At 43.5% G+C, this 569,083-nt stretch overlaps 2 protein-coding genes across 2 annotated transcripts; both read right to left on the bottom strand.

Moving 5' to 3' along the window:
- Nucleotides 1-7,494: 7,494 nt before the first annotated feature.
- Nucleotides 7,495-65,852, bottom strand: LOC115097891 (sodium/potassium/calcium exchanger 2-like). The gene is made up of 5 exons (XM_029614054.1): nt 65,758-65,852; nt 51,373-51,491; nt 19,001-19,147; nt 10,867-10,956; nt 7,495-7,656 (listed from the first exon to the last, which is right to left on the bottom strand). The coding sequence occupies exons 1-5, from the start codon at nt 65,819-65,821 to the stop codon at nt 7,495-7,497; spliced, it is 582 nt and encodes a 193-aa protein (XP_029469914.1). The 5' UTR covers nt 65,822-65,852.
- Nucleotides 65,853-238,646: 172,794 nt separating this feature from the next.
- On the bottom strand, nt 238,647-540,533 carry LOC115097885 (sodium/potassium/calcium exchanger 2-like). Its single transcript, XM_029614039.1, has 7 exons — nt 540,418-540,533; nt 539,581-539,722; nt 507,782-507,937; nt 489,298-489,393; nt 481,918-482,999; nt 280,336-280,467; nt 238,647-238,721 (listed from the first exon to the last, which is right to left on the bottom strand). Exons 5-7 carry the CDS (start codon nt 482,854-482,856, stop codon nt 238,647-238,649), a joined length of 1,146 nt encoding a protein of 381 aa, XP_029469899.1. The 5' UTR covers nt 482,857-482,999; nt 489,298-489,393; nt 507,782-507,937; nt 539,581-539,722; nt 540,418-540,533.
- Between the last annotated feature and the right edge of the window lie 28,550 nt (nt 540,534-569,083).

Here is a 569,083-nt window from a genome sequence, read left to right as displayed (position 1 = left end):
CATTGTGCGGTGAAGGTGGAGGAAGATTGTTTTCATTTGAAGAGATGAAGAGAAGTTCCGTCTTTGAGGCGTTGAGGACCAAGTTTAAGCTGTTGAGTAGATTAGTAATGGATAGAAGACAGTTATTCCAGTAGGTGAGAGCTTTTGAGATGGATTCTGATATTGGGATTAGAATCTGTACATCATCTGCATACAGATAGTGAATTAGGTTGAGGTCTGTCAGTAGTTGGCAGAGGGGGAGGAGGTATATATTAAAGAGGGTTGGAGATAAGGAGGATCCTTGTGGTACGCCAAGGGAAGATTTTGTTAGAGGTGACTCCTTGTTATTGATTTTGACTTTAAAAGTCCTATTGCTGAGAAAGGACCTGAACCAGTTGTGGGCTGATCCGGAGATGCCGATATCCTCAAGGCGATCCAGGAGGATGGTGTGGTTGACTGTGTCAAATGCCGCCGAAATGTCTAACAGAACTAATAAGAAGGAATGTCCTTTGTCTAATCCCATTATAATATGGTCTGTAAGCGAAATGAGGAGGGTCTCCGTGTTGCGTGATTTCCGGAAGCCATATTGCGAGGGGTATAGGATCTTATGGTCCTCTAGATATTCTGAAAGCTGGGTGTTTACCAGTTTAGTTCAATATAAAAGGTATCACTAACCGTTCCGTAACAATCAGCTAGTGCAAATCTCCCCCTCCTCCCAAAGCATCAACTAAAAGAAAGCAGAGCTAAAATACTGTTGCCTCTTATCTTATGCAGCGCCAGTAGCCATATTGCTCGGGGCTCTTTTTTCCAAAAGATGGCAGAAGTTAAGCAGGGATGGGCATCACAATCCTTAGATCAGTGTTTTCCTAACCCACTCCTGGAGGCACACCTATTCAGTTGGGTTTCCAGGAGTGCCACAATGAATATGCATGAGATAGATTTGCATACTTTGAGGTCGATCTTCAAAATATAGGTGCGCGCGAACAAAAGTTCACCAGATTTTATAAGATATGCGCGTAGCCATGCATATCTTATAAAGTCCGGGGTCGGCGCGCGCAAGGCTGCGCAAAATCGGCAGCCTGCGCGCGCTGAGCCGCACAGCCTGCCTCCGTTCCCTCTGAGGCCGCTCCGAAATCGGAGCGGCCTCGGAGGGAACTTTCCTTCCGCATCCCCCCACCTTCCCCTCCCTTCCCCTACCTAACCCGCCCCCAAGCCCTACCTAAATCCCCCCCCTACCTTTGTTGGGCAAGTTACGACGGTTCAGGGGTGGGCCTCCCGGCCCACCCCTGAACCGTCACCACGCCCCTGGACCCGCCCCGGACCGCCCCCTGCCATGCCACCTGGACACACCCCCTCCCGCCCATTTTACGAAGCCTTGGGACTTACGCATGTCCCGGGGCTTTGCGTGCGCCGGCGGCCTATGCAAAATAGCCATGCCGGCACAGGGGTTTTAAAATCTACCCCTTTGGGTCTCTAATGGATGCAAACCTGTCTCTGGTATGTCCATTATGACTATCCTGAAAACCCGACTGGCTAGGTGCGCCTCCCGGAAAGGGTTAGGAAACCCTGGGTTAGGTGGTTCTGACAAACATTCAAGGAGCATTGGGGTGCTGCAGGAGGTAGTTTTGGTGGCTCAGGAGTCAGGATCTTCCTCTCTGAATAGAAGAGGTAATAAAATATAAGTAAAATATTGCGCTCAATTTTAGCACACATTTTCTTTACTTGCGCTAAAAAATGAGTTAACTCCTGAAACAGTAAGCTAACATTACGTTAATGCCTCAGAAGTGAAAAAATGCACACTAACACAGAAATGTGCACACACACGAGTTAAAATGTGCCCTCAGCTTTATTATATTGGCCCATGAGTAGCAGGCATAAAGCAAGAGCTTTGTGCATTACATCGAAAAGGCACATGTTAAGATTCGTGGCCTGCGGATAGGCTCCGTGAGCTATGGCACTCACCCACTGACGCCACTTACTCTCAGCGCAGCTGGAAGCTGCTGGAGTCAGTTTCCCATGCCGCCTCATCTCACCTGTCGGCCTTAGTGCTGCCCGGCCTCAGTATGGCAGGAATGCTCCATACACCACCATAATCACCATAACCTGGCCTTCCCTTAGGTGCGCGTGCATGTGCACGCATCATATGCGCACAGTGGTGGGAATTCCAGAGAGGCAGCTCCAGATGATGTCAGCCCCTGGGACGATTTAAGCCAAGACTCTGCAGCAGTTCCTTGCCTTAACAATGGGTCTCCTACTTTGTAATGCACGTTAACTAGCGTTCCCGAGTTCCTGTGTCTTCAGCTTGCCTTCTCCTGCTTTGCCTTGAGTTTTCCAGCCTTGCTTTGCCTCATCCAGCCTCATCTTTGCCTTGTTCTGCTCTTCTTGTCTTCTCCTGCTTCTTTTGTCCTCCTCGCCTTGAACAGCTTTGTCTTGTTCATCTCTCAGTGTCTTCAGTGTTTCTTCATCCTCCCTTGGTCTGACTTTCCAGATCTTGACCTTCTACTTCGACCTGACCATGTTTTGTCTGCCGCCTGAACCTGACCTTCTGCCTGGACCTGATCACGTCTGTTTACAGCTTGCCCCGACCTTGGCCTGTTTCTAACTCCATCTGCCCACTGCCTGTCCTGACCCCAGTGCCCTATTGAACTCTTGCTCTGGTCTCCACCCTAGGGACCTGCCTAAGACCTGTTCCAAGGGCTCAACCTGCCGGGAAGGCAGCTGGTTTCGGTGAAGCTCCTGTCTATCCTGCTACAGGGCATGCTTACCAGCTGCTGGTGTAGGCCTCGTAAGTTCACCTGCGAGGCTGCATCAACTACACAGCAGCACCAAGGCCTCAAGCCATCCTTTACAGCACACTGGACATGTGTAAAGAACTCTCAGCTGGGGAGTGGGGTTAGTGGATAAGTAAGGTGAGTGGTGGTTGGGTAGGTTTGGTGAATCGGTGGGGGAGTAGTTAAGTGGATGGGACAGGGTAGATAGCTAGGTGGAGGGAGTTAGTGGGTAAGAGGCAGAGTTCTTCTGGCTTGGGGACCTTGGGGCAAAGGATTCCTGGCTTCGGTTCCCAGGTCAGAGGATCACTGGCTTGGTGGTCCTGGAGCAGAGTCCCTCTGATTTAGGGAACCCAGGCAGAGTCACTCTGGCGTAGGGGTCCTGGAGTCAGGTACCATAGTGCTTAACTTATTTCTTTGTTTGAGGCTTAGACTTCTGGGTCAAAAATGGAATAAAAGTTAACATATATTTTGGGGGCTGGTGTTAGTCTATGGTGCTGTGCCAGTGTGATCTCAGCCCTGGGGTTCCTGTGGCATGGTAATCCACACTGGAATTGAGAGATTCGAGTCCAGGGACCTCGCACCTTAGGAACTCCAAGTCCGGAAGCATGCCGGCGCAGCAACATAGATGGATATTATATACCAGAAATTTGTTTTCGCCACCTCTGAGCCAGGGGTTCAATTTTCAGCATTCAAAATACACGAGGTATTGGGATACATTGGGAAGTAGTAGCTAATGCCGTCATTTACATGGAGTGATATGGAGAAGCGCTAATTAGTGCTCACATTTTTGTGCACATCTTTTGAGTGCTAAAATCCTTATTAAATTGTATGTAATCTGGGCTTGCCAGGCTTTACTATATCCTCCAGAAGAGACGTTTTTTTGCATTTTGGGCTCCTCCCTCTAGTGTCGTCCACCTCTCGCATGGGATGGGCTTTAGGCTTACATATAAGGATGGGTCAGCGGGTGCAAAAAGATCTTTGCCATCCCACAGCTGAACTGACCAGATGGCGGGAGGGTTGTCTGCTTCACAAGGAGATAGAGCTTGTTGAGGTAAAGGGTTGAAGAAGGTTTTGAGATTTTTCTAAAATGGTTACCTGCCCACGACCAGTGAACAGTGGGGCAGTAGCAGTAGCAGGGTTTGATATCTTCGACCACGTAACAGTGGGCGGCAGTTGCCCCCGAGGACCGTCTTCGCCTTGACATCATTTGGAAGACGGTTCTTGAAAATTTTGGAATTTTTTCTATTCATTGCAGACAGTGTGGGTGGTTTTTTTCCCCCAAACTTTTCCCCTTCGGCTCTTGCCAGAGGGAGAGCACTGTTGCCCTGGAGAGGGCTTCATGGACGCTGATCCGGGGGTGTCAGCTAGAGGAAGAAGGGAGCTTCTTTTCTTGTGACGATTTTTTATAATACTCTTTATGATTTTTGCCATACTGGCCTGGATCCTATTTTTTCATAATTCGGTAAAGTTGTATTTTTTTTGTTGATCACCATCTCTGCCTCGATGCTGCCTTACTGAGAGGGATTCCCGCCAACGTGCCCTCCCTCTGCGGCTACCAAGCATTCAGTGACAGTGTTAAGGAGAGGGTGGGTGCACGAGAAACTGAGCTCCCTCGCCACAACACAAAGGGCCCTCCCAGGGTTCTCCCCCAGCCACCAGGGTTACTTATCTGATGGGCGAGAGCTGTCTGAGATCCGGGAGAGAAGCTGCAACCCTTCGATTGGGCTGGTCCAAAACTTAGCCGGGATTCCACGTAAGTATCCACACATAATGCACTCGGCCTAGAAACCTTTATTACGTTGGCCCTGAACTAGGGAGGGAGGGAAAAAGCACCGTGTCTTCCAGCGTTCTGCATTTCAGGTGAGCATTTGAACGGAGATCCTGCCTACGCTGTAAGCATTCGAGAGCCCAGCTGCTCTTTTTTTTTTTTTTTTTCTGTACTTAAGAATAAAAGTAGAGTGGGGGGGTCTAAGGAGCTCTAAACCAGAATTTCTAAATTATTATCCTAGAATAAATTTTCCCTCCTCCTGCCCCCCACTCATTCACAATGCAGTGGGGCCACCCATTAGTAAACTCTTCAGCCAGCAGTGATCCCGACCAGTACTGCCTCTTAACAAAATAAACCAGTGTTGCAAACAGTGCAATTCTGTGCTCCCAAGGGCCTCTTCACGTGACTTATCTTTTAACGGTAACGTGTACGAAGCAACTGTGGGGGGTAACCAGCTGGCTGCAGGCTGAACCAGTCCTGATCTGATCCCACTTCATCGGTGGATCTGCTCGCTTGATCTTCTCAGAAAATGTGAGTCCACAGCTGCTATGGGATAAAACTAGGACTGGGTCACAGATAACCTCAGGGGAAACTAAAGATCCTGTGGCATTTTTCACAAGGTTGCTAGGGGTCACGGCTAATACCCAGTGCAGATCCTATAGTCTGCCATCTGTCTAGACGCCTTCTGAAGAAGGAGGCTTCCTCTGCAGGGCTACAGCTCTAATAATAGGAGAAGGAGGTGCTTATTTAATTGTACCAGGAAGCAGATGCTGCTGAGCGCACAGGTGTGGTGAGCAAGCACAAGACTTGACTTGATTTCTAGGAGGATATGAACTGAGGCAACTGCAGGTTTTACAATGTAAGAACAACTAAAAAAGAAAACCCACTGAGACAGAAGACAAATAGCAAGTGTAAGAATAAAGACAGAAAAGGAGATGTGTGAACATTTCATGATGTCCACTTTCCTTCTTTGGCACATAACTCTCCACATGGCTATGGCAATGTTCGTTATGTAAATTTCCGTGTAATAAATTCATAGTTAAACATCAGAGAGTGTCCCCCCCTCCTCCCCCACGCAGAGATCAGATAAGAAATGGACTCGGCTGTTGAACCACAGGCACTGTTCCAATGGCAAGGCAGCTTTAAAAATGCTTCATGACATCACTTCCCTGAGATTTCAACTGAACTGGACTAGCGTGGTCGGTTTCCCCAACAGGAATTACAATGAAAAAGGGATTTTAAATATTGGTGGGGCATAGGGAGCACATGAAAAGTGTTAGCCGGGGGTCACTGTATGCTCTGCTACAACAGCAGATGACTAATTCAAACCTTATTGGGGGTGGAAGGGGGGCACACAGACACACAGCCATCTTATAAAGGCAATTTTGCTGTAGGAAGCTAGGCTAAAAAGTCTGGGATACATTTTATATCCAATTTTCTCTTCATAATTACACTGGGCAACAATGAAAGTGTTACTGACCTAAAAAGGTCCTACTCTGTAGTATCTTGATGTGCTGAACACGAATATGACCATGAAAAGTTTTTATTGGCTCTCGTTTTGAAGATATTTAATATAGTTCACTTTCTATGTTTAGTCATGTAAATTTAGCCAGTAGGACTGTAAATAAGCCTAGAATGATGTAATATTGCATCATATTGCATAATATCATCATGCACACATCATCCAGAGTTTATTACATCATGTTCTGATGCAATGCAGTTCTACTGCCACGCTGCTGCTGAGTAAGCTGACGTCAGCAGGGTACTATATGAAGCCCAGTCAGAAAGGGTGAGCATTTGAAATATTCATGCTGGCTGACTACTGCTGGACACTCCGCAGAGATGCTCCCGAACAGGTGTACAAGAGACAAGCAAAGAAATCTAAGACGTAGTCTATGACTTCATTTTTCAAACGGTATTAACTGTAGGTCTCCTACTATTGGCATACAATTCAAGATGTAATTATATTATTGCATATTACAAAAAACTAGAGCCAATTTTGCATTTTCACAGTCACATTCATGTTTAGCACATGGAAATTTATAAGAATTGACTAATTTCATTTCAGTATCATAACTTTTGTGAAAATGTGTTGCCCAGTGTTATTTTCTTCCCAAGTTCATACGAATTAAAGCAGAAAATAATTAGCCTTTTAAGAAACAAAAAAATAAAATCTCTGGCAGTTAAAGCAGCATGACTTGGGGGAATGTTGTGCTGAGAGTAAAACTGAACAAGGAGGCACAGTACAGCATAAATTATTCCTGCTACGCACCCGCATGCATCCAGAACCGGATTACAGCACTTACTCATCAGCGACAGCCTGCATAGTACATGGATATAAATAACGCCTCCTTTCTTCTGCGGTAACGACAGCTCATGCGGAATCTATTTTCTGTTTACTGTATAAATATTTATACAACTTCTGCCTCAGATGCTGCTGAAAACACATTCTGTGCAGTGAGAATATGGAAATTGAACTGCAGCATGCGAGAGATAGAATAGATCTGTGAAAATGGGTTGTATCTTCAGACAGATGATTCTTAAGTAGCCCATATTGCCTGTGCACTAGCAGGACTAGCCAGCAGAAGGAAAGCTGCTTTTTAAATTTGTGACATTGCACACTGGCATCCAACATTACCCATGCAACCATTGGGAAAATACAAATTTTTGACCATTTCCTCCTGGGCGGCAGTCTGTCCTCTACGTCGGGGGAGTGCTCCACGGCCCGTTTCTCCTAGTTTCTTTCCCGGTTTCTGTTCTCTGGTGCATCCCGCTCCTAAGTCTGCCTAATGCTTGCTAAGAAGCACTAGCATCATCTCCTGCTGGGAGCTGAGAAACGCTGAGGCCGAGGTCTACCACGCTCCCTCCTCATCTCTCTCCCAGAGGGCTGTGTGTGTGTAGGTGGTATGGGCCCCGTCTCAAGGGCCAGACTGGGGCAAGGGGGGAGGGGTGACCCCTTCCTTTCTTTGCTCGTCTTCATGGGAAGGTCTCCACAGCTCCTTGAACTACTGCTGAGGCTACTGCAAACTCTGCATGCTGCTGCTTTCCCTTCCTATGACCTGTGCCAGTAGCTGGGAGGGGGGAGAGTCCACTTCCTTCCTCAGAGTTGGGCTGGGCAGCCAGCTCGTAAACTGAATCCTTTAAGCACCCATTCATCGGTAAATGGGCAGATATTTGATAGAGGTAGATGTGACCCAGATCATGCGGTCCATGCAATTGATTTGTTTGTGCTCATTACCACACATGCAGGCGAGGAACGAGGCCTGCGTAAATGAGGCTGGGCCAGATTAAGAGCTCAGTTTGCGCTGGGAATACCCCAGACCTCAGCGGCAAAGCATTTCAAGAAACATTCAGCTTCATCATTAAAATGTCCTGCAATAAATCGTACGCAGTATTAATGAGTGTGTGTGTGTGTGTGCGATAGGGCCTGATCCTGAAGAGCAAAACAAGAAAAAAGTATGGGGATTTACAAACTGCACTCCTTCAGATGGAAGGGCTAAGTAGAAACACAGATTTCAGGATTTATTTATCTGAGAGATGAAAGGGAGAGATACTGTTGAGGCTGTTTTTAAATGATAATAGGAGTGTGAATAAAGCTTATGCAGGCTAATTTTAAAACGAGCGCACATGAGCCCATACACGCACTTATCGGCATGCGAGTGGAGATGTGCTGCAATTTTAAAACATGCGCGCACTTGCACGTGTAGGTTTTAAAATACACCTCCCACATGTAAGCATGTGTCTAATCTTAAAAGATTGCTGGAGAAAACATACTTCGCATATCTTTCCTTGGACTTTGCTGGCTTTTACATGCACATGTAGGCAGATTTGTTGTTTCTGTGGACCCTTGGGCCGAGGCGGGATTGACTCTACCTGCAGGGAGGAGCCCTGCAGGTTCCCACCATAAGCAGGCAGATTCCGACGAGCCAGAGACCCGTCAGGACCTTCACCTATACCAGCCTTCGTTCCCCTCAGGTTGAGCCTTTGGGTGCCAGGGCCAGCAGGACTTAGGTGGGGTCTCTGCCAATGACAGAAGGGTAGGTCCATGGTCAGCTAGGCAGGTAAGCAGACAGGCATATGTGAGGTCTAGGCTATGGTCAGAGGCAGGCAGTGGTCAGTGGTATCCAAGGTCCAGGCAATGGTCAGAGGAAGGCAGCGGTCAGTGGTATTCGAGGTCCAGGCTGTAGTCAGAGGCAGGTGGCGGTCAAGCCAAAGATCCATCTTAGGGAGGAGACAAGGGATGGATAGGCATTACAGGAAGGTGAGGACAAGAACAGGCAGGGATAAGTCCGGAGACAAGCAGACAAAGAACTGAAGACAAGCTGGATCAGGAGCTGAAGACAAGCTGGAGGCAGCACACTCTACTCTGGAGTAGTGGGACCTATTGCTGAGGCAGAGAGGGAAGGAGCAAGTGAGTGCTTTATAGGGCTTGGAGGGTGATGTCATCATTTAGCGCCATGGGGCTTTTCATACCACTGGCCCTTTAAAAAGGAAGAGATCTGGCTCCTAAGGAGAAGCATGTCAGCTGGGTTGGTGGCATCCTGCCATGCGAGGAGTTGACGGCATCTCGCAGCATCGGAGCATTAAGCCCGTCATGAGGAGCATGAGCAGCATGTCAGGAGCCGCAGAGAAGGGCCTGGCCAGTGGGGTGAGCATGGCAATCCATGGGAGCAGCTCACGGACCACCAAATGCAACAGATTTAAAACATGTTCGCATGAGGGACAATCCATTTTTTCCACCAGTTTGCCCAGTTAATATGGAGGTCTTCAAGACTCTTCTGGTTCTTCATCCTGCACGCCCCCCAGTTAACCCAGACCCCTCACCTTGTCCTGAAAGCCCTAAAATCCGAGATCTACATTACCCCCCCCCCCCCCCCCCCCCCCACACACACACCCAAGAGACTTGAGTGGAGACAAGAACAGATCAATACAACTATGTAACCTGAGCCACAAACTCAGGAGACTGAAAAGGTTGCAAGACCTCCTGCTGTGAGGATACTTAACTGACTATTGAATAGATTAGTCAGACATTCAGGTAGGCGATTTGCATTTCATAGTTTCCTGGACCTCTGGGTAATTTTGTAGGAAATATCACTAACAAAAAATTCAGAAGATTTAAACTTCTACATTACAGAACTATGACTGGGGAAGGGATTTGTGAGAGAAATGTGCTGGAAGACAGTACTGGGAGGCAGACAGATTTTCACCCTGAGTCCAGGGGTATTCAGACACATTGGGTGTGAAGTTTCCAGACAGTGAAAAAAATAAAAAGTGACAGGATAAAGGAGTGTATACATGCCTCCTCACTCTGGTCTTACCTGATTTCTCATGCTTTTTGGCTGAGAGGTGACAGACTGTAAAGGACTAAACCCACTGAGTACAAGACTACCACCAACCTAGCTATAAATGCAAGTTTGAAAAAAACAAACAAACCAACTCTTCCTGCCAAGGAAAGAGAACTGAAAGACGGTGGCAGAAATCAAATGGTTCCCTGTGAGTAAGGGGGAGTCCCAGTGGCAGTCCAGGAGGTGGAGTCAGGTCCCCCAAGGGGGGCAAGGACTCCAGTGGCAGACTGGGAGGTGGGGTCAGGTTGCCCTAGCCCTGGACCTCTCAGAAGAGTAGAAGGAGATGCCCTTCCACACCCCCACGAGCCCCGGTTGCATTGGTTCACTTGGGTGAGACTGGGGAATGCAGAGCGCCCCATGAGGTAAGCGGTCAAGGGGGTATTACATACAGACTAGCTCCTCATGGGAAGCAGCAGAAAAGTTATGCAGATAACAAGCAGTCTCTGGTTTTAAAATACAGAGTTAGGCCCATAACTGTTGGCCCTGCCCTGGAATGCCCTTGCACTGCCCCTTTTCTGCTCCCTTATTCTTCACGCGTGCCCGGGTATATATGCATATACTTTGTGGTTTTTTAAAATCCATATTGCTTGCATGTGGCCCACATACATACGAATTTGGGCATTTTTGTGCGAGCAATGTTTTTAAAATTGACCATAGATTTTTGTATGAATCATAATATGCAATGTTTTGGTTACAGTTGTATTAAAGCTTCCCGATACGTGGTAAGAGAGCAGTCGTGCATCAACCCTATACAAGGTTTGATCCAGTCCTTCTGGCGTTTTCTATGGCCACAAGATGGGAGAAACGCAGTTCAAGGGTGAAATAGGGCACAAAATGAACTGCTTAATCACCCAGCCACTCCCCCCCTGTAAAACCTGTCAACAAAATTATACCTGCAAATTGAAAGACTAATCAATTTGAAATCAAGGACCAACATATTTTTAACAAATTAACCACAACATGTCTTTCTTTTCCCTTTATTATCGGATTAGGATTTTCTTACCTGATGTGCCCACCAGACCATTAAATAAGAAAAAACTGCAATCCAAGCGATTGAGCCAAAAAACGTTAGCGGGAAAAATTTTCTGGATGACTGAAAGAGAAATAAATAATGGGAAAAAATTAGACCAAATGCTTGCACATGTGATTTTAGAGAGTGCAAGTTTTTAGAAGCAAGTTAAAAGAAAAAAAAAAAAAAAAGAGATGAAATTAGTTGTTAACATCTGGTGACATTTAATTTACATTTCAGGGCTGCTCATTAAGAAGTAAATTTTAAGACCCGTGCGCGGGCACACATGTGCACGTGTCTGATGGCGCGTGCACATGGATGCGGCGATTTTATAACATCCGCGCATATATGCGTGTATACACGCGCGTTAAAAAATCTGCTCTTTGCGCACAATTTTATATTGATGCGCACATCTTGCACGCAAATGGCAACGCAAGCGCGTAAGTGGGGGGAATTTTAGTAGATACGCTCACCGACACAATTACCTGTTTCCCCAGTTCATTCCCAGTTCACCCCCAGTAAAGGAGAGGACTTCCTAAACCCCCTAGCTAACTTGCCTGCCTTTTGCCCTTTTAGCCCCGACCCTTAAAATCCCGCTGACTAGCCTAGTTTTGTTTGTTACATGACTTGCACGCCATCCATAGCCGAAGTAAAGTTACGCTTGTGTCCGCAAATACTTTCACACAGGCTTCATGGTGCAGTGCCGGCCTGCCCATGCCCTGCCCATGCCCAAGCCCTGCCGCTTTTTGTATAAAAATGTTGTATGCGCACACCGGGAGATCCGCATGGCGCAGGTCAGGCCGAGTCACACGCGCGCTCTCTCCTGGCTTTGGTGCGCATAGGGCTTTTAAAATCGGCCAGCAATTGTGTAGTTCTCCGGGGTCACAGTGTCTCCCGCAACATACCGTTAGCTGCGGGCCTCTGTAGGGGTGAGTTGGAAGGGAAGTACAATTCATTATTTTTCAAGTTCAACAAAATAAAATAAAATAAAAAATCATAATTCTAAATACTTTTAAAGCTTTTGTGAAACTGCTGCTACCATGGTGAGTTCCAGCAGGCTTCTAAGGTCAGGTAACATCAGCTGGATCTCACATCTGAGTGTCTGGTGGAAGAGCATATTTGAAAAAATGTTCATATTTTGCTGTCTGGAAGGTGGGAAGGGGGTGGGGCAGGTGTATGGAGCTTTGCTCTAGTGCAAAAAAGTCCTGTTCCTGATTTGCCGATGAAAGCTTTCCATTTTGGGGGTGAAAGGCTGCTGCGTAGCAGTTTTCCCAACCAGTGTGCCATCAAACCTGCTCAGGTGTGCCACGGACGAGCCCCCACTGGCTGATGCTCAAAGCCAGACCACTGCCTGCATTCTCCTTTCAGCACCGCACAGCAGAAAGCGCCACCAGCGATGGCTCTTACACATGCGAGAGCTCCTTTTTGAGCGCATTCTGTACCTTCTCACCAGGAGGAGTGAGACAGGGAGAGAGTGAATGGAGCGCTGGATGTGACTCGCTAATCGAGCGAGCTGCTGACACCACATGGATGTCTGCCTTCTGCCTTTGTCTATAAAAGGGAGCTGGTCCATTGCAATGGGTGCATGGGTGTCTCTGGCCCCCTTCCCCTTGCCTTTTTAAAATATGCAAGAGAGACCAGTGAGGCCTTCAGTGCTTCCCTGGCTCTTCTTTAGGTTACACGACTTTTCTCCATGTCCTCACTGCCTCCTCAGTGAAGAATGGCATGCCCCATGACATTTTTATTAATGTAGGTGGGTCTTGGTCTTGAAAAGGAAGGGAAACACTGCTCTACACGAGTCGCTTGACCTTTTTGCGCTGAATTCTACTGAGAGATTAGCACTTAGCCATCCAAGGGTGCCAGACCTCACATTTTATGTGCTCCATGGGGTGGAGATGGGGTTGTACCTCCCAGGTCTCTACTAGAACCAGAGTTCTACCTGAAGGAATAATGCATTTTCTGAATGGGGTGTGTAGTTTCCCCTTGTGGGGGATGGAGAATGGTTTGCTCCTAGCCTCTATAAACTGCTGCCACCATTTTAAGGTGCGGATTCTTAAGTTCATATATTGAAACAGCTAAAGCTGTAAAGAACTTTCATTAATTTCACCATTCATTATAAAAAGACTCACAATATAATTATGATTTTATAAGCTATGGTTTTACCCTGTTCACTCTTATCCTAGTTCACTCCCCTGTTTTAATGTAATTGCATTCTTACATGCTTGTTATTGTTATTATGTAAACCGAAATGATATGTAACTTTGCTACATGAATTGCGGTATATATAAATGTTAAATAAATACATAAATAAATAAATAAATAAAGTTATTTTGGAAACCATCCAATGCTTCCAGCGTGATTATTGCTGTTTACAATTAACTCAAGTTGGTATTGAGTAAAGCAATGCACAGGGTCTAGGAGAACATTTTCTCTGCCCCTCTCGCTCCCCAGAGAATCCTGGAAATTAACATAAAAGTAGCAGCATTAGAAGTTTGGATGTCAGAGACTGTATTTGAGGTGTGGCTCCTGAGGCCTTTATCTGGGACTATAAAATACATTTTTTTTTTTCTGTATTTTTTCAGAACTCCAGGGAATTATTTTTTTCTCCTAAGGGAGCATTCACAAAGAGAGGGGGGGAAAAAAACAAACTGAAAACAAACAATTCTGTAGGTACTACCAAGACAAGTTCATACAACAGAGGTTAACATGGAGTTCATAGTTTGTCAGAAAGTAAAGTTAAACCTGCACACAGCAATTTCTCAGACTTCCAGCTCAATGGGAACCGGTCCTCTGCCAGCTCTATGGCATATGAACTTTCATGCACAACTGCCACCACCCTCATCATCATCACCCGTTCTGACCAGCCCAGCCGTTGCAAAGACAGTTCTGCAGCTGGCGGATTACTGTTCCCTCCAGAACAGGTACAAGTGCGCATTTAACCAGGTGCCTCCCCCTGCCTCCCCCTCTGGCCCTTCTCTCAGAGGCTGAAGAAATCTCCTGGGAGTTCTGTAATAAAGCACGGCAATCTTGCCAGCAAGAACCTATTTTATTTTTTATTTTTTAAATCTATTTCCCTGTCACTCTGTCACATGCTGAATATATTCTTTTACCAGCATCCAACTAAGGTTACATAAATATTCATGAATCCGTATTTTCGGTTTTTTTTTGTTCTTTACGGTATTACATTTGCCCAAACTCCCTTGTATTGGATTTCCATGTAAAGGAGCAGCTCATGTTTAATTCCCTGTTAATCCGCCGCACTCCTGCCAAGAGGACGACGGCCCTGGTGGAATCTTGACAAGATAATGGAATGTTCTAATAAACTTACAGGCCTACGCAAATCAAATAATAAATCTATCAGTCAAACACAGTTATGCTCCCTTTTTCTCTCTAGTTTTAAAACGGGTGGCAGAGTTGTAGGAATATGCTGCTCTAAAGTGTGCGAAACCTATAGCTGCCAGCATAGGGTGGAAAAGCTGCACAGAAAATAGGTGGATCCGGTAGACTGCAGAAAACTCACATCTTCATTGCTTCCTTTTGTGCAGGCTGTACTAATGGTGAGGATGAAGCCACTCGTCGTCGTAGTCAAGAAATCTGCGCAAAGTAACTTTAAGAGGGCAATTTCCGTAGACCCTGGATAAGCAGTAAAGACTGCGCGCACTTACACCCATAAGTTCGCTTTGAAAATACTCAGGTAACTGGCGGAGTGCACGCATGCGTTACAGCGCACAAAGTTAATGCCGGCTCAAGTGCAGTATAACTTATGCGCAGAAAGGTGAATTTCAAAAGCCCGATGCACGCATCAATTAGGGGGATGCACGCGCACAAGTCGGGCTTACATGTGCCCACCCTATTTTCAAAACTCAGAGACAAGCGCATTTCTCAGAGAGTTTCAGATAGGGGCGGGGCCTAGGCATTCCAGGGTGGGGCCAAGAGATGCGTGCGTATCTAGCTACATGCCGTCCTTTGCCATGTACATTTAATTCTCCTATGAAAGAAACAAAACAGCTATTTCAGAGAGGTTTAAAGGGTCTGGGGTAACTGTGGAGAGTACAGGCTTTTAAACCAGGAGGGTTTGGGGGACCTAGCTTATAGCTGGGCAAACTGGTGGATGTACTGGTGAAGCTGGCATCTCTTTTAAAATCCCACGTAGTAGAAGAGGCATTTATCCCCGTAATAGAAGAGGCATTTATACACCTGCTTAAAAATTGGGCACACATTGGCGCACGCCCAGCATATTCTATAGAGTGCGCGCATAAGTTATAAAATAGCCACGCATGTGCCAAGCATCTGCAAAGAAAGCATTCATTGCAATCATTTGCTTTTCCTGGTCTTAACTAATGGGCCGATACAGTAAAGTGAGCTCCAGTGGAGCGCACTGTTAGCCCGTGTTTGGCCGCACATTTTCTAGGCGCTATTTTTACCCTTTATACAGTAAGGGATCGAAAAAGTGCAGTCAAGCCCCCCGAAACTAATAACGCCAGCAACATGCAAATGCATGTTGATGGGCCGATTAGTTATTCCCGCGCGATTCAGAAAGTAAAATGTGCAGCCAAGACGCACATTTTAATTTCGGCCAGCACCGGGAAAGTATTGAGGTGTTAAGTCGGAAGCCCCAAAAAAGAAATTAAAAAAAAAAATTTTTAAATCTGCCCGCAGCCCACGGGTTGGAAGACGGACGCTCAATTTTGCCGGCGTCCGTTTTCTGAACCCATGGCTGTCAACAGGTTCGAGAACCGACGCCAGAAAAATTGAGCGTCGGCTGTCAAACCCGCTGACAGCCACCGCTTCTGTCAAAAAGGAGGCGCTAGGGACGCGCTAGTGTCCCTAGTGCCTCTTTTTACTGCGGGCCCTCATTTACATATTGTTTTTTTTCTGAATTGCGCACCCAGGAGAGTGGCCTGGGTGCATGTCGGGAGAGCGGGTGCTCGCTGGCTCTCCCGTGGGTTTTTCTGTATCGTCCTGCATGTTAGTAAAACGGCTCTGAAGTAAGAGCAGAAAACATGGGAGATCATTTTTGTTGCAATTTAGAGTAAATTAATATCCTGGTAACTAATTTACAGGTGAAAAAGATAAATACTGATATTTTGACCTCCACAGAAAGGACAATTATTTTTGTGGAATTCCTTTTTTCTTTTTAAAGATGCTGCAGTCTCTCCTTTTTTAAAGGCTTGCATGTGTGTGGTTGATTTATCTATTTTACTGATTATAAATGCAAATGTTGGTCCCACAAATGGGCACATTCAGCTCTGCCTATAAACTTCCAGATATCTTCTTATAAATCTCCTCTAGAATTCTCTCCACTCATTAATAGATAAAATACTATGAATGGGGATTGGTCCTTTTCATTGTCAGTGGAAAGATCAAATAGTGGCCAGCAGAGAAGTGAGTAGATTAACATTAATTCAAACACAGCTAGTGAGCTGGCAGGCTGGGGCTGAGGGGGGGTGGGGTAGTCCGGAGGGAATTTCGGTGCCCTGGCCGCAGGGCGGGTAGGTGGGTAGGCAAAAGGGAGGACGTTTACGGTGCAAACTTCACCACTTGTTTTTTTTTGGAGGGATGGGAGGTGCCCCGCTCAGCCAGCCTGTTCTCCAATGCACCGTGAGTGTTTGGGGAGAATCCGGAGGGAATTTAAGGAGTCTGGAGGGAGCAGGTGCCCTGGCCTTGGCCCCTGCTTGGATGAGAGGAGGTTTGCTGCTCAGCACCCCTCTCCAGTCCAAACTTATATATATATATATATATATATATTTTTTTTTTTTTTTGTGTGTGTGGACAGAAAGGAGGGGTTTCGCCCACTGTACCGCTGGAAGTTTCACTCTTGCTCTGAGCCAGGAGTTAAATTTCCTGCAGTCAAGAAATCAGCACTGTGGTGTCTGTCCTTTAGCATGCCTCCTTGTATTGCAGTTAGTAGCTAATAAGCTCATTACCTGCAGTCTGCTTGGAGATGAGCTAATGCTAGCCCAGCGTTTTACTCCTGTGTTTTTTTTCCATGCTAAAACCAATGATACATAGAGGGGTTATATTAGCGCTGAAAATCCTGCACTGATACAGGAGCAAGAAGCCATGCTAGGGTCAGCGTGGCTTATTACATCAGCTCCCAGCACGTGATAATTTGCATCGACTCTGTAATTTAGACCCTGTACTGTATTTTGCTGTTCTATATGCACTGCATTATTCTCCCATGCATCCTTCTGCATCAAATACTACAATAAAGGATTTAGTTTGAACACCATGTGCGACAGTGTGTTATTCTTACTAGAAGACCTTCCTAATGCTGAGCTCTTGACAGGCTTTATCTTCCTCCCGCCCTCCCCCCACTGTCAAGACAGATGCCCGAAAGCATGGGATACAACTTGACCCCCAGCATTCCCAAGTGAACCCCTGTGTCAGACTTGCTGGTGGAACAGGGGCTCAATTGAAAAGAGTTCTATTCTGGGTTTAGTTTGCTGGAACTACTGGGACCCAGGCATGTTTGACTGACTTTCGCTGAGATCTTGGCCCACCCGCGAAGACCTATTTGAATGACAGCAGTGGTTTGGTGACCTATCCTGGGTTAGGAGCTTTGGATGCCTGGGACGGATAATCAATGCATGTTATGTCACACCCCAGCACGTTTAGATTGGCTGTAAAGTAGTTTATCCAGTTCTGCAGAAAAACACTCAGAATTGTGACTTGGGCCATGTAATACAGAAGAACATATTTTATTCCAAGTGACTCACATATAAGACTGAAGTGTGTAAGATTGTGTAGGAGTTTGTCACTGTTTCAGGTGACTTGCTCCTCTGGGAGTTACAAGTATTCATTTCACCCTCCCTTGTTTGAAATAAAGGGGAGTGGCTTTACTGGTACTGTGAGGTTTGGGGAGAACAAATAACTAACAAATGCAGAGCTTTACTTTGGTTCAAACACAGGCAGCCATAGCAAGGGCAAAGGAAAAAAAATATTATAAATAGGTTACAAGTCAGGGGAATGGAAGAGTTCATAGATCTGAGGTGGGCAAGCTATGGCCTGTAGGCCACATTCATTCAGCCCATGGAAGTAAGATGGATCCTGCTCTGCGGCGGTGAGAGCATGTTGCTACCAGCCGGAAGTGACATCCGTGGGCTGAACGTGATGGTGCTGCTGTGGTCCGGACAGAAGCCTCACTCACACCTGGATCTACCCCCATTCACTGACAGCATCTTGAGAGGCACTGTCCCCCTCCCCGCTGGAAATCCCGGCACGTTTCACAGTCCCAACCTCGCCTCCCTGTGAGGCGGCCTTCTCCTGTGATCTTCTCTCTGCAACTCTAATAAGGCTCACTGGCAAACGATACTACAGGTCCACTTCACTAAGGGGCAATGGGCCATAGATTGATTTATTTTTTGAAGCGATAGCAATATGACCAGTTGGTATGCTCATGTAGATATCTTTGCTATAAGAAAACATGGTAGAAAAAATATATATTTTTTCTTATTTTACACAGGTTAATTTAATTCTGCTGATCCCGAGAAATAATTGATAATATAACACAGCAGAATGTATGCTGTAGTTAAATAACACAGGCACAGCTTGGAAGTGCTGTTTGGTGTCACAAGGGCAAAGGTTGAGTGTCTTGGGCTACCTGAACGTGTTCCTGGGAAATTTTGTGGCATGCCTAATCTGTCGCAGGTAGTCAGTGAAAAAAAAAGGACACTTTAATTTTATTCCAAGGGCTCTCCGGAGTCCCAGCACTGATTTCAACCTAATAAGATAATCATCAGACTTCCCCTCTTTTGAAAGCTTTTATAAAATAAAGTCAACTGTCGGCGAGTACAAAGAATTACGATACTTATGTCTGCCTTATGTCTGGCTGTGTGTTGCCATTCAGTGGTTATTCATAAAAAAGTAACAGAATTCCAGTTATTATTTCTCTATATATTCATAACGCTTTGACTAGGGAACAGCTTTGGCACCATGACTTCTTCCAGAAAGTGTTTCTGTTATCTGGTTCCATTACAGAATAAGATGAAGACGTGATTTCAGAGTCCTTCACCAGGATCCAGGCTTCTGGTAGGGCTCATTCAAATCATTCCAGCTTATCGCCATTTTTTTTTCATTTGCTCGTCCAAAGTTCCGCTTTCAGTAGTATTGAATACAAATTACTCACTGGATTTCTGACATCTGGTAAGGTAATCCATAGTGGAAATACAATGGGCAACACAGCCAGGTAGACCAGCTTCTTGCGGTGATTGGCAGGCCAGGCCAAGCTGAGTGGTTGGTCTTCCTCACCATCCTGCGCACCTGCTTCTGTCGCCTACCACAAAAAACAAAACAAAACCCAGAAGGAAAGAGAATGGGAGTTAGATGAGATGAGGCAAGGAGCTTTGCACAATGTCCTATGACGACTTCAAAGAAAATATTACAGGTCTAGCAACGCAGCTGCAAACCTACAGTTTCCTTCCCAGCCCGTTTGATTCTCTACTCCACTACCTGTGGCAAGACACCTCACATTCCTGTCCATAAACTCACAGTCTGAAATCTCTGAGAAACAGACATGGAAGTGTCTTCTACAGTTCTCCTCACAGTGATTATTTTCTTACATTTTTGATAGTTGGGAACCTGTGCAATAAAATAAAAATAAAATCGAGCGAAAAAATGTAGCATGGGCTTGAAAATGTTTAGGGGCAGATTTTTAATCCTATGCACGTGGAGTACATTTGTGTGCGCTACCTGGCGCGCACAAATGTACACCCAATTTTATAACATGCGTGCGGTACACATGTGCACCTTGCACGTGCTGAGCCCTAGGGGAGCCCCGATGGCTTTCACTGTTCCCTCCAAGGCCACTCCAAAATTCGCTTCCCCCCACCTTCCCCTCCCTTCCCCTATCTAACCCACCCCCCAGCCCTACCTAAATCCCCCCCCCTCCCTTATTTTATTTTTTGCGCACGAACCTCCGGCACGGCCACTGTGCCGGAGGACTCGGGACCGCCCCCGGACTGCCCCCGGATCGGCGCCACGCCCAGGACCCCGTCCCCTTCCTGCCCCTTTTTCAAAGCCCCGGGACATAGGCGCATCCCGGGGCTTGCGTGCGCCGCCGAGCCTATGCAAAATAGGCTCGGTGCGCACAGGGGCAGGTTTTCAGGGTTACGCGCACAAGTTACAGGCGTAACCCTTTGAAAATCTACCCCTTAATGCGCACATTAAAAAGCCACTTAATGAGTGATGAAAAAAGCTTTAGTGTGTGCATGGCAAAAAAAAAAAAATATCCCCAATAGTGTGCTCATGCTATTCTTGTAAAGACAACTAAAAAAATGCATTGGCCAAATAGTGTGAGCATGTTACATACCAAAGGGCAGCTATGCAGCGTGAGCACGCTAATTTGAGCCTGCTCGGTTCTCTTTTTCTCTCCACTCCTGTTAACTTCCAAGGGCTATATAAGCAAGCCTGGCACATGGGGGTTGCTTGACAGCGCAGAGGGAAGAAGTGAGAGCCGTTAAGCTCCAGGAGAGTGGAGAGTTTCATGGGATCAGAAAACTGTCACCTGTCTTCTGCGTCAGTAAGGATCTTCAAAGTGGAAGAGGGTTGGGAACAGAAGAGATGGTGCAAGGGGAAGACCGAGGGAGGAATCTGGCTGCCCTGACTCAGTAAGGCACTGGTATCTGCCCACTCCCCGCTCCATAACCATCCTGTAGTGCAGGCACCACAATAACTGCACCGTGCAATCTGCTACTGCCTCACAGCTGACAGAAATGAGATGGGCATTTAAATCAAAACTACTGATCATTTCAAAAAAGCTTTTGAGGCTCAGACTGGTGTTCATATCTCAGGTCTCTGAGTGCCTTTGGTAGTCTGTGGCTATAACAACAATGTGAATGAGAGCAAAGACCTTTGTCCTCTAGCAGTCTATTGCTTGGAAGTATTTTTAAAGTACTAACGTGTGCCCCCTCTGTTATCTCCTCCTTTCTGTCACTCTCTTCCCTTCACGTCTCCCCTGTCTTGCTGGTACTCTGTGATGAGGGAAAGCCTAGGGCAGTCCCACTGGGGAGTCAGTTGCCTCTGGGGGGGGAGCCCCACTGGAAGGAGGCCCCTTGCTTTTGTGATTAGCCAAAGATGATGCTGGGCACCACCCACACACATTGCTGTTTAGGATGAAGTCTCTGAGTGCCTGTGGCAAGACACCTCACAATCCTGTCCATAAACTCACAGTCTGAAATCTCTGAGAAACAGATATGGACGTATCTTCTACAGTTCTCCTCGCAGTGTCAATATCTAGGAGTCTATGAATTCTTTGTGCCCTCTGTTGGGAAGCAAAACTTGAAAAGTTTCTGTGCTGTGTCACTCTTTTGTTGGAGAAGAAGTGTTTGTGGTATGAATATGTGCATGTGTGTAAGAATTTGTGGAAAAAAAAAGTGTGGACACATTTATTATTCATCCACAAGGCTCCATGGGTACAGTGGCATTTCCACCTCATGGCCTTCATTTTTCAGGCCCTCTGTTTCCAGTTATCTGAGCCTTCTTGAGAGCATGCTCAAGCTATTTAGCTTCCTCTCAGTAAATAACAGGCTCATCATAGAATTTATTTTATTTTTTTATATTCCACTTTTCAGCACCTCAAAGTGGATTACATTCAGGTACTGGATGTATTTTCCCTGTTCCCAGAGGGCTCACAATCTAAATTTGTACCTGAGGCAATGGAAGGTGAAGTAACTTGCCCAAGGTCACAAGGAGTGGTAGGATTTGAACCCTGGTTTTCAGTCCACTGCTCTAACCACTAGGCTACTCCTCCACTTTGATGAACTGCTCATTTCAAGTAACTTGGGGTACAAATTGTCCTAATTCTAGATGTGAGGTATCACAGGCATCTGTGGTTACCCCAATTTTATTTAATTTATATCCAACCCCTTTTGCAACTTCAATTCAATGTTTAGGGTAGAGTTGCTTCCTTTACATTTATGATAAAATTGGGCCCATGATTAAGATGAATAATTTCAATAATTGTTTGGATTGTTTTGCCCAGTGGTTATTTACTCATAAACTTAAAAGTCAATCCACATAAACTAGAAACCTTGCAGTCCAAGTTAGATATGAAATATGTTCAGTTAGCAAGTGCATGATAAATAGCAAGTTACCTACTAAGCACATGCTAAAACCTCATTTGCATAGTAGACATGTATAACCCCAATCCCTGAGGATCTGTCTCCGTATAGTGCGTGTCAGTCTCTCTCTAATTTATTTTGTGGGTTTAACAAAGTGGGTCATGAAGATGGTGAAGTGGACCCTGTTAGAAGCACTCGGGCAGAATACTCTTTCCTGGCTAGTACAGGGAGAGTGTTCCCTAATCCCGCCTCCATGAACCTGGTCCCCCTTAATTCCCAATTAGTGCTGGCATACATAAAGTTCCACCAGCAAAATCATACCACGCATGGACTTAACCAAATGCGTAACTTTATTTTTCTGTACCTTTTAGAAGAGGGTGAACCAGGACTTCCCAAACCTGTCCTGGTGACCCCATAGCCAGTGGGGTTTTCAGGATATCCGCAATAAATATGAATGAGATAAATTTGCATATCGTGAACACTCAATATATGCCAATTTATCTCAAGCATATTCATTGTGGATACTCTGAAAACCCAACTGTCGGTGAGATCCCCAGGACAGGTTTGGGAAGCACTGGGGTAAACAGTCTGTACTGAATTCTCAAATTCACGAGATACGCAGTCAGAATAACACACGGGATACGCAGTCAGACTAAAACCATCTGATCCCACAAGTTTGGAATAGCACATTCCCAGTATAGTATTCTTGAGCAGAATTTAGATCCTTCAATCACAGAACCCCTTTTCAATCCTTTCAATTTCTCTCTCTCTCTCTCTCTCTCTCAGGCCGATGCAATATGGATGCATTAAAAATGGCCGTCCAAACTGGGCACCTGTTTTCTTAACGCACACCCATCTACCTCTCCTGGGCATGTGATGCAATATGCAAATGAACAGCCATGTTAAAAAGGACGCGCTAGGGGGAAACTGTACGTCCCTAGCGCAGCCTTGGCATCGGGCGTCCAGGAGACGTGGCTGGGCGCACAGCCACGGGTTATGAAACGGACGCACAATTAATGAGCATCGTTTTCCTAACCTGATCGCCGTCAAGACTTTTTTTTCCATGTTGCTTCCTCCTACTTTAGGATTGCGACGATATTTAAGTTGGAGGAACCACAGATAAGCAATTATTTTCTACTTTTCTGTTAATGGCTTGGGGCGCCTCAAGACTTAACCCCAGCTCTGGGACTTGCATTATTTTGAGGTTCAAAACTTGCACATCGGGCGCACGGTGATGTTTTACATTGGGGGTACTAACTAATAGCCTCATCGACATGGCATTTACATGTGATGAGCACTATTAGCTATGCGCAGGTTTGTACATGTGTTTTGGACACACTAATCCCATTATTGCATTGGGAATTATTCTAGCACGCCCAAAAAGCGCATCCGACCATGCGTCAAGATGTGCGCTAGGCTGAGTGCACTGTATTGCATTAGCCCCTCTGTGTGGGCAAAAATGAGCTCAAATCTCCAATTACCTCCTGAGTCCACTCACACCTAAACCCATGAGCTACTCACAACCTTTGGACCTCAGGCATTTCTCTCCCACCATCCTGGGTCTCTCCCTCCAACAATGTGCAGATTGCCCCAGTTTTCTCCTCACTTTGGTCCTCCTTGGGTGCTCCTCCTTGTGGGTCACCCCTTCACCTTCTGCTCCAGGTGTTTTTCCTTAGGGGGAGTAATTACCTGCTCTCCTTGGCCTTGGGTCTTCTTCTACAGAATGGAGGAAAAAACCCTGCAGGTCCATACTGGAGGGTTTGCCGGGCCCCATCAGCCCACAGACTGGCTACTTTAAGACTCTTCATCCTGGAGGTCCCTCTCTTCAACCCAGAAAGGGTGACTCCTGTCAATTTGATCTAGCATTTATACCTTCCTGGGCCACTTCCCCATCAACCATGTCTTCCTAGCACTCTTAAGGGGCAACCTCATCAAAACCCCTTAACCTACTTTAACTTAAAATATCCCAGAACCCACATCCCATGTGACACAAAATGCCATCCAGAGGACACTTAGGATGTACTGCAGGTTCAAAGAATGTGAACATTTTCCATAAATTTCAAACAATGACAAATTCCTGAGTCTCCCCTACCCTAAATATCTTGTACTACTATACGAGAACAAGGCACAATTGGGGGTCCCCTCAAACATACAAATTTTAGTGTGCTCATGCTATTGTCTTTCTGGACCCCTTTAATGTGCATGATAAAGCCCTCTTGCATAACATACTATTTTTAGCATGCATACAAAGGCCTTAATTATAGGCCCTTATATATCAAGAATGATAATAAAGGTCGAAGGAGAATACAGGACAGAAAGAATAGACAACGAGGGAAAGTAAGGAAGGCAATACAAATGTACAGAATGGGTTAGAAGAGTTAGTTATGTAACTTCCTTTCACTGTGGTTCACTTTCCCAACCTTCGAAAGCTCTGGATTTGCTCAACCAGGGTGAGTGAAAAGAATTTCTGGGTTGTGTGGAGTGGGAGCAGGACATGCTTGCAAGGCAACTAAGTAGAGATTATCTCCAAGAATAAACTCAGTCCACACCAATGCTGAGCTCCAAACAGGAGAAAGTGTATTCAACTAACTAAACCAAGTTTCAGCCAGTACAAAAACAAAGTTCACATAAAGTCACAGCCAAAAGAAAAAAACAACATTGGTTCCTCTGAGAGCTCTTAAAGAAATATTTACATGCACAGGTCTTATCCAAGTTAAGTCTTTCTACTCCAGAAAGTTAACCAAATACTCACACATCAAGAAGCTACCCAAGACCTACTCCCCACTCTCTGCTTATGGATAGAAGACTGGATCTCTCCTGCCTTTCCAGTAGATTTCCCGGCTTATTATCCACTGATTTCAAGAACTGAAATCCAGACTAAGCTACAGCCTTTTGCTGTCTCTTCTTGTCTCCCAGCACAACTATGCAGATCTTTCACATCACAATTCCTGTGCAAAAACGTTTCCTAGTGTGTTGCAGAAAGTGTTTTTATGTGCTCTCCTTTATTCTATCCCCTTGGGGAGAAGAACCAATCCAGCACTCAAGAAACACATGCCCCCTCTGAACTCCATGTGAATATTCCTTTGCTGGAAAATTCCTGTTATCAAACCTAGTTTACCTCTAGTGGCCAAGCAAGGGCCACAGTTATTAAAGCAGACCCTTCCCTCCATATATTCCCATGTACTGTATATGCAAATGACCGTAGGCACACTGTCTGATACTGTCATAGATTCCATGTCTAGATTTTATGGACCAGTTTTATATAGATCTACTATATCTTTGCAATCGCTCACAACTTTACTCTTGTGTATCAGCTAAAAAGAAAAATCTCTGGACCCCAAGGTTTGCCTCTCATGGCACATTTTCCAAAGAAAGACAATTGCATTTTGTTCCCTCTTACACTCTGAGATTCAGTCTTTACCATAAGAAGCCGTTGTAAAATCACTTCTCCCCCCACCAAAATAGAGACTGCACCATAGGCCAGTGGAAGGGCTGCCATTTCTAAATTCAGAGATTGCCCATTTACGTCCCACAGTGGAGAAAAAAGGGTCAGTACTGATCAAGCACATTTGGGCAGCTTTCTGTACAAGGACATAGACTGAGTTTAAGAATGGGGAATCTACATGCTTGCTTATCTACCCAAAGTGCTACCAGAAATGAAAAATGGGTGAGCTAGTTGGCCCTTATATGCTTTCATATATTACTGCATCATTCTCCATTCACAATCTTATAATGTTCTACTGTTTCATTTTGGTGTTTAAAATTGGTTTCAAACCAGGTCCCAAGCTGATAAAAGCAGAATGAGGCCGATATTCATTATTAAGCAGCAAAATAGTCATAAAACAAGATCCCTGCATCTGAGACCCATAAAATATTCTTGAAATAACTAATCTGTGGGAAGCCTTTCTGGTTTTTCATCTCCATTGCTAGACACAAAATAATTGCAAATAGTCTGTGTTAAGTGGGAGAAGAATCAGAATGCTTGGCACTGTGAAATATGACTGCTCAGCAGAGTATGTATGTACCTTACTATTGAGACTTTAGTGGCTCATCCAGCCTTCACTTATTTTAATGACAAAAATATGCTCGTCATATAAGATACAAAAGAAAGAAAAAGAAAGTGGCGAAACAAAAATAATGCAATTAGTAACACAAATATCCACACAACAAAGCATTTCTTCCACCTTTTAGATTCCTACTGTTGTACTTGTCGTAGGAGATAGCGCCGGGAAATGCTTCACACTAATGCAGAGTTTATAAACTCTGGTAATAGAAGTCTCAGAGTTATTGGCAATGAGAAAAACTCTCCCAGTTATTTGTAGAGTATACCATTATCAACCCGTTAGCTATCCACATCAACTGACGTTAGAACCTGCAGCCTTCCCTTCAATCATGGCGGCCAAATGGAAGAACACTGCCATCAACATTCAGTAAGTGAGAATTCTATGCTGGCAGGTAGGCAGAAACCACCCAAATACCTGCAGCGTTGTTGGCTGTTCTGTTCACAATGACAAAGTACAAATCAATGATTTGCTATCTCTTTCTATACGTGGGCATGCTATCTGAGGGCGGGAGGTTATATGCAAAAAGAGTGAAATAGAAGGGAGATAAAACGAAATAATTTAAAAAGAAAACTGATTCACAATTTTATGACTCTGTGACAGGGAGGGTAATTTTACAACAGGCTACATAACGTTAACATGTATGTGCTCAAGTTCGCCTTGAAAATCCTAGGGTAATTGACCAACTGCATGCACATAGTACATCATACAAACTTACATGTGCTCCAATCAAGGGCAGAACTTGTATGGGGTAACACACAGCCATTCTTTTTGACATGAACAAGTTTGCACGTAAATGGCGATTCTGCCGCAACTCCACACCCCCTGCTTCACCTGGAATGCAACTCACCTCCCTCCCCCCCTGATTACTCATGTACCATTATACACACTGAGCCCAGCTCAAATTTAGAGCAGCCATTTCCTTTCATAAAACCTGGATTTAGGCACATAAATGGTTTTCTAAATTGCCCCATATCAACAGTTTCAGATTCTCCCCAAGACATTTGTAAACTTGAGATTATACTGTAATTATAATTAATTATAATATTGTAGTACAAGAGGTGTACAAAATGTAGTCCTTATTGGTTAAAAACAAGTCATCATTGTTGGATTTTCTAATAAAGGCCTCAGTCAGTCAGAAAATTGATACATGTGTCCTGCGGGCACATGTATCAATTTTCTGTGGCAATTATTTGGAACATTTGCATAATTTTGCATAAAATGCCACACTTTTCACAATGCAAAAAAAGTCAAATTTTAATTGAAAATCTTTAAATATAATGTTACATTAAATACATATACATAATTTACCAGGTAAAAAGGTCTATTTATGTAGTAAAACATATACATTACAAATGTGTAGCTGTGAAATATCACTTTTGAAATGAAACACAGTGCGACCATCCTTTTTATATTTTCTTGAGAAAGTCCTTGTCATCTTTTTGAGAATATGAGTTTATGTATGCTGAAATTGCCCCCAGCCCTAGCAGACCAAATTATGTGGTTTCTCCCATGGCCACAGAATCACAGGAGCCTGGGAGTAACAGGCCTCCACGTACAAGGTCAGTAAAGATGTACCATTAGAAACTCATTTCACCTGCACTTAGTTTATTGCTGCTCACTGGGCCCTGCGGAGGGCATCTTCTGGCTCTGCGCTCACTATCTCTGATTCTGGAAACGAGAAGGGGGTTCCATGGCCCCTTAAATAATCACATGACAGAGGAACATAGGGGCACTGCATGTCGGCCATTTTTACAGTCACCACAGTAACCGCTGTAGCACAGACCTTTTTTTTTTATTATTTTCTTGACTGCTCATAACATTTTTCCCTAAAAGCATTTTTCGTCAAAACTATTTTTCACTCTTTCCAAAGATACCTCAACTATACTTAAATGTGTTAAGGCTTTCACAAGCATGAACTTATGATTAACAGTACTGTTAATATATGTAAACTAGCTTGCAATAGTTTTAATGTAACATTTATATGCTAATGAAGTAATAATATAGGGTTGCCAAGGTTAGATGGGGAGAAAATGCTTTTTTAATATTGCTGAATCTTTCTAGTGCTTTTTATCTGGTAGATCATGATTTTTGCTGCAAAGCAAGGTACTAGAACTGAGAAATACGGCGCTTAAATGGTTGGAAGTCTTTCTGTAGAGGAGGAAACAGATGGTGGTGTTCCGGAGGAAGTGTTTAGTGTGAAAGAAGGAAGATTGGGAATTTCCTCAAGGTTCTTCCCTTTCCCCATTGCTATTTAATATCTTCAAGAGGCGAGCAGGGAGCATTGTGCACAAATCTGGTTTCAATGCATACATGTATGCAGTGGCGTAGCCAGAATTGATTTTTTGGGTGGGCACAAGGTTAACATGGGTGGACTGTAGGCATGCAGGTCTACTAGTTGTTTTTTTACTGATAAATAATGCCAAATTATGCAGCATAGCATTCACATCTACGCCTAAGTATGAGGTTTACTTAATGATACAAACATAATTCACGGTGATTTGTAGTACTTTAGCCTTCTTATTATTACGATTTTATACACGGCTCCTACCTGTCCATAAATTTTGAGAGAGCGGTTGTGTTGCTTATATTTAAATTGCTAACATCTCAAAATATAGATATATATTTTTACCTTTGTTGTCTGATCTTTGTATTTTTCTAATCAGTTGGTCCTGGTCTCTTTTTCCCATTTTTTCCCTTATAGCTCATTTCCTAATTCCTTTTCAGTGTCTTTCTTCTATTACTGTCTTCTTCCCTTACACACACACACACACACACACACACACACACACACACACACTTTCTCTCACAGACTCCCTTTCACACACTCAAGCTCTCACTCTCATATGCTCTCCCCCCACCCCCACCACAAGCTCACATTCTCTGCAGACACACATACAAGTTCTCACTTTCTCACCCCTCCCCAGGCTTATATTCTTATGCACACACAGACGCACATCCAGGCACCCATTCTCACCCACACACATAAACCCAGACTCCCATTCTCACCCACAAACCCATGCTCCCAGTCTCACCCACACATATTCAAGCTCCCATTCTCATCCATACATATACACATTTAAGGTCCTATTCTCACCCACACATACACACATTCAAGCACCCATTCTCACCCACCCACACAAACCCAGGCTCTCATTCTCACCCATATATACACACATTCAAGCTCCCATTCTCACCCACCCACAAACCCAGGCTCCCATTCTCACCCACACATACACACATTCGAGCTCCCATTCACCCACATATTCAAGCTTCCAGTCTCACCCACATACACACCCAGGCTCCAGTTTTCAACCACACACACTCCCATTCTCATCCACACATACACATTCAAGCACGTGCACAGCTTCCGCTTTCTCCCCGAGAGCAGGAAGATCAGCTGCCTCTCCTGCTGCCACCGGCCTCCTGCTATCTTCGGGCGTCGGGCCGTACTGCCCGCCGAACTTCCTGTCGGGGGGGGGGAGCGGAAGCGCAGCTCACAACGTCCGCTTCCTCCCTCACCCCCCCCCAAGCAGGAAGATCGGCGGACCATACGGCCCGACGCCCGAAGAAGATAGCAGGAGGCCGGTGGCAGCAGGAGAGGCAGCTGATCTTCCTGCATTGGGGGAGGAAGCGGAAGCTGTGCGCGGCGCTTTCTGCTCCCCCAAACAGGAAGTTCGGCGGGCCGTTTGGTCCGAAGATAGCAGAACGGGTGGCAGCAGGAGAGGCAGCTGATCTTCCCGCATTGGGGGGAGGAAGCGGAAGCTGCGCGCGGCGCTTCCGCTCCCCCCCCCCCCTCAACAGGAAGACCGGTTGGCCATACGGCCGCAGCAGCGCTTCCCCTTGTGTGCCGTGATGGCGCGCGAGGCGTGGGTTCTCTTGTTCGCTGTCGCGGGGATGGGATCCCGCGACAGCCTTGCAGTTCCGGTGCCAGTTGGGTGGGCCTGGGTCTAAGTTGGGTGGGCACCTGCCCACCCAGGCCCACCCGTGGCTACGCCACTGCATGTATGCCAATGACATCCAGATATTGGTCCTTTCGGGCTTAGATCAGGAGTAGGCATTTTCGCGCATAAATCGCTGCCTGCAAAAGGTGGCTGAATGGGTAGCATTGAGCAACCTAGTCTTGAATACAAAATAAGACGGAGGTTTTTGTGGTTGGGGATGGGAAAGGTTAAAAAGAGCTGAATTGGAACCTAAAGAGAAGGTGAAGTCCTTGGGTATGGTATAGGACGGACATTTGAGTCTAGAGAGTCATATTTTTCAAATGGCACAAAACATCTATTTGAAGGTAAAACTGGTGAGACAGCTTCGATCTTATTTGGATTTGTCGATGCTGAAAACGGTGCCATATGCCCTTGTACTTTCACATATAAATTATTGCAATGCTGAGGCCTTTCTTCAAAATTGATGTTAAAGCTTTAACTAATTCAAAATACAACAGCACGTATCATCACAGCTAGCTCTAGGAGAACCTCTGCTGGCCCATTATTGTTGGGCTTACACTGGCTCCCGGCTAGGGAGCGCTGCAAATTTAAAGTGTTATTGATGGCCTTCAAGATGTTACGGGGCTCGTGTCCCCCACATTTGTGAGGCAAACTGATTTGGTATGAAGCAAGTAGGAATTTGCGATCAAAGAATAAACATTTGCTACAATTTCCGAGGTTAGGGTTTTGTCAACAATTGTTAGCAATTAATATGTTCTCAATTACTGTCCCAGGCATGCAGCATAGTCTCCCGCGAGATCTAAAAGAAGAAAAGGAGATCTTGAAGTTTCGAAAGAAGCTAAAAACGTGGCTTATGTCAACTGCTTATGAGTGACTAGTAGGATGTGTCTGTTGGCTTTAATGAGTGATTAGTAGTAGCATATGTTCTGGATATGGTCTGTTGAGTTTTTGTTTTATTATGTATACTGTTTATCTTTTTGATTATGTTGTAAATCGCTTTGAGAATTGTAATCAAGTAAGGCGATTAACAAATATTTTTTAAATAAATAAATAAGATGCAAAATTGCTCATTACCTATGAGAACAAGGGAAAAAGTAGCCATACAAACTGGTTTACAAATGCATTAACGAAAAAGCCTTAACTACACTTTGGGAAGGTGTAGTTACGTTTTTGCAATATTGCCTTTATGTAAAGTACATACATACTTTATGTAAAGTACATACATACTTTTATCTTGTACCTCATGTACACATCATTAACATTTGCTGCTAGCATGCAAAATATGTTTACATGCATTAACAGCTGCGTTAGTACATTAGTTCAATGTACTTACGCAGCTGTTAATGCATGTATGTGTTAATCAGAAATACGTATCTGCACAAACAGGGTTTATAGCAGTGGTGCAGCTACAGGTGGGCCATGGCCCTCTCACTTTTCATTCAGTCCCACCTAAAATTGTTTGCGGGACAGCACGGCCAATAGCAAGCAGGCAGCATCAGTGCAGTGCAGTACCCAGAGGAGCAAAAGAGCAATAAGCATGGAAAGGAAGGAACTCCAAATGATTATCTTACTCACTGTGACTGGCACTGCGCAAAACAAGAAGGCCATCTCAGGGCACTCAGGCAGGCAATCGGCCGTCCAGGCACTCAGGAAGGATTCCCAGCAGCAGAGGACTGTGCCGAGCGTAGACAGAGAAAGCTGCCTTGAGGCCAGGCCGCCCCTCCCTTGAGGAATCTGAGCGGAGGAGGCATGTTTGAGGTAGCATAGCAGAGCTGCAAAGGTCACTGTTAAAGGACCACGTGGGCAGACACGGCACAGCAGAACCTGTATTCTGGCTACCTTGCATCCCAATTCTCTGACCCTCGAGAAGAGAGGAAGCCCTTATGCATCACGGCAGGGCTGAATGCTGAAGGGAGTGAAGCACTCAGCTGGCAGCAATCAAAGAGAAGAGATACCTGGACTGAAGCCAGAGGGAGAGGGGGCTGGAGATATGTTTGGAGAGGGAATATGAGTGTGAGGGGGCTGGAGATGAGCTGGGAGGGGGAATGAGTGTGGGGGGAATGAGTGTGAGGGGACAGAGATGTGCTTGGAGGGGGTGGGGGAGGAAGGAATCAGCATGAGGGGACTGGAAATGTAGGGGGAGGGGGAGGGGTAATGAGTATGAGGGGCCGGAGACATGCTTGGAGGGTGGTGGGAGGGGGAATGAGTGTGAGGAGGCCAGAGATGTGCTTGAAGGGGATGGGGAGGGGGAATGAGTGTGAGGGGGACAGAGCCAGGATTGGAGTGGGAGAGGAGGGGAAATGAGTGAGAGGTTGTTTGTGGCAGGTGGGTGGTGTAGGGGATGAGGGTTTCATCCCCTATGCCCCTCCTTATCCCCAGCAGTCTCTCAAGTCTACCCTCAACCTCCCACTAGAGGCTCTCATTCTCATCATAGGGAATAGGGGCATTGATAGACACCTAGGAACAGTCTTCAGAAGGATAGCCTTGTTAGTCTGGTGTAGCAAAATGACAGGACTTGAGGGGCATTGAATAGACTAAAAATGTATTTAAGCATGAGCTTTTGAGGACAGAGTCCACTTCATCATATTCACATAGGGGCGGATTTTAAGAGCCCTGCTCGCGTAAATCCGCCCGGATTTACGTGAGAAGGGCTTGCGCGCCGGTGCGCCTATTTTACATAGGCCTGCCGGCGCGCGCAGAACCCCGGGACTCGCGTAAGTCCAGGGGTTTTCCGAGGGGGGCGGGGTGGGGGCGGGGCCGAGCAGCGTGCCGTTTTCGGAGCGGGACGCGGCGTTTCGGGGGCGGGCCTGGGGGTGTGGTTTCGGCCCGGGGCGGTCTGGGGGCGTGGCCGCACCCTCCGGAACCGCCCCCGGGTCGCGTCTAGGTGCGCCAGTGGCCCGCTGGCACGCGGGGATTTACTTCTCCCTCTGGGAGGCGTAAATCCCCCAACAAAGGTGGGGGGGGGGGGTTTAGACAGGGCCGGGGGGGTGGGTTAGGTAGAGGAAGGGAGAGGAAGGTGAGGGGAGGGCGTTAGCGAATTCCCTCCGAGGCCGCTCCGAAATCGGAGCGGCCTCGGAGGGAATGGAGGCAGGCTGCGTGGCTCGGCGCACGCCGGCTACACGAAATCGGTAGCCTTGCGCGCGCCGATCCAGGATTTTAGCGGCTACGCGCGTATCTACTAAAATCCAGTGTACTTTTGTTTGCGCCTGATGCGCCTACAAAAGTACGCGAGGGCGGATTTTAAGAGCCCTGCTCGCGTAAATCTGCCCGGATTTACGCGAGCAGGGCTTGTGCGCCGGTGCGCCTATTTTACATAGGCCTGCCGGCGCGCGCAGAGCCCCGGGACTCGCGTATGTCCCGGGGTTTTCCGAGGGGGGCGTGTCGGGGGTGGGGCTGAGCAGCGCCGTTTCGGGGGCGGGTCCGGGGGCGTGGTTTCGGCCCGGGGCGGTCCGGGGGCGTGGCCGCGGCCTCCGGAACCGCCCCTGGATTGCCGGGGGGGGGGGGTTGCTTAGGTAGAGGAAGGGAGGGGAAGGTGAGGGGAGGGCGTTAGCGAATTCCCTCCGAGGCCGCTCCGATTTCGGAGCGGCCTCGGAGGGAACGGAGGTAGGCTGTGCGGCTCGGCGCGCGCCGGCTACACGAAATCGGTAGCCTTGCGCGCGCCGATCCAGGATTTTAGCAGATACGCGCGTATCTACTAAAATCCAGCGCACTTTTGTTTGCGCCTGATGCGCCTACAAAAGTACGCGAGGGCGCCCTTTTTGAAAATCTACCCCAAAGTGTTTAAAAGGAATATTTGTGAAAAACTACATAAAAGTGTTAACCATATAATAAAGTTACAGGTTAAAAAAATGGACAATAACAATGCTCAGGGTCCAGTGCTGGTCCAAATTGTTTCTAATCAGATCATGTTTATAGCTTAGTGGCAGATTGCAGGATATTTTGTTGCTATAATTACTGTTTCTTCTGTTTTATTTTTATTTTGTAGTAGAGAATGGATGAAAAGGAATAAAAATGGTATTTTGTTAATTTTTGCTAATGTATTTTTAGATATTTTATGCTTATTTTACTCAGATTTTTATTGTACTGCTTTGGGTTTCCTTGGGGTGAGGAAGGCAGTATAGAAAAATGAATGTTATGTTCTCCCAGGAGTCGGGAGTTTATCCTGCTCATTCTTTTGTGAGAAGTCTTTCATTCTTTATCAGTTTGCAAAATGTGCATCTCTGATATCTTTGCATTTTATGCAGTACAGGAGGAAGGGTGTTTCTTTTTCTCTCGTTTTGCACTGCAGGCCAGTTCTGGCTTTTCAGGGTTTCCAGTTCAGCATATTTCTAATTTGTGGTACTTAGTCAGTATTTGGTAGGCTCTATCTGTGTTTTGCATGTTCACTCAATATTAGATAAACTATTTCTGCTAGCATGCTGTTTTGCGTAGGGATCTGTAGTAGTCCAGTCTGTCACCTCCCAATAGGAGGGTGTCCGTGTACTGTGTTCTATGAGAATGGTTCTCAACATTAAAAGTATGACAGTTGTAGCAGATTATTTGGAAATCTATTGTCAGATGCACATGAAAGTATTTATCAATAAGAGTATAAATACCATGGCTCAGACCTGTATGCTTAGTGCCCACCCATGTTAACCTTGGGCCCATCCAGAAGTTCAGTTCTTTCTCTACTACTGGTTTATAAGATTGATGACTAAGGTAGAAATGATTTGGTTATATTAGTGTCTGTTTTAATCTCATACAAGTTTTTGTGTATTGATTAGCATATAGATTTTACAGATTGATATGGGCATTAAATTATTTCATAATTATGCAATTGGTTGGCCAAAGTATCTCAACAATCTGAAGTGGTCAGATGAGAGAGACCTCAAAAGCACTAAAGGAAACCCTCTCCTTTGATTACAATGGTACAAAGAAGACATTACAATGAAGTTTTCACAAGCCTTCAGCATGGAAAGAGATTGCAGAAGCAAAGCTAACAGGTAATTATGCCACTCTTTCTGTGATTCTCTCTCATGGAATTTGGCATAAACATGGGATCTGCTTCCTTGGCGGGCCGTGTTTTTCGTCAGAGACGTCAGATGCTTCAGAAACTCATTTCCATAATCAACGGTGGCCTGAACCTCTTCAGCAGGTGCAGAGGTTTGCAAAGTCTGCTCCATTCCTAGCAACAGAATCCACTCACTCCTGATTTTGGTGGAAGTGACAAAGGCAATCAGATGACGCTGGATGCCTGCCTTTTGAAATAACGATGATTGCACTAAAATGCGAACACAAAAGGCAGAAATTGAAAGGTTGCCAAGGTAACCCTTTTGGAGTGGCCCATAAATTCTTTGAGCGGCACACACAGCAAGAATGCACCTGCATACACTGCAATGTTAAAATCATCATAATGAGCGATAAAGCTCTTTTTGTATTAATGGAAAGTTACCATATTCAGCATAGATCAGATGAACCTCTTGTTAATATTCAGAGACTTCCTGGGTTGAGGTGGCTTGCATTAATGAGAAAAAAATACCAGCCAAAGTGCTATGGTTCTGGGCTCCCATCAAATCCCCAAACCGTATCTGATTGCTGTGAATCCCTAAATCCCTGAGAAAATAGTCAGTTGGGGGTATGAGAAGAACACTATTCCTATCAGATTCTCAGTGTGATGGGGCATAGAGAGAGAGAGAGAGAGGGCCCAGGCTGAGCTTCTCAGTCTCAGGGAGGATCCTGACTGCTGCACCACCAGTACCCGGGTCATATGTGAGGGAAACCCCAGTTTGGTTAGTTTCTTATGACGCATAAAGAAAATGAACAAAAGGGACACGAGGGACAAGAGCGAGCCCAGTCAGCTTTCTGGCTTATCCTCTGTTACAATTCTGGTCCTCGAGTGGAACAAAGAGGCCTGGTTTTACAAGATACCCACAATGATATTTATTTATTCATGAGGTACAGTCGCATGCACTGCTCCACATCACGCAAACATATCTCAGGCGTATTCATTGTGGATAACCTGGAAACCAGCCCTGTCTGTGGCACTTGAGGACCAGAGCTGCCTATCCCTGCACTAACATATGTCTTAACCTACTGAGGGGTTCATTTTCTAACAGGATCGCACGTGAAAAGGGACTTTTCACGTGCAATAGCTAAATCGGGGCGGAGTCAGGGTGGAGTCCGCACTGGAAGGGGAGGAGTCAGGGTGTCGTCGGGGCGGACTCCGTGACGATTTCGCTGGCGGCGATATGGTAAGACCCCTTATCGCCACCAGTATCGCACCCAATAGCGCCACCTTTTACAATGGCGCTATTGGGTGCGAAAGCCGGCAGCGATAACACCGCGGTAGCGCGATCGCTGCCGGCTTTCGCAGGCCCTCCCCCTGCTTCGCCTCCCCCCCACCCACTGTTAGTGCCGGGATTCAGGAAGCCGCGGTAGTTTACAAAATCCAGCCCTTAGCCAGTTATGAGTGAAAGTTTTGTGATGTTCTGATATGTAAAGCAGCAGTACTACCTGGATATCTCAAGATAATCAGTTTACTTAATTATTGGCTCTATGGTTTCCTATTTTAGTTGTATTTTTATATCTTTGGTCTTTTTCTTCTTAATATATTTTCTTTCTTATGTCGTTATATCTTTTTGCCATAAAAGTTCTACACCTTTTGTATTGTCCAGCTTCCGCAGCTTTTAAAGTTCCTCTTTCTCTAATTCAGTCTTCTGCTATTTATAGTATATACGTAGGGATCCTGCTAGTCTCCTACTAGTATTGATTAGGATTATACCATTTGTTTTAGGGAGAGGCATACTGGTGGTTTATTGGGTTTGCAGCTCCCCCATGTGAAAGAGAGCAAGTGGTACAGTCCTGGTGTTTTTCCAGAGAGATCACCATTTTACCCTCATGGATCCTCTTTGCTTTTCTGGAGCCAGCATGTCCTGTGCTGGGCGCGCTGATTTTTCTAATTCTTAACTTAAAACTCTGTGGAGACTTTTGTTATGGATGAGAGTTTCTTTCCACCCTCTCATGCCACCTTCAACTTATTTGAGCGTGGAATGGCAAATCCTTTTGGCCTCAGTTGGGTTTGCTTGATTTTACTCTTCTATCTAATGGAAAAGCTTCCCTTTTTGTAAGAGGGACCTGAGATCACCAAGATCCAAGAAGAGGAGGACTTCCAGCCATCCTGTGAGAGAAAGAAGGAGAAAGGGGAGAGGAGAGGAGAGGAGATGGAACCCCCCCCCCCCCCCCATCCATGGTCAATGAATATCTGTAGAGCATTGGGAGATGAGGAGAGAAAGGTAACCACCCTGGATACTACAGGAAGATAAGACTAAAACCTTTAAAAGTACCAGTTTGATAGTTTGACTACCATGGGAAGGAAGCATCTAAACTTGCCCTGTAATCCAGTGAGAGGGAAAATATCACTTAAATAAAGGAACCATTTAAATTGGAGAAACATCTGAACTTAACAAAGACTTGTAAGAAGTCACAAATTTATTAAAAGAACTTGCACCATCTTAAAAATGAAAGAAAGCTGTACTTTAAATCATCATTTGCATACTGTCAGTAAAGAGAAATGTTGGAAACCACCAAATACCTTCTCATGTTTCTAAGTGAGTAGTGACTTCATGCTTTGCTAAACTGTAATTATCGGTGTTGCATGCAAATACTTAAAAAGAGGGAAAAATTAGAAGCAACGTGAGGGCCTTGAAAGACAACGTCCTCCCTGCGCAGGAAACCCTGGAAAGTAAATCTAATGGAATAAGAACAGGGTCCGTCTAAGCAGGAATGTGAGATAAGGCCTCTGGAACGCTTATCCATGTTCTACCACCACAGGGTTTGCATATATATATATATCTGAGGCTCTGAAGACGGTCAGCAGGACAATGTCTCAATTTACTTACATTTGGAACTGGGGGAGAGGGAAATGGAGTGTGACTAAATACTACACACCTTGAAAACTTTTAAATACTAATATTTTGTTTGGAAAGAAAATGCAAACAAGAACAGAAGAGTGTAATGTTAATGATATGGTTCATTTCACCTTGTTTTCTCTAAAACGAAACATTTGTAGGTCCTACTGCAGCTTTATGAGCAATGATACGGTTAACCAAATGACTATCTTCTTTCAAGGGTTTGTCCATTGTATTGAGGGTGGATTGTGAAGAATGATCACACCCAGGTTATCCATAACTCTTGGATATATAACTTAGATGCAATTTAAAGAGAAACATTTGAAATAGTAAAAAAAACAAAAAAACCTTCAAAAAACAAAGCAGATTATTAGTGAAATTTTCAATCAATAAAACCTGGAAGGTTTTTTTTTTTAAAGCACAATTCCTGAATGGTGAAGGAAGAATTGGAGGCCAAGCTGGTAGCTCATAGCACTGAAGAACTTTCCAAGAATTGCTGTAGGGCAAGAAATAGAGTCATTATGAGGGTGAAGAAAGAAATAGATAGGGTATAAGACACAAGGATGCTAAGTCATAAGATAAAGAGCATGTGCTACTTGCTAAGACAGATGTAAAACATTGATAAGGCAGGCTAAAAGAGAACTGGAAAAGAAGCTGGCTGTAGAGGCAAAAGAATCATAACAAAAAATTTTAAAGATATTTCCAAAGCAGGAAGCCTGAGAGGGAGTCGGTTGGCCCATTAGATGATTGAGGGGTTAAAGGGGCACCTAGAGAAGATAAGTGTTGAGCTGGAGATGGACCCTTGGCCTGGTGCAGGATTATTATGGCCCTTTGGTCGGACCCAGAGAGCACCTGCCACCAGGAGGAGGAGCACACGAGGAGACAGAGGCGAGCTGGAGCTTCACCAATAACAGTCCAGGGTTTCCGCAGGTTGAGCCCTTGGGAACCTGGACCGCCTGGACTTAGGTGGGCCTCAGAGGGTCTCCCAGAGAGGTGGAGGATAGGTGTTCCCACACGGAGTAGAGGTCAGAGTTGGAAAAGGCAGAGACGTGGTCAGGCAAAGCAGAGGTCGGAGTTGGAGAAGGTCGAGACGTGGTCAGGCGAGCCAAGAAAGCATCTAACTCACAGGAGGGAAGGACGAGTTGCTAAGGCGAGCCGTGAGAGTCAGGACCCCCTAATATAGTTCCCCAGGGGTGACGTCATCCGGAGGAGCCGGTAGTCTTGGCGCACTGCAGGCCCTTTAAGAAAGGGGGAGGGGTGCGCGGAAGAGGTCATCGGCGGTGTCTCTGCCATGAGGAAAAGGCCTCCAGCGGGAAGGCAGGGCGGAAGAAGGAGAAAGATCTCCGGTGCGCCTCCCCCGCCCTGACCCGGAGCAGGGTTAGCTCCGGAACGGCGCGGAACGTAAGGTGAGAGAGGCCGGTCGCGAGTCCTGCGGTCGTCCATCACAACAATAAGGCCATTGCGGAAAGACTAAATGAATTCCTTGCTTCAGTGTTTACTGAAGAGGATGTTGGGGAGATACCCATGCTGGAAACTGAATTCAGTGGTGATGGTTCAGAAGAAGTGATACAAATTACTGAGAAGCTGGAAGATGCAAGAAACAACTATCAGATTTTGGGGAAAGGAAACTATTTAGTTAGAAGATCCAGGAGGACGTTTTGACTGCCCTTCCTTCCTGTCCGAGGCAAGAGAGCTGCTTGTTTGAAGGGGATCCAGGCAGAAGAAAGAGACTGAAAGATCTGCTAACCATGAGTAAAGGAAAGCAAACATCACTGGGGACACCCATCTGGTGTTTCACCATCCTGGGGAGAGAGCGAAACGATTTCCTCTCTCTGCCATGGATTCTAACATTTTTTTTATCAGTTTTGGAAGGGAGTTTTGAGCATCCTAAAAGACCCAGCCTATCTGGGAGCTCCATTTGTCTTAATCCAAGAGAGTGGATATTTCCCTGGCACTGATATAAGTGAATCGTGCACAGACAGAGGGAACGGACTGTAAGTCATTGAGAATTCTGTGGTGCTGCCGTTTGAGTTTTGCGCCATTCAGCACCAGTGTTCAACAGTAAAGACTGTAATTTTGGACGCTAACACAGCGGCTCCAGAATATTTCTTTTGCACTCACTGCACCCACCTTAAGGTCAAATATCCTCCCCAAGGAAACAAAAAGGACACTAAAGGAATGTGTAAAAAGGTCACCGCTGTCACATTGGGCCCTGGAAGTAAATGTTCCCTCCCCCACCTGCAAAGGATCCGGCCTTGGGAGTCAGAGGGAATGCGAAAGAGCTAGCCGGTGTGAAGTTCCAGCCCCAAAGAGTAACACTTTTTTTTTTTATGTCCCATCCGTGCAGGACAGGTGCACCGGGGTGTACAGAAAATGGCGCCTGGGAACAGGGAGGGGGGGGCTAGGAGATGTGCAGGGAGTGAATCGTGAAGATTTGGATGTGACAACTGCTATTTTACAACTGTGCTTTCAGCTCTAGAGGCAGCAGCGCTGGATTGCCGGGAGCTGGTGAGTTGAGACCTTGCTCCCGGCAGGGTTTTTTTTTTGTATGGGGCGGAGTGAGGTGGGGCGGGTCGCGGGCCTGACTATTAACACTGCAGATGGGTGGGAGGGAAGGAAGCTGCATTCAGATTTATGTTACCTGGAATGGGGATGGGAAGGGGAGGGAGGTCAGCGACCTGCCTACTACAGGAGTATTGCAAATTTAAGGAGAGGTTTGATAGTGGGGGGTGCACGGCCCAGGAGGCCCCTATACAAAATTTGGGGATCGGGAGGGGAAAAATCAAGCCGCTGACTCCTTTGTTTATTTTATTTTTTTGTTTCTTCTCTGACAGCGCTACTTATTTGGATATCTTGTAAGGATGTCTGAGTAAGTAGGGAATTATCTGGCTACACAAGGCCGGTTAACTTTAGACCTAAGCCACCATATTCAAAAGCTGGCTGGTTAGGTTTAGAGTTAAACAACTAGCAGTCTCTTTAAGCCTTCCCAATTAAAATATTTCTTGGATAATAAACAGAAGAAGCTAAGCCATGGCAATACCATTTTTAAGTTAAGCATATGGGGCATTTGGGAATGAGGCTTGCTTTCCACTCTTTTTTTTACTAGTTGCTTGCTTTGGGTTGGCTTCCGAGACCTTTTCGATTGGATCTCTTGTTTGGGGGCCAGGAGTTGTACCTTTCCGCTCTTTTTTTTTTTGCTGATAATGTTTACAGTAGATCTTTATAGTTGATTGCTAGATTGCTTTGTCAAGTGATACGCTTGATGCATTATGTTAAAATGCATAAAAACAAAGAAAATAAGAATAAAGATGTGCAGACTGTATAGCACTGGAGGACAGGAAAGCAGTTTCCTACCCTGGCCTGGAATACTGATGCAAGCACTAATGCTGAAAGCTCAAGGGGCATCCTTATTTTTTTTCAGTGCTAATGGACATAAAATTGCAAGTAATGTGCTCACAGTGATGCCTATGACTTTTACATATCAGCCAAACAGTTTTTGTTATTGATGTTGGTATTTTAACTGGATGGCTTGAGTGGCTACCTGCTGATTTGTGCCAGTGTTGATTCTCCAGAGCCACAGTGCATGCTGTCTAGAATTTGTAGAATGCTTTTGATAGAAAACTAAAAAAGCGTGTGCCGTTGTGCAGAGAAATTTCAGACGGCTGCTGTTTCATGTGACGATGTTACACGGTGGAACAGGGAGGCAGCTATCATGCTCTGCCTCCTGTTGCTTATTATTGTATTAAATAGATATTTAGCCTTTAATTCGAGCAGGATTTGAATGCAGTACGATCATCTTTAAGATGTCAACATTTATGGGGAGAACCAACATCTGAACATAATTAACCTTGTAATTATTTTTTGTTTCTATATATCATTTTTCAGAGGAATCAATTAGATAAAAAGTATATTGAAATAAGTTATTTCATTCAGCTGATATTTTACCAAATATACAGGCTGATACAGTACAGTTAATCCGCATTTGGACGCGCGTTTTGGACGTGCTAGCTTTACCCCTTATTCAGTAAGGGGTAATAGTGCATCGAAAACGCGCGTCCAACCCCCCCGAAACTAATAGCGCCCACAACATGCAAATGCATGTTGTGGGCGCTATTAGGTATGCGCGCGGGATACAGAAAGTAAAATGTGCAGCCAAGCCGCACATTTTACTTTCAGAAATTAGTGCCTACCCAAAGGTAGGTGTTAATTTCTGCCAGCGCCGGGGAAGTGCACAGAAAAGCAGTAAAATCTGCTTTTCTGTGCACCCTCCAACTTAATATCATGGCGATATTAAGTCAGAGGCCCCAAAAGTAAAATAAAAAGTAAAAATTAAAAAAAAAAAAAAATCGGACGCTCAATTATGCCGACGTCCGTTTTCCGAACCCATGACTGGCAGCGGGTTTGAGAACCGATGCCGGCAAAATTGAGCGTCGGCTGTCAAACCCGCTGACATCCGCCACTCCGGTCAAAAAGGAGGCGCTAGGGACGCATGGTTTTCTGAGGGTCAAGCCTACACCCAATAGTCATTATAATTCACCTAATGTGATATGGGTTCCAAGTGTCCTTTTTTGGGCTTTTTTTTTTTTTTTTGCAGGTTTTTTCTGGCTGGCACCACAGCAATGTTTGTAAATATAATTTATTTAGGGAAAATGTGATACTTATGTTGGAGATTTTTTCATTCAATCCTGCCAGATTCCAGATCGCATAATGTACTTCTCAAGGGTCAGTCTGGCTTGCTTGGGAGCTGATGAAGCATTCGCTGCAGGGAAAGCACACAAGGGAGGCAGACAGTGGGTTTTGAAAAAATCTACCTGAGTGATATTTTCCTGCAATCTGCCCCTCTGTGTTACCCTGGTCCTGGATTTAAAGCAAAAATACTGATGTAACTTACATTGTAGTTATACCAAAATCTCAAAGAGCTCTCTGTTCTAATTTTAAATTTCAGTGAAGAGGGACGGGCTATGCACTGCCGCCCTACCCCTCCCTGTGTGCCCTCTAGTATTTCAAAGTGCTGCTCCTCCCTGCAGTTCGAGTGTGTTTGTAACTCTGCAGGTTAGAATCTGCAGGGCTGAAGCCACTCAGTTTGGGCCTCTGATTCCTGGCTGGCCCAGGTCCCACCAAGTTTTCCGACTGCTGGGGATCTTCCGTGTTTCGGCCAGTCCCACAGACTGCTAACGCTGGCATGGCGCAGCCGTGGCTCTCTGACCTCCGGGTGCACAGGTGCTTTCAACAAGCACTGATCTCATGAAACAGACAGGGAGATCAGCTTGAGAGTGGTGGTGAGATGAAGGCTGAATGGAGGCACCTGCATGGCTCAAGCTCACAGAGAGCCGCAAGGTGCTGGCATTAACTGTGAGGGGACTGGCCAAGATGCTGCAGATCCTTAGTGGCCCGGTGGCAGGAAAATGGAGTAGGCCAGCAGGGAGCTTGATTGGGGGGGGGGGGGGGGGGGGGAAGTGGTGGTGGCACAGGAAGGCTGGCGGCTGGAAGGAGTTTGGGTGGTGCAGGCAGGCTAGTGCTGTGTGTGAGGGCATGCAGGATTGGGGGGTGTGTGTGTGAGAAAGAGGCTAGAGAGGAGAGGAGTAGAAGAGTGAAAAGAAGCTACATCAGTATAGGGATAGGAACATCCTGCCGCCCCCCCCCCCAGGTTTGGATTAACTCTTGATATTGGACTCTGTTCCCCACATCCTGGAACCTCCCCCCTCATCACCCATCCACCGTCCCTCTTTCCTCTTTATCCTCTTCTCTCCCCCATTACCATTGCTGGCACACTCCCTCTTTTGCTCCACTTGCCATTCCCTGGTCCTCTGGTGGGGGCTGGGGGAGAGAGGGGGAGTGGAGGCTGCATTCTGGGCTAGGGGGAGAGAGAGGTTGGGGAATCCTGGTATTGGGCGCAGAGGGTGTGGAAAGAGTAGAAAGTGGAGCGAGGGATGGGGTGAATATAAATTTATGTTGGGGCCATTGCCCCGAAGGGTTCTCTAGCAGCCCTGGTTGTTGTGTTTTCCCAGTAAAATATGTATTGGTGTTTTATCGCTTGCTGCAGTATCCGCAGGGCTGCCTTTTCCTAGGTAGTGTTGCTGCTGTCTGTGTCCTGGGGTGGGGGAGCTGCTATGATACGACAAATTTGCTACATAGGTGCTGAATGTTTTATTTTTATTGGCAGGGGTTTGTATTTTACAACGTGCTTGGTAGTGGAGAGCGTGTGTTGCTGTCACTAAGATGATGACAGAATCTGAATGATTTTTTTTTTGTATGGTGAGTTGTATGAGGAAATGGTCATTTAGTATTGCTACTTCTATCAGTAATGTTTTTGTCGTTTTCTCCTTTAGCACTGCATCTGCTTTTCTAGCATCAAACTTTATTAGTCGGTCTGACAATGAATATTTATATTCTGTGACTTATGCAAAACTGTATGTAAGAGAGAAGGACTAATTGTACAGGTGCAAGAAATTGATGGGAGGCTAACAGCACCTGTATGAGTGAGCCCAGAGCAGGGGTGACTAAACTGTTTGAGCTGCGGCCCCCCTTCTATTCATGCAATCGTTTCCCCCCTCCCCCCAAGATGGGTTATTATATTTATAAAATGTGCATACATGAAGATTATTCACCAGGCAACCACACTGCCAAATGGGCTCAAAGTCTCCGTTTTTGTTTCTCTTCAAGTTGCTGACAGGAGTAAGCTCACACATTCACTGACGCACACCCACTCGGATATGGGAAGGCAGACGCAGAGAGAGACCCAGCTAGACACAAACCACATCCAGATTAACAGGCCGATGCAATGCTGTGCGCTCAGGCTAGCGCACTGCTTAACCCAAGCTTGGACGCGTGTCCATTATGCAATAAGGGGATCAGCACATCCAAACCGGCGCGTAGCTGACAGCACTCATCACCCGTCAAGGCCTCGCTGATGAGGCTATTAGCTAGTATCCCTTATGTAAAAAATAAATGTGCGTCTGACTTGCGGTGTGTGTTTGTGTCAGTGTGACTTTCTATAATATTAAGCATTACCACAAGAAGGATGTGTCTCGGGTATTTTTATTGTGTATATTTGAACAGTTTTTATGTATTTTATTGTGTATGTTTGAATTGTAAGCCGCTGAGGGCTTTGATATTAGTGTGTGTGAGCGGGGGGAGGAGGCACTGGGAAGGCGCAGAAGTGCACTGGCCCCCGGGCGCCGGAGACCCTCGCAATGCCTCTGATTCCCCATCTGCGGCAGGCTGGCAGCCACGGCTTAAGTGAGGCACCCACGGGGTTTCCCCCACCCCCCACCGCAGTTAGAAGAAAAGGCTGTTTGGGAATGGTCAGATATGAATGTCTGTATGTGCTCAGAGGAGGCAAAGAGGTGCTGAAGGCGGGCACAAGAAATACAATTTTATTTTTGTAGGAAAGCCATGCATCTTTGCTGAGCCTTTCTATTTTCCAACCAGGAAAGTACTGTGAGAATGAGCCCGGATGGTTCTACCTCAGAAACATAAATCAGATTGTCAGAGAATGAACTTAGTGCTCTCCCAGCATTCTACTGGAAGAATGTTATTCTTAATTAATAAAACATTATAATGAGTAAGTTCCCCTTAATGAGAAACTACTAAAGATTACCAGTTGTAAAGAAATGCAGTGAACATCAACTTACAGCAAAAGATGAGAGAGAGAGAGAGAGAGAGAGAGCTGGCCGGCCTTATCAAGGGTTTTCTCCCATGTTGTGCCTCGGGGGAACAACCTTTTATGAGTCAGGCTTATAGCTTGAGAAACATGCAGCACTCACGCAGCAAGACATGGTAAAGTAAAAAAAAAAAAATATATATATATTATATATATTAAAAAAAAAGAGTAATAAAGCTTTGCAGCTGCTTTACAGTCAATTCGTCTTTTTTTTTTGTTTGTTTCTTTCATATCGATCCAGAGGGAGTTGATTCAAACAGAATTCCTAAGCCTTGATTTCAAAAGTGCCTCATTGAAATGGACATCAAATGCAGCATCTCTTCACAACTGCTGTGCTATGTTGTGTTTTGTAGTATTTGTTACATCTTAGTAGCAAAACTTAACATTTGGCACCTTCCTTGCCAGAGAAAACGATGAGCACAGTTAAGAGTGGAGGAAGTGCAGGAGGAAACACTGAGGAAATGACCCACAGCTCAACCTATCCATCTGAGCAATAAAAAAGAACATTCCACTTTCCAGAGGCTTCACTAATGGTTTCCTCACATTCTGTGTTATGGGACCTTGTCATGAGTAACAAACCCAACTAATGTCAAACACTCACATAGTTTTAAGAAGTAACAACAGCTTTTCACTTCCTGTGCAAAAATCTTTACACATTTCATCACAATTTGACTTAGTTCAGTACATATTCACTATCTTTACAATCTTTTTAGCATATGAATAATTACAAATCCAGAAACTGAGAAAATAGTTTTTGCTTGTAATTTCACTTTATCATCAATATAGCTATCATTTCTTCTGTTGTGATGACGCTAACTTCTTGCATTCACGTTATATTAACCATTGGTTGCCACACATTTTTTATATTGTATGTTTGACATCTCACACCAAGGAGGGGGGCAGGTGGGGAGGACTCGGAAGGCGTGGAAGCTGGCTAAACCTGAATTAAATGGTTTTTCCTTGGCCCTCTTTTTAAGCTTTTTGTTTGAACTCTTATTTGAATCTTTTGTAGGTCATGATTTTTTTTCATCCAATTAAAGAGTAAGATTTAATACACGAGTTTTCTTCCCAGACACAATAGACATCTTCATACCTAAAAATGGGCTTTGTTTATCTCAAGAAACCAATGCTACAGCATCCTTTTTGTTGGCCCTTTAAAAGGTCTCCCAACGCACAAGGCATTCGGTTTTCACCAGGCCCATCACAGTCACTAGAACTCAGCACCCCTGTCGTCTGTATGTGTTCTGTGTTTCTGTTCCCAAGAAACTGAATCTTGGTGCTTTCTGTAGTGTAAGGTGCAAGGTCATCTTTTGGGCATCTTAGAGCTCACTTAGTTTCTACGGCTGTGCAAGACACAAATTTTAATTTCATTTTTAGGGGTTTTTTTTTACTTTATTATTTTTTTTTTTTAAAGAATTTTTGTCATTTCAAAATTTAAGTATAGTTTTTAGTGCACGCTACTTCAAATTAACATACTAACTGAAATAGTGCACATTAAATTGAAATAGTGCATAGTATTTCGAATTATTGAAAAGTACAAAATATACACAAAATTTGTTGGGTTTTTTTTGCTCTTTCATTAAAAAAAAAAAAAGACCTCTAGCGATATAAACAATGACCTTGCTTATGTCATCTAAAATGAGGGCAGAGCCCTATTACTTACAGCCTGCTCTAGTGGTCTCAAACCTTAAAGGAGAGAATGCTAGTGGAAACGGTTAGCTACCCAAGAAAGCAGTAAAATAAGACAAAACTGTTTTTTTTTCCTTAACTGTCTCAGAGTTTACAGCATCAATATTGCCCTCAGGAGACGGGCATGCCCATCATTAGCAACCAGAGTCACTATAAAAATGCAATGTATGCTAATGCCTTCATCTGACTCTCTTATGTACAGAAAAACACAGGCTGGGAGCTAAGGAATGTAGGTGCGATGAATACAATTTCTGTTATGATTAAAATAACATACTAGAATGATGGAAACAGACAAGGCTTCAGTTTATCATCGCCCATGTTTCCTAGGAAAAGGGAATTTTGCTGCAAAGAGGGACCACAGCATATTTTAATGTTATTTCACATTTCCTTTTACCTGATTGAGAATAGAACCGTTTGTGATTTAGGTTAGAAATGGGCAGCAGTTTAACACCTGCATAATTTCTAGTTAAGGGAAAAGAAAAGGATGTGACATGAAGATCTGTCATCATATGGTCTGCTCATTTTTTTCCGCCATTTGACATGAAACCATGAAGATACTTTGTTGTGGCTGATGAGGCTGCCTCACCCTGCACATCTTTCAAAGGGGCTGCGAGCCCACTTCACTGTAATAAAAAAGGACAGGTCGGCATTTCTAGGCAGGAAATGTTGTTTGAGTGCTTCCTGTGGAGCGTAGCTGGGGGGGGGACTTCCTTCCCAGCTGCTGCTCTTTGCGCTGGCCTGATAAATTAATCACGCACACTGGATGAGGCAACAATGCAAAAACTATTGTAGAAAAAAAGACAAAAATACACACCAGATACACAGAGTGCGTCAACTTGCTGCAACAAAAATATAATGCCCCAGCTCAGGGGTAGATTCTGCAGCAAGAGTCAGGGAATTCTGTGGCAAAGTTTCCTAAATTCAGCAGCACATCTGCATAAGTTAGCATCATTTTTCCTATTAATGTAAATTTATTTTGCATAATAAAAATTAAAGTAGTTTTCCAACCTTGCTTGAGCGTTTGTATATTTTTTTTCCCATTTTTTTGGGGGGGGGATTTATTGGTGGAGAATTTCGGGTATTGGTGTGGGGGAAGATCTTAGGGAGGAGAGGAAGAAGAGATATTGGGGATGGGAAAGAAAGGGGGAGTGAGAGTAATTTAAGGATGAGGAGATCTCAAGGAAGGAGGGATGGCTGATGCTTAAGCCCTCACATAAGCCACAGGGAGAGAGGCCTGCAGATCTTTAAATGTTGGCCTGGGGTTCTTTGTGTTTTTTTCATGGTTGATTTTCCAGTTTGCTCTTGGGGTGATCTTCTTGGGACAACCACTCCTGGGTAGACTCACTGTAGCCTCCAACTTTTTTCATTTGTAGACTTATCTGTCTGACAGTGGGTAGATGGAGCCCCAAATGTTTAAAAATGGTTTTATATCCGTGTCCAAACAGATAAGCATCAATCATTCTCCTGAAACTTCTTTTTATGATGGCATGATGACTTCCCACTAACCTTTATGGTGAAGATCAAACTTACAACCTTTTGGACGTTTACACAGGACAGGAAGCTCAAACTCAGTCTTGTAGATTTACCCTGCAAGGTGGTTTAATGCTTACCTGATTCTAATTAGCCAATTAATTGTGCAAAGGAAAGCAGGGGGTTCATTTGCGATTTCACACACACCAGTTCTGAGCTAGTCTTATTGCTCCCACTTTGTACATTTTTGTGTCCCAAGAAATGCAGAATTGTTTAATGTTTACTCTTTTTAGTGCATAAGAAACGATTGGTTTCAATTAAACAAGGGTATCATGGTAAGAACTTGTAATTCTATTATTACATTCGGGGGTCACAAACTTTCTCAACAATGTCAATTTTAACAACTTTTGTGCTCTTGAGTTCTTTATATATGAAAGATTTGGGTCACATGATTAGTCACCAATATCATGTGCCTATATGCATCCAATTTTTGTGCCTATCCCTCACACATTTGGCAGTATATTCCCCCGTGGAGACGATTTATTGATGGCAGTTTGCTAATATAGATAGGAATATATCAGAAGCTTTTCCAATTTGGATTAATACATTGGGGGCAATTTACAGACTGTCGCATAGATGTGAAGCCTGTATGTACTTCTCCTGCCCGTCTCCCCCTTGCTATCGCCACCACGGTCTTTGCAGCAGTTTTGAAAAGGACATCTGTCCCCGGTATAAAGTACGCATGCTCACTTGCCCCTGTCTTATTTTTCCTTTGGGCAAAGCTTTGCCTGAAAAGCAGGCCTGTAGCTCTGGAAACGCGATCAAGGCAAATGCTTTTCCTCTCCAAGGCCTAAACGTGCTCCTGGGAATGCCCCCTTTCAGTACCGATAAATGTGCACACCGAGGAAGATCAGGTCAGAGGTTCAGCCTCACCGAGAGTAGGGAACTTTCCGACGGCTGAGTCGCGTGGGTAATCCCATTTCTACCTGTGGAAATCGCTTTGAAAACTGGCCTTGGTATATGAATCTACATTTTATTAATGATATAACATTTTTAAAAAGTTATTTTTTTTAAATATTCTAATAAACCAAAAAGAAGGGTCTGTATTCATCCAAACCAAGCCTTCTCTCTTGTGGAGCCCCCAACTATGGAACATTCTTCCTCCCTGCCTTGCGTCAAGAGACGGACATTGATCAATTTATGGAGAAACCTAAAACCCTTCCTTTTAATATATATATATATATTTTTTAAATCTGGCCCCTGACTGACTGACTTTATCTTGCTTTATTTCATGAATGTCTAGATATCATAATTTAGGTAGCACCAGGTCTCAGTTACAGCAGCAGTACCGCAGGCGAGGCACAGCATAGGGCAGGCGAGGGTGCTGCTCTTACAATGCTAAAACCAATGGTGCTTTATCTAAAAAAAGAAATCCAAGTCTCACACACATTAAAAGTCTCCTCAGACAGGTCGGACTTAGCCAACATTTTGCACGTGCATTGGAGGAAATGGGCTAAATCTGACCTGCCCAAGGAGACTCACACATGTTTTTTTTTTGGATTAAAGTCATTTATTTTTATCCTAGGACTGCCTTCTGGCTGCTTTTGGCTGTGCCTCATTGGAATACATCATAGTATTTGGCTAGATGTCATGGTATCCTAGCAAGCTGCACGTCATTCTGGTGTGGTAAAAGCACCTGCCTTCTTAACAAAAGCTGTACAGAGAGTTTAAGTGTGATATTTCAACATGCAGGAGTGCTAAGAAATACCAGCTGAGACTGAAGGCTCCCAAAACATCTGCTGGCAACCTCCCAGACAAAAATCCATAAAAACCGCTAAAATGTCTTCCCTCGCTGCCCGCTGGCTTTCCATATTCAAAAATGCCTTCTACTTGACTGACACACCCAGTTCCCCATAACTCAGATAACATAAATAATTCTTAAAAACAATCTCCCCCCGACGCTAACTCTTTCATCTAGCTCTGTTTCTTTCTTTTTTTTTTTTTGTCAAAATCATTTTTATTGAAGAGTATAGGAAGTTCAACCATTAAAAACTTGAGGAGGTACCCAATTCAGTGCAACATATTTACAAAAGAGTAATGTCAGAACGCACCCCCCACTGTACATCTGTCAAATTACCAGGCGCACTGCCCAACTTCATTTTAAAGTCCGGCGGACGCAGTCCACCAGACAGAATCATCACAATCATTCACTCATTGTTAGAAGTCTACCATTGCGTTACTTCCATTTCTATGAATGTCTATCAACCTTGTAACACTCATTTTATTTATGAATGTTTTCCTGTAAACAGTTATGAACTAGGGATTCTCACATGGAATGACAGTGTATATAAAACATTTAAATAAATAAAATATTCCCTTCCTTCTGAATTTAAAAAAAAAAAAAAAAAGCATTTATAACACATCCATTTCATAACAATTACTTACTCTGTTAAGGACATCCTTGACGCGACACGTTGGATATGCTTACTTGCCATATTTTATACATTAATAAAACTCCACTTCTTACCTTTGTCCGGTGTCAGGATCTTGGGGGCATTCCAATATTACAGGATCTTCTCAGTCTAGATGGCTTTGGCTAGAAAACCTTGACTAGTTCTGGTTTCATGTGGTTTGAGATAGATATTCACAAACTGGCTTATGAAATAATAGCATTCTAGGTGCTGGTACATATTACTTAACAGAAATCAGAGAAAAATGGGCAACAACCTGTGTGTCTGCAGCTTCAGCCCCATGGGCGAGATTTCCATTTTGCACCGGCTCAGAAGATTCTTTTGGTGGGGTAACTTCAACCTCCACGTTTGAAGTGTTTGGAAGTTCAATTTTTTCTGCAGCATCATGCATGAAAAGAAAGCAAAATTTCAATTTCTCATGAAACTTTTTCCACACTTACATTCTTCTCAAGGCTCATAGATAAATTTGCACATTTTTTTTTTTTTACATACCACGGGCAGGTCAAATAGTTAGAAACCGAAAGTTCAAACTATTACACCCCATCACTAAAGCAAAACAGAGGGTGTGTTAAAGCTGCATCCTAACGCAGTCAACCAAAGCACTGTCTGTGCTGAAATGCATGCTAGCACGTGATGGTAGGTTCCCATAGGCCTACAGTGCTATATACCTAGGACTGCGAAATTTTATTTATCTTTTAATATGTATTTTGCGTGCGCCTATTTCAGTGATAGCTCAAGGTGAGTTACATTTAGATGCAGTAAGTATTTCCCTGCCCCAGAGGGAGCCCAAGTTTATAAGAAAGCGCTTAGGGCTGAAGTCTGTGTGTTCAAAGGACAGGCTGACTTCAGCCCGAATTTTCAAAGCGGATTTACACAGGTCTGTCCTCTCCGAAAACTAGTGGGTATGTGGGGACTTGGGCACACGCACATTTCCATCCGCAGGGGAGCCAGCCGGTATGAATGCTCACGCCTGCCTTTATGCACAACACTTTCCATTTTAGAAAGCATTCGCGTAAGCGGTTTCTCTACCCCTCCTCCCTTTTCCAATATCTGCCCGCCTAGGGAAGTAGGAGGCATGGAAGGTGGATGGATGGCGGGATGGGGTGTGTGTGTGTGTGTGTAGGGGTGGGAGGTCTCTCACTCTCACCTCTCTGTGTACTCTAGGGAAGTAGGAGGCGTGGAGGGTGGATGGATGGCAGGATGGGGTGTGTGTGTGTGTGTGTAGGGGTGGGAGGTCTCTCACTCTCACCTCTCTGTGTACTCTAGGGAAGTAGGAGGCATGGGGGGTGGATGGATGGCGGGATGGGGTGTGTGTGTGTGTGTGTAGGGGTGGGAGGTCTCTCACTCTCACCTCTCTGTGTACTCTAGGGAAGTAGGAGGCATGGGGGGTGGATGGATGGCGGGATGGGGTGTGTGTGTGTGTGTGTAGGGGTGGGAGGTCTCTCACTCTCACCTCTCTGTGTACTCTAGGGAAGTAGGAGGCATGGAGGGTGGATGGATGGCGGGATGGGGTGTGTGTGTGTGTGTGTGTAGGGGTGGGAGGTCTCTCACTCTCACCTCTCTGTGTACTCTAGGGAAGTAGGAGGCATGGAGGGTGGATGGATGGATGGCGGGATAGGGTGTGTGTCTGTGTGTGTAGGGGGTGGGAGGTCTCTCACTCTCACCTCTCTGTGTACTCTTGCTGCCTCTCTATTTCCTTCCCCTTTATCATGCCTTTTCCCCACCCTTTCTTCATTTTCTTCTTCTCTGGTTCTTCTCTTGCAAAATGCCAGATTTGTAAATATGCACAAAGCAACTCCCTCAGGAGAAAGACACACGGACTTCGTATTGAGAATATAATAATGAGGATTTTTGCGCTCTGCTCCTCCAAAGACTGCATCCTTAAGGGACGATACCCAAGCTCCCTCCCTCCCAATTCCGAAGAGATGGCGGTACGGTTGGGAGCTCCAGGAACCATCATCCTTACCTGGCTCAGTACTGCCAGTGCCTTTCTCCCTGTGGCCTGCACTGCTTGCCACAGTGGCCAAAAACTCCTTATGGCTGTACGGCAGCCTCTCTCCCTGTCTTTGGCTCAAGCACAGTTAATGCCAGCAATGCATAATGCAGTCAATCAACGATGGCCTTGCACCGGTATTCCCTGCCCGTGCCGCTCTGAGTTGCTGCCACTTGCACTTCTGACGAAGTATCTGAGCTGGTGGTAATAAGGCAATGCTCTCTTGTCATCACCATTGTGGGAAAAATCAAGCTCCTTCTGTTGACGCTGCTGTGGGTCAGATCAAGCTCCTTGTGCCGTTGCTGCCGGGGACCGGATAAAATTAAGCCAAGGGTCGCATCTAGCCTTTGGGGGACACCCTACTTTAGACCACAGAAACATTTTGGAACTTACTATGCTTCCAAATATTATCTTTGTATGCAAGAAGATACAACCAATTGCATAGAAAAAACCCCCCAGTATCTGAATTCAAGAAAGCATGGGATAAACATAGTGGATTTCTGAGGGAGTGATGAGAATTGTAAAGCTAAATTAAGTCAGCAGATAGACATACTAGAGAGGCCATATGGTCTTTTACGTTTCTATGTTTCTAAAGCAAACAGTAGCATTCCTTAGGAGGAAAAAACAGAGAATCTTTGGCAACTTTGCACTCCAAAAGGACTGTTCATGCAGCTTTAATAAAAAATTCAATAGCTTTGTAACCCTACCTTGAGGTAGCTGGAGGCCAGTTGCACTTTGTGTTCTGCAGAGCGCAAGCATCCTTCCTTTAAGGAAGGGGAAAAAGGGGGACGTGACAAGTGTCATCTAAGGTTAGGTGATGGAGTTAGGGTTGGACAGAGTGGGAGGCTTGTTCCCCCAAAGGAGATGGGCTATGAGTAGAGTCTATTTGAGATGCTTATACAGGCTTAGGAGTTGGTGTCTGAGAATGAAGATGTTTAACCCATCATTTGGATATAGATCCCTAAAAGCCAACCAGAGGAAGAAGAACCCTGAAGTTCAGGAGTGGAAAATCCTTGCTGGGGAAGCTGCAGGGAAAGAGTATCTTTGAGTAATCTGTTCTTTCAGAAGAATGCTGCCTCGAAGGCCTTGGGGCTGAAGCGTCTTTCTCTTTCTCAAAGAAGCCAGTTGAGGATAGAGGGGTTTGCCTGTGATGATTTCCTTGGATTGTATTTAGCTGTCCGCTTTTCTCCTGAAGAAATGTGGTCCACCATTTACTTTTTACTGTCTTGGATCTGCCATAAAATTCTAGTTTGGAACCAAAAATTCAGGTGTGGACGTTGGACTTCATTGAAGCTAAATCTTTCCCCCTGGGCTTCCCAGATATTTTTTTGGACCCCCAACTGGCAATCCCTGGAGGATGGAAGTACCTCTGCAGCCCTTGAAGGTAGCCCAGGTGAAAAAGAGGGTTGCAGCTTATTCAGGAGACCATTGCAAGTGATGTGACAGAAGCTGGCTTGTACTCGCTGTACAAACCGACTCCTCACTGGACATCACTTCTAAGGATCACTGTGCTCTTCTTATTTGCTATGCAACAGATAACGTTCATGAACAGCTGCTCGCAGTGTTAGAATACCAGTCCTCATCTGGAGAACACTGATGGGCAGTAATATGCAAGGGCAATATAAAGGCTTCTCTGATTGGCTGTCCACAGCATCCTCACAACAAATTCATGTTCATGTTCACCAGCAGATACAATAAGCATTGTGATTGCAAGTGTATCACTTTTCAGATTACTGAATGATATTGCAGTATTTTTCACAAAAATATTAATAAGCGGAGAAAAAAGACAGATGAACATTATTTGTGAGTTTTTAAACAAACAACGTAAAATATTTTAGTGCAAAATGATCTTAATGCCTCTTGCCTTACAATGGGCTGCAAGAATCTTTAATATTTTATGCACACCTTCTTATATATCAGTTTATCTTGTATCAATTTATTTATACTCACTATCCTTCTCAAAATCAATATAAATTTAGTAGAAAAACCCAATATCTTTAATGAGTGCTCAAAATCCATAAAACAGCTGGACTCTGCTCAAGCTATACTTATAAAACCTCATTGCACCAGACCTGACACAGACCTCTGTTTTGGTGGACTCCATCGCCTTCTACAGGGGTCAGAAATATCTCATTCGCAAGGTGCTATTACTACTTTAAAAAATGTTCAAAAATGCCATATTAACACGTGAATATTTGGGAAATTGTCAGCGAGGATATTCACCACAGAAGACCAAATATGAGAAACTTGCTGACGGTCTAAGCATGCGGTGCTGAGAAAAGCATTTGGGTCATTTTCAAATCCAGATTCTGCTCTATGGGCCGATTTTAAAAAGGATACGCGCATAAATCCGGAGGATTTACATGCATAACTGGCCTTATGCGTGCTGGGCCTATTTTCAAAAGGCCCGGTGACGCATGTAAAGCCCCCGGGACGCGTTAAGTCCCGGGGCTTTACAAAAGGAGTAGTCCGGGGGTGGGGTGGCGGTCTGGGAGTGGGGCAGAGGCAGGGCCAGAGGCCTCCGACACAGCAGCCATTGCTGCTGTGTCGGAGGATTGCTTGCTGGCAGCCTGCCGGCGCGCGCAAAAAGTAAGACAAAGGACAGGGTGGTTAGAGTAGGGCTGGAGGGGGGAAAGGTTAGAGGAAGGGGTGGGAAGGTCAGGCTAGGGGGAAGGGAATGTGGGAAGGCAGCGCGGCTTGGCGCGTGCGCGGTGCACAATTGTGCACCCCCTTGCATGCGCTGACCCCTGATTTTATAACATGCACGCGCCTGCGTACGCATGTTATAAAATCGGGCGTACATGTGTGCGTGTGCCGGGTAGCGCGCACTTCTTTTAAAATCTACCCCTATATGTGCACAGCACTGTCACACTGAAAAGGATTCAAAAGAATTTGGGATCAAAACCTGAAATGCATGTAAAGATGAAAGCATGTAAAGAATCACTGTCGGAAGCAAGACCGTTTACATGGCTCACATTTTTCTCAGGATGTTTGAAGTGACATCACCAATGTCAAATTATCTACAAGCAAGTTGGGAAAGCCAGTGCTTATCCCTGGGAGTGCGATAGATCAACTATTGGGGATCTGCCGGGTACTTATGACCCAGACTGGCCCTGTTGACTGTCAGAATGGAGTGCTGGCTTGAAGGACCTTGGTCTGACCCAGCATAGCACTTCTTATGTTCTTAATTTGCAGATATTTTGAAAACACATCTCAAGAAAAACTGAAGAAATTTAACAGAAATTTCAGCATTGCTAAAAGAGCGGCAGATGGTTTCGTACATAGGTAAAAGATGGGAGAACTGGAAGACTATGAAGTACTGACTATTCTGCCAGAAAACAGAACAAGCAAAAAGAAAACAATGTCAGGTGAATTCACTTAACATGAAGTCCCATCCCATGCTAAGAGCGCCTTTGGAACACAAATTCATAACGTCATCCCCGACACAATCACTGACAGCAAGAATCTTCATTTTCTTGCAAGTAGCACACTCTATGCTGATTTCTTTCATTTATATCCAAGCTAATTTTCTAATAAAAAAAGGCCATGGACTTCAAACACTGGCACTGGAAGAGTTAATGTATTCCGCTTTAAAGTGGGTGACTGTCATGGAAAAAAGTGGAATATAAATACATTTAGAAAAAAAAAAGCACTCAAGTTACCGAAATTCGATGCCAGGACCAGACCTGAAAATTTAACCAGTTTAGCACAGCACTGGGATAAGATCAAATCTTCCACATTAGACGAATGCACGGTCAGAGCAGCGAAAGTAATATTGATAGAGCGCGGCACTGAGGAATGTGATGAAATGATGAAGGATACAGAACTGGTAAGTGACCCATGCTCTCCATGTAAAAATAGTGCTACTTGTTGTTTTAAATATTTTTGACTGTACAGTTTATTAACTGATGCCTATAATGACTGGCCTGGCATACAACTATCTTCCAAGTCCCTCCTTCATACAAGTTTCATGTGAGAGAGGTTACTCCGCATTGAAGTTCATCAAGACATAACTGAGGAGTAGCGTATTCCAGGAACATTTGGAATCCTTTCTGTTATGGTGACACAAAGAAACATCCTGGAGTCATCTTGATGTGGACTGATATATAAAAAGAGTTGCAGAAAGAAGTGAACTCAAAGGGCTACATTTTAAAAGCAGGCGTGCACACATGTACGCCTGATTTTATAACATGCGCGCACAATTGTGCACCTTGCGTGCACCGAGCCTGCTGCCTTCCCCATTCCTTCCCCCATTCCCTCCCAGGCTGCTCCGAAATCGGAAAAATGAAGGCAGTAAATCAAAAAGACTACGCATGCCAACAGACAAAGGTGTGGAGATGTATGAGAAAAGCAAACAGGGGCATGACAACAATATAGAAAGGGAGTGGCATAGGATTAAACAAGCCAGAGAGGTCACAGAAAGACCCACCAACCTCAAGTAGAGCAGCTGAGGCTTCATTTCAAAACCTACCAGCTCATTACAGAGGAGTATGTCGAGTTCTTAACTTGAACCAACACTACAGAAAGCCTCGAAGAAAGAGGCCGCCAACAGAATTTATACCAAATACGCCAGGGAATAGTAATGGATACCATTAACTGGGCAGAAGTAGATTACCCAATGAGTGAGTCAGGCTCTCAGCACTCTCGTGCCTCTAAGGGTAAATCAAGGTCCGCAAAGTCACACGGGTCAAGGCACTTGAGCCACTCTCAACTCAGCTCTTTCATTCTCCAAAAAAGAGCAGAGTCCCAAGCAGCTATAGCACGCATACAGTACGATGAAGAAGAAGCAGCCCTTAAAAGAGAAGGGCTCCGAATAGAGGAACAACAGAAGGCGGCTGCTGCCACAGCTGCAGCCACAGCTACTGCGGCTGCTGCTACAGTTACGGCCACAGCTGCCACGGCTGCTGCTACAGCTGTGGCCACAGCTGCCGTTACAGCTGCCGCCGAAGCGCGCCAAAAGGCTGAACGAGAGATCGCCCTAGACTTGTTGCGGCAGAAAAGAGAAGCAGCGATCCTTGAAGCCCAAATTAAGGTATTTGACGTGGCCCAGAACCACAGCGATGAGGGGGACCCACTCAGCTTCATGGCCCAGCAGGACACAGCCCAGCGGACACTGAACTATGTCATGGCTCACCCTCCAACTCACGCCGGCGTCAAAACGACACCTTCCCCAGAGCAACCCTCGCACTAGGAGGGAGCACGCCTCCCTTCACAAATAGAGGCCTTGAAAAAGAAATCAGACCTGAAGCGCAAAATGCCACGAAAACTGAATGCCATGGCAGTGATCCATCGGCTCTAAATCGCACGGATGCATGGCAGTTAACTCATGCGCCAAGCACACGCCCAAAACAGACACACTCGTGCAACCATGGATCCCAATGTCCCGTGGGCATCGGGAACAAGAAAAAACTGGGCAGCCACATTCAGGAAGGGCCTTGGCTGAACACCCCGAGCCTAAACAGAGACAGTTGACCAACCACAACCCGAGCCAATGCACAACAAGAGTGATATGCATAGTCAACCACAGGACATCCGTCCAGCAAGCCCTGCTATCTTTCAGGATGAGTCTTCAGAAAGAGAAGACAGCAAGGTACATGACCCGCCGAGAATTCATAACCGCAGGGCTCTACATGTTCAACGACCGCCCTAAGAGTTACAGGGCATGGAAATCTGACTTCCAAGATGCTGTGAAGGATCTGAGACTGACCCCGAAGGAAGAGATGAACTTGATGGTGAAATGGTCGTGACATGAATCGGCGAAACACGTGATAAGATTAAAAACCGTCTACCCAGATGATCCTTCTACAGCGCTAAAAGAGATATGGGAGAGTTTTGAGCAATATTATGGGGACCCAGTCGCTATAGAGAATGTGTGGTTCAAGGAAATGGAAAACTTTCCAGAAATATCCAGAGGGGATAACCGAAAGTTGCAAGAATTAGGAGATCTCCTCCAAGAGGTGGAGACAGTTAAGGCTGGACTAATGTATCCGGGTCTCAACCTCCTAGACACATTATGAGGCAAGAACACCATCATAAATAAACTGCCAATTGATATACAAGATAAAATGGCATCTCATGGTGTACAGTACAAAGAAGACAATAAAGAATACCCACCCTTCCATGTCTTCACAAAGTTCATACAAGACTTAGCAAGGCGCAGGAACGACCCCAGCTTCACGTTCAGCACACATGAAACACACAGAATCAGCCACTGAGTGGGCAAAAGGCCAACCAAGGAGCATGGCGGCAGCAGGAAGCCCATTTCTGTGCAAAAATGGAAGTGTCGCCTATGGCACCTACATCAGATCAACTTCCCGATATGGATAGGGCAGAGGACCCAGACCGCAGTGCCTAATACACAAAAAACCTCACCCACTCAGAAAGTGCCGAGGATTCAAAGGGAAACCCCTGAAAGAGAGCAAAGAACTGTTGAAAAAGTACAGAATTTGCTACTGGTGTTGTTCTTCAGTTAACTACATGGCTAAAGACTGTGAAGTAGCCATTAAGTGTTCAGAGTGTGGGAGTGACTAACACGACAGTGCTCTAAACCCTGACAAAGCAAGATTTCACCCTTCGGGAACCTTACATCCCAGTCCAAAACACGGCAGGGAGGAGAAGGACGAGCAAACACCAGAACCTGAAGTGATCCCCAAATACACACAAGTGTATGTGAGAAATAGCGACTGGAAATCCTGCACAAAGATGTGCTTGGCCAGAGTGTATCCCAAAGAGCTACCTGAGAAGGCAGTCAAAATGTATGTCATCATAGATGAACAGAGCAACAGATCCCTGGCAAGGCCAGAATTCTTCAACTTGTTTGGTATCCATCACCACTACTCTCTGTTCAACCTCAAAACCTGCTCAGGGGTCACCCGTGTGACAGGGAGGCGAGCAGGCGGATATGTGATAGAGGTGAAAGACGGCAGCAACAAGTCAAACTTGCCCACGCTCATTGAGTGCAACCAGATGCCTGACAACAGAGATGAGATTCCCACACCAGAAGCCACTTGGTACCATTCTCATCTAAAGTCCATAATGTATCAGCTCCCACCACTAGATCCGGAAGCAGAAATCCTGCTGCTATTGGGCAGAGATGCACCAGCACTGACCAAAGTCTTAGAGATGCGTGATGGCCCAACAGCCGGTCCCTACGCTTACCGACTCGCCTTGGGATGGGTGATAGTCGGCAAAGTTGGCTTGAATCGAGCAAGGAGACCATGCGTTCAGGCATATGCCATGAGTGTCTTAGAGAATGGAAATCTTACCCTATTTGAACCATGTCCTAATCACCTAAGCACCAAGGAGATCCTAAGCTGCAAAGAACCAAATCTCAATTCAGCTACCAGCCAGATCACCCTCCCTTAGTGGACTCAACGCTGAAAGTCACCGGGGATGATGACAAACCTACCCTTTCATTAGAGAATAATAGTCCACCGCCTGCAGTGGCCATGTACGGGCTCAGAAGGATAGCCCAAGAAGGAGAAAAAGAGTACGACGCAGATGCCAGACGCCTCGAGGAAAAGGACTTCTATGTAGATGACGAGCTAAGGTCCTTACCTACTGCAGAGGAAGCAATGCTGGCAAGCACAAATCTAAGGCTTCACAAAATAGCCTCCAATAGTCCTGAAGTAATGAAAACAATTTCTTCAGATGATCATGCTAAAGACGCAGAGAACTCAAACCAGAGAGTAAACACACCTCCTCTCCAACGAAGCCTTGAGTTGAATTGGGATCCAAAGAGAGACGTTTTCACGTTCCAAGTCCCAACCCAAGATAAACCGGACAGTCGCCGAGGCGTCCTGTCCACAGTCAACAGCCTGCACGATCCACTGGGGTTTGTGACTCCAGCCACGATACAAGGAAGAGCCTTGTTAAGAGAGCTTTCATCAAGTACTACCGAGTGGGACATCCCACTACCTCAAGCAAGGAAGCCAGAATGGGAAAAGTGGAAGAGCTCCCTAAAAGTGCTTGAACAGCTCCACATACCACGTGCTCATGTTCCAGTACCACTTAAAACAGCCAGCCGCAAAGAGATCTGCATCTTCTCGGATGCATCTGTGAAGGACATAGCTGCGGTAGCTCTTTTCAGAGTGACAGGCAAAAGGAACAGTGTGTGAGGACTTCATCTTCAGCAAGATCAAGCTAGCACCACAGCCTAACCACACCATACCACGTCTATAACTGTGTGGAGCGGCGTTAGCAGTGGAAACAATGGAGTTAACAACAGCCGAAATGGACATTTGAATTTATGCCGTCCATCTTCACATGGACAGCAAAGTAGTACTGAGCTACATCTACAACCAGACAAGAAGGTTCCATGTAGACGCTTAGCTCTGGGGTTCAGCCATCCAAACTCGCTCTGACTGTGGAACCGACTTCGTAGGAACCTGTAAAGAGTCGAGCATTATATCCGTCATGCTTTTAATGCAAAAGACTATGAACATTCCTGTGCCACGCAGAAACTTGATGGCAGAGAGCTCCACAAGCATCAATGGAAACAAGTCCAACAGCTTGCCAACTCCCTTTGGATCCGTCGGAAGAAAGAGTACTTGCCGACTCTCCAGTATCGAAGCAAGAGGCAATCCAAGATCTTCTACAGGCCCATCAATGAGGTGGTACTCCTCATGCCGCATGAAGAAACTTGAACTTCGTGGACCGTTGTCCACACCAAAGACTCTTTCTCCTCTTTGTGTTGTCTGTCTTTCGTTTCACCTTGGTGAAACCCTGTGAAGAAGACATCGCCTATCGCCTGGACGACTGGATGACCAAGATTATCGGGAACTTCCTTGAACGTTGAAAGATCCAGTTACAATAGACTTAGCACTGTTGCTAAGCACTGTTGCTAACATCTAGCTAGCATGCACTATCACAATCAGTGTACTGCACGCTAATGTAAACTCTTCATGTAAACTCTGCTACGTTCCTCTACCTTTCTCAGCTGCTGGCTTTTCCTCCTTTCACCTCCTCCATCTCTCCCCCCCCCCCCTTTTCACTCCTGCTCCATCCCCCACTCCCTGTTTTTTGTAATTTTCTCCTTTCTCAAGTTTATTGTGAACCGGCGTGATGTGCTTGCACGAACACCGGTATATTAAAAGCTGTTAAATAAATAAATAAAATAAATAAATAACGATATAAGAACTGATATAGTGGTATCTTGTGATACCAGACAGGGAGTGTTCTGTCCCCAGCAGTGGGTACATGTTTGTGTCTGTATATACTGTGCTTAGTGCTGCAACACTTTTTTGTAAACCCATGATAAAAACCAGTGAGCCTTGCCTTTAAGGGAGTTTGCCCTTAAGAGAAGTTCCCTTTATCCTTTGCTTCTCCCACTTAGGAAGGGCCTGTATGCCTTCTCAATCTAACTTGAGTCTTCTTAAGTGCCTTATTGGCTCAAGGGACTGCCCTTCATGTCCCCCCCTGTGTCACATGGATCCTAGGCTCGCTACCATTGGATCTCGCCCTCTAGCCCCAGCTTGTGGGGACATTTCCTATAATCACTCTCCAAGACTGTTAGTCAGTCTCAGCCATGCTGCCTGAAAGCTAGAGGTATCTGCAACCTCTGTGATACAATCAGCTTTTTTGTACATTCCTTCTTATCGCTTTAATTCTAAAGATTAAATCAGCTTCAGAACCCCTTGTTTTCTCACCCTGCATCCCAAGAAACTCCGTTCTCCCTTCTCCTGCCTATCTCCAGCTACAAAGGTCTTTGCCTGGGCTATATGTTTGGAAGCAACAAGTGTTAGTAATGGAAAATTATCTGTACAATACATAATTTCAAACTTAAGAGATCATAGAAACATAGAAACATAGAAATGACGGCAGAAGAAGACCAATCAGTCCATCCAGTCTGCCCAGCAAGCTTCACACGTCTTTTTTTCTCATACTTATCTGTTTCTCTTGGCTCTTAGTAACCTTAGGTTCTATTTCCCTTTCACCCCCACTATTAATGTAGAGAGCAGTGATGGAGCTGCTTCCAAGTGAAATATTAAGTTTGATTAGTTGGGTAAGCGGCAGTATAGCTCTCTGCCGTTGAAGCAGAGAGCAATGCTGGATATGCGTGAAGTATTAGTTTTTCTTCTCCCCTGCCGTTGAAGCAGGGAGCTATGCTGGATAATTGAATAAGCCTCTCTCATGGCTGAGAAGCTATAGCCCATAAACCCATCCCTGTTTTGTTTTGTTTTTTTGTTTGTTTTTTTCTTTTTTTAATTGGGAGATGGCAGCCCTCCATCCTTCCGCTCCGTGAAGGTGGAACACCAACCACTGGCCACTGGCATCCCGCTCCGTGAATGCCTCTATGGCTACTGCCGCTCCGTGCAGTGTTTTGCTGCCTGCTCTTTATACGTGTCCTCTAGACCTGATGGATCCACAGTGTTTATCCCATGCCCCTTTGAAGTGCTTCACAGTTTTGGACTTCACCACTTCCTCCGGAAGGGCATTCCAGGCATTCACCACTCTCTCCATGAAGAAATACTTCCTGATATTGGTTCTTAGTCTTCCTTCTTGGAGCATCAGCTCGTGACCTCTGGTTCTGCTGATTTTTTTCTGATGTAAAAGGTTTGTCGTTGTCTTTGGATCGTTAAAGTTTTTCAAGTATCTGAAAGTCTGAATCATATCACCCCTGCTCCTCCTTTCCTCCAGGGTGTACATATTTAGATTCTTCAATCTCTCCTCGTATGACATCTGATGAAGACCCTCCACCTTTCTGGTCGCCCTTCTCTGTACCGCTTCAATCTTGTCTCTGTCTCTTTGAAGATACGGTCTCCAGAACTGAACACAGTACTCCAGGTGAGGTCTCACCAAGGACCTGTACAAGGGGATAATCACTTCCCTTTTCTTACTCGATATTCCTCTCTCTATGCAGCCCAGCATTCTTCTGGCTTTTGCTATCGCCTTGTCGCATTGTTTCACACACTTCATATCATTAGACACTATAACTCCAAGGTCTCTCTCCTGCTCCGTGCAGATCAACCTTCCCCCCCCCCCCCGACCATTGAATACAGTTCATTCGGATTTCCACTCCCCATATGCATGACTTTGCACTTCTTGGCATTGAATCTCAGCTGCCATATCTTCGACCACTCTTCCAGTTTCCTTAAATCCCGTCTCATTCTCTCCACTCCTTCCGGCGTGTCCACTCTGTTGCAGATCTTAGTGTCATCTGCAAAAAGACAAACCTTACCTTCTATCCCGTCCGCAATGTCGCTCACAAAGATATTGAACAGGACCGGTCCCAACACCGATCCTTGCGGTACACCACTTACAACCGCTCTCTCTTCAGAGAAAGTTCCATTTACTATCACACATTGTCTTCTGTCCGTCAACCAGTTTGCAATCCAGGTCACCAACTTGGCACTCACTCCTAAGGTTCTCGTTTTATTCACCAGTCTCCTATGTGGAACCGTATCAAAAGCTTTGCTGAAATCTAAGTAGATGACATCAAGCGCTCTTCCTTGATCCAATTCCTTGGTTACCCAGTCAAAAAAGTCGATCAGATTTGTCTGACAGGATCTTCCCCTGGTGAATCCATGCTGCCTTTGGTCCATCAATTCTCCGGACTGTAGATATTTCACTATTCTCTCTTTCAACAGTGACTCCATTACTTTTCCCACCACCGAAGTGAGGCTAACCGGTCTGTAGTTACCAGCCTCCTCTCTGTTCCCACTCTTGTGAAGCGGAACCACCACTGCTCTTCTCCAATCACTCGGCACCACTCCCGTTTCTAGGGATCTATTGAACAGGTCACACATCAGACCTGCCAGCACATCTTTGTCAATATCAATTGACATCTTTCCTTCCCAATGTCAAATCAATTGACATTGGGAAGGAAAGATGTCAATATCAATTGAAATCTTTCCTTCCCAATCAGTCCGAAGACTGATTGGGAAGGAAAGATAGCTGTCTGGATGAGGGAAACTCGGACGTTTTCTATTGAGCCAGCACGTACTTCGTACAGTTTTATTTGGAAACTGCTACCATTATTCAGACCATATTTTCACAAGCCCCTCATGCAGCCTTTAATTAAAGCGAAACTAGGCCCAGAGTTGGGCAAGAGTATATTAATCAATTTTGTGCTTAATAAAGTCTTTCTTATTCAACGCTTGGTCTCACTATACTTCTGTTGCTTTCTGCATTATGTGACCGTCCTCCTCTGTTTTTTCTTTTGTACTGATGAAGCATGCCAATCCCAATTTTCAAATTAGCTATTCATGTAAAGGTACTGGTAGTTTTTTTTTTTTTTAGAGTTTTTTTTTAATCAATATTATTCTGATAACAGAATTTTCATCTCAAATGGGAGTATGGTATTGGTCTGATGTTACATCAACATTTCACAATGTAGAAGATTCAATGTCAAGAATATCCAAGCTATAACTCTGGGTTAAGGGGAAGGGAATGGGGCAGCAGAAAAAAAGAAAGGCTGGAGAGAAGTGAATCATATTAATATCTGGATGCTGCTTTGGAAAAATGGAATATACAGTCCTTTCTGGATGGAGAAAGACAGTCTATGAAAAGGAGCTCGGAGGAGTATGATTGAGTAGAATGCATGCTTCCATGGACATTTACAATGGGAAGCTCGGGTATATGAGTTTTTGGATATGAACAGACTGCAAATATTTATACTAATGGAAAATGAATGAACACTGTGCTCACCAATGCAGTTAGCTGCACCATTCAGTCTTTCACTGTCTTCTACTTGACACTTCTTTTTAGCCATCTTGTGAAGAATTGAGGCCTTCTCTCTAAATTTTCCTACGAAAAGAGAAAACACCACGTGTCAGAGTTTCCAGTCACTATTTTCTCCTTAGACAGTAGGGAATAGAATCAGCATTTCATTTCTGTGCAATTTCACTAACTTGCTGATACTGAGAAGCATGCACAATATTTAGATAGTCAAACTTTCAGATGGTACTTATTGACTCTTGAAGCTGGGAGAGATTAGAAAAATAGAAACCATTTGCTTACATAATGGTGTAAAAAAAAATCATTTTTATCCAGAGTAATAGTGCAAGAATAGTAGGGACTCTAGGTGAACTTTTAGCCTTACGTGGTCCTCAGCCACCAAATTAACTTTGAAGGCCAAAGGCACCTCCCCCATCCTGAAAATTTGAAAATTAAACTCAACAGTCAAGATCATTACAACAGCACTCCTCCCAGTACATTCCTGCATAAAATTGGACATAATAATATCTTACTTTTAAATATTAAACATTGTTTTGTATATATATGTAAAATATAAATGTTTCAGAAATCATGGTCACAGGTCTGGTGAATGTGTCATCTGCAATTTCTGGGGGTAGACTGCAATAATAAAAATGAAGAAATATATACATTTATACATGAAAAGAAATGCATACCACATTGGCTGAAGATTAGTCTCTGAAACTGCTGGCAGTGCTGCACTAGTAAAATGATTCGCCTTACTACTTACCATAAAAATAAATCAAATTCTCTTGTCACCTCAGTAACAGTGACACACACTAGTCCTTCTACTACACTCAGAACCCATACAGCAAACCTATGATACCTAAACAACACTAACTCCCAGAATTCAAACCCTACTTATGAAAAGGCAACACAGCATAGATAATACTGTGCCCTAAAACACAAATGCACATCTACTACTGGGAAAACAGAACCAGCTGGACTGCTACAGATCTATAAGCATAAACCAAATGCTAGCAGAATACAGAAAAAGACTCTCACCAAGTACAGAATATGTGATCACCAGAAATGTCAGAAATGCAGACAAAAACTGAACTGGAAATACCAAGAAGCAATACCATAGAAAGAAAAATAGATCTACATTTCCTCCTTTCTATGCACATTCCCAAAGCTGACATATTCCAATCACTAAACTGAAAATAAAATGAGTTTTATTTCTACCTTTTTGTCCAGGCAATCGCTTTGGTCCCATTTTCCTTTTTTAAATTTCTTCTTGATCTTCTAACTCCTTTTTCAGGGTTTCTTTTTCATTTTCTATTTTTTTTCTCTTCTTGTATTTTTTTCACTTCTTCCCTTACATCTGTTTCTGACTGATCTTACCCTTTTTATCTCTTTTTTATTCATTTCACTCTCCTCTGTTTCTCTATTCAAACATAGTTCGATTCCACTCTTCCTTCTTCCCCTTCTTCCCCCCTTCCCCTTCCCCAATTCAGCTTCCAATTTTCTACTCTATTGCCACTTTCACCCTCCAACTCCCCCTCATACAGTTGCTTCCCAAACCTCTCCTGCTATTTGGTTCTCTTCTCTGCCAACAGCCCTTCCTCAACACTCTCCATCTTTCCCACACTAACCATCTTTCTCCCAAACATTCCTTTTTACTCTCAACCCTCCCAAACATTTCATTCTGCTCATTCCCTCTCATGTTCTCCCAAACCTTGAGTCTGTCTTACCCCAATTACCCATTCTCGTGCTCCCCAGTCACCTTCTCTATGATTCATTCTCACCCCAGTCATTCCTTTGCATGCACCCCTCTTCCCCCCAGTACCCTCCCTGGCTCTCTCATATACACCCTCCCCATCACCCCTTCTGGTACTCATAAGAAACACAAGAAATATCATAGTGGGTCAAATGAAAGGACCGTTAAAGCCCAGCATCCTGTTCCTTACAGTGAACAATCCAAGTCATAAGTGCCCTGCAAGATCCCAAGGAAAAGATCCAATCCTTCCTGCCCATAATCAGGAATAAGCAGTGGCTTTCCCAAGTCTACATGGCTATTTATGGTTTATGGCCACCCTCCAATCCTCATGTGCAATAGCTACTTTGAATGAGAAGCTAGTTATTACTAGTAATAATTTCAATTTCATTTTTGAGTTCTCTCAGAACTCTGGAGCGTATACTGTCTGATCATGGTGATTTATAACTTTCTAGTTTTTAATTCACTCTATTACAGGTACACTATAGGGTGGATTTTAAAAGCCCTACGTGCGTAGATTCCGGAGTTTACGCACTTGGCCGGGCCTTGTGCGCGCCGAGTGAATCTTTAAAGGGGCCCGGCCATGCGCGTAAATGCCGGTATGCGCCCAAGTGCCGGGCCTCTTTGTGGGGGTGGGGAGGGGCGGAAGGACAGGTCGGCACATCGCCGTTGATCGCTGTCCCAAAGACTTGGCTGCCGGCGCATGCAACTTACTTCAGGTCAGGCCCTGCAGTAAGTAATAAAACAAAACAACAAAAAAAAGAATAGGTAGGGTTTAGGAGGTGGAGAAGAGAGGGGAAGGGGAAGGAAGGTTAGGTAGGGGAATAGGGAAGTTCCCTATCCCCCTACCTAACGTAGGAGATCGCTCCCGGACCCCCGCTGGACTTTTGGCAAGTCCTGTGGGGGTCAGGAGGCCCCCCCAAACTGGCCAAAAGTCCCTGGGGGTCCAGCGGGGGTCCGGGAGCGATCTCCTACGCTCCTGACGTCTTTTTGCAGTACAAAATGGCGCCGGCCATACACTGTATGGCCGGCGCCATTTTGTACGGCAAAACGATTCGAGTGCAGGAGGTCGCTCCTGGACCCCCGCTGGACTTTTGGCAAGTCTTGTTGGGGTCAGGAGGCCCCCCCAAGCTGGCCAAAAGTCCCTGGGGGTCCAGCGGGGGTCCGGGAGCGATCTCCTACGCTCCTGACGTCGGGGGACAAAAAACAAAATGGCGCCGGCGCTACCTTTGCCCTGTCATATGACAGGGCAAAGGTAGCGCCGGCGCCATTTCTACAACGGTGCGGAGGCCCGAGAGTAAAAGATCACACCGGGACCCCCCCTCTGGACCCCAGGTAATTTAAGGCATTTTGGGGGGGTTCGGGAGGGTGGGGGATTTATTTTAAAGGGTCGGGGTGGGTTTTAGGGATGTTTTAGTGTGCCGGTTTTCCCGCCCTCCCCCGATTTACGATTTACACGATATTTAAAAAAAACAAAACCGCGACGATCCGATTCCCTCCCCCCCCAGCCGAAATCGATCGTTAAGACGATCGATCACACGATTCACATCTCTACTTTTGAGTGATTGCTTTCTCCCATTATTTAGTATAAAAAGTTTTAAATGTTAGTACTAGTAGCTGGGATCCACCCTGGTTAAGGGGGAGTCCATCCTTTTGGAAAAGGCTCTCTCTTCCCCAAAATGTTGCCTAGCTCCTAGTAAATCAGAATTCTTCTTTCTTGCACCATTACCTCATCCATACATTGAGACTCTGAAGCTCTGCCTGCCTCGGGGTTTTTATACTTGGAACATGGAACATTTCTGAGAATGCTACCTTGGAGGTTCAGAATTTCAACTTTCTATCTAAAAACCTAAATTTGGCTTCCAGAAACGTCCTATTCTGTAGGTGCTCACGTGTTCCATGACAGCCTGATCCTTCCTAGCACTGTCAAAAATCCTAGATATGTGATGTGTAAGATCCGCCCCTTTTGCACCAGACAGGCAAGTTATGCTATCCTCATGCATTCCAGCATCTTAGCTATTTATGTTCCTAATGACTAAATTGCCAACCACAGAGAGATTTCCTAAACGTTCCCTTCCGGGCATACGTCCCTGAAGAAACATTGTCAGTGTGAGAGGATACTGTATCATCTGGAGGGCAGGTCCAAGCTATAGAATATTTTCCTGCCACATCAGGGTGAGTTTGCTCCTCCAAGGCAGCACAGGGTTTTTCAGAATGGAAGTGGGACCACCCTACTATATTCCTGAAGGTCTCCTCCTTACATCTTCCTGTCTGCCTCCGCTACTCTAGGTCTGCCACTCTAGCCTTCAGAGATTGGACTCATTCTCTGACACCCAGGAGCCTTTTGCATCAAGTGTGTACATTCAACTTCTCACTAACAGGTAGATACAATAATCTTACATATGGCACTCAGTGCCAGTGGCGCAGCCATGGGTGGGCCTGGGTGACCATGGCCCACCCACTTTGGGCTAAGGCCTACCCGACCAAGGCTGTTTGACATGAAGAAGAGGACTGAAGGAGCAATGCCATCGTGAGATCCCATCCCCGCTATGACAAAAAAGCGGATCTCAGAAGCAAGGCTGTCATGGGATCCCATCCCTATGATGGCGAAGAACAGGAATGGAGAAACAAGGCTGCCATGGTATTCCATCCCTGCGATTGTGAAGAAGAGGGCTGGAGAAGCAAAGTCATCATGGGATCTCATCTCCATAAAGGCAAAGAACAGGACCAGAGTAGCAAGGCCATCATGGGATCCCATCCTCACGATGGCGAAGAAGAGGACCAGAGCAGCAAATCTGTTACGGGATCCCAGCCCCGTGGTGGCAGAGGTAAGAGTTTGACTGTGTCTAATCAAAAGGCCCCATGTGTGTGTGGGTGAGAATAGAGCCTGAATCTGTGTGTGGGTGTGTGTGTGTGTGTGTATTAGAATGGGAGCCTGAGTGGGTGTATGTAGATGAGAATAGGAACCTGAGTGCTGCTTCAGTCTGTGTATAAGAATGGGAACCTAGGTATGCAACTGTATGAGAATGGGAGCCTGGGGTTGTATGTGAGAGTAAGAGCTTGTATTTGTGGTAGAGCATGTGCAAGTGAGAGCTTTTGTGTGTGTATGTGTGTGTGTGTGTGGGGGGACGGGGACATATGAGAGTGAGAGCTTGTGTGTGTAAGGGAATCTGTGAGAGAAAGTATGAGCCTGTGTGTGTGTGTGTGTGTGTGTGTGTGTGAAAGGGAAGAAGACAGTAAGAGAGGAAACAGAATGAGAAGAGACCTGAAAAAGAATTAGGAAATGACCCAAAAGGGAAAAGTGGGAAAAAAAGAGACCTGGTCCAAATGATAAGCAAAATACAAAAATCAGACAACAACGGTAAACAAAAAAAAAAAATATATATATATAGATAGATTTTAGCAATTGGAATATGCATTTCTTATTATTTATATACTTTGCTCTTTCTTCAGTATTCCACTGTTCAGAGTATGGTTTCTTAGGCTTTCTATTTTGGTTTTGTCTGCATGTTTCTGTTTCTAATTTGTAGCCTCTTATTTCTATTGGGCCGATTCAGTAAAGTCCACGGGAGAGCGGGCGAATGCCCGCTCTCCCGGTACACGCACAGGCCACTCTCCTGTGCGCGCGATTCAGTATGCTAATTAGGCCCAGCAGTAAAACCAGGTAAAAGGAGGCACTAGGGACACTAGCGCTACCCTAGCGCCTTCCTTTTGGACCGGAGAGGCGGCTGTCAGCGGGTTTGACAGCCGACGCTCAATTTTGCCAGCATTGGTTCTCGAGCCAGCTGACAGCCACGGGCTCGGAAACTGGCAAAATTGAGCGTCTGGTTTTCGACCCAACAGCCTTGGGCCGACTTTAAATTTTTTTTTTTTTTTACTTTTGGAAAGTTTCGGGACCTCTGACTTAATATCGCCATGATATTAAGTCAGATGGTGCACAGAAAAGCAGTTTTTATTGCTTTTGGGTGCACTTTACTGGTGCCCGAAGAAAGTAGCGCCTACCTTTGGGTAGGTGCTAATTTCTGAAAGTAAAATGTGCGGCTTGCTGCACATTTTGTTTTCTGAATTGTGCAGGAATACCTAATAGGGCCATCAACATGCATTTGCATGTTGCGGGAGCTATTAGGTTCGGGGGATTGGACATGCGTTTTGGCCCCTTACTGATATACGGGCCGATACAGTACAGTGCGCTCCGTCGGAGCGCACTGTACTGTATCGGCCCGTATATTAGGTAAGGGTCAGTCTCTGTTTTGCCTGTGTGTTTGTGACTGCTCACATGTAGTTTCTCTGTTGTAGTCCAGCTTGTTCTGTTATTCCAGTAGGTGATGTATTAATGTTCTAGGGCCTGGTGTAATATTTGCATTGCTGCTTTTTCATAAGGTTGCTGTTATTTGAATCCTGAGAGTCAGTGCTGTGACTGTATGATATGGCAAGGTTCTAGACATCTTTTTTTTTTTTTTTTGCAGGAGTTTGTGTTACTTCACAAAATGTTTAGCAGTGGAGGGATATTTTTTGCTGAGGTGACACCAGAATTTGAATATTTTTTTTCATGTTGGTTGTAATGTGAATTGTCCTAGCTCTGCTCTACACCTGTTCTGATGATTAATGATATTTTATTGTAGTTATGATGATTTCTGGCTTTCTGCAAAGAGGATTCATGAAAGAATACATTGATTTTTGTTTTATTACACGATTGGTTGGATATGTTTGTTTTCCTTGTTTTTTACATGATATTCTTGTGCATTTATAAACTGCAATAATTATAAAATAAATGAAAACAGATTAATAAGGAATTTTTAATACTGATAAGTGTTTGAAATATTTGAGGTAAAATGTTTTAAAGTGATGCACAATGGCTGTTGCAAACTACTTAGAAAACCACTGTAGAGTGCAATATATGGAATTTATTTATCAATAAGAATCCAACTAGTAGGTCTCAGACAAGTATGCCTTGTGCCCACCCAAAAAAATCAGTTTTGGCTATGCCACACCTCAGTGCACTTATCCACATGTACCACACGTATCCACACGCATAGCTGGGACTCAGCTATCAGTGGTATTGGTGGTGGTGGTGGTGATGGGTGGGAGAGAAGGAGAACGTGAAGGCTGAAAAATGGGGTGAGGTGAGAAAGGGATGAATGCTTGGGTGGTATGAGAGGGGTAAATGTTGGGGAAGGAGAGGAAGGATGAATGCTTGGGCAGGTGACACAGAAAGGGCTGAATGCTGGGGGGAGGGGGAGGAAGGGGTGAATGTTATCTTTTCCCTATTCTCTCTGATGTCAGCAGGGGGAACTTGGGCTGTCTGGCAGAGAGAGGGGTAAGGATTAGAGAGAGAGAGAGATTCGTATACCTATACACCCATGTGTGTGATGGGAGTGGGATGGGGCTGGAATAGGGAATAGAGTATTTCTTATCTGCCTTACTGTATCCTCACACCTCATCCCTTCTCCCCCTGATACCTGCAAGAGATAGAAGGAAAGGGGAGGCGGAAATGACAGGAAGAGAAGTGCTGGATTAGGAAGCAGAGTAGGTAATCTTTGCTGGGTTCTTTCTGCGCCAGCTGCATCCCTCTCTTCCTGTTCCCTGCCTGCTGACTGGAAGGGAAGAGGCTGAAGCAGGCAGAGAGGGGGCTGGGCAGTTCTTTGCTGAGTGAAATTTGGTGCATTGGCCAATAGCTGCCCCTCCCCCCAGACTTGTACTGCTCTAGGTGCCTGCCTGGTTCAACTAATGGTTGCAGCAGCTTCGCTTTTCTCAGCAACTGAATAATAAAAACAGCACAATATAAAAATCTTCTCTCATTTGATCAGTATAGCAATATAATTAGTACAAACTGGAGCATAAATGACCTGGCTCTATATATTCAACACGAGGGGTTTGAAAAGGAATGGAGCTGAATGCAATGAGAGAGATTCCTGGATGGCCTCTCAGTAAAAAGATGTCAGGAGTGGAATGCAAGCCTGAGAAAGATTCTTTAATTGTCTGAGGAAAAGACCTTAGTTGTTCAGAATCCTTGCTTCTTAAAACCTTTGCTAGCTCTATAAAGCGTACATCTCTAATCTAACCAACTGCTTTCTTGACTTTCTATTGTCAAGTTTTATTTATGGTGGAGTAACAAGGTGACACTCGGTGCTTTCTGAAGATTCAGGAGCAGATATCAAACAACTGCTCCTGAGAAAACATCACCCTAAATCCTAAGGCGGGGTAGGCAACATCGGTCCTGGAGTGCCAGAACCAGGTCTGAATTTCAGAATATCCATCATGAATCTGCATGAGGTACATCTGCATGCATTACCTCCACTGAATGCAAATATATCTCATGCATATTTATTGTGGATGTCCTGAAAACCTGGCCTGGTTATGGCACTCTAGGACCGGAGCTGCCTATCCCTTGTCCTAAGATATCTATTCCAGGGTGCTCAAACCGCTCCTATGAGCCACCCTAGCCAGTCAGGGGTTTCAGGATATCCCTAATGAATATGCATGAGAAATATTTTGCATAGACAGGAGGTAGTGCATGCAAATACATCTCATGCATATTTATTAGAGATTTCCTGAAAACCCAACTGACTGGGAGTGCCCATAGGACCAGTTTGAGCAACCCTGATCTATTCTGTGCAGTAACTGTTCAGTTCTCCTACAAAGAGTTCATTTCTCTTTTTGAAAATAGCTTACTGTTGCTATGATTTTATTTGCATACTATGCAATTTTGTGCATTTTTTAAAAATTATTTTGTTTTATGGTGCACTTGGTTCAGATTCAGAATGCCTTCATTTTCCTGGTCTGGCATTTTCTTTCAGCTTCTTTTGTCTTCCAACTCTTTAGGACTGGAGTCTACTAGAGTTAGGGCATAATAAGCTCTTATTCCTAACTGTCCAGGGTTTTCACCAATTTTTTTTTTATCTCGTCAAGGCTTTGCAGCTTCAATTCTCAGCCAGGGCCAAGTCTTTTCTATCCCGTTGCACATGTACCCATGTCTCGCCTGCAAGACTTGCTATTACATGATGGCCGAGATGCTCTCTCCCTGGAAGGCTGCAAATGCTACCTCTATGGCATCTCCAGCCCTGGACTGGCCTGAGGATAGAGTGCCATTTAAGGAAGGTCATTTTATAACAGTCCGCAGAGCAGTACATTTTGTGTCTACATCATACACGTAACTTTACTGAGTATTTTCAAAGCAAAAGTATGTACAGAAGTATGCATACACTCAAATTACCTGGCACAAAATGACACTTGCTCCAAGCAGGGAGTAACTCGCGAGGGGTAATTTATGCGCATTCTTCTTAAAAATTAAAATGTATGCACACAGGTTGCAACTCTGCCCCCAACTCTGCTTCCCGGTACCCCTCCCCTCAATGCAGTGGGCTTACATATGTACTTTTACATGCACTGGCCCCCCATTGATTCTCAAAATGCCACTTATGTATGCGGCCCCCTGTGCCACAAGCGTCTACAGAAGCCAACAGTGCTAACAGGTTTTATGTTGAGATAGAGGTTTTCCCCTTACGGGAGCCCTGAATGGGCTTAAACGGTGTGTAACATCTGCTAGAAGTGTACAGAATGTTGAGAGGGCAAGAGGTTATCTTGCAGCCAGTGGAGGAATATTCCAGAAGTCTGGGTCATCTGTGTGCCCTTCTTGACAGACAAGAGGGTATATCCCATAGGGGCTCGGTCATTGAGCAGAAGTGATAAAAACCCGGACTCTACTGAGTCTGAGGCTGCTCCAGATTGCAAGGGAAAGAGACCGGTTGGAGCTGTGATCGTCTCCCAGGATTACAGGAGTGGGGCTGGGATTTTCCTCTAAAAATCCCCAGAGGCATGAGGAGAAGAAGCAGAGGCTGCAGTGCAGCCTGGAAGTTTAAAAGCTAAAGCCTGTGCTTAACCGGGGCAAGAACTTATCTAGGCCAGGAAGCCAAACTGTGCCAGAGGGAACTTGTTTTGGGGCTTGGAGGATCCTGATACTGCATCAGAAGGATTTTTCCTTTAGCTGAGCAGGACATTCTTGTGAGAGACTATTTTGCTAACTCAGAAAAATACGCGGGAGAGACGGCGAGCGCCCAGGCCACTCTCCTGGGCAGGCTATTCAGGAGGGTGGCCTATGCAAATTAGGGCTCGCGGTAAAAAGAGGCGCTAGGGTCACTAGCGTGTCCCTAGCCCTCTTTTTTGACAGGAGCGGTGGCTGTCAGCGAGTTTGACAGGCGACGCTCAATTTTGCCAGCGTCAGTTCTCAAACCCGCTGACAGCCAAGGGTTCGGAAACCAGACGCCGGCAAAATTGAGCATCCGGTTTTCAACCCGTGAGCCACGGGCCGATTTACAAATTTATTTTTTTTTAATTTTTAATTATTTTTTACTTTTGGGACCTCCGACTTAATATCGCCATGATATTAAGTCAGAGGGCGTACAGAAAAGCAGTTTTTACTGCTTTTCTGTGCACCTTCCCAGTGCCAGCAGAAATTAGCGCCGACCTTTGGGTAGGCGCTAATTTCTGAAAGTAAAATGTGCGGCTTGGCTGCACATTTTACTTTCTGTATTGTGCGGGAATAACTAATAGGGCCAGCAACATGCATTTGCATGTTGCGGGCGCTATTAGGTTCGGGGGGTTGGACGTGCGTTTTCGGCCCCTTACTGAATAAGGGATAACACTAGAGCGTCGAAAACGCGCGTCCAAACGCGGGTTAATAGTGCGCTCCACCGGAGCTCCACCGGAGCGCACTGTACTGTATCGGCCCATGAGGAAATTAAAGAGAGGTTGTGCAAGACTGAGGAGAGAGAAGAAACAAAGTAACAAGAGATCCTGTGTTGCTGTAAGAAGAAACAGTTATTTAAGGAGAAGAGCTATAAGGAGAAGAGTTAAAGATTTTCTGGAATTGTAATTCTGTTTAATTTGTGAATCAACCTAAACTGTTACTATGTTTGATTTGGAAGATTCTGCAGTAAACTATTTATTATTTGGAGCACAACTTGAGTCTGTAGAGTGGTTTGTTTGTGTGGAGTTTTCTGAGCCTGGTACTGGCCCTGCAGGTTATCCTGACCCCAGCTCACGGCATTGGAGATTTAATTCCCTACCTTGGGATGGTAACCCCAATGCTTCCCAAGGCTGGTAAGGTGACCCCAGGTGTATAGGGGGGTTACACAAACAAAATGTTTTATGTGCATTAGCAGCTTTGAACATCAATTCCAAACACACACACACACACACACACACACACACACACACACACACACACCTCCAAACAGATCAGGCACCTTCCTCCCTGTGCCCTCCCAGTCTGTGGATCTTCTCTGTTCTTCACTCTCTCTTTGTCTCTTAGTAGAGACTCTGCTTATTTATTTTATTTATTTATTTAAATTTCTTATATACCGGCATTCACGATGGGAGTCGCATCATGCCGGTTTACAAATAACAAGGTGTGACAACAGAATAAATACTTAATAACTTAAAAACATTAACATGTGATAGAAGAATAAGGTAGCAGTTACAATAAAACAGGGATAAAATGCAACTTGGAATGAAGAGAAGGCAAAAGAGAGATTAACACTGAGATAACAAAAGAATGACCAAGGTAAATAGAACCAAGGTAAATAAACCTGCCTCATTAAAAAAGAGAGAACATTATTGAGTTGTCAAAGGTTGTTGATTACTCTGACGGGAGTTCTTAGTTGCTTAAGTTGAGAGTGGGTTCAGTTGGTGTCTGGAAAGGCTTTCAAGAATAGCCAGGTTTTAAGTCTTTTTCTGAAAGTGGGGAGGCAAGGTTCCTGTCTCAGTTCTGGTGCTGGATTTAATCAGTCAGTGCTGGATTTAATCAGTCAGTGCTCCTGTTGACCTTCCTGGGGCAGGTTTGCTTCTTTGCTTCTCTCTGGAACCTCCCAAGACTCTCTCTACTGCTCTCTGCCTCTGAAGAGATTCCCTTCTTTCTGGGGGTCCTCAGATGCAGTTTCTTCACACAACACATCTCTTCTGGAGACCCAGGACTTCACCCCTCCTGGGCTCTGGAACTTCTCTCTTCTTTCACACAGCCCCTTGCCCAAAAGTCCTTCCCCGTGAGGAGGGGACAGACCCATCCAACTGTCCCCCACAAAGGAGATACACCCGCTCCTTCAGCCCTGTGCACAGGAGCTTTATTAACACACAGACCACTCCCATTGGGGAGTGTTATACTACACAAACACACCTAGAGTAACACTGACCTCACACACAGGGGCAGGGTCTGGATGGACGCGCACTGCTGGCAGGATGACCTGTTGAGGCCACAATTGCTATTCCATTAAATGGCAAACAATGCAAGTAAGGGGCAGATTTTAGGGTTCCCTTACACACCTGTCATAAACTCTTTCAGAAAAATAGCAAATTGTCTTTTGCAAGTAAGGGGCAGATTTTAGGGTTCCCTTACACACCTGTCATAAACTCTTTCAGAAAAATAGCAAATTGTCTTTTGCAAGTAAGGGGCAGATTTTAGGGTTCCCTTACACACCTGTCATAAACTCTTTCAGAAAAATAGCAAATTGTCTTTTGTAAAAAAAAAAAAAAAAAAAAAAAATCGGGCTTTTTTTTTCCCAATCACATTCCAACCGGTTTTTTAAAAAGCAGGGTGGAATGTTTGGGAAGTGCCGGCCGAAGGGTGATACCTGCGTGCTCTGTACAGTAGGGAAGGGATCCAGCTTGCACTGAGCTGCTCTCCTGTCCTTCACCTCTTGCGTCAAAAAATGATCTTCTTAAAATAATGACACTGTAAAATGATTTCTTCTACATTTCATAACCAAAATGTCACTTCAGGGCTGGTGTTAGATTGTGTTTCAGCAAAACAAGGCTATTTAACTGTTCTGCATTTGGACTCTTCTTTTTTGGGGGTTTGATGAATGACCAATTATTGTGTCTTCTTTCCAAATCAAATCATTGAAGGCAATATAGTCTCATTATTATAATTTTAGAATTACAGCATGACTGAAGTTTTAAGATGTGTCCCCTTTTCTCACCACACAGTAACATACAGGTGAATTAAAAAAAAAAAAGGCTGAGTGCCTAAATGAAGCTGAAAATCACTCTAAATTTAAGCATCTTAAACTTAGCTAGAATTAGGGCTCTTAGCCTTTGGGTGCCTAAACTCATCTGGCTAGGGCTGAAAATCAGTCCTGGCCAACTAAATCCTCTTTCTCTTGTTTCACAATTAATGACAGTCCCTCTTCTCTCCTTCTTACCTGCCTGATATAAAATTAAATCACAGAGGTAATGCCCCTCCCCCCCAGAACTCCTCTCCCACTTGGATTAACTGTAGCGGCCTGACATCCCCTCAGCTGCCAGATGCCTGCCTCTCCCCCATCACACCTTCCCTAGTTAAGCCATGAAGAGACATTTTGTCCTCCCAGTTTGATTAATACAAGTGAAAGGCTCCTGTACCTTTGCGCTTGAGCCATCCTGGGCAGAAACTGGTGACAACTCTAATTTTTTTTCACTTTTAAACAACTGTAAGTAGAGACTTGACTTGCAATGAAGACTGTTTGTGTATTGCTTTGGATCGAATGGTTGGAGCCTGCCGCTAATACCTACAGTACCTGAATGTAATCCACTTTGAAGCGCTGAAAAAAGTGTGAAAAGTGGAATATAAATCTAAATAAAATAAAAAAAAATAAATATTTGTTTGAAGTTTGTTGATTCTATGCCTTAAGCTGAAATGTTTTGAGAATCTCAAGACTGTGGTGGTGGATTTTTCCAGCCGCAGGGTGAGATTGCAGTTTCCCTACTAGCAGGCCTTTGAAACATGTTTCCCCCCTTCAGAGAAGATCCTATCTCGTCACCTTGAGAGAGGAAGGCCAACACACTGACTGACTACCTTCAGGTCATCTGAGATAATTACACCTAGCTTTTCTTTGTTGTTTAACAGTTTCCCCGTTGTTGTCCTTCTAAATCAGTGTCTCCCAACCTTTTCGTGCCCGAGGCACGCCTACATTAACAAAAAATGCTGTGCAGCACACCAGTCTCCAAGGAGCCGGCAGTGCGGAGATAGAGAGGACTTACATGGGCAAATGAAGTGCTAGGGATGCACTGAAAGCCCCACTAGTCCCAGCTGTCTGTGCCCTGCAAGCTGCCCATTAATTACCACGCTCTGGGGCTCATGCTGTAACCAGGAGGAAGAATTATGCATGATTAGATACATTCTTAGACAGGAGTGCCTGTCGGTTTAAGAGCCATAAGAACATGCCATACTGGTACAGACCAAGGGTCCATCAAGCCCAGCATCCTGTTTCCAACAGTGGCCAATCCAGGCCATAAGAACCTGGCAAGTACCCAAAAACTAAGTCTATTCCATGTAACCATTGCTAATGGCAGTGGCTATTCTCGAGCGGGCGGATTTTAAAAGCCCTGCTCGTGTAAATCCGCCCAGATTTACGCGAGCAGGTCGCTCCCAGACACCCGCTGGATCACCAGGGACTTTTGGCAAGTCTTGGGGGACCCTTCTGACCCCCACAAGACTTGCCAAAAGTCCCTGGTGGTCCAGTGGGGGTCCAGGAGAGATCTCCTGCACTCGGGCCGTAGACTGCCTCAATATTGCCCTTTGCCCTCAATATGTCACAGGGGCCGACCAATGGCACCGGTAGCCCCTGTGACATAGTAAGGTCAAAGGCTATCGGTGCCATTTTGAATACCGGTAGCCGACAGCGCGAGTTCAGGAGATGGCTCCCGGACCCCCCAGTTGGACCACCAGGGAGTTTTGGTAAGTCTTGGGGGTGTCAGGAGGGTGGGGGTTGTAGTTAATTCAGTTTTAGCCGGGAAACGAATAAGAATGAACACATGAATGAATCGGTGGCCCCCCTTGCCGAATGCAACGTATCTGCCCCCCGACGAATACAAATACTGAATGCAACGTATGCCGTCCCTCTGCACATCCCTAGTTCCCATGGCCTCAAGAAGAGAAGGCTGCTTGCTGTACTTCTGCTTCTGATGGAGAAAGCATTTCTGGGTGTGTGTGAGAAAGAGCTTGTCTGTGTGTATATGTATGTGTGTGTGTTAGAGCATGTCGGTCTTTCTGTAAGTGTCTGAGAGTATGTCTGTGTGTGTGTGTGTGTGTGTGAGAGAGAAGACTGAGCAACAATTCCTCTCCTCTCCCCTGCTAATCCACAACAATCTCAGGGCATCTGGAAATCAAAAGATCCCAGGTATGAACAGCAAGGGTTTTATCTTTTTTTTTTAGTTTTAACTATTCAGTGGTCGCCGCATCTCAATAGATATAGTTGCGATGGAGAAGGTACAGAGAAGGGCAACCAAAATGATAAAGGCGATGGAACAGCTTCCCTATGAGGAAAGGCTGAAGAGATTAGGGCTGTTCAGCTTGGAGAAGAGACGGCTGAGGGGGGATATGATAGAGGTCTTTAAGATCATGAGAGGTCTTGAACGAGTAGATGTGACTCGGTTATCTTCACTTTCGAATAATAGAAGGACTAGGGGGCATTCCATGAAGTTAGCAAGTAGCACATTTAAGACTAATCGGAGAAAATTCTTTTTCACTCAACGCACAATAAAGCTCTGGAATTTGTTGCCAGAGGATGTGGTTAGTGCACTTAGTGTAGCTGGGTTCAAAAAAGGTTTGGATAAGTTCTTGGAGGAGAAGTCCATTAATGGCTATTAATCAATTTTACTTAGGGAATAGCCACTGCTATTAATTGCATCAGTAGCCTGGGATCTTCTTAGTGTTTGGGTAATTGCCAGGTTCTTGTGGCCTGGTTTTGGCCTCTGTTGGAAACAGGATGCTGGGCTTGATGGACACTTGGTCTGACCCAGCATGGCAATTTCTTATGTTCTTGTTACTGCTGTTTTGAAATATTTTATTAGTCTTTGGAAAATGTATGAGTTTCATATTATTGGATGTTATTCTTTTTGTCAGCTTTTTAAAAATATTCTTTTTATTAGTATTGTTTTACTGTTATTGATTTATATTTTCTGATTTTATTGTTTGATGTTTTATGAATAATTGTAATGTTTCTGTTTTTCCATTGTTGCATTGCATACATAGTCTGGCCTGTTATGGTTTACAGTTCAGTTTTTGTCTACATATTTGTATTATTACTTTATGATCACTTTATTCTGCATTTGGTAAGGGCTTGTCTATGTTCTACATGTGTGATTGAGTTTAAGTATTCTGCTAATGAGTCATTTCTATATAGGGATCTATAGAAGCTTGGTTTGCTCTGTTTTCCTAATAGAAGGTAGGGCCTAATGTAAGGTTTGCAGGGTCTCCTTTTCATACAGTTAAAACTGTTTGAGTGCTGGAGGTTAGTGCTGTTTTGGAATGGGAGGTTTATTATATTTTAATTGTAATTTAGTTTGCTCATTGTTTTCTGAAAACCAAGTCCACACCCTACATGATTTACAATAGTCCTAATATCATATGTGTTACAAGTGTCTTTTGGGATTTTATGCAGGGTTTTCTGGTTGACACCACAGCAGTGCATGTAAATATAATATACAAGCTGTTGTGATATTTTTACTTGAAAAGACTGTACTTTTAGTGTGTGTTTTTTCATGGAAAATCTTTTATTATACATGCATAATTTGAAATTGTGTGTGTAGAGGACCTTGATAGGGGAAGGCTGGGCACAAAGCTGTAAGATTCACTGAGGGTGCCTAATACCCTTGCACTGACCCTGATTAGTAAAAGAATACAAATTAAAGGTAAAAAAAAACCCCTGAAAAAACAGAATGAGGAGGGGCCAGTCCAGTAATTGTTTGCAGAGGGCTGCAGAATGGCCTTGCATGGTGGTGCCCTGTAGGGATGTGCAGAGCAAAATTTTATGTTCATATTTTTTATGTCCGAAAGGGGGTCCCACTTGCGGCCAATATGGACATAAAAAAAATCCAATGAGTTGGGTATATGTACATATGTGCAAAAAAAAAAATTAAACCCCCTCACCCTCCTTAATCCCCCCCCCAGACTTACCACAACTCCCTGGTGATCGAGCGAGGAGTGAGGACGTCATTTCTGCAATCCTTGGCGAGAAGCATGTGACGTCGGTGGCATGTCGAGTGACGCGGCGTCACGTGATTCCCGGCTCGTTCGCGCCGGACGGCTCGTTCGGCCCAAAAAGAACTTTTGGCCAGCTTGGGGGGGCCTCCTGACCCCCCCAAGCTGGCCAAAAGTTCTTTTTGGGCCGAACGAGCCGTCCGGCGCGAACGAGCCGGGAATCACGTGGCGCCGCGTCACTCAGACGCGACGTCACGTGATTCCCGGCAAGTTCGCGCCGGACGGCTCGTTCGGCCCAAAAAGAACTTTTGGCCAGCTTGGGGGGGCCTCCTGACCCCCTCAAGCTGGCCAAAAGTTCTTTTTGGGCCGAACGAGCCGTCCGGCGCGAACTTGCCGGGAATCACGTGACGTCGGCGTCACGTGATTCCCGGCTTGTTCGCGCCGAACGAGCCGTCCGGCGCGAACTTGCCGGGAATCACGTGACGTCGCGTCTGAGTGACGCGGCGCCACGTGATTCCCGGCTCGTTCGCGCCGGACGGCTCGTTCGGCCCAAAAAGAACTTTTGGCTAGCTTGGGGGGGTCAGGAGGCCCCCCCTAGCTGGCCAAAAGTTCTTTTTGGGCCGAACGAGCCGTCCGGCGCGAACGAGCCGGGAATCACGTGACGCCGGCGTCACTCGACGTGCCGCCGACGTCACATGCTTCTCGCCAAGGATTGCAGAAATGGCGTCCTAACTCCTTGCTCCATCACCAGGGAGTTGTGGTAAGTCGGGGGGGGGGGGGGGGGATTAAGGAGGGTGAGGGGGTTTATATTTTTATTTTGGCTCAACAATCGCGATTTCCCACATATCGAACATATCTATGTTCGATATGTGGGAAATCCGATCGTTTATGTCGAATCAATTTTTTAAGTAAAAAAAAAATATGAGTTGCGTTTTACTAATGCGGTCAATCCGAATGCACACCCCTAGTGCCCTGGGTGATACACTGGCAAGGTTCCCATGTGAAGTGACCACCACGCAGTGGTGCCATGTGGTGATGCGCTGGCAGATGATGGGGGAAGGAGAAAAGAGGGGGCCCCTGCAGCTCCAATTCAATGGAATCTTATTCCTTTTGAATTGAGGTCTTTGGATGATGTTAAGAGATTTAAAATAGAATTAAAAGTTTTTACTCCATCGTGCCTATAATATGTAACACCTTGAAGTATGTGTAATACAGTTTTCAGAGAATAAGAATATGAGACTATGGTTAGGTTATTAGGAAAAGTGAGAATATTGTGAGCAGAGAAATTGTTATGAGTTTCCGTTAATACCAACTGATGAGCAATAAATAACCTGATTTAGGGTTAATTTATACCATTATATGGCAGTATTCTTTGTTTGTTTCTGTGAAACTAAATTTTGTTTGAAGTGTGTGTTTATTATTGTTTTTATTATGTATGTACATTTTGTTCATCGCCTAGGCCTATTTTGTGTTAGGCGATTAATACATTTTAATAAATGAAAATGAAATGAAAATGAATGTTTTTTGCAAGGGAGTTGCGAATATAAGAGTTTAATAAATAAATAAATATAAATTGGCCCCTGAGCGCTGGAGTCCCTCGCTATGCCTCTGATCCTGACTCATTCTTCTAAAATGCCACCTAGTGGTCATTTCATGGTACTACATAATAACTATTGCACACTTGCTAATGGGTAAACACATGGATGATGGCAGGGTCTCCCCCACGCAGATGGTTTTATCCACTGGCTTAGCATAATAATGGACATCCAAAGGGGTTGTCACATAGGGAAAATGAAGGGGAACAAGGAGAATGAGAGGAGCAGGGAAGATAAAGGGGGGAATGGGGAGGAGGAGGAAAGAAGGTTAAGGGAATGATGGGAGGGGGAGAATAGTTTATTTAAAATTAACAAAAAAAACAAAAAAAAACCTGTCAGCATTGTTACCAGCAAGAGTTGGTTACCCACGGAGTTCGCCAACAAATCTGATATGAAAGCACATGCTCTGGCTCCTTACTACTGGTGCCATTAAACAGTCACTGTCTGAAGGTAGAAGCCATACTGTCGTGTCCCCCCCTCCCCCTCTCTCCTTCCCCAAAAACACCACTCTGCAGAACCTTGGGGACTGCACCTTCTAGTCTGTATACCAAGGATTTAAAGTCCTACTCATGAATGGTCCCATTCCTTGGCAGCTTGAGATAACCTCCCCACTGGTCAGCCATACATTACAAAATTAGCACACAACTCCCTGATTCAGCGAGAAGTCAACCAGCAGAGAAAAAGATTTTGAGAAATATCTTTAGAGTTATGAACCATGTAATTGGAAAAGGGAAGCACTTTACTCAGACCTGTAATTGTAAAAATGCAGCTAAATATACAGGGCCGTAAAAACTAGGCAGAGCTCTTGGCAAGGAGGAAAAAAATGAGCAGCTAAGCTGGCCAATGTCATACCGTCCCTCTTGCCGGTCCCACATTATCTCACTGTAGTGTCCCAGATAAGGAGGGTATTTGGAAAGCCATCCCCATGGGGGAAACAGCATTTTCCTTGTGGAAATGGTTTTTTTTTTAACATTAACCAAACTGCGTTTGGGCAAACATATGCATATAGTGCCACCACACTCGTGACTTTTCCCGCAGTGTGTACATGTGGTGGGAAGGGATCTGCACACTTTTTAATGTACAAGTGTTTTATCTTGGGGAAACTACCTATACGAAATAGCAGGTGTAAATGTGTGTAGGGAGCTTTCCCAAGATATTTTTCAAAGTGAAAGAACATGTGTGCGTATTCACTTTGAAAACTGGGGCAAAATCTGCAGGTAAAAAGCACTGGTGGACTTTGCACCAATGCGGGAGGTAAGCCAGCACAACCCTCTGCATTTGGGGGGGGGAGGGTGTTAATAACTAATGCCTTCATTGGCATGAGAGGTTGCCAAGGCATATGCACAGGTGAAGATGCACATTTTTTTTGTGCGCACAACTCCTGACTACATCAGCAGTAAAGTTTGCACACAACTGGAGATTAAACTGTGTGCTCTGCTGAGAGCAGCTTATTGCATCGGCACCTGTGAAAGGGAACTGATTTCTGTATGTTTGGAAACTATTCTCTCTTTACTTTAGCTTTCCATGACTGTTAATCTGAGACCATTACATGTGCTCTAATTGTACCCGACTATGATATGAAGGGGATATACCCCTAGCAGCAGCCACAATTTTTTGGCTGCATGTATCCTCCTGGAATGTTTTGTACTTTTATTTTATTGTATTACGTTATGATTTCTTTGTTACTTCAGATGTATGGTTAATTGTATAATTTATGTAATACTAAGGTGACCTAGAAATATGAAGTAAAAGTTAAAAAAATAAATGCGTGACGCTGCATCTTTTCATATTGAAATTTGACTGCCAAGCAGTCAACTGCTCCTTAACAGGTGAATTTTCAAAGGAATCACATATGTAAATGCGATATACTATCATAGGAATTTTCAAAAGCCATTTACGTGTGTAAAGTACACTTACACGAACAAATCCTATGGACATTTCAATGGCAAATATTGTAGCAATTTTCAAAAGCCCACTTACACGGGTAAATGCTTTTGAAAATCAGGCCCTTAGCTTTCTTAGATCACTCCTTATTTTGTCTAATCCCTCTGGAATATCCACTTGCAGATCTTAGCAACATCCAGAAAAATAGAAACCTTTCCTCTTCCACAGTATTGTTTGCAATGGTACTGAATAGAATCTGCCCCAGGATTGAACTGAGACATTTCATGCACCAACTTTCTTTCATCTTTGATCCTTTATAATCTGGTTCCTTTCCATCTTCTTCTATTCCTTTATGGTTTTTTTTTAAGTTTGTTTTTGCGTGGCATTCAGTATGTTCCATTACACTCCTTACTGTGGCAAATGCTTCCCACTGTTGCTTAGTTCCGGCCTATTTATCTGAGCTTATTACTTTTTATACCCCATCTTTCACTTAATGCTGATCATCTCCATACAGTAGCTTCCTTGCACTTCCTCTGCTCTCCTTATCCCATCTATACAACCTTCCCCTTCTATCCCTTCAACTGACATCCTATCAAAAATGAACTGGACAAGCTTTTAAAGGAAAATGGCATTGGCAGATAGGATGATTTATATAAATGGTCAACAGCCATTAAGTGGAGACACGATAAAGCCCCAAATTAGAACTCTGATAACCAGTGTACAAAACCCAGCAGGACTGTAAAATCCAGGAACACTTAAAAAGCCTGGTCACTATCCTAAATACAGAAAGATAAAAACATACAGTGGGCTTCCCAGAATTGGAGGATCCCAGGTTTCCTTAAAAAGCACCAGGAATTTGTCGCCTATGGTTATGTGAATAACCTGGGGACTGATGCAAAAAAAAAAATGCACTGAAAGCCTGCTTTCCTAACGCGCCCCCCAGGCACCTCTCCTGGGGGTACCATGCAATATTAAAATTAGGGGACACGCTGTCAAGGAGGTGCTAGGGTCGATTGCGCCCCTAGCGCCTCCTTGACAGTGGGTGCCCGGGAAACGTCGACTGTCCATGGCTGTCCGCCGGTTAAGAAAATGGACGCTGAATTTATCGGCGTCTGTTTTCCTAATCGGCGCACAGCCACGGGTTCAGAAAATGGACACTGGTTTACTGAGTATCCGTTTTCCGAACCTGACTCCCGGCACATAAAATTTTTTTTTTTTTTTTTTAAATCTTTCGTTCCTCTAACTTGGTCCTGTACTCAGTAAGTCCCTCGCAGCCATCCTAGGCAGTAGAGGGCGCCTAAGCACCAGATGGCAGCCCAACCAACAGCTGGGATAGGATTTTGACTGAACTGCAGAAATTATAGCCAAGATCCTGGTACCCATACTGAGAGACCTTCCGATCAGGGACAGGCCACAGGTCTATGCAAGTCAGTGGCCCATCCTCTAACTTAATATCGTGGCGATATTAAGTAAGGAGGATGTACAGAAAAGCAGTATTTTCTGCTTTTCTGTACAACATTTTGGGGGTGCTCAGAAATTAACACCTGCTCTGGGCAGACGTTAATTTCTGAGCACAAAAATGTGCGTATGGGACGCACATTTTTTTTTTTTTTTGCATTTGGGGTGACTAACTAATAGCCTCATCAACATACATTTACATGTGATGAGCGCTATTAGTTTTGCGGCGCGTTGGGCGCGCGTTGTGGAGGTGCTAATCCCCTTATTGCATAAAGGGATTAGGTAGCACCTACACAACCCGCGTCCAACTGTGCGTTAAACAGTGTGCTCGGCTGAGTGAACTGTATTGCATCAGCCCCCTGGCAGGGAATAAACTGAGTAATCACAGGTGAAACTGCCAGAGCACAAAGCTGGGCACACGTAAAACACGAATGATTCATAATTACCCGACTTTTAGGTTTATTTTAAAATCCAGGCGCGCACCAAAACTGGGAGATGGGCATGCATCTAGCTCATACACGTTCACCCGATTTTATAATCCGCCCACATACGTGCACAAGTACCACCGGGGCCTGGGGTCCTGGGGCAGGGCTAAGAGATAGGCGTGTGCCCAGGTCTATTTCAGCGCAAAGTTACTTCTGCTGCGGATGAGGTGTGTACAGCCGAACAAAACAATTTCTAGCTGCGTAGGAAGTGCTTAAGGGGCCTGGGGTAATGTGTGTGTGTGTGGGGGGGGAGTGCAAGCTAAAAAAAACAGGGGGGTTCAGAAGACCTAGCTATAGACTGGGCAATCTGGTGGAAGAACTGGTGAAACTGGTCATGGCCTAGATGCACTTCTCCCACTTGTGTGTCTCAAAGATGACACTGCCTGATGTGCGCATACACTCTTAAAATTTGGAGCACACATACATGCGCCTGGCCTATTTTATAACATGCTCGCGTACTTGCATGCATGATATAACATTTCAGCGCTTCTGGCAGCGTGCCCATGTGCCATCTTATGTAAAACTGTTTATTAAAAAGAAAACAGCATGAACATTTGACATACGTGACTCCGAAGCATGTCAAACAATAACAAACAGTTGTTGAAAAATAAACTTTTTGTATACAGAACTTCCCCCCCCCCCAGTGGATAACCACCCCCTTCCCCCCCCCCTCCCATCCCATCCTCTAAGCTGACTCCTGAAGGCCAAGAAACAAAAAGGCAGGAAAGGATTATTTTCCGTCAAATTACACACATTCAGGGGTAATTAATTAGCTCACTTCTAGCCCTGGGGATATCCTCTGCAAATAAGAATGCTAAATATTGATGAACTTACACTTACTTTTAAACAAACAAGTGGTAGTTTGATTTCCATTTGCATATAGGCATGTAATTTATTTCTCCAAAGCCAAAAATTTGGAGGGTCCCACTCACACCACTGCAGGAGAATGGCCCTCTTAGCAATCAGACACGCCTTACGAATCAATAGTCACATATCCCTCCCCCAAATCTGAAAAGAAGAGGCCACATCAAAAAGAACACTCTCAGGAGCAAAAGTCACAGATTGACCCACCAGAATAGATAGATATCTTTGAACTTTACCCCTCAAAATTTGAATGGCAGTACAGGCCCAAAAGCAATGTCCTAGGGTACCCAACTGACTGGCATTTACTGCACAGTTCAGAATCCAAATAGTCCACTCTATGCAGCCAGGCGGGAGGTAAACATGCCCTTTGTAAAAATGTATATTGCATCTCCCGTAAAGTTGCATCCTCTGTCAATTCAGGTATGCGCTTGATGGCGTGGAGGAGAGAGAAATCAGCTAAAGGTTGAATTTCTGCCTTCCACTTAGCGTGTATCTCCACATAAGAAAATTCAGGATTTAAACTAAGTAAGGACTTACAATATACGAGAGATCCCCATCCGACCACGCCTATCGACTTGAAAAAATTCCTCAATCTTGTCCACAAAAACATTGCATAGATGAGATTTCTGTAGAGACTGTATATAATGGCAAAGTTGAAAATAAGCAAAAAAAAAAAAAAAGAATTGGGAGAAAGGGCAAACCTTGTGGACAAATCTTGATGTCGCCCCCTGAGTCCACCACTTGCGATAAGGAAACTGCTCCCTATAACTCCCATTGTGAGAAAAACGCAGCCTGTAGGCCTGGAAGAGAATCTGATTCCTGCAGGTTTTGGCCTAACTTAGTGCAGAGAAATGCCCATGCCGTATGCAATGAAACCAAAGTAAAGTTGCCTTGAATAGACGCAGGTAAATGGGATGATGAGACTATGGGGCAGGGAAGAGGGATTCAGCTTTGTAAGGAACTGGGGAAACTTTTGGGGAAAGGGGAGACTTTTCCGAAAGGATGGGCTCCACCTTAACCAGAGTGGAACCAAGCTGCTGGCATTAACTTTCAAAAAGGAGATAGAGCAGCTTTTAAACTAGAACAAGGGGGAAAGCCGACAGTCACTCAGCAGTGCATGGTTTGGAGAAATGTTTCCTTGAAGGATACTAATGAAACAGGAGAGTTAGGCCATCCCAACAGAGATGTTCCATGAAAAGCAAACATAGTCCATGTGCCTATATGTAAAAAAATCACCGAAGCTAATGATTTCCGAATTATCCCTAACAACTGGAAAGCATGTTGTTAAAACAAACAAAAAACACACTTTGAAATGTCTGTATGCCAATGCCAGTAGGTTGTCCACAAAGGCTGCATCTTTGAACAGTCTGGTACCAACCGTAATACCAGAATATTTGCATTTTGATGAATGGCCACCAATAATGGTTTGAGTGATAAAATAAATAATAGCAGTGACAAGGGGCACTCTTGCCTGGTACCACGTTGCAAAGAAATCTCGGCAGTAAGAGAACCATTTATGAAAATTTGAGCACTAGTAGCTGAATAGAGCAAATTTACCTGCAGCGAGGCACCACAAAACCCAAACCGTTCCAGAACAAAAGAAAGGTAATCCCAGGCCACATGATCAAAAGCCTTTTCGGCATTGAAACTGACCAACAATGTCGGTATTCCATGTGAAGTGCTCCACGCCAAAGAAGCCAAAGCTCATCGCACATTAAAAATAGGATGCTGCCCTCGCACAAACCCCACCTGATGCTCGCTAACCAACAAAAGGAGAACATATGCCAGCTGATCAGCATAAATCTTAGCCAGTAATTTAATATCAAAGTTCAGCAGAGAAATCGGCATGTAGGAACTGGGGTCCAGAGGATCCTTGTCTTTTTTAGGAATTTATGTACTGAGAGCTTTATTAGGGTGAGGAAGGAAGGGCTATTTTCAAGTGGATGTTCAAAAGGAAGAAGCAAGGGGGAGCTACTTGCTCCCGTAACATAAACCTTCCCTTCCACATAACCATCAGGCCCGGGTGCTTTAAATGAGGGAGCCCCAGGATCCTGTATTGAATTTCCTCCAGACGCAGGGGTGCATTTAATTTTTACAATTGCATACCTGTGAGTTGCGGGAGGGCAAATTTCCAAAAATCAGACCTGGCTGCTACATCTACAGGCTGCTGAGCATAGAGTTCCTAGAAATAGTCAAAGATTCCACACAGTCCATCTTGCGAGTTAATTTTGTGGGTTTTATCCCATGCTGCCGCAATATATTTAGCCCCTAATTTATGCTTTACTGTATTTGCTAATTTCCCAGCCTTACTGCCATATTGAAAAAGTTGAAATTTATAATAAAACATAGATTTAACCATTCGTTGGTAGAGCAAAGAATTCACGGCAGCCAGAGAAGTAAAAAAATGTTTCCTGGCTTGTTCAGAGCGCCCCTTCCCCAGGCGCGTCGGTCATGACACACCTGTTTTTCCAATTTTTATTTATTTATTTATGGATTTTACAACTTAGACAAATAATACACTTTGTCAAATAAAGTCACCTTATATATCTATTGAACTATTCATGTCTAAGCAACATGAGAAAAATAATAGAAGTGAAAGAAATTTAAACTTATTAACAATAATACAAATTTCTCATGGGCTTAATGCAAATATTCTTGACCTAGGAAAAGAAAAAAAATGGTGATCCAGAATCATATGGAGCTTAAATTATTTATAACAATTTGAAAATATAGGTATTAAGAATATCGAAGACGATTTTTAATAATTACTCTTTTACACACTAAGTGGTACACACTACTTCTTTCTATATATTAGAATCAAGAAAGGCTCTAAGCTGGGTATCTGTTATTCTTAAATCTAACTACGCATTTACTTTGATATTGTATGGTTATTACTGCTCCGATGTTCCTAGCTTCCTGACACATTGTTAAAAAGGTTTTCCTATGAAGTTGGGTAATTCTTGTTATGTCTGGATATATCCACACTTTCTCACTCATATAGTTTTTTAATCTATTAACGGAAAAGTTATCTCAATATTAAATCCCGGTCAGATGGAAAAATAAAGGATATTAATAGTGTACCTCTAAATTCAACCTGGTCCTCCGAGGGTAATTCAATCAAATCCGTGATGTTACCTATTTCTCCCAATTGCGCATTGTGACTAGACTGCATCTTATCTTTCCTTTTCTTATTATCATTAAGGAAATATATTTTAGCTATTGGGGGCATTCCTTCAAGAGGTATCATTAATACCTCATTTAAATATTTTTTAAATTGCTGTTTCAGAAGAACCAGTTTCACACAAGGAAAATTTACAACTCTTAAATTCTTGTATCTTAACTCATTTTCTGTGTTCTCTAATTTTCTGGAATTTATCAATTCTCCTTGAAGAACTTTACCTTGAACACTCTGAAACTGGGTCACCTGTTTTTCCAACTCATTTATTTTATTTGTGTGGGTTTGGACTAAAGGATATATCTGTTGAACCTGTTGCTGCGTTTGAGACATTATGGTGGATAAATTGCTAATTGTAGTTTCCAATGAATCTAATGCTTTCCAAATGCTCTGAAGCGTAATCTCCTGTTTTCCTACAGAACCTAAGTTTGAAGTATGTGTTCCCACTTTAGTTCTTGCCCTATCGGGGTTAACACTGTTCAATCCTTTTGCTCCAAAGGTGTTGAAGTCTTTAATGTTGGCAACAGTTCTTCACATCCAGCTGCTTCAAGTTCTCGCTGTCGCTGCGGGAACAAAGTAGGGTTGCCTCCACTAGACATACTATCAGTGGAACTGTCCTGAGCAATCGCCTCAACAGATAACAGATCACTGACCACCTTCCGATGGTCAATTGCATCTGATTGTATGTGCTCCTCAACAGGCTGTGCAATGGACAGCCTTCCTGGAGATGATGTTTTCACCAAGGGAAAAAACCATCAATTGTAGACTGCACATGAACTGAGGTATGAGCTGTTGAGGCCTCGGCTCATACCCTGCCCTTGCGTTTAGTGTGCGGCATTCCAATCAATTTATTTCTTCAGGAAATAATGATGGTTTATTGCCCACTCTTCTTATTTCTTTCTGGATCAACCGATGAAGGCTGCGATGAGATCATAATAGTAATAAGTATGGATTCAGATTAAACTCTTTTAATTTTATAAAAGAATAAGGTAATGCTCCACCAAATGACACTGAGCCACGCCCCTTTGGCGCGCGTGGCTTCGGCAGTACGCTGGTGCTGCCTGCGCCCCGCAGGGAGGGCGTTTTTAAAGCCCTCCTGCATCTCAGCTAGATGACGTCAATCGCGATATTCAAGCAGGCAATAATTTCAGGCAATCTGTATGGCCGGTAGGCGCTCCTCACCCCCAGATAACACTGGGCAACAATGAAAGTGTTACTGACCTAAAAAGGTCCTACTCTGTAGTATCTTGATGTGCTGAACACGAATATGACCATGAAAAGTTTTTATTGGCTCTCGTTTTGAAGATATTTAATATAGTTCACTTTCTATGTTTAGTCATGTAAATTTATCCAGTAGGACTGTAAATAAGCCCAGAATGATGTAATTTTGCATAATACCATCATGCACACATCATCCAAAGTTTATTACATCATTTTCTGATGCAATGCAGTTCTACTGCCATGCTGCTGCTGAGTAAGCTGATGTCAGCAGTGTACTATATGAAGTCCAGTCAGAAAGGGTGAGCATTTGAAATATTCATGCTGGCTGACTACTGCTGGACACTCCGCAGAGATGCTCCCGAACAGGTGTACAAGAGACAAGCAAAGAAATCTAAGACGTAGTCTATGACTTCATTTTTCAAACAGTATTAACCGTAGGTCTCCTACTATTGGCATACAATTCAAGATGTAATTATATTATTGCATATTACAAAAAAACTAGAGCCAATTTTGCATTTTCACAGTCACATTCGTGTTTAGCACATGGAAATGTATAAGAATTGACTAATTTCATTTCCATAACATGGCTTTTGTGAAAATTTGTTGCCCAGTGATAATAAGGCAGTCATTTCTCACCACTTGAGCCTCAAAGATAGTCCATGAGGAGGGCATTTTTAAAGCCCTCCTGCGTCTCAGCTGGATGACGTCAATCGTGGTATTCAAGCAGACAATAATTTCAGGCAATCCGTAGGGCCGGTAAGCACTCCTCACCCCCAGATAATAAGACAGTCGTTTCTCACCGCTTGAGTCTCAAAGATAGTCCATGAGGATGGCATTTTTAAAGCCCTCCTGCGTCTCAGCTGGATGACGTCAATCACAGTATTCAAGCAGACAATAATTTCAGGCAATCTGTAGAGCCGGTAAGCGCTCCTTACCCCCAGATAATAAGGCAGTCATTTCTCACCGCTTGAGCCTCTCTGATTTTCCAATTTTAATATCTTGGCATCAAAAGCCCTACATCTATGGACTACATATGCAATAATCTCACCTCTAAGCACTGCCTTTACTCATTTCCCAAAAAAGAGCTGCCATGGTCACATGCTCCTGAAACTCATCCCAGCACTGCTGTAAAAATTCTTGAAAGTGTTTGTCCTTGGCAAGAAATGCTGGGTGGTCATTGCTCCTGCCACCACCTCCCCATAGTATGTAAGGCATGATTGGAAATTGCCATAGGACTAATCTCTGCAGTAGGCACTAGGGAAAACATATTTGGCAATAGCAAAAGATAAGCAAGGTAAGACTGAGAAACATGCAGCCGAGAAACATGGGTGTAATCCTGATCCATTGGGTGTAAAATCTGCCAGACATCTAATAAATCCAATTTGTAACATAGCATGGGGATGCCCTTAAATTTCAGAGCCGCTTCCCTTGGACCTGGGCATGACTTATCCAAATGAGGGTCACTTACCATATTAAAATCACCTCCCAGAACCAAAAAACAGAGGCCATCTCCCCTAACAGCTTTCAGAGAGAGAGAGAAAAAATGCAGAATCATACTGATTCAGAGCATAAACATTATAACTAGTAATTGGTTTCCCCTGCAAAAAAACCCTTAATAACTGTCCTCCTGGATCGGTGATTGTTAGGGATGTGAATTGTTTATCTGACGATTGAAAATATCGGACGATATTTTCAATCTCGTCCAATATCGGGGGGTCCCCAATAGCGATAGGAAACCCCACGATTAATTTTGTGGGTTCTCTTATCATTATGGGGGGGGGTGGGAAGAAAGGGCACTTACAAAAACACAGCCCAACCCTTTAAAATTAGTTCTTTAGTATCCCCAACCCTCCATACCCCTCCAAACCCCCCCAAAAAATGTTTTAAGTACCTGGTGGTCCAGTGGGAGTCCCGGGAGCATTCTCCCACTCTCGGGCTGTCGGCTGCCAGCGCCGATGGCCCTTTGCCCTTAGCATGTGACAGGGTATCCGTGCCATTGGCTGGCCCCTGTCACATGGTAGGAGCAAAGGATGGCCGGCACCATCTTTAAAAATGGCATGGGCCATCCAGTGCTCCTACCATGTGACAGGGGCCGGCCAATGGCACGGATACCCTGTCACATACTAAGGGCAAAGGGCCATCGGCGCCATTTTGTTTACTGGCAGCCGACGGCCCGAGAGTGGGAGAACGCTCCTGGGACCCCCACTGGACCACCAGGTACTTAAACATTTTGGGGGGGGAGTTGGAGGGGTCTGGAGGGTGGGGGGATATTAAAGAACTAATTTTAAAGGGTCGGGCTGTGTTTTTGGGTTATCGGCTCGGCGCAGCCGACAAAAAAAACAAACGATTGGACCGCGAGAAAAATAATTTCCCGAGAGTCCACGAATCCAAAACCGATTCCGGTTCCGATTCACATCTCTAGTGATTGTTGCGCTGTGTTGGAAGGAGAGTGATTTGTGCAGTAAAATTGCCACTCCCGCTTTATGAGAGCCTGAAGATGCCCAGAAAACATTGCCTACTCACAATTTATGTATCTTGCTATGCCTCAGCTTCAGCTACAGACCTCCGTGCTCCAAGATGGGCCTCTCCGAGTGGCCCGCGGAGAGACGCCGCCATTCAGCGCCGTGCCCCTCCCTAGGTGTGCACACATCAGTGTCACTTATGAAGGTCCTGTGGCAGGAACTTGGCTGCGGCTCTGGATGAAGATGTCGCCGAAGCTCCGGTATTTAAGGCCAGGCTCAGCTTCCAGGGATCGCCTTTGCAACTGTTTCCACGCTGGGCGTGTACAAGTTGCCTCCTGGTAATTCTCCTGCATTCCTGGTTCCTGATCCCTGTTAGTTCCAGTTCCTGTTCTCCTTTGTTCCTGCATTCCTGATTCCCAGCCCTTCATTGGATTGCCTTCTCGGCCACGACCTCTGTTTTGCCTGATTATGCTATTGACTCATTCCAAGCCCGAACCTCTGCATTGCCTGACTACGCCATTGACTCTCTCCAAGCCCGGACCTCTGCATTGCCTGACTACGCTATTGACTCTCTCCAAGCCCGGACCTCTGCATTGCCTGACTACGCTATTGACTCTCTCCAAGCTCGGACCTCTGCATTGCCTGACTACGCCATTGACTCTCTCCAAGCCCAGACCTTTGCATTGCCTGACTATGCTATTGACTCTCTCCAAGCTCGGACCTCTGCATTGCCTGACCACGCTATTGATCTTCTCCTCACCCAGACCTCAGCCTTGCCTCACCACCGTTCCTTGCTTGCCGCTGGCCCTGACTCCAGCTTGCTTTACGACGCCTCTTCAGTCTACGTCCTGGACTTGGCCTATTCAGGCTTCGGCCTGTTCTTGCTCAGGTACACCCTGTCTGACTTTGGTTCTATTGGTGCCCAGGTCTCCAGGACTTTGCCTCGTCCAGTACAGACTCTTCCATTTCACTGTTGCTGCCTCTGGACCTCTCTACCTTTCCACCGATGACGACATACAGAGGCCCACCTAAGCCCAGCCAGCCCCGGTACCCAAGGGCTCAACCTGTGGGGAATGAGGGCTAGTACTGGTGAAGCACCAGCCAGCCTCCCATCCTTCAGCCCACTCTGCCTGCCGACGGTGGTGACCCGTAGGATCCCTCCTATGGGTAGCGTCAACCCCACCTCGGCCCAAGGGTCCATTTCCGGTGCAACACATTATGGCATTTACTGCATGAACGCTGTTTACTGTGTGATAAAGCCCTAATGCAGCTTAGTAAATGACCCCTTTAATTTGTCATTCACCACTGTAATGGTTGGGAAGGCAACCATTACAGTGACAATCCAATCTTTTCCAGCATTAAACTCAAGCTGATATTTCAGTATGGATGTATACAGTACCAAGGGAAAGGTAAAACTTCTTTTTATTTATAAACATTGATATTCTGCCTGTGTATAAATATAATCACTGATCCAGTCCAGTTTTTTTTTTCCTGTGTACACATTAGGTAAGGAGATCATGAAAGAGATTGTCACAATTAGAACAAAGATGTATTTATAAGATGGATTCTATTGCACCTTGTGGTTTAAATTGTAATATCGCATAGCATAGTTTTTTGGTAATAGGTATCATTTTTTGGTAATTTATACATTTCATTCTAGAAGCAAGGAGAGCAGAATATTTACATAAATGTTCATGAAAACTGGTAAATTTCCTATTAACTAGGACTAGATGAATTTTAACAGTAAAAATTTGGAAGATCTGAACACAACTGTAGAGATTAGGTGAATTTTAAGTGATAAATCTTGAATGAAATGATGGTACGAGTAGGCTGTATGGGACGCAATGATAACATGAGTTTGTTTTCCATTTGGGGAAACCATGGGGGAGGAGTTCAGTGACAAAGTGATTATGTAAATGTCCTTATATGGAGGAGTTGATATGATGATGATGGTGTGGATAATTAAGAAACCTACAGGTAGATTTGAAAGATAATATCACTTAATGATTGGATGCTCATAATTGGAGGTGTGTTCTAGTATAAGTCCCAGGTATTTGTAACATTGTAAAAAAAAAAAAACAAAAAAAAACAGCACGCTGTAGCAATTGGTGTTTGGATATTTATTTTATTTCATTATGGGGCTGATGTAATAAACCGGGCAAAACCTGCTTCAGGTTTTTGTTTGGGTAATTGTGCGTGATTTTCCACGCTAATCTTACGCACATATGCAATAATGCATTTGGCACGGAAAAAACACACGCACACACCAACGCAAAAACCCGTGGCAGGTTTTGCGCAAGTGCATGCAAATGGCATGTAAAGGAGCCAATTATCTAATCACGGGCTGTACTGGGAGCCACGCTAGAAGGGAGATCGGTTAGTGTGGGGTTAGTGCACTGAAACTATCCTAAGACAAATAAAGAACTCATGAAATACAACATAATTCTGATGTGTGGAAACATACTTGAAGCACAAAGCACTGAGCCCCCTGCAAAGCAAAGAAGTGGTGTTGATGCACTAGAAACCAAAGAAACAGTAGTGCGCTAAGGCTGTCTTGAGGAAGTAATAATCATCACTAGATGCCAAGTGCTCTTAAGGATTAGAAACACAGCAGAAGGTTTAAAATAGTGTGAAACATATTTGAAGTACCAAACATGCCTGAAGTACTTAAACAACCACTGAGTTGCCAAAAATATCTTTTAGTTTTTATGAGTAAATATAAGTAGATTTGTTCTTTCCTGGAGGCTATAGGATGGATTAGATGATCCCTTTGTGTGTCATCTACCTGTTCTAGAATTCAAGCACACCAAGGGCCGGATTTTAAAAGCTGTACAAGCGTAAATCGCCTTATGCGTGCCAGGCCTATTTTCAAAAGGCCCGGTGACGCGCGTAAAGCCCTGGGATACGTGTAAGTCCCGGGGCTTGCAAAAAGGGGGTGGGAGGGGAGCAGGGTGGTCCGGTCCTGGAGGCAGGGTGGTCTGGGGGGCAGGGCAGGGTCAGAGGCTCCCAGCACAGCGACCATTTGCTGCTGTGCCGGGGATCGTGCGCCAGCAGTCGGCCGGCATGTGTAACTTACTTCAGCCTCAGGGCTGGAGTAAGTTTTAAAACAAAAAAACAGAAGAAGAAAAAGGGCGGGGGGAAAGGGCGGGGGAGGTAGGGGAAGGGAAGGTGGGGTGGGGGGCGTAGGGAACGGGGGAAGGCAGCGCGGCTCGGCGTTCGCAAGGTGCACCATTGTGCACCCCCTTCCGCGCGGACGACCCCCGATTTTATAACTTGCCCCGGGTAGCGCGCAAACATGTATGCCCACGCGCTGTTTTGAAAATCTACCCCCAAGTGTATGAGCTCAAGAACCGTTAAGATATTGACCTGAAAGGAATATTTATGCCATAAGAGATTTTGGATCCTATGTACTAGAGATTTGCTCCCATTTTATGCATATGGGAAAAATGCATACTAGTTAGAGCTAGAAAAAAGGGAGAAGATGTTCACAGCCCCAAAGGCATCTAATAATACTTGGGATAATGACACACCTTAGAGTTTTTGAAAACAGCACATTCTAACACACCAAATCCAGTAACCCTAGGATCACAGGAACATAGACTACCCTAGGGACATTGGCTACCCTAGGAGGATTTATATAAAGCATCCTTCAGGCACTTAAAAAAAATAGAACTGAGTTATGCTTTGGAAATCAAAGTGGTCTCAAAAGAATCTGAATACATATGAGGCATTGGTATGTTGTGATAATCTGAAAAGTACCAAAGTTCTGACTAGGAAGTTGTCTTAAGAAAGAAAAGCAATCATGACATGCAAAATACTTTTGAGGCATTGAAGCAAAGCGCAGAGACTCTTCAAAACAATGAAATGTTGCAGAGGCACTAAAAACCAATTAAGCGTGCTTGTATTAAGGTTATCTCCAAGAAGATGTAATCACAAGTCAACAGGATTTCTTGAATGATTTTAGAAGCACAATGATATCATCAAAACACTGGAACACATTTGAGATACTGAACGTCCTGAAATGTTGAAAAACCACGGAGATGTTGTAATTCTGAAGCTGACTTCAAGAGCAAACATTCACAAGAGGGTAACACTCTTTCAAGATACCAAAGTATTCTTGAGGCATTATGCAGTGTCAGTTTCAAGATACTGAGACATTGCTCCATGCTGCCATGTGAAGGCCGTGAGTTTGATTCCTGGGTCAGATTTTCCATTCCTCGAGCTGGCCAGGGCTAGGGATTCTGTGAAGGCAGCATTCACAGCCCTTGGAGTGGGGGTGAAGGCATGGAGGGAAGAGTGCCTCAACTATCTCTGAACAGTGACACTTATTAGTCAGACCTGGTTTTGATGGGAGCTATAGACGATGCCCCTTGTTGAGGACTGTCACTGCAATGAGCCAGGAGGGGGGTTGTTAAATAGGGAAACAAAATACCCCAGGTTGTTGTGAATGAAGACTCATGTTGTTCTAGCCTAATAGAGGCTGGTTCTGATTGAGCTGGAAGAAACTGCTAGGCCAAAAAATAAAGATACTGAGACAGCTTTGAGGCACTGGGTTACTCAAACACCATCACAACAAAATTCTGTCATGGGTGTCTTGAGGTTTAGAAATACTGAAAAGGCATCGAAGCTTTCTCAAGGGACTGTCATACAACTGCATCCTGAAAACATCACAGCAAATTCTGAAAAAGTATAGGTAGAGTAGTACTGAGAAAGGTTACCAAAATCAAACAGAGTCTTCACTATTAGTACTATGACATGAGATGTATGGACCTAAATATGTGTACCCTAGAGGAGAAGAGGGATACAATAGGGAAATCTAAATACCTAAATAATGCACAGGAGGCAAGAATTCTTCAGTTGAAAGGGAGTATGACAAAGTGTACCAACAAGTCCCTCATACTATCTTAAGAAATCCAGCTCTGGGTTTTAACCCAGTCATCCTTAAGGCATAATGCCACAATTGATTCTGGGTGAAGGGAGGTACCCTTCACCCTACCATAAGAACCCAGACCTAGAAAGCTTGGGGAGACCCTCTGGGAACTGGTAGGACCTCATGATACACCTGGATGGAATGTGTTTACCTGATAGTTGTGCCTGACGTAAGATGAGCTACTATTTTGGTTTCTGTATCTTTGAAAATAAATACAAATTGGTTTAGTCTTATTGTGCTCCTGAGCTATTTCTGAGACTGCAGCAGGTCCGAATATGCTACAGGGAGTTCTAGAACAATGGATCATAGTATAAGGCTCCAAGAAACTTATGTACAGTAAGGATATTAAAAGTCACGTGGTTGATAACCACTTAGTACATGTGTTAAATTGCTTTGTATTAAGCCCCGAATGTGGAGCAAAATGTGTGCTATGTAGTGCATATGTGGGTACTTTATATATGCTAAACATTTAAATGGTCTGCTTATGACTTCAGTAGTGTTGGTACTAGGAACTAAATTTAACATGCACTTTTACTATGAAAAATTTAGTTCGTGTTCAAGGTTGTAAATAAATGCCAGTTCGCTATGATAGCAGTTTAAAAAAGGGGAACATTGTGACCTGGGCCTTCTCCCCTACAACTTGTCACCCTCCCAGATGAAAACCTCTCCCTAGTGAGGAAGGCTCCACCCACAGACACTCCAAGAAGGCAGCCCCACTGCAGAAACCACCCTGAGAAGACCCCCCCTTCTCAGAAGGCTCCTCCTCTCATCCCCCCACCCTGAGAATATCATCTCCGAGAAGAAACTATCCTACATCAACCCCCCTTTCTTGTGGAATCAGTGTGATTGCTGCTCAAAGCCAAGCTGGCAGGAAGTAACAGACGCTCTTCCTGCCCGCTCAGCATGGGTGGTGCTTGGAGGGATCACTGGGAGACCTTTTATTGTAGATAGGGAGCCGTGGGATGGGAGAAGGCTTCTGGGCGCTTCTCAGGAGGGAAAAATGATATCCATGAGTGAGATTTTCGCAGGAGGAGTATCCGCAAAAAGAATCTTCTCAGGACGAGTGGAGAATAGGGACTGGGAGAAGTTCCCCCAGGATGACCTTTTCATTTTGAGCCAGTTAGTTTGGGGCAACTGGGCCTATCTACTGAGAGAGAGCTATCCATGGCAAACCACACATGCGTTAATACTGGACACAGGTTTGGCCAGTGTTAATGCACGCTTAATAATGCAAATGTGTTATGCATATGTTTAGTTTATGTAATGGGATTATTTAGCCTGAGTCTGACTATTGATGAACTCAGAGTAACACAGAGATAGAATATGCAGAGGCATGACCCCGACCCTGCAGTCATAAGATCTCTTTGTTAATAAGGTCACTGACCCTGAGCTACAGCTATTTTGGGTAAATACTAGGCATGGGCATTCATTGATCCATTTGTTTGATTGGTTTCGGTGGTATGTGCGTATCTGACGAATGTATAGCGTGCACGCAGAAATGAACAGTGTGCGCTTATGTACTTGGTGTAAACATACACACACACACACACACACCATTCGTTTCTGTGCGCACACTGTCCATTCATCAGATTTGCGGGTAATGCTGAAAAAAATCAAAAAATGAGCAACGACTGCACATGCCTAGTAAATACTGACCGTGTGAAACCTGAAAGTCATGATTAGGCTGAGAGAGGGGGGACAAAGTCACTGACTCTGAGCTACTGCTATTTTGGGTAAATACTGACCTTTTATAATCTGAAAGTTGCGATTAGTCTGCGGGAGGGAGACACTTCTTCTGCATGTTAAATTTTGGTGTATCACAGAACTATATAAAAATGGTCAGAACTGTCAGAAATCAGGACCTCTTCAAGCAACAGACTTCCAGAAGTGGCAGAGCCTACTGATTCCTTGGGCCCTTGAGAATATCGTAAAGAACCTATGCTTTGCCTATTATATTGTATTCTTTTTGCCATTTGTTTATATTTGTAATCAATCACACAATTATATACCAAAAAAATATCCCAATTGTAACTTAGCTTACAACAAAATGCAAACCAAGGGAATAATGCTATAAAAATAGGATTGTTACAGAGACCCTCATATCTCAAGAGTGCTATTATGTTCACCCAGAATTGTTCCTCACTCATTTTTACATTCAAAGCAGGAACAAAAAAAGCATTATGTATCACTCAAACACTTTAATCATCGGTCTCAATATTGCCATATTCAAAATTAATTTTTTAGGAATTTTGTAATAATGCATTTAAAATATAAATTTATAAGAGCTTACATTACTTATCTTAGTAATGTTCATCCCAAACAGTCTTGAGAGTCCTTTTAAGATTTTTAATTACAGATATATCACCCCTACGTTGTGACATATGCACAGAGTCAATAACAGCCAACTGAAGATATTCAAATTTATAGATAACCCTATGCATAAAACGAAGGGCTAAATGAAATGAATGCTATTCATCCAGTATCCGCAGTCAAGATGGCATATTGCAGAGCATTATATTCCGATATTGGATTCTCTTCTACAATATTGATCAAAACCATCACGTTCTCCATTAGAATATGTTCTCCTTCATTCTGATAAATCGGCACTGGTGGCTCAATGCATTCATCAACATTGGAATGTTCTTTCTCTCTTCATTCTGTTTTCATTGATATCTTGCTGCTCTCATGCAGGAGAGGTTGTAACATTAGAGACCAAGTTGTTAGGGGCACACTATCTACTGAATCTATTATCAGGGAAGACTACAGTGATAGGGGTATACTACCGTCCACCTGGTCAAGATGGTGAGATGGACAGTGAAATGCTAAGAGAAATTAGGGAAGCTAACCAAATTGGTAGTGCAGTAATAATGGGAGACTTAAATTACCCCAATATAGACTAGGTAAATGTATCATCGGGTCACGCTAGAGAGATAACGTTCCTGGATGGAATAAATGATAGCTTTATGGAGCAATTGGTTCAGGAACCGACGAGAGAGGGAGCAATTTTAGATCTAATTCTCAGTGGAGCACAGGACTTGGTGGGAGAGGTAACTGTGGTGGGGCCGCTTGGCAATAGTGATCATAATATGATCAAATTTGATTTAATGACTGGAAAAGGAACAGTGTGCAAATCCAAGGCTCTCGTGCTAAACTTTCAAAAGGGAAAGTTTGATAAAATGAGAAAAATTGTTAGAAAAAAACTGAAAGGAGCAGCTACAAAAGTAAAAAATGTCCAAGAGGCATGGTCATTGTTAAAAAATACCATTCTAGAAGCACAGTCCAGATGTATTCCACACATTAAGAAAGGTGGAAAGAAGGCAAAACGATTACCGGCATGGTTAAAAGGGGAGGTGAAAGAAGCTATTTTAGCCAAAAGATCTTCATTCAAAAATTGGAAGAAGGATCCAACAGAAGAAAATAGGATAAAGCATAAACATTGGCAAGTTAAATGTAAGACATTGATAAGACAGGCTAAGAGAGAATTTGAAAAGAAGTTGGCTGTAGAGGCAAAAACTCACAGTAAAAACTTTAAAAAATATATCCGAAGCAGAAAGCCTGTGAGGGAGTCAGTTGGACCGTTAGATGATCGAGGGGTTAAAGGGGCACTTAGAGAAGTTAAGGCCATCGCGGAAAGATTAAATGATTTCTTTGCTTCGGTGTTTACTGAAGAGGATGTTGGGGAGGTACCCGTAATGGAGAAGGTTTTCATGGGTAATGATTCAGATGGACTGAATCAAATCACGGTGAACCTAGAAGATGTGGTAGGCCTGATTGACAAACTGAAGAGTAGTAAATCACCTGGACCGGATGGTATACACCCCAGAGTTCTGAAGGAACTAAAAAATGAAATTTCAGACCTATTAGTAAAAATTTGTAATTTATCATTAAAATCATCCATTGTACCTGAAGACTGGAGGATAGCAAATGTAACCCCAATATTTAAAAAGGCTCCAGGGGCGATCCGGGAAACTACAGACCGGTTAGCCTGACTTCAGTGCCAGGAAAAATAGTGGAAAGTGTTCTAAACATCAAAATCACAGAATATATAGAAAGACATGGTTTAATGGAACAAAGTCAGCATGGCTTTACCCAGGGCAAGTCTTGCCTCACAAATCTGCTTCACTTTTTTGAAGGAGTTAATAAACATGTGGATAAAGGTGAACCGGTAGATATAGTATACTTGGATTTTCAGAAGGCGTTTGACAAAGTTCCTCATGAGAGGCTTCTAGGAAAAGTAAAAAGTCATGGGATAGGTGGCGATGTCCTTTCGTGGATTGCAAACTGGCTAAAAGACAGGAAACAGAGAGTAGGATTAAATGGGCAATTTTCTCAGTGGAAGGGAGTGGACAGTGGAGTGCCTCAGGGATCTGTATTGGGACCCTTACTGTTCAATATATTTATAAATGATCTGGAAAGAAATACGACGAGTGAGATAATCAAATTTGCAGATGACACAAAATTGTTCATAGTAGTTAAATCACAAGCAGATTGTGATAAATTGCAGGAAGACCTTGTGAGACTGGAAATTTGGGCATCCAAATGGCAGATGAAATTTAATGTGGATAAGTGCAAGGTGATGCATATAGGGAAAAATAACCCATGCTATAATTACACGATGTTGGGTTCCATATTAGGTGCTACAACCCAAGAAAGAGATCTAAGTGTCATAGTGGATAACACATTGAAATCGTCGGTTCAGTGTGCTGCGGCAGTCAAAAAAGCAAACAGAATGTTGGGAATTATTAGAAAAGGAATGATGAATAAAACGGAAAATGTCATAATGCCTCTGTATCGCTCCATGGTGAGACCGCACCTTGAATACTGTGTACAATTCTGGTCGCCGCATCTCAAAAAAGATATAATTGCGATGGAGAAGGTACAGAGAAGGGCTACCAAAATGATAAGGGGAATGGAACAACTCCCCTATGAGGAAAGACTAAAGAGGTTAGGACTTTTCAGCTTGGAGAAGAGACGACTGAGGGGGGATATGATAGAGATGTTTAAAATCATGAGAGGTCTAGAACGGGTAGATGTGAATCGGTTATTTACTCTTTCGGATAGTAGAAAGACTAGGGGACACGCCATGAAGTTAGCATGGGGCACATTTAAAACTAATCGGAGAAAGTTCTTTTTTACTCAATGCACAATTAAACTCTGGAATTTGTTGCCAGAGAATGTGGTTCGTGCAGTTAGTATAGCTGTGTTTAAAAAAGGATTGGATAAGTTCTTGGAGGAGAAGTCCATTACCTGCTATTAAGTTCACTTAGAGAATAGCCACTGCCATTAGCAATGGTTACATGGAATAGACTTAGTTTTTGGGTACTTGCCAGGTTCTTATGGCCTGGATTGGCCACTGTTGGAAACAGGATGCTGGGCTTGATGGACCCTTGGTCTGACCCAGTATGGCATTTTCTTATGTTCTTATGTTCTTATTATCGACCCTGATTCTCAAATACTAGGGGATTATCTATGCGATGAATATGATTTGTGTGACTTGATTCTCTCAGGACTTGAATGGGAACATCCCAACACTCATGTACAATATAAAAGGACTGTATCTACTAACTGTAATTCAGTTAATGTCATTTATCGCATTTAATGTGATTGTCCATTGGTCTGTGTCGGCAGAACGACACGTCCTATTAAAGTTCAGATTAGGCAACATCGAAGCTGTCTAAATACAAAGAAAAAGGAGATGTCTTGATAGTTAAACATTGACGCACAACCATAAATTTTAAGATCTGTGGTGGTCTGCTAATGACTGTGTTATGCTCGCCGCCCATGGCAGCCCTGCGGTGCGGCCCTCTCACCTTTCCAAGCGAGTTTCAGCGTCCAGCTCTCCGTTGCTGGTGGCGGTGGACTTCCACCCCCAACCTCGGGCTCCCGCCTGCACCTCCAGCCCTGCCCCACTGCCCGGAACCTCCAGCCAGGATGCCTCCGTCCATCGGGCCTCTGTGTGCGCGCATCAGTGAATCTTTTAAAGGGCCAGTGGTGGGAACCTGGCCAGAGATCCAGATGCTGATGTCAGATCCTTCAGCGTATAAATGCTAAGGCTTCACTCCATAGTGTTGCCTTTGCAACAGGTCTCCTCTGGGTTCCTGTTCCAGGTCTCCAAGTACTCGCTGCCTCCGTGCTTGTCTTGCTCCGTGTTCCTGTTGATTCCTAGTTCCTGATTCCTTCTCCGTCTCATCTGAGTATTGGATTGACTTCCTGGTTCTGACCACTGCTACGTCTGACCCTGCCTGCCTTCTCCGTGCCTTGACCATTGCTTCGCCTGACCACGCCTGCCTTCTCCATGCCTCGATTATTGCCTCACCTGACTGATTGGGGTCTTTCTACTTCCCTGGTGGATTGACTAGAGTGTTGTGGAGTGTAGACGAATTGTGGAGTTTTAAGAAGAAAAGATTTTTGGAGAGAAAGGAGTTTTTGCTATTGTGATCCAATCTGGACCACTTCCTGATAGTAGGGCAAACCCCTATCTCAGAAGGACTGAGTTCTTAGGGTCTTTTCCCCCTCTGCGCCCAATTAATAGTGCGACCGGGGATCCAAGCCGTCACTAATATTGCCCTTGTAGTTTGAATATTCATTGGGTGCAGGAGGGGCTTTGCATTTTTGATTCCTTCCTATATGATAACCCCACCTTTTTGGGGCTATGACATCTGGGGTATATATTGCCTAGGAGCATGCTCAGAACTTCAGAAGGAAGGTGGTATAGAGAGAAAAAGGAGCTTGAGATTCATCCCTGGGTCTCAGGAGAGGGTTAGGAATGGTTAAAGTGGCAGCTAAAGATTCCGACAAGATCTCAGAGCAAAGGGGTTAGTATTTTGATATTCCCCCAGGATTTCAAATACTTTTTGGAGAAGCTTTGGGACATTCCTTAGGGTCTCAGGAGGAAGAGTGCTAAGTACTTTTGGGTGGGTCTATGCTCATCAATTGGAGTACTTTTGCTACTAAAAGAACTTGGATTAAAGGATTTTTTGAGCTTTGACTTGACCAGTTTGAAGGGATGGGTGTACCCTTGGTATTCTTGAAGACTTGGGACAAGAGTGAGGATTTTGAAGCAAGAGTCTGATTGCTGAGAGACCTGAAGAAGCAGGGGCAAGAAGATTTTGATATTTTTTGAGATAATTATTCAAAGGGTTAAATCCACTAAGATAGCAATACAGTTTTTCTGGTTGAAGAAAAGTTAAAACTTGGACCAATTGCAGTTGGATGTTTTTGTATGTAGGGACAGTTGTCCTACAGTTTTTGTGCTTGGAGATTTTCTTCTATTTGCTGATTGTTGTTATGCTGGAACCCCATTCCAGTTTTCCCACATTGCAAAGGGAGCAATTTTTCTCCATGGATTGGTACAACAGAAGTGAGAAGGAGGTAACACCTATGATGGACAAACTAGCATCTTCATTGCTATTATATTTTTGATACTGTTCTGTATGTTCAGCATTGTGGCTTGGATTATTTTCTTTTAAGTTGCAATAAAAACTATTTTATTTGAACACCATTCTTGGACTCCAGAGAGTGTGTTATTCCTGATTCTCCTGCCCTTGTTGCTGCTATTGCCTTCATTGCTCCTTCTCTGGACTGTTTGGCACCTGTTGGAGGTCCTCTACCTTCAGTGTGAGCACGGAGAGTGAAGATTGGCTAGACATGCCAGAAGGCCCCGGAAGATTACTCTTCCTCCCTGTCTGGACTGAACCTCGACTCGTACTACCCCAGAGTGAAGGATAAAGCACCAAATTTGGGGACTGTTCATAATAGCAAAGGAGAAGGCTTGGGAACTGGAGGTGTAAAAAGAAGTTTTGAGACATCTATTTTTGGGTTTTGTCTTATTTGCTTGTTTTATGCTTGTTACTGAGGACAATCATTTCTCTTCAGTGGGGAAGGGATAGTGGAAGCTGTGGAGGGTGGGTCAGTTGGAGGAAGGAGAGTGACTAGAAGATACATCATGGATAAAGAAACCATTGCTTGCCTGCTTATGATTTTTATTTTCCCTATTCATGATTTTTGCAATACTTTCTTGGATCATACTTTTTAAGTTAAAGTACCTTTTTTTTTTTTTTTTCCAACTGAACACCAATATCAGCCTCCATGCTTTATTTCAAGGGCGCACCGCCATATAGAGAGGATCAGGGGCTGTGAGCACCCACTGACTAGTGCGAGCAAGTTGGAATGAGTTTGTTGCCCATTTCTGCACCAGGGGCCTTGGAAGTGTTTACCTCCTCCCTGCTGGATGAGCCCTGGCATCCCAGAAGCTGTTCAAGTGTGATAGAGAGAGAGAAGAATTAACCCTGGGAACTATTTAGTACCTCACATTCAGTATACCAGTGAACCAGATAAGGTTCACATAAGGATGTGGCAAGATACTATAATACAGGTCCCTGTCCCCATGAGCAGGTATGTGCATGTGGCTTGAGCAGTGCAAGGACACTGAGTTATACTGAACTTATGAACTGTCTCTAAGTCACCTATAATGTGAGGTACTCACAATCGGCTGCAGTCCCCTACTCCAAGAAATAGAAACAAAAATAAAGGAGATTAAAAGGAACTGTCTGTGAGTGTTACGGACGTGTTTAACTGCTCTGCAGAAGCCTTCCCCTTCCTGATGATAACAGAGCAGTGTAGATACATGAAATACACTGGACTGATAGGAAGCTGCTGGATTGCCTGGGAATAGTAGGAAGCCTTTTGACCAATCAGGACGGAGAAAGCTAGAAATGCAGGCTGCTGGCTGTGGCTTTTTATTACGACAGAGGCAGAGAAAAAAAGCAATGGCTGCTCAGAGGCTTAAGGAAGGAAAGAAACTAGGGGTTTGTGTAAATGAGGTAAACAAACCATAGGAAGGACAGTGTGCTGGAGAAAGAATTCACTGAGAGAGAGAGGGAGGTGGTCTTGGAACTGGGCCCAGAGATGAGTTGCCGAGAAGCTCCTCTTCGTTTATCCTCATGCTTGTCTGTATATGGCTGCAGCGACTCGATTGTGAGTCTGCTCCCTTTGCACCAGGGATCAGGTTGAGATAACTTAATCAAACTAAATCCTGACACAGGGGCTGAGAGCACAGAGGTTTCCCCTGTATGTGTTTCCTTGCACTGATTCCCTACATAGCGCTAGATACACAGCCTTCATAGCTTTTGACTGTGCCAACTGTCTGCGCTGCACTTTGAACACTGCAGTTATTTTCAGACTCAACCACTGGATCAATAATATTTCCTTTTAAAACCGGGACATCTAGTTGCCATCTACTTCAGAAAATATACAGCTCAATGGTCCTCAAGACTCTTCATAATCAAAATATACACTGGCTAAACAACTCCCTACACTTCCATACCCCAAATAGACATACCAGATCCGCCCACACTTGCACCTTACATATCCCCCGCACCTAAACTCACACATCTAATCTCCACCAGAGACAGAGATTTTTCCATTGTTGGCCCCTCTCACTGGAACTTGATGCCCCCTGATCTACGACTAGAGCCCTGCACTCAGAAATTTAAAAAGAAATTAAAGACATGGCTCTTCAAGCAGGCTTTCACTTAACACCACCCCCCCCACCTCTCGTTCTTCCGCCGTTAGACAACTTTAAGCATCCTGCACATAGTTTCCTTTTAATTTAATTTAATTTTAATGTAAATTTTAAATTTCTTAATTACCACTTTATTGTTTCACGTTCCTTGCCCTATCATTTTTTCTCCCCTCCAACTCTTATCTATCTAAGACACTGTGAGCTGGATTTTAAATGCCCTGCGCACGTAAATCTGGCTGGATTTACGCGCGCAGGGCCCTCGCGTGCCGGCGGCCTATTTTGCATAGGCTGCCGGCATGCGCACAGCCCTGGGATGCACGTAAGTCCCGGGGCTTCATAAAAGGGGCGGGGAGGGGGCTTGTCCGGGGCGGGACCGGGGTCAGGGGCGGTTCGGGGTGGGACCAGGGGCGTGGCACCGGCCCGGGGCATGGTTGAGGCCTCCGGACCAGCCCCTGGGTCGGGTGATGGTGCGCCAGCAGCCTGCTGGCGTGCGCAGATTTACGCCTGCTTTCAGCAGGCGTAAATCTTATAAAATCCAGCGTACTTTTGTTCGTGCCTGGTGCGCGACCAAAAGTACGCGCTCGCGCAAAATTATAAAATCTTCCCCTAAGACTTTAACTCTCCTCTTTATATTGTTGGATGCAACTTGATTATATTGTTTTATGTAACTTCTCCTCTCTTTCCCGCTCATTCTTGCTATCTGTTAATTGTAAACCGATGTGAGGTACAAATGAACTTCAGTATATAAAAGCTATAAATAAAGGTATTTACCCAGGAGGATTCTCCTATATCAGCCCATTGCAGCATTTTGTGGACTTTTTCTTTTTTCCAAGGAAGTCCAGGGCCCTGCATTGTTTTATTTATTTTTTGTGTGTGGTGTTTATACACAACCAGGACTTGGGACTGTATTGGGCTGCTTGCAACACTCTTTTAGTGCACTGGTGTTAAAGTTATCAGTCAGGGTAAATGCCTAATGCTTTCTGCTTATAACAGGTTACACTAATCATTTTGCAGGCTGGTTATACTTCTAAATGTCAATTTCACTGCTGCCTATGGTGTGCCTGCCTTACAGAAAGTAATGGAGAAATTACTTACCTGATAATTTCGTTTTCCTTAGTGTTGACTGATGGACTCAGGACTAGTGGATTTATGCCCCCCTGCCAGCAGATGGAGACAAAGCAAGCTGATGTCACAGTATATATAGCCATGCAGTGACCCAACCTGCCAGTATTCTCTTCAAAAGCAACTGTGGACAGCCTAGCAAAAACCTTGATTAAAAACCATGATTAAAAACAGGAAACCAGAACTGTACTCAACCAACCATAAATACTGAACTCATGTAAGATTCTAGATACCCCAAGCTAGGGACTGGATAAACACTTATCAGTAATCCCTTGGGACCCAGAACCCCCACAGGAGGACTACTGACACACTTAAGCGGCAGCCGAGGGCAGGAAGCTGAGTCCATCTGTCTATACTAAGGAAAATGAAATGATCAGGTAAGCAATTTCTCCATTTCCTACTGTGTAGACAGATGGACTCAGGACTGTTCAGCTTGGAGAAGAGATGGCTGATGGGGAATATAATAGAGGTGTTTAAAATCATGAGAAGTCTAGAACAGGTAAATATGAATCGGTTATTTAATCTTTCGAATAATAGAAGGACCAGGGGCATTCCATGAAGTTAGCATGTAGCACATTTAAAACTAATCGGAGAAAGTTCTTTTTCACTCAATGCACAATTAAACTCTGGAATTTGTTGCCAGGGGATGTGGTTAGTGCAATTAGTGTAGCTGGGTTTAAAAAAAGGTTTGGATAAGTTCTTGAAGGAGAAGTCCATTACCTCCTATTAATCAAGTTGACTTAGAAAATAGCCACTGCAATTACTAGCAACAGTAACATGGAATAGACTTAGTTTTTGGGTACTTGCCATGTACTTATAGCCTGGGTTGGCCACTGTTGGAAACAGGATGCTGGGCTTGATGGACCCTTGGTCTGACCCAGTATGGCATGTTCTTATGTTCTTATGTACCAAAGCTACTCCCCAACAGGGAGGGAGGCTGCCCATAGTCCAGTCAACACTGCACATGCAAAGGCTGCATCCTCCCAGTCCTGCACATCCAGAAGATAAAACCTGAAAAAGTAAGGAGGACCACATTGCAGCTTGGCAGATATCGACAGGAAACAATAGACTAACCTCCGCCCATGACTTTGCCTGAGCCCTAGTGGAATGAGCCCTAACCTAAGTAGACAACGGCTTTCCTGCATCTACATACGCGGCCATAACTATGGTAGCCCACGATGCCAGAGCGCCATGCTTATTCCCTCCATGGAGAACAAACAGGCGATCCATCTTTCGAAAAGGCTCAGAGATCTCCAGATACTGCATGACAAGTCACTTGATATCCAAGGAGCGCAAGAGGCAAAACTCCTCCACATCCCTGACCTTATACAGGGATGGAAAAGAGATGGACTGATTCAAATGAAAGTCCGAGGCTACCTTGTGCAAGAAGGATGGAGCAATACATGGCTGTAATGCCTCCAGAGTCACCTGAAGGAATGGCTCCCAGCAAGACAAGGCCTGCAGCTCAGAAATTCGACGTGCAGAACATATAGCCACTAGGGATACAGTCTTCAAGGTCAATAACTGTAAGGAAAGGCTACACAGAGGTCAGAACGTAAGGCCCGCCAAAAAATCCAGCACCAAATTAAGACTCCACAATGGAACTAGTAACCTTAAGGGAGGCCTAAGATGCTTCACTCCCTTCAAAAAATGGGCCACATCAGGATGAGACGACAATGAAACACCATTCACTAGGCCTCTGAAACAGGCAAGAGCTGCAACCTGCACCTTCAAGGAATTAGGGGCCTATCCTTTATTCAACCCATCCTTCAAAAAAATCCAGACTGAGAAGTATCTTAACTGAACAAGGAAGAACATCCTGCTCCTCACACCAGGTCTCAAACCTCTCTAAACCCACACATAAGCCAAGGAAATGGAGAACTTGCGAGCAAGTGGCAATCACTGCAAAGGAATAACCATGCTTTAACAGGCAAGTCCTCTCAAGGCCCAAACCATAAGGCAGAATTGAGTTCCGGCCCTTGCTATAACAGATCCATGTGTGGCGGAAGACGAAGAGGGGTCTCCACCATGAGTCATCACAAATCTGCATACCATGGATGCCTGGGCCAGTCCAGCGCCACCAGGAATACTAGCCCTCTGTGGCCTTTGATCTTAAAATTATCCTGCCCAGCAAGAGCCACGGAGGAAGGGCATAAAGCAATCTGTCTTCCAGCCAGACCTGATTGAGAGTGTCTATTCCCAGGGACCATGGATCTCTCCTGCAACTATAGAATCGAGGAACCTTTGCATTTTGAGAAGTCGCTAGCAGGTCTAGGAACAGAAGGTCCCAGCGATCCACAATCAGCTGAAACATCTCAGCTGACAGCACCCACTCTCCTGGGTCCGGATTCTTCCTGTTGAGAAAGTCCGCTCTTATGTTGTCTTTTCCTGCAATGTGAGAGGCCGAGATCATCTGCAGATGACCTTTCACCCATTCCATCAGCTGGTCTATTTCCTACGACACTTGCTGGCTTTGGTTTCTCCCTGGCGATTGATATAGGCCACTGCTGTCGCATTGACTGACATCATGTGAACCGTTGATCCCGTAGCCTGTAGCTGAACTGCAAGCATGCCAGCGGTACCGCCCAGGCCTCCAGGCGACTGATGTTCCAGCGGGACTGTTTGGCATTTGAACGCCCCTGGGCCGTTAACTCCAGACAGTGAGTCCCCCAACCATGGAGGCTCACATCTGTCATGAGTACCAACCAGGTCAGAGAGGACAAGGGAACTCCCTTTCTCAGGTGATCCTCCTGCAACCACCACTGGAAGAGGGAGCAGATTTTCATTGGCAAGTGGAGCCGAACCGCATAGTCATGAGACCGTGGTTTCAATGAGATAGCAGAGAGCGCTGAAGAGGATGCATATGCGCCTTTGCCATGGCACCACTTCCAGGGTAGCTGCCATCAAGCAGAGCACCTGTAGGTAGGACCACACCGTTGGGCGTATGGTGTTCATCAACTGATGCACCTGAGACATCAATTTCTGGATCCGAACTTCTGGTAGGAAAATTCTGTCCTGTCCTGTGTCAAACCAGACCCCCAGATATTCTAATGATTGGGATAGCTGAAGATTGCTCTTGGTCAGGTTCACCACCCAACTTAGCTCCTGCAATAAAGAGATCACCTTGTGTGTCACCAGGTAGCTCTTTCTCTGAGACGTGGCTCGAATCAACTAGTTGTCCAAATACGGGTGCACCGGGATTCCTTCTTTTTGCAAGGCCGCTGCTACTATAGGCCTGTAGCAGGTTAATTGCTTATTATCTCTCCTGCTTCGTTATTGAATTAGAATATGCATTTGTTCTTAATAGTTAAAGGAGTTATATTAGGCACTCCTGAAATCCGTTATTTATGTAAAGCCTGTTGCTGTCATTTGTTTACTTCCTGTAAAGCCTGTTGTATATAAAGCCTGTTGCTAATTTATTGTTTACTGTAAACCGAGGTGATGTATATCTATACGTGCCGCGGTATATAAAAATCACTAAATAAATAAATAAAAATACTACCACCATAACCTTGGAAAATGTTCTGGGAGAGGTGGCTAGACCAAAAGGCAGCACCCAGAACTGATAATGGCACCACAACACTGCAAAGCGTAGAAAGCTTTGGTGTCCCAATCAGATGGGAATATGAAGGTAAGCCTCTGACAGATGCAAGGTGGTCAGAAATTCCCCTGATTGCACCGCTATTATCACAGAGCATAAGCCTTCCATGTGAAAATGAGTCACATTCAAGTGATGGTTGACCATCTTGAGATCCAGAATGGGACAAAAGGAGCCCTCCTTCTTGGGCACAACAAAATAAATGGAATATCATCTCATACTTCGAGACGTGGGCACCGGAACTACAGCCAGTCTGAGGAGCCTTTGAAGCGTGAACTCCACTGCCTGCTTTTTCTGCGGGGAATGGCAAGGGGATACCATGAACACGTCCCGAAGAATACTGTGAAATTCTAGTGCATACCCTTCTTGCATCACCTCCAGGACCCACTGGTCTGATGTGATCTCGACCCACCTCCAACAAAAGAGAGAGAGACGTCCCCATATTTCCTGTTCTGAAAGGTGGGTCGGCAAACCTTCATTGGGAAGCTCAGGAAGATCCACCACCCAAGCCTGCTCCTCTCTTGGGCTGTCGGGGACAAAAGGACTGAGACCTACTGAAAGGCCGAGTCTGCTGAAAGTTCGTCCCTCTGTAGGGATGAAAACACCTGGAACATCAGAGATGACCCCTCATACTAAAGGGACTCTGTAATTGCTTTTTATCCTCTGGCAACCGAGGAACCAGAGACTCGCCCCACTTACTGGCCAGTTTCGCCAACTTGCTCCCAATCAAGAGTGATCCTTTAAAGGGCATCTTGGTAAGATTGGCTTTGGAGGATGCGTCAGATGACCAATTTTGCAACAAGAGTTGACGCCTGGCCACTATCATCGAAGCCACTCTTCTGGCCAATGTCTGGACCAAACCACAGCCTGCATCTTCTAAAAAGGCAGCAGAAGGCTCCACAACCACTCCGGAATTCCCTCCAGACTTATCAACCTCCTGAGAGAGAAGCAGACAAGATCTCATCACTAGAGCACAACAGGAGGCAATCTGTAAAGTCATCACCACCACCTCAAAGACTTGCTTAAGAATAGCCTCAATCCTTCTATCATGTACATCTTTCAAGGCTGTCCCTCCCTCTCCAGGGAAAGTCATCCACTTAGAGATGGCACATATCAGTGCATCCACTTTGGGAAAATGCAAATGCTCTCTCACAGTCAGATCCAGGGGTACAGGCCTTCCAGTGTCTGACCCCCTTTAAAATTTAACTCTGGGGCATCCCATTCAGATTAATCAATTCCTGAATGGCATCCATCATGGGGAAAAAAGATGTTTTACATACGGAAATCAAAATGGGATTCTTCCTCTGCTCTGATATGGCTTCCAAACCAGGGACATCCAGCTGTTTCAAGGTCTGGAAAATCAGGGCAGGCAGTTCATCTCTATGAAAGAACTGCAACATGGTTCGATAAGTTCCAGCCCTGGAGGAATTTCCTCATGTTCCAGAGAATCAGGATCAACCTCATCATCTGTGTCAACCAGATTCCTGTCAGGAACACTCACAGGGAGCAGAGGCGAGCTCTGGCGGTTAAGCATAGGACTGGAAGAGGGATGAGGCACTGGCTGAGGGTCTGACTGGACAGAAATGGGGGCAGCAGAGAACTGTGCCTGAAGAAAGGCTTGTAAGCCTTGAAAAAATTCTACCCAAGAAAAAGCAGCCGGCTCCAGACCAAGCCCAGAAGGAACTGGAGCTGGTCCCACAGAACTGCCCTTGCCAGCGGAGGAGCCAGACAAGGAAGAACCAAGATCTAGTGTCCCCCCAGAGAGAAGAGCCAAGCGTAGCAAAATCCGAGGTAGACAACTCTCCTTGAATGTCTGAGCAGCACTGACACAGGTTAGAAGCCAGGGCTGAGAAGCCCTAATATGACAGGAAACCCAAATAGGAAGATGCTTAGGTTTCTTGGTTACCGGCGCCATTGCGGCAGTAACGTATGTCGTAACATCTCGCTCTCAAAAGTGGAATGCACACAAAAAATAAGCGCCTAGAAGAAAGCGCAGCAAGGCTCATGCACAACTTGTGCGCCAGAGTGAAAAATTTTGTGCGCGTAAAAAGCATGCCCATTGTCCAGAGCTGATGCACTGCACACACCAACGACCAGTAGAGAGAGGCAAAACATGTACAAGAACACACAAAATGGCCACTGCGGCCTACCATGCGGCATGTAAGAAAAAAGCCTAAGTGTGGGGCCTAGCTTCCCGGGGGTTGCTCAACCCACCAGGCTGCTCAGTTCCTCAATCCAAATGGGAGCAGGAACAAACGTCGGTACAGTGCGCCTAGCACAGATATCGTAGGAGGTCATGAAACCCCTGTAACTGTCTCTGATTCAAGGTAAAACCTTCTCCTTTTTTTTTAAACCTTACCTGAGCTAAGTGCTTACCTGCTGAGTACAGAGACGGTCTCCAGCTGCGCTTGGCCTCCTGCATCTGCTGCCTTTCAGCTGAACTAGTAGCTAAGTCCACGCTGGGAAACCAAGCTACCAAACCAAGGCACACCTCTGAGGGACCATGGACATCACTTCAGAAATTCTCAGCTGGGGAAGGGACCTTTAGGTATCACCACAGGAGAGTGGGGCTTTCTTTTCCTGAATTTAGATTTTTAAATTACTCCTTCCAAAAAGCTCAAGGCAATCCCCATAGGGAGAGGTACGTCCACCATCTGCTGGAGACGGAGAATACTGGCAGGCTCGGGTCACTGCAGGGCTATATATACTGTGATGTCAACTTGCTCCGTCTCCATCTGCTGGCAGGGGAGCATAAACCCACTGGTCCTGAGTCCATCTGTCTACACACTAGGAAATATCTTAATATTGTTTCATCAGTATCTGTTTGGTTTTTCTTGTTTATTGATGTTTTGCATTTTCCCTTATGTTTGCTGTTTCATTGTTGCCTTTATGTTTCTCTTCACCAGATAAAAGTGAAAATAATTGAAATGTTACAGTGCCTGGTGGTGTATCCTGTGTCCCTCTGCTCAGATTAGGGTGGATAAGTAATGGTGAATTAGGGGTGCCTGGGTTGTTTCCCTAGTGTTATCCAAAGAACCCACAACCCCCATTCTGTCTTATTACATGGGGCAAGTGGTGTCTTCTGTAACAGCCCACCTCTCTCTACTGGTAGCAAGTTTTCCCCCAGTCCCCTGAGGGTGGTGCTACAAGTGTAAAGCCAGAGATCAAGTTGGGCCTGTGGTATTGCAAAAGGAAAGGAAAATGGGCAGACTAGATGGGCTTTGAGGTCTTTATCTGCTATCATATCCTATAAAGCAGTTTTACAGACACTGATGATTGCTCATTTCTAGGTCATCTAGGCTGCCTATTTCACCATCTGTTGCAATGGACCAAACTGATCCCTGGTTTCTTCTCACTTTCCAACCATTGAGAATTCTTTGCACTTATTCTAAGCCTTTTGAATTTCGATATTTTACCTCCACCACATTCATTGAGAGCTTATTCCATACATTCTCCATCATTTCTGTAAAAAAATAAATGTCCTTATATAAATTTCCTTATATAAATTTCCTTATATAAATCTGAGTCCCTCTCCAGCCTCACCTTTGTTTCTATAATTTCTTTTTCACTGAAAGCTGCTTGATTCTTGTGCCTTTGGGTATTTCAGCATGTTGGCAGATATGGTTAAATACACTCTGGATTATGCTTGTGTAATGACACACTTGGATCCGTTACTAATATTGCCCTGGTAACTTCTTTAGCTAGGGACAGATTGGACATTGTGGGGAGGTGCCATTCGTTACAGCTCCTGGTAGGCAATAAAAGCTGCTCTCTCCTGAGAGCTTGTGTGACAGTGCAATTTTGATTTTGAAGTCAGAGGAAGTGCTGAGAGTTTCTGTTTTTGTTTTCATTTTGGCCTACTCCTGGACTCAGGTACCTCTTGCCTGCAGCTCCTGGGCAAGGTTGAGAAAGCTACCTCTGCAGTCCTTGGCTGCTAGGTGGTTCTCCAGGTTGTTTGGGGATTTTTCCATTTTCTTTGTAAGAAGCCTGGGTGGTGTTTGGGGAAGAGGTCACAGGAAAAAGCTCTCCCTGGTGGGGGCCCTGGGTAGGAAAGACCTGCCCCTCTGCAACCTCCAGTAGGACAGAGGAATGGTGGTGACCCGTAGCAGAGACCTTGTGGTGGTGTTGATCTGTTTTGGGGAAAAGGGCATTTTGGTTAGAAGAGCAGGGAGGAAGAATTTTGCTACCACTCTTCCTTCCTGGAGAACAGAAATTTGAGAGCTGTGTGTTCCAGTGTGGATCACTTCCATCTGGGGATTAGGAGAGAGAGTTTGAGCACAACCAGTGGACGACTGAGTAAGACAGATTTGAGATCTGTTGAGGACCTCCACTTGGAGGAAAACTTGGACTCTCTATGCTGTAGACTGTTTTTCTAATTTTGCCAGTTTTGAGGCCTTTTTTTTTTTTTTCGTGTCCACACAAGGATACCCTGCCCACCTGGGAACCTCACTTGAACAAATCCCTGGAGAGTGAGAGTTTCCCCTGTCCTGGTAGTACAACACTCTTATACATATAGAGGAGCCTATAAACTGAGGAAACCAGCTGGGGTGCTACAGACTGTTTGGAACTGTGCCATTGACTCATCTGATTCACCCTCCTAGCCTACTGTGTATTTTTGGCACCTTACAGCACTCAAAGCAATAAGAGAGTTTTACCACTCCCAGCCCACCCAGGCACCCCTGTCACTCTGGGCCCAGAAGGAAAAATCCTTCCCCCCACCAACAAAGGATTCAGGTCCTGAGGAAAGAGAGCGTGCAAGAGCTAGCCGGTGTTCTCCAGCCCCAGAAGTACAAATCCTTTTATGGCCCTTATGGTAAATATTTGCCACCCTAAGCAGGAATTACATTTGTTTAGGTCCCCAATATGAAACAGTAACAAGGCTTTGGTAATTTTGCAGATAGCATCAAGATCATTTCCTTGCATGGATTGCAGACTGACTGGACTACGTCTTCCTATCTAAGAACAAAAGGAGAAGAACGGACATCCTTCAGGCAGTCAAGCGTGTAGAGTTCTCAGATCAGCAATATCCTTAATTAGAGTGGTATATGTTGGGCAAATATGCAGAATGGGTGAGCCAAATGGTCTTAATCTGGTGACATCAGCTATGTATATTATCCCTTTTTTGAACTGCCTCTATCTCTGTCTTCAGAGATGCAGCTTCAAGAATTGGACACAATATTTTATGTCAATGTCCTGCCAATGATTTATACAGGGGTATCACCATTACCATTGTCTTGTTCATATGTTTCCTTGTTCCTTGTTGCTTGTTCATATGTTTCCTACACAAAAGGCAAGGTGTCTGGTGCAAATGTGAAATGTCCTCCAAAATCAAAATATTCAAATGTCAGGTGATTCAAAGTACATTATTACAAAGATTCTCAAAAAGATATTGTTGCACAGGAAAAGATGTCCCCTTATACTGTCCCGTGTTTCGCCTGAAGGCTACATTGGGAGGGACAATCAGTCAAGGAAAGCCTTATTTTTCTAAAAATAAAACAAAATGAATGTAATCAATATGAGGACAATGATAAAATACACAAAATTAATACAACAGAATAACAACATAGAATGCATACCCAAAGTGATCATAATGTGTCCTACAGAGAAACTTAAGCTGTCATGGGTTATATACCCATCCCCATTGAAAACTGTGCCAGAACCTACAACCAATCCTGTAAACCCGTCATTACAAACACATGATCTTCAATGGGCCAATCAAAACACACTTAAAATTCCAATGAAATTCTTTAAACTGAATCACATATTTAGAAACCATCAATTGGCTGAAAGGCCTTGTAAATGAGTGAGTAAAAACACCGAGAGGGACTTTGAATAACTGAAAAATCAATCTAAAAAGAAAATCTAAAAAAGAAAAAATGAGGATACAAATAGAATAAACTGTAAATAACAATCTAATCTGTTATGGCACATGCAAAGCCTAAGGGTATTAACTGAATCAGAAAAACCAGGAAGATTTTTTAATGAATAAAGCAAGTCACATGACCAAGAACTACCACACAGCTGAAAGGTATCATAAAATGGGTAAATGAAACCATGGAAGAAAACATGTGTTTCGCTTCCCGGCTGCGTTCGCTCCACGGCCGGGCCTGCTCACCTTTCCCGTCCGACCACGAGCTCTGGGCTCTCTTACACCACAGCCAGTTCACGGCGTCCCGAGCTCCCCCACGTTCAGGCTCCTGTCCAGGCCTCATGGCCTCCGTGGTGTCGGCCCCGCCAGTAGGCACGCGTGCGTGGACCACCCGGCCTCTTAAAGAGCCAGGGGCGGATCCCACATCCGCGGCGCACCCTGATTGATGGCTGTATTAAAGGAAGTGGTCTGACACCACTTCCTCGCTTTGGCAATCGGGTCGTACACTCCGGTGTGTCTAGTTTGCCTTCCAGCATCTCTTGTTCCAGAGTCTCTTGTTCCAGTGTCTCCTGTTCCTTCGTCTCCCCATCCCTGGTAGTACCCTTCGAACTGATCTCATGGTACTGAACATTGCTTGCTCCTGACTACTCCTGATCGCTGCCTGGACCGACCTCTGCCTGAACACTGACTACTCCTGATCGCTGCCTGGAACCGACCTCTGACTGAACACTGACTACTCTTGATTGCTGCCTGGAACTTGACCTCTGCCTGACCTGACTACTTCTGGATTGACTACAGGTACTGACCCCTGCTTCGGCTGACCATTCTGAACTGTTATTCTGGCCTTGATTCTTGCTATCCATTCGGACTCTCTGTTCTGGCCTCCTGTGACCTCTGAGGAATAACAAAGAGATAGATGCCTATAGTCTTTTTCAATTTCTTTATTGAGGTGGAGACATGAAAGATAGCCCGACTCTGGCCGAGTTTCGCCGCTTAAAACGGCTGCCTCAGGGGCTTGTGTATTTTGTCTTGAGTTCCCAATTAAATTCAGACAACATGTGTGTAAATAGATTATACTATCATCTGTATAATCCACAACAGTATACAATTTGTACCGTGTTCAGGAACCGGGTCTCCACTCGAAAAGTCAAACAGTTCCTGAACGCGGTACAAATTGTATACTGTTGTGGATTATACAGATGATAGTATAATCTATTTATACACATTTACATACTGTTTTAAGTGGCGAAACCCGGCCAGAGTCGGGCTATCTTTCATGTCTCCACCTCAATAAAGAAATTGAAAAAGACTATAGGCATCTATCTCTTTGTTATTCCTCACGGCTTTCATAGATCGCCTTCCTTTGTGCTTTTTGGGTCCTTCCTCCTGTGACCTCTGGACATTCTTGTTTGGACATTGACTGCGTACCCTTGTTCATGGTGGGCACTCCTCTGCACTTCCTCTCTAGGAGATCCCACGAGGCCCACTTAAGACCAGGAGGCCCAGGTAACCAAGGGCTCAACCTGAGGGAACCCCGGGTTGCTATTGGTGAAGCTCCAGCTAGCCTCTGTCTCCTCCTGTACTCTGCCTTCTGGTTCCACGCATCCGATAATCCTAGGACTTCCTTGGCTCCAGGTCCATGGACCCCACTTCAACTGGCAATCCCAGCAGGTAATTCAGTGGGGACCGCAGTTCCAGAACCGCTGTCTGTGACAGATGTCTCAATCGGTCACTGTTCTGAACTCTACAACCCTTACCGGGTTACCGGTTCCATATTCTGACTTTCAAGATGTGTTCTCCAAATAAAATGCAGATATCCTGCCTCTACTCCATAAATTCAGTTGCCCAATTGAGCTCCTACCAGGTACCATGCCTTCCAAGGGCAGAACCTACCCTCTCTCACTGCCAGAAACTCAAGCAATGTCTGAGTACATTAAGGAGAATCTGAATAAAGGTTTCATAAGACCCTCCAATTCCCTGGCAGGAGCCGGATTCTTCTTCGTGAAGAAGAAGGATGAAAGTTTATGTCCTTGCATTGACTACCGTGGGCTAAATGCCATGACTCACAAGGATCGTTACCCTCTGCCACTCATTAGCGAACTCTTTGATCGCCTACAAGGATCCCAGATCTTTACAAAGTTAGATCTCCGAGTGGCATACAATTTGGTGCGGATCCAGCCAGAAGATATCTGGAAGACCGCTTTCAATACCAGGGACAGCCACTACGAGTATGCAGTAATGCCTTTCGGACTTTGTAATGCCTCTGCGGTCTTTCAGCGTTTGATGAATGAGATCTTCCAGGACCTACTCTGTTCATTTGTCGTGGTATATCTAGATGATATACTGATCTTTTCCAAAGACCTGAAGTCCCACTGCTCACACGTTTAGACAGTCCTCCAACATCTCAGAGACAATCATCTCTACGCAAAATTAGAGAAGTGTATCTTCGAACAGACTCATCTCCCATTTCTGGGCTACATTATCTTCAATCGTGGTTTCACCATGGATCCTGAGAAACTCCAAGGAATTCGAGATTAGCCCCAGTCAGTAGGCCTCCGTGCCTTACAGAGATTTCTTGGATTTACAAACTATTACAGGGACTGCATCGGTAACTACTCCATGCTAGCTGCTCCACTCATGGCCATGACTAGGAAAGATAGTAACCTTCAAGTTTGGAGCCCCAAGGCTCAATCTGCTTTCCACGCCTTGAAAGAGGCCTTCTGCACCGGACCTTGTCTACATCACCCAGATCCCAACCGTCCCTTCGTCGTCAAAGTTGACGCCTCCGCCATTGGAACAGGGGTGGTCCTGAGCCAATATTCCTCCAAGGGGGTCTTAGTACCCTGCTCCTTCTACTCTCACAAGTTTTCGCCCGCAGAGCAAAACTACATGATTGGTGACCATGAACTATTAGCTGTGAAATTGGCTCTTCAAGAGTGGCACCCCTGGTTGGAAGGAGCCCAACATAAATTCACGATCTTCACAGATCACAAGAACCTTGAACACTTAAAGGAAGCTCAACTATTGAACCCCAGACAGACCCATTGGGCGCTGTTCTTTGAATGTTTTAATTTTGAACTCCGTTACTGCCCTGCAGCAAAGAACACCCAAGCGAATGCCCTCTCTCACTCTCTTGAACCAGAAGATATGCCCAAAACTCCCAAGCACATCATTGACCCAGGCTGTATAACCCTCGCAGTTAACCACACAGTGCCAACCGGGAAGACTGTGGTCCCATGCTGCCTCAGAGACTGTGTCCTCCGTTGGGCCCATGACTCAAAGTTGGCTGGCCATCCTGGCCGGGTTCGGACCCTTGAGATGTTAAGAAGACATTACTGGTGGACTAACATGGTTAAGGACTCCCGCAGATATGTGGATTCCTGTCTCATCTGTGCTCAGCAGAAACCTCTAACTTGCCATCCTTGGGGACTCCTCCAACCTCTCCTGGATCCCACGAACCCTGGTCAAGCATCTCTACTGATTTTATCGTTGATCTGCCCCCATCAAAGGGTAACACGGTCATCTGGGTTATTATCAACCGCATTTCAAAAATGGCCCACTTCTTTCCACTACAGAGACTCTTCCTGCATCATGTATTCCGACTACATGGATTACCCAAGGAGATCGTTTCCGATCGTGGACCATTTCCAATCATCCGAAGAATAGGAGCAATTACTTAGCTGCAGCTGCCTACCTCCATGGGAATCCACATCACATTCCATGTCTTCTTACTAAAAGCACTAGTCTTGTCCTGACCCTCTCGACGGTCTCCTGCTCCTACCCAACTCACCGCTGAACCTGAAGACATCCTCCAGGGCAAGGAAGTTCTTGATGTCCATTGTAGAAGAGGTCATTGGGAATACCTCCTGTCGTAGGAGGGCTTCGGGCCGGAGAAGATCTCCTGGGAGCCTTCCCACCAAATATATGACAAAGACCTCCTTGTGGAGTTCCACAGGACTCATCCTGACAAGCCCAGGCCGGTAAGGGGGAGGCCTAGAAGGGGGGGGGGGGGGTACTGTTGCGCTTCCCAGCCGCATTTGCTTCGTGGCCAGGTCTGCTCACCTTTCCTGTCCATCCACGAGCTCCAGGCTCTCTCATGCCGCAGCCAGTTCTCAGCATCCCCAGCTCCTCTGCACTCAGACTCCTGTCCAGGCCTCAAGGCAGGGCTCGGTGTCCTCCGTGGCGTTGGCCCCACTCCTAGGTGCGCGCGTGTGGACTGCCCGGCCTCTTAAAGGCCAGAGGCAGATCCCACCTGCGCAGTGCACCCTGATTGATGACTGTATTAAAGGAAGTGGTCTGACACCATTTCCTCACCTTGGCAATCGGGTCGTACACTCCGGTGTGTCTAATTTGCCTTCCAGCATCTCTTGTTCCAGCATCCCCTGTTCCTTCGTCTCTCCATCCCTGGTAGTACCCTTCGGACTGATCTCACGGTACTAACCATTGCTTGCTCCTGACTACTCCTGATCACTGCCTAGTACCGACCTCTGCCTGAATACTGACTACTCCTGATCGCTGCCTGGCCTGACCTCTGCCTGAACACTGACTACTCCTGATCGCTGCCTGGCCCTTGACCTCTGCCTGACCTGATTACTTCCGGATTGACTACAGGTACTGACCCCTGCTTCGGCTGACCATTCTGAACTGTTACTCTGGCCTTTATTCTCGCTATCCATTCGGACTCTCTGTTCTGGCCTCCTGTGACCTCTGGACATTCTTGTTTGGACATCGACCGCACACCCTTGTTCGTGGTGGGCAATCCTCTGCACTTCCTCTCTAGGAGACCCTGCGAGGCCCACCTAAGACCAGGCAGCCCGGGTAACCAAGGGCTCAACCTGAGGAAACCCCATGTTGCTATTGGTGAAGCTCCAACTAGCCTCTGTTTTCTCCTGTGCTCCGCCTCCTGGTGGCAGATGCTCTCCAGGTCCGACCGGAGGGCCGTACCAATCCTGCACCAGGCCAAGGGTCCACTTCCAGCGCAACAACATGTATATGCTTAAACATCAAACTAATAAAATTAGCATAAATAAAACTGAAAATGACAGTAAAAAGGCATTTTATCATAATCCCATATCATCAGGAACCAGTATGTCAGTCAAGAGATCTTGCATTGTGAATGAAAGACCACAAGAATAATCCTTAATTATCTCAAAATAAAAAATGAGAATTAAGAGGAAAGAAGAGTGTACAAATTCATTTATAATGTTAAATAGTAGCTGCCATGGTCCCTGATATTGTGTGTTTATGTGTGGCGCATTTCGAGACCTCGTGGATTTATCAGCCTCTTTTTGGAGCTATATATATTGCTCTGGCTCTGTTATATTGATATAACTCAAATTCTAAAGCTCACTCTTTTTTTAATTTTAACTGCTATTCTTTTAATTCTAAAAAATATATATATATTTTTTTCTTACTTTTTTGACTATTCTTCTGATTTTACAAATTTATTTTTAAAATGTCTCATCTTTACTACAGTTAGCACTGTCTCTCAAAAACAGGGAAAACCTCAGACAGCACCAGCACTTGCATGGAATGTTACTCTCTCTACCTTCTTAGTGCTTACGCTGTACACACTTTTACTGCCATTACTGGAAAAACAAATCTTTTTATTTGAAACAGTCTCTTTTTATGTTTTATTTTCTTTTCTTTTCATCCAGCACAGACTCTTAAAAAGTCCTTAGTGTTTAAAAAGGTAACAGTCTCTTTTTTTTAAACACTGATGACCAACCCACTCGGTATTAAAATACCACAGTGAAATGATGAGACTGTACTTAGCTGTGCATTGCCTTGCAGACATGGCCATGTTTCGCTGACTGAGATTTTTGTGATCCGATGTGAAGTGGGCCCTGATGTGACTTTTTGGTAAAGAGCAAAACATGGCAGTGAAAGTATGTACAGCGTAAGCACTAGGAAGATAAAGAGAGAAACATTCCATGCAAGTGCTGGTGCTGTCTGAGGTTTTCCCTTTTTTTGAGAGACAGTGCTAACTGTAGTAAAGATGAGACATTTTAAAAATAAATTTGAAAAATCAGAAGAATGGTCAAAAAAGTTAAAATAATATAATTTTTTTTGAGAATTAAAAGAATAGTTATTGTTATATTGATGCAATAAACTATAAATAAAAAAAATTAAGAGACCAGTGAGCTTTAGAATCTGACTTAAATTAGATTATTGTACTAGGAATTAGCTTTGATGGTCTGGTGATTTATCTGTTATATTGATAGTTTTTTTTTATTTAGATGGGTTAGGAAATTTAGGTCTTTTTCTTTTTTGTTTGGCGCAATAGTTGCGATCTGAATTTAAAATTAAATATCCAGTTGCACTGGTCTAGTATATCATATCTTGGTACTCTTATATTGGCAGAGGTTGACCATCTGTCCACATCCATTTTTCGTACATCGACAGATCGGAATACTTTATTATCTTATGACAATTATCATCCATGTAGACTTTGGGATAACATCCCAATGGGTCAGTTCTTTAGATTACGCTGGCAATGTTCCTCTAGTGATGATTTTGCCTCTCAGTTGAAAATTTTGATGTCCACATTTTTGACCAGAGGCTATCCTTCACTATCCTTAAACAAGTATTTAAAAGTACCCTCTTCACAAGTCGGGACTTTTAACCTTTGTCCTCCCTTTCTCACTTTAAAAGCCTGATGTGTGCCAAACCTGGGAGATATGCAAATATGTCAGGCCAGTGTGCACCAAGTGGATTTTAAAAGCCACCTGAATACGCGCCTATCTCCCACTGTGTGCACAAATGAAAAGTTCCAAAAAAAGGGCAGGACATGGGCATGGTCTTGGCATGGCTCGGGTGGTCCTGGATTTCAACTTCAAATCAGAGTGTAAATACTTACGCGCAGGGGCGGATTCTTGATGACGACCGGCCCGGGGATTCGCCGCCCCGGCCGGCCCAGGAGATACCACGTGGTCGGCCGCGCTCGGCAGACCACGTGACCAGAGTGACCGGCCCACCGGGGGATGCCTGATCCCCCCCCGATAGGCCAATCCGCCCCTGCTTACGCGCACAGGCAAGCATCAGGGTCCCCTGCCGCATAACTTTATTTCGGCTATGGAGGATGTGTAAGTAATAAAACAAAGATAGGTGGGGTTTTAAGGGTGGAGGCTAACAGGAGAGAAGGGAGGCTATTAAATTAGGAAGGTTTGGAAGTCCTATCCCTTATCTGGGTAAACTGAGAAAACTGGTAATGGCGTTGTCGCGCGCTTATCTTTTAAAATCCCCCCACTTATGCGGTAGAAGCGACGTTTGTGTGCATGGGCGCGCGGTCACAAAATTTCAAGCATGTGTGCATGCGGCCAGGCTATTTTATAACATGTACACATGTCATAAAATGGCTGCATCCCTGGGTGTAGCTCGATGAATGCGCACACGTGTGCCCGTGCACCTGTTTAAAAGTTACCATTACAGAGTTGGCCAGGTTTGTTCCATTATTAGACAACACTGGCCCATATTATCACCTTATTCTGTTTTTAGGAGGGCCCTCAGTTTGCATTACATTTTGGAAAAAATTTGAAAGACCGGCTGGTCTCCTCACAGCTGCGGTCGTTTATGGCGGCTTCTCTTGATACATTTTTTGGCCACTGCCATTGTGGTCATTGAACTGCTTGCTCAATATCACTTTTTCTGTTTGTAAGCATCCGTTTTCTGGAAATAATATTATGTAAATCATTCATCCACTTGTTTGTGTACATACATTGTGAATGTTATAATGTGTCCATGTTCCTTGCTGAATGTGGGAATGACCATCCGCGCCTCTTAAGATCTGTATTTTTTAACAGCATTCATGCATCTGTCTATCTGAAATAGATGCCGCCTGGTATTACATTAGCTTGAACACTGGCTTGACATTATTTGTGTAGCAAGCTACTATATACCAGGTGCCTTCTCCCGTGAGCTTATCATGTATTGGCCCGAGCTGTGTCTGGATATGAGGGATGTGTTTTGAACCTGTCAAAAAGAGGTTTTCACTTGGTCCATAGGGACCAGGCGGGATTCGTAAAAGGTGGAGTCTCCACTGCAAACGCGAGGCGGCTATTTAATATATTGCATATGGGCATAAAGTGGGGACAGCTAGTGATGGTCATCTCTTTGGACATTGAAAAAACCTTCGATAGGCTGGGCTGGCCTGGCCATTCCTGTTTCAGACTTTAGTTGTTGCTGGATTGCCAGATCAGTACCTTACCTGGGTTAGGGCCATGTATCACCAACCAAGAGCGAGGGTCTTGATTAATGGGTCATCATCCTCTTACTTTAACATCACTAGGAGTACGTGTCAGGGTTGTCCCCTGTCTCCTCTGCTCTTTGATCTAGCAATAGAACCGTTAGCTGCCGTCATCAGGCAACATGCTGTTATTCGCGGTATCAAGCTGGGTGGTAGGGAGCAGAAGATCTCACTTTATGTGGATGACATTTTAATTTACTTGTCACTGCCCTCCGTGTTGGGGCCTGCCTTGTTAAGCCTTTTGGATAAGTATGGGAGGCTTTCAGGGTATAAAATCAACAAAGACAAATCTGAGATCTTCTCTAGTGATAGGAAAATACAGATCCCGAGTTGTTTTTCTAGCTTTCGAGTAGTACCAGATTGCTTTGTATTTGCATATTTTCTCAGGGATCTTCGCTGTTTGTTTGTTAAAAATTTTGGCCTACTCACAGGGGACATTAAGAAAAAGTTGCATTATGGAAAGCTGCCTGTTTCATGGGTGGGAAAAATTAACTTGCTCAAGATGAATATTCTTTCTAGTTTGCTATATCTATTCCAGCATGTTCCATGTAATGTGCCTAAGAGGGTCTTTTCAGATTTACATGGTCTGATGGGATAAGTTTATCTGGAATTACAAGCCTGCTAGGATAAAGTTGAGTCAACTCTGGTTGTGTAAGCAACAGGGGGGTTGGCGTTGCCTAATCTTTGTACTGCTGGCCTGCCAGGTTAGTGTATCTCCACGCTTGGATTTGTGGTATAGAACAAACATGGGTAACTTTAGAGAGCGAACAGGCTGGAGCTGTTAGATTGGCTATGCTGTCATTCTTGCTGCACAACTCCCTATTGTGTAGCAGGGTGTGCAGGGGAAGCCTCATTTTGGCGCATACTTTGTGGGTTTGGCGAAAGGTAGCTCGATTCCATTAGGTAGATGGAGAGAAAATATCTCCCATATCTCCCCTATATTGTAATTCGCTTTTATCTAGCTGTTCTTTTTCACCTATGTTTAAAGACTGGAGATAGCACAGTTTGGTTACTCTGGTGCATTTATGGAGGGATGGGGAGGAGAAGGGGATGGTATCCTTTCAAACTCTAGTATTTTGATATTGACCCGACGTCTCCGGCTCAATATTTGCAATTGCATCAGGATCTGATTGTTGTGTGAAGTGGCGGAGCCCTGGACCGAGACGAGGTTGGGGCCACCTATAGAAGAGGAGCAACTATAGGTCCTCATCATCGAGAGGTGGATACAGGTGGTGCAGACCCAACTGGACCTTCACCTATACCAGCCCTCGATCCCCGCAGGTTGAGCCCTTGGGTGCTGGGGCCGGCAGGACTTAAGAGCGAGTCTCCGGACAAAGACGATCATGAAGGCGGAAGCGAGGTCAGACATACCAGAGGTCTGGGCTGGCAGCTAGCAGTAGAGACGGTGAGTAGGCAAGTGGTCAGGGCAGGCGACAGACAACGCAGAATCCAGGGATGAGCCGAGTCGAGAACCAGAAGAGCAAGCCAAGGGAACGAGGAGCTGGAACAGGAACAGGAGCACACGGAGCAGGACCAGGAACACACGGAGCAGGATCAGGAACACATGGAACAGGACCAGGAACACAAGGACCAGGATCAGGAACAAGCAGAGCAACCAGCAGCTCAGAGCAGAGTGGGATCTGTTGCCAAGGCAAGGAGGAAGTGGCAAGGCAGGATATATATACCTGCCTTGCCTGACGTCATCTCTGCGGGCTGCAGGGATCTCCTCGCTACTGGCCCTTTAAATTTGAGGCAGAGTTGCGCGTGCGCGCTAGGTGAACTTGGAGGTGTTGGAGTCAGGGGGCATGGCATGATTGGAGGTGGGCCGCGGTGACAGGAACTAGCGATGGTGGCTGGCGAAGGATGGTGCAGGCATGCGTCCTCAGCCCCCTAAGGCAAGGAGACTCTGCAGCATGGACCCGCGGCCGGGGCGCCTAACAGTACCCCCTCCTCTACGCCCCCTCCTAGAAGGTCCGGGTTTCTCAGGATGCGTGTTGTGGAAATGTTGGAGCAATGTTTTATCTAAAATGTTGGAGGCGGGCTCCCACATATTCTCATCAGGGCCGAAACCCTCCCAAGAGATTAGGTATTCCCATCTTTTGCGGCAACGCCGTATGTCCAGTACCTCCTTAACCTGATATGCTTGATCCTCCTCTGAGACAAGATCCTGGGGTTGAGGGAGGTTGCGTCGTGGCCATGATAAAACCAGAGGTTTAAGGAGAGACACATGGAAGGTATTGTGAATCTTTAAGGATGATGGTAATCGCAAGTGGTAAGTAACAGGACCAAGCCTTTTGGTGACTGAGAAAGGTCCGATGTAGCAGGGAGCTAGCCTCATTGATGGTACCCGGAGGCGGTTGAGGTGGGTGCTGAGCCATACTCTGTCCCCGGGTTAAAAAGGGGCGCCGGTCGCCGGTCGCCGGTGCTTGTTGCCTCCTTGCTTCTTCTGCTCCCTCCAGGAGGTTTTTCCTGTGTGCGATTCCATAGGGCCCGAAGTTTCTGGTCAGTGAGCTGGGCTACTGGAGAAGGCACCGAGAGAGGCATAGGAAGCGGCGGTGCAGGTTGCCTCCCGTAGACGACCAGGAACGGTGAAAAGCTGGTCGCTGAGTTGGTATGTGAATTATGGGAAAACTCAGCCCAGGAAAGGAGAATAGACCAATCATCCACGAATGAGCGAAGAAAGGTTTTCAAAGTTCGATTAGTATGTTCGGCTTGGCCGTTGCCTTGAGGATGGTAGGCCGTGTTGAAGTCAAGTTGAATGCTGAACTTCCTGCACAGAGATCGCCAGAAGTTGGCAGTGATCTGAACTCTGCGGTCAGAGGCAATGTGCTGTGGAAGTCCGTGGAGGTGGAAGATATGTTGAGTGAAGAGTTTGGCCAGTGCAGGGGCCAAGGGAAGTCTAGCAAGTGTGGTAAAGTGGGCCATCTTTGAGAATCTGTCAATGATGACCCAGATAACGTTGGGGCTGGTAGAAGGGGGCAGATCCACCACGAAGTCTGTAGACAGGTGGGTCCATGGTTCCTTAGGAGCTGGTAGTGGCTGGAGTAGGCCCCAGGGATGACCTACTGGTGGTTTTTGCTGGGCGCAGGTTGGGCAGGAGTCCATATAGGCTTTGATGTCCCTTCCTACATGGGGCCACCAGTAGTACCATTGTAATAAATTTAGTATACGGGCTCTCCCTGGGTGTCCAGCGGTGAAAGAATCATGGGCCCATCTTAGGACCCTCTGTCTGAGCCAAAGGGGGACCACAGTTTTCCCTGGCAGAATGGGCTGAGCTGCGGCTAGAAGCACCCTCGCTGGATCAATAATGTAAGTTGGCAACTCAGGCTCGTCCTCCTTGTCATACGCTCTAAAGAGAGCGTCAGCCCGGATATTTTTAGAGGCTGGTCTGTAGCAGAGGGTGAAGTCAAAGCAGCTGAAGAGTAAAGACCAGCATGCCTGGTGGGGGTTCAACCATTGGGCGTGGCGGAGATACTCAAGATTCTTATGATCTGTGTATACGGTAATGGAGAGTTGTGCACCCTCCAACCACTGCCGCCACTCCTCAAAAGCCATCTTGATGGCAAGTAATTCTTTGTCCCCTATACCGTAATTTTTCTCGGCCGGGGTAAACCTCAGTGATAAGTAGGAGCATGGTAATAAGGCCCCTTTCTCCGAGTGCTGGCTGTGGAGGAGGCATCTACCTCCACGATGAATGGGCGAGAGGGGTCCTGGAGTGGAAGGTAAGTATCTTGTAGGAAGGCTTGCTTTAGCTTATTGAAGGCTATAGCAGCTTCGGGTGGCCATTGCTTGGGGTTGGCCCCCTTTCTAGTGAGGGCTGTAAGGGGTGCCACAATTCGGGAACAGTGTGGAATAAAATGTCTGTAAAAGTTGGCGAACCCTAAGAAGCGCCCGAAGCCCGGAAGGTTATGGCCAATTCTGGATGCAGGTGATCTTCTCAGGGTCCATATGGAACCCAGTGCTGGAGAAGAGATTCCCACTCAAATTCCTGCTCAAATAGGCATTTTTCAAGCTTGGCATATACTTGTGAGCCCGTAAACGCTGGAGAACTCGCCTGAGCTCCTGCCATTGGGAATGGAGGTCCTTGGAGAAAATGAGGACATCATCAAACTATACTATGACACTAGTGTATAGTAGGTCATGAAACACTTTGTTCATTAAGTGCTGAAAGACCGCAGGGGTGTTGCAGAGGCCAAAGGGCATCACCAAGTACTCACAGTGGCCGTTCCTGGTATTGAAGGCAGTCTTCCATTTGTCACCCGGTTTGATACAAACTAAGTTGTATGCCCCCCGAACGTCCAGCTTCATGAATACCTTGGCCCCTTGTAGCCGATCCAGCAGCTCTGGAATGAGTGGTAGTGGATATCGGTCCCTCCTAGTGATGGCGTTCAAACCCCAGTAGTCTATACAGGGCCAGAGTGACCCATCATTCTTGGCCACGAGGAAGAAGCCAGCCCCAGCTGGAGAGGTGGAAGGCCAAATAAAACCTCTTTCCAGGTTCTCCCGAATGTATTCAGACATGTCCTTGGTCTCTGGGAGTGACAAGAGGTATACTCACCCCTGGGGGGGAATGGTTCCTGAGAACAAGTCTACGGCACAGTTGAAGGGGTGGTGTTTGGGAAGGGTCTCCACCCTCTCCTTGGAGAAAACATCCACGTACTCTGCATACTGAGGAGGTAATGCCAGTGAGGTGGTCACCCCGGTAAGGCTGGGGCACTGTACCTTGTGAAGACAAGTGGCGTGGCAGCGAGAGCCCCAGGAGGCGAGCTGCAGGGTCTTCCAGTTGATGTAAGGGGAGTGCTGCTGTAACCATGGCAGCCCCAGAACTACCAGATGTATCGCCCTCTCGAGGAGGAAAAAGGAGAGCTCCTCTTTATGAAGGATGCCGGTATGCAGCCGGACCAGGATGGTGACCTGGGTTATTTGACCGGGCAATGGCTACCCATGGTGGAGTCCTGGGCAAAGTGGGCAGGGCTAGCTGCCCAATCAAGTCCGTTAGGATGAAATTGCTCCCGGCGCCGGAGTCAATCAGCACCAGGGAGGTGAAGGTGCCATGGGAGAAAATAAAGGTCACGGGCACCACGCATTAGGGAGTAGAATTGGCACAGCCCAGGGTCATCTCCCCATTGACACCTAGGCTCAAAAGTTTCCCGGACACTCTGGGCACTGCGCTAGCATGTGCCCTTTCCTGCACGGTAGGGGCGGAGCCCCAAGGTATCTGGCCAAGCTGCATGGGCTCTTCAAGGTAAGTCTGGGCGGCTGGGACATCATGGGCTGAGAGAAGGATAATGCCATGGCCACGGGTTTGCAGGATGGCTTGAACTCGCTGAGGCTGGTGGAGACGTCTGAATATCCCACCCAAGAGGTCAATGAGGGCTTCCAAGTCAACCAGGAGTTCCCAGGCAGCCAGTTTTTCTTTGATCCTTGACGACATCCTTCAAGGAAAATGCGCCTAAGGCTATCCTTCCATCAGCCTAGTTTGGAAGCCAGGGTGTGGAACTCGACCACATATTCTGCCAAGGTTCTGGAGCCCTGGCGGAGATGGAGTAGGTCCAAAGAAATGGTAGTTTGTCGGCCCGGTTCATCAAAGATCTGTTTGAAGATGCGTACAAAGCGCTGCACATCTTATAGCTTCCACAAGGGAGAAGCACAGGCCAGGGCCTTGCCATCCAAAAGCGAGAGGATGAATGTGGTCTTGATGGTGTCATTGGTGAACTGTGCAGATTGCAGAGAAAAATGCATAAAGTAGTGGTTTAGGAAACCATGACACTGCCGGGGAGGTGCTGGAAGGTGAAGGACCGTGGTCGATGTAGAAGGAGTCGGTGCCACCGGAGCACTAATGGCAGTGGAGGATGGTGCACCTAAACAAGACGCCAGCTGCTCAACCATGGCCGCTAGCATTTGATCGGATATGGGGACCCTTTGTGGAATATTGCAAGCCCTGAAGGTCTATGCTTCATACCTCTTGTAAGGTTGAGAACTTATATGTTGGCTATGTAATTATATGAGCTGTTATGTTTGAAAACTATGTCTTTTTTCATGCTTTATATATTATATGTCTAAAACATTGTCAAATAAAAAGTTAAAAAAGGGGTTTTCAACTCTGCAGAAACTGCAAGCTGTCACAGCCAAGGTGAAGAAATATAAAACCATATTAAAAAAAAACCAAACCCTGTGTGCTCTCCTGTAAATGACAAATGTTCTGCAAGAACCAGCATCAAGCACTCATAGTGTTAACAAGTTGGGAAAAGGGCTGTATTGTTTAGCCTGCCCAGAGAACAGCACTACATAGCCAGCAGAGGAGGAAGCCAAAGTAATGCTGGAAGACCATTTAAGGTAGAAAAGGCACAATTTGAATGACTCTACTTGTGTGGCGGGGAAGGGACAGCCAGAAGTTGGAGCCAGGAAGATAGGAATGCATCTGGTAGCCCTACAATCAGTTCTTCTGAAGAGCTAATTATCAAGAGAGAGAGACAGAAATCTGTGCATTGAGAAAATAGAGAGAAAGACAGCTGTTCTTGCTTTATAGCCAAGCTACATGTAAAATCCCAACAAGGGACAGAGGAGATAGGAGCTGAGGGATTGAGATACTGAGAGACTTCCTTTCCAGAGATATCCAGACCCAGCAGCACATGGTTGGCTCACCCTCCCAAGAGACTGAGTTAAGTAATCTAAAATTTGTACAGAGTATCTTAGCGGAGAAAGGAGAAGGTTTATTTCCTTGTTTTTGTCATAAGCCAGATCCACCATCAAGAGGGACATCTTCATTTTCTTGATTGAGTTTTTTTTTCACAAAATTTTGTGCTTGGGATAGAGGGCACCCTTTACATACTGATGACATTGGGGTAGATTTGTTCCCCCCTCCAACACCTTTTTTGAGTGCTTTTCTCCCTATTAGTGTACCTTATTTGTTTTGCCTATCCATATGAGTATGTTGGTTGCCCCAACTAACAGATCATACTCAGTGTTAGTTTTGCATTGCTTGATTTAAAATAAAAAAAACTGCAAGTTTATATTACACTTTACTACTGTACTTTTGCCATTTTATGTTCTGAATGGATTTACCATCTACATACACAGTAAAAGTGTTAATTACTGTTTTGTTCTGGTCTGATGATTTTATCTGCTCTGTGGTACCACAAGTGAGAGGTTGTTTGGGAAGGGCACAGAATTGTGGTATCGGGGTGCCTAGGACTCTCTCTCATCCCCCACTCAAGCTACGAACTCGAAGATAAATCTTATTAGTAAATATAATTTCTCATGTAGTACTCCTCACCCCAAGCATAGGGGTAATTCATAATCCAGACCAAGTGGGGCCTCATTTGCTATTGAGATTGCAGGTTGCCATGGTGGCGTGCGGGGGGGCAATGTTTCAGAATTTTTATTGCGCCGGGAACAAAGATGAATTTTTGAACTGCAATCTTTGTCTTGCGATTAAATCGCAATATTAACTGGATTGTGTTTTTGTAATATAGCAGTTGTTTCTTTTGAGCCAATAAACTTCTTTGTCTCTTAGTTGCATAATATGTTTAGCTGTTACGTGAATACCGGTACCATAGTTTTGCCTTGTTATTACAATATAATGCCCTTTCAATTTCATTTTCATTGCCTTCCTTTTCATTTCTCCTTACAGCTTGATGCATGAGAAAACTCAGATTCACTTGTACGATTCTAGTTTTTATGTTATTTATTTGATGGTTTTCAATCGTGATAAAGTTTAAGCAAATAATTCCGCTGGTTCCTTGAGTTTATTTACTACTGTTAGACACTGTAAGTGAATCTGTACACTCATCATCCCCCTTCATTATCATTTTTTATTTTTAAGATAATTGAGGATTATTCATGTGGTCTCTTTCATTCAAATTGCAAGATCGTGACAGACATGGTGATTTCTGATATTACAGGATTATGATAAAATGCTTTTTGCTGTCATTTTGAATTTTATTTACATTAGTTTTCTTGGCTTGATGTTTAATGTTTTCTTACATGGTTTCATTTATCCATTTTATGATACCTTTCAGCTGATTGGTAGTTTCTGATCATGTGACTTGCTTCATTCACAAAAAAATCCACCTGGTTTTTCTGATTCAGCTAATACCCTTAGGCTCTGTGTGTGCTATTACAGATTAAATAGATTATTTACAGTTTACTCCATTTTAATTTTCCTGTTTTTTTTTAATTTCCTTTTTAAATTAATTTTTAAGTTATCTCTTTCGGTGCTTTTACTCATTCATTTACAAGATCTTTCAGCTGATTGATGAATCGGCCTTTCAGCCGATTAAGACTAATCGGAGAAAATTCTTTTTCACTCAACGCACAATAAAGCTCTGGAATTTGTTGCCAGAGGTGGTGGTTAGTGCAGTTAGTGTAGCTGGGTTCAAAAAAGGATTGGATAAGTTCTTGGAGGAGAAGTCCATTAAAGGCTATTAATCAAGTTTACTTAGGGAATAGCCACTGCTATTAATTGCATAAGTAGCATGGGATCTTCTTGGTGTTTGGGTAATTGCCAGGTTCTGGTTTTGGCCTCTGTTGGAAACAGGATGCTGGGCTTGATGGACCCTTGGTCTGACCCAGCATGGCAATTTCTTATGTTCTTATGTTTCTCAATATGTGATTCAAGAATTTCATTGCATATTTTAAGTGTTTTGATTGGCCCATTGAAGATCATATGTTTGTAGTGATGGCTTTACAGGATTTGTTGCTTGTTCTGGATTGCTGTTCAATGATTTTGGGGGTATATAACTCACAACAGCCTCAGTGTCTCTGTAAGAATTATATGTAAGTATGCATTATGATCACTTTGGCTATGTATTCTATGCTGTTATTCCAGGTATGAGCAAACTGGGGGGGGGGGGGGGGGAGGGAGGGGAGTGACCCCCTCCTCCAAGAGGGGCCTGAACAGTTCTCAAGCAGGGCACACTGGCTGCCCAATCAGAGAAGAAAAATACGGTTGCACTGTTTTGGTGCCATGGAGGCAATGCAAGCTCAGGACGGAGGGAGCATCATTGTAAGCATGCCACAGGTTAGCCGTGCACCTTTTGGTGGGCTGGGGAAAGGAACTTCTTCTGCTATGGTGGGCCCAGGTAAGGAGTCGGTGGCAGAACTGGACATGGTGGGAACCACTGTGGTGTTCCTTAACCCAGAAAGTTCTGCCACCCTCAGGCCTCAGTCAGGGGGGAGCCCATTCACAGTAGCTCTTCCTCTTCCTATACACTCTGCATTTCACTTGCTTTAATATATTTTTTAATCAAGTGCAACTGCTCCCTCTTTTCTACTTACCTTGTCCTTCCTGAAGAGACTACAGCCTGGTAAAGGTACAGTATATCTAAGTCATGAAACACATTAAATCATGTTTTGGCAACAGCAACACTAAGTCTGCCTCTGCCATTCCAGCTTGCAAGTCTGGGATTTTATTACCTAAACCATAAATGTTTGTGCTCGTAGCTTTCCCTTGTCTTACTTCCTACCTATTTATCCTCCCTGTTGTTTACAAGTGGTATTGTGAGATATCTGGTTTTCTCTGTTTTTCACTTACCTTATGTTGATTATTGGAGGTGAAAACCTGATTCATTTTCCACCCACCTCATCTAGTTTAAATGCTTCTCAAGGTACAATCTGAATGGTTCATCTGGGATCTTAGTTTCCACAGTAGAGTGCTCACACTTCCAGTATGGCAACTTCTGTGTTGCTTTAGAGAAGCAAGGTCACCTGGAAGGAAAGCATCACCCTGGTGTGGCAGAAAATGATCCTGTAGCTAGGATCTGCCCTCCAGGTGATACAATTTCCTCATTCATCGAGGATGTGTCTGCAGAGGTATGGGCCTAAGAGGACAGCAATTGTAGTTGGCAATTTAATCATTAGGAATATAGATAGCTGGGCATGAGGATCACTTAACTTACCTGTCTAGTGCGAAGATGGAGACCTTACATGCCATCTAGACAAGATTTTAGACAGCACTGAAGAGGAAGGTATAGGAGGGAGTTTCTGGAAGCCAAGGATTTTAGGTAGAAAGTTAAAATCCAGAACCTCCAGGGTAGAATTCACAGAAATTTTCCCTGTTACTTATGGAGGACCCTAGAATTACACAGTGTGGATGAGATGATGATGTGGGGAAGAAGGCTTTAGATTTGTAATGAACTGGGAAACATTTGGGGGAAAAGGGGGCCCATTCTAAATCATAGGGGAATACAGACAGTTGCTCAGGGGTACATGGTTCAAAATGAGGTATCTTTAAAGGATAGTGGCACAATATCTTAATAGAAAGGTTGTGATAAAAGCAGATAATGATTCAGAGGAATTGAAACAAATTTCAGTGAACTTAGAAGATGTAATAGGGCAAATTGACAAATTAGAGTAGCAAATCATCAGGACCAGATGGTATACATACCAGAGTGCTAAAAGAACCAAAAAATGAAATTATAGCCCTACTATTAGTAATCTGTAAACTATCATTATAATTAGCTATGGTGACGGAAGATTGGAGAGTGGCCAATGTAGTGCCAGTTTTGAAAATGAGTTCTAAAGTGATACAGGAAACTACAGACTGATGAGCCTGACATCACTACAGGGATAAATGGTTGAAACTATTTTAAAGAATGAAATTACTGAACATACAGATAGGTATAGTTTAATGGGAGAAAGCCAACATAGATTTAGCTAAGGAAAGTCTTGCCTTGACAATCTGCTACCTTTTTTTGAACAAACATGTGGATAAAGGTGAGACAGTTAATATAGTGTATCTGGATATTCATAAAGCATTTAACAAAGTACCTCATGAGAGACTCTTGAGGAATTAAAAAGTCATGGGATAGGAGGCAATGCTGTATTATAGATTTAGAACTGATTAAAAGATAGAAAACAGAGAGTAGATTTAAATGGTCAAGTTTCTCATTTAGAAAGGTGAATAGAAGAGTGCTCCAGGGATCTGTACTGGGACCACTGCTTTTTAATATATTTATATATGTCAGAGAGATGGGAACAAGTGAGATGATCAAATTTGCTGATGATATAAAATTATTCAAAGTTCCAACATCACAAGAAGATTGTGAGAACTTACAGCTGTAAGACTGCTCGTTATGTGGATGATAATCAATACGATATTGACTTTTCCAAGTCCTGCTTGAATGAATTGCCCCTGAGGCAGCTCTGTGCAAAAAGAGCGAAACTCGGCCAGAGTCGGGCGTTTTAATAAAGGGCTTTCTTTTGTCATTTATTATGGACAAGTGCAAATTGATACTTGTAGGGAAGAGCAACCCAAATTATAGCCTCATAATGGAAGGCCCCATATTGTGAGTCACTACCTGGGAAAATGATCTAATCGACATCTTGGACAATATGTTGAAATCCTCTGCTCAGTGAATGGTGTCGGCCAAGAAAGCATATAGAATGCTAGGAATTATTAGGAATGGAATGAAGAATAAAACAGAGAATATCATAATGCCTCCGTTTCACTCCATGATGCAACCACACCATGAGTAATGTGTGCAATTCAGGTCACCGCATATTAAAAAAGAAATAGCAGAATTAGAAAAGGTACAGAGAAGGGCGACCAAAATAATAAAGTGGATGGATTGATTCCTGTAAGAGGTAAGGCTCTTCAGCTTGGAGAAGAGCAGCTGAGGGGAGATGTCATAGAGGTCTAAAAAATAATGAGTGGAGTGAAATGGGTAAATACGAACTGGTTGCTTACTCTTTCAAAAAAATACAAAGACCAGGGGACTTGCAATGAAGTTACTAGGTAATACATTTAAGACAAATAGAAGAAAATATTTTTACTCAATGAATAATTAAACTCTGGAATTCTTTGCCAGAGGATGTGGTAAAAGATGTTAGTTTAGATGTGTTTAAAAAAGGTTTGGAGAAGTTCCTGGAAGAAACGTTCATAAATTATTACTAAGGTGGACTTGGAGAAATCTATTGCTTATCCCTGGGATAAGCAGCATGGAATCTAATCAACCTTTTGGGAATCCCATCAGGTATTGTAACCTGGATTGGCCACTGTTGGAAACAGGACACTGGGCTTGAAAGTCCTTTGGCCTGACCCAGCATGACAAATTTTTTGTTCTTATTAAGCATCCCCTGTTCCTGTTAATAACTACAGGAACCATAATAAAAATTATTTGCATTGGTGCAGGCCTGGATTTGCCAATAGGCACTGTAGGCCTGTGCCTAGGGTGGCAAAAATCCAGGGGGAAGCAGGCGGCTGGAGATTTGCTGCTCTCAGTTGTGCTGAATCTCACTCAGGAGACAACAGCCTTCAGTTTCCTGCTCTATTCTCTTCCCTCCCAGTGCGGTGAACAGGAGGGGAGGGGGTGAGGCTGGAAGGGACAGAGCAAAGAAAAGCTGCTGTACTCCCTATTCCAACCCCTGTCATTCAGGGTCTTGAGGGGAAGAAGTGAGCCTGGAGCAGACAAAGCAGAGATAAAAAGGCTGTGACTTAGACCTTTTGCTCTGTTGTCCGTTATCGGGGGAGGGGGGGAGGGGAAAGGGGGAGGGGAAAGGGGGAGGGGAGAGAGAGGTATAGCACCAACAGCGCCTAGGGGTGGCAAAATCCTAAATATGTCACTGCATTGGGGAAAACCCTCTGGTCAGTTTATCTACAGGGTTAGCATCAATAATCAAAGCAAAAGTTGGCACAGTTAAATATCAACTAAACTGATAGGATATTTCCCAGTAAAAAGGCCAATGTGAACAAATAAATTAAGAAAAAAAATGTCCATGTTCTTCTGTGAGGAATATAAAACAGAGAAGCCGAAGTCCTCAGCAGTATTTATTAGAAAGGCAATATTCCGGTAAGTGCCTGACTCAAGGCCTGAGTTTCGCCCGATCACGGGCTGCTTCAGGGGCTAAAATAAAACATTGCATAGTTTAATCGGGCGAAACTCAGGCCTTGAGTCAGGCACTTACCGGAATATTGCCTTTCTAATAAATACTCCTGAGGACTTCGGCTTCTCTGTTTTATATTCCTCTCGGCTTTGCTAGACCGACTTCCTTCCTGTTTTTTGGGCATGTTCTTCAGTGTACATCAGCTCATCTGTTAAGGTCTATAATAATCTTACCATTGAAGAGCAAAAATCAGCTTAGAAACATCTTTGCATTTATATAACAACAACATTTTGTACTTGTAAAGCTCTATCCATGTAAACAGGCTCTCAAAGACACTACATAATCACAAGACACTTCTCTGTCCCTTTGTTCAAACACAGACCTTACAAAATAAGTTACATTAATGTAAAACATGTTTTCCAACACACGTACGTACCATGCAAACAAGCATCAGGAACAGAAAAACATAAACAGGATCAAAGCAAAATACTGAGAAGCAAAATAAATACATGGCTACATTTCTCTTTTAAAAAGTATTTGACAGAATGAAGAAAAAACACTCTATACAACAAGATTTCAGTTATTGATCACCTACAAGGTTACACTGATGATAATTTGGTTCAATTAACCAGATAAGAAGACAGTTGAATGAACTTAATAAAAACTGGCCCGCATTTATGTTCACTGATACAGTGAGGGATTAAACAAAGGAAATTTTTATTATTATTGTGCAAATCTTCTTCATTTTATGTCCTTTTTTTAATGGAAACCTGCTAAGTTATTAAGGACATTTTAATGCAATGCTTAACTAATCACTTTCTAATGCAGTATAGAAATAAATGCATGATTCTTCTTCCTAACAACTACCGTTATAATAAAATGGCACGGAAATGTTAAGAGATGCATCGACCATAACACTAACAATTGTTTACCGCTTTTGAAACCATACCATGCAAGGCAGGGGTTGACCAGCCGATACAAAACCTTGCACACCAGTGATTTCTCAGTGGGAGGGGCTTCCTCAGGGAAAGCACTTAGGGGGTCCATAAAGAAGGCTGGCCCTCTGGCTTAGTGGCAAGTGCTGTGCACTGCCATGTAGCCATTCCCAGGCCAGGCGTATGCTCAATGGTGACATCTACTGGCTGGATACCAGGTCTATATCATTGTGCTCCAGAGAGCGCCACAGTCTGAGGACTCCGGCCAAGGTTGTTGCTGCCATGATTGGGCAAAGAAAGCCGGGAAGGGATACAAAATATAGGAAAATATTTCAGAGAGTTGCAAGTAAAGGGCTCAGAGGGGAATTCCAATTCAGCTTGGTAGCAGAAAGAAACTGCTGGAAAATTAAAAAAAAAATTTTTTTTAAGTAGTCCATAACATTTCAGGAATAAAGATGATAAAAAAAAACCTGTGAAATACCAAACTACTCCACAAGTTGGGAAAAGGAAAAAAAAAAAAAAAGTAATTATTTATTTTAGACCTAAAGAGGCAGAAACACATCGTCTCCATCCACTCTGTACTCTCTTGCCATACCGCGTGGTGTAGGCATCTGCTTTATTAAGTTGAATACTGGCTAGTTGAAGCTTTGTCTGCACAAACATATCTTTTTGCAAAGTTGTTCTGAAACAAAATGTTTGTTGCTGATATTACTTATTTTTTCACACAAATTTGTAAATATACTATTCATGCATTTACTTTCTTTAGCTATCTTTTGGGCTGTCTATGACTACCATATGGACTAGATACAGAACTTAGTCCTTCTGAATGTACGCCTTGGGTGGAGAACTCCTTTCTTCCATTAATAGTCAATTAATATGCCACCACGGAAGAGGGCTGAATTATACTGTGAAATATATTTGGCTCTTCAAATACTAAAAATGTATTCAAAGGTTCCCTGCCTGGAATAGACGGGTCATATGGGTAGTAATTTGCTTCTCTTGGGCTTATTCTTTCAACAGTTTGCCAGATAATTTTCACCTTTTCTTCTATACCAATTTGTCCTTCCTAGAGCACTAGTGGGGTTTATTAGCTGGAACTATGTAAGCCATGAAGAAGAGGACAGCTGAACATTTGACCTTTTATTGGTTCAGCCAACTTCCAGTGAGTACATTTGTCCTACAAGATATGTTACAAGACATAAAACAAGGCCACAGAAAGAGAAACATAAGGGGAAACCTTAACCTTATAATGTCTCTCAATCTATTCCATTTTTTGCAAATTTAACACTCTCAATATGTATTGTTATCCTAAGGCGCCTCCCACCAACACACACACACATACAACTGCAAATACCTGTGACAAAAAATGAAAAGAAATAAGACCAAATAGAAAGAAAGAAATGCACTTGACTGTATGTTGAGTCATGCAAAGGGGTGCATACGGTACAAAACGCAAAATAAATGCAGATAAGCAAAAAAAAACAAAAAACAAAAAACCTTCAATAAAAGCTTGTAAAATAATTCTAAAAATAACTCTTACCTTCTTCAGTCATTGTGTCATAATATTTTAGTTTTCCATATGCTCCAAGCTCTACAACATTACAGTAAAAAACATAAAGGTAAGGAACCAGCAGGAATTTAGAAAAGCGGCACGATTACTTAGTGTGCTCAAAGAACTTACCAGATTGGTAAAAAAAAATAAATAATAAATTCATGCAAGGTTGGTATTTAACATGGTAAAGAACAGGTTATCTCAACCCTGTGTTCAGAGGTCACTAATGTAAACTACATATTTAAAAAAGCAATTTCAGCTGAGGTGAACTGCTTTCTCTCCATTTATGTAATAGGACACTGTTGCCGAAAGTAGATCATTTCAACTTTGTATGCTGCCCAGCTGTACAGTCCTACTATCATAGAATAAAACCATTCTTAAAACATCACTGTTATTAGAGCTTCAAGTTTATGGGGATTCCTTTAGAGCCATTAATTAAGACTATCTGGCACCAGAATTTTAAATGCTTATCTATAGTCCACATCAAATGGTTACATTTATCCGTGCGTAACGCTAAATATTAACAGCAGAAATAGTCAGGCATGCCATTACATTCATCTCGACTGTGACATCAAAAATAGGAGCACTGTTTTTTGTTTTTTTTTTATCAGAGATTTGCATAGACAGACTCTCCACGTGCTAACATACAAGAGAAAAATTTGTTTTGAAAACCAAGCTAACTATAGTAGCTAAAAAAGCAAGGCCTTACCGTAGTTAGAAATTAGCACTAGAGGTGAAATGTGCAGTTTGCATTCTAGAAATGTATATTGCTTACATGCAAGGTTCAGTTTTCATTCATACCTGCAAAGGCAGAATTCAATTTATTATATTTTACTAATGGCCTGATTTATTCAGCTTCCACCCCCTCATAGAAACAGAGCGGGGGAAAAGCCTTAGGAAATCAGACTAAATCTTCTGTCATATACGTAAGTGGAGAAGGATCCTGGCTATATGGACAGGGTTTTTGTTTTCTGCTGGTACTCAGTAACAGCACGTTTCCCCCCTGGAGCAAGAAGCAGAGAGCTGTTCTCTGCTGGATGAGATTTGGGACAATGGCTAATAGAGTTGGGGCACGAGTCCTGTGTTTCCATGTCACAAGATATCGGGCACAGATTTCTTTATTTTATTTTATGTATTTTTCTTTATTTAGATGTTGATATTCTGCTTTTTGGCACTTCAAAGTGGATTATCTTCAGGTACTGTAGGTATTTCCCTATCCCCACAGGATTTACAATCTAATTTTGCACTACTGCTCTATTGGCCAGTGCCGCCAATTCTCACGCAATAGAGGACAGTCCTCTGCACCCCACGCCAGCCCTTCTCCTCCTATTTCCCCCTCCTCTACCGTGTATTACTTTTTGCCTTGGGAGAGTAGAGGAGTGGACAAAGCGGCAGGCCAGAGCGCTCTGTGCTTCTGAGAACTCGACTGTCAGCAGATCGGTGAGCGGGACAAGGTGAAATGGGTGTGAGAAGAGGAGAAGCAATGGGGGGAGGAGAGCAGGAAATGAGCATGTGGGGAGGTGGCACAAGGGGAGAGAGAGAAAGACAGAGAGCAAGCGAGAGACAGGCACCAGAGTTGAGGGTAGCGGGAACAGAGAAAAAAAAAATCATGGAAGACAAAAAGAGGAAGGTCTTAGTAAGTGTTTTTTGGGAGAGAGCGAGAGAGGAAAGCACCAGTTGGTACCTCACTCTCTCAAATGCCCCTCCCTCCATTGCTTTTCTCCCTCTCCCACCCCCAGTACATTTTCTGTCTTCTCCCACCTCTCCTCACTGGTGCTTTTCTCCCTCTCTCCTCTCTCCCCTCATTCCTCTACTTGTGCTTTTCCTACGGCCCCTTGGGATCCTGCCAGGTATTTGTGACCTGAATTGGCCACTGTTGGAAAAGAGGGTACAGAGCTTGATGGACCCTCGGTCTGACCCAGGTATGACAAGTCCTATGTGGCAGAAGAGACACCAGCAGGTAACAGGACGGCTCTTATTCCTCCTGCTGGCAGGAAGGAGGACATGAAGGATTGCTCTGTGCCTGAGCTCTGCCAGGGTTTCAGGGAATAAGGGGTACTACAGGGGTACAAGCCCCCAAAACATGGGGCCCTGAGTGGCTCACCCCATTTTTTCTCTTCCTCCCCCTTCAGTACCCCTCCCAAGGACGGCCCTGCATCTAAGCACCGTTCTTGTGTAGTTTTGTTTCATCCACAGAGATTTTCCTGGGAACCTTTTTGTGAAGGTGGAAAACCTAGTCTTTGTCTTGCTAACTTTCGCAGGAATAATTTTTGCGCATCTTTGAGAGGGTTAACATATGTACAGGAGTATACCTGAATGGATGCAAAGAGAAGGAGCAAGCCCAATACTTTTGTAGATAAGATTGTACCCAAATGAATTTGGGTGACTGGTGCATGGCACAATTATGGAGAAAGGTGAAGAGTAGAATGCCCCAGGGATCTGCACTGGGACCACTGTTTTTTTTAGCATATTTATAAATGACCCAGAGTTGAGAACAAGTGAGGTGGTCAAATCTGATAATGATGACACTAAATTATTCAAAGTTTTTAAATCATAAAGAGGTTTGTGAGAAATTTCAAGAGCACCTTGTGAGCCTAAGCATCCAAATTGCAGATGACATTTAATGTGGACAACTGCAAAGTGATGCACATAGGGAGTAGCAAACTAAATTATAGCTACATGATGCAAGGTTCCACATTAGGAATCACAACCCAGAAAAAGGATCTAGGCATTATTGTGGATAACATGTTAAAATCCTCTGCTCAGTGTGTGGTGGTAGTGGCAAAAAAAGGAAATAGAATGCAAGGAATTATTAGGAAAGAAATAGAAAATAAAACATAGAATATCAGAATACTTCTATACCATTACAGGCTGCACTTTGAATCTTGTGCATAATTTTGGCCACTGCATCTCAAAAAGAGATATAGTGGAATTAGAAAAGGTACAGAAAAAGGCAACCAAAAGTGATCAAGGGGAAATCACGATTCCTCTATGAGGAAAGACAGGTAAGGGCTCTTCAGTTTGGAGAAGAGGCAACTGAGGGGGGATATGATAGAGGTCTATAAAATAATGAGTGGAATGGAATAGCTAAACACAAATTGATTGTTTACTCTTCCAAAATGTGCAAAAATTAAGAGACAATCAGTGAAGTTTCTAGGTAATACATTTAAGACAAATAGGGGAAAATATTTTTTTACTCAACGCACAATTATACTCTGGAACTCCTTGCCGGAGGATGTGGCAAAATCTGTAGCTGTAGCTGGGTTTAAAAAAAGGGTTTGGACAAGATCCTGGGAAAAAAGTCCATAAACCATTATTAAGGTGGACTTGGGGAAATTCACTGTTTATCCATGGGATCCTGCCAGGTACTTGGGTGACTTGGATTGTCCACTGTTGGAAACAGGATACTGGGCTTGATGCATATCTTATGTTCTTATAATAGGTATGTATAGCTCTAGCTATATATCTATTGATGATATGCATATAGATATGAAATTGAATGATGAAAAGTATGGGGGAATACATCCCTCAGAGCTCCCCTGCAGAGGAGGCGAGTTCTGAAGGGGCAGCATAGTTTCGTCCTCCTAGCTGGAGGAGTTGAGGCGCCACTTTCACTCACAATTTACCTGCTGTGCTGCACTATGATGGTCACAGGGAGACATTTTATTTTAGCCAATTTAGAAGCCTCCCTGCACCTCCGCTCAGGCTCTGTCTCCTGGAGGCAAGCAGCTCGTTAGGAGAGCAGCAGTGTCGAGCACCTGTGTCGTGGGATTTCAGCACAACAGGAAACTCACAGAGGCTTGTCAGACGCTGACAATAAGAGTTGGCATCATATTTTGGTGTGGCTTATTCTGTACACAAGGAAGTCTTGGGAGGATTTTTTTTTTTTTTTTGAATGCTATGGGGATTATGTAGAAGAGAAAAGCTTTTGAGAGAGGGCTGTTCAGGACAAGTGATGCTTTGCTGAAGGTTTTGGAAAGAATCAATCTGTGAAATCCCTGAAGCATGTTAGTTTGAACAAGAAAAACAACTTTTCGCCCTAATGCTGGTTTGTTTGACATTGTACAGGAAAAACTGCATTCACGGTAGAGGCAACTTTCTTTTTTGGAAAATATTTTTTAGTAAATTGATGTAATTCATTTTATGCCAGTTGCTTGGTTGCATTATTAATCAGCTGCTTGAACACAAAACTGCCACCATCCGCTGGTTGCCTGGATACATGATTGGTTGAGAAGCTTTTCATAATCATTTTGCTTAGTTTTTGTATCAGAATAAACACTTGGGAAAAGGCTGAAAGTGATGGACAAAGATATTTATCCATTTTACAAGCTATTTATAAGTGCATATGTAGGAAAAGATCTACCAAATGGTGCAGAGTTTGCATCATAATCTCTGAGGTGAAACTTAAGGACAAAATATGTACACCTGCCTATAGCAAAAAAGGCAAAGGGGGAATATATGTCTGTTGGTTTTCCCTGCAAGTGTGTTCTCCTGTAATAACTTCTGAACTGTTCATCCAACTTCCTATAAAACTTTCAGTCATGGATAGGAGAGCACCTCGTGACCATCAGCTCATAGTTTTCCTGTGCCCTTGATGTCCCCATTTCTTTATATTTCCTATAAGGAAACCGGCCAGTTCCGAATAGTTCATTTGGAATCTCAGGGAGGTCAAAGCACACTGTGATGTCACTGAGCATTTTGAAAGCTGCCCTGCTATTGGTTAGTAGTCCTAACCATATGCAAATTTACATAACAAAGAAGGAAACTAGACATCATGAAATGCTCATAGATCTTGTTCCTGAACAGAAACTCATCAGATCTCACTCCTGACATGGTCGACCAGAACTCTGACGGCATACCTGAATGAATGACATTGTGAATTATACATACTGGTAAGCTGTGACCACTGTTTATTTATTTTAAATTTTCTTTATTGATAATTTAAAAATTAATGAAGTCCTGTTTAATTAAAGTCAATACGATCACTCTAATAAACTACAATCATCTTTAAATGAGTCCAGAGCATTCCTGTAACGGCTCGTTGGGGAACTACTACATACATGTGTATCTGTCTATAGCATTATGTATATAAATATCTATCTATCTATATCTACTGCCAATACCGAAGCCCAAGGTGGGGGACCATAAAAGCATAATTTACAAAAATAAATTAAAATAATACAAAAGAAAACAAAACGAGTAAACTTGACAGTCATTCAACCCAATCTCTTCACCCAATTGTTGCCCAATTAAATGCTAGCCTGAAAAGATGGGTCTTAAACATTGCTTTGAATGTCTTAGTGCAGCTCATTAGATGTAACTCTTGCAGAAGAGAGTTCCAGAGAACTGGAGCTGCCATTCAAAAAGATTGCTCCCTCTTTTCAGTCAACTGAGCTTGGCAAAACGTCTAACAGCGCTCTCTGGGAGGACTTCAAGGCTCGGGTTGGATTATAAAGATGTAAAAGAGTCCACTGGGAAGGAGTCCACTGAAAGTAGATTATGGACTAACATCAGTACCTTTAAGGTGGCTCTTGAATGGCCACACATAGTATCAAATTATTAGGGCCTCCAGGTGAGCACCATGGTTCGTCTGTGCATGTGCACATAATGATGTTTATCCAGAGGTGGGGGACAGATTGCCACTGCTGGAGGTGTCAGACAGTGGGAGAGGAGCGGTTGGGTCAGCACTATAGTACAGGTGACAGGATGTGGGATCTGCTCTACAGCAGTGGGGCCGACTGTGGAAAGGCCAGTGGGGACTTGCAAGCCCCATCAGCAGTACAAAGTCTGCAAGGTGGTGTGAGAAGAGTGAAGGAGAGGAGAGGAGAAGAAAAATTTGGGTTGGGTTGAGAGGGGAGGTGAGTAAGAAGAGTAGAAGAATCAGGAGGCATGGGATGGCATGGGATTAGATGGGAGAGGAGGGGGGAATAAGGCAGGAGGGGGTGCAAAGTAGGTAAGAGGAGAGAAAAGGCAAAGGAGTGTAGGCACACCCTCACCTACTCACTCACCCCACCAGCATCCCCGCCAACCACATCCCCACAGCACCTCCCCACCCTCCACAACAGCAACATCCCTCTCAAACACCACCACCTTGCCCCTCCTCCCCTGACACACACACAAAGGTGAGGAGAGGGAGAAAAATTGAAGAGTGCAAATTGGAAGTAGTACCACTGCCATACACACATACCCTGACACTCATAACTCCCCCACATCACTCACTCACATACACATCTACTAGATAAATGAAGCTTGACTGACATGCCGCAGATGCGCAGTAGAGAGCAGCTCTACCGCGCATGCGTGGGAGAGCACGTCAGTCAGAGCTTGCCTGTAACAAAAATGGCACTGGGAGGAACAGTAGCGGCAGTGGCGGCGGCTCATGTGAGGGAGGGAGGGACCTCCCCTGGAGATCTTCCATCTGTGTCATCCGAAGGGGTGAGAGGAGAATGGGGGGAGAGGAGAATGGGGGGGAATAGAGGGGGAGGGGAGAATGAGGGGAGAGGGGGAGAGGGAGAGGAGAATGGGGGGAGGGAGAAGGGGAGAATGAGGGGGAGGGGGAGAATTAGGGGGAGGGAGAGAAGGAGGGGGGATGGGAGGGGAGAAGGAGGGGGGGAGAATGAGTGAGAAGGTAATGGACCAAAAAAAAGTTTTTTAATGTAGCCCGTTGTTACGGGCTTAACGGCTAGTATGTATATACACCGGGATGAAGAGAAGGGACACAATGGAGATTATGATGGGGGGAGAGTGCATCCACACCACACTAAAGTGACACCACTACCCCCCAAGTACATACATGCATAGAGTGAGGAGATGAGAAGGCTACAAAGTGAAGAGTGCAAGGGGGAGGGGACAAATTGTGCTCACACAGGGGTGAGGAGAGGGAGTCAATGTGGAAAATTCAAGTGGAGAGAGTGCCCCTAGCCATACACCCCCCAATATTTCATTGGATATTCCCCCACAGCCCCCAACTACACCACTTCCCCTCCCCAACATACACCCACACATATATGGAGGGAGAGGCCTACAAAGTGCAGCATTGCAAGAGGGAAAGATTACACATAGGGATGAGGAGAGCAGGAAAGAGTGCCCCCCGCTACCTATACACACCCCACCAATACCCCATACCATGCACACACACACATACAAGGGAAGGGGGAGGAGCTGGGCATAAAGTAGTATGTTTGAGAGTACTAAGAGGAGTGGGAAAAAAAGTGACAGCGGAGTGCCAAAGGGAAAGGAAGAGGGGAACACAATGTGAAGTATGGAGACAGGGAGGGTGGAAAATGTGCACACACACACCACCACATCATCTATCCCTGCAACCCCACCTAAACCACCACCTCCTCCTTCACTCCTCCTGACGCATGCATGCCCCTAACACTACCACATACAAACAGATGGGTGAGGAGAAGGGGATAGAGGGACCCAAACTATACACATACCCCCAACATTTATACTCCTCCACTCATCCCCACCCCTACAGGGGTGAGGAGAGGGAGACAAAATAGAGAGTGCGCGGGAAAAGATTACCCCCCCCCCCCCTTCCCCACAAACACCCCACCTACTACCCCACCCCTCTCCATATACATACAGAGATGAGACTATGTGAGACAAAGTGGACCATCAAGGGGGAAAGTGCACCCCCCGCTTCCCCCACTCCCAACACCACATACATATTATCCCCACATCCCTTCTACACACACACACACACACTTCCACACTGGCAACTTATTGACAATTGTTCAAAAGACAAACTATTATTAATCCTAGCTTCCACAATGTGTTTCTTATGTAGGTTTATTTATAAATGTTAATTAATTTTGTAGTTCCTTTTGCATAATTGGTAGATTAATTACTTTATTAATGCATATAGGCTTTTGTGGGTGCAATATGTCTAATTATTGATGATAACCATCAATAATCAGTTCCTTTAGGATCTCATAGGGAAGCTGTTGGAAGACTAAACTCATGTCTAAAGTAAATAGTATCCTGACTTAGTAGTAATAAACATAATTTAATCTGGATCAATCTGAGATTCTGTGGGTAAAGTTGGATACTCTTTTCTCTTGAGAAATGATTGTCTATCTGGCAATCGAAGGGGTATCTATCCCCTTCAAGGTCTGTGTCTGCTGTTTAAGCATGATTGTTGAAAAACATTTATCCAGAGAATTTCAGATTTCAGTAGTGTGAAATGTCTTTGTGTATTTGAAGCTCTTACATTAGATTAGTCCATACCTCGAAAGAAATATGTTAGTCTTTGTATTACATGCTGTTATAATCTCCCAATAAGATTACTGAAACATTATATTTGAGGCTTTCATAAAAGGTTACTTGGAGATAGCAGCTTATGCAGAACGTACCAGAACAATTTTTTGGGTGATTTTTCTTTTTTGTCATTCATTTCTTGATGCAGTTTGTATTTTATCTCCATTTTATTGTTCTTTGTATCTGTTTAATTTTATTATCTGTTTAATTTTGTACATTGCCTTGAGCTGTAAAGTGGAATAAGAAATATAAACAAAGATCTAAATAAAGAAATCAAGAAAACCATCTGAGTCAATAGGGATCAGACAATATTTTTCAAGACTGACTATACCTTTCCAGAAGGTATTTCTCTTTTATAACTGCTCCATCCCAGAGGAACTTTACAGCAGCAGAAACAAGGTTCTGCCTGCATTTTATGGGACAGGGGTGGACTTTCTGTAAAAAGGTGGAGTAGTTGGCGAATACACAATCTCCTCCAGTGTATAATGATTTACCCAGAGCACCTGCTGGAAGGGCACTGTTGGATTTTAGAGGGCCCAACTCAACTCATGTTGTGTTTTTCATAGCCTAGCTAACTAATCTCTGTTCTGATTTTATAAAATTAGCCAGAATATATTACTCTGCTTTGTATTTGCTCTAACCAGTAATGACCCTTAGAAATAAAGAAACTAAAAATAAGTTTTATCTAGTCAAAGCCAGTACAGACTGGATTTTGTTTCTCACTTAGAAAAAATCTTTTTGCTAGAAATTGTTGTTTATATAGGTAAAATAATTATTCATAAAGGACATAAAATGCTAGAAATATAGATAACTAACGGATCTGCTATTAGTCAGAAGTTATCATGTTGTGAACAAAGCTCCAGTTAATAACTATATACTAAGTAATGAGCTACTGTTAATATTCAGCAATTGAAATGATATATTGGTCTGTATTTCCTGATTTCTTTAGAATGGCATATGGTTATGCTATCTCCATACATGCATGTACATTGAAATAAAAGGGAAATTCTTACCAAAGCTATCTTGGGTATGGTTGTAGTTTTTTTTTTTTTTTTACCCCAAGCAAGAGAGCTGGAAAAAGGGACTTATGAAATCTAATTAAGGATTAGGATTCCACAGAAAATAGACAGGACATTGTGTTTCTGTACTCCTTCACATCCCTGTTGCAGAGATGCACACAGGAGAGAAGGATGAATTATTTACCCAAGTAAATTACTATTTATGCAGATAAAGTGACTTGGCTGAAAACTGCTGCCCAGCTAAAAGTATGCACCATCTTTCACAGTGTTCTGACTTTTAGCCAAATTAAAAATAGGCATTCCCAGAGGGTGCGTTTAATTTGGGGAAGTAAAACATCATGCATAGAATAAATCCTGCAATGTACAGTACACTTGTTATTTTGCCCTTGTTGCGCTGATAGGATAGCATGTGTACTTTGCAGTTGATAATTTCAAAGGCATACAACACCTGTAGTTTCTTTTTGAAAACTAGCTGCAGTGTACTAAAAGTGCCCGTATACATTGCAAGCAATAAGACTATTCAATATTGCCCCCATTAGGAGGAAAGGGCACTCACATAGGAATCTCGGTCCTCACTTGAATACTGGAAGGTTGGTTTACCTCTGGATGAATATGGGCTGAAGAGGATGATTAAATTAATTTAATTCTGACTGATCATCCTAGTGGGAGCATCTTCCCCAATAGCTCTGCTTAAAGACAATCCAAGTTTATTGACTGTAACATTTTGCCCAGAGATCGAAGACTGGTGGCACAATGGTCTCTGGTTTCTCAGGCAACTGTGGGATGATGAGAGATGGCACTCGTTCGAGTCACTCAAGAGGGAGTATGGGTTAAGCCCCGAGCTCAGGGGTGTTTATGATATTATTAAAATTATCATCCAGTGCTCCTACCATGTGACAGGGGCCGGCCAATGGCACGGATACCCTGTCACATGGTAAGGGCAAAGGGTCAACGGCACAATCTTTATGAGTGGCAGCCGACGGCCCGAGAATGGGAGATCGCTCCCGGGACACCACTAGACCACCAGGTAATTTTAAAATGTTTTGGGGGGATTGGGAGGGTGGGAGAAGCTAAGGGGTCATCTTTAAAGGGTCGGGTGGGTTTTTTTTTAATTGGGCCATCAGCGCCATTTTTGAGTGGCAGTCAAAATGGCGCCGATGGCCCGAGAGTGGGAGATCGGTCCCCGTGCCCCCCTGGACCACCAGGTACTCGTAAAAAGTTTTGGGGGGTTTGGGGGGATGGGGGAAGGTAAGGGGTCAATTTTAAAGGGTAGGGCCTCACTAAAAAAAAATTAACGATGTGAATCGGAACCGATTCACATCTCCAGCGATCAGATTTTATTCTCCCTCCAGCCAAACCCGATCGTTAAGACGATCGGGCACACGATTCACATCTCTAGTTACGAACACTCCAATTGTGCCCGGTTAGGAGGAGAGGGAGTAGTCGGCGCTCCGGGGCTTAGAGAGATTTCCTCAGCCAGTGGGATCGGTGTCTGCTCCATGGCGAGTCCTGCAGCGGACATCACAACCGGAGTAAAAGTTGATGTTGGGGTGAAGAGCCCTTCAATCCGAGGCTGATGAAAATCTGAGGGAGAATTATTAATATTCTTCCTTATCTTGGCCTTACGCTTTGCATGCGGCTTATTGAGGAAATAATAGCGTGAGGAACTGACTGATCCATTTTTTTTGTTTTACCCGACTGGATGTATGTGGCGTTGTGGCCCTGCTTTTCTTCAGGAAATTAGAAATGCAAGACCAGGAATGTATTGTACCAATAACAATTGGAGATGGTTGATAGCCAGACTGAATTCACACAAGTGAAGTATTTAAGGGTCCTATGGCTGGATATAAATAAAGTTGTATTCACAATCAGGGTAGAGGAGGACTTATTGCATTGGGTGGAGGTCAGAAGAGGATGATGTGTGAAAAATAGAAACCATTCAATTGCTGTGCATCAGTGGATTCTCTAAAAGGAGAATTCCATTGTCAGTACACGAAGATTTCTGGACTTCCCCTTGAAGGATTTCTTACAAGAGACATATCTACCTTAAAAAAGGGTGAAATGTATTATTGCCAATTGATTGCTTGCACAGCGTGCAAAGGTTTGCATTGATTTTTCTGTCTACAATGAATAATTACTGTTTTACCCAGTCGGATCAGTGGCCTTAATTATAGTTTTTGTGATTACATACATTTTTTACTTATTTTTCTTGCCCCAGTTCACTTCATATCTGCACACCTAATTTTAATTTAAAAAGAGGCTCACACCCACCTTCCTGAAGTAAAGGTGGAGAATCCTTTGGGGGGGGGGATGGGTAAAGGGTGATGTATTTAAAGGTAAGATTCCTGGTAAATTTGGACTAAAATAACAACTGCAAAGGAAGCAGAAGGATAGGACGTGAAAGCAACTTTTTTAACAATTCAAAATTGTCTTGATATAATTATAAACTAGCTTATGGATAATAGTCTGTATTTAAATATTAAGACAATGAAAGTAATGTGCTTGGGTAAGCGCTTACCTTTAGATGATGTAACATACATAAATTATCAGGACGCTACTTTACCACTAATTACTGAGGTCAAGAATCTCAGGGTACATTCGTCATCTAGTAAGAGTTTCCTTTTATAAGTTGAAATCATTAAAATCATTGAGACATTCTAAAGCCAGAATTTTTCTGAACCGTACTACAGGCCCTGGGTCAAGGACATCTTGATTACTGTGGGAGCTTGCTGGTAGGGTTGTCAGCAGCTTCCCTACGTGCTTTGCCATTACTGCAACCTGCTGCTGCAAGACTGGTCAATGGCACCTGAAGAAATGAGCACATTACACCTGTCCTGCAGGCATTGCTCTGGTTACCAATGCAATTGAGATCCTATTTCAGAACTCTAGTTATCATTCACAAATGATTGTATGCGGACACTCCATTTATAGTAGCAGCCAACTTAAGCTGGAACATTCCAACTCTGTACTTTGCAATCGCTAGGTACTAACCTATTAGAGTTACCATCACCCAATAGGTATAGATTGTAAGTCATGTGTGCAAAGGCATACTATTATATGACTCCTAAACTGTGGCACACACTCCCATTAGACTTGAGAGCTGAGAAAGATATAAAACTGTTTAGGAGGAGACTATAGGCACTATTTTTTATTCAAGCCTATGCATAATTAGTGGGTTAACATTATTTTATTAAGAAAGTTGCCATACTGGGTCAAACCAAGGGTCCATCAAGCCCAGCATCCTGTTTCAAAAAATGGCCATTCCAGGTTACAAGTACCTGGCAATTACCCAAACATTAAGTAGATCCCATGCTACTAATACCAGTAATAGAAGTGTCTATTTCCTAAGTCAGCTTGATTAATAGCAGTTAATAGACTTCTGCTCCAGGAACTTATCCAAACCTTTTTTAAAACCAGTTATACTAACTGCCTTAACTACATCCTCTGGCAACAAATTTCAGAGCTTAATTGTGCACTGAGTGAAAAGAATTTTCTCCAATTTGTTTTAAATGAGCTACCTATTAACTTCATGGAGTACCCCCTAGTCCTTCTATTATCCGAAACAGTAAATAACTGATTCACATTTGCCAATTCTAGACTTGTCATGATTTTATAGACCTCTATCTTATCCCCTCTTAGCCATCTCTTCTCCAGCTAAACAGCCCTAACCTATTTAGCCTTTCCTCATAGGGGAGCTGTTCCATCCCCTTTATCATTGTGGTTACCCTTCTCTATACCTTCATCAGTGCAACTATATCTTTTTTGAGATGCAGCAACCAGAATTGCACACAGTACTCAAGGTGCGGTCTCACAGTGGAGCAATACAAAGGCATTAGACATTTTCTGTTTTATTCACAATTTCCTTCCTAATAATTCCAAACATCCTGTCCTGGGTGCTTCTGGGAACAGTATGCAGATAAGTCTTCTGGTCCTCTTCTGCTGCAAAGGGTTCAGGGCCTCTGGAAGCTGGGGCTGTTGAATTTGAAGCCTGGATAGCTTGCTGTGACCTCTGAAGTCCTCTCCTGGGGGCATCTGGGAATAGTATGCAGATGAGCCTTCTGGTCCTCTTCTGCTGCATAGGTTGTGTGGCCTCTGGAAGCTAGGGCTGTGGAATTCAAAGCCTGGATCACTCGTTGTGACCTCTGGAGTCATCTCCTGGGGCTGCTGGGAACAGTATGCAGATGAGCCTTCTGCTACATAGCCAGATAAGTCTTAAAAGCACTACTTATCCAGCTAACGGATCGATATTCTAAGGCCGCGGTAGAAACAGTGCGACAGTGTCAGGCGCACCCTCGTTCCCTGCACGCACAGTTCTCTTCACCTACCGCTCTATACTCTCTTCTAATTGCATGCAAATGCATGCCGCGTCTGCGAAGCCTTAGGCAAGCGTTAGGCCCGCGCAACCCATTTTACTGTATAGAGCGCCTATACAGTATCCTGGGTTCGCGGGCCTAACGCTTCACGGCCGCGCTGGTATCTGTCATTTCAAATGTCATTTCAAATGACATTTCAAATGACATTTGAAATGACAGATACCAGGAAGTGGACAGTTATGTTCCCCGATGCTCGGCAAACTATCCCCCAGTGCAGCCCCAGTCCTGTCTCCTCCTCCCGAAGCAAAAAAAAAAAAACCAAAACTGAAAAAGTAGCAAGGCTCGGGCCTGCTACGGTAGTCCCTTCTCCCTTCTCCTCTCCTCCCGATTTCGGCGCTCAAGGCGGCCGGGTGGGCGTGCATTCATCCAGGCAGAGGGAGCCGGCGGCGAAAGCGGCCTCCGGCTCCCTCTGCCTGGATGAATGCACGGCCCCCGCCGGCAGCGAATGAATGCCCGTGCGATTTCGGCGCTCAAGGCGTGACGTCACGTCATGTGACTGCCTTGAGCGCCGAAATCGCACGGGCATTCATTTGCTGCCGGCGGGGGCCGCTGGATGAATGCACGGCCCCCGCCGGCAGTGAATGAATGCCCGTGCGATTTCGGCGCTCAAGGCATGAGCAAAAAAAAAAAAAAAACCCGAAAAAGTAGCAAGGCTCGGGCCTGCTACGGTAGTCCCTTCTCCCTTCTCCTCTCCTCCCGATTTCGGTGCTCAAGGCGGCCGGGTGGGCGTGCATTCATCCAGGCAGAGGGAGCCGGCAGCGAATGAATGCCCGTGCGATTTCGGCGCTCAAGGCAGTCACATGACGTGACGTCACGCCTTGAGCGCCGAAATCGCACGGGCATTCATTCACTGCGGGCGGGGGCCGCTGGATGAATGCACGGCCCCCGCCGGCAGTAAATGAATGCCCGTGCGATTTCGGCGCTCATGCCTTGAGCGCCGAAATCGCACGGGCATTCATTCACTGCCGGCGGGGGCCGTGCATTCATCCAGGCAGAGGGAGCCGGAGGCCGCTTTCGCTGCCGGCTCCCTCTGCCTGGATGAATGCACGCCCACCCGGCCGCCTTGAGCGCCGAAATCGGGAGGAGAGGAGAAGGGAGAAGGGACTACCGTAGCAGGCCCGAGCCTTGCTACTTTTCGGTTTTTTTTTTTTTTTTTGCTTCGGGAGGAGGGGACAGGACTGGGGCTGCACCGGAGACCGGACGGGGCCAGGGCAGGTAAGCAATGTTTTTACACTTTTTTTACACCATTTTTTACACTTTATTCCCGTTTACATTTTCGAACACCACACTAACACCAAGTAGAGGGTAGCGGTAAACTAACAGGTTAAGGACGCGGCAAAATAGCGGGTTACAAAGGAGATAATCTGAGCGCGTGTCACAGTATCGGAGGGGAATAGCTAATTCCTTCATTATACAGCTAATTCGTTCATTTACATATCATATACATGCTGCGTGCGGAAAGGGTTATGCGTCTGTTTTAAGAAGCGCTAAGGACGCGTGAAACTGGAGACTGTATCGCTGAATCGCCTTACGCATCGGAATTGTGTGCTCCCAGCACGTTACAGACGGGAAATCTTCAACCGCACGTTACAGTATCGACCTGTAAGTTAGATAGCTGGATAAGTCTTAACAGTGCTATTTATCTGGATAAGTAGATCTATTTGAGACATTCATATATCTTACTAATCTGGATAAGTAGCACTTTTAAGACTTATCTGGCTAAGAAGTGGCTTTTCTTCTCTTTAGCCAGATAAATCAGAACATGTCTGGATAAGTGCCGCTTTCAAGATTTAACTAGTAAAGTCTTTATTTAGCTGGATAAATCAGAATTTACTTGGATAAGTAGTGTGCAGCTTCTATAGTCACACATTTTTATGTCTGACTTTAAAAATATATTTGTGGAGATTTTACCCGCGTAATTTTCATGCATTTAACCCTGTAAATCAGATTTTACATATGTAGGTCAGGAGATTTTCAAACATGAGCATAACAACAGAACCTAAGTGTGTGTGTAAGACAGGGGGCCTGTCTGAGTGAATGAGGTTGGGGCTAGAGCCAGGGCCTGGACTGGATGGGGAGGAGGGGCAGGCGCAAGGCAGAAAGTTCACCTAGGGTGCCTAATATCCTTGCACCGGCCCTTCACGGCAATGAAATTACTAGTTTTACCATTTAGTCTACCAGTTCAGCCAGCCCATCTGTAGGACATCGAGACCCTCCTGGCTCTTCAGTACCTGGCAAGTACCCAAACATTAAATAGATCTCTTGCTACTAATTCCAGGAATAAGCAGTGGCTATTTCCTAAGTAAACTTGACTAATAATAGTTTATGGACTTCTCCTCCAGGAACTTGTCCAAACGTTTTTAAATCCAGATAAACTAACTGCCTTTTAATAACATCCTCTGGCAATGAATTCCAGAGCTTAATTATGCTTTAGGTGAAAAAGAATTTTCTTCAATTTGTTTTAAATGTGCTGCTTGCTAACTTCATGGTGTACCCACCCCTTCACCAGTCTTTGATTTGTCTGAAAGAATAAATAGCCAATTCATATTTACCGATTCTAGTCCTCTCATGATTTTATATTACAAGGTCTAAAAAATCATCAGAGGGGAGTGGGAAAACAGGGAACGGTTATTTATACTTTCAAATACTATTAGGATTAGGAGACACTCCATGAAGTTAATAGCTAGCCCATGTAAAAGAATCAAAGAAAGTATTTTTCACTCAGCACATAATTAAACTGTGGAATTTGTTGCCATAGGATGTGGTGAAAGCAGTTAGCATTGCTGGGCTTAAAAAAGGTCTGGACAGATTATTTGAAGAAAAGTCCTTAAACCATTAGCCATGTAGATTTGGGAAAGCCATTGCTTATTCTGGTTATAAGCAAGAAGGATTGATCTATTTTTTAGGATTCTGCCTGAAACTCATGACTTGGATTGGCCACTGCAAAAGACAGGATGCTGGACTTGATGTTTTTTTTCCAGTATGGAATTTCTTATGTTCTTTTGAGGAGGAGGACAGGCAAATTATCAGGAGAAACAAAGGGGCCTTTAAATTAAAGCGTGGAACTACAGCAGGATTTACTAAACTGTGGTACTGAGTAGTGGATCACAGGTGTTCCAACACTGGGCTGTGAGTTTTTTAAGCATCATCCTATATCTGGAAATCACTCCCAGAACAGCTACACACCGTTCAGTACGAACTCCACTTCAGGAAGCAGATCAAGGCCTGACTATTTCTCCAGGCCTTAAATGGATGATGGGAATGACTCAACCCCTGACTAAGATCAACTCCATACTCACTGTACAACCGTATATTAACTGGGTAGTGCCAGTACAGGGCTAAAGATTTGAAAATAAGCAGACATGTAACAGCTGAAAGGCAGCTGAACTGTGGGAGTGGGAATTACAGCTGTGTATTTTCCCTTCTCTGTCCTTTAACAGGAGTATGCAAAGAAAAAGAGGTAATCCAGCCCAGTTTTATCTCTTACTCCTGCAGTCTCTGGGACTTTGGTTCCTCCTATTCTTCCCGCACCCATCCACCCTAGGATCTACCTCTCTTTAATACATTTAATTATCCCAAAATACTAATTGGTAAGTAAAATGACTTTTAGAATCTCTTAGTATAATTGAAATATTCCATTTAAAACATCATCTCATCTAAGTTCTGAAGAGGCTACTGGCCTCAACTTGTTTCACTTGGTTGCAATGCATTCCCTTCCTGATGCTAATCCTCCCTAACTTGATGTCCTGCTCTAATATATAACTGTTATGGTGTCCATCCTCCCTGATCCTACTCCCTTCTTATTTTTCCTGACACACGAAATACATATCACTATTTGAATCAGTTGCAGTACTAAATCCTTCTCTAACCAGGGATCTCATTTAAACCCTTCCTCTCCTATGCACTCCAGTCTCATGGCCAACTATAGGTACCTGGATTGTGATCAATCCTCCTACTAGAGGGAAAGATGTAATAAAAATAAAAATATAATAATAAAATATACATACATATATTCACCATCTCCCTTGTTATCCCTATCTCTCAAACTTCAAACAAAAAAAGAGGTAACTGATCAAATGTATCATAACTATATGCTTCAATAAATCCACTCTACCTATACATCTGATCTGGGGGTGACAAAACCACCAACACCTAAACCACCCTGTCTTAAGACTCCTTCATCCTATCCCACTTCATCAATCTTTTGCTTTCACCTAATTCAAACAGATTGTCTCTCCTTCCCTACAACTCAGCAAGTAGCAGCTCCCATCATATACCAGACCTCATTGAAGAATTTAACCTCCAATTACTATACCATCTTATCTTAAGGTACCTTCACTAATTCACTGAAAAGAGCAATCATCAAATTGATTCTGAAGAAACCTGAGTCAGATCTAAAAATATTAGATAACTATCACCCAGTCACTAGCCTCCCATGTCCTATCTAAGCTAATAGAGTTTATCTCCAACTCCTGGCCCACTTTGAGGAAAGCAACATTTTACATTGTCAACAATCTAGGTTAAGAAAAGGCCGTGGGACTGAACACTAGCCATCACCAATAGTATTCACTTGCACACTGATCAAGGTGGTGATTTCCTCCTCGTTTTGCTAGATCTCTCTGCCGCCCCTCTGAAAGCAAACAAAATATATTATCACCACTGGCCCCCCCTCCCCCCCCAGTAAATAGAAAAAGGAAAATATGGTCTTCTCATTCCATCACCCCCAAGCCCTGCCACCCACCCTATTCCTGATCATGGCCACATTTATGGACAGTTATGCTGACAGCTTACACTTCCAGCACTGCTGATCAGAGCAACTCTGGAAGTGCCCAGGAGAGCAGCAATGACCTTGGGCCAGTTAATATGAGTGTGAACAGGTACTTGGTGGGGGAGAGTTGGGGCAAAGACACCCTATTTTTTTCCCTATGTGTCCCCCCCGGCACATAGGAGAGGACCGGTGGTGATAATATCTGTAGTTTCTTTTGGGAAGGAATTGAGGTGGGGGGGGGGGGGGTGCTCAGCCAGCAGGGCTTTTAAATATTTATGGTGGGAGGGAGTGAGAATTGAGCCAGGAGGTCCATGATCACTCTTTTTACAAAAACTTCAGAGTGCCACTTAGCAACAGGCAGGTTATCCGGCCACAGATGGCCAGATAACTTTAAACTTAGGCGACCATATTCAAAAGCTGGCCAGTTAAGTTTATACGGATACGTTTAGCTTGATAATTTCAATAAGGGATATTCAGTAGGACATTTATCCCACTGAATATCTAGGATAAGTTATCCGGTTAACTGTAGCTGGATAACTTGTCTGCTCACCAGCTTACTGGATATTGAGTCCTTATCAGTTAGGAGACAAGAACTGGAAACAGGCAGGAAAGAGATCTATGAGCCATCACCTTAGATGACCTGAAGGTTGCATCTGTCACTAGTAAGATGCCACACCTCGAGTCCTGTGTTCAGTTATGGAGACCATACCTTCATAAAGACATTGATAGAATGGAAGCAGTTCAGAGAAGAGCAACCATAAATGGTTCATGGCCTGCAATAGCAACCCTGAGGAACTCAAAGTATAATCACTAGAAAAGAGAAGGGAAAAGAGGATCTGAAAGGAATGTAGAAATATAGCAGGGAGCATATTTGATGCTTCTCATATTTTTGATATAAAAGAAATTCAAGAACAAGGGATTATATTATTGCAGTTGGAAGGAGGAAGGCTTAGAGAAAATACTTGTTTAGTGAGTGGATGGTGGATACCTGGAGTAGCCTACCAGCAGAGGTATTAGTAACAAAACCATGGCAGAATATAAGTATACTTTGGACAGATACAGAACACACTGGTAAGAGCATATGGGGAGTGTTAGGTAAAATAAAATTGTTTGGGGGAGGAGGAAGCTCTAGGTGTCAGATTATTTACAAAAACCCATACACGCAATTATACCAAACAACGGAGATCCAACAGGAGAGAAGACAAGGTTGATATACATAGAATGATGCTACAACTGAATCAAACTCCCAAGAAGAGAAGGTAAGGTCAACTACTATTATTTATTAATTAATATACTGCTGGTAATTGTTAAGAAACCAAACAGTTAAATTAAAAATAAATGGTGTTTATAATCATATAGCACAGAGCAAAGATATAAAAATACAATGCAAAAATATAATCATATCACAATTACATAAAAATTCACAGAACAAAAGCAATCACCATAAATAAAACCGGTAAGAATAAATCAAATTGGACATAGTACTCAAAACAGCACTTGGTAAGCATCCCATACCAATTCAGATGCCATCATCAGGCTGACAGTCAAAGGCCTGGATAAACAGCCATGCTTTCACAGATTCCCTAATTTTTAAATACTTCATGTCATGACAAATGTCAAGAAACAAAGTGTTGCGCAACACTTGTGCTTGAAAACTAAAAGATCAACTACAATTCACCTCTAGCCTAGTAACAGTCAAAAATAGCAGCAAGACTTTGGTATATTCTTGAATATAATCAGAGAGAAATGGCAGGCTTACCACCATAGGCTTCAGGCTATACTTCCCACCTAGGGATAAGGAGTGATACACTGCAGTTGATAGTTGGGAGATATCCTTGGTAATGAGTAGGGGCAGGATGGGGAGGGAATAAAATTAAAACAGTGTAGGCATCAAGATTGTACAGCTTACAGCTAGAATATACCCAGCTAGAGTAGTGTAGGCAGAGGCTACTGGGTCCTTACCTGCTAACACCTACTATATTACTATAGGGGATTATGTGATAGAAGCCTACTAAAATCAGAAAGGTCCAATAACAGCACATTTTTTGTGTTCAGGATAGAGCAAATTTTAGTGCTTGATACACTGACATAATTAAATGCAGAGCGTGGGTATATTCAAAGGACCATGTTAAAGTGATTTTGGCCCTTTCAATGTATGCTTTGCATTTTTATCAGTATATTCCCCCTATGCTAAGCAGCCCAAAGTGAAAGAACCTGTTGCTCTGGGGGAACACCCTCCCCCTCTTATCCAGATCCCCCTATCTGAGGTCATAATCACTCACCAAGTCACAATCACTCCTGATTCACTTTCTGATGGCCCCCAAGTACAAAGTGCCAAAGGCATTTGATTGGCTGATGTCTTCAATGTCATTTATTAGGGATATAACTTTATCACATGGTCTTTATGAAGCAATAAACCTATATAATAAAATGGATGAGAGCAAAAAAGCACTTCATAGGAATATAATTTAGCACAAAGTAGATCATTTTTTCAGTATTTGTCAGTGCATGAGCAATGTCACTCATCTTTCCTGTACTATTCTCCCAACTGGTGTAGTTTGCCTTGCTGTTTCATCTGAGTGACAGAGTTATATTAAATCAGGGACTTGTGGTATTTCTCTACCAAGACAATAGATGTTATTAAGTTATTTTTAAATCAATTTTGCTATAGTCAAAGGTTGGAAAATTCTCATTTGTATATGCTCCTCATGTGTTTAATCAGTTACATTTCATACCTCTTGTAGTAAGTTTTGTTATGACTTGCTAGCACATGAAATATGATCATTTTTATCATTTTCTGTGATATTTGAGTCTTATTTAATTTTTTTTTACAGTATTTGCAACTCCTATAGTCAGTAAGAGATTGAATAAAATGAAGAAATATATTAACATTGCTTTATTTAAATGTCTTTATAAATTTTAACAGTATCATACAAGCTATAAACTTTTTTTTTTTAAAAACTGAAAGATCATTGCAACAGCCATTCACATAAAAAAAATAACTATCTTATTATTTATTATTATTATTATTATTATTATTTTATATACCGACATTCGATCTCAATCGAGATATCACACCGGTTTACATTCAGGTACTGGAGGTATTTCTCTATCCCCAGAGGGCTTACAATCTAAGTTTTTGTACTAGCAGAATAAAAAGCAAAAATGTGACACAATGGTCCTGTACAATATATATTAGTCCACCACTATGTGGGGTAAAACAAAAGAAACACGTAAATAATTAGAAGAAGTGACTCAGGAATGTCTCAGAGTTTAGTATCTTTAAACATGCGGGAGTGATCCTATAACAGCTTTTGACATTTCTGGTGTCTCGGCCAATAGGAACAAGAAGAGAGATCCTATTAGAAATATAGATATTTGAAAAGGATCATAAAATATATAACAAACTCCCTGACATTTTATGATGCCCTTGCATGGAAACCGTAGCACAAAGGAGGCTCCATCCTGTATAATCCTGGATCACAGCAATTGAATTTCTAGAGAGGTCAGGTTTAGATGTAGGAACAATGTGTGCAATGATTTTCCAATGAGCTTTAGACTCTGACAGAGAATAGCTGATGAAAATGTCTTTCAGATATGGAAATGTACTGTTTTTGAATAATAACACCGGTACGTTTCCAGATGTGTCCCGAGTTCCACAGAGGAAATGGCAGCAATGAACGCTACTTTTGAGCTGGATATTTGTATTTCATATTGTTCGAGCACTAACATCATAAGTAGACAAAAGTCAGTCTCATCCAGTGCAAAGATGTAAGGGACACTTGCCCATTTTATTAAAGACATTTGTACTTCAAAACAAGAACTGCACCAACAGAAATCAGAGCTGACTACAAAACACTGAGATCAGATGACAAAGTTCTCCCAGAAAGAGCCCATCATCAGAGTGGAAACCCTTACCTACTTTCCACAGAGCCAAGTTTCAAGTTTTATCTTCAGTAATGGAACTGCACTCACCAAATTAGACCATTGGAATATCTGTCGAAGAGCAGGATTTAGATTCCCATGGAGATGATGTCCGGAAAACATAAAAAGTTCTCGTGGAGCACGGTAGGAGAGACGGAGCTGCGAACCTCTGCGCCCGAGCTGCTTGCTCTTGCTCCCGGCACGTGCACGTAATGCCCTCACACCCACTCACCCCACCTGTAATCACGGACAGAGACGGCCGAACTTCTTGAAAGTGTAAAGTGCTTTGCAAACTCTTTGTGATTCCGTGTAGGTGGAAAATGCAATATAAATGCAAATTATTGTGATTATATCTCATTATTTAATAGTAATGGTCTTCAGCCCCTTCTGGCTTTCTCTAACCCTTTTCACCTAAATTGCAGAACTATTCATTTTGTGACGCTGTTTAGCGATTTCTCCATCTGCAGTGCCCAGTGATGCTTTCCCCCTTGGATAATGTCTAGAGGGCTACTTCCTAGAATTTAAGAACCGTTATCTTGTTGGTTAAAAGTAGAAAAGGCATACCTGTTTTTAAATTTCTCTTTTACTGGTGTTCAGTTTGGGCATGATCAACTAGGTAGAAAAGCCATCTTTTTTTTTTTTTTATAAAAGAAATTCTTTCAGGCTGACTTTCATTGTTTCTCCAGCAGTGGTTTCCAATGCCCCACCCAAAAAATATTGGGCCGGCATCCATAGTAAATGAATATCCTCCTGCCACAGGTGAATCTGGTGGATTGAGAAAGAGGGTAGATCCAACAAGAGGGACGCACGACACACAACCTACTCAGACTTTGGTTATTCTTGTTTTTGGGAAAAAATAGTGTAAAACGCGGCAGAATTAAAAGGGCAAAGTACTGGATAAGACCTCCCAAAATTGGTATTTTATTAATTTAAATAGAGATTTTGGGTGATTTATTTATTTTTCATATTTTCTCTTCACAAAAGTCTTTGCTTGGACGACTGATCATGATTTTAAACAGAACCTGAATGATCTTATTGGTTTCCCCTCGCTCCTCCTCTCGGCCCTGTCCTGTTCTTCCTTTGCACATCTCACCCTGATATTGTGTGTGCTAGAAACCTGGATGTAACAGTTTCTCTCTTTCTTTTCAGTATCCCATTGCTGCTGTCACCAGATCTTGCTGTCTCCAGTAACTCAACCTGTTTTCTAACTTCCCCTTTATCGTGCTGGACTCTGCCGTCACTTTTGTGCACTAGAAGTATCTTGCTTGCTGCCTTCCCTTCTTCTCATACTACTGCCCTTTAGATCATTCTCAGTTCCAGCACATGTGCAATCTTTAGCTTTCCTTTTATGGTTTTTTTTTTAATCAGCTGTTTTTTTTTCTTTGCCAATTGTCAGCTTGTCTCAGATCTCACTTCTAATTTCTTTCCTTCATTTTTTTCTATGCCCAAGTATCCAGTCCCAGCCTGCCGTTACAGCCCTGTTTCCCTGCTCCAGTCTCACCGTTTTACTTATTCCTGCCTAGCATAAAACCCCCAGTTTTGCTATTTCCGACCCCCTGGTCCCTATCAAAACAAAGAATACCGGACTCGGATGGAGTGTCGTCTTTATAAAATCTAATCTTTACTGAAAGCTTGCTGAGCATTGCCATTGCCTGCTGATAACAGCATCTCAAGCCCATGCATATTCCAGGTAACTCAATAGATGGTGGCTGCCTGCAAATGTCAGATTTGTAAACCAGGAAGCACAGCAGAACATGCCCTCGTGGGACTCCCATCCAGTCAGCTTTCCAGGATATAGCAATGAAGCTGCAGGAGGTAAATTAGCATGCAGTGGAAGCACTGCAGATATCTCGAAAGCCCCATTGGCTGGGGGGCTCACCAGGATAGATTTGGGAACCACCGTTTCATATTACGCAGAAAAGGTGTGGACATTTCAGTCTGCAGTTTTCAGTCCTGATTGCATTAGACTTCTTTAACCAAGGAAATTGTTTCCTGTAGTTTGGTTGTTGCTTCTCCCCTGGCACTTTCAGGGCATACAGTTTCCTTTGTTCCCTTTCACCTCTGAGGATTTTCCTAAAATCATAAAATAACAGAAGCTCATATAGAATAGCCTCCTGTTGTAAATATATAGTGACCAAATACGAGTGGTTCCAGCAAGACCCAGTAGTGAAGGGAACTAGGTAAATCCCGGGGCAAGGCTACAAGTAGAAAGACAGAGAAAAACAATATTTCCTGGAAATCCCAAGGAGGATTGGGTACACAGGGGCTCTGTGGATGGAGTCTCGAAGGACAGGTGGAGATTTCAGACCTCATGTGAGAAAGGAATCAAGGTATTTAGGAAGTGACAAACCTGGCATGGAAAGGCAAGTATTCTGGAGAAACAATATAGGATTCTACAAACAGCAAGTGCAGATACTTCACTGAAGTTTCTTCTCCCCTCCTTGTCTGAGTTTCAGCAGAGAGCAATGGAAAGTCCTAACAAAAGGTTTTGAATTAGTGTCTGAGATTTTCATTGGTGGGGCCATTAGAAGGCTGTATTTTTTTCCTTTACTTTAAAAGCCATCATGGCTGCTGCCACTTGTAGGGGGCTCTTTATTAAGCCATGTTATTTATTTATTTTATTTATTTGTTCATGCAAAGAACGTGCTTCTTCTGAAGTCTCCTTTCTTTGGAAGTTAAATGTCCATGACCAAGTTGCATCGGTTCATCTTTATCTACAGCAGGAATTACTGGAACCATCCGAGGTGCAGATATGGCACTAGCCTGTTTCAACCCAGGTAACATCTTGGGTCGGAGTTCCTTCACCTTGTCCTGGAGCCGATGATCAATCCAAGTGGCCAAGGCTACTAATTCATCCAGTGAGTCAGGTGTTTCGCGAGCAGCCAGCTCGTCTTTTAAACGGGTATCCAGGCCTCTGCAAAAGAGTGTCTTGAGATATTTGGGGTCACAGCGAAGTTCTGCCGCAAGAGTTTTGAACTCAATGGCAAATTCAGCCAATGATCTGCTGCCTTGCTTCAATTCCACCAAAGCAGAACCAGCTACAGCAGTACGAGCAGGGTCGTTGAAAACGGTTTTAAACAAGTCCATAAATCCTATGTCCTGCAAAATGGGGTCCTTGTGCTCCCACAAGGTAGATGCCCAAGACAAGGCCCTACCATCCAGGTATGAAAGGATGTAGGAAGTCTTGGAAAGAGCCATTAGAAATAAAGATGGCTGTAAGGCAAAGTGCATGCAGCACTGGTTTAAGAAGCCCCGGGCCTTCTGAATTTCACCGGAAAAGCAGATAGGAGCCGCCAGGGGTACAGCAGTTTTTAAAGTTACCTCCTGTACCTGACCTTCTTGGTTGGAAACTGTGCCTTGAATCTTCTGTGTGTGTAACTGATGAAACGCTGAAGTAAGTTTCTCCAAGGCATCTTGCTGCTCCACAATGCGCTGGGCCAGGCCCGGTATGGCCTGCAAAGCACTGAGTTGTGCCGGATCCATGGAGTTAGCAATCTGTTGGTGTTTGAGGTAGTTGTGGGTGGATCCTTGGGCTGGTGGCAGATGACCATGCCCCCCGGGGAAGATTCCGAGAGGACCACCATTCAGGCTCATAGTATGGAGACAGACACACACTAGTTCTTTTATTAAACAGTATATTGAACCACCAGAGGTAGCAGTAGTGAGTTGGAAGTGCCCGGCAGGGCTGTAGTCCCTCAGGTACTGGAACAGTGATCCTGGATAACTGAGCTGTAGAGAAACTGAATGTAGTGAGTAGGCAGAGTATGCAGAGTTCAGGAACAGAACCTTGATGGTAACACTCACACAATAGTCTCTAGAAGTAGTCCAGGTTTTGGAATGAGTTAGGCCCTTGAGGAGCAAGTTCCAGGGAAAGCTCTGAGAGAGAGATGGTAACTCACTGGTGTAGTAGACAGTGATGACTTCCAGGCAGAGGAAGTATTCAGCAACCAGTCTGGGAACATGGGCCCTCGAGGAGCGAGTGATGGTTCCTGACTGTGACCTGAAAAACAAAGAGAGAGCAAGGCCCCCGAGGAGCGGGTACCTCTGGTAAGTCCGAGGAGGCAGAGTAGCTTAGATAGAGTAACCCTTGCTAACTCGATTAGTTAGCAATTTCTGACCTTATATATCCGGCACTGATGATGTCATCTCAGGGGGACGTCCCTGAGGTTCGTGCCCTTACTGGTACATCAGTCGGGGCCGCGCCACATGCGCACACTTAGGCCCTTGTGAAACATGGAGGATTGCAGCGTCGAGCTGCTCCGGAGATGCCGGAGAAAGACGGCAGAATGACGCCGCGGCAGCCAACCTTCAACTTGAGCAAGAGGGAGTCGCCAAGGAGGTGAGGAGGGCGGAGTGGAGAAGTCGGGCAGCGACGGTCACAACAAAAGGTAAAATAAAAATTTGGGGGGTTTAGGACAGGGCTAGGGGGGATAGGTTAGGGGCAGGGTTTGGAAGGTTAGATTAGGGGGAAGGGAACGGTGAAGCCCATGGGCATCAGCGAGCTCAGATTGCACAATTGTGCACCCCTTGCTTGCGCCGACCCCCAAATTTGCGCGCACATATTATAAAATAAGGGATACATGTGTGCGCACCAGGTATCACGCGCACATGTATGCCCGCACGTATGTTTGAAAATCTACCCCATGTGCAGCAAGCTACTATAAACCAGGTTCCTGCCCCCACAAGCTTATGATGTGTAGGAGCCTTAGAATTTGGACTGAGCTGCATCTGGATCCAAGTGATGGACCTGTCAAAAAAGGGTTTTCAACACTGCAAACACTGCAAGCCACCGCAGCCAAGGTGAAGGAATATAAAAATACATAAACCCCTGTGTGCTCTCCTGTGAATGACAAATATTCTGCAAAAAATAGCATGTAGCACTCACAGTGTTAACAAGTTGGGATGTACTGTTTAGCCTGTGCAGAGAACAGCACTACATAGCCAGCAGAGATGGAAGCCAAAGGAACCGGGGAGTCCATATAAGGTAGAAAAAGCACAATTTGGCTGGCTCTGTCTATGTATGAGGGGCAGGGATGGTAGGAGTTTGAGCCAGGAGCCAGGAAGAAGAGTGCATCTGGCAGCCCTGCAATCAGGTCTTCTCCGGAAGAGCTAATTATTGAGAGTGAGGCACAGAAGTCTGCGCTCCAAAGAAATAGAGAGACACACAGCTGTTCTTGCTTCATAGCCGAAAGACATATAAACTCCCAACAAGGGATAGAGATGCAGGAGCTAAGAGACTTTCTTTCCAGAGAAAGAGCACATGACTGGATCACCCTCCTAAGAGATTGAGTTAAGTAATCTAAAACTTTGAACAGAGTGTATTTTAGCAGAGGAGGGAGAAGGTTTATTTCTTTGCCTTTTGTCACATATTCAGTATCTCATCTTAACTGCTTCAGCTTTTCAGCTGAAGTCAAGCATAAACCCTTGCTGGCAGGTATTGGAAAAGAAAAACTGGTGGTCTTTCTGTAAGAGACTGGAACCAGGCCAGATTTCTGTTTAAGATCAAGTAAGCAATTTGGGGAAGCTCCCCTGGAGAGAGAGACCTTTCACATACCTCAGTGTTCATCTATTTGGCTTGTCATCTAGCCAGATCCACCATCAAAAGGAACTTCTTCATTTTCTTGATTGGTTTTTTCTCCACACAATTTTGTGTTTGAGCAGGGTGCTCAAACTGGTGACATTGGGGGTGGATCTGTTTCCCCCACCCCTTTCTGAGTGTTCAGAGGTAAAGACAATTTCTGAAAGCTTCGTACTTCACTGCTCCCCCCCCCCCCCAACCTTTTTCTATTAGTGTCTACCATCCATATGAGTATGTTGGGTGCCCTGGTTAACAGAACATACCCAGTGTTGTTTTTGCATTGTTTGATATAAAAGAAAACTGCAAGTTTATATTACACTTCACTACCGTACTTTTCCCATTTAACGTTCTGGTTGGATTTACTGTCTACTTACATGATACTAGTAAAAGGTTTAATTACTGTTTTATTCTGGTCTGATGATTTTATCTGCTCTGTGGTGCCACAAGTGAGAGGTTGTTTGGGAAGGGCACAGAATTGTGGTAACGAGGTACCTGGGACTCTCTCTCATTTCCCACTCAGGCTACGGACCCAAAGATAAATGATATTAGAATATATAATTTCTCATGTGGTACTCCCCACCCCAAGCATAGGGGTAATTCACAGTCTGAACCAAGGAGGGGGGGGGGAGGGGGCACATGGGCATTAGGAACTTGTGTGTTGGATTTCATTGCACAGTTTTAATGCATAGATTAAAGCTCCTGAAGCAGTAAGCGAATGCATCGTGAATTTAAAAAATGTGTGTTGACTGGAAAATGTGTGTTCAGTAGGGATGTGAATCGTTTTTTGATGATTTAAAATATCGTCTGATATATTTTAAATTGTCAAAAATCGTTAGAGGCGATATACAATAGGAATTCCCCCGATTTATCGTCAAAAATCGTAAATCTGGGGAGGGGGGAGGGGAAGGGGGAGGGGAAGGGGGAGGGCGGGAAAACCGGCACACTAAAACATCCCTAAAACCCACCCCAACCCTTTAAAATAAATCTCCCACCCTCCCGAACCCCCCCCAAAATGTTTTAAATTACCTGGGGTCCAGTGGAGGGGTCCCAGTGTGATCTTCCACTCTCGGGCCACGGCTGCCTTTGCCCTGTCATATGACAGGATACCCAATCCTGGCAATTTATTCTAATATCACAAACCAACTAACGACTAACACATATATTGTGACATCAATATAATTTCAATAATCTTTATTAGTGAAAATATAAAACACACTCACAAATTACCCATAATACCCCACACAATAGATATTGTATTTCAATAAAACATCATACCATATTCAAACATCACCCATACAACACCTATCACACATACATTACACATTCAACCTCTCATAAAAACCATTTCTCAATTTCTAAACAGTCAAATTAAACATTAAATACAAATCTTTTCATTACACAACATCAAATGTAGATACAATACACTTTTTTAAGCAGAAAGAGTTATATTGCACATTAATCCTTGCGTTACAAGAACGTCAATCCTCTTGATCTTTTTGTTCTCTCTCTTTGTTCTCTCTCTACATGTTTCGCCTTCCTTCAGGCTTCTTCAGGAGAGCTTTCAAACAATCTCCCACTGCTCATGTATCCAACATCTATTTAAAGGGTTCTTCTGCACGTCCCACAGACTTCCGTTGATTCACTCGATGGCGGCGTTTTTTCTGAGATGAGGTGACGGCGTTTTTTTGCCCAAGATAAAGAAGTTCAGAAATATTCGAAGGGTTGTGTTTTCAATGCTTTTGAAAAAATTGACACGCTTTGATAAAAATCGGGGATGTGCTGATCTGTACGTCTGGGCAAGTTCTGTGGGACGTGCAGAAGAACCCTTTAAATAGATGTTGGATACATGAGCAGTGGGAGATTGTTTGAAAGCTCTCCTGAAGAAGCCTGAAGGAAGGCGAAACATGTAGAGAGAGAACAAAGAGAGAGAACAAAAGATCAAGAGGATTGACGTTCTTGTAACGCAAGGATTAATGTGCAATATAACTCTTTCTGCTTAAAAAAGTGTATTGTATCTACATTTGATGTTGTGTAATGAAAAGATTTGTATTTAATGTTTAATTTGACTGTTTAGAAATTGAGAAATGGTTTTTATGAGAGGTTGAATGTGTAATGTATGTGTGATAGGTGTTGTATGGGTGATGTTTGAATATGGTATGATGTTTTATTGAAATACAATATCTATTGTGTGGGGTATTATGGGTAATTTGTGAGTGTGTTTTATATTTTCACTAATAAAGATTATTGAAATTATATTGATGTCACAATATATGTGTTAGTCGTCTGTCATATGACAGGGCAAAGGTAGCACCGGCGCCATTTCTATTAATGCAGCTGTGGCCCGAGAGTGGAAGATCACACCGGGACCCCCCCACTGGACCCCAGGTAATTTAAAACATATTGGGGGGGGGGTTCGGGAGGGTGGGGGATTTATTTTAAAGGGTCGGGGTGGGTTTTAGGGATGTTTTAGTGTGCCGGTTTTCCTGCCCTCCCCCGCGATTTATGATTTAAACGATTTAAAAAAAAACAAAAAACAAAACAAAACCGCGACGATCAGATTCCCTCCCCCCCCCAGCCAAAATCGATCGTTAGGACGATCGATCACACGATTCACATCTCTAGTGTTCAGCACAAGCTAAATGCATATTTGAACTCGGGAAGGGCAGAGGGAGCTTTCAGCGAGCAGGCTTTCTTCCATGGCCAAGTTTTTTGAGCTGGCAACAGCGGTAGCCTAGCTGAAAGTGGAATCTCTGCAATCTATTACAGGCTTACTGGCTATAGCTGTGGTGCCGGGGTTGTAAATGGGAATCTCTTCTGGAGGTAACATTTTCCCAAGAATTGGAAGATAATAGAATAGAGCCCTGAATGGAAATTGCTACAAGGGAAAGATGCTGTGTGCTTCTGAGGCTTCATCCATTTCCTCTTAACACCGCCAACACACACGCTGGAAGCTTTACTCCACTTCTGACCAGGAGTTAGGTTTCCTCTGTTAGGAAAACCCGAGTTGCGCATCTTTCTATATTGGGGAATACTGTTTCATGCCCTCAGTTGCATGGGATTTCCATGTGAGAGCACCAAGCAGTACTCACATTTTTGAATGCACATTTGGTGAGCATAAAACTCCATGCTGAAGTGGCAGTAAAGTTTACATTCACAAAATGTGCATTTAAATGCAGGTAAAGCTGTGCGTTTAGCTGAATGCACTTCTCTGCAACAGCCTGTCAAAATGCAAATCTAATGTAGTTTGCTAATGTTATTTTCTAAAAAAAACAACAAAAACAACCCAGGAGGAGCTCAAGGTGAAACTGCTTCATACTGTCCTTGTTCTTTTAAAAAGGGATGACTGCACTGTTTTTTATTGCTTGGCTCAGTCCGGTTTTAATCTTAGTAAGACAGAATTAAAAGAATATATTGTTGAACTATTCATAGAAAAGCTTTCAGAACAAGAATGTCTGTGGTCCTAAAGTATCATTTCATTTAGGAAGCCTTATCACAGAGCATTGTGTGCCCTTCAAATGTGGAAATACTATATGGAGGTAATTTTGTAATTGCTCACATAAATTAGATGGGAAACGTACGCCTAAATTATGCATGAATGTTTGCTTTGAAAATTATCCCACAAGCTATGCACATGCAGAAATTGTTCTTGAAATTTTATGCACATACATTTGAAAATGCAAAGGTTTGCGTGAGTAAGTTATATCAAGGTATAATAACTAACTAAGCCCTGGATTCACCATTTTGCTATAATTATAGCGAAATGATTGCCCGCAAGAAAAAAAGGGGAAGGGGCGATAGTGAGCAGGCGGCCGCATTGCGGCGGTGTGTTGTCACCTGCCACGGTTGCGGCCACGCTACACACTATTGCCCCCATAGTGCCAATGAAATAGTTGTAACTATTTCCAGCACTAATGTGGGCAGTAATGTGTGATACATTATCTCCCGCAGCGCTACAGGCACCTGCATTTCCTTAACCCCGCCCTAACCCCGCTTAAACTCTTCCCCTTTCCCTAATTTGAATTTCCAAATCGCAATGTGGTAGTTATCGCGTGCATTAGGGCATTATTGCGTGCGCCCATCACAATTTGATGAATAACCCTGTTAATAAATACAGCCCGCCCCTTCCTAACCCTGCCCCTGGGAATGCCTCCCATCAGTCCAGGCAAACCTATGCACATATAAAGGTGAATTTTAAAAGCTTGCATGTGCCAAAACCAGAAGATCCGTGAAGATGTCACACTGGCGAGCACTGAGCAGATTTTAAAAGCTGCCCGAGTATGCGAGTATCTCCCACTGTAGCATGAGCATGGTCTGGGTGGCGCATGGGTGTTCCTGGCTTTCACATTGAAATCTGTACCTAAATACTTACACGCAAGGGTGCGCGCCAGGGTCTCCTGCCATGTAATTTTACTTCTGCCATGGATGGCATGAAAGTCATAAAACAAAACAAAACAAAACAAAAAACTAAACAGATCAGCGGTGTTTTAAGGACTGGGACTAATGGGGGGGGGAAGGAGGGCTATTAAACTAGGAGGGTTTGGAAGTCCTATCCCTTAACTGGGCAAACTGGGAACAAACAGGGAAAATGGGCAAAAATGGCACATGTCTTTTTAAAATTCCCCCACTTAAACGGTAGAAGCGGGATTTGCACACGCAAGCATGTGTCCACTTAAAATGCTCACACATGTGCACATGGTCAGGCTATTTTATAATACGCGCATATCTTATAAAATGGCCACATCCCTGGGTGCGGGCCGACAATCGTGTGCACATGTGTGCTCGTGTGCCTGTTTAAAAGTTACTGTCGTATGGCATACAAGTATGAGTATCACAGGTCATTTCTGCAGGAAAAGCATTTTATCTGCAAAAATGCAACTGAAAATTTCTTAAATGTGCTTCACAGAGACCATGAAACTCAGTTTCTCAACATTCTATTTTACATTGAATAATAAAAGAAAGTGGACAAAAAGAGGGTTGATGATTTCTTAAGGAAACAAACGGCGTAGCCTACCCACTCAGCTCGAGGACATGAAGTGTTGTCATCCAAGTTCATCTATCATCATTCTTTATCCAAATGAACTTGCAATAGTATGACACTATCCAATATCCTCTTTAATATCCATGCTTCATTTCTCAGAGCACTCTCTCTATTTATTTTAAAGTATTTATAACTCACACCCTTTGAAGTTCGGGGTGGGGTACACTTGTACATCAACATACAAACAATACATCAGACAATACAGTGACTACTATCACAGCAGAGAGGTAAAAGATTTTCCTTCATAACTACAGGCATCGCCTATTTATAAAGAGAATGAATGAAAGGAGTCAATCTGACAAGTCAAATGCTTCTTTGAGCAAATACGTTTTTAAAGCCTTCTTAAATGCTTTAGCTTCCTGGTTATTGGAGATAATCAGGGAGAGAGTTCCATAATATAGACCTGCGAGAGAAAAGGCCTTTTCTTGTGTTCAGAGAGATGTACTCCACAAGTAGACAGTCAGATATTGAATGCATGCAATATGAATAAACAAAACTTAAGCATTCATGATATGTTAAACATAGCTTAACACACCTATGCAGTGTGAGGAAGGTCCATCGCAGTGCATAGCTGAAATAAGAAGCTATGTTTAACATATCATGAATGCTTAAGTTTTGTTTATTCATTTCAGACAGATGTGTCAGTTTCTAAGATGGGACCTCAAACAATTCTTGAAAGGATCTCATAGGAGTATATATTTGAAACATCATTATCCATGGAGAGAGCTGGTGCTCATTATAGAGTTATGTATTAGTACAGCCATTTTGTATTTTATTTTCCATAGAACAGGGAGCCAGTGTAACGAGTATAAGATTGGAGATCTCCCAAAGGCTTGGTCCTGATATCATACGAGTGGCAGCATTTTATATAAGTTGTATAGGACGAAGTGTATTTACTGGTAAGCCAATGTATAAAAAGTTACAATGGTCCAAAAGGGACTGAAACACAATGCAAAATTCAGGTGGATTCAGTAATGGCTTAAGGTGATATGATAGACGAAACTTCATAAAGGAAGATCATACTAGATATGAGGTGTCAATGAGAGAATGGAATCCAAACGTAACCCCTAAGTTAAGAACTGTCTGTGATATGGGTATAAGATGGCCATTGAAAATGAACACAGAGGGCCAACTTGGGGAAGGAAAATCAGGATCTCTGTTTTCTTTACATTGAAAGCTAATTTATTGTGCTGCAACCATCTTTTTACAGACGATCAACAAAAAATAAGCAAACTGAAAGGTTTCCGACTAAGTGGACCATAGTGGGAAATAAAACTGAATATCATCAGCATATAATTTATATAGAACAGCAAGTGTGGACAGTAACCTGCAAAGTGGTGCTAGGTAGATATTGAAAAGTGCGGCTGAGAGTGCTGACCCTTGAGGTACACCAGTAGGCATAGAATGCCAAGTAGAAGTTTAAATTGACTTGTTGGGACCTATTGTAAAGGTAAGAACATAACCAGCACAGCACCGTTTCTCCAACACCAGCCTTGATTAAATGCGAGAGTAACATATCATTTATTTATTTATTTATTCATTTATTTATTTATTTATTTATTTGAAGGCTTTTTTTATACCGATATTAGTGGCTACATCATATCGGTTTACATCAAACTAAAAGTAGAAAATACATAGAACAAGGAAGGGGAAGGGGACTGCAGTAAGCAAAATAGTGTCAGAGTTAATAAGAAGAGAGGTGAGAGGGTTCTAACTGGAGAGTAAATAATATATTAACTTAATAACATAACAATTAATAACTTAGAAGCATGATGATGTAGCAATGGATTTAGAGTGCAGGGGACCTAGTCTGGGTATGCCTGTTTGAAGAGCCAGGTCTTTAGCTTTTTCTAGCAGGTGGGCCTGCAATGGAGAGAGCTCGATCCCTCATGGAGGTGAGGTGTGCATTATTGAGGGATGGGATGTGAAGGGTACCTTTGAGGGTTGCTCTGGTGGGGCGGTTGGAGGGATGAAGCGGAGAGGCTCGTCAAGCCAGTTGGAGTTGTGGTTGTAGATGGATTTGTGTATAATGGTAAGGGTTTTGTAGAGGATGCGTGAGGGGATCGGGAGCCAATGGAGGTCTTTAAGGAGGGGGGTTATGTGGTTGGATTTGTGGGTATTTGTGAGGGTTCTAGCAACAACATTCTGAAGCATTTGAAGCAGTTTTATGGTGGAGTAGGGGAGGCCTAGAAATAGGGAGTTGCAGTAGTCCATTTTTGATGTGAGGGTCGCCTGTATGACGGTACGGAAATCGTGGGTATGGAGTAGGGGTTTGAGTTTTTTCATAACATTGAGCTTATAGAAGCCCTCCTTTAGGACAGTATTGATGTGTTTTTTCAAGTTTAATTGCTGGTCAATCAGGACACCAAGACCTCGTATGAAGGGCTGTGAGGAGATAGAACTGTATGCCGGGTCGCTTGAGAGGGAAGGCTTGGGAATTTGGTGGTTGGATATGAAGAGCAATTCTGTCTTAGTGATAATAAGCACGAGGTGGAGATCATGGTTAAACATATCAAAAGTGGCAGAAATATCGAGAGAAAATAGTGTGTAATTAATTCCGGAATCACATCATGATGGATTAAGTCAAAGCCGGAGAGAAAGAGCATGTCAATCTGTGATGCTTCTGAAAACCACATTGATATTGCTTGAGTATTGGATAGTCATCAAAGAGATCAATAAATTGTTTCTGAACTGCGTTTTTTGTAATCTTTGTGAGGAATGGTAGAGATGAAATGGGTATGTAGCTATGAAAATCCTGAAGATCAGCAGATTTCTTTTTGAGAATTGGGAGGACTGCATCCTTTTTAAAGATATCTGGTAATTCCCCAGTAGCCAGACAGGCTTACAATCTTTGTTATGATTTCAACAACATCATTACAAACAAATTACAATAAAACAATGGAACATGGATTCAATGAACATAAAGTTGGGTTTAATTTATTTATAATCTCTAGGACTTCTGAGTTAGAGACTATTGAAAACTGTTCCCATCTCACCTCATCCATGCAGCTGCAGAGACAGGGAATTCTTGCATCCTTAAGAGAAAGTAACACATAGCTTTGAAATTTTTGTAGCAAAGAAGATGGCAAACGCCTTCAGATTCCTGTTAACATCTGGAAAAGCAGTCATTCTTGCTGGAGAATTAATGAGTCACTTTACTGAGACAAACAGTTCTTGGACTTTGTTACTTGCAAAAAGTATTGAGATGGTAATACAGGATTTCTTGGCTGCATTTGTTACTTATTTATATTGGCTTAGTTGGCTTTATAGGTGATTGAAGGACCTGAGTAGGATTTTTCCACCAATTGGATTTAGCCCAACACAGAATATGCTTCTGAAATTGTAAAGCATGCGTATAGTGTTGCGCTGGAGGTGGCCCCTTGGCCTGGCGCAGGATTGGTACGGCCCTCAGAGGGATCCCAGAGGCCGCCTGCCTCCAGGAGGTGGAGCACACAAGGAGACAGAACCTGTCAGGAACTTCACCAATAACAGTGCAGGAGTTCCGCGGGTTGAGCCCTTGGTTTTCCCAGACCGCCTGGTCTTAGGTGAGCCTCTGGGGGTCTCCCGAAGAGATGACGGAGAGGTGTGCAGCTCTCAGCGAACAGGCAAGCTAGACTGGAACCGAGGGTACCGGAGACCACTGGAACAAGACAGGAACTGAAGGTACTCTGGGTAGGAAAGGCAGTGCCTAGTGGTCCAGCTCGAAAGAGGCCACGGGTGGTGTCGAGGCAGGCAGGCCTGGTGATCACAGGAGGAGCAAAGGGAGTGTCCGACTGGCGCGCAAGGGTCAGAGCCAGGGTATCCATCTGAGAATGGTCAGCCAAAGCAAGGCTCAGTTCCAGATATCAATCCGAGCGTAGTCAAAGGCGAGCAGAGGTCAGTTCCAGATGTCAGTCTGAGTGTGGTCAAGACAAGCCGAGGTCAGTACAGGGTAGCAAGACGAGGAACAGGACTCAGGAATGCAGGAACTCAGGAACAAATGCTGGAACACAGGAAGGACCACGGGAACACAGGAGCAAGGCAGGCACAAGAACAAGGAACACAGGAACACTGGAACAAGCACAGGAACAAGGAACGCAGGAACACTGGAACAAGCACAGGAACAAGGAACGCAGGAACACTGGAACAAGCACAGGAACGAGGATGGCAAACTAGCTCACACATAGGTGATAACCCAATTGCCAAGGCAAGGGACTGAGGTGCAGGACCTTTCTTAAATACTGAGACTAGGTAACGTCATTGGGATGCGCCACGGAGGAGTTTCCTGCCCTTGGCCCTTTAAAGGGCCGGGCAATCCGTGCGCACGAGCCTAGGGGCGGAATCAAGGCAGCGGAGGATGCCGAGCACCTGTGTGGGCGAGGAGCGAGTCCAGGGACACCGAAGCGCTGGAAGCAGCCGGGGACGCTGCTGCCCTGAGCCGAGGGGGTGCAGCGAGGGAAGAAGGCCCGGGAACTGTGGAGCTGGGAACAAGGTGAGCAGGCCCAGGTGCAGCCTTAGCGCGACCGGGATGCGCAACATATAACAAGGATCATTCTTAATACATCATGGTACAGTCTGCCTTGGGGAGTTTACTCATAAGCTACTGACAATATAGTGTTGTGCCAAAAATCTGCAAGCCCTGAAAGATTGGGTTCAGGAGCATTAGACATTACTTGGGCAACTCTTTGGCTAAATTTGTTACCATCACTGTGACCTTTCTTGATCCTGGGTTGGGGAAAAGGAGGAGTAGTTTGAACTCTATTTGGTAAACCAATTGTTGCAGAGATATAAAAAAAAAAAAAGATCAGATCATGGAACTTCTACTACTTGCAGATTACCCAGATTAAATATAAAAATAGAAGGATTTAGAACTAGAAGATCTAAAGTTTATCCTGCTGTGTGGGATGATTAATAATTTGGTCTCAATCGCAGGCAACCATTGCAGTACCAAGACCTCGCACAAGAAGGTCAGGGGAATGTCATCCATGTGCATGTTGAAATATCCTAGCACAATGGTTTTAACAAGATCCATCTCAGTACAGAAGAAGGTTTCAAATAAAAGTGAAGAGTTATGAGATAGAAGGCAGTAAACAAGAAAAATGTACTTTACTAGAAGTCAAAAGTAATATTTCATATGAAGGAGGAGGGGGATAGTGAAACCATAACAAAATGCACTGATTCCTTGTATATTGCACATAGGCCCCCCAACTTTATTCATCGATCGAGGCTGAGAGATGAAGGTGAACCCTGGTAGACAGCAGTGAATTAGCAACATTATATCACGATCCATTAACCATGTGATCCATTAATCAGTGAGAACAAAATAATCTGGCTGCTGCTGTAGCATGGTATCATAAATGACTGCTGTTTTTTTTTTTTTTAGTTATGGATTGGGCAATGATCAATAAAATGACAAATGCTGAAGACCAAGCCAAAAACTGAGCAGGCTGTGTGGAAATGCTGGTTAAAGCTAACCTTATAGAGGAGGATCTCAATCAAACCAAACCTACCACGACAGATGATTACAGGAATGTTGGCATTTTCTGAGATGATGTCCATGATGGTCTACCCTATTGGATCACAATGGTGGTAGGAAACTGGGTGCACTGGCCTCACAAGAAGGGACGCACAAAGGGGCAAGCTCCTTTGTTGTGCTCCTTCATGTGTTTAACAGAGGCACATGTCTCTCTGGCCAACGAGCTTTACACAGCTTAGATTTTTACTGTGAAGTGAATCACAACAAAATAATAAATGCACTGACTGCACCTGCAAATGGCGCCATTGCATTTGTGAAGCAAGATGTTGCTACAGAATGGATGTTGTACCATAATTCAGGAAGCTGTTTGCATCACTGGAAATTTCCAGCCAGATTTGAGGATTGACAAAAGCAGAGCAAAAGAAAAAAGTATTGAAAGCCTGCAAGTCAGTTTCTTAGCAAAATTTAAACCACCTATTTGGGGGGGGGGGGGAGCTTTAGTTTTTTGCAACTTCTGGAGAGAGAAACAATTCCAAGGGGGGGGGGGGAGAGGCAAGCAAACACTTGTCATAAACAAAATCAATAAATCATAAAAAAGTCAATATTACACCAGCGCAAATAAATCAATATTGAAAGTCATAGGATTCTAACAGAAGATGCAACAAACATTGAATATAAAGTCAAGTAATCAAAGCGTGAACAAAACTGAAAGGCGAGGAAAGCTGAGTGAAAATTAATGGGTGCCAGGATGCTGAATATTATGTGCATTAAATCTTGGCAACTTCAAAAAGTAATCATGTTTCCTGGGAAAAAACCCCCACTTGTAAATAGAAACCTGACTCATACCGAGTTTCAGCCAATGCCTGTGTCACAAGCAATAAAACACTGACAAATTACAAGACTTCTCTTGTGATAGGCAAAGTTTTCAGGAAGAATGTCTCAAGACACCAGTTATAAGACCTTTCGACTTCTCACTCAACTTTTTATGTCTACATAGAAACATAACAGCAGAAAAGGAGGATATGATCTATCTAGTCTGCCCATCCTCACAACTGCTCATTCATTTCTTTTTGCTCTGCTGGGAGATTTTGCTACAGTCTTTTAAATAATTACGTCATTAATTGAAATTCAATGCATTTTTAATAAGATGTGGTCAATGATGTCCACTTTCATGCTTTACAGTCAAGTAAAACCACAGCATGATCGCACTGCTAGCTGCATCAAATAAAAATATGTTTTTCTGAATTTTGTTTGGTTTCCATTTTAGGATTCTGAAGGCAAAGCTTTCGACCTTTATAATGAACAGCATCTCCAAACGTTTTAGAGGAATGAGAAAGAAATTGGTATTTTTTCCCCACAAGTCCCTGTCTAGCAGAGGCTAAACCCATTAGAAACTCACCTAAGCTATGGATGACGGTGCATATAATTTGTTGGTCCGTGCCTTCAACTGGTCTCAACCCATCACATTCATCATGCCAGGAATGATGCTCTAACTCAGGGGTGAGCAAACTTTTTGAGCCATGGCCCCTTTCCTGCCATACAATTTGTTGGGCCTCCCACCCACCAAAGTTGGTTTATATTGTGTAACGTATAGAATATATATTTATATGTGTGTCTAAATATGTCAAAGGCTCTCACCGTTTGCCAAATAGCATGCAATCACGCTGCCAGCCAGAAGCTCAAATTTCCAGTTTTTATTCTCTTCAGGTTGCTGAAAAGAGCAATCAGATACACACAGACACAAAGACAGGCAGATACCACACCACGTCCAGACAGGCACCTCACAGTAACAGCAGCACAAACTCCTTACACTGCCAGACACACTGTAAACTAATAGACTCAAAATCGATACAACAAATCTATCATGTTGTAACAATAGTAACACTAAGAACTCAAACAGCAAGAACCCTACCTGTGAAAAAGCAAAACTGTAAATATTACACTGGGACCCAGAATACCAGTACACCACCTACTAAGGAAAAAAACAAACAAACCCGATTGCTATAGATCCCTACACAGACACTACACGCCAGCAGAATCTCTCACCTTGGTCACATGTGCAGAGCAGAGACACATCCTCATCAATTATAGAATAAAGGATCACAAATTAAAACCAGCATTATAAAGAAAAAACCCAAGAAGCCAGACTGTGTGTGTAATAATAGGAAAACAAACCACCATTCCTCATAAAACAATAAAATCAAGAAAGTATCAATTATAATAGCAGAATCATACTAATAAAAGAATACATATTTCAAAACTGACAAATAGAATAACATCTATTAAAGTCATATACATTGGAACTAGGGAGCGTTGCCCTTGGGTGTGTGTGTGTGGGGGGGGGGGGGGATTATTCTTTGTAAATCAGGGTGAGAGGGGAAACAGATCGGTGTTATCTTTCTGTGGCAATCAAATAAGAAGGTGAGCCAGATCTGGGAGACTTGCTTCAGTAGGCCTTGAAAAGAAGGAGGCAAACCAGCCATTTCTGCCTATCAAGCTTGAACCGTGTTATTGCTTGCTGATGTAGAGAGCACTTTAACTGTCTTTTGCTGCTACTTTCCGAGAACGACATCGACCAGTTGTCTCCGAACTGCTAGCTATGCCTAAATTCAACCCATAGCTCCGCCTACTATGACAATGGTGGAGCCGTGTAACAATTCGTAAATTAATTAGTCAATACATTCTTCACTACTCTTTCTTCAACTATGAATGAGGTTGCCCCAAAGAAGATGAATAAAATTAATAGACAAGGGTCAGAACCATGGTTTAATAAATCTTCAGTTGAAAAAAATGGAAGCTGTCAGACGCATAGAGTGAAGATGGTGCAAAGAAAGAATTTTTCATGGTTCAGACTGTTTTAAAGCTATTCGGAAAGATTATTGATTAGCATTCATTTTAAGCAGAAAGGAATTTTATATTCAAGAACTGAATGGATCGCTAGTAAAGCCTTTAGAATTATTTTCCATTGTGCGTTCAATTTCCAAGGCTCCCAAAAAGAGGCAAGACAAACTTTAGCTGATCATCATCAGTCTAAACCTACCACTTTATTACAATCAACTGTTAAAGCATCTGTTATTATCCCTGTCTAAATGCTCGACTTCCTACTTTAACATGGCTTACATTCAAATCTTTAGCTACATCAGAAGTGGACAAAATACTTTAGAGTTTACATAATTTTCATTATTTCTAGATCCTTGTCTGACAGGAATTTTCATAAATAAAAATAATTACTTTTTAGATCTTAACTCACTGATGGCTTTTATCTGGAATCCCTAAAAAAAGCCTTAGTATGTCCTATTTTCAAACGAGGAGCTTTGTAAGAAGATCAGTGCTCAAGTTATAGACCCATATCTACTCTGCCCAATCTTGCAAAAAATAGTGGAGCAGGCTGTACTTATTCAACTATTCTTAAAGTATTAAACAGAATCAATGTGGATTCAGACGTAATTACAGCACTGAAACATTACTAGCGGCTGTGTCTGATTTTTTTATTTAGACAGGTAGATGTAAATAAAACACTAGTAATTACCTTATTTTGGATATTTCATTGGCATTTGATACTATTAGTCATCCTCTATTGTTACAGCGCCTGAAGTAAAATTGGCAGTGAAGAAAAAATTTATTTTGGTTTACCTCATTTTTGACCAGCGGTCATTTCGAGTTAGTTCTTAATCTGGAAAAAACTAAAGCTATGTGGATTTCTAAAGAGCCACCTCCCAGCAGTTGTTTAGGGTTAACTGTTGATGGAATTTTTATTCCATTTTTGAAAATGGTGTGAATTTAGGATTTCACATTGATTCTGTTTTTTATAAATTACGTCAATTATGGCATTTGAGTTATATTTTATTTCCATCTGATTTTAGGGTAGTTGTCCAAGCGAATCTTTTAAGTACTGTTGATTATTGTAATTCCTTGTTCTAGGTCTCCATAAATATCATTTAAGAGCCGTTTAGCTCTTACAGAATGCCGCTATGCATTTAATTTTGAAAGCAAGGTCTAGAGAGCATGTGACACCTCTGCTTTTGAAACTTTACTGGTGGAGCAGAAAATCAAATTTAAAATTCTAGTACTGATTTTTAAGACCATTAAAGGAAATGGGCCATCATATTTACCATCCCATATAGAAGAATACAAACCCCAACAACAGTCCTTATGTTCTCAAGATGGTCCTCTTCTTGTCATACCTTCTTCCACCTCCATTCATTATGTGGAAACAAGACATAGAGCTTTTTCCACAGTTGGCCCCTAACTTTGAAACGCTTTACCTAAAAAGCTTCATCTTATACAAGATTTGAAGATGTTCCACAAACATTTGAAGGCCCGTTTGCATACAGAGGCCTTTGATGATGCCCAATTTGGTATTAAACAAGGTTATTTAAATGTTTTTAAATCTGCATATGTGATTATTGATTTAATTTTGCCATGTTTTATGTGCTTTATATTATGACGATCTATGTTTTCTATGTACACCGCCTAGCCAATTATAGTTATATGCAGTCTATAATGTTTTAAAATAAATAAATAGCAATCAAGTGGGAAGAATTTATTAACAGGATTTACCCACGTAATATAAGGAGTTAGGTAGGTAGATCCCAGAGTGACAGAGTGGCAGTGTGGCTAAATTTTAAGTAAGCTGCTCAGCAGCCAGTTAAGGTAATTGTAGTATAATCGAATAATAGCTGGATATCTACACTGCTCAAAGGCTCAGTGAAAATTATCCCCAAAGTGCTACTACTCCATCTTTTCTGCCTACCCTGTTCTTCTTGAGTAGACCATTGTCCCGTCTGACTACCTGTTAGTCATGGGACTCATTGAATCGCATTTCTGTGCCAACATTATTCAAATGTGCCTCTGCTGTTAGGGCTTGCATGTTTGGGATCTTATTACAGGGAGTAGGATTAATTGTGCTCAGAGCCTTCCATGTATTGCTCCTTTCCTCATCTTTGCTATCCCTCTTGCTCATCCTCATGTTTACAAGAAGCTTTGTGAGATATGCATCTTTCTGAGCTACATATTCAAGTACCTAATTGCAAGGTTATCTGCATACTGTTATGTTTGCCGCCCGTGACAGCCCAGTGGTGCGGCCCTCTCACCTTTCCAAGCAACCTCCAGGCTCCAGCTCCCCGTCGCAGGCGGCACTGGGCCGCCGGCTCCGACCTCGGGCTCTTGCCAGCGGCCTCTGGCCCTGTTCACTTCCCGGGACTTCCAGCCAGTATGCCTCCATCTGTCGGGCCTCTCCACGGGTTTCGTGGAGACGCCGCCAGCAGCACCGCACCCCTCCCTAGGTGCGCACGCATCAGTAAAACTTTTAAAGGGTCCACAGCGGGAACCTGGCCGCGGACCCCAATGCTGACGTCAGATCCTTCAGCATATAAAAGCTCAAGCCTAGCACTGATGCTTTGCCTTTGCAACAGGTCTCCTCGGTTCCCTGTTTGGTTCTGAGCACTCATAGAAACATAGAAACATAGAAATGACGGCAGAAGAAGACCAAACAGCCCATCCAGTCTGCCCAGCAAGCTATGCATTTTTTTCTTTCCTCTCACTTGTTACGCTTGGCTCCTAGTACCCTCTAGCTCTATCTCCCCTCCACCCCACCATCAATGTAGAGAGCAGTGTTGGAACTGCATCCAATTGAATATGTAGCCTAATTAGGGGTAGTAACCGCCTCAAGAAGCAAGCTACACCCATTCTTTTGTTTACTCGACTATGTAATTCAGTCCTTGTTGGTTGTTGTCTATATATAGATCCTCTTTTCTACATTGCCCCTGCCGTTGAAGCAGAGAGCTATGCTGGATATGCGTTGAAAGTGAAGTAACAGACTTTCTCCCCTGCCGTTGAAGCAGAGAGCTGTGCTGGCTATGCATTGAAAGTGAAGTAACAGACTTTTTCCCTGCTGTTGAAGCAGAGAGCTGTGCTGGCTATGCGTTGAAAGTGAAGTAACAGACTTTCTCCCCTGCTGTTGAAGCAGAGAGCTGTGCTGGATATGCATTGAAAGTGAAGTAACAGACTTTCTCCCCTACCGTTGAAGCAGAGAGCTATGCGTTGAAAGTGAAGTAATAGACTTTCTCCCCTGCCGTTGAAGCAGAGAGCTGTGCTGGCTATGCGTTGAAAGTGAAGTAACAGACTTTCTCCCCTACCGTTGAAGCAGAGAGCTATGCGTTGAAAGTGAAGTATCAGACTTTCTCCCCTGCCGTTGAAGCAGAGAGCTATGCTGGCTATGCATTGAAAGTGAAGTAACAGACTTTCTCCCCTGACGTTGAAGCAGAGAGCTATGCGTTGAAAGTGAAGTAACAGACTTTCTCCCCTGCCGTTGAAGCAGAGAGCTGTGCTGGCTATGCGTTGAAAGTGAAGTAACAGACTTTCTCCCCTACCGTTGAAGCAGAGAGCTATGCGTTGAAAGTGAAGTATCAGACTTTCTCCCCTGCCGTTGAAGCAGAGAGCTATGCTGGCTATGCATTGAAAGTGAAGTATCAGACTTTCTCCCCTGCCATTGAAGCAGAGAGCTATGCTGGCTATGCGTTGGAAGTGAAGTATCAGTTTTATTTGGTTTGGGGGTAGTAACCGCCGTAACAAGTAAGCTACACACCGCTTTTTTGTGAATGCAAATCTTTTTTTTTCCACATTTCCTCTTACCATTGAAGCTTAGAGCAATATTGGAGTCGCATTAACCATGTGTATATATACTGAATAAGGGTATTATCTCCAGGTAGTAGCCTTCATTCCCGCGAGCCACCCCCTCTTCATTCATGTCCTCTAGACTTGATGGATCCACAGTGTTTATCCCATGCCTTCGTGCTTCCTCGTTCCGTGTTCCTGAGTGTCTTCCAGTTCCTGTGTCTTCATTCATCTTGTCTGTATTTTGACTGATCTCCAAGCCTGACCTCTGCTACGTCCGACCTTGCCTGCCTTCTCCAAGCCTGACCTTTGCTACATCCGACTTTGCCTGCCTTCTCCAAGCCTGACCTCTTTTACGTCCGACCTTGCCTATCTTCTCCAAGCCTGACATCTGCTACATCCGACCTTGCCTGCCTTCTCCAAGCCTGACCAATGCTATGCCTGACTATGATTGCCTTCTCCATGCCTTGACCATTGCTACGCCTGACCACCCCTGCCTTCTCTGTGCCTTGACTACTGCTATGCCTGACCACTCCTGCCTTCTCTGTGCTCTGACTATTGCTACGAACGACTACGCTATAGACTCTTTGTGTCCAAAGTTCTACGATTACTTGCTTCATCCTTCCATTGCCGCCAGCTCTCATTTGAGTTTGGCAGTGATGCCTCTGTCCCTATCCTCTGGACTTGGACTCTCAAGGCTCCGGCCTTTCTCTGCTCAAGCTCCTTCAGTCAAACCTCGTTTCTTGATGCTTGAGTTCCTGCAATCCAGGATAACAGTACGCCATCTGCTGGCTGCTGTCTCTGAGCTGAACTGTTCACCTTTGTTTTTCTACCTCGAGGCCCGCCTAAGTCCTGCCAGCCCTGGCACCCAAAGGCTCAACCTGAGGGGAACGTGGGCTGGTATAGGTGAAGTTCCAGTGGCCTCTAGCTTCAGCTCACTCCACCTGCTGACGGTGGGGACCTGTAGGCCCTTGCCTACGGGTTGTGTCAACCCCACCTCAGCCCAAGAATCCACCTCCAGCACAACAACTGCATAAGTCAGGGTATTTTATATCAGGCACACATTCACACCATTGCCAGTTTCACAGTTCATCCACCAGTTCACCCAGTTAAGAGCTAGGTCCTGCAAACTCCCCTGATTTGATAGCCTGGACCCCACCCCCAGTTACCTCAGACCCTTTAAACCTGGCAGAAATGGCTGGGTTTTAATATTTATAAACTTAAACCTCCTCCCTAGCAGAAGTAAACTTACGCAGCAGTGGATCTGAGGGCATGCATGGGCACGTAAGTATTTGCATGCAAATGCCCATACCCCACCAAAACCACACCCATACCATTCCCCCTTTTAAAATCAAGTGAAACGTATGTACAGCGGGGGCTATGTGCGTATCTGGGAGGCTTTTAAAATTTTGTCGGCGTTTTGAGGGCTAGATTACAATATGATTTCATAGAGGTTTGATGTTATACGGGGTGCAGTCAGAATTAAGATGATTTGCGGAATGAAGCCTTGTATGGGGAGGGTGGGTGGGGTCATTCTGTTGGGGGGACGGGACAGTTTTGCTGTATGTGACAGGAGGTTGCTGGGTAGAACCAACCAGTGACCTTGATATGCTACATACATGGATAACATGTTTATTGAATATTGTTTGAAAAGTTAATAAAAAAGATTAAAACATAAAATTCAGTTGGTGTGCATAAGCCCGACTTGTGCGCACATCCCCTATTTTATGCATGTGCCAGGCTTTTAAAATTCACCTTTACAATATGTTTGTACATCTAATACAAATCCCTAGAATGCCTCTTTTATTCTACGTTTGTGCGTAAGTTTCTTATGAACAACTTTGTAAAAAAGACAACTATGCCTCTGGAAGGGCATTTCAGGTATACACCACTCTCTCCATGAAGAAATATTTCTTGACATTGGTTCTGAGTCATCACCCCTAGAGTTTCATTTCATGATCCCAAGTTCTACTGATTTTTTTCCAGCGAAAAAGATTTGAGGTTCATGCATCATTAAAACCTTTCAGGTATCTGAAGGACTGCATCATATCTCCCCTGCACCTCCTCTCTTCCAGGGTACATGGATCTAAATATGTATACCCCGGTAGAGAGGAGGTGCAGGGGAAATATGATACAGACCTTCAGATCCCTGAAAGGTTTTAATGATGCACGGCCTTCAAAACTTTTCTGTTGGAAAGAAATCAGTTGAGCTTAGGGGGTCATGAAATGAAACTCCAGGGGGATGACTCAGAACTAAAGAAAGAGGATGGAGTGGTTTAATATCACTTTCATGTTTTTTCACATTGGACGATTATGATATATTTTTTAATACATTAAAAATCTCTGCAACTGTTTTTGGCAGGTGTATGATGGTCATATTAGTATATACATGTGAGATTAGACTAGGATTCCTTCCCTCTGATGTATGAACACATCTGTTTTACACTCACTTGTTTTGAGTAGCAGAAGCAGTTGGAAAGAAATTGAGTGAAAGGTGATTAGAAATTTAATTGTCCCCTTTTTTTTGTTTGATTATTATTTTTAGTGGACTTTAGTTTTACCTTCATTTGTATATTACCTTCTGGTTACTATTTTCTTTTTGTGCCAGATAATTGCCAATCAGTGCGTTATTATACCTGCTTCATTGTACCAGCTAGGACAACATGAATGGGCAACTACAAAGTCTTTTAGGATACTGATCTGAAGAACGCTATTGCAGCAGTCTTGGCATTCTTTTTTCTCTGCAACTGAAAAATGATTGTTTTTAATATTCTCTCCAAAGGTGGGAAAGATCCATCCTCAACTACAGAACTGCCAGTCTTCTTCTCATGGAAAATGTGACACCGGATATTTTAACACAAACACCCCACTGCAACTCTGTGGACAGGTCCCATCTGAGCTAGAGCCCAACAAAAAACCCAAGTCAGGGACACAGGAGAATTGCTTGGAATGGTGAAATAGGTAGTTGAATTGGTCTAACTGACTGACCAGTTTGGCCCAGTGCCAACATTAGGCTCTACTCAATTTGCCCAGAAGCCAAGGACAGTTGAAACTATACTGGCTGTGGACAAGTCAGGGACACAGATAGGAGAATTGCTTGGAATGGTGAAATAGGTAGTTGAATTGGTCTAACTGACTGACCAGTTTGGCCCAGTGCCAACATTAGGCTCTACTCAATTTGCCCAGAAGCCAAGGACAGTTGAAACTATACTGGCTGTGGACAAGGCATGAAAGAAAATAAAACTCCTCAATGCCTACATTAGTCAGGGCCCAACTCCTACCAGAAGGCAACTGTAAAGTAACCATGGACTGAGCTCAGTGTGAAGCAGGTCCTATCCAGGCAGTTGATGCATAATCCATCAGTGCAGGCAGTGCTCACATCCACCTCCATGTGCAAACATGAGCAGTGTCTAGATAGGCTCGGGGATTTCTACATAAACCACAGTTCCCAGGATAATGCAATCAGGTCAAACAGCATAAGCAGCACCAAGGGCCCTGCTTCAACAACCTCTTCTGTTTCTCACGCTCAGGTTTGCTTTAAATCCGTTCAGTGGATCAAGCTCAGCTTGGCCCATCCATGAATAAGAAAGAACCAAGACAGGCACAAATCAGAGCACAAAATCAGTTCTAGCCTCTTCAGCCACAGGACAGAAATATGAATATGTACTTACACTGTAGCTTCTTTGTGAATTTTCAAGATGTGTGTGGGGATGTGAATAGAGCCATAATAGCAGCTTATTTAATCTGGCTGGATTTAGAGAACCCCAGTCAAGTCCCTTGGTACAGCTGTGGTATGACTTTACTGCTTTTCCATGTTTGATTGATGTGTGGCAAAATATTAAAACAATAAGAAATGGTAATATCTGAGCTTTGCTTCTGCACTGGACATTTTTAAATACAGTCTGTAGATAAAAAAATGCAATGCATTCGGTTTTTTTAATTTTGCATTGAAAAGTACTCTCATCAACTTCCCCTAGAGAACAAGGACAAACTGTAAATGTAATTGAAAGGAGCTGCTCCAAAAGTTGAGCTTGTTGTAGGCCAGAAGGGAAAACTGCTTTCAACTTACAGTGTTAAATAAAAAAGGTATCAATTAAAATCACCATTTTCTTGGCATGTCTAATGCAGAACGATGAAAGTACACTACAGATTTCAAAATCACTTCAGCTGGGAAATGATCAGGGCTCTTGGCCTTGTGGGCACGGAGTGATTTCAAATCACCGGAACACTTGATGTTTTTAGTATGGCTTTAACCTTGCAACGGAAAGAAGCTTCTGAAACACAATTCACACAGGTTTGCGCTTGTTGTTATTGCTAATGGACAAATGGGGTGGGGGGCGGTGGTGGTGGCTTGGGACTAAAGATCATCAGAAACCAAGAAAACAGTTTTGCTCTTCTGTGGAAAAGAACTGAAGTACCTAGGATGCATTTAGAAATCGAAAGAGCATTTCTGTTTCAAGCACAGATGCAGTCACCTCTGAACGTGGAATCAGAATGACTTTTGTCGGGACGTCTGCGGCATTTGCTGTCTGTCCAACATGGTAATTTCATCTAGGGCATTTCAGTGAGCTGGCTGAAGAATTTAGTTTAATATGGACAACAATATTCATGTGCCAGATTCATTTATAAACATACGAGTATATAATGCTGGCATGTTGCTTTTGGGCGGCAACATTCTCTGTGGACACCAGTCTCCTCGAGTTTTCAGGATATCCTTCGTGAATATGCATGAGATCGATTTGCATGCATACTACTTCGGTTGTATGCAGCTCTATCTCGTGCATATTCATGAGGGATAGCCTGAAAACCCGAGCAGACTGGTGTCCTTGGGGACTGGAGGATGCCTACCCCTCTGTTCTCCTATAGTGTATGTATCAGCCCATGAACTGGATTCTATTTTTTTTTAATTTCCTTATGCTACATTAATATCAACCTTAGGCAGAGACCCGTGCCATTCTCAGAGAAGAAACTATTGTTCCCTACATCTTCCTTGTCCAGTACAACCTGTAATCAGCATTATGGGGCTAAAAAGACAATGCTTATGTAACTCTTGGCCATCTCTCCCTATTATTTGTGTGATGTTGGGTACAATACCTAAAAGCCATAGGAACATTTAAGGGATTGTGCAACAAGAAACTTTCATGCATTAACAAAAGAGAGATCTGATAGATCAAAGTATTCCATGTAAGAAGAAAACGTTTGTACATGATAAAAAAAAATAAAATTCAGCTGTTTGGTCAAATGTATTGAAGAAAGTTAGAACCCCCCTCCCTCCAACAAGTGAAAAAGCGCATAACAAAACAAGAAAAGAGAAAAAAAGCAAAGCAAAAAAGCAGCAAGAGGCTTTACCTTCAGAAAGAGGGTCCAGGGTGTGAATCATGAGCTGAAAGATGCTATTCCTCATTAGACTGTTGTGCAGGGATGCGGAACTTCCACCTCGCTGGAGACGTGGCTTAGTCTACAAGAAGGGACAATAAGACAAATTCAGTCCCACTGATGAAATCAAACTGTGCATAAAGCAGGCTGAGGCTGAGCACCATTTCTCTAGCAGCCTTCTTTCTGTGACTGTTAGGGGAGAACCAGAAGCGCCAAAAGGATAACATGTTATGGAACTGTATTGGAAAGACCAAGACAATATGAAGCATGCCTGCAATGTGATTGATCATGGAAAGCTGCCAACTGTCCTGATAATGCAGCACCATGGAATATGTTGCATCCTTTCATGGCCATCTTACATTATAGGTATCCATTCTGCAGTTCCTGCTTATTGCACTCTGTTCTCAGTCACAATGAATTAATGCTCAAATTAATGCCCCCCCTCTCTGGCTGTCCCTCTGCAGAACTTAGAAGTACACTTGATGGGCTACTTTCAGACTCCTCCGGCCGGTAACTATTTGAAAACTGTCCCATTTGAGTTCTGTAAGACTCTGTGTAGGTTCTGTGCTATAGGCCATGGACCAGTTTGTAGCAGCCCTTCAGTGAACTGCTTCCATCCTATTAATGTCCTAAGAAAGGAATGTAAGGCCTCCAGAACTTATTATAGCAATCCAGGTGGGGCCTTACTTGTGACCTATACTAGGGCAATATTATCTCCTTTTTCCTGCTGATGATAGCTCCTCTTATCCCCCGAGCATAGTTAGTTATCCTGCTGATTAATTATTACACTGATGGCAGCCTTTAAGTCATCCAAGATGATTGCCCCTAGGACTTTTAACAGTCACCAGGTCTTGTTCTCCCTTGCCAGTCTATCTACCCTTTTACAGATTTGTGTGACATCTGCAAACAGGTATATTTCCTTCTCAACTCTAATTGCATTTGTCAGCTCATCAAACAACTCAACTGAGTTTCTTTAACAAGATGTCCCTATTCTGGAAGCATTGTTGTCTTGGGTCTTGTAATCTACTCACGTCAAGGTATGGCACTACCCTGTTCTTAGTGGTATTTTCACTTATCTATCTCCTCTGTGTTCCTACTTTTGTGGACTGATTCTGCATCTGATCTCCTCCAGTCCCTTGAACCTCCCCTGTCTCCCAAGACAAACTGAACAGAGTTGTGAGGATTGCAGTAAGCACTGCTCTGAGCTCTTTCAGTATTCTGGATTGGTATTCGCCATCAGGTCCCCATCTCCTCAGCCACTCTCATTTGAGTACTTCCTGCTCCGCAAATGTCTTTGCAATCATTTCTCAGTTATTTATGCTTTTGCAGTCTGTCTTGTACACATCACAAATAAACATATCATGAAATGCCACACGACATAAAGGCAAGTTATTCTATGCCTGGATACCGATATAAATGTCTCACGGTGTCACATATGCTTTGTGCAACTAAGGAAACGTTTGGGCGTATTGGAGGTTTATATGGATATTTTTGAAAACCTTTGTTGATAAAGAAGATGAAATAATACAGATGATAGAAGGTTTTCCAATCAATGCTCCACCACCAATCATCTCCACCACCAATAGAGCCCTTTTCCTCGCAGGCCCCTCCCTTTGGAATTCTATGCCCCTTGACATACGCACCGAAACCTCCACACCCACTTTCAAAAAGAAACTCAAAACCTGGCTCTTCCTCCAAGCATACCCCCATTCATCATCATCACCTAATAACACTCTAACCCTACCATCATCCCTTACCAACACCCTTACCAACACCCCCCAATCAGGACCTACACCCAACACCTACCCCCTCTAACCCCTCTAAGGAACCCCTCTAAGGAATTACAAATGTCTCACTTAACATTTTGCATATAAAGAATGTTACTTTGTACAACCTCACATATAACCTCACTTCAACGACTGTTGTTTTTGCGCTTATACAATTTTGTATATAACCAGTGTACATACCAATTGTTTCTCCACTCCCTGTACATATCTTATCCTTATGTGTCTCTGTTTCACCCTCCCCCTGCCCCCTCCCTTGTCTCGACTACCCACCATCCCTCCCTCCCCAAGTTACTTAGTTACTTGCTCTGTTACTGCGTTTATGTTGCATACTGTTTTTTGTAAAGGCATTGCCTATATATCTATTGGTTGTAAGTTACTTGTAAACTGGCACGATGTGCAAACGGTTGTCGGTATATAAAATCACTTAAATAAATAAATAAATAAATAATGCTTTTGCCTCTTTTTAGACATGTTGTTGCATGTTTCCCGAAAGGAGATTCTCTGGAGCTCTCCGTGCACTGTTTTCTTTTCTTACTTCGGCAACCAATGTCATAACAAGGATAAGGACGTCAAGAATTAGGTATGGTCTGGTGTGGTGTGGTGTGTGTGTGTGTGTAATGCTATGGATGGCTAAGTGTGGTGACACCTGGCAAGGAGAAGAGAACTGGTGCAAGTAAAAAAATAAAAAATTGAATTGGGAGGGTGAGCGTGACAGAAAATTATGTGCTCCCCTCCAAAGGAAAGGGGATATAGATTAAAAAGGCAAGGAGAGTAAGGGAATGCGTGGCAATGCTGGGGGGGGGGGGGGGGGGGGGGGGGGGAGGGGGCTGATAAAGAGGAGCAGGAGAAGTGTAGAGAGCCGAAGGAAAAAGAGAATCTGAAGCAAAATAGAAATGCAAAACAGATTCTGAACCATTTTGGTAGCCCTTCTCTGGACCATCTCTGATCTGTCTTAATCCTTTCAGAGATATGGTTTATACTAATCCAGGTGAGGTTTCATTACAATTTTGTACAGAGGCATTATCACCTCCTTTTCTGTCTCTCTCCCTATGAGGTGAACTTCAGGGAGTGCTAGAACTCTGCTTTCCCCCCTTTTAACAAAGTCAGTACTCTTAAAGCCCAGAACTTGACTTTGTGTGATCCCTCTCAGCTTGGCTTTTTATGATTACTGGAGTTCAGGCGACCATCTACTCAGACATTACAAACACATTTTCCTTTTGTAAGGACCAGGTCCAGTTTCATCCTTGATGCCGCGACCAGCAAACATAACAGTACCCCCCCCCCCCCCCCTCTCCAAACTCCCTTCCAAATTTCCTTTTTTCAGCTTTTTGGGAGGACGACAATGGAATACTTTTACCATCTGAGGAGGTTGAACTTGGGTTCCAAGGAGTCTTTGGTTTTGGAGAAATGAGGAAGGGTGTCCGCACATTGGTCCTTTTCTGCTGGCATGGATCCTTTGATGAGGTGAAGACGTAGCCCATGAGTCTCTGGGTTATGGTGTTGAGTGAGTACAGCCCCTATCTTACCAGCAATGGCTTCTACCCCCACAATAAAGGACTTCAAGTCATCTGGATGGTTGCCAAAACTATGAGGCGATCAAGTTCCAGGCTGTTGCTTGTTGTACATGTTGGTAAGAGGGGTGCACTGGAGTGACCAGCTCTGCAAATTAGGCAAGATTGTCTGAACCAGTGAGATCGGAGGCGGAGTCTGAGTAGAGTAGTGCTCCTGATAAGGCGGGCCCCAGTGGGTAATTTATAATGAGCCCTAATCTATAACAGGTTGATAAAGCCAGAGCCAGGGCAACCCAAGAATCACATGGTTGACCACCTTGGGAAGTACATAAAACTCAATAGATTCTTGATGAAGACTCATCTCCATAGTGATGTGCAAGGTGAATCAGGGCGCTGGGCAGAGTCTCACCACAGACTGAGGAAATGGTGCAAACCATGGTAAAGGTGTTGGGCCTATTATACTGAAGCACAAGTAACTCTTGGATGAAATTGCTCCCTGGTCCTGAATCCAGTAAAGCCTTGGTTTGGATGATAATCTCCCTGACAGTGAGGCATGCAGGTCCTACTGGCTGCAGAGAGGGAGTCAGGTGGCTCAAGACTGTCTTCCCGACCATACCCCCATTCTGAGGCTTCCTGACTTCTCAGGACAATGCTAGTGAAATGCCCCTGCATGGCACAATAAAGGCAGCGGTTATGCTGTCTTTAGCACAGTTTTCTCTCCTTCTGAGAGCTGAGACCTACTCACCTGCATGGGTTCTTCAGTAGTGACAAGCAACATGGGATCTGAGGTGAACTTCAGGGAGTGCTAGAACTCTGAAGCCAGGTGGATAGGTTGGTGGGATGTCTTTCTCATGGTTTGCTCCTGGAATCTTATATCTGCATGGATGACCAGAGGAATGGGAGCTTCTAGAATGGGTGGACGATCTCGGCCTGCAAGCTCATCCTTTAGTCTTCCGGCTAGTCCCTGTCAAAAGATAGCTGTCAAGCTGTCTTCTCCCCAGCCAAGTTCAAAGGCCAGGGTGCAGAATTCTACTGCATAATCGGCCACAGTGTGAATGCCCTGGCGGATTCATAGCAGAGGACAAGATATGCCCAGACTTGTGAAATATCAGGTGGAACCATTGCACAAAATTGTCAAAGCTCCTTAGGAGTGGATCATCTCATTCCCACAGTGGGGAAGCCAAGGCAGTGGCAGGACCATCCCTTAAGGACAGCATTTATGTCACTTTGTCACAATCCAATGGGAAATGAGGTGCTGAAGTTCAAAGTTCATCTTACATAGGTTAAGGAATTCTCTACATCCCTTGGGGTCGCCACTGTATTTGGGAGGTCGTGGAAGTTGCAACATGGATTCCAAGATCCAGGTGGGCTTATGTGAAGGATTCCCAGTAGCTGGTGCTGAAACTAGCAGTTGGGCCTGCACAATATTCAGATGCCAAGTAAGATCCTGAAGTAGTCTGAACATGATATTAAACTGCTACAGGACTTCCTGATTAAACCTTGGAGACAATTAGCCAGGGAATTCCACTGATCCTGTTGCTGCTGCATCTGGATGGCCAATCTGGCAATGGCCTGCATTGGGTGCATATCTATTGAGCTCATGGCCTCCACAAACTGTAAGGATTGTGAGCTCTTGTGCTGTGGCGTAGTTGACAATGCTTAGCAAGTGAACAAATCAGACCCATACCAAAAGCTGGCAAACACGCATAGGTCTGGGATAGGCTGGAGCTTTGCCTAAACCAATCCCATTCCCTGAAGATTGAGCCCTTGGGTTCCAGGGGCTGGCAGGACTTAGGAGATGCCCGAGGGAGATACCAGAGAGAGTCCAGGAACAGCCAAGAATCAGGGCAAGCAGTATGCAGGCGATATCTGTATCCAGGTTAAGGGTATGGATGGGCAACAATCCAGGAGTGAAGTCGAAATCCAAGGTAGGATTCAGAACTGGAGGAACAGGCCAAGACAGGGAAGACACTGTGGGATAAGTCAGGACAAGACAAGCAAGATAGGGCAAGGCAAGACACAAAGGGACGGGACCAGACAAGGCTGGACGAGGCTCGGCAAGGCGTGGCAGGCTGGGCAAGGCTGAAGAGACGAGGCAGGCTATGGCAACATATACACTGCTAGGCAGGAGACTTGTTATAAAGGCGTCAGCTGGAAACATGGCTGGTGTTTATATCCCCAGCTGGCACTGATATCTCCCAGTGCCTTCCTTGCTTTCCTGCCGTGGGGTTTTTAACAGGTGCATGCTGTACATGTACATGTATTCTAAGGGGACCCAGCAGGAAGGAGATATGGCGGCGTCCAGCCGCGTGGCTGTTGGAGGCGAGTCCTGCCGATGACTGCCTGATGCCACAACCGGCAAACGAAACAAAGAGGAGATAAAAGAAGCTGAAAAGGGGTAGGAAAAATAGCAGAAAGAGGGGAGGAAGAAGGACAAGGCAGTGAGGAAAAGGAATCTGTGAGAGACTAGAAGTGGGATATTTGTGATTTCTAGAACATTTGACCTGTCAGAAATTTCTGACTACGGTCTAATGCACTTTTCCTTTACATAAGCACATTTATGACAATTTCTAGCACTGCCATGCCAAGCACAAAAATGATGCATGGGCAATTTCCAACTTCTCCTGCTGCCTCCCTCTCTGCTTTTCATTCACACCCCCACTCTCCGCCTCCCCAGTTCCATTTGTTTGGAAATTTCAGAGTTGAAAGCTGGCAAGCCTAATCTCAGGAGGAGATTTGCGGCCAGTTTCGTCCAAGCTGCCCATAAGAATAAGCATGCTTGTTAATGGTGTGCCTTGTGGTTGGGACTCAACTCTTTTGCAGAGCATTAAAAATCTCAGGGCCAAGGGAGCAAGAACACAGCCCAGGTTACTCTAGATGGTGCTCTAATCTTACTGGGGGCAATTTTCAAATTGTCTGCACTGGGAAAGAGTCTATGGGTACTTTCTATCTGCAAACTTTGCACAGGTTTCCAAAGCTAAAAAAAAAATAGCTTGCAGATACTTTTGCTTTGAAACTTGCTGTGGGTGCCAAGCAGCCACGGACATATGTGCCTGGATTTTCTGTTGGTGCTTTTTCAATAGAAAATAATGCACGCTGAATTGAAAATGCAATCTATTCACGTTATTTCCCTCCCCAGCCTAAAACACACCCCCCAGGAAAGCCTCCTCTAAATTAAAACCACATCAGTCCTTTTAGTCACATTGAAGGGGGAGGGGGGGGGGGTGATTTGCAGACAGCCAATTCATGTGCATAAATCACTATCTACCTATATAAATGACTTTGAAAATGACACTCATTATCTAAGAGCAGTGGGAAGGTAGGTACTGACTTTTAATGACAGCGAATAATGTCTAATGCTGATAACACCAGGCAATGAATTCACCAAATACACATTTATTTATTTATTTATTTAACACTTTTCTATACCGACCTTCATGGTAGAAACCATATCAGGTCGGTTCACATTGAAAAGGGGAAACTATAACAGCAACCATAGTTACAACAGAAGGACAAAGTTACATTCAACAAGGGTAGTAAACTTGGAAGCAAAGACTGCTAGAAAGAAAGGTCTAAAGGAACATAGTGATTAGGATAATAACAACAGTTAAAGCGACAGAGTAGGCTCTGTCTGGCTTTTCTACACTTGCTGGCTTTTCTACACATTTTCTACACTTGCTGGCTTTTCTACACTTCTGGCAATCTCAAGTCAGTGGAGCTCAGCAGATCATCATTACTGCCAAAGACAAATCCATGTGGGGCTGGCCCCCCCTTGGTCCGGACTGTGAATTACCCCTATGCTTGGGGTGGGGAGTACCACATGAGGAATTATATTTTCTAATACGATTTATCTTTGGGTCCATAGCTTGAATGGGGATGAAACAGGGTCCCCGGTCACCCCGATACCACAATTCTGTGCCCTTCCCAAACAACCTCTCACTTGTGGCACCACAGAGCAGATAAAATCATCAGACCAGAATAAAACAGTAATTAACCTTTTTACTAGTATCATATAAGTAGACGGTAAATCCAACCAGAACGTTAAATGGGAAAAGTACAGTAGTGAAGTATAATATAAACTTGCAGTTTTCTTATTTTAAATCAAGCAATACAAAAATAACCTTGTTTAGGGCCTGTTAGCCAGGGCAACCAACATACTCAGATGGACAGTAAAAAAAAAATAGGAAACACTAACAGAGAAAGCTTAGGAAGGAAGCAGTGGAGAACACAGCTTTCAAAAAATGTCTTTACTCCCGATTAAGCCAAAAATAAAAAAGGGGTGGGGGGGGGGGATGGGACAGACAGAACCACCCACAATGTCACCAGTTTGTAAAGGGTGCATCCTGCCCCAATCACAAAATTGTGTGGAAAAAAAAACAATCAAGAAAATGAAGAAATCCCTCTTGACGGTGGAGCTGGCTAGATGACAAACCAAATAGATGAGAACTGCAGTGTGTGAACGGTCTCTCTCTCCTGGGGAGCTTCCTCAAATGGTTTGCATGGCACTAAACAGAAATCTGGCCTGGTTTCAGTCTCTTACAGAAAGACCATGATCCATCAGTTTCTCTTTCCCTGCCTTCTCTCGTGTGGCTGTGGCAAAGGTTTTATGCTTGACTTTGGCTGAAAGGCTGAAGCAGTTCAAATGAGATACTGAATTTGTGACAAAAGGCAAAGAAATAAACCTCCCTCCTCTGCTAAGATACTCTCTGTACAGTTTAAATTATTTAACTCATTCTCTTAGGAGGGTGATCCAGCCATGTGCTCCTGGGTCTGGATATCTATGGAAAGGAAGTCTTTCAGTCTCAAAGTTCCTGGCTCCTCTGTCCCTTGTTGTGATTTTACATGTAACTCGGTTTTGAAACAAGAACAACTGTCTGTCTCTCTGTTTCCTCAGAGCACAGAGTTCTGTCTCTCCCTCTCAATATTTAGTTCTTTAGGAGAAGAACTGACTACAGACCTGTCAGATACACTCCGCGCTTCCTGGTTCTTGGCTTCAAATCCTGGCCATCCCTGCCCCTCATACACGGAGAGAGCCAGCCAAATTGTGCCTTTTCTCCCTTAAATGGTCTCCCAGCATTCCTTTGGCTTCCTCCCCTACAGGATATGTAGTGCTGTTCTCTGGGCAGGCTAAACAGTACAGTCCTTTTCCCAACTTGTTAACACTATGAGTGCTGGATGCTGGTTCTTACAGAACATTTGTCATTCACAGGACAACACACAGGGATTTTGACATATTTTTATATTCTTTCATCTTGGCTGTGATGGTGGCTTGCTGTCTCTGCAGGGTTGAAAATCTATTTTTGATAGGTCCAAAACACATCACTTAGCTCTAGACATAGCTCAGTCCACATTGTAAGGCTCCAAAACATGATGAGTTCATGGGGGCAGGAACCTGGTTTAGAATAGCTTGCTACACATGGGATGACTGTGGACTGTCATAGGCTTTATGTCATATGTGTTAAAAAAAAAAAATCAATAGCTCTGTAAGAATTCATGAAAGCTGATTAATGTTGTGCATATTGTATTTGACTGCTCAACACAAATTTTCCTTGGAGATCGTTTTAAGCCTACAAGCGCAAAGATATATTCTTGGTAGTGTACACAGGAATAATTGGGCAATGACCTATCTAGTTTTGGTATTTGTTTAGATTATTGTAATACTAGGATGTAAGACATAGGGGTGGGGAGTTGGAGGTTGGATGCAGTATGAAGTATGGGATCCTGAAAGGATCCAGGAGTGTAGAAAACCACGGAGGATGAATACAAAAACAGACTGGATAAGACAGGCAGCCATCCGGCATCTCCTGAGCTGCATTTAGCTCCCTGAATGCCAAAATACATCTCTTTCAGTATCACCATCAGTGGCAGTGGAGGCCCAGTCATCGGCCCATAAGGGCCAATGGGAGGAGGAAGTGGAGGAGAATTGCTGATGCTGCCACCTGCTTGTTTAGAAAAAGTAACAGAGAGACTGTGGGAAGAGGGGGATTGAGAGAGAAAGATTGCTTGGTGGGAGGTTGAAAGAGACAGAAAGACTGCTGGGGCCAGGAAGATTTGAGAGAGAGAAAAAACTGGTGCAAATTGAGGGAGACTGCTGGGGTCATGGGGGGCATTTGAGAGAGAGAAAGTTATAGACTGATGAGGATGGGTCAGATTTTTTTTTAAAAAGACTGCTGGGGACAAGGGGATAGTTGGAGACAGAGAAACTGATAGGGGTGAGGGAGGGGGTTTGAGAAGGGGGAGAGACTGGCTGGACCAGGGTGGGAGGTTTGAGAGAGACACAGAGATGAGTGAGGCCAGGGTGAGGGAAGAGAACTCGGAGAAATGTCGAGGTCACTATTCAAAAGCCATTTAGACTGATAACTGAAAAGTTATCCATCTAAATGTCTTACCTGGCTATATTCACCCTTTATCTGCCTAAATTTTAGCAGGCTAATAAGTTAGGCGGTCCAGAGGCATAACTTTGAGGAGTTGAGTTAACTGGCTAAGTGTTGCGACCGTCGCTGCCCGATGTTTCCACTACACCCACCTTACTTCTTTGGCGACTCCCTCTTTGCCTGTTGGAAGTTTGGCTGCCGCGGCATCATCTTGTCGTTCCCCTCCGGTGTCCCCGGACCTGCTAGACGCTGCACTCCGCCATGTTTCCCAGCAGCCTAAGGGCACGCACGCGTGGCGTGGCCCCGACTCAAGTACCAGCAGTGGCACGAACCTCAGGGATGTCCCCCTGAAATGACGTCATTTTCACCGGATATTTAAGGTCTCTGAATTCGCTAACTAATCTAGTTAGCAAAGGTTTACCTAGTTTCCTCCAGGTATCACTGCGGATGGGATTCACTCTCCACATACCTTGCTACTCTGCCTCCTCGGACTTTACCAGGGGCTCCCGCTCCTCGGGGGCCTCAATTTCTCTTTTGCTTTTCAGATCGCAGTCTGGAACCATTACTCGCTCCTCCAGGGCCCACGTTCCCAGACTTGCTACTGAATACCACTTCTGCCAGGAAGTCATTGCTGCCTACAACACCAGTGAGTTACCATCTCTCTCTCAGAGCTTTCCCTGTAACCAGGTACTCGCTCCTCGAGGGCCTACTCCATTCCAGCTCCTGGGCTGCTTCAAGAGACTATTGTGTGAGTGTTACCTTCAAGGTTCTGTTCCTGAACTCTGCATACCCTGCCTCCTCACTATATTCAGTTTCTCTACAGCTCAGTTATCCAGTATTGCTGTTCCAGTATCTGAGGGACTACAGCCCAGCCGGGCGCTTCCAGCTCACTACTGCCACCTCTGGTGGTTCAATATACTGTTTAATAAAAGAACTAGTGTGTGTCTGTCTCCAAACTCTGAGCTTGACCGGTGGTCCCTCTCGGGATGTTCCCCCAGGGGCGTGGTCATCTGCCACCAGCCCAAGGATCCACCCACAACTACCACGAACACTAACACTAAGTTTATCCGGCTAACTTTGCTATCCATACTGTGTCTGAATATAGACCTCAGAAAGACTGCTGCGACTAGGGTGGAAGGATATGGGGGGGAGGGGGGGGGGAGCCTGGCAAGGCCAAGGCAAGAAGGGATTGAGATAAAGAAAGGGAGACTAGTAAGGCCAGGGGAGGGGAACTAAGAAATAGAGAGAGAGAGACTGGTGGGGCTGGGGGAGGGAAGAAATGGGGGAATGAGGGAACAGTTAATAGAGTGGGTCCTTTCAGTGGGGGTGGAAGGGGGGGGGGGAGAGGGGGTAGACAGCAGGACAGAGGGACAGACCCTTCAAGATGAAGCTGTCTGTTACTGGGCATTCTAGCTTTTTGCCTCTTGCTGTGTGACAGGTTAGACACCTCCGGGATAAGGTACGACATCATGCTTCTAGGTCTGACAGCTGGGCTATATCCTTAACAAAAATAACCAGGCAGAGTGTATGGAACAATTGGTCCTTTTCTGCCACTACTATGTTAGAGCATGTTAATAGTCTGAATAGCATCCTTTCTAGTCTAGGAATAATATTCTCTTGCACTGTTCATTCTTATCTGTAGCACAAATTCTGCATTATTTGTAATAATTTGATGAATATCTTAAGCATGCTATTCACTTCTTTGCATTAAGGAAACAAAAGTTGGAAAATGCTGACTGGCTCACGATAATCGACTTGGTAACAGCACATTTCTATGATATACACACACAAAAAAAGGAGTGCCAAGATAAACACATGTTTTATTAAAGACCGCAAGTTATAACTTATTGCTTATTGTTAAAGTAACATCCTTGTTTCCCATTGTTTCTTTCTTTCCCCAAAACAACACTTCTATAATATATTATCACTGAGAAATAAAACGAAGGCTGGCTCAGTGTGCTAGAAGCTAACACTCCATATGGATAAGCATGGACAGACTGATCTGATTCTCAACATTGATTTCTGCTCCATGGAGTGGCTGGGGCTGGGAGCAGGAATTAGACCTTAGGTGACAGGTTTGTGCAGTTAGGTGGCAGGCTTGTGCAGCTATCCACTATGGCTGGTGAGCATCACCTTTCAAGAAGGTCCTAAGCGAGCCACATGAAAGCTGTTTCAGTACTGAGCTTTGTGTGCTATGTGGGAGAAAAAAAAATTGAAAAATACTAGGATTATATTTTTATAATATTGGTATATAAAGTCAGACCACCATCTTAAGGTGTGGAGTTTTCTGTTTCCCTTCTTAGGGGCAGAATGATCAGGGCTGTCCACTCTTTTTCTATTTTAAGTTGTTGAATCTCCATGGAGGTATTCAGTTACTTTTAGATATGGGAATTTTATTCCACCTGCCATATCTATTCAACTTTTAAAGTTCCTGAATTTTCACTGAGAAGGAACCTATGAATCATCAGTTACCAGAGGAGGGATGACTTACAGCCATCAAACAGAGAAAAAGGAGATAGGGGAGAAAAGAGTTGAGTTGGAACTCCCATAGGAACCATGAATATCTACTGGAGATATGGAGAAGAGGAGTAACAGGAGTATCATTCTGATACTGGAAGGGAGACGGGGAGTATACGTGGTGCCATTCATGTACTGTGGGGAAACTAAGGAGTTCAGAGGAGATGACTGCATGTAGAGGTAGGAGATAAATGACTGTGTAAAATGGATTTCACTTTTATTATTATTATTATTTTATTATTTATTATTTTTATTATACCGAGTTTCATGATATGAATCACATCAACCCGGTTTACAATTAACAATGTGAATAACTGCAGAGAGTAACATGGTAGAAACATTTCCCAATTCGACATCAAATATAATAAGAAACTTAACAAATAAAAACATTATAACAATATTTAGGATGTGAGAAAGTTACAAAAAACAAGGAAAAATAACTAGGAACTGAAAGGGGATGAAATTAAGGAAAGAATATTAACATTTTAGCCAACTGTATCAATTAATAAATATGTATAAAATTATAAAATATAGATGGGTAGGAAAGATTGACCAAATATGAATTGTTGTGAAGTATAATAATATGTTGTTGTCACTGCGTGTGAAGTTAGTGGGTTTTTGTTACAGTTCACTAACTTTTGTGTTTATGCTGATGGGTGGAGAATTTAATCCAGTTCTGGGAATGCTTTTTTAAAAAGCCAAGTTTTTAGTCTTTTCCTAAAAGTTAGAGCGCATGGTTCTTGTCTTAAGTCCGGGGGGATAGAGTTCCAAAGGATTGGACCTGCAGATGAGAGAGCTCTTGAACTGTAGGATTTGTGGTGGTAGGTTTTGGCATGTGGAACCTGTAGTGATTCTTTGTAGTGTTCCCTGATGGGTCTGGCAGATGTGTGTTTTTTAAAAGGGATTTGTAGGTCGAGTTGAGTGTGTTGATGGATGTTTTTGTAGATAATCATGATGGTTTTGTACATAATTCTGAAGTGGATCGGTAACCAATGAAGGTCTTTGAGGATGGGGGAGATGTGGTCAATTTTCCTGGAGTTTGTGAGGATTCTGGCTGCAGTGTTCTGTACCATTTGTAGAGGTTTGGTGTAGGATGCTGGGAGGCCTAGTAGTAAAGAATTGCAATAATCTAGTTTGGAGAAGATTATTGCTTGTAGGATTGATCTAAAGTCATGCGCGTGGAAAAGTGGCTTTATTCTTTTCAGAATATGTAATTTGTGGAAGCAGTCTTTGGTAGTTTTGTTAATGAATGGTTTGAGGCTAAGACGGTTGTCTAAGATGGCTCCTAGATCTCTTACATGTGTGGTTTGTAGAATGGTTGGAGGCTTTGAAAGTGTGTTGTTGTTTTCAGGTGCTATAAGGAGATATTCCGTTTTCGACGCATTAAGGATTAGGTTAAGGCTGTTAAGGAGGTGTTTGATTTCTAATAGGCAACTATCCCAGTATTCCATTGTTATCTTGATAGATTCTTTTATAGGGATCACAATCTGTACGTCGTCAGCGAAGAGGAAGTGTTTCAGTTTTAATTTTGTTAATAGTTGACAAAGAGGTAGCAGGTATACATTGAATAGAGTGGGTGAAAGGGATGAACCTTGTGGCACCCCTCTGGTGGAGGGGTGATATTGTGATTCTGTATTATGAATTTTAACCCTATATCCTCTGTTTTCCAGGAAGGTTTTGAACCATGTTAGTGAAGTATCTGTAACTCCGATATTAGCTAGTTGTTTTAGAAGGAGGTGATGGTTGACGGTGTCAAAGGCCGCCGAGAAGTCGAGGAGGATTAGTAAAAATGCTTTGCCTTTGTCGATTCCGGAGAGGAGGAAGTCTGAGAGTGAAAGAAGTAATGTTTCTGTGCTTGCAGCTTTACGAAAGCCATATTGGTTTGGAGATAGAATTCCGTGATCTTCCAAGTAGTTGGAGAGTTGTGTATTCACCAATTTTTCCATTATTTGGCTATGAATGGAAGGTTGGAAATAGGGCGGAAGTTATTGGGATCGCTTGGATTTAGATTCGGTTTTTTTAAGAGGGGTTTGATTGAAGCTGTTTTTAGTTCATCTGGGTAGATACCCTGGGACAGTGAACAGTTTATAATTTCGGCTAGTGATTTTGATATAGTATCAGGTATAGTATCAGATATCAGATATTTGATATAGTATAGTATAGATATTTGATATAGTATAGTATAGATATAGTATATTTGATATAGTATATTTGATATAGATATAGTATATTTATATATCAAATATACTATATCTATATATCAAATATACTATATCTATATCAAATATACTATATCAAATATACTATATCTATATATCAGATATAGTATATTTGATATAGTATATTTGATATAGTATATATATAGGATATTTGATATAGTATAGTATATTTGATATAGTATAATATCAGATATTTGATATAGTATCAGGTATAGTATCAGATATAGTATCTTTTAATACTTTACCAACATTTGGAGGGAAGTTTTAACTTGCCCTATGCCAAAGGGATGGGGAGAAACATCAGATTAAAAAAACAAATCAATTGGTTTTAACATCTTAAACTTAAGCAAGACTATGCGACATCACAAATTTATTTAAAGCATTTGTACCGTCGAGAAGTGAACTAAACTCCTGTAAATAATATTTTCATCATTTCACAAGTATTGTTTGAAACCAGTCAGCTTCCTGTGTGCTTTTTGCTGTAAAGTGACTTGATCACTCATCTGTGCTGTATGCAAGAACTGTGAACTGGGACTTGAGTGTTGTGATACAAAAATCCTTTAATGTTATCTCCCTCCCCTCCCTGCTCAGGGAATCCTGAAGTAAAACACTTTAACAGTATGTAAAGTTGACCACCTGAAACTGTACTTGAGATATGGCCTTGGATACCACTGGGTACAACCAGCACAGGGGTTACATACATATTGCATTTCTATTATATAAGGGTCAATTTTCAAAAAGCTGTTGAGTAGCAAGGATAATGAGTTAATTTTAATTGGTTATCTTTAGGAACATTTTTAGTGAAACCTAACAACCTAAGTTTTGGGGTTAGGTGGCTAGACTTGGTTGGTTAGCATTGAAAATAAACCCCGACCAGCTCAGTTGTAAGCTCACCCCGGGAACACTTCTGGAGCTGCCCTCTTTGCCCAGTCAAATTTGGATACTATATGAATCCAGCTCAGCAGGGCAAAACTTTTAGAAGCAGAGTTTTAGCCTGCTAACTCCAGAGGTTAGCTGCTTAAACCCTTTGAAAATTGACCTCCATCTTAGTCCAGCGTATTACAAATGCTATTGCCATTCTACTAATACATCGTCAGTAAGTAATCTACCCATGTCTCCAAAGATCAATGGCCAAACATACTATACAACAAAAGCACAAGTGGGCTTCCTACCGTTAAAACGTTTTCCTCTTTGTTCTCTCCGTTAGATGACTGCATAAGTGAACAAAGCAAAAAAAAAAAAAAATAGAATAAATGAGAATGATTATGGAAGATGGAATACAGAATGCAGAATGCAGGCCAATGGCTACATCCTTATGTTTATATGTTGACGTTTTAGAATATGAGCCAAGAAGTAAAATGAGAAACACAGATGAACATGGAGAAAAGTAAACACACAAAATCTGAAGAGCTCATGAAAAACATTTTTCCTGCTACTTTTGAACTCAGTCTTAGATCAGGGTTGAAACCTACTCTGCCCTTCACAGTATAAATAAAGCTAGCACTGAGCTACTCAAAACAAAACTCCTGTTTAAATGCCGCCTATGAGTACACAAAGACCTGTTTATGCAGCAGTACTGGTGCACGTGCACCGGTTAGTAGCACAACCTTACTGCACACAGGGAGGTCAAGTTTCAAAACCTATCCATGGTACAGCATTTGACCCCGTAAGTGGATGTGCGGAGATTAATGCTAGTGTTTTATTAATTGTGTGGCCTATTTCTGCTCCAAAAGCATGCACATATGTTTCAGTATATGGGTATATAGGCAATGCAAGAAAACATACTTTCTCTACCCATTTTATAAGCATATAGTTTACACATGAAATCACTGTGACACCGTGTGAATAAACACCCAGAATTAAATATGAAGGCAGGTATTTAATAAAGTATATGCAAGTACTTGGAAGGAATCGCCAGTTTCCGATTCCACCACCAATTAATAGAAACGAGACAACAGAAAAAGACCATACAGCCTATCTAGTCTGCTCATCCATACCAACTAATTCAGCTTTACAGTCCCTAGCATTCCCTCAGAGATGCACTGTGTTTATCCTATGCTTTCTTGAAATCAGATACTGCTCTAATCTCTACCACTTCACAGGGATGCTGTTCCATGCATCAACTACCCTCTCTGCAAAGAAATATTTCCTTAGATTACTCCTGAGACTATCCCCTTTCTCCCTCATCACATGACCCTTCATTCTAGAGCCTCTTCTCTGTTGAAAGAGGCTCGTCTCCTGAGCAGCATGGAAAAATGTAAATGTTTCTATCATATCTTTCCATATGCTTTAGAATAAAGACAACTGATCATTTTAGTAACCACCCTTTCACAGACTCTAACTGGTTTATACACTTTTGAAGCTGAGGTCTCCAGAACTGTAGACAGTATTCCAAATGAGGTCTCAACAGGGACCTATACAGGGGCAATATCACCTCCCTTTTTCTGCTGACCATTCTTCTCCATATGCATCCAATTATTTGTCTGGCTTTTGCCATCACTTTATCCACCTATTTATCCACCTTCACCCTAAATACCTACCATTTCTTCCAGCCAAAACTGCAGATGGCAGGCAAATCTAATTTTACTTGTGCGAGTCAATTAAGTGTAAAAGTGTACAAAAAAGTTCAGTAATGTATACATGAATAACTCTTAAAAATAGCAACTACTGTAGGTACTTCTGAACTCCTCCCTGGAATGCTCCCAGACAGCCCCTTTTTTCCTGTGGTAAGATGTATGCACGAAACTGAAAATACACTCATAACTTGTTCTGGATATTCAGTGGGATAAATGTCCCACTGAATATACTCCAATTAAAGTTATTTGTCTAACCAATGATTTCTTTTCTTCAGTGAAAATGATTTCTTTTCTTCAGTGTTTACTGAAGAGGATGTTGGGGAAGTACCCGTACTGGAGAAGATTTTCATGGGTAATGATTCAGATGGACTGAACCAAATCACGGTGAACCTAGAAGATGTGGTAGACCTGACTGATAAGCTGAAGAGTAGTAAATCACCTGGACCGGATGGTATACACCCCAGAGTTCTGAAGGAACTAAAAAACGAAATTTCAGACCTATTAGTAAAAATTTGTAACCTATCATTAAAATCATCCATTGTACCTGAAGACTTGAGGATAGCTAATGTAACCCCCATATTTAAAAAGGGCTCCAGGGGAGATCCTGGAAATTACAGACCGGTTAGCCTGACTTCAGTGCCAGGAAAAATAGTGGAAAGTGTTCTAAACATCAAAATCACAGAACATATAGAAAAACATGGTTTAATGAAACAAAGTCAGCATGGCTTTACCCAAGGCAAGTCTTGCCTCACAAATCTGCTTCACTTTTTTGAAGGAGTTAAGAAACATGTGGATAAAGGTGAACCGGTAGATGTAGTGTACTTGGGATTTTTAGAAGGCATGTGACAAAGTTCCTCATGAGAGGCTTCTAGGAAAAGTAAAAAGTCATGGGATAGGTGGCGATATCCTTTCGTGGATTACAAACTGGCTAAAAGACAGGAAACAGAGAGTAGGATTAAATGGACAATTTTCTCAGTGGAAGGGAGTGGGCAGTGGAGTGCCGCAGGGATCTGTACTGGGACCCTTACTTTTCAATATATTTATAAATGATCTGGAAAGAAATACGACAAGTGAGGTAATCAGATTTGCAGATACAAAATTGTTCAAAGTAGATAAATCACAAGCAGATTGTGATAAATTGCAGGAAGACCTTGTGAGGCTGGAAAATTGGGCATCTAAATGGCAGATGAAATTTAATGTGGACAAGTGCAAGGTGATGCATATAGGGAAAAATAACCCATGCTATAGTTACACAATGTTAGGTTCCATATTAGGTGCTACTACCCAAGAGAGAGATCTAGGCGTCATAGTGGATAACACATTGAAATCGTCGGTTTAGTGTGCTGTGGCAGTCAAAAAAGCAAACAGAATGTTAGGAATTATTAGAAAGGGAATGGTGAATAAAACGGAAAATGTCATAATGCCTCTGTATCGCTCCATGGTGAGACCGCACCTTGAATATTGTGTACAATTCTGGTCGCCACATCTCAAAAAAGATATAGTTGCGATGGAGAAGGTACAGAGAAGGGCTACCAAAATGATAAAGGGAATGGAACAACTCCCCTATGAGGAAAGACTAAAGAGGTTAGGACTTTTCAGTTTGGAGAAGAGACGGCTGAGGGGGGAAATGATAGAGGTGTTTAAAATCATGAGAGGTCTAGAACGGGTAGATGTGAATCGGTTTTTTACTCTTTCGGATAATAGAAATACTAGAGGGCATGCCATGAAGTTAGCATATGGCACATTTAAAACTAATCACAGAAAGTTCTTTTTTACTCAATGCACAATTAAACTCTGGAATTTGTTGCCAGAGGATGTGGTTAGTGCAATTAGTATAGCTGTGTTTAAAAAAGGATTGGATAAGTTCTTGGACAAGAAGTCCATTACCTGCTATTAATTAAGTTGACTTATAACCACCGCTATTATTAGCAATGGTAACATGGAATAGACTTAGGGGCGGATTTTCAGAGCCCTGCTCGCCTAAATCCACCCAAAACCGGGCGGATTTAGGCGAGCAGGGCCCTGTGCGCCGGTGAGCCTATTTTACATAGGCCTACTGGCGCGCGCAGAGCCCCGGGACTCGCGTAAGTCCCGGGGTTCTCCGAGGGGGGCGTGTCAGGGGCGTGTCGGGGGGCGGGCCCGGTCGTTGCGGCGTTTCGGGGGCGTGTCGGCAGCGTTTTGGGGGCGGGTATGGGGGCGTGGCTACGGCCCAGGGCGGTCCGGGGGCGTGGCCGCGCCCTCCGTAACCGCCCCCAGGTCGCGGCCCGGCGCGCAGGAGGCCCGCTCGCGCACGGGGATTTACTTCTCCCTCCGGGAGGCGTAAATCCCCGGAGAAAGGTAAGGGGGGGGTGTAGACAGGGCCGGGCGGGTGGGTTAGGTAGAGGAAGGGAGGGGAAGGTGAGGGGAGGGCGTTAGAGGATTCCTTGCAAGGCCACTCCGATTTCGGAGCGGCCTTGGAGGGAACGGGGGTAGGCTGCGCGGCTCAGCGCGCGCCGGCTATACAAAATCGATAGCCTTGCGCGTGCCGATCCAGGTTTTTAGCAGATATGCGTGGCTCCGCGCGTATCTACTAAAATCCAGCATACTTTTGTTTGCGCCTGGAGCGCAAACAAAAGTAGGCCTATTCGCGGAGTCTGAAAATCCGCCCCTTAGTTTTTAGGTACTTGCCAGGTTCTTATGGCCTGGATTGGCCACTGTTGGAAACAGGATGCTGGGCTTGTTGGACCCTTGGTCTGACCCAATATGGCATATTCTTATGTTCTTATGTTCTCATAGCCAGATAACTTTAAACATAACTGGATATGCTTTTGAATATTGCTGATTAGATATAAAGTGAGAAATCACATGTAAGAGTGGGATCCTGTATGTGCGGGAATGGAAGTCTACGTGTGAGCGAGAGGATATGAATGAGAGCCTGTGTGTGTGTGTGTTTGTGTGAAAGCCTGCATGTAAGAGCATTTGAGAGTGAGAGCATCTGTGTGTGTGTAAGTGGGAACATGCATATGAGAGATAACATGTGAGTGAGAGCCTGTATATGACAGAGAACATATGAGAGTGGAAGACTTTGAGTGGGAGCCTGAGTGTATGTGAGACAGCATGCAGGAGTGGGAGCCTGTTTAAGATAGCACATATGAGAGAGTGCCTTTGTGTGCATGTATATGAAGAAGGAAGAAAAGAAAATGAGAAGAAACAAAAATTTAAAAAGACCCTGAGAAGGCAATTAAGAATAGACAGACAAGGAGGAACAAACAGACTGGAACTAACTAATTAAAAAAATAACATCAGACAAGAAAGGTAAAAAAAATATTTTGACTTTCAGTGATTGGAATATGCCATCTTTGGGAATGTACATTTCTTACATATTTGTATTTTGCTTTTCCTTTGGTATTCCAATGTTCACAAAGTCTGGTTTTTCAGGCTTTCCATTTTAGTTTTGTAGGAATGTTTGTTTCTAATTTGAAGTCCCTTATTCTGTATTAGGTAAGGGTCTGTCTGTGTTGCGCAAGGGTGACGAGGTGCAGTATTTTGCTTAGCGTATAATTTCTCTGTAGGAATTTGTAGCAGTCCGGCTTATTCTGTTTGCCCACTATTAGTATTAGTATTCTAAGGCCTGGTGTCAATTTTTGCCTTTGCTGCCTTTTCATAGATAAGGTTGCTGCTGTTTGAGTCTTGAGAGTTAGTGCTGTTATGGTATAGCAAAATAGGATTTTCTTTTTGTAGGGATTTATCTTATTTAAGAAAGTGTTTGGCAGTGGAGGGAGTTTGTTTTGCTGTCACTGAGGTGGCATCAGAATTTGAATATTTTTTTTCCTGTCCTAGTTCTTTTCTGTACCTGTTGCAAGTGGTCTTATGATGATTATGATTATTGCTGTTTTATTGTAATTATGATATTCTCTGCATTTTTGGAAAGAGGATTCATAAAAGAATACATTGATATTTGTTTTATTACGTGATTGGATCTGATGTTTCTGTTACATGTTCTTTGTTTAATTTTACATGATGTGTATTTATAAACTGCAATATATATAAAATAAATTAATACAGATTAAGAAGGTATTTTTAATGTTGGTAAGTGCTTGAAATAATAGATGAGACTACTTAGAAATCTATTGTCAGGTGCATTCAGGAATGGCAACTTTTAAACTAGCACGCGGCGCACATGTGTGTGTGCATTCGTCAGCCCATGCCCAGGAATTCGACATCAAACATGAGAAGTTCCTGGCTAACTCAAGTTAAGAAAACTTTCCTTGGGGACCAATCTGTAGAGATAGATCCTCAAAAAATACAAACCTGAGTACCTATCCAATAGAAGTGATTGGGTCCAATGTTGTTCAAAAAATCTCAGAATTCTCCTGACTGGAAGGTTTTCTGGATTCTAAACTGGGACACCGATTACATAATTTGGATCCAGTCAAACTACAACTGATTTTGGAACTATATTAGTTAGAACCCTTGGTCTTACTTTTAACTGGAAACCTAATACTCTTTTGTTTCTGAGAAGGGACAGACATTTTTTTTCTCACAAAAGGTCCTTTCTGAAAATCTTTTTAATAAAAGATAGTGAGGCTAGTGACTATGGATGACTTTAACTATTCTTCATTGTGGCCATGTTTTCATGCACCTTACTTCCAAAGAGATTCTCTGCAGCACACAGGTCTCAAAGGCAGTCTTGAATCTCAAGCTGAAGACTAGATGTTTGGACTCATGCACATTTGGGGGCATCAGACTCAGTTTGAGAGCCTCTAGATGACAAGCTCTAAGACATGAAGGCTGCCTGGCCCTGATGCTTTTTATATTCTATAGCATTACTTACTCAGGAAATAATTTCTTGTATATAACCTGAAAAATAAACTCTTTCTGTAAGCTTTACAGAAAAAAAATGATTATTTAGCTATCAAGTCTTTTAATTTGTAATATAGTTGTTTAGCAGGCCAGTCTTATCATACCTCAGATTTCTGTTCTAGAAGAGTGGATGCATTAGAAACCTGACTACCAAGTGACTCATATATGATCTAAAAGTGATTGAATCCTGCTGCTTCTTGGAAATGGAAATTTAAAGACAGCAGCCGACCCACATAAACAGATACAGCCGCAAAGTCATTCAGGGCTCGAATGCCAAAAAAAAAAATTCAATAATTATGGTCCTGGATCCATGCTATTTTCTAAATCAAAAAGGAAAAGAGATGATATGATCTCATCCATGTTAAAAAACAAGGGAAGGAGTTATTCTTCAGTGGAGAAATACACCCTTATGATCAGGACTTGATACTGAGGGAAAATTATGTACAGATGCCAGATAATAGCTAGAATTTACCTCTAGTTCATGACTGCACATGCCAACAGGGAAGGTCCTGAGATAGGGGACTGTAATAGTAGTAGGAATGGACTTGCAGAAGGTATATCATATGAGTCTCTTTGAGAGAGAAATACTGTTATATAGTTATGATTTGTTTATAATGAGTTATTATTGCGTGCAATTTTATATTCACTGAGAAACATACTGTGTTGCAGTTCTTGCTTCACAGCCCCCACCACCAGCCTCCCACTTTTTTCCCTCTAGTATGAGTTAGTTAAGATGATGGAAATGGAGAACAAGGTCAGCATGTAGCTTGTTGGAAAGATAATAAAACGCACAGTACTATTTAAAGAAATTGCAGGCGTGTGTGCTGTTAGATAACCTTCCTTGCTCTTCTCCTTCTGCTTCTCCTTTGCTAGAAACAGCCTAGAACACTGTATCACCTACACAGCTCTCCCTTTGCTTAACTTGAAGTTGCAAATTTCAAGGTCACGCACACAAAATGGAGATAGGACTTAATTAAAAGTACAAGAGACCATTTATTTAGAGTGAGACAGGAGATATAAAGTTAAAGGTTTTGTATCCAATGCAAACAGCTCTCTCCTAGTGCTCAGAGCTGGAAGCACATTACAACTGCCCAAAACTTTTATACTTTTCAGTAGTGTTTGGTTTAGTATCTGAGACATTAGTTATTCACTGGTGATACTTATGCTGTTTTGGTTTGGTTCAGAGAAAAATGCAAGAACAAGTAGTTTCACATGTGAGAGAGAATTTCTGTACAAGACAGTTTTTCCTTATCAGTTATTTTAGCAAAACTTCAAGAGTTAGAACAAAGGAAATTGTTTTGAGCATGCTCCAGCCAAGAATATAATATACTGATTCAAGGTAGGATAGGTGGGACTGCTGATGAGAGCTGAACTGAGAGAAAAGACCCAGAGTCTCCAGAATTGTATTATAATCTATATTGTTTGTTATTTGCTCACAAGCATTATCATAAGTGTTTGATTTTGTGCAAACATTATATAGAAAATATAGCTTTTCATAGTTTCACACAAGCTGTCGTCAGTGTTACTATTTATCTTAGTGAGTTGTGTGATCCAGACTGCAAGGCAAATACCTCATTTCAGAACCCATTATATTTTGTGATGAGGATGGGATACCAGGTTTGAGGTTTATATGAGCCTGCACTTTATATGCTTGGGTATTTCTTGATTTTTTAGTGTGAAGGCAAGATTTGTTTGTTTTGGTATCGTGTAGTTTGTGTTAATCATTTTTTCTTGTACTCTGCAGAACACAGGATAGAACCTAAGAAAACATATTGGGCCGGTAAAAAGACACACGTAAAAAGGTTATGTATGCCGGGCCTATTTTAAAAGGCCCGGCGATGTGCATAAAGCCCTAGGATGCGTGTAAGTCCCGGGGCTTTACATAAAGGGCGGTCTGGGGCGGTCCGGGGGCAGGCCAGAGGCCTCAGTGTTGGAGGATCACGTGCTGGCAGGCTGCCGGTGCGTGCAACTTGCGCCTACCCAGAGGCAGGCGCAAAAGGTAAGACAAAGGACGGGGGGGGTTAGAGTAGGGATGGGGGGAAAGGTTAGGGGAAGGGGTGGGAAGGTCAGGATAGGGAGAGGGAACGGGGAAGGCAGCGCGGCTCGGCACGCGCAAGGAGCATAATTGTGCACCCCCTTGCACGCACACACGTAGCTGCACACGCTTCTTTTAAAAGCTACCCCATTGAGTACAGAATTTTGTGTGTATTTAAATTCTGCATCATGTTGTCTCAAAAAGTGTCATTTGTTAAGAGTCAAAAAGACTAATGTAGAATTAACAGCAGAAACAAGGGGAGAGTACCTTTTGGAGATTGCAGCAGCATGTGGGAAAAACCTATGGGGTTCTAATGTTGTGGCAGAAACATTCTTCTGCAGATCCAGAGTATAAGTTTATCAACTCCACATTTGTTAAGAATAAACAGAGTTCAGCCTTAATGTGGCAGCTGCTGCTAGAAAGTGTAAAAAATCATCTGAATGTCTCACAGGCTGATGCAATAACGGCTCGCATAAAACAGATGCTCATGATTGAGCGCCCGCTCTAACATGTGTCCAGCCACCTCTCCTGGGCACGCAATACATTATTTAAATGAGGGGTAGAACTGAAAAGGAAGTGCTAGGGATAAATTGTGCATCCCTATCGCGTCCATGGCATCGGGCACCCAGGAGAAGTGGCTGTGCACCGGTTAGGAAAATGAACACTCAATTAATGAACATCCATTTTCTTAACTTGCTTCAGCCATAAGTTAGGAAAACAGATGTTCAATTAATGGGAATCTGTTTTCCTAACCTGACTGCTGGCAAAACATTTTTTCATGCTACTTCCTGTGGTTCCTCCTACTTAGTATCGGGACTAGCAGTATTTTGGGTTTTTTGTGGCTTTGTGGGATTTTTTTTTTAGATGACTCGAAGCGCATAAAGACTTAATGCAATCCCCAGGGCTGGTGTTAAGTTTTCCATATTAAAATGTGCACATTGGGCGCATCGTGCTTTTTTGTATTGGGGGGTAATAGCTAATATCTTCATCTACATGCATTTACATGTCATGAGCGCTATTAGCTATGTGCTGGTTTGGATGCACGTTTTTGATGCGCAAATCACCTTATTGTATTGGGTGTTACTCTAGCACATCCAAAATGCGAGTCTAAGAGCTCATTAGCCTGTGTGCTAGGCTCAGCGCACAATATAGCATCGGCCTGTAGGTACTTTTGACAGATAAACTGAAGGAAGCAAACTGTGATAGAGAATACAGGCTACCTTATCTTCTGCCCAGTCAGCAGACTACAAACAGTGGTAGGAGGAGCATGAGGCTGATTTGAGAAGCTAAAATTTACTAGTGCCCTGAATAAGGCTTTATAGTCTGAAATTACCCAGTTAAATGAACAGTTACTTGATAAAGAAGACAAGATAGCAATCCTAAGGGACCATTGTACACCTATATTCCCCTCTGATGATAAGGATAAGGGAGATAGGAATATAGACATCACTAGGGAGATTGGATAAAATGATCCAACAGAGAAGGGGAGTGAGGATGTCACCACTGTATGCATCCCTGACATTATAGTTAATTGTGTAGCTGTAGTATGTATGTGTAGGTCAGCAAAGAAGTCTCAGACCATAGCCTCTCAAACTGTAGGCCTGTGTTTGTGACTGTTTTATACTGAGATCTGATATAAATTAATGTGAGAATAGGTTATAGAAATAAGAGATGGGAAGTAATCTGTTTTGTTATAAGCTTCTTCCTTCCTTCTCCTCTGATCTGTTTAAGCTTGAAGGAATTTCAACCTTTCTGCTTTCTAGCTTAAGAAATTAAAATCATACAGTTAGAACATAGATACTTCTTTTTTCTTTTAAATTGTGAAAATTAAAGTAGGTGTATCTCACCTTAATTGTTTAGAAATGAAGATTATATCTAGCTAGCTCAATTGTTTATAGCCTTGTGATGTGATCTGAAAAATTTTTTCTTATGCGAGATTTTTAATTTTTACAGATTGACAAAGATGAAGCCTGCTTTACCGAATAAGGTGCAATACCTTAAGATTTATTTTTCCCAGTTATTCCTTTTGCTTTTTTTTTTTTTTTTTTTTTATTAACAAATCTGTCTTGAAAATTCTGAATTTTTGTTTAATTTTGGATCCAAATATGTTTTTTGTTTGAAGGCTTACTTTTTGAACTCTAATATTTAATAACTCATAACAGTTTGTGGTGCTCTGTCATTAGATGTTGTGTTTCTGTGTCATTATATATTGTGTATGTCATATTGTGTACAGATGAAAACAGCAGTTTGATAAAAAAATAAACACAACTGTGGATTCCTTGATACTGAGCATGAGAAAAGTGCAATAAGTAAACGATAGCTTGTGCAGACAGTTCAGTGAAATAGATGTTTTGTGTTGTGATCTTCCATGTAGAGTCTGAATGGATGAGAATGAGCACCTAGGTCACTTATGTCTTTGAATATTATATGTTATCTTATAGTAAAATATGGAGACATAAATAAGGGCTTTGAACTGTGACAGAACAATATTGGACATGCATATTAATAGTGAATGTAGGGATTATTAGATACAAGAAGTTATTGACTTTTATCATAGAGGTTATTACTTAATTTGAGTTTTTATTCATCTTATATCATGTATTAATCCATAAAAACAAACATCTGATTTAATAACGGGAGTGCAGAAGCTGTGTTTGAATGACAGCTTCGAGAGTGTAGTGCTGAGAGAACTGCACTACAACTCAGTGAGGGGCAACAATACACCCTTTTGCACCAGAATGGCACCTTCAACTCTTCATTTTATAAACTGAAGTGCTCAGAATTTATGCGTAAGCTCTGCCTTCATGTTTTCTAGTTCCATGCAGTGATTTTACTTAGACACTGCCGGTAAGCACAACAGGCAGGAGTTACTGCTGAAAGACATTGGAAAATTATGTGGGTTGCTTGTCTGTTTGTCATCAAACTGATTCTGTTTGTCCACAAGTCTTGATGCAAGTACAGAGACACAAGAAACTGACTATGCTGCTTACTTTCAGGTAGATTTTAAAAGCATTGCTTGCACAAAAATGGCCCCATACATATGTATGTGGGCTGCGCACGAGCAATGGAAATTTTAAGAAGCTGGGAAGTATGTGTGTACATACCTGTGCGTGCATCAAGAATAAGGAGGCAGAAAAGGGGCAGGACATGGGTGTTCCGGGGTGGGGCCAAGACTTAAATTTTGTAAGGCTGAACATGGCAACATGCACCATATTATCTGTGTGACTTTACTACTGGTCCTGATGATGCGCAAGTCTGGAGATTTTAGTCCAGAGGTATCCTGAACCCCAGAGGGTATGTGTGTGTGTGTGGGGGGGGGGGGGGGGGGGGGGGGGGGAGAGGGGGAGAGAGAGAGAGAGAGAGAGAGAGCACCTCTGTTAGAGAGGCAATGATAACTGATATATCTCCCACTCCCAGTGTAAAAGGGGCACTTTCAACACAAGAGTGTTTTTTGGGTGGGGGTAGTGTTACAAGGGTCTATAGAACCTTGCACCCTAGGCAGACTGCAAGGCAAATACCTCATTCCAGAACCCATTACAGGGAAAAAATACATGTATACTGGAGAAGGATATTCTCCTTGATGATCCGATGATGGAAGGCTTTAATGAAATCTTTGTAAAGGTCAAACCAACTAGAATTACCCTGGTACAGGACCATGAGAGCTTCTAAATGAAAGCATGTGCAATGGTCATTTTGAGTAGTACACCACAGAAGGTTTACAGCTTGATGCAGTTTCTTATCAATAGGAGTCAACTATAAAGTCAATGTATGTTGTGACAGGATGAATACAGGAGAGCTAGCACTTGTGAAAATGTGACTATGCCTGGTATCTAGTTAGAAAACTAGAACTAACACATAAATTATGTTCCTGGAGAAACCAGTAGTACTCATACATATGGTGACTGTGTACTCATGACTTTTGATAGCTAGTGAAGAGGTATATATGTTTTCGATATACACAATATAGTATATACTTATTAGGGATGTGCTTCACTTAAACAAATGGTCAAAATGCAAGAAATGAAGCCATTTTCAGTTTGTACAAATGATAAAAACTGAAAATTAGCCACAGACAAAATATCCCAAAATTGTCAACTATTTTCATATTCATGCATAAACAAAATGCGCCTCTGGCAGGACCAAGACTTGAACTGGTCCCTTCACCGGGACCTAGCCCAAGGTCAGGTCCTGTCACTGAGGACCAGGCATAGGCCCAAGGATTGACACAGATCCAAAGCCAGTGCCCAGCCAAGGCTAGGTCCCATCGTATAGACCTGAACCTATGCCGAGACCTAGGCCTGACACTGTGGCCCAGTCTGAGGCCAGATCCCAGTCACTGAGACCCAGTCCAGGTCCTATTATTAAAGACCGGGCCTAAGCCTAGGCCAGACACCAGAGCCAGACCAAGGCTCAAGCTTTGGGCTGGGGTAGATCTCATTGCTGAATCCCAAGCCTATGCTCGACACTGGGACTCAGCTGAGACCAGGGTGTGCGTCATTGCTCTCAAGAGATATTGAGTTTACCCTCTCCACAGGATGCTCATTTAGAAGAAATGTAGGAGAGATGCTTTTCATTAGCAGGTCTGACAACATAGAATGCCTTACCTCTGTGGCTGTGGCAATTAAGAAGCGTTTAAGAAGGCCCTGAAGACTTTCTTATTTAAAGAGGCATTCAAGTCAGATAGCTGCAGGCAGATATCTATGCTATTGCAGTTGATTGTTGAGTACACATACACATATATGTGATTTTTATTGTCATATATGATTTTGTATTCATTGTTTTATGTACATTATTTTTTATATTTTATTTTATGTACATTATCTTATACCCCATTTTGAACCTCAAAGGGTGCAGGCTAGAAATATTTAAAATAAAATAAATAAACCTGGCCTCAATAATCAGGACCTGGCCTTGGAACAGGCCCTGGCATCAGGCTTAGGCCCAAGCAAGGGCTTCAGTGACAGACCCAACCTCGACTGTGCTACCGGTCTAGGCCTAGTCTCAGGTCTGGGCTCCATCCCATGTTTTTTTTTACATTGAAGTCAATGAGGCCTTCCCCTACTGACTTCAATGTAAAATAAAAAAACAAATGAAACAAAAACACATCTTTTTTTGTTTCAAACGAACCTGACAAATGACTGTGACCTTCAAAATGTATTAACAAACTGAAATAAATTTTTAGTCCCTGCTTTTCCTTAATATTTATCTTAAATCACCCCAGAAAATGGATTTATCTTTCAGTTTCACATAGATCAATAATCCTCTCTTTTAACAATGTGTTCAGATAAATTCATTTTTTGGTTCAATACTATACTGTACATTTTGTCTAATCTGTTGGGAGTGTGTGGTAAATGGGCCATAAATATTAGAGAATCACAGATTATTATAAGTGTTGTGTGACATTATGTTCAGACAGTTCCCAAGAATAGAGATCAACTATGGTGCCCAAGATTGCAATTGATATCATCTATCATTTTTACAGTGTGTTGCAATCTAACATACAGAGAGAATAATTTTCAATAGTGTACATAAGTCAGCACCGAGGATGTGTCTCCCAGGGCTACTGCCCAGGAGGAAAGGGTTAGGTCGGCCATCATAGTTGGTGATTCGATTATTAGAAATATAGACAGCTGGGTGGCTGGTGGGCATGAGGATCGCCTGGTAACTTGCCTACCTGGTGCGAAGGTGGCAGACCTCACACGTCACCTAGACAGGATTTTAAACAGTGCTGGGGAGGAGCCGGCTGTCATGGTACATGTGGGCACCAACAACAAAGGAAAATGGAGGGAGGTTCTGGAAGCCAAATTTAGGCTCTTAGGTAGAAAGCTGAAATCCAGAACCTCCAGGGTAGCATTCTCTGAAATGTCCCTGTTCCACGCGCAGGTCACCAGAGGCAGGCAGAGATCCGGATGAGATGATGGTGCAAGGAAGAGGGATTCAGTTTTGTAAGGAACTGGGGAAACATTTGGGGAAGGGGGAGTCTCTTCCGAAGGGATGGGCTCCACCTTAACCAGGGTGGAACCAGACTGCTGGTGCTAACCATTAAAAAGTATATAGAGCAGCTTTTAAACTAGAACAAAGGCGAAAGCCGACAGTTGCTCAGCAGTGCATGGTTCGGAGAGAGGTATCTTCAAAGGATACTAATGATGCATTAGAATTAGGGCACCCCAACAGTGAGGTTCCATTAATAAAAAAAGTAATCCAAGTGCCTGTAATTAAAAACTCACCTGAGCTAAAAGATTCCAATTTATCCCTATCATTTAGAAAACAGAATGAAAATGCAAACAAAAAACATACTTTGAAATGTTTGTATGCTAATGCCAGAAGTCTTAAGAAGTAAGATGAAAGAATTAGAAAGTACAGCAGTGAATGATGACATATACTTAATTGGCATCTCAGAGACGTCTTGGAAGGAGGATAACCAATGGGTCAGTGCTATACCAGGGTACAAATTATTATTATAATATTATATGACTTGAGAAGAGCATCTGGGAGATGGGGTGGTGCTTTATGTCCAGGATGACAGAGTCCAACAGGATAAAGATCCTGCATGAGACTAAGGGCCAGATTTTCAAAGGGTTACGCGTGCCAAGCCTATTTTACATAGGCCCGGCAATGCGCGCAAGCCCTAGGACGCGCGTATGTCCTGGGGCTTTGTGAAAGGGGTGAGGCGGGACTGAGGCCCCCAGCATAGTGGCCGTGTCAGGGGATCGTGCGCCGGCACTTGGCCGGTGTGCGCAACCTACGCCTGCCCAGAGGCAGGAGCAACTTATTAAACAAAGGTTAAGGGGGTTTTTAGATAGGGCTGGGGGGTGGGTTAGGTAGGGGAAGGGAGGGGAAGATGGGGGGGCAGAGGGAACGTGGAAAGCCATCGGGGTTCCCCTAGGGCTTGGCGCGCGCAAGGTGCACTAGTGTGCACCCCTTTGCGCACGCCTACCCCGGAGTTTATAACATGCACGCAGCTAAGAGAAATTAGGGAAACTAACCAAATTGGTAGTGCAGTAATAATGAGAGATTTCAATTACCCCAATATTGACTGGGTAAATGTAACATTGGGACATGCTAGAGATGGAATAAATGGCAGTTTTATGGAGCAATTAGTTCTGGAACTGACAAGAGATGGATTGATTTTAGATCTAATTCTTAGTGGAGCACAGGATTTGGTGAGAGAGGTGTAAAAAAATACCATCCATTGAAGCACAGTCCAGATGTATTCCACACATTAAGAAAGGTGGAAGGAAGGCAAAACGATTACCGGCATGGTTAAAAGATGAGGTGAAAGAGGCTATTTTAGCCAAAAGATCTTTATTCAAAAATTGGAAGAAGGATCCAATAGAAGAAAATAGGATAAAGCATAAGCGCTGGCTATCATAAATCGCCTTCCTCTGCTTCTTGGGTCCATCCAAGCTAAATGTTAACACATTGATAAGACAGGCTAAGAGAGAATTTGAAAAGAAGTTGGCCGTAGAGGCAAAAACTCACAGTAAAAATTTTTAAAATATATCCGAAGCAGAAAGCCTGCAAAGGAGTCAGTTAGACTGTTAGATGATCGAGGGGTTAAAAGGGCACTTAGAGAAGACAAGGCCATCGCAGAAAAATGAAACTATTTCATTGCTTTGGTGTTTAATGAAGAAGATGTTGGAGAGTTACCTGTTCCGGAGAAGGTTTTCATGGGTAATGATTTAGATGAGCTGAACCAAATCACGGTGAATCTAGAAGATATGGTAGGCCTGATTGACAAACTGAAGAGTAATAAATCATCTGGACTGGATGGTATATACCCCAGGTTTCTGAAGGAACTAAAAAATGACATTTTAGATCTATTAGTTAAAATTTGTTACCTATCATTATATATATATATATATATATATATATATATATATATATATATATATATATCTGATCCCCATACAAAAATCAATTGAAGACACCTACAGAAAAACATCAGATCTGCTAATCTCTATCAAACATCTCCTAAATTCCCTAAAACTCATTATCAATTTTGACAAAACCAAAATTATATTGATGGACAAAAAACAAAACCCAGCTCCACCACCCCTGATAATTCATGACAAACATATGACAACTATAATTCCTACATCCCACTCCAGGAACATAGGAATCATCATCGACAAAGACTTGTCATTTAAGAACCACATATCAAACAAAACCAAAGAAGGTTACCACAGACTCCTAACCCTAAGACATTTAAAACCATTTCTCAACACTGATGATTTCAGAACTGTACTTCAAATACTTATCTTCTCCACCTTCGACTATTGTAACTCCCTTCTAATTGGTATACCCTTCTCATCCCTCAAACCACTTCAAATACTTCAAAACTCTGCTGCTAGAGTCTTAACTGGAACAAAAAGAAATGACCATATTTCGCCCATCTTGTCCTCTCTTCACTGGCTCCCTATCACTGCACGAATCGCTTACAAATCCATGACCATCATCCATAAAGTCCTTAACAATGATCATCAAGGACTTAACACCCTTAATATAACTCCTCAAAACTCCTCAAGAAACCTACGATCCAGCAATTCAAACCTCTTATCAATCCCCACTGTCAAAGATGCTCATCTAGCAACAACAAGAGAGAGAGCCTTCTCCATCGCCTCCCCTAATCTTTGGAACACACTACCTGAAGACCTAAGATCTCAACACAATATCAAAACCTTCAAAAAAGACATAAAAACCTTATGGATCCACAATCATCTACACAGACCAACTCTCAAATGAACTCTTAACCTTAATTCTCATCCGAAATATCCTCCCTCCACATTCAACCTTATATCTTCAGAGACTTACTTGGTTATGTTTATTATTGTAATTACAACATGTTATGATATCTCAAAACCTCTTTGTTAAAAATGTATTCACTTTGTAAACCGTTATGATGGCTTCCCAAATAACGGTATATACAACTCTATAAATAAAAAAATAAAAAAATAAATAAATAAAATCATCCATTATACCTGAAGACTGGAGGGTGGCTAATATAATCCCAATATTTAAAAAGGGCTCTGAAGCGATCTGGGAAACTACAGATCAGTTAGCCTGACTTCAGTGCAGGAAAAATAGTAGAATGTGTTCTAAATATCAAAATCACAGAACAGATAGAAAGACATGGTTTAATGGAACAAAGTCAGCATGGCTTTACCCAAGGCAAGTCTTGCCTCACAAATCTGCTTCACCTTTTTGAAGGGGTTAATACACTTGTAGATAAAGGTGAACCAGTAGATGTAGTGTATTTGGATTTTCAGAAGGTATTTGATAAAGTTCCTCAAAGGCTTCTAAGAAAAGTAAAAAGTCATGGTATAGGCAGTGATGTCCTTTCGTGGATTACAAACTGGTTAAAAGACAGGAAACAGAGTAGGATTAAATGGACAATTTTCTCAGTGGAAAAGGGTATACAGTAGGGATGTGAATCATTTTTTGACGATTTAAAATATCGTCCGATATATTTTAAATCATCAAAAATCGTTAGAAGCACGATACAATAGGAATTCCCCCGATTTATCGTCAAAAATCGTAAATCGGGGGAAGGGGGAGGGGAAGGGGGAGGGCGGAAAAACCGGCACACTAAAACGATCCTAAAACCCACCCCGACCCTTTAAAATAAATCCCCCACCCTCCCGAACCCCCCCAAAATGCCTTAAATTACCTGGGGTCCAGAGCGGGGGTCCTGGTGTGATCTTTTACTCTCGGGCCTGCGGTGCGTTGTAGAAAAGGCACCGGCGCTACCTTTGCCCTGTCATATGACAGGTGAAAAGTAGCGCCGGCGCCATTTTGTTTTTTGTCCCCCCGACGTCAGGAGCGTAGGAGATCGCTCCCGGACCCCTGCTAGACCCCCAGGGACTTTTGGCCAGCTTGGGGGGGCCTCCTGACCCCCACAAGACTTGCCAAAAGTCCAGCGGGGGTCCGGGAGCGACCTCCTGCACTCGAATCGTTTTGCTGTACAAAATGGTGCCGGCCATACGGTGTATGGCCGACGCCATTTTGTACGGCAAAACGACGTCAGGAGCATAGGAGATCGCTCCCGGACCCCCGCTGGACCCCCAGGGACTTTTTGCCAGCTTGGGGGGGGGGCCTCCTGACCCCCACAAGACTTGCCAAAAGTCCAGCGGGGGTCCGGAACGACCTCCTGCAGTCGAATCGTGTTGCCATACGGCCGGCGCCATTTTGCACAAAATGGCGATGGCGCTACCTTTGACCTGTCATATGACAGGGCAAAGGTAGCACCGGCGCCATTTCTACAACGCACCGCAGGCCCGAGAGTAAAAGATCACACCGGGACCCCCGCTCTGGACCCCAGGTAATTTAAGGCATTTTGGGGGGGTTCGGGAGGGTGGGGGATTTATTTTAAAGGGTCGGGGTGGGTTTTAGGGATGTTTTAGTGTGCCGGTTTTCCCGCCCTCCCCCGATTTACGATTTACACGATATTTACAAAAACAAAACCGCGACGATCCGATTCCCTCCCCCCCCAGCCGAAATCGATCGTTACACGATTCACATCTCTAGTATACAGTACGTCCCTCAAGGATCTGTACTAGGACCCATGCTTTTCAATATATTTATAAATGATCTGGAAAGGAATTCGATGAGTGAAGCAATCAAATTTGCAGATGATACAAAATTATTCAGAGTGATTAAATCACAAGCGGATTGCGATAAATTGCAGGAGGACCTTGTGAGACTGGAAAATTGGGCATTCAAATGGCAGATGAAATTTAATGTGGATAAGTGCAAGGTGATGAATATAGGGAAAAATAACTCATGCTGTAGTTACACGATGTTAAGTTGGATAAGTCTAGTACTGGCTGTCCTAAAGTTATCTGGATAAACTTATCCGGCTAACTATAAGATAGCTGAGTTTATTCAGCAGCTAAGCTGCGCTGCTGAATATCTTGACCAAGTTACCTGGCTAACTTGCTCAGCCAGATAACACCTGAACATTCAACGTTTTATATCTACTCTTACTGTAATACTGCTGAACACAGAGAATAATTTTCAAAGGGACATCTGCAGGTAAAGTAATGTTTTACCAGGAAAGAGAATCTGTGGATTTCTTAATGTCCCAGTAGTTGGAGGGTTTCAAGAGGTAATGACAGAGGACCATCTATGGCCAAACTATATATATAGATTCCTTTCTATGTCTCATTTTCATGTATGGTGGCTTCTCTGTGTGTTTGGATTTGTGCAAGTCTATTTTCACATGCTGTCTGTGTACTTCTGTCATGCGGTAGGTTCTGTTTTTCTAGGATTTTTTTTGTGTATGCCACAGTCCAATCTTGTACACAATGCATGCCTGGTTCTCAATTTTCTGTTATTTTTACCTCTGAGTACATGCTCTTATTGTGGTTTCAATTCTGTATTTGCACAGGAAAGGCACATGCTGTCTGCATGCATAGTGAATTTCTAATATCACTGCAACCTGTCCTATCTTTTGTTGCATGTTTTTGTCATCTTTGGATTCTACCTTTACAGTTTCTGGGCACATTCATGTATAGCGCTGTTCCAGATCTATTCTCTGTACTTTTTTCCTTTGTGCTTTATGCTGTATTTTGTTAATTGCAGATGAGCTTGTGATAATACGGCAATTCAAAACAAACAATGCAGCTCAGCTTAGTGTCAGGTAATACACAGTCCTGAAAAATCAACTCAAAACAAGCAATGCAGCTCATCTTAGGTTCAGGTAATACATAGTTCTTAGACAACAGGTCTTAGCATACAGTAGGTCTCTACCTGCTCTCCAGGTCCTGCTTAACCTTTCTAGGCCTTGAGGTCTTATACTCTGGTGAAAGGCTCCTCCCTTCACCCAGGATTCCCTGTGGGGTCTCAATCTTAAGGAGGACTGGGCAAGACAGCTGCACCTACTCCTTTAAGGTAGTCTGAGGAGTTTTCTGTACACTTCCTCATGTACCCTCCCCCTCAACTCATCCCATCCTTGCCAGGATGAGCATCTGCCTGTACAAGGGACACCTCTCTTGACAGGAAATCTGCATTAGCATTCTCTCTTTCTGCTCTTTATTGGATCTCATAGTCGAAGGGCAGTAGGGTCAGGAACAAACGCATCACTCTTGCATTGGACTCCATGTTCCAATTTATCCATAGAAGTGGTTGGTGATCCATTATAAGCGTAACCTCCCATCCCAGAAGGTAATAATGTAAGGTCTCTAAGGTTCACTTGACTGCCAAGGCCTCCTTCTCAACTGTTGAGTATTGCTGTTCTTGTGGCATCAATTTCTGGCTAATATATGCGATTGGATGTTCTTGACAATCCCTCTCTTGGACTAAGACAGCTTCCCAGCCAACTTCTGAGGCATCGATCTGCACCGAGAAGGGTTCAGTGAAGTCCAGGTTTATCAGGATCAGTTCAAAACATATCATATCCTTTAGGGCCCTGAAGTCCTTCTCTGCTTCCTCTGACCACTGGACCCTCTCTAATGCTTTCCTTACCAACAGCCTTGCGAGAGACTCTGCCTTCGCTGAGTATGGGGTGTGGAAATCCAAAAGAACTGTATTTGATGGGGGGTGAAGGAATGATGTGCATGGAGCAGGAGAGAGACCTTGGGGTGATAGTGTCTAACGATCTGAAGTCGGCGAAACAATGTGACAAGACGATAGCTAAAGCCAGAAGAATGCTGGGCTGCATAGAGAAAGGAATATTTAGTAAGAGAAAATAAGTGATGATCCCCTTGTACAGGGTTGGTGAGGCCTCACCTGGAGTACTGTGTTCAGTTCTGGAGACCATATCTCCAAAGGGACAGAGACAGGACGGAGGCGGTCCAGAGAAGGGCGACCAAAAAGGTGGATGGTCTACATAAAATGACTTATGAGGACAGGTTGAAGGACCTAAATATGTATATCCTGGAGGAGAGAAGGAGCAGGGGTGATATGATACAGACTTTCAGATACTTGAAAGGTTTTAATGATACATGGTCAACAACAAACCTTTTCCGTTGGAAAAAAATCAGTAGAACTAGGGGTCATGATTTGAAACTCCAGGGAGGAAGACTTAGAACCAATGTCAGGAAGTATTTCTTCACGGAGAGCGTAGTGGATGCCTGGAATGCCCTTCCGGAGGAAGTGGTAAAGACTAAAACTGTGAAGGATTCCAAAGGGGTATGGGATAAACACTGTGGATCCATAAAGGCTAGTGGATGGGAATGAAGAGAAGAGCAATGGGGGTGGCTTGCTGGAATGGTGGCTACTACCTGGTGATTACTTCCCTTACTCAATAAGCCTTCACACGATTAATGCAACGCCAACATTGCTCTCTGCTTCAACGGCAAGGGGAAATGTGGAAAAGAGGATTTGCATTCAGACAACAAACAACAAGGACTGAATTACACAGTATGGGTAAACAAATAAGCATGGAGGTAGTTTGCTTATTGCGGCTGTTATTCCCCTAAACCAATTAAGCCTGATACTTCACTTTGAATGCATATCCAGCATTGCTCTCTGCTTCAACAGCAGGGGGAAAAGTGGAAAAGAGGATTTGCATTCAGACAACATCCAACAAGGCATTGATCTGTGCAGTCTGGGTAAACAAGCATCGGGGTAATTTGCTTGATGCGGCGGTTACTAATCTTAACCATTAAGCCTTACGATTCACCTTTGATGCAACTCCAACATTACTCTCTGCATCAATGGCAGGGGGTGGCAGGAAATTTGAAATAAACAGTTACCAATATGGCACCTGACCTCAGGAATCTGATAGAAGGTTACAGAGAGCCACAAGGAATACAGAGACAAGAAGGCTATGGAAAGCCACAATGCAGAAGGCTGCAGAGAGCCACATGGAATACAGAGACAAGAAGGCTATGGAGAGCCACAAGGCAGAAGGCTGCATAGAGCCATAAGGTATACAGAGATGAGAGGCCAAGCAAGGAGCCGAGCAGACTCAATGACAAGGCCCTGAGTGTAGACAGAGGCAGGGCTAAATAGGCAAGGATTTGCTGAGTCGTGAGGTCACAGAGACTAAAGCTGAAAAGAGGGTAAAGCAGCTCCCAGAGGACCTCTGGTGGTTGGGATTCTGCATGACAAGCAGAATCTCAACATACTGAAACCGGTATGCCCTTTTTTTTTTCCCCCAGAGACTATTTAGGACTATACTTCAATCATTGGTCTTGAATCAACTTAACTATTTTGCCCCATTGATGGTAGGTCTGCCAGATATGTTGCTGAGAACAATGCAGTTATTGCAGTATGCTGCAGCATGGATTCGTTTGGGTTTGCCTAAACTTGAGCGTGTATCATCCATGCTTCAGCATTTATACTAGTGACAAGTAAAATTTTGGACAAGGTTCCAACTGATGGTTATGGTACATACGTTGTTGTATACAGGGACTGACAATGACTTGAAGAAAATGCTGTCATATTACACCACAAGTAGAACTTTGTGTTCATAATCCATGGGTTTTATTGAACGTGTCATCAGTGAAAGAGGGTAGATTATCTCGGATGCTATCCAAAGCTTTTTCATTTGTCACTCCAACACAGTGGAATAATTTGCCAGTTTAGATGAGAGAAATGCAGGATGTGAAAGACTTCAGGAAGGGGATAAAAACACAACTTTTTCAAGAAGCATATGGTATTATTGAGATGTTTTAATTTTATGTAATGTTTATGTAATATATTGGTGTTATTTGTTATATATTTGTTGATACCTATGTATTATGTATGTACTTATGTGATCCGTCCTAGAAAAATTTTAAATGTCGTGTCTTACTGAGTCAAAGGCTGAGCATAAATCATTCTGTACAAGATCCCAATCTTGTACCACAACTCCAAGAGACATAATTGCACTAGGTGGGTATGACCGGGCAAGTTTGAGAAGATCTCCTTGTTTTTCTCTACCAGCTGCCTTAAGTCAGCTGCCTGTGCACTGGATAGCTATTTCAGGTCCAACCTCTGGGGCAAACTCTCCTTCCTGTACCACACTGCATTCCTGTGCCACCCATTTTATGTGGTAGATTTGAGTTTTTTTCCATTTAACTGACTGAGCTATTTTGTAATCCATGGGCCCAGTTTTCTCCAGAACTTCATAGGATCCTTTCCACAAGCTAACAGCTTGTTTTCTGATGATAGGAGGAGAACAAAGACACAGTCCCCTGGTTGAAATACTCTTTGGACCATGGGGCAATTGTAAGCTCGAGCCTGGGAACTCTGAACCTTTTTCAGACATAGGTAGGCCGCCTCACCAGCCCATTTCAGGTGATCTTGTATTCTGAGCATCATCTTCCCAGGTTACATGAGCTATGGCCAAGATTCCACTTGGTCTCCTTCCATATAGTAACTCAAATGGGGAAAACCCCGTTGAGCTCTGTGGAACTTTGTGGATTGCAAACAGCACATAGGGTAGCAATGTGTCCCAGTTCTTACCGTCTTTGTCCACAAATTTCCTCAACAGTTTTGAAAATCTGATTGAAACGCTCAATCAGGCCTTCTGCCTGTTGGTGATACACCAAGGTCTGCAGAGTTTTTACCTTGAGCAAGGTGCAGAGTTGTTTCATTATCTTGGAGATAAAAGGGGTACCCTGATTCATCAGGATCTCCTTGGATAGCCCAAGTTGTGAAAAAACCTCCATTAGGGCAGTCGCCACCATCAGGGTCTTCATATTCCATAGCGGCACTACTTCCAGATATCTGGTGGCTTAGTCTAGTATACGAGAATGTACTTATTTCCTCAAGTAGATCTCTTTAGTGGCCTCATAAGATCCAAGTCCACTCTTTCAAAAGGGGTCTCAATTATAGGCATTGGTATGAGACGTGCCGCTCGTACTTCAGCAGGCTTTGTGAGCTGGCAGGTAGAGAAGGACTGGTAATTCAAATGGATCTGTTTATGAAGGCCTGGCCAATAGAATTGTGCCAGAATCTTTTCCTGGGTCTTTTCTTCTCCAAGGTGACTCCCTAGAAGGTAGCTGTGTGCATGATCTACTGAAGATAGGTTTGGGAACCAGGCAGACTCTGGCTGTTCCTTAGGTGCACTTTATTTACAGTGAAAAGAAGGCAGCTCAAAACAAACAATGCAACTCACCTTAGCTTCAGGTAATGCACAGTAATTAAACATAACAGGTCTTAACATATGTAGGTCTTTGCCTGATACTCGGGAACTGCTTAACTCTTCTAAGCTCTAAGGTCTTATACTCTAGTGAAGAGCTCCTTCCTTCACCTGGGATCCCCTGAGGATCTCAATCTTAAGGAGGACCAGGCCAGACAGCTTGCGTCTGGTTCTTCAATTTAGTCTGAGGGAGTTTTCTGTATACTCTCTCACCAGGTTTTGACTCCTTCAGGTCAGGTGTTTCACCAGTGGAAGAATGCACATATGCACTATTAGCATAGTTCGTGGAGTTGAACACATGGCCCTTTTGGACGAGGAGCTTAAGTACTGTCTACAGTCTTACTTTCCGAGTTCTGAGTTAGGTTTTACTTTCTTTTTAAGAAGACCGATTTCCCTTGTTTCCCTTTCAACCCCATTATGGTATGCTGGTTCTCAAGAACAAACTGAAGGCAGGACTGGAACTGAGGGAGGAGAGGAAGGAGGCCCTCTATCTTCACAAGAGATACAGGGTGCAACACGAAACACTACTCCCAAAAGTGCAAAGCAGAAAAAGAAAGTATGTTTTCTTCTTTTAACTGAATATTTTTAGTAAAAATGTGATTTCTCTGGCGAATATGCTGTGTGGTATCATTGTTTATAGGCATATTTGTATGAATGATGAGTATGAGAAATTGAGCACATATATTTGTGAGTACACTGCTGAGGATGAGGTAAGAATGGAAGGGTTAAGCTGCTTGTGTAGGATATATAGCCTGATGACACACTTTACAAAAAAGAGGCAAGTGCCAATATTTGTTGTAGAGGAAATGGTATGTCTCTTGAAAAGCAACTTTGGCCATAAAAAAGTGCAGCCAGGGGTTTTTCAAGAGCTGAGAGTTTTGTCATCTTTCTCTCTCAGGCATAGCTTATTTCAGCTAGGTTTGTTGATTTTATCATGAGAAGAAAACAAAATAAAAGCGACAAAACTGCTTCCATAGATTACAATGGGAGCAGTGTGACTGTGGCAACAGATCTTCCACTCCTAGTCTGGAGAATATTCATCTTATTAGGTTTGGAGCAATGATTAATAATGGCCTGATTGTCTGTGTGAATAACCCTTTGTGGGTCAGTTCCTGGGCAGATTGGAGTGCATTAATACAGTGGTTCCTCCTTCTGTGAGTACTAAATTTCTTTATAACAGCTCAATTATCTCGTGAATTTACCTTTTTCCAAAAATGCTATTTTGCAAAACCTGAATATTTTGAAGTATTCTCTCTCTAGAGGCCAAATTAGTAATTAAAAAAAAAAAGTATTACTTTTTTCCATTTTTTTATTTTTATTTATGCATTTTTAATATACAGTTTTCCAAAAAATACACTTGAAAAGGAAATCACAAATAGACATAAGTAATTGAATGAGAAAAATCTAATGATAAGAAATTGAGCATGCCGATTTCCAAATCCTAGTCCTCAAACAGTGGGAATCCAGACACTAGTTGAGGCAATAATGAGTTAAAGAAAGAAAAGAGAAAGATGTTCAAAAAAGAAAATTCAATTCAGAAACTCAAAGTAAACATAGCTAAGCAGGGACCTGACTATTTTAATACAGAACGCAGTTCCTGCCTAACTAAGAAAACAACTGTTGGTGGTAAAGACACCTTCTCAGCAGATGACTTATCGCAAAGGAAATGTGAAAGCTGAGATGCTTGAAAAAAGATATATGACGTATCGCTATACTTTAAATAACATTACATGGATATTTTAATAGGAAGAGTGCCCCCAGTTGTAGGACTCTGGGCCTCATTATGAGAAACTGTGACCTCTTTTTCTGAGTTGGCCTTGTCACATCTGGGAATACTCTTTTAACTGAAGGAAAGTTTCCAACTGATGCCTGAAAAACAATTCCATTTTTAACCCCTCAATTTGCCTTGAGACACGTTGCCATGCAATTTATCTAACTGGTGAATGGAGAACAATACATGGTGCATTTGCAGAAAAATAAAAATCTGCTTGCCAGAGGGAGAGTGGCAAGTTAATAAAACTTAGGAAAAAAATTAACATAAATGAAAAATCTTTGCTGTCTCCAGCACTGAAAGATGTATGACCTTTTAACAAGGAACACAAGTTACTATTGATTATTTGTGTAGAGTGATTAAATGTACCATATTGTCTTGTAAAGTATATTGCTAATCTTCATGCATGATTCGTTTTTTTTCTGTGAAAATGTATAACCTCAGTATCAACTGGATGCAGCATAAAGATATGAATTGTACTGATGGCTACGCATTAACCTACGATAAAATCAGCAAAGCAGCTTTCATAATGGCTGATGGCATCCCAATGAGCCGCCCTACCCTCTGGTTTTAATCAGCAGATAAATCAATATGAATCATGGCAACTAAATTTAACTTTAAATGAAGTTCATTTAAAGTTTGATTCATTTCATTAAATCCATAAAATCTGAAAGGGATTTAAAAAATCCAAATATACCCACCCCCCCCTCCTTCCCCAAATGAAATTTGATTTAAAAAAAATGGGCCAAAAACGAATACAGTAAACCAAACCAACATTTTTGGCTGCATGCATCCCTGAGCATGGACCTTCCTGTTATATCTTAAACAGCAAAAGAAATAGTAAATAGAAATTCTTTAAAACCACGTTAGCAATTATAACTATATATTTCTACTTTCACCAGGCGAAAGCCTTCTCAAACACAGCAGTTCTATAGTTATAACTTATTTATAGCTTTTTCAAAGTTAGAAAGCACAGAGTCCAGTCACAGGTCCCATAGCCCTCTTCATCTACCTACTAGTCCTTGCCAAGGCCTTTTGAAAATGGAGGGAAATTCCATGCCCCCCTTATAAAGGCGAAGCGTTCATCCATTTATATTAAAATAAGCTTAAATAAATTTCATCGATATTCCATGGGCCAGTTTAACCAGATAGACATACCCAGATAAATGTTCTACTGAATATACCTGGTTAAAGTTACCCCAGATAAGGTTATGAGGATAACTTTAGGGAAGGTATTTTTCCCGACCAGACCTACCAGGCTAACTTTAGCTGGGCAGCGCAGATATCAGTGCTCTCCAGTGCTGCCCCCTTTAATGCCCCCATCACTCCCTCTTTGTTCTGCCTGACTTTTGGGCCACTAATGAGTTACCCAGTAAACTTTTAGCCAGAAAGTGTGAGGGGGCAGGGGGAATATTCAAATCCTGGATTTTATCTGGGGGAACTCCAAACATTTCTCAGACAAACCCTCTGAATATTGACTTCACGGTAAATATATTGGGTTTTGAATGTGAAATTATAATTATATGGCTCGATACCACAGTTGGAAACACGTTGCCTCTGCTCTGGAGTTTGTGCTGCATCGCCTCTCAAAACAACGCCTCCCGCTGAATGCCTGACTCTACAAAGCTTTCCTTGCAGACAGTCAGAGACAAACATTGGCTTTAGAAGAAAAAGCTTTAGACATAGTACATGTTAGGAATTGTTTGTTCTTTTTCTGCTGGCCCTCCAATCTACTTTGGTGCTTCTGTTCCACAAGCAGGTTCTTGACAGGGAGTAGCAGGGGTCAGACTGCAGCAAGGAGCAGAAAACTCCAGGCGGACTCTTAAAACATGGAGGAAAATAACTAGGAGGTCAATATTCAGAGGGTTTTTGTCCGGCTATCTTTTGGAAGTCAGCCACGCAAAAGGTTTGAAATTTTCTCTCTCAACACGGCAAAATGTTGACTGGGCCAGTTGTTGCCTGCACAAAATTTACATGGATAGCTGGCAGTATTCCTGCAACACAGTTACACTTTAGCAGGTCACCGCTGATATTTAGTGCTGGCTGGACGGAGCTGCCTGGCTCAAAAAAATACCTCTTCTAAAGTTACCTGGATAACTTTATCCAGATATATTCAACAGTACACTTATTTAGATCAGTTGCTCTGATTCAGTGGCTTTTTGAGTCTGGATCTTTACATAGCATGAGATTATTTTAGCCTTCCATAGGCCTACAGAACTATTTGATATAATAGCACCGTATATCACGCAAAAACATTTCAACATTAATCAATAGCCTTGGATGAAAAATGAAAAGGTTCTTGTTTATGTTAGACTAACACTGAGTGAAACTGAAGTTTAAAGTTACTGTACTGACCTTGGTGGATGCGGATCTGGCTTCACTCCAGCTCTAGAAGGAAGAAAGTGAAGAGATGAGAAACAAGCAACTAAGAAAGAGAATGGTTTTTATACCAAAATGTGAAGAGAAATGACAGTTTAGTACAGCATCGCATGGCTTTCCCGTGTAAAATTCCAATCTATCCGAATGAGATTTTACATAGTACACGGCAATGATCTAACATTATTGAGGGTCAAAATTAAGATCTGGGGTTACAGTAAATAGTTCTGAATTTAAAAAAATTATGAATTTATAAGTGAGGAAAAATTAGGACAAAACTAGATGGTCAATTTTCAAAGTAATTTTCGCAGGTAAAAAAAATTGTTTGACTCACATCAATCGCCATCTTATAACCAATCTCCTTCAACATGGCTAAAGGTCTGCACATTGTCCCATAGCACGCGTTCTTTTAGTTGTATTAAGACGAGGCATTTTTCCGGGGCTGTGTTTAGTTGGGAGTGGGGGGTGCAAAAGTATGGGCATTCATCTCATATTCAGATGTTCAGGCATTTTTTTTCAACAAAATTCTACCTGCCCGAAAAAGAAGGTGCACAGGACCGCACCCCGACTGAATCTTGCACCTGCCACAAGTTTCAAAGAGAAACTATGCTCTCATTTTCTCTTTGAGAATTGGTGCAAAGCCCACAGATAAATATCACTTGCGGTCTTTATCCCCATGCGGACAGATTGAAAACTGGTCACTGAAGGCGTGCATTTCAAACAGTCCCACCTAAATTAAGCAGCAAAAAGGTGCACCAGTTACAGCAATTTTCAAAGCAGACTTTTGAAGCCCCCTTCGAAAATGATCCCCACCAAATTAACCCGCATGCAATTACACCCGCTGTTCTGTATGTGGAACATTTTCAGGAAATGTGGTGCCCCTACTTTTGAAAATGGGAAAGCATGCATGCAAATCCAAACTTTGCCCCAACCTCACCCTTGGGAATGCGTCTGCTCAGTCCGGCTAAACATATGTAAAGAGAACCCAAGCATGTATTGGGTGAACAAGCTTGAAAGAAGGCCGTTTTCGGTGGGAGAAACATCGTACTACATGTGGAAATGCCTTTGAAAGTTACTCTCTCTGAGTCTGAGAGCAACTGGTTTTGTTAGATTTTTGAATCACCTTAGGTAAGGTGATTTTCAAAGAGACTTCTGTGGATGCAGTAGAGGTTTACAAAAATGGCACTTTAGAAATCTGTGCGTTAAAATAGGCAGATAAAATTCTGTGCATACACACTGTATGCGCCCACTTTTATGTGCATAGGGTGTAGAGTCTGGATGGGGGATGGGATTTATGCCCAGACTTTCTGAAATTAAAAAAATTGTATGTAAATTTTCTTGGCAGGCCTTTGCACATCAAAAAGCAAGTAAAATTGTGTGCACTTAGGTTTGCTGATATAAAGTTTAAAGCAGACTTATGTACGCAAGTCTACTTCAAGGGCTGTTGTAACTTACATATAGACTTGCCATTAACATGCGCAATGTTTTAATACTGCCCCCTGGCTCCGAGTTAGCTGGATAACATTTTATCCGGCTAACTCAGGGGCAGGGTGGGTGTATTCTGGGATGGAATAGGATATCCGGCTAAGTTAGCCAGATAAAAGAAGATTATCAGTGTTATCCAGCTAACACAGCTCTTTAGGACAGCCATAGAGCTGTACTAAAGTAAGCCAGATAAATTCTGTGGCGTGGCTAACTTTCAGCCCACACCACTGAATATCCCTGCAAAGTTAGCTAGATAAGTATACCTGGCTAGTCTTACTAGCCAGACAGAGGCTGAAAATGGATCTCATTGTAAACACGTTTACAATGCAATTTGTTTTATTCATTTTTTACAGGGTAATTTGGTAAGCATCTTCTGTTTAAAGTAGAATACTGTTTCTTCTATTCCTTTTAGGTTCTGCACCATAAATGTACTAATATTTTGCAGTAAGTGTAATTTGGCAGTAAATGTAATATTTGACAGTAAATGTAATTTAGCAATGACGACTATTTATGATAAACAATAGAAACAAAGGAAATGCTGCAGTCAGCACATGAATTGTCATGCAGCCTTTTTTCTTTTATGTGTCCTAGTATATTCAGAAGTTACAATATAAAGTGAATGTTATTTTTTCTGTAATACAATTTTGTTGTTTTGCAATGCCAGTTAGGTGACATGGGCTAAGACAACCTTGTGTATCTTTGACCCCTTTTTTCACAATTTCTGGAAATGGAGTCTTCCATAGAGGGCCACGATCTGATAGATGTCCACTTTAGAATGTTGATTGCTCCACTTTTATAGCAATGCTTGCACTGCAGAGTGGTAACATGATATATATTCTGTGATGTATTTTGGTTTCTAAGGGCCAAAGAAGACAGTGATCAAAATGAGATGGCATTATGCAATATGCAGAGGCATAGCACACTAGCACTTCCAAGTGTTGGAAGCATGGAAACCTTGGACAGAGGTGGAGTTGGCTCAACCTGAAGGGAGGAGCCCTGCCAGTCCCCACTGATGGCAGGTGGAGGCAGAGATCCAACTGGAGCTTCGCCTATACCAGCCCATGTTCCTCTTGGGTTGAGCCTTTGGGTGCCGGGGCTGGCAGGTCTTAGGTTGGGGCCTCCGTTGAGCTTGCCGGGTGATTTCAGAGATGGACGAGGGTTGATGGGAAGTGGCATTCAGGGAGGTCCAGGAGTCAGGCAGTGGTCAAGGTAGGCAGTGTTCAAGAAAGGTCCAGGAGACAGGCCAAGGTCAATACCAGGAATCTGTCTGAAGGGAAGGCAGGATGGAGAGGCAGGGCAAGGAAGGTGAGGAGCAACACAGGAGGAGGCAAGGCACACTGAAGAACAAAGAACTGAAGACTGACCAAAGGAAGATGAATGAGATGAGGACCAGAAGAACTGAAGGACAAAGACGCTGGAACTGAAGACAAGGGCTCAGGACTGGAGAACGCAGAGATAGCAATGCTGAGGCAGTAGTGAGACCTGGTGCCAAAGCACCAGAGGGCTGACTGCCATGGCCTGAAATAGGCCAGACAGGGTGATGTCATTTAGGACAGTCTGTTGAGTTTTCCCGCTGCTGGCCCTTTAAAGCTGGGGAAGTCGGCACACGCTCAACATAGGGTCAGCGGGGACCAGCTGAGTCAGCGGCATCCAGCTGCACTCGGAGGACAAGCAGGCTGGCGGTGTCCCAAAGAAGGGGAAGGCCCAGCCCAGGGGCAAGTGCAGCAGTCTGGGGGAGGAGCCCGCGGACTGGCAAATGCAACACCAAGTTCCCACAGATAGAAAAAAATCTATGGTGTGGTCTCCTTACTTTGTTAATATGCAATAGGGTTAGAGGGCTTTTACTGTACAATAAAGTCCCAAAATAACTGATTTATTGGCTATGACTGTCCATTTCTTTTTTTTTTTTAAGTAATATTTATTCAGCAGCAAAATGCACATGGAAAAGTTTGATATAACTTAACACAATTTCCTCGTTATATAAACATAAAGCCAAATTCCAAAAATAGAAATATGATAAAACCATAACATTCTTCATCAAGAATTCTAAATGCACTTTGCCACTCTTTTTTATGTATGTAAGTACAACTCTCACTCTTTCCATACCAACCATACTCAGTCAGACCACATTCACCCACAGTAACCCAAGTTTCCACACCAACAGATCCACAGCATGGCCCCCTCACCTCTCTGTAGTAACTCCAGTGCCTGGTTCCTCATCCCTGGCAGTGGTAGGCCGCCAGCTCCGTCCAGGCTTGCTTGTACAAAATTCACACATAAGATGTTAGTGCATCAGTCTATTTTGTAGCATCATAAATCGGTGCACGTCATTTGTGCCCTATTTCGATGTGCTGTCTCCACTCCTATCGATAGGAGTGGAGACAGCACATCGAAATATCGATAGGAGTGGAGACAGCACATCAAAATAGGGCACAAATTACATGCACCAATTTATGATGCTACAAAATAGACTGATGCACTAACAACTTATGTTTGAATTTTGTACAAGCAAGCCCATGAGGCAGTCACTTGTGGAGTGGCGAAACTCAGCCTGAGTTGGGCAATTTTATACGTCTCCACAGTATTAAACACTTTTAAGGACATTCAGCATCTATCTTCTTTGTTGACGCCTATTCTTTCATCACATGTTCAGATTACATGGCCTACCCAAGGACATTGTCTCTGACAGAGATCCAAATTTGTTGCTAGATATTGGTGCACCCTTTGTCGTAAATTCGGCATTAACATCGTCTGACAACAGCTTACCACCCTCATGCCAATGGACAAGCTGAGCATATGAATTGCTCTTTAAATGCTTTTCTCTGTGCCTACATAAATCACCACCAAGACACATGGTCTGAACTCCTTCCTTGGGCGGAGTTTTCTCACAACTCCCATATCGCCACTGCTACAGGCACATCACCATTCTTTATCGTCTATGGGAAGCAACCGTGACCACCATTGTCCATACAGTTATCAGTACCTTCCCCTGCTGTGCAGGCTACTGCTGATGCCCTCAAGGCATTATGGGAACAGACAAACCTTCGCTTACGCCAAGCCGCTTCCCAGTTCAAGAGATCTGCTGACAGTCACTGATGCTCGGCCCCTGAATTCCTTCCTGGCCAGAAAGTCTGGTTGAGCACTCAGTATATCCGGCTCAAGATACCCTCTCATAGGTTTGCACCAAGGTACATTGGACCTTTTTCAATCACTCAACACATTGGACCAGTTACATATCAACTTCGGCTGCCACCTACGCTGGGAATCCACAATATGTTCCACGTATTTCTTCTAAAACCAGTGGTCCTGTCCTGACCTTCACAAAAGGCTCCTGAACCACCTCCATTGGTGGCTGAGACTGATATGACCTACAAGGGTCAGGAAGTCCTCGATGTCTGCCGTAGGGGCCGCCAGTGGGAATACCTCCTTTCCTGGGAGGGTTACGGCCCCAAAGAAAACTCATGGGAACCAGCTCGAAACATCTTGGATAAAACCCTCCTCCTGCATTTTCATTGAGCCCATCCGGGCAAACCCAGACCTCCAAGGGGGGGGTGCACAAAGGGGGGGTACTGTTACGCATGCCGTCCACAGCAGACCCGCGGCACGGCCCCTTCACCTCTCTGCAGTAACTCCTGTGCCTGGTTCTTCATCCCTTGTGGCGGTAGGCCACCAGCTCCGTTCTCGGGCCACCCCTGGTACCTCTGGCTCAGCTACAAACCCAGGTGTTCCCAGTCCAGCTACCATTTCCACTGCTCCACATCGGGCCTCTCTGCATGGCCCGCAGAGATATGTTGCTACTCGGCACCGCACCCCTCCCTAGGCGCGTGCACGAGCATCACTGAAGCTTAAGTAGGGCCTGCGGCGGAAACCAAGCCGCGGCCCCGGATGATGACGTCAGTGGAGTACCGGTACTTAAGCCCGCCCTCCGCTCCCTAGCGGAGGCCTTTGCAACAGGTCTCCTCACCGGTTGCGTACTCGTTGCCTTCTGAGAGATTCGTCTCTCTCTCGTGTTCCTGTTCCTCGCTGATCCTGGTTCCTGATTCCTTTGCTTCTACGTTCCTGCTCTTCACCCTTCCTTGGAGTGCCTACACAGACTGACTCTGCTTTGCCTGACCCTCAAAGGGAAAAGGCCTCGGGCCTTTTCCCTTTGAGGGGGAAAACCTCTGCAGATCCCGCCTCCTTGGGAGAGGCGCCCCAGGCACTGAATCCTCCTTGTGGGACCCAGAAATCTCCTCCCGTTAACTCTGAATTCAGGATTATGTATGTAACCCCTGGTCGGGTTGGCTCCTTTAACTTGGCACCCAGGGGCACCTAGAAAGAAATTGTAGAGACGGACTCTTTCTGCACAACTCCTCTCAGTCTCTATTCAACTCCTTCTCCCTACCGGATAGCTTTAACCTGAAGCCATGAGGTCCATTTTGTGGGGATGAACCATAGCTCTTATACCCAGTTCTTTTCCTTTGCATTTCAAGCCCTATTTCTGTCCTTATTTCACAGCATCTATAATTTTACAGTTTCAGCATCCAATAAACGCATAGCAGAGAATTGTGATTTCTAACTTCTTCACTGATAGTTTGTTCAGATGATTTAATAATATTTACACTTCTCGCATTTGATTGGTTAGCAGAAATAAATAATAAGACAGCAGATAGAATAATCTTGTGACTCCACTTCTTCTCGAAAGGTCTCTAGCTCTAGTGGAAGCTCCATATTTACACAAAATTCCTCATTGTTTTCAATTAAACTTCCTCAGATTATGCAGATTAAAATGAATCTTCCTTCACTTCCCCAATGTATTTTCTTCTCTCTTCCCATGGACTGCAGCTGGAATATACACACAGTCCCAATATTTAATCAGAACTCAGTCCCAGATTTAATATTATCCCAGAAATCCTCTTTACACACTTTACTTATGCAGCACCTGAAGGGTACTTTACTCTCCCTTGTATTTTCCTGAATTCTTTCCACTCCTTAGGCAGCACCAGGTAGGCACTTCTCATAACCTTAATTTACTTCCTTTAATAGCAACAAAGTTGTTACCTTATATTGTATCTGTTATGATCGGTGAAGTGGACCCTTAGTCCAACGATGACTGATTAGGCCACCGTCGGTAGGCGAGGCCGGTCCTCGGAGTTGCAGGTAGAAACAATGAAGATCTGGATGCAGGCGCCTCCTGCAGGTCGTGTAATCCAGATGCTGGCGCCTCCAGCAGGTCGAGGAGCAAACCCCGAGGATCTCTTAAGGAAGTTCAGTCCAATAGTCGAGAGCCAGAGGTGTCCGCAGCCAGTCCCAGGGTCGAGAGCCAGAGACGTCCGCAGCCTTGTCCAAGGGTCGAGAGCCAGAGGTGTCCGCAGCCAGTCCAAGGGTCGAAAGCCAGAAGGGTTCACAGCCAGTCCAGGGGTCAAGAGCCAGAGAAGGTACGTTGCCAAGCCAGGGATCGAGGAACCAGGAGGAACGTCAGCCAGACCAGGAATCAGCGCAGACAGACGAACAGGAATCAGGAACCAAGCAACTCAGGAGCCAAGAAGTCAAGGCAAGGTCTGAGGGCACAGACCTTGCTTAAATAGTCCCAGCCAATCAGGAAGCCGCAGGAAGACGCTGACTCACATCCTGTGAGTATCCCTTTAAGGCAGAGCCAGAGCCGCCCGCGCGGCCCTAGCAGCAGGTCAGGGGGCGGAGCCAAGCCGCGCGGAGAAGACGCCGCGGCCATGTTGGGGAAGCTGCTGCTGACGAGCCCCGTCAGCGTCGATGCTCCGTTCGGCCCCTGGGGACAGCGGTAGGTCCCGGTCGCGGCGAGCCGCGGCCGGTATTCATAACAGTATCTTTCTTGTTTCTCCTATCCACTGGGTAAATCAAAACCCTGCTCGATCCGATCAATTGCATCACAACTAGCTAACCCCCCCCCCATGGACAGCAGTAGTCATGGTAAGAGCTATGAGACTGGCCCCGCAGCAGCAGGAAATAATGTTTGAATAAACGCGACTCCTGCTGCTGCCCACCTCACAACTCAGCAGGCTGTTGTGAAGCCTGTCCCATGACAGCTAAAGAGAGAGATCTATTCACTTTTTAAATATGTATTCTTTTTATTAGTATGGATTTATTTTTATGATTTATTTTTATGATTGATATTTTATATTTCTTTATTTTGTTTGTTTTGCTTTTGGTAAGGGTGTGGGGATTGTGAGCTTTGCCAGCAGGCCATTTCGGGGTTTAAACACCAACTTCCCTTCTCCCTGACCTATGCGCTGAATAAAGCATTACTTGTGCTTAAGCCTCTCTGCCTAGGAGAGGATACCTGACTGTAATGTATTTCTCTAGCTTATAATTAACCCTGATTGCCTGAAAGAAAAGCTAGTTGACCCTAGTCAGGGGCAGGACAAAGACAGGAGGTATAGAATTCAGCAGCCAATGAAATGATCCGTACACACTCCCTGAGCCAAGCCAATAGTGTAGAGTCACGTCTGTTGCTATGTGGAAAGGAGCCAATCATGTGATGACACATCATCTGCCTTTGTATGAATGTACAATAAAAAGAGCACTCTTGGGAGTGCTCGGCCCTTTTCCTGCCTGCGATGAAACCTGCCTGATGCGTCTTCATTGCCTCCATATTCAATATAAGGGTCTATCTGTGTTCTGTATATATGATTGAGGTGAGGGATTCTGCTAGTATATAGTTTCTAGGGGTCTATAGCAGTCTATCTTGTTCTTTTTTTCAATAGGAGGTGTATTGGTCTTCTAGGGCCTGATGTAATATTTGCAGTACTGCTCTTTCCTGGGTAGGGTTGTTGCTGTTGAGTCCTGGGAGTTAATGTTGTGTTGAAATGGCAAATTTGTCTCTAGGGGTAAACTGTATTCTTGGCAGGCTGTAATAGCTTTTATTGGAGCTATGGAAATATTATCCAGAAATTCTGTACATGAGATGTGAATGTATCTGATCTGACATCTGAAGAAGGGATTTATGTAGTTTTAAAAGCTTTTGTAAAATATTTTTAGGTACAAGTATTTTTTTTTATTTTACAGGAATTTTAGGCAGCATGGCTTGTTTTGTTTTCTAAATAAGTATATTGGTGTTTTAGAGCCTCATGTAATAATTGCAGTGTTGCCTTTTCGTAGTTAGTGTTGTAGTTTGAGTGCTGGCAGTTAGTGCTGTTTTTGGTATAGGAGGTTTAATATATCATAATAGTTTATTCATAGCTTTCTGAAGACCAAGCCCACACCCATTATATGTTACAACAGGCCTAATGCCATATAGGTTCCATGTGTCTTTTGAATCTAGGGGAGAGTGGGTGGAGGAGTGAGACTGCTATAGACCAGAGAGGGAGGGCAGGCAGACAGGCAGTGCATGTGGGAGGGGGAAAGGGGGGTTGAGGGGGCGAGACTGAATCCCCTGCTATAAATGTCACTGCATGGCACCGGGGATCCCTTTCTTTAGATGATCTTGGTAACTCCTGTGTCTCTCAGAAGTAAAGACTCTCTTCATTAGGTTTAGGAGGCTGGCTACAGATACCTTGAGTTATCAACTCCAAGTGGACAAAAATATTACTTAAAACCAAAAAAAAGAAGGGGAAAAATTAAGCAAGAAGCAAGAAGGGTGGAAAAACTTCCATGGCTTATAAAATATTAGATAGTTTGAAACATTTAATGCAAAAATATTCTTCCTCTGCAGCGGATCACCGTGTATGCTCGTTATTAGATATATCACATGCAGGACCTTCCTTACCTCACATTAACCTTGAGTACAGTGACAGCCCAATCCACTGCAACAAGCAGGATGGGCTCTCACAGGGAAATCTAAAAAAAAAAAAAAGACTTAAAAGGCTTCAAACAATCTTTAAACTTAGGTAGATGAGTCACCGGGAGGCTGACCCCTAAATGGGATCTTCTTTACTCCTTTCCCATAAATTAAAAGGAAAAATTAGAAGACAGGAGACAGAGAGCTCCTACTCCAATAAAATTCAGACTAAAATCCATGAGGCCAGCAGGTGCTTTGCGAAGATAAACAGCTAGCACATAACACGTTCTTGTTCCCACATAGGGGTATAAAACCCAAACTTCTCACACTCATTTCCGCACAGATCCTCCCCAGCTTAATGGTACCCTCCTTTTAGTTTGGGAAACCAAGGGTTCCCTACATATATTCTCAGCGAAATCCCACTAGAGGGTCCCCTTCACCAACTCTCTTAAAGGAGACATACACAGAAGAATTATATCAGTGACCACGCTTTCCATACTTGTTTTCAAAGCTTACTTGCATAGGGAAATTGCACAATTCGTGATGCCATCTAGTGGCTGTTCCATGGAATTGTCCCGATGCTCAAATCATTCATAAAACCCCAGGTAGAGGTCAAGTGGATTCCCACACCCAGAATCTTTTCCAAGGAATTTCTCAGTGACGCAGGGCCTAATTTACAGCTCTGTCACATATGCAACAATGTTGGCGTCATCTCTAATGTGTCACCATATATACCAAAGTCATATATACATAAGCAACTAACTCAGAAGTTATAATCATATGGCATAAAACTTAGCATTTATAATATACTTAACATAGATCCACAAAAGAGTAACATCATCTGTAAAGACTGTAGCAGGTCTAATAAGCCTCTTGGTTTTGGAATAATGGAACATTTGTCTGTTTAAAAGAAATTTAGTGAAGGCGCAATATAATTTGTGGCTTTTGAAACACAATTAAGGAAAATGATCCCCTTGATGCAGCTCTTTTGAGCAAAACATGGCTCATGTTGGGGTTCTGACTTATAATGTACTGCCATAGTCTCTTTGCAGATGATATTACTCCTTTGTGATCAAAGCTAAGTATATTATAAATGCTACTTGAGGTAGTTGCTTATGGATTGGCATCTACTGTGATGTAACTGATTGAGTGGCCTTGGTATATATGATTGATTTATTTATTTATTTATTTATTTAAGGTTTTTTTATACCGGCATTCATGAACTCGTTCACATCATGTCGGTTTACAGAAAACAGGGGTGCGGATAATACAAACCAAAAAACATAAATAACGTGATGAAGAGAAGCAGTTACAATTAACAAGGGCTAATGAACTGGGAATGTAAGAAATAGAAAGAGATAGAGGAGAATAATGATAACACTCTGGACAAGACACTGACATTGTTTGTTATATAAATGATTTTTTATTATTATTATTGGTATTACCACTTCTTTTTGGTTGATCTTGCCTTGTAGAACATTATTATTATTGCCATTATTTTGTCTGGCAGTTTCTTGCTCCTTTGGGCTTCCTACTAAATCAGAATTGGTCTCTTGGGCTATAACAAAATGAGCCCTCATTTGCAACTACCCAGAGTTGCTCCCCATATTGAGCCCAGTCACGGTAGCAATTATCTATAGGAGCCTCAGACTACTCTAGAACAAAGCATGCATGCACCCCCAAGTCTGGCAAATGGGAATGGCTGTCAACCCAGATGCCCACTCCCCATGAGCTGTGAATGCTGCCTCCCTATCATTCCCAGCTCTGCAGGGTCCCAAGAACAGAAGCCAGCCCTGGGAATCAAACACAGGCCTTCTGCCACTGAGCCATCAGGCCAGCCCTGGAGAAAAATGTTTCAAGTGAGCCAGTGATCTCAGAGTCTTTGTGAAAAGCTTTTATTCTTTCCCACCAATTAATAACTGTAATTGTAAGTGATAAATGAAAACTGTCTGTGGTAATGTACTGTCTATGAACACACCTCTGCAAAAAATCAGTCATTCAGGGATGATTTACAGACAAAGCCAGTGGGTAAGAGTTTCATCATCTATTATAGCATCTTCATTCAACGTCCACATAAAACTAGAAGTCAGCCAGCAGAAGGGTCAAGGTCAGAGGGGAAATCAAGAAGCAGGATGTGGAAATCTCAGAGGACCATTATTTTATAGAGAGAAGAGGAGATTTATAAGCATGGAGAAAATCAATAGTGTACCTAGAAAAAGGTAATGACTCAGTAAACTACCTGGTGAGACACAAACTTTATCTGTATTATAGATATTAACACCTAAGGATTTAAATTCAGGAGTAGACTTTGCTTCTTTTCTACTTGGCATTCCTACATGTATTTACATTACAGCTCTGGGACAGTTTCACAGGAACTATATAAATTTCCTAGGCCATATATTGTTGACCATTGTTTGTAAAATTATTGTGTTTTTCTTTCCCTGCTGTGATTTGAGGTTTACATTTGTTTACTTTGGTTGGAAAAGGAACATACCACCCAAACCACACGAAAAAGCCCAGCACTGCCACATCTAAATGTTCAAAAAGGAACAACCAATGGATCTTATACCAATTAACTCACTATCCCTCAATCATTATAAAACAGCAGTAAAGCCTGATATAAAAAATAATGAAACAACGAGCTAGGGGTTAACACAAAACCCAACTGGGTGAGAAATCAAGCTCGCAAAAGCATAGTACAAATACATTTGGACTATGTATCATCGAAATTTAGTCGTATATCAGGATTTATTGCTCATTGTTTTTTTGAAAAAACTGTTTTTGCAATTTAAAAACGTATTGAAAAACGTTTGACTTATCTTCTCTGAAGAACTTCCATAAACATATGTAGAACCTAATGTCAAGGTGCTCCTCCAATCACATGGAAATAGGGAAACTCAATTAATAAAGTGTGCCCATCAAAGGTACGTGTCATTGAAAACCACAGTCCACAAGAGACCCCAGATTTAAAGGGGTTCCTCCGATCGTGTAAGGTTAGAAAAACTCAACTTCTGAGGTGAAATCCATCAAACTTTATGTACGGCTGAAAACCGCTTTGTGGGTTACCCCTCGGAGCCTTCAACTTCCCCTTCATGCATCCATTGACCATTTTGTTGTCCAGGTTTTAGACCCTTCTGCCTCATAGGGCTCCACTGCTGAGCAACTTAAATCCCTTATTAATTCCAGGAATATTCCATCTTCTTTACTTGGGAAATAATAGGTCTAATGATACAAGATAATTTTGTCTACTGTATACGTAAAGTCTGTTTCTATTTATAAGTTTCTTTAAATCTCCCTTTTATGTGGCCCCTCTGGCTTCCTAAATTTCTTTTTGGAAAATTGATGCATCTATGATTGTTTTTTTTCTTATTTGTATATTTCATAGGGTTTTTTTTTCTGATACACCATTTTTGTTTTCTGAAGTAAGGCAATATCTTGCTTATATTTGTTGAAATTAATTAAAAAAAAAAAAAAAGTTTTCTCTGATTTGTTTTAAATGTGTGCCTTGTTAATTTCATGGTGTGCCCCCTAGTCCTTGTGTTATCCAGAAAGGTTATTCCTGCATTTCTTCTAGAGGGAGAGGTAATTTGCCTTGAGTGGGAACTGAACCCTGACTTCCCTGAATGGGAACTGAACTCTGGCTTCCCTGGTTCAGAGTCCATTGTTTTGATCACGAGGCTACTACTCCTGCATAAAAGTCTCTGTGATTACAACTACTTTATGGCTAACCTTGTTTCTCTACTTTTCCTCTCTGTGTAGCTACCCCAGGAGGTCATGAGACCTGAAAGGATCCAAGACCCTCCCTGTGTCCCACATTTATTTATTTGATTTATATTCCACCTTTCACACACTTCAAAGCAGATTATGTTCTGTTACTGTAGGAATTTCCCTGTCCCCAGCAGGCTCACAATCTGAGTTTGCACCTGAGGCAATGGAGAGTGAAGTGTCTTACCCAAGGTTAAAAAAAAGAAGTGGTAGTGGGATTTGAACCTGGGTTCCCTGGTTCATAGCCTACTGCTCTAACCACTAGGCTAGTGTTCCAAAGAAATAAGCTACAACTTAAAGAAAGAGACCCAAGTAAGAAAACAAAATAAGAGAAAATATAAAAGGAAATGCAAGGCACAAGAATTTCGCTGGGAGAAGATGACAGGAAAGTAGATTCTTTCTGCAAGTAGAACAAAAAGAAACCAAGGACAATTGATTTCCAACTATGCCACGTAGCTGTGCGCGCACACTCTCACACACACACACTCTCACACACACCCCCACACCTCCAATGTTCTAGAATGTGGAACAAGCTCTTTCCAATGACGTACCAAGTAGGCATTGCAACCTCTCCCCCGAACAATGTGACTTGATTAGAAATACCTGTCGCTGGAGAGCTGTGTGGTTTAATTATTCTCAAACAAATAAAAAAAGATGTTCCCATTACAGCTTCTGCTCATTTTTTTTTTTTATTTACTCACTTATGCATCAGCAAGACAGATAAAGATTTAAAATAACATTCTGAATCACTTCTTTAAAAAAAAAAAAAAAAAAAAAAAAAAAAAAAGATATGCACGCTGTGTTCCTGATGCAGCAGTTACAGCGCTTAATTGCAGACATTTCATGTAGCACGGGTATGTCTAGTCTATAATTCAAAAAAATATATATCATTACCCTAGTAACTGTCTCATCACATTGCATACACGTCTGCTAAATCCGAGCTCCAGGGTATTTTAACCCAGGTTTCCAACACACATTCAAGAGAAAGTCGTAGAGTTACTGAAGACACATTTTTGTTATAAGCTTCTAAAAACTACTCACAATTAAGTACAACAACCATAACAAGTCCCTCATGAGAGGCTACTCAGGAAACTAAAAAAAAAGTCACAGGATAGAAGACAGGATCCAACTGTGGATTGGTAACTGGTTAAATAAAGAAAGGAATCAGAGAGTAGGACTAAATGGTTAGTTCTCCCAATGAAGAGAGGTGAACAGTGGAGTGCTCCAGGAGTCTGCACTGGGACCAGTGCTGTTTACCATTTACATAAATGATCTGGAAAAGGGAGCAACGAGTGGGGTAATCAAAGTTTGCAGAACACACAAAACTATTCAAAGTTGTTAAAGCAGAAACTGACTATGAGGAACTACAGGAGGAACTTGCCAGACAAAATAGGGAAGGTAATTTTGTAATATTGCCCCATAAGTTATCTGCAAATGCGTACATAGGTTACACCAATTTTCCAAGGGAATGTCCACACTTTGAAAATTATCCCACTGACCCTGCTATCTGGAGCACATAAATTTCCTGAAGAGTCATTAGAGATGAGAAACCTGGGGGTACATATTCAGCTGCGGAGCAACTAGTTAAGTTAGCCAGATATACCTATCCAGATATACCTGTCCTGGCCGCTTAATCTATGCAGCTAACTCTGGTCACATCGAAAGGCTGTCCTAAAGTTAGCCGGATATACCTATCCAGCTAACTTTATCAGGATATTCAGTGGTACAGCCTCGCCACTGAATATATTTGGCTTTCTTAAAGTTTGTCAGCTAAATATATCTGGCTAACTTTAGGACAGCCTCACGGTATGACCCGAGTTAGCCGCATAGATTAAGCAGCTCACTCTAGCCTGCCCTGAAATGCTTCCTGCCTACCCCCAAATTATGCAGCTAGAATTTAGACGCGTACAGCTTCAAATACCAGTGCTCTGCCATTTAGATGGATAAATGGCTTCTATCAGCCTCCCCGTAATCAGGTATATGTTTATTCTATTTCGCAATTTTTTTTTTTTAAAGATTTTCTCCCTAACGAATATATAATTTAGTATGTCTTTTTCATTTAGCTTTCAGATTGATATTTTAAGAATAAAGAATATCAATACACTTATATTTGGTTTTGGTATTACCAGTACACACAAATCACCTTTGGGCAAGGATGGGCTAGTTCTCAGTCTGCACACTGTTCATATCCAGATACAGTGCAGTGGACTTGCAGCTAGCTCTGTCATGACCCCTCTTATGTTTATTTCATGAGTAATTCAACCCCAGTTATTAACTTATATATTTATTTACTCATTCACATTTATGAATCACTTCTCTGAAACCACCGAAAGAGATGTGCAAACAGTAACATACAACAACAAAATAGAACATACAAAAACAATAAAGAATTAATACAAAAACATTACCAGCAAAATAGCACACTTCCCATTCCCCAGAAACTTAGGCCACCTGCCCTCATACCAGCTGCTCAGCTAAATACCTGAAATAATATCTGAAAAGCTGCATGAAATAACCACGTTTTGGTAATTTTTCTGAAGTATGCATAATCCTTTATACCCTGGAATTCTCGAAAGTTTGTTCCAAATCACAGGGCAATTACTGAAAAAGCCCTTCCCCTAGTCTTCTGATTTAGGCTCTGAAGATCTTCTTCCTTCACGGAGGGTACATAAAGTAACTCTTCCTGTGAGCAGTTTAATGCTTGAGAGGGGCTATAAACTGCTAAACATGAACTCAGGTATTCTGGCTCTAGGCCATTAAGAACTTTAACAACAATCTTAAATTACATCCTAAATTCAACGTACTGACCAATGTAATCTGTAAGCAACAGTGTCACTTCAACTAGAATCTTAGCCTCTGTATTTTGAGCCTACTGCAGTCTTTTTATAGCAACCTGTGGGCGACCAGTAAGCACAGCATTACAACAGTCCAGCCGAGATGCCATCAATGCATGGACAAAAGATCTCAGTTGCCGAATCAGTCAAAGATTCCCAAATAACTCCATTCATCAGAGCAGAAATATGGTTCTAAAAGGACAACACTGAGATTATGCACAGATCTGTCAGGACAAGACCCCGTCAGAAGCTTGAACCCGAGCCTGATTTAGACCAGCCGGGCTCCTGAAATGAGTAGAAGTGATAGGAGAGATGTCTGTCTTAGAGAGCCCTGGAGGCCACACCTCTGGGCAGTGGAGATTGGCTGGGGCTAGGCTAGAAGGAGCTGCTGGGAAGCAGGAAGCTGTTTGCTGCAATCCTATGGCTGATCTGTTTCTTGTTACAGGACCTACTATTTTCTGAAGGTGCAACTTACTCTTGATTCCAGTTCCTGACCTGTAAGTCCAGCCACTTGTTCAAGTCTGCTTCATTGTGAATCTGTTTCTGATTCCAGCTTTTGGTCTGAAAAGCCAACTTCTGAGTTAAGCCTATGTAGTTGACCCTCTGATTAGGCACTCGGTGGCCCTAGGTCCCTTACCATCAGGACTTGTAACAGCAGTGGGATTTTCCATTCTTTTTCAGTCTCTCCACTGAGCTGACTGGATTGGTTATCCCAGGGGCATAAGTAGGGTTGCCAACTTTTCCATAGATCAGGACTGAAATGGTACCCCCTCATTTGCATACATTTTAGATCCTGCCAGTGATCTTGCCTAAACAGTGTATCCAGATATCTGCAGAACCACTGGGAGCTGGGAGCTGTGCTGTGCACCACCTCCTCTCTCTATGCTGTCCAATCACAGCCTGGGAAAAGAGGCAGCGATACAGCACAGCTCTCCTCCGATAGGCTCCCACCTGCCTTTCTCTTCCTACAACTAAGAGGCTGTGGGAAAAAGAAGGATCCACCTGCAAAACCGAACCTTTAGTGTCCGGTTGGTACTTCTGACTGGACACTGTACAGAATGCCTGAAAACCTGGCTGTCCGGTCCAAAATGGAATAGTTGGCAACCCTAGGACTAAGGGAGAGCTAAAGGAAGAGAGAGTGTGGTTCATTTTGAGTTAGGTTTTGAGGAGTAAGGAGCTATTTTTACTTTTTCCCTGCTGAGCTGGGCCCACTAACCCAGCCTGGTTCAGAGGAATTCCTCATTAGTACACACCCTGTCTGAGAGGGTCTGCCTCCCTTTGAAAAGAAAGAGATTTTAGTACATGTTGGTCAGCTTTTGGATTAGTTTTTCTTGTTCTGGGGAACACCATGTACCCTTTGGAGAGGGGTTAATCTCCCAATCCAGAGAGCAGGGACTGGAAATCTGTGAGCTACCCCTCCACTCCCTAGAGGAAGCAAGACCAGTGACAGCGCTACCCAGTGTGAGATATCTTGGACAGAGACATTTTGATTTTACCCTTTTTTGTTAGTGTGGAGGTATTTTCCCACCCCTCTTCACAATCTGAAGACAGGAGATCAGAGAGCTTTGGTCAAGCCTGGAACATCAGGCTTCTCTCCCAGATAAGTCACATATAGAGAGGAAGGAGAGAAAAGGGGATTTGAAACACCAAGATCTGGAGACTCCCAACCAGATCTCCACCCCGGAGGGATCAGGACACAGGCTGTGGGCATCAGACTGAACTTTGGACTCAGGATCTTTTCGTGGCGTGGGGCTCCCCCCCTAGGATTCCCCAATTTGCTGGGCTTTTGTACAGATGAGGAGACAGTGGCAAGCTCCCTCACGGGGGCTAGAGAGATGGACACAAGCACCCCAGCAGAGAGACCCTGTAAATAGTTCAAATGTGCAGTACCATTTGTGGAAAGTTTGTGGGTCAGTGATAAGACGTTTTGGAAATAATCAGTGAACTTTATTTGAACACCCAGCCTGTTTGTCCCTGAGGAGAATGCATCACCAGAGAGAGATACACAGACGCCAGGAGAGACAATATCCATCACCTGGGCCTCAAAGGACGTCCTTTCCACCACAGAAAGATCTCACTTCCTTGGCAGGTGCAGAGAGAAGGGGGGAAGGATGGTGAGAGCAGCCCCAACTAACAAATACTTTTATGGGCCGAGGGGAAAAAGCAAACCCTCCAATAAAGGATTACACCAGCTTCTGTGTGAACTATTCCTGACTTTAGTTCTTCGCCAGCACTGCGGTTTGCTACTCAAGCCTGCTACTGTTCCTGTGTGCAACCTGCCGGACTACTGTCTCCAGCCTCCCCTAGGCCCAGCCTGAGCGCTCCTCAGCGTCTGTGAGTATCCGGAGGGCGGGAACCTGACATCCATCCTTTTCTCAGCATGACAGGGTGAAATTATTTTCAGCAATTTAGCAATGTCCTTCCAGAGTTGGGACAAATCTAAAACTTGCAGTTAATATTTAAATTGCAGCAGCTATATAGCTGCTTAGCTGCGTGCATGAACGTGTGTGCATCAAAAGAGAATGGATGGAAGGAATGGAAGGCAAGGCACTGATTATTCTCTGACTCTGATATAGCATTAGGGAACAGAATATGAGAAGACAGTTGTCTGCCAAACTGTCATGATAATATTACTTATGATTCCTCTTTGCAATTGATATAGCCAGAGCATTGTCAAGCCTACACTTGAAGTAAATTCATGTTTCCACAGCATTTTGATATGTCTGTGTTTGTTCTTGACAGCTTAATCAGAATGGTCCAATAATTTTTTTTTTTTTTTTTTTACTGTCTATGAACTACTCCCTTACTCTGTTTGCTTTAATATTGTTCATTTAGTTTTGCAGTCTGCAGCTTGCAGCAATACTAGTTTGGGCTCTGATCCCATGAAATCACAGCTGCTAAAAGGGTGGGCCTGTTCATTTATGTATTTAATTATTGCAAGGATGTAATATTTGCCCTCCTATGGTGGTACTCAGAGTGAGGTACAGGGTTATCAAGGAGTTTACAACCAAATGATAGCAAAGACAGGATAGTGTCATACATCAGGAATGGGAGGGGAGGGGTGGGGTGGGGCATGAATGACAGAGCAGAAGCAATATTTATAGTACAGTACCTGGGACCAGGTGTGCCAATCATACAAGAAGGGTGGCAGTTATGTACATAAACAATCTGCTGTACATATAGTACAGTGCAAAACTTACCTGAATGGAAAACCTCCAAGCAGCAAAGGGGGCCATGGTAGTATTTCTGAACCCAGTCCTGGAGGCACACCTACCTAGTCTGGTTTTCAGGATAGCCGTAATGAATATGCATGATGTAGGTTTGCATAGAAATATAATGGCAGTAAAAATGCCGTATAGCCTATTGAGTCTGCCCAACTAATTTAGCATTACAACTCCCTCAGAGATCCTTTGTGTTTATCCCATGCTTTTTTGAATTCAGATACCGTTTTTGTCTCTACCACCTCCTCTGGGAGGCCATTCCAAGCATCCGCCACCCTCTCTGTAAAGAAAATGCTTACCCCCCTTTCACCCTCATCCCATGACTCCTTGTTCTAGAGTCTCCGTTCCATTGAAAGAGGCTCACCTCCTGTGCATGGAGATATTTAAATGCAACAGCTCTCTGGCTTAATGAGGTTAGGCCCTGCTCCTTGGTCCATGCTGGCCCCCAAGGTGCCCCCTGCTGCTGCCTCCTCACATTGGCCTGCTGGCTGCTTACTCCTCTTCAGCTCTCATGGACCAGTTGACACTGCCAAGTCATCACCTTGGCCTGCTGACGCTGCCTGATCCTTTTTCCTTGTGGGTGATCAACTGATCCTTTTTTGGCTCACATGGCCACATCTACATTTCTGGTTGCCATGGTGACCTTGTGCTCAGGATTTATCAATCCCTGATACACAGAGCGATGCAATATCAGAGCACGTTAAAGGGGTGCTCATGATTGAGCGCCTGCTCCCTTAACGCATGACGATTCACCTCTCCCGGGTGCCCGATTTAATATCTGATGATCCTAAGGTGGTGAAACAGGTGGATAAGATGACATCAAAAGCCAGAACGATGCTTGGCTGCATAGGGAGAGGAATGGTCAGCAAAAAAGGGAGGTGATATTGCCCCTGTATATAGTAGATCCCTGGTGAGACCTCATTTGGAATACTGTGTACGGTTCTGGAGACCGCACCTTCAAAAGTATATAAGCCAGTTGGAGTTGGTCCAGAGGGTCAGTGGTCTTCATTCTAAAGCATATGGAGATAGACTTAAACATCTAAACATGCATACCATAGAGAATAGTCAAGATAGAGGAGATATGATAGAGATATTTAAATATCTTCACCTGTTCGGTCCACTTGACCGAACATTATCGTGCCTCCATTCATAGAAACTGACCTACCGCATAAATTCTTTCCAGATATGTTGCAAAATGTTAATGAACAAATGGGATGCTCTAACAGGCCGATGCAGCACACGGCTCAACATGCGATGGGACGTGCGTTTTGCATCTGGGATTATGAACATGCGTCCAAAATGCTCATCCAATCACTCGTTGAGCCATGCGCCGTACCTTTGGAGAAACGGAAGCGGTTCCTGTGAGAGAACCATTTGGAAAAGATTCTTCTCCCCATAGACGATGATAGAAGGTTTTTGAGTAATTGGAAATTGATGGATTCTCATGTGTTAGTGATTGTTGGGGTGTGTTATTTCATTTAGGTGATATCCATGGAAGGGCGCCTGTTGATCTCCCCTGATGAAGCTGTAGTACGGCAAAACAAGGCTCCCTTGTAGGGATAGAAAAGCCGAATGGTAGAGGCTGAATAATCCAGAGTAAAGGGGAAAGAGAGATGCAACATCCACGATTACACTGATGAGAGTGATTGAAAAAAAGATACAATAGTAGTAGCTGCATAATAGAGGAAGGAATAATTGAGCCAGATTATGCAGTTATGCAATAGCAATGATTGTATTGATGCAAGTGATGCAATGATTTGAAAAAAGTAAAAAAGATATTGTACATTGTATTTTTTGAGCTTCTATAAGAACTTATACATCTATATTGGGCAACTGAATGCTCCTTTTATATTGTTGTTTTGTATACTGCTCTATCTGTGTTGGAACTTTTATACGCATACTTTTGAAAATGTAAAAATGTGCACATAAGATCAAACCTCTAGCCAGCCCCGCTCCCCAAAACATCTCTGCTCAGAGTAAGGCTCAGCAACCCAGGCTTCAATAAACCCAAAGTGGCACCCCTTAATGAAGGTTCTGTAGTTCTTTTGGATTGGCCCCCCTAAACTCTCCTGGATAACCACATTCCCCAAATCCCATGACGTCACTTAGAGAGTAGAGGCACAGTATAAGAAAGCCTTGAGGATAAATTATGTGCCTCTCTTTTTAAACGGCACAGTTGTACGATTCCTGCAGAAAACCTGGCTGGAATGGAATCCGGATTTGCAAGCATCACAGCTCGCCTCAGCTCAGCTTGCAGGGAGTGGTCAGTTCCTTTAGGCGGCATTGTGGGAACACTCTGCCCACAGCCTGATTAACTCTCAGCTGTGCAGCATCTCTCTTGCACTGCATGCCAACAAACAAATATTCAAACAAAAAAACCCTCTAAAAATAAAATCCTAGCTCTCACCCAGTGCTGGCTAAACAAACAATTTTCTGACTATCCCAGACCAGGGCTGTTTCCCTTTAGATCTGAAACAAACACAAAGATTGCAGCTCACAAAATGGAGAAAACTGAAAAAAAAATAGAGCATTCAGGGTTTACCTGCGCTCGTCCTCCAACCAGATAGCTGCAAACTGGAGAAGAGTAGCATTTCCCAGCATATTGTCAGGCCCTGATGGCCCCTGCAGCACACAAACACAGGACCTGGGTTGCATTATTTAGAGATGTAACCCAAAAGGTACCTGTCTTACAACACTGCAGGTAGTAACAAAGAGGAAAAGCTTATATGTAGTCACAATATCAGGCCACATCTTTTCACAATACAGCACAAACAACATGGAGACAAAGCTGATCACTTCACAGACAATACAATATCACATAAGTACACATTTGCTAAGAACTCACAGGTTTTCTCCAGGATGTCACACCTTGTATTGGCCATTGTGCTGACTAAATGCTGGGAACACTTGTGAGGTATCCTAGCAGTCCCTTTTGAGCTCCCTAAGGACCAATTTGGATCCTCAGGGGCGGGGCCATACAGAAAGCTATCTTTAGTGTGGCGCTGGTTATGTCTAAGCCAGGGCTTCCCAAACCTGTTCTGGGCACCCCACAGACAATCAGGATTCCAGGATATCCACAACGAATATGTATGATATAAATCTGCATATACTGAGTCTCCATGGTTTGCAAATTTATCTCATGCATATTAATTGTGGATATCCTGAAAACATGACCGGCTGTGGGATCCCCAGGACAGGCTTGGGAAGCCCTGGTCTAAGCCATTCTATGGCTCAATGAGCAAAACCCCAACCCTGATCCAGGCAGACCCCAGTTCAAAACCAACCCATGAATTATGAGTCAACGTTTGATCTAGTTAGAATCAAAAGACTGCAAAAATGGTTTTATAAAAACTATAATCCAATATCACACCTCCAAATGGTTCATGCTTCTTGGTAACATTAGACATAATATCGCTGTACACTAACATTCTGCAGGATGAAGGCCTGACAGTGATAGAACAAACTTTAGACCTATGTACAGTAGACACACTGGTGCCCACCGCTTTTTTAGTCCAGCTAGCCAGGTTATCCCTTACGCAAAATTATTTTAGGTTCAATCGGAGTTTTTCCAACAAATCAGGGGCACAGCGATGGGGGCGACCATGGCCCCTAGCCTTGCCTGCCTATATGTGGCTAACTTCGAGGAGCGTCATATTTACACTTCAGAATGGCAACCCTTTATACACCACTGGCTGAGGTATAGTGATGATGTTCTACTAGTATGGCTGGGCACAGACGTACAATTTTTGATGTTCTTAGATTGGCTGAACCAATGTAACCCTAACTTACAGTTTAATTTTTTGATTCACCCGTATCAGGTTCCATTTTTAGATGTTCTAATAACATTTCAAGATAATCAATTTCACACATCTATTTACTGTAAGGACACTGATCGTAATACTTTAATAGCTTACGATAGTTTTCATCCTCATCACCTTAAAAAGAACATTCCCACAAGTCAATTTCTAAGATTACGGCGTTTGTGTTCTACCAGGATGGAGTATATAAGCCAAGCTAAGCAGATGATGCTTAGGTTTCAGGAAAGAGGGTACCTGGGTAAAATTTTAAAAAGGGCTTTTAAACGAGCACTATATGTCAACAGGGATTTACTCTTTTTACAGCAAGCCCGTAGCACCAGCCCTACAGTAAACTGTATTTTACCATTTTCGACACTTAGTAACACCATTTTGAATATTATTCGTAAGTACTGGGTGGCCCTGGCGCTTGAAGAACATCTCCATAGCGCCCTTAGATTTACCTTTCAGAGGGGAAAAAATGGACGTGATATGATAGTACATTCTACATATTCGAACATGAACACTTTGCCCAGTAGAGGCATACATAAACCTTGTGGTCACTGCTCCGTATGCGAGCATACCTTTACCATTACTAGTTTACACACCCGGTTACCAAGAAAATATATGTACTTTATGGGGAATCTAATTGTGATTCTTTAGGGGTGGTATATGTAATTAGCTGCCCATGCAATAAACTTTATGTTGGTAAGAAGACATGTAAAATTAAGACTCGCATCATTGAACATAAATCTAATATCAAGACGGGCAAAGAGAATGCCCCTCTGGTTTCACATTGGACACATTTGTCTCATACAGTGTTAGACTTAAAGTTTTTTTGTCATCGATGTTGTAACTCCCCCAGTGAGAGGAGGGGATTACTCAGTGATTCTTATTAGGAGGGAGCAGAAATGGATTCATATTTTGGATACCATTTCCCCAAGGGATTTAAATGCAGAACTCGAGTGGAGCTATTTTATTTGACAGCACACTTACATCATTGTTCCTGTATGAATGGTGATTGGCTAGTGGGTCCGCTCCCGTAATTGGTGCACGTATTCGCGCCAAAACAGTCGGTAGGGTTTAAAACTCTTTCACTAATGACCGCTCAGTGCGCTCCCGCAAAAATTTTGAGATATGTTTTGCATGTCAGTAAATTTGATTCTCAGTAATTGCCTCATTCCCAGTTTTCTGTATTTTGGTCAATATATCTTTCCTTTTATTACAGATTGTTTGTTGTTCAAAATTGCCCCCCCCCCCCCCCCCAAAGCAGCCGGACTGGCGAAACACGGGTCCGTGTTGGGGGATTTGTTGTACAATACTGTGTTTTACCAAGTGGAGTAGCTGAATTGAAAATAAACAAAATATACTTTTTGACCAGAAAGAATTTATTTGCACTCGTTGTGTATACACTTTATAAAAACTATAACCATAATAAAAATATATCTGCAGATAAAAATCATTACATTTTATGCAACTTTAATCTGCCAGGAGCAGTACCATAAATTCAACATCATTTTATCAATAAGCAGGGGCCCCCTGCTTCAAATCTGCACATCTGCCTATGAGCTTACTACATATGCTGCAACAAAACTACAATGCCATGCTCATATAAAAGTCACGTAGATCATACCTCAACAATCAATGATCTCAGAATCAACAAATATTTCTCTGGTTTACTTTTGAAGGAGGTTGTTTTGCTTTTTAAAGCATTTCTGAGTCAAGCGTTGATAAACTCAGATCAGCTCCCCAACATTGCAAAGTGTACTTTGCCACTGCCATTTGATAGTTCAGGGCTGCAAAAACCATGCTGCATGCCGCATGACAACTACAACAAATCAATAAACTCTCGTTTTTTGTATTTAGGCTATCTCAATTTGTCCATGACTCCATGTGTAATTAATCTGTAGCAACTGTGTAGATTAAGATCCTGTATACTCATTTCAGCCATTTCTCTGTGCTAATTAATAATCACACCCAAAGCATAGCATGAAGGGTGTGTGCATGAAATGCAGTGAGAGAAAGTTCCAAAGAGAAGGGGCTGTGGTCTTGTTTTCGATTTTAAATCAATTGTCTTTAGGAAATGCTGTGGGGGGGAAAAGAGTTTCCATTGTTACTGATGACTAATACACTTTCGGAATGTCCTTTTTTGCTCATTTAAACTGGGTGCCCTTATCATGGAAATCTCTTATTAATGCTCTGATTCTGGATTTTAATGATCCGGTTCTAGTGTCAGACTTTCCAAAAGAGATCCCTGGGCTGTATCCATTACAGCTGTCACGGGGTGCCACTTTGCATGCATCTGGATGCATTTATTTTATTTATTTTCAAATTTATCAAGTATTAATAATAATCAGTGAGCACAATAATTAGCAGTATAAAAGCAGAGGTAAAAAATCAGCAGCATGGTGAATGGACAATTTATCCAGCTAAAGTTAGTTGGATAAATTGTCACAGATATTCTGCCGATCGGTTCATATTGGTGGGGATGTCTGTTTCATGAGAGGCTTCTACGAAAACTAAAAAGTCATGGGATAGGAGATGATGTCCTTTCGTGGATTACAAACTGGTTAAAAGACAGGAAACAGAGAGTATGATTAAATGGTCAATTTTCTCAGTGGAAAAGGGTAAACAGTGGAGTGCCTCAGGGATCTGTATTTGGACCGGTGCTTTTCAATATATATATAAATGATCTGGAAAGGAATACGACAAGTGAGGTTATCAAATTTGCGGATGATACAAAATTATTCAGAGTAGTTAAATCACAAGCAGACTGTGATACATTGCAGGAGGACCTTGCAAGACTGGAAGATTGGGCATCCAAATGGCAGATGAAATTTAATGTGGACAAGTGCAAGGTGTTGCATATAGGGAAAAATAACCCTTGCTGTAGTTACACGATGTTAGGTTCCATATTAGGAGCTACCACCCAGGAAAAAGATCTAGGCATCATAGAGGATAATACTTTAAAATTGTCGGCTCAGTGTGCTGCAGCAGTCAAAAAAGCAAATAGAATGTTAAGAATTATTAAGAAGGGAATGATTAATAGAATGGAAAATGTCATAATGCCTCTGTATCCCTCCAAGGTGAGACCGCACCTTGAATACTGTGTACAATTCTGGTCGCCGCATTTCAAAAAAGATATAGTTGCGATGGAGAAGGTACAGAGAAGGGCAACCAAAATGATAAAGGGGATGGAACAGCTCCCCTATGAGGAAAGGCTGAAGAGGTTAGGACTATTCAGCTTGGAGAAGAGACGGCTGAGGGGGGATATGATAGAGGTCTTTAAGATCATGAGAGGTCTTGAACGAGTAGATGTGACTAGGTTATTTACACTTTTGAATAATAGAAGGACTAGGGGGCATTCCATGAAGTTAGCAAGTAACACATTTAAGACTAATCAGAGAAAATTCTTTTTCACTCAACGCACAATAAAGCTCTGGAATTTGTTGCCAGAGGATGTGGTTAGTGCAGTTAGTGTAGCTGGGTTCAAAAAAGGTTTGGATAAGTTCTTGGAGGAGAAGTCCATTAATGGCTCTTAATCAATTTTACTTAGGGAATAGCCACTGCAATTAATTGCATCAGTAGCATGGGATCTTCTTAGTGTTTGGGTAATTGCCAGGTTCTTGTGGCCTGGTTTTGGCCTCTGTTGGAAACAGAATGCTGGGCTTGATGGACCCTTGGTCTGACCCAGCATGGCAATTTCTTATGTTCTTATGTTTTCACTGATTTGTGCACGCAGGTTGGTAGTTTGCACACATACTGGTAGTTGGGCAAACAATTTGGCAATTTGTGGATATAGCTACTATTACACATTGCAATCTACCAAACCTTGACCTAGATTCATCAAAAAGCTACAAATATAGCAAAAATAGCACCCGTGATAGAAAAAGGATGTGTTTAAGCTAATTTGCAGGCTCCCGCATCACATAGGTAAATAATTCATGGCGTGTTGCATCAGCACATGGTGTGTTCCATCAGCGCACGGTGCGTTGTGTCAGCACGTCGCACATTGCGTCAGTGTGTGCCGCAACGTTTTACGTGCATAGCATAAATCAGTGTGTGGTGTGTTATTTTTTCAGTTTATATATCCCGATTTCCTGCAGCTGCCTCTTTAAGGATGTGTCAGGCATGGAAGAGAGAGGACAGGGGACTTGGTGAGTGGTATAGTGGGAGTTTTCTGTTGCCATCTGTTTCCCTTTTGTCTTCCCTTGGTCTTCCCTTTTGTCTTTCCCTTGGTCTTTTGTCTTCTTTGTTGGAGTGAAAGTTTTCATTTGTTTGTCCAGTTTGTCTGTCTTTTGGTTTAGAGGAGTGGTGGAGCAAGGAGGAGTGATGTGAGTGGAAGATTGGTGTTGGTGGAGGAGTGAGGAGGAGTGGTGTGAGTGGAGGAGTGAGGAGAGGTGGTGTGGAGTAGTGAGGAGTGGTCTTTGTGTTGAGGAGGTATGAGGAGGATGGAGCATGAGAGTCGTGGGGAGAGAGGATGGGAGAGGCGTGAAAGGATGGAGGAGGGTGGAGAGGACATGGGAGGATGAGAGCAGGAATGCTAGGAGGAGGAGGAATAGGAGAAGGAGTAGGGACAGGGACAGCAGTAGAGATAGACAGGAGGGAAGGGATAGGAGGAGGCAGGAGGGGGAAGGGGATAGGCAGGCGAGGACTGAGGGAGGAAGACGACAGGCTAGGGATAGAGAGAGAGAGGGCAGAGGGGAAGGGAGTTGGCAGGGCAGGGGCAGGAGGGGGGAGGAAGAGAGGGGCATGGGAGGGAGAGTGAGAGAGGACACTCTCCAGAAGTGGAAGTGGCACCCCCCTTCTGACAGCCAGGCAGCAGGATGCCCTCTTCTCAGGGCTATCAAGTTCAGCACCCAGGATAATGAGATGGTCATTGCAAGGGTCTTGGAGCATTATGCCATGCTCTTTGGCAACTGTGTGTCCAAAACCTGAAAGGCATCCAAGGGCCAAATCTGGCACAACATAGCTCAAGGCATCTCCAGGAGCAGTGGAGTCCAATGAAGTGGGGAGCAGTTGGCCCACAGGTACCGGGACATCAAGGCACAGTTGAAAGCCAAGTTGGCGGCCAGAAATAAATACATATAGTGGACCAGAGGAGGAGCCCCTTGTCCCATCATCCTCAACAACATGGAGGAGCGCCTCGTGCAAAGGCTGGGACTGGATGTCTTTGAGGGCATGGCTGAGCGGCTGGACACCACGTAAGCTGCAGCTGGTAAGTTCACCTCACCTGTAAATGGGCAGGCAGCAACAGGTGTACTCATCATTTGGCATAAGATGCTCACAATGCTTATGAAGCAAAGTACACCTCTGATTCCAAATGAACTTACTGTCATTGGTACTTATGTCTTATGTTTTGTTTCCAAAGCTCTCACCCATGAAGCTGCCGGTCCCAGCCAGGAAGCCCAAGGGACCAGCCAGCAAGCCCCAGGGACCAGCAACACAGCAGCCCTTTTGCCAAGGGCCTTCCTGATGTATGCCCAGATCCAGATGAGCGAGGAGGAGGAGAAGCAGAAACAACAGTCTCAGGAGGCATTGCAGATACTGTAGCCCCTGGGTTCACCCAGCCTACTCAATATATCCCTCAACCTATCTGGCTTCATGGATAAACCTAGCCTTCAGTGGGAGTCAATAGATTCCTCACAACCTCAAGCCAGCATACCACAGCGCCAGCCTGAAGCACAACGCCCTCGGTAGGAGCAGCCCAGAAGCCCCGTCATGCCACATTTGGAGGTCCAAAGTCCTACACTCTACACCACCATCACAGAACCAGCACCAGCACCAGGCCTGGCACCAACACCAACAACATCCCCGCCACCAACAGAGGAGTCCATGCACGAGCAGCTGGAAAGGAGGCATGGGGTACACCTCTGACACATATAGGCAGAGCTAGTGTGCCTCAGGAAGGCTGTCAACAGACAGAGCCAGATCCTGCAAAATCAGACTGCTACAAACACGCAGAATGTTACGTAGCTGGACGCAGCAGTCAATATCATGATGAATGTGCTGATGCAGATCCTGCAAAAGATGCCTAAGCAGCCATCCGAGTCTTCCCCAGTATCACTGGAGTCCACACCCCACAGCAGTCCCCATTCTGACAGATGCCCTAGGGGTAGGCCTCCAAAAGACATGCCCCCTACCAAGGGGTCATAAAGGACCAAAGGTGATAGCATCGAATGCCAAATAAGAAGAGTTGTACCAACAAACCTGGGCGGGTCCCTCTACAGAGTACCTGTGCTGGCAAGATGGAAGAAGCCTGCTGGGCCCATCCTCACTACAAAGTTCCTGTGCTGCCCAGATGGAAGAAGCCTGCTGGGCTTGTCTACACTACAGAATTCCTGTGCCAGCACACAGAAGGGATGGTCTGCTATCAGCCATTGTGATCCAACAGCCTAACTCTAAAGCCCTCCTCGATGTTCTGCCCGTATTCCATCCTCCTTGTTGTAGCCTCCAGTCATGGTCTAGCTGCTGCCTCTTCTCATCATGTCTCATTTCCTGCTCCAGATGCTGGTGTCTCTTCTCATCTCAGCTCATGTTGCTGCTGCTGCCTTAATTTTGCTGCATCTTCTCCTGAGCTTCCTGCCTCATGCTGCTGTGTCTTCTCCTGGGCCTCCTGCCTCCATGCTATGCTCTTTGGTCCTGGTCCTGCTGCCTTCTTGCTGAACTCTGCTGCCTTGGCCCTTAGGCAGTCCCCTTGAGTGCACACTTTCAATATGGACTATCTGGGGCCTTTTCTGAGCCATCACATAGCAGGGCTGCTATCAGCTCCAATATTAGAACTGTACTTTAGCTATTGGGGGTGCCACTTCCACTTTCTATGTTCTTTGTTATAATCATGATTGTATATACAATGATGCCATTTCAAACAATGTATGTACAGGTCTACCCAGAATGTGCTGTTCATGTAATATACAATGTTTTGTGCTATTTGCTATCTTGTTCTTGCAGAATGTGATTACCTAAGACTTTTACTTTATTTTTACACGTCTTCGCTAATAAAGTGGTCACTGGTTTGAAAAATACACTTTCAGGTTGGCTCCTTTCTTTGTGTGGTTTTTGTATTAACGGTTCACTAGGTACCAGGTTGGCTTTCCACATGCCCTTGCACATTCCAACTAGCCACTTATCTAGCAGGCAAGACCATATGGGCTAGGCCATACAACTGAACGTTCAGTGTATGCTCCTAAGGAAAACACCAAGAGCTACAGAAGACGTTTATTACTGGGGACCTTCAGTATTGCCTCTTGTTGCCTTATTTACTCTGCATACTCTTAGCTAACTCCTGCTTACATGGCTCTGTATATGAGATGGACAGTAGCTAGCTGCCCAACACAGTATATTGTGTACATGTAGAGCTTGTGTGGTGTTAAGGGGAAGTTATAGTCATCATCACACAAGACTTGATTTTTGGCCTCCTCACTTGTGTCATGACTCAAAGGCTATCTATATTCAACCATTTGTACCTTTCACACTAAACCAAATATGACGTCTACTTGCTGATAGTTGGAACTCAGTGTCAGCTGCTGTGTGACAACTAGGGAGGAGGAGTGAGGGAGTATTGTCATGTTGAGAATGTCCACAGGCCAACAGCAGAGGTCTAGGGGACTGCTGCTGCTTGGGATCAGGCAGACTTCCACAGACTGGAAGACACCCCTGTGCTGGCATGGCTTGGAGCTTTGTATAATGCGTGTATGGTAAGGATGACCTTACGTGTAATATCCAGTTCCCAAAGGCAGCCCACTACAGGGATGGCAGTCATTCTGTGGAAGACTGCCTGGTCCAAAACAGCAGAAGCAGCCCTCGACGCCCTCAATTTTTCGCCTGTGAACATTCTTGCAAGACACTACTCCCTCACTCCTTCTCCCTAGTTCTCATAGCAGCTGATACTCTGTTCCAAAAGTCATCAAGAAGACAGCGGTGTCGAAGGGAAAAGTTGGTTAGTGTACAAGTGACGCATTGAAAGTGCTAAGCAAAACCTGTCCCCTAGATTCTACAGCAGATATGGCCACAACACCTCTATGTATGCACAGGAACGCTATTGACCTACATAAGGCAAAAAGAAGGTAGCCCTACCCTGCTAGCATATACAGAGTGAGTATCAAATGATGCGGCCTGAGGTGGCAGCCTCTCTGTCTACTGTGCATGATATGATCAACAGAGGGTCGGCTAAGGAGACCAGTGACTGGAAAAAGAGATTCTCATTTGGGCTGCCCCCAGGCCACTGGCACCTGCCAAGCAAACCAACCCCCCCCCCCCACACACACACACACACATCCCCCTGCATTGGGTATCTCACTACATGCTGCCACTAAACCTTCATCCAAACCATTCATCTGAGTCAGGCCAACATTGATGCCATTCAGTGGTCTTTGCCACTCCACGTTCCTGCCATCCCAGCATACCCACATTCAGTGGACAGCTTCTTAACACCTACTTCCTTCCTCCCTAAAGTGGCAAGCCTCAGTGACAGCTTAAGCTCTGGGTAGCCTGCACATCCCCCAAATAACTGGACTATTAGGCCCACTCCAGGTACTAGGTGGAAAAGTCTCCGTGGTGGGGGGGGGGATGGGGAGGAGGGCGTGCATTACAGGCAAATATCAGCTAATAAGCACACTGGTAATACTGCATATTTGATGTGTTACGCTGTCAAGTTTCACACCTCTGCCCCTCTCTCAATGCTAGGTATAAACAGTGAGCAGACTGTTTATACCTGAGACCATGCATAGTGCAGCCCATACGGTCAACTCTCAGAGGCAGCCCTTCGCATGACTGGAAGCACTCGCTCACTGCTGTCCAAAAGCAGTGTGTGCAAAATGAATGCACACACACTGCCTGCTCTGGGGTATGGATTGCTGTGGTAAGGGAGGGACCTCCTAATGCAGCAGCACCCCCAGAGACAGAGATTGATAGAGGGTAACACAGGACGTCACTCACCGAGTAGCACACTGACACACTTATCTTTTGAGTGCGGACTACCTGCAGCACTTTGTGCACCTAAAAAGGTAACTCCTAATTGGCACAGGGACAAATAAAGTAAAGATCAGTTTCAGGATCTAGCAAAAAAAAAAAAAAAATCTGAATTATCATAACTATAATCAAAACTTCCAGAAGATAATTTTTGATTACTACACTGTTAACAAAAAAAAAAAAAGAAAGAAATGTAAAATATATAATATATATATATAATAATATATATAATATATATAATATTTATATAATATAATAATATATTATATAATATATAATATATATATATATAATATAATACGTCAACTCTTTGTGCTTCATTTACTATTTTTTCTTTTACGTTTTCTGTTAAACGTTTTTCAAGTTCCTACCTTATGCCTTTGTTAACAATTTTATTATAAATGTTCTCTGTATTTGACTATGGAAATATTTTTTTCCTGCTTTTTCTGTTTTATGTAAACCGGTATGATTTGCATTTTAATGTAAGAATGTCGGTATATAAAAATTATAACTAAATAAATAAATAAAATTTTACAAGGAAACAGTACTAGGGCTTAAAATGTATTTTAAGCACAAACAGATTTCTGGCTTTGCCTTATACTTTGGTTTCATTTGTTTTACACTAGGGGAAGTAATCCAAATGCCCATTCACTAAAATGTAAAAGAAAAAACGGACCGAGCCAGGTCCTACCACCAAGGGCAGAGCCTCGCCCAGGTCTCGCCTAAGCCTAATTCTGGGACCTGGCCCAAGGCCAGATCTCATTGCTGAAACCTGGGCCTAGGCCTAGGTTTTATTGTCATTGCCCAGGCCTGAGACTGGAGCCTCGCTTGTCCCTGAGACCAGGTTCCAGGCCAGAGGCCAAGTCCCAGGCCCAAGCTCAGGCCCGAGGCCAAGGCCCAACCTTTTGTCAAGGCCAGGTCCTAGACTTGAGAGGCCAGGGACAGTTCCCAGGGCCACGGACATCCCAGGTCCATCTGGTTGCTGAGACAGGGTCCCAGGCCCAGCCCTGATGCCAGGGCCCATCCCATCACCCACTTGGGTCCCTATGCCAGGGCCCATCCTGTTGCCGAGGCTAGGCTCCCCATGCCAGGGCCAGATCCCAACACCAAGGGGCTTTAACAGTGTTAAGACCGGGACATGGCCCATCACAAAGGCCCAAACCTAGGCCGAGGTCTGATGCCGGGTCCCATTGCTGAGGCCCAGGCCTGGGCCTAGGCCTAGGTTTAATGTTGAGGCTTGGCCCGAGGCTGGATTCCATCAAAGAATCCCTCACCCAGCAGAGGCTGGGTCCCATCCCTGAGGCCTGCGCCCATGCCTAAGCCTAAGTCGGATCCGGCCTAGAGCTTGGGCTTAGTACCAGGTCTCATCAAAGGACCCTTCCTCAGGCTTGAGCCTAGGCCTGGACCCTGGTGCCTGGCCTAGGTCTCGGTGATGGGATAAGGCCTTGGCCTATCTTACCAGAGGCCCCCTTTTTTTATCTACATGAATGCGAAAATACCAGATATTTTCGTTGGAGGCTATTTTCAGTTTGTTTTATTCATATCAAATCAAAAAATGGGCTTTCACGTTTTACTCATTCATTTGTAATGAATGCATGTCCCTATGACATAGTAGCTAATAGCAGAAAAAGACCACATACAGCATCTAATCTATCCATAATGCCAATGATATAACCCAACTGCCAGCCATAGATTGAGGCCACCTATAGGATATCACTTCTTATCCAAGACAGTTTTTGTTGTCTTCCAAATTGTACTCCTCCCTTCTCGGTAGCTGAGCATGCAAGATCCTATTTTCTAGTTCACTTCCAGCATCACTTCTTTCCCATGTTTCTCAATCATTCCAAACAACCACCAACATCCTGCTTCTTAGGTTCCCATGACCTTTCCCAATAGTGTCTTACCACCACAACCCATCACACTGATCCAGTCAACAAAAGAACTGCACAGCCTGCCAGACAGATCCTATATGTTCAAAAATAGAAGTTGACTGGATGATACCATGATCTGTGTTGGGTAAAAGAAGCAAAGTTTCACAGATTTTGTGAAAAGCTTTGGCATAAAATTTGATGGACTTGACAACGGCCAATCATACATAAGAAAATGCCATACTGGGTCAGACCAAGGGTCCATCAAGCCCAGCATCCTGTTTCCAACAGTGGCCAATCCAGGCCATAAGAATACCTTCTCGTGATGCTTGATATATCAGCAGCTTTTTATACTATCAATCATAAAATCATATTAAACAGACTTATAGAAATCGGCCTCACAGATGTTACCCTGCAATGGTTCAAATCATATCTAAATAACAAATCCTACAAGGTTAAAATTGGTACCTCAGAATCCGATCTTATAGACTTGAATCAAGGAGTGCCCCAAGGATCCTTCCTATCTGCAACTTTATTCAATCTATATATGTTACCTCTGTGCAAACTACTAGCCGGTCTAGGTCTAATGCTTTTTATCTATGTGGATGATGTGCAAATTTTAATCCCGATCACTGAATCTATATCAAAAGCAATGAAGTTATGTGAAATATATCTCTCTGCAATAAACCAACTCTTAACCCAGATGAGTCTATCTCTAAATACCTCCAAAACCAAAATCCTTATTATCTGTCATAGATTAAATGATAAAGTCATCTCGGACTTAAAATCTATACAAATTAAATATTCCATCGCACATGAGGTAAGAGACCTTGGCATTATACTAGATAGTGAATTAAATCTAAAAAAATGTTTAAGCACAACTATCAAAGATTGTTATTACAAACTTCACATATTGAAAAAATCGAGACCCCTTCTTCACTCATCTGATTTTAAAACCGTTCTCCAAGCTTTAATTTTTTCAAAAATTGACTATTGCAATACCGTCCTGTTAGGCCCTCCATCCTCCATGCTCAGGCCACTTCAGTTATTACAGAACGCTACTGCCAGAGTACTGACCAACACCCGAAAAAGTGATCACATAACAGCCATTTTAAAAGATCTGCACTGGCTCCCAATATCACACAGGATTCTTTACAAAAGTCTAACATTAATTCATAAAACATTATACAACAACAATATAGAACGGCATAGTGCAGCCCTCCATTTTCAAACCCTCCCAAAGAATCACATGCTCAGCCAGTAATGGTATCCTGCCAAAACCATCTCCAAAATTAGCTCATCTCACTTCTGTGAGAGAACATGCCTTATCGTTAGCAGGCCCTCACATATGGAACTCCTTACCTCAAGAATTAAGACAACCCCAGTAGCTTAAAAAAAAATTCAAAACCTGGCTGTTCCAGCAAACCTACACATAATTGCCTACCTCAAAATATCCTCTACAACATTTGAGTTTATTTCTCTTAGAACGCAAAGTACCTCTTTACGCAGCCTATATTTTTTCTTTTGTCTTTTATTTTATTTAACTGATTTTAGTCTCATTTTTATAACAAGCCTTATTTTAGATTAGCTGAGTGCTTTTAAATCTCTGATGTGAATGATTATGCTTGCTTGTATGTTATTTATGTAGCATGCTGTAAACCAATGTGATATTCCTGATGAACGTCGGTATATAAAATCAAACAAACAAACAAATAAATAAATAAATCTAAAAAATTCATTACCTTTTCTGTTTCATACATTCCTATTTGTCTGCTCACAAAGAAATAAAAAGTAAATTATTCTACTTTATATTTCCTCTCTTCAAACAGAAGACCCACAACCTCACTGTGAATACTGTATTTCTATTTTCTAGTCAGAAATTATCACTATTCATGTCCATGTTAAACCTTCCCAGGTTGAGTGAGATCTTGCTGGTAGCTAAATCCTACATTGCTACTGACAGTGATATTCATGATGCATTCTCTCTAGACCAAGTCTCTTCTTCCCAGCAAATGCAGATTTGCTTTTAGTTACAAGAAAATAGTTAGCTATGCTGGTAGTGGCTATAGAGACCACAACACCTCATAAACACAAAGTATTTTTTGGAATGGATGGGGAGAGACCAGACTCTCTAAGAGCATGTGTGCTAGGATTTTATCAGATCAAAAGGGCACGGGAGAGCAACAATCCTTAAGGCCAATTAAGTGATTATGGTAGCCAAACAAAGTAGTTGTCTTTTGGGTTGATTTTAGCTTCACAGTTCAGCCTGTTGTGCTGTGACTGTTTATCTAGACTGGAGATACAGAGTTCTGGATTTTGACACATCTGGTTATCACCTTCATTTGCAGCAGCCAGGCCTATCCTACTTAACCTGCTAACAGGGTAGCTAGGGAAACAAATTAGAATACCCAGTTATTTATGTCAAGTATCAACATATGAAATGAACATATTAAGTTGTGCTTTCCTATCCCTATGCTTCTTAATGTGTTGCCACTCCAGCCTTAGACATACACTTATAACTATGGGGTGTGCTCACAAACAGTGCACGTGCTGTATGTCAGGCAAAGATATTGTAAAATCATATGATTTATAATGGGTGGGAGGAAAATAATCATGCTTGATAGGTATAATGTCTTCTGACTCATGAAAAGCAGCAAAGGGCTCGATTTTAAAAGGATGCTTCCCTTCCAGCTCTTGACCAGTCAGGAGATTGTTCTGTCATGCAGGCAGTGTGGGTCACAATTTGTTCGTGGAAGCTGTATCACTAAAAGACTGGCACTCTACAGGCAACTCTGACACCAGAAAACATGCATCATTTGGCTTTTTCCACCACAAAAAATATACATAATCAGGGATGTGCATACCTGGGAGCTCTCAGGATTTGACCCGGGGTCTCGGGGTTTAGAGTCCCAACTCCGGGTCTCTGGGAGAGCACCCAGGATCTCTGGGTCTTAAACATCCTCCCCGTTCCGTGTAGCTTTTTATGTAGCACAGGGTACAGGGTTGGCAAGTGCTAGGATGCAGGGGAGGCAGGCAGGAAGTCAGTGGGGATAAGCCTCGCAGCCTGCAGCTGCTTCCCCACCTCTCCCTTCTGATTGGCTCTGGGTAGCATAAGGAGCCAATCAGCAGTGAAAAGGGGAAACGAAGGTGGTGCTCAGGAAAGGTTTAGGTGCCCTTCCCTAGCGCTGCTTCTGTCCTCACAGTAACTACGCTGGCCCAGTGGGTAAAGAAGAGAGAATGACTGTGCAAAGGCAGTGAGAGGAGAGAGCAAGAGAAGGAGGGGGCAAGAGTGTATGTGAGTGAGAGAGGGGCAATGAAGAGTTGGAGGGGGGGCAAAGAGGATGAGAAGAGAGGTGTGATGAAAATTAAGAAGAAAGCAAAAAGGGAGAGAGATGAGGGGAGAGGGAGGGGAGGAGGAGGATAAAGGGGAAAACAGAAACAAGGGTGGCAGGAGAAGGAGAGGACCCTGGTTTGGTTGGGGGGGGGGAATCCAGGAATATAATGTAGGAGGAAGGGTAAGAGGAATGGAAGAGTGAGCAATGCAATGGAATGGCAAAATGGTGAAAGGAGAGAAGGTAGGAAGAATGAGAAGAGGAAAAGGGGAAAAACAGGAGGAGAGGCAAGAAAAAGGAAGAGAAACTATTGAAATATCTGCAGCTGAAGGAAAGAGAAAGAACTGAAAGAGAATAGAAAAGGAGCGAGGACACCAGAGAGAAAAAGAAAATTAAAAAAGCGAGACAGACAAGGGCAGAGAATGAGAAGAGGGAGGCTGAGCCAGAAACACCGAGACTGGAAACTATTTTATTATCTGCTAAGTAGTAGCGAATATTATTTTAGTTTATTTATTTGATTTATATTCTGATTTTTAACACTTCAGAGCGGATTATATTCAAGAAAGGAGTTCCCTAGGGGGTGAGGGAAGAAACCATAAAGTTTTTAGTGCAAACATCATTCTTACTCCCCCCCCCCCCCATGCTAATATCAGGGTAGTCAGGGTGAGCCTAACTCAAACGTTCCCAGGTATGGGAATCTGACAAAAAAAAACCAAAAACAAGAACCAAAAAATATCTGTTTTTATTTTTATGTTTTGCTTGTAAATTTTGTCAGAGTTTGATAATCAGAAAGTTGATTTTTAGACCAGTCTGCATTTAGCTTTCATTGTAAATAATTCTGACTCACTCACTGTGCTATTCTCCTGTTATCTCTTGTTGTGCACTGCTCTTCAAACTGGAATGCAGGCTCCAATGCCTGTGGGACAAATGGACTTCCCAATCCTCCAAGACCGCGGTTCTCCACTCTGGTCCTCTGAGGCCATGTATGGGTCTGGATTTCAGAATATTCAGTGTAGACATCTTGTTTCTGGGCCTTGAGGACTAGAGTGGAGAACTCATGCGGACAGAATAGAAGTATCCAGGTAAAAACCAGTTTGTACCTGCATTAATATACCCACTTTGTCTGGGTGACTTTTTATTACAAATTCTTATTTATGAAACAGCTGAGGAAGTGAAGCATACTCAAGTACAGTAAGTATTGACTTGTCCCCAGAAAACCTACAATCTGAAAGGATAATTTTCAAAAATCTCCACATGGCCCCATAAACATGGGGAACTGATACAGTACGGATGTTCCCAAACGTTTTGGGAACATGGACCCCTTTCTGACCTCCAAAATTTTCACAGACTCCCACGTTTCTCTTTCATTTTTACCAGCTGTTATATGCTGTATATAGAAAAGTTATTAATGTAACAACAAAGAAATAATAATTATACGCACACCAGTCTGATTCAAATATATAAAACTTAATAAATAACGCTTACTGATATAAACTGAATACATATAATTGCAAAGCACAGCAGTAAATGTGCAAGAATGTACTCATATTAATAACCTATGTAGTGTAACTACAGACAGCCACACAGCTTGATCTGTTTGGATTTGGAGTGAAGGAGGGAATGGACTAGTGGAAGGAAAGAGAGAGAGAGAGAGAGAGAGACTGGCAGGGAGGGATAAAGGGACAGACTGGTGGAGATGGACTGGTGAAGGGGGGAGAGAGAGACAGACTGGCGGAGATGGACTGGTGGAGGGAGAGAGAGAGACTGGTGGGGGACTGGTGGGGATGGACTGGTGAAGAGAGAGACACAGACTGGCTGCATGCTCCATAACATGGTCAAAAGCTGAGGCTTGCTTCCTCCAGAGGAACAAGATCAGTGGTGTTCCTAACGTTTTTGGCACCTGGGGTGGATACTTCCTTTGGCACCCCCCCAAGCTTCAATTCTTTGCCACCCCTCCCCAGTGATCTCCGATTCCCCTGTCCCTCACCCAGGCTCCCTCTCTTGCACACACTCTTACACACACCCTGCACACAGGCTCCCTCCATTTGACTGTCCCTCACAAGTATACACCCCTTCACACAGGTTCCCTCTCTCACACACAAACACACCCCCTCACTCCCATATATACACATACACAGGCTCCCAATCTCTTACTCACCTACACACACACACACACTCATGCACCCCCTTCCTCTCTCAATCACATGGGCTCATGTGCGGTCATTCTGCCCCTTTCCCTCTTCAGCTGCCTGCGGCTATAAGGCCACTCTCTTCACTGTATTCCACCACTCATGGCCCAGCAGCCTCCTTCTTCTTTTGTTGCAAGCAGGATGGGCTCTGCTCATGGCCGCCAACCTTCCTCTTGATGGCACCCCCCTCCCAGCTGCAGCCCCCCTGCTGGCTGTCACCCGGGGTGGATTGTACCCCCGCACCGCCCCTCCGTACGCCACTGGACAAGATGCTCATCTTACAGGACCTAGTGATGAAGAGGAGGAGGCGAAGGAGGCATACAACCTGAGGGAGAAGGAATTTCAGGAGATAGGACAAGGAGTTTGAGGATTCTTGTTTTAGAACATGGCAGTTATTTTAAGTACAAACGAACTGAAGCACTTCTTGTTGCACATTGTTTGAACAAAGCTCATGTTTTTGAATGATTATGATTTTTTTTCTTATTGATACAGTGGGGATTCATTTAAATATATCTGGTTAACTAGCAAGTTATCCAGCCACACACATGGTGATATTCAGCTAAGTTAGATAACTCAACCCCTCCATGGAATGCCCCTGAAATGCCTCTTTTTTTATCCAGCTAAATTATAGCCAACTAATTGGCTGAATATGCCACATTTGCTATTTAGATGGATAACTTTTGAGTTATCTGTCTAAATGGCTTTTGAATGTGGACCTTGAGATATTTGCATGCATTGGATCTCCAATTATGCAAATCTATCTCATGCATTTTCATCATGGATATCCTTAAAACTTGACTAGTTCTGTCTACAGGTCAGGGTCAGGAAAAAATAATTTAGAAAACAACAATATAGTAGTTGATAACAATTAAAGACCAATTGGCCCATCTAGGCTACCCAGCCATTCATGACTACATGACCAAGGATATACCCTGCTGCCAGCTATAAGAAAATAAGAGCTGTCTTGCTGAGTCAGACCAAGTGTGTATCAAGCCCGATATCCTGTTTCCATAGTTGGCCAGTCCAGATCACAAGTACCTGCAGGATCACAATCCCATGCTGTTAACTCCCAGATGTAAGCAGAAGCTTTTCCCAAGTCTACCTGGTTAATAATGGTTTATGGACTTTTCCTCCAGGAATTTGTCCAAATCTTTTTTTAAACCCAGCTACGTTAACTGCCTTTACCACATCCTTCAGCAATGAATTCCAGAGTTTAATTGTGCATTGAATGGAAAAATATTTTTTTCTGATTTGCTTTAAATGTGCTATTTAATAATTTAATGGAGTGTTCCGTGGTTTTTAAATTTTTTTTTGAAAGAGTAAACAACTGATTCACATTTACCTGTTGTACTCCACTCATTATTTTATAGACCTCTAACTCCCCTCAGCCATTTCTTCTCCAAACTGAACAGCCCTAACCTCTTTAGACTTTCTTCATGTGTGTGTGTGTGTGTGTGTGTGTGTGTGTGTGTGTTGAGGGGGAGGCTGTTCCATTCTCTTTATCATTTGGGTCGTCTTTCTCTGTAACTTTTCCAGTTCCCCTAAATCTTTTTTGAGATATAAAAGCTTGACTGCTTGTAGCATATCTCTCCTTAGACAAATTCGTAATTGTAGTTGTTTTCCTCTTTCGTTTTCTATCATACTAGGTAAATGAGCATACCTGTTCCCACATGTAATCCAATACCTAGCTCCTGCCATGTCTTACCACCAAGCTTTGTAATGACAATAAACAACTATCAAAATTAATACGACTGTTTCCCAAAACCTTGTGAAGCTGTTGCCCAAGGGTCCAGCCACTTAACTTCCTGTGGCTTTGCTGGATGATACCTGGCCATCATCCACCTGTTGGAGGTGTCCTGATTTATTTCTGGGCAGCTGTAGCCTGGGGTGTTCCATCCTGACTACCCTGTGGTATCACTAGGCTCTGCTTTCTTTATCTGCCCTTTGTTTTCTCCTTATCTCTTCCTTTGCTGCTGCTCTGAAACAAGTGAAGGGCAGGTGGTTTGCAATACTGTCCTCTATATCTTTCCTATGCATGACTGAATTATTTCAAGGTGCTCAAGTCCATCACCTCTGCTGGAAGGTTATTACAGGCATCTGCAGAAAATATGCATTTTCTCATGTTTCCACTGAATCTTTCCTCCCTCCAACTTCATATTATGACCACTTATTTATTTTCAATTTGTATATCCTGTCTTCCTAAAATATAATCAAAATGGGTGACACACTTTACGTGGTAACCATAATTGTCTCTAGATACAGCTTAAATCAGCCACTGGTATGGCGTGTCCTTTTTCTTCCGTGAAAAACTGAAACTTCCTGTAATTTATTGAAGTCTGTCAAATCATTAGACTCTTTCAATCATATTGTCTCTTTTCCTTCTTTTCTCCAGTGAGTATATTTTGAGTGTCTCAAACAAAAAATAAGTTCTCCCACCTCCTTCAGTTCAGCACTTTCTGTCTCAATGGCATGGCGGGGATTCATCACCATAGATTCCTGTTCTTGGGGTGCTCTTTGCCTTCTCGGGTCTTCATGGAGCACAAGGATGTTGGGTTGCTCTTGTTGATCCTATTAGAGAAAGAGAATTTTATTAATAGTGGCAATATCAATAAAATAATCAGAAACATAAACAAGAGTAGTAAGCTAAGTCTACTGGAAACTGGAGGGCACTTTAGAGGACTTGCAATTTCATCCGCATATTGAAAAGTAAGACTTCAATATTAGAGAGAAAGACGCTCTCGCTCAAGGATCAAGGAAGTCATCTATTGGAACCTTAATCATTATCACAGTTGAATATACAGGTGAGCTGTTTCCATTACTTGCTGGTGCCAATGTGATATACAAGCTTTCTGGGTCTTACAACAAGTATGTGTGGTCATGATCTTTGGGTTGGAGTTCTGCTCAGTAAGGGTTCTAGTCAATGAGTTATTGTGTGTGTAAAGGTATGCTTGTAAGGGAACTTTAGCAAGGTACATTCTTTCTTTATATATCTTTCCTCTTTAAGTTTAAAGACTGACTCTATCTCACAGAGACAGGAAATTAACTTCTGCCCTTTTCATAGATGTATCCTGTAAGATAATTGCATACATAGAAGCATTTCATATCTCTGAAGTTAGAAGCAAAAGCAGGAAGCTGATGGGAGGGGTAGAATGAGTAAGACAGATAGACCCGAATTTAACTGCTTTAGATATCATACAAAAAATATATTATAGCATGATGTGAATTGCCAGCATGAGATGCTGACAAGCAAGGACCTGAGACCTATACCAGAACTCAACATATGTAAACAATTAACTACAGATGTAAAACTGAGAAAAGGACTGTGGACTTTCGTTAAACAGGCCAGGATGACCAAATAAGGTCTGACATTGACAGCACTGACAAACCAGTCAGATTTGAAATGAATTCTAGCCAATTGTCAATGAATTGCTGACATTGTCAAAAGACTCAGTCATACCCAATGAGATATCAGGACATGATGTCAGCCAAGCAGATGACAATGAACTGGCTAATGAATGACACTGCCTGGCACTACACATCAGCCACTCTTGAACCATATATGTGTGAGGACAAGATAAGCTCTGCCTACAAAACCACTAGCACAGAAGCTTAAACCAGGAAGATCACAACAGCAACAGGAAATGCTAAGAACCAAAGACACCGCAGAGGGTCCCAGTAGCACAGAGACATGCCCTGTTAAAGATTTCTTGAATATGGCCAATGCCTTCTGAAGAGGCTGAAGTTCACATAACTCCTACATGGTGGTTAAGTATTTCTGTTAATGATTATCTAACCACTACACAGGACAGTTATTTCAAGCATTTACCAACATTACAAATTCCTTATTAATCTGTATTATTTTATTTATATTTATTGCAGTTTATAAATTTCACAAGAAGAATATCATGTAAAAAGTAAACAACACATAAACATCAGATCCAATCAATCTATATAAAAATGTAAATGTTTGTTTGTTCAAAATCTTAAATCTCCAAATGTTCTTCACCGATTTCTGTGAATTTTTGACACAACGTTGCATTCGAATACGCACGTGTTTTTACATACCTATATTATATAGATGTCACACCTGTGACAGGTAAAAACATGCTTTTTTGGAAAAACAGCGTCATCTGTTGGATGTAAAAGCAACACACGCTATCTACAATATAAATGGGCTCTCACCGACGGCCCGCAAATGCGCAGTAGAGAGCAGCTCTAGCACACATGTGCGGGCCATAGAGCTCTGCTCTATGTGCTGGGTGTCACAGAGGGGAGGAGGAAAGGGCAGACGAGTCGCCGCTCCAAGAAATGGCTCAGCCCGTTCCTCCACTGCTGGGGAAGGGGGTGGGAGTAGGGCCTGCCGGACAGTTACACACAGGAGGAGGAAAGGGTAGAAGAGTCGCCGAGCCAGTCCGTCCACTGCCGGGGAAGGCGGGGAGGGAGTTGGGACGGCCGGAGCAGAGCAAATGCAGTAGAAAGCGGCTGTGAAGAGATCACAAGCAGCTGCAGCCTGCAGCAGCCAAAGCGCAAAGAGCTGAACAGAGAAGAGCTCGCCCTCCTTCCCCGCCCTCTGAGTCCCGCAGATAAGGAGAAGCCAAGTAAATTTCCCGCAACTGCGGGGAGGGAGGGGGAAGGCAGGGCTGGCAACCCGCCCGTGGGTCTCAGCCACCACGGGAAGAGTTTACATGGGCATTGCTCCACCCCCACTCTCAGCAAAGCACCGTAATGACAGTGAAAGCCAGAGCCCTGCTCCCTCCTCCCTCTCAAGCCCCCGATCGGATTTCTTAAAGGCACAGGTCTCCCAGAAATAGCAAAGTAAACCAGGCAACGTGTCCCAAATCTGTTGCTGTGCCTGCCGCCTGCCCTTTGCGAAGGAGGGGGGGGGGGGGAGTGTTTTCCTCACTCTCCCACACACAACAGGCATGGGAACTTTGCAAGCTCTTGCGAGTGCAGAGCTAAGACTTAGATGGAGAGGGGACAAAAATCTCACCCGTTTTAACTGTGTGACAGAGAAGTGTGGTAATGTGTGCTGAAGGCGAGTGTGAGTGCCAGAGAGAGAGGGAGACTACGTGAGGGAATGTGTATGTGTGTGAGAGGGATTGGGCGTGCGTGTGTGAGGGACAGAGGGAGAGTGTATATGCAAGAGAGAGAGAGAAAGCCTATGTTGGGGGCTGTATGAGAGAGAGATTCTCTACCCCCCCCCCCAGCTCTCCACTTATAGTTAGAGTGGAAGGGGTTAAGTGTAGAGGGGAATGGGAGAGCAAAGGAGTTGGGGCCTGTAAGGATAGAGTGAAAGGGGTCTGAGCCTGTCCCTCCACCACCGGGGAAGGGGGGAGGGAGTTGGGATGGCAGGACATTACGCTTCATGAGATCCCCCTTGGCCACCACTGCAGCTCCTACCACCACCGCCGCCTCTGGCCCTTCGTGGTGCTGGGGGGGGGGGGGGAGGACCGGAGCAGAGCAAAGACGTAGGAGGAGAGGGGACAAAAATCTCGCCCGTTTTAACGGGCTTAACGGCTTGTACTAATTATTTTACGATTCCATTTCAATGTTTCCGATTGCATTGTTAAATTGAATTTTCATAGATTTCGATTTATTTTCATTTTGATTTAATTATTTCATGTGACATTGCGTTGGAATTGAGCTGTGTTGTTTACCATACCGTTCATTTAGTGAGTATAGTTTATGTTTTTTCTTTTTTCATTCTTTTTCATTTCTAGAATTATGCGGTTTACATCTAGACATGGATTGCTTCTCACATGGACAATTATATGTTGGGTGTTCTAGAGTCAGCAAACCAGACAATCTCTATATCTGCACAGACAATGGAACAACAAAAAATATTGTATACCCACAAGCATTGTGAAATTAAACATATTAGAAACGTGCACTTTCTCTTTTCTTTCTTTTCCATTTAACCAGACTGAGCCACAGCAATGCGTGGCCGGGTACAGCTAGTCATGTAATAAAACAAATATCAATGTATTCTTGCATAAATCCTCTTTCCATAAAGGCAGAAGAGATCATATCTACAATAAAATAGCAATAATCATAATAATCATAAGAATGAGTGCAGAGCAGAGGTAGGACAGTTCACATTACAACCCAACGTACAAAAAAAAACCCACTGGAGTCAGCAAAATAAAATCCCTCCACTGCTAAACACTTTGTGAAGTAACACAAACCCCTACAAATAAAAAGACACTTAGAAGCTTGCTATACCATAAAATCACATAACTAACTCTCAGGACTCAAATAACAGCAAACCTACCTATGAAAGTACAGCAAAGCAAATATTAGACCAGGTTCTAGAACACTAATACATGACTTACTTGGCAAAGAGAACCACCTGGAGTGCTACAAATCCTTACAGAGAAACTACTCACTAGCAGAAATACTGTAACTCTGTCAAATACATGCAGAACACAGACCAACCCTTACCTAATATAGAAATAAGGGACTACAAATTAGAAAGAGAAATGTGCAGACAAAATCGAAACAGAAATTTAAAAAAAACAGAATCGACAGTGGAACTTTAAAGAAAGAACAAAGTACACTGACACTCCCAGTCTTACAACTTGCAAATAACGCTCACTTCCAAACCACATCTCAGATTAGCCTTTGCCAGACGAAATTGAAATGGTTCCCAGATAGCATTAAATTTAGAGAGAGTGTCATGCTTTATCGCTGTCAATTTCCCCAGGTAATGTACAGTCTTGAGCCCTCGATATACTGATGTTAATGGTGGAATAGAAGGCTTTTTCCACCAGGCCGCAAGAGAGCATCTAGTTGCAGAAACAATCTGCAAAATTAAATGTTGCACTAACATAAGCCATTAGGTACAGGGATACTTAAGAGAAATATTTTAGGATCCTTGGGAATAGAAATTTTGGCAATATCAGAAATTAAAGTGCTAACCTGGTCCCACAACAATTGAACAGAGGCACATTACCACCAGATATGATACAATGTGCCCTTATCACCACATTGGCGCCAACATTCTCCATCAGCAGAACGATAACTATACTGCAATCGATCAAGGGTAAGATACCAATGGAGAAATAATTTGTACTCATTTTCTGTAAGTGCCAAATAAATGGAACATCATTCTAGAGGTAAGTAACAGAGGTTCATATATTATCATTCTTGCGAGATGCAGAGGTGTGGTCACTTTCTCAAGGGAGATTGTGAGCCCTTGGACCACAGGACAGCTCAGGGAGGAGCCCCAAGATGCACACCGTGGGAGGTGAGAGAGTACCGGCAAGGGCGGAGCAGGAACAAGGCTGGACTGGACAAGGCAAGGAACATCTGGAACAGGAGCAAGGCAGGCTCAGCCCTCCTCGGGACCTACACACACCAATGAGACCCAGCAACGGAATGCTGGTCTCAAGAGTAGCCCTCCGGCCACTCGATAGCCCTTCCGGACCCACCGCTTGGGAACGACGAGTGAGTGAGGCCCAATGGAGGTTGAGGATAGGAACTAGAAGACTCAGATGTAGACTCAGGATACTCAGAGGACTCAGACAAGACTCAGGATACTCAGAGGACTCAGACAAGGTTTCAGGTTACTCAGAAGACTCAGGCAAGGATTCAGGAGAAAGTGCTTGGTGAATGCTGCAATGCAGCACACCCTACACAGCCGCCCATGGCTGGTTGCGGACCATGCCGAAGGTGAAGCAGACTCCAGACGAAGCAATGGAACTTGAAGCCAGGACATGACTAAGATTCAGGAAAGGCCTGCACCAAGGCGCACCCTACACAACTGCCTGTGGCTGGTCGTGGACCATGCTGGAGCTGAGCAGGTTCTGACAGAGTCTTGGGCATGGACAGAAATAGGCACAAGGAACTCCGAAGACTGGGACAGGATTCTAGACTCAGGATGCTAGAGTCAGGATTCAAGACTCAGGATTCAGAAGCTATACATTAAAAACAGGAGCCTTCCAGAGGCTTGCGCTGCAGACAAGAAGGTAAGTCTTGTGCCATGAGGCGCCCTACACAGCCCCCATGAGCTGGTCATGGACCATGACGGTGGCACACCCGGAAAGGTGAACAAACAAGGAACTTGGGAACTGGACGAAGAGCTGGAAATGAGGAAGACGGAATCAGGAATGGAACATCAGACATCAGGGACATCGGAGCATCAGGGATATCTGGAACATCAGGGACATCTGGAACATTGAACAAGCGACGATGGAGCTCCGATGAGGGACAAGACCAGGAACATGAAGAACATGAAATGAAGAGCCATCAAGATACAGGAAGACCACAGAGGACCTGGACTGGAAGGAAGACCACAGACCACTGTAAAGAGTACAGAAGAGGCACGCGCCCATGCTTAAGGAGAGTCCAGGAGGCAGGCTGCAACAGTGGCATCCCCCTGCCGCACAAAAGAGGAAACAGGCAATGGCAGTGGTAGCCTCCTGCTGCTTGACAAAGGGACATCCCAGCGGCGGCACTATGCCATGAAGATCAGAGGAGATCCCACCAGCGGCACACAGGCCGTTTAGGTGGAGTCAGCGGCGGCTTTCTGCTGCAGGGGGAATCGTGACAGCGTCCTCTCCACCGTGAAGGCGGAGTCAGCAGTGGCAGCACGGTCCGGGATGGCCTAGGCCGCAGGGAAGGAGTCCTGCAGCGTCAGCCAGCACAACAGAGATGGCATCGGCCGGGGTGCAGGGTAGTGGTAGGTTGAGGGTCTGTCCGCGGGATGAAGTCCGTGGGCAGGAGCATAACAATCATCCAGGACTTCTCCCAGATCATTTTCCCACAACAACAAATGCCTAGGCTTATTGGGTAATGCTCCATGCAATAAAGCATAGATTTTAGAGATTATGCCTCCAAGGTTGTCTGCTTTATCACCATACCCCTCAAATAATATTTTCCCTTTTAAACCTCAGAGTGAAGATAAAAGTACATATCCTGGAGGGATAACTGAAATGTATTCATTACATTTTGAAAGCGCCACAATCCTTGATTACCCCATAGATGTTTAAGTCTTCCCAATCCCAATTCTCCCCCATCTCAAGAATACCCCTGAGTCTAATCCCAGAGTGAAGAACACATTGTACCTTATTGGAGTCTAAAAAACCCCCCAAAAAACCTTCCTAGGTCCCATTAGGGAGTCCTTACAGACAACTTATAGTTTCAACATCAACTAGGGCTAGCCTGAGTCTTCTTGGGACCCAGATCAACGACTGCTTAGAAAAAGGCCCCAGCATTGCTTGTTAAATCAGAACCATTGTTTACCATCAACACTTTCATGACTGTCCACAATGGCCTTTAGCTGTGCTGCTAAATAATTCTTCTTAATGTTAGAAACACCTAGCCCTCCTGCTAGCTTGGGCTGATATAAAACAAACCTAGGGACCCACGCCTTCATATGAAACTGAAGATCTTTCTCTGAAAGGTTTCCAAACACTATCTGAGATGAAGATAGGTAGTGTCTGAAACAAAGACAAGGTAAAATGTTCATTTTTTATCACTGCTATTCTACCTAGCCATGACAAAGTATATTGATCCCATTTCTCCAAGTCTCCAGAAAGGGTTTGTAACAGAGGAATAATTAAGCTGGAATATATCTTGTATTTCAGTCCCAAGAAAAACCCCTAAATACTTCAACTTCTCCTGTTCCCACTTAAAATGGAATTGATATTTCACTCGTTGTATTGTGGTCCCTGGAAATGAAATATTAAGTATTTCTGACTTATCCATATAGTTTTGAAGCCCTGACATCCTCCTGTAACTCTCGATTTCAGGGAGATCTCAGGTTAACATAAAATAAACAAAAGATCATTAGCAAACATTGATATTTCATAATGTTCCTCCCCAACCTGAATTCTCTTTATGGCCATATTCCTCCTAACTCATTCAGCAAAAAGTTCTATACCAAGCGCAAACAGCTCAAAGTTATCTGAGTAGCCCCTATTGATCTTAATGCATGCCTCCAGTGAGGCATATAATTTATTAACCCAGCCCAGAATATTACTCCTGAGGTCCATTTTCTCCATTACTTTCAATAAAAACTGCCAATGAACTCTGTCAAAAGCCTTCTCGGCATCAACAATAAATACAAAGGACAGGTGGTGTTTATCTTTAGCAAAATGTATCAAATTCTGAACCTTCCATACATTATCTGCAGCCATACCACCAGGAATAAAATCGGACTGGTCCCTTATGTGTAAGAGAATGTATTACCCACAAAGCCGACATGCTAAAACCTTAGAGGTAGATTTTTAAAAGTCTTGTGTGTGCAAAAGCAGCCACATATGCGCATACGTGGGCCCTACACAAATTTTAAATAGCAGGGAAGGGAGTGGGTACATCAGTATATATGTGCCCAGAAAAAGTAGCATGCATAACATATGTGCACTGCTTTGCTACAGTTCCTCAGTAGGGGAGAGAGAGAGAGAGAGAGAGAGAGAGTGAGTGAGTTTATAAGGCTCAGGCTGAAGCTCTATATATGGTCCATTGTAAGGGGGCACTCGGATTCGGGGTGAGTTTTCAGGAGGTGAGTTGAGGGGTGTTGTTGCAGACACATTCAGAGGTATTCATTGTGAAAGTGACATCATAAAAAGAATTTTAGACCTTATAAGCGATGAAACTTCTAAGAAGACGAGTTGATTTGTACGTTGCAGTCTCTGCTGGCTGTATTGTACAAAACAACTCCTTTTCATCGCTTATAAGGTCTTAAATTCTTTTTATGAGGTCAATTTTACAATGAATACTTCTGAATGTGTTTGTAACAACACCCTTCAACCCCAACTCACCTCCTGAAAACTCACTCCGAATCAAAGTGCCCCCTTACAATGGACCATATATAGAGCATTAGACTGAGCCTCATAAAGAACTTCTCTCCCCTTCCTGTCCCAGTTGGCCAATGATCCAAAGGGCTATGAGCTACACAGTTTAGTGCCTTTTCCTCCTTGGCCAATACTGTTACACCTGCTATGCTGGAAGCAGAGTACAGTTCTCCCCTCATTTATTTATTTATTTATTTATTTATTGAATTTTATATACCGTCATTCGGAAAAGCCATCACAACGGTTTACAAAAGCTCAAAATGCAAGATTTTTAACAATTGAGCAAAAAGGGATAACAGGAAGTATATTAAACAAAGGAGAGATATTCAATTGCAAAGATATTAACTGGCATTTGCACTAAAGGTTGCACTAAGGGGTGCACAAAGGGGAGGACCCCTTTGTTGCGCCCCTTCAGCACGCGACGCACGGCGTGTGCCTGGTGGCATGGCGCCTTTCAACAGTTGGAGCTGCCCCTGGTGACGTCAGGGGGGCAGGGCTTCTGATCGGGTCTCTCCCTCACATTGCAGTTCTGTTGTTTTTCCTATTCCAGTTTCAGGTGATATTTTTTCTTCACTTCTGTTCCCATGGCGATGAACAAGGGCCACAGGGCGCCCAAAGGTGGTGGGTGGGCTGCCAGTTCGAGGGTGCCGGTGGCAGGGCGCCTTTCAATGGTCGGAGCTGCCCCTGGTGACGTCGGGGGGGGGGGGGGGGGGGCTTCCGTTCGGGTCTCTCCCTCACATTGCAGTTCTGTTGTTTTTCCTATTCCAGTTTCAGGTGATATTTTTTCTTCATGTAAGTAATTAAACATTTGGGTCAAAGAATGTACTAAAATATCACCAAACAATTTGTAAAATTTTGCTGAAAACCAGTCTATGCCAGGACCTTTAGCTAATTTCAGATCTTTTATTGCCCAAAGTACTTCAGAGATGGTAATTTCCTTGTTTAAATAATCCCCTATCTCTGGCCTGATAGCAGGAAGGACAACAGCTGCCAAGTAATCATCACTGTCCTCTCCCCTACCAGAACATCCTCATCATATAGTTCTTCATAGAACGCTGTAGATCACATTCCAATTTTGGCACTATCCACTATAAATGTCTCATCTCTATCCTTGATCTAAACTATTTGATTTTGGGAAAACCTATTTTTTAATTTCTTAGCTAATAATCTGCTCGTCCTATATTGCCAGATTCAAAATAAGCTTGTTTAAGAATATCTAAATGAAAATATATCTCCTCAGCCGTTAAAAGACAAAAATTACTTCTGATATTTTTCAACTCTGAGAAAACCTTAGTTTTTGGGGTTTGCTTGTGGAGGAGCTCCTCCCTATGGATGGAGTCCAACAAAGAAGTTTTACTGTTTTCTCTTTTTTTCTTACAGGAGGAGTACTTTTAGGTTTTAATTTTTTAAGCCATGTGTGTGTGTGCATAAAATATGAATTTATACATGCAAAATGGTTTTGTAAATGGCTCGTTATAAAATTGCCTAGGATTTGTTTGTTTAAAAGTGGGAGTTAAACCTGATTTTACGCACATTTTGACACATGGGGCATTCCCATGCTAACACATAAAGAGCTTGATGCCAGAAAAGTAGACAGCGGACAAGGAGAAAAACACAAGAACAGATTCCTAATAAAGTGTTAGCAATCAGAAACAGGCTAAAAAAGTGGCAGAAAGATTTTTATATCTTAGGTGACATCGACCTGATTAAAAAAGCTTCCAAGCACACCTTGGCATGTTGCCTGTGTATTTCACATCTCCAGAAGGAAGCTCTCTTTGGCACAATGCCAGTTTTTTGGGTTGTTTTTTTTTTCTAAAAAGCTCTAGCAGAAAATTTGGAAGTATGAAATTATCCTCACGTATCCTGGCTTAAGAATGAGGTTCATTCCTATCAGAGAGAGATTAATTTTCAGTCATTTTTTCAAGTAAAACGGTGCTTTAAGCACAGAAATGGGCATTTAGAAAATTGCCTGCCCGATACATGTAAATGTACTTGCATAGAATCTCTATGCGTGCACTTTTACCTGAGGTGGAGGCATTTCTGGGGGCGGGGTTTGCACTTTTGTTCATAGATTTTTGAATTTTTAAAAATTCAACCTTAAGTTTTCTAAAAAAAAACAAAACAAAGCAAACCCTACACTCACAAATTAGCAGATGCAAATGTGCATTGGTAGTTTTTCTGAGCTAATTTTTCAAACAGAAAGTTTGTGCATATTTTCACCTTGAAAATTAGTATAAAGTCCATTCTTGCTACCGTTGAATCACTCACAGAGTCAACTTATCAGCACTGTTGAAGGCAATATAGGAATGAGGTACATGAAAGGGTGTTTTCATTCTCATAGGCTTCACCCCTTATTTCTACACAAAAACAACCCTGGCAAAGTATATTGAATGTTTCATTTTGAAAGCCATTTATATGGGATAATATGCTTATTTCTTTTAAGAGGGATGTGTTATTTATTTCATTTCATTTAGTGCACAGGAATGTTTTTAGTGCACGCTAAAGTGATTTTGTGCAGTTCGCACTGTTAAGCTGCACTAAATGGGTTTTAGTGTGCGTTAAAACCGTGCAGCATGCACTAAAGAGAAACACAAGATGAAACGAAACAAAAACAAAATGACACACAGAAATTTGTCAGCGGCACACTCCCGGTAAATAGCAGTTTACCTGCATTTTCATCTCTGAAAAAATTACCTGCACTAAAAAAAAAAAAAGAGAAGAAAAACGTTCACAAGAACTTTGGACGCACAGCAAGTAGGAGGTGGCCCATTCTTTCATTTTGAAACTTGGTGCAAACCCATGGACAAAATGTACCCATGGACTTCGTGCCAGTGCAGACTCCCTCAGTATTTTGGAAGTGTATAATTGTTAGGGTTAAACATATTTATTAAAATAATTTTTGTTAAGAAGAAAAAGAACAGGCACATGCTTCTGTTTTAAAGTCATGTGATTTGTTATTTGTGCTGCGTGCATTGTTCGTTTTACACAATTACATTCCTTTTAAGTGACACCGAACAGTGAAAATGGACAATCCATCCAGAGACTGCCGTGCTTGTAATTTTCCATAGGAACATCAATAGTATTGCAGGTCAAAGGACTTAAATGGTGACAAATGAAAAAAAAAAAAAAGCACACGTTTCTGGGGATCATGCAATACAATACATAAGCCCTGTGTGTGTGTGTATGGAAAAGCAAGCTCTGGCACATTTTGAAATCTATACACGTGGTATCTTGCATGCACCATGTGACAAGGTATCCATAACAGCTTAATAAGCATTGATGCCTGGTATCAGCACGTTTGCTATCTTTGTTTTACGTAAGATGACAGTTGCTTCTCCAAGACAAGAACATGTCACTTTTCCTTCATTTTTTATTACATTTCTCCGCACCATCATTATTTAACTGTGAATATTTTATACAGTGTAGAAGGTTTTCAGAATAAAGTTGCACAGACAGATGACTGGTGGCAGATTACAGTCTCCTCATTCTCTCCTTCTCAGCCTCTTTTGCCCCATGACACCATGTATGCATAAATACTATCTGCTTAATAGAGAGGACAATCCTTAACATAGAATGTAAAAGCATGGTTGTGGTTTTATTTACAATAAATATTAGCATAATATTGACATTATGATTTACATTAATACTTTGGCCAAAGCACACAGTACTTCCAGTTAGCATAATAATATCAACCATTTTCTTATCTTTTACAAAAGTGGAGTAGGAGAGGGGTGGCAAGTCTTTGATTACTGGGGAAACTGCTAAACAAAGCTGCCCTGATACTGGAAGGGCCATTAGAGGCTCCAATAATTCAGCTTCCTGTCAGCCATAGATACTGAAAGCTTGAGAGAAATGCCTCCTCCCTCCCTCTAATTTTGCTTGTTTATTTTTACGACCAAGTGGCCCTCAACATATCTGTCAAAGCTCAGGCAAGGCCATGCCTCCCCTGTTTCAGTTTCAGGAAGGGCTGTGCACCCCTCTGGCCAACAAAATCCACTGCAATGAAGATAGCCAACCTTCACTGCCTGAAACACTGAGATACAATAAGCGAGCACACCTGTTGTGGCAGGATGGGCAAGAGGGAAACCAGGAAATCTGAGTGAAAAGAGGAAGGCTAATCAGAATGCAGCCTCTTTAGGCTGCTGCACTCCAAGTGGCTTCAGCCCATCATTGTTTCAAGACAGGTATGAAAACTTGTGTTTGTGGATCCTTGGGCCGAGGCGAGATTGGCTCTACCTGCAGGGAGGAGTCCTGCAGGTTCTCACTGTCAGCAGGAGGACCCAGGCAAAGCAGAGACCGGTCAGAAGTTTCAATGTTTACCAGCCCATTCCCCTCGGGTTGAGTCTTTGGGTGCCAGGACCAGCAGGTCTTAGGCGATGGGCTCTGTTGGTGACTGGAGATGTGGTCCAAGGCCAGGCTAGGGTCATAGGTAGGCAGCGGTCAGACACATACAGAGACCAGGCAAGGGTCAGAGGCAGACAGCGGTCAGACGTATCCAGAGTCCAGACAAGGGGCAAAGGCAGGCAGTGGTCAGATGTATAAAGAGTCCAGGCAAGGGTCAAAAGGCTGGTATCTGTCCAAGGAAAGGAAGAGGGGAGGATAGGGCAAGCAAGTCTGAAACATGCTGAGACAAAGACTGGAACAGGTTTGGACAAAGACTGGGGCGACAACTGGAACAGGCTGGGAAAAAGGTTGGTAGCAACACACACTATAGAGTAACTGGACCTGTTGCTGAGGCAGTGAGGGAGAGGAAAAGAGAGCCTTTTATAGGGTTGAGCTTATGATGTCATCAAGGGGCATCGTGGGACTTTTCCCGCTGTGGGCCCTTTAAGTAGGCTGATGGGTGCACATGGACCTAAGGGGAGGCGCGGCATGTGTGGCTTGCGGCGTCCTGCCGCGTTGAGCTTGGCAGTGAGTCAGCGGTGTTTGCTGCATTGGGAGGTAGTGGAACCAGCTGGGCCAGAGTAGTAGGACTGTCGGTCCATGGAGGAGCAGCCCGTGGACCACCGATAGATTAGGGGCTGAGTGTCACCCTCTGGCCCCATGTGGAGAGGAACTTTGGGGGGCCAGATTCATTAAGGCTTTTCTCCTATTTTGAGTCTATGGGAAAACCCTTAGTGAACCAGGTCCTATGTTTGTGTGTTCTTATATTTTTATTTAATTCACAAGAATTTTTATTACAATTTCCATTCAGTGAGACTAAGAATAATTCATCTGGAAGGATACTGCTCGCATATTGTGCAACATAGTTTTACCTAATGATATAACAAAAAAAGAATATATATTTAAAGTATATAATGATCTCCAGATTTTGAGATATTTTCTCTAAGTGTATTATATTTTTTGGCTGCAATAACTTCATATTTGTAAAACAAGCATTTTATATTCCATCAAGTATGTATTTCTAGGAAGTAAGGTGAAATTACAGTAAATCTTATCTGTTAATTTTCTTTCTTTGTGTCCTGACAAACCAGATGTATGGGTTATGTTCTCCTACCAGCAAATGAAGGCAGAAAACAAGTTTTCAAGCTGACATCATCCTTATCTAGATAGTCTGGTGCAGCTCTGGAAGCCATCAGTAGACTCTTGCCAAAGTTAACAGAAACTAGGTGGACGAAAAGATCAGCATGGGAAATATTGCTGCTGACTCCACGCATGCCTCTTGAGCCGTTCAGCTCCTTCTGTCCCACTACAGGACTCACCTACACCCGTACAAGTGGATGTGTGTGTGGAGTGAAGCCTTTCCATAAGAGCCATGGCATCACGTTCCCAGGGACAGCCTTCTCCCCATTCAGCATCTGCAATAGGGACCTTCCGTGCTGCTGGGGCACCGGCTATCACATGGCCTGCACTTTCTCCCTCTCTCCAACATACTTTCAGATGGGAATGGGGGAATATGACCAAGTACTGCTGTGGCGTCTAAAGGAACCCACTGAAGGCAGCAGGCTGCACAGTTAGAGCTTCTATTTTTTTTTGTTTTTTGTTAATCTTTATGCTGCAGGTTCTTGCAGGACAATGCAGGAGGAGGGAAAAGGGACACCATTGCTCTCACTGCTGGCTCAAATCCATCTTGCTGAAATTCAATATCTACATGAGGGTTAGATTCCAAAAGGGCAGGAAGAACAGCAAATTCTGACCATCTTCCTAAAGGGAGCCCTCAACTAGGTTCCTGCTCAACTTAGAAAAAGATCGACCCTGAAAGGCCCAAAGACAGGGGTGGCCAACTCCAGTCCTTGAGAGCCATAATAGGCCAAGCTTTTCAAAATATCCATAATGAATATGCATAAGATAGATTTGCATATACTGGGGGCAATACATGCAAATCGATATCATGCATATTCATTGTAGATATCCTGAAAATCTGTGGCTCTCGAGAACCAGAGTTGGCCATCCCTGCCCTAGGAGCTCTACTTCTTCCTTCTGCAGCAGACTATAGCTCTAACCATCTGCTGGAGGCAGAGAAATACTGATGGCTTCCAAGGCTACAGCAGACTATATATAGATAAGTATGTTCTCTGCTTCCATCTGGTAGGAGACCGTAACCTATGAATCTGGACTGGTCTGGCAGAACAAAAAGGAACTATCTTTCCAGTTATAAAGGATGAGTTATAAGGCTGAGAATAGTAAAATATCTATCAATTTCTCAGACAGACAGAAATATCTTCCATAACTGAAATCCATTTCTAAGTACCACTTTGAAATGAAAGCTCACATTGTATATTAGTATATCCTTAATCATCTCTCATATCCCATCAAAAATGTCTTTATGTTATTATAGAACTATAACGTGAAAATGTTCCTATCTCTGTGGCAAAAATCCATCCATTACTATCTTCCTGAGCATTGAGTTTGGACATTTTTACCATATTCAGATTGCTTAATTGTAAGATGAGTGATATTTTCTGCTGAAATATTAATTAAATGGATGCAGGAATATTTCATACGCTGAATGTGAAAAAATATAGTAACATCCAGCCTGCCCAGCATATTGACTGAAGATAAAAGCTCGACAAAATTAGCCATTCAATGGAATACATATCTAAAGAATGATTGAATGGGATACACAAAAAAAGACTGAATGATAATTGCCTCAAAAGTCAGATATGACTAATACAATTGAATACACATACGCCGAAGAAGAAAGATCACTTCAAAGACACATCTAAAGGTTGGCTGAATTGAATAAATATACAACTGGAGACTGAGTCAATCATTTCAAGCAATATACTACCTATATTCCTGCAATTCTTGCACAAAACTAAAAAACTAGAAGAGAGATTAAGGAGCAAGAACCATACAAAAGCACACAGACCACACACACACACACATAGAAGAAAAAACAAGGCAACAGAAGCCTCCACGAGCAGCAGATCCAGCAGGACACACAAGAAAGAAGCCAACAGTAAAGATTTTAGACTGCAATACGATCAGCACCAAAAGCACTAAAGAAGAATTATTGCTTATCAGAATCACCAGCACAGAAGGACTCAGGATCTGATGATTCCCCACACAGAGATCATCTCAGAGAAAGCACAAACAAATTGCTGCAGTCAGTAAGTTAAGACTAAAAACGGATTTATTATAAATAAAACAACGCGCTCTCTTTTGCATAGTTCCCCTATAAGATTGCAAAAGAGAAATTGCAGTGTATTTGAGTGATACTAAGTATTCTTACATTGTAATCTAGAAAACTGTCAGTTATTGTTGCAGCAAAAAGGTAATGGAGCATTTAATTTATATAAATAAAATACTGATTTGAAAGCAGAACCAATCCGTTCCTTTAGATTGATCTGCTGCCATCTGGGGGTAGCAGATATTTATTGCATTTAACTTTTACCTTAATGTTAAGCCATACAAGGAATCATAGTTAGGCAATAACTTTGTTATATTTAATAAACATCTGCATTTCTCATGCAACATTATGAGAAATAACATACAATATCTGAGTGAGAGATTGCCAGATTACTGTTGTTAAGGTACGTATGGGGCTCAGAGCAGGACCTAGTTTTGGGCATGGGCACTCAGTCTGGGCAACACCCAGGAGTCAGGAGCTACACTGGATCTGAAACTGGCAGGAGCTGGAGCAGAGCTGGAATTTGCAGGTAACCAAGAGCTGGCATTGAAGATTACACATTGGAAGGCCCTATGACCAGACGCTATTACACTAAACACTGACAGCCCTCTTCAATACCGCCAGGAACACCATCAGCTCTTCTCCTCTGTTCGCACTGCGCCATCCAACTTTCACAGGCCCTGCAGAGGGAAAACCCTTGCAGTGCTGGATGACAACGTTAGCATGGGCTGGGGATTTAAACCTCGGGCGTGCTCCCAGACTTCACCTTGCAACAGGTCCTCCTGCTTTCAGCAGTGCATGATGCATTGTGCCTGATCTAGCTTACCTTGCCCAGCCTGCCTTGTCCAGGTTGCTTTATCCAGCTTATCTCGTCCACCCTGCCCTGTCCAGCCAGTCTTGTCTTATCCTGGTCCGTCTGCCTAATTTCCTGATACTGACCTCTGCCATGGACCTGGACCACTCTCTTGCCTGCTGCCTGCCACTGATCTGCTATTGACCCTGACTACACCTTGCTCGCTGCCTGCCCTGACCCTCAACCTGTAACTGGTAACTGTCTGATTGCTGCCTGTCTTGACTTCAGCCCGGCCCTGGACTCTCTCTCTCTGATCGTCCCTTGGGACATTCGTCTAAATTCTACTGGCCCCTGGAACCCAAGGGCAAAACCTGTGAGGAATGAGGCTGATATAGGTGAAGGTCTGGCTTAGTCCCAGCCTATGGCATGTCTGCCAGCTGTTGGCTTGGGCCTACTAGGCTGTGTCAAACACACCACAGCACAAGGGCTCACAATCCTGACAGCTGGATTCAAGTCTAGAAGCAAACGAGGCTGAAGGCCTAGAACTAGCATCAGCAAGCAGGTAAACAGGCCGGAACAAACCTGTAAGTATACCGGAACCGAAAGCTTGGAACTGGAGTTAGAATGAAGGTAACAAAACTGAAGCAGGAATTAGAGGTGACCTACAACTGGCACCCTGGAGTGGAGAAACTAGGCAATAAAGATTCTGCACACTGGAGGCATGACAGCAAGTGGGCTGCTGAAGCCTTTATGTTGCTGTGAAGTTTCCTGCTTTCCAGCACTCCCTTTTGACTGATTCCCAGCCACTCCCTGGTGCCTAGCAGAGTGACCTGGGGTATGGGGGGGGGGGGGGGGGGGGGAGAGGTGAGTGTAAAAAGTACTCTTCTCTTCAAATTTCCAGCTGGTCTAAAGATTAGGACTCCCTCCTAGTTCAAACTCCTATTAGGGTCGTGACCTGGTAAAGATGCAGAAATCAAAATGCACAAAGAGTTACTAGAAAAAAATATATATATCTACATACAGTTGTGCTCATAAGTTTACATACCTCTGGCAGAATTTGACACTCAATGACCAACAATTCTACATCCCCCCCACCTTCACCCTCCTGCTTGACCTTTTACATTTTACAATTTCCCCCCCTTGAGACCATCATATTAGATTAAGTACCCCATAAGGAATCCCTCTACCATCCCCCCCAGAGAGAATACCTCCCTTAAGATACCATATTATATGTAAATACTACGTCCTCTACCACAATCACTATGACCCCCACCACATTCACTATAATCTATATAGCACCTTACATGTTTATTTTCTCAATGTAAATACCACTATGCATTTATGCTCAAAGACTAATGCACGAATTTACAAATGTTCAAATGACTAATTACTGTTTTCCTATGTTACCAACGTTCCTTGCTGTGAAATGTTGTTCTAATGTTAATCGTTACTTAATGTAAAATGTTGTTTTAACTGTAAACCGGAGTGAAGGCCAGGCACCAAAAATCGTATAGGGTTCACTAAATTATTTAAACCAATCAATAACCACACCAGGTGGAAAGAGTCCCATATAAATGCTCAACAGTATCTTTGGAATATTAAAAGGGAAACATCCTCTTGGAAATACAATTAATTTCTTTTAACGATGTTTTCATTACTCAAAAGAATTTTTTAGGAAGGAAGTGGATTGTTTCATAAACTTCAATGCACTACTGACTTGTAGTGCCTTGTATAGATTTTAATCATGAACGTTCCACCTCCTACCCAATGAAGTTTTTTTCAAAGTTTTTTATAAATTGCAGTGTGCTTTAAAAAGATATAATAACTATTCTTAACGGCAGTGTTGGTGACTCAGTTGGTGACTCAGTTGGTGACTCAGTGTTGGTGACTCAGTGGTGCATCCAATATCAAAGTGGAATCCGCCAGGACCTGTTGACCTGTTGACCCAATTATCAATACATTTCATAAAATGGTATTGAAAGACTTGGAAAAATTTGAAATGGAATCTCAACATAAAAAACATAACAATTTCCATAATCTCACAATTTCACAAAACAAGCGTTAAGCAGCTTGCAACATGCATCTCAAATAGTTATCAAACCCGCCGATAAGGGCGGCGGGGTAGTGATACAAGATATACAACAGTACAAACATGCATTATCTCTTCATTTATCAGATTTGAAATTCTATATAACATTAGATAGTGATCCCACCTTTTCATTACGCGAAGAAATCAGAACTATAGTTGAGTCCTCAAAATGTCTTACAGCCAAAGAAAATAAATTTCTGGTAGTTGAATGCCCAAGGGTCCCTGCCATATACACCGTTCCCAAAATACATAAAGACATATTTAATCCACCAATACGTCCCATAGTATCTCTAAATGGATCAGTGCTAGAAGCACCAGCTATTTTTGTTGACCGGCTGTTACAACCTTACGTAAAACAAATGAAATCATATATAAAAGACAAGTCTCATTTTTTGCAAAAACTACAACAAATCAACAACAATTTCACATCATCATCACAGATTATATTAGTGACAATGGATGTGTCAGCTCTATACACTAACATTCCTCAATCTGAGGCACTGCGTGTCATACAACAATGTTTACAAAACAGAGTAGATTACATTAGAATTACAACCGAGTGTATTTTACAATTTGCAGAAATTGTCTTATACAATAATTACTTTATAGAAGGGGAAACAATTTACCAACAAACCCATGGCATCCCTATGGGGTCCCCCTTGGCTCCAACCACAGCTAATCTATATATGGCATATTTCGAGGAAAAATGGATTTATAATTCCAATTGGCAACAACAGATTATCAGCTGGTATCGTTATATAGATGACATATTTGTCTTATGGCAGGGATCAATCATGGAGCTTAAAGAATTTGAACTATGGATAAACTCAATCGATGTAAACATAAAATTTACTATGCAATACGCAACAGATTCCATATCTTTTTTGGATGTAAAGGTATCTTTAATCAATAATCAATTTTCAACCACAATATTTCGCAAGCCCACAGATCGTAACAACCTATTAAGGTTTCATAGCCATCATCCACACACATTCAAATGTGGTCTGCCTGTCAGCCAATTTTTCAGGGCTAGAAGAATTTGTTCGAATTCAACTGAATTTGAGTCTCAGGCCAAAATTCTCACTGAAAGATTTAAACAACGCGGCTATCCAAGGAAAGCCATAAACAAGGCTTATAAACGGGCGAAATATTCTGATCGAGCATCATTATTGAATTATAGACCTCAAAAAGAACAACCAAATATAGTGTGTGTTTTAAAACATACTACAGCCACATCAGTGATTTCTAAAGCGATACATCAACATTGGCATTTAGTACAGTTGCATGAAATATTTCAGGATCATCCATTGGTGGTCACTTCACAGGGAAGTAATTTACGTGATAAATTAGTTCATGCACACTTAACTAATAGGATAAACATTGAACAACCCGGTCATCATAAATGTGGTCACTGTACACACTGTGAGAATACTATTGAAGGACCAGTCTGGGAACATCCTAGTACTCACTATAAAGTGTTTAGAAAATGGTCTACTAGTTGTGAATCCTCCCATGTTGTGTATGCCATTATATGTCCGTGTGCCCTAGTGTACATTGGCAGAACATCTCGCTGTATACGACTTAGGTTAAACGAACATAAGTCTCGTATAAAGACAGAAACAGTTAAAGCCCCAATGGTAGCCCATTGTATACAATTTAAACATACATTTGCAGAGTTAAAGTGGACTGTAATCGACCAAATACAACAGTCACCCAGGGGTGGCGATCGGAGTTCACTACTGAATCGCCGTGAGGCGTTTTGGATATTTACCTTGAAATCACAGGCTCCACAGGGGCTTAATGAAGAACTGGACTGGATTACATTGATTTAGGTTTCTGCGTCATCACGTTCATTTTACGTCTGAAGAATGATAGGTCAGATCACTGCACAAAAGGATACGGAGTTTAAATCCCTCTGAGCCCGCAGAGCATTGAGCGTTGGTGGAGAGCGTTCAACTTCATTTCAACATGGTAGAGCAACGAAGCTTTTCAGCTCGTGAAAACTTTAAAGAATCATTCAGCAGTGAAGGAAGGAGGTTCCTCTACAATCTCTGATTTATGCAGCATCATATAGCCTTTTGGTGAGGCATTTGAAGGATAACAAGCACAAGATAAGTAACATCCAACCATGTTAATAACGCCGATCGACTTCCCCTGAAGAAAGACCCTGTTGGGTCAGAAACAAGGCCTTGTCGGGTGGACAGTAAGTTTTCAAACGGAGTCGGTGTTATCATTGAACAGCAAGGGTAATTTTCAACCACTTGGTTGGTGTTAATAATGAATGATGCGGGACTTTAACCAACACTGCCGTTAAGAATAGTTATTATATCTTTTTAAAGCACACTGCAATTTATAAAAAACTTTGAAAAAAACTTCATTGGGTAGGAGGTGGAACGTTCATGATTAAAATCTATACAAGGCACTACAAGTCAGTAGTGCATTGAAGTTTATGAAACAATCCACTTCCTTCCTAAAAAATTCTTTTGAGTAATGAAAACATCGTTAAAAGAAATTAATTGTATTTCCAATAGGATGTTTCCCTTTTAATATTCCAAAGATACTGTTGAGCATTTATATGGGACACTTTCCACCTGGTGTGGTTATTGATTGGATTACATAGAACAGGGCATAAAACTTGGATCTGAATAGGGGAAAATGCATATTTATATTATAAAGACGCATAAATTATATTATTAGAGACATGAAAGAGGACATGTTTATGAACCAGGTTTAGTCTTGCTGAGGATCTATGTACATACTGAAATTATTTAGTGACCGGGTATTCTGAGAAAACTTTGGAGTGATCTGCTGTAGAGAAGGGTTGCTAAATTGTACGGGTGGCATGAATGGATAGTCTGTAATTTAGCCTGTTGGCTAGTATGGTGATGCTGAGGTATATCATTATCATAATTGGAACGCTTGCTCAAATAGCCAGGTTTTTAGTCTCTTTTTAAAGTTGATTTATAAATTTATAAAGTAAATTTGTAAGACGTGTAGCATTTTAAGAAAACATGAGCAATCAGACAAAAAACTCATCTGTTATTTTTAATGAGTTTCAAATTAAACTATTATGCATCACAGAATAGCACAATCATTAAACAAACCATAGCAATAAGGGAAATAATAAAATGGTCCTGTTCAAAAGCCTCCATACCCTTAGTTCTTAATAGCGTGTACTGCCCCCTTTTGCATCAATGATAGCTTGCAGTCTTTTGTGATACTTGTGACTGAGGCCCTGTATCTCAAGTGGTATAGCTGTCCATTCCTCTTGCCAAAGAGCCTCCAGATCCTGTAAATTATTTGGTTGTCTAGCATGAACTGCATGTTTGAGTTCTTCCCAAAGTGGCTTGACATTTGCAAGTCTTTTTATATCTTTTTCCTAATTTATAAAGTTGAACTACTTTTGCTCACAGATCCTTTGACAGTTCTTTTGTTTTCCCCATGCTTCAATAACCACCAAAGTCAGTGCAGAGCTGGATGAAATGCCAAGGGTGTCTCAAGAGCTAAGAAATTCATTGACTATTTATACATAAACACTAATTACAATCAAGCAAGGACAGGTATGGATACTTACCCTTCAATGCCATCTTAATCTATGTGTGTCAATTTGGTGTGTATATTATTAGCCCAAATTGTTACAACCGGAGCAGTGGACCCTTGGACCGGCCTAGTGGAATTGAAAGGATAGATCAGGAGGCGGCACGGAACAAGACAAAGAAGCTGGGTCTTCACCCTGGAAGCTCGAGGTCCCCCCCAGGAGGAGCCAATGAGGACCCGGGCCGCTGGGACTTAGCAGAAGACTTGCGGGAAGCAAGAACACAGCATCAAGACAGTCCGAGTACTGGGCAGAAGGCTCACGGAGAGACGAGCAGAGGTCAGAAGCCGAGAAGTCGATCTGAGGAAGTGAAGGGCAGGTTCCAGGAACCGTGGACCGGAGCAGAAGTGGAATCTGGAGCCAAGGAGAATCCGGGACTGGAACCAAAGCGGGAGCAGGAACAGGAACAGAAGATACGCTGCTGGAACTGAAGCAGAAGCAGGAACTGAAGGTACGGAGCTGGAACTGAAGCAGGAGCAGGAACTGAAGGTACGGAGCTGGAACTGAAGCAGGAGCAGGAACAGGAACAAAACTGAAGATCCAAGCAGAGATGAAGGCAGGAACAACAGGAACATAGCAACTAACTACCCAAGCAGGGAACCTCGCTGCAAGGCAATCTTGTCAGTCAGACGCCGGGTTTAAATCCCTGCAGGCGTCTTGACGTCACTCCTGGGGGCGGCCCGCGGTCTGGCGGGAAAAGCCCTTTAAATACTCCCTCCTCGCGCGCGCGCCTAGGAGGGGTGGATCCTGGATCCGAGGCTCGGCGGCGTCTCCCTCGTGGACATGCCGCCTGCGGAAGGCCTGTGTAGGCCCAACGATTGGCAGACCTCGTCGCCGGCAGCCCGGGGAAGAAGGTAAGGACCCAGTTGCGAGTCTCTCGACCGGGACCGCAACACAAATATTCAAGGATATGTAAACTTTTGAACAGTACCATTTTACTATTTCCCTTATTGCTATAGTTTGTTTAATGATTGTGCTACTCTGTGATGTATAATAGTTTTAATTTGAAGCACATTAAAAATAACAGACGTGTTTGGATGATCTCTCATGTTTTTTTAAAATGTTGCTATGTATGTAAAATGCTACACATCTTACAAATACTGCCAGGGGTACATATGAGTACAACTATAAATAGGTAAAGTTACATGTGAGATGGCACTAGCCGCATAATAATAACATAGGGTGGGCAATTCTCAAACTTCTGCAGGGTAAACCACCATTTTGGGGACAATTTTTGAGTAAACCATGCATAGGAAAGGTGTATTTATATTTTTGTTTCTGTGCAATTTTTAGTGATGTTTCTTCGAAAGTTCACCTAATGCTTACACAGGTACAAAAATAACCCATACGCCTTTGCACCTGTCATCCTGCAGGAACAAGGGCAAATCTAATTGGTCAGACAAATTGAATCCATATGCTCAAATAGAGCATTTAACATAACATTCAAACTCCAAAACGAAAGTGGCCTCAATACCTCTGGGTCTCTGAAATATCCAAATACAAGCAGGTGAGACAAGAAAAACACCATTAAGCATTCACATGAGCTTTCAGTGGACTAATATTCAGGCTATGAATGAAAACAAAATAAAAAACCTGGCTAACCAAGATCTTTTATGTCACAACAAGCCTGCCTTTTCAGGCTTCATAGGATTTGACAGTAGAAATCTTCTTTGCTCCCAGGGGGCCTGACATTATTATATTATAGCCCTTGAATCTCAGGGGAATTGTTCTGAACCTCCAGGCCACATATTTCAAAAACTGTGAATCATGATGAGGAATAGGAAGTTTCTGACAATACAAAAGAGCCAGCAACTCTGGAAAGTAAGGCTGTCAAAGATGCCACCGTCCTTACTTACTACAGTCCACATTGCCCATGGAGGGAGTCTATAAGGAAGGCTGGATTCATTCATGAATGAACCTCATGGTGCCATCAGGTTTAGAGACTTGCCAGCATTGCACAATTCAAACTGCACCAATGGGATCAAACAGGAAACCTGATGGGTTTAAGAAGCAACACTCCTCTCCTCTTACCAGTAAGGGAAGTGACAGTTTGGTGGTGGCGAGGAAGGAGGGAAATTGAAAGGAGTGAATGGAAATAAATAGTGGAAAGCTGTGGGGATTAAGCTGTCCTGTATCAGAAGTGGGGCAGGCAGGCAGGGCGGAGGAACTATGGCTTGGATCACCCTTGGCTCACTCTTCTTCTAATCTCCATCCAAAGTCATGGTTCTTTCCACTGACAAGCACATTTCAGTTCTCTTGAGTCGGTCTCAGCAAGATCCCGCAGAAACCATTCTAAAGCAATGGGCAGATCAAAAGTTGCATGGTCTGCTTCTGGTCACATCTCAGGTCTCGGGTCTGGTAGAGTATCTCCATTTTGCCACAGATGATGAGTTAAGCCAGATGAACAGACTCATACCTAAGACTCACCGAAATCAAACTCATTTGGAAGAGAATGCCTCGTAAAAACTTTGCAAAAAGATGGCATTTACAGTAGTTGATAGATGTTTGCATTCACTAACAATTACTTACAAAATACATTCCAAGACATAGATGCATTTTTAAATGATAAATATCCTACAGAGAAAATTTAAAAACTGTGTAAATGGCCTGCATTGTTTTCTCTTACTTTTGCCTGATGCTTAAATCTGATCCTTATAGAGAATGCACTAAGTAGTTTACACTATCCCTTCTCTACTCCAGGTGACAAGATAACACATGTTATATTTGTAAACTGTGCTGCCTAATATAACACGGTCTGATGTCTTTTTAATGTTTGTAACCCTGGAAATGCAGCCAAGTTCAGACCAGTCTTTAAAGATAATTCTTCTTGTGTCCCACCCATCCTCTTCTGTACAGAATATGTGCAAATCCAGTAGAAGTTGTTCTGGACAGAGAAACCATTAAACTTTTGTTTTATTCCAGCTTGAATAAAGTAGTGCGATTGATGTGATAGTCTCTTCGAATTGTAGAGGAAAAGAGGGGAACAGGTTCAAACCATAAATTGAAGAAGGTTAGCTATCACAAACTTTCAAACAGTTAAACCTTAAATGAGATACAAGGTGTCAGCAAGCCTGTCGGTGTGTCCTGCAAAACAAAGCATGGACCACAAGGTCAGTTCAATCATTCTTCTTGTCCTAGGAATGTTGTTCACTTTTGCTTTTAATATGCATCCAAAATAAATAGATAAATAAAAGCCCTGCCCTGCAGATCTTCTGTTCAGGTATGAGATAGAAATCAGAGATTAAGGATTACCAGAGAAGCAGGGCGTCCTGCAATAACCCTCTTCCCAGACAGGGCTATGGTTTGCTAAGCAGAATGCCAGCTCCTGCCAGAGCCCTATTTCTAGGTAACCACTTGCTCCAGGAGGTTGTCCCTGCCTTTTGTAGTAGTAAAGCTCTCTCTTTGACTAAAATAGTAATAAATGCATTGATGTTCCATAAGATTTGTGCACCTAGCTGGCCTAAATCTAGGCACTAGCCCTGTGCAACAGAGTCTAAAGATTTTGATTTAATTATTACAGAATCAGTAAACATTTAATTTAATACCCAGTACCTTGTCCAGCATCTCACTCACTGGCATGCAGTAACTAACACCATACAGAGAGAAACACACACCACCACCTAGGCCGTAAGCGAGAGCTTCCCCCCACAAAAAGAATTCACTCTTGGGAGAAAGAGAGTTGTGTATGGGAGGAGTGCTAGCTGGAGCAGTGTTAGCTGGAGCAGCCCTTGAATAGAAATAAATTAGTTTGTGTGTCCTTGGGACTAAACACCCTGCTAAGGGTTACATAATTGGCGTCCAAAGAATGTGGAGTTTGATGACAATGGGAAGATGTGCATGGTGTGTTTCGGCAAGAAATGTGATGTTTGTCGAATGGAAAATATACAAAGAATTGTAGAAAAATAATTGCTACTTTTACAACAAAATGGTGCTTATTCCTGCGCTCTAGCATTGGCGGGAAGGAAGCATGCCAAAGAAGAATGAACGTGCGATCTGTGCATCTTATGTCACCACAGCATATTTAACATATGACCAATAAAGCACCATAAAAGCGGCGGCTCGCTAGCACATCGTCTTCAGTATGATTGACGGTGTGGCATGGGTGTGCACGCCAAGCCAAGGCCGTAACTCCTAAGCACAAAGGGATAGCCGAAGCAAGCAATCATCCTTACATCTAACAGCCAAATATTTTTAACCAACTCAACGGACTTTCTAATATATTACGCCTTGAGTGAGGCAGTAAAAATAAAAGCTGTACAGCATTTAAAGGATAGCATGGCCAAGAAGCATCCAATCAAGTCCTCTAGCTCTAGTGAGGGAGGTCCAGCGAAGTCTTCAGATGAAGGAACGTACGCCATACAGGTGACTGAAGGAAGATGGGTGAGTGAGACCATGGTCCCCATCGGGGGAATGGGCCACCATATTTAGATTATCCGAGGCAGCCAGACCAGTACAATATAAAGTGGGCCTGTGAATATTGTTTGCAGGGACTGGAGCTGTTCTGGTGGTCGAGTGCGCAGACTGATGAGCCTGCCAGTGCCCTGCTAGCATGAATACACATTGCTATTACTGCAATGGCCCTCTATTTCAGGACATTGGGATGGCCCTGGGATCACCATAGAATGGAGAGGAGGCTTCTCTGCTACCAGCGCTTTTCGCCAGATGGTGATTACCCAACACAGCTGTCAGATTTCTCTGGTAGGATTGGAGTAGAGCGGCAGTAGCACCATAAGAGGAAAAGCAGCAATAGTCAAGAAAACCCCCACTTTCAGAGTGCTGGTTATTTCTGTGGCAGCTGGCAAAGCTAAGCTAGAAATCAGGTGTGTTCAGGCCTTCCCAAGTGGAGACAGCCCAGAAGAAATGATAGAAGCCATCATGAAAGAACCTGTATGCGACGGGGAGCCGGTGATGCCTTAAAACCATCAAGAATCCAAGTCCTGAGCACTATGAGGCCAGAAAAATCCCCAAGAAAGAGGAGCCCATTACAAAAGACTTAATTACCCTTTGAGGTGGCATGAAGAAAATCTGAAAGACTGTTCCTGTTTCCTACAGAAGGGACTCTGCTTTATCTGTCTTGTTTGTCCTGTGTTTTCTTACAGGCTGGTTCCAGTGGCCTTCTGAGACTGGGTTCTGTTTCTAAAGAGAATGAAGATTAGTGTTTCCCTCTGGGTGAGGATGGACTGTTCGCCACATAAAGACAATTCTTCTTTCAAGAAGATGACTTGGCCTGGACCAGAGGCCAAGAAGACCCAAAGATTCTACAGTATATCTGAACTGTATTAGCCTTTTAGGGCAGGGACTTATGTGTTAAATCACCAATATCAGATGGTCACATTCTAATTCTAGTGTGAATTGTTCTTTGTTTTAGTGTGACATGTTCTAATTTTGATTCTACTTTGCAAAATATGGGGCCGATTTTAAATTTTATGCACAAGGGGTACATTTGTGCTCGCTATCCGGCGCGCACAAATGTACACCCGATTTTATAACATGCGCGCGCTGAGCCCAAGGGGAGCCCCGATGACTTTCCTGGTTCCCTCCAAGGCCACTCTGAAATCGGAGCGGCCTTGGAGGGAACTTTCCTACCGCTCCCCCCCACCTTCCCCTATCTAACCCACCCCCCAGCCCTAACTAAATCCCCCCTACCTTTGTTGCAGAAGTTACGCCTGCCCGAGGCAAGTGTAACTTGCATGCGCCGGCCGGCTGCCGACTCGCCATCCCCCGGCACAGGCCACTGTGCCGGAGGACTCGGGACCATCCCCAGACCACCCCCGGCCCTGCCCCCGGACCACCCATTTTTGAAAGCCCTGGGACATACGCGCGTAACCCTTTGAAAATCTACCCCATAAAGTTGAAAAACTTCAGAAAAGGGTGGTCGATTTATTTATTTAATTATTCATGATTAATTATTGATTTATTTCACAGGTGGAATCCCCTTCCATAGGACTTGACACTATTCATATTAATTCTTTATTTACTTGCAGGAAGATATCCAGCTGATGCAATATATTCCTATGTTTCAGTGCTAGCTGGAGCAGTCCCTAAAGAGACTGCTCCAGCTAGCTAGTTTGTGTGCCCTTGGGACTAAACACCCCACTAAGGGTTACATGAGTAATACAAAATCTGCTACTTAGTTCACACCTAGCACCCCTCCCTTCATATGTCTAACCATAAACTTTAGTAGAATCTAAATAGCCACCAGTACTAGCTTGGTACTGCCTTAACATCTGGCCTTCTTTGTCCCCTGCATAGCCTGCCAGACAGACCCAGCTACATGAGCACCTACATGTCTACACAAGGACTTCTAGTTCTTATTGCACTGGAGGCCTGCCAGACAGATCCAGTTACTCATTAACTCTATCACCACCTTGCAGCTTGCCAGTCAGACACAGCTACATGGCTGCATGCATTTCCACCAGGACTCCTGGTGGAAATGCATGCAGCCATTCAAACAGGTTACCTCATCACCAAATTATATGCCTCCAGGTCATGCTTCCGCTATCTCTTCCTGTTTTTGCAATTAAGGATCTTCTAAGCTTATTCCATGCTTGCTTGAAGTTTTATAACCAATTTAGCCCCCACTACCCACCCTAGGAGAAGGTTCCATGCATCCATGTGTGGTGGATGCATGAAAATATAAAATAACCAACCTTAGCTGTTCCCTGGTGTGGCTGAACCATCTTGGCATCTCATGCATCTCTGTCCCCCATAAGCACAAACACTTCCTTTTAGCTGCTTAAAGTTTTGTTAGTTATGTAAATCAGTAGATATATTATTACATATGCAAAATATTCAAAGCCAATTTTTAATTCTGTGAATTAAAATTATTTGATTTCTCTTCATACAAAATGAGGTAAGCACCAACAAATTCATTTGTTTTAAAGGAGGGTTAATAACAGAATTTGAATGCTGTAATTTATAGCCTACAAATAAAAGAAAGCAAGACAGCTTATTATAATCAAGATTTTTATAAAGGGGGAATACTATAATTACAGACCAGTTTAGATTTCAATTTGATTTCTAGACAGCTTTTCTGAGTTACTGCAGCCTCATGTCTAGAAATTAAGCTCAGTCTTTCCTTGGTAAAGGTCACGTCGGTCACCTCCTGTGAATGTTCCCCAGAATAATCTCTTAGTTTTACACAAATGTGAGCTCTTTCAATGGTGCATTTCCTTGGTCTTCACAGAAATCCTCTCTCTGCCTAGAGTCTGAATGTCACACCTTGCTTTTGGATGAGAATATCTTTCCTGTTTCCTAAAGGTCTAGTTCTTCTCTTTGTGCTTGTGATTTATGGATGCTTTCTCTCTCTCTATGATGGGATCAGTCATTCATCTTACATAACATGGATTTATGGCTTTCCCCCTTCTGGATTAGCAGTTGATCTCTATCAGTTTTGTCCTGTTCAAGGCCTGAGGTATGGACAACTCATAGATTTATTTATTCATTCATTCATTTATTTATTGCATTTGTATACTGTCATTCTGTGACCAATAATAGCAGTTTACAAAGAATAATATCATAAAATAATAAAATCAATAAAATCATAAACTTATAAAACAATAAATTATAAATACATTAAAAGGAATAGAAATAAAACAAAGCTAATAATTATAACAAGAAGAGAAAAAAAAAGTCTCCCAATGGACACAGAACCAGTGAAATTTAATAGTAAAAAACATTTTTCTAGAAAGAAGCTGAGGGACAAGAGATCATAATATAAAGTTAAAATAAGGGTGGTAATGTAAGGACATGCTACTTTAAGAAGAGGATAGTTGGTTCCTTCAGCAGACATGGTAGTCACCAAAACAGTGTAGGGAGAAAGGTGGATAGCCAAATTACCAACAAATTAGAGAAGAGACACAAAGAAAGATTTGGCAGAAAATTCAAATGTCCAGAGCTTTTCATGTTGTTCATACAAAGTTTAATAAATGAATCTCAACACGATATCAGAGCAAACTTTACATTCACGGTCCTCCGACACATACCGTGTTTCGAAAACTTCATCGGGAGGGACCAAATCTTACTTACAGTATTAAATCCACTTCTTAAACAGCATTATCACCCCAGTCACCAAAACAGTGACAGAATTCAAGCATGTGTGGGACAAATAAGATACCGAAGGAGGGACTAAAGGCGAAGGAAGGAGATTGCTGAGACAAGCAAGTGTGGCCCGAATAGAAATGGAGACCAATGGAGCCTTTCCTGCTTATAGCTACTGCGTTACCACATTACAGCACTGAAACTGTCAAACACACTACATTTAATCTTGATCTTAAAGCCATTCTATGTTATAGTTGGCCCCTTGATTTTGTTATCCCTCAGTACACAGAATCTGGTGTCAGATGAGGTCTACAAGGCCCTTCTAGTCTTGCCAGAAAGAGGGCTGCCAAGTGGAAACATTTATGAATTACTGATCTACAATCAAAACTGTCACTTTGAGAAACCCAACCTGTCCCCTCCTTTTAAATGCAATACATTGCTTCCAGATACCCTGGTATAAGACTAAATCATAAGAGCTATATAGTTGGCACGAGGCACATTCCTGTCTGAAATATGCTAAGCTTTCAGGAACCTGTTGTTGGACTAGTAAACCCAAAAGACACTCAAGGCTCAGTTCATTTCAATAATACTGTAATTACAGTAGGCTGTGTGCAAAGATCTACCACTACATTGAGGATGAAAGCACAAAAAAAGAAGAAGAAAATGTCCGCCTCTCAGCCATGGAACAATGAAGGCTAATAAACTGCTCATCTTTAATCCTAGGCATATAAGCACTTTGGAGGGCTTGAGGACTCACCTATCATATCTTCCAACACAGCAAGAGCTCTGTAATTAACTAGTAAGAAACACTGCACTACGAGTGGACTGAGCTAATCAGTGCCTGGGTCTCTGGTGGAAATCCTTCTTCAGGCTAGCAACAGGTAGGTTTTTTTGTTTTTTTTTTACATGTAGCACCGCAGCTTCCGCTGCAGCTTGGATCCAGAGCCTCTTGGGCGTGATGTGGAAGGCAAGTACTTATTAGACCACAAAGGATCTTTTCAAATATTCCTAAAAAAAAAAAAAAGTTTGAAAGTTTAAAAAAAAACAACAAAAAGCTCAGCTGATTTTAATTAAACAGATTTTTAATGAGATTCTAATGATGATAATTAAATACCTGTGGGATAAGCGCCTCTTCCGCATTGCAAATTTAGGGGGCTAAGATCAATAAACACATTACAGAATGCGTTATCCTGCAGGGAACGGTGTAAAGATTGGGAGGGAGGGAGTAAGGCAAGGATTTCAGTACTGTATTAATGTCCTCCATGCCTTCCATCTTTAGGAACCAACTGTTTGCTGAAGACATGCAAAGGCAAATTAATTTCTTCTGGATTCAGAGCCGGTGCAATGCAGAGCAAAACAAAATGGATAGCTTTGTTGTCCTGAAACTCCCCAATGAGCAGACAGCCAATTACCTTTCACTGGGGATTAAAAAAAAAAACCACTACACTTGCTCTACAAGCAACCTTTCCTAAACAAATAGCCTAAAATATCAGTGTTTTTCTTCCATTAGGAGTGACTTTGCATCCAGAGTCATTAATTCATAACTGATTTGAACAATTTATGATCCTGACTTGGTGGTAGAAACTAAAACATCTCTGTCCGCCTTAGCATTTGTGCGTTTCTTTTAACATGACCCTACTATTTTGCCTAGTCCCTTACTACTCCAACCTGATTTCTAGACTTTATATTCTCTCCATTGCTATGGAAACTTATCAATTACCGCTCTCTTTGAAAATGATGCTAGTTGTTATTTTCCCTTTTGGAGGGTATAACAAAGGGTTGCTCTGTTTTTTTCTGCACAGGTAGAATAATTGTAAAAGGCACTAAGCGGCCTATTTACTAAACTGTGCTAAATTTAGAAGGTTACACAGTCCACCTTTGAAAATGTAGAACCTATGCAAACGCACGCTATTGCACTTGATGCACTAATGCAGAGACTATGAGATCTCTACTGTATGGCTCTAGTTCCCAGCTCTTGATTATACAGCAGCAAAGGGACATACATTCAATACAGTATCTCTCCCAGAGGAGTCCTTTTTGGCACCGGGGGGGAGGGGGTGCTATCCTTATTTAGAGTGCGGCAGTGTAGATTTGATTTTGAGGGAGAAGGAGCTGTTACCGTGTGCTCTCAGAGTTAGGCCCCCAGTCTAGCACAAGGAAGGGAGAGACACTCCCCTGCCAGGTCCCCAGACGCAGACTGGTGGGAAGAGAGAGACGGAAGGGATTTTTGCAGGGTTTGTTTTTTTTTAAAGTCTTTAAGGTTTTACGCTGAGCCTTCTGGCAGGTAGAATCCCCTGTCCAGTGGTTCCTGAGGGAGATGTGTACCTCTTCGCCCAGTTCAAGAGGACGTTGCAGTGACCTTGCTGACAGAAGAGAAGTGGTTTGGTCAGAGATTTAGTTTTTCCATCACAAAGGGAAAGGCGTATTTTTGTGTCGCCTTTCCTTGCCCAGAGCTGCGAGGACTTTCGGTAGTTGGCCTTTCCTCCAAGTAGATCTAGAACTATCTTTTGAAAAGGAGTTGAAGGGAAAGAAGAGGAGGAGGAGGACATCTGGAGACCCCCGACGGAGTTTCCACCCCTGGGACACAGGACATGGCCAGGTTGGAGTTCGGGATTCAACGTGGATATGGGGTACCAGGTAGGGGATCCAGTCGTGCTTAGGACACCCCCAGGCTACTTGGGACAATTATCAATCCACACCATGGAGGATAAGCAAGTTCCAAGCCCCTGTTTGGAGGGACACTTCCATGGAGACAGAGATCATATAAATCATGGCCCATAAAAATCTGAGGACGCTGGATGTACATTTTATTTATTGCACCTATTGATTCTTTTGAGAGAAGTCACACTACACTTTAATTGGAACACCCATCCAGTGAGTCCAGCCTAGTTTGTAAATGTACCTGTTCCAAAGAGCTATGGTAACACACACTACTGCCTGGGCCAAGAAGGTCTGCCTTCACCCCCAAAGAAAGGAAACCATACCGTGGGATTAAAAGGGAATGGGAAGAGAGTTGTGAAGACAGCTGCAGTTACAAATTCTTTTGTGTGCCCTTGGAAAAAGTGACAGCCCAAAGGAAAGTGTTACACTTAACATAACAGAACACAAAGCATGACTGAGCTCAAACGGTCATGGCAAATTAAGCACAAAGGTTTTTGTTCAGTCATTGCTTTATATCCTATGCTAATCAGCTTTGTAACTTTGATCTAGCTACTGCAGGATCTCTGTTGATCATCCCCATCTCCATCTCCCTGTTCACGCTTGTCCTTTCCTCTTGAAAACTTCCCCAGCATCCAAACACTTTCCATCCTATCCTTCCACTTTCCAAAGCTTCCTGGGCATTCAAAAGACTCTGATCGCTCCCTAGTTTCTGTTTCTCTCCCCTGGTAGCCCAATACCTCTATTCTGATGCCCCCCACTCAAACCTACCACCCTTGCCTTACAGTTCCTGACTTTCTTTCCTTCTGGACCACTATCACCCCTAGGACCAGCAAATAAGCAGGAGGAGGGGGAGAGTGGCCTAACTGTATCCTGCCAGTTCACCTCTTTCTTCAAAATAGTGATCGTGTACACTTTGCACTTTTACCAGCCCATACCCCTCTTGTCAAAGGACAAAGTGTCTAAGAACATTATTTTGAGAAGATGGTGAGCCAGCAGGATGCATGAAGACCACTCTCCTCCTTCTCCTGCTTGTGGTTGCCAGTTCTGGGTGGAGAGGGTGGTGGTGGCGATGATGGGCAAATGTTAATATCTTAATATCTTAAGATTCATTTTAGTTTCTAAACATGCCATTCACCTCCACGCCTCGCCTTAAGTTCCCAATTTATAATTTGAATGTATTTCTGTTTTCTACAGTATTAATATCATGTTATGTCATTTTATTGTAAATTTAACTTTAATATGTACATTTTATTTTAAGTCTATTTTATTGTAATTTTATTTTATTGTAATTTTATTACTGTTGTAAACCGTTATGATGGCTACACCAAATGATGGTATATAAAATCAGCAACTAAATAAATAAATAAATGCATCAGAGGTGTTTGAATACTGGGGAGAGGGTTGGGGAAGGGGTGCAAGTGTTGGAAAGGGGGAATTGGGTGGGTCCGAATTTAGCCCATCCCACGCTGCAGATCCACCTTACCTGTTAAATGCTGTCACAATGACCATGCCGGTACACTAGCAAGCAACTAATGCCACTTCCTAGTATGGCATTAAATTTACCATGAACACCACAAGGGAGCTGGGGCTGCACTCAGCAATCCAAGTAGATACAACAAAAGTGCAGAATTAATTTTCTGGTCCAATAATTTTTCATTCAAATTTTAATATTCTAAAATACGGCAACTCGGACTCCACTGTCTTATAATAATGATTCAAAGGGTCCCCCGACACGGACCCCGTGTTTCGCCGACAGGCTGAGTCGGGAGGGACAAATATCTTTAAAACAGCATTCTGTAACTATAAATATACAAATCAGGACCAAGTATGAGAGGACAAGCTGACACAGAGATAAGAACATAATACAAACATACTGTATTCATAGATAGTCAAAATTTACAGGGAGTGCACAGGCAGTTTTACAGCCCAGATTTTGGCACGAAAATTCAAACCAATCAGGAAAGCAGAGAAGGAAACCAATCAGATCGCTAGAAATTTGAGCCAATTGGTAAGGTAGAAAAGAAAGCCACACAGATCACAGCCGGAATATGTCAAGTGAAAAAACTCCATTCCAATTCAGCATTGAGACCTTTTGGTATAACAGTATCAAATAAATAAATGCATTTTTGTTCTTTTTTGATCAAAAATTCAGAGTAGTTACCTCTTTGCAATGGAGGACGGACTACATCGAGAACAAAAAAATGTAAATCTTCAAACAGTGGGAAGCCTGGGTCCAGTGGTCAACCAGGGGGGCATTTTCTCACTGATTTTTAATATTGGAACGATGCTCGATGATTCGAGTTTTAATCATGCGGGTGGTCTTGCCAACATATAATTTCTAAAAGAAGGGGATAGCCGAGAGTCCTTCAGAAAGTCTTTATTGGTTGCCCGGGGCAACCAATAAAGACTTTCTGAAGGACTCTCGGCTATCCCCTTCTTTTATTCCTCACGGCTTTGTTAGACCGTCTTCCTCTTTGCTTTTTGGGCCCAACATATAATTTCTGACATGGGCAGCTAATAACATAAACCACTCCTGAGGTAGTACAGTCTGAGGACCCATATAGCTGAAACATTTTCTTTGAGGTTGGGTGTGTGAATTATGTCATAGGGGACGTCAAGGGACACACTGAGCACTGACCACAAGGCTTGTGTCCTTTTACAGTGTGTGATTGTGTATTGTCAGAGAAATATGCCGTGTGAACCAGTATGTCCCGGAGATTCTGAGTCGTCCTCCCTGGATTTTCATTTTGTGCCCTTAGTTCTACTGATTTCTTTCCAACGGAAAAGGTTTGTTGATTGCATCATTAAAACCTTTCAGGTATCTGAAGGTCTGTATAATATCTCCCCTGCACCTCCTCTCCTCCAGGTTATACATATTTAGGTCCTTCAACCTCTCTTTATAAGTCATTTGATGGAGCTTCCCCAACATTTTGGTCGCCCTTCTCTGGACCGCCTCCATCCTGTCTCTGTCCCTTTTGAAATACGGTTTCCAGAACTGAACACAGTACTCCAGGTGAGGGCTCACCAAGGACCTGTACAAGGGGATCATCACTTCCTTTTTCTTACTGGTTGTTCCTCACTCTGTGCAATCCAGCATTCTTCTGGCTTTAGCTGTCACCTTGTCATATTGCTTTGCTTTCTTGTCACATTGCTTTGCTGTCTTCAGATCGCTAGACACTATCATCCCAAAGTCCTTCTCTTGGTCTGTGCGTAATATCCTTTCATTCCCCATCACATACAGCTCTTTTGGATTACCACACCCCAGATGCATGACTGAACTTCTTGGCATTGAATTCCAGCTGCCATATCTTCGACCACTGTTCAAGCTTCCTTAAATCACATTACATTCTCTCTACTCCTTCCAGCGTGTCCACTCTGTTGCAGATCTTAGTATCATTTGTAAATAGACAAACTTGACTTTCTATCCCTTCTGCAATGTCACTCACAAAGATATTGAGCAGAACCGGTCCTAACACCGATCCTTGTGGTACTCCACTTAACACTTCTTTCTTCAGAGTAGGTTTCATTTACCATTACACGCTGTCTATCTATCAACCAGTTTGTAATCCACACCACCACCTTGACGCTCACTCCCAAGCTTCTCATTTTATTCATAAACCTCTTATGCGGGACCGTATCAAAAGCTTTGCTGAAATCCAAGTAGATCACATTGAGTGCTCTTCCTCGATCCAATTCTTTAGTCACCCAATCAAAAAAATCAATAATATTTGTCTGATGGAATCTTCCTCTGGTGAATCCATGCTGCCTCGGCTCTAGCAATCCTCCTGACTGTAGATAATTCACTATCCTTTCCTTCATCAGCATCTACATTAATTTCCTACCACTGAGGTGAGGCTAATTGGTCTGTAGTTTCCAGCCTCCTCTCTGCCACCATTTTGTGAAGTGGAACCATCACCACTCTTTTCCAATCATGCAACACTATTCCTGTTTCCAGGGATCTATTGAACAGGTCATACAGCGGGCCCGCCTGCATATCTGTGAGCTCCTTCAATATCCTGGGACAAACCTCATCTGGCCCCATGGCCTTGTCCACTTTCAGTTTTCCTAGCTCTTCCCATACATTCTCTTCTGTAAACAGAATTTCATTTACCCCCATCTCTACTACGGTCTTGTCAACCAGCAAAGGTCCTTCTCCAGGGTCTTCTTTAGTGAACACTGAACTGAAGTATGTTTAATATTTCTGCCATTTCGTCATCTTTCTCCACACAGTGCTCCTTGTTACCTTTCAGTTTCACTATACCACTTCGGGCCTCCTTCTTTCTCTGATATATCTGCAAAATGTTTTGCCTCTTCTCTTTACCTCTTTGGCAATTCTTTCTTACGCTTGACTTTTTGTTTTCCTGATTTCTTTCTTCGTCTCCCTCAGTTTCAAGAGATATTCTTCCTTGTGTTCCTTTTTTAGTGATGATTATACTTCCTAAATGCTGTTCTTTTTGCCTTAATTTTTTCAGCCACCTCCTTAGAGAACCAGATCAGTTTCTTTTTCCTCTTACTCTTCTTTAGTTTCCTAACATATAGATTTGTTGCTTTTGTAATAGTTCATTTTAATTTGCCCACTGTTGTTCCACCTCACCCATTATTTTTCCCATTCTTCCTGTTCTTCCTTCAGGGACATCCCCATTCTGACAAAACCCATATTTGTGAAATTCAAAACTCCTGTCTTTGTGTGACTTCTCTATATCCTATTTGTGATATCGAACCATACCTTCTGATGATCACTAGTGTTCAGGTGAGCCCTTACCCAAACGTCAGATGCATTATCCCTATTAGTGAGCACTAGATTGAGAATCACACCCTCCCTCGTGGGTTCCATTACCATTTGTTTGAGCAGAGCATCAAATTTGCAAAGGACACAATTATTCAAAGTAGCTAAAACATGGACTGATTGTGAGGACTTACAGGAGGATATTGCAAGATGGGGGAATTGGGCATCTGAATGGTAAATGAATTTTAATGTGGACAATTGCAAAGTGATGCAGAGAAAATAATCCTATGTCTATAGAATGCTGAGTTCTATATTAGGAGTTACCAACCAGGAAACGGACCTTGGGGTCATTATGGACAGTATGTTGAAATGTTCAACTCCATGTGTAGAAACAAACAAAATGCTGGCAAGGAATAGAAAACCTGTGATTATCATAATGGTTCTGCATCGATCCATGGTGCAGCCACCCCTTGAGTACTGCATGCAGTTCTGGTCACAGCCAGCAGGCCCACCTAAGCAGCCTGGATGTGGATAGCCTGGCTGCACATACAATGTGGCTCTGTTGGTGTTGCTCATTTAAAGCAGGACCTAAAGCTGCTGCTAGTGCACAAAAGAGTGGAGACAGCAATCACTGCTATGCTCTGCTTTTTTTTTTTTTGCTGTTTTTTGGAGGGGCGGGGTTTAGGGGCTTATGCGGTCATCATCCTCCTTACACAACTCACTGAGGCTGAGACACAGCACCAGTTTCCCCACAGTCCCTGGCACCTCTTCTACTGTGGGGTTGGGAAGTGGCTAGTTCTCGCAGCCCATCTGAGCCACCGTCCCTTGCAGCCTCAGATGAGGATGATTTAGAGCAGTCAATGCTACCTTCCCTCATCCTGCTGGCGCCAGTCAAAAGTAGCAGTGCTGCCTGGCCCCATGAGCGGTCTCCAGCTGCTCGCTTTTTGTTCAAAGCTGATGCGGAAAGGAAATGGGAAGAGGCAGGGCCATAGAGACAGGCATCTCCATGCATGGCCAGAGTCCTCACGGCTTGCACTGTTGCTGGTTGCACAGATCTTTGGTGGAAAATAAGGAGTATTTATTTGTATTTATTAAAGTTTATTAATTGCTAATGCGTTAGCCCTAAGCAATTTACACATCAACATACATAATAAATATAAAATATTACAATACATAAATTACAATTTCAACAAATAAATGAAATAGACAGTTCTGTCTTTCTAGACTCAATGTAGCATTCCTTTCTTACTAATGGGCAGATACAGTACAGAGCGCACTGTTAGCCCGGGTTTGGCCGTGTGTTTTCGACGCGCTAGCTTTACCCTTTATACAGTAAGGGGTAATAGTGCATCAAAAATGCACGGCCAACCCTCCCACCCCCCCCCCCCCCCGAAACTAATAGCGCCCGCAACATGCAAATGCACGATCCAGAAAGCAAAATGTGCAGCGATGCCACACATTTTACTTTCAAAAATTAATGCCTGCCCGAAGGCTGGCATTAATTTCTGCCAGCGCCGGGGAAGTGTACAGAAAAGCAGAAAAAACAGCTTTTCTGTACACCCTCCGACTTAATATCATAGCAATAGTAAGTCAGAGGCCCCAAAAATAAAAAAAATAAAAAAAATAAAAAATTTAAAATCGGCCTGCAGCCCGCGGGTCGGAAGACAGATGCTCAATTATGCCGGCATCCATTTTCCAAAACCCGTGGCTGTCAGCGGGTTTGAGAACCGATGCCGGCAAAATTGAGCGTTGGCTGTCAAACCTGCTGACAGCCGCTGCTCCTGTCAAAAAGGAGGCGCTAGGAATGCGCTAATGTCCCTAGCGCCTCTTTTTATCGCGGGCCCTAATTTGCATAGACCACCCTCCTGAATCATGCGCCCAGGAGAGTGGCCTGTGCGCTCGCCGGCAATCCCACGTGTTTTTCTGTATCGGACTGTAATACAACTTACTGCTTTGATGCCCAACTAAACCAACATCATCTGTTCCATTAGCCAAAAACTAGTGCCAACAAAAATTATTTCAAAAGTAATTTGAAGGGTTTTGTATATTCCATCAACCTTAATCCTTCTGATAAAGTGTTCCAAATAGTAGGTGCTGCTATGGAAAATGCACAATCTCTTGTGATTGATAATCGTGCTGCTCTGATTGATGGTATTTAAAGCAGCCCTCTTTCCTGTGATCTTAAATTTCTTGCTGGTTGATATATTCGCAGCAAGAAGTTTATCGAAGGTAGCGAGTTAGCACTGATCAGTTTGTGAGTTATCAGTGCTACACTAGATTGAAGCCGATACCGAACAGGTAACCAGTGAAGATGAGTAAAGGCTAAGGCAGGAAAGGGAGGGGGTTGGATGACAGATAAGGAAGGAAAGAGAGAAGGGAGGGGTGGAAAAGAGCAATGATAGGGGGAAGAAACAGAAGAAATGAGAGAAGGCAAGGAAGAGAAAGGGGTGGAAGACATAGGTGAGGAAGGAGGCGAGGAAGGTGGGGTTGGGAAAAAGATGTATGTAAGACAGAAGCAGGTGAGCAATGTGAGAGAAGGCGGAAAAATAAGTGTGTGTTCGGAGGAGGAGACTAAGGTGTGTGTGAGAGTTGGGGAGGGATGTGTGTGTGTGTCAGGAGGAGGGGAATCAGACTCAGTTTGTGCAAAAGGGGAGGGGTAGAATAGAAGAGTGTGGTTAAATACCATGAGGTTGGATAAAGAGAAGCAAAAAGTAAAATAAGTATATATAAATGACAGAAAAGAAAGGGGACCCAGGAAGGATATCAGCCAGAGAAGAAAGGGGGCAGTTGGACGGACGCATCTAGAAGTCAGTCTGAGAGCTCAGCACGGATAAGCAGAAACTATAGAAATCAGAGTGGAGAGGAAACAGATAAATGGAGAATGAATTCATAAGGACAAGGTAGAAAAATGAATATAAGTATCAATAAAATGTTAGAGAAAACATTTGAAAGAAATTGAGGAAGGACTCGGAGAAAGGAAGAAGAAAGAAAGAATGAAGATAAGGAGAATAACAGAGCACGAAATACAAAGGTTTGCAAAAATTATTTTACTGAAAAATGTAATGTTACCTTACAATGTAAACTGGCAGAGAAGGATTACTGGGGATAGCAAGCCCTAGACAGGATGAATAGTGCTTTGCTTAGTTGCTCTTGTTGCTTGGTATATTTGATTCAAGTTTTCTATGTTTATGGTACAATGTCACACATGATATGTGCTAAATTGTAATGTCTTCATTAAAACAACTGTCCAGGGCCCTGGAGAAATCTGAAGTCTTCGTTGGCATCTTATCTTATTACGATTCCCTTAGAAAAAGGAGGGAGTTTTTTAATACTTAACTTCTTTTAAGAAAATGGATTCAGTGATTAATGTTTAAGATGTTTTTTTTTTTTGGCAGAGTTGGTACCCCACATCTCAGTAAATGCTGGTAAAAAAAAGACTTCTGCATGAATGTGAATGTAAAGCATCTTCTCAAGAGTTTTTACTGCAAGGTGAGAGTGGGGGGAAGGAGGGGAAAGAAAGGCCCTGGCGGCATGCAATGAGGCGTCCTTCCCAATCTCTCTCAAACAGTGTTGATGTTTGGCAGGTCTGATGTTAGTGGCAGGGATTTCTGACCTGTCACTGGAAAGAAAAACTTGAGTATAGCTCTGGACTAAGCCTCTTCTCCGTGCCCAGGTTCCAGTGCCTTTGGAGAATCTCACTTGGTACACTTAAGCTGTCCAGTTGATGTAAGGGTGTGTGAGAACTGGGGCTTCTTTTTGTTGAATTTTGAGCAGAGTGACTTGTTTAAGCTGCCTCGGCATTTGAGGGGGGGGAGGGCGTAGAGAGAGAAAGTTGCAAAATAGTGCAAGGGGTGGGGTAGGAGATGTTATTTGGGGGCCTGCTGAGCCTCCTATTGTGTTAATGTGGTTCAACCTTGATTTCTTTCTGGGCATGGGGGCACCTCCAAGTGTTTTCGCAGCTCAAAGTTGGCAACCGTAGGAGTGGCTCAGCCTGCATGGGACCCATCAAAGTGGGGGACTGCAGTGCCATTGGCCAACAGGCCCTGTAACTCGGCCTTCAATGGGCCCAGCCCGGGCGAGGACTGTGACATGCTGACAATCATCATGGATAGAGGCACAAGAAGTGGGCCCAGGAGCCTGATATGCATCCAGGACGAGAGCAGAAGGAACTGCTAAACACAGACTGAAGGAGACTGGCAAAGCCCTGCAAGAGAACCTTAGAAAGGAGGGCAGGTGTGAGGGAAGAGGTGGTGATTATGCCAGATGGTGGTGGGGGGTGGGGGGGAGGGGAGGAAACGGAAGTTAATAACTCAGGTGGAGTGGGAGGGGCAAAAGGGGAAAGAAAGTGATAATGCCAGGGGGTTGTGGAGAGGGAAGGAAAAGGAAAGGAAGGTGATTATCAAGTGGAGTTGGGCTGGGGGGAGAGGAAATAGGTGGTTATTCCAGGGTAGTGAGGGAAGGGAATGTGTGTATGCCAGAGGAGAGAAAAAGGGGGGGGGGGCAGGGAAAGGAAGAAAGGTGATTGAGGGGATTAGTGAGAAAAAGGAAGAGAAGATGATTATGCTTTGGGGAGTGGAGAAAGAATGGCAGGGACAGTGACTATGCCAAGGGGTTAGGGGAGGAGGGAATGGACTGTCATTATGTTGGGGGGTGGAAAGGAGGGAAAGTGATGGTATGCATTTACTGAATCCCCTACTCTGAATGCCATCATACACCACTAATCATGAATTTAGGGCCCTAAATTTAGAAAACGTTCAGCCAAACAAGTAGGCATCTAAATTTGGCTCAACATTTCTCTAAATTTAGGCACCAAAGGTTTGAGCACTTAAGTGAAGGTCTGAGCATTTTCTGAAAATTGATCCCTAAACATTTTAAGGGCAAATCAAAATGGGAGCAGCCTCTCAAAACATGTGAGTCAATTTTCAAGATCTAATTCTGGTTTGTGAGTGCAAAGCCAGTCTACATACTAATCCAGGGGTGGCCAACTCCAGTCCTGGAGAGCTACAAACAGGCCAGGGTTTCAGGATATTCACAGTGAATATGCATGAGATAGAGCTGCCTACAATGGAGGCAATCTAGAACCTTTAGATAGACATGGTTTAATGGGACAGAGCCAGTATGCATTTACCCAAGGAAAATCTTGCCTCACCAATCTGCTATATTTTTTTTTGAAGAGGTTAATAATCATGTGCATAAGGGTGAGCCTGTGGATGAGGGTTATTTGGATTTTCAGAAGACGTTTGAGAAAGTGTCCCATGAGAAATTCCTGAGAAAATTAAAAAGGCACAGGACAGGAGGCAATGTCCTATTGTGGACTGCAAACTAGTTAAAAGATAAGGAGCAGGGGGGTCACGTGATGCAGTGAGCACCGGTAGATGCTGTGTAGAAGAGCTCTCGGTATCACCCCTGTTGTTTTGGAAATAACTCAGTAAAAACTGACCTGACCGCAACAAGACTTGCTATAATAGCGTTAGGAGCATATGAACACATTCATAGTCACTTATCCGAAAGCTATGATGACACGACTCAGTAAATTAAAAAAAAAAAAGACAAGTCGAAGATAGCTGAAGAAAATATGGTCACCGCACCTGAAGACTTTGCACATGAATTGCCCGATACTTAGCATGGCTGATTTGACCACATCTGTGGTACTGGATCTAGACAGCAGGTTTGACAAAATAAACAAAAATTTCACGTAGGTAAAAATCTCGGTACAAGGCATCGAGAAAAGAGTGGCAGAGACCGAAAACAGGACTGCTGGGTTGGAAGACACAAGTGATAAGATGGCATCACAGCTGAATGAGGCCTATAAAAAGCTAAAGGCCCATGATGAAAAGCTTGATGACAGGTCTCGACGAAACAACATTCGCATCATTGGTCTTCCTGAAAACTTAACTGATTTTCAGTTTGCATCTCTTTTGGAAACTTGGATCCCACAGGCTGTTAAAGTGCCAGCACTGGAAGGTAAACTGATTATTGAGCATGCCCACCACATTGGGTTGAAAATGATGTCACAGGAAAGGCCGGGAGTGATAATAGCTTGCTTCTTTAATTTTGCCCAAACAGCGCAAACACAAAGAAGATATCAGCTGGATAATTTTACTCTTTCAAGATTTTTCTCCCACTGTGGTTCATAAGCGTAAAGATTTTTCACTGATCTGCGCAGAACTGGTTCACCGAATTCTTCACTTTTCTCTTCAGTATCTTGCACAGCCATGTGTCTGGGTTAATGGAAAGGCTAACATTCTGGACACCCCTGCAGCCGCTAATACCCTTTTAGCTTCAATTGGAGATCAGGATGAACCTGCTGAGTGTATTTAAGCTGATACAGATGCTTTTCATATAATCAGTTGTCTGCTTTAGTTTGTTTTTGTTTTTCAGCTACCGCTAAAGTTGGTTACAAGACAGAGCGGTAATATGAGAGTTTTCAACCTATATGCTTGAATCTTCATTATGTATGATTGTTCATGTATTATATACTATTGGGTTTACTTTTTGTCAAGGTTGTTGTGCTAGGGGAGTTTTTCTTATAGGGGTGGCACCCGAATGTAACGTTGACCTCGGAGCTCAATTTTGAGCTACTGTATTGTTAAAGAATGATCTGTGGGGGTTTTGAGAACTAAAAGGAGAGTGAGGGAAGATACTGTGATAAATTTCATTGCATTATCTAGAAGAAAGGTTCAATATAGCATTTTCTTTAAGACACCATAGCTAGGGAGACCTGCTGCTTGGAATGGGACAGACAGGCTCTTCCTATTCACTAGAAATGTTGATCTGTTTTTCTATTGTTTATATTATGTTCCATGAAATGTGGCAGGGCTAGGGACGCCTATAAAAAGAGAGAAAGCTCACTCACAAAGATTAAAAGGAACGGTGGTGTTTCTTCAGGAAACCCATTTAACAGATAAGGAACACGTAAAATGTAAAAGAAAATGGGTTGATCGGGTTTTCTATGCATCTGGTACTTCTAAAAGTTGTGGGGTGACAATATTGATCCATAAAAATATCAGTTTTAAACCTCTTAAGACAATCTGTGATCCAGATGTGCTGGTCATAGGAGAAATGAATGAGAAACAAATATTTGTGTCTATTTATCTAATTTGGTGATTAAGGTCATAGAATTAGGCTCGTATCCTTTACTCATGGGAGGAGATTTAATTTAAATAATACTATAGATCTTATGTGGGAAAGGGCCCCAAGGGGTCAAGTGACTAAAATGGGTGATAAGAAAGGTGTCTCTCTTTTATGTAGCCAACTTAATTTAATTGATATTTGGAGAGTGTTACATCCCACGGAGATGGACTTTGCTCATCATGCTAGAGCACAACATACCTCCACCAGAACTGATTACATTCTTGTTTCTGAATGTTTGTTTCCTAGTGTATGAAAAGCAATGATTGAATTTCTCCTTTTCTCAAACCACTGTCCAGTATCGCGCTTACTTGAGATAACGCAGAGGGGGACTAGTCTAAAATTGTGGATTATTTATTTATTTATTTATTTATTTATTTAACATTTTTTATATACCGAAGTTCTAGCAACAATGTTGCTAATCACTTCGGTTTACATAAAACATTGGAGTGACTTAACATGTGTGTCTTACATAGAACAGGAAAATGAACTTGGAGAAAATTGAATAAATAACAGAATGTCTGTTGATCTCATGCATGATACTAAATTCCCAGAATTTTTATGTGAAAAAATGGGGGCTACATGCTCAGACAAATGCACAACACAGAGATAATCCCTCTTTGTTTTGAGAAACTGCCAAAGCAATTTTAAGAGGGGATATCATAAAATGTGTGATAACTAAAAGGAAAAAATGAATGCTGATATTCTACAGTTAGATAAATAACTTAGACTGTTCAAACAGACTAGGCCATTTACCAGTTCGCATAATGGCCTTATCACGAGCAATAACGCCGTAACACGCGATAAATAACACAACGCAACATGCGTATGCAAATTTAAATGTGAGTATTCGAGTGGGAGGAATTTGGGCAGAGTAAACGGAAATAAAGGTCTGCTAGCACAGAGTGCAATAGAGTAACGCACACTATTGTGGGATTTAACGTTGGAAATAACTACACTTTTTTTTGCGATATGGTAAAAAAGCTATCGCACTCCCATGGCTGATATCACAGATCGCAGGTATTATTGCAGCTATTATCACATGCAATAAAAAGTGGAATTATAATTGACACATCTACCAGGCCTTCCTGCCCCAATAAAAACACTTGTTCTTACTAAAACCATAATGTGTGTGGCAAGTTTAATTGTTGGGGGATACAGGATACTTCGGGAGGCTCGCCACAGACAACAACAAGAGGAACATCAACCTCAAGAACAGGTAAGGGTAGTTCCATGCCCTCCTAGAGAAGTCCCTGCACCGGAAGCCGAGTCACAGGCTCCGCAGGGTCGGGGCCCAGGCAGCGCCTGGCAGGTGGCAGCCATGGCAGAGGAGATACAGGGAGCGCATCTTTCCTCCATGACTTGCTGGGAATGCCAGAGGACTATGTGGTTTGCAGGTATTGCCTCAGCTCTCAGGCTATCCTGGAATTATATGAAGAAATTCAAGGGGATTTGGATCCGGTCACCAAAAGGTTCCACGCTGTGCCTGGCCTCACCAAACTCTTGGCTACCCTGCAATTCATGGCCCCTGGCTCCTTCCAAACAACAGTAGGGATCGTGGGGGGAATGTCCCAGACCACTTTTTTCCGCAGTCTGGACCAAGTCATCACAGCAGTCTCTGACCGCATTAATTGCTACACAGCATTTCCTCGGGATAGGCAGGACTTGATGAAGAGAGGCTTTTATACCTTCGTAAACTTTCCCAATGTTCTGGGAACTATCGACTGCACTCACGTGGCCATCATTCCACCCTGTGACAGGGAGGAGATGTACCACAACAGAAAGCTCTTCCATTCCATCAACATGCTAGTGGTCTGTGATGCTCGAATGCGCATCCTCGACGTGGTGGCCAAGTACCTGGGAGCCATGCACGATTCCTTTATACTTAGACAATCAGTGATAGTTGGCTCATAGTAAGAGAGACACTTCTTTCTATATTCCATCTCTTGCTATGTGTTTTTCTGGAAACAGGACAGAAATGGGGGGGGGGGGGGGAACAGACGGATGGACTGGGGGGAGGGAAAGCATCACTGCCATGACAAGTGGCTTGAATAATTACATCTGCAGGTCATTGCCCCAGGGCCCGGATTTTTCTCCCCATGCTGCAGAGGCCTGCTAATCTTGTGAGGGCAAACAATACACCTGCCCTAAAGCTTGGTGTGTGAGCAGGCACTATACCCTTTCAATGTGTTCCTTTTCAAAATGGCCCTGTTCCTATCCTCCCATTGGGAGCTATTTAAATCTCACTGGTTAATGACAAGCTTGAAGTGTCTACACTGCTAGTACCGCATGATCACGTGTGGCCAGTCAGTGATGCGTTATCCAGATTGTCTGCCACAGTTATTCTTGACCTGCAGGTAGCTGAATCAGAAGCAGTGTCCTGTTCATGTTGGTGGCCTGGCATATTCCCTGTGTCGTGGGCCACCTGCTTCTCACTTAATTGGACTCCGCTGCACCTGGAGATGCCCTAGGCCATGTTGCGCCAGATCTGGCCCTTGAGGTCTTGGCTGCCCGGTTGCCAAACAGCATGGCATAATGCTCCAGGACCCTTGCTATGACCATCTCATTATCCTGGACACTGAACTTGATAGCCCTGAGAAGCAGGTGTCCTTCTGCCTGACTGCCAGAAGGGGGTGCCATTTCCACTTCCAGAGAAGTGTCCTCCCTTTCCTTACTTTCCCTCCCACTCCCTCTCCCCTCCCTTCCTTCCCTCTCTTGCCCCTGCCCTGCCAACTCCCTTCTCCTCTGCCTTCTCTCTTTATCCTTAGCCTGCTATCCTCCTCCTTCCATCCTGGTTTGCCTAACCCCTTCCCCCTCCCGCCTCCTCCTGTCCCTTCCCTCATGACTATCTCTCCTCCTGACCCTGTCCCTCCTCCTCCTCCTTCTAGCACTCCTGCCCTCCTCCTCCTGCCTCCTCTCCTGCCTCCTGCCTCCTCCCCTTCCTCTTCCCATACCTTTCACACTCCATCCGCCTCACTCCTCCTCACCACAAACACCACACCTCCACACTCCTCTACCAACACCACTCCTCCACTCACACCACTCCTTTACTCACTCCACTCCTCCTACTCCTCCACTTCTCCACACTCCTCCACCACCACTCCTCCTCATCATTCTTCCACTCCTCACTCCTTCACTGCTTCTCACTCCTCTTCTCCTCCACCACCACTTCTCCACTCCTCCACCACAACTCCTCCACTATTCCACCACTATTCTTCCACTCCTCCACCACCACTCCTCCACACCAAAAGCAGACAAACTGGACTAACAAACAAAACCTTTCACTCCAACAAAGAAGACAAAAGATCCAGGTAAAGGGAAACAGATGGCAACAGAAGACCAGACAAGGAACTTATGTAATCAAATCAGAAAAAGCTCCTACTCCCACTAAACCACTCACCAAGTCTGCACTCCTCTCTCTCCCACACCTAACACCCTCAAAGAGGCAGCTCCTGGAAACCAGGATATATATATACTTAAAAAATTATGCACCATGCACTAATTTATGCTAGCTGCATAAAATGATGCGGCATGAGATGACAGAACACGCCATGCACTATTTACCTATGTGATGCGGGAGCCTGCAAATTAGCCTAACCACACCCTTTTTCTATCACGGGTGCTATTTTGGCTATATTTGTAGCTTTTTGATGAATCTAGGTCAGAATTTGCTGACACAGCATTCAAAATTAACCAGCAAAGTCTTTTTTCAGGCCCAAAAGACTTTAAATGCATCAGAGAGCTTACAAATCTCTGCAATTTGTTAAATAGAAATTTTATTGCTCTGGTAATAAGTCAGGCAAAATGTTAGCGAATACTGTCAGACAACAAATTTCCTCCAAATTCATCCATGCTATTTGGGATATAAAAGACACAGTATAGTCTAAATCAGAGGACATATGTTGCTTATTTGAAGATTATTGCCAGTCCTTAATATTCAACTGAGCTAGTAAACCCAAGTGAAATCGAGGAATTTCTGAAAGAAATAAAGGGTCCTCACATCGTGGTAGAAGATTTGAGAAGGTTAAATGCACCAATAATTAGAGCAGAAGATATATATGCTATCATGAATCCCCCTTCTCATAAATCTCCTGGTCCCCCAGTATTCAGGTGGGGGAGGTGGCCTTTGTTATTTGCAGATGACATTCTATTACTGCTCTCCAAGGTGAGTGAATCATTACCAGGGGTATTACAATTTGTTTTCTGAATATCAGAGTGTTTCTGGATTTAAATTGAACCTAGATAAAATGAAGATGATGGATATAATGGACAACTTGCATCAGACATGGGAAAATTTCCCTATTAATGGGTCAATGAGAAAATAAAGTACTTAGGGATTCAGATACATAAAAATCCTATGCTATGATATTCTTTGAATTACAAACCAATAATTAAAAGATTTCAGGAGTTATAAGAGAGCTGGAAATCCTGCCTGTATAATTTCTTAGTAGGACTGTACTGGTAAAGATGATGTTGGCTCTAAGACTTTTATATTTGATTCAAATGCTACCGATGCTTTTATTACTGAAAGATATTCAAGAGGTCAATACTAATGGTGCCTAAATCAGAAGGGGGAATGGGGGTCCCAAATTTTCATTTGTATGTATTGAAAACACAGATGAGGATACTGGAGGATTGGTGACTACTTCTGAATAATAATATTTGAAATAATGGGAAATATTCATACAAAATACAAAATTGTAGCTTCATTAAACAATGTACACATTTTATTATTACAGCAGCTTAAAACATATATAAATACAAACTATACCATTCACACCACATTCATATGTTAAAACACATTTTAAGTTCAAAAGATCACAAAATGATACAATTGCACATATAATAACAAGTGTCACAAAGAATGTTAGATGACTATACACATATGCACATGTTTAACAGCATTCTTATTGTTATAAAACAATAGCTCATAATATTTGTACAAATACCCATTAACAAAAGATCTTCCCCAATTTGTCACATAAATGACATTGCAAAGATGTCACATCTATCATATGTTTGAACAATTTTCTCCTCGCGTTCTTAATGTAAGTGAATTTCTCCATATCGCATTAAAATCTCATCATTCGTGTTCTTAAACTTGGGCAAGTTTCTCTATGTCACATGGGGTAAACCATCGATTGCCAACTTAAACAATTTTCTTTTCACAAATGTCCCCTAGGTATCTAGGGGATAAAATTGTTTAAACATATGATAGATGTGACATCTTTGCAATTAGCAAATACCTGTTAAAAGTTGGATCATTTATGTGACAAATTGCGGAATATCTTTTGTTACTAGGTATTGTTTTATAACAAGAAGAATGCTGTGCATATGTGTATAGTCATCTAACACATTCTTTGTGACACTTGTTATATGTGGTTAAGCAATTGTCATTTTGTGATCTTTTGAACTTAAAATGTGTTTTAACATGTGTGTGGTGTGAATGGTATACTTTGTATTTATGTATGTTTTAAGATACTGTAATAATAACATTTGTACATTGTTTAGTGAAACTACAATTTTGTATTTTGTATGAATATTTCCCATTATTTCAAATGGTATTAAAGTAAGTTGAGAATATTGTGTAATTTCACCCAGTAATATATTGCTTCTGAATAATTACATAGATCCTAACGCTGATAGTGCTGTGACACACCCTCTGTATTTCAGATATATACTACATATGCCAGATAAAAAATTACCATCAGAAAGTCAGTCTTCAATGTTAATATCTCTGATAAAAAAAAAAAAGATCTGGCAATTGCTGCATGTCTTTAGATGTTCAAGTTTCTCTTTTTCTTCCCATCATAGGCAATCCACATTTTAGTGAAATGGACTCCTATATATGTAAGAGAGTGAATGCTTTAATCATAAGAGGGGAATTGTCAGAGTTTATTGGCTCCAACAATCTCACATTGTTTTTCTTTCAAGAATGTTTAGATAATTAGAAGCTTACAACAGCAGAGTTATTATTGTACTTACAACTTAAGGATTATTATAGTAATGTTTTAAGATTTAGACAACTACCTATAACTTCCATATCTTTCAATACCCTTTTGCATTTGTATAAGTCCCCAAAAGGCTTATTATCTCATTTGTACAAATTTTCTCATTTACATGAACAATATATTAAATATTTTCTAAGTTGTCTACTGTTTGGGTGAGTGAGGTACAGTTTGACCTTGAGAAAGAGGATTTCACTGAATGTTGTGTTTATGTTTTCTCATATTGTCAATGTTAATCATAGAGAAACACAAATAAAAATTTGCCATAGATCTGTAATTATTCTGGTAAAAGCTTATAAGATGGGAATAAATTCCACAGCAAATTGTTTAAAATGTAATAATGAGAACGCAGATTTCTTTCATTGTATGTGGTCTTGCCCTAAAATACAACATTATTGAGAAGAGATTGCTCAGTTTATTCAGTCAACAACTAAATAGGCTCTTCCCATGTTGTTAGCCTTTCGTAAGTTAGGGTTGCCTTGAACAAATGAAGAGTTTGGGCAAGGATTCTCTGCTTTTTTGTGGGCAAGGCTTGTTGTATTGCCAAAAAGTGCATCTTACTTAAATGGAGAGCAGAAGATCCTCTATTGATAGATCTCTGGAAAACCTCCATGATGGATCTTTTTATGATGGAATACAAATATCACAGGCACAGAAGGAACTTAATTCAACCCACTTTTGGGGTGGCTATTACAAGATATTAGCTGGTGACATTCAAGATCCTTTTCCGATGCATTGACCTTGCTGCCACATTAATATCTTTCCATCTGTTTTGGGGTATTTTAGATGTCTTTTTGCGTGATTGTTTTCTGATGATAATGCTGGAGGACTTTGCATGGGTTTATATACAGGTTATGGGAGGAAGTCTGGGAAGCGGGTTTGTTTAAATAGCTTGAAACTTGTTATATGGAAAAGAACAAGTTACTATGTAATCATTACCAGATAATTTTGCTGTTCTGTTGCTGCTTGTTAATAAGCAATTAAAAAAAAAAAAAAAGCAAAGAGTAGGACTAAATCGTCAGTTTTCTCAGTAGAGAAAATTAAACACTGGAGAGCCTCAGGCATCTGTACTGGGACCGGTGCTTTTTAATATATCTATAAATGATCTGGAAAAACGAATGACGAGTGACGTGATCAGATTTGCAGACAATGCTAAATTATTTCAAGTTGTTAAATCATAAGAGGATTGTGAAAAAACTGCAGGAGAATCTTGTGAGACTGGAAGACTGGGCATTTAAATGGCAGATGAAATTTAATGTGGACAAGTGCAAGGTGATGCACATGGGGAAAAGCAACCCACTCTGAAGTTACAAGATGTTAAGTTCCATATAAGATCTTACTATCCAGCAAAAGGACCTGAGCATCGCTTGCTATGATAGTCTCCCTTACCTTTCTCACCTCCCCCCCCCCCCCCCCCCCCCCCCCACCACCATTTTTACTTTAAAACTCTACAGTTCTTCTGTGAACATTACAAAACTGCACAATGGTTAAGCACAAGCCTCTCCAGTTCTTTTTCCTTCAATCCATACTCCTCCTCACGTTCTCCCACTCTGGCCCCAATCTTCCTTCAGGTCCCCAGAGAAGAGCGTTGTATGTGACAACACAGACTTCTCCTTTCAGTGTCTCCAACTGGGGCTTCCCAGGCAGAGCAGGTGCCCGCATAGTCTGAGGGGTTTTTATATCTTCCCAGTTGGTCCCAGCCGTACCAGAGCAGCCTCCCTTAGCCCAGCCCAGCAGAGCTCTTCAGGTTCTCTACTTAACACCTGCTTAAACTTCTCTTCTCTCTGCCTCATGGGAAGCACCTTTTACTGCCTCCCTCAAAACTCATTCCCTTTGGAGGGGAGGCACCCTCCATCACTCAATACTAGATGCACACCTCTCTGAACCTCCCATCTTGCTAAATGGCATCTTTCTAGTGAACCTAGACAAGGGCCAAAAAAACCCCCCAAAGCTTACCCAGCTGCATCAATTCAAATTAAGGGCCCTGAAATGACAATTTTACAAGGTCACTCTCAGAAGATCTGGGAGTGGCTGCATTGCGGGCCATCTCCCTCCTTGCACTGCAGGGGCTGCTTGAGCAGAATTTATGCCACTGGCCCAGTATATGGTCTGCAAGTTTATTTCTCTGTCAGAATCTGATGAAAAATTGTTCCTGCGACAAGTCATTTGCAAGTTCTCTCATTGCTGTAATTTATTAGTAGAGCCTGCCGCATTGCCACTGAGTAAGAAAACATCACCATATCAAGGGAAGCCTTTGCTCCAGTTCAGAAATATTAATTGACCTGATGCGAAATGAACATAGTGTGAAATGTGATTTTTCTCTCTTTCCAGTGATTATCATAAACTCCTGTTTGGTAATGAAACCATTTGGCATAAAATCTTCTCTAGCTGTCATGAAGATAACTCACTTAAAAATAATGACTTATTTCTGAGCTGCAGATGGAACATGGCAAACATAATTCATAGATGGTTAGCCTAGTTAACTTCATTAGCCCGTGTGTATAATTTCAATGGATATGTTTTAAACCAGCTGAGATGATGATTCTGTTTGCTGGAGAAGGCATTTTCTCGAGCAATCAACCATAGTTTGCTAAATGTTAAATGGCTCTCCCAGTCAGGGGGTCGGCAACCCGCAGCCTCCCGGCCTCATGCGGTTCTTTTCTGCCCCAATGCGTTTCCTCCTCATCCAACACCAACACTAGAGAGAAAATAAAGGCAGCGCAGGCCAGATACCGCCTCCCAGCCCTTGTCCTGACGGGCAGCACTGAAATAGAGCAATTCATTATCATGCTGACTCCTTATCCTGCAGCAACTGCAGGCCAATGACATCTCCTACTTCCGTGCATCCCAATGACACTGTTTTTTTTTTCCCTTTTCAGTGCTGGTCAAGTGGGAGAAAGGTATGAAGGTGGCAGTTTCAGATGGCACTGCCTTTTTGTTCTTTTGCTGGTGAAGTACTTGGATGAGAGGAGGAAAGGAGGCAGCTGTGACCCGCACTGGTGTGTTGGGAGGAGGTGGAGTGTCTGCTATTTGAGTGAAAGAGAGGGTGACTGACCGTTGGGGGCAGGTAAGGAGAGAGAGAGAGATACTACTGAAGACAGATGAGGGAAGAGACTGTGGGGACAAGTGAGAAAAGTGAGAGAGACTGCTGGGATGGAGCAGGGTTGAGAGACTACTGGGGATTAAGTGATGGGCACAAGGAAGCAATTTACATGAGTGTCCTAATGATTCATGACACGTTTGTAACTCTCAAAATATCTTGGACACCAAAAGATTTAAAATGGCTCTTTTCTTTTGAAAGGTTGCAGACCCCCTGCTAAAGTAATTTTGATATATACTTATTCCTGTATACTAGTAAGTGAATGTAGGATTAACAGTTTTTCCCATAAAATTGCTGCTTGAGGGCTTTAAGGTAGCAGCTGCATTGTCTGCATAATTTACCGTTTCTACATAGAGACTGCGGTGGGGCTTTTCGTTTTTTGTAATTTAGTGTTTCATATTATTACTGGTTAGCAAGTGCTTCTCTCCTTCCCGCACACCTAGTCACTCTCAGTTTTTCTTATATAGACTCTTCTCAGTGAACCTTTCTGTAACCTCTTTCAGGAGCCGATGTAATAAGGTGCGCTGAAGCTGCCGCGAGGTTGTACCCGCGGTTTCCCGTGCAAAGCCCTATACGGGTATGTAATAAGGGTTTTGTGCACGGGAAAGAAGTGTGTACAAATGTGCTTAATGCCCCACATTTTGTTCTGCATGAATGCAAGCCAATGGCAATTACCTAATCATAGGCAATGCAGGGAGCCACGCTAATGTTAGTGCCAGTTTTTCAATGCGGCTTTCTTACCACCACGGTAGAGCACGAGTTAAGTGACAGCGCCGACTTGGGGGACATTTTATCCCATTGCTGTGGTTTGCTTGCGTGGCCATGCAGCTCTGGTGTGATTTTAATGATGGAGCTTCATGATCGTTTCCAGCTGTTCCTGATGCTGCGGTATATCCTGCGGGTTGTGCCAAAGGATTACTGCAGCAGAAGGATTGGCAGGGGACAGAGGTCGTGGCAGGAGAGAAAGGATTCGGAGGCAGCAGGTGGAGAGAAGGGATCATGGGAAGCATGCTGAAGAGGGTCATGCAGTACATCAGATACCCACAGCAGCTTCAGGAGTGGCAGCAAATGAAGAGAGCGTTTTTTGACATAGCCGGTATATCAAATGAGTTGGGAGTTATCGACTGTATTTATTTATTTATTTTAAGTTTTTTTATACCGATTTTCCTGCATAAAATGCATATCAAACCGGTTTACAATGAAACAGAATGAGCAGGAAGTAAAATTCCTTAGTCTAATACATTTAAGCGTCAATAATGAAATAATTTTAAACAAAGCAAAAAGCTAAATAACATTAATAAAAGTTAAATTATTAACATAAACATAAATATAATTATATTAGAAGGAGCACAAAGGTTAGCATGAAGGAGAGCACAAAGGGGAAAACCCCTTTGTCACGCCCGGCACGCGACGCCTGGTGTAATTGCGCCGTTAATCGGGTCGCCGCTGGCTGGTCGTCATAACGTCGGGGGGGGGGGGGGGGGGGCGAGTCTTCACATCGCTGATTTTCTCTTTTAACATCTCAGTTCATTTTTACTATTTTTTTGTGTCTTTTTCTCACAAGATGTAGTTTTCTTTAAGTGCCCTATGGTAGTGGGCTGCCCCTCTGTAACAGCGCCTGGTGGAATCGCATCGTTAATCGGGTCGCCGCTGGCTGGCCAGACGGCCGGCGCCAAATGGGCAAATGGCGCCGGCCGTATGGTGCCATTTTGCCATTTTGCAATACGGCAAATATGATTCGAGTGCAGGAGGTCGCTTCCGGACCCCCGCTGGACTTTTGGCAAGTCTTGTGGGGGTCAGGAGGCCCCCCCAAGCTGGCCAAAAGTCCCTGGGGGTCCAGCAGGGGTCCGGGAGCGATCTCCTGCGCTCGTGACGTCGGGGGACAGGAACCAAAATCTATTTCTATTAACGCACCCGTGGCCCGAGAGTGGAAGATCACAGCGGGACCCCCCCACTGGACCCCAGGTAATTTAAGACATTTGGGGGGGGGGGTTCGGGAGGGTGGGGGATTTATTTTAAAGGGTCGGGGTGGGTTTTAGGGTTGTTTTAGTGTGCCGGTTTTCCCGCCCTCCCCCTTCCCCTGATTTACGATTTTTGACGATAAATCGGGGGAATTCCTATTGTATATCACCTCTAATGATTTTTGATGATTTAAAATATATCGGACAATATTTTAAATCGTCAAAAAACGATTCACATCCCTAGTACCCATGTGGCTCTCACCCCTCCTCATGGAAGAAAGATGGCATACCGATTACCGAAATCAAAAGCATTACCACTCCCTCAGTGTGCAAGTGGTGTGTAACGCTGACTGGAGGATTCTTAGCATGGTGGCAAAATTCCCTGGTAGCAGCCATGATTCTTTCATCCTGGCACAGTCAGCCCTGGCACAGCAATTCACTGAAGGGAAATATGGTGAAGGCTGGTTGCTTGGTAAGATATAAAGAAGTGATTTCTTTTTAATTGTTATTTGCTATGTGGGGATGGGGGTGTGCAGGTAAAGTCTGGAGCAAGTGTGCAGAGGAGGAAATAAAAGTCTAGTTAGTATGTGCTTTCTGTTACATGTGTGCCAACTTAAATTGGTTATTTTCCTGCAAGTTCACATGTGTTACTTTTGCTTTGCATTTTAGTACACATGCATGAGAAAAATTATAACAGTATACCCTGGGAGTTTCAAGCTGACATGTTTAAATGGATAATAGTTACCAGAGCAAACATGTATCTGACAGAATGTACTAATATGAATGCAGTCAGATTTAGTTCTATCATTATTGTACATGCTGAATGCTACATGGGTGCTTTCATGCCTAATAATATGCCACACGTCAGCATGCAGTGATGACCATCTAAGGCAGAAGAGTAAGGGTTTAGAGGGTGGCCAGTGTGTATGATTAAAATGTTTCAGTGGTTATTTTTCAGGGGTAGGCAAAGATGTCAGTAATCATAATTTGTTTCAGAAAAGATATTAATTTTTTTTTTGTTCTACAAGTGACGCTTGTTATGGATGTAGGTTGTGGCTGCTGACACCATTGGCAGTGCCTTGTATTACTTCAGAAATAAAATATCAAGAGGCACATGTGAAAACAAGGGGTGTAATAGAGCCCACATTTGGCCTTCTTATAAGTAGATAGAGGTGTCTGGACCACTCAGGAGGGGGCTCTACAATATTCACCGGAAAAAGTTGCTGATATTGTGGTAGCAATAGCATGCTGTATGCTCCATAATAGAGCCCTTTATAATGGCATCGAGCATGAACTGAATCCGGACCTGGAAACAGAGCCAGAGATGTGCGCTCCAGCTCCAGAGATTGACAACACAGCAAGGGGGAATGAAATTAGACAAAAGGTCATCACTGACTATTTTGGCTGACCAGCACCATTCCCTGCTGGTCTGATCTAGAAAGTTCTGGAAATGTGTTCTTCTAAATACTGTTTACTGTTATGATAATAAAAGTTTATATTTTTTGAATTAATTGTTTTTTTTAATGTTCTATAATCTACGTTGGGTGTTGTTCTTGGTATGGGTGGTCTTTGGTGGTTGCTAGGCTATTTTCCAGGGTCCAGTGGTTTACAGAGCTGGGCAGGCATCACACATAGCACGCCTCTGCCAAGCTCAGCAACCATGTTGCACTTAATTAGCCTTACACAGGGATGGCAGTCTCTAGGCTCAGATACCAGTATTCTTATATAGGAACTGGACATTTCCACATTGTTTAGGGGGGTGGAGGGAGGATGGGAAAGGGGGATTGAAATAAGAAGAGGGGGTCAGAGAGGAGTTAGTGAAGGTAGTGGTGGGAACGGGGGTTGGTACTGGGAGAGTGGGAGAGGAAGGTGTTAAGATAAACCCATACTTGGGGAGGCAGGGGAAGAGAGAGTAGTGGGGTTGGGGGACTATTGAGAGGGGGAAAGGGTGGGTGGAAGTAACACTTGGAAGGGGGTTAGTAGTGGGGGAAGGGTAGGATAAGGTACCAGATTCTTGTTTAGCTCTGTGCCTAGATAGGTGCTCAGCTAGGTGCCTTTCAGGACAATCAGTCACCCAGAAAAGTGCCAAGCTAAGTTGGTCATTCGAGCACCAATATAGGTGCCCAGCGAAGTCACTAGTAAAACAGCCAGATTGGTGGCTACCTAGGCGCCTATCCTGGCGCCTGAGCACCCTGAAAAGCACCTAGCTGAGCACCTGTCTCAGCATCCGAGTGGTCAGCTTAGCTAGATGCTTTTCTCATCGAGCGGCAGCTTTTCTAGGTGCTTTTCTTGGCATCCGAGCGGCAGCTTATTTAGGTGATTTTCTCGGCATCCGAGAGGCCTAAAAAGCATTTAGCTGAGCACCTCTCTCAGCATCCGAGTGGTCAGATTTTGTGCTCAGCTGAGCACCTATCTCGCTGCCATGACAGTCTAGTGTGAATTATCACTCATGAAAATATTTGCCATTTTTTCTGCAGCACAGAGTTATCTGAAACATTAAAATTACATTCCAGGATCATACTTTCATTGAATCAGAGATCCATTCGCTTGCTTGCTTTTATGCGTGGATTATCGGCGTGGCTTTTCAGTGCGGAAGTGGCTGCTTATTACATAGGGCCTTACCTTGCTTAGGTACACGCATTTCTTCATGACTGCGTGGATTTCTGTGTGTAGATAATTTGCATAATTTATTTATTTTTTACATCCCATGGAGGTGCCAGCTTTAGCCACGCGTGGTGATCAAAACCCACGCTCATAACTACCGCCTGTTTTGCTGTGGGTCTTATTACATCGGCTCCTCATTGAGGCAAAGCATGCCCTGGGTACAAATTTTGAACTTATAAAACATTATTTTCTAGTCTGTGCAAGATATAATATATAAAGAAAAGTTTGAAAAGCATTCCATCCATTTTCATGGAAACAGAAAAGAAAGTAGGGATGATGGGAGTGGTGCACTGTAATAACTGTGAGGCAATAGTCTTCAGAGGAACCATCGGGATACTTGAGTGTTGCCCTGTCTAATCAACTTTCTGGACTGAGGATGAAAATTGCTCAGCTCAGGGCAAAGCTGAACAGAATTAAAGGGGGCTTCACCCATGTCCAGAGCCAACCAAGCCTATCCCTACCCCTACAAATGATCCTAAAAACAGAAAACAGTGAATTCAGGTAGGATAGGGGTTATTTCAAAGATATGTCCCTCAAATAATACCACTACATGATTTATCACAATGTTGGCAATAATTGAAGGTCCCACAATTGCACTTCTTGTGAAGGCAAAGTTGCAGGTAGAATTACATTATAAAGGAAAGAGTCAGAAGATTCCAAAAGGGGAAGAAACATTTTGGTAGTGATTCTCTCCAAGGAATAGATTTGGAGGCAGGACTGGAAGGACTAGTCAATATATAAACTAATATTAATATAGATCACCCGTGATTAGAGCTGGTATTTTGCACTGTCACATGGGTGGTTCAAGGGTGTCAGGCTAAAAAGGGTTCCCTTTAAGAATTAATACAGCTCTTGTGATGGATTACACAGTACATTTACAACAAAACTAAAATAATTTTAAAAGAAAAGAAAAAGAAATATGGACTAGTGGAAATTAAAAAATATATTTTTATTTAAGAGAACTGAAGTGTCAAGTGAAAGCGAATTTCAGCCTTGATATTAATGATGATATACCATCATGTGATTACTAATTATTAATGCTCATGCCAAAACTATTATCTCACTATAATACTTTCAGAGAAATACAACTACTTTGACATGGGAACATACAAAAACATGACAGGATGTGAGAACCTATAAGAATATTTGAGAAGATATGAGAAGATATGAGAATCGGTTCCCAATGAAGAGAGTTCTTAGCAGATAAGTACAGTTCAGGTATTATTTTACCTTTCTTACTACCTTATATACTAGTTTAAAACAATTTAAAATTGATTCTCTGTGTTAACTTTCCTTTCACAGGATCAAAGAAGATTTCTACTAACCATGGATTCAGGGAATTCAGGTAAATATAATATCTTTAAATGTGTGTCTATTGTGATAGATGCAGTCTCTGACATCTTGGTGCACTTAGTTGTATCCCTCGTAGCAGCTGCTAGGGAGTAGAGCTAGGGCTCGCTGATTGAGCACGGAGATCAGGAGCAACACAAGACTGGCGAATAGGGATGTGAATCGTTTTTTGACGATTTAAAATATCGTCCGATATATTTTAAATCGTCAAAAATCGTTAGGGCCACGATACAATACCAATTCCCCCGATTTATTGTTAAAAAATCGTAACTCGGGGGAAGGGGGAGGGCAGGAACTTACTTACTTGCCCTAAACCAATGGCAGGAAAACCGGCACACTAAAACCCCCTAAAACCCACCCCCGACCCTTTAAATTAAATCCCCCACCCTCCCGAACCCCCTCCAAATGCCTTAAATTACCTGGGGGTCTAGCGGCGGTCCGGAACGGGCTCCTGCAATTGAATTGTGTTGTCTTCAGCCGGCGCCATTTTGCAAAATGGCGGCCGCAAAATGGCGGCGGCCATAGACCAACACGATTCGACTGCAGGAGGTCGTTCTGGACCCCCGCTGGACTTTTGGCAAGTCTTGTGGGGGTCAGGAGGCCCCCCCAAGCTGGCCAAAAGTCCCTGGGGGTCCAGCGGGGGTCCGGGAGCGATCTCCTGCCGCGAATCGTTTTCCGTACGGAAAATGGCGCCGGCCATACGCGTATGGCCGGAGGCAGGAGCAGGTCCGGGAATCAAGAAGTAAGGGTCTGGCCGTGGTGCTCGCGGCCAGGACCGCAACATTATCTACATGTTTATTTATACCTTCAAAAAAATCTAAAAGATTCATAAGGCAAGACTTCCCTATACTAAAACCATGTTGACTCTTCCCCGTTGAGCCTTGTCTACATGGTCAGTGATTTTGTTTTTAAGAATAGCTTCTACTATTTTGCCTGGCACAAAAGTCAGGCTCAGTCTAAAATTTCCTAGCTCACCCCTGGAGCCTTTCTTAAAAATCAGCATTATCTTGGCTACCCTCCAGCCTTCAGATATTGTGGCTGCTTTAAATGATAAGTTATATTCATTTTATTTATTTAAGATCATTTATTACCCACCCTTCTTACACTCAGAGCGGGGTACATTAAGAACACACATAAAATAACATTTAGCTAATGAAAGTAACTGTTAAGTAATTTGACAATATTTTATTTATTTATTTATTTAACACTTTTTTATACCGACCTTCATAGTAAATAAACCATATCGGATCGGTTTACATAAAACAAGGGTATAACAGAAGCAATAAATAAAAGTAATTAACAAGAAAAGAGAATAAGATAAAGTTACATTTAACAAGGCCACTCCAAAATTGGAGAGGCCTCGGAGGGAACTTTCCTTCCCCCCCCCCCCACCTTCCCCTCCCTGTCCTGCCCCCAGACCTAAAGAAACCCCCCCCTTGTACCTTTGTTTTGGAAGTTACGCCTGCCGGCCAACTGCCGGCGCGCGATCCCCCGCAATGGCTGCTGTGCCTGAGTCCTCGGCCACACCTCCCTGACCGCCCCCGGCCCACTCAGCCATGCCCCCGGACCGCCCCACCACGCCCCCTGCCTGCCCATTCAGAAAAGCCCCGGGACATACGTGCATCCCGGGACTTTATGCCCGGCGCGCGTAGGTTTTAGAAAATCTGCCCCATATTGTATATAAATAAGTGAATAATCATAGCAACCTTGTACTGTATGCAGTGTGAGACCGGGAGCCAGTGTAATCTTTCAAGAACTGCAGTGATATGTTCATAGATGGGAGTGCCAGTTAATCCTGCTGCCGAGTTTTGTATAATCTGTGAGGGACGGGTTGCACATAACGGGAGACCTATTGAGAGAGTTACAGTAATCTATACTAGAGAAAAGTAGAGGCTGAAGAACAGAACAAAACTCAGAGTGTTCCAGAAGAGGTTTAAGGTGGCGGAGTAGGCGCCGTTTGTAAAAAGACGTATTAGTAATAATCTCTATGTGATAACTAGTAACAAGTTTTCAATTTCATGTCTGAATTTTTTTAAGACTTTAGGATGGATGTCATCTGGTACTGATGACTTGTTACTGTTTTGTTTATCAGTTTGATCTATTACACTTTCTATTATCACAGAAATTTGTTTTACTTGCTCTGAATCATCACCATCAAGGAAGGTTTCTGGTGTGGGTATATTCCCAACATCTTCCTCAGTAAAGTCTGAGGCAAAGAATCCATTCAGTTTTTCTACTATTTTCTTGCCCTTCTTGAGTACCCCTTTTACTACTAGGTTATCTAGTAGCCCAGCTGACTCCCTCACAGTCTTGTTGATTCGAATGTGCTTGAAAAAGTTTGTATCAATAATGTTGGTCTCTCTGGAAAGCTTCTTCTCAAACTCTTTCTTGGCCCAATCCTCTCACTGAGATCAGTTTTGAAGGACCCATCATTAGACATTTCTGGCACATTTGGAATGATTTTTGTAGTGAAAAATCATTGGGCCAGATTTTAAAAGGGTTACGCGCATAAGGTACGTGCGTAACCCTTTTAAAACGCCCCTGTGCACGCTGAGCCTATTTTGCATAGGCTTCCGGCGTGCGCAAAGCCCCGGGTCGCGCGTAAGTCCCGGGGCTTTCTTGGGGGGGGGGGGGGCATGACAGGGGGCGTGTTGCGATCCGCATGTCATCTGGGGGGGGGTGTCAGGGGGCATGACGTGGTCAGCGCGTCATCCAGGGCCGGTGCCATGGGCGTGGTTTCGGCCCGTGGGCGTTCCGGGGGCATGGCTGCGGCCTCCGGACCAGCCCCCGGACCGGAACATGGCGCGCGGCAGCCAACCCGGCGCGCACAAAGTTACGCCTGCCTCGAGCAGGCGAAACTTGTACGACAGATGTAGGGGGGTTTAGATAGGGCCGGGGGGGGGGGGGTGGGTTAGGTAGGAGAAGGGAGGGGAAGGCGGGGGGAGGCGAAGGGAACGGGCAGCGTGTGCAGGGCTCGGCACGCGCAAGTTGCATAAATGTGCACCCCCTTGCGCGCGCCGACCCCGGATTTTATATGATACGCGCGGCTACACGCGTATCTTATAAAATCCGGCGTACTTTTGTCCGCGCTTGGTGTGCGAACAAAGGTACGCGCGCGCGCTCTTTTTTAAAATGTACCCAACTGTGTTATGTCCCCATAAGACTTGGAGATGGATTTCTTTATGTTGGGATTTATTTGTATTGCACCATACTTTTGGATTCAGATGTACTGTTTTACATCTAACTTGCCAGTGCTTATGCTCTTACCTATTTCTTTTGGGTCTGCTTTCCATTTTTCAACTTTGCTATTTTAGTTTTAACTGCCTCTTTCACCTCATTATTAAGCCATACTAGCAGTGGTTTGATCTTCCTTTGACCTTTTTAAAATACATGAAATAATTTTTTTCTGGGTTTTCAATGTGATATTTTTGAATGATGTAACCTTCTCTTCGGGGACCTCTTGGAATGCAGGGGCACACAGTTGTCCCTGTGGCCAGTCTTATTCCCAGTTCTTCTCTCTTCCCCCATTCCTGCTAACATAGTCACAATAGGCCACCAGAGTGCTAGGCTCTTCTGGCGGGGAGGAGGATGCACCTTCAGGGCCCTAGACTCTCAGGGGTAGGGACCAGGTCACACAGTATCACACTATTTTTGAAGATACAGTCTCCCTTGTACTCACTCTTAGATGTCCCTGCTGCTTGAGGGCTTCTTTGACTCAGGACAAACAGACTGGACACCTGAATTGGGTGCTAAAAAATGTTTGTGGTAGCAAAATTATTTTAAAGTTCAATTTGCAAAAATAAATCCTCAAAGATCTTCATACTGAACCAAACATTGTCCAATTGTCCCTTTTGATTAGAAACCCCAAGAGTCCCAACTCAGGAGGAGTGGGCAAGGATCTCCTATTTTTTTCTGAGGTAAACTCCTCAAGCTGAGCTTCTGGTGACAGAAAATCCAGATACAGTAAATCAAAGACTCAAAAGAAAAAACTCCATCCTCATGTGGGTAGGAAGGATGGTCAAATAATTCCTCCCACAAAACAGGACAGACCTCTCAAAAACTCTTTTTCCTTCTCAGGCCACTGTCACCCTCTTATATCTCTGCCAAAAGGACAAGCAGCACCTTCTCCTATCCTCCCACAGGCAAGAGTGCCTTCTATCCTGGGCAAGTGCAGGTCTCAAAAATAAAACTCTTTCAAAAGTCTAAAACTCTTTCAAAAGACAAAAACTCTTTCGGTGGGAGCCAAGATGGCCGCCATGAGGTGAACGGGTGAAGCTGCAGCTCCCGGTGGGTCGTGACTTTCTTTGGAAATTTTCTGCTTGAACTTGAAAATTTTTTCTTTATTTCGATGTCTCACACGAAGAGAAAAGCTCGTGTGAGAGAATTCCCCACGAATTTGGGAATAGACCCACGACAGCCCGGGATAGAGGCCGCTTTCGCCAGGATGCCGAACACGCCCGGAGGACAGGCAGCTGGGGACGGCAGAGAGCAGCTGCCGAGCCCCCTTGCCCATGAAATATCTCTGAGCCCGGGCGCTCCAACAGTTCCGGACCCCCCACTGGCGGTGGAAGTAGGACGGAAGCCACCATAAAAGCCCCCGATTCACAGAGAGGAGCGGAAGGATCACCCGCGGCCTCGGAGAACCTGGTGGATGTAGGTTCCAGGAATCGGGGTCAGGCAATACAACATCAATGCTTAGAACAACGGGGTGAAGGCCTTGAACAGGTAGGAATAGAGAATGACGATATCTCTGTTATTTGCTCCACCCCCAACGCTACTTTATCTCTTCAGGATATAAGAAATATGTTGATTTCTGTGCAAACTTCTATAAACTTGCTTACTAAGACTGTGCAGGAAGCCTTAGTCAAAACTAAGAAAACGGAAGACGAAGTGAAAAATGTGGAAAATCATTTAAATATAATGGAAGAAAAGATGAAAAATGTGGAGAAAGTACAAATAAATCTGATTAAGTCAGATAGTATACATGAAAACAAGTTTGAAATAATTGAAAATCAGATGAAGAGGGGAATCTCAGGATACTGAATTTTCCCAAAACAAAGATGTTGTCAGCAATTGACTTGTTTAAAAATTACCTCCAGAATAATTTGAAATATCCTGAAAAAGCCATTCCTGCTATATCAAAAATTTACTATATATCACAACAAATTCCATCACAAGAAAATACTCCAGGACAAGAAGAACAAATAGATACAAGTTTGAATTTGACAGACTTTTTAGAGAAGTCTCAAGAAATGGATATTAGTACAAGATCAACTTTATTCATTCAATTTGTCTTTGTATCAGAGAGAGATGCAGTAATGAGATCTTACTTCAAATATCAAAAAGTTAAGTACTATGGTTTTCCTGTACAAATATTTCCTGATATTGCCAGAATTACACAGGAAAAAAAGAAAAATATTCTTAGCAATGAGGGAGGAAGCGATTACCAGATGGGCAAAATACATATTGAGGTATCCATGTAAATGTTTACTTTTTCATAATAATGCTAGATATGTGTTTGTGGCCCCAGAACAGTTACGTCAATATTTGGACACGCATTCTCAGTCCTAGTAATCCTATTCAATGGTGATGGATAAAATTAATAGGTAATCCCCTCATGGCATCAACTTTTGTTTAGTCTGTTACTTTTGATCTGCTCTATATTTCATTGGCTCCCTGATTTCTTATATTGTTTCAGATGTGGGAAAAAACAATTTTTACTTTAAAAATATTCTTTTGGAAAATAGCAGGATATAATTGGATCTTTTGTAATATTCCTGAAAATGGAGTTATTTCTACTTGTTAAAACCACAGGGGCGGATTTTAAGAGCCCTGCTCGCGTAAATCCGCCCGGATTTACGCGAGCAGGGCCCTGCGCGCCGGTGCGCCTATTTTACATAGGCCTACCGGCGCGCGCAGAGCCCCGGGACTCGCGTAAGTCCCGGGGTTCTCCGAGGGGGGCGTGTCGGGGGGCGGTCCCGGTCATCGCGGCGTTTTCAGGGCGTGTCGGCAGCGTTTTGGGGGCGGGTATGGGGGCATGGCTACGGCCCGGGGCGGTCCGGGGGCGTGGCCACTCCCTCCGTACCCGCCCCCAGGTTGCGGCCCGGCGCGCAAGAGGCCCCGCTGGCGCGCGGGGATTTACGCCTCCCTCTGGGAGGCGTAAATCCCCCGACAAAGGTAAGGTGGGGGCTTAGACAGGGCCGGGTGGGTGGGTTAGGTAGGGGAAGGGAGGGGAAGGGGAGGGGAGGGCAAAAGGAAGTTCCCTCCGAGGCTGCTCCGATTTCGGAGCGGCCTCAGAGGGAACGGGGGTAGGCTGCGCGGCTTGGCGCGCGCCGGCTATACAAAATCAATAGCCTTGCGCGCGCCAATCCAGGTTTTTAGCAGATATGCGCGGCTCCGCGCGTATCTACTAAAATCCAGCGTACTTTTGTTTGCGCCTGGAGCGCAAACAAAAGTAGGCCTATTCGCGGAGTATGAAAATCCGCCCCACATTGTACGAATGTTCTATTTTTTTGTTGAAAATGCAATAAAAATAAAATTAAAAAAAAAAAAAAAAGACAAAAACTCTTTCAAAACTTCTCCCTCTCATCTCAGAACACTCTCTCCTAGCTCTGTGAAGAAGTGGACAAGGGTAGAGTCCTTTTACCTTTACTGAGCAGACCGTGGAGCCTAAAATTGGAGACCACTGTGATTCTCTTCCTCTCGCTACAACAACTAAAAAAAACCCAACCACATCAATGCACATGGCACAGCCTGTTTTTATATGGCATTGCTGACCAATCCAGATTGATCTTAAGGAGGAATCAAAAAGAGATGGTCTGCAGTATGCTGAAACCTACCTAATCTTAAAAGCAAGTTTTATTAAGAGGGATCCAATGGGCCCCTACAACTTTGTATTGCCCACAGCTCATACAAACTTAATCTTTTCAATTGCTTCTTTTAATGTTTTCTCCCTCATTCTATCATAGTCTCCCTTTTTAAAGTTATATGCTACTGTAGTAGTTTTACTTAATGCCCCGTCTCAAGTGATTATGTCAAATTGGATTGTATTATGATCGCTATTGCTTAGTGGACCCACCACAGTAAACCCCTTGCACCAGGTCATGTGTAACACTGAGTATTAGATGTAAAATAGCTGCCCCTCTCATCTGTTCTAGGATCAGTTGTTCCTTGAAGCAGTCATTTATGTCATCTAAAAACCACTGGGGGTCACGTGATGCCGCGGTGCTGAACAGACGCTGCTCTCCCTTGCTCCTGGCCCCGATCTCTTTTAAAGGCTCAAATCATTGGCAATTCTGGCCCCAGCTCGGAAAGCTATGGTGGACAAGGTGGTGAAAAAGTCTCTGCCCATGGTTTGGGGAGACCAGACGGTTTGCACTAAGAGAACATGCCGAAATACCGCGACGGATCGCACGGCCTGCAACGAAGAGCCAGCCTATGACGAGGACAATATGGAGGATAGCCCGCTCCCCGCCAATATCACCGAGGCGGTTAAGGCTGCCATTAGTCAATTAGGTTATAAACTTCATTCCCCAGCTTGGAGGCCAAGCTGGAGTCTGTAGTGGAAAAGGTCTCCCAAGTTCTGTCCACGATGGGCGAAACAATTGCTCGACTGGATAATCTCACTGAACATCTAGAGGAGCTGGAAATGTTGCTTACCACCATGCAACAGTGACTGGAGTTGTTAGAGAGAGAGGACACAAGCAGGTGATCGAGAATTAGAAAATCGGAGCAGGTGCAACACCGTGCATATCATCGGGATGCAAAAGCGGTCTGAAGGTGCAGACGCTGTGGGATATTTTTCCACGTGGCTGGCTACTATCCTAAATAGAGCATTGGCACCTGCTGCAAACGAGAATGATCGCCCACGTGCAGTTATTGTGCAGGTGCACAATTTTCAAGATAAAAGTTGTTTCTTCCATGCTAGCAGGAAAATGAAGGAAGTTAAATTCCAGGACCATCGCTCCTTTCTCTTCCAAGATTACTTAGTGGAGGTGTAGCACCATTCCCAGATGTTAAGCGGGAACTGCGCAATTTGGGCCTGACCTATGCCATGCAGTACCTGGTGTTGTTTACGGCTGCTTCACGAAGGCAAATCTGAGGTGCTCAACTCAGTGCAGGATGTGCGAGCACTGCTCCAGAAACTCCAGCGAGCCGCAGCAGTAGCACTGGACGGTGCTTCCTGAACTGCTCTACAGCTTAATATCCTTTTTTCACTAATAATATGTGCCTGTGCTAGTAGAGAGCTCAGGCCTGTTCTTTGGTCCTAGCTAGGAAATACTATCAGACATTATATCTCCCAAAGATGTTGAGCTGTATTGCTTTTTAGTGCTGTTTGCTTTGTATTTTAACTCTGTGAGGGGCTGGGAAGGAGGGGAGGGGGGATGTGCATGGGAAAATCAGGACTTGGGTTGGTGTGGGTATGTAAGAGCTGGGTATTCGTTTTGGAGTTTTTTTCCTTCTTTAGCCTGATTCAGATATGCCCTCCATCTTGGCCTTGCACTAATCGAGTGTGCTTCCCTCTTGGCAGTCTGCGCCAACTCAGCAGCATACCTTATCCTTTCATCAACTCATCTCTGGATTTTTGCGAATCGTGCCAGTATGTAATTGGCAGGGCACTGCTATAGGCCTCTCAATGATCACGATCAAGTTGTTCACTGAGGACAAATTTCAGGTCTTGGGGTCATGGGGTAACCTTGGTTGGGAGGGGTCTACTTTTGACTGCAAGGGGGCGAGTGGGTTTGGGTGGGGCTGCAGTTGGGAAAGGAGGGCAGATCCCGGGTGTTCCCCTATTTACCCTCGCTTTTCTGGGTCGGGCTAGGGGGTGAGGAGGGAATCATTATGGGTCATCCTGTGGACAATCTTCTTTGGTCTCTAGGATAGGGTGCTTTTTGGTTATGGGTGAGCTGGGGAGGTGTTCTGGGGGTTACTGGTTATAAAAAGTGGTTGGTTCTGCACTATAGGCACTCTCTTCTTTTTACACTACATTGGGTGATATGTGTTCTTTTTAATCATGGCTAAGGTCCCAGTTGATATTCTCTCTCTCAATGTACAGGGTATTGAGTCCCCAGTCAAACACAGAAGAATCCTGACATCCTCAAGAAAAAGGGGGCACAAGTGGATTTCCTTCAGGAGATACACCTACTCGATGTGGAGCACGCCAGGGCGGCATGACTGGGGGATGCGGTGCAAAGAAGAAGGTGCCTAGGGTGCCTAATCCCCTTGCACTGGCTCTGCACTATGCCATGGCTTACCCTTGAGAGACACTTGATGGAGGGCATGGATCTTGTAGTCCTGCTCTCTTGGGCCCCCCTGACGGTGGAGGGTAGGAGAATTTTTGTGTTTGTTCCCTCATAGCCTGTACTGTTAAGACAGTAGGGCATTATGTAAGGGGTTACATATTGATGGATGTGGGCCCTTTGCTTTTTCTCCTCTCTGGAAAAACCCTGCTCTTACAATTCATTCCTTTAGTAGAGCGGCTAAACAATGGTGGGAAGCAGACTTATGCTGCTTAGGTAATGTTTATGATGGGGAGCAGTTGCTATCTTTCTCTGCTCTCCAAGACAAATTTGACATTCCTGATTCCACCCAGTTCTACTGTGATCGGCTAAAGCAAGAATTAGTTAGGACAGAGTGGGGGGGGGGGGGGGGGGCTGGCCTGGTCTTCCCCTACACCTCTGGAATTGGTATTTGTGGAGGGTCTTCAAAGAAGAAAGACTTACTCAATTTTATACCGGGCAATTTGTCAGACTGGTCTGGATCTCCATCCCATTCTGAAGGTGGAAAGGCACCGGGAAGCAAATCTGCAACTCCATATAAATCCAAAGGTGTGGAAGGGAATATGGCGCAGAGCGCATAAATCATCTCTCTGTGCTAAAAGGGCTGAGCTGTGCACATACAGGTGCGTTCTGTTTTTCTCTAAATTCTCACCCACATCCTCACGTCTATGTTGATAAGGCTGTGGCCTTCCAGGGTCTTACCTGCATGTATGGCAAGGGTGACCCTTGATATTTGATTTTTGGCAGAGGGTTGGCCGACTTATTGGGCAAATCACTAATTGCTCTCTCTTTCCAGAACTTTGTCTTTTGGGACTGTGGAAGGCTCATAGAGTGACTAAGCATCAAAGGTTGCTTTTGCGGCAAATGTTACATGTTGCTCATTTTGTTATTGCATGGAAATGGAATTCTGTACCAACTCTGGGTGACTGGAGATCACAGCTGCACTCTGCGGTCTCGCTCAAGAAATTAACCTTTATGTTATGCGATAATGTTAAATTATATGATAGGATTTTGGAAGGTTTACAATTCCCAATAGTAGCTTTTACTTGTCATTATTATACTGTATTCCATTATGTGGTGTGTTGAAGTCCTTTTTATTTTAGTGCCTGGTATAAGTTCTGACTGTTTAAAAATAAAAAGTTATTTAAAAAAAAAAAAAAAACAACGTCTCTAGAATGACCCAGTGAGACACTGACCTAATCAATACTGGAGTAATTGAAATCTATTATTATGTTGCCAAAGTTATTTGCCTTTCAGTTTCAGATTGTCTATTCATCTTGGCCATGTGGATGGTAGTATATAACCATTGCTATACTCTTACGCTCTGCGCATGTAATTTCCATCCCATAAGGATTCCACAGTGCATTTTTGGCCCTTATGGATTTTATTATGCTCAACTATGCCATCCTTTACATACAGTTTACCACTCTGCCTTGTCACATCAAATTAATGGGAATCAAACAATAGTAACAATTTTCCCAGAAACCAGTTCTCTCACTTTCTCAGATCAAGTAAGTGACCTTTCCAAGCTCAAAACTTGTAAATTAAATGTTAACCTTAAAACAGAACACAAAATTAAGACAAGCTCTATTTTCCCTAAACAACACAATTATAAACTCCTAAATTAAATGTGTTTTAAATTTGCTATCAGTTAGTTTCATAGGATGCCCCCTAGTCCTAATACTGTTTGAAAGGGTAAATGAACATTAGGGATATGCACAGAAAACATTTTCATTACAATTTGTTCATTTGTTTCATTTGTTCATTTGTTCATTCTACTTGTTTTATGTTCAAATATTTATATACTTGCCTTTTTTTTAATTGTATTACGCTTATATAACTCTGTTAAATGTAAAACGCTCCGGCGTAAGTTCCTGTTCACTGTACACCGACGTGATATCTTTGATGAGCGGCGGTATATAAAAATTTATAAATAAAATAAAAAAAATAAATAAATAAATAAAAATTTGTTTTGTAATACAGATGAAAAAAAAACACTTTACATTTATTCACTACAGTTATTATACAGTTGGTGACAGACATACAGAGCTTCTGTAGCAAGGAAAAGTAAAAGAACTGGGATAGTCCAACATGCACTACAAAAGGCGGTATTATACACCAATGGGCAATGTGATTAAATTTATTCTGAAAATAGGCCATGGTTTCTTTTAGAAAGAGAGTCTTTATACGTAGCATCTAACGCAAATGCTATTTGAAAAACCGCTATAACCTGGCAATTAAAGTTGTCACGTTCTCCAGCATAGCATGAGGGAAAGAAGGGTATAGTATGAGTCGTTTCATTAGAACAAAGCTTTGAAAATATGGTTATTCTAACTCATTCTTATCTGTAGGGTGGCATCCTCATTTTAAAGCAATTGCATTATTTCCCACTTAATTTGTGCCCCCAAGTTTTAACTGCAGCACCCCTTATAATTGTTGAATTTATTCCTATCAAATTACACAGTAAAATCTATGTGACTGGGAAAAAAAAGTTATGTTTATTAGGGCTTAAGCAGATTGGAGGGTTTGATACAGAAAACATGATGTAGTACGAACAAAATCACAAAACAAATAAATCGATAGCCAAGTCTTACAGGGACATGATATAATGCTTTTTCACTACAAAAATCGATCTACATGTGCTAGAAATTTCTAATGAGGGATTTGGGAAAACTGATCTCTATAAAAGGCTTGGGGATATTATCATTTTCTAACCTGGTTAGTTTAACCTTTACTTTACAAAAAAAAAAATATATTTATATACTTTCACCTCCCCTTGCTGAGAACAAAGCAGGGGAAGACTGACAATAGGTGAGAATAAGTAAGAGGGGAGGATGCGTGCAGGGAAGTAATCCTGTTTCTTTAGAGATGACCTTTGGGGACTCTTTTCACAGATGGCTTTCGCCACTGGCACTGCATGGAAAAAGCCTCGCTGAATGGCAGCCCAGGCACTGCTATACAACAGCGCAGGGGTATAGCATTCAATAATTAGCTTAAATGGCAAAAGCAATTGAAATGTCGTGAAACATCTCCTAAATTTAACTCTGCCTGTGCATACTAAATGGACCACATGACTTGATGTTTCCTCTTATTTTTTTTTTCTTTGAAAAGTCTGGATCACATGAACTGAAAGTGACGTTAAAAAAAATTACTTTGTACTTAAAACGGTATTTATTTATTTATTTATTTTTAATTTTTATATACCGAGGTTCTTATAGAGACTACAAATCACTCCGGTTTACATATAACGATAAACTGCCCAACAGAGATAAGGGGCTTTACATAGAACAGTGGCACATATGGAACAATATAACTGGATGACAATTTAACATAATGATAATAAATAATATAGTATAGTTTAACATTGTAATTAATAAAATTATGTAATATAATCTGTATAATTTAACTATTTAACTAGGATATAGTGACATATTAACCATGCCAGATATAAATAATAAGATAAAATGAATTTTTGAACTTAGAAATTGTAGTCCAGTTGCAAAAAACTGTACTTTAAAGCTTGCAGTATACCATACACGGCGTACAACATAAATGTAAGTACAGCTTTCACTTACAGGTCATAGGGAGGGCAATTTCAAAAGCCATATACCTGAGTAAAAGGGCTTTTTGAAAATGACTCATCCTGTATGTGGGTAAAAGCAAGCATGTTGGATCACAACGCACACACTTTTACCTGTATTTTCCTGCGGGCATGCCTGGGAATACGTTAGGCTCTGGGGGAGGAAGCAAAGCATATGCATTTTCAAATTCTACACATTGCTTTGGCTGAAAAAAGTATCCACAGAGAAAGGAGGTGCACATCTTTGCAGGTGCTTTATCTAGGGGTGTGCAGCCAAAATAAGTCTGTATAGTTTTTTTGTTTTTGTTTTTATTTTTTTCCACTTTTTATTTTTTGTTTTGTTTTGTTTTAGTGCACACTAATTTTGAGTTAGTGCACACTAACTCGCATTAGTGCATACTAGCTCAAAATCAGTGTGCACTAAAAGTGCAATAAAAAAAAATGCTGCATATCCCTAGCTTTTTCCTTGAGCACTTTTCAAAAGGAAAGCATGCATGTATTTTTCCTTTGAAAATTGGTGCACAACCTGTGGATAAAAAGTACCCTGGTACTTTGCACCAAAACACAGTTTTCAAAATTGCCCCTGTGGTTTGTGCTCGTTTTCTGTGACTGTGTGCCAGAGTTCAGGGTTTCCATACGGACGCCACTCCGTAGGCACATGCTTTTCCACTGATAATAATCTGGAGCTTGAGTCATTCAAATTCGTGACTTGGAAAAAAATGCATGACCATTTCCAATTACATCCTTTGCTTTCAGGAAACCTAAGTCTCAGACCTTGTATATCCCTTAAAACCTGATAAGCCCCCATTATGGGCCCCTGCTTGGAACAGAATAATATATTGTCAGCTTCATTACAAGAAATCTAGACCTCATTAACTTTTCCTGATAGGCAGGATTGTCCTCCTTAACAATACAAAAGAGGTAAACAGTCCTCACCAAAACCTTGTAAAATTCTTAACAGGAGGGACCCTGAAACAAAAGACACTACACGATATGCAAATAAAAAGAAAGTATCATGTGGACAAGCAGGTAGGAGCATGGCTTCTAAGTATTTGCCATCTTGCCCTTGCCAAACAGATTTTTTTTTATCAATAGTTTTTTAGTATAAAACCTCTTCCCTCTTTTCATATGTAGAATCCTTTCACGAAGGTTCAATTTATAGCCAGCATATTAAGGACTTAACTTACCCATTTTTCTATTCATCTATAATTCTGTTAAACACATTTAATTAAAATAATGTTTGGAATGTTATTGCTACATAATTTAGGGAACTTAATACATTTTGAGGTCTACTCTTGTGCACGCCAAAAATAGCATATAGTAATATAGTAATGACAGCAAAAACAGACCAAATGGTCCATCTAGTCTTCCCAGCAAGCTTCTTATGGTACTAACTACTGCTCCATGCAGCTTACCCCCATGTTTCTGTTTAGAGTTGAAACTGCTACTCTGTGCAGTTATCCCTAAGCCATATGATAACCTATAAAAAATTTCTTCTAGCAATATTTTTACTGGGTGATGAGCCTTCTTGAAAATTCAAATAATGCTGCTTGACGTGCTTTGCTTATGGACTTGGCCATAGAAGAGGTCCTATGCTTTTTCCCTTATGTCTGCTTATCAGTACCCCAGACCGTAGAAGTCAGGGCCCTCTTGGTTCTTGTCTGAATCCAATTCCCCTTTCTCCCTGCCATCGAAGTGGAGAGCAATTTTGCAGTTGCATTGAAAGCATCAAAGCTTATTGGTTAAGGGTAGTAATCTCCATGCCTTCTGCTAAAGGTAATTACTGCAGCAACAGCAAGTTATCCCCATGCACACGTTTCTACATTTCCTATGGATTTGGCTAAAGAAACAGTCCTGTGCTTTTTCCCTTATGCCTGTGTATCAGTACCCAGACCGTAGAAGTTAGGGCCTGTGATGGCTGTCATCTGAATCCAAATCTCCTCCCCCCCCCCCCCCCCAAGAAGCGGAGAGCAATGATGCAGGGGCATCAAAGCATAAAGACATTGGTTAGGGTAGTAATCCCCATGCCATCTACTATGCAATAAGGGGTCGATTTTAAAAAATGCGCACATGCGTCCATGTGTGCGCAGTTTCTGCCACGAGCACATGGCCGCAGCTATTTTATAACATGCGCGCATCGGCATGCATGTTATAAAATGCAACTCCCGCTTGCACATGCACCAGATTTTATTGTCTAGCGTTTTTTTTTTTTGGTTTTTAAACTCACCTGCTCCTTTGGAGCAGAAGTAATTTATGCGCACCAGCCGGCTGTCGGCACACGCTTCCCCGGGACAGGGCTTAATGGCCACTGTCCTGGCCGGCTCCCGCCCCTCCGCACCCAGCCCATGCCCCCCTGGCCCGCCCCTTTCAAACAGGCCGGCACTTCTGCACGTACCAGGGATTACGCAAGTGGTCAGACCCTTTTGAAAATGTGCTCAGCACACGCAGGGCCCAGCCATGCACATAACCCCCAGTTTTAACACGTGCCGGGCTTTTAAAATTCGCCTGTCTGGCCTTAATATGAATGTTAAAGTGGACTAGAGAGATATTAGCATAAACATGCTAAAATTAGCTTGTCCCTGCATGTAAATTAAAGAATGACATATGTAAGTGATGATTTAGAATTTGCAAAGAATATAGCATGATATGCTCTTCTAACATAGCGGTCTATTTTAAGACCTACGCGTGCACATCCATGCACGTGGTTGCCGGCGCGCGCACAAGGATGTGGCTATTTTATAAATTCTGTGCGTGAATGTGCAGGCAGGTCGAAACTCGTGTGCGCGGGGAGGGGGTGGAAAATGTTAAAAAGCAATGCACCAGTTCCCTATACCTCTATCTAACCTCCGTACCTTTTCCCCTCTCCTTTCCTCTCCTCCCCGACCCCTAACTCCTACCTAGCTACTCACATATTTTTTGTTCCATTACTTACTGTTCCTCCAGAGCAGAAGTAAACTCTGCATACCGGCTGGCTGCCAGCGTGCTCTTCTCTAGGACAGCGGCTAATGGCGCTGTCCCAGCCTGCCCTGTCCCGACCATGCCCCCCTGACTCACCCCTTTTAGCTGAACCGGCACTTCTGCATGTATTGGGGGTTACACGCATGGCTGGGCGCTTTTGAAAATGTGTGTGGCACACGCAGGGCCCGGCCACGCGTGTAACCTCCGAATTTTATGCGCGCAGGCCATCGAAAATTCGGGCTATACTATTTAGTCAGTGTTTGCTAGCAACTCAGAATTTAACACTTGCCTTTGTCCAGGTGCTAATTGCTAATGTGCACACTAGTGAGAGCACTCAGCTAACTGCAGAGGGCCCAAAAAATGAAGGCCATGTACAGGAGATGACACTGGCAAACTGTATCCGTACATTTGAACACACTTCTCTTTGCCAAACCAAGACACAGCCAACACACACTTTAATAAGGAAATCTTATAAATATATACCACAAATATTTCTCCTCAGTTACACATCAAAGGTTCTTCAAGAATTGCTCCATATCTCACACTACACAAAGCACAGAGGCTTCATAGTGGTCTGTAAATGGACAGGCTCCATGATATTGGCACAACTGTCGGGATCATTGCTATTATTGCTGTGGTTGGTCTGGCCAATGAGCACTACAGACATTCAAAGGTTTGATCATGACCTTTGTGGGGTCTCAGTCCAACCTCTTGGCTACTCACAAAAGCAGGGGCCTCCTTATAGTGGGGGTTCCCCCCGGAGCAAGCAACCAGTTAGTAAGCTTCCCCAGTCCTCCCCTCATCTTCAGTATGAAAAGAAAGTATTCACAGCAAGGGCACCACTAGTACAGGGAAGACATGGAGGAGAGAGAGAGAGAGAAGATGTGACAAAGGAGACACACTGACACACACCTGAGCTCTTCAGAAATGTATCTGCCTTTATATAGAGAAGGCAAAAGTATTTGCAAACAATAGGTTACTAGAGGACAAATGTCTTTGTTGTTATTGACATTGCTAGTGCTAATTTTCTCAATGTTATTTTTCGAACCTGTTTTCCATGTTTTCCAAGTTCTATAACCTTGTTATATGTACCGCCTCTTGGCGTAATTTTTATGTTTCAATGTAAACCGATGTGATCTGTATTTTAATACAGGAACACCGGTATATAAAAATCTAAAAATAAAATAATAAATAAATAAATAGTGAAGTAAAAAGACCACTGTAGATGTTCAGTGGCTTGATGTTGAACAGTGATCTGAGCCTCAAAAGCTCTATTTTTTGCCTGGGTGCGTGCAGATGTTCCCTACCATTGGCGGCAAGATGGAGACATGGGGATGCTGTTTCTACCACAGTGCCGCCACCTACTCATGTAGCACTATGGTAGAAACAATTCCCCCCCCCCCTACTCACTACTGCTGCTAGCCCACCACCACCAGGGACCCAGGTTCTGTCTTTCTCCTTCATTCTCTCCATGTATTTTCTTGTCAGCTTCCATTTCTTTTCTCTTCATTAGCATCTCTGCTTACATCATTCAGCTCTCACATGCCTCTCCACTCCATTTCTCACTCTCCTAGCCTTCCATTCCATCTTCTCCGCATTCCGCCATCTACATAACATCCATCATCCACATAATGCCTCCGTTTCCATTCTTAACCCTTGCCACTAAACAACCTTTCATTTCCCCCAGTATATGCCCTCCTGCCTCTTTCCCTCCACTCTCCCTCCCTCTCTCCTTACCCCAATCCCCATCATCTGCTTCTCTTTCCTTCTCATAGGAATAGATATGGCTTAATGGACGAGAGAAAGCATGAATTTAGCAAAGGAAAGTCTTGCCTTACCACTCTATTAGAATTCTTTGAAGATACAAATAAGCATGTGAATAAGGATGAGCCAGTCAATGTGCTGAGGCGTGGCACATGCGGCCACGTGAGAGACTGTGCGTGGCCGTATGCATGCACACGTTAAAGGGAACATTGAGTTTTCAACAGAGGGCTCTCAGATGTTACACTGGATCTGAAAAATCCCCAAAATTCACACAGCAGGGAAAACTAGATCCTCTTCTTTTCCCACTCCTTTGCTGGGCAGGAAAGGGATGCAGAAATCTTCCTCTCAAAATAAAACTTGACAAAAACGCCCCTCCTCCCTCGCCAAAACACAGAAATCGCACCATGCAACTATTGGATGTGAATCGGAAAAAATGTTTTTCCCCCTCTTCTTAGCCTTACCCAGCAAAGGCATGCATCTCACACTGAAGAACTAGAGGAATAAAAAAAACATATACAAAATCAAAACCGCTTTACAATTAGAGCTCACTGAGGCACACACGTCACCAGTCACAGGCTATGGAGAGCACTATTGTTATCACACTTCCCATCCCATCTGGAGACTGGAGTCCAGCCAAATAGGAATACAACTAACTATTAAATCGGTGTCTCCTTCACCTTCTAAAATAGAAAGCCACACCCATCCCGGGCGTCAGCTCCTCGTCAGCAAGCAGGAGCCCAGCACTGCAGCAGCCTCCACTGGGGGGAGCCATGACAGAATTACACATCCCTCCACTCCTGCTTCAACTACCAGCCCTCAACTAGGACCAGTTACCAGGGGAGATCCCCACGGGGGTCTTCTACACATTCCCCCAGTTGATCCACTCACATTCAGCTGGTTCCCCCCCATCCCCCCATCCCCTCATTCTCCCCTTCCTCCTCCCAGCCTGTCCCATCACATCCACCAGCAACTCTCATTCCCCCAACAATTCCCACATGCTGGCCGGCTGGAAAATGAAAAGGAGAAGTGGAAGCGCCTGGGGACCATGTACTGCCAGGTCCGAACTTATGATTTGAGCCTCGGAGGACATCGCTAGTACCACATGGGCTCGAAGCACGAACCAGGCCCCGGCAGCAGGGGAGGGGAAATGTGGCTTCGTGGGCTGCTATTCTCCTTCTTCTCCTGCTGGCCTGGATAAACCAGGGTGCTGCCAGCAGGGGAACAAGGGAGGATGAAGAGAGAGAGAGAGAGGCCTTTGCGTATGGCTAGCCACCTGCCAAGCCCAGACCAGGCTGCTGGTTTCCCTGATTCCATGGGAGTCATGTCGTTCGGTGGCAAGGGACAGATTTTACTGTCCTTGCTGCAGCATCACAAAAAAACTGGGAGCCTGAACAGATTATATCCACCGTACCACGTTATCCTTGTTTCACAGCCAGGATGATCAGATGATGAATGCAATCTAAATAATTTTGCGAAATTGGCATAACACTTCTGAGTAATCCATAGCAATATAACTGTTACTTGGCCTTGGCTACATGCATAACAATTAGTTTGATTGATGTCCCTTCAACCTTGCCAAGTCCACAGAGAACCTGTATACTGCAGTAGGCTGAATTTGGGTTATTGTAGTGGTTTCCAAACCTGTCCTATGCAGCCCACAGCCAGATGGAATTTCAGGGTAGTCATAATGAAGTGACATACCTTGACGACCCAGTATATGCAAATTTACCTCATGCATATTCAATATGACTATCCTGGAAGCTCAGCTGACTGTGATGTACAGAGGTGAGGAGTAGCAGCAGCAGCATAGTGGTGGTTACAGCAGTGGCCTCAGACCCAGGGAAGCCAGCGTGCAAATCTTACTTCTCTCACTTAATTTTCTTGTGATCTTGGGCAAATTATTTCACCCTTCATTGCCTCTGGTACAAATTCAGAATGTAAACCCTCTGAAGACAAAGAAATGCCTACAGTACCTGAATGTAATCCACTTTGAAGTGGCAGACCGGTCACAAAAGTCAGAACATGAATTAAATTAAATCTGGGACTCGGTGAGCTTGCACTGAACTGACAGACTGCCTCTACCCATCTCCGTTTTCACACCACCACCATTCCAAGCTGGAGCAGACCACTGAGGAAATGCTAACCTCATGTCTGTTTATAGGAGTTGTGTGTGCTCAGAGAGAATTCACCTCCAGATTTGTACCTCATTTCAAACCGGCATTACACGCCCAGCTCCATTTCACAGAGCAACAGGGCTAATCCAGCCCTGATTTTACCCTACTGCATGCACTGGGGGAGGGGGGACAAGGATCGGATTAGTCTGGTTCTTCATCAGTTCTGCCACATTGCACCTTCAAAGAACCAGTCATTCCACAGAATATATTTGCCCAACTGAAATTCCTCTGCACTTAGGGACTCGCACAAAGTAACGAAGAACATTTGCATTTCATGATTTCAATGCGTGCAGGGCCATCTGTTTAAAAGTAACTAGCACCTCGGATCGTGAAGCATGGCAGCTTTAATCGAGCAGCACTATGATGAGTGCTCTTTCGGTGACTAGATGAAACCCCCTACAAGGTTCACGTCAAACCAAGCAGTTCCTTTGCTCAGCATGCACCGGCATGCTCATACAGCACGCAATGGTGGCACTGAATCTGTTCTGCAGAACTGATTATTAAAGTACAGTGTTAAGCTCAAGAAATCAAATCAAATCAGGAGAAACCCACAAGTTCCTGCCAGGAGCAAGGGCATCCCACAAGCTAACGACCTTGGCGGTCAGTATCACAGTAGCATATTATTAAATCTGTATATTGATGAAGTCGCATTCTTGCCGGTGCACGGCCGTTTGGATATTGCCAGATGGACTGCTAGTGTCCTGCTATAAACAATGCTATGTAATCAATTCAACTGTGCTTGTGCTGTCATATTTCACACTGCTGATGATACCTTGGCGATCTGAAAGCTCACAGAGAACACCTGCTATATTTAGTTCCCTGAAAGCATGTTATTGCTGTACTTCATCAGCTTTAGAATATACAGTTCACTGTGCATATCTGCTTTTATTGCCTAAATATCTTTTATTTCAAACAACTTTTCCTCAGAGGTCTCCATACATTCCCTAGGATATTTCACACCTAATCTACAGGCCGATACAGTACAGTGCGCTCCGATGGAGTGCACTGTTAACCTGCCCTTGGACGCTCGTTTTCCCTTACCCCTTATTCAGTAAGGAGCCGAAAACGCGTGTCCAACCCACGGAACCTAATAGCGCCCTCAACATGCAAATGCATGTTGAGGGCCCTGTTAGGTATTCCCATGCGATACAGAAAGTAAAATGTGCAGCCAAGCCGCACATTTTACTTTAAGAAATTAGCGCCTACCCAAAGGTAGGCGCTAGTTTCTGCCGGCACCAGGAAAGTGCACAGAAAAGCAGTAAAAACTGCTTTTCTGTGCACCCTCTGACTTAATATCATGGCAATATTAAGTCGGAGGTCCCGAAGGATAAAAAAAGAAAAAAAAAAGAAAAAAAAAATTTTAAATGGGCCGGCGGCTGTCGGGTTGAAAACCGGACGCTCAATTTTGCCAGCGTCCGGTTTCCGAGCCCGTGGCTGTCAGCGGGCTCGAGAACCAATGCCGGCAAAATTGAGCGTCAGCTGTCAAACCTGCTGACAGCCGCCGCTCCGGGCCAAAAGGAGGCACTAGGGATGCTCTAGTGTCCCTAGCGCCTCCTTTTGCCCGTTTCTACCGCCGGGCCTCATTTAAACAGAGAATCGCGCGCACAGGCGAGTGGCCTGTGCGCGCGCCGGGAGAGCAGGCGTTCATCCGCTCTCCTGCGGACTTTACTGAATCGGCCTTCTAGACCTGCTGTCCATCCAAAATGCTTAGCAGTCATTCATGCCAAAGGCAGAAGAGAAGAAAGGCATGGACCCGCCTATGCAGCCTTTAGATCTTTCTCCCCTCTGCTCTCACTTGGTGGGTGCCCATCCCTGGGAATGACCTCTGCTCACCTTGAGGGGCCGATGCAATACGGTGCGCTCAGCCTTGCGCACTGTTAACCTGCATTTGGACGTGGGTAGAATAGGCACTAATCAATCCACTAATGCAAAAAGGGGATTAGCGCCTATTCAACGGTGCGTCCAATGCAGACTGAATCTAATAGCGCTCATCCCATGCAAATGCGTGTGAATGAGGCTGTTAGGCATTCACTCCCGATGCAAAAAAAAAAAAGTGTCTCAGACGCACATTTAACACATCTATTAACGCCTGCCTGGAGCAGGCGTTAATAGCTGAGCGCATCAAAAACATGTACAGCAAAGCAGAGAAAACTGTTTTTCTGTACTGCCTCCTACTTAATATCATTGTGATATTAAGTAGGATGAAAAATTAAACAAACAAAAAAAGTTAAAAAAAAAATAGTCGGGTTCAGGAAACGGCGCTCGAACGACAAGTGTTCGCTTCCTGAACACTCGGCGTCAGTTTTCCTTGCTGGCGGATGGCTGAGTCACAAAAACCGATGCCGATAAACAACGATATTAAATAGAAGGCAGTACAGAAAATCAGTTTTTTCTGCTTTTCTGTACTTGTTTGTGGTGCGCTCAGCTATTAACGCCTGCTCCAGGCAGTCATTAATAGATGACAGTTAAATGTGCGTCCGAGACGCACATTTTTTTTATTTGCATCGAGAGTGAATGCCTAATAGCCTCATTCACATGCCGATAAAGTCTGCGCCGGTTTTCGTTGCCGGAGGACGGCCGAATCACGAAAACCAATTGGGTTCTCGTTAGCAATGATGCGCTAGGTTCATGCAAGCAACCCTAGCACCTCCTTGCTACAGTGACCCCCTAATTTAAATATTGCATGACATCCCCCTTGGGCGTGCTTGGGGCACATTAAGAGAGCTTTCTACACAAATTTATTGCATCGGCCCCTGAGATCGATAGCAGGCGGAGAGGCAAGATGGCTGCACAAGCTCTCACTTCCTTTTTCTCCTCACCCCGATCCTGAATTACTTTCTTCTTAATTAAGATTCTCTGAGATAAAATAGTTCCCGACGTCTGGTGTTTTGGGCTTGATTTTCTGGTTCTGTCTTTTTTTTTTTTCTCTCTCTCTTTTTCTTTGTTGTCTATCTCTGGTATCCTTCCTCTCTTTCCTTCAGCAATAAATATCAGTACTTTCTCTTCCTTCTCCTTGCCTCCTCCCCTTTTCCTCATTTCTCCTCCTGTTTCTCCTGTGTGTTCTTGTCCATTTCTCATCAGCTTCTTTACATTATTTTCTTAGATTCCTTCCCTCCCAATCTCTCTCTCTCTCTCCCCCCCCCCCCTTTGCTGGGTTCTCTCTCTCCCTTTCCATCATCCTCCACGACCTTGACTCCTCTCTCTCTTTCTCCCTCATTCTCATCCCAGTCCTCTGCTTCTGGTTCTTTTTGCCTCTCTCCCCTGTTGCTTACCTCTCTCTCTCTCTCTCTCTCTCTCTCCCTTGACCTTCTCCCTCCTCTTTTCTCAGCTCTTTGTCCCTTCTTTCACCTTTGCTCACCCCTATCCCTTGCTGTCATCTTTCTCCCACTTTTGATGTCCCCTCCCCTCTACGTTCCACTTTCTCCCCTTTGCTATATCATCTTGCTCTCCCCTTTTCCTTCTTCCCTGACACTTGCGTCCTTCTCTTGTTCGCTCCTTTCTTGTCCCACTCTTACTTCCCCTTCTTTCCTCCTCCCCCCAGAAGGGGGTACGTGGGGGCCGGGGAGGTCCCTGACCCTGGCAGATTTCTGGGGGGATAGGGAAGGGAGTAGGAGGGGGCTCGGGGAGCCCCTGGCTGATTTCTGGGGAGCAGGAGCGAGATCCAAGAGTGCCGGGGAGGCCCCAGAAACTGGGGGTTGGGGCCCAGGGAGGCCCTGTTTCAATTTAGCTATTGTTTTGGCAAATGAAACAAAATGAAGAAATTAAAACATTTTATCTGCTCAATCCTAATGAAGATTGAAAAATGTGGCTCTCTACACAAAGGTATGCTGCCACTGCTAGGACTAACTTGGATCCAGAAATATACTACCAGCATAGAAGCACAATATATGATATGGGGGTCTTCATTTTCAATTGATTTTTTTTTTGGCCTGGGAATTTCAATATCACAAGACAAGAGAAATCAATGGAAAATGATTGATATAACATGTAGGAGAAAAATCAGTGGAAAAGTAACTTTACTATGGATTTCTCTTTTGTTCTAACATCGAAATTCCTAGGCATCATATAAGCTGAAAATGAAGGTCCCTGCATAAGATGGACTTCAATACATGTACATAATACACGATGGCAGATATGCTCTGTAACACCCATCTAGTCTATCCAATTTAATTTCTTTACCAATCTACAGACCTCTGGCTCTTTCTTCATCACCACTGAGGATCCTTGATGTTTATCCCATTCTACCTTGAACTCCTTTACTGTTTTTGTCTCTGTCACCTCCACTGAGAGGCAGTTCCAGGTAATAGGGCAATATTTTTATGTCTGAATATGCTTGTATTCTCAGCAGAATGTGGTACAGCTGTTTACCAGTGATGGTCTTTATTAAACTGTAATGTACTATAGACAAATCTTAGCACCACAGTGTACTGAGTAAAAGCTGATTGGCTCATTCTGTTGCCGATTGGCTCATTCTCTTCCTATGGGTAATTCTGTACATTCCAGGGTGAACAAAAGAATTCCGCCTTGTTCCTCCATTGTCTGAGATGAAACATATAGGAACTTGGACAAAGGCCTTATCTTGTACTGGCCTTAGTCTAAGGAATCTCTTGCTGAAGAAGGCCGATCTTAGCTGACAGCCACCTCTCCTTTAGGAAAAAATTATTGTAACCTAGCTATTTGCAAATACTTTAACAACTGGATCTGTTTTTTCCTATTTTAATCCTTATGGGGTAATTTTCAAAAGGATTTACATATAAAAATCCCTGTTTGAAAAGTGATTTGGGCTGCATGCATGTAAAAGTGTGTGTAAAACACAATTTCTCTACCGCTCTGCCGCTCAGCCGCTGCTGCGAAGCTCCTGGGGAGAAAGGCCTGCGCGATCGGCGCCCAGACCCGTCGGGGTAAGGCCTTCATATTCCCCTTGCCCCCGGCGAGCCCAGCCTCCGATCACGCTGCCTGCCTGCCAGCCGTGCCGCCCATCAGCGCAACTACGTCTCCTGGACCCTCCCACCAATTATTATTATCACCAACTATTAGCCAATTAAAAGCAGAGAGGGAGATTTGAATCTCTGAATTTGTACTTAAATTGCCTGAACTGCTGGCGCCGCGCGCCTGCGTCGCGCACCGAAGGAGCGCAACAAAGGGGCTGGCCCCTTTGTGCGCCCCTTCGTGCAGCCACTGAGTTTGTGAAGAATTTAAACAAAATATACTAAAGGAAGGAAGGGAGAGAGGAAAGGGAAGAGAGAAAGAGAAAAGAAAAAAAAATCCTTTCTGTTTTTTTTTTTGTTTTTGGCTCATAACTCTAATTTCACAATTATATCACCTCTTCAGTCACTCGGTACCCTCTCAACCACAGACACACTCCAGCAAGCTTCACTCGGACCTCTCTCAACCACAGACACACTCCAGCAAGCTTCACTCGGACCTCTCTCAACCACAGACACACTCCAGCAAGCTTCACTCGGACCTCTCTCAACCACAGACACACTCCAGCAAGCTTCACTCGGACCTCTCTCAACCACAGACACACTCCAGCAAGCTTCACTTTGACCCAAATCCCTAACCTACTGACTAACTTCAGGACTACTATTTTTTCTTCTCCTCCTTTCTCCAGTAGCTTTCCTTATCTGACCACGCTGCTATCAAAGACTTCCTGCTCGTCTAAAGTCTTTCAATTTCTGGACCTACAGCAATAAAAGAGCTTGCCCCTACTTCTCGCCTATTCACTCAGTACCATTAAATAATGCACCAATCAGAAATGTTATCTCGCCACATTCCCACTATCAAACACTTCAACGTGAATTATAAACCGGCTAGATTTCTCCAACACTCCTCATTAACCAGAACATTAACACCTATTATGGTAGCACCTATCACTCAAATGTTAGGTCTAATAACTTTCTCCATCCTTCTATTAAATACACAATCTCTTCTAAAAAAGATCACCCTACTAAACGATATCCTCACAGATGAAAAGCCAGATATATGTGCGATCACTGAATCATGGCTAAAAGACACTGACACAGCCATAATAAATCAACTTCCCACTGACACTTACAATGTTTTCTCCATTCCAAGGATCAAAAAGAAAGGAGGAGGTATTCTTCTGGCTGCCAAAAAGAAATTTAACCTTACAGTTCAAACTACTTCCCCTTCCTCCAAAATGGAGACTGGCCTTTTCAAATCTAAGGATCTTCAAATCTGCCTGATCTACTCCCCCCCCAGCATACTTGAGAATAACCCATCTCTACTAACTGAATTTATTATCAAAAACCTTGATATTCACCTCCCAACAATTATTCTGGGGGATTTGAACCTACACTTCGATCGCATCCCTCTAACCCCAGCCTGTGAAACTTTACTGACCTCTCTTAATGCTCTAGGCTTTCAACAAGCTGTGACTAACCCAACTCATAAAGCTGGTCATACCCTTGATGTCATGTTTACTAACTCCCATATTGATACAAAACCTCCCCTCTGCACTCCCATTCCTTGGTCGGACCACTTTCGGATAGACACCTGCTGTACAATAAAACAATTACCATCTAATGTTCACAGCAAAAAAACCATCTACTTCCGAAAACAAGGTCAAACAGATGAAATTAATAATGTGATATCAGAAGATCTCAAAAATTTAGATCTCACAGACGCTGAAACATCTACCTCTTCTTGGTTTAAAATTACTAGTAACATAGCAGAGAAACTCTGTCCTATTCAATCCAAGGAAATCAATTCCGAAAAAATAATAAGGAAAAAACCTTGGTATACTCCCGAACTTAAAGCTATGAAAACGGAGCTACGTAAGACAGAAAAAGAATGGCGCAGAAACCAAAATTCCACGACTTTATTAAAATTCAAATCATTACTACACAAATATCGCCAAGCCACCGACAAAACAAAAAAAGATTTTTATGCTTCCAGAATTCATCAATATCAATTCAACCCTCAAGCACTTTTCCAATATGTCAAAAGCCTTGTTACTGCTCCAACTCACAACAATCTAAACAACAATGATGATTCAAAATGTGAGGAACTAGCTACATTCTTTTATAACAAAATACATTCTATTTTAACGCGATTTAATTCATTTCCTGCTCCTTTACACACCAACCAAGCTACATCAGCCACTCAAGATAAATTTGAAACAAAGCTATCTAATCTTGAGATTACTACTGGTATTGAAGTTGAGTCAATTCTAAAGAAAATGAAACCAGCTTTCCACCCCACCGATATATTACCCACTAAGACTCTTCTCACAATACGTTCTACAATAGCAAAACCTATTGCAAAGATTCTTAACAAATCCATCACCACAGGCATAGTTCCTTCTATACTTAAACATGCTATCATTACTCCAATGATAAAAAAATCTAACCTAGATTCATCTGATCCAGCAAACTTTCGTCCAGTATCAAACCTTCCCTTCCTCTCAAAGATTATGGAAAGAGTCATCAACAAACAACTATCTGATTATTTAGATGATCATCAAATACTCTTTCCATCTCAATATGGGTTCAGAAAGTACCACAGCACGGAAACACTTTTGATATCTCTTTCTGAGGTGCTACTAAAAGCTTTAGATGCTGGCAAATCATACCTCATCGCCCTTCTTGATATATCAGCGGCTTTCGACACGGTAAACCACAACACTCTTATTACCCGTCTTTCTGAAATAGGTATCTCGGGATCGGCTTTACTATGGTTTCAGTCATTCCTGAGCAATAGAACATACAGCGTTAGATGTGGACGAAGTGAATCCAAGCCAAGAAACCTCTCTCAAGGAGTCCCCCAAGGATCTTCTCTCTCCTCCACATTGTTCAATGTTTACCTTACACCGCTATGCCGGCTACTCTCTAAATTGGGTCTTCAACACTTCATCTACGCAGATGATGTTCAAATACTCATACCTATAACCAGCACAATCACAAATGCACTGAATACCTGGAAGGTAGCTTTATTAGAAATTAAAACTATCCTCACAGACAACCAATTGGCTATAAATACCAATAAAACTGAACTTATCATAATTTCACCTCCAAAAAATACAATACTGATCAACTCTGATATTGCTCAAAACAACTCCACTATTTCACAACAAGTACGCAGCCTTGGTGTCATCATTGACAGCAATCTCACATTTAAAAAATTCATCGCGGATACGGAAAAAAATGGTTTCTTTAAGCTATTTACGCTTAAACGGATTAAATCTCTATTATACCAATATGATTTCCGCACAGTTTTACAAGCAACTATTTTATCAAAGATTGATTACTGCAATGCTCTGTTACTGGGTCTACCCAAAGCCACCATTCAACCTTTGCAAATGCTGCAAAATGCAGCTGCCCACATTATCACCGACACAAGCCGCCATGATCACATCACTCCAGCTCTTCAGTCTTTGCACTGGCTACCTGTGGCTTACAGGATAATTTATAAATCTATGTCGCTGATACACAAAGCCATTCAAAACAGAGAAATGCTCTGGTTTACAGATGAACTACAATTCAAAACGTCTTCCCGCCCAACGAGATTCCAGAATTTAGCCAAACTAAATATCCCAGCACCCAATCTGACTAAACTCTCTAGCACAAAAGATCGATCTTTCATCATTGCTGGATCAACAATATGGAACACCATGCCTTCCGAATTACGCCAGGAACTCTGTTACAAAAAATTTAAACAAAACCTTAAAACCTGGCTATTTAAAAAAGCCTACTATCAATGATCTGAATCCTCAACTACTCTTCCTAACTGCCACAATCTCTCATATAGTGCTGATATTCTGTTAATATAAAGTTATATACTGTATTGTTTTTCGTTTAGTTTCCTTGTTATATTGTAAAGCGCAATGCTGAATTACTGTTTGAATGTAAACCGAGGTAATGTTATTTACGTACCCCGGTATAGAAAAATCTATAAATAAATAAATAAATTTCGTATGTACTTTTAAGCGCAAAGTTAAGTAGGAGTTCCAGGGGGGTGGAGCTGAGGCTGGGGAAGGGATTTACAATCATACTTTCAACTTTCTAAAGTATTGTGCATGTACATCCACATGTCCAAAGTTACCCCAGCTCTCCCACTAATTAACCTTTCTACAGCACTATTAGGTGCATGCAGCACAGAACAGATAAACATAGGAGATAGCTCGGGATCCATGGAAATTGCCATCTAGCTGAGACACAGTTAAAATTGACAGTAGTCATCCTATGTAGCCTTGTCTATCAAAATATAACATGTTCAACCTAAGAGGGAGAGCAAGCTCGCTCTCAATATAAAATCCACTGAAGTAAGCATTGCAAAACCTCCATTTTAGAAAGGACCAATATATGGAAATAAAAATCAAACACAAAATATATGCCATTTTCTATTGGACTAACGTAATGCATTTCTTGACTAACTTTCAGGAGTTACACTTTTCATCAGGTCTAAACAAGAGGAGCAGGTGAACGCAGATGATGGTGTTTGAATATGCAAGTAAATCACAGATTACTTTACAATGCTGGCTGAAAGGGGAAGGTGGGATAATGTGTTTGCAGAGAGATTAGAGGGTGACAGAGAGTCAGCAGAATTATGCCTGGTAGTGAATTAGAAAGCCCAGGTCTTTGTTACATCCTTTTATGTCTGCGTTGAAGTGTCTGATCATTTTCATTTCAAATGTCTTATTTATGTTCTTGCTTAGTTCTGAATTTCCCTTTTATTATCCTGATCATAAAGTTATTGATGCATTGGTTTGTTCCCCCTTGGAGGTGAGGTCATATTCTTCTTTGTGATATGCTATCTGTGTTTGTCTGTGTCGATTTGTCTATAACCCCTGGCTTGATTTGCCACTGTAGCATCCCTTGTCACATTTTCTGCATTGAATAATATAGACAACATTAGAGAAGGAGCATGAATAGGATGATGTGGAGAACTGAGGGGTCCTGTGATGGGCTTGCCTGGGATAGTTTTTCATTTTTTTTTTTTTTGGTTTTTTTTTTTTTCAAAAAACGAGGGGGAGGCTTACTACTAGCAACCAAAAAAGAACTCAAACTTATTCCACATACAATCAAATCCGAGTCCAAACTGGAACTGGGCTTAGTCAAATCACAATATCTGCAACTACTACTAGTCTATGCTCCACCGGGATTACTTGAAGCGGACGCCTCTCCCCTCATCGAATCCATAGTAAAGCACATCAACTTTGATCTCCCTACCATGATCATGGGAGACTTTAACTTACATACCGACGCCTCACCCCTCTCCCCCAACTGCGAAACCCTCCTCAATTCCCTCAGTGCAATGGGATTCACGCAAATCGTCAACAACCCCACTCACAAAGGAGGACACACGTTGGATCTCATCTTCATCAACTCAAAATTCAGTTGCTCATCGACACCCACCTGCACTCCAGTACCCTGGTCAGATCACTTTCTGATAACCACCAAGATCACCGCTAAACAACAAACTTACAGCCCGCAACCTCAGTCCACCATTCACTACAGGAAAACATGTGCATCCGAGACTCTCAGCGACCATCTTACGAAAGAACTCTCAAACCTGGACTTATCCAACACTGAATCGGCAGTTCTTTCATGGCACAACATCACGGAAGCAGTGGCTAACAAGATATGCCCTGCAGTCTCCAAAACAATAAACCTTGAAAAGAAAGGAAAACAACCATGGTTCTCCACGGAGCTAATACGGATGAAACAAATCCTTTGCCACAAAGAAAATAGATGGCGCAAAGCCCCCAACTCTGTTACACTCTCATCTTACAAAGGAACCCTACACCATTATAGGACCTCAATCCAAAAGTCAAAAAGAGAATACTATGCAAGTAAAATCCACAACCTCCAATATGACGCCAAGGCACTTTTCTCTTATGTGTCACAAATCACAAAGTCATCCCCACCAACGATACCTGATGATCTAGCACAATCCAAGGCCAATGAACTTGCTTCTTTCTTTCAACAGAAGATCACAAATACCCTGGCTCTCCTACCAACCAACACCACCACATGCTCTACATTCTCCACCACTCACTCCCATACTGGAATCAAGCTCGACAACTTCGATCTGACATCTCCCGGGGAGATTGAATCTCTCCTTAAGAAACAGAAACCATCTAGCCATCCAGCAGACAATATACCATCCAAACTCCTGCTACTGATTCCAAACATGATTGCAGGACCGCTAGCTAATATTATAAACTGCTCATTAGCACAAGGGAGATACCCAGATAGCTTAAAATCCGCTTCCCTTAAACCCCTCCTCAAGAAGCATAACTTAGACCCCAAAGAACCTGCTAACTTCCGCCCCATCTCAAATCTACCGTTCTTAGCCAAACTTACAGAGAAACTGGTTAACACTCAGCTGTCAGAATATCTAGAGGATCACAATATTCTATTCCCTTCCCAATACGGATTCCGCAAATCTCGCAATACAGAAACACTCCTCATTTCCTTAACAGACCATATCATTCTGGGATTAGACAAGGGCCATTCCTTCCTTCTAGTTCTATTGGACATCTCGGCAGCCTTCGACACCGTCAACCACACCATCCTTCTGACTCTCCTAGCAGAAATAGGTATATCAGGTTCAGCCCTCAGTTGGTTCACGTCTTTCCTTAGTAATAGAAGTTACAAAGTTAAAATAAATAATAAAGAATCTCCTTCAACAAGGTCCTCACTCGGAGTACCCCAAGGATCATCGTTATCACCCACTCTCTTTAATATATACCTCCTCCCACCCTGTCAGCTTCTAACAGACCTTAACCTTATTCATTTTCTGTATGCAGATGACGTGCAGATTTTGATTCCGATAACAGAATCCATCGCAAAATCACTCTCACTCTGGAACAACTGCCTAAATCGGATCACCAGCCTGCTTAACAGCCTCAACTTGGTCCTTAACGCATCCAAGACCGAACTCCTTCTCATCTCCTCTAACCAAGACAACCCACTCCCACAGACCATCCTTAACACCCAGCTCATGCATACCCACGTACGAGATCTCGGGTGTTACTAGACAACCGCTTAAACCTCAAGAAAATGATCAACACCACAACCAAAGATTGTTTCTACAGGCTTCAAGTCCTAAAAAGACTCAAACCCCTACTTTTTTTCCACGACTTCAGAACAGTCCTGCAAGCCTTGATATTTGCTAAAATCGACTACTGCAGTGCACTCCTCTTGGGACTCCCCAGCTCTACCACCAAGCCGCTACAGTTGATACAGAATGCTGCGGCAAGAATCCTGACTAACACCAACCGGGGAGAACACATATCCCCCATCCTACGTAACCTACACTGGCTCCCAGTGAAGTACAGAATCCTCCACAAATCACTCACCTTAATCCACAAAGTCATCTACAATCACTTGCATCTGGACCTCGAATTCCCCCTCAATCTCCACCTCACCAACAGACCGACTAGAGAAATATATAAAGGAACCCTACAGACCCCACCTACAAAAGCCACACGCCTCATCTCAACTAAAGACCGATCCTTTTCAACAGCAGGCCCAACTATCTGGAACAACATCCCAGCTGACCTCAGAATGGAACCCTGCCTACCAACATTCAAGAAAAAACTTAAGACCTGGCTTTTCCGCCAAGCCTTCTCAGATACCCATGACACACAATAGTCGACAGAACTTCCTTTAGGAGCAATGGATTTCCATATTACCCCTAAGCCCAGAATAAGAGCCTCCTGACTGCTCTGTTTATACTAATAATTTCTCCGCTATCTCTAGCCTTTCCTTCCTTCCAGCAGTCTATGCCTCCAAGTTTAATTTCCCTGTTAAATGTAACTTTGCTTTTTCACGTTCAACCTTTTGTTTTGGTTACTGTTCTTGGTTCAGTTCCCCTATTCGATGTGAACCGACCTGATATGGTCTCTACCATGAAGGTCGGTATAGAAAAGTGTTAAATAAATAAATAAATGGTGTCTTACAGGGTTTTGTGCCATTTTCTTATTTCCAATGGAAGTAGCTTGTAGGGCTGCAGGAAATATTTCTTTCTGCAATTCACCGTCTAGGAATAGTGGTAGTAGGTCTTTATGATTTTTCTCTGTTTTTTAAACTCTGATTTGAATGTTACTGCAAGAGATATCCACTCTAGGATGATTTGTCTTTGTGTGTGAAGCAGGTTTGCCCTAGATGTATATTAAGTAAAGATGCAATCTTCCTGGAGATGAGTCAAGATCTGTAGCCTTTTTTGTTTGAAGGATTCTGTTGGAACTTTGAGTTGTTTGGCTCTGTCTTTTGAATCGGAGCACACAGCACATAATGATATAGCTATGTATAATGGACCTTTTTGTATGCGAAGGGTGAAAGCTAGAACTGTGAAAAATGGTTACATTTATTTGGCAATTGGTTTTCTGTATACTGATGCCTGCAGCTGGCCATTGATCACTGATACTTTGGTATCCAAAAAGTTTACTCTTTCCATGGAATAGTCCATTTTGATTCTCACTGAAAGATTGAATGCATCAAAAGAAATGCAAAATTGCTTGCCCTTAGTCCAAATAATACAAATATCAATATTCAAAAGATCTAGTATGGTATTCTTTCAAAACATCTCTTCCGGAAACCAGAAGGCAAAATGGCAGCATGGTAGATTGTTACCTGATCGTTGCGCCGGAAGTGGACCCTTGGGCTGAGGTGCGGTTAACGTTACCCATAGGAGAGATCCTATGGGTCCCCACTGTCAGCAAGCGGAGTGGGCTGAAGGACGGAGGCCGACTGGTGCTTCACCAATGCCAGCCTTCATTCCCCTTGGGTACCAGGGCCGGCTGAACTTAGGTGGGCCTCCGTATGTCGTTGACGGAGGCACCAAGGGGTCAGCCCAGAGGCAGCAGCAGTGAGATGAAGAAGTCTGTACTGGACGAGGCTGAGTCCCGGAGGCCCGGGCACCAATAGAATCAAAGGCAGACAAAGGGCACCTGAGCAAGAACAGGCCGAAGCCTGAATAGGCCAAGTCCAGGACATTGACTGAAGAGGCGTCATAGAGCAAGCTAGAGTCAGGGCCGGCGGCAATCAGGAAGTAGTGGCAAAGACAAGGCTGAGGTCTGGACGAGGAGAGAATCAAAGGCGTAGTCAGGCAATGCAGAGGTCCGGGCTTAGAGAGAGTCAATAGCATAGTCAGACAATGCAGAGGTCCGGGCTTGGAGAGAGGCAATAGAGTAGCCAGGCAATGCAGCGGTCTTGGCTTGGAGAGAGGCAATAGGGTAGTCAGGCAATGCAGCGGTCTTAGCTTGGAGAGAGGCAATAGAGTAGTCAGGCAATGCAGAGGTCCGGGCTTGGAGAGAGGCAACGGCGTAGTAATATAAAGCAGAAGTCGAAATCCGAGACGGCAATCCTAGAGTAGGTTAGGAATCAGGAACACAGGAACAAGGAAACTAGGAACAGGAATCAGCAAGGATCAGGAACCAGGAACGAAGGAGAATCACCAGGAGGCAACAAGTACACGAACAGCATGGAGACCTGTTGCAAAGGCAACTAACGAAGGCTGGGCCCGGCCTTATATACCGGGCCCCGTGACATCACTGAGAAAGGGCTGGCAGCCTTAGCGTGCTGCGGGCCCTTTAAATAATTTAGAAAGGTGCGCGCCTAGAGAGCCAGACCTGCAGAGGGAGCAACAGCGGTGTTTCTGCTGCGCTGCGAGGCAGCTGGCAGCAGGCAGGGCCGCCGCAAGGAGGGCAGCGCTGGAGACACTCCCTTCACATTGTGGAGGAACCGGAGCCTATCCCCGGGAAGGTGGAAAAAGGTAAGGAAGGCCGGTCACAGGTACCGTGGCCAGCCGACGCAACACTGATCTTCTTTGAGCTTCTTCTTCTTTGGAATTCTGTCTTCTAAGCACAAAGGGACAGGCTAGGGTTTATCCCTCTGAACCCCTATACCCTTTGGGACAGCAGCTTATTACAGCTTTCACTTCCCTATCTTCAGCATCGCAAGGAACTGACGATCTTGAAATGCCCTGCCATGAGGGAGCACGGTGGTTGCCTGAAGAGGAGGTGTCCTCGAGACCCTTGTATTTTTTACCACTATTGGCACAGAGATGCGACTCCCTTTCGAGCCCCACAATCTTTTCCTCTGATGTGGTAGGAGCAACTGTGGTAGAGGGGGCTGGCGATGTGATTGCATTGGAGTGGTTGTTTTTGATTTCCCTCTTGGAGGATGTTCAAGAGGAGGGTCTGGTGGCATCTCTCCCTTCTCCAGCTTCTACGAATTTGGGATGGCTGGAGGGAGGTTTGGGCGCCTTTCCTTATATTTTGTCCCAGGTGAATCCAAACATTCCTCCTGTGATTTTCTTGTAATTCCTGCTTGACCAACTGTAGTAAGATTAGATTCCCTCTGGGTCTTAATGGCAGGAACTCCTGAACCCCAAATGTTGATGACCTTTCTTCTAAATTTGAACAATTTGTTTCAAATAATGAGGGTCAAATCGCTATCAGTCCAAAAGTCACTGCTTTCAAAGACAACCTACAGCAAATTCAAATGTGGCAATGGTTAAATGCCATAAAATACTTTCTAGAAGGATAGAACATCTTGAAAATTATACTAGGAATCTGAATTTGAGAATACATCATTTTCCTAAACTTATGGGGGAAATTTTGGAAGTGACTTTGAAAAGACTTTGAAAAGATATTTCTTGGAAGATTTTTTCCACCTGACCAAATTCCTTGTTTCTCAAATGTTGTTTCTTCTTAAAAATACTTCTGCTGTTTTTAACATTACTTCACATGATTTAACTAATTTTCTAGAGAATTCCAATGTTGAAGTTATTAACCCAGAATGTTATTAGTTTCTTTTTCCTTTTCTCAGGATTTAACAGGATTTAAGTAAAATAATGCAAAGGTATTTTAGGAGTATTTCTAAATTATTTTGTGGTCAGATAGTCTGAATTTTCCCCAATTTAGCTCGTATAACACAAGATCAACGTTGAGGTTTTCTTGCCCTTCGGTAAGAAGTTATTGCTATAGGATGTTCCTTTAAACTTCACCACCCTTGCAGGTGTGTTATTATTTTAAGTGATTATTTCATATTCTTTTTTTTCTGATTAATTTAAAGGGTTCTTGAAATCTAGAACATAAGAACATGCCATACTGGGTCAGACCAAGGGTCCATCAAGCCCAGCATCCTGTTTCCAATAGTGGCCAATCCAGGCCATAAGAACCTGGCAAGTATCCAAAAACTAAGTCTATTCCATGTTAACGTTGCTAGTAATAGCAGTGGCTATTTTCTAAGTCAACTTAATTAATAGCAGGTAATGGACTTTTCCTCCAAGAACTTATCCAATCCTTTTTTAAACACAGCTATACCAACTGCACTAACCACATCCTCTGACAACAAATTCCAGAGTTTAATTGTGCGTTGAGTAAAAAAGAACTTTCTCCGATTAGTTTTAAATGTGCCACATGCTAACTTCATGGAGTGCCTCCTAGTCTTTCTATTATCCGAAAGAGTAAATAACCGATTCACATCTACCCGTTCTAGACCTCTCATGATTTTAAACACCTCTATCATATCTCCCCTCAGCTGTCTCTTCTCCAAGCTGAAAAGTCCTAACCTCTTTAGTCTTTCCTCATAGGTGAGCTGTTCCATTCCCCTTATCATTTTGGTAGCACTTCTCTGTACCTTCTCCATTGCAATTATATCTTTTTTGAGATGTGGCGACCAGAATTGTACACAGTATTTAAGGTGCGGTCTCACCATGGAGCGATACAGAGGCATTATGACATTTTCCCTTTTATTCACCATTCCCTTTCTAATAATTCCCAACATTCTGTTTGCTTTTTTGACTGCCGCAGCACTCTGAACTGACTAATTCAATGTGTTATTCACTATGACGCCTAGATCTCTTTCTTCGGTTGTAGCACCTAATATGGAACCTAACATCGTGTAACTACAGCATGGGTTATTTTTCCCTATATGCGACACCTTGCAATTGTCCACATTAAATTTAATCTGCCATTTTGATGCCCAATTTTCCAGTCTCACAAGGTCTTCCTGCAATTTATCACAATCTGCTTGTGATTTAACTACTCTGAACAATTTTGTATCATCTGCTAATTTGATTATCTCACTCGTCGTATTTCTTTCCAGATCATTTATAAATATATTGAAAAGTAAGGGACCCAATACAGATCCCTGAGGCACTCCACTGCCCACTCCCTTCCACTAAGAAAATTGTCCATTTAATCCTACTCTCTGTTTCCTGTCTTTTAGCCAGTTTGTAATCCACGAAAGGACATTGCCACCTATCCCATGAGTTTTTACTTTTCCTAGAAGCCTCTCATGAGGTTGTTAGAAGACCTGTAATATCTTCTCCAATGTCTACTTAATAGCGTTTTAGTCTTATGCTGATCAGATCCATATTAAGCCTGTTTTCTTATATGATACTTCTACTTTATTCTCCCTGTGATTTTTCTGCTTCTTCTACAAAGGTTGTTAGAATTTACATATGGAGACTACAGATGTTTAATTTATATTTTATCTCAAGATTTATGTACAATTGTCTTTGTAGTTACTTCATTTATTTCTATGACAGTGTTATGCTTTAGTGGTTAGAGCAGTGGACTATGAACCAGGAGACCAAGGTTCAAGTCCTGCTGTTGCTCCTTGTGACCTTGGGCAAATCACTTTACCCTACATTACCTCAGCTACAAAAACTTAGATTGTAAGCCCTCTGGGGATAGAAAAATACCTACAGTACCTGAATGTAAACCGGTGTGATATCTCAATTGAGATCGAATGTCGGTATATAAAAACAATAAATAAATATATAAAAATCTGATAATAAAAAGTTAAAAAAGAACATCTCCTCCAGGTCTGCCTTAAAAATGTTATGATTCCTCCGGTAGCTGCACCACAGAAGGCATCCTACCTTTTTTCTGGAGGCTGTTCTGAAGCCAGGGTCTCGCCTGAGCAAGTGTCCGGATCTTGCTCCATGGCCTGGGAGGCCTTCGGTATTCTTTGAGGCCTGCTCCACTGCAGCCTGGATGCTCTGGTGTGGGCTACGCCCTTCCCCTAAGGGGCGGGCCCGCGGCTCCTCTCCACTCTTATAGAGCCAGCGAGGGACGGCCCATCTGGACTCCTCAAAGGGAGTTGCCTGCTCCTGGGCTATAAAAGCCTTGCTCCAGCACTCATGCTTTGTCTTGCATCGGAGTTACTTCAGTCCTGGAGGCTCCTGCCTGCCAGCGCTCCGACAGGTCCCTTGTGTTCTTTGTGGAGCTCCTCGTCTCGTCTGCGTCATGCCATGTCTTCGTGCCTGAGGTCCCTGTCCAGGTCTCCTGATGTCTCGCTTCCTAGTGTTCCAGCCCTTCTTGATGTTTTGTTCTTCAATGCTCCTGAGCCATCTGTTCTGCTGGCCGTGGATCTCCGGGTGATGCTTCTTCGTCTGTGGAGATGCCGGCAGTGGACTGGTGTCCTGTGCTCCTGAGCCGTCCTGTCCTGCCAGCCTTTGTGGAGCTCCTGATGACATCGGCTCCATCGTCGAAGTTCAGCCTCAGCTGGATTCTTCCCTGCGCTTGTCCCGCTCTCCTCGTGGTCCATGGCCAGCCTCCTAGGGCTGTGTAGGGCGCATAGTGGGAAAGGGTGGTCTGCGACCAGCCCATTGGGTCCGCCCGTGAAGGTGGGCTGAGTAGGGTGCCCTGAGAGACAGTGCCAATGTCTACCTTCCCAGCTTCTTGTCTCGTTTGGACTTCAAGTTCCTCATCTTGTCCCTGATGCCGTTGCATCAGCCTTGGTGTCATGTCTTCGCTTCAGCATCTCGTCTTAGATGCCGTCACATCAGTCCTTCGTTTGTGATGTCTTCGTGTCAAGGCCTTCGTCTGCCCTCATCCTCAGGCCGGCCTGCTGCTCCATGCCGATCCAAGCGGCAGGTCCAAAAGGGCTTGGAACGGTCGGAGGACCGTTCCCCTACCAACATCATCTTGTTGTTGGCACTGGGAGCTTGCAGGCCTGGCAGAGGGTAAGACTGCGCTGGGACATGCCGTCAACCCTCGGTTTGGTCCTGGATTCGTCTGGGGTCGGGTTGAGGCCCAAGGGCACACTAAACCCGTTCCACAACAAAAAAGGTTGACACTTTATAGTGCCATCCTGCTGCCAACACAAGTACCCATGATGTGTAGACAAATTTCATTACTGAAGCCGACACAGTTGTGGGTCAAGGTGAATTTAATTAAATTAGTAATAGCCTCCAGTGTGTATTCATGGTCCAAAGTGGATGTTGTTAGAAATGTGCAGCATGCTGTTATGCCATCCTTATGGGGAATATTGCTGTATAGTGATTCTAGATCCACTGATACCAGGAGTATCAGGTGATATCTGCTCAAGGTTTTTGACCTCTTCAGAAAGTCTGTGGTGTCTTATATAAAGTTGTTTGTGAATCTATGGTTTGAAGATCTTCTTTATTAGCCCAGCTATTTCCTTTTGTGGTTTCTAGGTAGCATGTAGCTGGTACCAACAGAAGGATGGATTGAGATCAGGTTTTTCCCATTTAAAACTGTGCTTGCTTTGAAAATGTGCTGCTAAGCATTTTAGTTGTTTAGTGTAAGCTCTTTATTATGTTTCCTGTAGTCTCTGTTGTTTGAGTCCCTGCTCCTCTTTAATCTATTTTTCTATGTCCACAGTCACCACAAAGCCTCCTTTGTTTGCTGATTTGATGACAATGTTCTGGGTTTTGTTGTAGGATTTGTATTGCAATTCTTTCTAGTGGAGAAAGATTGTATAGAGTTTTCTTCTGTTTGTTGGAAAGCTGCGATTTTACCCTCTGCCTGAAATGTTCAATGTAGTTATCTAATTTACTGTTTTGCCTTCTTGGTAGAATGACGTAAATACTCTTTTGAATTTGAAATCCAGTGCATTGGCAGTATTCTTTTTCTTGTGGAATTGTACTTTTAGGGTGGAGTCTCCTAAAAAAACATTCTTCCAAATCACAGTCAAATTGAACTTCATTCAGTCTGGTAGAATTGCACAAGAAATAAATCCAGTCTCCTGATGAAAATATTCACAAAATATTTTGGAACCAGGCCACTAGGTGTAAACATGGCACTGCGATAGCAGTGAAAGTAGATTTTGCACAGATGTGAACATCACTGAGAGTCACTTTAATCATAGCTAAGGTGCAGTAGTTTGACACTCTAATCTTCCAGTCCTGCCTCACTCTTCCTACTATTTTGAGTAACATAACCTAACCTTCATTAAACCAATCAAAATGTAATGTTTCAGTCCAGCAATTATATTCACCAAGGAACATAAAGGACAAATTCACATAAGAAATTGCATAGATCCTTCTGGTTAGTAAACTGATTCTTTCTTTTATCTAATACCCATTAGGGGTCCCTAACTGTGGGTCGGGACCCCTAATGGGGATCAGAAAACCTTCAGCTGCGGTCACCTGCACCTCAAATGGCAGCCCTCTTCAGGCACCAGCAGCAGCATTAGTAGTGGAAGCCTGCGTGAGGCCCATGAGCCAACATGCACTCACAGGCTCTGCAATGGCCCTACCCTACTACTACTACTACTACTACTACTGTTACTTAATATTTCTATAGCACTACATGACATACGCAGCGCTGTACAAACCTACAGAAAGACAGTCCTTGCTCAATAGAGCTTACAATCTAATAAGACAAACATACAGGATAAGAGACGTGGAAAAGAAAAGAAAGTTAGTCAAGACTAAAAGCAAACGGGCATAAGATTTAAAAGCGGTTTCAAAAGGCACATTCTAAAACAGTTTCTATGGTGATAAAAAGCCCTGCATGAGGAGAAATGAGGGGCCACTGCAGAATCTGTAAACTTGCACTGGCTCATTACTAATGCCAATGCTGCTTGCAGATTACCATCAGCCTTGGGAGCAGCCATAAGGGAAGGAGAGTGCTGAGTGTACCTGGGCTGGTGGATATTGTGGGGAAATTAAAAAATTTTATTGTACTTCTCTGTCCAATTGAGATTATGCTAGCAGATTAATGTTCTTTAAAGTTATACTCATTAGACTGATTTTTGCTGTTTGCAAGAACAGAGTTTGATAACTGCAAAAGTCAAGGTTTCCTAATTAAACACAAATGTATGATCCTTTCTTATCAGTAACAAAATATGCTGTGCTTGTAGATAATTATGATTAGAAATTAGGGCATGCTGATCTGATTAATCATGACCTAAGATATATGTTGCTGAAATAAAATGCTGCAATGAGACTGTGATTAGTCAAGCTGAATCATGCTGACTTTGTATATAGAGACAATATATAAGTCTTTACTGTTTGTAATGGATTTTGGAATGCCCACTGGTATCCTGTTTGAAGTGTGGCCTTTTCCAGGTGATACTTTAATATTGCATGTAAAATAAATTTGGTAGCATTGTACTGGAGTAGATTCATCCTTGTCTATTTTGGTAGAGCGAATAAGAGGGACAAACATAAAAAGCTCCATTATTGCCCCTGCTCCTCACCAGCCACTGAACCTACTCAAGATACAAATGCTGCCCCAATCATCAGCCTGCTCTCTTTTCCCCCATCAGCTGTCAGCCATCTTTTGCTCGGGACCCAAAGGAACATGTTGCCACTGACTCTGGCCCAGGGGAATGTCTCGAGGAGGGGTCTTTTTGAAGGGAGGGATCAGATGCAGGAGGAGTCTGAGGGCTGGATCAAGTGGACAGAGATTGGCAAAGGAAGGTGAGAGAGATGGAATGACATTTAATTGGGGGATGTAAGAAAGGAGCTAAGGGTGAAGGGGGAGGAGAGGAGAGAGAGAGGAGATGGAGGAAGAGAGTGAGGAGGGAATGGGGGACAGGGTGAGGAAGAGAATGAAAAAAGATCATTTGGGAGTTATAAACCAAGGGATTGTGTGTGAGAGGATAAGCTGGGAGGCTATGAACAGGGCTGGAGGGAGAGAGAGGGACTGGGGATGGGCAAAGGAGGTGACAGGAGCTGGATGATGTGAAAGGGAATCACCTGGAGGGATGGAGGCTGAGAGAGGAGGTCCTCTGGAGGGGCTAGAGGTTGCGAGAGAGGATCAGCTATAGTGCGGTAAGGGTGAGTGAATGTTAGAGAGGGGACCACACTCCTACTAATTTGCTTTGGACGTCCTCCGGGGTCATGTGAATTTTTAAGCACTAACAGCTCGATCCAGTAAAGTCCGTGGGAGAGCGGACTAACGCCCGCTCTCCCGGCGCGCGCACCGGCCCCTTGCCGGTGCGCGCGATCCAGTATTTAAATTAGGCGACGCGGTGCAAACGAGGAAAAAGAGGCGCTAGGGACACTAGCGCGTCCCTAGCGCCTCCTTTTGGCCTGAAGCGGCGGCTGTCAGCGGGTTTGACAGCCGACGCTCAATTTTGCCGGCGTCGATTCTCGAGCCCGCTGACAGCCACGGGCTCGGAAACCGGACGCCGGCAAAATTGAGCGTCCGGTTTTCGGCCCGACAGCCGCGGGCCGAATTCAAAATTTTTTTATTTATTTTTTTACTTTTTTTTTACTTTTGGGGACCTCCAACTTAATATCGCTATGATATTAAGTCGGAGGGTGCACAGAAAAGCAGTTTTTACTGCTTTTCTGTGCACTTCCCTGGCGCCGGAAGAAATTAGCGCCGACCTTTGGGCGGCGCTAATTTCTTAGAGTAAAATGTGCGGCTTGGCTGCACATTTTACTTACTGGATCGCTCAGGAATACCTAATAGGGCCATCAACATGCATTTGCATGTTGAGGGCGCTATTAGGTGCCGCGGGTGGGCCGCGTGTTTTCCTCCCCTTACTGAATAAGGGGTAAGGGAAAACACGCGTCCAGAGCAGGGTGACAGTGCGCTCCGACGGAGCACACTTTACTGGATCGACCTGAATATTGGGGACAAACTAGCTAAAAGGCTTTTCTCTTGGGAGTTCTACTCATCTGAGAAACCCCCTACATTATGGGTTTGTGATTGGATTTTTCTACCCACCTCGGCCAACAAGCTCTGCTATATGCTATATTGTCATAACAAAGTCATGCTAATGAGCCCACAGATATGAAAGGTTTCCACTTAGAAAACAAAATGTTTTAAATGAAGACAGAACTCCTGTAAAGTTTCTGTAATACTATTCTCCATGTTTATTCATTCCTCTCCACATTTGTATGAATAGCAAGTTTTGACTCCTTTTTTAAAGACATTGAGGTAGATTTTAAGACGTGCGCGCCCGAACATGGACACCCAATTTTATAACATGCACGTGCAGGTGCTTGCATGTTATAAAATCGGGGGTCGGCACATGCAAGGGGGTGCACATTAGTGCAACTTGTGCGCGCCGATGCCCGCGGCCTTCCCCCGTTCCCTCCCAGGCCGCTCCAATTTAGGATCGGCCTGGGAGGAGCTTCCCTACCCCCTAATCTAACCTTCCTACCCCTTCCACTAACCTACCCACCCCTAGTCCTATCCTAACCCCCCCAAAAAAAGTTATCTTACCTTTTGTGCCTGCTCGAAGCAGGCGCAGGTTGTGCGCGCTGGCACCCTGCTGGCACGCGATCCCCCGGCACAGCGGCAAATGGCCACTGTGCCGGGGGCCTCTAGCCCCGCCCCGCCTCCTTTTCTTCAGCCCCGGGACTTATGCGCATCCCGGGGCTTTACATGCGTGGCCGGGCCTTTTTAAAATAGGCCCAGCGCACGTAAGGCCATTTACCCGCATAGGCTTTTGAAAATCCGGTCCATTGTCAATCCAGACTGCTTTCAGCTTTCTTACAACCCTAAAAAGAGGCCTGGGGGTAACCTGCAGAGAACAGCAGTCCTAACCTTAAACATCTTCCTAGGCAGAGTGGATGGGCCATTTCAGTCTCTTTCTGCCATCATTTATGATGTCACTCTCCTCTGCCCTCTATCATGTCCTCCAGTACTAGAATAGCTAAGTTACCATCATACTCTCTGAGTACATGACCAGCAAAGAAATATTTGCTAATGGAACAAACTAGAACAAAGGAAAGAGCTTAGATTTCTACACTGATAGATCACAGGAGATTGAAAATGTCTAACAAGTAAAAAGAATAATAAAAAAATAGGACTGTAAGGAGTTTCTTAGAAAGAACTTGGATTTCAGCTAAAGGAAAGGCTATTGAGTAAATTAATCTTCTCAGTGGTATAATATGAAAGCAAAACATGAAGAAAACGTACATACATTTGATATATAGTATGTTAGAAGAATTCGCAGGATTAGCTAGAAAAAGATATTTCAGATGAAAGGGTGCAAGAGACGATGAGAGGTAGAAGAACCCCCCTCCCCCCAAGAGAAGACCTGACCAAAAGAAAATAAGATTTAATATTGGTAGTTCATTTTGCCGATCACCACAATTTTTATCTTCTTGGTGTCCAGATTCATTCCATACCCTTTACATGTTACTCAATGTATTTGTAACCTTTGGTGAAGGTGGGCTGGAGTAAAGTGGTATGTTTCACTATTCCCCTACCTATAGACCCCCACTGTGTTATCTGGACATGTGCTAGAATAATCTAGGGAGAACACACCTAAAGATGGGAAGACGTAGGTACTGTAGAAAGGAGCTGTGAAGACAGAAGAGTGTGCTAGATCAAGCAATGAGCATGTCTGAAGAGAACCTTATCTAGCTCCCAAGCTGGGCAATGAAGGTTCTGGGGAAGTCATGCTGACTACCACATTTGGAATTTCTACCACTGGAAGATCTATCTGAACCCCTACACTCAGAAGCATGAGTATTTCATTTCATATATTAGTTTTCTTTCCCATCCTTTCACTTAAGTATTCAAAGCATGTTACTAAATATTTATTATATATACAGATACACATATACAACAATACAACACCACTAGACATGCTCACAAATGACAACCAAAAATGGGCCTGTAAAAAGGTACATAGACTAGAACCCCAGAACACCTTAAAGGGCTGGCACACCTTAATTATCCAGAGTAGAAATTCAGGCCACTGGGTGTTTCCCAGGGGAGATGAATAAAAGTCCAGGCTCAGGAAGAAGCAAAGAGGCATAGAATGGGAGGAGGAAGCTCCAGAACAATGCCAAAACCTTGTGTGTGTCTTTATATTATATCTATTTATCTACATTTCAAATTAAACACAAGCATAATTTGCATAGAAAATCAGAGAAATCAGCTTCAAAATACAAACTAGTTCAGAATAAAGTAAAGTAAGAGTTCTTTGCCTAATACTTCCCCTGACCTATATGAAATATAGGAAGAAACACAAGATCCAAATGAGTGAAAATAAAAAATAAGAAAACGAAAAAGAAATAGGAGAGAGAAAAACTTCCAATTAATATTGTACCATGCCAGACATCAAAATTGCCTAACCGTGATCAGCATGAGAATTTGAATAAGGTCTCATTTGAGAAGGCACAAAAAAAACTTTGCATTACAATGTTTCATAATACTTTACTTTCAACGGCTCAACTATCCCAATAACTTGTCATGCCATAAATCTAGGTGTAACTATAAATACAGATCTATCCATGAAACAACAAATCTCCTCCCTAACAAAGAAATCATTTTACAAATTACAACTTTTGAAACGACTTCGCCCTCTTCTTTTCTATCATGATTTCAGAACTGTCCTTCAATCCCTTATCTTCTCTGGTTTAGACTATTGTAATGCACTCTACCTAGGTTTACCCGATTCATCAATTCACCCATTACAACTAGTCCAAAATAGTGCAGCTCGCTTATTATCTGGTACCCCTACTAGCAATCATATAACTCCTATTTTACAATCTTTTCACTGGCTACCCATAAAATACAGGATAAAGTACAAAATACTCTCAATCATTCACAGCTTAATCTACAATTCTTCCTCCACCTGGCTATGTACCTTACTTCGTTTCTACAAACCGACTCGACATCTAAGATCACTTACTCAAAACCTCCTAGACATTCCATCCCCACGACAGGCCAGATTAGACATAACCAGAAAAAGAGCATTTTCAGTTGCAGGACCATCTCTTTGGAACTCTTTACCCAACCCTCTCCGTCTAATGCCAAACCCTTACCAATTCAAAAAAGCTCTGAAAACTTACTTTTTTCAACATGCATTTAATAACTCCTCTAAGCATACTGTCAACAAATCTGAAGTTCTCACCTCCTCAACCTCATCCACCTAACTCATTTTACCTCAATTTTCACTCAACCTTTTTTTCATTCCCTTCATTTTCTGGGATATATTTATCTGATAACTCACCACTTCTTTCCCCCCACCCTCGACTTTTTGCTCTCCTTTCTGTTTACCATGGCACGCTTCTATTATTATTATTATTGTTTCTTTTTAATTAAGAATTTTTATTTTAAGCTAGTAACTACCTAGCTATTTAACTAAATTTATGTACTTTATTTAATTTAACTTGTATTTTATTTTTTATTTTATTTTAAACTATTGTAAACCGTTTTGATAAAATTTTATTTTAAAAAGCGGTATATAAATACCTTTAAATAAATAAATAAAATAAATAATACATTTACAAGGGTAACGTAAAACAGATTGTGCATATCAAGAAATTTCTTCCTGCATAACTGTGTAACACTAGTAATATCTTGAAACACCCAAATCTTACGACCAAGAAATTGATTATGATAATTACAAAAAAATAATCTCATAACTGAGTGCTGATCCTCTAAAAATACAAACTTAACCTAAAGAATTCCAAACCCAGTAACCTGGATATCTGTAGAGGATTCCAGGAATTCAGTGAAATCCATGTCTGGACCTTGGCCTTGTTTCTCTAAGGCGTCTCTTGAAAGATAGTAGACTTTGGCGTTAGAAGGCATAATGTCATCAGGAAATGTCAAAATCTCAAGCAAATATGTTTTAAAAAGATCAAAGGGTGACATTAATGCCACTACAGGAAAAGTTAACACTCTCAAATTAAGTAATAAAGGGAATTCTCAATATTTTCTAACTTTTTAACATTGATCAAATCACTTTGGACTAAATTTCCTTGCATATTTTATAAGGCAACCATACGTTTATCCAGATCATCCAATTCTCCCCTATGAAGAGAAAGAATTCTCAGTTGTCTCTATTCGAGTATTAATATCAGATGTAGCATCAACAAGAGAGGAAATAAATGTCTCAAAAACTGCTAAAGCTGATCAAACTGACTCCAAAGTTACTGTGTGTGGCTTCTCAATGACTGCACGGTAAATAGGTCTTACTACACTTTCCGTATTCGGAGCAGAAGATGGAAATCTGCTTCCAGATGCCTCCTATCCACTGGCTGGTGTTGAAGACAAAACCCATGGGTCCGCTACGGCAGCACGACTCAGAGGAGCCTCCATGATCTTTGTCCAGGGTCACAGCCTTATCCACGGATCTTGGGAAAGGTCCTTCCTCAACACAGAATGAAGCTTCCTCAGTTGCCATCGCTTCGGCCTTCAACAACTGCCCACATGGCGGCGAATTATCACCTGCAGATGACATCCAGTAGGGAGGAGGAGGAATTGTCAGTGCATCAGGGCTCAGCGATGACTCAGTGTCCAGCAGGGAATTCGTTCGCTCCATGGATCTACCCGCAATGAAAACAGCACCCAGCTAAACTTCAGAAGTGCAAGTAAGGAACTCCTTAATTTTAGGTTGTGAAGGGTCAACCAAGGGGGTAGCAGGGATTCCATCCCGAATTTTTGCCTTTCACTTGGTATGAGGGACCTTGTACATTTAAATGTCTGACTTTTGATGTAGCACTGCTGAGGTAAGCAGATTTTTGCTACTTTTTCTATTGATGCAAATGATAATGGTGCTGTTTGACGTCCAGGTGATTACTGCCCTCTGGCACCCTACCTGAAGGTAAGAGCTGCCCCATGCTATCACAGGTCAAAACAGACAAAACAATCGACACCACAACTGTGCTCATAACAATAAAATAAACCATATAAAATATAATAATAATGTATAAAAACAAAATAAATAAATAGATAATGAATTGTACAAATAAAAGAAGGAGAACTTATATTTTTACATGAATACAAAAAAAACTGAAACCCTATACAAAACCCATTAAAATACAGAAGGTAATATGGTCATGTTTCAGCAAGAATGCTTCATCCAGGGTAAAGATCAAACAACATTCATATGCAATATATATATATAAAAGGCTTCTGTCATACACACCTACAGGGCAGACACACACAAGTAGACACACATGCACATGAGGCACAGGAAGAAATACATACAGGCACAGGCAGATGCACACACATAGGCAGGCACCCTGCCGCTTCCCCCCCCCAACACACACACACAGGCTGTTATAGACCAACGCTGGGCACTTTTCATTAAAAAGTAACTGATAAAATAATAATCCCAGAAACATACATCATGAGATTCTATTAGAGTGCCATAAATAAGTTGGACTGGAGGGGGGAAGGGAGACAGTGATTGATTGGATATCCTCTTTTTTATTGGACAAAATCTCGATCGTAGAGATTAGATGTGAAGTGTCGGAGACATTACACATGGAATGTGGAGATCCCCAGGGCTCGTCTTGTCACTTTTATTGTTCAATTTATTTATATTTCCACTAGGAGCTCTGTTTCAGTCTTTGGGGATTAGAGGATTTCTGTATGCCAATGATGTCCATTTAGTGGTTCGACATGGGTAAATTCTTCCTCTACAATAGATGGTTTGAATTGTGGGTGGGAGAGGATTTCAGGGTGGCTTTTGGACAATCGTTTACTTTTAAATGCTGGAAAGATTGAAGTCTTGGGGTGGGTACTCCTCCTTTGCCTCTGCCATTAAAAATTGATGGGAAGGAGGTGTGCTGTGGGGAGATGGTGAGAGATTTGAGAGAACCGTTGTATGCTATGTCCAATCTAGAATCCCTCACCTCTTCAGTACTGCAGGTGATTTTCTATACTTTGGTAAATGCAGAGGTTACAACTGTTTTTGGATGTTCCCTTCTTTTCAAACAATAATTCAGGGTTTTATAACCCCTCTAATTGATTACTTTAAATTGTCTGTTTGTGGGCCTTCCTATTAAAAGCATTTGGTGTTTACAAGTATAAGGAGAACCCCAAAACTGACCTCTTTGGTTTCCAGGAGCGCAAGATGTAATGGATAGAGGAAGACCCTGTACTTTTGCTTGACTTGGTTGATAACTGTTTTTACTTGTTTTCTGGTGTAGTACATAAAAATGATGCCAGGATGATCATTTTATAAAGTGAGCATTTTTTGTTGTACTATTGTGATTTTGGGGAAAATAGTGTGTGTTCCCTGAAATACGTGTGTTTCTCTGATTGGGTAATCAAAGATTAACTAGCAGTATAAAAACGGGAATGTTTGGTGGTTTATGCACTTTTGATTCCTTCCCTTCTCAGGATGGGGTGTGTCAAAGGGACTTCCAAGCAGTGGCGTAGCCAGAATTGATTTTTTGGGTGGGCACAAGGTTAACATGGGTGGGCTGTAGGCATGCAGGTCTACTAGTTGTTTTTTTTACTGATAAATAATGCCAAATTATGCAGCATAGCATTCACATCTACGCCTAAGTATGAGGTTTACTTAATGATACAAACATAATTCACGGTGATTTGTGGTAGTTTAGCCTTCTTATTATTACGATTTTATACACGGCTCCTACCTGTCCATAAATTTTGAGAGAGCGGTTGTGTTGCTTATATTTAAATTGCTAACATCTCAAAATATAGATATATATTTTTACCTTTGTTGTCTGATCTTTGTATTTTTCTAATCAGTTGGTCCTGGTCTCTTTTTCCCATTTTTTCCCTTATAGCTCATTTCCTAATTCCTTTTCAGTGTCTTTCTTCTATTACTGTCTTCTTCCCTTCCACACACACACACATACACGCTTTCTCTCACAGACTCCCTCTCACACACTCAAGCTGTCACTCTCATATGCTCTCCCCCCCCCCCCCCCCACAAGCTCACATTCTCTGCAGACACACATACAAGTTCTCACTTTCTCAACCCTCCCCAGGCTTATATTCTTATGCACACACAGACGCACATCCAGGCACCCATTCTCACCCACACACATAAACCCAGACTCCCATTCTCACCCACACACATAAACCCAGACTCCCATTCTCACCCACAAACCCATGCTCCCAGTCTCACCCACACATATTCAAGCTCCCATTCTCATTCATACATATACACATTTAAGGTCCTATTCTCACCCACACATACACACATTCAAGCACCCATTCTTATCCACATATTCAAGCTTCCATTCTCACCCACCCACACAAACCCAGGCTCTCATTCTCACCCATATATACACACATTCAAGCTCCCATTCTCACCCACCCACAAACCCAGGCTCCCATTCTCAACCACACATACACATATTCGAGCTCCCATTCACCCACATATTCAAGCTTCCATTCTCACCCACATACACACCCAGGCTCCAGTTTTCACCCACACACACTCCCATTCTCATCCACACATACACATTCAAGCACGTGCACAGCTTCCGCTTTCTCCCCCAGAGCAGGAAGATCAGCTGCCTCTCCTGCTGCCACCGGCCTCCTGCTATCTTCGGGCTTCGGGCCGTACTGCCCGCCGAACTTCCTGTTTGGGGGAGCGGAAGCGCCGCGCACAGCTTCCGCTTTCTCCCCCAAAGCAGGAAGATCAGCTGCCTCTCCTGCTGCCACCGGACTCCTGCTATCTTCGGGCTTCGGGCCGTACTGCCCGCCGAACTTCCTGTCGGGGGGGGGGGGGGAGCAGAAGCGCAGCGCACAACGTCCGCTTCCTCCCCCCCCAAGCAGGAAGATCGGCGGGCCCGACGCCCGAAGAAGATAGCAGGGGGCCGGTGGCAGCAGGAGAGGCAGCTGATCTTCCTGCTTTGGGGGAGAAAGCGGAAGCTGTGCGCGGTGCTTCCGCTCCCCCAAACAGGAAGTTCGGCGGGCAGTACGGCCCGAAGCCCGAAGATAGCAGGAGAATGGGTGGCAGCAGGAGAGGCAGCTGATCTTCCTGCATTGGGGGGAGGAAGCGGAAGCTGCGCGCGGCGCATAGACGACCACGATTGGACGGCAGGAGGTCCTTCCGGACCCCCGCTGGACTTTTGGCAAGTCTTGTGGGGGTCAGGAGGCCCCCCCCAAGCTGGCCAAAAGTTCCTGGAGGTCCAGCGGGGGTCAGGGAGCGATTTCCCGCCGCGAATCGTTTTCGTACGGAAAATGGCGCCGGCAGGAGATCGACTGCAGGAGGTCGTTCAGCGAGGGTTCCGGCGCCTCGCTGAATGACCTCCTGCAGTCGATCTCCTGCCGGCGCCATTTTCCGTACGAAAACGATTCGCGGCGGGAAATCGCTCCCTGACCCCCGCTGGACCTCCAGGAACTTTTGGCCAGCTTGGGGGGGGCCTCCTGACCCCCACAAGACTTGCCAAAAGTCCAGCGGGGGTCCGGAAGGACCTCCTGCCGTCCAATCGTGTTCGTCTATGGCCGCCGCCATTTTTCGGCGCCATTTTGGAAAATGGCGCCGGCTGAAGACAACAAGATTCAGTAGCAGGAGCCCGTTCCGGACCGCTGCCGTTCCGGACCGCCGCTGGACCCGCAGGTTATTTAAGTCATTTGGGGGGGGGGGTTCGGGAGGGTGGGGGATTTAATTTAAAGAGTCGGGGGTGGGTTTTAGGGGGTTTTAGTGTGCCGGCTCACGATTCTAACGATTTATAACGATAAATCGTTAGAATCTCTATTGTATTGTGTTCCATAATGGTTTAAGACGATATTAAAATTATCGGACGATAATTTTAATCGTCCTAAAACGATTCACATCCCTACTGGAGAGTAGGAAAGCTTTTGGGGATCAGGAGGCACCAATTCCCATTGCTTCCTGTCCCTACGACTGGGTTTCCAGAGGTGATCCTTAAGGGGTCCCCCTTGGACCACTGCTTGTCCACCCCTAAAAGGGGTGGCCCTCATTCTCCATTTCCCAGAAAAGTGTTTTCACTGTTTTTGACTGGCGATTGCTCTCTGTTCCCCATGGGATCCGAGAGCAGGTCAGGTGATAGCAAGCTTTCCTAGGTCATCCTAAGGCACAGCCTGTTTATTTTGCAAGGGAGCTATTCTGGATTCAATCTTCCCATCATATTCAGGGTCTCCCCATCTGGGCAGCTACCCAGTGAAGATTAGGGGTTTCTCCCACGCAGAAGTCACCTTTTAGATACTTGTTGAGCACCATGTGAATTTTTGCGGATGACTGCTCTTGCCAGTCATTCTCGCATGCGGGATCCTGCCTCAGCAAAGAGGGTTCTGGTCCATTTGCATCCTGCTTGACAGCTATGACTTTCAAGCTTTCACCATATCCATGGAACCTGACAACAGAGGTGCTACATTTTTGTTGCAGTGTCTTGCGAGCTATACATTCCCCTTATAGGGACAACCATGTCTGCAGGCAGGTAGGACCTGGTTCAAGCAATCATTGTTCCACTTACTGGATCTCGTGATTCCTTGGGGGTTGTATACATAATCATGACCTTCAGGTTTCCAGGATGATGAAAAAATCCTGTTTCTACAGGGGTTTGCACTTGTGGCATCCCTGCTTAATATCTCTTGGTGGAGAGTTTCCAGATTTCTTCCCTGGGTGGTTTCCTCTCAGTTTTGGCTGTTCCTATCAGGCTGAGAAGTCTAACTCTGGGGGCAACTCCCTACTGGATGTTGTCATTTCTTTCAAGTGTTGCTTGGGTTTTCTGCCCATTATGCCTATCAGCCAATCATTGCTTCTGCAAATGCATTCTGTCCTTCAGATGCTAGTGGACTGCAGTTTCTTTCTGGAGAGTTCTCTGGCCCCAGTTGGTTTTTTCAGTGTTTTTGTGTTCTCTTGGTTGATTTTGTAGGCCTTTTTCTATATACAGGAGGATTTAGACCTCCTTTGTTCGTCAGGGTTCGCTGATCCAAAACCCTGACTGTAATATTTTCTGACTTTACATCACACCCCTGCCTTAGGCACCTCTGCTATGCATGGGGTTTAGTGTCTCAATTCTGTCCTATGGTTTTCTTTTTGTAGAATCCAACTCTTTTCCTGTCTGGACCTGTTTCTGGGTTGCCCCCAGGAGGATATCCCGAGAGGGACCACCGGCTAGGCTTGAGTATGGAGACAGACACACATTAGTTCTTTTATTAAACAGGTTTTTGAAACCATCAGAGGTGGCAGTAATGAGCTGATATGCCCGGCAGGGCTGTAGTCCCTCAGGTACTGGAACAGCGATCTAGGATGGCTGAGCTGTTGAGAAACTGTAGAAAGTGAGTAGGCAGAGTAGGCAGAGTTCATGAACAGAACTAGATGACAAAACTCACGTAAGGTCTCAAGGAAGCTCAGGAGCTGGAAAGGTTTAGGCCCTCGAGGAGCGAGTATCTGGTTCCAGAGTAAGCTCTGAGAGAGCGATGGTAACTCACAATTGTTTGTAGCAGCGATAGCTTCCAGGCAGTAGAGAATCTTCAGAGTATCCAGGAACATGGGCCCTCAAGGAGCGAGTACCGGTTCCTATCTGTAATCTGAAAGGTAAAGAGAGAGTGAGGCCCCCGAGGAGCGGGTACCTCTGGTAAGTCCGAGGAGGCAGAGTAGCTTGGAGGAATTCGAATCCGTATCCTCTCCTCTCCTTGCTAACTCAATTAGTTAGTGAAATAGAGACCCTTAAATATTGGAAGCGGATGTCGTCATCTCAGGGGGACGCCCCTGAGGTTCGCGCCCTTGCTGGTACTTCAATCAGAGCGAGTGCCCTAGGTCTTCAGGCAACATGGCAGATCTGCAACGTCGAGCTGGTCCGGGGACGCTGGAAGGAGACGCCACAGAGGTAAAGAGAGCGGAGTGAGGACGTCAAGCAGTGACGCTCGCAACAGTGAGGACTGACATCCTGCTGTCCTCGGAGAACACCTGTTACAGGTAATCAACTCTGCTGGATTTTATAATTTTAGAAATAATACTTTTATTGTATTTGTATGTGTTCACCACCTTGGACTGACCTTGTATTAGACTTGGTGGTAAATAAGGAATAAATGAAATGAAAACAAAAATGAAATACATTGTACAAATCAGAGTATGACCAACCAGCTCTGAAGACAAAAATATTGAAAATATTTTTTACATAGATCACATACCTAAAGCATATTGTCCAGCAGTAAGAGTAGAGGTGGATAAGCAGCATATGTAATTATCATAAAAAACTAAAAGCAGTTATATTTAATATGAGTATAAAAGAAGATATAATCCATTAAAATGTTTTATATAGCTCAACATCTCCAAAAGATTAATTATTCAGGCATAAACAATAGGGACAGCCTGCTTTTCCTTACCTGTACTATGTCTCTCCTGAGTCTGAATCAAAACATAGAAACATAGAAATGATGGCAGAAGAAGACCAAACGGCCCATCCAGTCTGCCCAGCAAGCTTTCACACTTTTTTTTTTCTTATACTTATCTGTTATTCTTGGCCCTTAGTAACCTTTTGGTTCTATTTCCCTTCCGCCCCCGCCATTAATGTAGAGAGCAGTGTTGGAACTGCATCAAAGTGAAATATCTAGCTTAATTAGTTAGGGGTAGTAATCGCCGCAATAAGCAAGCTACACCCATGCTTATTTGTTTACTCAGACTATGTAATTCAGTCCTTGTTGGTTGTTGTCTGTATATAGATCCACTTTTCTTCATCCCCCCTGCCATTGAAGCAGAGAGCTAAGCTGGATATGCTTGAAGTATTTAATAATCTATTGAAATCATTTTTTATGAACCACAAGAATGAAGGATTCATTTTAAATAATGCTGAATAATGTGATATGTGGAGATATTTCTCTCTATGTACAACATTCTAGCATACCAAGGCACGTGGAGGTACAATGTGAAAGAGCAAAAACCAAGAGGATATGATAGCATACAAGTTAACATAGTGAGGCATTTTTCTGGTCTAACAATAAAGCGAGTTATTCGGTCACTGCTGAGAAAGTCCCAAGTGTGTTTGTGCAATCTGCGGTGGCAGTAGACCTGCCACTTTTTCTGATATTGAATGGGGCCGATCACCAGTTTGGCTGAAAACCTTACCTCCAGCACCTTCTCTTCCACCCTCCATCCCCTTCCCCCACCATGTCAACCCTAACCCTCCTGCTCCACCCAGCACTCTCCAAAATCCTTGGTGCCAACGCTGCTTTCCCAGGAATTAATACTCTTCCCGCATTACTGTAACAACAAAAGTAATATTCTGACAGCAACTCTGGTAGCTTTCATTTACACTGTGTGGAACCATGTCAAAGGTCTTACTGAGATCCAAGTGTAATCCCTGGGCTGATAGTCCTGGATATAAGGTCCAGAGGCCATGTCACACACAGGCTTTATGTTACACTTTCCCTTGATGTTATAGGATCTGAGTGGTCAGTAGTCCCTGAGCGGAGGAGAAGACAAGTCTTCTAGAGCCTGTAGATTGCATGCATTTATTTCCCAGAATTAAGTTCTTGTATGCAGTAGTGAGTGTTGATGCATCTATGTTTTAGGAAACACACTGAAAGCTCAATTGGTCTCCAACAATTGATGTGCAGTGATGAAATGTTCTTTACAGCAGTACTTTTCATGTCCGGATATTACAATTATACCCCTTAGGTAATTTGTGACCTGTATAGTTCTTCAATGTATTAAGAAATGTAAAAGCCAATTACCCAAATTCTTGAAATTTATCTTTTCTCTCCTTCCCCATGGTAAGGGATAGTTGTAAGCTTCCCTCCCATAAAACAGATGATTTAAATGTCCAGTCAGACACATGAATCTCCTACCACTCCAGTAGTTTTCTTTCACATCTCTCTTTTGCCTCATAGTATCAGAAGGACACTTCTTGAACTCCTCTTCTCCCAAGATCTTCAATAGATGTACATGAGCCCTTGTAAGGGTCCACTAGAACTCTCCTCTGGATGGCTATAGATCCAGATGATCCCAGATTTCTTCACAGTGAAGAGAACATCTCCCTTTTTGGAAGTCAGAACAAAAGGACTGAGCTCCTAGTCGATGAGAACCCATGAAAAGTAAAGTAAAAGTCTTTTGTACAGAAAAGAGGAAAAAAAAACTCTAGGGAAGTGGAAAAAACCCAGGTCAGAAACACAAGTGTTATCAGAAGTGGTCATTCAAAATAAAGGAAGGCTCTCTGACTCCACATTCTTCCCAGGACTCACTTCTTCCTTCAACCTAATCAAGACAGGGGACAAACAGAACATGGTACCCCTAGGAAGGGTAACAAAAACTCCACAATGTAAAATGGTGGTCAGAGGATTATATATTAGAGGAGCTTACCATTTACCTTCTGTCACATTAGGGAGATAACTACCCACAGTATTATGTTTCCTCCCCAAACCAGAATTGGTTAATACTAAACTGATAAAGAACCAAAAGGGGCTCTACACAAGTGCACTACATCTAGTACTCTCTCCTGATCCAAAGAAATTGATCAGATTAATCTGACAAGACCTACCTCTGGTAAAAACATGCCGCCTCACAGAATATATTATTCAATGCACAAACTGTGAAGAAGTATACTACATTGGTGAGACAGGTCAGACCTTAAAGGCAAGAGTAAATTCTCACAGACATAAGATCAAACACTACAGGGAAGATGAAGGTGCCGCCACTGTGGGGAGCATTTTTTTGGAACTGGAACACTGCATCAGTGACTTTAAGATCTTTATTTCTGTACATTCAAATGGACTAACAAAGGCAGCTACACTACTTTACTTAATATCAGGATAATTAGAGGTAAATTTAAAAGCAATCCAGGAATGCAAGACTTTTGAAGTTAAAAATGATCAGTCACTTTGGAACTGACCAAAAGGACTCAAAGACCCAGGTTTCTTATATTATGAGACATAAAATTGTACTACCTGTCACCTGATCATCTATCAAACCTACCTCAGCCCTTTCCCTCCCCTTCCCAAATTTGCCTTATTTACGGCCCCCCAGGGCTCCTAGAAGCCGACCCCTCTCCCCTCATCGAAATTATAGCCAAACATATCAACTCTAACTCACCTGCTATCATTTTAGGAGACTTCAACATCCATGTTGACTCCCCCTCCCCATCATCCAATTGCGAAGCCCTCCTCTCCTCCTTCCAGGCTATGGGATTCAAACAAATCATAAATAATCCCACTCACAAGGCATATTGACTTGATATTCACAAATGAAACCATCTCGCCCATCTCCCCACCTTCCTGCTCCCCCATCCCCTGGTCAGATCATTCGCTGATAGTTACAAAATTAGCCATTAAACAAAAACAGTCCCCCATTGCAACCAAATCCTCCATCCAATTCAGGAAACCTTGTTCCATGGACACTCTCAACAACAGCCTTGCCAAAGACCTAACCAAACTGGTCCTCACAGATGCTGATACCGCCATTAACTCCTGGCAAACCATCACACAAGCAGTGGCAAACAGAATTTGCCCCTTATCCTCAAAAGCTATCAACCCAGCACGCACCAACAAAAAACCCTGGTTCTCTACTGAATTAAGAAAACTCAAACACGACCTACAACACAAAGAACAACGCTGGCGGAAAGATCCCTCCCCTACCTCATTGGCTTCTTACAAAACAGCAATGAGCTTCTACAGAACATCCATCTCCCACACCAAACGAGATTTTTATGCCAAAAAAATACACGGTTTCTTATACGACCCTAAAACTCTCTTCTCATATGTGGCACCACTCCCACTCCCCCTACCTTCTCAGAAGAAGAAGCCCAAAACAAATCTACAGAGTTGGCGATTTTCTTTGACAACAAAATCAAAAACCTACTTGGCCCCCTGGCAACATCCAACACCTCATCAATCGCCTTTCAACCTCCTAGCCAAACTCCTAGCCAAAATCCATCACCAACTATCCTTAAAGAGACGCTAGAATCTCTTGAACCTACATCATCCCTGGAAATAGAATCGATTATCAAGAAAATGAAACCCTCTTCTCACCCATTGGACCAAATACCGACCAAACTCCTCCTCACCATTCCCAACACCATTGCCAAACCTCTGGCAGACATCATAAATTGCTCCCTCAATCAAGGATCTGTCCCTGACTCTTTAAAAATTGCTTCGCTGAAACCCTTACTAAAAAAACCCAATCTGGACCCAACCAACCCTGTAAATTTCCGCCCCATCGCTAACCTACCTTTTATAGCTAAACTAATGGAAAAGCTCATCAACTGCCGACTCACCGACTACTTGGACTCTCACAATATCCTATACCCTTCTCAATTCGGATTCAGAAAACGCCTAAACACAGAATCCCTCCTTCTTTCTTTAATGGACACCATCCTGATGGGCCTTGACAAGGGACAATCATACCTTCTAGCCCTACTCGATATTTCTGCGGCGTTCGACACGGTAAATCATGACATCCTCATCAACCGTCTAATGGAAATAGGCATCTCTGGCCCCGCACTGCTCTGGTTTAAATCCTTTCTGAACAACAGGCACTACAAAGTTAAAATAAACGACAAAGAATCCCACCCCATTCCGTCAAAACAAGGAGTATCATAAGGTTCTTCACTTTCCCCTACCCTATTCAATATATATCTACTCCCTTTATGCCAGCTACTCAATAGCCTCAACCTCACCCATTTTATATACGCAGACAATGTGCAAATCATAATCCCCATCTCGGACCCCATCTCCTCTACTCTAAACTTCTGGAACAACTGCCTACACGCCATCAACCTGCTTCTCTCGAGTCTCAACCTGGTCTTAAATACATCCAAAACGGAACTCCTGGTTATCTCCCCTAGTGATAACTACTAGGGATGTGAATCGTGTCCTCGATCGTCTTAACGATCGATTTCGGCTGGGAGGGGGAGGGAATCGTATTGTTGCCGTTTGGGGGGGTAAAATATCATGAAAAATCGTGAAAAATCGAAAAATCGCAAAACCGGCACATTAAAACCCCCTAAAACCCACCCCCGACCCTTTAAATTAAATCCCCCACCCTCCCGAACCCCCCCCCCAAATGACTTAAATAACCTGCGGGTCCAGCGGCAGTCCGGAACGGCAGCGGTCCGGAACGGGCTCCTGCTCCTCAATCTTGTTGTCTTCAGCCGGCGCCATTTTCCAAAATGGCGGCGAAAAATGGCGGCGGCCATAGACGAACACGATTGGACGGCAGGAGGTCCTTCCGGACCCCCGCTGGACTTTTGGCAAGTCTCGTGGGGGTCAGGAGGCCCCCCACAAGCTGGCCAAAAGTTCCTGGAGGTCCAGCGGGGGTCAGGGAGCGATTTCCCGCCGCGAATCGTTTTCGTACGGAAAATGGCGCCGGCAGGAGATCGACTGCAGGAGGTCGTTCAGCGAGGGTTCCGGCGCCTCGCTGAACAACCTCCTGCAGTCGATCTCCTGCCGGCGCCATTTTCCGTACGGAAAATGGCGCCGGCAGGAGATCGACTGCAGGAGGTCGTTCAGCGAGGGTTCCGGCGCCTCGCTGAACGACCTCCTGCAGTCGATCTCCTGCCGGCGCCATTTTCCGTACGAAAACGATTCGCGGCGGGAAATCGCTCCCTGACCCCCGCTGGACCTCCAGGAACTTTTGGCCAGCTTGTGGGGGGCCTCCTGACCCCCACGAGACTTGCCAAAAGTCCAGCGGGGGTCCGGAAGGACCTCCTGCCGTCCAATCGTGTTCGTCTATGGCCGCCGCCATTTTTCGCCGCCATTTTGGAAAATGGCGCCGGCTGAAGACAACAAGATTGAGGAGCAGGAGCCCGTTCCGGACCGCCGCTGGACCCGCAGGTTATTTAACTCATTTGGGGGGGGTTCGGGAGGGTGGGGGATTTAATTTAAAGGGTCGGGGGTGGGTTTTAGGGGGTTTTAGTGTGCCGGCTCATGATTCTAACGATTTATAACGATAAATCGTTAGAATCTCTATTGTATTGTGTTCCATAACGGTTTAAGACGATATTAAAATTATCGGACGATAATTTTAATCGTCCTAAAACGATTCACATCCCTAATAACTACCCCTTCGCCAATTATGCAATAATCCCACTAGCAAGCCATGTCAGAGACCTTGGGGCCACCCTTGACTCTAGAATGAATTTCAAAAAATTCATTAACGCTACAACCAAAGAATGCTTCTTCAAGCTACAAGTCCTGAAGCAACTAAGACCGCTCTTACACTTCCAGGATTTCCGTTCTGTGCTTCAAGCAATACTGTTTTCAAAGATCGACTATTGTAACGCTCTACTACTCGGTCTCCCCGCTTCTTCGACCAAACCTCTACAGATGCTGCAAAACGCAGCAGCCAGGATCCTTACAAACACACGGCGCAAGGACCATATCACTCCAATCCTAAAAATCTTATACTGGCTTCCCATTCAATATAGAATACTTTTCAAAGCTCTCACTATCATCCACAAATCTGTCTACCAACAATCCACTCTCCAACTCACCTTCCCTCTTGAACTACATACTTCCGCAAGGCCAATAAGAACTGCCTACAAAAGTTCGCTCAAGGCCCCTCCCAACAAATCATCAGTCCACAACTCTACTCACAAGCGAGCACTTTCGACAGCAGGTCCGCTGCATTGGAATTCGCTTCCTCAAGACTTACGCCAGGAACAATGCCATCTAACATTCAGAAAAAAACTTAAAATCTGGCTGTTCGCACAAGCCTACCGTTGAAGGAACCCCTTTCGACCAACACTGTCTCTCACCCTTCAACCTCTCCCTCTTCCCTCCCCCCTACTCACCTCCCCCCCACTCCTCCCACCGGACATACCATGTTAATAACCGCTGAGGATAAATCTCTGTTTATGTATTCTAATTTATTGTTTTTGTTGATTATATTTATCACTCCTTATTGTTATAGTTTAATTCTGCCCTATCTTCCATCTTCCAAGTTTTACGCTCCCTGTTTTAATGTAACTTTTCATTTCTACCTAGATGTTAATTGGTTTCCCCCTGTTCCATTGTAAACCGGTACGATAAGACCTGGTCTTGAGTATCGGTATAGTAAAAGAAGTTAAATAAATAAATAAATAAATAAATCATTGGAATACCTTTTATGATTAATTTGCTAATTATGTTCTGACTTGAAGAAGATAATATTACCTCTGAAAAAACAATTGAGAAATGTATTGTTAGTCCAATAAAAATATATCTAAATATATATATAATATACTTAGGAGGAATCGGTGTCTGTTTGCAGCAGAGGACTGGAAGGCTCATCTGCATACTTTTCCCAGCAGCCCCAGCAAAGCAGTGAACACAGTGAGCCATCTAGGTTTCAGCTTTCACAGCTTTTACACTCATTTGCATAGTCCCAGCAGAGGACTCTGTGAGCTGTCTAGGCTTCAGTCCCCTCAGCCCCTGCATTGTTTCCAGCTGCAGAAAACTGGAAGGCTCATTTACATACATTTCCAGCAGCCCCAGAAGAACCAGAGGACACCATAAACCTTCTATGTTCAATCTTTCACAGCCCCCAAATTCCTTCTAGCTGCAGGGGACCAAAAGGTTAATCTCTATACTTATCCCAGCAGCCTCAACAGAGGACACCATGTGCAATCTAGGTTTGAGCTCCCGCAGTGCAGCTTCCATATCCCCCTTCTTTTGTTGCGTCCGTCGGTCTCAGCCGGCTTTGACCTCTGTGCCTCACCTTTCTTCCTTCTCTCTCCTCAAGCCTTGGGAAGATGGCTGCTGCCGCATATTCATGCCACTCTCTCTGGCGTCCCTGGATCGGCAACAGCAACAGTGTTCGCCATGATTTTCCTGAGGGCCTCCTAGGGTGCGCGCGTGTATGCCACCCACGTCTTTATCCACGTCATGGCGGGAACCTCAGGAGTGTCCCCTCCGAGTGATGTCATCACATCCTGGTATTTAGCCTGCCCTTCGTTTGCTAACAAACTGACAGGTCAATACAGTAAAGTGCGGCCACGGTTACCCTGCTCCTAACCCGCTTTCTACCCACTTTTTGGCCGCGTTAGTCCAACCCGCGATACACTATCCCCTTTAACCTACTCTTACCGCGTCCTTAAATCACCGGGTAACCCCTTCCGCCCGCGGCATGTATATTACATGTAAACGATCGAATTAGCTATTCCCTCCCATACAGTAACGCGCGCCCCGACTATCGCTTTTTTACCCTTCCGTTTTGCCGCGCATTTAACCTGCTAACTTACTGCCTACCCTTACCCCTGCGTTAGAGGCAGGGGTAAGGGTAGGCGGCAAACTTTCCCCCAGCCCCCGCTTACCTGCCCTGGCCGCGTCCATGGGTGCTGGTCTCCGGGGCAGCCCTAGTCCTCTCCCCTCCTCCCGAAGCAACGAAAGCGGAAAAAAGCGAAAAAGCGAAAAAAAAAAGTTGCAAGAGAGAGAGGGGAGAGAGGACGGGCAATCCTATGCTCGGGATTGCCAGTCCTCTCTCCCCTCCTCCCGAAGCAAGGCGCGAAAAGCAGCCTTGCTTCGGGAGGAGGGGAGAGAGGACTGGCAGTGTAAAGCAACAAAGTGACTTACTTTTTTTGCAGCCCCCCTCCGAAGATGGACATCGGCGAAGACAACCGCGGCTCCCCTGCCTCCAGCTGCCCGCGAAGATGGACGCATCGCACGGGCGAAAGCGGCCTCTGTGCATGCAATTGGGCCGCTCAAGGCATGACATCACATGCCATGACGCCAAACGTCATGATGTCACGCCTTGAGCGGCCCAATTGCACGCACAGGGGCAGCTTTCGCCCGTGCAGGTGTCCATCTTCGTGGGCAGCTGGAGGCAGGGGAGCCGCGGTTGTCTTCGCCGATGTCCATCTCCGGAGGGGGGCTGCAAAAAAAGTAAGTCACTTTGTTGCTTTACACTGCCAGTCCTCGCTCCCCATCTCCCGAAGCAAGGCTGCTTTTCGCGCCTTGCTTCGGGAGGAGGGGAGAGAGGACTGGCAATCCCGAGCGTAGGATTGCCCGCCTCTCTCCCCTCTATCTCTTGCTACTTTTTTTTTTTTCGCTTTTTCGCTTTTTTCCGCTTTCGTTGCTTGCTTCGGGAGGAGGGGAGAGAGGACGGGCAATCCCGAGCGTCGGAGAACCGTCCACTTCCTGGTACCTGTCATTTCAAATGTCATTTGAAATGACATTTGAAATGACAGATACCAGCGTGTCCGTGAAGCGTTAGGCCAGCGCACCCAGGATACTAAATAGCGCTCTATACAGTAAAATGGGTTGCGCGGGTCTAACGCTTCACGGACGCTTCTTAGACGCAGCTTGCATTTGCAAGCTATTTACATACAGTATCGAGCGGTAGGTGAGCCGGACTGTGCGTGCAGCAACCGCGGGTGCGCCCGGCACTAACGCAGCTCTTCCTACCGCTCCTTACTGTATCGGCCTATTAGTTAGCAAGGATTAGAATGCCTCCGGTCTAAGCTGCTCTGTCGCTTCCCAGCTGCCGCAGGAAGTTCTCTCTGCCCTTCGGGGTAATTCTTCACTAACCTCCGTACAAGCTCCTCGAGGGCCATGCTGCTCTATTTCAGGTTCCTATCTTGGGATACCGGGTACTTGATCCTCGAGGGCCTGCTTTCCCTAATCTGGTGCCTGCCACTGAACAACTTCTGCCTGCCAGGACCTTCTACAATACAGCTTCTGCGTCATTGAGTACTACCTTTCAGTCTGTCTCAGCTTCAGAACTCAGGGTTTACATCCGGGACCTGTCCCTACTTTGCCGCACTGCCTATCACCTACTCGAATGTGAGACTGGTCTCCTCTGCTGAGGACCCTTGGAATACTTCACTGGACTACCTTTACTGCTGCCCGCCCTGGGCAGTACCATCAAGCTGTACAACAAATACTACTTCTCTGTGTCTGCGTGTATAGAGTCTAGCCTAGTACTATGGTTCCTCACGGAGTTTCTCCCTGTGGGAGTGGCCATGACTGCAGTACCCAAGAATCCACTCCAACACCTCATAACCATAACATCTTTCCAGCAGCAGAGGATTAGATAGTATGCACCAAAACACCACTTTCCGTAAATTTTCAACATAAGAACATGCCATACTGGGTCAGACCAAGGGTCCATCAAACCCAGCATCCTGTTTCCAACAGTGGCCAATCCAGGCCATAAGAACCTGGCAGGTTCCCAAAAACTAAGTCTATCCCATGATACTGATGCTAGCAATAGCAGTGGCTATTTTCTAAGTCAACTTGATTAATAACAGGCAATGGACTTCTCCTCCAAGAACTTATCCAATCCTTTTTTAAACCCAGCTACACTAACTGCACTAACCATATCCCCTGGCAACAAATTCCAGAGTTTAATTGTGCATTGAGTGAAAAAGAACTAAATGTGCCACATGCTAACTTCATGGAGTGCCCCTTAGTCCTTATATTATCTGAAAGAGTAAATAACTGATTCACATTTACCCGTTCTAGACCTCTCATGATTTTAAACATCTCTATCAAATCCCCCCCTCAGCTGTCTCTTCTCCAAGCTGAACAGTCCTAACCTCTTTAGTCTTTCCTCATAGGGGAGCTGTTCCATATAATTTTGGTCGCCCTTCTCTGTACCTTCTCCATCACAACTATATCTTTTTTGAGATGCAGAGGCCAGAATTGTACACAGTATTTAAGGCGTGGTCTCACCTTGGAGCGATACAGAGGCATTATGACATTTTCCATTTTATTCACCATTCCCTTTCTAATAATTCCCAACATTCTGTTTGCTTTTTTGATGGCTGCAGCACACTGAACTGACAATTTCAATGTGTTATCCACTATGATGCCTAGATCTCTTTCTTGGGTGGTAGCTCCTAATATGGAACCTAACATTGTTAACTATAGTATGGGTTATTTTTCCCTATATGCATCACCTTGTACTTATCCACATTAAATTTCATCTGCCATTTGGATGCCCAATTTTCCAGTCTTACAAGGTCTTCCTGCAATTTATCACAATCCGCTTGTGATTTAACTACTCTGAATAATTTTGTATCATCTGTAAATTTGATTACCTCACTTGTCGTATTCCTTTCCAGATCACTTATAAATATATTGAAAATCACGGGTCCCAGAACAGATCCCTGAGGCACTCCACTTCCCACTCTCCTCCACTAAGAAAATTGTCCATTTAATCCTACTCTCTGTTACCTGTCTTTTTGCCAGTTTCTAATCCACGAAAGGACATCACCACCTATCCCATGACTTTTTACTTTTCCTAGAAGCCTCGCATGAGGAACTTTGTCAAATGCTTTCTGAAAATCCAAATTCACTACATCTATTGGTTCACCTTTATCCACATGTTTATTAACCCCTTCAAAAAAGTGAAGCAGATATGTGAGGCAAGACTTGCCTTGGGTAAAGCCATGCTGACTTTGTTCCATAAACCATGTCTTTATATATGTTCTGTGATTTTGATATTTAGAACATTTTCCACTATTTTTCCTGGCACTGAAGTCAGGCTAACTGGTCTGTAGTTTCCTGGATCGCCTCTGGAGCCCCTTTTAAATATTGGGGTTACATTAGCCACCCTCCAGTCTTCAGCTACAATGGATGATTTTAATGATAGGGTACAAATTTTTACTAATAAATCTGAAATTTCATTTTTTAGTTCCTTCAGAACCCTGGGGTGTATACCATCCGTTCCAGGTGATTTATTACTCTTCAGTTTGTCTATCAGACCTATCACATCTTCTAGGTTCACTGTGATTTGGTTCAGATTTATTAGATACAATAACAAGGAATTAGTTCAAAACAAGGGTTAATAAGATGTGTAACTGGGCAGTTCTAAGTAGATTAGTTTCTGGAGGATCACTAACAAATATAAAATAAACCAATAGTTTAAAAGTATTTTAGATTAGTTTGAACATCCCTACTCCCTTAGACATTTTAAAATCACTAACAACTGAACACAATTAAGATGCAGATAGTTGTCCAACAATGAGAAGGGGGCTATCCAGCCTTTTGCACTAGTGCCACATGCACGATTATCTATCAGTTGGTGAGAGGTTGAGTATGACTACTCAGTGCAAAGGCTCCCCACCCTCAGAGAATGAGTCCGATATCTGGAAGCTAAAGTGGTTGAGGCTTGGGCTGGTGGGGGAAGGCTGTTCTGTGGCTGGGAGAAGGGGCTCAGCCTGGGGGGGGGGGGGCGCAGGCTTTGTGGGGTGTAGAGTTGGTATAGGGAGGTCTGACTTGGCTGCTGGAGTTGGGGTGGGGGGTAGAGCAATACATAGGAGCTTCCTGGGAATTTCCATGGGCACTGTGCTGCAGCTAGGATGGGTAGCCTGGGCTAGGGCTGGGGCAGGAGGGGAAGAGGAAGAGGCAGGATGCGCTATTTCTGCGGCTGTGAGGGAGGGGGAAGGGCGGCTTGTGATGAAGCGAAGTAGGCTGTATTGGTGCTCGGAGCTGGAAGATAAGCTGTGCTGGGGCTGTAGGGGAGGGCAATTCATAGGAGCCTCCGGGGCAATTTCTATCAGTGTCAGCTAGTCACCTTATATATTTGTATCGCTTTTTTTTTTTTTTTTAAATTTGTTATTCACTTTATACTTTATTTCTGTTCCTTGCCATAGAGTAAAGGATTTGAATTTTAGATGTAATTATTCATCTTTTCCAAATCCAAGCACAAGGTGAGTTACACTTCAGGCAGGTACTGTTATTTCCCTGCTCAGGAGGACTTACAATCTAAACTGTAGCTGAGGGAGTGTCATGATATGCAGCTGACTCAGTAGAACTGGGTACACAGAAGTGAAAGGAAGCCACAGCTTTGCATAAGGAGATTGCACTTAAATTGTTTACTAAGGATGTGCTTTCATTTCTAAATGACACAAATACACCAACAAAATCAGATGATTTGTTTTGTTTTCAAATGGCACAAAATGAAACAAAAAAAAGATAACAAAATTTAATTTTAATATCATTTTGCTTTCAATGCATGGTATTTGCAAACCGTAAACAGCGCATCAAAAAATGAAACAAAAAACACTCAACACCCTCACCCCAGAAATGACAGAAAACAAACATTTTGGGGCTGCACACCCAAACTGTGTGCTGGGCTCACAGAAGTAAAATTCCGGCTATCTCAGCTCTGTGTAAGGAGATTCTTGCCAAAACCTTTTCTATTATAATTCATCTGAAATTCAGAACTGTTACAACTCCTTGTTTCCTGTGGCATGCAGCTTGCTTGACCAATTTGGAAGCTCATTCTGCTCAGCACATATGCATTTACTGGGAGTTCAAGAGACAGGATTTGCATCTGCAACCACAGAGAAGGAAGTGACCTTTACTTTTGAGTTTATTCCACCCAAGGATGATTATACCACCTGACCAATCTTCTTAACAACCCCTGAACCCAATCAGGCTTCCCCTGGTACATATTTAACATTTCTCGTAGGTCTTTTTTTTTTTTTTTTTTTTTTTTTTAAATGCCAGTGGTACTGTATCATCAGCACATAAAATGTTATCCAGTTTATTTCACTGATATTTATGTCTTCCTGATCTTCCAAAGCTGATATTAAAAGTTCTCTGAATAAAGTGAATAAAGGTAGAGCATGCATCCTTGTCTTATTCCTTTTATTTGCTATGTATTGTGGGTTTCCTGCCAATGTTGTGACTGCAGTTTGATATCAAAATAGATTCTTCATTAACCTGATTTCACTTTTAGGTATACCAGCCTTACACATTATTTCTACCGGTTTGCTATGATTTACTTTGTCAAATACCTTGACATAGTCAATAAAGCAAATCTAGAACTCTCTCTTCTTTTGAACCATTCTCTCACCCATTGTTAAATACCATCTTTTGTTCCTTTTCTAAACCACATAGTTCAATAACTGGTGTGATTCTCCTTCTACTGACCTGCAATCCTATCTCAGATTTACATGATATCATACTCAGTCTTGCAGTCTCTGCACTGGAGTGCTCTGTTGATTTTGGGAACAGAACTGAATATATTCACAAAGAAGTCTTCTGGGAATTCTCCAGTGCTGTATATTATCTGATTCATCTAATTTGTATAAGATAATTAACTCCTTCCTCACCTATGTTTTGCAGAAATGCTGCAGGTATATTGTCAGCAACATTCTCTCTCACATTTTTTTCCTAATTTATATTTACTGATCTTACTTATACTTTAACTATAGCACGTATAAAGGGGTTTTGCCTGTCGAGGCTCACTGCAGAGTTCTTTTCTGATATGATCTTCCCATCTTTACTATTTTTCCTTTGACTGCAGTAAATTACCTTGCAGAAACTGTGAATAGAATACACATTGAAATTGATCTTGCCTCCATTCAGAGGTGACACAAAAAATATGGGGAAGAGGGTGTGAAAAGATAACCAGCTGACTTTGATGGCCTGGGCAAGTAAGCTTGGAATCAAAACAGAGAAAGGCAAAATGCAGTACTTGGCAATGATAAGCAAAATAAATGTATAGAAACTGGAAAGCAAAGACATTTTTATTTGGAGGTATTGAAAAGGATTATGGTGCCACTGATGATAATTGGCTATGACACAATGTCCGTGTGTAGAAAATAAAGCACTCAGCTTCAGCTATATGCCAGAGCGAGAGATGGTGAAGGTGTTCTACAATTATCTAAAGTCCTAGTGAGATCATACCTGGAGTGTGGTACACACACAGACTGGGTCTCATTATCTGAGGAGGGACACAACAAGAGCTATAAAATCTACAGCAAAGAGTGACTGAGTTAATTAGGTGAATGGAACATTTACCATTTGAGGAGGGACTGGGACAGCTGAGCATGTTAATCTTACAGGGAAAGAGCATCGGGGGGATTACTTTATAAATACTTCAAAGATCAATGGGCCTGACTTTATTAAGGATTTTCTCTCATTCCGTATTTGTGTGTGTGTGGGGAGGAGCTTTTGATAAATCTGATCCAAGACACACTCAGGCCGCATACAAGGTGAAGGTGCCCGTAGGCAGAGGAGGAGGGTTATCCTCCTCCTCTTTCCCCGGGAAAGCAGAGAGCAGTGGAGAGGAGTCCCAGTTTTTGGGCACCTTCAGAATCTGGCACCCAAGGTACGTGCCTAAGTTGCCTATGCCTAAAGCTGGCCCTGCATACGCTGCAGGCCACACATTTGACCTGGTACTAATACGATTCTAACTGCTACAAGACCTATCAATAGAGAGCATACAGACCACCTAGCTCTCCTAGATGCTATCTGAATTACACCCATTCCCATTACTGAAAATCAGAAATGTAACAACTATTAGGCTAGTGGTTAAAACCCAGTCCAATACACCTATCCGGTTGGATTTTCAGGATATCCACAAGGAATATGCTCAAGATAAGAACATAAGAAATTGCCATACTGGGTCAGACCAAGGGTCCATCAAGCCCAGCATCCTGTTTCCAAAGGTGGCCAATCCAAGCTACAAGTACCTGGCAAGGGCCCAGACACTAAGTAGATCCCATGCTACTGATGCCAGTAATAGCAGTGACTATTTCCTAAGTCAACTTGAGTTAATAGCAGATAATGGACTTCTCCTCCAAGAAATTATCCAAACCTTTTTTAAAAGCAGCCACACTAATGAACTAACCACATCCTCTGGCAACAAATTCCAGAGCTTAATTATGTGTTGAGTAAAAAAGAATTTTCTCCGATTAGTTTTAAATGTGCTACATGCTAACTTCATGGAGTGCTCCATAGTCCTTCCTTTATCCAAAAGAGTAAATAAATGATTCACATTTACCCATCTAGAACGTTCAAGATTTTAAACACCTTTATCCATCTCTTCTCCAAGCTGAACGACTCTAACTGATTTAGCCTTTTCTTATAGGGGAGCTGTTCCGTCCCCTTTATCATTTTGGTTGCCCTTCTCTATACCTTCTCAGTCGCAACTACATCTTTTTTGAGATGCAGCAATCAGAATTGTACACAGTAATCAAGGTGCGGTCTCACCATGGAGTGATACAGAAGCATTATGACATTTTCTGTTTTATTAACCATGCCCTTCCTAATAATTCCTAACCTTCTATTTGCTTTTTTGACTGCTGCAGCACACTGAGCCGACAATTTCAATATATCATCCACTATGACACCTAGATCTCTTTCCTGGGTGGTACCTCCTAATGTGGAGCCTAACATCGTGCAACCACAGCAAGGGTAATTTTTCCCTATATGCATCATCTTGCACTTGTCCACATTGATTTTTATCAGCAATTTGGACACCCAGTCTTCCAGTCTCACAAGGTCCTCCTGCAATTTATCACAATCGGCTTGTGATTTAACTATTCTGAATAATTTTGTAGCTGCAAATTTGATTTCCTCATTCATCACATTTTTTCCAGATCATTTATAAATATATTGAAAAGCACCGGTCCAAGTACAGATCCCTGAGCAGTCCACTGTTTACTCTTTTCCACTGAGAAAATTGACCATTTAATTTAGTTTTATTTATTTATCCATTTTTATATACCAACATTAGATCAGTGATGTCACATCGGTTTACAGAAGAACAGAACTGAAATAAGTGGGGGGCTTCTTATTTCTTACAATAAAACGTAATAAACATTACTAGTCTATAACATGACTAGTCTATTATTTATTTATTTGTTTCAGATCTTTTATTACTAGACTATAATACCACTCTCTGTTTTATATATGCTTCCATTGCCACAAACAGATTTGGTTTTCAGTATATTCACCATGAATGCAACTATATCTCATGCATATTCATTATGGAAATCCTGCAAACCAGGCCTGTTTGTGGCTTTTGAGGACCAGGAGTTGGCCACCCCTGTCATATCAACTAGTGTGGATTGCCACATTAACCATCCCCACCATAAAACCACAAAGAACATAAATTCAATGCAAGCCCCCCCCCCTTAAAATAGTGTCTGCAGGATAACCCTCTGAAATATTTAATGATTGTACCCAGTCAGCCCCTAAAACTGGGGGCCTTTCCTTTATTATTCTGATGTCATATCCAAAATCCTGGGGCAATTAATGGAAGAAAAGGAAAAAGGTTCAGGAAACAGGCTAGGACAGGACAGGGCTGAACTGCCTAGTGTTGCGGGCATGGACCCTTCGCCCAAGGTGATGTTGGCGCTACCTGTGGGGGAGACCCCCACAGGTAGCGCCAACATCAGGAGGCGAGGCCGGACAGTTAGCAGATGCCAGTAGGAGCCACTACCAGCCCATATTCCCCGCAGGTTTAGCCCTTGGGTGCCGAGGCCAGCTGGTCTTAGGTGGGCCTCTGTGTGGATGATCCCGTGTAGTACGGCCAGATGAGGCAGGCAGTGGCAGACGTGGTCAGGTCCGGTCTAGAGGTCAGAGGCAGGTGGCTGAAGAAGTGGTCGGGTTCATTCTAGAGGTCAGAGGCAGGTGGCTGAAGAAGTGGTCGGGTTCATTCCAGAGGTCAGAGGTAGGTGGTCAGGTGCAATCTAGGTCAAGAGCTGAGGTCCGTCCGAGGGGCAAGGAGCAAGGAACAGGAACTGGAGCTAGGAATCCGGAGCAGGAACAGGAACAGGAACTGGTACAGGCACAGGATCAGAATCAGCAACACGGAAACACTGGTAGAAGGCAGCGAGAAGACCTGTTGCCAAGGCAAGCTCTGACTGCCAGAGCTTGCCTTATATACCCAGGGTCGCTGACGTCATCACTAGGGGCTGTGAGAGCTTTTCCCGCCGCGGCCCCTTTAAATCTCCATCGGAGGCACTCGTGCCTAGGAGTACAGTGTAATGAGCCACTTCTGACTGGCTCCATAGTTTCCATTCCCAGTTCAATATACAGTGGCCTCTCACTCTGTACTCATCCTCTATTATCTCCGGTCTAGGAAATGCAACTCATTGATTTCTCAAAGGGAATAAGGATCTGAACTCTGCCTTGCTGGAGGACCACAACTACGGTCCCACAGTGAAACACAGAGCACGAGTCCACTCCATTCAAAAAGATGGAATATTTTTCTCTCCTTTTGAAAACTGTTTAAGGGGCTGCTTTACAAGACAGTTTAGCAATTTAGCAGTGCCTGAAAAAAAGTCACTGTCCAGCGAGCTCCTGTTCTCTTTTCTACCTTTAACTCTTTCTTTGTAACCAATACAAAAATACCTCATTGGAGTGTAAACTCATGAGGAAGAGGGCTTCAATTTTTTTTTTCTCTTGAAGGCTCCTCACAGTAAAACAAACTGAAGAAGAGAATTTTGAAGTGAACATATGCATGAATAGGCAGGCAGTAAAACGAGTCTAAATAAAGGGTGTCACATGTTCAAAGTGCAGTTGCTGGCAAACTGAGCAAGACCACTGCAAGTCTGAAAGGAGGTAAAATCAATGCAGACGGGAAGAGCAGCGAGAAATGCACGCACTAAAGCAAAATATTAAAATCTAATTCCACAACCAACAGAATAAGGAAATGATGAATTTTTTTGATATGTTTAGAAATTAGAGATGGCATGTTTTGACAAATGCAGAAGTCCAAGTGAGGTTGGCATGAGGAATCATTATCGACTACACCAAGACCACGGGACAAACATGAAGGAAAAAAAAACAGATCAATTTGTGACAGAAAGAGATAAAGGGACAAAAGGGAACAGAGGACTAGAGAGTGAAATAGAATAGGTAACAAAAGATGAAAAGTAGAACAGCTCCAATTGAGTTAGAAACTGGCTTAGCAATAGGAAACAGAAAATAGTATTAAATGGAGCTTACGCCAAAGAAAGGAAGTTATTCATAGACTGCTTCAAGGATTGGTCCTTGGTCATGCTCTGTTTGAAATTTTTTGGTGTCACATTACAGACAGACTGGTAAGGAACATCTGTTCTTTTGCAGATGATACTAAGATCTGAAATAGACTGGCCACTCTAGATGAAGTTGAAAAATGAGGCACAGGGGCGGATCTATAATGAGGCAGGCTGAGGCGACCGCTTCAGGCGGCATAATTGCCCCTGAAACCATCCTGCCACAGCCGCCTCACCCTCATACCTAAGAATTCTCCGGATTTGCCCCAGAGACTCCGGAATTCTAAAGGAATTGCTGGGTCTCCGGGCCAGCAGCAGAAAACTCTGGGCAATGGCGTTCTGGGGGGGGGGGGGGGGGGAGCTTTATTTTCTCATCCTGCCCGGCGGCTGAACTGAAGAAAGCACATGGCTGCTGGCAATGTTCCCTAATCTGAGCTCATGTGCTGCTGCGCACAGCTTGTCCCCCTCCTCCTTGTGCCCCCGGGTGCAATAAGACCAGCGGGGCTGTGGAAGGGGAGAAGAGGCCCCAGCCACCGAGGCATTCCATCCCACCCGGCGTTTGAAACGGAGGAGGCCCCATGGCCGCCGAGAGATCGCATACCGCCCGGAGGCCAATGGAGGAGGCATCACGGCTGCCAGGGGACTGCGGTCCTGTGCAGCAGCCCAACTAAAGGAGACTCTGTGATGGCAGGGGATCAGTCCAGCATGCCTGCTAGAGAGAGTATGTGTGTGTAAGCATGTGTGTCTAAGAGAGAGAAAGAGTGTGTGTGTGTATGAGAAGGTGGTGGGGATGGTGTGTGTGTGTAAGTGTATATATGAGAGAGTGGTAGGGTGTGTATATGTGTATTTCTATGAAGGAGAGTGCCTGCTCATGTGTGTGTGTGTATGTGTGTGTGTGTATGTGAGAGAGAATCTGTATATATGTGTGTGAGAGAGGTTAAAGTTTGTGAATCCTCCTCCAATCTACAACAATCTCAGGAGGACTAGAAATCTAATGTTCCCACGTATGGAGAATGGGAAATTTTATTTTATCCTTGCTAGTTTTAATTACTGGATGTGATGTATCTGCTGTTTTGAAATATTTTAAACATTTTTATACGTGTTTTCAATTGGCTAAATTTATCAGCAGATTTGACATTCTTTTTACTGGTACGTTTAATATTTTATATTTCTTGATTGTGTTTGCATTACTTACAGAGTTTGGCTTCTTGTGACTTCCAGTTCAGTTTTTGTCTGCATGTTTCAATTTATATTTTATGATCTCTTTATTCTGTATTTGGTGAGTGTCTGTCTGTTTTCTGCTTGTGTGACTGAGGCTTTAGGTATTCTGCTAGCATGTGGTTTCTGTGTAGGGATTTACAACAACCTGGCTTTAATCTGTTTTCCTAATAGGAGGTGTATCGGTGTTTGGGACCTGATGTAATATTTGCAGTATGGCTTTTTCATAGGTTGAATGCTGGCAATTATGATATGGAATAAGGTTTACTATATTGGAATTGTAGTTCAGTTTACTCCTGGCTTTCTGTGGGCCACTTCCACATCCAGTGCACTTTACCATAGGCCTAATACCATCTGGGATCCAGTAAGTGATATTTCAGAAGAGTGTACTTTGAATGTCTATTTTCCATATGCAATTTGCCTTTTTAGGTTGGGGGAGTTAATAAATTTTAAAATGGAAAAGAATGCCTACGTTTTAATTCTGTGGCGAGGGGAGGAAAGGGGAAATGAAAAGCTGTAAGGTTTGTCTAGGGCATCTAATACCCTTGTATCAGCCCTAAGAGAGAGTGAGTCACACACACACACACACACACACACACACATAGACCCAGGAGGTGGGACAGCTAAAGGCCTCCCTGCCCCACTAAACATTTCTCCGGTGCCCCCTAGTGCAGATGCCGAAGACTGAAAACAAAAAAATAACAGGCCCAAAAACTGAGTGGTTAGAGTAGTGGGCTGCAAACAAGGGAAGCCAGGGTTCAAATCCTAGTGCCATTCCTTGTGACCTCGGGCAAATGACTTCACCCTCCATTGCCTTCCCCCTGCCCTGGCCCTCAGTGATTTCACCTGCACCGGGCCATGGGGGGGAGGGGTGGAGTGCCATTTCATCCTTCGCCTCAGGCAGCAGATTGCCTTGAGCCGCCCCTGATGAGGCGTGACCTAAAAAAATAAGGAATGGTCAAGAGTAGTTTAACAATTGAGATTTAATGCAAAAAAGAGTAGCATCATGTATTTGAGGCACAGAAATCGAAGTGAATAGTACAAGATGGAGGGTGATGTACTGATGTGACTCCATCAAGACAGAGATCTCAAGGTGATCATATCTGATGACCTCAAAGTAGCAAACAGTATGAGGAGGCCGTGGTGAGAATCAGAGGAATGCTAGAATATGTAGGGTGAGGAAGAAAGGTGTGTGATAATGCATTTGTCAATGGCGAGACCTCATCTTGGAGTATTCTGTCCAATTCTGGAAGCCATTCATAACATCGCATAGGGACACCTTGTTCCTACTACGGAGTAAAGTGTATTAATGAAAAGTAATTACATTCTCCGGTATAAAGAATGTTCCAAACGGAGAGGAAGTTGTAGTAATTATGTTCTTGTGACATTCTAAATGCTACTATTCCACTGAATAACAATACAAAAGAGGTTTAGTTCAGGAACACTTCAGAAACAAGAGCACCCAGGAAAAGAGCAAGTCTTCAACCTACAACACCACAAAGTGAACCCTGACTCCCCCTCCCCCACACACTGTCTTCAAGCCTTTTCCATCATTTCTAACTCCCAGCATGCAGTTTACCTATTACAAATATATTCTCTTTTGCTGAAGAAAACACGTACTTCCCCTCAACAACTAACATTAAAAGACTAAATATATTATTGACTGTATGAGATTATTGTGAAACACATAACTGTCTTTAGCCCATATAGGTGGTCACCTGAGACAGGTGTAATGGACCCTCCAGTCTCATTACCATTAGTGGCCCTAGTTTATCTTCCTTAGCTAGAGCAAGCAGGTTAAAGAGTGAGGGGAGGTACCATTCATATGTAGCCCGTCCTTTTGAGGGACCTTGCAAGACTTGAAGATTGGGCATCCAAATGGCAGATGAAATTTAATGTGGACAAGTGCAAGGTGTTGCATATAGGGAACAATAACCCTTGCTGTAGTTACACGATGTTAGGTTCCATATTAGGAGCTACCACCCAGGAAAAAGATCTAGGCATCATAGTGGATAATACTTTAAAATCGTCGGCTCAGTGTGCTGCAGCAGTCAAAAAAGCAAACAGAATGTTAGGAATTATTAGGAAGGGAATGGTTAATAGAACGGAAAATGTCATAATGCCTCTATATCGCTCCATGGTGAGACCGCACCTTGAATACTGTGTACAATTCTGTCGCCGCATCTCAAAAAAGATATAGTTGCGATGGAGAAGGTACAGAGAAGGCAACCAAAATGATAAAGGGGATGGAACAGCTTCCCTATGAGGAAAGGCTGACTTTACAGGTCACTACAACTGACTTGTAAGCTAAGGCTGTATTCTTACTCAGCACAGTTGCTCCATAACATGAATGCAACAATCCTTGAAGGATTTTTGGCCAATTAGTGAATCTTATCATTTTTCTACTGTCATATCTCACGGAGAATTCTGTGAGACTTTTTGGGTTTTATCTATCATCCACCAAAAGGGGCTTTGCTGGATTAAACCTGTGGTGTTGAGGCTGATCCCTGGACTTGTGCTGGACAGATAACGGTGAGACCACACTGGTTTTTCAGCTGGGCTAATTACTTTGGCAATGCATAATTTCTAAGTGCACAGTTGAGCTTAGATAATGCTTATAAGTCCTGATTATCTTTAACTCTCTCTTTATTTAAATCAATTTCAATATTGCATGTCAGAAAAATCATGACAAATGAGAATCACTTCCACAAAAGAGGAGGGGCTTAATTTTAAGGAATAAAGAAATTATACAATTACTCTTGGGCCGATACAGAAAAAGTGCGGAAGAGCGGGCGAGCGCCCGCTCTCCCAAAACACGCACAGGCCACTCTCCTGTGCGTGTGATTTAGTATTGGTCCGCATGCAAATGAGGGCCCACGGTAAAAAGAGGCGCTAGGGACACTAGCGCATCCCTAGCGCCTCCTTTTTGACAGGAGCGTCGGCTGTCAGCGGGTTTGACAGCCGACGCTCAATTTTGACAGCATCGGTTCTCGAGCCTGCTGACAGCTATGGGTTTGGAAAACGGACGCCGGCAAAATTGAGCATCCGTCTTCCGACCCGCAGGCCACCAGCTGATTTAATTTTTAATTTTTTTTTAAGTTTTGGGGCGACTTGGCTGCACATTTTACTTTCTGAATCGCACGGGAATAACTAATAGCGCCCGCAACATGCATTTGCATGTTGCGGGCGCTATTAGTTTCAGGGGGGTTGGACACGCATTTTCAACGCACTATTACCCCTTACTGTATAAGGGGTAAAGCTAGCGTGTCGAAAACACATGTCCAAACACGGGCTAACAGTGCGCTCCACTGGAGCCCACTGTAATGTATCGGCCCATCTGTGCCCAAGAGATATATCTTATCAATTTGTGCTGGCAAATCAACTATCATGGGTCTAAACTTACAGCTTGAGGAAACTCTCCATTAGACAGGAAACCTTCCAGCTGATAAGAATCATAAAAATGATATTTATTGCCATTCCATCTAACATGACACTTGCAAGGAAAAACATAAAACAAAAGTAGTGCCCAGAGATAATACCCTCTGTCACATAGCAAGAAACAATTTGCATCTTTGCTGAATGGATCTGGCAATATCAGGAAAAGCAAGTATTTTACCACCAGAAAGGTACAGGACTTAGTACGAAAAAACATTTTCCATTTTCCATGTCCACTCTTTATCAGACTCTAGCTGGGAGTTTTGAAGAAGGACAGTCAGATCTACATTAGCTCCAGAAACAGAAACCTGATTTCCAACTACTTCTTCAGATTTTACCTTATCTGGAATTTCAGCAGTGTCAAGTCTCTTAAATTAGAGATAAAGAATGGTCTTGGTGTCAATTTGAAAAAGACAATCAATCATTCTCGAAGGTTCGACTTAAGATTTCTCAATTTTCTGAAAGAGGACTTGATATCTCCCTTGAAACATTTATAAAGGTTCTACCTGGAAATATCACAAATCCTTGTGGAAGCTTTTCCACCTATTCAGCGCCTAGCTGAAGAGCCGGCAGATGATGAACACTCTGGGGCAACATAAAAGTAGTAATGGCTGGTTGGGTCACAAGAGGAAGAGCATAAAACTCGATGGGGACAGTCTCAGTGTTCCCTTCCTCTTTTTACCCACAGAGTAAATAATCAAAGTAAAACAGCGAGATAGGAGATTTGTTCAGACTGGAGGCTTCAAAGATGGCAAGAAAAAATCCTTCCTAAGGGTCGTGTGGCTTCGGCGATGCAACTGCTGGTCCGACTGTTCTATGGGGCAGTCCGACACCACCCAATGTCACACAGCAGGGACCATGTAAGAGAGAGGCCTCCGAGCTGGCACTGCTGCTGACAACTGCCGCCTCTTGTGTCCACCCCCCTGATTATCTTTTACTACACTGCCTTGCACTGTGAAACTGAAACAAAGGAAACAAAAGAAATAATTGTACCGTATTACACTTGTTTACCTATTCTGTTACTAAACTGACTACCTCACAAAAGAGTCTGTATCTGCTCCCTAAAACTAATGAATTTGTATCCTAATCTTATCAGATTAAATTCTGATAATCAAAATGTAAGATATCCACACCAGATATTTCCTACAGTACTCCATCTCATATGTGAAGGTCAAGATTTTGCAGACTATCTGGTAATCCTCTTTCCTGCTCTTCCCAACCTTTTATTGTAAACAAGGTTGTCAGAGGACCGATCAATGTGCAATATGAACCTGCAACCCTATAGGTACATTCTCCATTACTCGGTAGCCAATACAAACGCGAGGGCTTTCCTTTCATCTGTAGGATAAGATTTTTCTGCCCTCTGTAGCGTTTGGTAAAACAACTCTTCAGTTCTTTACATATATTTGGGGGAATACAGCCTCAAGGCCATAGTGAGAGGTATCTGTAGTAATAATGGTAGGTAACACTGGGTCAAATAAGATAATGTTGGGCTATGTATAATCAATGATTTCACTATCTCAAAGCTTGCCTGAACAGCTGGTGTCTACATTCATATGTAATAGTAGATGAAGAAGTTCTATTAGAGAGGTGTAAGTATATAAAATTGGTTGGAGTCAGTCCAGGAGGGCTATTGTAATGATCAGTGCTCTTCATTCTAAAGAAAATGGTGATAGACAAAGATAGGGGAGATATGACAGAGATTTAAATATCTCAAAAGTTTCCATGCACAGGAGGCTAGTCTCTTTCAATGGAAAGGAGGCTCTAGACTAACATGGGATGAGGGTGAAAGGGGGTAGACTCCGGAATAAGCTCTGGAAATATTTCTTTATAGAGAGGGTTCGGGGATGCAGAGACAGCCTCCCAGTAGAGATGGTAGAGACAAAAACGGTGTCTGAATTCAAGAAAGCATGGGATAAACACAGGGGATCTCTGAGGGAGAAATGGGAATTGTAAGGGCCACATAGACTGGATGGAAGGACAGGCTGGATGGGCCATATGGCCTTTTTCTGCCATCATGTTTCTAACTGGGCACAAATTTAACATAATAGGATTTAAGGATTAAGAAGGAATAGAGTTTGCATGTTTTTAGATGCTGATGAATCTGCAATTACCCTGAAAGATCTGGTTCTGGTTTCAATCCATCCTATGAGATAATGTGCCCCAGAAAAGGTAACTATTTGTCTGAACATGCATTTGGTGAGGTTCAACTTGAGTCCTAAATTTGTTAAGCAATTTATTAGGGATGTGCACATGAAAAATTCCTTTTTTTGTTTGTTTGTTTCATTTACCCAAAATGAAACAAACAAAAAAAAAAAACCCCTCTGAAAAACAAAATTTAAAAAAGTCCCCTTCCCCCATCCATCAAATCAGTTTAAGGAAAGGCTTACCCCCAGCCCCCAGTGACCTCCCCCCACTCCAGCCCTTACCCCTATCAAAGATTCACTCATCTTCCAGGAGCAGTAGCAATTCCCACTCGCTCCTGCTCTACGGCTCCAGCTTTTCAAAATGACCATCGATCAAACCAAGGCCAGCGCCATTATCTTGTAAAAAAAAAAACCAAAAACCCGAAGCTGTGAGGCAAGAGTGACTAGCGACCACTCCTGCTCCTGGAAGATGAGTGGCTATATGATGCACTAAGGGCTGGGGTAGCGGGCCTTTCCTGAAACAGGTTTGGTGGGTGTGGAGCGGGACCAGAACCTTGAGTTTGCTTTTGGTTTTTTTTAAATGTGGTCGCAGCTGAATATTCAAAATGAAACAAAAAGAAAAACAAATCAAATTGTCTGTTTTTCTTTCATTCCATTTTGATAATGAAACAAAGCAAAACAGGAAATGTCATTGACATTTCCTATTTCATTTCAAATGACTGCACATCCCTAGCATCTATTATGCTCTGTTGGGGTCAGTCCAAACACAATGTCATCATCCAGATGACATTGGACTCCTGGCAGATTCTTTAGGATTAGCAACATCGTTTTTTGAAAGCCTCTGGGAGCTGATGCATATCAATAAGGAATGGACTTAAAAAGACCCTTATGTGCGATGATGAACGCTACAAGATCTCTACTGTCCTCATGTAATAAGACTTGATGATAATCACTTTGCAAATTGATGGTAGAGAAGAGCATCACTCCCTGCAGTTCAGTAAAATCTTCTGTGCGAGGGAGTGAATAGCTATCCACTGCCTCCTGCCTTGCCTGTTTCCCTCAGGCCCAAACAGACAAATATCTCTTGTTTATTTCTTTTTTCACAGCCATTGGTGACACCCACTCAGAAGTATCAGCAGCCTCAATGATGCCATTTTGTACCAGATCTTTAAGATGCAGCGAGACAGCATCCCTCACAGCAAAGGGCAACTGACGTGGCTTCTGTCGCAGCAGCCTCGTGCTGTGTCTAATTTTAACGTTATGAATGAACCCCTTTGCACAGCCCAATGCTGCCTCTACACTGTTAATGACTGAAATAGCTAACAGACGCATGCACGCACTGCAGTGTTGCGAGGTGGAACTGATGTAATATTTCCATTAAATACTTGAATAATCTAGGAATCATTTTCCTTGCCATATGAACTGGCTCACCCTTATCCACATGTTTATTAACACTTAAAAAAAAAAATCCTCTAGCTAGATTTAGGAAAGAGAAGTCCTGCCTTAGCAATGTTCGTGCTTCTCCTTTAGGCCATGTCATGACATTCTTAGGCCATGTCATGACATACCAGTTCAGACAGGCATCTGAAGTAGAAAGCATCTACTTAGGGCTCAAAACTGAACAAACTTTGTTTCTGTCCATGTTGACCTGCAGATGGTTTGATCATTGTTAATTTTATGCTGATTGATGATTATAGACTGTAAATGTTTTTATGTAACTCGCCATGAATGGTGGAGTGTACAAGTAATACATTTTTAATAATACTATGCAATGCAAAAAAAAAAGGTATCGACCTGGACTGGGAGTTGTCTATGGGACAACATACAGCTTAGCAGTTACACAATTTGTTTCAAATGTTACTTTTGCTACTGAACAACCAAGGACTGGAATTGGATTCCTTAAGTCATTTATTAGGCACAGCTTAGGGGCAGTAAGCGGTGAGCAACTGAATTATCATAGGAAAGCAGACTTGGGCGGTAAGGAGACTGCAGAGCTGATATCCGGCATCAGTTCGGTGTCCTGGGAATTCCCTCCTGAAGGGACAGACACTGTAACAGTGCAAGTCATTCTCTCCACTACAGAAGGGTTATTAAGATCATTTATTCTTAAAACTGCAATTCCTGGTGCAGCAGCTTCAGTGGAACATGCTCTCTTTTTTGCACCTTCTACATTGAGCATCCCTTGCAGGACAACTGGCATAAATTTGTAGTATTGTGTTTTGAGCCACAATAACACATGGTCTGTTTATATTTTGGGGTCTACAGGTTCATGTTGGCATTGGCTTGTTACTTGTCCAAGAACCCAACTGCTGTCTGCAGCTGTCTGCACAGCCTGCCCGGGCTCCGTCGTGCCTTGACCCGTTATCTTTGCCTCAGCCACTGCAGTTGTCTTTGGCTGGGAATTGTTGCAATTTAGGCTCAGCTTTAGCAAGAGGCATTCCCTGATCATAGGGCATCACTGCCTTGTCTTCTAGCTGAGCCTGACTCATTTCTTCTGTCATATTTCCAAAATTGCAAGTAACAACCATTTATCTTAGAGCAGCAAAGTATTGATTTGTAGTTTCTTCTTGCCTCTGGCCCTGTTAGTGAAACTTACAGTGTTTTGCCACTATATTAACTTTTGAGCTGCTAAAGCTGTCTCAGATTTATCATCTGCAGCAGGCAAAATGTAGAAAATTCTCTGAGCTTCTGCTCGCAGGCAATGAACGAGTGGTGCACGTTTCATAGATTCTGGAAGCTCCTTATTATGAATAACCAGTGCGCAGGTATCACTCACTCTACAAATGGAGCTCCAGGCTCACCCGGATGCTGAAGGAAAGCTGGTGGTGGTGGTGGTGGTGGTGATGGGGTCAAAAGTAGAAGACCCATTTCATCCTCATCGCCAGTTTGTCACATACCAAACAATAATACAAAAGGGTTTATTATTTCAGGAACTCTTCAGAAACAAGAGAAGAGAGGAAAACAGCAAACATCACACACTGACTCTCACCCTCCTCACCTTCTCTTCTCCCAAACCTCTCTCGTCAGCTCTAATTACAACTCCCAGCCAGGCCTAGGTTTAGTAATAGGCCACCTGGGCAAGTGCTTCTGGCACCAAATATCATGTGCGCCGCCAGCTTGCCTTGCCATCCATCCAGGGCTGCAGCCACAGCACAGCCCTCCCTTCAAGTGCCGGCCCCTCCAGCAGCAGAAACCTCAGGCAGCAGAATTCAGCGTGCCCTTGCATGCTCAGTGCCCTTGCGGTGTGCCCACCCTTGCAGAGTTTCCATGGTAAGAGAAAGGTCTTTGCTTCCTGAAGTTCCTGATGCTGCAGGGCTGGCACTGTATGGAAGTGTCTGAAAGGCAGAATATAGATAAATAATGAACGAGGACAGTTGACAACTCTAAGATGAAGGGAGAGGAATAGTGGGAGAGAGAGGAGGATCTGGTCAAGGGGGATGTTGGGGAATCCTCCCACCCTCTCCCCATACCATTGGCTATGGGCGCCAAAATGTTAAGGTCAGCCCCGCCCCCAGCATGCAATTTACCTACACAATACCACAGTCTGCTTGTTAGGGGTACCGCAGAACTTGTAAGAAATAGTTTCTGCTCTATTTTATGATACCTTGTATTATCTTCAGTTGGATTGTATCCAAGGAAAGCGGTATAACATAATCCTTCCCCGATAGAGAGAGAAGTTAGCGAGCTAAGCTCCTCGTGGACTGAAACAGGTAATGGAGAACTGGAAGAATCCTATATGTAAATGCCAATATAGATACGGATCTCCCTGGCCTCACCACTATAAGAGAAGAATCAGGAGGAAGTTTCTGAAGCCATAAAACGTCATTGCTCCTGCTCCTGCAGAAGGAATCTCTAGTCCGGAGAACTGGGATTGCCTAATCTTGTTATAGGGGGACAGAACAGATCTCTGTTATGCCCTCCGTTGACATGAAGATACTCTTTGCACACTTCCTGTGAATACGGTTCCCAGGGCAAAGTCGCTTTTATGTGGTGAAAAGCGACAAAAGAAAATATTTCCAGCCTATTTACAGTTCAATCAAAAAAGCAGATCACGCACAAGTTCAGCTGCATTCCTTATGGGGATAGCATCATTCCGGTGGTCAGCAGCAGCAATTTAGTGCAGGGTCCAGTCCTTGAGTGCCACAGGCACTTGTGTATATTCTTTGTGGATATCCTGAAAACCTGACTGGCTTGCGGCACTCCTGGTCTGGAGTTGCCTACCCCTGCCCTATAGCAAGAACAATGTGTTAAAATATTTTCATGTGTGTGGTTAAAATAAATAGTAACATATTAGATCAGTGCTTCTGAACCAGTTAGGTTTTCAGGATATCCACAGTGAATATGCATGAGATAGATTTGCATACATTGGAAGCACTGCATACAGATCTATCTCATGCATAGTATTGTGGATACTCTGAAAACCTGACTGGCTAGACGTGCTCTGAGAACTGGATTAAGAAGCACTGTATTGGATGATGGCAGAAAAAGACCAATTGGTCCATATAATCTGCCCAGTTATTCTTGTCCCCAGTGTCAGGGATATATCCAAGCTGCCAATTAGAGTAGGACAACCTGCAGAAGAGCTACCAAAATGGTGCAGTGATTAGCCCTTCAACCCTGGACCGGATGGTATACACCACAGGGCTGTGAAAGAACTCAAAAATGAAATTTTTGTAACCCGTCATTAAAATCATTTGTTGTACCCAAAGACTGGAAGTCGGACAATGCAACCCCGATATTTAAAAAGGGCTCCAGAGGTGAGCCGGGGAGAAGCGCACAGAGGAAAACAGAAAACGTCGCACAGTGAATCTCACCCTCCTCACTTTTCCTTCTCCCAAACCTCTCTTGTCACCTCTAACTACAACTACTACAGGAAAAATCGTGGAAACTGTTATAAAGAATAAAATCACAGAATATTTCGATACACATGGTTTAATGGGACACAGCCAGCATGGATGTAACTAGTGGAAGTCTTGCTTCACAAATCTACATTTTTTTGAAGGGGTTAATAAATATGTGGACAAAGGTGAACCGGTAGGTGTGGTGCATTTGGATTTTCAGAAGACATTCCACAAAGTCCCTCATGAGAGGCTTCTAAGAAAACTAAAAAGTCATGGATAGGAGGGGATGTCCTTTTGTGGATTGCAACTGATTAAAAGACAGGAAACAGAAAGTAGGATTAAATGGTCAGTTTTCACAGTGGAAAAAAGTGGCATGTCTTAGGAATCTGTATTTAGACCGGCGCTTTTTAATATATTTATAAATTATCTAGAAAGGGGTACAATGAGTTAGGTGATCAAATTTACGGATGACACAAAATTATATGAGTGGTTAAATCTCAAGCGGATTGTGATAAACTGCAGGAGGACTTTGTGAGGCTGGAAGACTGGGCATCCAAATGGCAGATGAAATGTAATGTGGACAAGTGCAAGATGATGTAAATAGGGAAAAATAACTCTTGCTATAGTTATAAGATGCTAGGTTCCATATTAGGAGTTACCACCCAGGAAAGAGATCTAGGCATTATAGTGAATAATACATTGAAATCATCGGCTCAGTGTGCTGAAGTGGTCAAAAAAGCAAACAGAATGTTATTAGGAAGGGAATAGCAAATAAAACGGTGGATGTTATAATGCCTCTATAATCGCTCCATGGTGAGACCACACCTTGAATACTGCATGCAATTCTAGTCGCTGAAACTCAAAAAAACATAGTTGCACTGGAGAAAGTACAGAGAAGGGCAACCAAAATAATAAAGGGCATGGAACAGCTCCCCTGTGAGGAAAGGCTAGGGCTATTCAGCTTGAAGAAGAGACAGCTGAGGGGGAATATGATAGAGGTCTACAAAATCATGAAAGGACTTGAATGGGTGAATGAGAAGGACTAGGGGGCACTCCATGAAGTTAGCAAGCAGCACATTTAAAACAAATTGGAGAAAATTCTTTTTCACTCAACGCATAATTAAGCTCTGGAATTCATCACCAGAGGATGTGGTTATAGAAGCTAGTGTAACTGGGTTTAAAATAGTTTTGGATATGTTCCTAGAGGAGAAGTCCATAAACTGCTATTAATCAATAAGGAATGGCCACTGCTTGTTACCAGCAATAGTAGTTTGGAATCCATTTAATGTTTGGGTACTTGCCAGGTACTTGTGACTTGGCCACTGTTGGACACAGGATGCTGGGCTTGATGGACCCTTGTCTGACTCAGTATGGAATATCTTATGTTCTTAACCCTATGAAAGGAGACTTAAGAATTTTATTAATGCATAGACTCTGAAAGAGTATAGGGACAGGGGGCCTACAGTAAGAAAATTCAGATAACTCAAAAGGTACAAGTATTTCACATGACATAAGGAAATTCTAGAAAAAGAGGTCAGGATATGAGACTCTAAGCATGTAGGTTCAGGAGTCACATAAGATAATATTTCTTCAAAGTTAGATGGCTGGATCCATGGAACAGTATCCAATTGTGGGTTGGCAGTCAAACCAGTAATAGAATGTAAGCAAAAATGAAAGGAACACAGAAGAACACAGAAGATAAACTAGAACTAGGATTGTTCAAATCAGAACAACTCCAAATCCTGCTAGTCTACGCCCCTCCAGGCTTACTAGAGTCAGACTCCTCTCCTATCATCGAAACCATAACTCTGCATCTCAATCTTGACTCCCCTGCTATAATCCTGGGTGACTTCAATTTACATGTTGACAAAGTTCCCCTCTCTACAAACTGTGAAGCCCTCCTCACCGCACTGTCAGCGATGGGATTCAGACAACAAATCAATAAACCCACCCACAAAGCAGGCCACACGCTCGATCTACTCTTTACAAACACTGGTATTTCTCTTACAAAACAACCAAATTGCAAAAAAGTCCCATGGTCAGATCACTCTCTAATCTCCACCAGCTTTTCCTTTCCTCGATCAGACTCCAAACTCAACTCAAGACCCTCTTTCCTATACAGAAAACCTTGCAACTCGGAACATCTAAGTAAAGCTCTAACCTCGGATCTACCACTCATTGAAGTATCTACCCCTAACGCTGCCCTCCAATCCTGGTCCAAAATAACAAAATCTATAGCAAACACTCTCTGCCCACTGACAACCAAAACAAGGTCTGCTAATACATCCAAACGACATCCCTGGTATAATGATGAACTACGAAAACTCAAACAATTACTTCGGCAAAAAGAAAGAAAATGGTGCAAAGCCCCTTCACCAGCCTCACTCTCTGATTACAAACGATCACTCCATCTTTACAAAAGTAGCACGTTGAAAATCAAAAGAGACTACTATGCCCGAAAGGTTCATCATCTCAGCTTTGACTCAAAAGCTCTATTCGCCTTCGTTTCCAGCCTCACTAAACCTATCACTCCAGATATACCACCCGAACAAGCCCAGACTAAAGCAGACGAATTGGCTCTTCATTTTAACAAAAAAATATCGGATCTCCTTAATCAGCTGATTCCAAACACTACGTCTCCAGATAACACATATCTTCCCCAAAATAAAGACATCCAGCTTAATGCCTTTGAACCCATCACAATCACAGAGATACAAAAGGTATTAAAAAGAATGAAACCGTCATCACACCCATTTGATCAAATCCCTACCAAAATGCTTCTTCTTATCCCGGACACAATAGCAAAAACCCTAGCAGATATTATAAACTGCTCCTTATCACATGGCATCTACCCAGATGACCTAAAAACTGCCTCAATCAAGCCACTGCTAAAAAAACCAAATCTAAATGTATGTGATCCCAACAACTTCCGCCCTATTTCCAACCTACCATTTATAGCTAAAATCATGGAAAAACTGGTAAACACCCAACTATCCAACTACCTAGAGGACCACAGTATTCTGTCCCCAAACCAATATGGTTTTCGCAAAGCCGCAAGCACCGAAACGCTACTAATTTCACTCATGGACTACCTACTCTCTGGTATTGATAAAGGCCAAGCATATTTACTAATCCTCCTTGACTTCTCGGCGGCCTTTGACACCGTCAACCACGCCCTTCTTCTAAAACAGCTGGCAAACATTGGTTTAACAGGTGCCACACTAAACTGGTTCAAAACATTTCTAGAAAACAGAGGATACAGAGTCAAAATTCATAATAAAGAATCCCAATACCACCCTTCTAATAGAGGAGTGCCGCAAGGATCATCACTTTCACCCACCCTTTTCAATGTCTACCTGCTACCACTCTGCCAACTACTTACAAAATTAAGCCTGAAACATTTCCTTTTTGCAGACGACGTACAGATCGTAATCCCTATAAAAGAATCAATCTCAAAAACAATGGAATACTGGGACAGTTGCCTATTAGAAATTAAACTTCTCCTCAACAGTCTAAACCTTGTACTCAATGCTTCGAAAACAGAATTCCTGCTCATATCACCGGAAAACAATAACACACTTCCTAAACCACCCACACTCCTTCAAACAACCCACGTAAGAGACTTAGGAGCCATCCTAGACAATCGTCTCAACCTCAAACCATTCATTAACCAAACCACCAAAGATTGCTTCTACAAATTACATATCCTGAAAAGAATAAAACCGCTGTTTCACACTCAGGACTTCAGAACAATCTTGCAAGCAATAATCTTTTCCAAACTAGATTATTGCAACTCATTACTATTAGGCCTCCCAGCTTCTTATACCAAACCTTTACAAATGGTTCAGAACTCTGCAGCCAGAGTCCTTACAAATTCCAGGAAAATTGACCACATTTCACCTATTCTCAAAAACCTCCATTGGCTTCCGATCCACTATAGAATCATGTACAAAACCATTAACATCATATACAAAACTATCAATCAACACACGCAACTCGACCTACAAATACCACTTAAAAAATTCACCTCCGCCAGGCCTATCAGGGAACACTACAAAGAGTCACTCCAAATTCCAAAGGCCAAAACCTACCAACATAAATCCTTGAGTCTCAGAGCCTTCTCATCAGCAGGTCCAGCTCTCTGGAACTCGATCCCACCTGATTTGAGACAAGAGCCATGCTCTTTAACATTTAGGAAAAGACTAAAAACTTGGCTTTTCAAAAAAGCATTTCCAAGCCTTGAATAAAACCTCCTCTCACTAGCACTAACTCGTATGCAATAATGGAATGTAAACACGAATCAACCAACCTCAAACCCTCTCTCACTAATTCCTGCTGAATATTTATCATACTATTACCATTCACAACTGTGTCATATTTATTCATTTGATTACCTATGTACCGTTTCATAGTCTTATTTTTTCACTTGCTATTCTAATGTATCAATAGGCTGAAATGTAAATATTGTGCTGTTCAATTTCTCCCCTTCCATCCCAAGTTTATTTTCCTTGTTTTATTGTAACTTTCCCTCTCCCTTTTTCTGATTCACTGTATTTAAAGTTCAAGGTTCTTATTGAAAATATTGTTTTTTATGTTACGTTATGCTTTACACTCCTTGTTATTTGTAAACCGGGTTGATGTGATGCCTATCATGAAACTCGGTATAACAAAAACAATAAATAAATAAGATTTATGGACATGAGGTAGGTAAAGCTGTATGGGACTGCATCAGAAACTGGCAGACTAGATGGACCTAATCTAGTATCATTTTCTATGTTTCTTACAAATTAGGCAGAAATCTTCAGTGCTTTCTGATTACATTTTCCCTTGCACTATTTTTTTTTATGTGGAATGTCTTCCCCTTCTAGAAGTTGCAGGAAATTAATCCCTGATCCAAAGAAGCTCTGTTTTATAACTGTGCACGTATGCCAGCATGCTGCCAGTGTAATGTAACCTGTAATTTACGTGTACACTCAGCCAACATGCTTAGCACATTCTGCACTGACCAGATGAACACATGTAGCGCAGCTCCTGAAAACTCGTCATAAATGACTAAGTTAGTCCAGTAAAAAAGCGTCACCTACAACATGTTGACCATTATTCTCATGCATCCATGTGAACTAATTTGTGCATACTCATTGTGGATATACTTTATTCAAAACTAGCCAACCAAACTTAATTGTGAACTTTTTTTGCCTGATCCATTTGTCCTTAGTGCCAAAATATTGGGCCTGAATCAAATGAGTATTTTTTCCCCTCAGTCACATGCTTCGGTACTGGAAAACCCCCAACAGTCAAATCGGACTGGTCATTGTATTTATCCTTTTATTTCAACAGCAGTGGTAAAAACAAAACAAAAAGACAAGAAAAGAAAGAAAATCTAGGCCACCTGCTGTTTAAGCAGCATTTCCCCTCCCTCACCTAAATAAAAAAATCAATCCACATTTCACATGCATGTCTGAGAAAATGGTCAGCAATATGTTTGTGTGGATGAGCTTACTTTGCAAATAATGCTTTCTTTGATCTTTTTTCTCCCCACACCATTATATATGCACATCCCTAGCTCCCTTAACATTACAAAGAGTGTAATCCTCAACCCTACCGTTCTTGCTGACACTGGAAAAACAACAAAATTTGTTCCACTCCCTTGACAACAAGTCATTTGACTAATGCAAGTGCTGCCAAAGGACTGGATAATTCCTAGTGTGCCCCTGTTAGAGTATCAATCTGCTTTTTACCTCTGTCACTTGCTAACTTCAGATCTATTGTACTAGTTGGTAATGCACCTCATAACATTATACACTACTCTAGCACACTGTGCTAATGGAGGGCAATAACTTTATTGTGCAAATTGTGTGTGCGCATTTAAATTAGATATTCATCTATCAGCACCTTGAATAAATTGAATTTCAAGTCAAAGCTGTACCCTAAAGGAAACCAGAAATAACGACAGTCAATAAATCTCACATCTCCCTTGTGCCAATGATTAATTCATCAGTGTTTCTAACGTTCTCCCGTGGGGATAGGGGCTAAAAATAGAGGGCAGTACAAAGACAGAATATGAACTACATACAGCACCTTCAATGTAAAATTGTCACATTTATTTTTACTTTTGGAAAAAACAGGAGAAATTAGCTACAAAATATACATCTAGCTATGCAAAATATCTGTGTACTCACTTAGATTACCCTAGGGACAGCTCAGACATGTGCCCTGGCAATCTGCTGCATGAAGAGTATGTGGCTATTTACAAGAGTATGGAATAAAAATATAATTCTGCCATGACAACCTCTGCATCATCCGAGCGTAGGCTAATGCACCTCTGAGATACAGGAGGCCTTATTAAAGAACTGTACAGTGCAGACAAAGTACACAACATTATGTCATTGCAAAAACCGGGACCTGTTTCAAAATATTTTTTCGCCAATAGAGATATAGTTTTCACTGAAGTACTTTAAAATGTGTTGTACCTGGGTATCTACTATCTGGTCTCACACTACTAACTGCTATTGTACAACTGCTTTCCAGTATTTCACGTTGTATCTTTTCTTTTAGCATCCATAATTTTACATTTCATGGATAGCGGAGCCTTGAACAGTCCTAAAAGAAGAAGATGGTGCTTCCATTTTTACTGGTGTGATCTACAGGGCTCCTTCTCAAACAGAAAAACTGGACAGAAATTTGATCACACATCTAAACAGTTGAAAAGAAGGGAGAAGCATTGCATATTGGAGATTTTAATCTACTAGATATGGATTAGAGTATCCCTTCTACAGAATCTAGAAGATGAAGAGAGAGAGAATGGATCTCCTTCAAGGGGCTCTGCTCAAACAAATGGTAATGGAACCCACGAAGGAGGGTGTGATACTTCATCTAGTGCTCACTAATGGGGATAATGTCTCTAATGTTCAGGTAGGTGCCTACCTGAGCACCAGTGATCAGTTGGTATGGTTTGATATAACGAACTGGATACAGAGAAGTCACACGAAGACTCAAGTTTTGAATTTCAACAATATGGACTTCGTCAAAATGAGAATGTACCTGGAAGAAATGGAAGACTAGGAGAAAATGCATGATGTGGAACAACAGTGGGCAAAATTAAAGGGAACTATTACAAAGGCAACAAAACTATATGTCTGAAAAGTAAACAAAAGTAAGAGGAAAAGGAAATTGATCTGATTCTCAAAGGAGGTGGCTGAATAAATATAGAAGAACAATGTTCAAGAAGTATAAAGGATCCCAAAAAGAGGAACATAAGGAAGAATATCTGGTGAAGCTGAGTGAGACGAAGAAAAAACTCAGGAAAGCAACAGCTCAAGTGGAAGAAAGGATTGCCAAAGAGGTAAAGAGAGGAGACAAAACAATTTTCAGATATATCAGAGAATGAAGGAAGGCCCGAAGTAGTATAGTGGAACTGAAAGGTGACAAGGAGCAATGTGTTGAGAGAGAAGAAGAAATGGCAGAAGTATTAAACAAATACTTCATATTCGGTGTTCTTTAAAGACCACCCTGGAACGGACTATTGCTGGTTGACAAGACCATAGATAGTGGTGGGGTAGACTAAACTCTGTTTACAGAAGAGAATGCATGGGATGAGCTAAGTAAATTGAAAGGATAAGGCCATAGGGATGCGTGAGGTAGATCTCAGGATACTGAGGGAGCTCAGAGATGTGCTGGCAGGTATGCTGAAAGACTTGTTCAACAGATCCCTGGAAATGGGAGTGGTGCCATGAGATTGGAGAAGTGGGGTTGTGGTCCCTCTTCACAAGGGTAGTAGCAGAGAGGAGGCTGGAAACTTACAGGCTGGTTAGCCTCACCTTGGTGGTGGGAAAAGTAATGGAGAGTCTGCTGAAGGAAAGGATAGTAAATTATCTACAATCAGGTGACTTGCTGGATCTGAGTCAGCATAGATTCATGAGGGGGAAGGTCTGGAAGACCAATCTTATTGATTTTTTTGATTGAGTGATTAGAGAATTGGATCAAGGAAGAACGCTTTAAATGGTCTACTTGGATTTCAGTACAGCTTTTGATACGGACCCACATAGGAGACTTGTGAATAAAATGAAAAGCTTGGGGTGAGTATCAAGATGGTGGCGTGGATTACAAACTGGTTGACTGATAGGAAATAGTGTGTAATGGTAAATGGAGCCTACTCTGAAGACAGAACCATGTTAAGCGGAGTGCTACAGTGATCAGTTTTGTTCAATATCTTTGTGAGTGAAATTGCGGAAGGGATAAACGGAAAGGTTTGTCTATTTGCGGATGATACTATGTACTCCTTCACTCTGTTGCAGCTCAAAGAATGAAAAGTGATTTAAGAAAGCTTGAAAAGTGGTTGAAGATTTGGCAGCTGGGATTCAATGCCAAGAAATGCAGAGTCAGGCATCTGAGGTGTGGTAATCTGAAAGAGCTGTATATGATGGAGATAAACACTGATGTGCACGGACCAAGACAGAGACCTTGGGGGTAATAGTATCTGGCAATCTGAAGACAGAGAAGCAAAGTGACAAGGCAATAGCTAAAGCTAGAATAATACTGGGCTGCATAGAGAAAGGAATAACTAGCAGGAAAAAAGGAGGTGATAACTGATAATGCCCTTGTTCAGGTCCATGGTGAGGCCTGACCTGGAGTATTGTGTTCAGTTCTGGAGATCGTATCTCAAAAAGGATAGAGACAGGATGGAGGAGGACCAGAGAAGGGCAACACAAATGGTGTGGGGTCTGATTGAGGAGATGCTGAAGGATCTAAATATGTACACCCTGGAAGAGAGGAAGTGCAGGGGACATATGAGACAGAGCTTCAGATACCGAAAAGGTTTTAATGATGCACAAACTTTGAACCTTTTCTGTTGGAAAGGAAACAGTAGAACCAGGGGGGGGGGGGGGGGGGGGGGGGACGACAACTCAGAACTAACGCCAGGAAGTTTTTCTTCATGGAGAGGGTGATGGATGATTGGAATGCCCTTCCAGAGGAGGTGGTGAAGAAGAAAACAGTCAAGAAATTTAAAGGGGCATGGAATTAGAGGATGGAAATGAAGAGGGTACGTGGGGGTAATCTACACAGAATGGCAGTTATTGGTATGGGGAACTGGGGATTACAACCCTCAATCACTAGCCTTAATGCTTTTGATGTAACTGCAACATAGCTCCCAGCTTTGCAGTGGCGGGGGGAGAGGGGAGGAAAAGTGGAATTGGATACAAAGCACAACCAACATGGGCCCCGACTTTTACGGTTTAGGGTACTGACATGCAGACATAAAGGAAAAAGCACAGGATAGCTTCTATGGCCAAGTCCAAAAGCAAAGAACGTCAAGCAGCATTGTCTGAATTATCAAGAAGGCCCCTCACCTAGTAAAAAATGTTGCTAGCATTAATTTATGTATTTCACAGTTGCTTCGTTTTGATTGATTGTAAATATTACTACCCTTACCATAAGGCTTGGGAAGAACTGCCTGGAGCAGCAGTTACTATCCTTGAGAGAAACATGGGGTTATCCTGCATGGAGAGGCAGATACTACCATAAGAAGCTTGCTGGGCACACTGGATAGGCCATCTGGTTCTTTTCTACCATCATTATTATGTTACTATCTATATAGCTTAATAACTTAAAACCACAGGATAAAATAAAATAATCTTGGGGTTTTACTTTAGAGCCAAGCGTCTATGGTGGAAGCAGCTTCTCTACCTGTATGGATTAGTGTAATTTTCTGCAACACCGCTATGTGGCTTGTTCTACAATATGCTTTAGGCCATTACAGAACTAAAGTCATTGCCTTTTCTCTATAATTCCTCCATAGAAATTGAAGAGTCCTTGAAAGCCTGTGAGTTAAAGGAAAGCTGGCCCATGTGGCATAGCAGAAGGCCTCTTCATGTTCTGCTTGGGATGGGGCAGTTTTGAAAGGCAATTTCTCTGGGTGAAACACTTTCTACCAGTGTAAATCGGCTTTTTGAAACTTGCCCACCATCTACAATGCCACACACTTTTACTCGCAATCAGGCCGATACAGCACAGAGCGCTCCAACGGAGCGCACTGTTAGCCTCCTCTTGGACGCGCGTTTTCCCTAACTCCTTATTCAGTAAGGAGAGGAAAACACTCGTCCAACCCGCGGCACCTAATAGCGCCCTCAACATGCAAATGCATGTTGATGGACCTATTAGGTATGCGCGCGGGATACAGAAAGTAAAAAGTGCGATATTAAGTCGGAGGTCCCGAAGAGTAAAAAAAGTTTAAAAAAAAATTTTTTTGAATTCGGCCCGCGGCTGTCAGGCCGAAAACCGGACGCTCAATTTTGCCGGCGTCTGGTTTCTGAACCCGTGGCTGTCAGTGGCCTCGAGAACCGATGCCGGCAAAATTGAGCGTCGGCTGTCAAACCCCCTGACAGCCGCCGCTCCTGTCAAAAAGGAGGCGCTAGGGACGCGCTAGTGTCCCTAGCGCCTCCTTTTGCCCGTTTTTACCGCCGGGCCTTTACTGTATGAGGAGATGCTCCTGAGGGCATAGTTCACACTAGAAGAGGAAAACAATGGAGAACAGCATTTTTAAATCCACGTGCATTACTTCTGTTTACATTTTTTTCTGCACAAATACAGTGCCGCCTCTATACCCGCAATCATCGCAGCAGATGTACAGATGCAATTTAAGCATTGATTATTGGGGCACACTGCTGGTGCCATTTTAAAGCCCCAGAGTCGGGGCAGGAGTGGGTGGGCATCGCTCTTGTCCTTTGCACCGTGGGGATCCCCATGGAAGGGATAAGTGGGGTCTGGGGAAGGTCCCCAGTCCCAGCTCTTTTTGCGGGGATGGGAGGGGATCAGAGAGGCCCGACCAAGTAGGCCTGGGTCCCACAGTTGTCTTTGTAGGGCAAGAGGGTAGGTTAAGGGCATCATGGAGACCATTTTTCTTTTTTTTTTTTTTAAATGAAACAAATTAGCTTAAAACTTTCAAGAATTTTTCTGCAAGGCCATTTTCGGATGTGCAATTCACATAAAATAAAATGCTTATTATTTACTGGCTATCAGTTTTGAAAAAGTTAAATTGTTTTCTCTCTTTCAACACTTTTAAGAAAGGTAATTCATAATTTGGTTTGTTTAAAAAAGGCTGTGTGTAGCCACCAGCAAGGGGCCTAATTGTCATGGGGCTAGAGTTCTGTATGTCACTGGGATTCCAGCCTTTAAGAAGGCAAAGCAGGATCTCTCCTTGCAGGCCCTTCCCTGCGGTTTATGGAACTCTTGCCCCTCCCTTCTTGTTATAGAGAGAGCTTGCTTCCCACCCACCCCCATACTCTGCTTCTCTGGTAGGGATGGTTTCCCAGGCAAAGATTTACTTTCTGCCTGATTTGGCAGAATGGCGATTCCATACAGATTTACTCAGCTGAAGCTGCCCCTTTCTCACAGTTCCCTCTTGGTTAAGTTCCTTTCCTATCAAGCTGTTATTATTTGTGTGGGGGGGGGGGGGTGTCTGTGTGCCCTGTTTGTCTGTATTGACTAGATTACAAGCTCCAAGGAGCATGGACTATCAGGTGTGTCTGTAAAATGCTGCATACGCCTGGTGTTGCTAAAGAAATAACACTACTATGAAAATTCTGCATCTGTGCTCGACAACAGCAGAGACCAGTTTCAGTCCCTCCAGATGTAGTAAGGACATTTAGGAGTTAACAAGTACCTGCCACCTTCTTTCTTTCCCCTTTTTAGTCCCTTTAATCCCTTTTGCACTAATAAATATTTTTATTGGCTGTATTTCATTAAATGTTGCATGAAAGATGTGCCTTGTACTTTAATGAGAACCTTCATTCTGCCTCATCATCATTTATTTTATTTGAACTGAAGATGTGTTATAGATATATACCGTAATGGACAAAACCATGTAGCACTACTATTTTTTGGGGAGGGGCTTAATGTTTAAGAAAAATATAGCTCATCAACGATCTCCTTATTAAATAAAATAGCTCCCAAGCTGACTGGATTCTAAATCTTAAAATATGACATAAAATCTTTAAGGTAAAAGCATGGTTTTTAGTTTGACTGTATAGATGCTTTGTGTTACTGCCTTACACAACGCATGTGATTAGTTTCAGCTCATGTCAGTTTTTTTCTTAAAAGCTTCTTGAGGTGAGCCAGCATAATACATTAGATGTGTGTGGGTGGCACGGAACAGATCAGGAAGTACTGCACTCCCCGTGGAGAGTGAACCCTCTTGGGCCTATCATGTCTGGCACAGTGTAGCTCTTTGCTGATCACTTTGCACATTTGATCCTGCAACTAGGTGCCAGCGATAATTTTTACATTAAATGTCTTTGTGATTTCTAATCATGCTGTGCTTATTTACCCCTCTCTCGTGTCTAATACAAAGATCTGCACAATAACACTAAAGCGTAAGCAGAGCCCCTTGTTTCCTGCAGCATGTTTCTTCAAGATTCTGCGGAAAACATTAGCAAATTCTGTGGCAAATCTGCAAAATTTTCATAAAGATTCATACCTCTACCCATGCAAAAAGACAGTTTTTTTTTCTTGAAAACCATTCATTTTTAATTTTTCAAAAGTTATATCTTTACTAATTTTTTCACACTGTACAATTAAAAGAAAAACTAAAAGAAATTATTTAACAAGCCTATTCAGTGACAAGTCATAATCCAGTCCACATTATAAGTGGGGAATCATATTCATGAATGCCAATATAAAGAAAAGAAATAATTCTTCTCTACTTGAGATCTGAAACCCAATTCTTCTATCTATTACCCCATTACATCTAATTAAGAGACCAACCTTGGTTCCCCACTGTTATTTAAAATAAAAGTCTCTAAGTGCAAAGGATCAAGGCATACAAATTTGTTATTTGGAAAAGTAGGCATTTAGAAGAAAATTTTAAGAAAAATGTGGCTCCTAATGCCACAATCTTATTTTTAAGAGACAGAAAATTCTTCCTACAGGCTTGAGTAGCCCGGGAGACATCTGGGACTACATGAACCCTCTATCCTCAAAAGGAAAAATCTTTTATTTTTAAAATATTTCAAAACCACCAGAGCTGCATCTTGTTTGACACTGGATGATCCAATCAAAAGTAATCAAACCAATAGAAGCCTCAAGAAACTGATACTCCAAGGCTTTCAACATTGAAGGAATCGTCATTATACCTCTCATCTAGATAATGGTAGATACTTTTATGAGACAGAAGGCATTTTATTATTATCTTTAATTGTTAAAACCTCACTCGAATATTTCTCGAACATCTTTATTGGAGACATTAACTTGTAATGGGAAAATTGCTGAATCTCAAATTTTTAACGCTCATCCAGTTTTCTAACATCTCTAAACAACTATGAGTAGTTAAGCTGTCCTTGATATGAACAAAAGTATTTGTACTGAGACAACTTGAGGGATAATGCCAGCCAGAGTTTCTTCAAGTTTTTTTATCAAATGAGTCTCTTGTGCTACAAAAGTAGCTCTAGCTTCTACAGTAAAGCAGCTGCGTTGGGAAACCGAGCGAGTCAGTGTTTTATCAATTTTGGCACTCATCCTCCAAAGATCTGCAAGTTTCACATCTGTAGGCTCAGAGCTCTCTCAACCTTCATCTATGATAGAAGAAATAACTGATGGTTAACACCCACAGATAAGGAGGGAGTCCCAACAGGATCCAACAATGTAGTTGTGAAATGATGAAAGCCCCTACACTCACTTAACTGCATCTTTTACCAAGGTATTTAAACCTCCAGCCAGATTTAATTCCACATGCTCACTCTTTCAAGTGAGGGACACTCCTGTTGCTTGTGGCAGGGGACAATTAGCACCAGGATTCCAGGATACCCTAAAGAGGAGTCACCATTGCAGTCACTCATGTGTAACTCACTGGATTGAATTATATGTTGATCCATTGGCCTTCGAACCACTCCAGCTACCAGTGATGAAGCAAACACTTTTTGGTTTCCTTTTCCTTCCTATTGAGCAAGTAGGGGTGCACCCCTTCAGTGCGCGGCTTCAGCTGCATGCCATTGCTCTGGAGTTGAAATAGAGCCAGATGGTTCTGGCTGATGACCTCACATCAGCACTGGATAGAGGGTTGGGGCACTACCAGGAAATCAGTCCCAGCTGGAAACAGTTAGGCAATACTTTACAGATCTTATGTGTTGAGGCTTCAGAGATCTTTCACCACTTCCCTCCACGTTTGTTTTTAAATAGTTAAAACTATATACAAATAAAAAAATGTATCAAGAACAAAAATGAACAGGTTTATCAGGTTAAGACATATGTTACAAACTGGGAAATGCAATTTTTGTTTTCAAATAAATAGTGCAACCAGCTATTTTAGATTTTCTTGAGAAAATCTTTATCATTTTTCCAAGTATATGTAAGATAACTTTGATTGGATTCTCTATCCTAGAGCTCTCAAACAGCATCCTGAAGTGTGAATACTGTGGGCCCACTACTTATTTTTATTTTCATTTTACATTTTGGCACTTCAAACCAGATTACATTCAGGTACCGTGGGTATTTCTTTATCCCCAATGGGCTTACATGCTATAAGGTGAATTTTAAAAGCCCGGAGCATGCATTAATTAGGGGAATCATGCAAAAGTCAGGCTTGTGCGCACCAACCAAAGTTTAAAAGGTGCTGAGATGTACATGCTGAGGGAAATGTGCGCACATCTCAAACGTTTTCAAAAAGGGGCAGAGGGTAGGCGTGGTCTGGGTGGGGAATGGGCATTCTGGGGCCTGGTGGAGAGATGTGCACGTATCTACTTATGCGCCTAGGCATGCCCAGATCCACTCTCACGTAAGTTTACTTCTGCTATGGAGGATGTCGAAACATTTTAAGAAAGCGCCATTTCTCATGGGTTTAAAGGACCTGGGGTAACTCAGGGGAGTGGAGGCTACTAAACCAGGGTGAACTGGTGGGTAAACTGGTGAAACTAGCAATGGCATGGATGTGTGCCCCTTTTACAATTCCCCAACTTACATGGTAGAAGTGGCACATGCACCACAAAATAATTGAACCATAAATTGTTATTTTTCGTAGACATCTTATCAAGTAAATCATAAATTTAGTGGAAATTTGAAACTACATAGTTATGACAGGGCTATGCCAGTCACGGATAACTGCTCCCAAGTATCTTTTCTTAGCAAGGGCTTTTTAGCATTTAGGATTCCTCCCACTGCTGTAATCCCATCTTTTTCAGGGAGGCTTGTACGAGGTATAAATATCCCCATGAACATGCTCAGTATTCAGTATTAGTTGTATGTTCCCATGGATCTCAAGAAAATGTTTTGGAGGAAGAGGAGTTGAAGAAGAATTTTGGAAACCTTGACCAGTTCCATAGGGGTGGGCCTACTGCTGGAGTCCCAAAGGACTGGATCAAAGATCTTTTTGCTCGTGACCAGGAACAGCTTGGGTGAGGAGACGTTTTGAGGCTTTTGAGAAAAGAAGAGGCCTGAATATTTTTGAAAGTTTGGATTATAGTTTTTGACTTGTTTGGAACCCCATTTACCACTTGTGTGCTTGGGGATATATTTCCATCTGGCTGGTTTAAGCTGGAGCCACACTATAGTTATCCTACCCTAACTGGATCTACAATGGTCAAGGAGACCGTGTGTTTTATTTTGGTGATCTGTTGTATGCTGGTTTTGATTTTTGTGATTTTTAGTCCAAAATTGCAGTAAACTGATTATTTTGAAAACCACATTTTGACTGATTTTTTTCTTTTCATACACAGGGCATTGGCTGAATGAATGAACACTGGATTGTCTTATTTTCTGCCTGCTTTGCTGATTTTTGCTTCCTTGCTCTTGTACTGGACAGTCTTGGACCTATTTTAAATATATCCAAAGCAGGAAGTCTGCAAGGCAGTTGGTTGGACAATGATGATCAAGGAGTTAAAGGGGCACATAGGGAAGATAAGACCATTGCAAAAAGACTAAATGAATTCTTTGCTTCACTGTTTACTGATGAGGATGTTGGGAAGATAACAGTTCTGGAGACAGTTTTCCAGGGTGACAATTCAGACGAACTGAATCAAATCACGTGAACCTGGAGGATGATACTTCACTTTTATGCAGCTCCAGCACTGCTGTCTGCATCGATGGTGGGGGTGGAAGGAAATTAGAACCAAAAAAGTTACCAATAAGGGCCCTGACCTCAGCGGTCAGAGTAACAGATAAGTATGAGAAAAATAACTATGAAAGCTTGCTGGGCAGACTGGATGGGCCGTTTGGTCTTCTTCTGCCGTCATTTCTATGTTTCTATGTACTAGGCCAGATTGGCAAACTGAAGAGTACCATGGTATACCCCACATGGTATACATCACAGGGTTCTGATAGAACTCAAATAATTTATTTACTTATTTATTTATTTAAACATTTTTATATACCGCGCCATGGGGTAGTAGTCTATCTGTCTAGACAGCTTACATAATAGAACAAACACAGTATCATGACATACAACAAGTTAAAATGCAATGTGTTTACCTTACAACAACTAATAGTAGGTACCAGTGTTTAAAAAAACAATATTAGAAGATTCATTGAGACAGGTTATATGTGCAGGTGAATAAATACGTTTTCGGTGCTTTTTTAAATTCGTTACGGTTTACTGTTAATCGAATATATTCCAGAATTGAGTTCCATAATATAAGGCCTGCAACTGAAATCTATTTGTAAACTTTCATTAAAATCATCCATTGTACCTGAAGGTGGCCATTGTAACCCCAATATTTAAAAAGGGCTCCAGAGGTAATATGAAAAACTATAGACCAGTGAGCCTGACTTTAGTGCCCAGAAAAATCATGGAAACTGTTATAAAGAATAAAATTACAGAACATATAGATAGACATGGTTTAATGGGACACAGTGAGCATGGATTTACCCAAGGGAAGTCTTGCCTCACAAATCTCTTATATTTTTTGAAGGGGTTAATAAACATGTGGATAAAGGTGAACCAGTAGATATAGTGTATTTGGATTTTCAGAAGGCATTTGACAAAGTCCCTCATGAGAGGCTTCTAAGAAAACTAAAAAGTCATGGAATAGGAGGTGATGTCGATTTGTGGATTGCAACTGGTTAAAATACAGGAAATAGAGAGTAGGATTAAATGGTCTGTTTTAACAGTGGAAATAGAGTAAAATGTGTGGCTTGGCTGCACATTTTACTTACTGTATCCTGCGCGCATGTTGAGGGCGCTATTAGGTGCCGCGGGTTGGACGCGCGTTTTCCTCCCCTTACTGAATAAGGGGTAAGGGAAAACGCGCGTCCAAGAGCAGGCTAACAGTGCGCTCCGTTGGAGCGCACTGTACTGAATCGGCCTGACAGACACTTACTCTTCTACTGGAAGCACAAGTGACAGAAACAACTTCAGCCTATCCTCCTCCAGCCGACGGGACTCATTCTCTTTCTTGAGTCCACAGGAACTGACACTGTGCCTCTTCAAGTTTGGCTTGCACTACTCCTTCTCCTCAATCAGTCCCCTGCACCTTAGCGGCATGGCCTCTGGTTCCCGCACAGATCCAGCTCACTTCCTCTTCCAGGCTGTGTGGATACAGAGAGGTCATACCATACATGCAATTCCCCACTCCCACCTTCTGGGTGCTTTTTCTAGGGGCTGCAATCGACTCTGCCGCTACATTCAGCCCAGGCTTGAAAATGCTGACAGCCCTGGTGGAGAAGATCTCGGCATTCTGCTGGAGGGGGGGAGGTGGAGGGAAGAGTAGCCACACCAACAGGACACCAGGGATCATGATATTCTGGCTGCAGAGGTGGCAACATACCAGCTTATGCCCTAATTAAAGCTTTTTCAATCACTACAACATTGTGGAACTCTCCACAATATCAGTAGTCCAAAGGAATTCAAGAAATCCTTAAAAACTTATCTTTTCAGTCAGGCTTTCAAAGATCTAAGAACAAGTGATCCCCGTAGTTAATCAGTCATTATATCCCTTTAACTCAAGTGTGTATGAATATTGTCTTGATACCATTTAATATGTATGTACTGACTTTTATTGTGACGGACCAGTAAAGCAAGAAATTTTATTGTGAAATTTAATGGATGTTTTTATGTTACCCGCCCTGAAATTTGGAGGGTGCGGGCTATAAGTGATTTTAAATAAATAAATAAATAATGCATGTGTCAGGCTTTTAAAATTCACCTCTAAATGAACCAAAACTTGAACCTCCCACCCAAATGAAAAAAACAAAACAAAACAATATTTCGAGGGCTGCGCACCCCTTAGTACCTCAGATAAGAAAAAAAAGAGTAACGTATCGCCTTAACCAGGGTTAACCACCATATACCATAGGGTAGGCAAATCCAACCCTCGAGTGCAGCAAGCTGGTTGGATTTTCAATGGAGGCAGTGCATACAAATGCATCTCATGAGGTATATTAAATAATAAACTGAATTGACCTGACTGATTTGTGGCAGTCAAGGAAGGGTACTGCCGATCCCTGATATAGTATAGTAAAATGAGAAAAAAACAAAACAGATGAAGTTTATGGCACAATTTCTTCTACAGCCGAAGATAATAAATCAGATTTCCCTTCCTCCTCAGGCACAAGGCTTGACTTATGATATTACAAACATGTTTCAAGGTGTTTGGATTCAAAGATTTAACATCCTTGTACATAACATAGCACTAGGCAGGATAACACAGGGGTAAGGAAGCATATGAATTAACAATATCAGAACACTTCGCCAAAATATTTTTTCTTTCTAGCTTTTGTGCCATAGGACACATTTGGAAACAGTTGTGCAGGTAAAGTTAGATAAGCTCTCTCTTTTTCAAAGCAAAATCAGATTTTGAAACAAGCTTCGATGAAATTGAAATGAGAATACAGCCACCATTTGTGGCTCTAGTAGGGGGTGCAATTGGAAAAGATTGAGACAAGTTAAGGAAATGAAGGTTAACAGATGGAATACCTTTCACAGAATCCAAATGAAATATCTCCTCAAGATCTTTATCAAAAAAAAAAATACTTCAACAAGAGGAGGTGGAAAATTTTCAAGCAATTCTGAGAGTGGGGACATCATTGTGAGTGCAGCAGCCATCTTGCCTGCAATAAATATATTTTTAAAAAATTAAAATTGGGGGAGGGACAAATGTCTTTCTTGCCTATCCCCACAACCAAGTACGGTTGCCATGCTAGTTCACTTTGATATGAAGAAATAAATGTCAATAAATTTGTAGATGATACTTTTATTAGACTAACTTAAAACATTTTAGACTAGCTTTTGAGAATTATGCCCCATCCTTATGTAACCCCTGGTCTAATGTCCCACCACGGGACACTCTATTATGGGCTTAAGTTGTGTTACTATACTCTCGTGATGTTAAGCCTCTGAAGTCCAAGATTCCCTGGTTGGCAGGAGGAAGGGGAAGAGAAGGCGATTAACGCCAACGTTTAATTGATATTTAAAACATTAAGGGCCAGATTTTCAAAAGGTTATGTGCGCCGGGCCTATTTTAAAAAGGCCCAGCGGCACACGTAAAGCCCCGGGACGCGTGTAAGTCCCGGGGCTGTCCGGGGGCGGGGCCAGCTGTGTCGAGGGATCGTGGGCCAGCAGCCTGCCGGCGCGCGCAACTTGTGCCTGCCCGGAGGCAGGCGCAAAAGGTAGGATAAAACTTTGGGGGGGGGGGGGGGTGGTGGAGGGAACGGAGGAAGGCAGCGTGGCTCGGCGCGCGCAAGGTGCACAATTGTGCACCCCATTGCACGCGCCGACCCCGGATTTTATAACAATTTTTATTGCTTTCAACACAATTTAGCCACGAAACATCATGGCTAGCAATACAATATAAAACATAACAATATAGCAATATTGGATTTTATCTTGCTCATGGTACAGAGGCGTTGCTTCTATCTAGTCTTGATATACTTAGGAAGGGTTTTAAAACTGGCACTAAATTCAACTTGGTCCTCCTGGACATTTCTTCTGCCTTTAACACAGTCAATCACCATGTCTTATTAACTCATTTATCAAATTTAGGAACCTTAGCACTTGTACTGAAATGGTTAACCTTCTTTTCTAACTAATCATTCACAAAAAGTCAGGGATTGGTCAAGGGTCTCTGCTCTTTAACATCTACTTATGCCTAATCTGCTGCCAGATTCAGGAGTAGGTTAGAGTATTTATGCTGACATTCAGTTTTTTTTGCCACAGTAATGGCTACCTTTGATGACACCTGGACCCTGGTTGCCAGTTGTTTAAAATCTGTAAACAGCTGATGTTTAGTACTAGATTAGCTTTAAATCTTGGTAAAACAGAACTGATAGTATGGAGCAGATTTACCTCTGAGAATGTTTCAACATCTTTTCAGTTTGATGAATGGATCATTCCAGTGGCCCAACATGTTGGGAATCTAGGATTTTTGTTTAAACCTGATCTTTTACTACACAGGCAGGTAAAGTCAGTGGTAAGAGGTGCCTTCTTTAAGCTTTTTTGGTATGGTCTTTGCAAGCATTGGTATTGTCAGGTCTTGATTACTGCATCTCACTGTACATGGGAATACCAAATTCATGCCTCGTCTGCCGCAAGATCTTCAGAATACCGCTGCGAGTAAATGCCGGAGTGCACGTTACGCCAGTTCTGCATACACTTCACCGATTACCCATTTACTGGCGTCTTAGGTTTAAAATTCTTACAGTGGTGAGACTCCAGCCTGTGTCAATGCCCTGCTAAAGATTTACCCACCTACAAGGGCCTTGAGGTCTGCCAGGTGTAATCTTTTAGATGTACCATCCTGTTTGGCAAGTGTGTGCAGCTGAAACCCACACAAGGACATTTGTGATGGCTGCTCCCCTATTATGGAATGCACTCCCTAATGAACTACAAGCAATCCAGTGCCCTCAAACATTTACTGCCGAAAAAGAAAAAAGATCAAAAACTATACCTTTTTTTTTTTTTTTTTAAACAGACCTTTGGTGCAGATGGCATTTCAAAGCTTCACTATCCCTAGACTTGGAGCTGCTTTGATGATACTGGTTTGTTATAATGATATGCAAAAAAAAAGCTCTGTTGTTGCTGGTTAAATGGTAATGCAAAAGTAGTGGCTTCTGTTTGTTATGTTTTATTTGCATGTATTGGATTCATTGTTTTTATTTTGTATGTAGTATGCCGCTTAGAACATGGGATTTTGTGGGCTTGAAATCTTTTAAAATTAAAAATTAGAGGTGTTCCCACATTCATTTCATAGATTCTCATCTGCTATAAACCAGTCAATTCATTTCAAATCCAAAAAAGAATTTGCACATCACCAAACAGAGGCTTAAACATTAGAGGTGTCCCCTCATTCAGTTCAGATAAAGGGTTCTCATCATATGTCTACTACTAGCCAATCAGTGCCTCTATCTGCCCCAGCTCTCTCTATCTTGTCCTGCTGGGTAGTTCCAGAATTTCCCTTTCAGTTTCAGCAGGTTATAAGACCTACTTATCGCAGAGAAAGTTATATCCTAGCAGCGTTCTCCTCCAGGACTCTAAGCTTGAGTCTACCAGCCTTAGAATGTGACTGTCAGGACCTGCTTTCACTTTCCTAGGTTCCCCTACCCCAGGTGGCCCTATGGTGCCCCGATACCACCCAGGAGTGCTTCCTTTTTCTGCCCTAGCCCTTCCCTCTCTTACACAGTTTCTCCTAATGCTATCACTACTCCTTCCACTCTCCTGGATTTCCTTCCCTTACACAGATCAAGCATTTCTTTTACCACGGTCATTTTTAGTGTCATGTTTTCATTTTAAACAAGCTTAAACCATTTACTCTAGAAACCATGCTATTGTCTGTCCACAGCTTGTTAACTCTGAACACTATACTGCCACCAAACCAAGGAGTTCAAACTTCTGCTTGCCAGGTGGTGTTTAAGTGCGGCCATATTGAGCAAGAGCACCTGATGCCTCTCCTTGTTGATTTCTCCGTAGAGGATTTAACTATAATGGTTGATACCTGACATTTGGCCATCCAGTCTATGACTGATTAATTAGCTCCCTTGAGACCCATGGCCCTGCATCATTCAAAGCAGGCACCTTGGTTCACTAATAGCTTAAAAGATGCTAAACAATCAGTACAGAGCCTGGAGCGCCGCTGGTGCAATCAACAACTATTCATTAAGAGAATTATCGATCCTCCTTAGACTTTTCTTATAGGACATGGCTAATGAGGTCAAGAAGTTATATTATTTACCCGGGATCCTTTCCTCAGGTAATAATCTATGCAGACTGTTTTGGACAATGCAGTGTCATACCCATCACCCTTCAAAGAGAATTGATAAATCTAAATCTGCCACATCATGTGACAATTATGCTACTTTCTTTACTAATAAAATTACTGGGATATGCAGTCATTTTGGGGCCAGGCCTGGTTCTGCCCTCAGCCTAGAGAGGATGGGATTAAGTGAGATTGTTTCTCCTCAGTCTCTAATACAGAGGTTATTCAAATCATTAATAAGATGAACAATTCATCATATTTCTTAAACCCATGTGCCACATGCCTTATCAAAAGCCATCAGAGAAGACATAGGCACTTCTGTCACCAAAGTTGTGATTTTTTCCCTGACCAAAGGCCAGTTACTGATTTCTTTAAAAACGTGCCTTGGTGTGCCCAATGTTGATAAAATGATCCTGGTGAATTACCACCCTTAGTCCTCCCATTCCTCTCGAAGGTAATTGAGATGGCCATGCTTAAACAATTGACAGACTTCCTTAATGAATATAGTGTGCTTGATCACCAGTAATTTGAGTGATATTGGGATATCCGGCATTGCTGCTTTGTCATGATTTAATTCCTACCCGACTGACTGTCACAGCAGATTAGGGTCACTTCTGGGGTTTCTTCATGGAATTCAATTACCACAGTTGTTCCCCAGGGCTTAGCCTATCTTCTGTTTTATTTAACATTTACTTGGCCCCTCTGTATAAGCCCTTGTAAGACATATTATAAGTGTACTCCTGGGGAAAGTCTGCACCAGGAAGACATTTATAAAATGAATTACTATTTAATGACAGTGATTAACTTGCCTTACTTTGATAAAGATAGTAAGCAGAATTTTTAATTTTTTTGTGTTGAATTTCACCTAGGAGTATTTAGTACATAGAGGTAGATTTTAAAAGAATTGCTCGTGCAAAAAAATGGCCACATATGCACGCGAGCAATGTGAATTTTAAGAAGCCTGGAAGGGCGCACATACATGCAGGTATGTGCGTTCAGATTAAGGAGGCAGAAAAGGGGCAGGTCCTGGCCGTTCCGTTGAATCGGGGTGGGTTTACAGGAGGTGGGTCGGGGTAAGGGGGGGTGTTGTTACAGACAATTTCAGAGGTATTCATAGTAACATTGACATTAGTAAAGAATTATAAGTGATGAAAAGTGTAACTAGAGGAATTGATTTGTACACTGCAACTCCAACCCACCTCCCGATAATCCACCCAATTCAAAATGCCCCTTTATAGTGGTACTTATATATAGAGTGCCAGACTGACCCTATACAGTCTCTCTCAGCAAGCTACGCATGTAAAGGCTGTAGAAATACGTGCGGCAACAGTATTTTAAATGTTACGCACGTACTTTATAAAATGAGCATTTTTTGCTTGCGCATTCCTTTTAAAATTTACCCGACATTGTTACTTTTAGTACTCAAATAAATTAAATGACCTTGCTAAAAATTGCAGGTTAGTGCATAGGCCTCAAGGTTAGAATCCAGTTCTATTTTGCATGAGCTGGTACTGGCTAAGGTTGGCATCTTACTCAACATCAAATTAACATTGGGACAGATTATAAAAGCCCTATGCGCGTAAATCCAGCTGGATTTACGCGCGTAGGGGCGTTATGCACGCTGAGCCTATTTTGCATAGGCCCGGCGACACGCGCAAGCGACGGGACGCGTGTATGTCCCGGGGCTTTGTGAAAGGGGCGGGATGGGGCGAGACAGAGGCCTCCGGCACAGCAGCCGTGCCGGGGGATTGCGCGCCAGCCCGCGCAACCTATGCCTGCCCAGAGGCAGGCGCAACTTCCAAAATAAAAGTTAGGGGGAGATTTAGGTAGGGCTGGGGGCGGGCTAGGTAGGGGAAGGTGGGGGGGGGGGGCAGAAGGAAAGTTCCATCCATGGCCACTCCGATTTCGGAGCGGCCTCGGAGGGAACAGGGAAAGCCATCGGGGCTCCCCTAGGGCTCGGCACGCGCAAGGTGCACGAGTGTGCACCCCTTTGCAGGTGCCGACCCCGGATTTTATAACATGCGCGCGCGGCTGCATGCACATGTTATAAAATCGGGCGTAGATTTGTGCGTGACGGGTTGCACGCACAACAAATCTACGCCCACGCATAGGTACTAAAATCTGGCCCATTATGAGTACGATACTTTTTTTAAATTCTAAAACTTCAAAACATTTGCTTTTGACTGTAAACCCTTTCCATGATTATACTTCTAATCGTAATATAGAACACTAAGGGCCTGATTTTCAAAAGCATTTACACGGTTAAAATTGGGTTCTACATGTGTAAATGCGTGACTTCAGTGCCAGGAAAAATGGTGGAAAGTGTTTTAAACATCAAAATCACAGAACATATAGTAAGACATGGTTTAAAGGAACAAAGTCAGCATGGCTTTACCCAAGGCAAGTCTTGCCTCACAAATCTGCTTAACGTTTTTGAAGGAGTTAATAAACATGTGGATAAAGGTGAACCGGTAGATGTAGTATACTTGGATTTTCAGAAGGCGTTTGACAAAGTTCCTCATGAGAGGCTTCTAGGAAAAATAAAAAGTCATGGGATAGGTGGCGATGTCCTTTTGTGGATTACAAACTGGCTAAAAGACAGGAAACAGAGAGTAGGATTAAATGGACAATTTTCTCAGTGGAAGGGAGTGGGCAGTGGAGTGCCTCAGGGATTTCTATTGGGACCCTTACTTTTCAATATATTTATAAATGATCTGGAAAGAAATACGACAAGTGAGGTAATCAAATTTGCAGATGATAAAATTGTTCAGAGTAGTTAAATCACAAGCAGATTGTGATAAATTGCAGGAAGACCTTATGAGGCTGGAAAATTGGGCATCAAAACAGCAGATGAAATTTAATGTGGACAAGTGCAAGGTGATGCATATAGGGAAAAATAACCCATGCTATAGTTACACAATGTTAGGTTCCATATTAGGTGCTACTACCCAAGAAAGAGATCTAGGCGTCATAGTGGATAATATATTGAAATCATCAGTTCAGTGTGCTGCGACAGTCAAAAAGCAAACAGAATGTTGGGAATTATTAGAAAGGGAATGGTGAATAAAACGGAAAATGTCATAATGCCTCTGTATCACTCCATGGTGAGACCGCACCTTGAATACTGTGTACAATTCTGGTTGCTGCATCTCAAAAAAGATATAATTGCGATGGAGAAGATACAGAGAAGGGTGACCAAAATGATAAGGGGAATGGAACAGCTCCCCTACGAGGAAAGACTAAAGAGGTTAGGACTTTTCAGCTTGGAGAAGAGACGACTGAGGGGGGATATGATAGAGGTGTTTAAAATCATGAGAGGTATAGAATGGATAGATGATGCTAAAATTGAAATGTTCCAGGCATTTTTAACATCATAAGAAATTCTCATTACATATCTTCATTAAAGTATTCAATTAATTAACCATTCTGTAACTTTCATTTTGCTAATGCTATGTAAAAAACATTAAAAAAAAAAAAAATTTGAATTAACTTTAATTGGAATAAAAAATATCCACAGGTCTCAGAAAAGTCCACTGAGCAAAACCCCTTTCTAGTAAGATGAGCAGATGAAATATTGACACCAGCTGCTTATGCAATGAATGTCACTGCTAATACCATTTAAGTTAGGCTACTCTCGCAGCAGTAAGCAGTTAAGAGGCGATCAAGGAGGATTATTTCTTGAGAATAATGTATGATTAACTTCCAGGCTTACAATAACAATGCTCAATAATTTTTTTGCCTTACCAATTCATAAAAGATTTCCAGTGCTGGACATAAATTTGGTTTTCTTAATTGAGCACGAGTATTCAAATGATTTATAGAGCACATCAGGTCTTCAAACCTGTCAGTGTATTTATTTTAACATAATCATAATCAAGCAAACTAATTGAAGGCAGTTTTCTTTAGTAATAGACCAAGAAAATAAACGTGGATGCAGCACATTTTTTTTCCTTCCTGAACCAGAGCTTTGTTTGTAGTTCTTGTGTTTCTTAATTTGGAATGCCTGCGACTCAGAGTACAGTTTTGTTCTAGCTACAAAAAGGACATGAAGTGCTTTATAATCTGGTCTGAAAGCACAAGTTCTCGGAGCCCAGCCATTGAAATATGGTAGAAAACAAAGATGGGATTGAGGCTGAATATTTATGGGAGATTTTAAAATTCATTATTTGTTAATATACCAAGATGTTCTTAAAGGTTGTTGCATTTTATGTGATTGTTTTATTTAGATGTAAATCATTTTGGAAGATTTGATCTGGAAAGCGATTAATGCATAACCTTAAAGCTAATAAATACATGGTAAATTTTAAAAGCCAGGCGCATGCCAAGACCGGGACATAGGTGCACATGCATGTGCTCACCCGATTTTATAAGCCGCCCGCATACGTGAACAAGTAATGCGTGAACATCTCGCATCGGGAAAAAAAAAAGGGGGAGGGGTGGAATGTGGGTGGGGCTTGGGTGTTCTGGTGCAAGGCCGAAAGATAGGAGTGCATGTAGCTACGCATCTGGGCACACATCCAGGTCCATTTCAGTGCAACATTACTTTTGCTATAGATGAGGTGGAAGAATAAAACAATTTCTAGCCACATATGAAGTGTCTGAGGGGTCTGGGTTAACTTGAGGGAGTGCAAGCTAAAGGACCAGGGGGGTTCTTGAGAATCTAGCTATAGACTGGGTAAACTGGTGGGTGAATTGTTGACACTAGCCAAGGCCTGGACACACACCTGTTATAAAAATTCTCTCACTTGCACATCTCACAGCCGACATTGCCCTGATGTGTGTGCACAACCTTAAAATTAGGAGCACACATTCACGCGTCTGGTCTATTTTATTAGATGCACACACAATATAAAATTTCAGCACGTCTGACTGTCCACCCATTATACACATGTATATGGGCACTCACGCACCCATTTTAAAGTTACTATCTTAGTGAAGAACAAAATAATTACTATACAATATAGTGAAATAAAACCTATAAAAACACAATATTAAGGAAATAAAAAGAAAAAACATAAAAGCATAATCAATCAAATGTGTGCAAAGTAATCAGAAAAAATTCTGAAAGCATAACAGACACAGATGAAAAATCAGGGAAAAGCCCATGCAAATAAAATGAGCTTCACCATCTTTCATAAGCATCAAGGGATAACTCGTTCTATAAATCTGAAGCCACACAGCTAAAAGGTCCACCTTTTCGTGCAGAACAAACAAGCATATTTTAGGAAAGGCTCAGTTAATAAAGCCGCTTGTGATCAGTGCAGGGATTGAGTTAAGATTATAGGCTGTCAGACAATCCTTTAGGTACTTAGGCCCAAAATCGTAAATAGATCTAAATGCCAGACATAAAATCTTAAACTGTAACCAGAACTCAACTGGCATGCAAGTTGATTACTTTATACTTTTTACAGCCCAAGCACAGTGCTTTATTTCATTTTATAGTCATGAGTTATTCCACATAAAAAAAAAGTCACATCAGTGTGATATATGAACTGTAAATTTTAAGGAAGTAATTAGCTGGAACAAGTTGGACCAGGTGCTTGCTATCAATTTTTTCCTAAAGCCAACAGCTATTCTAATTCTGCTTCATAATGATATGCATGTACCAGAAACGTTCTTCCTGGCGATATCTTCCAGAGAGCTACATATTTCCTCCATGACAGTGAAAGTTTGCATTTTCATTTTTGCATTTGGCGTGCAAAAATCCGAAGGAGCTGGACATAGTTGTAGTGCGGGTGGGGAGAAGACAGCTGATGTGCACTAATCAGGAGAGAGACCTCAGGGCAACAGTGTAATGATCTCAGGATAGTGAAACAGTGTGACAAGACGATGGCTAGTGTAATATATAGGGCTTCCGTCTCCCAACAATTCTGTGGCAGAGGAAAGGATCACAAAATCCAGCTCTTGCTGTGGAATTGGCTGGGTTCCAATGAAATTGTTGCAGGAAACCAGAGGCTATACAGAATCAGGGAGTCAAAAAAAGAGTGCTCGTGGAAGGGCTTGGAGCCTAAAAACACACAAATAAGATTGAAGGTGAGGTAAACCTCAATCCATTTTCAGAAAAGTGTGTTTGCAAGGAGCTAACTAAACTTGACATAGATAAGGCAATGGGGCCAGTAGGATACATCCAAGGGTACTAAGAGAAGTCCTGGCAGCTCCGCCAGCTCACCTTTTCAATGCTTCTTTAGAATGAGGAGTAGTTCCAGAGGACTGGAGACAGGCAGATGAGACTCCTATTTATAAAAGTGTAAGTAATGAGATGGCTGGGAACTACAGGCTGGCTAGTCTGACCTCTATGGTGAGCAAATTAATAGAATTTATGCTAAAACAGAGGATAGTACAGTTTCTGGAATCCAATGAATCACAAGATCTGAGGCAGCATGGATTTACCAGATCAGATCTTGTCTGATCAATTTCTTTGATTGGGTGACCACAGAGTTGGATCAAGGTGAAAACCATGTGGGTGGAGTCTGTCACGCTATGGTGACCCTAGCTGATGGTGACTGAACGAGAAGAGAGACATTAGATGTTTCCCAAGGAGGTCACTCCCAGAAGCTCTCTCTCCTACTTGTTTAAGAATAATTAGGCATAAGACCCACCCGGTTTAGTCTCCAGAGGTAGGGAGGGAAAGAAAGGATAAAAAGGAATGTCTGATAGAATAAGAGAGTTATATATTTTAGGTTTCCTTGTTTAAATTTGTATTACTAACAGCTGGCTGATAAGTATATTAGCAAACAAGTATGAATTATATAAAACAAACTTACATAAAAGTATTGTAAACAACTTTAACTCAAATGCTGGGTGATTTTTTTACTCTTTTGAGTAAATCTAAAGACTGATATTATCAGATAGTAAATTGATTTTATATTATGATTTCACAAAGTTGTTAAAATGTTCCACTGAATTGTTTATAAAAATGTGATTCTCTATATTTCATTTTTCTTTTTCATATATCTAGGATTTCCACAGAATGTTATTAGATAAGTATGTAACTTTGATGTTATAGGCCTTTAATTTTATTTTAAGTGTTTTCCTTGCTCTGTGTTCTTTTTTCTCTATCTGGTGTATGTTTGTCAGTATGCATACTTAGCTACTTAGTCTCATATGCCTATTGCTTGACTGCATTCTTCCCTCCATTTGAGTGCACTGGTCTGTTCTTGTTACGCTGTGATGGGAGAGAGCACCAGGGGGCGCTCCCCAGCGCGGGACGAGAGTTGTGTGCCCCTGCGAAGAGACGATCCATGTCTGGGAATGGAGCAACCCAAGCCCCTGCCGACCTGCGCAACCTCAGTGAGACCAACCACACAAGGTTTGGTCTCCGAATGGTCCTCCGACCACTCCAAGCCCTTTCGGACCTGCCGCTGGGTAACATCAAGAAGCAGCAGGCTGGACAGAGGCAAAAGGAGACATCTGGCACAGGACGGAAGTGGAACTGAAGGTCAGACGAAGACAAGAACCTGGAACTGAATATCAGGAGAAGACGAGGACTGAAGATCAGACTCGGATGAGACGAAGATAAAAGCAGGCTAAAACTCAGCATGAGAAGGAATCCAGGCGATGCCTGAAGCAACCTCCATCTTGGACTGAGCTTCATAGGCCTGGTGAAACAGGCCAGAGAAGTTGGACTGAGGACGGAAGGAAGCAAGTAGTCGGATCCAGAACCAAAACAACTGGAACAGGTTAAAACATCAGGCCTCCTCAGCGAAGGCTCTGGACATCCTGTATGGACTCATAGGACACTCAGTTAAGGTCAGCGAGGAAGAGCGAGCAAGACATCTTGAAGACTCCGGACTTCAGAGGTGATGAAGGAGAAGGAGATGAAAACCCACCAGTGCCCTACACACCCCAGCGGGGGTGGTTGCAGACCACTGGGCCACAGCGTGCCTTACTCAGCCCAGCCGGGCTGGTCGCGGCCCATGCTAGGATGGATCATGGTGGAGTTTGAAGACATCTGGACAAGACAGACATCAGGACAAGAAGACGAGACCGAGGTTCATCAGGACTGGATTGGAACATCAGGGCTGGAATGGAACATCAAGAAGAGACCAGGAACAGATTGGGAACCCAAGAGGAAGTGCCAAGGTGGAGCAGAAGACGAGGAATTCTGGAGAAGAACTGGTTCCTTGCGAAGGCAAGGTTGAAGGGGCGAAGAGGACCTTTTGTAGGGCTTGAAGGACAATGCCCAGGGAGGAGCTCGAGGTACCACTCCCTACTGGCCCTTTAACTCAGACAGGAAGACACGGGCCGGCCCCTAGACAGAGCAGGAAGAGGAAGTCCAGGACCCTGGACAGCAGCATCCCTGCCACTGCCCTGCAGGAGGAGGAGTTAGGCCTCAGAGCAGGCCCAGTCGTGGGAGGTGGTTTCCCTGCTGCAGGAAGGAGCACGGTGGGCAGCTCTTGCCACTGAAGATGGTGGCTTCCAGCCACAGAAAAAGAAACTGGCTTGCGGCGGCTCCTGCCGTGCCAAGGAAGGCATGGGCAGTCTCCGGACCGCGAGGGAGCGGCAGCTTCAGCCTCCAGACCACGGAACGGAGCAGAGACTTCAGGGCAGCCTCTGGGCTGTGGAGGTAAGGCCTGCTCGCGGCCCTGCCGTGAGCAGGATCACAACATGTCTGTGTCTTGAGTGCACCATTTTCTCTTTTCTTCTCCTTCTGGTTATTCAGCTGCCTCCTGGACTTCCTACACTGTGTTTTAAATAATCAAAAGGAGAAAAACTATCTATTGTTTCCCCACAAATCTTCTGCCAATCTCAAGTGTTCCCTAGTTCATGTCTTGCCGGCTAATTGTACTGTTCTCTAACTAATTTCAAATAAATGGATAATGGTTGGTCTCTATTTTAGACAACTGAAAAAACAATTATCAGTAACTCCCTCAAAAGACTGATGTATAGATTCGCTATCTGCTTAATCATTTCTTAAGGTAGAATAAAACCAATAATAATGTCTCTCTCTCCTGGGTTAACTTGTTTTGACCCCTGTTCCACCTGAATAATGGGACATTTTCCCTTACTCTTCTGGGCTGCAAAGAACTACTAACAGATCTCTTGGCTCGTTTGGGCTACTTGCTAGATCCCTTGGATCTTATACTTCAGCATGGGCTTCACAGGAGTCTGGCTTATGCAGCTCCACTACCAAAAGGAAACAAATTCCAGGAAAATCTAAATCACTTCCCTATGTGAATGGGGGATGACCCTTATTCACTCGGCATCACCTCAGAATAAAATTACTAACAGGTGGCACAATTTATGTTTCAGAGCTGATTGATGGAATCTTGTTTATTCAACACATAATTCTCCTTTTATGTTTAAATTCTTTCTTCAGTCACACTTAAATAACTATAAAAGCTGAACGAGGAGTCTCATGTCTCAGCTTTGATAACAGTTTAACTACTCTAACTCATTTTCATCAAAGTGTATAATTTTCTGATTTAAAAAGCTCACACATGTCATATTCATAAAACAGTGTTCCTATTTGTTTAGTCAGTGCTTGTCACTTTAGAACATAAAAACATAAGTATTGCCATACTGGGTCAGACAGAGGGCGCATAAAGCCCAGAACCTTGTTTCCAACAGTGGCCAATCCACAATACCTGGCGAGATCTCAAACAGTAAATAGATCCCATGCTGCTATCATCACATAGGAAAGAGCCACTACTTATCCCTATCAGATGAACTTTCAAAAGAGGTACCCACGTAAATCTGACATAGCAATTGTTAAAAGCCATTTACATGCATAAACTGCACTTATGTGGGTAAATCCTATGGACAATTCAATGGCATATCTTGTAGCAATTTTCAAAAGCCCACTTGCACAGTAATATGCATTTCCACATGTAAAACCATTTTACGCATGTAAATGCTTTTGAAAATCAGGTCCTAAGTCTACATGGTTAATAAAAGTTTATGGACTAAGAACTAGTCCAAACCCTTTTTAAAACCAGCTACTCTAATTGCCTTAACCACATCGTCTGGCAATGAACTCCAGAGCTTAACACTAAATTAAGTTAAAAATAATTTTTCCGATTTGTTTTCAATGTGCTACTAACTTCATGGAGGATCCCCACTCTTTGTATTTTTTGAAAGAGTAAATTCCCAACTTAACATTTATCATTTCAATTCCACTAATGATTTTATAGATCTCTATCGTAGATCCTCTCAGCTGTCTCTTCTCCAAGCTGAACAGCCCTAACTTCTTTAGGCTTTCCTCATAGAGGAACCATTCCATCCCCTTTATTATTTTGGTTGCCCTTCTCTTTAGCTTTTCCAATCCAATTATATCTTTTTAGAGATGTGGTGACCAGAACTGAACACAGTACTCCAGCAGCGGCCACACCATGGAGCAATACAGACACATTATGACATTCTTTATTCCTTTCCTAAAAATTCCTAACATTCGGGCTGATACAGTAAAAATCACGGGAGGGCGGGCGAACGCCCGCTCTCCCGGCACGCGCACAGGCCATCCTCCTGTGCGCGCGATTCAGTAAATTAATTTATTTAAATTAGGGCCTGCAGTAAAAAGAGGTGCTAGGGACACTAGTGCGTCCCTAGCGCCTCTTTTTGGACAGGAGCGGTGGCTGTCAGTGGGTTTGACAGCCGACGCTCAAATTTGCTGGCGTCGGTTCTCGAGCTCGCTGACAGCCACGGGTTCGGAAACCGGACGTCGGCAAAATTAAGTGTCCAGTTTTCAACCCGCGGGCTGATTTTAATTTTTTTTTATTTTTAACTTTTTTTTTTTTACTTTTGGGACCTCCGACTTAATATCGCCATGATATTAAGTTGAAGGGTGCACAGAAAAGCAGTTTTTACTGCTTTTCTGTGTACTTCCCCAGCGCCAGCAGAAATTAACGCCTACCTTTGGGTAGACGCTAATTTCTTAAAGTAAAATGTGCGGCTTGGCTGCACATTTTACTTACTGTATCACGCGGGAATGACTAATAGGGCAATCAATATGCATTTGCATGTTGCAGGCGCTATTAGTCTTGGGGGGATTGGACATGTGTTTTCTCGCTATTACCCCTTACTGAATAAGGGGTAAAGCTAGCGCGTCGAAAACACGCATCCAAATGCGGGTTAACAGTGCGCTCCACTGGAGCGCACTGTACTGTATCGGCCTGATTGTTTGCTTTTTTGTCTGCCACCACACACTAAACTGAGAATTTCAAAGTATTGTCCACCCACATCCTTTTCTTAGGTGGTTACTCTTAATATGGAACCTAACATTATGTAACTACAGTGTGGGTTACTTATCCCCATATGCATCACTTTGCACTTGTCAACATTACATTTCGTCTGCCATTTTGATGCTCAGTCTTTCAGTTTTGCAAGGTCATCCCGCAATTTTTCACAATCCACTTGTGAGTTAACTCGGAATAATTTTGTGTTGTCTGCAGATTTGATCACCTTACTCATCGTTCCCCTTTCCAGATCATTTATAAATATATTAAAAAGCACCGGTCCCAGAACAGCTCCCTGAGTCATTTCACTGTTTACCCTCCACTGAGAAAACTAACCATTTAGTCGATTCTGTTTCCTTGCAATCTGTTTGCAATCTACAATAGGACATTGCCTCCTATCCTACTACTCCTTAACATTTCTTTTCCGCTACATGACATACGCAGGACTGTACAAACATACAAAAAAAGACCCTGCTCAACAGAATTTACAATCTAATAAGACAAACATAGAAGTCTAGAGACTAAAGGTCCAATTTTAAAAGAGCTGCACACGTAAAAACCAGGGATTATGGGCAAGGCTGGGCCTTGCGCACGCTGTGGGCATTTTAAAACTGGCCCGGCCACACGCATAACCCATTATGCACAGAAGTGCGGGGCCTTGCAAAAAGGGGCAGGCTGGGGGCGTGGTCTAGGTGGGGAGGGGAGGGTTGGGCCGGGCCAGCACCATTAGACGCTGACCTGGGGAAGCGCATGCTGGCAGCCAGCCGGTGCACGGAAGTTACTTCAACTTCCAAGCTGAAGTAAGTTTTAAAATAAAAAAAACCCTAATAGTAAGGGGGGATTAGGGGTAGAGGAGAAAAGGGGAAAAGGTAGGAAGGTTAGGTAGAGTGTAGGGAAGTTCCCTCCCAGTCCATTCCTTAATTGGAGTGGACTGGGAGGGAACTGGGGAAGGCCTATTTGTGTTGCCATGCGTTGGTTTAGAAACCCCCCCCCCCCACACACACACACATGTGCACATGGGAACCATATTATATGACATGTGCGCGCCGATGTATGCATGAGGTAAAATGATCGCATCCATGTGCACGCGCCGGGAACCATGCGCACGTGGACACAGGTGCAGACTTTTTAAAATCTACTTTTTAGTGTGTGTCATAAAGCAAGACAATGGTTAAAAAGAAAAGAAAAGAAACTTAATTAACAAAACCAAAAGCAGACAGACAATCAGGCATAAGATTTAAGGGTGGTTTCAAAAAGGACTTTAGATGGGATTTAAATATGGCAAGAGAGGAAGAATGACGCATCAGGTCAGGAAGACTGTGCCAAGCACACAGCACAGCAAGGTGTAAAGCACAGAGTTGGGAACTGCTGGTAGAGGAGAAGGGTACAGATAGGAGTGACTTGCCTGATGAGTGGAGTGAACAAGGAGGGTGTAGTGAGAGATGAGAGGAGAGGTAGCGAAGTGCTGCAGAGTGAAGGCATTTATAGGTGAGAAAGAGGAGCTTGAACTGTATGCGGGAGCGGATAGTGGGTCAATGTAGTGACTTCAGAAGAGGCATTATGTGAGTGCAGCAACTTTGTCAAAAGATCAATCAGACAGCTGAATTTAGGACACATTGCAATGGAGAGAGATGGCTTGCCAGGAGACCTATGAGGAGCACGTTGCAATACGCTTAGTGGGAAGAGATGAGAGAGTGGATAAGGGTTCTGGTAGTGTGATCAGAAAAGAAAAGGACAGATTTTGGCATTATAATAAAGAAAGAAACATAATGTTTTAGCAAAGCTTTGGATATGCATAGAGAAAGAGAGAGAGCGAGGAGTCAAAGAGGACTCCAAGGTTACGGGCTGATGGGACAGGGTCAGTGTTATCCATAGAAACAGAAAAAGGAGGAAGAGGGGAGGTGAGCTTAGGGGGAAGATAAGGAGCTCCATCTTGGCCATGTTGAGTTTAAGGTGGTGCTGGGACATCTAGGCAACAATGTCAGACAAGCAAGACGAGATCTGAGTCTGAATTTCTGGTGAACTTTCTGGTGTAGAAAGGTAGATCTGGGAGTTATCCTGTGACTAATTTTCTCAGGAGTCTCTCATGGGGCACGTCTGATTAGTCTGACCTCTGTGGTGAACAAATTAATGGATTCACTGCTAAAAACAGAGGATGGTGCAGTTTCTGCAATTCAATGGATTTCATGATCCGAGGCAGCATGGTTTTACTAGAGGCAAAGCTAGTCAGAAGAATCTGATCAGTTTCTTTGATTGGATGACCAGATGGTTGGACCAAGGGAGAGTGCTAAATGTAGTGTACTTGGATTTCAGTAAGGCCTTTGACATATTTCCACATGGAAAACTTATAAATAAATTGAGCGCCCTTGTTATGGAACCTGGGTTAGAAACTGGCTGAGTGGAGGAAGAGGACAAGATGGCTGCCTGAGAGGACGTCTTTCTTGCTGCTCCATTTCCAGATTTCCTATCTATTTCATTTACCTTAATTATGCCTCATAAAAGGAAAGGGAAGGTTCGGATTTTTCCCTCCGAATCAGACATTCCCTCGGACCAGCGATTTATATCTGAATTTGCCATCCCTAACCCGGATTTGAGGGCGTCAAGCCCGCTGGCGCAGCGGGGAGAGGAGCCCTGCTCTCGCCTGGGGAGGCATCATTGAGCCCGCCAGATCCACGACTACCGCTGCTGGCTTCTTCTCTGGGTGTCGCTGACATAGCTATTGCTAAGACGCCGAGTGATGACCTCACCGAGCAGTCTCAATTGGGTGGATCTGCCGGCGTTTGCTCAGATAGGTCATCAATTCCCTTCATTGCCATACAGCCTGGGGCTCCTGAGGAGAGAGGAGCGGTCGGTGGAGCCAGTCCCCCAGTACTATTGGAGGGGGGCGCAGATGTGTGGCTGGAGTGGGTGTTGAAGTATCGTGGCCCTTGATGGAGATTACAAAAAACTGGCGGTGGTCACTTTGGAGTCTCTTTGGGACTTAATTGCAGGTATGTCCTCTACATTCAATGAACAGTCCCGGCACTTACAGACTGTTTCCCAGAAGCTGGACTCAGCAGATACTTCAGGAGCATTCTCTTTCTATCCAAACCTTGAATAATGATATCAAAAGCTTTCAGGACTCTAATGCTGTAATCATGTGGAAGAGCATGTCCTCTTTGAGAAGGTTGGAATCTATGGAAAATGTTTTTGAGGCATTTAAATCTGAGGCTGCTGAACTTTCCTAAAGTTCTGGGTGAGCTACCTTTAGTAAGCTTCAAGAGATAATTTACAAGAAATCCTAAAAATTCTTTCAGAACATGTTCCCGCTGTAAAGAAGATTCTGTTTCTTCCTCAGAGACAGAGTTCTACTCAGATATATCCTGCTATTAATAGGGTGGACTTTTCAAATTTATCTGAATATTTAGAAAATTCTAATGTGGAGGTTACGGAGAGAGAGCTATATTGTTCGTTTCTTTTTTTTTCTGAGCAAGATCTGAGCCAGGTTATGAAATTGTATTTTAAGAGTTTACATGTCTCCTATCTCGGGGGTCTGGTTTGAATCTACCCAGATCTAGCGAGAGCCACTCAATTATGTCGCAAAGCTTTCTAATTAATGCGCCCTGAAGTTGTTGCTTTAGGTGCAAGTTTCCTGTTACGATATCTTTGCAAATGCATAATTAAGTTTTCCGGTAATATACTTTTTCAGTCCTGAGCAATTGCGGGAGTTCTTGAATGCTAGAGTACTACATCCTGTAATTAATTTGTAGTTCGAGTGTGGATCATATAAGTGTTTACGGGGTATCAAGCAGCATTTTTGTATAAATAGGTTTCATTGAAAAACTCCTGTGCTTTTCCTTTTCTCTCCCTCCCCCCCCCCCACCCTTTGTTTCCATGGGAAAGAATAAGAGATTATTTTGTTTTCTTGTTTAGCTGCTCACTATGTTAGAGATTTCTTTAACAGTGTCTCTTAATTGTTTATATTTGTTATTATTTGTAAAAGATTAATAAATTAAAAAAAAAGAAACTGGCTGAGTGGCAGGTGTCAAAAAGTATTCGTAAGTGGAGTTCATTCGGAGGAGGAGGGCGTGTGTCTCAGGTCTGGTTTTTTTGAACATTTTCATAAGCAACATTGCGTTAGGATTGTCAGCCTATGCATGGCTGCATAGAAGAATGGTCAGCAGAAAAAAGGGAGGTGATAGTGCCTCTTAGGGATGTGCATCATTTCTTTTTTTTATGATGGGTTGGGCTACGGGACGGGCAACCCGTGGAAAACTTTGTTTTCCAAACAAGTCATTTTTTTTTCTCGGCAATTTTTGCCGAAAAAAAAAAAAAGCACTAGAGCAGAGATTTGGGGGAACCGGAGTCCTCACCAAAACCAGTCTTTGCCGAAATGCCACCATTTCCAGAGCCTTTTGATGGCGGCAGAGGACAACTTCAAAGATAACCTTAACCAGTGCTACGCCTGGGCACAGCACACTCCGCCCCACTTCGGAAATGAGGCCAGGAAAGTAAAGTCTGTGAGCTTCTTGCTCAGTGGGGAACCTCTAAATTGGTGGTGGCACCTGAAAGACTGCCCCGTGCTATACAATTTTACTGCCCTAGGCCAGAGGCTTGAGAAACCAGACAAAGTAACCATAACAGTCTGCGCCTCACTTCCGGCAGCCTGCTGAGACTCCAGCTTCTAGACAAAACATCATGCAACCACCCGGCCTGATCCTGGCTCCAGGCTGGACCCTGCTGAATCCAGCTTCATGTCCTATGCGTGCTCCATGCAAACAGCCAGCAAGTGCAGAAGCCATGCCAAAAGAGGATACCCCTGACCTCACAGGGATTACTGAACATGTACAGTGGAATATGCAGATGGTCCAAAGCCTTCTGCGTGGAATCTGTACTCCTGCCCGTGCTGCAGTCAGTTTTTTCAGAACCTGGTGGTTGTTGGACCAGACTCATCTGCCACACTGGACTCTGCTACTGATCCAGATGCAGCACCTGATGAGGGCATTTTAACCGGCACTCCTGATGAGAAAGACGCTGTGCCCAAAGGGGGCACTCCAGATGCACCAGACCCTGTGCCTGAAGGAAACACACCTTTGACTGCAGAATTGGATTTTGAACCAGATACTGTGCTTACCTTTAGAGGTTCTTACTACACACTGGACTATGATGTGTTGCCGGATCCTATTCCTGTAGCTGTGGACACAGGTTCTGGGACATTGTGACAAGCCTAAGATATGAAAAAATGTTTTCCCACTCGCAGTCTTAACTATTGTTGTCTCATGACTTCTTCGGGCATGGAACAGTGACATCCTAAGCTCCAACTCAGCCAACACTTCATAAGCTTGTTCCCCGCTGCAAGACTCTCCCACATAGTGTCACTGCTTAGAGTCTCAGCCACAGCTTGAGTGGTTGCTGTTAAACTGCAAAGAGCTCAACCCCTGGTAGTAAGTACCTTGCTTTGCTAGGCCTAATTCAAGGCTCCTGCTTTAAAATGCTTAGATCTCCAGGCACAGTTCAAGGCTTTTATCTCAGGTTTAAATCCTTAAAGCTCCAGGCACAGTTCAAGGCTTTAATCTCAGGTTTAAATCCTTAAAGCTCCAGGCACAGTTCAAGGCTTTAATCTTGGGTTTAAATCCTTAAAGCTCCAGGCACAAGTTCAAAGCTTTAATCTCGGGTTTAAACCCTTAAAGCTCCAGGCACAGTTCAAGGCTTTAATCTTGGGTTTAAATCCTTAAAGCTCCAGGCACAAGTTCAAAGCTTTAATCTCGGGTTTAAATCCTTAAAGCTCCAGGCACAGTTCAAGGCTTTAATCTCAGTTTTAAATCCTTAAAGCTCCAGGCACAGTTCAAGGCTTTAATCTCGGGTTTAAATCCTTAAAGCTCCAGGCACAAGTTCAAGGCTTTAATCTCAGGTTTAAACCCTTGAATCTCCAGGCACAGTTCAAGACTTTTATCTCTGGTTTAAACCTTTAAATCTAGTACACGTGGGCTTGGTTTAGGGACAACCAAGCCCTACTGCTTCCACCCACCGTAGCGTGTAGGAGACAAGAATTCAATACTGCATCTTGCCCACCTTCTGCTACATCCATCTACAGTAGTTTCCTTAGGTTCTAACCTGTCCAGTGTCCAAGTCTCCTTGAGTGGGTTTCCACCAGTCCTCTCCTTCCTCCATCAGCATGGGCTCCAAGTCTGGATTCTCCAGCAAGCCCACCTCCATCTCCTCCATGTCTCTCTCTGCCTTTAATAGTCCTTCTTCTGGTTCCTGTCCAGCCCCTTCATCAGGCCACCTCCCCAGCTCCTCCCAGTCCATCTGGATGTTCCCAACCTCTTGTTGAGGTGCAGGCTGTGCAGTTCCTTCCTCTTGGTTCACCACTTCACCCCCTTTCATGGTACCTTTCAGAGCAGGATCTCTTCCCCTAACCTGGGGTTTCTTGGCTTTTGAGGATTCCACCCAGGTTTCCTGCCCCAACCTTCCCCGGGGAATATAATGAGCATCACACTATCCAATCTGTTCTTGTTTCAGAAGCCACTGATCAGGAGCCTCTGTCTCTGCTGACAGGTCCTAGGGTTGTGGCTCCAACACACAGTGGGTGTATTTGCACCCAGAACTATTTCCATTGCAGGACTTCTTGTTATGTCTCCAAGCAAAACCGTAGCCACTGCAAATGGTTTACCCTGCTGACTGAGGCCAGATTTTGAAGAAATGTTAGGGTGCCTAGAGGTCACCCTTGGGGAGGAGGAATAATGTCAGGGAAAAAAAAGTGTTTCCTGGTTTTGAACTGGGGTTGGCTTGGTTCAGGGTTGTCTTTCATGCTCAGAAAACGAACTCTAGACTAAAGAGCGCTTGGTATATGGCCCTGCCCCTGAGGATCCAGATTGGTCTTCAGGGCTTTCAAAAGCAGTGTGGGAACACCTGGGAGGCCAAGAGAGGTGTGGGATCCTGGAGTAGACCCAATGTTAGTGTCCTGTTAAATTTTGGAAGTCTTGTCTCCAGTTGTGTGCTGTTAATAAAGAGAACAACTGTGAAAAGACCCAGACTGAATACCTGGACTGGAAGTAAGCCTTACAGAGTAGAGAACTCTCATACATTTACCTGCAGTGCACAAGACAAGAACCGTTATGCTAGCATCATTTCTCAATAAAACCGCTATTGCAACGTAAATCCTGTGTCAGTTGCTGTAGGGGCCATCAGAGCCTGAAAGTTACTCCTTTTCATTTACTAACCCATTACTAATTGCGTGCAATTTTTTAATATATTGACAGTCACTGTCAAACTCTCATCTAATGTGATAGGATATTTGTGCCCCATCACAGAGTACTTCAGCCAGGTAGAAAACTGGTAGAAGCAGGAGTAGGACAAGGATAGCCCAGGGGCAACAGGAAGGAAGCAGTGGGGCCTGGCCTTGGGAGGCTTAGGAAGGCTGGAGACCATGAGAGGTGAAGAGAGCTTACCTGTAAGGAACACCCAGAAAGTCAGGACCGCAGCTAGAATAGTGGTACTACTACTAATCCTGTCAGAAAGAGAGGAGCCAGAGATGAAATACATCCTACCTCAGTACAGGAGGATAGGGTTTTGATACAGGAATAGAGCATGTCAAAGAAATCAGCCTTGACCCAAGAGTATAGTTAGAATTCTGGTTTTGGTTTATTATACAATCATGCTTCAAAAATGGCCCAGGGATGCTGCAGATCCAATAAATAATTTACTGCAGCTGAGCCTCATAGTGTATTTGCTGATAAGTGTCCAACTGTGACTCTGACATCCATGCATCAATATCCTTTCTATCTCATGCCATATTCCTTCTGAGCTTTCAACGCAGACTATGCCAAGTTTTCACAAGCTCTAGCAACTTTGGAGTTCACATTTCAATGCTTTATAATCTCACAGCCATTTTCCCCACCACTCTTGCTAACAAACCAAAATAATCATTCAGCTAATAAGATATGGAATAATACCTCTTCTCTCTCTCTCCTTGGCTGTACCCTTATCTTTACTTCAAAAGCAAAAAAAACAAAAAAACCGCTATATACATAGCTTCCAAATCTTCTCTTTCGTACTAGCTAAGATGGGCACATCCATTGGATGAGACATACGCATACTCTGTCGAGGTTCACAAGCTGTCTCCTTCGGTGAATTTTGATTTTCCATCATGCTATACGCTTGCTTAGTCCCCAAGAACTTTGTTTTGCTGCAACCCCCACTGCGAACTCTCAGGATGATTCCCAAGAGCCCTGCATTTGGCTTATTCATCACTGCATTTCTCATTCATACTGAAACTCAGATATTGGCAGATGAAGAATACTTAGCTCCATGGTTTGCACATTTGTACCTCCCTACTGTGCTATTGCACCTCTTACTCGATCTATGGTCTTCTCCCTCCCTCCACCCACCACTAAGGTCACTTTGCATCTGTAACACACCTACTGGTATTCTGCCACTATTTTATTTTGACTTCTGCTCTAAGTCTCTTCCAAGTGACCACTACCTTCTCAGGTAAAATGTATATTCTCATATTCCTTCTGAACTTTTTTTTTTTTTTGGGCCTCCTTCCCTTCAGCTTCATGTGATGACCCCTTTTCCGTGACCTTTTAATTCTATGGAAAATTCTGATACTTTTATTGAAGCCTGAGTGTGTATATCTAGCCTCTTCTTTCCCGATATTCTTTTAGAGAGGACATCTTTAGCTCGTTTAGTCTCTTTCTGCATTGTGGCCCTCCTGTGAAATGACTCGGCCAGGTCAATATCCTTTTGTGAATGTGGTCTCTAGACCTGAGCACAGTTCTCAAGGTGGGGGTTCTCACCAGATGCCTGAAGAGAGAAATTACTACTTCCTGCTTTCTATTATTGAAACCTCTCTTTTTTGCACCCATCCAAACTATTAGTTTTCCCACTTGCTTTGTTTCAATGACTGGCCACCTTGCGGTCATTGAAGGCAACCCACAAGTTTAATTTTCTATTTGGTGACTGCTAATTCTTCACCTTACCCCCCCCCCCCCCCAAAAAAAAAAAGTCATTTACCCTTAATTTCTGCATCCCAAATGCAGGATTTAGCTTTTCTTTGCTTGATTAAAATGTAGTTACCATACCTTTGACCATTTTTACAATTCTTGTAGACACATCTTTCATCATCTGGCATAAATACCACGCTGTAAATTTTCATATCATCGGATAAACAAATACACTTTCCTTCTAACCCTTCCCCAACGTCATTTATAAAGAAGATGAAGACAAGGGCCTAGCATTGATCCTTCTGGAACCATGCTGGTCACTTTCCCATCCCTATTGATCACCACTCTCTGAATTCTATTGTCTCACCAACTTCTCACCCAGTTTATCATTTTTCTTCCAACTCCCACACTGGCTAACTTATTTACCAGTCTTCCATGCAGTATAGTGTCAAAGGCTTTGCTGAAATTCAGATACGTTGCATCTATTGCCACTCCTACCATTCCCCTACCTTGCCTCCCCAGTCTACTTCCCTAGGTCACTTCATGAAAGACGTTAATCTACTTTGACCTAGATTCACAAAGCTGTGATACCTTAGCTCAGGAGGGGCCCAATATTGTGTGTGTGGGGGTGGGGACGCCATGATATTTTGTTCCTCCCCACCAAAACATGGTGGCAGTATTGAAAAGAGGGAAAAGTCTACAAGACAAAAGAACAAGGTAGGAGCCTTGAAAACACAGGATGATGGCACCCAATGCTTTAAAGGGCTAGGTGGCCAAATACCATAACCCTCAAAAAATAGCTTGGTGGGCTAATGGCCCCTGCCAGACATCCCCTTTCCTTTTAAATTATCATTGGTGGCCAGTAGGAGGGCCCGGATGCCCCTAACCTGGGGCCCAGTCAGCACCATTTTCCAAAATGACATCAACCGGCCTTTGCCCCTACCACTTAGTTCTCCACCTGAGTTCTCCATGTGGTAGGGGCAAAGGTCGGTTGGCACCATTTTGGAAAATGGCACCAACAAGGCCTGGGGCACCCCTTAGCATATACAGCATTTATCGAGCAATATACACTGTTTAACATGGGTTATAGCCTTATTTCAGTTTGATAACCCTCCCTCTTTGGTAAGTTTATTCCCTTGTGAATCCATGTTACTTAAGATCCTGTAAACTGCTGGTTTCAAGGTATTTCACTATTCTATCCTTCGGTAGTGCTTCCATAAACTTGCCTACCACTGATGTTCAACTAACAGGCCTGTAGTTTCCTGCTTTCTTCTTGTTCAATGGTATTACATCTACTTTTCTCAAATCTACAGGATCCTCTCCCGCTTCAAGTGATGTTGAACAGATCTGTGAGAGGTGCCTTTATCACCTCTTATCTCCTTTTCTATTTCAGGATGTACCTCATCAGGTTTCATCATGATAGTGCATTGAATACCAGTTCCTCAGTAAATGGCAATGTGTTCATTCCATAGTCCCTTATCACCTCCTCCTTTGCTTTTAGTTCAGCACCCTCTCCTTCTAGTTTGAATACTGAGCAAAAGGTATTTGTTTAAGGTATCTGCTATTTTCTGAGCCCCCTCTTCGCTCCACTCAGTCCTCTCCTTTACTTCTTACTATTCTCCTTTGATCGTTCTCTTTTCACTTACGCAGGTAAAGAAAGTTTTATCCTTTGCCTTTACCGAATGGGCAATATATTCCTCTGAGCCTTTGCCTATCTAATTGCCCTTCCTGCCTCTTCTTATTTGTGTATGTCTGTATTTATATACCCACTTACCCAGGGCACTTTACAATACAGCATACAGAAGAAATGAAGCAGGAACAGCGACACAAAAACGTTTTGAGATGTGGATTTGGAAATAAACGTGTGAGCTAAGGAGTTTAAGGAAATGCTTGGTTGAAGTCCGAAGACAAGAGCAGAAGACTGGCAGTAAGGACTAAGGACAAGTTTGTTCAGGAAAAGGTGGGGGAGGGGGGGCTAGATGGGAAGAGGCAGCAGAATGAGAACCTGGCCTGAAGTAGGGGAACCATAAGGAAAGCCCTGGATTGGGAGCACAGTGATTGGAATAGGAGGTAGAGGGAGAAAGAGGAAAGGTAACTGGCTGCAGTGCAATGCAAACACATATGAGAACTCGAAAGCTTAAACTGAGTGTGGCATCTAATGAAACTAAAGAAGAGTAGCACATATTTAGCTGTTAATTGTGTTAGAATTATGAATATCACTTTGTGAACCGTTGTGATCTATAAATGGAACGACGGTATATAAAATGTCTAAATAAAATAAAATAAATAAAATAAAGAAAGCACAGATGGCAGAGGAGCTACATAAGAACTGAAACAGGAGACATGCTGCAGACTTTTAGAGCCACTGGGAGCTCAGCTGGTAGCCCACTGCAGTAAAGTAGATAAGGCACGGAGTACCACCTTGTAAGAGAGAAGGAGAATTTTGTGAATCCTGTAAAGTAAAAAAAAAAAACCTAGAGAAGTGCTGATCCTGGAAGCGTGGAGATGCAGCAACAGCAGAGCACTGACAATGACCCCAACGGCAATGACTAATTATGAAATAATAGCAAAGTGGAATCAATGGTGAGGAACCCTGAAGATCAACGTGGCACATGGTCAGCAACGGCAAAAAAGAACAAGTTTAAGGAGCATTCATGGAACAAACACATGAATACCTACAAGATGTAATGGCACTGAGACAGACAAAGAGAAAGCGTGGTAGAAATGTCAGATGATAGATGGGAGAAAGAGATAAATCCAAGTGGCACCAGCAAAGCAGTGACAACAACAGCCAACGGAAGAAATCAGGGAACCAACCAAGTGTGCCTGTGTAAATGGAGAAGAGAAGAGGACCGGAATAGAATCCTGCACAAGTCTTGCAATGCAGGAGGAGGAAGCAAGAGGCAGAACTCTGAAGAATATGATGAACGATGCCATCAGCAAAGCAGGGTTAAACCAGAGATACCAAATCAGGTCACGGTCTTCAGAGGAAAAGTAAAGTACTGTCAGCTGTATCAAAACGCAGCTGATAAATCAAGAAGCAGAATTCTTTGCAATAAGCCAGCACACGAAGTGAAGAAGAGTAGCTTCAGAGGAATATTGCTGCTGAAATGCAGCCTGACAGAGGTCAAGATCAGAAGAAGTTGTAGAGGGAGAGCACATTACAGCAAAAAGGCAAGGAGAGAGATGGGGCAGTGATTAGAAACATGTTGGTCAAGTGAAGGCTTTTAGGAAGACAGGGCAGACCACAGCCAGAGGAGGAGGCAGGAAAGATATCGGAGAGGAATGAAAGATTAAGAATGCAAGAGGTGAAAATATTTCTCCCACTACTTTCTATGTTTACCTGCTATCCTTGGGCCCCATTCCACATTTTTCGGTGCCTTTTTTCCTACCGCCACTTAGTATCTCCACCTACTATTGCTCTCCTTGCTTTCTACCACTTGGAATAATTTTCCTGCTTCCTTCTTCCCAAGTTTCCAGTGCCTCATTTGTCTTCCCAATCCCGTGTCCATAGATTCCTTCTTCATCAGTTCCCACAGCCCAGTTTTTTTCCCCTCAAATTGTATTTTATCCTGGTGGCCTTTTCGATTTGTACTCTCTTCCCATTTCTACATTTCTCCCACGAATGTATAGCCACAGACGATACACCGCACACGCCTTCAAAATAAGAATGGAATAGCTGAGAAATGGGTGCCCCAATGTGATAGCAGAGCAGCTTCTATCCCACGTCTGTCAAAATTGGAAAATGACCTATGAAAAGTCCATGACCTCCTTTTCCCACCAGTACCCAAAGAATGATTCTGAAATGATAATCCGTAGGTTTTGTAGAATTGCAACAAGTAGAGAATGCATTTAACAGAATAATGCTGCTGTGACAGAGTTTTTACACTCTGGAGGAGGGATCAGCCACAAGGTCAGACAGAAGTCAGGAACTGTGCCCCAGGGGGAAACAACAACAATGTAAACAGCACCCTAACTCCAAGGGCTGCAGTTCCTTCCTCCATAGTGCTCCTTCTCCTCTTCTCAACTCTTCTCTGATCTGAATCAATGTCTAATCTGCCCTCCCCTTGAAGGGTAGGAAAATTCTCCTCACCACAATCATAAGCAAGAGGGGGAAAAATAGGAGGAAAAACCTCCTTCCTTCAAAACTGGGTAAAATAAACAAACAAAAACTTTCTTCAGATCTAGCAGTCTCTGTTTGCAGCAAGGATGTAATGGCCCTACAACAGTAGGGCCATTACTGTTCAAAATCAAAATAGAATTCTCAATCACTTCTCCAAGAAATAATCATCTGCTTGGTGAGCAGGGAGGCCTACCAGGAGCACTCCTCAGCTCCAAACAACTCAAACAAGATGCACCCCCCCCCTTCCCCCACTCCCGCCTTCTAGGCATGGAAGACTCATCCTAAAAAGGGGGTAATCAAAAGATAGAGAAGGATTCAAATATACAAAAGCTCCAAAATGATGCCACTAGGAAAATAATTAGTGAGGGTACAAAGCTACTATCATATTAATAAGTCAGGCCATCAACAGCGCTAATCTTAAGTTATTGATAAGACTGTAATGCGAATATAATCATTAGCAGTTCTTGGTCATTTTGAGGGAAATTTCAAAGGGATATCAGTGGGCGAAAAACATTTTACCCATGTATACTCCTTGTCTGAAAATTACCCACCCTGTAAGCAGGGAAAAGTGCAGGCACAGTTCCAAAAGATGTGTATTTATACCCGCATTGTCCCAGGGTGGGGTCACATTGACAGAGAAAATTAAATGCATAGTTTTGGATTTTAAATTTTGAATGTTTGGTTATTTTAGATGATTTGTTTGAAGAGGGTGATAGGTGGTCTGTTTTAATTTTCATTCTTATTGTATCTTTTATTGTAAATCACTTTGAGATTTATTGAAAGGTGATCTATGTAAAAGTTTTCTGACCAAAACTACTACTATTATCTGTAGAAAGAGCAGATGCAAATCTCTGCATGTGCTTTTTCCTTATGCTGCTTTCAAAGTGAAGGTACATGTGTACTCTTCCCTTGGGAGGAGCTATGTTTAGGCTCTCTCTGGGGCTCTTGCCCCAGGTTCACCCTTTCTACTTCCTGCTACTTTTCTAGCAGTTTCATTCATCTCTTCTATTTTGTCATGGCTCCTATTTTTTAAGTTGAAGTGAACCTGTTTTTTTGTTGAACACCACTACTGGACTGCTGGCTGTGTTTCTCCAATTGGTTCAACTCATTGAGACCTCTTTCCTATGTGACTACACTCAGGGCTGGTGCAAGGGTTTTAGGCATTCTAGGCGAACCTTCTGCCTTGTGCCTGCCGCCTCCCCCCCTGTTCCCCGGTCCAGGCCCTGGCTCCGGCCCTGACCTCATTCACTCAGACAGGACCCCCCCCCCCACACACACACCCTTATACAGGCTCCCTCCCTCCCTCCCTCTCTCTCACTAACACCATTGCTTTCTCTTACACACATAATTCCTCTCACTCACACACACACACACACACACACTCAGAGGCACTGCTCATGGCCCACCAAGTCTCTGCTCCTCTCAGCCACGAGTGGGATCAGCTCCGCTTGTGGTCCCATATGGCTGCTCTTTACTGCCCCCTAATGGCTGGTGCCATAGGTGACCACCTAGTTCACCTATCGGGATGCACCGGCCCTGAGTATCCTCTGAACTGAGATTGAGAGTGAAAGAGAGCATCCTGGATCCCCACCACTACACCTAGGACCCTGGAACACCCTTCCATGGAACACTGGCACCCAAGGCTGGAAGTCTGATGTGTGAGAGAAAGTTAAGAGGTCTAGGACAGTGAACTTAGGACTTGGGACTTTGTTTCAGCCCCTGCATTAGGGATCCTGAAACCAAGAAGGGGTTATATTTTAAAAAATCTAGTCAGCTTTTAAAAAGCTACCTTTTTCTACCATATCTCTTTTGCTCAAAGAAAGCTGGTTTCTTTCTTATTCTACTGCATCCTATACTCACTCAGTCTTTTTTTGTTGTTCATTAATCAACCATGATGACAGATGAATTGAAAAGTTTAGGAAGCTTCTACAAATCTGATTGACTAGAGAATTGGATCGAGGAAGAGTGTTCGATGTAATTTACTTGGATTTCAGCAAAACTTTTGATACGGTCCCACATAGGAGGCTTGTGAATAAATTGAGAAGCTTAGGAGTGAATGCCAAGGTGGTGGTGTGGATTATAAACTGGTTGATTGACAGGAGACAGCCTGTAATGGTAAATGGAACCCACCCTGAGGAAAGAACGGTGTTAAGTAGAGTGCCACAGGGATCGGTAAACCATCTGCTCTAGACCTGGGTAATTTTTAAATTACTTCCTCAAATCTAGTACAGGATTTATGGTTACAGCTAGATGAGAACCTTCTAATGAAAATGCACATCAGTAAATTAAGTCAGGTATGCCAAGTTGTGTATTCTACATCGATTAAAACCATTAACTCTTGTAGACTTCAATACTGTACTGAGAATGCTAATCGTCTCAAACTTTGACTACTGCAACTCCCTACTACTAGGTCTTCCAGCAAGTCATTTAAAACCACTACAGCTATTGCAAAATACTGCAGCAAGACTATTACTTGGATCTAGGAAATATGATCATATTACACCATCTTGATACCCCTGCATTGGTTACCAGTACAAGCCAGAATCTACTATAAAGTATTAACGTTAATATTCAACATCATTCATTCAAATAACACCGGCTTGTAAGGAGTGGCACTAAAACTTTACAAACCTCAGTGAACAATAAGATCTCAAAATAAAGGATTACTGACTATTCCCACAATAAGGAGCACACATTTGATGCAAATAAAAGATCGAGTGCTTTCTATAGTGGGTCCAAAGATCTGGAATCTATGCCTGAGATGTTATGTATTTTACCAGATACAAAGAGATTTAAATGTGAATTGAAAACATGGCTATTCAAAAATGCATACAATTTAACTTAAAAACACCAGAAGATACAGATCCACAAAAGCAACTAGATCAATGTTAATATGGATTAGAAATTTTGACTTGATAAATGCTTGCCTCTGCATATCACCTCTGTAACCAAACCGTTTTGTCTACACGTTGAGTTACAATTACAAATGTCACTTTGTAAACCATTGTAATCCATAAATGGGACAACAGTATATAAAATGTCTAAATAAATAAATAAATATTGGGACCAGTTCTGTTCAATATCTTTGTGAGCGATATTGCGGAAGGGATAGAAGATAAAGTTTATCTATTTGCAGACAATACTAAGATCTGCAACAAAGTGGACATACCTGAAGGAGCAGAGAGAATGAAAAGTGATTTAAAAAAGCTTGAGGAATGGTCGAAGATTTGGCAGCTGGGTTATGATGGGGAGGTGAAAGATTGATGTGCATGGACTGAAACAGGGATCTTGGGGTGATGGTGTCTGGTAATCTGAAGATGGTGAAGCAATGTGACAAGATGATAGATAAAACCAGAATACTGAGCTGCATAGAGAGAGGAATAACCAGGAAGAAAAAGGAGGTGGTGATGCCCTTGTACAGGTCCTTGGTGAGACTTCACCTGGAGTACTGTGTTCGTTTCTGGAGTCCATACCTCAAAAAGAATAAAGACAGGATAGAGGCGATTCAGAGAAAGGTGACCAAAAGGGAGTGGGGTCTGTATTGGAAGACCTATGAGGATAGGCTGAAGGATATGAATATGTACACCCTGGAAGAGAGGAGGTGCAGGAGAGATACAGACCTTCAAATACCTGAAACATTTTAATGATGCACAAACTTCAAACCTTTTTAGTCAGAAAGAAATCAATAGAACTAGGGGTCATAAAATGAAACTCCAGGTAGGATGACCCAGAACCAACATCAGGAAATATGTATTAATGGAGAGAGTGGTGCATGCCTGGAATGCCCTTCTGGAGGAGGTGGTGAAGATGAAAACAGTCAAAGAATTCAAACTGGCACGGGATAAACACTGTGGATCTCTAAAGGAAAGAAATGAAGAAAAGTATGCATGGGGTAATTTGTTGGTTCAGCGGTTACTATCCTTAGAGAAGGCATGAAGATTACAAACCCTTAACCAATAAGCCTTGATGCTTTTAATGCAACTGCAACATTGCTCCCCGCTTTGATTGCAGGGGGAAAAAGGGGAATTTGATTCAACCAAGAGAACCCTAACTTCTACAGTCTGGAGTACTGATATGCAGATATTAGAGAAAAAGCACAGGAATGCTTCTACAGCTAAGTCTATAAGAAAATGAAGAAAAGCGTGCAGGGGGGTAACTCACTGGTGAATTGGTTACTACCTTTAGTAGAAGGCATGGAGATTACAAACCCTTAACCAATAAGCCTTGATGCTTTTAATGCAACTGCAACATTGCTCCCTGCTTCGACGGCAGGGGTGAAAAGAGGAATTGGATTCAGGCAATATCCAGTGAGGGCCTGACTTGTATGATTTGGGATACTGATACGCAGACATAAAGGAAAAAGCACAGGACTGCATCTATGGCCAAGACCATAAGCAAAGCACCTCAAGCAGCAGTGACTGAATTTTCAAGAAGGCTCATCACCCAGTAAAAATGTTGCTAGCATACATTTTTTATAGGTTATCATAAGGCTTGGATAAAACTGCACAGAATGGCAGTTACTACCCTTAAGAGAAACATGGGGGTAACCTGCACGGAGCGGCGGTTACTACCCTTAAGAGAAACATGGGGGTAACCTGCACTGAGCGGCGGTTACTACCCTTAAGAGAAACATGGGGGTAACCTGCATGGAGCGGCAGTTACTACCCTTAAGAGAAACATGGGGGTAACCTGCACTGAGCGGCAGTTACTACCCTTAAGAGAAACATGGGAGTAACCTGCACGGAGCGGCAGTTACTACCCTTAAGAGAAACATGGGGTAACCTGCACGGAGCGGCAGTTACTACCCTTAAGAGAAATATGGGAGTAACCTGCACGGAGCGGCAGTTAGTACCCTTAAGAGAAAGATGGGGGTAACCTGCATGGAGCGGCAGTTACTACCCTTAAGAGAAACATGGGAGTAACCTGCACAGAGTGGCAGCTACTACCTTAAGAAGCTTTCTGGGCATTTGGTCCTTTTCTGTCGTCGTTACTATGTTATTGTATAAAGTTTGCTCTGTTTCTGTCATGGTAACCCTATTGCACTTTAAAAACCATTGGGATGCTTTCCGATTGATTGCATTTTCTAACAGCCTGCTCTCGGTATCTGACCAAAAATTGCCAGTTAACAACCTTGACGGAACATAAAATGTAATTAAAAGTATTTCCTTCCTGTTTGTCACTCCCTCTAAACATGGCCCTAAAGCAGACACGAATATCACTACATGCGAACGTGGTTTTGAAAACTGCCCTCAAAATAGCAAGTTAAAGCAAAGAGATGACAAATGAACACGGAAAGTATGGTAAGACTAAAAGAAAAAGAAAAAGAAAAGGAAGTCAACAAAAAAGGACGTAGAAGGGATGAACTAGAAAGGCAAAGGGCTTGCCGAAACAATAGACTGAAAGAGCAGATAACAGATTCAGTGAAGATGACATAGAGGAACAGAGTTGTGAATTGATGATGAATGCTAATCTTGTAAAACATTCAAATTCCTTCATTTGCATATATGTTAAATTACTCTTTTCCCCTTCATTTTGATGGGTATTTATGTTACCGTCAAATAGTGTCTTATTTACTAGTAACGTACCAGCTCTAAAATATTTACCATGTTCCAATCTTAGCTCTTGCTTTACTTTTCATAGGAGGTAGATATTCAATGGGCCCAGTGAACAGAAAAAGTTACCTGAGTAAGAACTGTGAAGACTGAGGGCGGCTACCATCTTTCACTGCTTCAGTGCACTGATTCCTGCTGCTGCTTTGCATGCCCTACGACCAGCAGCTTAAGGTTTGCTGCTTGTTACAGGGGTGAGAGCAGACAGAGTCACTGTCAGTACTCTATTTAGTCTCGTGTGCGTCTTTCTCAGCTCCACCAACATAGCCTGTCCTAAGTGTACGCCGGTTCTGAATGTCTACCTGCTAGACAGTAAGCACCACACAGCAAGGGTTGTCTCTTCTACCTGTCTGTAAAATGCTGCATACATCTTATAGTGCTATACAAATGCTCAACAGTGCATTTGTATAGCACTATAGTGATCGTTTTTTCCAAATAAAAAGCTAAGGATGCTTATGTAATTTATCCCAGTTTGAAAAAGATTAAAAATTGGGGGCTAACTATTTACAATAACCACTTACCATTGCAGAAACACATTTAGTGTTTTAGACCTTCCTAGAATAAAAGCATAGCATTCACTTACAAATCTAAATTCTTAACAATTCAGTTAATGTTTCACATATATTTTCATACTTTCCATTTGTTCAAGGCAAAGCCTACTTACTAAATCTTTCCAGACATTGTTGTTAACTTATCAGTGTGAGCCTGTTACTTAATGAGGGGAAGCTAAACTGAGCATGCTCTTGAGAGGGCTCAGCTAATTGGAAACTGAAGGCCTGAAAAATTAAAGCCATGGACAGGAGATGACACTGCACTATTGTACTCCTAGGCCCTTGGGGATGAATATATTTGACCACACTTCTTTGCCAAAACAAAAACACATCTAACACATTTTGAAGACATTCTTACTTTTACAGGGCACCAACAAGACTGAGGAGACGTGCAGGAGAAAGAGAGCGAGAGAGAATGATGGAAAAAAGAGGTGACAGGGGAAACACACCAAAGTACTTCATAAATAAATCCACATTTCTTTACAAAAAGCAAATGTATATCTAAGGGGTTATAAGAGGACAAAGGTCACTGCTATCATTGTTATTTTATGCATTTTTGTGAGCTTTGAGGTAATAGCAGATTGCGTGGTGCAGCCATTGCTACTTGGTGGTCACAGATTTAGCTGTAGATGTAGAGGCTATTGCCCTTCTGAGTCAGATGCATGCTCCCTTCTGTCCTAAATCATGGCCTCTCACGCTGCTTTTTGAAGAGTTTACTGACACAGAAAACCGGCTATTCTGAACACACACGTTAGTTTTCTGCTCTCCAGGAACCCTCTGGGCTCCATTCACCTTCTCTCCTGGAGTGTAACAGCTCTCCCACTTTGCCCCTCTACTCTAATAAGCAACCCCTTTAAAATATGTCAGGCTTTCTTTTATACCCCTTGTAAGCCAGAAGAAAGAGTCGAGAAAAACAGAACTGAACATACTCAGTTTAGTGTTCCTACACTCTTAAGTTCCTCTCATGCATTTTTGGGTTTTGTGCAAGGAAATAGTGCGACCATGCTAAAAGGGACACCGTGCTATAATCACTCGTTAAGTGGTTTTTAAAAGTGCATGGCAACATTTCTTGTGAGGGAACACTAAACTTTTCTTTGGATGAGCTTTATTGCATAGACCAGCTCATTTGGGAATCGATTGTCAGGACTATTTAGGCAAGCAAAATGGAGTAACTGAAAAACAGCAGGTGTTTTCGGGAAAACATATCTTATCAAATGGTCCCATTATGTTTCTTTGAAACCTTTTTGCAGCAAGAAAGGTTGTTTCATGCCTTCTTTTACTATTAATTATGGAAACATACTTCATCCCAGTAATGGCAATTTATGGCAGGAATGGCTAAGGATGAAGCTTAGGGACTGCAGGCCTTCGTTTGTGATACCTGGAATCTTCCACTTTTAAATTACCCTTCACACTCAGCTGTCCAAACCACAATGGTGCTCCTCTGGCCAAGATCATAAACTGTATTTTCCTTCCAAGCCCAGTCAAGTCCATCCTAAATGATCAGGTCAGCATTGTGGGAAAGCAACTATATATAAATAACTAGGAATAGATAAAGACAGAACAATACAGTATAAAACATTGGCCCAAAAGATCAGCAAAGATCGACAGAAGAGTGAAACTAATACTGAAAAGTGCTGTAGCAGCATGGATATAAGCCAATCAATCAACATGCCATCCATGTAGTGTCAAACAGCTTTGGAATCATATATTGGTCCCAGAAAGACCTTAACCAGTTGGTTGTAAACACAAGAAAATGGCTCCATGTTTATCAGCCAACCTATAAGAACCAATGTATGCCAAGAGCTGAAGATCTCATTCTTACAAAAACAGATAATAGATATAAAGCTACTGTAGTAGGCCTCCAAGCATTCTTAGTATCATCAACAAATCCAGATACCAAAAAAGCACTAACGTACAAAAACAAACAGCCATAAACTTTCCAACAAACTTGGGCAAGCATTCTGAAGAATATAAGGAATAATTAATAACCCAGCAGCATATGAAGAAAAAGAATCTGTATTTGCCTTTTCCAGTTTTCTGTATCGTAGCTGTGAGCAATCTTATGTATAGCCCACTGCTAAAATTATCAATTTCTCATCTATAGATTTAAGTTAAACTAGCCAATACTGTGTAACGGTTTGATCTATGCATAGTTGCTGAAATAACTCTGCATTTCCCCATTATATTGGAGCAGTCACTGCTTGCTTCTCCTTGTTTGATGGTGTAGCTCCTTAATGAGCTTTTTCTCTTATTTTGCAAATTCTGTTTCTGTAGCACAGAACTGGAGGTGGTTTTCCATCTCATGGCTGCCTGTATACAGATGACCTGTTTACAGAAAGGTACAATAAGACAGCACAACTCATTCACGGAAAACTGTGTGCACACCAGGAGGGTTATTTTCAAAAGATTTTGTGTGTCTAAACGTGTTTACCCTGATAAGGAAACTTTTTTTTGAAAATGTTGTACGTGGCTAAGCATGCTTATTTTTATCCTCACCAAAAAGGGAAAGGGGCAAGGGGTGAGGTTGGGATGGAAAGAGGAAACGTACACATGGGGATTTTGTTTTGAAATACTCATACCTATTTTGATCTTAGTATAGGGTTTATGGAATTGTGTTCAGATTATGAGATAGGCAGTCACCTCAAGGCACAATTAACGCCATGATGTATCTATATTCCTGTGGTATGTATCATTTTCTGTAATTTTAAAATGTTATTCTAACGCATTATTATTGATGCCTTTTGGCTATGACAGGGAAAGGCAGATTAGAAATCTAAAATTAAAATACGCGGGTAGCAAAGTATCTGTGTTCCCTGCAGGTCCCCAAAATTTCAAAAGGGAAACTCTGTGGGGAGTTTCCTTTATAAAATGTGTTTGCAGGTGGCCTGTGTAGATTAAAAAGTTACCCTTAAATCATGACTCAGAATTGCAGACAAAGCTGTGATCACCTGGGAAATTCATATACTAACCTAAAAACTCATTGTTCAAAAAAAAAAACCAAACAACTTGGCAAAGGAGGAAAAACACGAGAGTAACACTGCTAATATACAGCAAGAATCAGCACATTTGAAGATGCAGAAGATCACCAACTACCAAGAGATGCAATCGGAGATCAAGAAAACATGGCAGAAAGATACTGATATAAACCTAATTATCTCTGGTGCCACCAGCCTGATAAAAAAGAACTTACAAGCTCATCACAATATATTGCCGATGTATATTAAACCTTACAAGCTCCAGAAGGAAGGTCTCTTTGGCACAATGCAAGAATTAAGGGCACAAGAAATCAATTTCGGAGATCAAGATCATATTCAACATACCCTGGTTTAAGAGTGAGATTCATTCTAGGCATGGTCTGTGCAAAACAAAATACATTTGGATTCACTGACCCATGATATTTTTCCCTTCTCTCATCCCACCCCCACAGTTATGGGAACTGGATCAGGAAGGATGCATATAAATTAAACCTAGGTTCAGAAGAGGAGACAATTTAAGGGTAAGGTGTAGTGTTTTCATCCCTATACTTCATAAAATCTAGATCTGAGCATTAGACAAAAGGTAAGAGCTACTGTTGAATAGACTTTTTGACAATGGTGTTCGGGATCAGCTGTTGCACTGTCTTAAGTCATTTCTTGAAGACCTGGTCTACCAAGTCACAAGGAATTCTGGCTCTTCTCAGACTAGTAGATTACACTGTGGTGTTCCGTAAGGTTTAGTACTATCTCCTACTTTTTTCAACTTGTATCTTGCCCCATTAGCAAATCTCATATTGAGTCTCGGTTTCTCTAGTTACTTTTATGCCGATGACATTGCTATCAGCGATTCTTGTTCCCTAGAACATTTGGGAAAATGTAATAGTTGCCTGACCAAAGTGGCAGAATGATTAACCTCAATTAAATTGAAAGTAAATCCTTCAAAATCTGAGGACATCTGGTTCACCAGGGAAAAAAAAAAAATTCTGATTGTCTTCCCTGCCCATTGATTGCAGGAAACCCCATTCAGTTGAAAAATTAAATTATTATATTAGGAGTCAAGCTTGATACTTCATTAGACTTTTCAGCCACAGGTCTCTAAGGTCCTGCAGACATCTTCGTTTTTCTTGCAATTTCTCCATTGACTCAGACTTTTCCTAGATTAAACTCTTACACATTCACTTATATCAAGACCACTGTCTTGATTACTGCAACCTTTTGCTGTATAGTCTCCCATCCAATCAGGCTAGGAGCCTTCAACTTGTCCAAAATATGGCAGCAAAGCTAATTTTCGGCAAGCAAAAATATGATCAGGATTCCTCACTGATGCAGGACCTATACTGGCTCCCAGCCTGATTATGCTTTTAGGGCCCTGTGATGGGGAATGCCTTCATAATCTTGCATACCTGATCACTCCCCATTGTCCTGCCTGTGCATGTCAGTTATCCCAGCAAGAAATGTTAAGTTTTACCATCACCTAGACAAATTCAGCTTGAAAGTACAATGGAAACTAGCATTTCCTTTGTAGTCACCCAGCCTGAGGAGCTCTTTTCCATTAAATAGTTGTCTGGAAAACGATTGTCTTACATTTCGAAAAGCCTTGAATCCTTTCCTTTTTCAGATGGCCTACCAGTCTTAGTTCTTTTTTGATTTCAGCAGCTTATTACAGATTTTTATAATGTTTTATAGCTGCATCTTTTTATACCTATTACAACACAGTTTGATGATTTTATTTGAAATTAGCAATATTTTTTACTTAATCTGATTTTAAGATATACTTTATTTATCCCATTTCAACTGTTTTATTGGTATGAATTTATTAGAAACAGTTTTACCTCATTTTTAACTGTTTATTATATGTGATGATATGACTTAAATATTTTTAATATGAGATTAATCTGACTCTTATGTACTTTTAGCATGTAATTGTTGTTACAAACCATTAACTTTCTAAAGACCTACCATTTCACATTCACAGCCTCAAATATGCATAACACTTTATGTATGGCTGGAGTCAATAGATCTATGGTTTTCTTTCAATATAACCAACTAGATGTACACACACACACACAAAAACATACCTTTCTTTCAGGATCAGCAGCTGTTACCTTCACAACTTTATTTCTGTTTATTTTTCTTTTCACCCAATCTTCTACTTGAACATTGTGTTTCATGAAAGTCACATAGGCAACATAAGCCGTCAGCAGCAATAAACTTTCCCACCACTCAATTACATTATCCAAGAAAAAAGTTATTAGCAAAATCAAGTCCAAGACATAGAACGACACATCCCTGAACAGTGGCCACCAGGTAAGGTTCAGGACTTCTTTGGAGAATATAGCGCACATCCCAATCACAAAGAGGATGTTAAATACTGCCGAGCCTACTATTGTCCCAATACCAACATTACTGTGCGATATAAAGACACCTATTAAAGATGTGAAGAGCTCTGGGGCCGAGCCTCCAGCTGCCATGAAGGTAGCTCCAGCCACATCATCTGAAATGGCTAGCTTTTCTGTGATGACTGTCAGGGAAGGAACAAAGAACTCATCGCAGACAATAGCTAAGGCTATGAACATGTAAATCATCCCCATAATATGGAGGACCACTGCTCCCCTTCTTCTGACCTCAAGGGAAAAAATATCTTCTGGATAGTCTCCTTTGGAGGCATGGGCCTCTTCTGTTTTATTACCATCTTCAGTTTCATATTTCAGGGACACAGGCGTGCCAGGAGTGTCATTTTGGTTCTGTTCCTCCAGGAGAGTTCTTTGATGCCATCGTGTTGACTTTTGGCTACCTAAGATGGTGGTGAGATCTGTGCTATGTGGTTCCACCTTGAAAAAGGCACTGATTGAGAAAGATAAAGTACTTATGGCTGTGATGCTGATGAAGAGTCCTAGTATTCGTATCAACCTCAGCTTTTTCCAGACCAGCCGATGTCTCCTGCTGCATCTGAATAGCGACTCTTCCAAACATGACCCCCCATGGAAACTATCAGTGGTAGCTTGATGCAGACCCATTTTTTTTTCCCTTTAAGAATGCCGTCTCAGTTTGTTTGATGGCTCATACTTTTATCTTCTTTTGAAGTCAGAAGTGCTCCGAGTTGGTCTTCAAGGTTTCAGTAAATTTCTGTTTCACAGGCGGTGCATTTTTTTCATTCAGGCTTGAAGTGGGACAAAGACGTAACATTAGAAACAATGCTTAAGATTATATTTTTTTTCTAAAACTTTGAATGGCATGCAACTAGAGAAGCAAAGGGTTACAGCATAATGAAATGACACTTAAACAGCATCCTACTGCATCTAGACAACAAAAAATATGATTTCAAAGAAACAGTAATGGGGGTTTTCAATTGACCAGGTGCAAGCCTATATTTATAAATTTAAAAATCCATAAACATTGGCACTGTTTTTAAAAGTAAATCATCTGTGAATTGGTTGCTGAAATGTAATTCTGTTGCTTATTCAATAAACTATGACAGTGGCAGTGAAAATTAACTTGGGGTCGAGATGGGGTGAAGAAATCTTTGTTGTCTAATTTCCAAAGATTTTCCCAAAAGAAAAAAAAGAGATCCTTCCTTTAAAGAACAAGTCTCTATTTATCCTGGTCAACTGGATCATATCCATGACCTGGGGCTCAGAGGTTCCATGCATTGCAGTAGTTTTTATTCTATTGTGAAATCTTCCGGATGTGTCCAGATTCAGAAGCATCCTTAAAAACGGGGAAATCTGATGCCTACGTTTATTCATTAGAAATAGTGAGAAAATAATATCAAAGAAGATTTTTTGGAAACCAATTTTGGGTTTTATTAAATGCTATTTTGTAGGTGCCTGGCTTTTTATTTTGATCACTCTACTTGATGTACTCATTAGTTTTATATTTTTGGAATCAGATTAAGCACAGTACCACATTTGGAGATTTATGGAATAGGATCCTATGTGTTTGTTATTCAGAATGAATCTTACCGGAGGCATTAACAAATCCTTTCTGTGCTGTAAAATTTTCTGTTTTGCACATGGCACAGAGGAAGGGAGGCGTGGGCCTAGTGGTTAGAGCAGCAGACTGGGGGCCAAGTGAAAACATAATTCAAATCCAGCTACTGCTCCTTGTAACCTAGAGCTATTTCATTCTTTATTGCCTCAGGGATGACAACTTAGGGCTCTGTATACTAAACATTTTTCCCCACAGACAGAAAATGGAAGAAAACCTTTAGTAAAATAAACACCTTAGATTGTAAGCCCTCTGAAGACAGAGAAATATTACAATATCTGAATGTAATCTTTTTTTAAGTGGCCAACCAGTCACAAAAGGCGGAATATACATTTTTAAAAAAAGCCTTTTTATTTTATTTTGATGTTTTTTCTACTTTTCAAGCACTTCAAAGCAGATTACATTTTCTTTTGAAAAAGCTGAATTTCCACATGCAATCAATTAGTGTCTGGGTAGTGAAGTTTTACACAAGACACTGAGTATCATGGTTTAATCAAAAATTTGAATTCTACAACCAAAATCTGGGGGAAACAAAGCACATTTAATAATAAATTCATAACTGCTGAGTCAGCTCAGTGGCAGTGCTGAGCAATGACATGCGGAGGACCTGGGTTTTGATTCCCAGGCCAGGACTCTGCTTCTTGTACCAGGGCTGCTGTAGTGGAAGCGTTCACAGTTCGGGGAGGGGGGATTCCCAATTATTGCATATTAATGGCAATCCGGAGTAGACAAACTTAGGAACACACAACAATAGGATTCTGACTGGAAGCTTTTCTCCCATTCTGTCTCTATGGGAAAAAAGATTAATGAATCAGACCCTAAGTAAACTGAAAAGGTAAATAAAAATAGGGGGGGGGGGGGGGGGGGTGTGAAATTTATTTATTTATTTATTTATTTATTTTTTAATCTCTGAACGAAGGCTGCATATCCCAGCCCGAATTCCAAATTGAGCTGGTAGCCCAAAGGAGAAGTAAGAAACTGCCGAGCCAAAGTCCTTGCTTGTTATATTGCCATTTAGTGGCTTGCTACTGACTTATCAGGGGGTTTCCGCCGTCATCCGTTGTTTATCAAAGGGGCTCTCACCAGCTGTGCTCCATTTGATCACACGATTTCTGTTCTAACTTACTTTAATGTGTTTGTGAAGGGGAGATCAAGCTGGAAATAGAATAAATAAAAATAAGGCAGATTGTTCTCATGAAATAATTTTTAACAAGGGACTCCCGGGAGCCCTCTCTAGCACATCACTGCTGTTATTGTTCCTGTGGACTAGCAGCTAGGAGTAGGTGTTACACAATCAGAAGAAGGCTGAACTCCACGGACCTCGGTTTTCCTTTCAATTCCACCACCTAGGTTCAAATCAAATCTCGGAAGTAAGGTAGCTTTAGCATGGTTTTTAAGTCCCTGTTGTCTGTGGTGCTCAAATATTATGTAGGTATCTTTTACGTGCAGGCTTTCTGTGCTATTTTTCATAAAATATCCGGTCAAAGTATGCTAGGCAGCCTCTCTGCCTTCAGGTCTCTCTTGAGACCTATTGCTTTTTCTGGAATCTTCTCACTAGTTCACTTCTGCACTACTTGTGAATTCCCACTGTCAACCAGCAAAGGAAACTTCTCCACCTGAACTCAGTTACGTTTTAGATTTGGAAAATCAAACCACTGTGAGGCATCCAGTTTTTAGAAACAACTTTGTCTTGATTTTGTGGAAAGAATCTAATAATAATAACAACATAATTCAGTTTCAATGACAAAAAAAGCTGCACTTCTTTCTAAAGTCAGTTATTTCCCATCTTTTGTCTTTTTTTGGAAAGGAAAAATAAAATCACTAGCAAATGAAGATCAACTGAAATCCTGCCGTAATTCACATGACTTTTTGACTCTATACTACAAACCCTCAGCCTTAATATCCCCTTCTAATGTGGGCTCTGTTCTGCCACTTTACCCATGCCTTGGATTTATTCCTGTCTCTTACCGTTTAGATTGTAAACTTCGCAGGACTAGCACTATAGATAGCAATAATAGTCACATGATGTTTAATGATTTCATTTCTAATGCATGCTCTTCTAGTCCGACATATTACATGGATTTATATATAGAGAGAGAGGAAGTCTAAAATATATAAAAATTATAATAGTTTCTTATTAAAATTATGTTATAATAGTAAAAGTGTGGTGTATATGACATTAATACTATAGCTGACTTGTGAATTTGAAATAAACACCACCTTAAAAAAAATTGACCTTCAAATCTTGTGTGCAAATGATCTAATAGTGTCATGCCAACTAATATCAGCCCTGCTAGTATGATAGTTGATTGTATTCCATGTTGAATATTGACACACATACACTCTCTTTTTAAAGACTACCGTTTTGATTAAGTGCCTGAATGATATCGCCTCATTGCAATTCCTCATGCCCACACAAAGTCTGTTACAGATGCTTAAATAAAAAGCAGTTTAAAGGCAACTTCCAATAAACTAAAAACAACTATATAATGTCTTTACTGCTCAGCTGATTTTGAATTTGGAAGAAAATCCGGAGGGAGTGTGCTGGAAGAAGTGAAGGGTCAACCCCCTGCCAAGCAGCAAAAAGAGGGGGCAGACCAGCTCTGCACTCCCCAGGGCTCCTGTGCTCGGGCAGAAGGATGGATGAGCCGGGTCTGCAGTGCAGCCTTTTGCCACCCACTTGCCGGCTCGGCTCTGTGCTGGGAGGCACTGGACATAGGGGGAGCACCTGTGGATGAGTGGGAGGCACAAGGCAGCCTCCTCCCAGCCACCCAGCTGCGAGACTTCAGGCAGCGTAGCTTCTCTGCCCTTACCCGAGCATGTGCAGCTGTCTCCGAGGCTGCTTCTGCCACGCTTCTGCCTGTCTGTGTGTCCGGGAGCAGCTCCACTTCTCTCCTCAACCACACACCCTGTACTTTACCACTTACTCACAGGCACACTCTCTACGTCCAGGAAGGAGCCAGTGAGTAGTGCAAGGCTCGACAGGGTCAAGCCTCACCTTGACTGTTACCACATGGTGATCCAAAAGGGCCACCAACTCCACAGCACTTGCCAGGGCTCATAGCATTAAAGAGCGGTCAATATACCACCAGTCAATGCTGGAGTGGGATACGCGACTCTGCCACACCTGGTGAAAGGTGATGCCCGCGTCAAACATCAACCAGGGAGAGCTGGCGGACAATAGTGCCCAGGGCCGCTGAGCAACAAGGCTCCTCTTGACCATCCCAGTTGAGGCTGAAGTGTGCAGTTAATGTCATCCCATGTGCCAGCCCATTGTCAGGGTCCAGGGTCTCCAGGTAGGTCAACAAGAGGCAAAAGAATGCTGTTCATTCACCCAGGGTGATAAGAGCATAAATGTTCACCAGACTGATTGTGCAATCCTCCAGCCTTAAGCGAGGGGCAACATCTGGCCTGGCGCAACAGATCAGGTGTCCAGCACTTTAGATTGCAGGGATTTAGGCAGTAGGCTGCCCACTCTGCCAGCCACACTGGTGCCATGGCTGAAGGCCACTCTGCCCTCTCAATCCAGAAGCCCAGAAGCTTCGACCTCCAGAGTGGCGTCAGTCTCTTGCAGGAAGGCTACAGATTACCCACTCTCTTTCAGGAAGGTGAGTGCTCAGTGCTTCCTTAGATTCGCCCTGCAGCCTTTCATATTGAGGGTGCCAAATGTCAGAGCCATTTTTTTGTCAGGCGGTAATTGAGTACATGTCCCAGCAAACTCCATTACAGGGCCATTGAGAGTCGCCTGCTCCTTTTCTGGGCAGGCTTCAGGTTGACAAAGCATGGACGGTCGCGCGGCCACCCTTCTGAGATTCTTGCCAGAGGCGTTGCTCGCTCTATTTGGCGGGGCCATCTTTTATTGAGTATTGTCCGCCTTGCTCCTTCCTAGCCGTCACAGGGGGAGGACTACAAGGTGGCGGGACAAATTAGTCTTCGCCTTTTTGCTTCCCCCTCCTTCACTGGGAAGGCCGCCTCCACCAGCGGTGCCTGAGGTGGTATTTGCACCAACAAAAAAAACAAATGTTGGCGGGACGTGACTGGAGCCACGTCGCGTGAGACTTTAGTTCCTTCCGGGGCCAGCCTGACCACTATTAGGTGCCCTGCGTTGAGGGACGGGGGTCTTTGACTCTCCAGTTTTGGGAATCCTTCTTCTTCCTCCAAGGTGGAGGGACCAGCCGCTTCACAGCAATGCAGTCTTCTCCACCCTCACTCTCTCCCACGCCCTCCCTGGCTGAAGCGTGGCGGAGAGTGGCTGGGGGTCCCCTTCTGCGCTCCCACCCTCTTTCCCTCCTCGGGATGCATGGCGTTGACTGCCGCAGCATCTTGTGTCAGAGGGAGACTTATGGGGAAAAGAGGGATAATCGGGGGTGGGGGGGGACGACCTTTGTTGCCTCCTTTGTCATTGCAGGGGCATTAACTTTGATCACTCGGAACAGCAGCAGGGAGATGATCCTGGGCTGTTCCTTTGGGGCGACAAAACAGAATTAGAAGCCAAATGTTCGATCTGGATTCTTTATTTAGACAGAGACAAAATATACTTTGATCAAGCCTGACTCAGGCCGAGTTTCGCCCTCTTACAAAGAGGCTGCATCAGGGGCTCAGCTTTATCATTTTAAATTTCTGAGTGTCCGGGATGAAAATTCTATTTGTGCATCAAATGGTCTCTGGCAGATAATAGTATCCTGTGCCGCAGTATTATTAGAAAAACCAACATACTCCAAAGAATTTGGTGCACTGAAGATATTTAATCTCGTAGCGGCATCATTCTCTGTCTATTTCCGATCGTGTTTTTCACGAATCCAGATCGGACATTCGACTTCTAATTCTGTTTTGTGGCCTCCACGCCTTCCTTGCTGTTTCATCAGTCTATTCCTTTGGGGGCCTCAGTCCATTTTTTTGTCAGCCTAGATGGCAAAAGGCTGTTTGGATAGGAAAGAATAATTAAGGGAGTGGGTTAAAGGAATATAAATAAAAAGGAGTTTTATATTAGGGGAGTAACTAAGAAAAGGGGAAAGAGCTGTAAAACAAAAGAAAACTGCTTTATAGCAAGTGTTTAATTCAGGAAGGAGTTAAAAACTGAGTTCCTGATCATTTTTCCCCTTAAGAGGTGAGGGGCTGCTTTGCCAGACCCCTAGGTCCCTCTTATCCTCAGGGGACCTTAATTGGGGAAGAAAAAAGGAGGAACGGGCAAAAAGAAAACACCTGCCATTACCATCTAGCATTCAGGGGGAGGAGGGAGGGGGGGGGGAAGGGAGAGCCAGGAACAAATTAATTGAAAGTAATCAGGGGGGCATCTGGGGTATGGCCCTCGGAAACCTTCCTGGATGCAGAAGGCAAAAAAGAAAAGTAACACAGCCCAGGAGGGAGACAAAAAACAAAAAGTACACGAAAACCCAGTCCCAACAGAAAAGCCAAACTGCAACTCAAAGTACTTAACAAAAGCAATAACCAACCCCCAAGACCCTGCTTACCTGCTTGGAAGAGTGGAGCAGCAAGCCTGCGGGACTTCCTTAAAAAGTGGTGGTAGGGAAGGCAGCGGCACGGAGTGCGTTCTAACCAGCAGGATTCTGAGCGTAAAGGGGGAGAAACAAAAGAGAGACATGGACAGGGTAAGTTTGTCACTAGTTCACTTCTGCACTACATGTGAATTCCCACTGTTTGACTAACCAGCAAAGGAAAATTCTCCACCTGAACTCAGTTATATTTTAGAGGTAGCCAGTTTTTGATAAAAAAAAAAAAACCAAAAAACCCTTGCCTTGTTTTTGTGGAAATAAATAATCAATAGCAACAACATAATACAGATTCAAAGACAAAAAAACCCCTACACTTTATTTTAAAGTCAATTATTTCCATTTCTTGTCTTTATTTTAAAGGAAAAATAAAATTACTAGCAAATGAAGATAAACTGAAATCCTTTATTCACGTGACTTTTCAACTCTATACTTACTACAAACCCTCAGCCTTAACATCCCCTTCTACAATGTGGGTTCTCTTCTGCCACTTAACCCATGCCTTGCATTTATTCCTGTCTCTTATCGTTTAGATTGTAAACTTCGTAGGGCTAGCACCATGGATAGCTATAGTCACATGATGTTTAATGATTTCATTTCTCATGCATGCTTTTCTAGACTGACATACTACATATATTGAGAGAGAGAGCGAGACTAAAATAATACATGCCATGCATAAATATTTTAAACAGTTTCTTATTAATATTATTATAGTAGTAAAAATGTGTGGTGTATATGATGTTACTACTATAGCTGACCGAAAGACTACTATAGCCTGTTCAAAAATAAACACTATCTTAACAAACTGCCCATCAAATATCGTTTGCAAATGATCTAGTGGTGTTAAGCCAATTCATATTAGCCTTGCTAGTATGATAGTTGATTGTATTCCATGTTGAACATTGGACACACATACACACTACCGTTTTGATTAAGTGCCTGAATGCTATCAGCTCATTACATTTCTTCATGCCCACTCAAAGTGTTACACATGCTTAAATAACATGCAGTCTTAAGGCAACTTCCAATAAACTAAAAACAATCATAATCATTTATTACTTACTGCTCGGCTGATTTTGAATTTGGAAGAAAATCTTGAGCAGAGGGAGTGCGCTGGAAGAAGTGAAGGTGAGCCCCCCCCTCCCTCCCCGCCCCCTGCCAGGCAGCCCAGCTCTGCACTCCCCGGGGCTCCTGTGCTCGGGCAGAAGGATGGATGAGCAGCGTAGCCACCCACCAGCCGGCTCGGCTCTGTGCTGGGAGGCACTGGGTGCAGGGGGGGGAGCGCCTGTGGATGAGTGGGAGGACGCCGGGCAGCCTCCTCCCGGCCACACGGCTGCGAGCCTGCAGGCAGCGCAGCTCCTCTGCCCTTCCCCGGGCGTGTGCGGCTGTCTCCTAGGCTGCCTCTGCCACGCCTCCTGCCCGCCCGGGAGCAGCTCCGCTGCTCCCCCCCACTGCGCACACCGCGTACGCGCACACTCGGAATCCTGCGACTTTATCAGGGTGGCACGTTCTACATGTGGCTTCCCTACTTTGCTGCGCTACCCTTTAGTGGCGATCGTGTTTGCATCTGCCCTATATGGACTCCTCGCTTTCTCTCTGGTTTTGCCTAGAAGCAGCTGTTTAGAATATAGGCGAGTGTAACCAGTGGGTTTGTACGTCATGTGTCTAGGCAGAGATCTGTTGTTTATACACACACACACACACACACACACACTAAAATAAGCTTTCCTTCACAACCCTTCCTCATTCACACTTCTGTAGGTGAAAGCTCTGGCTGGCGGACAAACACCAGCCAGAGCCAGTCGGTAGATCATCTTCCGTGTTTGAACGCTATTCTCTGCATACATGAAGATCTCTGTGCATCAGATTCATTTTGTCATTTTCCTGCTCATTGTATATCAGAAGTCTGAGAATGGGGTGGGGGAGGGGGGAGTTTGATGGTTTATAATCTGTACTGGGGAGCGGTACAGGGGCCGCACAAGCAGCTTTGATTGGAGCAATTAGTAGCAGCAGCTGCAGGGTCCAAAACTGAGAGGTGCTGAGGAGGGGGGTTGCCATGACTACAAAGGCGGCATATTTGAATACAACTCTGTATTAAAGGCTAATTGCAAATGAGCAGAAGGGAGATGTTTGAAATAAGGAAGATGTTTGAAATTGGATCTCATTTTTATTTTTGAGTACCGGTTATGGAATTGATGAGCGTAGAAAGAAAAATGAGTGAAGGGTATGGAGTTTATAGAAAACCAAGATTGGAAAACTGTGTTCCATGGAGTACACAAAATTTCTAAAAGATATTTTATGTTAATTACACAGAACGCATATTTGCAAAATGTTTCTGTATACGTATGTGCGAGACAGATGTGAGAGCAAGACTGTACCTGGTCCGAGAGAAGGTGGCAGGCAAAGGCTGCGGGTGGCTCTTTGTGCAAGCCATATGTTTTGTGTCTTTATATGAGAAAGGGAGGCTGATTGTGTGTGTGAAAAAGTTGAGGCCACTGATTTCCCCCTCTTCCCTCTCCCTGCCAGCCACGAAGGTGTAAAAAAAATTCTTCCCATTCACTCCCCTAACCTGGGGGGTAGGACAAGAAGCAGCACAAATCACACCGGCCGCTTCACGGGTGAGAAGGCCGACAAACAGGAAAGGACAACCTCGACTTCTTTCCACGTCTTCAATGCACATTCTTAGTTTTCCTAGTAAAATAATATTAATTAGAGATGTGAATCGTGTCCTCGATCGTCTTAACGATCGATTTCGGCTGGGAGGGGGAGGGAATCGTATCGTTGCCGTTTGGGTGTTTAGAATATCGTGAAAATCGTTAAAATCGTGAACCGGCACACTAAAACCCCCTAAAACCCATCCCCGACCCTTTAAATTAAATCCCCCACCACCAAATGCCTTAAATTACCCTGGGATCCAGCGGCGGTCCATAGCTAAATCGGGGGAAGGGAGAGGGCAGGAAAACCGGCACACTAAATCCCCCTAAAACCCACCCCCGACCCTTTAAATTAAATCCCCCCCGAACCCCCCCAAATGCCTTAAAGTACCCTGGGGTCCAGCGGCGGTCCGAAATGGGCTCCTGCTGTTGAAGCGTGTTGTCTTCAGCCGGCGCCATTTTGCAAAATGGCCGCCGTAAAATGGCGGCGGCCATAGACCAACACGATTCGACCGCAGGAGGTCGCTTCCGGACCCCCGCTGGACTTTTGGCAAGTCTTGTGGGGGTCAGGAGGCCCCCCCAAGCTGGCCAAAAGTCTCTGGGGGTCCAGCGGGCGTCCGGGAGCAATCTCCTGCTGCGAATCGTTTTCCGTACGGATAATGGCGCCGGCCATACGCGTATGGCCGGTGCCATTTTCCGTACGGAAAATGGCGCCGGCAGGAGATCGACTGCAGGAGGTCGTTCAGCGAGGGTTCCGGACCTCCGCTGAACGACCTCCTGCAGTCGATCTCCTGCCGGCGCCATTATCCGTACGGAAAACGATTCGCGGCAGGAGATCGCTCCCGGACGCCCGCTGGACCCCCAGAGACTTTTGGCCAGCTTGGGGGGGCCTCCTGACCCCCACAAGACTTGCCAAAAGTCCAGCGGGGGTCCGGAAGCGACCTCCTGCGGTTGAATCGTGTTGATCTATGGCCGCCGCCATTTTGCGGCGGCCATTTTGCAAAATGGCACCGGCTGAAGACAACACGCTTCAACAGCAGGAGCCCGTTTCGGACCGCCGCTGGACCCCAGGGTACTTTAAGGCATTTGGGGGGGTTCGGGAGGGGGGGGGGGATTTAATTTAAAGGGTCGGGGGTGGGTTTTAGGGGGATTTAGTGTGCCGGTTTTCCTGCCCTCCCCCTTCCCCCGATTTAATTTAAAGGGTCGGGGGTGGGTTTTAGGGGGATTTAGTGTGCCGCTTTTCCTGCCCTCCCCCTTCCCCTGATTTAGCTATGGACCGCCGCTGGACCCCAGGGTAATTTAAGGCATTTGGGGGGGGGGGTTCGGGAGGGTGGGGGATTTAATTTAAAGGGTCAGGGGTGGGTTTTAGGGGGTTTTAGTGTGCCGGTTTTCCTGCCCTCCCCCTTCCCCCGATTTACGATTTTTTTGACGATAAATCGGGGGAATTGGTATTGTATCGTGGCCCTAATGATTTTTGACGATTTAAAATATATCGGACGATATTTTAAATCGTCAAAAAACGATTCACATCCCTAATATTAATATGTATGTAAGCTGAAAAAGGACACGGGTGAATACTGATGTACACATAAGGCATTCTCCCCTTACTGCAAGAGACACTTACAAATGTTACTCCCATTACATCTTATTTCAAAAGTTATTTTTTACTGTATTGTAAGTCTGACATTTTTCGTCATGGATTTTTGAACCTTTTGGTTCATAGTTGAGGATCATGGCTGAAGGGTGACTACTTAATGTGCAGCCCCAATATTTTTGTTTCAATTTTTTTATTATTATTATTATTTTCACTTCATTTAGGAGTCAATTTTAAAAGGATTGCTCATGCTCACATTCGCAAGTATCTGGGCTGCATTCTGTTGAGAACGGGGTGTTTAAGTGTGCCCATGGGCCTCAGCCCGACCCCAGACGGATCCAGCACCGAACCGAGGGTTGATGGCGTGTTCCAGCATGGCTGACGGTCTTACCCTCCGCCAGGCTGGCAAGCTCCCAAGGCCAACAACATGATGATGTTGGAATGTGAATAGTCCTCCGACCATTCCGAGCCCTTTCGGACCTGCCGCTTAGATTGGCATGGAGCAGCAGGTCTGGCCTGAGGTGAGGGCAGACGGGCCTTGACACGAAGACATGACAGACTTGGGTTGATGCGACGGCATCACAGATGAAGACTTGGGTTGATGTGACAGCATAACAGACTAGACGAGGAACTAGGCAAAGCTGGGAGGATAGACTTTGGCACTGTCTCTCAGGGCGCCCTACTCAGCCCACCTTCACGGGCGGACCCAATGGGCTGGTCGCGGACCACCCTGTCCCACTGCGCGCCCTACACAGCCCGAGGAGGCTGGTCACGGACCACGCTGAGAACGGGACAAGCGCAGGAAAGGATCCAGTCGAAGCAGAACTCCAATGACGGAGCCGATGTCGTCCGAAGCTCCACCAACAGCTGGAGGGCATGAAGCTCAGGAGCGCAGGGACCAGAGTCTACTGCTGGCATCTCCAAAGACGAAGCAGCGTCACCGGGAGATCCACGGCTGGCAGTACGGAAGGCTCAAGAGCACAGGGACACAGGAGCAGGACACCAAGGAACCTGGAACATCAGGAAGCAGAAGATCTATGACTAGACATCAGGACACCTGGACAAGGACCTCAGGCAACAAAGACATGGCATGACGAGAAGACGAGGACCTCCACAAGAAGACAGAAGACCTAATGGAGCTCTGGCAGGCAGGAGCCTCCAGAGGGAAGTAACTCCGATGCAAGGCGAAGACTGAATGACGGAGCAGCCCTTTTACAGGGCTGGGCAGGAAGTCCACTCCCTAGGTGGCGTCAGCCACACTTCCTGTGGCTGGCCCTTTAAATCTTGAAGAGAGGCGTGGCCGTGCGCCTAGAGGAAGCAGGAAGAGCTGTGCAGGACCGCAGACAGCGGCCTGCACCAACGTCGACGTGAAGAGAGGCAGGGCAGGGCCTGAGGCGCAGGCCCAATGACGGCAGCGGCTCTAGCCGCTGCAGGAAGCCCCGAGGGCGGCTCCAACCGCCAGGTGAGACCAGGGCTTGCGGCCTTCATGCCGCGAAGAAGAGATGGTGTCGGCGGTGGCTTCCTGCCGCGCTGAAGAGGCAGAAAGTCCGCGGCTCCGGCCGCGGTGAAGAGGACGAGTTCGGGCGGCCTCCGGACCGCAGGAAGCAACAAAGTCCGCGGCTCCGGCCGCTCTAGAAGGCCCGACGTCGGCGTCCCTGCCGCATCGGGTGAAGAAGCAGCATGGGGTGAGTGAGCCTGCTCGCGGGGGAACCCGCGGGCAGCGAATTCATAACACATGCGAACAATGTGTATTTTAAAAGCGTATAAATACGCCTGCACGTGCCATAAATAAGGGGGCGGAAAAGTGATGGGGAGTGGGCGGAGCATGGGTGTTCTGGGGCGGGGCCAACCTTTACATGTGTATGTCCCTATTTTAAAACCAGCTAGTTAACCGCATAACTTTACTTCTGCTCCTAATGAGGAGCAAGTCTGCAGATCTCACCTTTTAGGGTTTAAGTGACAGGGTGAATGATCCAAGTCACCTGGGGGGGGGGGGGGGGGGTGCAGGATGAAGAACCAGAGGGGCTGGATGACCTCAGCATTGACTGGGCAAACCGGTGAACTACTTGGAAAAACTGGGAATGTCGCTCGTGCCAGTATGTTTTAAAATGCTCCCTCCTCGCATTAAAGCTGGCATGGAAGATATGCGAAGTAGGTTTACCTGAATAACATCTTAAAATTAGGAGCACAGTTACGCGTGGTAGGCATATTTTAAATCTTGCGTGTGTAAATGTGCGCATAATTTAAAATTGCAGCATTTCTCCAATCACCCGTCCATACGCTCGTTTTAAAATTGGCCTGTTAATGTTTATTTTGTCTTGGATAATTTGATAAACCAAAATAAACATAAAAACAAAACATTGAAAACACTGGGCCTCCTCAGCTCCCACTACCACTTCACACCAATTCCCGGGCCTCTGTGGGCTTCTCTGATCCCTCACGCCCTATAAATAAGATTGGGGGGGGGGGGGGGGCAGGCTTACCTGGCTGGACTGAGCTAAGCCCAGCTGGGGCTTCACCAGGACTATCCAACCTTCCTTCTGACCAATCCAGCCCAAATTGGGCCAAGGCCGGGGCCCTTCCCCTCCCCCACTTAACCCTTCCCCAGAGGTCCTGGTACGAGAAAGAGGGAGTAGTAATCCCCACTTGCCCCTGCCCTGCTGGAATCCTTTTAAAAATGGTGCTGGCCAACAAGTGTAATGTCAGCATAGCAGGATTCTGGCAGAGCAGGAGTGTGTAGGGATCAGTCCTGCTGCGTTTTCATATCAGGACCCCCCATGGATGGGATAAGTGTGGGCTGCGGAGGTCCCTGGCCCAGCTGATTTTTTGAGGGAAGGCAGGAAGGGTTTGGAGGGGACGAGGAAGACCCCAAATGGGCTTGGCGCAACCCAACTGGGGAGGCCCTGGCCTTGTGTTATTTATAGGCAAGGGGGGGATCAGAAGGGGCTGGGGAGAGCCCGGCTCTATTTAATGGCAGGGGCCATAGTTTTATTGGTTTCCAAAAACACCTGAACATTTTCAGGATTTTCATAGGGAGGACTCGTTTGTTTTATGATATCCAAACTGAAACAAAAATGGACTGTTTAGATCTGGATTACAACATTTTGTTTGAAACAAATACACATCCCTACTGTTTAAGTGGATGGCCGTGGCATGCGATCAGGGCCTTCAAGGGATTCAGAGAACTCCCAGCTCATAGGCGTCACTATGGGATGGTGTCACATCAATTTTATTCATCGGATCAGGCAGAGATAAACCAAACCCTTTCTCAATCCGATCGGTGGCATCGATACCTACACAACCCCAACCCCTCCGGACAGCAGGAGTCATGTTTATCCAAACGTCATCTTTTGCTGCTTTGAGGCCAGTCTCACAGCACTTACTGCAAGACTGGCCCTGCAGCAGCAGGAAATGACGTTTGGATGAACACGATTCCTGCTACCACCAACCCCGCAATTTGGCAGGCCACTGCGGAGAGGAGGAGGATGCAGTGGCCATCAGCAGACCTCATCATGCTGGCAGCTGAAGAGAGGAGAGGACCTAGCACTGCCAGCAGACTCCATCCCGCTGGTGGATGAAGAAGAGGCCCAGGCCCTGTGTGTGCATATGTGTTGCTGGGTGAGAGCTGTGTGTGTGTGTGTGAGACTGGCTGTGAGTGTGTGTGTGTGAGGGGGGGGGGGTGTGGGTGCATGACTGCCTGTGTATGTGTGAGAGGGTGAGAGCCTGTATGTGTGTCTATGACTATCTGGGTAGGAGGTGATAGCCTAGGTGTGTGTGGCTGAGAGGCTCTGTGTGTGTGTGTGTGTGTATGTGGAGGGGGGTTTGAGAGCCTCTGTGTGTGTGTGTGTGGGGGGGGGGGGGTGAGATCCTGTGTGTGTGTGTGTATGACAAAGGCTGTGTGGAAGGGTGAGAGCCTGTGTGTGTATATGTATGAGTGTGTGTGTCTGTGTGTGTGTATGGGGCTGGGTGAGAGCCTGAGTGTGTGTATGTGTGTGGCTGGGTAAGAGCATGTGTGTGGGTGTATATGTATGGCTGCCTGTATGTGGGTGTGGGTGAGTGACTGCCTGTGGGTGTGTATGATTGCCTGGGTGGGTGAGATCCTGTGTATTTTTGAGTGACAGCCTGTGTGTGTGTGTGAGAGCCTATGTGGGGGATGTGTGTATATGTGTGACTGCCTGTGTGTGGGTGACTGCCTGTATGTGTGTGTGAAAGGATGAAGTTTGTACTATCTCTCCCCCAATCCACAACAATCTCAGAGTGGCTGTAAATCAAAGCATCTCAGGTTTGAAGAGCGGGACATTTTTAAAATCCTTATTAGTTTAATTATTGGATATTATTTGATATGTCTGTTATTTTGAAGTATTATATAGCTATTTTGGAAAATTTTATAAACATTTTTATGAGGTTTTAATTATTGAATGTTCTAGTCATCAGTTTTAAATATTTATTCTTTTTATTAGTATGGCTTTTGTTGTGCTTCGCTGCTCGCGGGTCCCAACTGCGAGCAGTCTCACTCACCCCACCATCCGGGCTGACATCACCGGTCCCCTGCTTGTTGCGGCCTATGCTGCCCTGGACCGCTGCTGCCGCTCCCACGCAGCCCAGGATGCCGCTAAGTTCACTGCCGGCACGGCTTGAATGCCGCCGACACCTGTCTTGCAGCGGGCCCACCCCGTTGCAGGCTCCTGCATCTAAGCGGCTGAAGCCGCTCGTGAGTCTATCCATCTTCGCGGCAGAAAAGCCATTGTTGCTGCTGCTTGCCGGCTGGATGCCGGTCCTGCTCTTCCTGTGGCAGGGGAAGCCATCGCTGAGCGCACATTCACGGCAGGAACACCGCCGACACTTGCTCCTGTCTGTCCCTGGGTCTCTAGGTGCATGCGTGCGCCTCTTCACAATATTTAATGGGCCAGCGGCGGGAAAAGCCCCACGGCCCCAGCACATGATGTTATTACTCCATACCTCGTCCAGCCCTATAAAAGGGCTCAGCTTGTACTCCTCAAGGTCTTCAAATTGGATCTCCATGGTTGTCCATGCTTCTCTTCTCCGGTCAAGGTCTTCCGTGGTCTCCTTGTGTCTAGATGGCTCTTCATTTGATGTTAGATGTTCCTGGTCTCCTTCGTCTGATGTTCCTGGTCTTGTTCCTTGTCAGAGCTCCTTCATCGCCTGTTCCATGTCATGATGTTCCTGATGGTCCTGACATTCCATGTTCTGGCATTCCATGTTCCTGATATTCTAGTCCTGATCCTGATGTTCCCATCTCCGGCTCTTCATCCTGTTTCCAGGTTTCCTGCTTGTCTACCTTTCCTGGCGTGCCACCATCATGGTTCATGACCAGCCCATAGAGGGCTGTGTAGGGCGCTTCATGGCACAAGGCCTGTCTTCACGTCTGCAGCACAAATCTCCGGAAGGCCCTTGTTTTTAATGCCGAGGTCTGTTCCTGAATCTAAGTTCCAAAGTCTTGAATCCTTAGTCTTGAATCCTGTTCCCGGTCTTTGGAGTACCTTGTTCCTGCTTCCGTCCATGCCCTAGACTCAAGCCAGAACCTGCTCTGCTTCAGCATGGTCCGTGACCAGCCATTGGAGGCTGAGTAAGGCGCGCTTCGGTGTAAGCCTCTCCTGAATCTTTGACATGTTTCCGGTTCCAAGTCTTCACTTTCTCGCCTGGAGTCTGCTTCGCTTTCGGCGTGGTTCATGACCAGCCATGGGCAGCTGTGTAGGGCACGCTGCGGTATAGTACTCACCCTGTACTAGTGCCTGAATCCTGAATCCTCGTTCGAGTCTTCCAAGTACTTTGAATCCTCGTCTGAGTCTTCCAAGTTCCTGAGTTCCATGTTTTATCTTGTTTCTGCCCTCAGCCTCTGTCTGGCCTCACGCAATCATAGTTCCCAAGTGGCAGGTCCGGAAAGGCTACTGAGTGGCTGGAGGGCTAATCTTGAGACCAGCATTGCGTTACTGAGTCTCACCGGTGCGTGGAGGTCCAGTGGAGGTCTGAGCCTGCCTTGTTCCAGTTCCTGATGTTCCATGTCTTGGGCCTGGTCCAGCCTTGTTCCTGCTCCAGCCCATGCCTGAACACTCTCACCTCCCATGGTTTGTGTCTTGGGGCTCCTCCCTGAGCCGCGCCTTGGCCTAAGGGCTCACAATCCCTCTTGAGCAAGCGACCGCACCTCCGTGCTCGCAACAGGTTTTGAAGGCCATGAGCTCAGTTGGGGTGTTCTTGTGACAGGCCCAAGTTTTTCCTGGACTCCTTTCATACCTTGTTCCTTGTCAAGAACTTTTGCCCAAGTTTCCTGGACTTTTGATTCCTGTTCCCAGTCAAGAATTTTTTTTATCATGTTGGTGTCTGGATTTTTCCATGACCCGCAGGAGGCGCCTGCATCCAGATCTACTTCGAGTTCAGTCCAGTCCTGGAACTCACCTCGACTTGCAGGAGGCACCTGCAATTGTTCCAGTGACCATCTCTGTTCAATTCACAGAGATGCCTGCTTTTCTTCCTCGGTTCCATACAACCTGCAGGAGATGCCTGCGCCCAGGTTTCAACACTTGCAGGTATTTCAGTTTCCTTGTTCCTCTGCTGAGCACCCTCGATCTTCAGGGGATGTATACCCTCATAAGCTATGCATTCCACAGCAACTCCAGGTCCTTGGGTGTGAATGACCTGCAGGAGGCACCTGTACCCCAGGCCTGGCTCCATCTCGCCAGTTTCAATCCAGTCCCTGCTTTATACAACTCTGGTTCTTGCCTTGGGACTATCTACAGCTACGATTCTGACTCTGCTCTGCGCAAGTGGGAATTTCAGCCTCTGATTCCATTCCAGGCTTCCTGAGATGTTATCTTGTTATCTCTTCTCCATAATACCGACGTGGTGAATTGTCCTGAGTCCATAGCTCGCAGCCATCATTAGGGATGTGAATCGTTTTTTGACGATTTAAAATATCGTCCGATATATTTTAAATCGTCAAAAATCGTTAGAGCCGCGATACAATAACAATTCCCCCGATTTATCGTCAAAAAATCGTAAATCGGGGGAAGGGGGAGGGCGGGAAAACCGGCACACTAAAACAACCCTAAAACCCACCCCGACCCTTTAAAATAAATCCCCCACCCTCCCGAACCCCCCCAAAATGCCTTAAATTACCTGGGGTCCAGAGGAAGGGTCCCGGTGTGATCTTTTACTCTCGGACCTCCGGTGCTTGTAGAAATGGCGCCGGCACTACCTTTGGTTTTTCCGTACGGAAAAATGATTCGTGGCAGGAGATCGCTCCCGGACCCCCGCTGGACCCCCAGGGACTTTTGGCCAGCTTGGGGGGGCCTCCTGACCCCCACAAGACTTGCCAAAAGTCCAGCGGGGGTCCGGAACGACCTCCTGCAGTCGAATCGTGTTGTCTACGGCCGGCGCCAGACGCAAAATGGCGCCGGCCGTAGACAACACGATTCGACTGCAGGAGGTCGTTCCGGACCCCCGCTGGACTTTTGGCAAGTCTTGTGGGGGTCAGGAGGCCCCCCCAAGCTGGCCAAAAGTCCCTGGGGGTCCAGCGGGGGTCCGGGAGCGATCTCCTGCCGTGAATCGTTTTTCCGTACGGAAAAACGATTCGCATGCAGGAAGTCGTTCCTGCCAGCGCTACCTTTGACCTGTCATATGACAAGGCAAAGGTAGCGCCGGCGCCATTTCTACAAGCACCGGAGGTCCGAGAGTAAAAGATCACACCGGGACCCTTCCTCTGGACCCCAGGTAATTTAAGGCATTTTGGGGGGGTTCGGGAGGGTGGGGGATTTATTTTAAAGGGTCGGGGTGGGTTTTAGGGTTGTTTTAGTGTGCCGGTTTTCCCGCCCTCCCCCCCACTGGACCCCAGGTAATTTAAGGCATTTGGGGGGGGGGGGGGTTCGGGAGGGTGTGGGATTTATTTTAAAGGGTCGGGGTGGGTTTTAGGGATGTTTTAGTGTGCCGGTTTTCGATTTACACGATTTTCACGATATTTAAAAAACCCAAACGGCGACGATCCGATTCCCTCTTCCTCCCAGCCGAAATTGATCGTTAAGACGATCGATCACACGATTCACATCTCTAGCCATCATCCTCCAGTGTCCTTCTTGCAGCTTTTCTGAGCTGGTAGAATCAAGATTAGGGTATCCTGATTTGTCCTGATTTGTTCCCCTGCACTGTTTCTGCTGCCAGGCAAAGGACAGTAATTGCCACCTTTTGTCTCGTCGGATAAGCCTACATAGCTCTTCTGCTGTAAATCCTCTTAGAAGGATCCATTATTGTCTATCCAAGGACCCTATGCCTTCCCTTTGGAACCACACTTGGGATTCTACACTGCTAACTCTTGAGAGCTGTTGCCGCCATCTTCTCCTTGAGTTCCATATGCTCAGTACTTCTGGGAGCTGACCACCAATCTTAAACATTTTTTTAAAAATGGCATGGGCCGTCCATTGCCCCTATCATGTGACAGGGGCCAGCCAATGGCACCGGTAGCCCCTGTCACATGCTAGGGGCTAAAGGCCACCGGCACCATTTTAGTTAGTGGCAGCCAACGGCCCAGGAGCAGCAGATCGCTTCCAGGTCCCCCACTGAACCACCAGACATTTTCGTGAGTCTTGGGGGGAGGGTCGGGAGATTTGAGGGGTTATTTTAAATTTGAGGGGCGTTGCAGGGGGTGGGGGAGTGGTGGCTTGTGGTCCCCGCCCCCAGAGGTAGGAACCCAGGCAGCAATCAGGGGTGGGGAGGGGAGTGTCGGTGTGACCGGGGGGGGGGGGGGGGGGGTCGGTGCAAGGCAGAAGGTGCCCCACCTCATCCCCTTGTACCAGTCGTGGGTTGTTGCTGTTTGAGTCCTAGGAGTTAGTGTTGCTTTGATACAACAGATTTGTCTCTTGGGGTAACGGTATTACAGATGTTTAAAGCTACCTGGCTTGTTTTGTTTTCTAAAAATGAGGTATATTGGTGTTTTAGAGCCTGATGTAATATTTTCAGTGTTGTCTTTTCATAGGTAGGGTTGTAGTTTGAGTGCTGGCAGTTAGTGCTGTTTTTGGTATGGGAGGTTTACTATATTGTAATTGTTTATTCATGGCTTTCTGAGGGCCAAGCCCACACCCATTACATGTTTCAACAGGCTCCATGTGGGCTCCATGTGACTTTTGAATCTAGAGGAGAGGGGGTTGAGGGAGCGAAACTGCTGTAGACTAGGGAGGGTGGGTGGCACTTGTGGGAGGGGGGATTGAGACTGAATCCTCTGCTATAAATGTCAACGCACGCCACTGGTTGATGATGAACTCAAGAACACAATTAAGCAAATGCTATTTATTTAAATGAGGGGGATAATGAGATTCTAATTTCATATCCTATGCAGAAAAGTGTGCTAACTTTCTAAGGGCCACATAGAGTAGTTATAAGAAAATCAACATGAGGGGGAAGGAGTGTGAAAAATGCTACTGTACCTTAAATCACAGTCTTGGTGCGCTAGCCTCTTTAGCAACACCCAGTCCCCTCCAGAAGCCATTCTCCCACCACCATGACACAAAAAACTGCTCAGACATTAGTTCTCTCTCTCTCTCCTATAGCACAGTGACAAGGCTGCCCAGAATCACCAGAAGCCCATTTGACCCCCTAGGACTTCCTTTAGCCCCCTTTTGGCAGAAGGAGAGGTGCTTACCTCCAGTTGTCATGTCCAACATCATCAAAATCATGCTAGCTCAGTACCACTTCACAATCTGAACATATGTGGTTTAAAGTGTGAAGAGCTGAGTCAGCTCTGCTTTGACAGCGATGGGCAAGATAACAAGAGACAAGCAACTCTCTGTCTGCCTGAGGGGAAGCAAGCCCTGGAGGGGCAAGATTGGAAGGAGAAGCAAAAGTGATAGTGCACACAGTATGCCTCTTCAGACCAAAAATGTTTTTTAAAAGCATTTGCTAAAAACTGTAGGATATAGAGTGAACATAACTGACACCAGAGCTGTTGCAGTGGCTTACTTATTACATCTAAAGTATTAAAAATTATTTTCAAAATGCAAATAAGCAGGAGCTACCAATGTGTAGTCTTAATAACCAGAATGTATCTTGTTGAAATAAATAATGGGAGGTATTAATTTGCATTGAGTGCAATGTTCCCTCTAAGCTGCGCACACGTGCGGCCGTGCACAACTTTTCCCGCAGCCGCACATAGCTTTCCCTCCTCAGCGCAGGAAGTCTGGCGGAGCCACGATGGAGCTCATCCCACCATGGCCCAAAGTGAAGAGGAGGCCATGTATGTGTGTCCTTGTGAGAGTCTGTTTGTGTGAGAGCATATTTGTGTGTATGTCTGTGTGAAAGCTTGTGTACATGTGTGTGTATGTCTCTGTGAGAGCCTGTGTGCATGTGTGTATGTCTGTGTGAGAGTTTGTGTGCATGTATATGTGTGCCTGTGAGAGCCCTATGTGTGACATATAGGCTCTCACAGGCATGCACACACGCGTGTGTGTGTGTGAGGGAGAGAAAGCCTGTGTATGTGAGACAGAGGGAGTGTGTGTGAGAGCATGAGCATGTATATGAGAGAACAAGTGTGAGAGAATATGAATGTGTTAGTTTGTGGTGTGAAAAAGAGAGAAAAAAAGTTTGTGCAGTTCTTCTGTTTTGAAATATTTTATTGTTTTTTTGGGAAATATTAGAACATTTTTTAATTATTGGATGTGTTATTCATCAGATGTATTGAAATATTTAATTGGTATTTGAGAAATATTAGAATAAATTGATGCAAGTTCTTTAAATTATTGGATGTTCATTGGCCATTTTGACATTTATTCTTTTATTAGTATGATTTTAATATTAATGATGTTTTAGATCTCTTGATTTTATTGCTTGATGTTTTGCGAGGAATGATGATGTTTCTGTTTGTGTTGTTGCACTGCATAATATAAGTCGGGCTTGTGGCTTCCAGTACAGTTTTTGCTGTCATGTTTCTATTTATACTTTATGGTTTTTCTACTCTGTATTTGGTGAGGGTCTGTCTGTATTTTAAAAGGTCCAGGTCTTGTGTAACTAAGTGGTATCACCACTGGCTTTAACAGCATATTGGTCATCTCTTCCTCATTTCTATTTTATACAGATGTTTGCTCTTTATTAATTTCACTTGCATGCAGAAAATGGTTTTCAATGTTCTTGCAGAAAATATTTTTTCATTCACATATTTTATTGTAATTATTTTATTGTAACTACTGTTAGTAGATTAGGTGATTATTTTAAGGGATGGACTTAGCCAATGTTCCCTCTAAGGATTGGGTTGCTGTGAGCATAAAATTGATAGGCTTTTTGCATCAAAGAATGTGGTGCTTAAAAGGTAATGTGACCAAAATGGTTTGTTAACGAGCAAAATGTTTTGCACTTAGCAACCCAATCCTTAGAGGGAACCTTGATTGTGAGTGTTGTTTTCCCCTAAATAGGATGTCCAAATCCAGGCCTTTACTTTCTTGGATTCCCACCTTTATTAGTGGACTCAATTGAAAAAAAAGCAATTTTTATTTCCTGCATGTTTGTAACAGATTAATTTCTTTACTGCACATTTCTGTTACAATATTGAGTTATTCTTCAGATATTTAAAATTCTAATTATGAATAAAACATTTTAGAAAATATGAATAAAAAAATCCTGACACAGTTTAATGATTGTGGGTAAAGGAATGTGTGGGCTGTGAGTTTGTATGTATGTGTATATGTATGGTCGGCATGTAGGAGAGTGTGTGGGGGAGGAGTAGGGGCAGGTGGGTAGAGGTATATAGGGTGTGCATATGTGGATGGCAGGTTACAGAGGTGTAAGGGGAATCAGGGTGTGTGTGTGTGTTTGTGGCCATATCTGTGGATGTGTAGAAGTATGTGTGTGGGTGGGTTGACATTTTGAATAGATGGGTGTGCATACGGGTGAGAGTGTGGTTCTGTGGGGGGTGTGTGTGTGTGGCTTTGAAAGTGTCTTTTGATGCCATCCATCACCAACTGCATCAGTTATTTTTTACCCCCTGTCTCTGCCTGAGTTGCTCTGTGTGAAAGTTCTGGAAGAGTGGGAGAGGAGGGGGCACTTTTCGAATGGTGTGGTGATCAATATTCTACAGATTGTAACTATTTCCCATAGAAAGCAAATGGGATTTTTTTTTTTTTTTTGAAAGCTCAGTTCTTTCAAAGTATTGACTCAGTGTTTCAGGTTTTCAAAATTATCTGAGATAGTCACATTTTTTTTAATTTTAATTTTTATTTAAAATATTTCTTATCTACCCTTCCGAGGTTCAGGGCGGGGAAGAATAAAACATTCATAATAAATCAACCAAATATAAAACAGAAGGTGAATGCACAATTACGTGAATTTTATTTACAAACAGCCGTAGAAAACAGCCTTTAAGAGGGTCATCTGCCAGGGTTATAGGCCTTTTGCAATAGATGTTATTCCTGCATGTCAGATTTGATGAATTTCTGTTCCATTTTTGGTGAGTGATTGTGCCTATACACAAGCAGACATCTATCCCTTTTATATGTAGGAGTAAGGAAGTTTTCCCGTTTAGAGGTCAGCCTCCTGTTGGCCTGTCTGTTCAGCCTTAATGCTTGCTTTGGACTCTTTTAAGCCAGTTTTCAGAGAATTCTCAGTGAGAGCCAGTCCCACTTATTGCAGTGGATACTCCAATGCAAGACTTGATTTGGGGTAAGGAAGACCTGACAATAACCTAATGCAGAGGAGTTATATTTTTTAATTAACTGTTTTTGTGCACTGTCTCATCTGTTTTGAAGCAAGGAAGTTTTATTTCACTCTTCCTGCCTCTGACTTAATTTTCCCCCTTTTGGTTTAAAAGCCTGTTTTCTGTTCCACTGGGAGCCAATGGCCTTTGCTACCCGGGACCCAGTAACCAAACCATTGGGAGTGAAGTGTCTTTCATCCTGAAAGGACCTAAGGAGCTTGGAAGAATTCATTTGGAGGAGAGGAGCCCTGCCGATGGCATAAGGGGGAAGGAAACTAGAAGATACAAAATAAAACTAACAAGAACTTTGTTACTGCTAACTCGGGGGAAATATAAAGGGAAGTGAAGTGCCTTTCAGGAGCTGTCTAAGGAGTTAAAGAATTACAGAGGATTTAGGAAGAGGAAGAAATCTGGGACTAAGTTCTGATAAAATATTGGGACTGTATTCTAACCACCTTCAGTGGGAAGAGCTAAAGATACAATTTGGGATTGAAGGAGGATTCAACAAATTTCAATCTGATAAACCTGGAGAATTTGGAGTAATGGAGAAGAAGGAATTCAGTGGAAATCAAAGTGCTTCCAGAGAAAAGTAGAAGTGGAGTCATGCGTTTATTAAATCTTTCTGCTGTCTTATTATTGACTTGAACCAAGAAACGAATTGAAGCGGTAGATATTAACCAGTCGTCTAATCAGCTCTCAGCAAAGAAGCTGGAAACCACCACTCTGCTCCTGCGTGTTTATTGGATGCAGAGACAGTGTTAATTATCAGTGCTGTGTGCAGAGGACGGACAAAGGGCTGGACCTGGGAAGAGCAGGGTATATAACAACTATTGTTCGCGCCCCCCCCCCCCCCCCACTGGAATCCTGCAACTCAGAAAGTAAAGCAATCTGTGGGGGTGAAGGAGACACCCAGAGACGTTGAAAGTGTGGTGTGCAGGAAGTGTCTTCCTCTTTCCTTTTCTATGAGCCCCTGGGTGCAAGTCAAAGGATCCCTCCCGCCCAGGGGTTACATATATGATTCATTCCAACCTTCCTTTTGTTGGAAGCATAAATAAAGCAGCAAAATAAGCCCAACTCATGTCAGAAGGAGGAAAGGGGCTGTAGTTAGGGACTCTTGGGGGGGGGGGGGCGGGGGGGAGGCCAGGAGGGATGTTAAAGCAGGAAGGACACAAAAAGGGTTAGATTCTTGTGAAAGGTGGTGCAATCGCCAAGGTCTCAACCCTTTTCATTAAAGCAGAAGGGAGACATTCTACAGTTTAGGAAAGAGAAGGAAATCAGTCCTTCAATTAGCAGCTATAACTCTCCCTTTTCAAGAGGAACTTAACCTCGCTCCCCTGACACTTAAGATGATGGAATAGAGAAGAACTTCTGGATAAAATTTCCTGTGAACAGAAAGCAAATCAAATAATGTTAGAACCCATCCCCCCCCCCCCCCAATAAACCTAAAACACATACAAAAAATTGAAACTCATGATGAAAGCAGGGTTGTGGTGGATGCATTCATCACAGTACCTGGTGCAGCGTTAGTGACTGTGAAGAGCAGGAAGCTCTTTGAGGATCTGTGGCTATCAGGATCTGACATGCGCAGTTCATTTTTCTTCAAAATTGGTGGTGCAGGTGCTCTGTTGTGTACTAATGACCTTTGGCAGAGGATTATTCTTGTGGTTGCTAGAGAGGGGGGAAAAAAAAAGAGCTTTCATAGCAGGTCTCGTTTGGCATTTGTTGAAAATTTGCTGTTATGTGTCTGGAAGGAAATCGGTGTTAAGTGAAAGTAACGCTTCTTTTTCCTAGCCCATCAAAGCTATACTGAGCAAGCAGCAGGTTTCTGAACCAGGAATATTCTGTGAAGTCCTCGCCAATCACTGCAGCTGTTTTTTTTTACAATACAAATGTTAAATTCAGTCCCTTAAAATTTAATTACAAACACATGTTTTAGAATTCATCACTAGAGGAGAATATTGAAGTCTCAGTTTTAGTTGGGTTTTATTTTGAATTTTATTCTTTAATTTAAAAAAATGTATTTGCTTACTGAAGCAGAGCTAAAAGTGTATAAATAAGCATTAGATGAGAAGAAAACTTTCTATTTTGCAGAAACCATTGAAAACCTGGATTTCCTCCCATGGCTGGAAGGAACCTATTGTTTTTTTAATATTTTTTTAGTCATTGAAGAGTTTGGTTATTAAGCTCTGGGACTCCGGCTTTTACATTTTTGTGATCAGGTTAATTGGAGAGGGGTTATCTTGAATGAAAACTGAGCTTCAACTAAGAGTGGTTTAGTACAGATTATCAGGGGCAGTGGAATGTCTTTTTGGTTGGGGGGGGGGGGGGCAACCAAGCTCCACCCCCTAACTCCACCCCCCACTGCCATTTTCTTCCTTTACATTTACAGTTCAAGTCAATCTTTCTTATGTAAATTCTTTGCATAAATCATAGATTAGAATTATTAATTCCCAGCACTACCAATAAAATATTTAATGCTAGAAAGCCGCTAGGATCTTCTTTCTGCTTGTGGGCAGGGATGATCTGTCCCTGAGAAAAACAGCATTAGTAATAGAAGTGTCAGTATTAAGCAACTATTCTGTATGTAGCAAGCTATAGCTATTATAAACCAGGTTCCTTCCCCCTCAAGCTTATCATGTGTTGGAGCCTTGCAATGTGGCCCAAGCTGCATCTGGATCTAAGTGATGTGTTTTGGACCTGTCAAAAAGGGGTTTTTAACCCTGCAGACTGCAAGCTGAAAGAATATAAAAATGCATCAAAAACCCTTGTGCTCTGGGGAGTGAGCGAAGGAGAAGGGAGGAGGTGTTCTCCCTCCCTGTGTGCCAGCCGGTAACTCCGAGAGAAAGACCTGAGAGAAGGGAGGAGGTTTCTGCCCTCCCTGTGCTCTGCCAGACCGGTAATCCAGAGTAAAAGAACTGTATGGTAGGAGAAGCTTGGGTCACAGCTGTGTGACATCAGCCGAGGATGCCCCCACTGATCATAAAACCTGCAGAAGGGCGGTGTTAGTTGGGGAATGAACAAAGGAGGTGTTCGCCCTCCTTGTGTGCCAGCCGGTAACTCCGAGAGAAAGACCTGAGAGAAGGGAGGAGGTTTCTGCCCTCCCTGTGCTCTGCCAGACCGGTAATCCCGAGTAAAAGAACTATATGCTAGGAGAAGCTCGGGTCACAGCTGTATGACATCAGCCGAGGACGCCCCCACTGACCATAATACCTGTGGAAGGATGGCGCCCCACTGCCGCCGGTGCATTGCCTAAGCCGCGCACGCTGAAAGTGTGTGCGACTTGGACCGGCTTAGGCCGGAGAAGGCCGGTAGCTGGCTGAAATTCTTCTCCTTTTAACAGTTTTTCAATGGGCAAGAAACGGAAGGTGAAAATAATCACCACCTCTTCTCCCATGCAGCAACAACGCACTGGCCCAATGGACCAACACATTGGGAGAGTGTTGGAAACGCCAAAAGAGGACAGTTTGGGAGGTATGACTTTAATCTCCCTTAGTCCTGGTGAAGGACCTACATCCCCACCACAGCCGACGGTGTTAATATCTGCCGAAACACCATGTGAACTGGTAGGAGCAGCTCAGGGAGGCACAGGTTTAAACCAACAAACCGTGCCTCGTTGGACTGAAAATGTTATTTCATCTGGTGAAATGCAGTTAAAGCTCCCAGTTGACTTAGAAAGTAACATTAGCCCGTGGTTGTACCGGACAATGTTACAATGGCTGATCTTGGTAGAATGATATCAAAGCTTGACAATAATATAATTAGAATGAATGAATCATTGTCGACTGCTATTAATGTTAATAGGAGTTTAATTGATGATCAAGTAAAGAAAGTGGATAAACATGAGAAAGATATATTGGCTTTAACAAACAAGATCCAATTAATTCAGAACTTGGATAATGTATTTATATGTGATAGTATAACGATGCATAAGGAAACTGAACATATAGAAAACCTGTTAAGATCTAGGAATATGAGAATTATAAATTTTCCTATTACTCGGCTGTTATCTCCTTGGGAGATGTTAACAAATTTTGGAAAGAGATGTTATTATATCAAGATGAGGAAATCCCAAAGATTTCAAAGATTTATTACCTGGCAAAAAAGCCAGCCAGAGATACTGGAGGGCAGAATGAAAATGGAGAGGCCCCATCTACTTTGGGAATATTGACTTTTTAGAGGAATCGATAGATGTTATAAATAATAGAGCTACTCTCTTCATTTCTTTTATTGCTGAACAAGATAAGGAGACTCTGCTTAAGAAGTTCTTTAGATCTAAAGATATGTTATTTTGTTGGCACAAAATGCAAATATTTCCAGATGTGGCCAAGGCCACACAGGCTAGAAGAAAGTACTTCTTGTCTTTAAAAGCTTGTGTACTTGCAATAGGTGCAACAGTTTTCTTAAAATTTCCGTGTTTATGTCTTGTTAACTATAGAGGGAAAAGATTTGGATTTGTTGATCCCATGCACTTAGAAACTTTTTTATCCGATAAAAGTCAAGCTGAAATATTAAAGGATGATGTCCAGTGAAAACATAATATATACTAATATATATATTATGTACATAATATATACCTCTGGCATTTCGAAGCACATTATGATTTAACCTATCTTTTCTATTGTATTATATTTATTTCACTGCCTGCTTTAACCTCTCTTTCCAGCTAATTAAGCTTCCAAGTTCTTACTCCTTGTTGAATGTAACTTTACTTCTTCCACTTCTATTGTTAATTTACTTAGTTGTCGTTTCAGTTTTTTACCCTTGTTCGATGTAAACCGATCCGATATGGTTATTACTATGAAGGTCGGTATAGAAAAGTGTTAAATAATAATAATAATAATACCTCCATTCTCCTTATATATATAGAATGTGGGAACTATTCTGTGACTTTATTATATATGTAGATTATATAATGTATGTTTACTTATGACTCCCTCAATTATGGCATATGTAACAGAATAATGGTAATTGATTTATTTTATTGTTTGCTAAGTTAATATACATATTGGGGTAGATTTTCAAATAGTGCGATTTGGCGTACTTTTGTTTGCGCATCAGGCGCCAACAAAAGTACGCTGGATTTTAGTAGCTACGTGCGTAGCCGCGCGTATCCGCTAAAATCCGGGATCGGCGCACGCAAGGCTATCGATTCCGTATAGCCAGCGCGCGCCGAGCCGCGCAGCCTACCTCCATTCCCTCCCCTCACCTTCCCCTCCCTTCCCCTACCTAACCCACCCGCCCGGCCCTGTCTAAACCCCCCCTTACCTTTGTCGGGGGATTTACGCCTCCCGGAGGGAGACGTAAATCCCCGCGCGCCAGCGGGCCGCTAGCGCGCCGGGACGCGACCTGGGGGCGGGTCCGGAGGGCGCGGCCACGCCCCCGGACCGCCCCGGGCCGTAACCACGCCCCCAGGCCCGCCCCCGAAATGCTATGTCCCGCCCCAAAAACGCCGCGCGGATCGAGCCCGCCCCCTTGACACGCCCCCCTTGGAAAACCCCGGGACTTACGCGAGTCCCGGGGTCTGCGCACGCCGGTAGGCCTATTGAACATAGGCGCACCGGCACGCAGGGCCCTGCTCGCCTAAATCCGGGCGGATTTAGGCGAGCAGGGCTCTGAAAATCCGCCCCATTTTGTTGTTTTCATGATGTAAGTCATTGATGAAAAAAATCTAATAAAGATTACATTTAAAAAAAAACAAACAAAAAACCCTTGAGCTCTCGTGTGAATGAAAAAGGTTTTGCAACCAACATCCAGCACTCAGAGTGTTAACAAGTTGGGAAAAGAGCTGTACTGTTTAGCCTGCGCAGAGAACAGCACCACATAGCCAGCAGAGGAGGAAGCCAAAGGAATGCTGGGAAACCATTTAAGGTAGAAAAGGCACAATTTGGCTGGCTCTGTCTGTTTGTGGGGGGGCAAGGATGGCCAAGAGTTGGAGCCAGGAAGAGAGGAATGCATCTGACAGCCCTGAAAACAATTCTTCTCCTGAAGAGCTAATTATCAACAGGGAGAGTCAGAAGTCTGAAATCTGAGGAAATAGAGAGACAGACAGCTGGTCTTTCTTCATAGCCGATTACATGTAAAATCCTTTCCACAGATATCCAGGCCCAGGAGCACATGGCTGTATCACCCTCCTAAGAGAGTGAGTTAAATAATCTAAACTTTGCACAGAGTATCTACCAGCAGAAGAAGGTTTGTCTGACAGGTGAATCCATGCTGCCTCTGGTCCAGCAATACTTCTGACTGTAGATAGTTGACTACTCTTTCTTTCATCAGCAATTACATCCCTTTTCCCACCACCGAGGTGAGGCTAACCGGCCTGTAGTCTCCAGCCTCTTCTCTGCTCCCATTCTTGTAAAGCGGGACCACCATCGCTCTTCTCCAATCACTCAGCACCACTCTCGTTTCTAGGGATCTATTGAACAGGTCATACAGCGGACCCGCCAGCACATCTCTGAGCTCCCTCATATCCTGGGATGAACCTCATCAGACCCCATGGCTTTGTCCACTTTCAGTTTTCCTAGCTCTTCCCATACATTGTCTTCTGTAAACGGAGTTACATCTACTCCACTCCCCTCTAGTTTCTTGTTAACTAGCGACGATCCTTCTCTAGGGTCCTCTTTAGTGAACATCGAACTGAAGTATTCTTTTAATATTTCTGCCATTTCTTCATCTCTCTCCACAGATTGATCCTTTTCACCTTTCAATTTCACTATACCACTTTGGACTTTTCTCCTTTCACTGATGTATCTGAAAAATGTTTTGTCACCTTGCTTTACCTCTTTGGCAATCCTTTCTTCAGCTTGACATTTTGGTGTCTTGATTACTTTCTTTGTCTCCCTCATTTCCACCAGATATTATTCCTTTTGCTCCTCCCTTTGGGATCCTTTATATTTCTTAAATGCTTTTCTTTTAGCTTTAATTTTATCAGCCACCTCCTTTGAAAACCAGGTAGGTTTCATTTTTCTCTTGCTTTTCTTTTCTAACAAATAGATTAGTTGCCTTGGTAATTGTTCCTTTTAGTCTGGTCCACTGTTCCACATTTCTCTTGTTCTCCCAGCCTTCTAGTTCTTCCTCCAGGTACTTCCCCATTTCAACAAAGTCCGTGTTTTTGAACTGCAAAACTCGGGTCTTCGTGCTACTTCTCCGTATCCTATTTGTGATATGAAACCATATCGTTTGATGATTACTGGTGCTGAGGTGGGCACCTACCCGGACATTAGAGACATTATCTCCATTAGTGAGCACTAAATCGGGTATAGCTCCCTCTCTCGTAGGTTCCATTACATTTGTTTGAACACAGCTCCTTGCAGGGCATCCACTATCTCTCTACTACTGTTAGATTCTGCAGAAGGGATTCTCAGTCTACATCCGGCAGATTAAAATCTCCAACAATCACCACTTCTCTCTTCTTTCCCATCTTTTGGATGTCTTCAACTAGATCTCTGTCAAGTTCTTCCATTTGATTTGGAGGCCTGTAAATCATTCCAATAAAAATGGATGCCCATCATCTTTTTTTAGGTTGGCCCATAGTGCTTCTTCTTCTTTGCCCCATCTTCCTTGCAGCTCAGATGCTTGGATATTGTTTCTGACATAAAGAGCCACTCCTCCCCCTTTTCTGTCCTCTGTGTCCTTCATTAACAAGTTATAGCCCGGTATGGCTGTATCCCAATCATGAGATTCTGTGAACCACATCTCCGTGACAGCAACAACGTTCAAGTCCGCCTCCACCATTAGGGCTTGCAGATCTGGGATTTTATTGCCCAAACTACAAGCATTTGTGCTCATAGCTTTCCAGCTTTTCTCATTCAGGTTACTGCTTTTCTTGGATTCCTTTTGTGACTTATTTAGTTGAGTTTTGTATCCACTTCACCCTTTTCCATTGCATTTGTATTTGGGGGGTGACATTCTAATTTCCTTCTGCCATTCTTGGCATCTAGTTTAATGCCTTATGACATAGGATTTGAATTTATCTCTTAGGATCCTTTTTCATGCCACAGACAGATGTAATCCATCTTTGACAAAGAGCTTTTTACTGTTCCATACATGGCCCCAGCCCCCAAAATATCCAAAATGTTGTTCCTTACACCAGGATTTGAGCCATACATTGAAGTTATTAATATGGCTTAGCCTCTCCTTCCCCTTTCCATGAACAGGTAACACTTCTGAAAAGGCAATGGTTGTTGCCATGTGACTAATCTGCTTCACTTGAGACTGGAAATCTCTCTGTACAACTTGGATGCTGTTTCTAGCAAGGTCGTTGGTTCCCAAATGGATGATAATATCAACTTTAGAGTCTTTGCTTTCTTCTTTGGCCGCTTTGACTATTTGAATAGCATTTCTGTTGGCTGATGATCCTGGGAGGCTTTTAACTGTAGTGTTTGCCTCGATAAGAGTTCCCAGATTAGTGCCTTTGATGACAGAATCACCCAGCACAATGAGCTTTTTCCTTTGTTTACTGATTGTATTATGGAATTTCTATATGCATTTGGTTTCTTTTTTCTTTTCAGATAACACTTCAATCTCTTTCACAAGAGCTTCTTCATTACCTAATACAGAGAAGGAGTTTTGTACTTGTGTCACTTGAAATAGTATGTGTCTCCGCATCACAGGTCTAATTCTACCAGAGCCCATTGTAATCCCACTGTTTTTTGGGTCTCCTAACACCTTGTGTGAGTGTGTGTGTGTGTGTGTGTGTGGGGGGGGGGGGGGGGGGGGGGGGGTAGACATGTGGGCTACACAGTCGTGAAGAACGGATGTCTGTGGGTCACAGGTCTTATCCTACCTGAGCCCAATTTAAACCCCTTTTTCCTTGTCTTTTGCTTTTTCTGTGGTAATGGGGAATTAATTCCTGAATACTGTAAAGTGGGTAAAACTTTCTTTGTTGCAGCTAATTCAGCTTTAACTTCAGCTAGCTCCTTTTTTTAAGGAAGAGAGTTCTTAACAAATGGGGCAAGCCCAGAGTTTCTAGATGATTTCTCTCAGAATAAAGACCCCACAATAGTTACATTGGATAGTCCTCATTTTGGTAAAATGTATTTGATGGATAACACCTAAGGAATTACCAAATTTCCAATTTATCTTGTTGCCAATTATGTATTTAGGCAGACTATATCAGAAAAACAAACCTAGGGGTGGGTGTGTAGAGGGGCAGGGTGGGAGGGAGTTAAACAGTTAGCACTTGGCCAGGGCTGTTCACAGGACACTGTATCAGCTATTGATTTTGAACAGACCCTCCCCCCCCAGATTTGGCTAGCTAATTTAAGCTTTTTCCATAGAATCTGTACTTGTAGCTGTTTCCTTGAAGTTCAAAGCAGACTGAGGACTTGATTTCCCCCTGCAATGCACTATGAGTCAGTTTCCCAAAGCTTTATAGCCAAATTCCTTTTTTTGGATTTTTTTTTTTTTTTTGCTTAAACAAACACACAGCAATTTAATACAGCAATATCAATATCTAGAAAAATAGAGAGATAAAACAGAAAAATATAACAAAGAAGCCCTCTAAAATAAGGATAAATTAAACTTATTCCTTAGCTCTCCCCAAGAATCTGTACTTTTTTTTGCTTAAACAAACACACAGCAATTTAATACAGCAATATCAATATCTAGAAAAATATAGAGATAAAACAGAAAAATATAACAAAGAAGCCCTCTAAAATAAGGATAAATTAAACTTATTCCTTAGCGCTCCCCAAGAATCTGTACTTGTAGCTGTCTCCTTGAAGTTCAAAGCAGACTTTAGAAGACCAATACACCTATTGAAAAAAGAACAAGACGGAATGCTACAGACCTACACAAACTATACACAGCAAAATCCCTCACCTTGATCACACATACAGAACATAGACCCTTACCAAAGGCAAAATAAGAGACAAACACCAAAAAAGAAATATAATACATCAATCAAAAAAGTAAAACTATACAAATAAAAGGAATAAATATTTAGAAACTGAGTAGAAAACCCAATAATTAAAACCTCAAAAAATGTTTATAAAATTTCTCAAAATATATTTCAAAACAACAGACATATCCAATAATAAAGCTAATAAGGATTTTAAAAATCTCCTGCTCTTCATACCTGGAATGTTTCAATTTCCAGCCCCCCTGAGATTTGTTGTTGATTGGGGTAGGGGGCAGCTGTAAAAACTTTATCCTCTCACACACACACAAAAGCTCTCACTTTCTCACACACTGTTATGCTCAGGCTTGTGAACCCTTGGACCGACGGGAGGATGGAATACCTTAGGAGGAAAATGCGTAGGTTCTCCCGTCGGGTGGCAAGGCAGGAACAGGAGACGTGACCAGCTGACCCTAGGCACTGGAGACAGAAGCGACTGAAGAGTCGTGACGTCAAAGAATGGAAGTGTGTCTTCGCCACTGGAAGTCCGCGGTCCCCCCAGGTGGAGCCCGTAGGGACCCAGACCGCTGGGACTTAGGTGGACCTTTGAGAGGTCAAGAAGTTTGGTGTAAGGGCTGACTGGAGCTTCACCCCTGGAAGCCTGCGGTCCCCCCGGGAGGAGCCCGTAGGGACCCGGGCCGCTGGGACTTAGGCGGGCCCTTGGAGACGATGATCAAGAAGAAGTCCGAGGTCAAGGGCCAGAGGGTCGTCGCTTACCAGTCCGAGGTCACACACTGAGGGATCACCGCTTGCCAATCCGAAGTCAATACCAGGAATCACAGCTAGCCGATCCGAAGTCAGGAACCAGGAACACCAAGACAAAACAGGAACAGGAGTTCGACACTGGAAGACTCACCGAAGCAAGCAGACTTAGACAGCATCAGAGGACGTTGCCAAGTTCAAGAATGAGCAGAGGAAGCTGCCTTTTATACTTCCCCTGCTCTGGCTGATAGGGAACAGCTGAAGCTGATTAAAGGGTTCAGGTCCCTTTAAATCAGCCAAAGAGGCGCGGCCTCGTGCCTAAAGATGGCATTGGCCATCTTGGATTTCCTCCGCAGAGGAAAACACTGCTGGACACTGCAAGGGGGGAGCAGGGATGGCTCCCCCTGCGGTAAGCAGCACGGGGACCTGTGCCAGAGCGACGGGCCTCTAATCAGGACCTTCCCCTGAGACTCCCGTGGCGGTTCAACATCGCGGGCCAGGTAGGGAACCGCGGTCGTGGCCTACCACAGCCGCGGAACACAACACACACATGCAAGCAACACATAGGCTCTCCTCCACACCACCCACTGGCTCTCACCCACCCATCCACACTGGCTCTCACAACACCCACACACTAGCAGTCACACATACACAGACATCCTCACACAAAGACTCTTACTTACCCGTGCACACAAACTCTCAACCCCCTCCCCACTATGCAAACAGCCTCTATCCCCCACACTCAGAGCCTCTCCCCCCACACCCACACAGAGCCCCTCTCACACACATACACCAACCTACACACAGGATCTTACCCCCCTCACACACAGATCCTCCTCCCACCACACATACACACACACACACACACAAGGTCTCCCATACCAACACAGCCTCTCACCTACACACACAAGCTCTCAACCCTCTCCAACGCACTTAAAAGCAGTCACCCATTTACCCAGGCAGGCAGTCACTCACCTGCACACACACATACACACAGGCATATAGACCCATAGGGCCTAGGCCTTTTTTTCCAGCCACCAGTAGGATGGGGCCCGCTGTCTCTTAGATTGCCAGTTGGGTGGGCAGCAGCAGAAGTCACAGCAAAAGCTGCAAGACTGGCCCCGTAGCAGGAGACGACATCAGGAAAAACGTGACTCCTGCTGCCTGGGGTTAGGGACATGTGTTACCACTGAGTGGATCAGGCAGGGGTTTGGTTTATCCCTGCCCGATCTAATGTTTGACTTTGGAGGCAGGGTGAGGAGGTAGCTGCAGTAGAGGCATTTTGGAGGGGTACATTTTGCGACTCCAAAATTCTGCCGTCTGAGGCCATCGCCTCTCCTTGCCTCACGATAGAACCACCTCTGGCCCTGGCTAATAGGCTATACCAGTGTTATTGTTGCATAATAAGAAACTGCAAATTTATATTACACTTCACTACTGTACTTTTCCCATTTAATATTCTGGTTGGATTTACTGTCTACTTACATAATACTATTAAAAAGGTTAATTACTCTTTTATTTTGGTGTGATGATTTTATCTGGTCTGTGATGCCACAAGTGTTGTTTGGGAAAGGCACAGAATTGTATCATCAAGGAACAGCAATGAATAGAACAGATACCTTCTGTGGAGGAGGGAGGACTGAATGTTCTGCTATACAGGTGAGCAACTTTGATTTTTTTGTGCACTACAGTCACACTAATGAGACTCCCAAGCTGAAGGAAGAGAGCAGAAAGTCAATAATGGTAACAGAAGAAACTGCCTGAGGCACTTTTAACACACAACTAGGAAAGCAAGCACCAAGACCAATTGGAGTCTAAGTGCATACAATTTGGCCTTTTTCATTCCAAATGTTCTCTTTTTGAAAAAAAGATACAATTAAGGGGCCACTTGAAGAATAGAATGACCAAAAGCAGTCAGCAGAGGATTCTCTGTCCAAGCAATAGTGGAGAGCAAAGATTTGAGGGGTAGATTATGTTGACGGTTTGCAAACATCCAAAAAGGACACAGTATTGTTGAAAGCAAATGTGGACGCCCATGCCCGGACCTGATGTGCCTTAATGTGAGGAGATACTGGAGAGCCAACATTAGCATAGGAAAAGGAGATGTACCTGGAGATCCAGCGGGAAATAGTCTGTTAAAAGACCAGAAGGCCAGAATGGTTCACATCATAGGAAACAAAGAGCTGAGATTTGGAACTGGAGGCTTGAGTGCACAGCAAGTACAACCTCAAAGCTTGAGTACAGTCGAAAGGGTGCAAGTGGGCTACCTCCACTGACTAATGGGGAAATGGAGAGAAAGACGAAAGAATGATGGATTCATTGACATGAAAAAAGGACACCACCTTGGGAAAAATTTTTGGATGTGTCTGGAGGAAGACTTTATCAGGAAATAGCTGAAGATAAGGTGGATATATGACCAGGGCCTGACGTTCAATAACCAGAATTCTGACATGGCTGTAGTTACACGATGTTAGGTTCCATATTAGGAGCTACCACCCAGGAAAAAGATCTAGGCATCATTATGGATAATACTTTAAAATCGTCGGCTCAGTGTGCTGCAGCAGTCAAAAAAGCAAACAGAATGTTAGGAATTATTAGGAAGGGAATGGTTAATAAAACAGAAAATGTCATAATGCCTCTGTATTGCTCCATGGTGAGACCACACCTTGAATACTGTGTACAATTCTGGTCGCCGCATCTCAAAAAAGATATAGTTGCGATGGAGAAGGTACAGAGAAGGGCAACCAAAATGATAAAGGGGATGGAACAGCTCCCCTATGAAGAAAGGCTGAAGAGGTTAGGGCTGTTCAGCTTGGAGAAGAGACGGCTGGGGGGGGGGGGGGATATGATAGAGGTCTTTAAGATCATGAGAAGTCTTGAATGAGTAGATGTGACTCGGTTATTTACACTTTCGAATAATAGAAGGACTAGGGGGCATTCCATGAAGTTAGCAAGTAGCACATTTAAGACTAATCGGAGAAAATTATTTTTCACTCAACGTACAATAAAGCTCTGGAATTTGTTGCCAGAGGATGTGGTTAGTACAGTTAGTGTAGCTGGGTTCAAAAAGGTTTGGATAAGTTCTTGGAGGAGAAGTCCATTAACGGCTATTAATCAAGTTTACTTAGGGAATAGCCACTGCTATTAATTGCATCAGTAGCATGGGATCTTCTTAGTGTTTGGATAATTGCCAGGTTATTGTGGCCTGGTTTGGCCTCTGTTGGAAACAGAATGCTGGGCTTGATGGACCCTTGGTCTGACCCAGCATGGCAATTTCATATGTTCTTATGTTCTTATGGCAGGATTCAGAAAGCAGATGAGGAGAAACCATGTCCAAAGCCTCGAACGGAGCATTAGTGAGATGATCCAGATCAAATGAGAGATCCCACCGAACTGGCAGCATCATGACAGGTGGCCAAAGGTTGTAAAGGCCCTTCATGAATTGGGAGACCAAATGTATCTGAGAAATCAGTTTGCTGTCAATGCAGTTCCAGAAGGCAGAAATTACAGGGAGAAGAACCTTAACCAAAGTGGTCTTCAGTCCCGAGTCAGAAAGGTGCAGTAAGTAGTGCAACAAGCATAGAGGACACTCTTCCCCCACTGAAGTAGAGAGGCATCTGAAAATATCGTTAGAAGAGTCTGGAGCTCGGAGCAGAAACAGGGCAGTTTGTTGTTGTCCAGGGAGGAAAAAAGATCCAACTCCAGAACACATCACTAAAAAAAGATGCTGTGGGCCACTTCTGGATGGAGGGATCATTTGTGGGGTGCCAGACAATGACAGCATATCCACCAGCTGGTTGGAGGTGCCTGGCCAATAGCTGAAACTAGCGAGGGATGACCCAGAGCCACAGACACCATGCCTCCTTGCAGAGGTGTAAGGAACCTCTTTTTGTATGTTGTATATGCTGTGACTGTTTCTATTTTTGTAAACTGCCCTGATCTAAAAATGTAGGAAGGATGGTATTAAAATACCTGTAAATAAATAATCCCCTTGCTTGTTGACATAGTACATGGCCACCATGTTGTCCTTCCAGATTTGCAGAGACTTGCCCACTATCCAGACCCAGAGGACCAGGAACATAACCCACAGCTCTAGGAAGCTGATGTGAAGCCACATCTCCACAGCCACCCAAGAGCCTTGAGTCAATATGTGAAGATGCTGAGCTCCCCAGTCCAGAAGGGTCACATCCGTCATCATAATCAGATTTGTGTTTTCATGTGAATGATCCTGCCACAATGAAGACTTTTATCCAGGAGCACAGTGAAGCACAGGGTGCAAGTGAACTGGTAGCGTGATCTTGGCAGTTAATGGATGATGAAACTGGTTCCAGTGCACCTGAAGATGCCATTGTAGAGTCTGCATGAAGAGACGGGCAAAGGGGACAACATGGACTGTGGATGCCATGTGCCCCAGAAGGCAAAGGAACATTCTGGCAGTAGTCCAGGGACTACAAGTGATGAGAACAGCAAAGTGCTAAAGAGCAGCACCTCTCAAGGGTGGGAGAAAAGCCATAATGACTGATATGTCTGGAAGGGCAATGATGAACTTCAAGCGCTGAGATGGCACAAGCTTGGTTTTTGCAAATTTATGATGAACCCCAAACAGTGCATGAGGCATACAACACAAAGGGCACTGGAGAGTGAAGCTTCTGCAGATATACTTGAGATGATCCAGACGTCTAGGTATAGAAAGATGAGGATGTTGAGATGGCAGAGGTGAGTGATCACCACCACTGCAAGACACTTGGTGAACACCAAAGGGGCTCATGAGAGTCAAAAGACAAGAAACCGGAACTGGTAGTATGAATTCTTCAGCATGAAACAGAAATTGACTATGGGAAGGGTAAGTCAGAATGTGATGATACACATCCTTGAGGTCTAACGCCATGAGCTTGTTGTGTCGGAGGTGGACCCTTGGGCCGAGGTGGGGTTGACGCAACCCGTAGGTGAGGACCTATAGGTCCCCACCGTTGGCAGGTGGAGTGGGCTGAAGGTAGAGGCCGCTGGAGCTTCACCTATACCAGCCCTCATTCCCCGTAGGTTGAGCCTTTGGGTGCCGGGACCAGCAGGACTTAGGTGGGCCTCAAGGTTGGTTTGCGAGTGAGGTTGATTCAGCTCAGGGACAGCAGTCGATAGATGGTATAGTCCTATCCTGGACTGGGTACGGTACTGGAACCCTAGCGCCAATGAAACGGAGAGTAGCTGGAGGCGTTTGAGCAAAGATAGGCTGAAGCCTGTTAAGTCTGTGTCCAGGGAATAGGCTAGGAGAGGCATCAATGACAGGCTTGGATCAGAGCCGGCAGCAAGAAGAGGTCGTGGCAAGCAATGTAGAATTATGAGCATGGAGAAGTCTATAGAGAAGTCAATCAAGGCGATGGTCAAGTCATGGAAAAGTCAGGCGTAGTCAGACGTAGCAGTCGTCTGGGTCTGGAGATAGGCAATAGAGTAGTCAGGCGTAGCAGAGGTCCAGGGCTGGAGATAGGAAGTAGAGTAGTCAGCCATAGCAGAGGTCTGGGGGGTGGAGATAGGCAGTAGAGTAGTCTGGCGTAGGAGAGGTCCAGCGTCGAGTAGTCAAAGCGAAGTCGATATCTGTAGAGTCAGTCCAAAACATAGACAGGACAGGAACGGTGAAGACAGGAACCAGGAACAATGAAAGAGAGGAACAAGGAATAGAGAGGATTCAGTATCAGCAACGAGTACTCGGAGTACACGGAGACCTGTTGCAAAGGCAACGCTATGGAGGGAGGCCTGAGCTTAAATACACTGGAGAGTCTGACATCATCATCATCCGGGGCCGCAGCCAGGTTCCTGCCGTAGGCCCTTTAAAAGGATTAGCAATGCACGCGCGCCTACGGAGGGGCATGGTGTGAGTGGCAATGTCTCTCCACAGGCCATGTGGAGAGGCCCGACAAGCAATGCATTCTTGACTGGCAACACTGGGGACCATGGCAGAGCCGGAGGCACTTGGGGCAGCCCGAGGTCAGAGTCAGTGGCCCCCCGCCGCTAGCGAGGAGGAACCAGGAGTTCGAGTCTGTGTAAGAAGGTGAGGGGGCCGCACCGCGGGTCAGCTGCGGATGGCACGCGTAACAGAGCCAATCCCACTGTCACAATAGCAGGAAAATGGAGGGCAGAGAGATAATTTTGAACTTTTCCCTCTGGAGGTAGAAGTTGAGACATCTCAAGTCCAAGATGGGTCTGAGATCCCCTGTCTTCTTTGGGATCAGGAAGAAATGAGAGTAGAAGTCAATACCTTGCTGGTCCAGTGGAACTGGTTCCACCATCTGGCTGAGGCTTAGACATCACAAATCCTGCCACAGGATGGAAAGCTGGGCCAGAGATACAGTGAACAATCTTGACAGAGATAGAGATAGACAAAAATTCAGATAGTATCCCTTGGACACAATACTGAGGTTCCATTGGTCTTATACGATTTGAGTCCAAGCCTTCAAGAAGAAGACCCCTAAACAGGAGGGTCATATGAGGAATCGGAGAGAGGGAGGAACTGTAAAAAGCTGGATAAGGGGAGCAAGGATAACCGTTGAGACCAACACTGAGTCGTTTGATCTCTGGCCATTGGTCGAGCTGGCTGATGCACACAAACAGAAGTCAGGGGTTGAGAGAATTGAGGCATCTGTTGGTGAGGATGGTAGGAGTAGTAGGAAGGCTAGAAGCCTTGTGATGGTATGGGCAACGAGGAACCGTGTATTGTGAGGTTCGTCAACAAGGCAGGTAGGTGGACAAAAAGGAAAGCAAGTTTATGCCTGTGGCCTGAATTTTCAGATTGGTAATCAGGTGGAAGATACAGTCACCCAACAAGTAGTCTCCCACACAAGGGGTATCTGCCAATTTCCCATGCACATACTCCCACAAACCTGAAGCCCTCAACTAGCCCAGGCGCCTAGTGGAAATGGCCATTGCAGATGCTCGGAAGGAAAACTGCAGGATATCTCATTGATCCATTGCAAAAGATTATATATATATATATATATATATATATACATACATAAAAGATATATATACACACACACACACACTGCACCATTTGTACATGGTAGGCAGTGATGCAGGAAATGAGTGGCAAACTGAAATACCTTCCATGGCATCAAGGAACTATGGGTCTTTGCCAGGCAGTGTGGTAGCTCAAGAGTGGGAATGTTTCACCCATAGGAAGGCACACAATAATGGAATCAAGTGAGATCTGACTGGTAGTGTGACCAGGCCAAGGTTAACCTTCTATTTATTATCCACAGTTTCAGAGATGACTGGCACAGAAAATGGAGGTGCCTACAACTTGCATTGGAGGTCCAATAGGGCATCATGAACAGCAACACCCTATAACATTTAGGAAGTTGGAGAAATTGAAACACTCCTTCGTAAGATTTAGAGACGTCCTTACCCCCCAAAAGGCTAAACCCATTTGATTCTGACATTTTAGATAGGAACATAGTATACATGGCGTCATCAGGGGGAATGGAGCCCCCAACGGCATCTGAAGATGAGATATCCCATGAAGATGGCACTTCTGAATAAACATGGGAGTACAGAAAATCCAGCGATTCTGTCGTAGGTGAGGATGAGCAGGTGGGTGTGGAGGGCGGAGGTGGGCAAGCAGGGGAGGTCGCTGTAGAGGATGCTTGATCCTCACATGCCACAGAATCCCAGGGCACCGGTAAGTCCGACATCAAATTTTTCATGAAAAAACTTCCAATGGCTCTTGAATCTGGATCAGTCGAGTCTGGCAAAACAGGAGCACCTGATGGGCCAGGAGGGGCCAGCTCTTTGCTTGAAGTAGAAGAAGAGAAGAGCATATGGGGTGGCTCACCTATTCTGGAAACAGGTTCAGAAAAAAATGATCTGATTCCAGCAATGGCTTGACAGAAAAGGGCAGGGAGGTCAAACACAAGCGGCCCATCTGAACTACCAATGGCTTAAGGGGAAGGAATGTTGTATGCCCAGAAACATATTTCAGCTTTAAGGATCTTTACACGTGTGGATCCACCAGGGTAATATATGCTTTGTGGTGTTCATGCCATAAAGTGTATATAGGCAAAACAATGCGGAAGATCAAAAATAGAATACAGGAACATGTTTGCCGTTTGAGACATCAGACAGAAGGAGCTCCACTAACTGACCATTGGCAAGAAATGGGACATTCACCAGAGGAATTTAAAGTGGCAGTGCTTTTTCAGATACAGGACCACCCACGAGGTGGAGATTTAAATATGAAATTAATACAAATGGAACAAAAGTTCATCTACACTTGGGATACCGTAGCCCCGAAAGGGCTAAACCGAGAGATTGATTGGACAGTATATTGGTAACATCACATGTGATTGAGGGGAATAATATATAATCAGAGGGGGCAATAGTGGGTTGAGATTAAATCGGCAATTAGGACATTAAGTCAGAGACAATAGTAAAGGGGAGAACACCCACACATTTGATTATCAGTAGGGCTGACCTGGTTTAAGAATAGGGTATAAGTAAAAATTTTTCTCATTTGCATGGGATGGATCAGCAAAAATCGCGTCAAATAGACGGGGTCTTCAGATATTCGAGGACTATGATATATTAAGGATCGCATCAAGGAAGAGAAAATTCCAGCGCCGGTGCAATCAATAAACATGAAGTAAAGGGGAGAACACCTACACATTGATCATCAGTAAGGCTAACCTAGTTTGAGCAAGGGCATAATAAGTTACAAAAATGTTTTTCTCATCCGCATGGGATGGATGGCAAAGATTAATCAGCAAAAACTGCGCCAAAGAGACGGGGTCTTCAGATATTTGAGGACTTTGATACACCAAGGATCGCATTAAGGAAGAGAAAATCCCAGCATCTGTGTAATCAATAAACATGAAGTAAAATTGAAGGAAACACGCCAGATATGCACAAATCATTAGGATCCAATTAAAGGCAATATCATATTAAAAACGTTTTAGATGTTTAGTTATGGGTGGACACAACTAAACAATCCAGGTCTCCGTCAAGTCCGCAAAGTAATTGACGGGTGTGGACATAGGTCCCCACCCAGGCACGCCCCCAGTTAGATCACATGGTGTTAAGAGAAATTGGAGTAGAAGGTAGGGAATGTAAGTGGACGTGGAGGGGACTAGTTCTCCACCAGGTCTGCAGTACATTAGCAGGACTATGGGTAAACAGAGGTGCTGGTCTCAACCAGGTCTGGCAGCGGTGATAGCGGGCCCAAATTTTAAAAAGAACATCGTAGAAAAATATAGGGTAATACTTTGAAAATCAGCACAAACTAAATGTGTGACATTGTTAAAACAAATGACACTAGAGTAAGAAGTAGAGTTATAGGTTGAACAAAGATATAAATAGAGTTAAGGAGAATGGTGCAGCGAGGATAGATATTCAAACCCAATTGAACACACTGAAGGTAGCCTCGGTTTGGGCAAGATAGGGAGGTGTGTACCCGCGGTAGGTATAAAAGCAGCCAGAATAGACAGAGACGCCAAGGCAAGAACGGAAGGCGTCGCTCACTTTTTAATGTTCCGTATATAAAGTAAGTAACAATCTCTTGAGAAGGTGGGAATATGACTATATTGAAAGAAAATTGATGAAATAATGTGTTTTAATTAGATATTATATACTCATAAATTTTATATGTTAAAGGTGATATCGATACTGTGAACCCGGTTTTGGACACAGTGGCAAATTCTCCCGCAGTCCCTGAAGCAGGCACATGGTGCGGAAACATGGCCAATGTCAGACGGGCAGATCCGAACCCATGAGAAGTAATAAGGGCAGCGGCCTTGATAAGTATATAATAATAAGAAAGCACAGTGGGTCGGATAAGCAGCCGGGGAGAAGGGATTTCATGAATAAATATTAGAAAAATAATAAAAAAGGAGACATTTTGTAAAATAATAAAGAATAATAGACGGGGGCAAACAAAAAGGATAACTGCAAATCGGTTATCCTTACATTGAGCCTCCGTAAAAAAAACCATCGAGCAAGGTTTTCCTTTGAAATCAGCAAAAGTTGGAGAATTGTGCAAGAAGGGAAAGAGGTTTGTTGGTGATTAGTGAATACTGGACAGAAAATAACCTCAATAATGACGACCAGTTTAACTACATGGGATAACACACTGTTCTTTTCTGAGGCCAGGCTGCAGGCACTTCTGGCAGCACCTTCAATATTCACTACACAGGACGGTCAAAAGCAAAATCAGTGGAACTCAGTAACAGCGTCACACAAAAAACTTATACGAACAGAATTACATGCTGGAACTCTGATAGAGTATTGTCGTGTACAAAGGATACCGTGGGGATTGAGAATACAGAAAGAACCAAGATTATATGGGGAGGATCCTGAGTTTTTACAAAATTGGAATAAGATCCTTAACAAATGCTCATTGGATCTGATGATCCTTATAATAGAGAAAGCTCAAACAGCAGTTCAAGTAAAGGAGGAAATAGAGAAAACCTTGGAGGAGATTCATGAAGAGGAACCGGAAGACAAATATCAACAATCCTTAAAAGATCTACAGGAACAAATGGATAAATTTAGGGAGGAAATTAAACAATTTAAGATGACAAAATTCACTCAAGATGAGGGAGATTACAAAAAGGGCAATGTATACCTGTGGATGTCAACCCAATATCATAAATATAGGAAGCCGAAAGTTACCTTTGCGGGGCTCATCAGATGATTCCTCGGAAGAAGAAACACGGCCGGGAAGACGCCCCACGGAGAAATCAGGGGACGAACATTCAGCTGAAGCAGACCCTCATTTTTTAGAGCATGCAACTACCCGCAAGGACGACAAACGATCAAAAGAAAGCCAGGGCAACATGAGACGCCCATATGGGCAGACAAGACAAACAAGGAACAAATAGAGACAACACAGGGGGCGGTGATTAACATATCATCGACACCCCTGACAGAGGCCCAAATAACTTTTTTAAACAAAGGTTTGTCCTTCACACCAATTAATCAATATACAGCGTTTGAAGGGGAAAAATACTTACACAGATTCATTAGACAATTACGGTTAAGACTATACTTTGCAAATTCAGCTACACAGGTACATCAAAGGGATGAACTAGCACCTCATTCCACGTGGGTACCCCCGGGACCAATAGATCCCGTAATTTATACATTTTCGGAGGTAGTACGTAAATAAAGCTTTAACAGAGTCATTCAACGACCATCACGAGTCCATAATTTAACCGCCGCTGAAACAATGGCACTTAGAGAGATTCGAGATAACCAACAAATTATTATAAAACCAGCCGACAAAGGCAGTTCAATTGTGATACAAGATAGGATTCAATACATAACAGAAGTGGAACGACAGCTTAATGACAGTGAATACTACCAGAGATTAACAGAAGATCCGACTAAGGAGATCAAGAGGATGATTGATTCCACAGTTGAACAGGCACTGAAAGCAAACTGGATCACAGAAAAGGAGGCACGTTTCCTAACAGTAAAACACCCGACATGCCCAGTATTCTACATGGTCCCTAAGATCCATAAATCATTGAAGTCCCCACCGGGACAACCAATAGTGTCTTCAAAAGGGTCGCTTCTTGAACCGCTGTCACGATTTGTGGACCGTTCACTGCGAGGATTTATTCCACAAATTACATCATACATACGCGATTCGGCACATCTGGTGACAATTTTACAAGATTACCATCCAAACCCAGGGTCAACATATTTGGTCACTATAGATGTTACTGCATTGTACACAAGCATCCCACAAAGTAAAGCTATTGATGTCATTACAAACACATTAACGTCAGTACAAACACGTCAGAGGGTTCCAAGTGCCTTCATTCGGGAATTGGCTAGCATTGCTCTACAAGAGAATTATTTCATGTTCTTGGGGAATTACTACAAGCAGATTAAGGGAACAGCTATGGGGGCCACCATGGCCCCCGATTTGGCAAATTTATACATGTCAGCTTTTGAGGAAAAGTGGGTATATCACAATCATTTTGATACTAACATAAAATTATGGAAAAGATTCATAGATGACATTTTTGTTATATGGCAAGGAGAAGAAGGAGAACTTCAGCAGTTTATGCAATGGCTTAATGGGTGTAACCCTCATCTACAGTTCACAAGCCAACACCACAAACAAAGTATAGCGTTTTTGGATATTCAGATAACATTAACACAGGAAGGGTTCAACTTTACAATTTTTCGCAAACCAACAGACAGAAACACACTGCTGCATTACTCCTCTTACCACCCAAACCATTTGAGAGACAATTTACCAGTGGGTCAATTCCTCCGACTAAGAAGGTTGTGTTCCTCAACATCAGATTTGGGACTTACGCACATCCCGGGGCTTGCAAGCGCCACCGAGCCTATTCAACATAGGCTCAGTGCGCACAGGGGGAACTTGGGGCAGGTTTTCAGGGGGTACGCGCATACCCCTTTGAAAATCTGCCCCTAATTGTACTAACCACATCCTCTGGCAACAAATTCCAGAGCTTTATTGTGCGTTGAGTGAAAAAGAGTTTTCTCCAATTAGTCTTAAATGTGCTGCTTGCTAACTTCACAGAATGTCCCCCTAGTCCTTCTATTATTCGAAAGTGTAAATAACTGTTTGCTTAATGGACAAAAAGAGACTGAAGAATGGGTGAGGCAGTGCAGTGGCTTTTGGCATGAATAGAACTGTGCACATCCATGAAAGTTCTAGAAGATAAGCTTGAGATATCAGTACCTGACTTTGTGCCTTCAGATGATGTCACCTAGTAATGCAGTCCCGCTTGTCCATGAGAAAAGACTGAATCAGCAGGGCTTGTTCCAAAGATGGAGGGGCCTGAACCAGGAAGCACAGCACTCTATCCATAAGAGGTCTCACTCTAGGGATGTGCATTCATTTAAAATGAATAGTCTATCCACAATGACTATACTACATTTGTTTGATTCATTTGCCTCCAAAAATGTATGAGCAAGAAAAACAAATGAAACATATGTCATTTGGTTTCATTCGTTTACATTACCCCATTGAAAAGCATTGGCTGGATTAAAAAGATAAGAGTCTGAGGCTGGGCAGGTCATGTGGGCATTTCCATAGCAACCAGCTCAGATACTTTTGACTCATGTCTTGGGGAGGCCGTGAAGAAGAGAATTGCAATTCTCTTCTTCACGGCCTCCCCGACAACTCCATCAAACCCCTCCAGTTGCTGCAGAATGCAACTGCAAGGATTCTTGCAAAGTCAAACAAAAGGGACCACATAACACCAATCCTTAAAAAGCTTCATTGGGAGAAAACAAGATGGCGCCCTGTGCGGGAGCATAGCCGTGAGCTCCGTACTTCTTATTGCCTATTTTAAGCTTTCTAGCGATATTTCTCTTGAAATGCCTCATAAAAGAAAGGGCAAAGTCCGGGTATATGCACCCGACCCAGACCTTGTAATCGGGCAACGGCTAATTACAGACTTTACCGCAAACGCACCAGAAGCGGGGAAGTTAGCCCCATTGGAGTTTTGACGAGAAGAGAGCCATATTCTCCCGGGGAACTTTCACTAACCCCCCCCGGATCCCAAAACGCCGGCTCGAGCTTTGCCCCTGGAGGACGTCGGAGGAGCTGAGTTACATACCCAAGCGGTTAAGACAACCCAGCAGGGTGGCCCAGAAGACGTCCCAAAGGCTAGTGATCCCGGAGGAGTCCTGCAAACTCGCGTGGTTGAGACGCCAGGAAATGAGGAGGAAATGGCGACGTCTACCTCCACAACATCGGGGGACCCAGGCGAAGGAGCTGGAAGCGGGGTAAGAAAATCTTTCACCCAGCAATTTACCAAGCCAGCGAAAATAACCCTTGATAATATCTGGGACCTCATGAATGGGATGATGGTCAAACTAGACAATCAAGCTCTGCAGCTTGAAAATATTTCGACCAAATTTGGGCTGCTGGAAAGAGATACACAGCAGAAATTTATAGAACAAAGTAACTCCATAAAACACATAACGGAGGATATTAAAAGTCTTCAGAAAACAAATGCCACAATAATATCAGAAAGAATTTCCACATTGAGAAGGTTAGAATCTATTGAGAACCATGTGAGACATTTAAATTTGAGATTTCTGAACTTTCCGATTATAATGAGGGAAATCCCTTTACTATCATTTAAGAAATATATTTCTGAAGTCTTAAAAATTCCACAACAGGAGATACCACCGGTTAAAAAGATATTTTTTCCTGCCAAAAAGAACAAGCACTCCGCTAACAGTTCCGCAACAAGGGTCAGACTTTCAAAATCTGACCGATTACCTGGAAAATTCTAACATAGAAATAATAGATCGTGCTGTCTTGTTTGTTTCCTTTTATGAAGAAAGTGATGTCTCCAAGATAATGAGAAATTACTTCAAAAATATTTCTACATTATTCTGCGATGGACTCATCCGTGTATACCCGGATTTGGCAAAATCTACGCAGCAGCGTAGAAAAGATTTTCTGCAGATGAGACCTGAGACTATAGCACTGGGGGCTAGCTTCAAATTGAGGTACCCCTGTAAGTGCATAATCCAACTGGCCAGGAATATATACATTTTCTTTTTACCAGATCAACTGAGGGCTTTTTTGTCTGGTAGGAGACCTCCCGATGAGAATTTGGGACAATAGAAATTAGGTGTGAAGCAGGGCAAAATTGTGAATAGATGTCGTGTGTACTCCTTGAAATTTCCTTTCTCTCCAAATTACCTATGTATTAAGAGAGTTGATATTGGTTATTTCTATCGTATATTGGAAATTTAAATTTTGTTTCCTAAAGGTCTCTGTAATTTCTGCTACAAATGATTTGTTTATATTTTGTTCAAAAGATGATAAATTAAAAAAAAAAAAAAAAAAAAAAAAAAAAAGCTTCATTGGCTCCCAGTCAAATTCAGAATCCTCTACAAGCTTCTATCAATTACTCACAAAGTCATTCTCAACATTGCCCCACTGGACCTCTCAACCCCCCTGCAATTTCATACTTCTACCCGTCCTCTTAGATTAGCGCAAAGAGGCACTCTCAGAGCACCTACAATCAAAACCTCCCTAGGCAGAAGAGCGCTTTCTGCCGCAGGCCCCAAACAGTGGAATTTGCTTCCTCCCGACCTTAGACAAGAAAAATGCCCTACGACTTTCAAGAAGAGACTTAAGACGCTACTGTTCAGACAAGCCTTCCCATAACCACTCATCAAGGCCACCTCCTTCACGGACTCACCTCCCAAGTGGAGAATCCTAAGCTCACCCTTTTACTCTGCCTAAGCTATCCAGTACTGATTTTTGTTTCATTAAAGCTATGTTAACCCACATTCCTTCCATCCCCCCATCTCTTCAACCCCTCCCTTAGATTTCTCCTTTTCACCCCAACTACACAATTCATTTAGCTCTTAACAGTTCGATTTGTTATATTTTCCCTTTGCTTATGTTGTATCCAAGTTTCTCCTCCTGTTCTATGTAAGACAATTTTTGTCACTGTTTGTTCAAGGTTGATATGTAAACCGGAGTGATAATTAACTCTGTTTTTTGAACTTCGGTATGGAAAAAGTTATAAATAAATAAAAAGTTATAAATACATAAATAAATAAATGTCTGACCTTAGAGGAGAACCAGGATCCGTTGTCAAGGAAACCAGACTGGCAAAGCAAGGGAACATATCAGAGGGAAGCATTTTTCTAAATCAGTAAATAACTGAACTTTCCATCTTTCTTATTGTATTCCCTGACTGTTTCAGCTTGCAGTTGGATTCTCTCACTCATATAGGCCACATCCTGCTTTGCTGTTAATTTGCACAGGCTTTAAATTTATTTTTTAACATCTCATCACTGTCACTGATATAGAGGAAGGTTAGTATTTTCCATCATCCCCTTCTCTCCTCCTGGGGAAAAGCACTATAGGCTGACTGTCTGGCAGTGGAACTTTATGCAGTGATTTATTAAATTTTAAACCTGTTGCTAACCAGTGTAGTACCAGTACTGTAGCTGAATTCTGCCACAGAGAGGCTATTTTAACTCTCTTTGTTTGGGTCTGTGTCTGTTCCCACCACAGGTACAGCCAGCACTTTGTGGATTAATTTATTTTGTTACTGCATTTAAATTACTAGTGCACTCACTGCACTTCTGTTTTACCAGTAGTGCTCTCAGCATTATACCATTCTTTCCGTGTTATGAGACTTCCTGAAGTCAAATTGAGAGGGGTGGAGAATATTATGGTCTTCCAGATAGTCATAATTTTAGATATGAAGGGAAGGTTAGAGATAGGATGGTAGTTTGAAGGGTTGGTGGGGTCAAGGGTAGGTTTTTTGAGAAGAGGCTTGACAACAGCAAGCTTGAGAGGGTCTGGGACTTTGCCATGGGAGAGGGAGCAGTTGATTATGTCAGACAGGGGTTTCGCAATGATGGAGGGAATGGAAAGGCATGCTTTAGTGGGGAGAGTGTCAGAGGTGTCAGATGTGTGTAGCAGTGTAGCAGGTTTGATTTATATATATATATTTATATATAAAAAATGATAAAAAATAAAAATAGAGATAGCACCAGACTTTAGCAGGCTCAGAGTCCTCTCCAGGACAAAAAAACACATTAATATCAGGACATCAAAAGAAGCAGTGCAGAAATCTGTGGCTACGATTCCATCCTTACTCTTCCTCTGCTGTTTCCATGTTACTCCTGCCCCAGGGCCTCTCTGGATTTCTCTGTCGTCAGCCCTCTCCCATCTCCCCTCTCCAACACCTTTTTCTTTCTCTGTCTCTTGTTAACTGTGACCTGGAAATAACAGTGTGTGCTAAAAGTTAACACCTGGAGCTGAGACAGTATGGGAAGGAGAGCATGCCATACCATTTCTTTGCACATCCGCTAAAGCCTAACTTGCATCTGACGTCCCTTCATCAACATGCATACTATTCCTAACCCTTAGTGCATAGGTCCCCGAATGTTCTGTTTATCTGGATGTCTATGGCATTTTATTTATTTATTTATGGTATTTAAAGTCTGGCTTTTCACAGCAGTGATCAAATGAGAGGACAGAAATTCAATGAAATGCCTAAAAACAAATATAAATTATGCATCAATGTTTTAAACAACTATTTCCTATTAACAATAGAGCAGTAAATAATGTGTGGTATATATGATGCTACTTTTGGATGGCTTTAGTATTAACTGTATATAAAAAATAAACACCTTAAAATATTGCCCTTCAAATATCTCACTCACACACACACACACACACACTTTAAAGACTACTGTTTTAATTAAGTGCCTGAATGCCACAAGCTGATTACATTTCTTCAAGCCCACACAAAGTCTGTTTCAGGAGCACATGTTTAAACTCTTAAATGCATAAGTTTAAGGCAACTTATTATTAAAGAAACAATATTTTACTTGTAGAAGAATTGCTTTTCAACAGAAGTTAAAAGAAACAAAACAACTTTACACTAACCTTCTAAACTTATCAATCTGCATTTTCACAAAATGTTTATACATCCAAATAGTCTTATTCCCAAAGCTGACAGGATGTTTCAGGAATGGATACTTGGGCTGGGGCAGGGTTGGCGCAACCCACAGGGAGGAGCCCCACAGGTCTCCATCGTCGGCAGGAGGAGCTGGCATGGGCAGAGGCTCAACTGAGGCTTCACCACTACCAACCCTCATTCCCCTTAGGTTGAGCCCTCAGGTACCGGGGCCAGCTGGACTTATTTTATTTATTTATTTAGATTTTTATATTCTGTTTTTCACACTTTTTCAGCACTTCAAAGTGGATTCATTATGCGCGGGCCTCTGTGAAGGTGGAGATCATATGCTAGGAAGACTGGGCAGATTAGCACAAGAGGACAGAGACGAAGTCCGGTTGGACAGCGATCAGGGCAGGTGGACCTCAAACGATGTTGTGGTACAGGCAGGTGGAAGTCAGCAGCATCAGGTCCAGAGCTGGGGGCCAAACCAGGAATCCAAGAAAACATGGAGGAAGATGGAGGACCACAAGGAGACTAGAAGCAGGACCAAGGAACAAAAGACACCAGGTGACCAAAAACTGGGCACAGAAATACTGAGGCAAGCAATCTTCAAGGAAGAACACCTATTTCCGAGGTGTGGAGCAATAAGGGAAGTGGCCTTTTAAGGCTCAAGGCAATTGTGTCATCAGAAGGGGACAGTGGAGTTTTTCCCGCCGCAGTCCTGTAACACCAGCAGAGGGGTGTGCGCACCTATGAAGGACATGCCACATGGGATCCATTCAGCAGTGTCCCCACCACATGATATGGCAACCTGGGACCAAGCTGGGAGGCGGCACTTGTGCCGGGGACGACGGTGCAGCACACAGAGCAGGCCCCATTGCTCTGGAACACCATAGAACCAGTTGTGCCAGGTATGAGGGATAGCCTGCATACCGCCAAGCATAGCAGTACCCTTCTCTTAAGCTCCCCCCTCCAAGGGTTGTAATTTTGTGTGGGTACCGACCATAGAGAATCCATCGGGCCATTACAGGCCTCTTGATTCAGGAGATGTGTTCTATAACCAAGCGATTGATTTTGTCCCATAGTTCATGCAATTCCGGGGACAGAACCTGAACCTCCGGCGAGGGAATGGTCTTCCCTGGATTGCTTGGACAGAAGACAGAATCAAATGGACATAAGGGTTTCTTTCTCTTCACTTGCTGAAGAAGGGTATGCACGATTTGTATCTCCTCCTCTCTCTTGGAGAGCTGGGACTTAATCTCCTTCACACCGAGTGGTCTCTTTCTAAGTTTTTATGTTTGGACTTCTCTTGACTCAGTTGTTCTTTGAGTTGTCCATAAACTATCCTGAGCGTGATTTCCTGGAGATATTTGGGTTTCCTTGGATCTCTGACGAGGAGTTGGAAGTGTCGGAAAGGTAGTCACCATGAGCACTGGTTGGGACAAGTCTTGGAGTGCTGCGCAAGCTGTCGAACATCCTCATCCCCAGCAGATGAACTCCAATGTGGACCAGTCAAACTCAGGTTGGGGTTTCTCCAACCAGGACAGGCCTAATATTATCGGACTCACAGCTTGGGGTAGCACCAGGAGACTAACAACTTCCGTATGGGCAGTGCCAATATGAAGTGCATATAGCACTAATTAAGAAATCCCCGGCACAATTTGGGGTTCCCGGCATACCGAGGTGATGTGGGAAGTGGAATTGTTGGCTGGTAGGCTTCAGGGACCGGCACTAGACCTGCAAGTTGCTCTGGCAGAGCCACGGGTATAGGTAAAGTGTCCAAGCATGCAGGAATGTGGTTTATGTCTGCAACCATAAGTTCCTGTGCTGTCTGGAGGGCTAGCAGTTTTTGGGCTAGGCTGGGAATGGTCTTCAACACAGCTAGAACCTCCAGGTCTATGGCCTCGGCAATCTGTTGTGGGAGTGGACCCTTGGGCCGAGGCAGGGTTGAAACAACCCACAGAGAGGAGCCCCACAGATCCTCTTAGGTTGAGCCCCTTGAGTACCGAAGCATGCTGAACTTAGGCATGGGCCTCTGTGAAGGTGGAGATCTGTCGCTAGGAAGACTTGGCAGACCAGCACAAGAGGACATAGACAAAGTCCAGTTGGGCAGTAGTCAGGGCAGGTGGAGGTCAAGCAACGTCATGGTACAGGTAGTGGTCGAGGCAGGCAGAAGACAGCAGCATCAGGTGTGGAGCTGGAGGTCAAACCAGGAATCCATGAAAACATGGAGGAAGATGGAGGACCACAAGGACTAGAACTGAGGAATAAAAGACACCAGTTGATGAAAGACTGGATGCAGGAACACAAAAGACTGAACACTGTAGCAAGCACTCTTCAAGGGAAGAAGACCTATTGCCGAGGTGAAGAGCAACAAGGGGAGTGTCATCAGAAGGGGCCATGGGGCTTTTCCCACCATGGTCCCTTTAACTGACCAGCAGAGGCGCATGCGCACCTAGAAAGGATGCACCACTTGGGGTCCCTTTGGTGGTGTCCCTGTCATGAGATCTGGCAGCCTGGGACCAAACAGGGAGACAGCACTCATGTTGGAGACAGCAGTGCAGCGGACAGAGCAGGTCCCATTGCTCCGGAATGCTCATAGCCAGTCGAGCCAGGGATGAGGTGAGAGCGGTGGTCTGCGGAGATAGCCAGCAAGCCACACAGGATGCATAAATTGAAAAACTGCTGGTTTGGAAAAAAACATTTTGGACATTATTGACTCTCACTTTCTATTCCAAGGCATTTTGTAAATTCATCATCTCAAAAGACAACTAAGCTAGTATAAAAATGTTAATGGGAAACCTGAAGAGGATAAACATTTGGAAAAAAAAAAATACATGTAGCAACTACCATCATTTATCAAATAATCACTTATTACCAGTGCCCCCAGGCTCCTGAGATTTGGGAGATATCACCTAATTAGCCTGTTGCTGCATAATTTACATCCTGCCCTACAATAAGCAAAGCTGAATCTCCCCCCACTTCCTAATTCAATCATCTGAAGAAAACTACAGAGTGTCTACCTTTATTCTCAGCTCTCTCTCTCCCTCTCTCTGCTTCCTGCTCCAGCCCCTTCCTTTGCAAGCAGCCTGAAAAAACAGGAAGGAAGGGGCTGAGGCTAAGGTTGGAGCAGACAGAGCAAATTGGAGAAAAGGCACTCAGCTTCCTAAATGGGGAGGGGTGAGGTTGGAATGGGACAGAGAAAGCAATCAGAATGTTTGATCCTTCGATAATCTCTTACATCAAACAAAAGATAACTTTGATATAATTCCTGGATGGAGTGATGAAATTTGTCTAAAGGTACATCTTTTACAAAAGGTGCATATGTGGCCAATCATATATCAGCTACAAAAACCTGGACGTGTCTTGGACGTTTGCAATTGCTACTGTCTCACGGCAATCAGAGAGGGCATTCGTTTCAATTCATAGTTGCCTTGATGACTGACAGTGCTACTCATGAGTTTCAAACTGGTGTTAATTCAACCTCTTTTTGTGTCTATTTTACCATGTTTCTAATATAGGTGCACATATCTGAAGAGACCCGCTGGTCTCCACTAGGAGACCCTAGATCCTTGCCTTTAGACAAGATAGCAGTTAGGAAGATACACTGCTATCAGCACCTCCCCCTGAGGACGTCAGAGATGGTTGGATCCCTGCCTAGAAGGGAGGATCAGGCCAGTAAGAAGTAAGAAGTGTGGTCTTTTGAATTGACTTCCAGAGAGTGAGGCGCTGCTTTTAGTTATCCCTGCCTGAGTTAGGACCTGCCCACCTAACCTGGGGATTTGACAAAAAGAAGATTATTTTCAGTGCACTCCATGCCCGTGAGCATCTGCCTCCTGTTAGTTTTGCGAAGAGACATCTGTTTGGAATTTCACTGGTTTCAGATTTTTATTGAGGGCTGAGACCCTGGTTCATCCCCGGTGAGGGGGACATGCCCCAGATCCGGAGGCCAGGGAGCAGAAGATCTGAGAGCCCCTCTCCATTCCAGTGAAGGGGTTACAGTGATTGCTTTCATCATCAGTGGAAGTGCTGGCACTGTTAAAGTTATTTTCTTCCTTTTTTGGTTGTGAGAAGGTATTTACACCACCCCCTCTTAAATTTGGACCTGGGCTATAATTGCCAGGTTCCTGTGCAACATCAGACTCCCTCCTCAAGAGAGGACATGGTCAGAGGAGGTCGAGTAGAAGAAGCAGGATTGTTTTGGACACCCACAACTGGATCTCTAACCTTGGGAACCCAGGACACAGGCTGGGGAAAGACCAGGACTCTTGTTGGAACTCAGGTACGAATCTTTGGGCTTTGGGGATCTTCACAACTAGATTTTCTATGCCAAGCTGGGTCACTTATCCATTCAGAGCAGGAAGGGGTAAGCAGCCTGCCAGAGAATAGCACCAGGGACACATACTCACAGGAAAGTGGAAGAATCCACTTTGTAAATACCTAGTTGGCGCACAGATGTGAAGTGGATCAGTTGTCTTATGTGATTGGAGATTTACTTAATTCTGAAGAATCCAAGTAAAATTAATTTTGAACACCCACAACGTGTCCTTCTTGTCCCTGCAGCACTAACATTATCAATGAGTATAATACTAACACACAGAGGAAAGAAAAATCTCCCACTGCCTGGACCTAGAAAGTTAGCTTTCTCCCCAGTAGAAAGAACCCACTCCTAGGGACATTGAGATTTGGAAAACTGACAGAAGAAGATAGCCCCAGAAACAAAATTATTTTATGCACCCTCAGGATATATACCTTTCTGTAATATTACCAAACTGCTGATACTGAAGGCGTTTTCAGGTTACCTAAGTTAATATATTCAGAAAGTCAAGGGCTTTCTCTAGAAAATATAAAAATGTGTGACGCTGCTCCTTGGGAAGGAGCTCATACTTCCAGCTCTTGCAGAGCACCACTGACCCACTCATAGCAAGGCTGGGGATAAGGGGTCTGTAAATTTAGGGACAGGATACGTCAGTAGGACCGCTGAGAGGATCACACTCTCAGTCCAACAAAATCCAGTCCACACAAGAAAGCAGTGCTGCAAACAGAAACAACTTTACTTAGTAAAAAAAATTGGAGAAACCAGCAAGCATAAAAATCAAATGACCAGAGTACCTAAATCCAATAATAGAGTACAGTTTATTCTAGAACTTAAAAAAAAATTTGCATACACAGTCACAGTTCTCATGCTGCTTAAGTTCAATTAGTACATTTGTTTCTTTAGCATTCTCCCTCATGCGTTTTACTTCTCTAGACCCAGAAAAATGTAGAGAATTCTTCTCTTTCAAAATTCCACCCACCTGGCTGGCTTGCCTAGAATAAATTCTCCCGCTGTTTTCGGGTAGTAAGATCTTCTTGAATTGGCCCCTTGCTACTTGTAGACTAGAATCTCTTTCTTCCATAGAGCAGACTGGAAGCCCCAGCACAGAGGGCACCCCTTGGCTGCTCTCCCAGGAAAAAAAAAATGGTGAATTCACAGGGAACACTTTTTTCTACATAACACCATAAAACGTTGCAAAATACAGAAAGGAAAATAGGTTAGACATTTGACACTCAAATCTTCAAAGTACTTCCATTCTTGAATGCAGCACACTGAGTGGTACCTTCCCAATGCTTTCTGTGGCCAGCACAGAGTTACACTCAGAAAGGAGTTGATGTAATGTTGCCACCTGCTGACAAAAAGTATTTAATACATGGCACCCACAAATCACAGGATGTTTTCCTTTAACCAAGAAAAATAAGATGTACGTAAATATGTTAAAGTTTTGCAGGCATTCCAACATCTTAGACTTCATGAAGAAAGTCAAACCAATTTCATGGATTTATACACCAGTATGGAGCACATTATAACATATGTGAACCCACCATTCTGTGAACCGAGTCCTGTTATTCCTCGTGGAAAGGGAAAGAAAAAAAAAAACCACCCACAGGAATACAAGCTACCTAGTCTCCACACAAAATCATCCTCTAGTTACACTGTGAACCAATGGAAAACATTTCATTAGTGCACTCCACTGCACTAATCTCCAGGGTGGAGAAGAAGGCACACCAAAAACATCTGTAAAAGCTCTGAGTTAGGGCAACCTCCACCTCTGTACATTCTCTGTTTGGGAGAAAATATCCTCTACAATTATTACCTGGGTGTCTGGATAGAGGATTAACCTAAAGCCAGTTAAGATCTCTGAGTTGGAGAAATTAAAACTCCTTATTACCAGTCACTCTGTGCATCAGCTTCATTTTGTCATTTTCCTGCTCATTGTATAGCAGAAGTCTGAGAATGGGGTGGGGGAGGGGGGTTTGATGGTTTATAATCTGTACTGGGGAGCGGTACAGGGGCCGCACAAGCAGCTTTGATTGGAGCAATTAGTAGCAGCAGCTGCAGGGTCTAAAACTGAGAGGTGCTGAGGAGGGGGGTTGCCATGACTACAAAGGCGGCATATTTGAATGCAACTCTGTATTAAAGGCTAATTGCAAATGAGCAGAAGGGAGATGTTTGACATTGAAACTTTTTATTTTTTCAGCACTGGTCGTGGATTGATTTGAGGGCAGAAAGAAAGAGAGTGAGGAATTTGGAGACATAGAATAGAAAAATTATGTTGCAGCTCCCTTTAAAAGCAATTTTTTTTCCTCTATTGCAAGTCCAAACTTCTTTAATACACATTTCTGAGTCTTCTGGCTCATGCACGAGGATTATTCTTGCAGATGTCGGACAATATAAAGAACTTTAGTGCAGAAGGACTTAGCAGGTCTCATCTAGCGTTTGCTGAAAGTTTGCTGTTGGGTGTGCCACAGGAAATCAGTGTTATGTGATAGAGGATCGAAGCAAGCAGCAGGTTTCTGAACCAGCACTGTGGTATTCTCTGAAGTCCTCGCAGGTCACCACAGCTGTTTTATTTATTTATTTATTTATTTATTTATTACAATACAAATGCTAATTCAGTCTCTTAAATTTGAATTACAGTCACAGGTTTTAGAATGTATCAGCAGGATGTGTCAGTTTGGTGTAAATAACGTGAGTACGCAGGTAAAGGTGTGCATGCTCACATTAAAAAAAAAAAGCATTTTGATGATTTGATGAATTACTCCCCTCCTCTCCACCACTCCTCTGCACGTGTGCCACGAGCAGCGCGCATTCTTCTGTCTGCAGGAAAAAGCGAGCTTATAGGTGGGAAAAGGGCAAGCATGCACGGTGCTTGCATGCTATGCGCCAGCTTCAGTGCTCATGGGACTACTGCCCTCTCCAACTTGAAATTTCCAATTAAAAATAAATAAATGAATAAAGCCAAAACCAATATCAGTTATGTACTTCTGGTCACAGGAGTAGAATGAAAGTGGATAAATAAATTCCTGGGTAAATTGGGTGCCTGTAAATTGTCCCCTCCGCCCTAAATGTGACTAAAAATGCACGTGCTTTTCCACATGGTGCATGCTGTTAGTCGCATTTAGGGGGAGCTCCTGGGGGAGGGAGCATGCTTTAGGTGGCATTTGAAAATAATGCACATAGGAGATCATTTTTAAAGGGCTTAACCTGTGTAAACGTAGTGCATATTGTAGCAATTTTCAAAAGCCCATTTATGCCCGTAGAACCTTTTGACAATTCAGTTCTATGGAGTGTATTTTCAAAGGACCTTATGTGGGTAAAAGTAGCAATTATCAAAAATCCTTTTGCATGCACAAAGCCTTTTGAAAATTACCTCCTTAGATTTTATTTTCAAATCTACTGCACATTATTTGGGGGTTTTTGTATTTCATGATCTCAAGGTGTCCAAACAATTGATTAAGGTGATGGCAAAAGCCAAAAAGTTGCTTGTTTGTAGGGATGTGAATCGTGTCCTCGATCGTCTTAACGATCGATTTCGGCTGGGAGGGGGAGGGAATCGTATTGTTGCCATTTGGGGGGGTAAAATATCGTGAAAAATCGTTAAAAATCGTTAAAAATCGAAAAATCGAAAAACCGGCACATTAAAACCCCCTAAAACCCACCCCCGACCCTTTAAATTAAATCCCCCACCCTCCCGAACCCCCCCCCAAATAACTTAAATAACCTGCGGGTCCAGCGGCGGTCCGGAACGGCAGCGGTCCGGAACGGGCTCCTGCTCCTGAATCTTGTCGTCTTCAGCCGGCGCCATTTTCCAAAATGGCGCCGAAAAATGGCGGCGGCCATTGACGAAAAAGATTGGACGGCAGGAGGTCCTTCCGGACCCCCGCTGGACTTTTGGCAAGTCTCGTGGGGGTCAGGAGGCCCCCCACAAGCTGGCCAAAAGTTCCTGGAGGTCCAGCGGGGGTCAGGGAGCGATTTCCCGCCGCGAATCGTTTTCGTACGGAAAATGGCGCCGGCAGGAGATCGACTGCAGGAGGTCGTTCAGCGAGGCGCCGGAACCCTCGCTGAACGACCTCCTGCAGTCGATCTCCTGCCGGCGCCATTTTCCGTACGGAAAATGGCGCCGGCCATACGCGTATGGCCGGCGCCATTTTCCGTAAGAAAACAATTCGCGGCGGGAAATCGCTCCCTGACCCCCGCTGGACCTCCAGGAACTTTTGGCCAGCTTGTGGGGGGCCTCCTGACCCCCACGAGACTTGCCAAAAGTCCAGCGGGGGTCCGGAAGGACCTCCTGCCGTCCAATCTTTTTCGTCTATGGCCGCCGCCATTTTTCGGCGCCATTTTGGAAAATGGCGCCGGCTGAAGACGACAAGATTCAGGAGCAGGAGCCCGTTCCGGACCGCTGCCGTTCCGGACCGCCGCTGGACCCGCAGGTTATTTAAGTTATTGGGGGGGGGGGTTCGGGAGGGTGGGGGATTTAATTTAAAGGGTCGGGGGTGGGTTTTAGGGGGTTTTAGTGTGCCGGCTCACGATTCTAACGATTTATAACGATAAATCGTTAGAATCTGTATTGTATTGTGTTCCATAACGGTTTAAGACGATATTAAAATTATCGGACGATAATTTTAATCGTCCTAAAACGATTCACATCCCTACTTGTTTGGTTACATAGGGAGAGGAATGGTCAACAGAAAGAAGGAAGTGATATTGCCCCAATATAGAGCCCTGATAAGACCTCATTTGGAATAATGTGCACAATTCTGGAGACCGCACCTTTCAAATGATATAAATTAGATGGAGATGGTCCAGAGGGTGGCTGCTAAAATGATCAGTGGTCTTTGTTATAAAGCATATGAAGCAGGGCCTCCCCTTCTATTCATGCAATTGGTTAGGGCCCCCAGGATGGGTTACTTCAATAACTTCTCATTATATTTCTCTCTCTCTCTCTCTCTCTCTCTCTCTATATATATATATGAAGGGTATCCACTAGACAGCCACACTGCAGACAGTGGCTCACAGCCCCTGTTTTGTTTCTCTTCAAGTTGCTGAAAGGAATAAGCATGCAAAAGTGCACACATACATGAGCACAGAGATGCAGAAACCACACACCAGACACAGAGAGAATCAGATACCTCATACTCAGGCAGACAGAGACACACTGCACCCAGACCGACAGAGAGTGAAACAGCCAACCATATAAAAGAGTTCGTTGAAGCAGCTAAAAAGCTGCTTCAACGAACTCTTTTTACATCCTCTCTGCTCTAATTATATAAACCCTCCATCCCCCCTCCCTTTATTCTTCTCTCCCCCCATGGATTCAGAGTTTCGCCCACCCATCCCGACCCCCTCTCCCCTACTCAACCCATTCCCATTCCTCCCTGATCGCTTCGAATTGCCAATGCAGAAGTAAATTATCTTAGACTACTTTTAACAAATTCCTGTAAGACATCAGTACAATTAGGAACTAGGAATATTCCATAATACCATATTTTTGACATTGTCTTTTTTGGCTATTTATTTCTTCTTTAAATGCTATTTAGAAAAGCTCAATCTAAAACATTAAGATTTAGACATATAAGACTTTGTTGTGCCATGTATATTTTGCTCTTATGTTTGTTTTAGCCATGTATATTTTGCTCTTATGTTTAAATGTTATTCAAAAAAGTTATACAATATGTTACTCAAAAAAAGTTCTTTGTTATATGTAATTGCCCACAAGCAAGCTTATTCAACTGTTCTCTGTAAACCAATTTGATTTACATATAATGTAAGAAGATCGGCATATAAAAACCATAAATAAATAAATAAATAAAATATAGACATAGACCTCCAGACACAGAGAGTCTCAGTAACCTCATGTCCAGGCAGATACAGAGATACAGAAACCCAACTCTCAGAAAGGCACTGAGACAGATAGACCACACCTAGACAGAAAAACAGACACACATCACACCCAGATAGAAGAAATAAACACCGCAGACAAAACAGAGAGAAAGTCATAGACACACCACATCCAGACAGACAAATGCAGGCAAAGCACACCCAGATACAGGCAGACAGATTACATCACACAGAGAAACACAGACCACAGCACACCAGACAAACACAGAAACATACATGCTGGACCCAGACCCAGAGTGAAACACATCACATCCAGACATACAGGCCACACACCACAATGGTAAGGGCTGGAAAATGTTTCAAAAAACAGGTGCCAGCCAAACTTTTTTAGGAGCTGAGAAACTCCATCTCACCCTGTCCAGCATTTTTTTTTTTTTTTGCTTTTTTACTGTTTTTACTATTTTTTTCTATTTTTTTCTCTAGTTTTGTATTTTTTTTTACAGTCATCCATCAAAATACGTTAGGGTGTTATAATGCATGGGGTTTTAATGTGCCGGTTTTTCGATTTTTCGATTTTTCGATTTTTTAACGATTTTTCACGATTTTTCACGATATTTTACCCCCCCAAACGGCAACAATACGATTCCCTCCCCCTCCCAGCCGAAATCGATCGTTAAGACGATCGAGGACACGATTCACATCCCTAGTATAAATAGATGACTAATAGGCAACCCTTGTAAAGAGTTTCTCTCTCTCTCTTTCTCTCTCTCTGATTTGCATATTCAAGTTTTTTATACTTTTTGCCTTTATTCTCCCTTTTCCATTTCCTCATTCTCTCTGGCCTTTTGGCCGCTCCCCTACCTCATCACTTCTTTTCCCTGATGTGGGCTCCAGATCTCTCTTCCTGGGTGGGGATTCCAAGGCAGCAGGAACTCCTCCTGGGCTGAAGCCTGAGGGCGGCAGCTCTTCCTGGGTTGTGGAACACCACAGTGACTCTTTCCATATCTAGTTCTGCCGTAGAGTAAGCAGCTCTTCACTCAGGTCCACCACAGCAGAAGCAGCTTCTCTCGCTGGCCCACTGAAAGATAAATTGCTAAAGCCATGGCATGCTTACTACTTTTACTACGTTCTGGCCACTCCCTCCCTTCTGAGCTTGCAATGCTCCATAGCACAGAGACTCAACAATGCAGCCATTTCTTTCCTCCTTGATGGGGAAGCCAGTGTGCCCCCCTTCTGCATTGTTTATGCCTCGCCCCCCACCCCATTTGCTCACCCCTACCCTAGAGGAAAGGCGAGATAGAGGAGATAAGATAAAGACATTTAAATACCTCAGAGGTATCAATGCACAGGAGGTGGGTTTCTTTAATGGAAAGGAGACTCTGGAACGAGGGACTAGGTATTTTGCTGACAATAATAAAGGTAAGCATAATAGGAATAGAATAGTTAAAAGTGCAGATAATGAAATCTATACTTCATTTAAGGATATTTCTAAATTATTTCTGGATTTTTATTCTAGTCTTTATTTTTCCAGATCACAAGAAGAGGAGCATAATATTTGCTGCTTTCTGGAGAAGTTAGATCATCCAACTAAATCCCAAAATGAGAGGAACAGATTAGAGAAGCCCACTAAGAATAATGAGATATTGAATGCTTTCTCTTTACTAAATATGTCTACTGGTTTGGATGGGTTTCCAGTTGAATTTCCTTATAAGGTTTTTGCTCCGGAGCTCAGTTCTAAATTGAAGCAATTTGGTTGAGCAGAAAACCACCAAAATCTAGTCCACCCGGCCTTGATCTTGGATACTGCCAACTAGCGCCGGCAACTCAGGTAGGGGATCTTGGTGTCCAAATCGATGAAAGTTTATCTATGAAGATGCACATTAGCAAACTGATCAAATCTGGTTTCCACAAATTACGAATCCTGAGCCTACTGAAACCTCTACTAAGCACCTCTTCAGCCTTTCCTCATAGGGGAGCTGTTCCATCCCCTTTATCATTTTGGTTGCCCTTCTCTGTACCTTCTCCATCGCAACTATATCTTTTTGGAGTTGCGGCGACCAGGTGCGGTCTCACCATGGAGCGATATAGAGGCATTATGACATTTTCCATTTTATTAACCATTCCCTTTCTAATAATTCCCAACATTCTGTTTGCTTTTTTGACTGCTGCAGCACATTGAGCCAACGATTTTAAAGTGTTATCCACTTTGATGCCTAGATCTTTTTCCTAGGTGGTAGCTCCTAATATGGAACCTAACATCGTGTAACTACAGCAAGGGTTATTTTTCCCTATATGCAACACCTTGCACTTGTCCACACTTTGTCCTCACTTTGATAACCAACTATCAGGTCGATACAGTACAGTCTGCTCTCCCGCGACCTTTACTGTATCGGCCCATCTGTCCTGAACATTTCCCCATTCTCTCATCCCCCCATAATGATTACAACTGCATCTATATATCTGTCTTTGAAGTACACCCTTAGATCTGGAATGTTTCCTTAAATGTTTAACTGAATGCATGCCTGTCTTTGTAACTCACCCTTTGTCTGTGAGTGTTAAACCTGTTTACCGTTGTGATCTAGTGATTCTCACATGGAACGACGGTATATAAAACACTCAAATAAATAAAATAAATAAATATATGGAATATATACTCAGTGGAACTGTGGCCTGGTCTTTGTGGAGGCTTTAATAGTGATTATACCGAAATCAGGATGAGATTCATTTTTAGCTCAGAATTATAGTTCTATATAACTTCTTAATGAAGAATGTCAAATTAATGCTAAGAATTGGCTCATAGGCCTAATCTGGTGTTAGAAGATCTTATACATTCAGATCAAACAGGTTTTATGATAATACAAGGCTCTTGTGTCATATGATTCATTTATCCAGTGCTGTGATAGAACCAATGCTAGCAATATCTTTAAACACTGAGAAAGCTTTTGATTGTATAGAATGGCAATATCTATTTACTGTATTAAAATAGTTTGGTTTTAAGAATGAACACATGAACATAATGTTGGGGATATGCTTAAAGCCATAAAAATAATGATTATACCTAGAGTAGAGGCTCCCAATTCTGTCTTGGGGGACCTCCAGCCAATCAAGTTTTCAGGATATGCAAAATGAATATACATGAGATAAATGTGCATACAATGGAGGCAGTGCATGCATATTTATTGCAGATATCTTGAAGCCCCGACTGGCTGGGGGTCCCCCAGGACAGGTTTGGGAACCACTGGCCTAAGGAGTTTGATGGAGTAAATTTTCCGAACTTTCTGACATATCACTGTGCTTTCCTTTTTAGACAAAGAAGTTTATGATCTAGAGACTAATAGAAAGAACTTTACCTCGCTGACTTTTACTGGAATCAAAAATGACAACGTCATTACTGATGCAGTATATTCCAGGGATGTTGCTCACAAAAAGACTGAATATGAATTCAATTTTTTTCTGCTACACACTGGGCCTTTCATAGGTTAGATGAGGTTATGGACTAGCAAAATACAATTATCTGTGCAACTGCTGTTACGGCTTAATGCCAGATTTAAGATCGATGGCAAGACTGTTAACTGGCCTCTTTGACAAGTTAAAGGCATTTGGACACTAAATGATGTTTTAAATGAGAATAAGAAATTAATGTCTTTTTCTCAAATAGGATAAAGTATGATTTATTGTCTCACAATTGTATGCATGGGCACAACTCAGTCACTTTGTTACTGCATGGTCTACTGAGTTTTCAACATTATATACTAAGGCAGAAATCTAACCAGGGAGGATACATTTAAAAGAATTGCATGCGAGCCCATATTTGCACCCATCGTGCGCATGAATTTTATATCATGGGCGCACAAGCGCATACACAATATAAAATATGCATAAATTGAATGTGCGCATTGAATGTGAAAGTTGCATGTGGTTTACCATTTATATTCATATTTAAACATGTATCATACGCGTATATGCTTCACAACGCGCAACTTCCAGTTCTTCCGAGGTGGGCTCACTCTGTGATGCCACCACCAGTTTGATAGTCAAATTTCACCACCAGGAATGGCTCCTGCCTGAGGTCCCTGGTGGTGGTTTGTGAGAGAGAGCTCTTCCCAATCCCTGGCATGAGGAGGAACCTGCGGGTGTCCAAGTAGGCCCGGAAAGGCCTGCAATGCACTGTTACCCATGGATCATCATACCATGTGGTGTAATTAGATTGTGGCTTTTAGGGGGTGGAGGATGGTTAGGGTGTGCATGGGAGATCACCAGGGGAGCTATGAGGTTGTGGGGATGGGGATGAGGGTTGGTTGGGGGGAGGGGGGTGTACGGATCACTGGGAGGATCTAGGGGTGCAGAGAATGGGGTGGGGCTAGCTAGAGTGTGCATGGGGTTCAGTAAAGGGGGCCCCAATGTAGCCTACAGGTAGGGCAAGATTCAATAGGTATGTACGGATACAGTCACAGGTGTACATTCTATTAATATTATGATAAATATACATACGTTGCTAAAGTAATATAACGCAAAGAGTGAAATTGTAGGCAAAGATAACAAGGGATGACTTAAACCAACAGACACAAGTGTAATTAAAGTGCAATTACGAGCTACAATTTCCTCTGGGACATGTAAGAGATTTAATGATGGCCCAAATGGCAGAATAAACCAAAGCCTTCTTTCAGAAGGGAGAGATTTAGCCCAGTAATTCCTGTTACTCCCCCAACTCTGTTTTTACCAGAGTTCTCCTTTTTTAATTAGTTATTACCAGCGAGGGATATTCCCAGTGACTGAACTGCCCTGCTTCCTCTCTCACGAAAAGGGGCACTATGGAGTTTCATGGAGCGTCCCTATTCTGGGGTGCATGGTGGCTGCACACTACTTCTAGCTGCAATAAGGGAGTGCAAAGAGCCATGCTACTCATGCCAAACATCAGTAGAAAACAATAGATATATACTACTATGGAGGTAACAGTAACAGCTACAGTGCACACTCAGAAGTAAAATTTAAGACATGCGCGCATGTGCGCGTGTTTTGGCGGCACAAGCACATGGACCTGCCGATTTTATAACATACGTGAGTATATGTGCATATATGCGCATGTGTTATAAAATCGGCTATCCGTGCATAGATGTGCACACAATTTTATATTGACGCGTGCATGTGCACGTGGATGCCATCTCGAGAGGGTAAGTGGAGGGAATTTTAGTAAGTACGCGCGGTGACGCAATAGGCCTTTTTACCACTTCGCTCCCAGTTTGCCCCAGTGAAGGAGATGACTTCCTAAACCCCCTAGCTAACTTGTCTCTTTTTTACCCTATTAGCTCTGAGCCTTAAAACCCTGTTGACTAGCCTTGTTTTTTTTGTTACACCCCATCCATAGCAGAAGTAAAGTTACACGGTAATGGAAGGACTGTTAAATAAAGGACTATTTTAAATAAATGGATTACATGCCGAACTTCAATATATATATTTCTCACATACCACATGCCAAATCATTTCAAAGAATAAAAAGGTCGGCATGTAATCCATTTATTTAACATAGTCCTTTGTTTTATGTTTATGTTTTAGACTTGCTGATAAAGCATTGCTTTTCCCTCCCGACGCAGCCTCGGGGAAACACGGGTCCGTGTCGGGGGACCCTTGCTATGTAAATCATAATTAATAACAGTGGAGTTGCCATATACATGAATAATAAAAAGATGTATTTGAACATCTAAAGATGGACTATGTAACCTTCTTTCTTCACTTATCATGGTGATGTATCTCCTTTACTAAATTCACAGCATTGAGAGATAAGGTGCACACAAGAAATGGCCTTTTCTGAATCAGTACACTTTACAACAGAGAAAAAGTGTCATATAGATGTTCTGATAGGAGCTGTGTAGGCTGCTACTGAAAAGTCAACTAAGTCCCATAGGCTTCAGATGTCACTGAAAAGAAATGCTATCTTTCGTATACTACAGAGATTGAAAGCCTACGAGCCTTAATACAGGTGTCTGAGAAATGTACAGCAACAATCCTAGCCCTCTCCACGCTCACACACTGGTTCTTTCCAGAAAGCTCCCTGGCTCCATCTGCCAAACTCTGCATGGAATTTAGCACATGCATATCTCTGCCACACTTACCTTGAAATGCAAATCTGTCAACAAAAAGACTGAATTGCCCTATGTTCTAATAAACATCATATACTATTTGAGTACTCTCACACAAATGCTGCCAGCAGTGAGCTATCAGGAACTGCTTGGTGTTTCTTAGACCTCGCCCCCTCATCCACCTCTACCACCAGTAATCCTTAAGCACCCCCACGCCAAACGTATTCCAGGCAGTCATCAGAGATTGTCTATCACTTAAAGCTGTTTCAGGCCTGTTAATTTCATTTGCTATTTCACAGGACAAAGGGTTGGTAGAGTATAAGAAGCTACGAAGAAACATTAGAAACTCTTGGCCTGATATAATGTAAGGCACAGCATACATAGATATTACTAAGGGATAGATGATAGGGAAATAAGGGTGATGTTCCATGTGCAGAGAAAAATGTTATTGAATCATGAAGGGGCCTAGCACAAAATAGAGATCATGGTTTTTATCACATTGCAAACTATAGGGAGATATACAAAGTCCCAGAGAAGATGGATCCAGTTGTTGTCCTAAAATACAGGTATACCACAGAATTAAAGTGAATATATGCATGTATGGTACATGTATTTACACTAGTAATAACACTAGTGTAAATACACTACCTCACCTACCCTCCGTCCTGCCCGAGATGGTCTCCGGAATTGCTGCAGGGCTGCCTTCCTCTTTGTGGCCTAGCCCACTGCCGGCATGCTGTGGGACGCGGCAGGAGAAGTCGCCACGTTCGTCCTCCGATGCCCAGGTTCTCAGGCACATGCACGCGCCTCTCTGTTTTTTTTTAAAGAGCCCACGACAAGACAGCTGCCGGCCCCCCCTTCTCGACGTCATCACTTCTGGGTCCTATTTAAGGTAAATTCCGACCGGCAGGATCCATCTTGGCAACTTCCCAGCTTCTTCGCTGTTTCAGTAGTCTGACCCCTGCCTGCCTGACTACGTTGCCTTCTCCAAGCCTGACCTCTGCCCACCTGACTACGTTGCCTTCTCCAAGCCTGACCTCTGCCCGCCTGACTACATTGCCTTCTCCAAGCCTGACTTCCACCTGCCTGACCACACTTCAAACCATCTCCAGACCTCAACCTTTTGCTCCACCGGACCTCCCTTCAAACTGTTTCTGATTCTGACTGTCTCTTGTCTGTGTTCGCCTGCCGATGGTGGGAATTGGGCCCTGATTTCCCAGAGTGTGCCTTTTCCACCTCGGTCCAAGAGTCCACAAGTCCTCATTTCGTAACAGATTGCCAAGACCATGGACTCGACAGATTTGTCTGCTCACCATCACCAGGCCATACTCGGCCTGGCCCAGAAGATACAGGAGCAACAACGATTCCTGGAAACTTTGGCTACTTCCATTGAACGACAAGGTGCTCATCTGGATTCACTACCAGAGGACTGGACTGCCTTGAAGTCGGTTCCTGGTCTTATTCAGAAGCTTCAGCAGCTCCAATCAATGTTAGATCTGATAGTGGCAGATGTAAACCATCTTGCCGTCCGGCAAGACCTATTGACCCAGTCTAATGCCCCACCTCCGTCCCCTACGGCCTCCGTATCCACTGCTGATCCAGCTCGAACAATCATTCCCCTGCCAGCACTACCTCGATACTCAGGAGATCCTAAGTGCTGTTGGGGCTTCCTAAATCAATTCCACATGCATTTTACCCTCCAGTCTGCACTTTTTCCAAGTGATTTGGTTAAGACAACATTTATACTTTCCCTTCTGGATAGCCAAGCCTTGGCATGGACGTCACCTTTATGGGAACGTTCTGACCCCCTGCTCTCTATCTTGCCACAGTTTGTCTCTGCTTTCAAACGAATATTCGAAGAACCCGGCAGACTTCCAGCCATAGGCTCCAACCTCCTTCGACTTTTCAATATATTTATAAATTATCTGGAAAGAAATACGACGGGTGAGATAATCAAATTTGCAGATGACACAAAATTGTTCAGAGTAGTTAAATCACAAGCAGATTGTGATAAATTGCAGGAAGACCTTGTGAGACTGGAAAATTGGGCATCCAAATGGCAGATGAAATTTAATGTGGATAAGTGCAAGGTGATGCATATAGGGAAAAATAACCCATGCTATAATTACACAATGTTGGGTTCCATATTAGGTGCTACAACCCAAGAAAGAGATCTAGGTGTCATAGTGGATAACACATTGAAATCGTCGGTTCAGTGTTCTGCGGCAGTCAAAAAAGCAAACAGAATGTTGGGAATTATTAGAAAGGGAATGGTGAATAAAACGGAAAATGTCATAATGCCTCTGTATCGCTCCATGGTGAGACCGCACCTTGAATACTGTGTACAATTTTGGTCGCCGCATCTCAAAAAAGATATAATTGCGATGGAGAAGGTACAGAGAAGGGCTACCAAAATGATAAGGGGAATGGAACAACTTCCCTACGAGGAAAGACTAAAGAGGTTAGGACTTTTCAGCTTGGAAAAGAGACGACTGAGGGGGGATATGATAGAGGTGTTTAAAATCATGAGAGGTCTAGAACGGGTAGATGTGAATCGGTTATTTACTCTTTCAGATAGTAGAAAGACTAGGGGGCACTCCATGAAGTTAGCATGGGGCACATTTAAAACTAATCGGAGAAAGTTCTTTTTTGCTCAACGCACAATTAAACTCTGGAATTTGTTACCAGAGGATGTGGTCAGTGCAGTTAGAATAGCTATGTTTAAAAAAGGATTGGATAAGTTCTTGGAGGAGCTGGACTGGATTAGGCACTCGAGGAGCGAGTACCTGGTTCCAAGAAAAGCTCTGAGAGAAGGATGGTAACTCACCAGTGTTGTAGGCAGCAATGACTTTCTGCCAGAATTGGTATTCAGAAGCAGGTCCGAGAACGTGGGCCCTCGAGGAGCAAGTACTGGTTCCAGACTGCGACCTGAAAGGCAAAAGAGAAACGAGGCCCCCGAGGAGTGGGTACTCCTGGTAAGTCCAAGGAGGCAGAGTAGCTAGGAGCATAAGAAAACCTTTCCTTGCTAACTCGATTTGTTAGCAAATTCAGAAACCTTAAATATCCGGTGCGGATGACGTCATCTCAGGGGGACGCCCCTGAGGTTCGTGCCACTGCTGGTACTTGAGTCGGGGCCGCACCATGAGCGCGCCCTTAGGCTTCTGGGAAACATGGCGGAATGTAGCGTCTTGCCAGTCCGGGGATGCCGGAGGAGGGCGGCAAGATGACGCCGCAGCAGCCAAACATCCAACAAGCAAAGAGGGAGTCGCCACAGAGGTAAGGTGGGCGGGGTTGAGACGACGGGCAGCGACGGTTGCAACAGTGGGAGAGTGAGACCATTTATGTGGGAGATAGAGCATATGTGCTTGTGTGTGGGAGAGTGAAGGAACATGTGTGTGGAAGAGTGAGAACATGTGTGCTTGTGTGTGGGAGAGTGAGAGAGCATGTATTTTTTATTTATTTATTTATTTATTTAACGTTTCTTTTATACCGATGACCGTTCGCACATCGCATCGGATTACAGTGAACACAAAACCATTGGGCAAGGCCCTTACATAAAACAGATAATATATTGAACTAGGTAACATATAATTAAACTTTGGGAGGAGCCCTTACATCAAAACTATTTACATCAAAACTATGTACAAAAATTAGTGCACAGTACCAAATCGACAGGCATAAAGGCGTTCATATCAGGATATCAGAGTAACATTCGGAGGGGGGATTTATGTAATAGGGGGTGTGGTGGAGTAAGCTTGCTGGAAGAGCCAGGTTTTAAGTTTCTTTTTGAACGTGGGGGTATAGGTCTCAATGCGAATATCATGGGGCAGAGAGTTCCATATCGTGGGGCCGGCAAGAGTAAAGGCTCTGTTAATAGTGGAGGAAAGCTTAAAGGATTTAATAGATTGGGCTTGGAGTGTTCCTTGGAGTGCTGGGCGGGTAGGTCTCTTGGAGGTACGGGGTAAGAGGGGGGGGGGGTTGAGCCAGTTGAGGTTGGAGTTTAATAGACTTTTGTGTATGATCGAGAGAGTTTTATAAAGAATTCGTGACTGTATAGGGAGCCAGTGTAGTTCCATAAGTGTGGGGGTGATGTGATCTCTTTTCTTTGTGTTTGACAATATCCGAGCGGCGGCATTTTGTAGGAGTTGGAGTGGTCTAGTGTGTATTGCGGGAATGCCAAGTAAGAGCGCATTGCAATAGTCAATCTTCGAAAAGATAATAGCTTGAAGGACTGTACGGAAATCCTTGAAATGTAGCAGGGGTCTGAGCTTCTTTATTGTTTGCAGTTTAAAGTAGCAATCCTTTATGATGGATTTGATGAATGGTTTGAAAGAGAGGTGATTATCAATAATAACTCCTAGGTTGCGAGTGTGTGATGGGAAGTTAGTAGCAGAGTAGGCAGGAGGGATGTCTGGGAGTGGCTGCTTATTCGATATGACTAAAAGCTCAGTTTTGTTAGAGTTAAGAGCTAGGTGCATGTCCTTTAGGAGCTGGTTGATAGAGGAAAGACAGGATTCCCAGCTGTGTAGAGCAGTTTGGATGGTGTCCGAGAAGGGGAAAATGATTTGTACATCATCAGCATAAATAAAATGCTTGATGTGTAGATTAGTGAGGAGCGTAGTAAGAGGAAGCATGTAAATGTTAAACAAGGTAGATGAGAGTGAGGAACCTTGGGGAACACCTTGGGGGAGACTGATGGGGTCAGATTCATTATTGAGATAGAGCATGTGTGCACAACTACCCCGGTTACTCTCTGCCTGCTAATCTATGACAATTGTGTGTGACAAGGGTGGGGATGCAAAGCTATAAAGTTTTCCTAGGGCACTTAATACCCTTGTACTGGTCATGGGCATTGCTGTACAAACATTGAAGAGAGTTTCTCAACTCATGGTGTCATGTGTTGTGTAATGGGTGAGGGCTCAGTTTTTCAGTTGGCCATAGGCACCAAATTGCCTGGCTACAGCTCTGGAGATCATGAGCCACTTTTTGAGAAGTTATCCTCTTATCACCTGTATGGGGGAAGGCCAAGTAGAATAGTTAGATATGCCTTTGGATTGAATAGCAGGGTAGTTCATAGGGCAGAATAGTCCTGCTGGGCAAAAGCTGTTAGTCTATCCAGATATGAGGGAGACAATAAGAAGAGCGTAGTTATTGTGTGGTGATAGTGATAAGTTTATTCTTACCTAGAAGCCAGTCTCTGGTGATATGGTCTTCCTGGAAGTGGTCATGAGTTCCTGTCTGTGAGAGGATGTAGGCATCGTGAGTAGATTCCATAAACCTGGGCATGATGTCCAAGATGATGCCCTTGGCATCGCAGACCACCTGCATATTGAGGGAGTAGAAGTCCTTGCGGTTGTGGTAGATGGATTCATCTGCCCCTGGTACCCTTATAGGGATGTGAGTGCAATCGCTAGCTCCCAAGACAGAGGGAAAGTTTGCTATTTGATAGAAATCAGTCATGATTTGTTGCTGTTGTTGATGTCTGCTCCAAGGGAAGAATATATATTGGTATGTTTTTCAGAGTAACATTGCCAATAATTGCTTAATTCACATGGAGGTGGCAGACTGGCTCATTTCAGTTGTAACCCATAGAGATGTCTGGAAGATGCCAATGGCCAAAAATGCCAGGGCGGTATTGACCTTGATATGTATTGGCAAGGCATGGCCCTATCGGCTGGTAGGTTGCAGATCCTGCTCTAACAGCTGGCATAGGTACAATATGGTTTCCTTGTTGAATCTGAACCTGTGCAAGATTTGCTCCTCTGAGAGATCCAAAAATTGTGCCCTTGTCCTGTATACTCTTTGTAAAGGGCACCTCCTCCTCCTCCTCTGTTCTCTCTGCCTCTTCAGCACCTCGGCGCTGACTCGTTGGGGTCCCGGGCTCACCTGCACCTCTCGCAGCATTTCAGATGGTGGCATCCAACCCCCTCCATCCGGATGAACCAAGGGGCCACCCATTGTGACGTTATTGGAGTGACCGGAGCGACCCCCCTTTAAAAAGGCAGGTCGCAGGCATCGTGCCCTCTTTTCGCCCGGCCGCAGTTCCCTGCCCTGCGCACCTCGGCGCTGACCCATCGGAGTCCCGGGCTCACCTGCACCTCTCACAGCGTTTTGGACGGCAGCCTCCAACCCCCTCCACCCGGACAAACCAAGGGACCGCCCATTGTGATGTCATCGGAGCGACCACCCTTTAAAAAGGCAGGTTGCAGGCGTCACACGCCGAAGGAACACGGCAAAGGGGCTGCCCCTTTGTGCTGCCCCCTGAGTGCCTACTACACCTTCATCATATCTTTACCTCCAGGAATCTATCTTACAGATTTACCTGCTACCCCAGCTATCACCATCCCCCCTCTATTGCAATCTCATCCTACTCTCCCTTCACCTGACCCCTTGCACTCTACATTCCTACGAATTTACCACCACCCACCGCCCTCTGCCCTTCACTCCACCTTAAGCCCCCACACCCTCTCTCTCGAAACCCTTCTCCAACTGACCCCTCCAGAACTACCTTCCATACAAGATACTTCCTCCCATTAACAAATATATTCCCTACCTCTCCATCTCACTGTCATTCTTGATACTCTTAAACCCCCTATTTCTCTCCTGGCACTTGGCATTCCCCGCAAAATATCACACTGACAATTTTACCCACCCCACCAAGCTCACCAACCCTTAGTATACTCCTTGAACACTTCGCCATAATAAAAACTACCCCATTCTATAACAACACTCCGAACCTTTACCCCTCCTACCCAACCATCACCAACTCGCCAATGCAACCCCCTGCAAATGCTCTCCCCATCCCTAGCATCAAACACCTCACTTACCGACACATCACAAACCACTTTACCAATCCCACTGCTCACCGCAAATACCTGATACTGATCATGATCTCCTCATTCACGCAGTTCCTTGGCCTCACTACCCTTTCCATCATCCTCTTCAACTCCCAATCTGTAGTAAAAAAAAACAAACCCATCCTATACAACTTTCTTACTGACTGCAAACCAGACATCTGTGCCATCATGGAAACCTGGCTGAAACACTCAGACACAGTACTCCACAACCAGCTCCCCACTCAAACATAGAACTTATTCTCCATTCCTAGACCCAAAAAAAGAGGTGGAGGTCTCCTATTAGCGGCCAAAAAGGAACTCAAATTAAGATCCCTAAGCACCAACATCCCACCCAAATATGAAATTGGCCTATTTAAATCTCCTAAACTCCAAATATGCTTAGTCTACACCCCCCCCCCCCGCCCCCTCAGTCTACTTGATCACAACCCTTCTCCCCTCATTGAATTTATAACTGACAACTTAAACATTGATATCCCAGCCATTATTCTGGGAGACTTCAACCTCCACGTAGACGCCATTCCCACCTCACCCTTCTGCGAGACCCTGCTTAATACCTTCAGTGCCCTAGGGTTCAACCAAATCATCACCTCTCCCACACACAAAGCTGGACACACACTTAACTTAATCTTCATCAGCTCATGCATATACTCCCCTAACTCCCCGTCTTCCACCCCTGTCCCATGGTCCGACCACACCCTCATAAAAGTATACCTATCCATAAAGCAAACACCAACCCTCCACCCCTCTCACAGCACACCATACACTTTAGAAAACAATGTAGTACAGAAGAACTTATCACAGCACTCTCCAACTCCTCTGACATACTAGACCTATCAAGTTCTGATTCTGCACTCTCCACCTGGAACATCATTACAAATAATATAGCTAACAAACTCTGCCCCCCCTCCACTACAGTGATAAGTCACCCACACAATGCCAAGAAACCCTGGAACACCCCTGAGCTAAAAGAACTTAAATGCGACCTCAGAAAGAAAGAAAGACTATGGTGCAAAGATCCCTCTTCTAACCAATTGGCTTCATACAAATTCTCCCTACACACATACAAATCCTCTATCCTCAAAATTAAACGCGACTATTTCCATTTGTTTTGGTTGCTGAACCAAAAAAACATAAACATAAAAACCCCCTTTAAAACAAAAAAAGCTGAAACAGGGCTTTTACATGCAGAAAAAAGGCCACATACACTTGTATGTGGCCCGATCGTACATAATGTGTATTTTGAAAAGGGAAAATATATACTTATTTCTCACCTGGGACTATGGACTTATATATTACTTATACTGTATAAGTTCAACAACCCTCATAATGCACTCAGTTCCTAGATAATACACCGGGTAACCAGGGTATTATCCAGGAACTGAGTGCATTATGAGGGGTCCATAGTCCCAGGTGAGAAATAAGTATATATTTTTCCTTTTCAAAATACACATTATGTACGATCGTGCCACATACAAGTGTATGTGGCCTTTTTTCTGCATGTAAAAGCCCTGTTTCAGCTTTTTTTGTTTTTTTTTGGGGTGGGGGGGGTTATGTTTATGTTTTTTTGGTTCAGCAACCAAAACAAATGGAAATAAACATTTAATAAAAGGAAAATAAATTTAAAAAGCAACAGCAAAAAATGAACCATAATGAAAATATTGGGGCTGCACATGCCTAATATTTACTGAGAGCATGATAAAACTTGGATTTACTATCATGGTCATGGGACTTATGTGCCAGGAACTAAAAAAATGAAATTTTGGATCTATAAGTTAAAATTTGTAACCCAATATTTAAAAAGGGCTCCAAGAGCAATCCAGGAAACTATAGACTAGTGAGCCTGACTTCAATGCCAGGAAAAATAGTGGAAACTAATCTAAAGATCAAAATCGTAGAGCAAATAGAAAGACATGGTTTAATGGAACACAGTCAACATGGATATACCCAAGGGAAATCTTGCCTAACAAATCTGCTTCATTTTTTTTAAGGGGTTAATAAACATGTGGATAAAGGTGAACCAGTAGATGTAGTGTATTTGGATTTTCAGAAGGCATTTGAAAAGTCCCTCATGAGAGGCTTCTAAGAAAACTAAAAAGTCATGGGATAGGAGGCAATGTCCTTTCGTGGATTATAAACTGGTTAAAACACAGGAAACAGAGAGTAGGATTAAATGGTCAATTTTCTCAGTGGAAAAGGGTAAACAGTGGAGTGCCTCAGGGATCTGTACTTGGACCGGTGCTTTTCAATATATTTATAAATGATCTGGAAAGGAATACGATGAGTGATTTTATCAAATTTGCAGATGATACAAACGTATTCAGAGTAGTTAAATCACAAGCGGATTGCGATACATTACAGGAGGACCTTGCAAGACTGGAAGATTGGGCATCCAAATGGCAGATGAAATTTAATGTGGACAAGTGCAAGGTGTTGCATAGAGGGAAAAATAACCCTTGCTGTAGTTACACAATGTTAGGTTCCATATTAGGAGCTACCACCCAGGAAAAAGATCTAGGAATCATAATGGATAATACTTTGAAATCGTCGGCTCAGTGTGCTGCGGCAGTCAAAAAAGCAAACAGAATGTTAGGAATTATTAGGAAGGGAATGGTTAATAAAACAGAAAATGTCATAATGCCTCTGTATTGCTCCATGGTGAGACTGCTCCTTGAATACTGTGCACAATTCTCGTCACTGCATCTCAAAAAAGATATAGTTGCGATGGAGAAGGTACAGAGAAGGGCAACCAAAATGATAAAGGGGATGGAACAAATCCCCTATGAGGAAAGGCTGAAGAGGTTAGGGCTGTTCAGCTTGGAGAAGAGACAGCTGAGAAGGGATATGATAGAGGTCTTTAGGATCATGAGAGGTCTTGAACGAGTAGATGTGAATCGGTTATTTACACTTTTGGAAAATAGAAGGACTAGGGGGCATTCCATGAAGTTAGCAAGTAACACATTTAAGACTAATCGGAGAAAATTCTTTTTCACTCAATGCACAATTAAGTTATGGAATTTGTTGCCAGAGGATGTGGTTAGTGCAGTTAGTGTAGCTGGATTCAAAAAAGGTTTGGATAAGTTCTTGGAGGAGAAGTCCATTAACTGCTATTAATCAAGTTTACTTAGGGAATTGCCACTGCTATTAATTGCATCAGTAGCATGGGATCTTCTTGGTGTTTGGGTATTTGCCAGGTTCTTGTGATCTGGTTTGGCCTCTGTTAGAAACAGGATGCTGGGCTTGATGGACCCTTGGTCTGACTCAGCATGGCAATTTCTTATGTCCTTATGTTCTTAGTATCTCTCTCCACATCTATTACACAATCATTTTATATTGCTCATCACGCTACTTGGACTCCAGTTAAGCTGCATCATATTAAACCTACTGAGTCAGTTAACTGATGTTTTTGTTTTAAAGAAACAGGTACATTGGATCACATGCTTTTCTTTTGTACTTTTTAGGGGAAAATTTGTGACACAATTTTAAAAAATGTTAATATTTGTGATTTGTCTGATCAGATTGTTATATTGAAATCTACAGTGCTTAAAGAGATAATTAGGACTAAATAAGTTAAGCTACTTGATATGTTGTTATTAGCGATTGCAGTGCAACATATTCTTTCTAAATAGGAAGATGTTTCTATAATCAGCAAATCTTTTTGGCGTAATATGGTTTGCGTTAATCATAAATATGAAGCCACTGCAGCTGAAAACTATAATCAGCTGTACTCTTTTCAAAACAATTGGCATGTACTAGATAATTTTATTTAAAATATTGTACAGCACTCTATTCAATTTTTATAATATTTTTTATCATTTATAAATTCCCATTGTGTTGTATTTGTATTGTTTTCTTTTTGTTGTTCAATTGTTATAATAATTTAATTTAAAAAAATGGTCAAAAGTGTTTTGCCATCTTCACTTTTAAATTAGTATAACATGGTACAGAAGTAATCTGCACCTCACTATTCAAACAGGAGTCTAAATTGACTCCCAAAGATTTCACTTCTGTAACAGAAGTGATATTCAGACTATTTTCTACTGGCAATTTTTGTAAGTTCAAAAATCCAGCCTGCAATATTTAATTTAAAATGGTGAATGTCTGGTGACAGCAGTGGCTTGAAGGGAAGCCTCTCCTGAATGAGGTTTATACTTTGGAAGCGGCCAGAGGGTTAATAGTTTTAAATCTATGTAGCTTGTTTACAGTAAGTCTGCATATTGCCATTAAACAATGAAAAACCTCACTGCATAGGGAAGAGAAATATTTCTTTTTATTAATTACTACTGTAAGGCTCTGTTGTAAAATGACAGGGAGGGGTGGGGGGAAAGCCATCCACGTGTGCTTCCCTTTGCCCCCGGGGACGACTCTGTTCCCAGCAGTTGAAAATACCTGCACAATTCTCCACTGACCTCTCCCCCGCCCCCCGATCACACCTCTTCTCATTGGTTGAAAGTATGCATGCACTTCTAGCAGATACAAGTGCACATGCTGCTGTTACAGGACACACGGTATTTTTAAGAGCACCTGGTCCAGGCAGTGTTCAGAAGGCTGGTACATCTGCATAAGCACTTTTTACCTGCATGAAATGGGTAGAAAATTGCCATCTTTATATACCCATGAGAAAATCTTTTTTTTTTTCTGTCTAATTAACTGTGTGTTTCATGAAGGCTCTTCTCCCTTTCTATGGGAAAATACCTGGATGAATCAGGCCCTAAGGTTGTTAAGGGACAGTTTCTGGTGAGATTCTAAGTGGCCATAATGAGCCGGTGGTCACTTTATAAAGCTACCCAGACAAGTATAGCTGGGTAACTGTTTCCAAATACTTGGTCTGCATATTGTAATGTTAATTTTTTTTTTTAACTCTGTAATTTTTTTTTTCTTTCTTCATTTTATTTTAATCTGCCCAGATGCCGGTTGTAATTGGCCAGAATATCCAATTTAATAAATGACAAGAAATATGATCAATTACTACATTTACTATGCCCTCTAATTAGCCAGTTCCCTGCCTTTCTGTGTGAAATGAATGTCACTTGTATTGCTTGAATCACATGCACCCTCGACGTCAATGCAAAAGCACCGATACACTCAAGCTTCCTCCATCTTCCAAATCTCAGAGAAAAAGAGAGGCCCAGAGCACATTTTATCTTGGGACACAGGGGACCAAGGCCCCCCCCCCCCCCCCCCCTTTCTCTGTTGTCTTTTTCCTCATCTCTTCCCACTATGGTTGCCAATTGACTTTAGATTTTCAGGACAGGCTGTTCCAGTCCTGGCTTTACCCCACCACCTGCATGGACTTGTAGTCTTGCTTTTCTTAGGGAAAAATCAATAGAGGGCAAAAGAACTCCAGGACCGGACAGGCAGTGGAGTAAAATCAGGGGACTGCACCAGCCTGTCCTGAAAAAAATCAAAATAAAGCCGGTCGGCAACCCTTCTCCCCGCTCTCCGCCCTTCACGCCCCGTCAAAAGCCAAGAAGAGCAGGAGTCTGGCCATAGCTCCGTCCTGCCTGACTGAGGAGCCAGACCCTGTAATTGGGACAGAAGGCAGCCTGCCAATCCCTGAAGATGCCACTTCCGTACATTTGTGCCACCTGTCCTTTTGTATACTGTATAATCACGCCTATTGTTATGTACGCCGAAACGGAATATCTGAAGAGTGAATGAAAGAGAAAAAAAGCACTTGATTCATGGGTACTTGAGAGTGATGAATGAAAGACTGAACTACATCAGGGTTAGAAAACCCTTTCAGAAAGATACTGCTCTGATAGTAACAAAACATAGATGATATTCCTACTGGCTCTTTCATGAATTTCTGTTTTGTTTTGGTTTTTTTTTCATCAGATGCCAGCATTAGCATTTATATTCAATGGAATCAAGGTGATGAAGCCCAGGCAGCGGTAGTGCAAATTGTATGTGCTGCTTTGAGTTTAAGCAGCCATTCAGTAGAAAGCAAATTGATCCTCTTGCCCCAGAGCCTGACATGCACCCATTTTACAACAAAGCTATGCCTTTAACATGTGTATTCAGGATCATTTGGTATCAGTGCTCCACAGCCTCAGCCATCCACCCTTCATCCCAACCCCCAAATAAAGCAACATACACATACAAATTGGGATTAATATGGATGCAGTTTATTGACAAATGTCAAACATAACCTGAGTCCAAATGCATACTAGCATTAGTTTTAATCAACATCAAAAAAACTACCTGCCAGGCTAGCATCCCCACCCCCAACCAAACTTCAGGACAGCCCACGCCTTTATCCCAGCTAGGATTGCCAATAACTCACCCCGGTTTCCAAAGCAGCATTGGCAGACCTTCGCCACACCCTGTTACCCCCTGCCGTGTCCCAACAGGAGATGACTTTTCAGCCAGGCAGATGACCCGACCCTGCCATTGCTGCCTTGGGTTACTCCATGCCCTCCATCCTGGGGTGTTAACCCAAATCCATGCTCAACAATTGCATCAACAATGTATTTCAGAAACCCTAAGGACTCAGGTTTCTGCAACAACAGCAAACAATAAGCAGAACAATATGACATCGGAACGGGAGGGAAGGAAGAACAATACAAAAAAAAACAGGTGAGAGGGAGAATGGCTTTGGGTCTGGATCAGTCCCCTATATAAAACCCACTCCTTACCATACCTATCGTCCCAGTCCTTGTGGTGGCAGACCATAGGGCCTATCAGTCCCCTGCTTGATTTAAATCGCCACGAAGGCATGTGATGCCCCACGGGAAAAAACAACCAAATGTAAATAGAGAAGGGGGAGGGGAGGGAAGGGGAAGGTTATTCGCAATGATCAGAACATGTGGCTTCTCATCTGAATCCCGCCCTCTATTCCATTTCCATCACACTCCAAACACAGTAATACGCACCTATATAGTCAGGAGGTATCTGAAAGGAGGCAGGCAGGCTCAACGAAACTATGACGCCAATCACGTTCCATGTTAAAGGCATGCAGGCAACACTTATGTCATGGTCTGGCAGGCTGGAATCATGGATCACTGCCACAGGAGCGATACAGGACTGAAGGACAATTCTAGAGCTGGTCTTCTCCAAACCAGCCACCCACAAGTTGAGCCCTTTGGCTCTGAGGGCCAGTAAGACTTTTCTCCTGGTGAACATCATGAGGCTTTAGATACTGGCTGGAAAATGGAGGCAGAGAGCTGGATAGAGGTACTGGCTGGGAGCTGGGATTAGGTACAGACTAAGAGCTAGAACTAGGTATACTGAGCTGGAGACAAAGCTGGAGTTGAGGGCAAGGCCTGGGAAAGCATACAAGGAGGCAAGACAATGACTGGACAAAGATAGAACTAAACAGGGGCCAGACAAGGGCTGGACTAGACTAGACAGGTAACAGAAAACAGAGCCCAATAGGGCACAAGACTGGGCAAGGTAATCTTAGTAGCCCTAGAGGGCAGAATGCTACTGAGCAAAGCAGGAGAGCCTAGAAGGTCACAAAATAAGGCAAGGAAGCCTGAAAAGCTATAGAGCAAGACAGGGAGCCAAGATAGTCTATAGAGCAACCCAGGAGGCCCAGATAGGCCACAAGGCAAAAGAGGAGGTCCGGGTAGGTCATTAGGCAAGGCAGAGGGCCTGGGTAGGCTACAAAGCAATGCAAGACAAGGTATAGCAAGATAAGGCTGGCCAGGTCAAAGAGCTAAGGTGACTCCATAAGGAGGCAAGAAGGGACTGGACAGAATGGGTTAAGTAGGGCTTGGGCTGAAGCATCATGTCATCAGCGAGGCAACTGTCAGAGAAGCTTGCTGAAGACCTTTACTGGTGGAGAGGCTGTATAGCTGATGGAACTGTGGCCTGGAGAGGCTGCATAGCAGGTGAAAACTTGAAAACATAATCCCCTGTACTTGCCTTCTTTCTAGAGGGGATCAAGCTGTAGTCCAGTCCTTGCTTTTTAGGCTTCTGCAGCCTGGCTCTGGTGAGTTCCTTTTGTTCATAAGAGCATAAGATTATATCTTTTTTGAGATGCAGTGACCATAACTGTACACAGTATTCAAGGTGTGATCTAACCATTGAATGATATAGAGGCATTATGACATCCTCCATTTAATTTGCCATTCCCTTCCTAATAATTCCTAACATTCTGTTTGCTTTTTTGACTGCCACAGCACAATGAGCCGACAATTTCAATGCAATATCAATTATGATGCCCAGAACCTTTTTCAGGGTGATAACTTCTAAAATGGAACTTCACATAGGGGCGGATTTTAAAAGGAGCGCGAATAGCCTACTTTTGTTTGCGCTCCAGGCGCAAACAAAAGTACGCTGGATTTTAGTAGATACGCGCGGAGCCGCGCGTATCTGCTAAAAACCTGGATCGGCGCGCGCAAGGCTATGGATTTTGTATAGCCGGTGCGCGCCGAGCCGCGCAGCCTACCCCCGTTCCCTCCGAGGCCGCTCCGAAATCGGAGCGGCCTCGGAGGGAACTTTCCTTTGCCCTCCCCTCACCTTCCCCTCCCTTCCCCTACCTAACCCACCCGCCTGGCCCTGTCTAAACCCCCCCCTTACCTTTGTCAGGGGATTTACGCCTCCCGGAGGGAGGCGTAAATCCCCGCACGCCAGCGGGCCTCTTGCGCGCCGGGCCGCGACCTGGGGGCGGGTACGGAGGGCGCGGCCATGCCCCGGACCGCCCCGGGCCGTAGCCACGCCCCCGTACCCGCCCCCAAAACGCTGCTGACACGCCCCCGAAACGCCGCGATGACCGGGCCCGCCCCCCCGACACGCCCCCGACACACCCCCCTCGGAGAACCCCGGGACTTACGCGAGTCCTGGGGCTCTGCGCGCGCCGGTAGGCCTATGTAAAATAGGCTTCCCGGCGCGCAGGGCCCTGCTCGCCTAAATCCGCCTGGTTTTGGGCGGATTTAGGCGAGCAGGGCTCTGAAAATCCGCCCCATAGTGTAGCTTCAGCATGAGTTATTTTTCCCTATATGCACCACCTTGCACTTGTCCACATTATATTTCATCTGCCATATGGACGCCCAATCTTCCAGTCTCACAAGCTCCTCCTGAAATTTATCACAATCCACTTGTGATTTAACTATTCTGAATAATTTTGTGTCATATGCAAATTTGATCACATCACTCATCGTACCTTTTCCCAGATCATTTATAAATATATTATAAAGCACCAGTCCAAGTACAAATTCTTGAAGCATTCCACTGTTTACCTTTTCCCACTGTGAAACAGACCAGTTTGCAATCCACAAAAGGAGAGCTCCTCTATCCCATGACTTCTTGGTTTTCTTAGAAGCCTCTCATAAGGGACTTTGTCAAACGCCTTCTGAAAATCCAAATTCACCACATCTACCAGTTCACCTTTATCCACATGCTTATTTACTCCTTAAAAAAATGTAGCAGATTTGTGAGGCAAGACTTCCTTTGGGTAAATCCATGCTGGCTTTGTCCCATTAAATCATGTTCTGTGATTTTATTCTTTATAATAGTTTCCACAATTTTTCCCAGCACTGAAGTCAGGCTCGCTGGATCACCTCTGGAGTCCTTTTTATATATTGGGGACTCTGGCCACCTTCTAGTCTTCAGGTACAATGGATTATTTTAATGATAGGTTACAAATTACTTGTAATAGGTCTGAAATTTTATTTTTTTTAGTTTTCAAAACTCTGGGATGTATTGTTGCGACGCGGCCCGTGTTTGGAACCACGAGCCGCTTCTTACCTCCATCCACCGCCCCGCAGCCTGGCCAGGCCACAGCCTGACTTCCCTCATGGCCCGGAGGCCGTTATCTTCGCCAGCCTGGAACCTCCGATGCCGCGGACCCCCGCGGCACGGCCGCCATCTTGACAGCACAAGAGCCATGATGGTTCTCTCCACTGTGGCCTGGAGGTCGCTGAAGCCGGGACCTGCTCAGCTGTGCCGCCCCCGGATCTCTCCTGAGCGGGGGCCTGCTTGAGGCCTGCTCCGGCTCTTCCCTTTGATGCCCTGCATTGCCGCTGTCCAGGGTCCTGACTTCCTTAGGAGAACCCTCTGGGCCAGCAAGTACCGGATACCTGAGGTGGTGGAAGAAGCCAAAGTCGGAGTCCAAGAGCGAAGCCGGGTCAGAAGCCAGAAGTCAGAGATCCAAACCAAAGCCAGGGACAAAAGCTGAAGACGGAGTTGTGGTACGGAGCCGGGTCGGAAGCAAAGAGTCAGAGTCAATGCCAAAACCCAGAGGATCATCAAATTAAATTAGATGGAGTGTAGTCCCATATAACAATCACTCCACTCCCATCTTTTCCTCACTCCAGGTGATCTGCTTTCAACTTCCACCCTTTCTTTCAACCTCCACCCCCTCCAGAGGATTTCCTTTATTAACTCCCTACCCTTCAGCAACACCCCCCCCCATCCTCCAACTCCTCTCACCTTCCTTGCCCACCTCCTCCCCTCTTACCTCCAGTCCTTTTGGCATCCCCTGATCTTCCCTTACCCCAAAGTCCTTCTTAAAACGTCAAATGATCCTCTCACATTCACCTCCTCCCCTCCTCAGTCACATCCTTCTCTCCTCTCGCTCGCTTCCGATCCTCGCCTCCAATTCTTCTCTCACAGCCCCTAACTTCTTTTTTAACTCAACGAGCTAGCAAATTAGAATAGGTTATATACCCAGATGGCATGGCGTCAGCAAGGGGAAACACCCCCGAGGTTCGCGCCAAGGTTGGAATAAAGACGTGGGTGGCGCGCGCACGCACACTCTAGTAGGTACCTGGGAGGAGCATGGCGGGAGGCTGCACCATAGCCGTTCCGGGGACGCCAGAGAGGTCGGCTTGTAGACGCGGCGGTAGCCATCTTTCCTAGGTAAGCGGGAGGACCCGTGAATAAGGTGAGGCAAATTGGGCGAAGCCGTCTAGCACCGACGGATGCAACACCTACCATTTCAGTTTTACATAATCACCAGTACTACTTCTGCTACCACCAGTTCAAGCCAGACTTGGTATCTCAAGGTGTTTCCTTCACTGCTCCAGCTGGTTTCTTGATGCTGTCCCAATCCATTATCCCTATTATACTTGCTTACTCTTGTTCTTACCCTGGCCATCTGTTGCTCTACATACTTTTTGTGCCACTCCTTGGGCAATTCATGCCACTCCAGATACTGTTTTGTCCCTTCTGGAGCTTTTGGCTTTTGATGTCATTCTTCCTCCTCCCATCTCAGCCCTCGAGGTTCACTTTTGGGGAGGGGAGGAGGTTGGCTACTCTTCCTGCTGTGTTCCTCTACTTCTGTCATTTCAGTTTTTGTAACTATGTTTATTGAACTTTCAAGATTAATATAAATACAATTTGCAATAGAAATATAGTGCTAAGTCAGTACATAATTAAGCAACATAAAAATAAATAATAATAAAAAATAGCATCTATTACTGAAGTCCAAAAAAAATGGATCCGATTAGGTTTTGAGCTAGAACAACAAAGAAAGAAAAATAAATCTAAAATATAGGGGAAGAAAAGGCACATCACCACAAACAAAGTAATGAGGCTCAAACTTTCAGATTGGATTCCCTGAGGATATTTCTTAGAGTCTAGGAAAAAATGTATTTGGCATTATAGAACCACTAACTTATTTTACAGCCTCATACCGTGGCTGGTATGTTTTTATGCTGGTATGTTTTGGGCTGCATAATTGAAAGAAAACAAATGTTTTTGGTGCATAAATTGATGCTCTCTAATAAATACAAACAATAATTCTGCATTTTGTCTATTTCAA

The sequence above is a fragment of the Rhinatrema bivittatum genome, chromosome 1 (genome assembly GCF_901001135.1).
Source record: "Rhinatrema bivittatum chromosome 1, aRhiBiv1.1, whole genome shotgun sequence".
Lineage (NCBI taxonomy): Eukaryota > Metazoa > Chordata > Amphibia > Gymnophiona > Rhinatrematidae > Rhinatrema > Rhinatrema bivittatum.
The sequence above is the reverse complement of the archived record's forward strand: the minus strand, read 5'-3'. Positions and strand labels throughout refer to the sequence as shown.

Excerpts from the sequence above, each read along its gene's own strand:
- LOC115097885 (XM_029614039.1), bottom strand. The coding sequence starts at position 482,856 with ATGGGTCTGCATCAAGCTACCACTGATAGTTTCCATGGGGGGTCATGT. Across the intron at positions 280,468-481,917 it reads CTGCTGATCCTGAAAGAAAG|GATCAACAAGAGCAACCCAA; the intron begins GTATGTTTTTGT and ends TTTCTCTAATAG. Across the intron at positions 238,722-280,335 it reads AAAGTGCTGAACTGAAGGAG|AGCTGGAGTGAAGCCAGATC; the intron begins GTGGGAGAACTT and ends TCTTCCTTCTAG.
- LOC115097891 (XM_029614054.1), bottom strand. The coding sequence starts at position 65,821 with ATGGCTAAAAAGAAGTGTCAAGTAGAAGACAGTGAAAGACTGAATGGT. Across the intron at positions 51,492-65,757 it reads TGGTGCAGCTAACTGCATTG|AAAAAATTGAACTTCCAAAC; the intron begins GTGAGCACAGTG and ends ATGATGCTGCAG. Across the intron at positions 19,148-51,372 it reads CTGAAGCTGCAGACACACAG|GCGACAGAAGCAGGTGCGCA; the intron begins GTTGTTGCCCAT and ends TTTTTGTGGTAG.